The sequence below is a fragment of the Saccopteryx bilineata genome, chromosome 12 (genome assembly GCF_036850765.1).
Source record: "Saccopteryx bilineata isolate mSacBil1 chromosome 12, mSacBil1_pri_phased_curated, whole genome shotgun sequence".
Taxonomy (NCBI): Eukaryota; Metazoa; Chordata; class Mammalia; order Chiroptera; family Emballonuridae; genus Saccopteryx; species Saccopteryx bilineata.
Genome location: NC_089501.1, coordinates 45,328,879 through 45,749,253, shown reverse-complemented (window position 1 = coordinate 45,749,253; position 420,375 = coordinate 45,328,879). Strand labels below are relative to the sequence as shown.

The 420,375-nt window shown below is 41.4% G+C and overlaps 1 protein-coding gene, 1 non-coding gene and 1 pseudogene across 5 annotated transcripts; 1 reads left to right on the top strand and 2 right to left on the bottom strand.

Annotated features, from left to right (window-relative positions):
- Window positions 1-7,332: 7,332 nt before the first annotated feature.
- TRNAG-GCC (transfer RNA glycine (anticodon GCC)) lies at window positions 7,333-7,408 on the bottom strand. The gene has a single exon. It is a non-coding gene; the product is annotated as a tRNA-Gly (tRNA).
- A 2,527-nt stretch (window positions 7,409-9,935) lies between these two features.
- On the bottom strand, window positions 9,936-376,877 carry ESR1 (estrogen receptor 1). Of its 4 annotated transcripts, none has more exons than XM_066247891.1 (9): window positions 376,756-376,877; window positions 268,129-268,647; window positions 232,416-232,606; window positions 193,242-193,358; window positions 148,780-149,115; window positions 74,000-74,138; window positions 43,879-44,012; window positions 18,707-18,890; window positions 9,936-14,368 (listed from the first exon to the last, which is right to left on the bottom strand). In XM_066247891.1, the coding sequence occupies exons 2-9, from the start codon at window positions 268,575-268,577 to the stop codon at window positions 14,131-14,133; spliced, it is 1,788 nt and encodes a 595-aa protein (XP_066103988.1). In that variant the 5' UTR covers window positions 268,578-268,647; window positions 376,756-376,877; the 3' UTR covers window positions 9,936-14,130. The 4 variants fall into 4 exon arrangements, with proteins under 4 accessions (XP_066103988.1, XP_066103987.1, XP_066103986.1 ...); XM_066247890.1 differs by having other exon boundaries at window positions 376,752-376,869; XM_066247889.1 differs by lacking the exon at window positions 376,756-376,877 and having other exon boundaries at window positions 268,129-269,196.
- LOC136316423 (exocyst complex component 2 pseudogene) lies at window positions 232,964-235,396 on the top strand (annotated as a pseudogene).
- Window positions 376,878-420,375: the final 43,498 nt, after the last annotated feature.

Genomic DNA, 420,375 nt, shown 5'->3' with positions numbered 1-420,375 from the left:
GGCATGGGACCAGGGTGGGGACACCGTTTGGCAGGCAATAAACCTCATTTGTTCGGGGATTTCAATCTTTTTAATTGGCTAAATGAGGTCCTAGCACCATTTCGCTGGGAGCCTCGCCATGCAGTTTCTTCTCTTGGTGGCCTTTTTGGTACCCGAGAGAGGGGCAGACACAGCCCTGGACACTCCCTTATCACAGAGGGCAGGGACCTGGGGACCAGGGGACTCACCTGTCAGCACACTCTCCTGAAAGTGGGACAAAAGAAACTTGAGAAGGCCAGGCTCACCCTCTCTCCTTGCCACAAGAGCAGCTTCCTGTGTTTATTAATAAAACAGTAGTATTAATAAAGTACTATTATTAATAAAGGATAAAAGAGTATCTATATATTTTTCTTTCTGCCTCTATGCAATCGTAGAAAATAAATGTAAAATCTCCATATTGCTTTAAGCTCTCTGATACAGGGATAGGCTTTCCGCTGTTTTGTTAAACTGAGGCCAAAGCTTAGACTTTCCTCAGCAAGAAGCCTAAACCTTCCTTGGGGTCTGACTTTTCAAGGTCCAGGTCTCTCTGCTTCCGGGACCTAGGTTCTTGTAATCCTGCCAGGTAATTAGAACAAGCTTCTCTTCCAGATCTCCTCTTTTCATTAAGCTGCCAATGCTTTTCCTTACATATATATCATATACATGTATATGGATATATACACACATATATGTATATCTATATTAGAGGATATTTCAAAATGAATATGAAGCAATTAAAAAAAGCATTTGATTTTTTTTAATTAAACAAGAACATCAGAAAAGCGAACGACAAGTCAAAGAAAGTTGTTAGATTATACAGATGAGATGCAAAACCATCTTTTATTTCATTGGTGAAAATGCACTATCCAAAAGGCTGAAAGTACTGGAGTATCTGCACATTCCCTGATTCCCTCATTTTTGTGAGCCGTGTATATTTTTAGCACTCACGAGTGGATCGTTACAGTGTTTTAAAATATTTAATAATAAAGTCAACGATAAGCGGATAGCGTGAGTGTGGCATCTTCAGTCTGTCCTTTCATTCCGAAGGAAGAACGGTTTGCTGAGCCCTGGAAACTCGTTTGCATCAGAGGTGCCGACAGCACCCTCCCCTCGTCCCTCCCTGCTCCCCTCCGGCCTGTGGTCTGGGGCCCCGGGTATCTAGACACGTGCTCTTGCTGGTTGGTGGCCAGTGTGGAAATTCTCAGGAATCTTGACAGCTCCAAGTCTGCCGAGCCTGGGCTGAGCTCAATCATTCAACCAGCCCATAAAAGTGTTTACCAGCTCACAAACCTTTCATTGGCCTTCCCCACAATTATTGATTTCTCAATAAAAAAGGCATCTGGTGACAGCTGCAGTCCTGGAGGAAGGTCCAGCAGTGCACGGGGCCTGGACAGTCACGCAGAGCGCTGTCCGCGCCGCGGCCTCTGGGCGACGGGCTCTTCACAGGCGGTCCTGCATCGGCCACTTTGCAGTCAGCGTTTCTGCCGTCGCTGGCTTGGCCACTGTGGTTTCCCCACCCAGTTTCAAAATCACTTTTGAAAATGTTTACCCGTTCCTTCCTTGTTCCAGTCCCTCCCCCGACCCCTTCCATTTTCATCTGTGTAGTCAGGATGAAAGCTCTGTTGCATCCTTTCTACCCAGATACCAAGTCCCGTGGCCGTCCGCCATGGTCCTGTGCCCTTCCGCCATGGTCCTGTGCCCGGACCATGAGATCGGAGCTGGTCTCGTGACCAGGGGAGGGAGGGAGCCTGGCCTAGGCACCGTCACCTCTGAAACAGGCCCTCCTGCTCCTGAGGGTGCCTCTGCCTCCAGCTTCAAGGTCTCAAGTCATCAGCTAGAAATAGAGCTCCCGCTGATGCCAAGGTGCAGAGGAAAATCTCTCCTCAGCTCACCCACCGCTCCTGGCAGACACCAGGGGCAGGAAAGGTGCCTGGCGTGACCTTAGAAACCCCAAAGGCCTGGCACCCAGTGCCAGGGAGGATAGCAGAAGTGCGTCTGGAGCTCCTCCACCCGAGGACCATGTCCTAGGAAGACAGGGACACATTTCTGCAGAACCTCGGGCCTTAGCATTAAGCACCTGCCATTTTTCTTTGAAGACTCACATTTTGCCTTAGAAGTTCATATGACTTGTTTTGTTTTGTTTTTCTACTCATAAAATGTAAAAAGCTTGTTCACATACAAAATTATCACTTTCTTGGATCTTGAGTAAACTTTCATCTCTCCTCTGTGGCTTTAAGTAAACCCCTAGGAAGCTCAAACCCCGGGCTGAGTGCCCCTCACGTTTAGAATCAGGTGTGATCTGATGATGTCCGCGGTGCACCAGATTTCTGATTCTGGGAACCTTAACGAACTGTGTTCATCTTCAGGTTCCTCGTTGTGGGAAAAATGGCTGTGTTAGGCTTGCTCGCAGGTTTACCAGCTGCAAGCACTTTGCCTGATGGGTGCGTGGGCGCGTGGCAGCGCCACGTGTGCGCGGTCCATGTCAGGCTGTGGGTGCTGGCCCTGGGTGGCGATTCTCCCAGATGGCTCTCCTGTGCCCGGGAGGTGCGGTTTTCCCTGCTCCCTTGCCCTTACTGCGAAAAGCAGATTTCCCTTTTGTTGTTTATTTGCTCTCCTGTCTTTGCGAGCCTCCAACAAACAGATATGGCCCGACGCTTTCTGGCCCCGCAGTTCCTCTACCGTCTGCCCAAATTCAACCACCAGCATTACACTCCTTTATAAAGAAAGGATAATAATATATCTACTCTCAGTGGCCCTGCAGCCAGGCTGGGACACCATGGACCATGTGGGTGCCGCTCAGGGAGGGGTGGCAGGGAATGGGGCCTCTGTGCCTTTGGCTGACCTGATGTTCTTGAATGCCCCATACAAATGAGTGCTCCACAGTGGCAACAACTCCAACTGGTCATCATTGCCCATGGGTTCATGGCCAGGGTCACCGTCACCCTTGTCTCTGACCAAGAGGCTAACCCGGTATACACCAAGCTCCTCTATTTCTGCTTCGATTTTGACAGTCCTGTTTGGGGCTGTAGTGAGCCAGTCCCTAAGAGACCTGGCCAAGGACCTGATTGGCCATCTGCGGTCCGACTCCCTGGCAGTGTCGCCCTGAGTGGAGGCACATCAGCTGCTCCCTCCACTTGCAGGTGGAGAATGTGCGCAGGGAAAGCCAGGCCAACATCACTGAGCCTAGATTATCTTTCTCTCTTCCTTTGGGTTGTACTGTCGACGTTCTCGGGCTTCTCTGCACCGGTGGCTCTCCTGGAAGGGGGCACAGCTGCTGAGCGCCACCCCCAACACCTTGTGCAACTCTTCCTAGGGCCTCTGCCCTCTGTCCTTGGCCTGGGCTATACACTGCTGTCTGAGCAGAAACACCACGAAGTGATGTCCTCGCAGCCCCCTGCAGGGGGCACTCGTGGACGGCCTCACTGTCTGCTGCATCTCCGACTTTTTCCAAACCCAGCCCCCGCAGCACTGCCTGGAGGAGGAGGAGCAGGAACGGGAGCCCAGCCTGTCACTGACGCTGACCCTGGGTGAGGCTGGCTACAGCTATGGGGACTGTAAAGCCAGTTGCCGCGGCCACCATCACAGCAGCCTGACCCATGCAGGTTTGCATTGGATTCAGACAGTTGGTAAAGAAACAATGGAGCCAAAAACTGGTGGGCCATCATCTTTAATCCTAGCTTGCACCTGGCAGGCAAGTAAAAACACACACTGGGCTCCAAAACCCACTCATTCAGTGCTCACAAAGCTACTGAATTATTGAGTTTCTTATAATCAAAGGTTTCTAGCTCACTAGACTTATTCACCTCTGTTCCCCATTTCCTTCCTTCTCTCTGCACAAACTGGCTTCTCACTCAGCACTCCACCATCTTGGCTGCTTCTCCTGGCCTCCTCCACATGGCCTTCTCTGCTCTCCTCTCTAATGCCAATCTCAGGAACCAAGAGAGAGCAAGCTCCTGGTCTGTCCCACTTTATAGTGCCAAAATCAAAACCTTTAATCCAGTATACAAAATAGGGAAGTCTCAAATACAAAGTCACTTATCTGGGGCATGATGGGATTGCACCACCCCACATCAAAAAGGGTGGGAAAGACTTAGTCCTAAAAACCAAGTCGTAGGCTACAAGGATCCTGCCTGCCCACAGCCCGCCCCCAACACATTTTAATATCACCTGGGCAACGGGCTTCCATGGGAGCAGCACCATCTTTAACAAAGTGAGCATAATATATTTTATCTGCCCAACAGGGACCCAGCCTCCAAATCCTGGAGTGGGAAGCCACCCAGGCGGGGCTTGTCTGTGCATCCAGCTGGGTCTCAGGCTGTGGGTCGGCATGCCCGTCATGCTGGCAGGGACCTCACCTGGGATGGGGACGAGGGCTCTGGACAGGCTCTAGGCGCCCCAGGTTGGTTTCTGGAGGGGTTTCTACCCCTAATTTCACCTCTGTTCACTGTACCAGGGGTCTGGGTGCCCAGAGCAGCCTGATGTTCTGAGGGGGGACTCTCCATTATGAATAGAGCTCCCTTAGTAGCCCTTCTCGTCTTGGGCTAGGGAAGTGTAATGCTGGTGGCGTGGCCAGGCAGGACCACCCTGGATTCAGGCAGAGCACAGAACCGCGGAGTGGACAGGTGTTGGCCCACTCCCGTTTACTGAATTCTCGCGGAGTCCGGCGAGCGAACAGGCAGGGGAAACCACTTCTCGCGGCAACAGGCCAGCGATCGGGAAAACCGTCCCTCGCGGCGGTGTGCAAGCCATCCACGCCTAGGAAAGTATAGCCTGTAGCCTTATATAGAAAACACACACACACACACACACACACACACACGGCTTTGAGCCACGTGCTCATACACTAATCATGCAAAGTCCTTGCAGCCAGAAAACAAGTGTGCAAGCCTAACCACAGCTGTTTTCCCTACAGGAAGGAATCAAGAGATTTGGATAAATGCTGTTTTCGTAATGTAGGTGTGGACTTTTGGTAAAATAGGGCATTCACTTGAAAAATATATATCTACCTTCGTATAAGGTACTACCTGGCACGGTGGAGCCCGAATAAATGTCACTCCTGAGTGTATACTTGTGCAAAAGTTGTGACTCAGGGTTGAATTCAAAGGGAAATTCAAAGATTATTCCATTTGCCAAAGATCCTCTTCAACATTTCGGCTGAGAGGTGATCCAGTTCATACACAGGTGTGGCCTGCTGCAGAGAATTCACCCCTCCTGTACGTTTAACCGGGTGCCCCAGGTAACCCGCAGGCAGTTCTAGTAGAAAGTGTGTTTCTATCTCGAATGAACATCTCTTTTTTGCCTTAGCTTGACTCTTTGTTATGGTTACAAATATTGCAACTTTAAGCAATTATAATTGTGAACTTAAAACTAGCTTCTAATGCGCACAGTCCTAATAATAAACGTAATGAAAAGTTGCTACCTCAACATTAGCTGTGTTCTTAGAGAAGCAAAACTGAACAAAGCAATCCCGAAATCAAATGTACCCAAAGGCTTAAGACTCTGTCACATTGGAGAATGTCACCTGGATCCACGGGGTGAGCTGCATCAACCCCTGGTTAGGCATTCTGACTTTGACACAGCCCCAGGTAGACTGAAAAGTTCCACAGATTTCTAAACATTCTCCCCAAAACTTGCCAAGCACTGGGAATAACACTTGACACATGCAGACTTCTCCGTCTCTTGGTATTTTGAGAAGAATTGTAAGGGCCAGACGGGGTGTGTGAAGAGGAAGGCTTCCAGCTAGGGCCGGCCAGGTAAGGAGATCGGGAAATCCTTGCTCCAAAAAGCAGCTACAAACCTGAACAAAACTAACAAAAACAACCACTTCACTCTGCACAGTGGCCAAGGGCACAAAGCAATGTGGAGACGCTTATGCTGAAGAAACTGCTGAACTTCAGGTAATTACAGTGTAAACCTGTGGCATGCTTGCGTGCGGCCACTTCCATTCCCCACCCCCACAGTTTGGTCAGGACCAGCGTAGGGCACGTCACAAGGACTGAGAGCTTTGTGGCTGTGGCCATGGTCTCGGCACTTTGCTCGATTTGGTGGACGAGCAGGGAAGGTTCGCTCCACTCCCCGGAGGCCATGGCTGTGGTGGTGGTGAGCACATTCCTGTGGAAGGCTGTGTGACATGTGGAGCAGAGACCAGAAAATGCCAGGCAGAAAGCTGGGTCAAGTTCGAAGAGCTCCTGACAATCCAATATGCTCCCCCTCCGCACACAGACCCATCAGCCGAGGACAGAAGGCTCACTGTTTCCAGGTGTTGGGCAATCTCTGTCCAGGCACTGGATAACCACAAAGCTATGCAGACACTGGGGCAATTCCTAGGAAGCCAGGCTTAACAACCAAAACAAGAAACCAACGCAAGACCTAGCAGAAACATCAGAGGCCGGACATTGTCCGGGAGACAAATTTCACATATTTAACCAATGTGAGTTACTAAACAAAGGCATGACCCACGGAAGGCAGCACCAACTACAACCACCTCTAGGAGGGATCAGAACCCAGAGTTGCTACAGAATAGTATCTAATGTGTTCAGTTTTCAATAAAAATTCTAAGTTATGCAGAGAAACAGGGAAATAAGTCCTATACTCAGAAATAAAAGAGGTCAAAAGAAACTGGTTATGTGCCTCACCAAACATTGGTTTTAGCCAACAAAGACTTCAAGCAGCTTATATAAATGTGTGAAAATATCTAAAGTAAATCATGTTTAAAGAGTTGAAGTATGACAATAGTAAATCAACAACTAGAGATTCTCAGTAAGATAGAAATTACAGGGGGGAAAATAACTAAATTTATATGTCGGAACTGAAATAGACACTGACAAGTGAAAAATTCACTTCAGGAATTCAACCCTAAATTCAAGGAGGCAGAAGAAAAATAATCCCTTGAGGACAGATGAATAGAAATCACCTAATTTGAGGAACAGAGAGGAAAGGGATTTAAAAAAATGAACACAGCCTCAGAAATTTATGGAACAACAATAAAGATAATGACATGGGTTTTTTTTGTTTTTTGTGGGGTTTTTTTGTACTTTTCTGAAGCTGGAAACGGGAGGCAGTCAGACAGACTTCCGCATGCACCCCACTGGGATCCACCCGGCACGCCCACCAGGGGGCAATGCTCTGCCCATCCAGGGCGTCGCTCTGTCAAGACCAGAGCCACTCCAGCACCTGGGGCAGAGGCCAAGGAGCCATCCCCAGTGCCCGGGCCATCTTTTGCTCTAATGGAACCTTGGCTGCGGGAGGGGAAGAGAGAGACAGAGAGGAAGGAGAGGGGGAGGGGCGGAGAAGCAGACGGGCGCTTCCCCTGTGTGCCCTGGCCGGGAATCGAACCCGGGACTTCCACATGGCAGGCCAACGCTCTACCACTGAGCCAACCGGCCAGGGCCAATGACATGTTTTTAATGAGAATTACAGGGGAGAGGGAGGGGAGAGATAAAGAGAGAGAAAAATTATTTGAAAAACTAATGGGTGAAAACTTCCTCAACTTGATGAAGGACACCAAGCTATAATACATCCCAGAATCTTAGTGAATCCCAAATTGACTACATACCAAAAGATCTACACCTAAACATATCACAGTCATGCTGTTCTAAAACAAACAACAACAACAAAATAGAGGACATCTTGAAGGCCGCAGGAAAAGGTGACTCATTCAATACAGGTGAGTATCAGAAGGGTTGAAGTAATGGAGGTCAGGTGCGGTGGGTTGATATGTTTAAAATGCTGAAAGCAAAACCAAACCAAACTGTGAACTAAGAGTTCCACATCCAGAAAAAAAGCGTCCTTCAAAGATAAAGGTGAAATAAATACTTTACCGCAGTGGTCCCCAACGTTTTTTTGGGCCCACGGACCGGTTTAATGTCAGAAAGTATTTTCACGGACCGGCCTTTAGAGTGAGACAGATAAATGTGTCACGTGACCGAGACAAGCGTCAAGAGTGAGTCTTAGACAGATGTAACAGAGGGAATCTGGTCATTTTTTCAAAATAAAACATCGTTCAGACTTAAATGTAAATAAAATGGAAATAATGTGTTATTTATTCTTTCTCTGCGGACCGGTACCAAATGGCCCACAGACCGGTACTGGTCTGTGGCACAGGGGTTGGGGACCACTGCTTTACCAGATAAACAGTGACAGAGAATTCATTGCTAGTAGACTTTTCCTACAAAAAAAACACTAAAGGAATTCCTTTGACTGAGAGAACGTGGCACCAGACAGTAACTGAAATTTGCAGGAAGAAATGAAAAGTGCTGAAAATGGCAAATACAAGGAGTAATATTTTAAAAGTCTAATTTATTATCTAACTTCTTTAAAAGATATAAAGTTGCATAAGCCAGTAAATATAACATTTTACTGTTGAGTTTATTAATAGATATAGATATAATAATATACATGGCATTAATAATACAAAGGAGGAAGAAAAAATGGAGCTACTTTGGACCCCAATTTTTTATTTTTATTTTCTTTTATTAGTTAACATTAGTCTCAAATAGACTGCAGTAAGTCAAGGCACATCCTGTAAGATCAACCAAGAAAATAATTTTCAAATGAGAAAATAAATCAGCAGAAAAATTAAAATAGTCCCCTAAAAATATTTAACAAAATGGAGGGGCCCATACTAAGGAAAAGAGAACTGAAAAAGGAGGTGTACACAGCAATTATAAAATGGAAAATGTAAGTCCAAACCTATCAATGATTCCTTTAAACATAAACGCTCACAGGGGTAATGACAATTACAAGAGTGATAGCTACTCTATATGTACTGAGAGCTAACGATGTGTGGTCTTATATTAGGAATTGTAGATATTTTCTTTCTTAATCCTCAAAATAGCCCTATGTAGTGGTACTACTGTTCTCATTTCCATTTTAGAGAGGAGGAAATGAAGAAAAATTGGGATCAAAGAACTTACCCAGGGATACCAGAACAAGAAGACAGGAGCTCCTTGGAATCAAAATGACTGAAACTATGTGAAAAACCTAGTGGTCCGAATAGGGACATGAGCGCAGACACGCAGTTGGAGAGGACTCGGGCAGGGAAGAAGCAGGGGCAGCCACCGTCCAGCGCTCTCTGTGAATTAACCCGTGTCACCTACACAGCAACCCTTCCAGGCAGGAGGCACAATTATCTGTCTTCACAGGTGAGGAAAGCAAGGCGCAGAGAAATCACCTTGCCCAAAGTGGCACAATAAACGGCAGAGCGCGGATTCACACTGAGTAATCTAGCCGCAGAGCCTGTGAGCGTATTATGCTGCCTCTCAGTAAGTCACACTGTTTTTTTTCCTCCAACTTCATCAGGCAAATCACAGAGAACACCAGTAAAAGGGAGCGTGCAGGTAGCTAGTTCCGCGAAGGACAGGGAGTCCTGAAAATGGAAACCTGGAGGGCGGAGGGAATGTATCAATCATTCCTGCTCTACCTTGGCGGAGGGCTTTTGGAGTAAATTTTGTAAGTGTCCGATCCTTCATTCATCCACTCACTCGTTCATTCATTAAAAAAAAAAAAAAAACTCTCAAGCTTGCTGCTTCTTCTCCCTCACGGGAAAGGGGTGGAGGTAAGGCAGACGACGATAATTTTCATGAGTCCCTCATATAATCCTCACATCCACCCTATGAATTGTGTCCCTGTCACCCTTTTGTTGATGAAGTGGCAGCTCTAGCACAAAGCCTGTATGTGGTGGCAGTAGGAAGCGAGGGACTCCAATGCCCACGCACTTCCTCCTGGGCCTGGAACAGGAGGGGGTCGTGGATGTGGGCGGGGACTCCGGCACCCCGACTGCTGGGCAGGATTCACTGTGCTCTACAGATGCATTTCATCATCCTGGTCCTAGGCACTCAGTCGTGAAACGTTGGCCAGAAGTGGAGCTTACGAAAAAAAAAAAAAAAAAGAAAAACTAAAAGCTTGTTGTCTTTCATTTGATTTTTTTTATTTGAACATCAAATAGGTTGAGAAAATTGTTTACAGGTGCTTGACCATCCCACTGGATTCTTTACTTTTTAAAAGTGCAAAAGAGGTTTATAAGTGTGTTTCATTAAACAAAGCAAAGCTGCAACAGAACAGAATCACATCAATAATATTATGCATCAGCAGAAGGGCATATTAATCCATCAAACACAATTTGGCATTTGAGCCTTTCCCCATAAGACAGGAGCTCTCCACTGAAGAGTATGTAGTGCACAAGAACGCATTGTTTATAAGTTGTGAGAGAACATAAACTGGCAAAATGTCACTTATTAATTCAAGTCTCTGGAACCAATGACCTCTCTGTGAATGCAAAGGGGTCCGTGTCTCAGGCACCTGCTCATGGGGCTGTTTGTTGTCTCCAGGGTACACAGCTCTGTGCAAACACACTCAATATGGGTTTGGAACATGGCAGCATTTACATATTTTAAAATTTCAGGCACATTTGGATGCAAAAAAAAAAAAGAATAGAAATTTTTCTTGAATATCTAAAAGACAGTGCAAAATTGAAGTACCATGATAGAGGCAGCAGTTACTTAGAAAACAATTAAAAATGACTTAGAAAGAGGCCACTCTCGCTTTAATCCAAATGGAAAGGAAATGCAGTTAGAAACAGAGTAGTCGCACTAATGAGAACACGGGTGTTTGGAGCCGCAGCTCATTTCGCTGCAGCTGAGGGTGAGTCAGTTTTCAGGGAGTTCCCCTAAGGAAGTGCACAATGGGTTCCGGGTCATCCTCCCAAGACTTGCTCCAAAGAGAACCATGGCTGCCTCCTAAGCTAGCACATGACCCTATCTGCCTTTAATAACTCGTTTCCCAAAGCAGACTGGCCTGCGACCGTCAGACACGACTATGGTCCTAGCGATCGTTCCCAGTGTGCACAGTCCATCTCAGAGCCGGCATAAGATCTGGAATAGGAAAAGATTTGGAATGGGTTCCATGTGGGGGTACTTTCAACCAATGGCCTACGTCGATGGCCATTTCAATGTATAAGATTTTAACAGGTGAGAACACCTGGATGTGACTGAAAGTAAATGATCAGTTAAGTCCCTTATTTATTCGGCCCCAGAAAGGCATGGGATATTGACGTGGTTAAACATACTTACAAGAGTTAACAGGGAAAGTTACTCACAGATGGCACTCACTTCCTTAGGGGTTTTGCAACCTACAGCTGGTCTTCTCTTTGGATGAACTAGCCTCTCTGACCGTTGTGGGACGCCATTACAGAGTCCTGACAGCAAGCCCAGAGCTCTCCAGTGGCCACAAACACAGACCGCTGTCTATTCCTTGGACGGCACTGCGCATGTCACTTGTTCTTCCCTGGAACTCAAGCTGTCATTTCAGAAATGGCTGTCAGACAGCGCAGGTTATTTGTGGCTTACAAGGCAGAAGGCCGAGCGCTGAGGCAAACCCCGGACACGGGTATTGATCTGCCTCATCATCCTTTCCAGATTCTTATTACTGTATTTTTTGTTCTCCAAATTCCTGAACCCACTTCCCCACAGTACCTCAACACGCCTCCCAGGCCAATCACGTCTTTTAAACCCTAAATTGCCTGGTAGTGGGGGTAAATCACAGCGTGCTCCCTACACCCAACAGCCACAGCAGCAGCAAAATGTCAGCTGTCCATTAGTGGCACTTCAAATACTGAAGAGATTTCTAGAAGTATTTGAGACTCCTGGGCTAACATTCCAGCCATCTGGTATTCTCGGCCCATTTCAAATATAGTAGTATCTTAACATGAATACAAACACACTAGATGAAGAATGTAAGACCCCCCCCCTGTAGTACTGTTTGGATTTAGCTGGTATTATATCATCTATAGTCCTAATATTTTTTTTGTTTGTTTTTATTTTTTTAAAAGAAAATCTAAGTATAAACATTAAAAAGAACCCACTGACCCATTAGCTACTGTCCAAAAATATTACTACTAATATTTTGGTAAAGCAAAATTAGCTGCCCTGAATAAATTTTCCTTTTCAGGTATAATCTCTGCTACATAAAGATTGTCTCTCACTCAATATCCAACAATAGGCATCTGGATTAGTGCTATTTTGTCTACTGTGGATATAAAAGTTGATATGAAATGTGATCTTCATTTAAATGAATAATCACCAGGCCTCAGGCATCAATGACTGCATACAAAAAAAAACTGAATATTTTTTGTTGGTTTTGCGTGTTAACCCAGTCAAATCAAATCCAGAACTGAATCACTACATTCAATTGTCTAATAAAACAAGCATTGTAATTTCAAAAATATATATATTATAATATATAAGGTGCTCCTTAAACAAAACAACAACAAAAGAATTATGTTCTAAACATATTCTTAATGACAAGACATAAAGTTGCCCCCAAATTTAGATGCACATATACGAAAAACACTTCTTTTTTTCCTTTCTTTTTTCTTTTTCCTTTTTTGGCCCTGCCTGGTTCCCAGTCCTCTGATGACCAGGTATTGGGCATTAGAAATGAGGGAAATTCACTTTTTGAAATAGGCATCCCTGGAGAAGCCCTGGGAGCTTAGCTGGGTTATTGGCTGACACATCAGCTCTCAAAGGGATTCAAATTATAGACAGTGAAGTCACTAGAGAGAATCAAACTTTCTTTTTAGCTGAGAAGAGGAAACCCATAGTTACTCTCAACCAACAGAGGTCCTAGAGAAGGCTGCCCTGCGGCTAGAGCGAGGCTTTCTCTTTTAGTCTATAGGTCAATAGATTCCTGTGGCCTCGTTCTAGTCTCGTTCTCCTGGCTTATAAAGTTTAATAAAATCAGCTCTGGGGGAAGTTTTTCATGTTATCCCCCAAAGCCAAAACCTCATTTTTGGATGCTCTCTAAATAACCAAGGGCATGTGTAGTCTGAGCATGTCCCAGGCGCCTGAGTAGGGTGTGCTCCTCTCCTCGGCCCCTGTCCAGCTTCAGAGTGTGCTCGGCCAGCTGCAGGGACACCGCTGTCCATGGCGACTGCTCCCAATCAGGGCCATATGAGGAAGTGAAGAGAAGGGGGACTCCCCATGGATCCTAGGGCAGCCGGCAGGACACGTGGCACTGGGGAGCTGCAGCCCGTGGCCCGGACACCCTGAGCCTCACAGTTCTATCCAGTGTCTACCCTGCTTCCCTCCAAGTTCTGTAGTACCTACAATAATCATGCACACTTACTATTTTAGCCTAGTGCCTCGGGGCTTAAAGTGTCACTAGGGTGCCCACTTATTTGAAGTGCTTTTGGTCATAGGCTGGGCAGCACACATGACTAATTCACCTTCAGTGTTAGTTACACAGCAGAAAGCTGGGGGAAGGAGGCTCTCTTTTATAAAACAAAAACAAGAAATTAAAAAAAAAATGTATCCCTCACAGAGACACTGGTATATGTGGAGGTGACTTAACTGGGATCAACTTGCTGTTTTCCACAGGTCCCTGGGCAGCAAAACTTAGCCAGAACCCAGGACCTGTATACATAGTGTTCTCAAAAGCCAACGGAAGAGTATTCAGCAAATCTGAAGGTGCAGTGTGAGAAGTTGACGAAGTCTAGACAACTAGGGGCTCTCCCTTCCCTGTGTGCCTCTCGTATTCCTAGAGGGGAAATGAACAATGACCGGAGGTTCAGCTACAGCCACGCAACAGAGTGAAAATGTCCTGGCGCCCCTTTAACAAAAGGGCGCATCACCTTAGGAATACAAGAGGGCGCCATTATCAACCCTTCATCCAGCTTTCTCCAAGTCAGCAGGTAAAGGAGCCACTTCTATATTTTTCCTGTGGCTTAGATTCATTAAAAAAGTGCTTCACAGAGGTGAAAGGTCCACTCTCCGGCCTGGCTCTCAACACGTTGCTTAAACACACAGACTCATCTGAGCTCCAGCTCGCAGACTGGGTTCAGTCACAAAACGCTAGAGGAGTCCTCATGCTTGGCAATGTAGCAAAGGGAGAAAGAGAGCTGTTACAGAAAACTCGGCCCTGCGCTCCCTCGGGCTGTTCCCAGAAGAAGGCGTGCCGCTAAGAACTGAGCAAGCGAACAAACGGCCACTCGGACGGCAGAGCCGCGGTGGAGGCTGCAAGCTGGAGTGTGTTCAGGAGCAGAATTTTGCTGTGGTGGTTATGACGTGGGTAGAATGCCGCGGGGATTCTCAGAAACCTGGGGGAGCCGGGGAGCTCTCAGATTGTGGTGGGGAAACCCTCTGCCTCCCCGTCGCCGATGTAATACGTTTGCAAGGAATGTGATAACATGGGGCCCATGGTGTCCATCTGGCCCTGGTGCGGCTCCGCCATGGGGCCGGCCCCGCCGCTGGCCGGGGAGTGCAGGCGGTGGGCGTCCAGCATCTCCAGCAGCAGGTCGTAGAGGGGCACCACGTTCTTGCACTTCATGTTGTAGAGATGCTCCATGCCCTTGTTGCTGGTGGGGGAGGGGGGAAGACAGAGAGAAGACCACTTTAGACCATCGCCCACCCCAGGGCAGCGGAAGTAAAAGCTCTAAAGCACATGCCAATCTTTCTTCCTGTGTGAAGAGCCATTTTAGGAGGTGCTCTGCAGGTGGCCCGCCCACTGACTCGAATGAGAGCCTATTCCCTCTGTGGGCATCCCATCTCAACAGAGCACAGACGAGAGACACAACCTGCTAGGACAGAGTTGTTATGTTTTGTTTTTAAGTGGAGGACAGTTCAAGAAGTTCCCTTGCTTAAAACTTCCCAATGGCTTCCCATTTAACTCAGAGTAAAATCTAAAGTTCTTTTTGTGCTCTACAAGGTGCAACTGGTGTGACTTCACCAACCGCTCAGAGCTCCCCCCACCTCGACTCTTTCCCCAACGCACTCCCTTTTGCCACATTCGTCTTGGGACTGTCCCATGAAGAAACTAAACTCTCTTTCTTCCCAGACTCAGGGCCTCTGCACTGGCTGTTCCTTCTGCCCGGAGTGTCCTTCCCTCAGCCCTTCAAATGCTACTTTCTCTGAAAGGCCTTCTGTCCCCCAGTGGCAATGGCCACAGCTCTGCAGCTGCAGCCCTCTCCTTTGATGTTACTCTATGTTTCCCACCCCAGATTCTTCTGTTTCTCCACGTCTGTGTTCATATTTCTCCTTAACCACCCAAGCATGTGCACACACGCACAGACACGCACACGCGTGTGTGCACATGTCAACACATACACCACAAGTTCCATGAGGGGCAGCGACCGGCCCATCCCGCAGGCCTACAGTGGCGCCACGGCCCTGGCCAATGTCCGGACGATGGGGGCTAAATGGACGCAGGGAAGTGTGGGCACCTGGCATTGCTCTGTTCACCACACCCCTCCTCTGTGCTCCTCCGTCAGCCCCACCCTGCTCTGTCCCCACCACGCCCCCAAGGGAAAAAATACAACAGCTGTTATCTACCTTGAAACTTGAAAAAAGTACCATGTGTCCACAGTCCCAACAGAAGGCCCTGGACTCCATCTGCATTGTTAGTAGGGGAAAGTCAGCTCAGGTTGGAGAGCTTCCATGAAAACCCAGCGTCAAAGCTATGCAAGCCGTACAACACCACCGCCGAAATGACGGGCTTGAGTGGCATTTTGTTTATTTTTGTTTTGCTTCACTTTAATTTAAAACATCCTTAAAGTGAAAAGCCCGCTGGCTCTGACACTGTCTTGCTCACACAACCTAAGGAATCACATTTAGAGTCAGGTGAAATCTGGTGTCAAATCCTCTGAGCAACAATGTATGGCCGGGCCCAGGTGTAACAAAAGAGTGTTCTGTGATTTTTGTAGATCGTAGTGAGGCACCAAAATACTAGTGTATGTGTGTGTGTGTGTGTGTGTGTGTGTGTGTGTACCAGTGAGAGAGAGAGAGAGAGAGAGAGAGAGAGAGAGAGAATACTCAAAGCTTTCAACAGAACAGCAACTTCTCACCAGCTTTTCACAAATTCAAACAGAAACTCTAGGGGGCGCTCCCTGTGGCTCGTCTCACTATATATTATATTTCCAGTCAAACCAGCGAGGCCTGTAAGTTTACTGAAGATATACCTGGGATTCACTTATTAGGTTTGCTCCTGCTGCAAAGGTTGATAGATTTCCAAATTCAGTTCCTATCGACAAATAAAAATCTTCATCTACAAAGCACGGTTTCTACAACATCTTTGAAATTCCTAGCTCAGACTAAAAATGAATACATTTCTTCAAGGAGAGGATTCAGGTCTCGGCCAGAAAATTTGATAGAGGATTATGTTATTCTGAATGGGGTCCCCACTCCCCTCTTTGTCATATTCATCCAAAGAAAAGAGACAGGAAGGGTTTGGAAATGTGTACTCCAAATGTAGTCACCTACTCTACCTGCCCAGGTGAGTAACTTCATCTGTGACACAGGGATTTTGATGGAATTCTTGAAAATAAAGACTACAATTGCTTTCTCCCAAACTTTGCCGAGTGGAAGCCCTTAATTGGGAATTTGAAATTCACAGAATTGGGAAATAGCCAAGTAAGTTTTTCATTCATTCCTTCACTCAGTAATAATGCTGCGAGCATATACGACATATAAGACTTCATATAGAGCACTGTAGGGGCTACAGAAAAAAAGGAAGATACATTTATTTTCTTAGGAAGCTGACAATTTGCAAGTTTGTCTCCAAAAAGGGTGGCACCTGGGACTTTAATGGGCAAACTTCTTGCCATTTGACCTACAGTCTCAAGGTTTGAAAGCCCCTTAAAATTGAATCTGATTCTTTTCAGACCCTTGGCCCTTCCCTCATCGCCACTAAGGAAAGGAATGTCCTTTGCAGACCTGAGGTCCCGTGCTTACTCCATGGGCACCTGTCTCTCTACTGCAATGATGTCACCTCATTTCTGTGGCCTTCATGGAGTACAAAAGCCACCCCTTTTGTCCTCCCCTCTCTGCAGGCTAAGTTCTTCTCGTGACAACAGTACCCACTAAGCCTCTGCCAGCCACCTTACAGGTCTATTGAGAATAGACATCAGGTCACTATTACCTTTTGTAACAGAAAGCTCTATTGCCTCTGGTAAGGTTCTTCCTTAGTGCCAATAGGAAATATTTAATGATCAGTTACAATATGCCAAGGCTTAAATTAAGCTAGTTGGTATTTGGTACACAGGGTACACAAAACGGATTATGATAGCTACCTCACAAGACTACAGTTTAAGGGGCAGAAAGATAAAACAGTGGGCAATAGCCTGACCAGGCGGTGGCACAGTGGATAGAGCATCGGACTGGGATGTGGAGGACCCAGGTTCAAGACCCCGAGGTCGCCAGCTTGAGTGTGAGCTCATCTGGTTTGAGCAAAGCTCACCAGCTTGGACCCAAGGTTGCTGGCTTAAGCAAGGGGTTACTCCGTCTGCTGTAGCCCCACGGTCAAGGCACATATGAGAAAGCAATCAATGAACAACTAAGGTATTGCAATGAAAAACTAATGATTGATGCTTCTCATCTCTCTTCGTTCCTATCTATCCCTCTCTCTGACTCTCTCTCTCTCTGTAAAAAAAACCCCAAAAACCAAAACCAAACAAACAAAAAAATCCAGTGGGCAATAACAACCACAAAGAGCAGATTCAAGTCCCAACTATGCCTTAAGGGTCAGGAGATGCCTCCTGCAAGGAATGATAGCTAAACTATGATAGACTAGCTTACTGTTCAGAAATATGCGCTCCCTGTGCCATGGGTCCATGACTTTGACTTCGGATGCCATCACGTGACTTGCTTGGCCAATGGAATGTTAGCAGACATGAATTAAAAGATTAAAACTGCCATTTCTATGAAAATAACATGTCCCAGCTAAGCTGTGGGTACAGAAGGATATAGAACAGAGGCACCTCACCAACCTGCAGGCCTGCAGCTTACAGCCATTGCCCAACTGCATTCAGCCTCCATAGCTGACTCCCAGATGTGTTCGGGAGCCGGGCAAAGAGACAGAGCTGCCTCAACTGCCTGCAGCCTGCGGTGGGCTCCCCATGACTCACAGAACACTTGTTTATGGCTAGAGCTCAGACTGCGAGGAAACCCTACAAAGTAGGGGCAAGAGTGGATAAAAAAGTAACATTAGCAAAATAAACACATTTCTACTTTGATCTAAAAGCCTTTCCAAGGTTTGCAGTAAGGAAATGATGTGATCAGATTTGCTATTAGGATGGTCACCCTCCACTGTGGAGAATGAATTTGAAAGTCAGGGAGAAGTGTAGGATGGCTGGGATGGAAACCCAGAAGGAAATGACAGTGCCTTTGACCAAGGTTAATGGCAGTGGGGGTGGCAAGAAGAGGCTTGAGAGGGGTGGAGGAATCAATGTCGACTCTCCACGAGGCATAGGGGTGCAGAGTCTCTCGTGTAGGATTCGTAAGTGAAGCAAGGAGATTATGCTGCAGGAACCACAGTAGATGTGCCCAGTGCCTTCAGAGGACGGGTGTCCTCACAGACGTCCCTTGATCAGGTGGGACAAAGTGAATGACAGAAATTGTTCTCTTCCCCCGATGTGCACACTGCACACTCTCCCTCCCCCTGGAGGACCTTGCACATGCTTCTAACTAAGTATAAATATCTCTTTCTCCAGGAAGCTTTCTCTGATCCCGCTCCCATGCCCGAGGCAGGTTTCAAACCTCGGTCTCGTATCCTCCCAAAGCGTTTATGCTTATTTCCTGCCAGAAACTGTGCCAAGTGTGCTGTCTGCATCCGGGCCTCCGCCCTTCCCGGGCCAGCCGGGATGTATGCTTGGGGCCTGTCTTCCTTCTGCCTGTCCTGTGGGGGACCGAGGACGCCTCACCTCATGTGCCTGATGTGGGAGAGAATGAGCAGGAGCTGGGCCAGGCGCCGGTGCTGCTGCTGCAGGGTCAGGCCGGCCTTGGCCATCAGGTGGATCAAGGTGTCTATGATCTTGTCCAGGACACGGTGGATATGGTCCTTCTCTTCCAGAGACTTCAGAGTGCTGGACAGAAATGTGTACACTCCTGAAGGTGCAGAGAGAGAGAGAGAGAGAGAGAGAGAAACTCAAAGAGGATGACGTCTAGGAGACTGAAGGTGTGCATGAGACAAAATGGGGAGCCAGCGTCTTCCCCTCACGCAGCGAGGGGGACATGTAGGACCCATGTGATCCAAGCAACCTTGCAGAATTCCTGTGTGTGAGCCAATCTCCAGGGTTTGTCATCAAGAGTTCCTAGGAAAGGCACTGTTAGCCTTGGGGCCGTAATGGTCCTACTAGCTACCCCCTCTCTGACAAGTTTGACACTAACCCAAATGATCCCCTTAATGCGGATGATAACCCTGTGACAGGGGCATTATCCTTCCTTTCCAAATGAAGAACATAAGGGCAGAGAGATACATTAACCAGGATAAATCAAGAGGAAGAGAGCAAAGCTGAGACGGAAGCCCAACAAGGTAACTCCACATCTGCTCATTACAAGGAGATGCGCAGGAGACACATGATCTCTTGGTTTGCTCAGTGATTGACAGGTACTTTTTTCTGGGTAATGCCTAACTTGCTGTTACATTTCAGGGCAAAGGTGTAGGGCCCCAGTAGTTTGCCTCCTCCAATGAAAGGTTAGTGACAGGTGGTGGACCTTGCAAAGTGCTGTTTTTCCCTGCCAGGCCTTTCTTCCGGCACTAAATTCTCCTCCCTGGGCCACATGTCCATGCAGAACCAGTCGGCCACTCTAGTCTTTTGGACAATAACAGCCCCACCTCACAGTGTCCACATACAAGTCCAGAAAAATCAGAGGTTTTTTCCTTGACTCGTGTATGGACGTTGTGAGCTAGAACTGGTTTGCTCTAGAAATGCCGAGCTTGGAGTCTGAGAATAAATACAGGACTTTTTACTAGTGCATCTTCCTAGAGCACAAGGAGCTCCGGGGTGCAGAACAGAGCATTCCAAGGACCAGCAGAGGGGATAGCTGGGGGCGGGGGCGGGGGCAGGGGTGGGGGCAGGGGCGGGGCCTAGGGAATCCTGGTTCCAGTTACATGGTCCTGCTTCTTATATTTTTATTCATTTGACTGTGGAGTTTTCATAGTATCCTTTCTTACACATGAATCTATACATTTCTTTCTTGCTTAAAGATACTGTGAGTTGGGTTTCTGTCACTGGCAGCTGAAAGAATTCTGACTATTCAACTAAGTTGTGAGCTCAGCCCAAGGACCAGAAGGAGGTTGGCAAAGAGGTGGGCAGTATGGAGAGCTAGAGGGTCAGGGTGGCTCGCCCTTATTTTGGGGCCACAAGGATGGATTTTCTATCAAGTGAACATTCGAGATTCAGCTCCATGCGGCCTAATGATACCATCTTGCAGGAAGCAGATGAGGTGGTATTTTCTCCCAATGACATGTACTTAGCAATATATTTTTTTGGTCTTTTTTTCTATTCAGCCCACTTGCCTTCTCATAAATATATATATTTTTTCTTCCTCCTCCCCATCCTCCTTACGCCTTCAAGCTAAGGCTTCCAAGTTTATCATCCCTGACTTTTTAGTACTGAATGGGGGACGTGTTATGGCTCACCCAGCAGCCTGTAGGTTGGGAATGGGGAAAACATTTACCTAGAGGAACTCATAGTAAGCAGAGTTGTAATTACCTGGAATGGAAAAACGGCTAAGTTTTAAAACAAGTACAACAACAACAGCAATAAAACCAGAATGGTCAGGATCCTGGCTTGCATGCAGTTAAATAGAATAATGCAGCGTTTGGTACCCAGGAGCATGTTGGTCCGGACCACAGAGAGCACAGAATGAGTAAGCAGCAGGGACGTAGCAGGACAGGAGGAGATTGCTGGATTGCTTCATTGATGTCCCATGTGGGCTGTTGATAAAGCATGTGTCCATTAGAAAAACAAGCAGATGTCCAGAGGCCTTCGTATTGGCCCAGAGGCATTGAATGGCAGGGAAGGTGTGTGTAGGAGGTTTGGGAGTCTGGGACAGTCTCTGCTGAGTCCCCATAACCTGCCTCTTGTCACACTGTGTCATCACACACACTCGAGCCCTGTGTTTCCTGAAGGCTATCCTGGGAACCTGCCCAGGCCACAGAGCTGTGTTCATCCAACTTGGATGATGCATTTTCTACCAATTTTCTATTTTGTTACTACTCGGGATGCTGATAATCCCATTCTTGTTCAAGGAGCAAACAGCCTTGATGTCCCTTCCTGGGAAGGAGACCTGGGAAGGCACAGCCCTTGGCCTCCCTACTCGTGCACACAGGGTTAGAACAGAATGTGCTAGACTCTCAGACATCCTGAGGGCCAGCATTGCACTGTGCCCTTTGCAAGGGAGGGAAGAGCCTTGGCACTCAGACGTTAGGGTAAGGAGTTTCCTCTCGGTCTGTGGATCCCTGCTCTTCCTCGACATGCACACACGAACAGAGATTCCTTCCCTCAGCACGCTGTCATGGAGAGCGTACTGTGCACGTGCATTATGTTACATGACAAAGGTTCAAGACTTATTTTATTCTCAGTGTTAACGTCTTATGAGCAGATATTGCCTGTGGAGTAAGAATTCTCTTAACACCGACTCTTGGGAGGCAAGCCATTCTCAGAACAAGCCTGTTTTTCTAGATCTGTTTTGGCATCCATACAATTTATCATCTCAGCCTCATCAGCAGATGCTGCTAGCTGTGCAAGTACACTTAGAAGGAGAAATACAGCACTAGCGAAATGCCAATAATAGACTATCTCAGCCATCATCCTTATGGGCTATTCGGGCCAAATATGGTCCAGGTTGGATGCCTGTTGCCACTAAAGGGCTGTTTGAAAGAAACAACTGATACCTAAATTCCCAGAATGCTTCAGGAGCATTGGCAAGAGGCAGGTGGGGCTGCTGGTCACTTCCACATCCCAGGTGGTCTCTGCCACCCTGGGCAACTATGCCACTGTTCCCAGAAGCACAGAGCCACGATCTGAAACAAAGGACCTTCAGAAACATTCTTGCGATGGGACAAGCTTTTGCAACTCTTGAGGTTGCTTCAAATCCCAAAGGTGGACAGAAACCATCTGTATGTCATTATCCAGTCTCAGAGTGTTGTGGCCAGTTCTGAGCATCTCCATACTCCGAATCTTACAGCCAACACTGAGAGTTGTAGGAAGAGTCTGTGGAGAAAGCTGTAGACAGCAAGGAGCGGGCAGCAAAAACCACAGGGACACCCCCGCATACAGATCTCAATTCTGCCCTTCTCTCCGTCTGGGTCTCGCTGATTCCTCTCATTCTGCTGGGACGCTCTTTTCCTTTTTCCTTTTTGCTCTTTATTCCACAGGAACTCCTCTCCACCCCTCATCACTCTTCCAGGTAATAGAGTCTTCCAGAATTTGGAGGGACGCAGGCACGAACACTGCAGTGTACACATGCACCTGGCCGTGCCTAACATAACCAGGGTGACCAGCTGGCCCTGCTGTTGCCCTCCACTGGGAGGCACATTTAACCGCTCCTAGACAGGGGAGGACTGCTAAGGTCCCGGGCTTACCAGATGCTTAAGGACACACTCTCCAAGCAAGGCCACATGTGGTTTGTGTTTTTTTTTTTACTGAATTTATTAGGGTGACATTGGATAATAAAACTATACAGGTTTCAAGTGTACAATTCAATAAAACATCATCTGCATAAAGCATCATGTGCTTACTACCCAAAGTCAAGTCTCTCCCTGTTCCCATTCACCCCCCTTTGCCCATTTTCACCCCCTCGTCCTCTTTTCTGTCTGGTTATCACCACACTGTTGTCTGTGTGTGTGTCTCATCTACACACACACACACACACACACACAGAGTTGTTGTTTAATCCTTTCACTTTTTTCACCTACCCCTCCAACCATCCACCCTTCTGACAGCTGTCAGTTTGTTCTATGTATCTAGACTTCTGTTTCTATTGTGTTTGTTAAATTAATTGGTGAATTAGATTTCACATATAAGTGAGATCATATGGTATTTGTTTTTCCCTGCCTGGCTTATTTCACTTAGCATAATAATTTCCAGGTCCACCTATGCTGCTGCAAAAGGTAAGGTCTTCTTATTTTTTATGGCTGAGTAGTATTCCATTGTATAGATGTATCACAGCTTGTTTTATCTACTTTTCTACTGATGGGTACTTGGGCTGTTTCCAGATCTTGGCTATTGTAAATAACACTGCAGTGAACACAACAAAATATATATTCTTTTGAATTAGTGTTTTGGGTTTCTTCAGATATAGGCCCAGAAGTGGGATTCCTGGGTCAAAAGGTAGTTCCACTTTTTAATTTTTTTGAGGAAACTCCATAGTGATTTCCACAGTGGCTTTACCAGTCTACATTCACACCAACAGGGCACAAAGGTTCCCTTTTCTCCATATCCTTGCTGACACTTGTTGTTTGTTGATTTGTTATTTTTAAAGATTTTATTTATTGATTTTAGAACAATGACAAAGAAAAAGAAAGGTGGATGGAGGAGCAGGAAGCATCAACTCGTAGTAGTTGCTTCTCATATGTGTCTTGACCAGGCAAGTCCAGGGTTTTGAACTAATGACCTCAGCATTCCAGATAGATACTTTATCCACTCTGCCACCACAGTTCAGGCATTTGATGACTTATTGATGAAAGCCTTTCTGACAGGTGTGAGGTGATTGTGGTTTAATTTGCATTTCTATGATGATTAGTGACTTTGAGCATCTTGTCATGTGCTTATTGGCCACTCAGATGGCCACAATGTTTCTTTTCCAAAATGAAGACAGTGACAGTGGACCCAGGGGAATCCTTCAGTCTGTGGCAGCTTGACCAAAATGAAAGGAAATGACTCAAAAGAAAAAGATAGTGAAGAAAACTCAAGTCCACAGCTGTAATTGGACTGGCCCAGAAAGCTGTCACACAACTGGGACAAAAAAAGAACTTCTCCTCTTAATCTGTTCACCCACGATAAAGTGGCAGATCAGCCTTTCAGGTTTTCTGCTGGGAATTGCTTCGACAACCAAATAGCGTGTTTGTTCAGAAGGGTCTTCAAGGTTGACAGTTTGATGAGCAGCATGTTTGTTTTGTGCTTAACCTGTGACTGCTGTTTGTCTTGGGGATGGTATGGGCCCTTGTGGCCGTTCAAACAGCTCATGGTCGCCACTGCCACTTAGTGGAAGAGGTTGTGCTGGACCTCCTACAATGTGCAGAATAGTCCCAAACAATGAAATACAAGATTTTTTTATTATTATTATTGAATGCCTTAATGAACCGAGCCTACTATAAACAAAAATCTGTAGCGCAAAGTTTTGAAAAGCTTTTATAAGGCTGTCCACAAAAGGTCCAACATGCACGCTTGCTAGAGAGAGGGAAGTTCAAATGGAATGTAATTTATTAAAATTAAGTCATGCACTGACTTTCTGTGGTCTGTCAATTGAATATATTACCTAAGCTTTTCCATGGTATACTTGGTTGAAATGACTTTGGTGCAGTTGTAATACAAAAGCAACACACCTGGTTGCAAATATGTAGAAAAGATGCAAGGCTCTTCTAAACAAAATCAGGGTCAACTATTATCAAGTTGTAAATTTTGTGTTCTTGCCTTCTATCTGTTTTTAAATAATTTTATAGCATGATGAGATATCCATTTTGTGAAAAGTACATTTTAAAATTATTTGGGGGTTCTTGTCTTTCTGCCTTGCCTTAACACGGTCTCCAGAGACTTCTCACACACTTCTTGATCAATCTTACATGTATATCCATTTCTTTTTTCTAATCTGTCATCTCTTTGTTGTTTATCTAAAGGATATGACCTTTATAAGTTCCAGAGAATGAATATTTGCCTTAAATGTCATGGGTTATTAAGACAGAGTGTAGGTTTCCATACACTTGAGCACTTCCTCATTTTATATCACAACAAAGGAAATTATTTTGACAATACACATAATAAAGACTAGCTCATTTGCAAAATTATCTCTTTATATTATTCTTTATATTATTCTTTGACAGTCTGGTTCTGTTGACATATTAGTACTAAATCAATCTAATTTCTTTCTTTGTTCTTGTCATGTATAAACAAATTTTGGTTGGTTTTAAGTTTTCTTACTCAGGTTATCTATCTCTACCTTGGTTTTTTCCTATGTCTGTACTTACTGTATAGAAAAACTCCTGATCATCTTTGTATATCCAGATAGTCATTATAAATACATGTAAGCATTTTACTACTTTATTATGTTTTTTTTTAACCATAATCAAGCCTGGCCATCATATTGAAATACATATTATTTTGTCTTAAATTAATTTAATATTATTTCTCTTTTGTATGACAGTTATGAAATTACATTGACTTTTAAAAATATGCGCATAGATAAGCTATTATCTATTTATTTGATTTCATGATGCTCAAAGGGATATGTAAGTTTTATTAGACTGGTATTGTTTACTGGCAATTTTAGCAGATTTTTCTCCATAGTTTGTGATACTCAAATGTGGTGTATCTCAGAACCTCCCATGGACTCCCATATAAACCTGCTGACTGGCAGCATGGACTGAAGCTCTGATACCTGAATGTTTTCAAAAACCTCCCCACTGAGGAGGCTGATGCTCAGCTAGAACCATGAATCACATGGCTGTACCATGGTTTCATTATAATAGCCAACCAATGTAAATTCTTAAAAACATGGACTGTATCATCTTCCTGTAAAAAGTGCCTTATCATGAAACAATAAGCCTTTGAGGATGTGTTCTCCATACATTTCATCATCACGTGTGGTCCTCTATGCTCCCTGCGACCCCCCGCCTTCTGCTGGCTGGTTAGAATGGGAGACCTTGGAAGCCAATCAGGATTCCAGAGTCTCATCAGCCTGAGTCCCTGAATGACCGCATGGGAGAGGCTCTGACACTAACCAGTTCATGCACCCAACATTGTTAAGTAAATAAGAAATAAACCTCTATGCATTAGAGCTATTAAATATTCTGGAAATTTACTTGTTATAAAAGTTACCTTATTTTAATACAAGATAAGAAATGTTTTATGGTTTACTGATTGAATAAGTGAATATATTTGTATAAGGGAGATAAAGTCACAGGGATGTTTTGCATGCCTCCTTTGTTGCCATTTTCCACATTTCTAAGACCTTAGGTTGCATAGTTACCTTAGAAGTTATTTCCCTTCCCCCATATCAAAATTGTCACTTTTGTTATAGAACCCATGATCTAGATTCTAGAACCACCTCACACCCCCTGTCATGTTAATCATTCATTCTCAATACTAACATACTTCATAGCAACCAGTAAGTTAAAGAACCAAAGGGCAATCCCAGGACATCAGAATGTTTAGTCAGTCATGATTCAAATTGCAGCTCCCAACATTACTGAGGATTTTAACGAGATTTCTCTCTGCTGTGCAGGAACTGACTTCTCATTTCATAAACTGAACACAGAGAGTATTGTTTTGAGCAATCTTTTGTCCATAGGTAGGAAATTTCTGTTCTTCTACTGATGTGTGATTATTTACCTGGAAGGTGAAGAACTTGTCTGTAAGCCAATCCTTGAATAATGTTCGCTGTTACACTAGTATTTGTAAGATCACAAACTCATCCAAGTCCTCTCCTAAGTGGTCTTAATGCGAAAAGGATCCCATTGAAGATACGAGTTCTTGCCAGAACCCTACATGGGAACATGGTGGTCCTGTTTATTTGGCTTCACTATAAACCCACAGACCGTCCTGTTGGCATGATAACTATAAAATCATACTCTAATGATTCAGTGACATTTATTAATTAAGTCTAATTTTTAGTGAAATCTGCTAGATGTTCTAGAAGATAAATACTTGGTATGTCAATACAGTCAAACTGATTCAAAGGACAAATCTCTTATTGATGATTTCAGGTCGTGAAACTGATTAACTCAACTGACTGGAGAAGAAATTGTAAATGTGCATTTCAAAAATAATAATTTAAATGGCAGCCATAGCCATATGTCTCATTTTATATATGAAATTGCAGTTTTCGACTTTTAGGATAAAGCCATTATAAATCTATATCTTGCTTAGGAGACTGATTTTTGTTAGTTATATCTGTACTATATAAAGAAACGGCGAGGGTTTGGGTTTTCCTATCCCTTTAACAGTCAAGCAATAGGATTCTGAAGTCAAGAAGAAGACATTCTAAGTAGATCTTAATGGGAAACATGTGGCCTGTCCGTTACAGAGTCTGTTCACAAGGTTTCATGCAGAGTTCCTAGTGTCAGGGAGCTGTCCTGGTCTCAGGAAGTCTTGAAGATTGCCATTTGTTTTCCCAGGAAAGGCCAGCCAAAACAGCCTGGATGAATTCAATTCCCTGGACCTCATCGTTTTTTGCCTGGCGTTTCAAGATCAATAGGACAACAACACAATGCAGAAAGAAGTTCTTACTTTGGGGCAGATTATAATTTTCTGAGATGACAATAAGAGCTATCTAACATGCTTCTATACAATCTATACCCTTCCCTGGAGTCTGAGCGACCCATCACTTACTTGTACTTAAAAAAAAAAGTGGCTGGAATTGATGTTCCTTGGCTGTCATACAAGACCATGCTTCTGTATTCTCACTGGGGTACTGCTTGCTTCTGGAGCCCTCACCATCGTCTAAGAGGGATAGTGCCTGAGGCTGGGTGGAAGCCCAGGACACAGAGAGGCCACAGACAAGCACCCTCGTTGGTAGTGCAGTCGATGTTCCAGCCAACAGCCAGCATCAATTTCCACCGTGTGAATAAAGACACTTCAAGATGACTCAAGCTCACGACTCTCAGATCACCCCTGATTGATGAGTCCCCCTATCTGAGGCTCCAGACATTGTGAAGAAGACACAAGTCATTCTCTCCGTGCCCTCTCCCAATTCATGACCAATAGAATCTAAACCTTTTTTTTTGGAGGGAGGCTGTTAAGTATTGGGGTAGTTTTACTCCATAGCAGCAGTGAATAGAATACACCTGGACATTAGGGAATACAATGACCAAGAGCAGGCAGGTTAGAGATTGGATTCTTGATCTGGTTCATCATGTGATGAAATCTTATCTGGATACTCCCTGTTCCACATTATGCATCCTACTGCCTACAACACCTTAGCCCAGCCCTTGACCTTCACCCTTGTTGATGCAATGGTCAGGGCTTGAGCTCATCCTGTCAATATCAAGAGTAGTTAACAATTCTCACAGGAGGCCTTTAGCCTTAACCACTGTCCAGCCGATGATCAAAACATATGACTCTTCCCTTAACTGGCAACCCAAGTATCTGCACTCCCCTTTCTCAACAGAGGACAGAACACTTTGGATTTCCAGTTGGACGATCCTTATCGAGTCCCAGTTGTGAGACATAGACTTTGTAGAGATTTCCCTTGGAAAGGTTTTATGTTGAACAACTGGTCCCGTTTATTTTATTTTTATTGAAAGTCTGTGAACGCGGTAACGGAATGTGTTTTTCTCTTCACTCTGGACAAGCAAAGGAAAGCCAGGGCCAAGTCCATGGCCCACTCCTAGGAACTGTAAGATGTACTTCTGTGTGCTGATCTGATTCCTGGATTTATTATTTTACTCATATTATTTTCGCTCTTTGTCAATTACTGGTTTACTCCTTTTGCACTGCATAAAATTTTGAAAGCCATTTCCAATCCTTCATGGAATGGGCAATAGATGATTAAAATAGTGAAAAAGACATCCATCCCCTGCCAGGTCACTAAATGGTATTCATATAAATATAAATGTTTACAAAACATTATTAGACATTCATCTGGTTTAACCTCAAATCCAGAAAAAAAAAATGATATCATGTCTAAGAATATAAAATCGGTCTGAATGCACCAGATCACGTCATCCTGAACTGAACAGCTCTGCTTACATACCGTGCTATTCTGCACTTGCATCTAATAAATGAAAGTTACACGTCCTTTGTTCTGATTTGCATATTTGTCTCCAGAGCCACAAAGTTTTAGATACATTTCCTCCCTTTTTCTTAGCTATAGGACTGAAATGTCTGCTAGTTCTCTCTGACTATTTTGAAAAATATAATTAGCGTCAAACATCACTATTTCAGAGACGTAAGTGGGCGTATCAATCGGGTATATCAGTTCCATCCTTTCAAGTGAGCACTAGGGTGGATGAAAATCGCATGAAAACATGTCATACGACTGGTAAATTTATCACGTTTCCTTAAGCAGTGAAAGGTTTTATTATATTGCAAAAAAGATACAGAATTCCAGAACTATGGATTTAAAAGGGACCTTAAATTCATCCAGTTCAGTGGTTCTCAATCCATTTTGAGAATGCAAACGCTCTTTAAGAAGTGAACCCTACGTGAAAGCCTCATAAATCAACTGGGCAAAGTCAAACTTCTCTCATTACAAACTGCTCTGAAATGGAAGCACCCAGAGCCTGCTCGCTCGGCCACTCCCTCTCTGCCCCAGCTCTCTACCTTTGGTGACTCTGAGGCCCCTCTGGAACACGAGCCTTCAGCAGAAGAGGTTTTAGGAACCACTGATCTCAGGAGAATGAGAAGACAAGCCACAGACACGGAGTGATATTTACACAGAGACATTGTTGATAAAGGATCGCTGTGAAAAATATACAAAAAGCTCTTAAAAATCAACAATAACAAAACCACCCAATTAAAAATGAGCAAAAGACTTAAATAGACATCTCACCAAAGAAGAAATTTACAGATGGCAAAAAAAAAGCATATTAAAAGATGCTCTAGGCCTTGGCCAGTTGTCTCAGTGGGAGTGCGCTGGCCGAGCACGTGGATGTCCCAGATTTGATTCCTGATCAGAGCACACAGGAGAAGTAACCATCTGCTTCTCCATCCCTCCCCCTCTCACTTCTCTCTCTCTCACTCTCTCTCCCCTTCCCTCCTGAAGCCATGTCTCGATTGGAGCAAGTTGGCCTCAGGCGCTGAGGATGACTCCATGGCCTCCGCCTCAGGTGATAAGAGTTTGGTTGCTGAACAACGGAGCAATGCTCTAGACGGGCAGAGCATCGCCCCATAGTGGGCTTGCTGGGTAGATTTCGGTCAGTGGGCATGCCAGAGTCTGTCTCTCTGCCTCCCTTCCTCTCAATGAATAAAAAAATTTAATAAATAAATAAATAAATAAATAAAAGATGCTCTACATCATATGTCATTAAGAAATTGCAAATTAGAACAACAGTGAGATACCACAACACACCTATTAGAACGGCCAAAATCTGGAACACTGACAACACCCAATGCTGCTGAGGATATAAAATAACGGAAACTCCCCTTCAATGTTTTCGGAATAAGAAATTGTGCAGCCACTTCAAAAGACAGTTTGACAGATTCTTACAAAACTAAACACATACTCTTACCACACAATGCAGCAATCATGCTCCTTGGTATTTGTCCAAAGGAGTTGAAAATTTATGTCCACACTAAAACCTGCACATAAACGATGACAGTACAATCATTTATAATGCCAAAGCTTGGGAGCAACCAACGTGCTACTGTAGGTGAACAGATAGGCAGTGGTGCCTCCACACACTGGAGTGTCATTCATTCAGCTCTAAAGAGAAATGAACTATCAAGCCATCAAAAGACACGGGGAAATCTTAAATGAGTATTACTCAGTGAAAAAAGCCAACCCGAGAAATAAAGACTATATACTGTATGATTCCACCTATATGACATTCTGGAAAAGGCAAAACTAGGGAGACGGTAAAAACGATGGGTGGAGGAGGAAATGATGTATGCTGAGAATGCAGAGGACTTGGGGGTGGGCACTGAAACTGCTCTGAGACTAGAGGGGTTCTATGTCACCCTATATTTGTGAAAACCCACAGAACGTACAACACCAAGGGTGAGCCCTAATGTAAACTATGGACTTTGCATGAAATAGATTTTTTAAATGTAGGTTCATGGACAGCAAAAGCGCACCTCTCTGTTGCTGGATTTTGACAGCGAGAGAGGCTGTGCAAATGGTGTGGGGAGATGAGACGTGGGAACTCTGTCCTTTTTTCAGCTTTACTATGAACCTAAACCTCCTCTAAAAAACATTTAGTCGATTAATGAATGCCTAAATAAAATTAAAGTTCACCATGTTTAATTAAAATAAATCACCCCTGCTGATCCACTCCAATTATTGGCCTCACTGAGAAAGAGAGGCTCCCAGACGGTAAGGACCCAGGGGGAGTGGGGGCTGGGGCTGGGAGGAGTTTCGGGCAGGGTGGCGCAGGACTGGACTCACCCAAGGTCACCCCATGGCCAGTAAATAAGTGCCGGAGCTCGGACTGGAACCCAAATATACCTCGCCTCTGGCGCAGGGTTCAGAAGCGACACCAAGAATTTCCCAACTTCAAAGCTCATGAGAAACTGGAAGAGACTGCCAGATGGACTCGCCTCCCGAGATATTTGAGAGAACGAATCGTTTTCCTGGAATGATGTAGAAGCCATCCAGCTTTTCAAAACAGGGTGCGAGATGGTGGTGCGCAGAAAAGGGCGCGCTGTGTACACGGGCATCGTTAAGAGTTTCTTTAAGTAAGAACTTTCACCAAAATGTGAACAATGATTACTTTTGTGTGGTGAGATTATGATTCCTTGGAATGGTATTTTTCTTGGTGGTTTCTCTGTGTTTTTCAAGTTCTCTGACTTGGGCATGTAAGACTTTCGTAATTTAGTCGAGGAAAATGTTATTAAAAAAATAAAATCGCCCTGGCCGGTTGGCTCAGCGGTAGAGAGTCAGCCTGGCGTGTGGGGGACCCGGGTTCGATTCCCGGCCAGGGCACATAGGAGAAGTGCCCATTTGCTTCTCCACCCCCACCCCCCTCCTTCCTCTCTGTCTCTCTCTTCCCCTCCCGCAGCCAAGGCTCCATTGGAGCAAAGATGGCCTGGGCGCTGGGGATGGCTCCTTGGCCTCTGCCCCAGGCGCTAGAGTGGCTCTGGTCACAGCAGAGCGACGCCCCGGGGGGCAGAGCATCGCCCCCTGGTGGGCAGAGCGTCGCCCCTGGTGGGCGTGCCGGGTGGATCCCGGTCGGGTGCATGCGGGAGTCTGTCTGACTGTCTCTCCCCGTTTCCAGCTTCAGAAAAATACAAAAAAAAAAAAAAAATACAAATAAAATAAAATAAAATAAAATCAGTGTCCCCTTTATTCCTGTTATTTCCCACGCTTTGTCAACGCCTGGACTATAAGGGGAAGTGTAATTGGTGAATGGTTACTCCTAGGAATAAGGTGCTTGCTACAGGGAAAGTCATTATTAGTCTTCTCACAATACTCTATCATCCGTCTGGATGTTGTTCACATTTCTGAATCTCTCCAAGCCTTGTCGTTTTGGCAGGAAATGAGCTAACAAATTTGTTACTAAAGCTTCTGAGAATAATTTTCTTAGCTGGAAATACCTCTGTCATGTCTTCCACAACCTGAGCTATATATAATATCTAAGTAACAAAAGATCAGCTTCAGAGACTGACAATATATTGTCCCTGGAGGATTAGCAAGTTGGATTGAGAAGAAAGCACAGCCTTAACGTTTTACTAGAAGGTGCTGAGTGTTTGGCTGCCCCTGAACGTGAAGTTCCTTACCTCACTCAAAGAGTACCATTGGCTGGACCCAGAGAAACGGCAGATGCTTCACCTTTTAAGGTGAAAATGAACTTTACATTCTGGGTTTAGCTCATTACTGCTATTGATGCCAATTGAAAAGAACAAACAAACTGCTCCTGCCTGTCCCCTCCTGTGGTCACGCTCAGCCATCCTTGGAGCTGACTACTGCTCTGAGCTGGACCGTGACACCCAGTGTCTGTCTGCTCCCAATTGGGAGAATATGGAAACTGGACTGCACGTGACCCTGGGGCCTCCATGGGATTAATCAGGGCTCTCTTCGAGCCCACAGCCCCTCCATCACGAGATGAGAGCGAGGATGGCACAGTATCGGGGTCACGTGGTAAGCTGCTTCCTCCTGGCTCGTGACTGACTAGGAAAGGTCATGCCAGTCACACAAAGCCCCGGAGGCCAGAGCAAAGGAACTCGTTGGAGGAGCCAGGTGGTCCTTTCCTCGATGGGTGTTTAAAGGGGGGCACACTGCCAGCCGTCGAACCGCTCCTTTCTTTTTGTAAATGTCACTTTTAAAAATCAGTGGCATCTATGCTTCTGTTTCTGTGTTGTTTGTTAAATTATTTTGTTGATTAGATTCCACATGTGAGATCATATACTATTTGTCTTTCTGCCTGGCTTATTTCACTTAGTATAATAATTTCCAGGTCCATCCATGTTGTTGCAAAAGGTAAGCTGTCAGAGAGGAGGTAAGTTGGGGAATTGGGTGAAAAATGATGAAGGAATTAAGCAATATACATTTATATATATTAAGCAACATCCATATATATATATATGGATATATATATATATCCATATATATATATATGAGACACAGAGACGCAAACAGCAGCATGGTGAGAGCCAGAGGGGAAGAGAGGGCGGGGCAGGTAGACGTGGGCAAAGGGTGGATAAATGGGGAGAGAAAGAGATGTGATTTTTGTGTGGTGAGCACACCATGCAGTATGCACATGATATTTTATTGTGTACACTTGAATGCTGTATGGTTTCATTAGTCAATGTCACCTCAATAAATTCAATAAAATTTTTAAAAAAAGAAATCACTGCTTAGCAAGCAAATGAAAAATATATTATCTAGCATACATATATGGTCTACCGGAAAGTTCTGTCCATTTCTGGAATAAAACAAAATACAAATTTTTCTTACTGTCAATAAACTTTATTAAATAATATAATTGCCATTATTATTAATGATTTCTTGCCAGCATGAGGGCAATTTGTATATCCCATTTTTGAAAAATGGTTTCATCTTTTGATGCAAAAAATTGAATCAGTGCTTGTTTGATATCTTCTTCATTTTTGAATTTTTTGCCCTTCAAAAAATTTTGTAAGGACAAAAACAAGTGATAGTCGGAGGGTGCTAAGACCGGGGAATATGGTGGATGCAACAGACATGCTTCTGTAGCATTTCTTCCTTGTTGAAATTCGTAAAAATTACAGTGGCGTAAATGAACTTTATCAGTAGCCATGGGTACACTATGGCTTCACACATAAGACTAACGTGAATCAACTTTGTTTTAGTTAATTTGCTACGTCAGTATGTATGCATTAAGTGATAAAAATAGAGAGGCACACATGCGCCAAATAAACGTGCTTACGTGTCGAAACTTGTTGTGATAGAAACGGACAGAACTTTCCGGTAGACCATATATATATATATCTTAGTAGCAAAGGAACCAAAGGCAGAAGATAAGACATAAAATGCCAACCTCATTTGCATCCTGACTGCTTGGAATCAGAGCAGTTTGCCAAACAGTGTCTGTACTGGTCATACAAATTAAAGTTAATATAGCAGGCACCTATATTGATAATAGTAAAATGAAACAAAATTCTCAGGTGACAAGGTGCTTCCAGAAAGGTGGGCCTGGGATGTTTGTCATGTGAGGCCTACAGGAAGGCCTGTGGACATTTGCTGCCTGCGGCCCCAGTAGCGGAGGGGCAGGAAGCCGGCCGCCCTCTCTGCCTGGCCGGCAGCTCACGCCCTCCCCTCTCTTCCACTTTGCGTGATAAGGTTACATTGATGTGAAAGTGTAATCTGATAAGGCTTTCTGGAGCAGTAAGCAATATGTGTCAAGAGCCTCAAAGATATTCATAGCCTTTCACCCAGAAAATTTAGAAACGTAGCCAGAGTGGTGTCGAAAGTGACCACAGGACACATACAAGAGTGCAAGAGAGTGCTATTTCTACTAAGCACTTGTAAGAGAAATCGGCTGTATTTAGCAATGTCAGAAGTGTTATATACATGATGCTCATGAATAATTATGCAGCCGTTAAAAACCTTATTTTTTTAAAAAAGGTACATGTGCATAATCTTAACTAAAATGCATGAAAGTAAATGCGAATACATTTACACACAACACAGGAAACCTTATTCTACACTAAAAAGGAATGAGCTATCAAGCCATCAAATGACACATGAAAATCTTAAAGGCACATTACTAAGTGAGAGGAGATTTGAGAAGGCTCTGGAAGAATCAGTAAGAGCTAACCTGGATTAACAGAGGGGCACAATTACACCATCCATTTCATGCACCAGGAGGCGGAGCACAAAGTGTGTAAGCAACTTGTCCAAAGTTGTCCAACTCAAAAGCAGCAGAAAGAAGATGTGAACTTGGAACTAGAGTCCCTTGCTCTTAACCCTACACTGCATTGCAATAAAACACATCAAATCATCCACATGACTGCTGAACTTCAGGTTGTGGTTTATTTGTTTAATAATATATTTTGTATTCTTAAATGATCTAAATTGTGTTTTAAAATCACAAGTTTATTTTTTAAAAAGAATAATTCCTTTTTTTATATCTGTCTTTACCTTCAGACCATGAAGTCCTTGAGGTAGGCGCTGCCTTCTGAATCACTACTGATATTATCACTATGGGGCTGACCACTGGGTTACCTGGATGGAGTGGCCCCCAGCCTCTAGGGGTCAGTCTATGTGCCTGAATTCACCTAAACCGCAGTGTAGGAATTCCTACTGTCTCCCGTTTCTCAGATGAGGCTGTTAAAGGCAACCTGGCATTCCCAGCACTTGACACAATACGTGGAAAGCAGTAAACCCTTAATAAATGGTAGTTGAGCTAACAAACAGTAGCTTATAAAGCCATGGATGTCACTCAGTCTGGTGGAGTGCTGTTGTCTTGCTCATGAGCCTGACGGAAAATAAAACCTAAAATATAGATATCAAGTACAAACCCAGAGAAGGTAGAGGCCAGGCAGCCTCCATCTACCGCAACATAAAAAAGTGGCCGCTCTGGGAAAAGTGCCGAAGCTGATGCCGCACTGAGGGACACCTGGGTGGGACAGGGACAGGGGAAGTGGGGACTTAGAGCAAGGAGTTTGTTTATCCATCTTTTTTTTGATCCAAGAGCAGTCAGACGCCACCATTGGGCCACAAGGGAAAGGCCAGGCCCAGGGGTGGGTCTTCCAACTTGGTGAGGGATGTTTGGTTTGGACTCAGAACTTCACAGGACAGTTTCATGTTCCCTTTAAATGTTTCCGGAAACCATACCTACTCTTTTACTTGTTCAATGAATACCTTGTGGGGAAAGAAATTCCCATTAAAAAACAGTATTTTGTTTCACATCTGAGCCCAAGAAATTGGTGGTATTCTGTTGTTTCCCTACGGTTTTCTCTGGGTCAAGTGTCAACACACTTTTAAATGATAGTTTACTATACTGAGCTTGAGGGCAGAGGAAGGGCATTTAAGGCCCTTCCAAATATAGGGCCTGCGTGTAGTTCTACTCTTTCTATTAGAACAGGGAGATCTTGACACCATCTTCTTGGTAGAATATTAGACAGCTAAATATTATCCCTTAAAAAAAAAAAAGAACACACTGTAATAGAAATGAAATATTAGCTTATGTGTTTAAGCCACCTTGCAATGTCATAACAAACCTATCTAGTTGACAGGACTACTGTTTTTAGAATGATTATTTCCATTTGAGAAAACTAGTGAAGAGAGGTCCAGTGTCTTGATGAGACCCACCGTTAGTTTAGTGGTGAAGTCAGAACTTCCTCCCTTGCCTGTCTTCTGCCTCCAGCTTTATCCTCCTCATCCTCAAGACTCAGCTGACACATCAGTCCCCATATATGGACCCTACTATCACGTCTGTGCAATAGTCAGTGCTTAGCTCCATCACAGCCCTCATCTCATGATAGTGAAGCCATGAGATAAGTGTCTATGTCCCCTACCCAGCCCTTATGTGTGACAGAAGCAGGCGTTCTTCATTTGTATGCCTCCAGTGCCGGCCATAGTTCTGAGTATAAGCAGTTGTTCCCCATTGTTTGCAGAAAACATACTAGAGAACTATTTAATTTAGCTGAAATTTCATCATCTATCCCAGTAGTTCTCAAATCAGGCTAAACAGACCCCTGAGATTTAAAAAGGGATACTCAAAGGTCTTTAAATTATCTTTTAGAATGGTAAAATGTGTTTTTAATGATATTTTCAAAAATATTATTAAGGCATGAATAACAGAATGTTCCGGATCAGTTAAATCAATGGTTCTCAGTCCTGGTGAGATCTGAGTTTTGCTAGGATTTTTAAACAAATACTGATGTTAAAGCCCTGCTCTGAACTAATTACATCAGAATGTTTGGAGATGATTCCCTCATTCCTACATGGAGATTTTTTCAAAGGCCCCCAGATGATTGACACGTGTGGACTATGCAAACACACGTAATTCACGTGACTTCTGTTTCCTAAGTGGTATTTTTCACCTATGCTTATGATTGCCTTAGAATCCAATGGCTATATTTATCTCAGATAAATAAATAAATGCAGAACAGAAGCGAATGAAGTACATCAATGGCGTGCTCTTGCCAAAGCCAGATGACATCACAGCACGCCGCGTCAGCAAAGGTTTCCAATTGTTCTGAACACAGGCACGTGGTGGGACATCTGAGTCATCCCGAGAGCACCGATAGAGAGGCAGACCAGAGGTCCACCCAGGCACGGCGCAAACAGCAGCTCTATTTCTGCTACAACATTATCATTTTGCCTTTTGGTTTTTAGTATTTAATTTGTGAATTTGTTTTGCATTTATTTAAGAACTATAAACTCAGACTTATACTCCACTGTTTATTTAAATCACAAACATGGTTATTAATATTGAAGCGGCATTAGAATACGAAGAACATTTTAAGTCAGCATTGGGGGAGTCTGTGGCATTTTTTTCCTTTTTAAATGGATCCGTACATTATTCAAACTTAAGGATACCTATTTACATAAGTTTTGTACCCTAAAGTAGGCGGGTCAAATGGTCATTGAATCACGGACCTAGGATATGGCTTCCTGCCTGGTTGGTGCTTTTGTGAGCAAGAAATCATAAGAAGCTGTTTCTTCCCCTAAGGGTCTCTGCAAGAACTGAAAACTGCTCCTACTGTCTAGAACGCTGCAAGAATTTGTAGTCTCCAAATGGCTGCTACCTTGTCACGTTAGGACTCCCCAGGTTTTCCCCAGGCTACAGGCCCTTGGTGATTTCTCAATTCCTTAGAGGCTCCAACAAGATACAGGAACAAGTGTTGGACATCTGGGGTCTGAGACTACACCATTCATAAGAAGGACATCTTGGTTGTGAAAATTGCTATATTTTTTTTTATCCTCATAAGTGAGGAGTGAAATCCCTCCTCAGAATTTCCAGGCAGGACTGTATTATCCACTAAGAAGAACATAGTGGATAATACAGAAGATGATTTTTCTCATAGAGATAAAAGCCAGCGGGGGAGGGGGGTGTTGGGAGAACAACAGATAAAGCAGCTTTTCAGTGCCAGGTACTACATGGCCATTCTTTCAATAGTCACAACAATTCGGTGACTTTGTATCATTATTTCCATTTTTCATGTGAGGGTCAGGGAAGCAACCTATCAGAACACTGCCCACAGCCCTACCCCGCCCCCGCTCCTGCCCCCCATAAAGTGAGTGGCAAGCTTCCTCTCTTGAATGTCAGACCTCTCTGATGACAACCATGCCACACCAAGTTTCCAGGGCATTAACAGAGCCCATGAGGCTTGTTTCAGGGCACACCAGAAGTTAGAAGCCAGGAAGATTCCTCCAATTGTGTGCTTGCATCCAGAATCCAGTCAGCCAGAGAGAGGACAATGAGCCACTGAATGACCATAATACACCATTTATCTCAAAATAATAATAAGCAGGCTCCCTGGAGAGGACACGTGGCATCACAAAAACCTCAAGGGATAATGTAATTAAATCTTCCTCTCTGTGACAACAATGGGCATATCTGACAACATGTCCGTTTGCAATTTCAAAGGCCTGTTGTCAGAAACTTTCCACTGTTGAGAATGAATAATCATGAATGTTTATAATCAATATGTTTTTTAAATGTTCTCTTATCTAAATATACAGACTCTGACTAATTGTTTTGTTCCTAAACTTAAAAATATAAACATTCTAAATGATTGTCTAGTAAATAAGAGGGCGAAGAATTCAGCTCTAGAGAAAGGAAATACTCTTTGTGATAAAAGTTTGCTGTAACTTTTCATGTAACAAAAGCTTCTCGGACCAGAGTGTGGCCCCCATGAACACATGCAAAGCAAACAATGCCATCACTTCAGCATCATACATTTTGTCAAGACTCGGAGATGACCAGATACGCTCATATCAACACAGCCACACTACATGACACACTACCGCTGGTACTGACATTCCATTTACATTTCCTGTCTACGCTCCTGCTCGCCTAAATCAGTGGTGGTCAACCTGGTCCCTACCTCCTGTTAGGGGGCGTTCCAGCTTTCCTGGTGGGCGGTCGTGGAGCAACCAAAGTATAAATAAACAGATAGATTTAACTATAGTAAGTTGTTTTATAAAGATTTATTCTGCCAAACTTAGCGAAAATCTGACATAAAGTACTTGGTAAGTAATTATGATTATATGCTTTAATTTGTTGTAACTCTGCTTTATAAATTTTATAAAGTAAAGTTACTTCCCTACATTATAAATCACCATTACTGTGGAACCGGTGGGCAGTTAGAAAATTTTACTACTAACAGAGATACAAAAGTGGGCGGTAGGTATAAAAATGTTGACTACCCCTGGTCTAAAGAAACATCAGGGGACAATTTTAGAAATGTTGCCATAACTCTTCCTAGTATTCTGTTTCCCTTTAACTCTTCACCCCATGACTTTTGACTCCTTACTCCTCTTTATTACTTCCCTTTAGACAAGGGAACCGTTGTCTGAAGGTCAGTTTGGGATGACCAGGTAACCAAGGGTACTTCATTGCTATAGTGTGAGGCATTTCGGGAGCAACACACGTGCCTGCTGCAAGTGGAATGGGAGTCTGGCAGGCAAGGAGAAGACCGCTGGGTGCTCAGGGCTGACCTGCGAGTCAGGAGAGGAAAGCGAATCTGCTGGTACATGGAGAAGCCCCAGCAGGGCTCTGATGGGCTCCCCAAGGGGCCGGCTGCATTAAGTTACCCGGAGTGAAGGGTGGGAGGCTCTTGGGAATGACTGGGAAATATAAAGAATTGTGGTCAGAGACGGGCTCAGAAAAGGAGTAGAAATAAGTATTCAATTCAACTCAAAGGCCAGACCATTTATTAGATCAGGGGTCGAGAACCTATGGCTCACGAGCTAGATGTGGCTCTTTTGATGGCTGCATCTGGCTCGCAGACAAATCTTTAATAAAAAAAAATAATGTTAAAAATATAAAACATTCTCATGTATTACAATCCATTCATTTCCTACCGCTCATGTTCATGTTTGCAGGTGGCTAGAGCCAATCACAGCTGTCCTCCGGGACAACACCAAATTTTTATTGGCTAATGCATAACGTACACAGGTTGTTGTATGGCTCTTTTGGAATTACATTTTAAAATATGTGGCGTTCATGGCTCTCTCAGCCAAAAAGTTTCCCGACCCCTGGCCTAGCAGGAAGTTTTTAAACTAAAAGCACTTAATTATATTGGGGGGAGGGGGAGAGTGAAGGCATGAATTGACTTTATTTAAGTCAGAAATTCACTGATTGAGGGTCTGTTAGGTTCCACAAACTACAATGGACAGTTTACACACAATTTCCCTTTTGCTCACCATAACCCCAGGGGTGGGCACTATTTTCCCGTTGAATAGTTTGATATTATCTAGACCTAGAGTACACTGAAAAAGGATGATATATTTTATAACAGTAGAAACAGCATGGGAACATGGGGACTTGCCACATTCCCTGGTCATGCCCAGTTAATAAGCGTCTATTAAGTGACGGAATGGTGTAATACTTGTTGAGAGTTTATAGGCTAAAGGCTGTGAGGCAGATAAAAAGCATTAATGGTTTATAGGGAAATTAGGACATACATGCATGAAGAATCCAGTTTAAAGTAAAAAACAAAAACAAACAAACAAAAAACCAGTCATACAGTTTTGTATATTTGGCATAAAGTTTGTTGCAGGAATTCCATAAATGATGAATTATTAAATAAACGAATGAAATCAAGCAACCAAATGACCAAATGCTAAACTGTGTGGTACTGAACAACAGTAGTCTAAAGAAAAGCTCCTTGTGGACCCGGGTAGTGGATTTCCTGAGTGAGGGGAGACCGGAGAAGGACCCGGAAGAATCAGAAGTACGGGAATTACGGAGGAGTCGAAGTCTCCCTGTGGAGGAGGAATAAATACTCTGATGCTCCAGCCACCTTGGTTCCCTCCCTCCCTGCCTCTGGTACTGAGCTCATCTGCTCACTTGCCCTAGCCCTGAGCCCTGTCCAGCCAGTTCTCAGAACGCCCTGAGCTGGCATTGATTTTGCTATGGCATTTTGGATTAACCAGGAACGCCTCTGTCCTGCGGTGGGGAGAGGAAAAACAAACAGAGTTTGTCCTCTGAATGATTCGAAGCCTTTGCAAGCAGAGCAGTAAACTATTCTAAATGAGGCAGAAATCATGACGAGGATCTCCCACTCCCAAACAGCGGTGAAAAGGGCTTCCCGTGGAAATGTTGGCATTTGGGAGACCCTCTCACGACTTCCAGAAAGACATTCCTAGCAGGTCCTCACAACAACCTCTGAACTCCTCTGGCGCCTCTGCCCCAAAGTCAAGGCCAACGTAAGCACACCCTTCTCAGACTCGGTGATAGGGTTTCCCCGCAAAGCCCAAGGGTCTTCTATTCACTGAGGTCTGGTTTCCCAGGGATCAGAAAAGCATCTTCTAGCTCAGGTTAGCTCCAGCTTGGCTTCTGTCAGAGATTTCTGGAATCAGAGTCACTTTGTAATTTGTCTCATGAGAGGTGATACTGATCCTCATCTGACTGATTGCCGTGGGGTTGTTTTGTTTGTTTGTTTGTTTGTTTTTACCCTTGTGCCATACCATTCCATTTCAAAGCCATGTCCTCTTCAGGTCTGCTTTTTGAATACATAGCTCACTTTGGGAGAGGAAAGAGTGTTTTATTTTCTACAGCTTGGGAGATAGCTTCTGTTTTTTGTTGCTCTCAAGCCAGCAGCCCCATCCTTGATAGAAAAGGCCAGTTGCCACCCGGACCCCTCATGAAAAAGGCAGCTGTTAAACTCTCTCGGTACACAATGCTTCGTATTTCCCAGTGTTCCACCTGGGCAAGCCAGGGGAGCTCACAGCGGATCCTGAGGAAGGGGAGAACAAGGGTCCAGTCGGAACACTGGCCCAGTGTGAGGAGGAGTCCGGAGGCCCCAATTCTGCCCTGAGAAACCCTATTTTGAAGTTCTGGTGCCCCTTTAATAAAAGACTTTCTTGTGTGGGCTGAGGGTTTTTTCCCTTGGGATTTAAAAAAACATGGGTCTATGAATCCACTGTTATGATGGCAAAATCTTGCCCTTTATTTATTTTTCTATATAACATTTTTAAAAATGCCCAGTCTTAAAAATAGAACAATACTATAAGAAAAATACTATATGGATCCAAAGGAAATTATTTTGGTTACCAAGATCACAGCTTCTACTTGTGTTGAATATATAACTCCAGCTAATTTCATGTCCTGTCTGGGGTATTATTTCCCGGTAGAAGTGGAGAAAACTCCCAGCACTTTAACAGGCCAGTTTTCCCTGAAGTTAACAGATTGCCCACATGAAGCCGTCCGCGTGTGCCAGCCCTGCACCAAAGGAACGGGTTCAGGACCTGGCACCGAGCAGCCGAGTGGCACTGCTCCCAGAACTCTCATCCAATAAAGAGCCATTGAGGGGTCTGGACCCTTCAACGTACAGGACAAATGACTGAAATGAGAAGCACAATGCATGTGAGTGGAACCAGAAACTTGAATGGAGTCATAATCACTTCCTTAGTGTAGATGACATTATTTTTTATGTAACTTCATTCCATAATTCAGCTTTTGTCTAGTGTAATAGTACAGATTTCCATTTATCTGTTGATAAGTGAGAATGATTACTATGATGACCATTAAGTAATATAGGTTACAAGCATTGGTGAGGAAGATACGTGGAAAATTGTTAGGGGAGGTGGGCAGAGGTCAACCATCGTTAGGAAGAGACAAAACATCTGAAAAGAGAAAGAAGCGCTGATTCTCTACACACGATCATTATAAACTGTTGTTCAGCTATTGGGAAATTTGAGACGGTACCTACTGGTGTAAGAAAAGAAATCTAAATCATATCAGAGCTTTTAAATAGCTATGACTTCTATGTGAGAATGAGGTCCGACGCATGCAGGAGGGCAGGGGGTGGAGGGTACAGGTCAAGGTTAAGGGCATCTGCAGTGCAGCTGGCACCCAGCTGTGGAGTTTCAGGCCCCACAGACCGGATGGAGATCTGTTGCTTAGGGCGAAAACCAAAGGAGCTGGGAGTCAGGGTGCTGATTCAGGCCTAGACATAGTTTCCATCCGGGTAACCTGGAATGGCTCTTTATAAAACAGCCAACTTCACTTCAAAAAATAATAATAATAAGCCACTCTCAGCAAAGTTCTCTCCAATAAATAAATAGGAGGGGACAGTTAAATAAGACACCAAAGACCAGTGAAGACCAATGGAAACCTCTCTTTCAACTGGACCAACATACTACATTCCATCTTCCTCAGTTTTAGCACCAGGGTTTTCTATTGCTTGAACCTATTATATTTGTCAGCTAATCAGTTTTGACCAGAAAACATGGTCTAGCTAAAATAAGCTTCTTTCCTTATGATCTGCAGTTTGGAATTGGTCACAATTTCTAAACAGGATCATTTGGTCTGCTTGTTACCTGCCGACAGACATGTCTATACACATGAACCACTTTAATAAAAACATCCCCAATATCTACGAAGAGATGTAACTATTTCAACAAAAAGGCAATTTGATTAAATGTCCAGTTTTTGTTTTTCATTCATCATATTTGACCGGTAAGGCTCTACCTAAGTAGTCTACAATGACAATAGGTTATTTTAAATGTCTGTCAGTTGTTTCGAGCAGGTGCTTTATATCTGGTTGAAAATCCAAATATAGTAGATGTTTCTTTCAGTAACTCAGCATTAAAGTCTCCCATGTTATCAACTCACCAGAATTAAGCAAAATGATGGATTTGAGGCACACAAACTCCTCTCCCTGGAGATTCATCATGCGAAACCGAGATGACGTCGCCAGCAACATGTCAAAGATCTCCACCATGCCCTCCACACATTTCCCCTGGTTCCTATGAAAACACAGAAAAAAAAAAAAGGAGTATTAAAGGACAGAGAAGCTTCCAGAAGACATGATAAGGATCACATTCATAAAAATCTACTGGCTGCAAATCTGTATCAAAAAACTATAGCCATTCTGTTTATGGAACATGAATATTCATTTGAATTCTAGAAGGCAAGGCAAAAAGATTTTCCATCAATAAATAATTTTTTTATTTTTATTTTTTGTATTTTTCTGAAGCTGGAAACGGGGAGAGACAGTCAGACAGACTCCCGCATGCCCCCGACCAGGATCCACCTGGCACACCCACCAGGGGCAACGCTCTGTCCACCAGGGGGTGATGCTCTGCCCCTCCAGGGCGTTGCTCTGCCGCAACCAGAGCCACTCCAGCGCCTGGGGCAGAGGCCAAGGAGCCATCCCCAGCGCCCGGGCCATCTTTGCTCCAATGGAGCCTTGGCTGTGGGAGGGGAAGAGAGAGACAGAGAGGAAGGAGGGGGGGTGAGGGGTGGAGAAGCAAATGGGTGCTTCTCCTATGTGCCCTGGCCGGGAATCGAACCCGGGTCCCCCTCACGCCAGGCCGACGCTCTACTGCTGAGCCAACCGGCCAGGGCCCAATAAACCATTTTTATTTTAAATGTTTAGAAGAGACATATAGTCTAATCCCTGGATCTGTCACGTTAATTATAGAGTTACAGAGGTTGGCCTTTGTACATGAAGTATCCAAAAAGCAATTGCCATGGTCTGTGTTGCTTTGACTGTGGGAAGCCAGGTGCACGAAAGCACTACGCAGGTGGAGGGAAACGTGAAACGCTTTGTTGCTCAAGAAGGGGGTCAGATGCTCGTCACACCAAATGGTGAGTCGGTCTTAGTCCGAAAGAGAACACTAGAAGTGAGTTTTTCTTGTCCTGTAGTTGAATTCTTTTTTTAAGTAGCACATTTTCCTCCTAGTGAAAAAATAAACAAGGATAGGGGAAAATGTTTGGAGGATAAAGCTTTAAAAATAACAACTCATAGCCAAAATAGAGAAATGTTCCTTTCTCAGTGTAAAGTCTCTGTTTACCTAACAGACTGCACACCAGCAGGGGAGGAACGGTCGGTGTGGGAGGGAGCCTGCTTCTACCTGCTGTGAGCAAAAGTTCGGTTCAGAAACGGAGAGAGTGGAATCTAAACCATTCTCTATTCTTCTGGTTCCTTGTCAGTGGTCTCCCACATTTTCTCACCAGAAGCTTGTTCTTAACGCTTCCAGCGAGAGTGTGTTTCTCTTCTCACGGGATCTCCTGTTAGCTCTCACCAATCATCGTTACCTGTCCACAACATGATGCTTGCTCCTCAGCACAGACTAGGAGCCATAGATGGAGCCCTCAGGTATGACGCATCCTCACAACACTCAATTTGGCTCTCTGTGTGTGCGTGTGCGTGTGCATGTGCAGGTGCATGTGTGAATGTGTGTGTTTTCCTTGAGAGGACACAAAGGGAGCATACATTAAGTATAAGTCATGGAGACATAATGATAGGAGGGACCCAGGGTTTTACTTTCATGCAAACAGACATCCTTTATGTTGGCTGCTCTGACTCTCAACTTAGCGGGCTCTTGGGGGAGTATTTATCCCATTGAAGTTACAATTTTCTGAGTTGCGCTCTAAAACTTTAGAAGATCTTTATGCTGACGTCTCCATAAGCATGAACTCACTACCCTTTCCATTGGTCTAAACACTTCAGCCTATCCACTATTAGTATAATAAATAAAAACTATTTATGTTCTTTGTTGACCATGGTGTTATTTTCAGTAAACCACTAGAATGCTGCTTGCATAGAAATGACTGACTGACTACGTGGTATCTGTATTTCTCTAACTAGCATCATTCCAAGTGAAAATGCTTGCCATATGAACCAGGGAACACGACTGGTCATTCTAAGATCAGGTACAAATCAATGTGGACCTTGCTGGTTGGACAGACACCTGACACCTGCCCAACACAGAGGAACACTTTACCGTCCACTGAGGTCATTACACTTTGGGGTCAGGGCTTCATTTTCAAAGTCCTGCCAAAATAAATATTCTACCTTAACCTCAAGGAGCCAATTAGACTAGAGCATGAACTCCCTTTCAGATGGAGCAGGTGAATCAGCGGCAGCAGAAATGGGTTGATTACTGAGAATCTGGCAGTAACATTACTCAGTGATGTTAAGATGAGTCCACATCCATGAGGGGCTCCTGAGGCTGAGAAACACACGGGGTACAGAAGCTCAGGATTTATTTTTAAAAGAAGCACAGCTTCAGTCGCAGATAAGGAGTAGTTTAGCAAGCAGCCGGGCCCCTAGCTCCCACTGTGAGACGTGACAGCCTGCAGCGATGAGCTCCTCCACCGATTATATCTGGTGTTCCGAGCACCTCAGATCTCCCTCGTGGGGAAACCTTGTTCTGTCTTTCGCCTTCTTCAAATGCAGTCCATGCACACTTAAGCAATGGGGAGAGAAACAGGATTTGCGAAAGCGTGTGCTGGAACTTTCTCCTCACAGAGATAAAAGCCTGTCTTTCAGAAGCCCTTAGGTCCCTATTCTTCCACTAGGAAATAAAGAGCTCTAATGAGGATGTGCAGATCAAATCTGCCCTTGCATATTTGCAAAAATAATAATCTTACAAAATGTAGCTACTTACCCCTTAGCCTCTCTTTGTACAAAAAGACACTGAGAGATGAAAACAGACAAACAAATTTAAAAAGCCCAAGAGATCAACTTAACACATTTAATGTAGCTGTCCTGATGAAAGTGCAGTACGGCTACAAAAAAAGGTTACAAGTTAAGATGCTGTTTAAAATCAACAGTGGCAAGATTTCTTGTTTTTAAAGAGCTTCTGTATCTTTGATGCTACAAGATATTTCAGCACGTGCTCTGCAATGCTATGAGTCCCTAAATATTTGCATTATCAAAACAGTTTACATATACAACTCTGACGTATGGAACAAAATTCCATACGTCTTTGCCATTTACAGTGGCAAATTGTAAGCAATATATCCTGAAAGATGCAAAGTTTGAATGGCCGTATCTGAAAGCTGATTACTTCAGATGAAAGTGGATAAGATGCCTGAGTTCAAATCTTTTTTTTTTTTTTTCTTTTCTTTTCTGAAGCTGGAAACGGGGAGAGACAGTCAGACAGACTCCCGCATGCGCCCAACCGGGATCCACCCGGCACGCCCACCAGGGGGGAAGCTTTGCCCACCAGGGGGCGATGCTCTGCCCCTCCGGGGCGTCGCTCTGCCGCAACCAGAGCCACTCTAGCGCCTGGGGCAGAGGCCAAGGAGCCATCCCCAGCGCCAGGGCCATCCCTGCTCCAATGGAACCTTGGCTGCGGGAGGGGAAGAGAGAGACAGAGAGAAAGGAGAGGGGGTGGAGAAGCAAATGGGCGCTTCTCCTATGTGCCCTGGCCCGGGTCCCCCGCACGCCAGGCTGACGCTCTACCACTGAGCCAACCGGCCAGGGCCCTGAGTTCAAATCTTGATGCATCTATTTACCAATTCTGTGACCTGACTCAGTTACTTCACTCTGTGCCTCAATGAGCAGATAGACAGAACCACCCACATTGAATTGTAAGCCGAATAAAAAAATAACTAAGCCATTAGAACATGGTGGTTGGTTGATTCAGCTGTTTGCTTATGTGGATCAACAAAGAAATGGGTACTGGAAGTGGGGTACTGCCATAAAAAAAATGTTTGCTATCTTAAATGCTAAAGAACAAGAAAGAGAGAGAGTAGGCTAGAAAGCTCTGTTAACAACACTGCAAAATATCTGGTCAAGCTGTGGCCTGAGTGAACTTGGCTGGCTGACCACGGGCCAGGGAAGGGAGCAGAAGGAGCCAGAGAGGTCGTGCGCAGTGGACACGATGGCCGTCTGGAGTAAGGCATCACAGGAAGGAGATGAGCTCAAGCAAGAATGGAATGGTTCCCAAGCAGAAACTGAAGTGAATGAGAGCATCCCAAAGACAAACAGTCTTACCAGTTTGGAAAAGCCATCTGCTTCTGGCCATGAACTATGAAGAGATGAAATCGAACAGGGTTCCGAGCAGGAAAGGGCCGGTTAGACTTTCCAGTTTACACATGAACTCCGTGGTCACAGGCTCAGGTGGTAATGGGTAACACCGGGAGAATGTAACATTCCCATCCAAGCCTATTTTTCAAATTGTCTCAAGAGAGTCCCCAATAAATCATGAGGGAGAGGCCACATGACAGAGAAGTGAATAAGAACGTCAGAGTTGAGAACTGTGTCTAGAAAACGACTTTGGGTGTGGTTACAAGCAGATGGAACTGACATTAGAAAATAGAATAGAAGCTTACTATTTTTTTTTTCTGAGACAACTACACTGCCAAAGAAATGATAAGCCTGAACTAAAAAACAAAAGCTTATGATTGCTCAAGGCTTCGACCCAAAAATCTCAGCTACTCAACACAATGGAAGTTCATTTCTTCCTCAGGTCAATGCCCAGTGTAGGCGTCTTTCTTGGTAAGTGGCCTTCCTAATTAGGGATCCAGGATCCTTCTACCTCTGGCTCTGCTGTATATAGGTCCTTGAAGCGTTCTTCATGCAGACAGCAGGCTGGGAAAAGGACTGGGCCATGCCCAGAGTGTTCCCAGCACAGGAAGGTCTAGGAACGCTGGACCCAGCTCATTGAAAGAACACGCTTCTCGCTGCTCATTTCAAGGGGAATAACGGAAACCAAGAGCATCCCAGAGGTGAAACCGAGGTTCATGGAGAAAAATAGAAAGTTCCTTCTTTTCTCCTCAGACAGTAGATTTAGGGACCAGCGGGAGAACTTCCAAGTCCCTCAGAGTAGATGCTTCTTCGTTCTTTGCAGTTGGGTTTCATAATTGGCTATGAAAATCAATGCAACTCTTCCCTCTTCCTTTCTGTTGCAGTTACCCTGCCCTTCCTCCCACTTTGGATATTAGGTGTATTTGTGAGTGGAGGCTGCCAAGCCAGGAAAGCCACAGCCATGCTTGATGGCGTGGCCTGCACATCAGCGAGAAATCTTTGAGCTGATGGACTTGGAGCTGGACACAGTGACTGGAGGCAACTTTGGACTGGTTCCCCTGGGGAAGAACGGTGTGTTCTTGTGTGAGAGAAATAGATATTTGGTAACCAGAAGTGAAGACGGTGACTGCCGAATTCACCAAAACACATTTCCTTTTCCTTGTGTTGTTCCCCTAGACAGCAGCTCCCAGCCTTCCCTGTAGTTTAGGGTGGATATGTGGTTGGATTCTGCCTAATGGAAGTGAGTGAAAGCCGTTTTCATTACTTCTGTGATGGAATAGTGAAGAAACAGTATGCCTCCCCCAGCCCTTGTCCCCACCTCCTGCCAGACTAAAGAACAGTAACAGGACCAAGTGGAGGGCAGAACCATTAGAAGAATCCTGGGTCTCTGAATGGAAAGGTCACCTACCCAAGAAAGATGCTTACATTGAACAGTGGCCAGTGTAAAAATATAAACTTCCATTGTACTGAGCAGCTGAAATTTTAGGGCTATCTGTGACAAGCATCAGCCTGTACCCCATGACAAAGAATAGATGCATGGATCTGATTACTCCTTGTCCCAACTCACTCCCAACACACTGACACACAGATACGGTTAGGATGCAAAGATATACATGGCTGTGGACTGACTAAAGGGATATAAGGACTTTATCCTAGGAAACCTTGCTTTATAGCCTCTAGTCACTTCCAACTGGTATAATTGGGTCTGTGGCATTTGCTGTAGGTCTGCAAGGAGAGGTTGAGCAAGAGGGAAGGAATTCTCAGATTAAATGGTATCAGTACAAGCTGAGAGGTAGAATATGATAAGGCCTATTCAGGAACTGATGAGTAATCAGCTGGTAGTCTGGCATTTGTATGAAGAGAAACTTGGAAAGAGCACAGTCAGTGTGTGGAGTGGTTAGTAAAAGGCTTGAGATGATATGGGAGAAAATATGTAAGAAAAGACCATCATAAGTTCATCGGCGGGTGACATTAATTTGGCATCAGTACGCAGAAGGGAGCAAGGGAAAGAGGGAAAGAGCCTGGGAAGGAACTGCAGGCACGAGGAAGGAAAAGAAGGCATGTGACAATGACCAAGCTTGTAAAGATAAATAAGGAATATTTTAGAAATTCTTTGTGAGGGAAGAAACAATAGACATTGGTGAATGATCCACAGTGTAGGCAAAGAAAGAAAGATAAGCATGAATTCTGGGGCCAGATCAAGGTGCTACCCTGGGTTTTCATAGCAGTGCCAAGTAGCCTGGGAGTGAAAGGAAAGAAGTCAACGGTGGATGTGGTCCAGGGTAGAAGACTGACTCTTCAGGCCTGGAGAAAAGTGAAAAGGAAAGAGATTCTAGAAGGAAGTTTTGCACTGACTGCCTATGGGACATAGGATGCCCCACAAGGAAGATTAAATCAGAAAATTGTTTGTCATAAGATTAGGAAGTATTAACTATCAAATTTTAAAGAGCAGATCAAGTAGGAATAAGGGGTGGGATAAGTAGAAGCTATAGAGAATGCCCCCTGGAGAGGGGGCTTCCAATTTAAGAGATTGCTGGTGGTAGAGTTCCAGAGGGGTGGTGTCCACTCAAGTAGAGAAGACATCAAGTATCTAAAATATAGAACTTTAAGAATATTGAGCCCACTGTGGTGGCGCAGTGGATAAACCTTCAGCCTGGAATGCCAAGGTTGTCGGTTCGAAACCCCGGGCTTCCCTGGTCAAGGCACATACCGCAAGCAAGCAATGAATAACTAGCCTGAAACAACTATGAGTTGTTACTTCCCATTCCATGCTCCCTTTTCTCTCCTGTCTCTGTAAAATCAATAAAGTATTTAAAAAAAAAAAAAGAATATTGAGCCCAAGGGTCCTATAATTATAACCACGCACAAAGTTAAATGGATGATTAAGAATTCACAAATGGTCTGACTGTTTTGAAATATTACCCAGGACTCATTTATTTCTGGCTCTGCAACTCCCATCCTCATACCAAATTTGAGCTCTTTCCCTCTGAAGACTGTCCTGAGCAAATGCAATGATCCGAAGACTGCAAGAATGGACTCCACAAACTGACTAGACCTAGATCAATTCTCTCACGCCCACCCTTTCCTCTTTGCACCTCATGACATCGGGACAAATTCTTTGCTTTATATGTTAACGTACTTTAACTATCACAGGCTATATATCAAGGTGAACTAAAAACACGAAAATGACTAACAAAAAATATCTTCATTCCTTTTTGAAAAAAGTATGGTGTTTGGGTAAAGAATTACAGGGAAAATGGAATAAAATAGAAACTGATAGGAGTAATTTTAAGAAGATGATCATTTGATCATCTTCTTAAAATTTCTCCGACAAAAGGGAGATAAAAACCATGTCGTATGATTCGTATAGAAGGACTGGACTTCAAGTGGAAATGTCTTGTGGTCCTTTACCTTGAGAGAGGCTGCTATGCGCCTGAGAGCTGGTTTTACCTTTACTGAGAGTTTGAGGAATAAACACATGGAACAATTTAGCAGCATTTTAGAAATGTTCTCAGAAGTCACATCCCCAGTCAAGCAGACCTCGCCGAAGAGGTTGGGAAACGTGACTGTAGGAAGCTTTCAGCTCTCTGCTCTTCTTAGCTTAAACCCATGTTTGGTTTTGTTGTTGTTGTTGCCATTTGCTACATATGGAACTCTACTAAGAAAAGCCAATCAATATGAGTGGCCATTAAACGGACTTCGAATGAAAGGAGAAAAAAAAAGATTCTTTCATTTGGATGCTCATTACAATCAAAGAAAGGAGTGAACATTTCTCTTATGCAGAGTCCTCAGGATATTTTCAGCCCCAAAAACAAGACATTCTCCTTCAGAGACTTACCTTGCTAAAGCACTACCTCCCTGGTTACTGGAGTGTGGAAGTGGCCCCATAGGCTCCAATCACACATCTCAAACTTCATATTCAACCCTTTCCAGAATGAAGACCCTACCTATTTCCCCAATCATGTCCCAAAACAAGGCCGCAGCACTCTCATTCTCTCTTTCTCTCTTTCTACTTCAGTCTCTAAAGGTGGACTTCAGCTTTATAGGAGTCATGGTAAGCCTCCCTCCGATCCTGGCAACAGAGGATAGACGATTGATACACCTATTACTCAAGCAGAAGGATTCAGATCCTCTTTGTTCATGCTAGTGCACACGGTTGGTCTGCATGAAAGATGTGTCTGGATTTTAGTGTCCAACACTTAGTCATCTAATGCTAAATTATCTTTATTAATCTACCTGTCATGCAGGAAGAAATAAGACTCTAAGGAACTCTAGGCTGTTTATTTTTCTCACAACAGGTGGCTGATAGCCAGAAGAGTTTTTAAGCCAAGAGATATTTTATAATAAACAGAACAAAACTCAACATGCACTCTTTTTATATACTTTCGGGTACTAAAGTGGTAAGAAAGGAGGTTAGAGCTGGTTATTACAGACACTTCTGTCAGAATGTGTAAAGCACACTTCTGGGTTTGAATGGTTTGCCAAAGGGAGATGGAATTCTGCACTTCTATAGATAATAATCCACTTGAAGTTGCTTGTGCAGAGTATATAGTTTAAGAACTAAAGTAAGTCCCTGGAGGAAAATTCTCTAATAGTTGTGTCTACTCAAATATCCAACTGAAATGAAATTTGACCTATCTTTTAAGATACCCACATCAAGTATATAAGACAAGAGGAAGAATGTCTCAGTTATTGATTTTCCACTGGGACATTTTAGAACTTTACATACAAAGCAATTAGGTAGTTTTTCTCTACTTAGAGGAGTAGATTCTGTTAACTGGAATGAAGATGAATGAATAATGAGAGTGCTATGTTTATAGGTGAGAGTTGGGCTCCTACTTTTAATAAATCAATCATTGTTTCCCTGTAACAAATATGATTCACACTTTATTCATTAGCTCAATCTTAGTTGTGCACTATTTTTTGAGTCAATTATATATATATGTCAGACTCTTTGCTCGGCACTGGGAACTCAAAGATTAATTTTATTTGTTCATTCCAATATTCATTCAGTAAATATTTATTGAGTCAGAAGATATTATATTCCAGGCACTGTGTTAAGTGTTGTGAGTAAAACACGAGCAAAACATTTACTTTTCCAGTATACTGTTTAGTAAGGTAGACAGACATTAAATACACATACACACACAAATACACACACACACACACACACACACGTAAAATAAAGCAAAACTATCCATTGCAATAAATGTCAAGAAGAAGGAATTCAGATCTTATAAGAGGGTATATCAAGGGGACCATGTTAGAATGGGGAAAGGTGAGTGTCAGAGAAGGCCTCTTTGAGGAAGTAACATTTAAACCGAAACCTCAAGAACTAGGAGTTAGGAAAAGAATTGGAAAGAGTTTCCCAAGGAGAGAGACAAGTGCAAGTTTTGGAAGCAAGAAGCTGCTTGATAAGTTTGAGAAGTATAAGGCCAACACCCTGGAACCTTGGGACTGGCTGAGCCAGACACAAACAAGGGGTACTGGAGGAGAAGGTCCAGGCAGCAGCAGAAACGGGGCCCTCTGGCCCTGGTCTGGGGACTTCATCCCCAGTCCAAGAGAGGCCACTGCCGTTTGAAGAGAATTCTTAGGAAATTTTATGGGAAGAGTACCAAGATTTATGTTTTCCAAAGATCAGGCTCACAGTGGGGAGTATTTCCTCAAGTCTCTCTAGCAGGAAGAAAATAAAATTTGCATTGGTAACCTGGGGTTCCAGCTGTAAAAGTTCTCATGCACCCACAATCCAGGACAAAGTGCACCACAAAATTTGGTTTTATGGAACAAAAACAAAATGCACCAGAGTCAATTACGGTCCCTGAAATCTCTGAATAAAAACGATGCCTTTATTTCCCTCTTCTTTTTACAAAGAAAACCTTAGTTCACACACTATCCTTAGAGAGGATTGACATATACCCAATACAGAGTGTTGGGAGTCTAATAACTAAGCTAATGCCCTAGGAATTTTGACAGGACTTCTAGAGTTATTCATCCAATTAGGATTTATCACGTTCTTTCTAGATCCCAAAAATTTTGCAAGTTAGTCAAGGTCCTACTTTCCTGAAACTTCCATTGAAGTGACAGAGACAGGTAACAGACAAGTAATCGATGCACAAGATCACCTCCCATTGTGATAGGGGCTTTTAGGAAGTAAAACAGAGCAGCAGGCAAGTTGGCAGAAGGGCAACTTTAGCTGGCTTGTCTTTGAGGAGGTGACACTTGAACTGAGGCCCAAGTGACAAGATGTTTTGAGGTCATCTGGACTCCATTTTTAGAAGAGAAATTTTTAAGGTTTTTGGTTGTTGTTGTTTGTTAGCTAGGATAAGAAATTGAGTGAGGGAGTTATTTTAGCAGTTAGTTTAAGGCTACGGGAAAGTGTTCTGCCTTTGAAATGCAGTAAGAAAAACCAACCAATGCAAAGCATTGAGCCAAACAATCTGAGAAACTTGAGTTGAAAATCAGAAGTGACCTGAATACTGAATTCCTCTTAGAATCTCCAGGCTTTTCATGCAGAAGTTGGAAGTACAACCAGGATGAGAAAAATGGCTTCCCCTGGAAGCCAGTTCGCAAACTAGGCTTGAAGACAGAGTTAAGAGAAGATGGCAGAACTTCTTAAGTCACATTCAGAACAGTCCTATTTTGTTGAATATGTCTTTCTCTGATGTTTACAACTCTTCCAGAGTGCTTTTGTTTTCTTCATTCTCTTCATCTTTTATTATGGACAATCTTTGCCTTGAGTTCACCACAAAATTTTTTTTTTCTAACTTCATTTCATGTTTCTCAATCTAAGTTTTAATCAAATAAAACTATGGATATAAAGCAAGCATGTTTATTGGAATAAGGGCGAATGATACTGAAAGCTATTTCCGAGTGATGGGGTGGGGACGGGTAGAAATGGATCTGCTGTTATGGGCAGTTGTTTTTTGTAGCTCTTGCATTTAGGTGCTGATATAGAAGTGTATTTTTAAATGTTTCCTTTGATTATGCTAAAATCTGAAAAGTGCAGTAATAGGTAGCGTTATGTAATCGTAAAGGACACTGCACCAGAGGCGTGGACTTGTCCTCTCGGTCCCACCCTGTTAACAAACAGCTGTGCAACCTTGAGCAAATCACTTAACCTTTCTAGAAGTCCAATTTCTCATCTACAAACAAGGAGGTCGGGCCAAATCAGTGGTATTTTTGGAAGTGGTCTTTTTATTAAATAAAGTGGTAATTAAACAAAGTCCATGTGCTTTGGAAGGACTGTCAGGATGTCCCAAAGACCCACACACCTGTTTCCTTCCTTCAGGGCAACCCCTGAGTCTCCTACTTGGAAGGACCCACAGAAGAGAATGTGAAAAACCACTGCCCTAACTCTTAAATGCTGTTTCAGCTCTAAACTAATGACTCAGGGATTTTGTAAGTGCAAACAGGCTAAGCCTTCAAAATAATATTTCACACAATCAATATTTGTAGACCTACTAACATCTGCAAGAAGGTAAGTAAAAGTGTTCAGTCATTATCTTGAATTACTGAGCTCCACTTTTGATGAACAAACTTAAAACAGTGTTACTCTTTTCTTAGTACCAACAAAATCTCATAGGTGAGGCCACCAGGCAACCTAGCTCCAGCACCAACCCTAACAGTGGTTGGCCCACCTGCAGTCTGGCTGCAGAGCCGTCTCTCAGACAACACAGTGAGGAGCTCTGTCACAACTGTCCCTTCTCCCATTAGGCTCACTTTCACGTGCCTTGACTCTCTGCTGCGTACTCAAACACTCAGTCTTCTCAAAAGGCCTCTGTGGGGCTCCCTTTGCACCACTGTATTTGAACGTGAGTGTAAAAATCTATGCTTTGGCTCACTTCCAAGCTGCTACTGCACTGGGACTTTAAAAACTCCTACAACTTTCTTTTAAACAAGTTCCAGAGTCTGTTCAATGGTCAAGTGCACGGGGCCAGTCCTGGTACCAGGTTCTTGGACTGAAGATTCCACTGCACTTACTTTCTTTTTTTTTCTGAGCTCTGGGAGCAAACAACTCATCCGTCACAGTAATTGTCCTCCTGCTTCTCCATCTACCACTCCCCACTGCCACTTCTCAGATTAGACCTGTGGCTATAAGTTTATAGCCACAGATGGTATTTACCACCATACCCCCCATTTAGCAATTTGCTTTTATTGAATAGTAAGCCATTACACTCATGTAACTGTCCCCCCCCAATATATTATATGCTCTCAGAGGCCAGGGCTGTACCTCATGTCTCCCTAGATTCCTAATGCCTAGGAAAATGTTGATAAAAATCATTTATGAAGGGTGGTACGATTAAGCACTGATATGGAGTGTGGAGTCTTGATCCTGCCACTAACTAGCTTTGTGATCATAAGCAAGCTTTTTAAGGTTTAACAGCAATGAAAGTCATTTTCTCAGAAGAAATATGAGCATTATTATACTTGTCTTGATGTCCTCAAAGAGCTGTTCCAAGGAGGGACATGAGGTAGCACATCATAAACCACAGCATGACACACATTATAGGTTTTTCATCATCACTTAAAACCTACCCTGATTCTCTAAAAGTGTGGTCTCTAAGGCATTTTTTTTTAAAGCAAAGCCGTCTAAGAGAAGAAAAAGTAATAATAGCTCTTAAGTGCTTATTAGAAACGGAAATAAAAGTTAAGAAAAATTTACTGAGTTTCATTTAGTTCAAAGGCCACATGAACCTGTTCCAGTCCAATGAGAATCATGTGTCCTGGCATTTTTAGGGAAGAACTAAGAGATTATCTATGTGTTCTTTATGGATAAAGGTGTCTTTCTCATCGCCCTTACCATAAAGGGCAATGTTTTTGGGGGTTTTTTAAAATAAATTTTTATTAATTTTAATGGGGTGACATCAATAAATCAGGGTACATATGCTCAAAGAAAACATCTCCAGGTTATCTTGTCATTCAATTATATTTCTTTTCATCACTCTCTCTCTCTCTCTCTATCCCCCCCCCTAAATATTTCTAAGGCTACAGGCCACAGGACATATAGAAATTATATCTTTTGTCCAACAGAATAACACTGAACTGGGCAAATGTCATTGCTCCAATTTACCAAAAACATTTTTAGGAAACTAAAGTAGGGATTGAAGTATATTCCTGCCATTTCATCAATGATTGGCACTACAATATATTGTTCTGGAAACAATTGACAAATAAAATTGGAACCCATTTCTGGGCTTTTAGAAAACATTTTTATCCTTTCTTACCCCACCCCGTCTCCTCCCAAGGACTTCATGCTGCACTCTGACCCCCAGGCCTCAATGATGAGGAAAATTGGTTCCGAACCGAGGTCAACAGGGCTCCGCCCAGCAACCTGGAGAGCCCCAGTCTGCAGAGAGCTAATGAAGCTCTCGAAGCAGCATGCTCCTCTTCCACCCCCACTTTACTGAAATGCTGCTGAGTCTTATTGTGTTGCAATTACATACAGAAAGCTCAACCAACATCCATTTCAAGGATTGGGCCCATGACTCTTACTAAAACCTTTCAATTCCATTTTCCTGAACATACAAACTCTAAATGCATCGGTGAGGGCCCTTCACAAGTATTTCCATTTCATATTTCAGAAAACTTAAAGTGATACATGTTCCTGACTCAACTGATGATGGATGTGAAGGGCAAGTCATTGCGAGCTGTTTAAGTTGTTCTCTTTCCCTACTGTATTTCCCGTGTAATATTCGGTGCATACAATAAAATTCTCATAATACACGTACTCTGGAAAGCACAATAAAAAATATCCACATCATCAACTGACCTTTTTATTTTCTTTATAAACATTTTTAATTTTAGAGAGATCAATTTTAAGTTTTTTTGTGTGTCTGTTTAAGACATAATCCCTGACCCTGAGGTACATTTTCTTATAAAAGTTTTTGCTGTTTCTTAATTAACTCCTTTATTTGCCTGGAATTATTTCACATGCTATAAAGTAAGATCAGATTTTTTTTTCTGTGTAGATAAGCAGTTATCTCGGGAAATGTGATGGTCGCTCCTTTCCCTCGAAATCTCACAGTCCTCTCCACTCTCCCTGCCATGAGTCAGTTGTTCCTAAATGCCAGTTTCTGAACTCTATTTTCCATTTCATTAATAAGCATGCCTATTTCAATACAATACCACATTGTCTTATTTTTAATAGCTTTATGACTTTATAACTTCATTATTATAGTTTTTTTACCAAATCTACCTACCTTACTTTCTGTCTTCAGAAGTATTTGGCTATACTTGGTGTTTGACCTCTGCCATATGAATTTTAGAATGATTAGAAATGCACTGAATTTATAGATAAATTTGTAGAGAATTGATATATTTTGAAAAATGAATCTTCCTAGCCATAAATATGGTATAGATTTCTCTTTAAAGTTTTATGTTCTTAATGGTTTTTAATTGAGGTTTCTAATCATCTCTATAGAGCACCTGCAATTTCTTTATTAAATTTATTCCAAAATACATAATAGTTTTACTACTGTAAAAAGTACATATAATTATAAAATATAATTATATTTATATTTATTTATGTTCTGTATTTGTTTCTAGTTGTCTAAAGACAGATTTGGTTTTTGTATATTAACTAGAACTTGTAAACATTCTAATGGATAATAAAGGAAAGATAATAAAGGAAATTCTTATCTAAGAATGTAAAAAATTTTTTCAAGTACAGTTGACATAGAATATTACATTAGTTTCAAGTGCACAGCATAGCAATTAGACATCTATACAACTTATAAAGTGATCACCTGTGAGTCTAGTACCTATCTGACACCACACATAGTTATTACACTATTATTGACTGTATTTCCTAAGCTGTACTTTACATCCCCATGACTGTTTTCATAACTGGCAATTGGTATGTTTTCATCCCTTCATTTTTCTCACCAATGCCCCTCCCTTCCTCCCATGTGGCAACCATCAAAATGTTCTCTGTACCCATGAATTTGTTTCTGTTCTGTTTATTTTTTTATACTTCACATATAAGTGAATCTCATGATCTTTGTCTTTGTCTGACCCACTTCATTCAGCCTAATACTCTCTAGGTCCATCCAGGCTGCAGCAGATGGCTAGATTTCATCCCTTTCTGTGGCTGAGTCATATTCCCTTGTGTATATGTACCACTTTTCTCTACCCATTTGTCTATCAATGGACAGACACATAAGTTACTCCCATCTTTTGGTTACTGCAAATAATGCTGTGATAAAAATGTCTTTTTCAATTAGTGTTTCGGGTCTCTTTGGATAAATACTCAGAAGTGCAACTGTAGGGTCCTTCCTTGTCTCTTGTTATAACCTTGGTTTTAAAGTCTAATTTGTTTGATACAAGTATTGCCACCTCAACTCTGTTTCCGTTTCCATTTGCATAAAATATCTTTTTCCATCCCTTTACTTTCAGTCTTTGTGTGTCTTTTGACCTAAAATGGGTCTCTTGTAGGCAGCATATGTATGGGTCTTATTTTCTTAGCCATTCAGCCACCCTATGTCTTTTGATGAAGCATTTAATTTATTTACATTTAAATTAATTACTGATAGTTGTGTAGTTATTGCCATTTTGTTTTTTGTTTTTTATATTTTTTTAATCTTTTTTCTCCTTCTTCTTAAAGAAGTTTTCCTTTTACTATTTCTTATAATATTGGTTTGGTGGTAACAAATTCCTTTAGCTTTTTCTTGTCCAGGATCTAAGAATGTTTTTAGTTAGATATAGCAAGTCTGTATAAATTGTTCATGGTAAAAAAAAATATATAAAATAAAATAAAATGAAACAAAACAAACAAAAATCTTTAAATTTTGTGTTTTACGGGACACACCTACTGTGGAATGACAGTTCATCTCATAGCCTTTCTACCTGCATGACTACAACACCTAAAAATGGAGTAGCATGAACTGAATGGCTTCCTCTGGGTGAACTTACACCACATATACATGGCAACTGTCTATCACTCCAAAAGTCACAATGCATCTCAGTGAAGAAAAAGGGTCTTTCAGAAGTCCCACCTGATGGCTCATTCTTTCCAGTGAGGGTGATGCTGGGTTACTTACGCCTTCTTTCAGTTTATTCCTTGTTATTTGTTAGTAAAACATCGGTCTGGCTGAGATTTACGACTCACTTGGGTCTGCTCCGACTATTCAGCTCTTTGAGAAACTGCTCTCCACAAATCAAATCAGCTGACAGCTGCAGCCTAATGTTTCAAAATGTACTACAGATACCGAAAAAATTCAGAATGTATTACAGGTACCAAAGAAAGCGGTATAAGCTCTGGAAGAGTTGCACATTTCAGAAACAGAAAATTCAGAAATGATATGGTCAGGCCACGGAAAAAAAAGAAGAAAAGAACTGAGATTTTTTAGAAATAAATTTGCAAATAAAGGAAAAACATTTGGAAACATGGACAAATTAAACAGAATATAACACCAAATAGACTCAATGGACAACGTGTTTAGGGGATAAAGGATGGGAGGACAAAAAAAGGAAAGAGAAAGAAGAAAAGGATTTAAGAGAAAGTCAGGAATGTAGAACACAGGCAAAGAGAGTCTTTTGTATATATAAATGGGTACTTAAATAATCAAATCAAAGCAATGTAGCAAAACAACTGTTTAAAATCACAAATCAAGATATTTCCATCTATATATTCAAAAGACATACTATGTACCTGAGAAAGCTGATCCAAAATGATTAACACAGAGATATCTTAATGAAATTATAAAAACTTAAATTATTAAATTATGAAAATTTAAGTCTATAAAAATGATAATTTTCATTTCTAATAAAAATAATAATACAGAAACCCTAGACCAGGGGTCGGGAACCTATGGCTCGCGAGCCAGATGTGACTCTTTTGATGGCTGCATCTGGCTTGCAGACAAATCTTTAATAAAAAAAATAGTAACATTAAAAATATAAAACATTTTCATGTATTACAATCCATTCATTTCCTACCGTTCATGTTCATGGTTGCAGGTGGCTGGAGCCAATCACAGCTGTCCTCCGGGACAACACCCGGAGGATATTTTTATTGGATAATGCGTAACATACATGGGTCATTGTATGGCTCTCTCGGAATTACATTTTAAAATATATGTGGTGTTCATGGCTCTCTCAGCCAAAAAGGTTCCTGACCCCTGCCCTAGACATTGTAGTAACATGAATATATAAAAACAAAAAAATAGTGCCCATTATTTGTGACTATTTTGACAAGGTATTAGAGATATATTCAATGCAATTAATTTAAAATTACATTTAGATGCTCAGAGATAGAAAGGAAGTCTCTATTTGTAGATGGTATGATTGTATATTAATAAACCCCCAAATTAATGAGAAAACAAAACAGCATTTAGTAAAATAGTTGTCTATAAAAATAACATGTAAATATCAATCATTAAATACATATAAGATATATATTTATATATATATAAAATACATAGGCATAATCCTTAAAATACATGCAAAATATACTATATAAGAATGCTTGTAAAGACTCCTAAAAGACACCCAAAAAGATAAGAGCAAATGAAAAGTCACATCTTGTTCTTGAAGAGAAAGTTCAACAAAATAAAGACATTCATAGTTCCTAAGCTAATTCATATTTAACATGAGCCCAACAAAAGTACCAACAAACATTCTTATGGAGTTAATTTTAAAGGTCACATGGCAAAAAACCCCAAGGAACCTGCATAACCCTAAAAAACCCAAAAGACCGTATTGGAGAGACATGTGGCAAAGAAATATCTGTCCCATTAAGAAACAATTTGGAGCTGCTATGAATAAGGCAATGTGATGTTGATCCATAGATAAAACTTAGCAGGTAATTAATATTTCATAAAAAGATTTAAGTTTGTAAAGAAATTTAGTACGTGATTAAGGATACGTCTTAAATCACTTGATAAAATTTTGACTTTTTACAAATAGTTTTGGAAAAGAGAAAGCCACCAGGAAATATATAGATGTCTATCTTTATTACACACTGTATATCAGAATAAATTTCAAATATACCCAAACTATAAGAGTAAAAAGTAGTAGAAGCCAGCAGAAGTGACTATAATTAAAACTTGATGGCAAAAAAAGAAAAACCCTTCTAATAAAAAGTTAATTTATTTCTGCTTTAAAACTTAATTTACAAAACCTTTCTATATGGCAAAATCCTTCATTAACAGTTGAACTGCAAATGGGAAATTGAAAAAAAGGTATGGCAATTTATATTGAGAAAAGTTAGTCTATGCAGAGCTCTTAAAAATCAAGGGGAAAAAAACCACAAAAGTTTGACAGTCTATTTTGTTATTGTTTATAGGACAAAATGTACATGACTATCTATAAGCAATTCTACCCTAATGGAATATAAAATAATCATAAAAAGGAACAAGAAAGATGTCTATACACATGCATGATGGTAAACTTCAAAACAATATGCAAAATATTAAATATATTACTTTTGTATATGGGGTGAGGATATAACTATATACAAACATGCACATCTAGGCCTTGGCCAGTTGGCTCAGTGGAAGAGTGTCAGCCTGGCGTGTGGAAGTCCCAGATTTGATTCCTGGCCAGGGCACACAGGAGAAATGCCCATCTGCTTCTCCACCCTTCCCCTTCTCCCTTCTCTCGATCTCTCTCTTCTCCTCCCACAGCCAAGGCTCCATCGGTGTAAAGTTGGCCCAGGTGCTGAGAATGGCTCCATGGCCTCTCCCTCAGGTGCTAGAATGGCACCAGTTGCAACAGAGCAATGCCCTAGATGGGCAGAGCAACGCCCCCTAGTGGGTATGCCAAGTGGATCCCAATAGGGCACATGTGGAGTCTGTTTGTCTGCCTCCCCACTTCTTACTTTGCAACAATACAAGAAAAAAAAAAGCCAAAAAAATCCTATATCTACTTATATCCACCATATACAGCCAATCTTAGTTAAAATTTGATATTATAGGGGTCATCCAGTGGAAAGACTAGTAATGAAAGTAAGACTCTGAATATACCTAGTTATAAATTTTTTACTTTGGAAACAAATATTTTACATATTAAAAAAATTAAATAAAATGATAAAAATTAAAAGCACGTTAAAAAATGATTTTTACTCTATATCAAGTTTGTGACATAAGATCAGGTAGAAGGGTTATTTCAAGTGTCTGAAGAACACAATATTTTGATTTTCCATTCTCAGTGGAATATAATTGAAAGACAAATAGAGCTACTTAGAAATCTTCAATTAAATTAAATAGTCTAGTTGTTAGTAGAAAGACTGGAATTATTGTTTTAAAACTGGTTTTACACAATGGAAGATAATCAAATGAGTAATTATGTTGTTAGAAATAAACTAAAGTTTGAATTGGAAATATCAGTATGAAATAACATATATCTTTTTTGTTTCAAAGGTGCATATATCCTGCCTGATCAGGAGGTGGCACAGTGGATAGAGCATCAGCCTGGGATGCAAAGGACCCAGGTTTGAAACCCCGAGGTCGCCTGCTTAAGCACAGGCTCATCTGGCTTGAGTGCAGGCTCACCAGCTTGAGCACGGGGTCACTGGCTTGAGAGTGGGATCACAGACATGACTCATTGTCATTGGCTTGAGCCCAAGGTCGCTGACTTGAGCAAGGGGTCACTGGCATGGCTGGAGCCTCCCGGTCAAGGCACATATGAGAAAGCAATCAATGAACAATTAAAATGCTACAACAAAGAACTGATGTTTCTCATCTCTCTCCCTTCCTGTCTGTCTATCCTATCTGTCCCTCTCTCTGTCTCTCTCTCTGTCTCTCTTGCCAAAAAAAAAAAAAAAAAGTGCTTATATCTTACTTTAACTCATTAAAAAGGCCAAGAAGCAATGGCAACTCTAAAACAGTGAATACATGAAGTGCCATGGTTGAGTTCTAAATACCAATTTATCTGAGATACAGGCATGGCCCTCACGCCCCTTGTATAAATGGTTGGTTCCAGCCTGCTGGCCAGAAATGGACAAGGCAAGGTTGGGGGGTGTCAGTGTGCTCTTCGGCCAGCGGGCTGGGATTCTCTTCTACTTATAACTCAGACAGGTCAGCCATTTAAGAGGTCTTTTCTCAGACCTTTGGATGCCTCTTTCTCTACTACTTATTGCATTCATCTCACACATTTAACTATGGAGACGACTCAAATGCCTTATTTCCAGATTTTATCTACAGTATATCCTCCCTGCGCCTTAAGCCCACCTTGTACAAGGAAAAGATGATCAGATTTCCCCAACACCTGGTCTTTGTCCTGTCTTCCCAAGTCCTATCTGTAGCATCGCTGTCCTTTCAAGACCACAGATCTTGACATTGTCATGCCCACACTCCATAACCCAGCCCCTCTAAATGATGTGCTCAGTCAGTCTTGGCTCTCCTCAGAGGCAAAGCTGGAGCCCGCTGAAACCTCACCTGCACATAATATTAAGCTTGTCCTGATCAAACTTGGAGATATAAGAGAAGCTCTTTCCTTATCAGGGGTAGGCAGAAATCTTTCCTTAGCCTCATCACATGTTCAGTGCATCTTGTTTGCTAACAATAAATTCATGTTGGATCTTAGAATCTGTGCCAATGGTGATTGGTAAATATTTAAGCAGGTTTAAAAAAAAACAATTCTCTGCTGTGCTGTAAAACCAAAGATAAAATTAAAAGTGTGCTTTTTACATCTCCTTTCAACTTGCTAAGATTAAAACACAGGTAAAATAAAAATAAGAATATTTAATGACTTAAAAATGCCTCTAGAATTATCAGAAGAGAAATTTCATCCTTATTTATCCTTCTCCCACAGGAGAAGTCAGTAACGCCAAAGAAGAGACTAAAACTTAATTACAGATCATAAGGGCACATAACCATAAAACTAATAACAACGGCAATTTCAGCTTTCAATAAGAAACGGAAATAGATATACTGTATTATCTTTATTTACTTTAAAATGAAACCTCTACCCACTTCTAAAATTAAGAGCTATTATCATAGGAAAATATCAAAGCTGTACTAATACCTTGACATAAATACTATTTCAAAGATGTGTAAACTGTGGTCATTACCATAGAGGCTGATAAACTTCTCTCAAAATTGCCACTACTTTGCTGCTAGCCCCAACAGACCAATGTATGGAATAGCCTCAGACTTCTAGAGTTACAGAAAACAGAGTGCACTTTTAGGCAGGATAAATATGTAATAAATATAGTTTTGCTAGCATGAAAATGTCAAGAGTGAATCAATTTATAAATGCAAGTTTAAACCATGGATTGATTTTTCACTTAGAATCTATAGCTATTAGAAAGTGATCAAGTTACAATGGATACCACAGAAATACAAAGCATTTTAAGAGACTGATGTGCCAACAAATGGGACCACCTAATAAAAATGGACAAATTCCTAGAACCATACAAGCTACCAAGACTGAATCAGGAAGAAAAGACAGTAAGACAATCTGAGCAAACCAATCACTACTGAGAAGATGAGTCAGTAAGCAAAACTATCCCTACAAAGAAAATCCTAGAGCAAGACAGCGTCACTGGCAAATTCTACCGAACTTTTAAGGAAAAATGAATACCAACCCTTGACAAATTCTTCTAAAAAATAGAAGAGGGGAAAATATTTCTAAGGTAATTTTTATGAGACCAACTTTATCCTGAAACAAGAAAAGAAAATTGCAGGCCAGTGTTCCTGATGAATACAGATGCAAAAGTGCTTAAACAATATTAGCAAACTAAATTCAACAAGCATTAAAAGGATCATACACCATGGTCAAGTGGGATTTATTGCAGGATTCAAGGATGGTTTAACATTCACAAACCAATCAATATAATGCATTAACAAAATGAAAGATAAAAATCGTGATTATTTTAACAGATGAAGAAAAGGCATTTGACAAGATTCAACATCCCTTTATGATAAAAACTCTCAACAGAGTAGTATAGGAGCAATATACCTCAACATAATAAAGACCATATGTGACAAGCACACTGCTAACATCATACTCAGTAATGAAGAACTGAAAGCTTTTTCTTTTTTTGAACATTTAAAATTAAAATTTTTTTAAAAAATTTATTGATTTTAGAGAAAGAAGGGAAAAAGGAAAAAAAGAGAGAGAAAGAGACATTGATTTGCTGTTCCACTTATTTACGCACTCATTGGTTGATTCTTATATGTGTCCTGATCAGGGAATCGAACCCACAACCTTGACGTATCTGGATGACACTCGCACCGACTGAGATACCCAGCCAGGACTATCATTGGATTTTGATGGCACTGACTACAATAAAGGAGGATCTTTCTGATGCCAACTGTGGACAAGGAGCTATGATTAAAGGAGATAGGAGAGGTGATTACTTGATTATCCCTGTGTAGGATGTGAGACTTAAAAAATATTAAGGTATTTTAAAGTTAAACTGTCAAAATATTATTTTGATTATATTTTAAATCAAGCTGGTGGTTCATTGAGATTAACATAGGGCAAACACAAAAATAATGCGGTATATAAAAATGTAAGAAAAGTCAAATTAACCTCCTACACAGGATTAATTCTTTGGTTGGAATCCTGCCTTTTTCCCTGGAGCAATTTTATATTGAGTGGATCCTTACTGTTTACAGGCTTATTCCTCTTGAGGAGTTAAAGACTTGTGGCTTAGTGAGCTTTTTATAAAATAATGCTACCTAATTGCTTTCATTTTTAAAAAGAAACCTTAGTTGGAATGTTTTGTTTTTTACCTTTTTCAGTAGAACCCCTATGATTGCTTTCGTGATTGATGGTCTTGATAGTCAAGTTAACTTTTCCTGAAATTCCAACATGTGTGTGTGTGTGTGTGTGTGTGTAATATCTTCATTGATATATAATTCACATAGTACACAATTCAGCCATTTAAAGTGTACAATACAATTAGTTTCTAGTCTGGTAGATGTTCTGATTCATTTCCAGGCAGAGGTAGCAATAATAATGACAGTTCGGCTCATTTCTCCTTTCATTTGGCCTCAATTTCTCTCCTGTTTAGTTACATATTCCCAAGATTTGTCGGAACGCTAAACCAAACACTTTTAAGAATCAATCAGTTGGTATCTGCTGTTGAGTAACTAAGGGCTCGGAGCTTGAAAGAACCAATAGAATATAAACTTGCTATCTGTATTCTCACTCAATGAATGAAATACAGAAAGTATAGAAGAGAACCCAGCATTACACTGTAGGCATTAAAGAAATTAAATAGGCGTCGGCTTCCTGACTTTTCTCATCCAATTTTATAAGGTACAGTGAAAAGAGGTTATGAACAGGGTTCTTCAGACATGAATTGGCAGACCCCAAAAGCACTTCTAGAAAGTTTTGGAGGGCCTCCATCTAAGCTACTGAAGTCACTGAAGTGCCTCCTGCCCAGGACTGACTTTGCCGATGAGATAATCACTCACCCCACCCACCACCCACCTGCTCCCCAGCTACTGTGATGCTCCCCTCCTCCGGAGAAGCACATATTTTCAAAGGGAAGAAATGTGAAAAGCAGATACAAAGGGAGGTCCTTCTCTTCATGTCCGAGAAACCTTTACATGGATCACAGTCTGAATTCATCAACTTACTTAGGAACTTTACTTTTTCACTCCTCCAAGTAAAGAAATCTGCAAAGAATTTACATCAAGTTTTACACAGACACACACAAAAAAGTTAATTAAAAAAGAAAAGCCAATAAAAGCACTGCTGGAATCATTGTTTTATTTACATGTTTTTATTCACTTTTTTTTTAAATACTGACAATAAATAACCTAAAGTAAGAATGCTTTTTCTTCTAAAAAATGATGTTTTTAAATAAAATAAATTTTTCATCTAAAAACAGTCTGCTATGTAGTAGAAGAGGCAAAATATTCTTAGTCGCCTGACCTACGATGGCACAGTGGATAGAGTGTCGACCTGGAATGCCAAGGTCCCGACTCGAGGCCCTGGGCTTGTCGGGTCAAGGTACATACAAGAAGCAACTATGAGTTGATGCTTCCTGCTTCTCGCCAATCCCCACCTCTCTCTCTCTCCCTCTCCCCCCTTCCTTTCTCTAAAAATCAATAAATAAAATCTTTAAAAAAATACTCTTTGTAGTGCGGCAACCTGTTTTTCTCTTCGGGGAGTGAACTTATTCCTCTTCCATGCCCACAAGTAAAAGAACTTGCTGTCATCCAATTCTGTTTCCTACAGACAGAGCCTCCTGACGCAGGAGTGATGACAAGAGCTCGATCAACAGCCCTCTGGCCAGACTAGGTAGAGGAATAGTCTGCTTGTCGAATAAGCCCTGCTTTTCAAATGGATAATTTTTTTTTTTTCCCTGGGAGTGAATGGGAGTCAAAAGAGAGTGCTTTGGCTTTACTGAGAAATCCACAAATATTCTCAGAATTTGTTAGCACGGATGGTGCCTACAGAGCAGAATTAGCCAGTCCCTTGGAAACTAGATAGTTTTTTACTGAACAGGCAACTTAACATTGTTTCCACGTCTGCCTTCTGGTGACAGCAGACTTCACTTCTGCAGAAGCAGAGACCCCACAAGAAACAATCAAAGTGGGATATCCTTGCTTCTGTTTTCCATGGATAATTTTTTTTCAGTGTGAGCACTCCAGCAGGACTAAACATAAAGATGCCTTCGGAGTTGACACAGAGGACAGATTTTGAGCTTTCTGGTGCCAAACACACCAAAGGATTAGGTGCTAGAATGGAAAATGGGTTTTCTCCATTTCCTGATTACTTTCACAGGCCCTCTTATTATCTCTCACTTTCCTCTTGTGAAATACACTCACACACACATTAAGAGAAATTACCGGGTTTTTTATTTGTACCTTATAATGACCTTTACCTCTTGGTTTTCACAGAAAGAGACGCCTGCATTCAGTGCTCGGCAGTCACCGCTGCAGGGGACAGGGAAGGACTGGACACTGTGGGCAGGCTGAGCCTGGCGACGATAAAATTAGCTTCAAGCATATGACTACCAGGAAGGTCAGAAGCTACCAGAATCAAGATATCATGGGTTGTCATCAAGGAGTAAATCAAGCAATATTTTTTTTTAAATGGACTCCAGATAAAAAATAAATCTTCTGTTCTCAAGTGCAGGATGGCAACCCAGTAGGTTTTTTGTTCCTATGATCACTATGATCACCCCACTTGCCAATAGCAATGTTTGTAAAATGACAAGGAAGTACTGGGGCCTTGGAAGTCACAAATGCCTGGATTTGCAAAGGTTTGTGACAACAAGACATTGTTATAATTAATCAGATAAAGCCCTGTCTCTAGTTAGCAACATGGGTGACAGGACGGTTTGACGTGTGGCTTTCTGTCTCTCCTACGTGTTTCTGCGGAGATGCAAACAGCCCATAGAGGTAGCTGACTTTTCAAAGATAGTGTCACAAAGCCCAAGATAAAATAAAAATAATAAAGCTAACACTCATCTTCGGTTTACCTGTTCTCAATCAAACATTTAGATTTAAAACATGGATTTCTACATTTTGTTACAAAAAAAATGTTTACTAAGTACTATATGACAGGAAAAAGCAACAGAGAGGCTAATGCTAATCAGAGTTAAATGTTATCAAAAGGTCAGGAGCTTGCCAGGCAAAAACATAAACAATGTTCTCACTTATCACTCAAAAGCCATCTTCCTGATACATATACAATTTCAGATGGGTTGCTGGTCACAGTACTCTTTACTGTATGCATATACCAATGTCACCAAATTGCTTATCCTCTAACATCAAGAGGGTAACTTAATAATTTTGAAATTTCATGGTATTTAGGTGCATATTGATAATTAGAAAAGTGGAGAAAAGTTGACATTATAGATCAGGGGTCAGGAACCTTTTTGGCTGAGAGAGCCATGAACGCCACATATTTTAAAATGTAATCCCAGGAGAGCCATACAACGACCCGTGTACGTTATGCATTATCCAATAAAAATTTGGTGTTGTCCCGGAGGACAGCTGTGATTGGCTCCAGCCACCCGCAACCATGAACATGAGGGGTAGGAAATGGATGGATTGTAATACATGAGAATGTTTTATATTTTTAACGTTATTATTTTTTTTAATAAATATTTGTCTGCGAGCCAGATGCAGCCATCAAAAGAGCCACATCTAGCTCACGAGCCATAGGTTCCTGACCCCTGTTATAGATCATATTTTATATTTTATACTATATACATAATTTACATTTATTTATATACTTTCCTAATCATGAACACATACCTAAGTGTACATAAATATATTATGACCTTGAGGATTTTACTCAATAGAGGATCTAAGGATGGGGGGAAAGTACAATCCTTGGGTTATCCCTATTTGGAATGTAAAAGTTGCATAACAGAAGCATAAGCCAAATGCATTTAGTAACTCAAAAAATCCTTCCAAAACAGATGGATATTAATTTCTGCAAAATCTGTAAGGGATTGAGCCAGGAATCGAAGAGAAGCCATAAACAAGAAGGGAGGGAGTGTGATGACAAGAACAGCTGAAATGGCTATCAGAAGAGGTGGAGTCTCCCGACCGCCACAAACCACCCGTGACCTTGGCCAGGGTGATTCATGAGCATTTATTGGGAATCAGAGAAGAATTTGTATACTGGAGGTAACAAAGGGATGAACAAGATCTGGTTCCTGCCCTGAAGAAGTTTATGGGCTGATAAGGAAGTTAAGACATACAGTCATAGCTTCCATACTGGCAGAATGAGACCAAGAGAGGAACCGACCAAACGCAACCAGAACCTAGACAGACGAAAGGCTGCCTTCCTCAGGGAAGGAGAGAGTTTGAAGGAAGGTTTTACAGCAGGGTAGCGTCTGAAATGAGCCTTAAAGCTTGGATAAGACTCTGACAAAGAATTTTTAAGGTAGAGGGCTTTCAGAAGCAATGGAAGAAAAACTTGACGCCTGAACTCAGGTTTAAGACCTCAGGCTGAACTCAGTGCCCGGGCGGGTTTTTCACCTGGACAAGAGCTCACCGTGTTCACCTAACCCACAGAACTCCTTGTGGACCCACCGGTCGTCCCCACTGACATCGTGTGGCCAGCTCCGCAGGTGTTTGTGACCCTGGCAATAGGGATTCATAATTGTCAAGAGAAGAAGGCTAGACAGGACCTTCTGAAGAATGGAGAGGGCCCACGAGAGCTGCCGGGAAGGATCGGGACGACAGTAGCGCCTTCACTCCAACTCTGGCAGCGCTGTGGAGAATTGACTAAGGAGAGAGGGGCCATGGCCCAGAAACAGAGAGAGTAGTGGGGGGGCAACAACCCGGAGAAGGGACAACAAGGACCTGCTAGGGCAGAGGAATGGTGACAACAGGGAGCACAGTTCCCAACACCAGTTCAGAAAGGACTTGGTAGCCCGGATAACCTGGTGAGGGAGGGGGGAGTGCAATTCATGGTGAACTTAAAATTTATAGTTTCAGTGTCAAGATGAATGCTGTTGTCACCAATATTGAGAAGAAAGAAAAGGAACAGTCTTGATAAGGAAGATAATGTGTCACTGACGGTCTTGCTGAGTCTAGAGTTGTTCTCAACCAGGGACCGTTTCGGACCTCCCTTCCCAATACACACGGGGGACATGTAGAAATGTCTGGAGACATTTTGGGCTGTCATCACCGGGGGGGAGGGGTGCTACAAACATCTAGTTGGTAGGAAATGCTGCTTATCATCCTAAAATGTACAGGACAGTTTCTCACAAGGAAGAATGGTCCAACTAACAATATCAACAGTGCAAAAGTTGAGAGATCCCAGTCTAGAGGCAGGAGGAATTTTAAATCTGGAGTTTTAGAGAACAGCAGTAGATAGAGATGGGAACTTTCACTTGTTGATACTGCAGAGAGATATGGGAGAAAATTAACCACAGTGAGAGTTTATAGGAAAGACAAGCAGCTGGTGGATAAAATCCTAGGTTACAGCACATCACTGACAAAATGAGGCCATGTCACAAACCCTTTTATATTTAAAATCCAGTGTCTAGATGACTGTTCTCAGGAAGTGTGTGCCCAGGAAGAGAGATACAAATGAGATGGCAAATCGTGGACCAGATCGATCCAGCTATGAATGTACAGAAAACCTCAACACTGAAGACACATCCAGTCCGTAGCAGGGAAACATGCACACAGAATAAGGTTTGCACCTGCAAATTGATTATAACTTGATCACAGAACTATACTATGTAACATAAGAATTTTGAGAAGGAGGAGGAGGAGACTAGTGAAAAGAAAAGAAGAAAGGAGGAAAGCCAAGAAAAATGGAGGAGAATAAAGGTGGAGGAGAAAAAAAGGTGGACCAGAAAAAGTGACAAGAAAAAGAAGGGCAGGGGAGGGGAGGGGAGGGCAAGGGAGGGGAGGAGATGGGAGAAGAGAGGAGAGGAGAGAAGGGGGGGAGCGGAGGGGAGGGGAGGGGAGGGGAGGGCAAGGGAGGGGAGGAGATGGGAGAAGAGAGGAGAGGAGAGAAGGGGAGGGGAGCGGAGGGCTGGGAAGGAGAAAAGTGCTTTGCAAATATCCTCGACAAGGCTGACAGTGCCATGTGAGCTGTGAGTGTAGTTCTAATGGTCCAGACTAGTGACCAACGTCAGTGATTTTGTGAAACTGTGCTATGGGACTACACTCCACAAACAGCAAAATCTGCTTCGTGAACAGTACCATCACTGTTTTTCAAAAGCTACAACACAAAATGGCAAAACAGTCACCAATACTGTACAGCTCCCCAGTACTTAAGTAAATGCTACTGTCACTGTGCCCCGCGGGGCTTGGCAGGCGGAGGGAAGCCCAGACAGGGACAGGAGCTGGGGAGGCAGAGTGGCTCCCCGAAGTGAAGGAATGCACAATGTCTCCAGATCCTTCGTTGTGGGGAAAGAGGCAGTCTTGGACTGCTGAGCAAAGGCAGCACACGTTAGCCAGAAACAATTAGGGGACGGTCCTTTCCCATTCCGGTTGTCACATGTCCCACAAAGACAAGGTACGCCTGGAAACCAAAGCGCGCAGCAGCAAACCAAAGGGGCTTCGCTGGACAGGAAAGGGTGCGAAGGGCACAGCCAGCACGGGACGTGCGCACAGCGCAGGATGCAACGTGCGGGCGCCAGAGACAGCTCGAGCTTGAATTCGAATCCTGGCTTCACCATTAGCCAGCTTGGTGCTTTCTGCAAGTAGCAAAGATTTAAGCTTCTTTCCTGGTAAAAGGGAATGACAAGCCTCCTAGGAGTGCTGTGATGATTAAATAAGACCATGTATGTAAAGCATTGAGCACAGCAGCTGGAGCTGGTGCTGGGTAGGGACTTGGCCACGGGTACTTGCCGGTGAATAACATCTAATTCTATTACTCTGAGCAATGACTGAAAAGCAAAGAACAATGGGACTCACGTCCCAACTCAACCCAACTACAATACACTAAATAAGGTAGCACATTTGAAAAGTGAAATCATTTTCTGAAATAAACAAGTAACGCTTATGAATTTATAGAACTGGAAGAGGCCTTCAGAACTCTGGTCAAGTTTCCTCATTTACTGATGGGAAAATTGGAGAAGGAAATGAAAAGGCTGTTGTCTGGATGTACATTGGCCAAAATATATTTTAATTAAAGGAAGATTAGTCATCAATTCTTTTATATAACACAAGATAAAAATGGAGTTAGAAAACCACAATTCATAGTTTTATAAGCACTCACACATATTCAAATGTGTATGTATACATATGTGTGTGTGTGTGTGTGTGTGTGTGTGTATACACACATAAACGTGCACATGGGTAATTTGCCATGAAAATACTGGACACTGTATAAATATATGAAAGTATATATGCATATATTTTAGAAATAATAGAACTAATCTGGGAAGATGTCTAGCAGAAAGTTATTCATAGACTTCTGTGAACCTAACTGGCCTCCACCACCCAAATGCACCCATTTGCAGAGTAAACGTACCTGATCAAATTCTTGGAAGCTTCGTGGAGGACTGAATGAAAGAGCTTCAGGAATAATCTGGGGATGATAAAGGACATGCTGCCCCCTCCCCCACGCGACGGCCAGGTCACTCACCTGTCTAAGAGCAAGTTAGGAGCAAACAGGAGCTTCCCTGGGTGCTCCATGGAGCGCCAGATGAGGCCGATCATCAGGATCTCCAGCCAGGCACACTCCAGGAGGTGGACCTGGTCGTGCAGGGTCAGCTCCACAAAGCCTGAAACGAGACCACAAAGAGCCTGCTGACTTCACAGAAAAAGCAGTCAGGACTGGTAAAGGGAATGCAACCAGGGACTTGAACTGCTCGGGCCTATTTTCCAGAAGCCCTTAGAAGCAATCAATGCTAAGTGCTTCTTGTGCACGATTTCTTTTAATCTCTTATTAATATAACAACCTGAAGAGGTAGGAACTGCTGAGGATACCATTTCACAGATCAGGAAGCAGATGTTCGGAGAGTGTATATATTTGTTAAGGTCAGAGATGGGAATATAATCTCCAGAAGCAATGCCCTTGAGCACAATTGACACTACTTCTTATGAGCTGCAATTAATTATAGACTTTGGATCACATGACCAAATAAAGCCAACCACACAAATTGCTATGCCAGAATCCCAAAGGCATTAAATTAACAAGATGTCCATGAAGCTGGCTGCCCTCCAAAGCAATCCCCTGTTCCTTTCCTCTGCGGCATCCCAGAGAGTTGACTTCCTGCCTCTCGCTTCCTTTGCCCTCAAACCTCTGTTCTTTCTTGTCCTGCGACTGCTTCTGGGAATCCCACTTTTCGGTGTCCTCTTCGTCATTTTTTCTCCTTAATATTATACTTTTATTAGTTATCTGTACTTGTTTTTTTATTAAATAGCCAAAATATAAGCTTATTTTCCTTAAGCAATCAAGTATTAACAGTCTGCCTACTGGATGTTTCTTTTTCGGGGGTCTTGGAGCTATCACAGGATCGGTATTAAACAATTAGCTTATCATCTCTCATATATTGAAGCACCATCTTTTACATAATTCTTACTGCTAAATAAGTGACGTTCCACAGACAGACATGTACAACGCAAGCCAGGGAGACCTCAGAGTCCATGCCTCCTCCACCCTTATCCTCCAGAGAAGCCTTGTCAATTCTACTTTCGAGGCCCTGGCCGGTTGGCTCAGTGGTAGAGCGTCGGCCTGGCGTGCAGAAGTCCCGGGTTCGATTCCCAGCCAGGGCAACAGGAGAAGCGCCCATCTGCTTCTCCACCCTTCCCCCTCTCCTTCCTCTCTGTCTCTCTCTTCCCCTCCCGCAGCCGAGGCTCCATTGGAGCAAAGATGGCCTGGGCGCTGGGGATGGCTCCTTGGCCTCTGCCCCAGGCGCTAGAGTGGCTCTGGTCACGACAGAGCGACGCCCCAGAGGGGCAGAGCATCACCCCCTGGTGGGCAGAGCATCGCCTCTGGTGGGCGTGCCAGGTGGATCCCGGTTGGGCACATGTGGGAATCTGACTGTCTCTCCCAGTTTCCAGCTTCAGAAAAATACAAAAAAAAAAAAAATTCTACTTTCAAGTACTGCAAAAGTGCCTCCTCTTTCCCTCATTCCCACTGTTATCATGTGAATTCAGTTCCCCAAAGTCTCTCACCTTCATATCTGACTTCTTTAAATCAGTAGAATTATTTTGAGACTTAGCCATGTTGTTGCATGTATGAATAGTTGATTTTTTAGATTGCTGAGTGGTATTCCACTGTACGGCTCTATCCAATAAATAAATATGATTTGCTTATCATTCCATTGGACATTTGGGTTGTTTCCAGTTTGGGGTTATTACAGATAAAGCTGTTATAAGCAGTTTATGTCTAGCTTTGGGTATGGACATGTCTTCACATCTCTTGAGTAAATACAGGGTGGCCAAAAGTAGGTTTACAACTGTGAGGATGCAAAACAGAGTTTATTCTTGTATTATTGTTTAGTAATCATTGTATTCTTTTCCATATGAACAACTATCAACCTACTTTTGCTCCACACTATATTTAAGAGTCTGATGGCTCAATCATACAGTGTGTGTTTAACTTTATTTTAGAAACTCCTAAACTGTTTTCAGAAGTGACGGCTCCATTTACACTCCTCCCAGCCACAGATGAGAGGACCAGTTTCGCCCCGTACTCATCCCTCATCAATACTTGGTATAGTCATTTTTTTCCATTTTAGATGTCCCAGTACGTGCGCATACTGACATTGGTGTAATTTGCATTTCCCTAATGACTAATGATGTTGAGCATCTTTTCATATGGTTCCAACAGATCATTATTCTACACTATCTTCACTTTAATGAGGCATACACCTGCAAATCTTGCTAGACTGTGTACTCATGAGAAAAGCACAAGATGCATGATTTTAAAAATTCTGCTTTGTTAAAGTCCAGATTTCTTGCACCTTTTGCTCCATTACTCAGCCATTCCAAGACCCAGATCAGAGCAAGTGTCTTCCCATTGGAAAGACTGGGCTTTGCTCACTTCTAGGACTTATAATGGAAGAGAATGTGGGCAGCTTTGCTCATAAGAAAACTAAAAGGTTAAAAAACAGTTATTGCCCTGGCCAGTTGGCTCAGTAGTAGAGCGTCGGCCCAGCGTGTGAAAGTCCCGGGTTCAATTTCTGGCCAGGGCATACAGGAGAAGCACCCATCTGCTTCTCCACCCTTCCCCCTCTCCTTCCTTTCTGTCTCTCTCTTCCCCTCTCACAGCCAAGGCTCCATTGGAGCAAAGTCCCAGGCGCTGAGGATGGCTCTGTGGCCTCTGCCTCAGGTGCTAGAATGGCTCTGAGTGCAGTGGAACAACGCCCCAAAGGGGCCAAGCATCGCCCCCAGTGGGCATGCCAGGTGGATCCGGGTCGAGCGCATGCAGGAGTCTGTCTGTCTGACTCCCCCCCCACCCCCCGCCCCTTACATCTGAAAAATACAAAAAATAAAATAAAATAAAATACAAGTTATTTTCAGTTATAAAAATAGTCATGGGGATAAAAATGGTAGCACAGGGATTAAAGTCCACAACATAGTAATGACTATGTATGGTGCCATATGGGTACTAGACTTACGAGGGGGGGGGTCACTTCATAAGTTATAGAAATGTTGACTCACTATGTTGTACGCTTGAAACTAATATAACAATGTATATCAAATGCAATTTTACAATTAAAAAACAACAACTAAAGAATGCAAAACCGGTGACTGGGTTTCAGGCCTGCTGGGGAGCAAAGGAGCGTGCATCTCGACAACCTGCCGGGATTTGCCTCTGGCGGCACTGAGCCCAACCGGACTAGTCTCACTCCGGGAGAAGTGGGCGGGGCAGCAGGAAGTGCTCCCTCTCCATGGAGGCACCAGTGTCTGAGGGATAAACCACGCCCGGGAGCACTGCTCACAAGGAGAGCTCTCGGGGAAGATCTCATCCTCCAAGATTTCACTCCAACCTTGTGGGTGAAGTCTCATAACAACAATGTAAATTTATCCTATAAATTAAACTTTCTTTCAGAAATATGAACATTCAAAAGTGAGGTTATGACATTTTTACATGGGAAAAAATGTCATCATGTGGTTAGGTCACCCCCTGAGAAAACCTACGCCATGTCACTCAGTGCCCTGTCTAACCTCGCACGATCTCACGGGACAAGATCTGGGCGTGTCTCTCGAGAGGACTGCAGCTGGCTGTAGAAAAAATCGATTTTGGAAAAGCAAAGAAGCATTTTCGGGTGGCACCCTTCAATATTAAACTGAATCATACTTTTTAATTCCCACTTCAGAACTTCCACGCCGGTTAAGTCAAAGAGTTTTCGTGGTCTCCCGGAAGCCTGTGAAGCTCGCTGCAAGCATTTGTGCCACACAAGTCTCGAGGTTACGAAACCTGCCTGAAGTGTGTCTGTTAGTCATAGTTCTCGGTCTGAGTCCAGCGGAACTGCCGGGTCCTTCTGCTGAAATGAAGTAGATCTCTCAGAGAGCAATAGTCTGATTACCCTTCCCATCTGTGCATACTGCCTGAAGGCAAGGGTTATTGTTTCTCTGACAACAGCGTCCTCTGCAAGTTCCCAAGGAGAGTGTGCAAAGAAGACAGTCAATTAACCTCGATGAATGTGAGGGCAACTGAAAGAAGTCAACAGAGAGAATGTCTCCTTTCTTCCAATACACTGGTCTCAATAGCATTTTAACCACACAGGAGTTCATAATCCTTTGGGTGTGGAATAAATACCCATTAATACTCTCAATTTGTAACCAATGGGGGAAAATAATGCAGTAGATCTCAAAGAAAATGTATTGGGCCAACTATCTATTGACATCAGGTTTCAAGCCCTTGACTATTTTCCTTACAAATGGGAAGAGACATCTAATACAGGTATGCAATTTCAACTGGACCTGCCATAATAACTTAGAAATGTCCTACAATGTCTTTCTTGAACACCTGAAAGTTTCCAGTGTGAAGACAGAGGCTAGCAGCATCGATGGGATACGAATAGAGGCATCAGTGACAGGACACATTGAGAGGTGATTTGCCCCCTATCGCTTAGGGACTCCCGTCTTAGTGACAATAAGGGGGCAGAGGGCCTGTAGAATCCACACCATGGAACAGGGCCTATGCTTAAAAAGTAGTAACAATAGCTGATTGGGACCGAGTGAAATCAGATACAAAGAAATCTCATTTTATAAAATAAAATGTTCTTAAAAAGTGAACATGGGTGTTTTTTCCTAGTCTACATTCATGGACCCGGTATTAGAGTATCCTGAGAGAGAATATACCAGAAACAACAGCCATGCCTCAAACCCTACTCCCCACCCTCTGTGTGGGCAGGGACCTCATAGACAAGAACCTTGTGTACATAGAGCCACTCATTCCCAGCCCCAGCCCCAAGGAGAGACATTCTGGATTCTGTCCTCCATGAAAGAGTAACTTCTTTTTCCAAGATTTTTACCTCAATTTTAATCTGAAAGGAACTCACAGTATGTCTTCCCCACTCCTGTGGGCCCCACGAGACCCTCAGCCTTCTTCCTCACTCTGCCAGGGACCCCCATACAGATTGCTTGGTTTGCCTGGGCACAGACAGATCCTGAAAACCTCGCCCCTCCTACTGGATGTGGAGATGTCAGGTTCTCAGTAGCAACGTTGAGAGTGTGCAGAGATCCCGAGGCAAAGTGACTAATATCAAGGTGTGTGGAGTTCTGTACTGCTGTGGAGTCAAACATAAATCAGAGTGGCTCTTCGGTAGAGGCACGGGAAAAAATAAGCGCTACAGTAATGACAGTTCTTACTTGTGTGGGATACAGCCCATAGAGATACGCAGCAAAGGAGAAACCTGTGAAAGAGAACAGTGACTTTTCTCAGGGATGCGATCTGCTAAACTAGAAGCCAGGTGGTTGGTCCCCTTAGTAAATCCACTGGAAAAAAATTTGTTTCCTGACCTTCAGAAAAATTAATTATGTTCTGTCATATGATGACCCAATGTTCTCCAAAATGTCACTTACGAAATTGCCATTGCCTTCTTTAAATAATTCATCTCTTTTCTCCTTGATGCCTAAGACTCAGTATAAAAGTAGAACAAGTTTAAAAGAAAGAAAGAGAGAGAAGGAAGGAAGGAAGAAAAGAAAGAAGGAAGGAAAAAAGGAAGGAAGGAAGGAAGGAAGGAAGGAAGGAAGGAAGGAAGGAAGGAAGGAACGAAGGAAGGAAAGAAGGAAGGAAGGAAGGAAGGAAGGAAGTTAGGAAGGGAGGGAGGGAGAGAGGGAGGGAGAGAGGGAGGGAGGGAGAGAATGAGATGAGATTATAGTACAATGTCTGCTACAAACTAAATAAAACTTGAGATTTCCGGATGAAAGCCTGTAGAACAGATAATGTCAGAAGAACTTAGAACCCAGTTCAAATGCTAAGCAGTCTTCTTATCTCCTATACTGTCATTTCTTCTTTTTCCTCCAGAAAATAAGAACTTAATGCCATACTATGAACCATGTACCCGAAGGTATAGTTGAATATGACCTTCCTCCTTCAAATAAAATCTTGGACTTTCTTTTATATGCAAGTCCTATTAAAGAGAGACCCATTAAAATCATCATTCCCATTCTATAATATCTTAAGGTGCCTCCAATAACATACAGGCATTGAAATATTCTTTAAGAAATGAGTTTAATCCATTTAAACAAATGAAATCATATACCACTCTTACCAAATATGTACAATTGTTACAAAATAAAATAAATGGTAATAGGGTATCACTAGTTTAGAAATATTGTGAACCACAATGCAAGAGCACTGACCCTACTCACCATCCCTGTGTGTATTCTGGCTTCCCTTTGCTATAATAATGGGAAGTGTGTATAGGCTCCTTTCTGGCACAAACCACCTATCCAATGCTCTTGAGCAACTACCATACTATTCACCTTGTCAATACCAAGCTGATGCTTTCTTGAGGCTAGAGTAGCCCTCATCTTTAAGCCTGATTACCAGTTATTTCCAAGTCATCTTTCAACATGGGATTTTCTGATTGTCTGGAGGGCACCCCCACCCCAAAAGAACGAGGAGGACTGGAATAATGGAAAGACTATAACCGATAAGTTAAGTAGACCTGGACTGAGATTCTTCTGTGGCCCGTGGCCAGTCACTTAAGCTCTCTGAAAGCCCTTCTCATCTGTAAAATGCAGATGGACTGACCTATCATTAGGGTTACTGTAAAAATTAAGCAGTTAGCCGATGTCCCAGCATACCAGAGTCACTACTCAATGAATATTAATTCTAGGCCCTCCTTCCAAACAGCCTCCCTTTTGCCCAATGGAAAGGAGCACTAGTCTTTGCAAAGCAATAAGAGAAACATTTGGTTTTAAAATATTTTCTATCTAGAACTTCAGATTGAAGCTGGGCACATTGTGTTTGCCCTGGCTGAGTCAGGATTTCATGTTGCGTTTTCTGTTTATTATTTTCTTTGTCTTTATATATAAGAATAACCTAATAAAGAGGATAAAAGACTTCCTGAACATCAAACAGCTCTTACAAAACAACATTTTTATGATTTAAAAGTGGAGAGAACAAGAGCATGTGGATCACATTTCTCCTAAAATACATACGTGAAAAAATGAGGGAGAAAAGCACGTTTGGGCTTTTATTGCACTCGAAGCATTTCAAGATGTTTAGCAAACCCAGAACGCGGCTGTACTCTTACACCCCCAAGATCTACAATTAGTTGCTTCCTACTGGACTCTGTAGACTTCCGCATCGTGTTTGCTGCTTCTTATCAGCCTTGGGGAAGGAGAACAAGACTGGCCCTGGGTGACCACCTACCTTGGGACATGTAGCCAAGTTCTCAAGACAAATGTCAGGCAATAAAAAACAGTGGTAAGTGAAGAACTGAATGTTGACAAGTTTGGTATCTTAAAAATGTCACATTTAGCATAGTTGACAAACAGTTAATAGAGTAAAGACTGAAGAATCCAGTTTAAAGATTTTAAATAAACCAAAGTACTGCTTTTCAGAACTAATGGTGTACACCACAAATACTCCTTAGTAAGGTGACCGCATGTTGAAACAGTTACAGATGATGAAAGTCCTGATATCTATACAAATGCATGAACTTTCCAAATGTGACTACGCAGCCTGGGCCAGGATACCATATTTTGTTTGTCATAATATTGGAGAGACATTTATGACATCATTCCCACTTCCTTCAGAACAACGCAACAGAGCTCCACGCATCTTACTCTGAGGATGATTTTTACGTAGACAGAGTCAAAGATGGTGTTTCTATGGTACATCCAAAATGATAACTAACACATTGTGTGTGGTCATTCTACTTCCCCATTTTCATCCAAATGAAAGAGAAAAACCAACAGAGAGCTCTCCTGGAAGAAGCCGGGGCAGACCTCGTGTCTGTAATAATGCATACGTGAGGTAGAAGCTAAAGGTCTTAGGTACAAGGAATGGCATTCACTGCAGCTACTCTTGGGGAAGGAAACCCAAAGACAAATTGGTTTCAAGTTGACTCAACTATGGCTTGATTTTAAAACCCCTCCCAGAAGCACATCCAAGGAACCACACTCCTGATAATGTTTCTGTGAAAATTATTAGGGTAACCCACAGAAACGTCTACAGGCTCCACTTCAAAATTTTTCCAGCAGTGTCTCCTGCACTAGAATCAGCCCACATTGATTGTTCATCATCACACATGCTTCTGGTCTGTATTTGTGGGTGATATATTGTCCATTCATTGGTTTTTAATTATGTTTACACATCAACTGATAGGACATAAAAAGAGTGAATAGAAATAAATTTTCACTGATTTACAAAGGTGATTCTAGAACTTCTCTGACTGAAAGCAAGCAAGCAAAACAATGGAGCTCTGTTGTCAAAGCCCCTCAAGGTTTTTAAGGTTTAGAATGATTGTAGCAGATGTAAAATAATTCAAAACAAAGAAGAAAATTATTCTTGACTTTAAAATGAATTTCATGACATATTTTTTTAACCTTTATTCAGTGACTTAAGATACCATACACCTTTAAGTAGTTAGATATGTATTTTCTTTTTTTTTTCAAAGTGTGGGTATTTCTTTATTTTTTTATTTTTTGTATTTTTTCTGAAGTTGGAAACAGTGAGGCAGTCAGACAGACTTCCGCATGCGCCCGACTGGGATCCACCTGGCATGCCCACCAGGGGGCAATGCTCTACCCAGCTGGGGCGTCGCTCTGTTGTGACTAGAGCCATTCTAGTGCCTGAGGCAGAGGCCATGGAGCCATCCTCAATACCCGGACCAATTTTGCTCCAATGGAGCCTCAGCTGCGGCTGCAGGAGGGGAAGAGAGAGACAGAGAGGAAGGAGAGGGGGAGGAGTGGAGAAACAGATGGGTGCTTCTCCTGTGTGTCCTGGCCAGGAATCAAACCTGGGACTCCTGCACGCCAGGCTGACACTCTACCACTGAGCCAACCAGCCAGGGCCAAAGTGTGGGTATTTCTTAATTCTGATCACAGCATGTATAAACTTGTAAAATGCTAAATAACTTTCTTTAAAAAATACATTCCCAAGTTTTTACAGTAAATTAATAAGAATATGTCCTTGCATCTTGTGTAAAGGGGCAGATAAAGGCATTAGGATGCATTTCTCATAGATACATTATTTATTTGCAAATTTCTCCCCAAATTTAGTAATGGCAAAAGGTTTTTCTCTCCTAAAGAATGGATGTGCTCCCCCTTTTTGTTGGAAAGTAAAAACAACAGAGCTTATTATAGATTGCAAGAAGCACAGATATTAATACAATGTACAAAAAGAATAAAAATTTTGCCTGTTTCCTGGAAAATTATTGCCTCACTCCTACTTTTTTTCTGACCTCATTTTTAACTATATTATTGAATTATAAGCCACCTCATATCAGACTTTGCAAAGAGTACAGAGGAATGAATCAACAAAATATAGTTGTTTGATTTTATGCATGCATAATTATCCTTTTCCCCCCTTTATTTAACAATAAATAAGGAATCTGATGACATATAAAAAATAGTTTGTCAGGAGAAAAGAATTAATCTCACAATAATGTATGACCCCAGAAAGCAAAATAAGTCTAGACTTTCATAAATGAGGATCAGATTTGGGGATGAAAAAAAATATGTCCCTCAGAGAAAACAAAGCAGATGGTAACTCTACCATGTTACCAACCCCATCTGTATTACACTCGGAGCCTTGGTTTATGAAGACATGGTTGTCATGACGATAAGCATTTGAGAAGAGTTCTGGAAGAAGCCGATGAATTTGAGAGTGTCTCCTAGCTTCCTAATTTTCCAAACACACACACACACACACACACACACACACACACACACTGCCAATACACCTATCCATCAAATAAACAATTCTATTACCTCTTGTATTGGCTACAATTATTCTATATTGACATTAGAAAATTTCGCATTCTCTCGTGTCAAAGTCATCCTTTACTCTGATACAGCAAGCTTGAAGGTAAACTCTTCTTTTTTATTCAGCAAAGGCAATTGTATTAACTATAGCTTACTTTGTGTGTGCATGGATGTGCGTGCGCGCATGCGCGCAAGCTCAGAAAGAAATGTCAGCTTAAATAAGAAAGGAAAAAAAAAGGAAAAGGAATTATTTTTTAGTTTCTGAGAGTAGATGGCAAATCAAAGAAGGAAAACAAATTATTAAACTATAAAGTGAAGTACTTAAGGCCGTCCTTTGACATGCTTGTGCAACGGACAGGATACTAGCTCAGCAGAGCGCTTCTGAGTCCGCCGAGAAAGAGCATGGACTGGCTGCCTTTGAAAAGTCAACAAGCACTTGTACCTTGGAACATACATTTTTTCCTGTCTCCTAGATTCAGACCTACAGAAGCATTTCAAATACTATTGTCATCAGCCTGAGTTTTCCGGATAACTATCCGCTCCCAGTAAACACTACAAATGTCATCAACACAAAGACGGAGAGGGAAGTGGACAGTCCTCTTTTTAGAGCAAGTCCCCCAAACAACTGGACAATGATATTTTCCTCCTACCTCCACCCGGCTCAAGCCCCCATTGCAAGTGCAACGGATGCGTATCTTACAGTTTTAGGGAGTGTTTCCTGAAACACACACGCGCATGCGCACCTGCAAACACACACACACACACACACACACACACACACACACACACACACATTTTTATCTAAAACCTACAGGAACACCCGTCATTGCCGATGACCCAGGGACATCAAGTTCCAGAAGGAATTAGGAGCTTTGAAAAGAGAGGCTTATTGTCTCATTGTTTGACTTAAATTCATAATGTGAGTTTTATGAGGGAAAAATCTCCAAAAAGGAAAAGAAATGCTGAGTATTCAAATCACGTAACAACTCTTCTGCTGAGAAACAGAGGACAAGGTCCAGGGCCCCGAACCCTGAGGCGGGAGGGCAGCCTGTCTGGGCTAGGGGGTGCTGAGGGTCTCAGAACGACAGGGGAGATTTATTTAGAGAACTTTGTGCCCTGTCTTCTTGTCTTCTCACCGTTCCCCTCCCCCATTCTCTTCTACCTAAGGTCTAAAGTCAGTGCACATTGACCCCAGGAGCGCCTTTGTAGAGAGAGACCAGGAGGACTGAGAAAGCCGGAGACTACTTCCCTTTAACCCCTGGTAGGACCTTTCATAAGCACGGCAGATTCACTGCCAGGACATTCACTAACCACTCTAAAAATAAAGTAGGTAGCTAAGTGAGCCTAAAAGAGAGATTCTTTAAATGCCTTTTATCTTTGAAACAAGCCCTGTTCCATTTCTTGCTTACTCAGCGTGGCTTGGGTCCCCTCGGTAAGGTTGGCTTCCTAAGGATTACAACAGGGGCTACAAAAATGTTTCTGAAGAAAAATGAACAGCAACTGTATTTGTTTCGTAAGGCTGCTGTAACAAAGTACAAACAACTGGGTGGCTTTAAAAAACAAATAAACGCAGAAGTCGTTTAGAAGCCAGAAGTCTGAAATGCAAGTGTCAGCAGGCCACGCTCTCTCTGAAGATGCCGGGACACTGTCCCATGGCCGTCTCTCTGTTTCTGGTGCTGCTGGCATCCCTGGCATTTCTTGGCTTACAGGTGATCATTCCAGTTTCTGCTTCGCCTGTCATGTGATGTCCTCTGTCTGTCTCTGTGCCTCTTCTCTTTTTGTAAGGACACCAGTCATATCAGATTAGGGCCCACACTAATTGAGCATGACCTCATCTTAACTTGATTAAAGCTGCAGAGACTCTATTCCCAAATGTAGTCACATTCACAGGTGCTAGGGGTGAAGACTTCCACAGAGCTTCTGGGGGGAGGGGATGCAACTCACCCCACAAAAGTAACAAACTGTAAACATTTTATCTCTTCTACGGTCATGATCAATATTCATCAAATATTTATTGAGCATCTTCAATATATATATATATATATATATATATATATAAAGCTGGCATGATTCTGATCAAATATTTATTGAGCATCTTCTATATATATATATATATATATATATATATATATATATATATATATATATAAAGCTGGCATGATTCTGGGTACTGTGGGTACACAAATGAGACAAGGTTTTGATTCTTAAAATACTCATGCTCCATAAGGGAAAAAATGAAAATGAAAATATGATAATAATGACATGTACTGAATGTCAGAATACAGGGACATCTCTGAGGAGCAGGTACTTAATCTGAGAGAAGAGGTGACTCCATGGGCAGTCACACATGCTTTTCCCTTTTCCCAGTACACTCTTCTTTCTGTTTTTTTTTTTTTTTTTTAAGACTTGAGTTATTCAATTTTTAGAGAGGAGAGAGAGAGAGAGAGAGAGAGAGAGAGAGAGAGAGAGAAAGAAGGGAGGAGGAGCAGGAAGCATCAACTCCCATATGTGCCTTGACCAGCAAGCCCAGGGTTTCGAACTGGCGACCTCAGTGTCCCAGGTCAACACTTGATCCACTGCGCCCCAGTATACTCTTCTCATGATTTCAGCTCTAACGGCATCAGGATCCAGGGCATCAGGATCCGGTTCTTATCCCCATGGTAGTTCTTACCTATCAGCATCTTCTTGTTTATTAGTATCTCTCACCAGATCAGAAGCAGACTGAGTACAGGGACTGTCTTGCTAACGCCATACCTGTGGTACTTAATACAGTGTTTGCTGATAAAAGGTCCTTCATAAATATTTGTCTAATGGGTTGGGGGGAGGGGAGATAAATAAACAAATGAGCTGAAGATGGCTTAAACCAGTTATCTTCTAGAGGTAGGTGCAGCAATTTGAAGAACTTCCTATCAGAAGGTCTCCAGTTTCCCAGTGAAGGAGGTGAGGTCCTTGGTCGAGAAGGATGGGGGTGACAAGCTCGGGTGTTGGAGTAGACATGCAGGACTGAAATTGCTGCAGTGGGCACAGGAAGAAAGCAGGAGTGAGAGAGAGACAGAGAGAGTGAATGCACTAGAGAGGCAAGGAGAAAGTTGGGAAACTTAGCTCCCAGACTCTCTGGGTTATCTAAAAATAGTCTAAACATGGTTAGAGATTAAAATACTAATGTATCTTCCCCTTTAACTGGAAAATTGCCCTTTTGAGCAAACTGTCACTTATTTTTAAAAAATTCAATATAATCTATGGATAGACCCTTTTTTTAAGGAGCAAGAAGAAAAGTTTAAATACCCACAACATTTTTTCTTACAGAGGAAAATATTTTAAAAGGCTCATAAATTAAGTACTCTTTGGAGAACTTTGAAGTATAAATTAATTACAGAAAAATTAACTGCTTCATTATTTTGAACACCTAGTATGTGCAGACACCCTATTGATGTTAGGGACAAAAAAAAGTCAGTATGTCTTGTTGTCTGACATCTAAGCTAAGAGAGGAAGCAGTCCAATTGAAGGAGGGTTGGAAAGGAGCATCTAAGACCGTGCTGGAGGGCTAGACAGGTCTCAGTGGGACCACACAGGACTGGCACCTAATCCAAGTGGGAAGATTGCCTCAAAGTTCTATTTTTTTTAAAGAATATTTTTTTAGAATTTTATTTATTCCTTCATTTTTATTAGGAAGAGAGAGGAGAGACACAGAGAGGGAGAGGGGAAAGAGATAGAGAGAACAGGGGGAGAAGCAGGAAGGATCAACTGCCATATGTGCCTTGACCAGGCAAGCCTGGGGTTTTGAACCGGCAACTTCAGCATTCCAAGTCGATGCTTTATCCACTGCGCCACCACAGGTCAAGCACATTTCTTCAAATTTCTAATCTGAGTCTTGATGGCATGCTGGATGGAAAGAGAGGCAAAGCTACAGAGGGACCAGACAGTAGAGCAGGGCCCTGAAACTGTCCATGGACTGGACATGCAAGGGCACAGAGAGCAGAGAGAGGAGCTGTCAGAAGTGGGGCCGAGGAAGGAAGCAGGAACCAGTTCACCTCTGAGGCAAAGAGAAGCCGTTGAAGGGTTTTAAAAATATGACTCTTAACTAGAGTGAAGACAAGGAGAATGAAAAAGAGAAAGAGACCTTCTGGTGAGGTATTAAGGAAGGTAAATTAATTAAATTTGGGGACTGATGAGATGAAAAGAGGGGGAGAGGAAGCCCACGCTCTCTGAAGTGTCTGGATGGAGCCGGCCGCTGTGGCGGGCGCGCCTGGAGAGAAGGCTCGTGCTGGCAGGAGGCGAGCGCTGGGCCGAACACGTCTCCTCTCCGATTCCTACAGCACAAATACAGAAAAGTCTGGTAGGCTGCAGAAATAAGGGTATGAAGCTGAACACCTTCGGGAATTTTGAGCAAATAGGTAAGAATTGATACCGCGGAGATGGGTGATACCCGTTAGACGGGGTTTACAGAGAGAAAAGAGACAAAAATGTCATGAAAAATGCCGTTCCATCAAAACAATAACCACTTTTTTTCCATACTGAAAGCAATGACTTGATAAAACAAACAAACAAACAAAAATAAATCCTTTTCCCGCCAAACATGCTATTTCTAACGTTTAAAAAAATACAACATGGGGCTGGCATATGCTTCTCTTTCTTTGTACTTATTATGTCCAAAGTTGTTAAATAGATGTCCAGAAAGGGAAAACTAAACATCTGTTATTTACTATTCGGAAAGAGAGCAACTCTGACCATGTACGTGACTTCTCTTTTTCTTTTTATCAAAAACGCTTTCAACAGTATGAATTCATAAGTGGCATAAAGCGGACTGCTTCCTGACCATCCCTGACCGAGGTGACGGAAACCTTCTACGTTCTCATTTTCAGGGAGTAGGTTTTGTTGTCATTGCTCAGTCTTTCTCTTCGACCACCTCGGAAGCAGCTAGGAAACCCAACGGGGAGCAACGGGACAGCGGTCCTCATCCCACTCTCTATCTCTCTGAGCGTCAGTGGTCAGCTCCTCAGGTCAGCTTCCCAATCCAGGGGGAGTTCAGCCAGACCTGGAGTCGGGCATGGAAGTGGCTCTTTTGATTCCAAGAAACTGTGTGTATGAGTACACAGTTGGCTCACGTTTAATAGTGAAAATATAATCTATCTTCAAGATTGTAAAGTCTTTTGTTCTACATATTTCCAATCACAGGTGGGAAAATTTGGGGGGGGGTTAATAAAAACAAAGCAAATCCTCTCACCGCTGCCCCCCAACAAAAACCAATGGCATATACACAAAATTAGAAGCAAGGTTTATGAGTATCTAGCAAGCAGAGGAGTAGCTATCGCATCTTGAATACAAAGATATACACTTGCCCTCACTAAAATGGCATGTATTCTTATTCTGGCCATGATGACAAGACGAGTGATGGTCCCAGAGGAGAAAGGGCTGATGCCAGGAATTCACTGAGTGGGCTCCACTGTGCTCAGGCAGTGCTAGAATACAGAAAGGCATGAGCAGAGTTACTACGTTCAAGAAAGACTTAATGATGTCTCAAATTTATGTGAAGAGAAATATATTTGTTGGCTATCTTCTTAGCGTTCCACGTGTCTCAGTAGGGTGTTCTAATAAAGATAGGCCAAAGATAAAATGTGTGGTGAAAGGGTTGATGGGCTTTGTTGAAGGCAGCTTTTTGATACTTAGAAGTTACATGATGCTGGGTAAATTATTTCATCGCTGGTCCCTAGCACAGTGCCTGCTCCTAATGTATGCTCTATGAATATTTTGAATGAGTAAATAAATTTCTCTGGGCTTCAGTTATCTCATCTGCAAAATGAAATTGATAGTAATATCCTTGCAGTATGTTATGATGAGAACTAAAAATTACATAAATAACCTGTCATATTGCCTGGAGAATATTGGGGGTCAACAAATAAATGGTAGCTCCCATTGCTTCAGTTTCTTTTAATGATAAAAGTGCCTGATATTATGCAGGTGACAGATTTTCTTCTCACACTCTGTCCATGAATTTTACCATCTAAAATTTATAGGTTGAAATACATTTATGACACAGTCCTTAAACATGTTTGTTCCATTTAAGTCTGGTTGAATCTATGGACCCCTTCTCTGAATAAAAATCTAGATGCATAACATGATCTATTTTCAAGAATGACAAAATGACACTCACTGAAATCCGGTTCCCTTTCAGAACCCTATGGGTACACAGCCCCAGGCTAAGAACCCCTGTGTGGGAAGGACAGCAGTCAGTGACTCCCCAGATCAAAGGCTGCTGGTAATGTCACACACACTGCATTACCGTAAGGAAATCCTCTCTCCTTCTCCCACTGTCTTTGGAATGCTTTCACAAAATTAATGAAGAACAAAGAGAATTGGGAATGCTTTGTACATAGAAGACAAAGAGATCTGGGGGAAAAGGTTGTCATACAGACCCAGTAAAACAACTGCTATTTAAGAGCATGTCCAGGAGTCGGTTGTAGTGACTCACTTTCAATGACTCACTTCATAAGCTATTCAGGGAAATGGTTAATATCCTTACTGAACTGAAGAATGTCTGTGGAAATTCATCAGGGTTTGAAAACTCAAGGTAAATGGCAAGTCTTAAAATAAAGAGAATATTAATTTAATGAATTATAAAATGAGTTTGGTTTATCTTTAAAAAAACATTTTATTTACCTTTAAGAGATGGTAAAATCGGTAATATGAAGTTATCCATGACAGAGATAAAAATAAAACTTCAAAAAATATGCTTCTCATCTTTCAAATTTCTCATAAAGATTTGTCAAATGTGTGAGGTTTTCTCTGGTGCCTGAATCTGACTGGCCAGCTGGGAATTGACCAGGAGGGCCAGGACACCAGTTTGGTCATTAATTTTGGCATTCCCATTAGGAGGGATCGTCAGATTGATGAGATAAGAACTGTCCACCCAAGCCTGCTTTTAATAACTTCTATAAATGTCGAACAAGGCATCTCGGACATCAATCAAAGTCAAATTTTAAGACTAGAACTTGATAGCAAAACCAAATCATTGCAAAGCCATGCTATCGGTGTGAAAGGGTCCTGCTCTGGATAGAATAAGACGGTAAAGAATGCCTGAATATCAGGAGGTAAGCTGACAGCAAGGAAACAACCTTAGTCATAAACGCATGAATCTTCACTCATATAAGAATTGGTTTAAATCATTAGAGAAACGCAAATTAAAACCACAATGAGATATCACCTCACACCGGTCAGAATGGCGCTTATCAACAAAACAACACAGAATAAGTGCTGGCGAGGATGTGGAGAAAAGGGGACCCTCCTGCACTGCTGGTGGGAATGCAGACTGGTGCAGCCACTGTGGAAAACAGTATGGAGATTCCTCAAAAAACTGAAAATCGAACCGCCTTTTGACCCAGCTATCCCACTTTTAGGAATATACCCCAAGGACACCATAGAACGGCTCCAAAAGGAGAAATGCACCCGCATGTTTGTGGCAGCATTGTTCACAATAGCGAAGATCTGGAAACAGCCCAAGTGTCCGTCAGAGGACGAGTGGATTAAAAAACTTTGGTACATATATACTATGGAATACTACTCAGCCATAAGAAATGATGACATCGGATCATTTACAATAACATGGATGGACCTTGATAACATTATACGGAGTGAAATAAGTAAATCAGAAAAAAAACTGAGATGAATCCATACATAGAAGGGACATAAAAATGAGACTCAGAGACATGAACAAGAATGTGATGGCAACAGGGGCGGGGGGGTTGGGGGAGGGGGTGAAGAAGGAGAGAGGGGTTAGGGGAGGGGAGGGGCACAAAGAAAACCAGATAGAAGGTGACAGAAGACAATTTAACTTTGCGGGAGGGGTATACAGCACAATCAAATGTCAAAATAATCTAGAGATATTTTCTCTCAACATATGTACCCTGATTTATCAATGTCACTGCATTAAATTTAATAAAAAAATATTAATATTAAAAAAAAAAAAGAATTGGTTTACTTGGTTAAGTAGACCCATCATACAGCCTCCACCTGGAACCTACAAGACTGTGCATGACGAATGACATGCTTTCAGGTAAAATTTAATTGGTAGACAGAACAAGGTTTCCGATCCCTTTTTAGACTTTCCTTAGTTTCAGAAGATACTACATGTCCAATGCTTGACCTATTAGGTCATCCCTAATTCTGGACTCGCCAGAGAGGAGAATACAGGTTCATTCATCGTTGCTTTCCCCAAAGAAGCCAGGAACTGTGCTTTTCACACAACTGATATGCACAGAGATTCTGAGTGAATGCTTACAAGGAGGTAAGAATAAATAGAGGGGAAAAAAAATCAATACCAGTTATGCTGGCAATAACAATATCCTAAGGGGAAAGTTGGCTAAGTTAGGCCTCATTAATCTTTGTGGCCATGTATAAATGTTATATTTACACATAAATTTTACCTAACCATTTAATATCCCTCCCAAATCGGGATGCTGCAAAAAAATAATAAAGATAAAAGGAATGGCCTTAACTATGCAGCAATCTACAAGAAATACATCCGAAAGCTAGTAATTCTCCTAATAAAATACTAACAAGTAACAACAAAAGCTGGGCATCCTCTCGTGGCTCCTGGACGACCCGGGGGCGCCTCCAGGTGCTCTGTCCTCCCTGTGGCTTTCAGTGGCTCAGTGCTTCATCTTTCAGGATAGTGGCAGCTCTCAGGTTTTTCCATTCCCATTTAGCCCTTTTATGTCTTTGTTTTTCTCTTCTGCTAACGCCATCCAATGTAGTTTCAGGAAAGTGAACATGATTTAAATCTTGAACTCGAACAAAAATTTCAAATCACTTTAGCCTTGCTAAAAGCAAAGTCAATGTCAAGAAAGAGGCAGAAAGTGGGACAATGGTTTGTTGAAAAATAACTTAGCTTCTTGGAGCTATCAGCTTGCAGCAATCACAGCTGTTCTGCACATTACTTCTCAGGGTGTATTTTTCTCCTGATGCATCCATATTAACAGTGGTAATGGATTATACTTGTCCATTTAAGGTTCCTACAGCTATAATGTTAACCCTCTGGGATACTTTGCGTCTTCTGCCTCATTTTGCAACACTAATACTAAGATAAAAAAATAACAAAACATTTTTTTATATATATATATCAGAGTGTAAAAAGCATTTGAAATCTCCTGAGGTGGCCACAAAGAAAATATCATGTAACTTGAACACACCAGTTTGAGTTTGGAGTTACCTAATGGTTCAAGTTCTCTTTCTTGAATGATCTACTACAGATGTTTTCATCGATTAGTAAATAATATGTTACTTGAATGGATGAAAAAAATAAATAAATACACTGTGAGAAAATTCAGAAGCCAGATATGCAGTAGTCCTCCTTATCCGTGGGGGAGGCATTCCATGACCCAGTGGATGCCTGATACCGCAGGTAGTATACCAAAGCCTATATGTACTATGTTCTTTCCTATGTATACACAACAACGACAAAGTCTAATTTATAAACTAGGCAGCCAAATTAGCAACAATAACTAATAATAAAATAGAGAAATTATAACAGAATACTGTCACGTGATATATAAAAGTTCTGTGAATGTGGTCACTTGTTTCAGGGGACCCCCTGCCGACGCCTTTGTTGAGGCTCAAGGCTTTCTAGCGCAACACGTCATCAATCAGAACATGTCTTCTGTTCATGTTTCCACCCACAGATTGAATGCCTTTTCCATCTTATCTAAGCACCTATCACACCCTGGGGCCATAACTTTTGCAGTTTGAGGCATGACAGCAAAACAAGCACAGATTTCTTTTTCCTTCTTCACAACACCACGGATAGAAGATTCATTCTTACCACAGATTTTAATAACTTCAGTATACAATTTTTTTTTCTTTCCTTATGAAGTTGAGAACTTTCATCTTTCCACTTAAAGGAAGCACTTTATAGCTTCTCTTTGGCATATTCAAGTTGCCGGCACGCTTGCTCTTGCGCTTTGGAGCCACTATTAAGTAGAATAAGTGTGACTTGACTACAAGCAGTAAGATCCTGCAACAGGCCGTCTGATCACCAAGACGGCTACTATGTGGCCAAGGGGTGGAGAGTGTCTACAGCATGGATATGCTGGACAAAGGGACGGTCCATATGCTGGGCGGGGACAGAACGGGGTAGTTCAAGGTCTCCTCATGCTCCTCAGAGTGGTACACCATTAAAACTTACAAGTAGTTTATTTCTGGAATCTTATACTTAACATTTTCAGACCATGGTTGACCATGGGTAACTGAAACTGCAGAAAGCAAGGTTGCCAATAAGGGGGATACTGCCTATCAATACTGATTACCTCCAAAGACTGATCAGAATCAGTCCTGGCAACTGGGCTTGGGCAAAACAATAAACGGAGAGATGCTCTTCACATTACAGATTTGGTTTACTTGCCAATCTTGTTTTGGCCATGACCAAGAAGGGCATTTAGAGAGAGAGGGGAAGAGAGAGAGTGCTTGCTTATAAAAGTTTCTTATAGCTCCGTTTTGCCAGCTGGGATAAGTATGATATTAGAGTAACACCTTTAGAATGGCTGGAAACCTTCTTGTCACTTTCACCTCCTTTGCCTTTAATAGATCATGAATGGCTCCCGTGAAATGACCCAAAAGATCAGCTTCTCTGTGCTTTATGTGTGATACTTAGGGGTTTGCTCAGACAAGTCAATATAACAAAACATGTCATCCATCAAATATTCAGTGAAGGGCTCTTCAAAGCACTGTGCTAGGGACTACAATTAATGCACTTGAATTAATTTATTCTGCATGTTGAGATGGACCTCAAAATTCTAAATTTGACTTCTATATGCATTTTACTCTATTGCTAGAAACTGCAGTCAGTCACTGGGTTACGAACAAGATAGGCTCCCTAGGTTTGTTCTTAAGTTTAAGTTGAATCTGTATGTAAGTTGGAACACGTATGTTTACCTGTTTAATGCAACTTAGGCAGATGTTTGTCTTAGCAAAGTTTTTTGTTTACCGTTCTGTGCATATAAATACTTGAACAGTTTCAAACCTACAGAACCTATCTCATTCGTAACCTGGGGACTCCTCATAAATGATATATAACAAGCTATATAACATGGTCTCAGATTATAGGTATGAAAATAAGGCACTACAAGACTTGGCACCCTATCCAGAGGCACAGCCTACAAGCTTAAAGCACATTGGAGGAGAGACAAATCGGTGGGGACAGGCGTATTAGGTAGACGGGTTTGGCGCAGCCCATCAGACAGGGTGGCGACATAAGTGAAATCATAAGGACATGAACAAAGACAGCAGGGTGGAGGAGGGGTGTGTTTTCTGCAGAGGAAGCAACATGGAAACCACACAAGCAGAGAGATGTGTCTGGGCGCAAGCAGAACACATCCAAGTACAGAAGGTGGTTGCCATAGCTGAACGTAGGGTGTTTGTTGAGAGAAGGAAATAGTTGCCCAGGTAGAGTGGAGTCAAATCTGGGGGAATGGTATTGCCAGGCTGCGAAGTTTGAATGAGATGCTGGGATAACCACTGTGGAAACCACCACAGTCATGAAGTCCTTGTCCTTCATAGGCAAATAAGGACATTGTTCCACACATCCTACAAAGACTAAGAAAACAAGCTTCTTAAGAAAAGACAGTAAGGTTCTTGATGGGCAAGGTCTTTCCTCAAAGGGAAGTGCAGTGGAACAGACAGTGTGGCACAGCTGTGGGTACTTTAGTATGTGACCTCTTGAACTCATGGTCTTGGCTGGATCCAAGCACAGTCATTTCATAATGAGGAGACTTCGAGAAAGCTACTCAACTTCTCCATGCCTCAGTTTCCTCATCTCAAACATTTATAAAGCACCTTTCTTATTGGGTTACAATGCTAAGGAAGTTCATCCATCTAAAAGAATTGTGCCATTCTCTCTTGTATCTCCAGCTTACTCTCTGACACATAAGTGCTCAATAAATTTGGATGGATGGATAGATGGATAGATGGATGGATGGATAGATGGATGGATGGATGGATAGAATAAGAAAGGAAGGTGAGCAGTTAGGCAGGTCAATAAGCCAAAGACAGCCACTTGCTCTCCCAAAATGAGGCATCAAGCCTTTTATGGATTGAGGAGTTTGGTTTTGAGGGCCACCAGCCCTGTGGTGAAATCGGGGGCCAATTGCCACACACTCTGGTCAGAGTCAGAACACAGAATAACAACCAATCCCTGTGCTCACTGTTCTGTTCAGAGTGTGCCCACCCAGCTCTTGCTCTGCCTGCGTCTTCCCTTCTTCCCTACACTACACCCAGGCTCAGGAAACACTGAATATACATGAGGGCCCATGCATCCGTGAGGGCCTTCTTGCATCTGAGACAATAACATGATTTATAAAGACTGATTTTGAAACCACAATAAGAAAACTGTTTTGGAAACTGGGGAAATTGATTCCTCTCATGATAAATTCTCAAATGAAAATACCCTAAACAAATCTAGGCAGGCTTACCTAGCCTCTCTTGTTCATTCTGACATTCTCTCTCCCAATGAACGTCTCTCTCCTGGTTGTCAAGATTTTTTAAAATATGATTTAGTAGGCTTTCTGCTAACCTGTAAAAAAGAATCTAAAAGCCTCTTTGCCTACTTCAGCAGTTTCCTGGGCTCACGTTTGATGATGGGTTTTTTGATCCTGCCCACTGTCGTGAAGTTTCAAGGGAAAGGGTTGGTCACCCACTGGTCCTGAGTCAGAGGTGTGAAAAGCATGATAGGACATCAGCAGGCCCTTATGCTTTGTGTTTGGTTTTATTTGAAGAAAAGTATTTTGCAACTTAATTTAATAAGTTTTTAGTTGGTATGTATTTGCTTAGGGCTGCTCACGTTTGTCAGGAAATACAAGATATAGAGAGAGATTATATTTGGAAAGTTTATAGCAAATTTAGTAGAGGCTATTTTTTTATTGATTTAAATTTATTGTGTTTACATAGAATCAAGTGTCCCACCCAATACATCCCCCCACCCCCATGTTTCCCCAAATGCCCTCCCCCCTTCCCTCCAGGATTTGCTTTGAGGCTATTTTTTTTAAATGCCATAGTTCTAGTCACAAAGAGTCAGGATTAAAATCTTCCATATTGCCCCTGGCCAGTTGGCTCAGTGGTAGAGCGTCGGCCTGGCGTGCAGAAGTCCCAGGTTCGATTCCCAGCCAGGGCACACAGGAGAAGCGCCCATCTGCTTCTCCACCCCTCCCCCTCTCCTTCCTCTCTGTCTCTCTCTTCCCCTCCCACAGCCGAGGCTCCATTGGAGCAAAGATGGCCCGGGCGCTGGGGATGGCTCCTTGGCCTCTGCCCCAGGCGCTGGAGTGGCTCTGGTTGCAACAGAGAGACGCCCTGAGGGGCAGAGTATCGCCCCCTGGTGGGCAGAGCATCTCCCCTGGTGGGCGTGCCGGGTGGATCCCGGTCGGTCGCATGCGGGAGTCTGTCTGACTGTCTCTCCCCGTTTCCAGCTTCAGAAAAATACAAAAAAAAAAAAAAAAAAAAGTCTTCCATATTATGTGGGAAGAAGAAAAATCTAATTTTCAGGCTGAAACGGACCTCTGACTTCAACAGTGTAGTTCAATAATCTCACATATGGGGAAACTGAGGCCTAGGGAGAGAACAGTATTTGGCATGGACCATATCACATAGAACATCTGCATTCGAACTGACCCCTCTCTGACTTCTGCCACTAACTCGGGCTGCCTCCGTGACCAGGGGAACTTAGTCAATAACTCTGTGTCTCGGTTTTTCCCCTTGTAAATATACTGATTATAATGGTAACTACCTCATCTGGTTATTGGAAGGATTAAATAAGTCAGGACACATAAAGCATTTAAAATAACACCTGTCATAGTTAGCACTCTAGAAGCTACTTGCTGTGATCATTATCATTAGTTTATAATATGAAAAAATCAGAGAGCTCTAGTACAGATTACTTAGTACTATTTAATCAAGAAATAAAAACTACCAAATTAAACGACAGTGTGGTTCAATGTAAGACACAGGCGCACTTTCTAACTTCTCCATTAGGAAGGATTTTAGGCTGCGGCAAGTCACACAGCCTTTCTAAACCCCAACGTCCTATATTGTGTAATGGAGATGAGAACATCCACTCTGCTTCCTGCCGGACCATCGATATGTCAGCGGTACTCTGACAACTGAGAGTGGTTTCATTGTCTCCATGGAGTTCAAGGTCCTCTCATTTATAGTTTAAAATTTTAGAGTGTAGACGAGCCTGCTTATCTAATTTATAAATTACCTAAAAACATATTAACTCATTTTTTATCATTGAATATGGTTTACCTCATAAAAAGTTCTTTTCCTCTTTATAATTTCATATTTTATTTTTTGTGAGAGAGACAGAGAGAGGAACAGACAGGGACAGACAGAGAGAAAGCAAGAGAGATGAGAAGCATCAATTCTTCGTTGCAGCACCTTAGTTGTTCATTGATTGCTTTTTTTTTTTTTTTTTTTTTTGTATTTTTCTGAAGCTGGAAACGGGGAGAGACAGTCAGACAGACTCCCGCATGCGCCCGACCAGGATCCACCCGGTATGCCCACCAGGGGCGAAGCTCTGCCCACCAGGGGGCGATGCTCTGCCCCTCCAGGGCGTCGCTCTGACATGACCAGAGCCACTCTAGCGCCTGGGGCAGAGGCCAAGGAGCCATCCCCAGCGCCTGGGCCATCTTTGCTCCAATGGAGCCTTGGCTGCGGGAGGGGAAGAGAGAGACAGAGAGGAAGGAGGGGGGCGTGGAGAAGCAAATGGGTGTTTCTCCTGTGTGCCCTGGCCGGGAATCGAACCCGGGTCCCCCGCACACCAGGCAGACGCTCTACCGCTGAGCCAACCGGCCAAGGCCTGATTGCTTTTTCATATGTGCCTTGACCAAGGGGCTACAGCAGACCAAGTGATGACTTGCTCAAGCTAGCGACCTTGGGCTCAAGCTGGTGAGGCTTGCTCAAACCAGAGGAGCCTGTGCTCAAGCTGATGGCCTCAGGGTTTTGAACCTGGGTCCTCCGCATCTCAGTCCGACGCTCTATCCACTGCACCACCGCCTGGTCAGGCTATAATTTAACTTTAAAAATAAAGTGTGTGTCAGAGAAAACTTTTCTCCCTCACTGACATTTTGCAATTCAAGCTGGGTAGCTCAGTTGGTAAAGCATTGTCCTGATACACCAATGTTGTGGGTTCAATCCCCAGTCAGGGCACATACAAGAACCAACGAAAAAATACATAAATAAGTGGAACAATAAATTGATCTCTCTCTCTAAAAATTTATAAATAAAAAAATATATCACTGAAATTAGCAAGCTAGATATGCTTGACTGCACAATACGGTATGCCTTCTCGTAAGCATTATAAGTAACAAATAATACACAGTGTATCAGACATTTACACAGGACTGGGCACTCCCTGTTTTCTCAGGCTCTACCTCCTTTTCAGTCTGCTTCTCTACTCTCTCTCTCTCTGGAGTAAAAAACGGAAACAGTGTCCATCACAGAAGTCACAGGAACAAATCAATCCTGAACAAAGATAAGTGTCCTCAGGAAAACGTAAAGACATTTACCTCCTCAACAATATTCAGTGGCACACCACTGCTTACAGAATCAAAGCCGAACCTTCCAGAAACTCAGCCCCCTCTTATTCTCGCCATGCCCACACTACCAACCTCATTTCCTCTAATCCCCCAAACTCTGAGCGACAGTGTCTCTGTCACCAGGAAAGCCTCCTGAGTATCTCTGGAATATGACACGCCATTTATTTCTGCTCTTAAGGTTTTATTCAAAAAACTTTTTTTTTTTTTTTTTTTGCAATTTTCTGAAGCCGGAAACAGGGAGAGACAGTCAGACAGACTCCCGCATGCGCCCGACCGGGATCCACCCGGCACGCCCACCAGGGGGCGACGCTCTGCCCACCAGGGGGCGATGCTCTGCCCATCCTGGGCGTCGCCATGTTGCGACCAGAGCCACGCTAGCGCCTGGGGCAGAGGCCACAGAGCCATCCCCAGCGCCCGGGCCATCTTTGCTCCAATGGATCCTTGGCTGCGGGAGGGGAAGAGAGAGACAGAGAGGAAGGCGCGGCGGAGGGGTGGAGAAGCAAATGGGCGCTTCTCCTATGTGCCCTGGCCGGGAATCGAACCTCGGTCCTCCGCACGCTAGGCCGACGCTCTACCGCTGAGCCAACCGGCCAGGGCTCAAAAAACTTTTTACCTTGTACATTCTGAGCACTATGAAAGATATAAAAATGGGTAAAACAACATGGATGAGAACCTTAAAAATATTATGCCAAGTGACATAAGCCATGCACAAAAGGATAAATTCTGTATGATTATAAGAATAAAATAGCCGAATTCATAGAAACAAAGTAAATTAGAGGTAACCAGGGACTGCAGGGGGAAGGGGGGAAGGAGGGAAGGAGGGAGTTGTTGTTTATGGTACAGAGTTTGTTTAGAAGGAAGAAAAGTTCTGCAAATGTAAATGTACCTATTGCCACTAAACTGTACACTTATACTGGCTGAAATGATAAATTGTATATATGTATATTTTACCACAATAAAAATTTAAGCATACTGGAAAAAATGAATAAGACAATTTCTCTCTTCAAAGAGCTCACTGTGTAATTGGAGTGACTAGAAAATAATAAAACAAAATGGTAGATACAGGAATTAAAGTCACAAAATGTAGAAAGATCAAAATGTTGGACATTTACATGGTAGATGATATATCTCTGTATGTGGAAAAAACATAAATCTGAGGAGAAAATGTATACAATGTCACACTTACAAATATGCTAACACAATAGATGTTTTATCCACTCCCACCCTTAATCCATGTACAGAAAGTGTGAGTGGAAACAATTAAATTCTAATAGAAACTTACTGCGATTTTTCAGTATTAGTGTCGCATATTGTCAAAGTATATTGAAGTTATATCGATATGGGGAATATGCACAAAATAATCCCATTACTTAATTGCCATGATACACCAGTGATTTAGAAAAAATAAAGTTTTACTATATTAATAAATCTGGTAGAAAGAAATAGTATTCAATGGTTTTAATGACTTAGACTCATAGGTGGTCTACCTGTATTTTGGGTACCTCCTACCTCAATCTCAGAAAATATTGGGGACCAAGTCTCATTCTGTGTTATCGCTAGATTTTTTCCACTGCTCTCTGCAAACTATTTAAACCTGTAATAGTTTTAAATATAATAATTTTATAATGCTTTTGAAATTAATTATTTCTTAAGTGTAGAGAGAACTATAAATGCCATAATGTGATCACTATTATTGCATTTTTTTCTAATTAATTCTGAGAGAAAACATTATAAAACAATAGTAATAAAAATTGAGTAGACCATATTACTAAAAGTATTTATTAAACTTGAACTAGATATTTGGGTTTTGATTAGGACAAGACATCTAAATATTTTTATCAACTAGACAATATTTATAATTGAGGAAGATAATATACTGTTGATTCTGCTGAGTCTGTTTACAGGCCTTAAACTTTATTTTTAAGGATGTTAGAAAGGCAAGATCCAGGTAAAAGAGTAATCAAATGAAAATATTCTTACTTGGCCCTGGCCAGTTGGCTCAGTGGTAGAGCGTCGGCCTGGCGTGCAGAAGTCCTGGGTTCGATTCCCGGCCAGGGCACACAGGAGAAGCGCCCATCTGCTTCTCCACCCCTCCCCCTCTCCTTCCTCTCTGTCTCTCTCTTCCCCTCCCGCAGCGAGGCTCCATTGGAGCAAAGATGGCCCGGGCGCTGGGGATGGCTCCTTGGCCTCTGCCCCAGGCACTGGAGTGGCTCTGGTGGCGACAGAGGACGCCCCGGAGGGGCATAGCATCGCCCCCTGGTGGGTAGAGCGTCGCCCCCTGGTGGGTGTGCCGGGTGGATCCCGGTCGGGCGCATGCGGGAGTCTGTCTGACTGTCTCTCCCCGTTTCCAGCTTCAGAATACAAAATATATATATATATATTCTTACTTAACTCTCATTGAGTGGATAACTTTCTCTACATTGACCTAGTGAGTTAAGGATGCAATCTAATTCAAGAATCTCATCTTATGAATCTTTCTGGAGCTGAAGACCCAGCTAGGAAATTCATCAAAACACTCAAGAAAAGATATGACATTAGTTATATATAGGAAGCATTTACCAAGCCACTACATAAACTTTAACAATGTTTATCACCCACGGCCTTGTTTTGTAGAAAGTATTGGTACAATTTTTATTAATATATCTGATTTGATTATTCTAGAAATAAAGTAAAGAAAGAAGAAAGAAAGAAATGAAAGGGAGAAAGGGGAAGGGAAGGGGAAGGGAAGGAAAAGAAAAAAAGGGAAAGGAAGGGAAGGGAAGGAAGAGAAAGGAAGGGAAGGGAGGAAGAAGAAGGAAGGATTGATTTTGGTTTCTTGAAAACTCATATAAATAGACATATTCTTTAAAACTATCTTAAGTTTAAACTTTTCACTCCATTGACACCCCACACACAATTAAACCTAAACAAGAGGCAAAAGAAATGTTTATTTGTACCCTCAGTCTTATTTGGGGAAGAAATTACACATTTATGAGGCACCCAAGTAACAAAGCAATGGATGCTAAAAGACAGACATGGTCTACTTCTTATAACAAATACTGATAATCCAAGAACCTACTAAAAATAACAACAAAATACAAAAGGAACAAAGTCTAAATGTGCTATATCAACTGGAGGGCCACGACACCAACCAACCAAAGACTCGGGTGAGTTTCTGGAAGAGATGCCGGAAGCCCTAGTGACTGACGCGCATGGCAGAGGTCTGAAGCGTGAGAGCCGCCGCTGACCACGAAGCCCGTCTGTGCGCACGCAGCTGAAGGACGAGAAGCCGACTCGGAGGAGGAAGGGTAAGTGAACCGCCTGGAAAAGGTCAAGGCCCCCCGGGGGTGGCTCTTTCCCTGTAGGACAGATGGGCCAGTCAGCTACCCTGACCTGTCTCCTTCCTGCACTAAAACCTGCTGGACAAACGGACCCCAGAGCAAGCACCTGCACGCACACCTGTGCGTGAAGCAAAAACTGAAAGGCGGAGAAAGGGGAAGAGAGAAGGAATAGAGCAGAGATCTCCATTCTTTATCGCTCACCGCAAGAAGTCAAGATATTTGGCTTGCAGTTGATAAACCAAGAATGAGAAACACAGGCAGATCAACTATATAGAATGTGGCTATTGGCCACGATGGACCGGTCACCAGTGGATTTCATGAATGAAGAGACTGAAGGGAAGCTGGCAGGAAGGGACCTTTACGTTTTTTATTTAATACCCATCTGCAAATTATTTACTTGTTTTTGCCTTGTGCATATACTTAATGAATTTTGCAAAAAAATAGGTCTTCTAGGAAAAAGAAAACAAGTTTGTCCACAGAAATGTGCTTTATACCTATTTAAATCCACGTTTAGAATCTTGTTGATGCAAACCCTGTTCCATAACTTTATGCCTAAGTTAAACCCGGGGCACAGAAGATCTAGAGCTTTAAATAAACATACGGGGCTTATGGGGGAGGGGCAAAGCAGGAACTTGTCTGTCCACTGAACAGCTGTATGTTCCAGTACATAGGAAGAGAGGAGAAAAATGGCTTTGCTTAACGTTTTGACATTTTCTTCATCATGGATTTTTGCATTATTTTGATTTTTTTAGATCTACACTAACGTATTATTTGTCTTGAACACTGCATTATTGACTCCTCCTTCAATTTTGTGCTGAGGCGAGCGCTTCAGTCATCCGACCCCAGCCCTGCCCTGATGGAGGCAGGCAGAGCGCATCCACACCTCCCTACTGCATACATGCTCCTCAGCAATGAGACTACAATGCTCACCCTCCTCAGCCGACCGTACCCCTCACACAAATAACACACCTGACCAAGAGAATTAGCTCATTAGTGTATTTAATGTCCCAAGGAAGGCAGGTGCCCCCGTTAAAAGCGTATAATTGTTGTCTTACTTAATACAGTATAAGGCGGATATCTGGACCTGACAACTCCTTCAGAGGATCCACTGGCAGTATCTGTAGATCAGGATCACTTTCAGAGATTTCCTGATGACAGTCTGTCAACACAACCCTCCCCGCAGCATAGAGACAGATGGGAGTGCAAGCCAGCCATGGCGAGCCGCACATAGGAGTATACAAAGTAATAGGTGTTTGTTTAGCACTGTATGGTGTGATGGTTATAGATACAATGATACACTATTTCATATCAACCTCATAAGATAGGAGTTATCATCTCCCATTATAACAATAAAGAATGGAAAGATAAACAAGCTTAAATTACTTGTGCAAAATTACATAAGGGACCAGGCTTTGAATTGAGGCTTCAGGGTCAATGTTGTTTCCTCGACTGTTGTCTCAAAATATCCAAGGATGGTGAACTAATGTAAGATAAAAGTGATGGCAACTGAAAATGTCTGAAATTTCAGCACGACTGCGGATTACTTTGTAGAAATCAGGGTGATACAAACCCAGCATATGCCTATAAGAAGTGGAGTAGCTTATGTCATAAAGAAAAGCATCCCCAGCTCTGAGACAAAGAAGCAGAATCATAGAAACAATCCTTGTAAATAGCAGCCCAGCATGCTCAGATTGTACCACCCCCGGCTGACGACAAGACCAGAGTCGGACCTCTACTCAAGCACAGATAAAGTCTCGTAACTGAAGTAGATATTTTGTGTCACACAGTTCTGCGTTTCTACATACAGATTTTAGCTTGGTTTTAAGTGTCAAAATCAATTATCAAATTTGTTATTGCTAGTGTCTTTGTTCTAAAATTAAATCATACTTCGATATATTAATTATTTCCTTAGTTGAGTTTGAAGGTCTGGCTAGCTTTCTACAAAAAGTCTTTGATTTCATCTTAATCCATATTTCTCAGAAGACGAGAATTTTATGATGGAGGATAATTAGCCCTATTAAAGCCATCCAATGAGAAAACAAGCGTACAGATTAGATTTAGAAAAAACTTTCTGTAAGTAGAAGGATGAGATACTAAAAAACACAATCAAGGATGGCAGCAAAAGTCAACTGAATATTTTTAAAAATAGACAATTACCTTACAGAGAATAGTCTTCAGAATCTTTCTAAATATACCAGGCTTTTCTTGTCTGTGTTTGTGCTCTGTTTTTTAGCTTGTTTTATCATTTCTTTTTCTGCCTAATCTTCAGGGTGATTTGGTAAAACCAAAGCAATAGGCAAAATCTACACAGAGATATGCGAGTTTGGAGTTTCCTTGATCCTTCGGAGGGACTCAGGATTGCAAAGTAAGCAACATGTTGATGATGACTCTATAAAGGTCTTAGCCAGCAGCTAAAATGAGTTATCTGAATGTAAATCGTCTTCTGTTTGACACAGGGACAGGTCCAGCATCCCAGCGAGATGACAGATCAGCAACCTCTCCCGTCATTGCCAAGGTGTTCAAGTAAGAGTCAAAGGCAGGAAAATAATTCAGCTCAATCCTAATTGATGGTTGAAATGCCAACCAGCAAATGAGCAGATACCATGGGAAATGTTTAGTATGGTCCATGCTGTCTTTGCCAATCGCAAGCAATGATAAAACAACAACAAATAACAGGGATTTTTTGTTTTTTCCCCTGAAAATGAATAAGCAAAGCAGATTTGTTTACAGCTTAAAAGAGTTATTCACAAGGAAATCTTGAAGCTGAGAGCTAAAATCTGAGCTACAGAACACCAGCATTTTGGCACACCCAGTAACACTCCGATATCCACCTCTCTGAAAAATGGGCCCATGAATAATAGTCAGAGTCTTGGCTACTTCAGCTCAGGGACCGTATCTATCTAATTCAAGCCCAACACGTTGCCCATGCACCTCACAGAATGTGCATTCAGTAAATTGCTATTACACGATGAAATGAACTTACTCTTGCTATTTCACATGCTTTCAAAGAGATCAGAGTATTCTCCTTCCTTCTCTCTATTTAGTAAATTCCTACTGGTTTTTCAAGATCAACTCTGATGATTTCTTTCTTAACTCTGCAGAGCTCTCTGCTCAGACTTCTCTTATAGCATTTATTATACGGGCTGTCATTTTACAGCAGCACACTATCCAATGTGACAGCCACTAGCCACCTATGGCTAATGGGCTAGTGTCACTAATGCACAGAATGTTAAGTTTTATTTAGTTCTCATTGGCTTAAATTTTGAAAGTGATACTAAATTCAGTTATCAAAATGTTTTTAAGTATATTTGGAACACCTTGGGAATGTAAATCTACTTTTTCAACCTTATATTTATGAAATCTAATTACAGATCAAATATCGTCCATGAAAATGTAACCTCCAAACTAAGATGCTGCAAATGTAAAATACACACCAGATTTCAGCAACTTAGTACAAAACACAGAATGAAAAATCATCAATTACGACAAGATAACCTGGACTTGTTATCTTTGAATATATGTATCCTGATTTATTGATGTCACCCCATTAAAAAATATAATTATTAATAAAAAATCATCAATTAATAATATTTAATATTGATTACATGTTGAACTGCTGATAGTTTGGATATAACAAATTAAATATATCATGAAAATTAATCCCACTTGTCTCTTTTTACTTTTTTTCTGCTACTGCTAGACAATTTTGAGTTACATATATGTGGCCTGAATTGTATTTTGATCGGGTAAGCACTTTTCTAGACACCCTACGTACACTTTCTAAATGTTCCTCATGGAGTTAAGCATTTTTTAAAAACCTGTTTTACCAGTAAGGAAGCAGAGGAGCCTAAAAAGAAAGCATGTAGCATGCAGGAGGACAAGCAAAGTGGTTCTGAACCAGGTCTCCAATGCCTCCATAATCCCGGGGCTCACCCTCCCTTTTTCTCTGCTGTCTACATGTCAGCTTGCCCAGTAGACCTTGAACTCCTCCAGGCACAGAGCCCGCCCACCTTCATCGTATTTATGTCTTTGACAGTGTTAGCAGCCAATGAAATTTTATTAAATGAATGAAACACAGAGTGCATAAATGAAATGGGATTATTTATATAAATATGTTTGTAACATATAAAGAAATATATTTAATGTTAAACTCCGGTTCAATGATATATTGAGAGAGGATGAAAATACATCTGATAATGCTGGAAACCGTGCAGAACTCCTCCGTGGTGGTGTTTATACTTGACCAGATACATATGATCCTTTTTGAAGAAAACATGTTCATTACGTACATGAAAAGTGTGGCCTAATATCAAACAGGCTCCTGGGAAACCAGGTGGGGTCAAGAACAATGTCTACCGAGTGGGGAAGGGAGACCAGTGAATTAACTACTTAATTAATTCAGATATTGCACACAGTTGAATTCTTAGAGTTCATTATTATTGAAACTGTTCAGATTAGAGCAGCAATAACTGTGTGAAGTTAAATAATCTTATATTCTTAGCTTTATATTTTACAACTGACTTTTTGGTAGACATAATAGACACATACTTCTCACATTCATTCTGTTGACTTTGGTCTGTCACTAAGGAATGTCGTATGTTAAAATGTAAGTTTGTTTTACAAAAATAAAAATAAAAACTCAGAACCTATAGAGGAGAATATAAAAACAATAGTCTTGATATTTCCCTTAAATTAAAATTTTCTGTAATACTATTTTCTTTATTATTATTTACCTAAAATAAATTCAGTTCAACTTTTTCTTTCTTTCTTTATTTATTTATTTATTTGTATTTTTCTGAAGCTGGAAACAGAGAGAGACAGTCAGACAGACTCCCGCATGCGTCCGACCGGGATCCACCTGGCATGCCCACCAGGAGGCGACGCTCTGCCCACCAGGGGGCGATGCTCTGCCCCTCCGGGGCGTGGCTCTGTCGCGACCAGAGCCACTCCAGCGCCTGGGGCAGAGGCCAAGGAGCCATCCCCAGAGCCCGGGCCATCTTTGCTCCAATGGAGCCTCGGCTGCTGCGGGAGGGGAAGAGAGAGACAGAGAGGAAGGAGAGGGGGAGGGGTGGAGAAGCAGATGGGCGCTTCTCCTGTGTGCCCTGGCAGGGAATCGAACCCGGGACTTCTGCACGTCAGGCCAATGCTCTACCACTGAGCCAACCGACCAGGGCTCAGTTCAACTTAATAACTGGTCAAATGTCTGCTAGGTGCCACTTTCTGAACTAGGTTATGGTTATTAAAAAGTAGATAAGACAATCATACACAGTGTCCCCCTCTGGTACTTCCAGTACCCAACTGGCACCATACGTAGTTATCACAGTATTATTGACTATGATTTCTAAACACTATGTTGTACACCTGAAACTACTACAAAATGATATTGAATGTAAACTGTAATAAAAAATTAATAATTCTTTTAAATAAATTCATTTTTAAAAAGTGAATAAGAAACACCTCCAGATCACTCACTGTTTAATCATTTCTTCCCCTTCTTACCCACTTCTGACAAGGAGTTATTTCTTTAAGAATGGCAATATGGGAGAGGGGACCGAGTTTGTAAAGAAGCAACCTTAAAACGCAAGCAGAGAGTGAACCAGAAGACCAGAATCACTGCACAGCCACAGATGGAAACTGTCCAGAATACAGTGTGCAGGATATGAGAAACGAAGCATGTAACCCTAGAGTTCATGGTCTGGTCATTCTTTCTAATCATTAGAAAATAAAATGAGTCTCCTACTAGGACACCTGCAGCCACTTTAAAACTTCAGGTGGTTCTAGTTTGCAAAGCCCATCTATCTAAACTTCTTTTGGGCAAGATAACCTACACATGTTGGATGTATACACTGCTGGTCTAATTTTGTCCTTAATGTCTATCCCAGAAAGAAAAAGATGTTCACAGTAGTTAACTGTGCCAATTAGTTATCTGTTTTTGTCACCTATCTAGAAAATGTTTTAGACTACATAGACAAAAATAGTTTTTGTCTCCTGTTTAAGAAAAAAATATATAGTCCTTCGTTCATTGCTTTAACCCCCTCCTCAAAGTCAAGAAATTGTCCTTGAACAGAGGCCAGACTCTGAAAATTATTCAAAGCATTACAGTGACACATCAAAGAGAGAAGAGACTGGGAAATTAATTGCAACGATTTCTTTTGAACCCTCTAACAAGTGCTTTAACTGGTGTGTAGGAGTGTCAAAATCCAAGAATGCAAAAGAGGAGGACTTTGAAGGAAGAATACAAATTGGAATGTAGCTGACCATTTGAATTTATTTTCTTGTCTAGAAAATTAGCAAGCGGTGCGTTCCAGGAAAACCCGTCACTTACCAACCAACTAAAGGGCTATTTTATTAGCCATTTTTGCCTAAGAAACCTTTCCAAATGTGACAGCTAAAAGTACAGTGTTTAAATCTTTCAATTTTATGCAATCAAATATTGAATAAAATAGCTGTCATAAAAAAATTACGTGCAATTAACTAGGCAATGGAATTATACAATTTGGAAAATCTGTCCCTTTGATTAAAGTTCTTATATTATCCATTCTATAACACAAACATATTTCTTATGGAAAAACCAACAGCAAACAAAAACTATGCTTGTTGAAATTACAACACTGAAAGCTCATTGAACTTTAATTCCATGTGAAATTTGGTATTTAGAAAGCAAATGTGTCCAAAATTTATGTTCTATTATCTAGAAAGAAAGATTAATCAAGAAAAGCAAAATTCTAAACTATACTAAAGTGGAAGAATATTTACTCTGATTAGTATACATTTTTTTCAAGAATTTTAGAACTATATGTCATTCATTTTTCATTGTCAATTATTCTTCCTTATTCAATAAAGCATGTTCCTCACTGTGCTTTCTTAATTTGAGTTGCCATACATTATTGCAAGTAAATTAAAATATGATTTTTGTGATTCTATTTCTATAAAAATTATAGTTTTATAATGTTAAAGAGCAGGAAACTGAGTTATGATTATAAGGCTGTTGTTCATTTTATTGAGTTTTTTAAACATGTCAGATCATTAATAACATTAATTAAAAAGAACTGGTATATTTAATGTCTATTTTCTCCTCTAATCATCTTAGGTTAAATAGCCAAGTTTGATCCTTCAAAATAGCATTGGTCTCTACTTGCTCCAGAAAATGGAATCATATTACTAAAGTTGAGTTTATATAATGGTTATTAACTAAACTATATCTTTCAAAGCTCATATGTTCAAGTCCTGACCCCCCCCCCACAGTATCTCAAAATATGACTACATATACAGATAAAGCTTTTAAAGTGGTGATTTAGTTAAAGTGAGGTCATATGGTGGGCCTTAATCTAATCTGACTGGTGTGTCTTTAAAGAGGAGAAAATCTGGCCACAACAGAGACACCAGGGAAGCAAGGTTCATGGAACCCATCCAGTCTCATCACCCCCCTCCCAATTTAGATACTATGATTACTCCATATTTTAGTCCTACTTAATTATTTAACCTTCAAACTTTACCATTACCATTGTTTCACCTGTCAACGTTTATTTCTATTCACTAACCTACTTCTCAATATTTTACCCACCATTCCTTCTTGCGTACCAGACATTCTTTCTAGAGTCTGTTTCTTAAGCTTGAAATATATCCTCCAAAATTTTGGGGGGTGACTGTCTTTTGCAGGAAACTCTTTTGGTCTGATGATATCATTTTATCACTTCCATTCTTGAAAAATGATTTCACTATGTACACAATTCTAACTTGAAAGCTACATTTTCTCAGGATATTTAAAATGTCATTCCACCAGTTTCTCATTTTCATTGTTACTGTTGAGAAATCAATCATCTAATTGCCTCTTCCTATCAAGGTGATCTGTCTTTTCTCTCTGGCTACATTTAAGATGAGTTCTTCCTCTTTGGCATTCTGCCAAGCAATAATATAGTGTGGATTTCCTCTTAGTTTTTCTGCTTAAAAATTGTAGACTGCTAAATCTGGGATTTAGCATTAAATAATTCTCAGTCATTATATATTTTGGATGTTGTGTTTTTTCATTCTCTGTATTATTTCCTTTTTAGCTCTAGTTGGAATTGATTACACCTTCATACTCTGTACTTCACGTTTCTTAAATAGAAGTTTATTTTCACCACCTATTTATTTCCTTAAATGCATTCCTGATAAACTATCTGGATATATTTTTCAGCTCACTAAACTTTCTTCTGCTACATCCATTACACTGCTTAACCAATCTAATACTTTTTTTCATCATAATTATTACACTTTTTATTTCCATGTGGTTCTGTTTATAAATATGCTTGTTCATTTTTTCTCTTCTTATGATTTGCTGATATTTTCTATCTTCTTTTTACTTCTTAAACATATTGAACTTATATCATTTGTATGTGTCAAAATCTCCAGTGTCTGAAGTCTCTGAGTCTGGTTCTATTGTCTCTCTTGTTTTCTTCTTGCTGGCTTGCTCATAGTGGTTTGCTTCAGAAAAGGGTAGGTGAGTCCTGGCCGGTTGGCTCAGCGGTAGAGCATCGGCCTGGTGTGTGGAAGTCCTAGGTCTGTTTCCCAGTCAGGGCACACAGGAGAAGCGCCCATCTGCTTCTCCACCCTTCCCCCTCTTCTTCCTCTCTATCTCTCTCTTCCCCTCTCGCAGCCAAGGCTCCATTGGAGCAAAGTTGGCCTGGGCACAGAGGATGGCTCCATGGCCTCTGCCTCAGGCACTAGAATGGCTCCAGCCAGCCTCAACAGAGCAACACCCCAGATGGGCAAAGCATCGCCCACTGGTGGGCATGCCGGGTGGATCCAGGTCCGGTGCATGCGGGAATCTTCCACTGGACTATGCGCAGGACAAAATGTAAATATGAGGTCCTTTGATTTCATAAGTATACTGCTCACAAAAATTAGGGAATGTTTCAAAATGAATATGAAGTGATAAAATATCCCCTAACTTTTGTGAGCAGTGTATTTTCAGGCTTTCTTACCTCCCAGGATTCTTGCTTTCACTTTTTTGTTGTTCACCATATTGTCATTCTTTCTAGCCAAGTCAGTGATACATTTTGAAAGATATTTTTAAACACATAATCCAGCATTTATAGTTGTTTTTAATGGGTTTTTAAGGGATATCTAGTTACCATGCTACCAGAAAAGGAACTCTCTAAATAAGTTCTGAAAAACTTCAAAAAGCCTCAATTGAAATTCTTACTATGTTCAGTGATAGACTTAATTTTAACTATTTTAAACTATATATACTTATATAGTTACATATAGTTTATACATAGGTAAGTATAAAAATTTTAGTTTCTGTTGCTAAAAGGGAAATGATTATCAAAACTTTATACTTTTTAACAGAGTATCCAAGTAAAGATGAAAGCAGTACATAAAAGGTTAAATATTGAAGATAGTAGGTGAAAATGGCTAATATAAAGATTAATTTCTACCACGGCTAGAATTGTACTGTGTAAATGTTATTAACTCTGTGTTGTGCTTGTCTGAATAAGAAATAAAAACTAAATGTAATAAAGTTATTACTCTTATGGTATTTTGTAATTAACAAAATCAGGACAAAATTAAACATCACAAGAATATGCCTTTCTCATCAGATACTTAGTGTACTTTCTGAATAAGCGGGATGGATAAAATCAAAGACTCCGTAGGTACCAATATCTAATAAAGGAGATTGAATCAGTAATCAAACACCTCCCAATAAACCAGATGGATTCACTGGCAAATTCTATCAAACATTTAAAGATAAATTAACACCAATCTTTCTCTCTTTTTTTTTTTTTTTTGAAAAAATTAAAGGAGAGGAACACTTCCAAATTCATTTCATAAGGCCAGCATTACCCCTGATACCAATGCCAGATAAAAACACTACAGGAAACCTACAGACCAATATTTCTGATGAATATAAATGCAAAGTAAAAAAAGTATTAACAAACTGAATTTAACAGCACATTGAAAGGATCATACACTATGACCAAGCGGGATTCATTCTCAGCCTCCAAGGATGGTTCCTTATACACAAATCAATAAGTGTGAAATACCACATTAACAGGGTGAACACAAGGTTGTATGTCATTTACATCTGAAGAAAGCTGGAAAAAATACTTTTAGGGGAGGCTTTATAGTATAATTTTCTGAATTCATATAAAAGGGAAGAAATTTCAATCACATAAAAGTAATTTGGAATATTTCATCACATTACATCTCAAATTGCTGCCTTTTATTTTCTCAGTTGTATATTTGAAAAGACCAAACTTTAGCTAAGATTGTCAGAGTTCTTATGCATACAAAAGTATATATTAAAAAGTGTAGAAGGTATAAATAAAGAGCTAGTATCTCCTAGTCCTACTCCTCAGAGATATCATATTTGATCATGTCTATTTTTAGTTCTGGTGGCTATTCACATTGCATCTAAATTGTTTGCTTACCACAGAAAGGGCACAAGTTTTGAATGCTTATTAAAAGCCTTAATTGTGCACAAAATGGTGTGGTAAATTGTGTTACTTTCACTAAGAAGGGTTGTCTTGTCATACCTTTTAGAAACAGACTTGATTGAAATTTTCACCAGAGAGCTCTAAGACGTTGGTATTATGTCGAAGTTGGTTTTAGTACCCGACACAACCATGGGCAGCTTCACTGCAACCATTCCTAAGCATACATTAAATGGTTACCCAAATCTCTTTGAATACATTTCATGCCTTATAAAACTTGAAGAACTTTTAAAATTGCTGGGCTGGTAGAATGTTTCAAAAAATATATTTGCATTTAAGACTAGCTTTATCAGGATTCAAGAAGGTTAGGTAGTGGCACAAATGTACATACTATAAATTCTGTGGGAACAAAAGAAAAATTTAAGAAGGGATAAATTCTTGTTAGATGTACTGTGACCAACTCATTATGCCAGGATCGTCCTGAAAGTATTCATTAGCGCTGTCTTCTCTTATCTTTCAAGCACAGAGTTGAACTCAATCAGAGAATGTTCCCCTGTCATTAAAAGTAAGAATTGAAGTTGTTTTTTTTTATAAATAAGTTCTATGAGTATGGTGCAAAAAAAATGAATAAATAAATAAATCAGTATTTGATTGAATTAAGCCCCTGTGAAATTTTTAGGTTGAATAACTGGCTTAGTGATTGACTGATTTGCTGTTTTACTTTTCAATTAATAGAGATAGTGATTTAATGTGGCCAAAAGTCTCACAGGCAGAACAGACTCTCTTAGCCTTAGATGAAAAAAAAAGTCATGATGATACCAAATAACAGGCAATCAGTCTTTTGTAGGCTTCCCTCTTTTTCCATTTTTTTTTTAAGAGAAAGAGGCAGGGAGAGAGAGACAGACAAGAACATCAAGCTGTTCCTATATGTGCCCTAACCAGGGATCAAACCAGCAACCTTCCCATTGTTTAAAATAAAAGAATGAAGCTTATTTTATTGAGCATGAAAAAATAAAAATTTTAAAAAGAAAAGAACCCTTTATAATTCTTAGACTGGTAAAAATAATATTCACATCAGCTCCATCTTTGACAAACAACATTGTGTGAAATCAGTGAGTGTGATATTATACCCTTGAGGCCCAACTGTGAAAGAAGTCACTAGTAGGTAAACTGTGGAGCCAAACACACTTCAAGTTTTCATGGTGCCTTCAGAGTTTAGAAGAGCCTCTTTGGCCTCTGCATTATTCAGAAAAACCAGCATTTCTCTCTACTTCAGGTTTACAGATAGGATGTAATAGCAGGTTATCAATACCAAGTGGGATAGCGAATTATATGTGCCAATTGTGTTAGACTATGTGGCTCAGTTGTTTGGTTGGACATTAGTGCAGATATTGCTGAGAAAGTATTTTTGAGATGTGATTAACATCTACAAACAGTAGACATTGAGTAAAGCAGATCAAACTTCATAATGTAGATAGACCTGGTCCAGTCAGTTGAAGGCCTTTTGAGCAAAGACTGAGGTTTCCCTAAGAAGGAATTCTGTCTCAAGACCACAATATAGAAACAATGCTCTCTGAGCTTCCAGTCTTCTGGCCTGCCTGACAGACTTTGAGTTCCAGCAGCCATAATCCTGTGGGCCATATTCCTTAAAAACAAGAACTGTTCAATAGATAAGTAGGTACGTAAACAGATGATAGACTAGATAGATAGATAGATAGATAGATAGATAGATAGATAGATAGATGAAAGAAAGAAGGAAGGAAGGAAAGAAAGAAAGAAAGAAAGAAAGAAAGAAAGAAAGAAAGAAAGAAAGAAAGAGAAAGAAAGAAAGATGAGAGAGAGACAGATGATAGATGTGTCACTGGTTTACTTCTCTGGAGAATCCTGACTAATATACAAAATTGATCATGAATTTTATTATCTTTAGATACAGACTTTTATTGTCTAAGGAGATAATAAAAAAAGAGCTGAAGAAAAAATAAAGGGGGAATTGACTAAGCACAGCAATGTAAAGGAATGTTCTGGGTGGAAAAAGAAACAACATTCGAAGCTGTCTCCATTCTCTGACTGTGTGTCTCTTTTCAGATGGAGAGGTGTGTGCTATTCAATCCCTGTGAGTAAACTGCTAACATCTGGCCAGAGATTGTGCCAGGTGGTGGTGGGGGGGCAGTACTGGGGGCTGGCTGCCTCAGAACTGTGCCAGACAAGTCAATCTTTAACAAGACTTGGTTAAATCAGGATTGTACATTTAAACTTTGTAAAAACTTAACTGTGTTTTATGTGCCTTTTGGCCTCGTCTCTACCCAGCCCATGTCCACCCAGCCTAAGTGATCTAGGAAAAGCCCCCTTTAACGATCTTCCTCAGGCCCTGGCCAGTTGGCTCAGTGGTAGAGCGTCGGCCTGGCGTGCAGGAGTCCCGGGTTCGATTCCCGGCCAGGGCACACAGGAGAAGCACCCATCTGCTTCTCCATCCCTCCCCCTCTCCTTCCTCTCTGTCTCTCTCTTCCCCTCCCGCAGCGAGACTCCATTGGAACAAAAGATGGCCCAGGCGCTGGGGATGGCTCCTTGGCCTCTGCCCCAGGCGCTAGAGTGGCTCTGGTCGCGACAGAGCGACCCCCCCCCCATGGGCAGAGCATCGCCCCCTGGTGGACGTGCCGGGTGGATCCCGGTCGGGCGCATGCAGGAATCTGTCTGACTGCCTCCCTGTTTCCAGCTTTAGAAGAAAAACAAAAAAACAATCTTCCTCAGCAGAGCAAGGAGAGGAAGAATGGCTGGCCCTCTTTCCTCTACAGAAGAAATGGGCATGGACGCAGTAACAGCAAACACCCAGGACAGCTCATGCTCCAGGATAGGAAGTGATGAAGGAAAAAAGAGTGAAGATGACCTTCGGTGTCAACCCCCTTACAGATTTCTTTGAGTTTCACAAATTTCACTGCTTTACTTAAATTTTGTATTTCACATGGAAATAAAGACTAATATCCAAATGAACAGACCAGTAACAACTGTACAGTGTTTACAGTTTGTAAGGCACCTTCCTATAACTTTTTACCCACTCAGGAATCTCTAAGTTTGATAAGTTTAGTCCTAGTCTGAGTTCCCTTGTATCAGTGGGAAAACTGAGGCTCACTGTTAATTTAGTTGGCCACAAAATGGAGATGAGATGTGAACCCAGATTTCTGCTTTTAAATCCTGGACTTTTTCCTCTTAGTTTAATATCATTATTATCAACTTTGGTGATCATAAATTCGGAAATAAGACCACTTGTATCAATATATCAGTGACATGTGAACTCTGTCAGGCTAAGCTCTCTGTGACTCAGTTCCCATAGCTTAAATGGAAATAATAACAGTACTTGTTTTATAAACAATATAAAGCATGTAAAATACTTAGCAAAGTGCCTGCCACATAGAAAACACTCCATAAGTGTTAGCCATCATCTCAGTGCCTAAATTATATGGATATATCCTTAATGTAATCACTTCCTGCTCAGTAAGGTTTAGAAAAATATAGAAAACACACAGCCAAACATGGTAGCATCTAACAGGCAGAGGACATTGGTCTCTGCTTCAAATCAGGGCTCAGAAAGCTACAGACCAGGCCAGCTTCTCATATTTTTTCAATAAAGTTTTATTGGAACCCAGGCATGCCAATTCGTGTGCATTATCATCTATGGCTGCTTTTATATCTATGGCAGAGTTCAGTGACTACAACAGAGGCTGTGTGGCCCACGGAGCCGAAACTATTCACTATCTGGCCCTTTCAGAAAAAATTTACCAACCTCTGCTTTAAATCAATGATGAAAATGAAAACAAAATAAACAAACAATCCTGCTAGGTATTTGACCTGAGGCAAAGGGAATTGGAGAAACAGGAAGAGTCTAAGAAGCCATCGTGAATCAAGAAAGCCAGGTAGCTGTTTTCCTAATTCTGTTATCCAATCAGGAAACACTCACTGAGGACAGTATGCAAAGCTTCACTTTCTACCAAGTGCAATTTCTACAAGATGCAATCGTTGGCCCTCTTATAAAATCGTATTTTGTTTCCAAAAGCGTTTGAAAAGTTCTGGTAACCAGCACAATGACTTCCTCAGTACCTATTTCTAAAGTAGTGAGGAAGGAAAGGTCAGGGGACCTGTGAGGTTGGTGCTGTGAGCATAGTAGGTACTCAGGAAATGATAACACTGTCAGCATAGTAAGAGCTTTGTGTATCCTAAACCCTCAGGAGACTTCCCCCAGAGCACGATTATTTACCCTTGTTGACCTTGCAATTGGAAGCTCAGTTATCAAAACAAAAGTAGTCTGAAAATCCAGATGTAGTCTTTAGCTTGTCTAGAATCCAGCAAAGAATAAACCAGCATGCACCCAAATACAGACAGAACACAGTGACTCTGCTATGTTCTACCAGCTGTGTGTGCTGGCAAATTACTCAACTTCTCTAACTTTGTTTCCTTTAGAGTAAAATCAAAATAAATACTTACTTCACAGAGTTGTTTTAAGGATTAAATGAGATAATCTTATAGTTGTTATCACCATCTGTTTTTCTGTGAAGACTACTAACCACATTTACAATTTAGCTACCAATATTCTCCCCCAGACTGGACTACTGGCCAGGATTAATAAATGGTGCCAGTTTAATTTAAATCTAGTCAACAAGCATCTGTAATCTATGGTGTACAAGGTACTATGCTAGGCCCTACATGGAGTGCAAAAGTGAACGAAATACAGTGAGTCAAAAGGAAATAAGGCATATATACAAAAAAATCTGGTATAAGGGAACTATATTCTAATAAAAATATAAACAAACAGCTAAATAGAACCGACTTGTACTGGGAGGAGGGTGAGGAATGTCACAGGGAAAGTAGCATTTAAGCTGGCTTTGGAGGATGTGAAAGGCAGAGATGGGCACTCCAGGGGCAGAGAATGGTGTGAGAAAAGACAGAAAAGGGAAAACAGTGAGTTCACCAGAACAGAGAATCATCCCATTGGGGGGGGGGGGCTAGAGTGTGTGGGAAACACAAGTCCATCGCTAAACAACAAGGAGGCAGGCTGCCCTGCTAAGAGCAGAAATGCAGGGTTTCCCAGTCAGCTGTTCAGTGTTTCCCAACGTGCCATGTTACTAATAATAAACTATGAATAATCCCCTTTAAAATATGAATGAGAGGAGATTCAGGCACTCGTGGTCATCACACTTCTTCCATTAACTTGGATCCGCTTTCTAGAGTCGGATAGAAAGGGGCCAGCTTCCTGTGAGTGTCTCGCTGTGACTGCCCCTTCACCAGGCCCGTCTTCCCGAAGCCCAGAGAGAAAAGCCCTTGCAGAGATTTCCTTCCCTAAAACATTGTGGTCTGTTTTCAGAAAATTTGGGTATGCTTATGGGAGCGCTTCTTAGGTGAGTGTCCTTGGCAAGGCATGTCATGCCAGGAAGACCGAGAGGTGCCAGGGGACAGTGGTGAACAAGGTGCAGGGAGATGACAGAGACAGAAGAAAGCAAGCCTTCACTGACTTCCCTGTCCCACTAGCGGTCCAGCTGTCACTGGCCTTCCTTGCCCTCGCTCACTGAACGCCGAGCGCTGCGGTGAGCACGCAGTGGGCAGAGAGAGACTCAGACGGGGGTTCGGCCTTTGAAAAGTGTCTGATCTAGTCATCATCAGGGCCATGTATGGTAAGACCTTCTCTGAAGACACAGGTAGAGCTAAGAGAAGCAGAAGCAACCAGACTGAAGGCCAGCTAAGAGACTAGAACAAGCGCCCAGGACTACGGCGACTGAACAGCGGCCACGTGGGCAGAAAGGAGGGGACCTGCAGGGAAGACATGAACTAATTAACTTAAAATTAAGGAAAACGAGTAGGCGTATTTAAAAAAACAAACAAGCCAGGTAAGGAGGAAAAGTGCCACTTACAAAGAAGCAGAGGACAGGAGTGGGGGAGTGGGCGGAGACAATGAGTTTAATTCCATTTCATTGAGTTCCGGCATCCTGAAATGGCCACATTTGTAAGGTGTTCGTGGCTCACAGTGGAAACAGGCTAAACAAGTCAGCCGGAACCACCCCACTGCTGTTTGGGAGAGCTGTCTGCTGCAAGAGAAGAGGGAAGTGGAAGGGAAAGTCACTTCCTACGGACTTGGTATTTTAGTGCCATTCTTGACATGGCTGTCTCCAGCGCAGATTCCTATAGTAGCCAGTGGCAAAATTATTGCTCCCACCCTCACTTTGTTGCCTGACTCTGCTGAAATGATTAGATAAAGGGAGACAGGGAGAAATGCTGTGTGTGTGTGTGTGTGTATGTGTGCGTGTACGTGTGTGTGTGTGTGTGTGTATGCGTGTGTGCACATGTGCACATTCCCTTGCGGGGCCCATGTCTGTTGTGTATCTGCACAGCTTGTTTAGAAAAAAAAAACATTTCAAAGCATCTTGGAATATAGAACTTTATTTTGTTCCTTTCTCCCACATGAAAATAAAGTCTGTTTTCTTAATGAAAGGTTTATAAAGGCTTGACTCTGGACCCAAAAACTAATTATCTAGAATAATAAAGTTCATGAGTCTGTATAAATATTAAGCCTTACTCAAAATAAACCAGAGGACCTCTGGTTTCAGCAAAGGAACAGGGCACACCCACGTGCCTCCCCTCTCTCCCAAGGCAGATGGCAGATGGGCCGCGCTGGTGCACGAATTGGAGCGGAGGAAACCACAAACTCACCAAAACAAAGCACCCTGGAATGATCATCGCGTAGTTCACTAAGAACTGCATTCAGAGCACCTTGGAAAACTGTGCCCTTTCCCCTCTCACCCAATCAACCTAGACCTTTACTTAAGCTTCCATCCAAAGTGTAAGCTCCGCTTGCTAAAATTGTGGGTGATCCAAGTGAAAAAGTTTCTTGCCAGGAGTTTTGATGCCAGAGAGAGACTTTGAAATTCTAGATCTCAACTATAAACAAACAAACAACAACAAAAAAAGAAATGGGTCAAGAAGGCAGCTCTGACCAGGACCACGCATAGAGGAAGTTTTCTCTAACATGACCTTGTAGCAGCCCACGCCCCCTGCATACTCCAGCCCACCCATCGGCATGGAGGTTTGTTGGAGGATGAGAAGTGATCCATCCGTTGACCCAGAGTGGCCCAGCATGGGGAGAGGAGTGGCAAGGAAACAGATTCCCACAACCACAGTGAAATCACTGACCAGCTGCCAGCTTGAACCTTAACTCATGCTAATAAATGTGAACACTACAAACAGACCACGGTGGACCACAGGGATGTTTGAAGAAAACCAAGAGCAAGAAAGAGAGGATAAAAGATGACCAACAGAATTAATGAGCCACAAAAAAATAAAATAGAGATTATACTGGGAATAGAAGAATACTTAATATATATATAAATCTTTCATCCTCTACATCCATTAAACAAGAGAAGATTGTAAAGAAAACGGAATATAGCAGGATTGGATTTCTCCCTCCTTCACAAGCATTATTCTTCTCACCACGCTCTAAATAAAGGAATACAAAGCAAGCCTGAGAATGCAGATCTGAATGACGGCAATACGAAATAGAGGGCTACTGACTCCACTACGAAGAGTGATAGCAAAATGAAGTTGGAACTGAGGGATGGTGCGAAGGCTGAGGATGGTGAGAGTAGGGGATGTTGAGGGAGGCGATGATTCTGGGCAATGAGGAGATTTGAGCAAGACAGTAACAATGTCTGCCCAATCATGTTCTGCATTCACAGTGTACTGATAATCGGCTATGAATAAGAGTGACTTCTTTCTAGGTACAGTGGGAGGTAAAAGTAGGGTTTCAAAAAAAAAAGTAGAGGCCCTGGCCGGTTGGCTCAGCAGTAGAGCGTCGGCCTGGCGTGCGGGGGACCCGGGTTCAATTCCCGGCCAGGGCACATAGGAGAGGCGTCCATTTGCTTCTCCACCCCCCCCCCCCCTTCCTCTCTGTCTCTCTCTTCCCCTCCCGCAGCCAAGGCTCCATTGGAGCAAAGATGGCCCGGGCACTGGGGATGGCTCCTTGGCCTCTGCCCCAGGCACTAGAGTGGCTCTGGTCCCAGCAGAGCGACACCCCGGAGGGGCAGAGCATCGCCCCTGGTGGGCAGAGCGTCGCCCCTGGTGGGCGTGCCGGGTGGATCCCGGTTGGGCGCATGCGGGAGTCTGTCTGACTGTCCCCGTTTCCAGCTTCAGAAAAATAAAAAAAAAAAAAAAGAATAAAAACCACAAATTCTTAGAAATTAAAAAATATGGTTACCAATATTAAAAATTAAATAGGTATAATAAAGTTGATATGACTGAAGATCTAATAAGTGGTGTCCTTATATGAAAGAGTATTCTAAATGTGGTATAAAAAGAAAACAAAGATACAAAATATAAGACAATCTCAAAGATATGAAAGACAGAGCTTGAGAATCCAATAGCTATCAAAAAAAAAATTCAAGGAGAAAATGGACATAATAAGGGGAAGAAGAAAACCAAAACATAACAGAAGAAAACTTGACCAAGTTGAAGAAAGATGAGACTTGAATAGAAAAGGGCTCCTGAAGACCTACAGAATTAAACAAAGGAAACACGCCAAGAGGCAAGACAGAGAAGATTTTTCATTCAGAGGATAAATAATAGAAGACAAAGCCAGGTGACCTACAAGGTTTAAGACTCAGACTGACACGAGAATTTCTCATTAGCGGCAACTAACTTTAAAACACAATGGGGCAGTATCTTCAAAGTTCTGAAGGGCAAAGAATTCAAATCTAGAATTTGATACTTCATCAAACTATTAGCAAATATGATGGTAACTTTTGGAACATATAAGTGGTCAGTTATTTATAATATTCCCACCCATTCTGAAAAATTACTCAAGGATATTTCCAATGAAAAGGAAAACATCCAAGATTGATCAAAAATCAAAGTCCTCTATGCTTCGTAAGTTCTTCTTTGAGCTTCATTGTGTAATTCTAGTAACTAGTATTTTACACAATGTTGGCTATGCATGCCAGTTGTATAATCAACTTTTATAGGCCCTGGCAAAGTAGCTCAGTTGGTTAGAATGTCGTCCAAACAAGTTGGGGTTGCAATTTGATTTCCAGTCAGGGCACATACAAGAATCAACCAATGATGGCATGAATAAGTAGAACAAGTCAATGCTTTTCTCTGAGTGTCAGTCTCTCTCCCTTCCTGTCTCTCTAAAAATAAATAAATAAAAAAATTAACTTTCATATAAAACATGAACACATTTTATAACTATAAAATAGTAACTATAAATCTTAAGCCTTTTTTTTTTTTTTTTTTTTTAGTGAGAGAGACAGGGACAGAGAGAGAGACAAACAGGCAGGAAGGGAGAGAGATGAGAAGCATCAATTCTTTGGTGCAGTACCTGGGTTGTTCACTGATTGCTTTCTCATATGTGCCTTGACCGGGGGGCTACAGCAGAGCAATTGACCCCTTGCTCAAGACAGAGACCTTGGCCTTCAAGCCAGCGACCTTTGGGCTCAAGTCAGCGACTACTTGCTCAAGCCTGCAACCTTGGAAATTCGAACCTGGGTCCTCTGCATCCCAATCCAATGCTCTATTCATTGTGCCGCCGCCTGGTCAGGCTTAATAGTCTTAAAGCAATAATATATCAAAAATATTAGAGGTGGAACAAATACAAAGAAATAAGTAATCAATGTATATACACATGTATATAAAGGAATAAAAATATTTTAAAACTATGGAAGTTTAGAGAAGTTCCTTAGCTACGTATCATGGCTTAGAAAGATATCACAGTATATTATGTGAAAAATAGCAAGTTGCACATCAAATAATATATAATTTCAATTATATAAAAATAAGGTATTTATATAGCTGACCATGCCTGGAAAATATCTAGGGAGATTCTTAAAACTGTTCAACAATATTTACCTCCCGGGGAGTGGTCTGGGAGGAGTAAAACAACATAGCTGTTGCTTCTTAATCTGTAAACTTCTTTATCATTTAGATTTTTTTCCAAGCCTGTATTTATGCCAAAATTAAGAAAATAGTTAGAGACTATGATCTATTACTCCTAAACAATGAGAGTTCTCTACATCTTTATAAAAAGCCCTCCAACACTGTATGATTTAATTATTAGGTTGATCTTTAACATCGTGCTTGCCAAAGCGACACTGATGTTTAAATGAAGGTATTGATGGCACGCTATCAGGAGCCTTAACAATTTCATAATTCATGAGCTCAGTTTAATACAGTATAGAAAAAAACTAACCTATATCTATAAAGTATTATCTTCTTTGCAGATTATTTACACACTTCTTGCCCTAACATCTGAAATCCCTAGCCTTAACTGACACATACCCAGTAGTTGAACCAGTTAAGGTTTGAAAGTGAATGTGTCTAACTCATCTCATATTGCTTTCCAAAGGAGCCATAAATGATGGGAGGATCCTGTCTGCACCAAGGGACACATTACATTCCCCTTGTACCAACAAGTACAACCAGGAGAGCGCCACCATGATATCTAGAAGAACAATCAGAGGCCACAGCTTTGATTTTTAAAAAACAAACTCAAGGCCCTGCCTGAAAAGAAAATAGCAGTATGTTGATTTTCAAATTTGTCTTAAACAACAGTAATTATGAGAAAATTTTCTGGTCAATATTATTACAAATTGGCTGGGGCAGGAAGAAGTGTATCAGAAATGAAATTAGTGATAATTCAGCTAAAGATATTTCAAAAGAATCTTGACCAATAAACACAATGTCATTAGTCTAAATGTCACTTAACTAAAGTGAGTTATCCTAAAAAACCATTCAAGACAAAAGGATTCATTGCACTGACTCTGACAAATATCAAAATTCTCAGAGTCAGTCTACTTGCTTACGCCCACCTAGGGTATTGGCTACTACATCATATGGTGACAATTATAGCTTAAACTGGAAGTAGTAATGAAAATCACTTTTTTATACACAGTAGCAAAAAGTAAAAGAAATATTTTATCATAGTCGATTATTATGCAAATGAAAATCTGGTTAATTGGGTCCTTTATACCATTTTGATATAAAAACAGCAACATAATGCTGTGTGAGGCTTCCAAGCTGGATCTAAGGGAAACGTTAGATTATTTTCTACAATATTTTGAAAAAAAAATGCAACATTATTGACTCAAGTATAGAGTCACTCAAGTAGAGTTGAAGGACAACTTTCATTTGAAAGCATAGTTTTGCTATATTTTTTAAAAATGGAATTTTCTTCACTTTATTGTAAAGATTCATGTATGAAAGCAAGAATTTAAAACTTAACAATTTACTCTGCCAATGAAAACTATTATCTAGTAGAGGTCCTTTTGGTGTGTAATAACTATACTTTGAACTTGTAGCACTTTTTAAGCTTGAAAACAGAAACCAAAAGCATTTGGAATCCCTGTGGGCAGTGGTTCTGCTGTGGGTCAAGCCCAGACCTCTTCAGCAGAAAAGTGGTAGGTGGGCAGCCTCCTTCAGAGAGAGGCGTTTCCAGAGAAGAGGTAGAGAGTGCTTAAATTGGAGGGAAAAAATATACATTGGTGGGACATAAAAACGAGACTAAGAGACATGGACAAAAGGGTGGTGGTTACGGGGGGTGGGGGGAGGGAAGGAGGGAGACGGGTAGGGGGAGGGGAGGGGAGGGGTACAAAGAAAACTAGAAAGAAGGTGACAGAGGACAATCTCTCTTTGGGTGATGGGTATGCAACAGAACTAAATGACAAGATAACCTGGACATGTTTTCTTTGAACATATGTAACCTGATTTATTGATGTCACCCCATTAAAATAAAAATTTATTTATTTAAAAAAATACCCAAAAGAAAATTATGTTTCTTGTATGTCTTTTGAACAAGTTTAAAATTCAGCTTCTAAAATAGTTTCATCTTTTTAAGAACATTTTTCAGAGATGGGGGGGACTAGGAACTTCATTTTAAGAATTTATTATTTATTTTACTGTTAAATATAGTTATAGTGTGGCTATATTTTTAAAGGTCTTACCCTGGTAAGGATATATACTGTGATGTTTATAGTTATGGTTGCAAAAAAAAAAAAAAAAAGAGTATCTATGGTTTTCTTTAACATATTCATCCATCTGTGGGAAGTAGTGATGATGATTACGGGAAAGAAGGAAGGACCTGTTGGTGAATGTACTCAAAGGAAGTACATGACAGTTCTTATTATGAAGAAATTTTAGAGATTATTTAGGGAAATGACTTTGTAAATTAATAATTCAAAGACAATAAAGACAAATTTTAATTAAGAGCCAAAGATCAGATGAGGGCTGGGGGAGAGATTAGTTGAGTGAGTTTCTGAGGTGTTCTCAATTGGGTCCGTGAAACTGGAGCCAGATTTCCTAATTGCCCCTATCCCTGGCACTCCCTACCTCCCCCACTTCATAACTATAACAAATGGTTTTACCCAGAGGTCCAGGGCTAAGGGCTTCCTGGTCTGAGGCTTTAGGTCTTTTTAGAATCATTGCCTCCCTCTTTCCCATAAAACTTCAATTCTATTTTCTATCTAATTGCTTTTCTCTTTTTTACTGTTCTCCAGTCTAGTTGTGTATATATAGGGTTTGAGAAGCGGTTCTTGATATGGGAATGAATGAGACACAGCTGGGCTGTGGCAAAAACGCTGGAAGTAGGAAGCAGCTGCACTTGGAGGCAAGCGGAAAAAAACATTCGGATCTTCAAAGGCTGGGAAGCTTATCCCTGTGTTCTCTCTCTCTCCCCCTTCACCTCCTCCCCTTCAGGGGAGATGATAGAAATTTCACAAAACACACAGCCTTTTTGAACTCATTAAAACTCCTTTTCCTCGTACCCAAGAGTGTTCATTTCATTTATTACTTCTGTAACATTTTGCATGTACCTTGCATTTAAAAAACAAACAAACAATAAATAGTAAAATAAAAGAAAATATTCACTCACATAGACACAAGTGTGTTGGACAGACTTATGCCATTTTCTTCATTATTTTATAAATGTTATGAAATCTCTCAATATAAAGAAAAAGTGATAGATTCTAAAAGTTAAGTAGACGTATAAGATAAAGGAAAAGAAATAATGAAACACTGACCCCATCTGTTCTCTTTATACTCACTCTCCTGCTGATTTCATTCATCATCTCTGTGCTGAGGACTCGTGACATTATATCAAGTCCAGACCCACTCTCAAATTGAGACATCTCCATTTGTATTGTCTGAAAGCATCATAAACTCAATATGACCAAAACTAAACTGATCTTCCCCTCAAAGAAAAAAATTGTACCTCTAGACGTCCCTGTCCCAACTGTTGACAACTCTCCCTTCGCATTTGTTGAGCAGATAAAATATATTATGCTCACTTTGTTAAAGATGGCGCTGCCCACATGGAAGCCCGTCACCCAGGTGATGACATTAGTTGCCCTTCTTGCTTGGGATGGGTGTGATTATATTAATGTGTGTTGGGGGAGGGCTTTTGCGCCAAAAGGTTTTAAAAGGAAGAGAGATCACGTTATTCCAGAGAAGAGGGATTATGTTCTAGGAGGAGAGCAGAGAAAGGCCACGTGGAGGATAGGGGAAGCAGCCAAGATGGTGCATTGATGAAGGAGAAGCCAGTTTGTGCAGAGTTTGTGCAGAGAGAAGGAAATGGGAACAGAGGTGAATAAGGCTGGTGAGCTAGAAACTTTGATTCTAGGAACCTCAGATAAATCAGTGGCTTTGGGAGCCCTGAATGGAAAGGGAAGTGTTTTCCCACTGTGCGTATTTCTTGCCTGCCGGGTGCAAGCTAGGATTAAAACTAATGGCCCACCAGTTCTTGGCTCCATTGTTTCATTACCATCTGTCCGAATCAAGTGCAAACCTGCACTGGCCAGGCAGCTGTGATGGTGGCCATGGCTACCAGCTTTACAGCATTGTTCAGGCTGAGATAAGTGGAGTCATCCCTGATGCTGCTCTTTCTCTCACACTCTCCGCTCTGCCCCTCCAGAACACCCCCTCGGCTGCACCCTGAGATGTATTCAGGATGTGCACATCCTCCCTATGTTCTGTTACCACCCTCTTCAGAGCTGCCATCGTCCCCATTTTTTACTTACATTTCTGTAGTCTCCTGACCACTCTCCCTGCCCCACCCCTTTGAGGTCCCTTCTCCAACCAGCAAGTCAAAGGGAACTGCACTTGTAACGTAAGTCATATCATGTTTCTCAAAATCCTACATGAGTTACCATTTCCATCCCCCTCCAATAAACGCCAAAATCTTAATTGTTACAGGGACTCATTACCTCTCCTCTCATGTTTTTACCAAATCTCCCAATCTTGACTCAAGCCTGCCTCTTTCTGCTCCAGTGACACTGGCCTCCTAGAATATTCTAGAACTACTCCTGCTTCAGGACCACCCTTGCTGGGCCCTTTACCTGGAAAGCTGTTCCCTGTGGATGGCTAACTCTCTCGCCTTCTCCTTCAGGCGTTGGTCAAATATGTCCCTACGTAACTTACTCTCACTGTTCCCAACCACACTCTGGACTCATCGGGGCAGTGTTTCCCCACACGTGAAGTGCACAGACTCCATCTGAACATAAAATCTGAGGTCCTACCTTCCTCCCTCCCTTAAATACGCACATAAGTTAATGTCTCTTTAGTGAGTGTTGATTGAGAAGATACATAATAACCAAAAAACTGGTACAGTAATGTATAAACTTAATTAGTATATTATTAATTATGCAACATTTAACAAATATTTAGTAAGTGCCTACTGTGTTCCAGGTACTGATCTAGACACTGAAGAAACAATAGTAAAAAAAAAAAAATTGATAAAAACATCTGACAAATAGAAGTTATAATCTTCTGGCTCCATGGGTTTATAAACACTTGAAAACGTAGTTTAACAGTCTCTCCCCCTGTACAAAAATTAACTCAAAATGGATCAAAGATCTAAACATAAGACCTAAAACAATTAAGTACATAGAAGAAGACATAGGTACTCAACTCATGGACCTGGGTTTTAAAGAGCATTTTATGAATTTGACTCCAATGGCAAGAGAAGTGAAGGCAAAAATTAATGAATGGGACTACATCAGACTAAGAAGTTTTTGCTCAGCAAGAGAAACTGATAACAAAATAAACAGAAAGCCAACTAAATGGGAAATGATATTTTCAAACAACAGCTCAGATAAGGGCCTAATATCCAAAATATACAAAGAACTCATAAAACTCAACAACAAACAAACAAACAATCCAATAAAAAAATGGGAAGAGGATATGAATAGACACTTCTCCCAGGAAGAATACAAATGGCCAACAGATATATGAAAAGATGCTCATCTTCTTTAGCTATTAGAGAAACGCAAATCAAAACGGCAATGAGATACCACCTCACACCTGTTCGATTAGCTGTTATTAGCAAGTCAGGTAATAGCAAATGTTGGAGAGGCTGTGGAGAAAAAGGAACCCTCATCCACTGTTGGTGGGAATGTAAAGTAGTACAACCATTATGGAAGAAAGTATGGTGGTTCCTCAAAAAACTGAAAATAGAACTACCTTATGACCCAGCAATCCCTCTACTGGGTATATATCCCAAAAACTCAGAAACATTGATACGTAAAGACACATGCAGCCCCATGTTTATTGCAGCATTGTTCACAGTGGCCAGGACATGGAAACAACCCAAAAGCCCATCAATAGATGACTGGATAAAGAAGATGTGGCACATATACACTATGGAATACTACTCAGCCATAAGAAAAGATGACATTGGAACATTTACAGCAAAATGGTGGGATCTTGATAACATGATACGAAGCGAAATAAGTAAATCAGAAAAAAACAGGAACTGTATTATTCCATACGTAGGTGGGACATAATAGTGAAACTAAGAGACATTGATAAGAGTGTGGTGGTTACGGGGGGGAGGGGGGAATGGGAGAGGGATAGGGGGTGGGGAGGGGCACAAAGAAAACAAGATAGAAGGTGACAGAGGACAATCTGACTTTGGGTGGTGGGTATGCAACATAATTGAACGACAAGATAACCTGGACTTGTTATCTTTGAATATATGTATCCTGATTTATTGATGTCACCCCATTAAAAAAATAAAATTATTAAAAAAAATAATAAGGTGGCAAAGATAGTGCAGGATGTGAATAAAAAAACATTTGGTTTATGTAAAAAAAAAAAAAAAAGAAAACGTAGTTTATATATGTGTAAGACATATAGTTCAATGTTTTGTGCTCGTATAGAGTAGTGGACAGCTTATATTAATATGTGTATCTTAATCAGGAGCAATTGTCATCTTGTAAGGGCAAAATTAGTCTGAAAGATCAAAAATCATTTATTGCATGGTTTATGGTCTTTCAAAGCTCAAGTCATTGGGTAAAAATCCCATTCCTTAGTATTTAATTGTTCTCACCAAATTAAGTTAAATTAGTAAATTAAATTTTTCTACTTGGAGAGCAATAGTGAAAATAACATTGAGACACACTGACTATGTCCGATCCACCACCCATGTTCCAAGGATTTCCCAGCCCAACTTTATAACCTCTGACGGCTGCAGATCCCTCCAAAGCTGGTCACTTGATAGGAGCCAGCAACAGCACAGCACTGCGGTGGACAAATTTCAGAGAAAAGATCAGATCAGGAGGGAGGGGAGAGACAAGGAAAGAGGCGGCAATTATTTATTATGAGAAATGTTCTTTTCACAAAAAAAAAAAAAAAAAAAAACTCATGGGAAAACCGGCATTTGAGTTTGTCTGTGGGTAGGAAAAGGTGAGTGCCACACCAGTGACTCCTAACAATGAAGAGTTTACGCTTCACAGATGACTAAGTGATCTTTCACTAAGGGTGATGAATGGAACAATTCAAACAAAGATGGAAGAAACGAGCCAAGCTCTAAACCCAAGACGCAAGGGTTGGAGAGGGGGCATTTCCTGCTGAACATTTCAGTCCCAAGATGCCCGGTTCATTCTAAGGGGGGGGGTTCACACTGACATACTTAGGGGAGGGACTCTGGAACCCGTCAGAGACGCCAGGCCTGCCCCACAAGTTCCACTCATGCTCGCCTACTCCATATTCCACCCTTCTTCTTACTGGAGCACCCCAGGCAGACGCATGGGAGTTCGCTAACCACACACATGCACAGATCTTGCAGAAAATTTGTCAGCAGTAAAACTCCAACTTCATCATCTTTAAATCCAAGGTAAGGGAATAAGCAGAAGTGATGCAAAACCTTCAGGTCCTTGAAGCTGGTGTCCCTAAACTGGCAGTGGTACTGGAATCTGGAACTCAAGGTCATGGTGCTCTCTGGTGACAAGCGTGTAATTTTTTTCAGCACATTTCCTCTCATTGAGAAAATTTTCCTTCAATATAAAAATGGTTCTCAGAGGTCACTGAGAGTGTGTATATTTTGATCTATAGCATATATATTTTTTAAAATATGCACATAGTACAAATCACATGTGTACTGAATCCCAACAGTCAGAGAGTTTGGCCAGAATGTTTTGCAGACCATAAAATGATAGTTGACACTCATGATGACCAACAGCAACATCCTGAAATACTTTCTGAATTACAAAATGAAGCAGCATCATGCGACGGCCTTGGGGGGAAAGGTTAGGGACCAGACTGCCCAGCGAATTGCCACTTCCCAGCTCATGCCATATTTGGGAAAACTACTTATCATTTTGATGTCTCAGTTTCTTTATCTGTCAAATGGCTGCAGTGATAGTACCTGAAAGGGGTGTTGTGAAGATATTTCACACAGGCTTAATAATAAACACAATAAATGGTAGTTTTTCCCTTAGTGTAGCTTTTATGTAAATTTTATTTTCTGGGGCTCTGAATTTTTTTTTTTTTTTTTTTTTTGTATTTTTCTGAAGCTGGGAGAAACGGGGAGAGACAGTCAGACAGACTCCCGCATGCGCCCGACCGGGATCCACCCAGCACGCCCACCAGGGGCGATGCTCTGCCCACCAGGGGGCGATGCTCTGCCCCTCCGGGGCATCGCTCTGCCGTGACCAGAGCCACTCTAGCACCTGGGGCAGAGGCCAAGGATCCATCCCCAGCGCCCGGACCATCTCTGCTCCAATGGAGCCTTGGCTGCGGGAGGGGAAGAGAGACAGAGAGGAAGGAGGTGGAGGAGTGGAGAAGCAAATGGGCGCTTCTCCTATGTGCCCTGGCCGGGAATCGAACCCGGGTCCCCCTCACGCCAGGCCGATGCTCTACTGCTGAGCCAACCGGCCAGGGCCTTTTTGTTTTGTTTTGTTTTTTTGTTGTTGTTTTTGTCTTTTGTTTGTTTGTTTGTTTTTTGTCTTTTTTTTTTTTTTTTTGAAGCTGGAAACGGGGAGAGACAGTCAGACAGACTCCCACATACGCCCAACCGGGATCCACCCGGCACGCCCACCAGGGGCAACGCTCTGCCCACCAGGGGGCGATACTCTGCCCCTCCAGGGCGTCGCTCTGCCGCGACCAGAGCCACTCTAGCGCCTGGGGCAGAGGCCAAGGAGCCATCCCCAGTGCCCGGGCCATCTTTGCTCCAATGGAGCCTTGGCTGCGGGAGGGGAAGAGAGAGACAGAGAGGAAGGAGAGTGGGGGGTGGAGAAGCAAATGGGCGCTTCTCCTATGTGCCTTGGCCGGGAATCAAACCCGGGTCCCCTGCACGCCAGGCCGACGCTCTACCGCTGAGCCAACCGGCCAGGGCCTTTTTTTTTTTTAAATGAAGATATATCTATGATATATGTTGGCATTTGTTTAATCAGAATATTCATTAAAGAAGATATCCAATTCTCAATTTATGGTTTAAAGTCTACTATTGCAGCAGAGACGATTATTTGACCACCAAATATCTATTCAACTGTTATTACTATTACTAGGACTCAGATTTAATTCTAGGCACCATGTGCATAGATCTCAGACTATATTTCCCAGCGTCCCTTGCAGCCAGATGAAGCCTAAGTTCTGACCTCGGAGATATGGGGAAGCACTGAGTAAGATTTCTAGGAAGGCTCCTTACAGGAAGCTGCATCAGCAAAGTGTGCCTGTCGCCTTTCCTCTCTTCCCCTTTCTTGTGACCTGGAATGCAGCTGTGCTGGCTGAGGCTCCAGGAACCGCATTGGACCAGGAGTTGACCTTGAGAACAGCAGCTTTGGGCTAGGATAAGAAACAAACAGTTCAGAAGGAGCTTGGGTCTTTTGACTATGGAGCTGCTATACGGTTGTACAAATTTATTTTATGTGAGAGAAAAAATAAGCTTCATCTGTTTAAGCCACTACGATTTGGGGGCTTGCGGCTATATGGGTTAATTCTAATCCTGAAAGAGTTATATTGGAAGTAGAATTTCTTTGTAACAGATACTATTCCTTACCTCTATATACTTTCCTGTTTCATTTAAATATTTGTGCATAGAAATACTTTAAGCTTGTAGGATAGCTGAAAACATTTAAATGTAGCCAAAAATCCATAGTTTTTATTAACTCAGAAAAATTGGCAGGAGCTGATATAACTCAGAAATGGTTTTTCTTAATTGGAACAACATATAAAAACTAAAGCAAAGAAACAACAATCAAATCTCCATTAGTTTTGGTTAATGGCAATAAGATTATTTGGGGAAAAGGGGCAGAAAAGCATAAAGACAGATCACATGACAAAAATAAAGAGAAATACAGGTGTTGAATGTTTGAAATTCATTTTAAAAAGTGGTTTCTAGCCGAGTGTTGCAAAATGCCAGATTATCTCATGATATTTTTTACAGTCACATAATGGTCTTAAAAGCTAGACTCAAATTAATTATATCAATAACTTCAAATTAAAAATGTATAAACCAATATACAAAACAAATATTAGCCAATATTTTTTAATGCTTACTATGGGCAAAGGTTGTGCAAAGACAGAGGTCATGTTCTTGTAAACCCTGTAAATTTAAAACCTTTCAAAACCAGTCTCAGTAGAACTTTCAACTCACAGACTATATATGAAGGCAGCATAGTTCTGGATCATAATTTGAGGAATTCTAGTAGCTCCTCAGGAAGGGACAATATATTTTTTTCAGTTTATACTTCTGAATTCTGCATAGCAATAAAAAAAAAAAAAACCTTCAAAAAACTAAATCCGATTATGTCCCACTTCTGCTTTATAAGAACACAGCCAGAGACCGGTTAGATGCATACTTTGGAAAATGGCTTTCCATGGCTCAAGGCCTTGAAAGATTTTTTAAATTCATAACGTTTATCTGCTAGTTTTCAAATGACCTACGCAAATTCAGGCAAACATCTTGACCAGGTAAAAAAGGACCAAATGTTATTATGTGACATGCTACTACTCTATGAAGAGACACGTTTTAATACCCTCCAGAGAAGGAAACTGCCCACAATTTTATTAGAAGTCATGTTAGGAAATGGTCACATGCTATGTGACAAAGATACTAATTCCCTCTAGAGAAGGGCACTGCCATCATCATATTAAATTTCATCTTTGTTTATAGCAATCACACTTCTAATTTTTCATATTATTGTGTTGGAGTCTCTGCTAGGTGCAACTAAGTGATAAATCCTAGACCAAAGGACAAAGCCATTTGCTTTTTAAACAAAATCATGATCAAGTTGTCTCAAGACTTTTTAAACAGAACTTAGATTTTGACACATCCAGCAATTTACTTCGAGGGAGACTGGTTGGAAGGGAAGTACTCATTCGAAGTCGAGCAAAATGCATGGAACAATTAGCAAACAAGGCAACAGAGTTATAACCACTGGTGCTGGGGGTTCCCAAGGAGGGACAGTGAAGTTTATCATTCATTCCTCTGAAGAAAATGAACTGAACACTAAGCCCCTTGCAATGATTCAGGTGAGTTTAAAAATTAAACATGACCCCAAAGCTGTGTCTACCTTACTGTTCATGGTAAAAATATCACAGGCCATAAAGGACTTCACCACTGACATTTTCTAACTCTCCACTCCCTGCGCAGCTGTAGGGGGGTAGGGCAGAGAGGAAATCTATTTATCTGATGATGATTATTTTGTCCGTGATGAATCACCTGAAGAGAACTCATTTCTCTGGGAAATAAGTATTTGATTTAGAAAAAAGGATCACATATCTATGTTGTATCTAGTCTAATAGGGATACCTTTCCAATCTGCCTCAATCACTTGATTTGTTTTCACCCTTGCAAGAAAAAAAAAAAAAAAGATTAGCATGAGTATTTGAGAGCTAGAGGTTAGAGTGAGGGTAGAGAAATAATAATTATACTAAAAATAAACAGTTTAGACTATAGCCTAAAATAAAGTCTGCTCTATAAATCTATTGAGTAGAACCCTCTAGTTCCTGTGAAAGAAAGCAATTATATAGTGGTGGTATGAACCAAATTTCAAGTCTATTTATTGAGCTTTCTCTAGAAATGATTACATATATAGAGAGCTGTATAGCAAGTAGGTGAATTCCTATACAGGTGAACATTTCATTGTTGAGAATGTTTCTGAAGTTCTCACTGGTTTTTATGGCTCCAGTTACATAGATCTCTTTAAGACCAATGCTGATTTTCTCTCTCTTGTTCAACTCTCTGGTCCTCAAGGCCTAAAGAAAACTAATGTCTTACATCACTGCGTTATAACTGCAATTTGATAGCAAGGAAGTTGAAACTTCAGCTTGGCCATGTTGATGCTTAGGACACACAGAGGCTGAGCCCACAGAAGGTCTAACTATACCGCTACCAGGGGTTAATGAATTCCAGGGACCTAAATACAGGATTAGTTAAGCCAAAAGATCAAGTGCAGTCACCGCAGAAAATCATTTACATGTCACTTGAGAACTCACACAGTGTCAGGGTCATGATAGCCAGCCCAAATGGTCATCATGTTAAGAAATTTGAAGACTCATAGGTGAATCGAAAAGGGAAACATTTTTATCAAAGGAAATACTCATTTCACATGAGTATCTGTAGTAGGATTTATTTAAATGAAAGACACCCTTACCACGATTAAAATATAATTTATGTAATATAAATTGATTTTATGCATATACAGCTTTTAAAGAAAATGTTCATAGCTTGAGCAGGTCAAAGACAGATTGTAGAAATGCTTTACCTTTGACAAAGTTTGCTAGGAAAAAGAATCAGATACTCAACCAACAAAAACCGAATCTTTCTATTTAAAATAAGAAATTCAACCATGATATAAATGAATCATCCGGCAACAAATCTACCATTTGTGAAATAAGAATGCAGTTTCAAGCTGTTACTGTGCTTTAGGTCCTAGCTGATTCAGTTCAGTAACACACATTTGACAAGACTGAACCAAGGAATAGTTATCCTGTGATGACAAATTCATTTCAAGATTATATTGGCTAAAGTAGTTTCAAACATCAGAAAGGAAGTAGAAGTTAAGGTGTCCCTTTAGAGGGAAAAATGAGCATAGGATTGAAATAGAAAGGAGGATACAAGGATACATGCAAAAGAAAAACTAAAATGGATACACTGTGTGAAGAGGGGAGGGAGGGGAAGAAGGGGGGAAGGAAATCATGTTGGAGAGTAGAAATCAAATAATGTGGGAGAGAGAGTGCATTGGTGAACAGTTTTCCTACAAAGGTCCTTCCCGGGTTTGAGCCTAGAGTTGGTAGATTGAGCCTTGGGTCACTGGTTCATGCAGGGGGTCACTAGCTTAACCACAGGGTCACTGGCTTGAGTCTGAAGTCATCTGTTAGATCCCCAGTCAAGACACAGATGAGAAGCAATCAACGCAAAATCTGTCTAAAAGAGGTTACGCTAGGCTAAGGTGCCTGAGGCAGAGTCTTTTTTCTGCATCTTAGGCTTCAAAGGACACAATCATTTATCTCTTAAAGCCATTACTAAATTAAAAAATAAAGTCCACCACCAATTTTTGTTTTAGAAAATTGAGGCTTTAATTTTTTTTTTTTTGAAAATTGAGGCTTTATTTATTTATTTTTTTATTTACAGAGACAGAGAGTCAGAGAGAGGGATAGATAGGGACAGACAGACAACATCAATCATTAGTTTTTTGTTGCGACACCTTAGTTGTACATTGATTGCTTTCTCATATGTGCCTTGACTGTGGGGCCACAGCAGACCGAGTAACCCCTTGCTCAAGCCAGCGACCTTGGGTTCAAGCTGGTGAACTCTGCTCAACTAGATGAGCCCACGCTCAAGCTGGCGACCTCGGGGTCTCAAACCTGGGTCCTCTGCATCCCAGTCCGACGCTCTATCCACTGCACCACCACCTGGTCAGGCCATCACCTATTTTTTAATTGACTAGTAGTTTCCCCTAAAATTCATATCCACCCAGGATATGAGAATGTAACCTTATTTGGAAAAAAAAAAATCTTTACAGATTTTATCAAGTAAGATGAAGTCATGCTGAACTAAATCCAATATGATGGTTCCTAAGACAACGGAAATAATGACATGGACACACGGGGAGATGACAGGCCCTGTAGTGATAGGGGTGGAGTCTGGAGGGGTGCATGTACAAGCCAAGGATTGCCAGAAGCTTCCAGAAGCCAGAAGAGGCAAGGAAGCCTTCTCCTGTAGAGCCTTCAGAGAGATCACGGCCATGTTGACACTCTGATTTCAGAGGTCCAGCCTCCAGAACTGTGAAGGAGCAAATTTCTATTGTTTAAGCCACCCAACCCGAAGCGTTGTTACAGCAGCCTTGGGAAACTCACACAGGGAGTGAAGTGCTCTGAATGAGGTCAACAGAAACTCTTTTGGCAGTGACGACGAGGATGAATAGAAGGGAGAAGAGGCTGGAACCAAAAAGACCAGTTAAAAAAATAATAATAATTAAAAAAAATTAAAAAAAAAAAAAGACTAGTTATGCGGACATAATAGTAATTCAGTATTAGAAAACTGTGAGGATGTGGACCAGGCTGGTGACAGTGGAATGGACACAAAGCCAAAGTCTGGAGACATTGAAAAGAAGAATTGATGCTACACAGTGAGAAAGAGCCAGGCACAGAGATGATTCCAAAGCGGTCAAAAACCGGGGGGTGCCCGGGCAGAAGCGAGGAGGGTCAGGAGAAACAGGTCAGTTTGCTGCAAGGGGAGGAAAGAGGAAATGGCTGCTCTGGATTTAGATACATGGTGGAAGTGTGACATTTACCCGGTGTGCTGTGGGCAGCTGAGAGTGGGAACCGAATATTTACGTGCTGAGACCTACAGGAAGGAATCTGGAAACCATGAGCCTAAAAGTGAACAGCTGAAATTTTTAGTGGACTAGCTTTTCAAGTTGGCTAACAGCAGAGTGTTCAGGACTAAGTATTGGGGTATTTGAGGGATCTCTCCATCAGATGGGAACAGAAAAGGGGAGCCTGAGATTTCCTTTTTCTGTCCTGGGAAGAATTTTTTTTTTTTTGTCCTGGTAATGTTGAACGGAAATTCATCCAACTACTTGTATTTTTTTTTTTTAATCTTAGAAATAAGAAGCAAAAGTTCATGAGATTTGTTACATTTATAAATACACACACACACATAATCATACTATATATAGTTAATATAGACCAGGCACAATTTATAACTTGTGAATAAATCACTAATTTTCTTTTTTTCTTTTTGATTTCAGAATTGGGAAGAATAACTGAACCTATAAATCAATGGGTCATATCTAGCACCCTACTTTAAAAGTTCTTAATAAGTAGTAAACTTGGACAGTGACCTAGAAGAGAAGTCTTAAAAATATTTCTGTAGGACACTGTCAGTGAAAAGAATGGAAGCAGCGATGCAGCCATCTGTAGGAAAGCCACACTGGGGACACACCTCACCCCTCACACACCAGGATGAATTCAGACGGATCAAAGGTAGAAATGTAAAAAGGGAAACTATTAGAGTGCCAGATGAAAACATTCCTCTGTGAGTTAAACACTTTTATAAGGGATTTGCCAGGTAGATGTGTGGAATTGTTGAAGTTCTAAATCAACTTCAAAGCCAGAAGTTCAGTGAACCACTTGGGCGGGCAAAGGAGAGAATGTTCAGGGGTGAATGATTAGCCAAGCCTACGCTAGGTGAGCCAAACATTCCTCTGTAAATCAAAAGCTCCTGATTTCTTTTGCCTTGAAAATACAAGCACTTCTTATTTTCAATATAATTTGTATTCCTTTATTAGGGCTATCAGGCAAGTGCTTTAAAACAACGGAAATTTATTCTCTGACAATTCGGGTGTGCAGAAGTGTGAAATCAAGGTGTCAGCAGAGCCATGCTCTTTCTGAAGGCTCTACGGAAGCTCCTTGTTTCAGTCTTCTCATCTCTGGTGTTTGCTGGCAACCCTTGCCATTCTTTGGCTTAGAAATGGATCGCTCCAATCCCATGGCCATCTTCTCCCATATCTCAACACATCATCTTGCCTTTGTGTGTATCCATCTTGGTGTCCAGATTTTCCCTTTTTATAAGTATTAGGCTCCACCTTAATGACTTCATTTGAACTTGATTACCCCTATAAAAACCTTATGGCCCAACCAGTGGTGGCACATTGGATAGAGCACCAACCTGGAGAGCCAAGGTCACCAGTTTAAAAACTAAGGAACCAGTTTGAGCCTAGAGTTGGTAGATTGAGCCTTGGGTCACTGGTTCATGCATGGGGTCACTAGCTTAACCACAGGGTCACTGGCTTGAGTCTGAAGTCATCTGTTAGATCCCCAGTCAAGACACAGATGAGAAGCAATCAATGCACAACTAAGTGGAGCAATAAATTAATGCTTCTCTCTACTCTCTCCCTTCCTCTTTCTCTCTTTTTCTTTATCTGTTTCTCTCTCTCGAAAAACAAAACAAAACAAACAAACAAAAAAACATCTATGTCCAAATGAGACCACATTCTGAAGTTCTCGGGGTTAGGATTTCAACATTTGGGGGGGGAGGGTGAGACACAATTCAACCTACTTCAACACACTTCAGTAATAATATGTCTATTTAGCACATACATAGTTACAGAATAATGGCATTCTTCATGCCAAATTCTCTCTGAAAGTAGCAGAGCCACAGGCCAACATTCCCCACATGTAGCCCTGGGGACACCAAGCACCACATATTGTCCAATGAACTCAAGATAAACACACAGACTCTGAGACCCCAGCCCAAATTCTCTGAAATGGGACCCTGAGGAGAAGTGGGGCAAAGAAGCCAGATGGGGCATTCTTCTCAAATATTCTCAAGATGAAGGAAGAGTTCATAGCATTCAGGCCAACAAGCAACTAGAGGGCTTCAAAGTTTCATAGGACAGAAAAATCAAGTAAGTTGCAATTCTCCTTGGGTGTCACCCAGAGCTTCCCCGGGAGCAGTGCAAAGCCAGGCAGCGCTGACTGGGAAACAGAACACTCCAAAGACACAGCATTGCCAACCCAGAAGGGCGGCCACCATCGATGTAGGCCTATCCTACCCAGTCCCAACGCTCTTATTATACAACGGTGGCAACATCTGAACTGCAAACCTAACCCGTAAACATATGCATCTGTCATCTCTTTAGGCGGCCCCCAGGCTTCCGTTCCACATTCTCTCTCATCACCAGGCCTCACTGAAACAGGCTGGGGTACCGCAGCAGCCTGAGGGCAGGGTTTCGCTGCTCTGATTACATGTTGGGAACCAAAGTACTGGGTAGGCTTGCCAAGTCCCCGAAATCGGCAGGAACCTCCCAGAATACAATGTATCCCTTGAACATGCTCCCAGTCCCCACACTGCGGTCCTGTGCCCTCTCTCTGCCCCCTTGTCCCTACCCATTCTAACTTTTAAATTAGACTCACTAAGTGAAAGGAACTTGCTACAAGCCAGCTAAAGCCTTTTCAAATCCCCAGAACTCAAGTCTTGTACCTGCCTCTGGGTATTGCTCTGCCCCTCACGAAAGAAAGGTTGGAAATGAGCCTCTCGAAGGCACAACTGCTACAGAGGTCTGAGCAGCAGCAGGTAGAATCTGAAGCGAGGTAAAAACAAAACACAATACAGCCTTGAAGACCACTTTTACTTTATGGAAAAATTGAGTTCTAATGGGGCTCCGAGGTTTCTTAAAATCAGGAGTTTCATTTATTCATTCATTTATTCATTCAACAAGCATTTCCTGTGCTCAGCTCATTGCTAATTTGAATAGTGGGGATGAGTTTCAGAGTCAGGAAGCTAATGACGAGATTCCTGGGGAATCCAGGAGCAGAAGAAGCCTTGAGCCTCGGGATGCCTAAGGCAAACATGCACCCTCAGAGACAACACAACATGCTTTGGGGAACCGAGCTTGGGCCTGATAGGAGGCATATCCGGCCAAAGGGGATCCTCTCCTCCTGGGGTCAAAACTGAAGAAGCAGAAAACCCAAATTTAAATATTGTAGAGTCAGGGTTCAGGAGGAAGGGGACTCTTCTAGTGTTGAGTAGAAAGAGACATGGGCAGGAAAGTGGAAGGAGAAAGGTCATTGAGTTTGCCACGAGAAGAATGCGGAAGTGGTTGAAGCAGGATACTTCCCATGGCAGAGCTCAACTGTCATTGTCCCTGTGTCCCTCTTCCTGGGCAGCGGTTTCGCTATCTGCTTCCAGATCCGTGCCCAGTGCTCAATGAGGCTGTCAAGCTTCTACTTATCAGTTTTTAAAAGGCAATAAAGAATCTGGGGCTTGATATGTATCCAAAGATTTATTTAAATATATAGACCTTGAATGCAAACGTGAAGTAGGTAATTGACCTTGAGGCATGTAAAATTATGGTGAATTTTGGAAAAGGCATAATTTTTCAAACATCAAAGTAATGGTTTTGTAACAATTCAAACTTTTGAGAAAAATAAATCAAATGAACTTTCATTATCACTGATATTAAGAATTAGCCAGCCAATGATGCAATTGAATGTGATGCAGAAATTAAAAACATAACTTTTGTGTCATATAGTCTTCCTCTTTTGACCTTCAGCTAAGTGGTTGCATTTATTGATGAGTTTCACCATGTATAGTTTAATTGTTAATTAATATTTAAGAGTAACTCTTTTAAAACTAAATCCTGGCCCTGGCCATTGGCTCAGTGGATAGAGCGTCAGCCTGGCATATGGATTTTCTGGGTTCTACTCCTAATCACAGCACATAAGAGAAGGGCCTATCTACTTTTCTTCCCCTCTTTCTCCCCCTTCTCTCCCTCTTCTCCTCCTGCAGCCAGGTTCAATTGGTTTGAACATGGCCCCAGGCACTGAGGATAGCTCCATTGGAATATATCAGACTCAAGCATTAAAAATAGCTCAGTACTCAAGCATCATCCCTAGATGGGTGCATGTGGGAGTCTGCCTCACTATCCCCCCTCCATTCACCTAAAAATATAAAAAACAAAACAAAAACCAAATCCTCACTCCTGGCTAGATTATATAATGTGCTTTTAAAATATTAACAGATTTCGGCCCTGGCCGGTTGGCTCAGTGGTAGACCGTCAGCCTAGCGTGCAGGAGTCCTGGGTTTGATTCCCGGCCAGGGCACACAGGAGAAGCACCCATCTGCTTCTCTACCCCCCCTCCTTCCTCTCTGTCTCTCTCTTCCCCTCCTGCAGTCAAGGCTCCATTGGAGCAAAGTTGGCCCGGGGGGTGCTGAGGATGGCTCTGTGGCCTCTGCCTCAGGCGCTAGAATGGCTCTGGTTGCAACAGAGCAATGCCCCAAGATGGGCAGAGCATTGCTCTCTGGTGGGCATGCCAGTTGGATCCTGGTCAGGCGCATGCAGGAGTCTGTCTGACTGCCTCCCCGTTTCCAACTTTGGAAAAATACAAAAAAAAATGAAAAATAAAAAATAAATAAAATATTAACAGATTTCAAAGCAAACAATAAAGGGAAAAGCCTTCTTTTTAGCTAGATATCAATACACATCTTATAAAAAAAAAACCCATCCTTGTTATACTTTTATTAATTGTCTGGTTCTGGCGGCCAGTGGAGCTTGTATTTACCAGTTTCACAGGACTGTAGTAAACAAATAAAAGAGTTCTTAACCAGCTATTCCACCAAAGACTTACTGTAAAGAGAACAGACAAAAACCCTTATCTCCCAGTTTTTCCCTAAAAGAGATGCATTTGCATTCTCTCAAAGATTCTATCTGAGAGTCTGGTTTCCAGTCAGCCTGTATCTTGGTGCTGACTGAGATACTCCCCTTCGGGACACTGACAGGTCCTGGCATCCCTTCAATTACTGGGAGCCATTAAAAACAAAGAAGGCATAGAGGAGGGTAGAGGGGAGACAAATAGTGATGGGCAAAGACTTGACTTAGGAGGGGTGAACCCACAATGCAGTGTATAGAGATGTACTGTAGAATTGGGCACCTGAAATGTGTATAATTATGTTAACCAGCATCATCCCAATAAAATTCAATTAAAAAAAAAAAAGGAAGGTAGCTTGGACAAAGATTTGAGAGACAACTAAGAGCTTAGGCTGATTAGGTTTATTTCTGACATGAGACCATTTCATCAAGACTAGAAGAGGTGGCTGTTTTATCTAATGCACAGAAACCAACACAGAGAGTCAAAGAAAATGAAGAAACAAAGGAATTTGTTCTGAACAAAAGAACAAGATAAAACTCCAAAAACAGACCCTAATAAACAGAGATAAGTGACTTACATGAGAAAGACTTCAAAATAACAATCATAAATATGCTAACCAAGGTCAAGAGAACAATTGCACGAACAAAGTGAAGTTTTCAACAATGAGTTATTAAGAATGTATCAAACAAATCACAGAGCTGAAGATCACAATAAGCAAACTGAAAAAATTGAATAGAGGTGTTCAATATCAGAGTAGATCAAGTAGAAAAAAGAATCAGGGAACTCAAAGACAAGGTAGTCGAACTCATTTCATTAGAGAAGCAAAAAAATAATAAAGAGCTACAGTAGTGTAAGGGACTTATGGGACACCATCAAACATACAAATATTTGTATTATAAGGTCCAAGAAGAAGAGAATGAGGAAAGGGAATAAAACCTATTGAAAGGAAAATGGGTGAAAACTTTCAAATTTAGAGATAGAAACACCTCCAGGTGCAGGGGAGCCAAAAGTACCAAAAAAAGATGAATCCAATGTGACCTGCACTGAGATCCATTACAATTAAACTGACAAAAGTTAAAAACAAGAATAGCATTTTAAAAGCATCAAGAGAAAAGCAACTTGTTATATACAAAGGAATCCCCATAAAGTTACTAGCAGATTCTTCAGCAGAAACTGCAGGCCAGAATGGAGTGAGATACTATATTCAAGGCACTGAAATAAAAAAATCTGCCAACCAAGAATACTTTACCTGTCAAAGTATCTTTCAGAACTGATGGAGCAATAAAGGGTTTTCCAGACAAACAAAGCCTGAAGTAATTTGTCACTATCAGATCAGCATTAGGAGAAATGTTAAAGGAAGTTTTTTAAGCTGAAATGAAAGGATGCTAACTGGAAACAGGAAAAAATTTAAATATAAAGCTCACTGGTAAAGGTAAATATAGAGTTAAATTCAGAATAATTTAGTGTTGTAACGGTGGAGTAGAAATCACTTATAAAGGTGGAACAGATGAACCAAAAGATGTATACAAAACATTCCATCCAACAGCAACAGAATAGTCTGCTGAAGCACGCAGGGAAGGTTCTCCTGTGCAGATCATTTATTAGGTCACCAAAAAAAAAATCTTAAAATGTTAGGATTGAAACTAAAAAATAGCTGAAGCAAGTGAAAATGGAAACACAACATACCAAAATTTATGAGCTACAGCAAAAGCAGTTATAAGAGGGAAGTTTATAGTAATAAAAACATCTTCATTAAGAAAAAAAGAGTTCAAAAAAACAAATACCCTAAAGAACTAAGGAAAAAACAAAGTCAAAGTTAGCAGAAGGGAGTGGAACAAAGAATGGAGTGGAAATAAATGAAAAAAAAGAGAGAGGACACAAATAGAATTATAAATTTATTTTTTTATCAGTAGGTGTTATTACTGATACAACACAAATATAGAGGATCATAGGAAACTACTGTGAACAATTATTCTGGACTGCTGCACACAAAACTGGGTCCCTGATCCCATGAACCTACTATATAGTCCTGGTTTTCTTACATCTGACGTGAGAGAGAAACAAACCTCTATCTTTTAAGCTGCTGTATGTTTTTACTGCTGCTGTTGTTTGTCTTATTTTTTTTTTTTTTTTTTTCATTTTTCTGAAGCTGGAAACAGGGAGAGACAGTCAGACAGACTCCCGCATGCCCCCGACCGGGATCCACCCGGCCCGCCCACCAGGGGCGGTGCTCTGCCCCCCAGGGGGCGATGCTCTGCCCATCCTGGGCGTCGCCATATTGCGACCAGAGCCACTCTAGCGCCTGAGGCAGAGGCCACAGAGCCATGCCCAGCGCCCGGGCCATCTCTGCTCCAAAGGAGCCTTGGCTGCGGGAGGGGAAGAGAGAGACAGAGAGGAAAGCGCGGCGGAGGGGTGGAGAAGCAAATGGGCGCTTCTCCTGTGTGCCCTGGCCGGGAATCGAACCCGGGTCCTCCGCACGCTAGGCCGACGCTCTACCGCTGAGCCAACCGGCCAGGGCTTATTTATTTATTTATTTATTTATTTATTTATTTATTTATTTATTTATTTTTATAGCCACTGAATACTCATCATAAAAAATACAGAACTTTTACCACACTGTGTAAAAAAAAAAAAAAAAAGTTCTCCAAAGCAATCTTAAGAAAGAACAAAGCTGGAGGCATCACACTTCCAAACTATATTACAAAGCTACAGTAATCAAGAGTATGATATTGGCATAAAAACACACATAGATCAACGGAACAGAATAGAGAGCCTAGAAATAAATCCTTACATATATGTCAAGAATATACAAAGAGTAAAGAAGAGTCTCTTCAATAAATGGTGTTGGGAAAAGTGGACAATCTCAAGCCAAAGAACAAAATTGGACCCCTATCTGGCACTGGCCACGAAAATCAACTGAGAGTGGAGTAGGGACTTGAAGGCAGGCCTGAAACCGTAAAACTCCTAGAACAAAAACACAGGGAGTAAACTCCTGGACAGTGGTCTTGGAAATACTTGTTTGGAGTTGACGCCAAAAGCAAAAATACACAAATGAGACTACAGCAAACTAAAAAGTTTCTGCAGAGCAAAGGAAACAATCTACAAAAAGAAGAGGCGACCTACAGAATGGGAGAAAATACTTTCAAATCATGTATCTCATGAGAGATTCATATCCAACTAATGGTTAAAAAAAACTGATTAAAAAATGGACAAAGAAACTGGAGGGTTTTCCAAAGAAGATATACAAATAGCCAACAGGTACATAAAGAGGTGCTCAACATCTCTAATCGTCAGGGAAATACAAATAAAAACAATGATAAGCTATCACCTCACACCTGTTAGAATGGCTATTATCAAAGACAAGAGCTAACACCTGCCTACGAGGCTGGGGAGGAGAGGAAACCCTTGCACACTGTTGGCAGGAAAGTAAACTGATGCAGCTGCTGTGGTAAACAGTACTGAGGTTCTTCAAAATTTTAAAATAGAATTACCATATGACCCAGAAATCCCACTTCTGGGTATACATCCACTTTTGAATGAAAACAGGGTATCAAAGAGGTAGCTGCACTCCCACGTTCACTGCAGCGTTTTCATAATATCCAGGAATGACCTTAATGTCCATCAGTAAACGAGTGGATAAAGAAGATGTGGTCTATATACATACAATGGAATATTATTCAGCTATGAAAAAGGAGATCCTGCCATCTGTTATAACACAGGTGGCCCTTGAGGGCATTATACAAAGTAACATAACCCAGACAGAGAAAGATAAATAGTGCATGGTGTTACTTATATGTGAAATCATTTTTAAAAAATTCAACTCATAGAAACCGAGAGTACAAAAGTGGTTGTCAGGGATTCAGGGATGGGGCAAATAGGCAGCTGTAAGATACAAACAGACTGAGGATCTAATGCAAAAAAACTTGTGACTATAGTTGATAACCCTGAATTGTATCCTTGAAACTTATTAAGAGAGTAGAATTTAACTGTTCTCACACAAACAAAAAAATAAATAAATATGTGAGGTCATAAATGGGTTAATTAACTAGATGGAGTAAATCCTTTATATATATAAAATATTTTACCATATACCTATGTAGTATCTATCTATACATCAGATCACCAATATACACTTAAATATCTTACAATTTTGTCAATTATACCTTGGTATAGCTGAAATGTTTACAGAAGAAAATTAATTCACAGTTTCTGTTATATGGATAGACTTTCTGAGAACCAACCAAGTGTCTGGCACAGGTTTTTGTGCCATATAGCTAATTGCACGTTCTTCTAGAACTTGCTTTCTTACTACTCTTTTTACTGATAATATATTTTATTCTTTCTTTTTAAAATTACTATTATTATTCTCAAACTACTGTCACATAAATAGTTTGATTGTCTATATTAGATTTCCTTTGTGGGTTATTTTTTAAATGACAGATGGTGTCTGAATTATAAAAGTTTTTCAAAATGTGACTGTCAAGTTTTTCAAAAAGCATGACACTCATTTTCAAATATTTTTAGAAGACTTTTTATCTCTCATTTTTCATCTTTTTTGAATCAATAACCATTTTTATTCTGCTTAGTCAAATGGCTTTTGATTTACAACAGCTGTATTCTAATAGCATACACACACATATATACATACATATGTATAATTTCTTTTTTGCTTTTATAATTCTATTTTTAAAACCATCAAGTAACAAGACAGAGTTTGTTCCAAGGATTTAAAAATCATTCAGGTTTTCCAAGCTAAAATAATCACGTGGTTTTGCTACACATCTCATTACTACAAATATGCTTAGTTATAGGCTTATCAGTGAGATGGCTGAGCCTGGATGTAATATTTTCCTTCCCTTTATTTCTGTCACCATTTTATTTTTAAATTCAGAAGATTATTACCATGAATTCGTCATCCACGGGTAATGTGTTTAAATTTAATTCCTGTTGTTCCAAACACTACTTAATTTTTATAATTATAAGTGTCATGATGAGAATCAACTGACAACTACAAAAATATATTGAGAGTTTAGCAGTGCTCAGGGATATGGTCATTATTATTATTTAATTATTCTCTTCTCCCAAATTATGTAAAAAGGCAATGATAAGATTATCATTATATTAAATTATTATATTATATATTATATAATTAAGATAAAATCTATACCCACATTACATTTAGATTCCAATATTTGCTTATTATAGATCTGCTTTCCATGAGAATGTTAAGTAGGTAGGTGCACAATAACACTCTTAATTCCAAAAGTGGCTGGGAGCTTTCATTCGCCATGAGGACTAGCCCTCAGTATCTAAACGTGCCTGCTAATCCCCACGCTTCTCTATAACCCAGACCCTACCACCTACATGGATGTGCTCTAGCAAATTTAGATCACAGCATGGCTGGCTCCTTATTCAAATTCACAGTTCACAGACCAGTGGACTCTGAAATATAAGTACAAAACTCCACATTTATTTAGTTTAATAAAAAGCATCCCATGTTTTATGGGTAACAAATTGATTTCATCGATTAGAAAAAAAAAAAAAACAAATGAGACCACCTGTCTAAATCCATTACTGATTTCATCTATGAGCCCAAGAAAAAAATTTTTCTTCTCGCCCTGATTCTTCTACGTGAGCTCCTGAATGGATATGTGGGGCAGGGAGGAAGTTATTATCTAGTCTCAATTCCATAATAACTAGAGTTCTTCTCCCTGAATAAGAACAATAGGCAAGTTTTACAGGAACACCAGTTCTGAGAAAAATCAACTGAACTTCAGCCGCTGCACCTTTCTACAAACTCCTCTCAGGATTAGGATGAGGACCTAATTTGTCCTCATCTTATAAGAAAAATCTTTTTAAAAAAAATTTCTTTCTTCTAAAATATTCAGAACAGGAAGTTGAGTAAGTAATTGGGCATACAATAAGAAACTTATTATTATCTCTGTAGTTCACAAAGACCTTAAAAGAAAATATTTTAAGGTAAAATTGTTTATTAATAATTGATAATTTTAAATAGAAGTCCTCAATATTAATAATGTATAGATCATATATCATTTAATGTTTAAAAATGTTGACAGTATGAACATATAATATTAATGTTGTTGATTATGTAGTGTCCACCTCAGACTTTTTGGTGATTAAGATTGTTAAAAATACTGGCCCTGGCCGGTTGGCTCAGTGGTAGAGCATCGGCCTGGTGTGCAGAGGTCCTGGGTTCGATTCCTGGCCAGGGCACACAGGAGAAGCGCCCATCTGCTTCTCCACTCCTCCCCCTCTCCTTCCTCTCTGTCTCTCTCTTCCCCTCCCGCAGCGAGGCTCCATTGGAGCAAAGATAGCCCGGGCACTGGGGATGGCTCCTTGGCCTCTGCCCCAGGCGCTAGAGTGGCTCTGGTCGCAACAAAGCAATGCCCCGGAGGGGCAGAGCATCGCCCCCTGGTGGGCGTGCTGGGTGGATCCCGGTCGGGCGCATGTGGGAGTCTGTCTGTCTCTCCCCATTTCCAGCTTCAGAAAAATACAAAAATAAATAAATAAATAAATAAATAAATAAAAATAAAAAAAGAACGTGAAAAAAATAATGTCAAGGTAAAGAATTTAATCATCTAGATTTTTATTTTTAAAACAATCTTTCCTACTTTCCAGGAGAATTAGAGTGCACTGATACTAAAACTTAACAGATTCTGCTGTAACCTTGAAACCAATTATTGATATGTAGATACCAAGCTATTGTTTCCTACTATGTCTTTCTCTTACAACATCGTAACCAGTTCATACATAGTTAGTGACTCTTCAAAATAGAAGTTGAACTTAGTGTTCTTACCTGGCACCCTCTTCGCCCAGTTGATCATATGAACCAGCTCCCTATCTGCAAGGTTGGTCAGCAAGCCCATCATCGAAGCCTCACTGAAGGGTCTGCTGGGGTCGTACTCAGAATAGATTAGGGGGGGCTCTGCATCCATCAAGGCACTGACCATCTGATCGGCTGTTAGGGATAAGGCAGGGCTGTTCTTCTTAGTGTGCTTAATCAGGAGGGGGCTGGGCCACAGGTTGGCGGATCTCATGTCCCCAGAGGACCCCGCTTCATTTCTGCTCTCCCCATCATCTCTTTGGCGCTTGTGTTTCAACATTCTTCCTCCTCTTCGGTCTTTCCGTATCCCTGAGAACACAGGGGAAAAAAACAGTTTATTCTTTTTCTTATGTAAACTTTTATAGTAAAACCATCTTCAGTACTAATAACCTCTTACTCTTTTTAAAGAAAAACCTTGAGGTACAGGTATGCTGGTAAATGTTTAACAACTAGCTGCCCACAAATGTTTTTAAAAAGTTTCAATGTGTACCATTCACCAATTTTCATTGTGTGAATACTCCTACCATGGCAAATTTCAAGCTAATTTTCTCAGATCAAGCAGCTTACAAATCTCCTGCAAACTGAACAATACGCTTTTGTTAGCCAGTACAAGCTGGCTCTGACAAATCGTGTGTGTGTGTGTGTGTGTAAAACAGATGCTATAAAAAACATTATACTTAGTTATCCTTGTGATATAGCTTAGCGTCAAACACTGCTTCGTGAATATTCTTTAATAATAAATTAATGCAACAAAGAACTGGTTCTTCGAAAAAATTAGTACAATTGACAAACCTCTGTCTAGACTCACTAAGGAAAAAAGAAGAGACTCAAACAAAATTAGAAGTGAAAGAAAAGTTACATAAACACCACAGAAATACAAAGAATCATACAAGAAAATTATAAAAGACTATATGCCACCAAATTCAATAACCTAGAAGAAATAGATAAGTTCCTAGAAATATATAACTTTCCTAGACTGACTCACAAAGAACTGAAAAATCTAAACAGACCAATTACCAGTGAGGTAATTTAAACAACCACCAAAAAACCTCCCAAAAAATAAAATTCTAGGACCAGATGACTTCACTAGTGAAATCTACCAAACATGCAAAGAAGATTTAATACCTATCCTTCTCAAAATCTTCCAAAAAATTGAAGAGGCAATAAATCCTAACACATTTTATGAGACCAACATAATCTTGATACCAGCAAAGAAAATGAAAAAAAAAAAAGGAAAAGAAAACTACAGATCAGTATGTCTCATGAATACAAAATCAAAAACCCTAACAAATTGAATATAACAACACATTAAAACAGTGATTTTCAAATGGTGCGCCAGGGCACTGGTGTGCTGCAAGAATTTTTACAATGTACACTCCCTTACCACTTAGTCAGGGGCACTGACCTCTTTTTCCCTTAGGTTGTCAAATGAAAAAGAAAATGACAACAGCTGACACAGCAGCCATCATGTGGGAATGAATTAAAATTATACCTAGTTTTTTTGTCAATTTGGCAGAAAACTATATTTTTAGGTGTGCTGCAGAATTTTAGTAATTAGTTTACATATACCATGGATGAAGAAGGTTGAAAATTGCTGCATTAAAAAGGTAATACAGCCTGACCAGGCGGTGGCGCAGTGGATAGAGGGTCGGACTGGGATGCAGAGGACCCAGGTTCGAGACCCCAAGGTCGCCAGCTTGAGCGCGGGCTCATCTGGTTTGAGCAAAAGCCCACCAGCTTGAACCCAAGGTCGCTGGCTCCAGCAAGGGGTTACTCGGTCTGCTGAAGGCCCGCGGTCAAGGCACATATGAGAAAGCAATCAATGAACAACTAAGGTGTTGCAACGCACAATGAAAAACTAATGATTGATGCTTCTCATCTCTCTCCGTTCCTGTCTGTCTGTCCCTGTCTATCCCTCTCTCTGACTCACTCTCTGTCTCTGTAAAAAATAAATAAAATTAAAAAAAAAAAAAAGGTAATACATCATAATCAAGTGGAGTTCGTTACAGAGGTGCAAGGTTGGTTCAATATACACAAATCAATCAATGTGACACACCACATAAAAAAATAAAAGATATAAATCATATATCAATGGATGCACAAAAAGCATTTGATAAGCTACAACATCCACTCATAAAATGAGTATAGAAGAAAAGTACCTCAAAATAATATAGGACATATATGACAAACCCTTAGCTAATATCATACTCAATAATGAAATACTGAAGGTTTTTCCTCTGAGATCAGGAATCAGACAAGGATGCCCACTCTCACCACCATTATTCAACATAGTACTGGAAGTCCTAGACACAGCAATCAGACAAGAGAAAGAAGTACAAGGCATTCAAACTGTAAATGAAGAAGTAAAATTGTTATTTTTGCAGATGGTATAATTCCTTATATAAAAAAACCTTAAAAATGCCATACAAAAAACTATTAGAAACAATGAACAAATACAGTAAAGTTTTAGGATACAAAATAAATAAACAAAAATCTATTGCATTTCTATACACTAACAATGAAATTTTAGGAAAGTTAAAAAATAGTTCTTTTTACAATGGCAACAAAAAGAATAAAATATCTAGAAATAAACAACAAATGGTGTAAAAGACCTATGCACTGAAAACTACAAGATATTATTAAGAGAGATTGAAGAAGACACAAAGAAATGGAAAGATATTTTATGTTCATAGACTGGAAAAATCAACATACTTAAAGTGGCCATACTACCCAGAGCAATATGCAAATTTAATGCATTCCCCATCAAAATCCCAATGGCATTTTTCTAAAGAGAACAATAAATTATCAGATCTGTATGGAACCACAAAAGACACCAAATAGTCAAAGCAATCGCTGAGCAAGAAGAATGAAGCCAGAGGTATCACGCTCCCTGACTTCAAATTAAATTACAAAGATAGTTTTAAAAAGCATTTAGTAAACATCCTTATCATTCAAGTAGACCTTTTAATGAAAGACATGAAAGACAAATGACATCCAAAATGTATCTGACAGCCTCTGGACGCCAGAGATGCTCCATAAGTTTTTAATTGCTACTAAATTCTATTTTATCACCTCAGGAATTGGCCCAAAACCCTCAAGTAGTGTAGTTGGTTCTAAGATTTTCACAAATGTATTTCTTTTTCTACTATGAATGATTTTAAAGAGTTTAAAATAATTTCCTTTGAAAGGTTTACTCATTTGTGGTTTTCACTAACTAAATTAGGGCGGAAGGAAAGAATCCAATGTATTTCGCAGTGATTCTTTCAGGTTTCAGATCAATATCACAACCTGAAAAGGCCATGCTGTGGTGCTGAAATGCATTGAAAGAAACAAGTATTTTAAAAAGACAAAAATTAATACAATATTCCATATTTTCAAAAACATTAATCTCTCCAAAATATTGTTACGAAGCAACAGTTCTTTTTCTAAGTTTTTTATTGAATTTATTGTGGTGACATTGGTTAATAAAATTATAGAGGTTTCAGGTGTACAACTACTTTACATCAGTGGTCCCCAATCCCCGGGCCACGAACCGTTACCGGTCCATGGGCCATTTGGTACCAGTCCACAGAGAAAGAATAACTAACTTACGTTATTTCCGTTTTATTTACATTTAAGTCTGAACAATGTTTTATTTTTTAAAAATGACCAGATTACCTCTGTTACATCCGTCTAAGACTCACTCTTGACGCTTGTCTCGGTCACGTGATACATTTATCCGTCCCACCTTAAAGGCCAGTCCGTGAAAATATTTTCTGACATTAAACTGGTCCGTGGCCCAAAAAAGGTTGGGGGCCACTGCTCTACATGGTAAAAGATACTTTGCAATTTTCATTAAGTTAAGGATCTTTTCTTTAATTCATTTTTATTGAATTTATTGGGGTGGCATTGGTTAATAAATTATATAGGTTTCAGGTGTACAATACCATAACACGTCATCTGTCTATTGTGTTGTGTGCTCACCACCCAAGTCAAGTCTCCTTCCATCACCATTTATCCCCCTTTACCACCTCCTACTGCCCCTCCCCCATTTCCCTCTGGTAATCTCCATAATGTTGTCTGTGTCTATGAGTCTTTTTAATGTTTGTTTGCTTTTGCTTAATCCCTTCATGATTTTCACCCAGCCCCACACCCCAGCCCCTGTCCCCTCTGACAGCTGTCAGTCTGTTCTCTGTATCTATGAGTCTGTCTCTATTTTGCTTGTTAGCTCGTTTTGTTCATTCGAGTCCACATATGAGTGAAATCATATGGTACTTGTTTTTCTCTAAGTGCCTTATTTCACTTAGTGTAATGTTCCCCAGGTCCATCTATGCTATCACAAAGGGTAACAATTTCCTCTTTTTTATGGCTAAATAGTATTCCATGTGTAAATGTTCCACAGCTTTTTTTAATCCCCTAATCTAATGACAGACACTTGAAGTGCTTCCAAATCTTGGCTATTGTAAATAACGCCACAATGAACACAGGTGTGCACATATTCTTTCAAAGTAATTATTCAAGTTTCTTCAGATATATTACCAGAAATGGAATTGCTGGGTCAGGAGGCAGTTCCATTTTTAACTTTATGAGGTAACCCCATACTGCTTAACAGTGGCTCTACCAATCTGCATTCCCAAAAACAGTGCATGAGGGTTCCCTTTTCTCCACATCCCTTGCCAACACTTGTTGCTTGTTGATTTACTGATGTTAAGACATTCTAACAGGTGTGAAATGATATCACATTTTGGTTTTAATTTGCATTTCTTTGATGATTAGTGACATTGAGCAACTTTTCATAGGTCTATTGGCTATCTATATGTCCTCTATGGAGGAGTGTCTATTTAGGTTCTTTGCCCATTTTTAATTGAATTTTTTGTATTTTAAGTGTTGAGTTTTATTAAGTTTTTTATAAATTTTGAATATTAACCCCTTATCAGATGTATCACTGGTGAATATGTTCTCCCACTCAATGGGTTGTTTCTGCGTTATTGTTAATAGTTTCCTTTGCTATGAAAAAATATTTTTGTTTTATGTAGTTCCATTTGTTTATTTTTTCTTGTTTTTCATGCCTAAGGCAAAATATGAGAAAAAAAATATTGCCATGAAAAATGTCCAAGATTTTATTGCCTATGTCTTCTTCTAAGATTTTTATGGTTTTGAGTCTAATGTTTAAGTTTTTAATCCATTTTGAGTTTATTCTTGTGTATGATTTAAGAAGATGGTCCAGTTTAATTTCTTTGCACGTATCTGTCCAATTCTCTCAAAACCATTTATTGAATAGACTGTCTTTACCCTACTGTATGTTTTTGCCTCCTTTGTCAAAAATTAATTAACTATAAAGTTATGGGTTTATTTCTTGGCTTTCTATTCTGTCCTATTTATCTATATGTCTGTTTTTACACCAATACCATGCTGTTTTGATTACTATGGTCTTGTAGTATTGCTTGATATTAGGTAGCATGATTCCTCCGACTTTGTTTTACTTTCTCAAGATTGCTGTGGTTTCATACATATTTCATAATTCTATGAAATGTGCCATTGATATCTTGATAGGAATTGTATTAAATCTATAAATTGCTTTGGGTATTATACATATATTAATTATGTTCATTCTTCCTATCCATGAACACAGTATATGCTTCCACTTATTTGTATCTTCTTCAACTTCTTTCTTCAGTGTCTTATAATTTTCCAAATATAAGTCTTTTACACTCATTGTTACATTTATTCATAGGTAGTTTATTCTTTTTGAAGCAATTGTGAGTGGAATCATTTTCTTAGTTTCAACTTTCTGATAGTTCATTATTGTTGTATAAAAATGAAACTAATTTCTGGATATTTATTTTGTATCCTGCTACTTTACTGAATTAATTTATCAGTTCTAGTGGATTTTTGGTAGAACCTTCAGGGTTCTCTATATACAGTATCATGTCATCTACAAATAATGACAGTTTTCCTTCTTCTTTTTTAATGTGGATGCTTATTATTTCTTCTTCTTATCTGGTTGCTGTGGCTAGGACTTTCAGTACTATGTTGAGTAACAGTGGTGTAAGCAGACATCCCTGTCATATTTCTGATTTTAAGGGAATCACTTGTAGTTTTTACACATTGAGCATGATGTTGGCTGTGAGTTTGTCATATATGGCCTTTCTTACATTGAGGTATGTTCTTTTTATTTCCACTTTGCTGAGAGTTTTTTTATCATAAATGGTTGCTAGGTTTTTATAAAATACTTTTCTACAGCTATTAATATGATCTTTTAGTTTTTATTCTTCATTTTGTTTCTGTGATGTATCACATTTATTGATCTGTGGATATCACACTAACTTGCATCTTTGCAATACAAATCCCACTTGGTCACTTTTAATTGATTGCTGGAACTCCTTTGTTAATATTCTGTTGAGGCTCATCAGAGATATTGGGCCATAATTTTCTTTCTCTTATAGTGTCTTTATCTGGTTGTGGAATTAGTATAATTGCTAGCCTCATGAAATGAGCTTGAGAGTTCTCCCACTTCTTAAATTTTCTGAAATAGTTTGAGAAGGATTGATGTTATTTCTTATTTGAATGTTTGGTAAAATTCACCTGAGAAACCATCTAGTTCAGGACCTCTGTTTGTCGGGAGGTGTCTGTTTCTTTGTTTGTTTTGATTACTGCTTCAATTTTACTAGCTATAATTTCTCTATTAATATTCTCTGATTCTTTCTGATTCACTTTTGGAAGATTGAATGTTTCTAAGAATTTATATATCCATCTTCCACTTTGCCCAATTTGTCAGCATTTAGTTGTTCATGATATTTTCTTACAATTCTTTGGTGTCAGTTGTTACTTCCCCTGTTTCATTTCTGATTTTACTCATTTGGGGCCTCTCTCTTTTTCTCTTGAGGAGTCTGGTTAAAGGTTTGTCAATCTTGTTTATCTTTTCAAAGAACTAGCTTTTGGTTTCATTGATCTTTTTAATTGTTTTTTAGACTCTATTTCATTTATTCCTGCTCTGATCTTTATTATTTCCTTCCTCCTACTCACTTTGGGCTCTGTTTGTTCTTCTTTTTCCATTACTTTTAAGTATAAATTTAGATTGTTTGAGAATTTTCTTATTCCTTGAGATAGGCCAGTAACGCTATGACATTTTGAAAATATAATGAATCCACTGACTCTTTTTATTTGTGCAGTATTAAAATAAGTGCTTCTCAGAACTCTTGGAATAAGTCATAATACTAATGATTATTACCACTAATATGCATTGAGTACCCATCATCTCACCATGTGTTTTAAGCACTTTATATACACTTTACAAGTTAGCACTCTACAATAAAATTAACCCGCTCAATAATTTTATAAAGTAAATATTTGGAAATGGCTATGCTACTAAAATAAATCTGTCTAAGACCATTCTCTATTAAGGATGATTTGAGATCCTAGTTCTGAAAAAATAAAGATTTTTTTTCAGTTAACAGAGTTTTAAATTTTTATCCATTATTAACAATGTTGACAAATATAAGGACACCTAGAAATAAAATAATTCAGATAAAAAGAGCAGTTGTATCTGACCAGTCATAGTGTCCTTAGGCTGGCCTTTCAACTATTTCATTGCCAAATGTACTAGTGAGGTTCTATTCAAGTCGAGGGAGATCATATTCACACTACACTCAGCCCATCAGCACACAGCCGGAGTATCATACTCATTGCTGGATGCTGCACATATAAGCGAAATAAATCTGTTCGGGTTAGAGTAGCTAGAATAGTAAGTAGACACAAAATCGGGTCACATGGAGAATGACTGAGGAACTAAAGAAGTTAAAGAAAACATGAGGGTCACTCTCAGAGAGGCTGTCCTGCATAAGACTGTGTTATAACCTTAATGTTTATAGTCCCCCCAATATGATGGGATTTAGAAATGGTGCCTTTGGGAGGCAATTAGACTTAATTCAGGAGGGTGAGTGTGGCACCCTCCTGAATAGAATTGGTGCCCTTATAAGAAGCCAGAGAGCTAGCTAGTACCCTTTACCGTGTGAGGATACAAGAAAAGTGCCACCTGCAGGCCAAGAAGTAGACCCTCGCCAGACTCCAGTTTTGCACCTTGACCTTGAACTTCGCAACCTCCAGAACCATGAGAAATAAAAATGTGTTGTTTAAGCCACCCAGTCTAAGGTATGTATGTTGTAGCAGCCTAAACTGGCCTAGAGAGACAGATTCATCTCGCTCTTTATGAGCCCAAATGGTAAAATAGAAGGAAGATGTGAAAACGATGAGTAGTTAGAACCCAGCAGAAGGAAGCAGTTTTTTACAGTCAAAGCTTACAACAAAACTAGGACCTGCTTCCGTAGGAAGTGAGGCTTTGGATCACTGGCAGTTTCCAGGAAAAGGCCAGATAAAGGCCGAAGGGATTCAGCTACCCAGTAAGTGTTTGCGCTATGTGACCTTCACTTTACCTCCCACCCTCAGATTGTATGATTCTAGGATCATCTATTTGGAATGTTAGACCAGAAGCCTCAGGATGAAAAACAGGAAAAGAAGATCAAAGGCAAATAATTTCTTTAGGTTCACATTTCTTACGAAATTCTGAGGTCAGAGTTTTGAGGAGATGGGTTCTGACTGATATTTACCTGCTTTGGGTTGGGACTGGGATAAAAAAATAGATTATTCTTTAGTAGTAGTTAGTGTATTACTCAAATACCATTTATTCCTTCTTCGGTGCAACTTTACAAAGAGGTAGAGGATGTGAACAGATTGTCCAGGAACCCTGCAGCAGAAAATGAAATCTTTTCATATCAGATCTATGTAGAAAGATAAGTGCAAATGATCTGACTGAAGAAGAAATGGTTAAAGATGGTATTCTTTTCCTCAAGATACAAAAAGGGGTCATCTGATTACAACTTCAGAACAACACTTTACTTTTTTTAAATAAAGTTTATGCTTTCTGTTATAAATGCAACTTACCTTCATTTTAAAAGATTTCAAAGGTAAAGACAGGTAGATAGAAAGTTAATGAAACAAAACCACTATTACTTCTCACTATAAAGGTCCCAGTGGTCATACTACAGACAATCTGATTTCCAGAAAAAGAATTTTAGACTCAGTTCGGGTACTAGTAGTGGTAGGTACCAAATTTGTTTATCAAAGGTTTTGTTCATTTGGTAAAAATTTGTTCAATACTTGCAATGTACAGGAGATGCCATGGTAAACAAAGACAGATTGTATTACTTCCATCAGGTTTTCAGCTTGGAGGGAGGCAGACAATCAAAAGTTCTTCAGCATTCATTGAATGAATGAATGAATGAATGAATGAATGAATGAATGAATTACCCGTAACACAATGGAAGGGATGAGTAAAACCAAAAAATGTTTCTTTAAGGGATGAAGTGACATTTTAGCTAAATCATGAAATTTCCTTTCTTATAGAAATTTAGAAGTTAGACTACTCAGATTGGTGAGGTATAGTACTATTTAGAGCAAGTGAGTTGAAGCAAAATGTCTCACAGATATGTGAGTCAAGTTGTTGAACACAAGACAAAAAATAACTACAGGTCTTGGATGTACAACAATAAAATACAACTGGAAAGACTGAAGAGAGAGTTAAATATTTATTAAATCATTAAGTAGTCAAATAAAAAAGTAGATTTGATTAGCTTTAATAAGTACTTTCTGTAATTTAATCCCAAAAGTACTTCTACTTTTCAGATGGCAAAGTCCTTACAAAATGTACAAACAGAACCAAAATAGCAAATGTTACATATTATATGGCCAACTGCATGTGATAGGATCCTGGGCATGGCTCATTGAGGCCGGCATCCTTTTCTACTAGTAAGAAGTAACTGTGCATCACCTATGACATACCGGTGTCATTATAAGTTACAATGTTGCACGAATATTTTATAGCAGCTCAAAGTGAATCAAACTAGAACTGAGTATAAGAAGGTGAAAAATGACCCAACTTCTATGTTAGCCTAGATTAAATGAGAATTGCCAATTAGAATCAAAGATTACAGGCTGTGTCTTAGGTCTTAGTTACATATAGAGTTGGGACATAAAAGTGCCACACATAATTAAAATCCAAAGATTAAACTGAAAGCTCATTCATTCACTGCTCCCTACCAAGACATTTTCAAGTATTATTTGTAGAGCAAGAACACAAATTGATACACGTTTTATTTAAGTTCACTTCCCTTTTTCTAATTTATTTTAACTATCAGTTAAAAAAGACCAAACTACCAGTTCACAGAGCAAAGGAAAAAAAGCAATTAGTTTAAATGATGCAAAAATTAAATAGGCAGCCTCTTGACAGTCAAGACACTTATTTGCAGCAAAGGGCATTTTTTTGGTATCCAATGCCACATGAACAAGATGTACTGTCACTTTCATTTTCTAGAACAGTTAAGTAAAATATTCGGAAGGACAATTCAGCTGTCCTGCAGCGGGCATGCTAGTGTACACACATTATTAGCGCTCAAGTTCTGTCACTGATGAGACAATACTGGCATCAAAGCAAATCTCTGACACACACCCTTTTTAATATTTTAAGCTTATAATAATTCAAGGATTACCCACTGGCTTCATATGAGAGATTGAAAAAACATATTATCTCTCGTCCAGCAAGTCCAACATACGTGTGAAATGCCACCAGTTTTAATTTTATCCACTTGGTTAAGCCTTCTCTAATATCCTTGTCACGGTGTTGAAGGGACTTGGAGACACTAAATATAGAACCTCCATTTAAGAGCACTCATTTGCGTGATTCTAATCCACTAGAAAGTGTTCAGTTAAGGGAATTTTATTCAACTAAGAAACACCGGCCACTGGACTGAGAATGAAAGGGTGAGAGGCTCGCACAGGGTGCGCTCTGGGTAAGGAGGACTGAAGACTCTCCTTCCAACCTACCTGGAATTTGGAAGGTTTGCTGCAAAGCAGGACAAGGACTGAGTCCTGGTAAGGAGAAAGAAGCTGAAGACATAATCAACTGCTTAAACAATTATGTTCTGACCCTAAAATCAAAAGATCTGTCTAAATTCTAAATAAGCCACTAATCTACTGAATAAAATCAAACACTACATTAAGACTCATGAATTTCCACAATTAATCCCCAAGTACTTTTCAGACCTATCCTTACAAATCTCCCTCCCCCCCATACACACAAACCTTTCTGTGTCATGTATGGGCCAGTACCCAAATTCCCACCCTGTGCTCTTTCTACCTCTCTTACATTGGCCTCCAAAGCCCAAGTAAAATCTCATTGTACCCATAGTCAATCAAGTCTTGGCCCTTACTGCAGTCTCTATTGGCTCTAGTTTCTACTTTCTTGTAGCTTTTCTTTCCCGTGCCCTTCATTAAACAACTGTCACGTGCTACCTTCTATGTTTAATTACACCTGAGTTCCCCCTCCCTGATCTATAGCCCGGAGCTTTGCTCTAGGCAGGAGGCTGGGGCAACTGTAGAGCTAACCTCATTTATTTTCCCTTTTCTCAAGAAGCACTGCCCTACACTGCAGGATAGCCAGGGTCTAAAAACAGTTGTTTCAAATATTTTCTCCAGTTGTTTTTTTTTAATGTTTCTGGTAGAAGGCAACACTGTTAGAACTGAAAGTGAATAGACAAATTTATTATTATAGTTGGAAACTTCTGTCTCCCTTGTGAATAATTAACAGTTTAAGAAGCCAGAAAATCTATATGGATTGAATTGACCTCTAAAGCACTATCAATCAACTTGATCTAATTGATATTTATAGTCTACTCTAAATCAACAGATAATATATATTATTCTTAGGCTCCAATAAAACACTCACCCAGATAGACTACATCCTAGAACATAAAAACACACTTAACAAATTTTAAATATAGAAACAATATAAAGTATGCTTTCATTTGAGAATTTAAATAAATAATATACTTTTAAAGAACAAATGGGTCAAAGAAATCTCAATAGAAATTTTAAAATATTTGAACTGAGTGAAAATAAAAATAAAATATCAAAACTAATAGGATGTAGAAAAGGTAATGATTAGAAGAAAATGTATAGCATTAAATATATATATCACATATAAATAAAAATATATCAAAAGCCTAAGTTTCCAATAGTAAGGAAACTAGAGAAAGAAAATCAAATTAAGCCTAAAGTAACCAGAAAAAACAATAAATATTAAATCAGAAAATAATAAAATTGAAAGCAGATTGCAAAAAATAAAATCAATGAAACAAAAACTGATTCTTTGAAAAGATCAATAAAATTGATTAACTCCTAGCCAGGATAATTAAACAAAAGAGAGAAAATACACACATTACAAATAACATGAATAAAATAGGAGTCACTATCACTGACTTCATGACCATAACAAGGATACTACGAATTAGTCTATGTCCACAAATATAAAAATTAAGATAAAATGCACCAATTGCTTGAAAGACAGAAATTATCAAAATTTACACAAGGAGTTACAAATAACCTGACTATCCCACAACTATAAAGTAAGTTTAATCAATAATTGATAACTCTCCAAAAATATCACCAGCTAACCCAGATGGTTTTACAAGTTATTTCTAAAAGAATTAAGAAGGAAACCATGCCAATTCTTTATGATCTCTTTCAGAAAACAAAAGCAGAGGAAACACTTAACTCGTTCTATAATTCCAGCTTTACTCCTAATACCAAAACCAGATAAAGATATTACAAGAAAGAAAGACTACAGACCAATATCTCTCCTGAACATCAGCACAAAAATTGTTAACAACTGTCACAAGTCAAATTCGAAAATGTATTAAAAAATTGTACACCATGACCAAATTGGATTTATTCCAGGTATGTAATGCAAGTTCAACATCTGAAAATAAGTGTAATTCATCACATTGACAAGGAAAACAGAAAAAGTCATACAAGTATATTGATTGATACATAGCATTTAACAAAATTATTCAATTTAAAAATTATTTGGAATCTTTAAAAAACTTTTATCAAAGTAGGAATAGGTAATAACTTTCTCAATTTGTTAAAAGATATCTACAGAAAATCCTACAGCTAACATCATCATAAACTGGATGTTTTTCCCTCAAAACCAGAAACAAGGCAAGGATGTCCTCTCTCATACTTCCTATTCAACAATGTACTGGAAATCCTAGAAAGTGTAATAAGACAAGAAAAGGATATAAAAGGTATGTAGACTGTAATGGAAGAAATAAAACTGTCTCTTTTCACAATTGACATGAATGTTTGTGCAAAAACTGACCCCCAAAAATTCCTTCTGGAACTAGTAAGTAATTATACAAGGTGCTGGGTTACAAGGTTAATTAAACAAAAGTCAATTGTTTTTCTTTATATCAGCAATGAACAATTAGAATTTGAAACTTAAAAAACAATACCACCTATAATAGTATATGAAATAAAATACTAAGGTATAAATTAACAAAATATGTACAGGACTTATGTATAGAAAACTATAAAATACAGGTGAAAAAAATCAAAGATCTTTAAAAAATGAAGAGCTATTTCATGTTTATGGATTGGAAGTTCAATATTGTTAATGTTCAGATTGTTCAATATTATCAATGTCAATTCTTCACAACTTGACCTATAGATTCGTGGCAATCACAGTAGAATTCAGCCACCTACTTTGCAGATATCAACAAACTAATTCTAAAGTTTAAATGGAAAGGAAAAAGATCTAGAATCGCCTTTAATACTGAAGAACTGAAGTACTGAATAAATTGGAGGACTCGTACTACCTGATTTCAAGAACTTTTCTACAGTAATAAAACAGTGTAGTATTGTTTAAAGAATAGATAGGTAGACCAGAGAATCAGAACAATGAGTCAAGAAATAAAGCTACACAAATATAGTCAACTGATCTTTGACAAAAGAGATAGAACAACTAAATGGAGAAAAGATAGTCTTCTCAACAAATTTTTTTGAAACAATTGGACAGTGACATGGAACAAGAATCTGTATACAAGCTTTACACTTCACACAAAAATTAATTTGAAATGAACCAATGACCTAAACAATAATGAGGAACCTAAAACTCCTTGAAGAAAACAGGAAAAATTCTACATGATCTTCAGTTTGGTGATAAGTTTGTAAGCACCAGACCAATAGAACAATCCATAAAAAAAGAGAATTAATGATTTGGACTTTATTAAAATTTAAGACTTACACTGAAAAAACACTGTTGAAAGAATGAGAAAACCAGCCACACACTAGAAGAAAATATCTTCAGAATACATATGGATAAAGATTATCATCAAAATATATAAAGAATTCTTAGCCCTGGCCAGTTGGCTCAGCGGTAGAGCGTCGGCCTGGCGTGCGGGGGGACCTGGGTTCGATTCCCGGCCAGGGCACATAAGAGAAGCGCCCATTTGCTTCTCCACCCCCACCCCCTCCTTCCTCTCTGTCTCTCTCTTCCCCTCCCGCAGCCGAGGCTCCATTGGAGCAAAGTTGGCCCGGGTGCTGGGGATGGCTCCTTGGCCTCTGCCCCAGGCGCTAGAGTGGCTCTGGTCACGGCAGAGCAACGCCCCGGAGGGGCAGAGCATCGCCCCCTGGTGGGCAGAGCATCGCCCCTGGTGGGCGTGCCGGGTGGATCCCGGTCAGGCGCATGCGGGAGTCTGTCTGACTGTCTCTCCCCGTTTCCAGCTTCAGAAAAATACCAAAAAAAAAAAAAAAAAAAAAAAAAAAAAAAAAAATATATATATATATATATATATATATATATATATATATATATAAAGAATTCTTAAAACTCACCAAAAAAAAAAAAAACCAAAAAAAACACAACACAACTAATTTTAAAATGGACAAAAGATTGAAACAGACACACCACCAGAAAACTATATACAGTTGTTTTAAAAATATATATTTAAAAAAAGATGCTCAATGTCACTTGTTATTAGGGAATTGCAAATTAAAATAATAATGAACTATCACTACACAACTTTAAAATGGCTGAAATCCAAAAACTGGCAGCACCAAGTGCTGACAAGAATGTGGAGCAGTAGGATTTCTCATTCATTGCTTGTGGAAGTGCAAAATGACAGCCAGTTTGGAAGACAGGTTGGCACTTTCTCATAAAGCTAAACACAATATCTTGCCACAGGATCCAGCAATTGTACAACTAGGTACTTCCCAACTGATTTCAAAACTAATGTGCACACAAAAACCTCCAGGCAAATGTTTATAGCAGTTTATTCATAATTTCCATAAACTGGAAACAACCAGGATGTCCACCATAGGTGAGTGGATAAAAGCAATGGTACAGCCATACAATGGAATACTATTCCGCCATAAAAAAGAAATAAGCTATCAAAGTGAAAATTCATGGATAAAACTTAAATGTATGTTCTAAGTGAAAGTAGGCAGTCTGAAAAAGTTACATACTGTCTGATTTCAATTATATGGCTTTCTAGAAAAGATAAAACTATAGAGATGCTAAACAAATCAAGACAGGAGGGAGAGGTTGTATAGGGGAATTATAGAATATTTTATAGGATGGAGAAACACTGGGGTCCTATGTGGGTAATTAACCATTGTGAATTAATTGTCCTTAATTAGTCTACTTGAGTACAGCTGAGCTTGATTTCGTCTGGGCATGCAAAGGGCACATTTTCCCTTTACTGCCAGACTACACCTCTAGTCATCCCAAAGCCCACCATTGTGGCAATCATGTCACCCAAACCCCATCTGGGCGCTCCTTCATGCCTGGCCCCAGAGCTAAGTTCCTATTTGCTGTGACAACAGGGACTAGGCAATGATGAAAGGCAGCAGCTGCAGCAGCACAACTGAAGAAAACTTAATTAATATGCTGTCAGCCCTGCCTGGTCATGCCTGTTCCACCATGGAGCACGTGCCCACAAGTTTAAAACAACCCAAGTCTCAGTCTGCCCTGTTGAGCCGGAGTGATCTTGAAAAACACAAACTGCAGAAGAACATGACAGTTCATCGCTACAATTAGCATCTTTTATATAGCAGGAAACCAAGACCCACAAAGGTGTTTAAAAGTATTTCTTCTGCAAAGCAAGTGCATAGAGACTATTCATCTATCTTCACCAAACCATTTTGGGAAATTATATATATTTTCTTTGATGATATCTGGCTCAAATTTAATTTTAAAGGGATTGCACTCTTCCTGTTCTGACCTGTTGCTCTACTGTATTAAAAAAAAAAAAAAAAAAAGCCCCTTGTGGAAGCTGAAGTGACCAAAGAGGTAGCCCACAGAAAAGAAGGCAGTGTTTGGGAATTTTCCCAGAAGCCTGAGCAGGAAGTGCCAAGAAGGGGAAATCAATCAGAAGTTCCCACACCTTTAACCCCATGTCAGATCATGCTTCCTTATCCCTGCACCAAAACCAAGAGTCAACATTCAGAGCAACTGAGGGGTAAGTCACAATCACAAGTGTTCTCAGTAACATACATTTTGACTTAAAAGTATAATATTCACTCTTAAAACTACTGTGCCTTTTAATAAAAACTGCTAATAAAACCTTGCTTCCAGAAACTGCTGCGGCAGGCTGTTCTATAAGGATCTGACTTATTAATAACAAAATTTACGGGGTGAGGAGCAAAGCAGGACTTATTTTCCTTGCCTGGCTCAATTTCCCTGTCATATCTCAGCGACGAGTCTCCTGCTGGCAGGCATTCTGTAGCCAGGAGGAATAAATAAGACACCCAGGTGCAGCGGGTGACGTTCTCTCTCTCCTTCCTCCCATTTCTTAGCAGTTCTGCAACTGCGTTCCCCTCGAACTTGTAAAACAAAGTGTGTCTTCTCGCCTCCCCACGGTCTCTTCCTTGTCTCATGCTGGTTGGTGCAGAGCTGGATACAAATAGAGTCCCTGTTGTCTCTAATGTGGTTGTGGAGGAGTCCTCCACCCTCACATGAGTCACCCGCCACCAATTACATTCTGTCGGGCAGAAGCGCCTGCCAATGGGACAGTCATCACACAACAATCCTACAACTGGGTCACAAACGAGTCCACCCTGGCAGAGGCTCTAACAAATCCTCAGGTGGGTATATGTCCTATTTCTCGAGTCTTAAAAGGGGTTATTCCTCTTTATAAACTCTCATTTGTAAACTTTGTCACCTTAAATACATTTATTAGAGATCTCTGATATGCTCTATAATCCCGAAACCCAGTGCTGGACAAATTAGGGGCTGAATAAATACACATTACGTGATGGATTTCTGTCTTACTCTAGTGGCTAACACACAGCTCTTTGATCTGAATAAGTCTAAGAGAAGAGCATGATGAAATTAAGAATTATTAAAAGCCTTAATGATTAAAAAGTCCTACCACCCTAGTTTATTTTCCTTACTCAGAAGTTTAAGGCAGTCTACCACCCTATTTTAAAAGAGCTCAGTAAAAGGAAACATCTCATTCTCATCACCGATCTCTCGGGAGCAAGTCTATCTCACCATACTTCTCCAAAGGAGCTCCCTGTCGCCCCAATCCAGTAAATTCCTCTCTCTAAAACATGCCACAATTTAAATGTTTCTCAACAATAAGGACTGTGCCTAGGTCTTTGTATATATTTCCCACTAGACTTAACTCTGTGCCTTGTAAATAAATTAGCTTGCCAAAGTAATAATCAATGAATGATTTACGTATTGAATGGGACCAGTGCTTTTGAAAGAAGACAACATTTCCCAGAGGACAGCAGTATGACCTCAGGCCAGCCTCTCCTCTAGAGAATCTCCATTTTCCTTCTCTCTCTCTTTCAGTGCTAGCAACCCCTCATTCAACCCAAACAAAGTAGCAGATCTATTATTCTGAGATTTATTCCTGAATATCAAATCTCTCGCCTCATCTCATTTGAATGCCATTATTCTGTCTTACAAGTTCTTACCCACTTTTCTGAAAAAAAAAAAAAATTGATGCATCTTGATGCAGGCAGCGTGTCCACATCTGTTTACTTCCCTAAATACCAACCGATCCTTTGCTTACAATTGCCAGAGCTGAAACTGTATTGCAAATGGTTTATCAAATGTCAAACAGTACGTCTACGCTGCTCCAGCACACACATCGTTCATGAGCAGACCCTTAGCAACCTGCCGAACTCCTGGTTTCCTATGAACATAAAAGATTTTACTGCTGGAAATCCCTCTACTGGGTATATACCCCCAAAACTCAGAAACATTGATACGTAAAGACACATGCAGCCCCATGTTCATTGCAGCATTGTTCACAGTGGCCAGGACATGGAAACAACCAAAAAGCCCATCAATAGATGACTGGATAAAGAAGATGTGGCACATATACACTATGGAATACTACTCAGCCATAAGAAATGATGACATCGGAACATTTACAGCAAAATGGTGGGATCTTGATAACATGATACTAAGCGAAATAAGTAAATCAGAAAAAACCAGGAACTGCATTATTCCATACGTAGGTGGGACATAAAAGTGAAACTAAGAGACATTGATAAGAGTGTGATGGTTACGGGGGGAGGGGGGAAAGGGAAAGGGAAAGGGGAGAGGGAGGGGCACAAAGAAAACTAGATAGAAGGTGACAGAGGACAATCTGACTTTGGGTGATGGGTATGCAACATAATTGAACGACAAGATAACCTGGACTTGTTATCTTTGAATATATGTATCCTGATTTATTGATGTTGCCCCATTAAAAAAATAAAATTATTTTTAAAAAATAATGAAAATAAATAAATAAAGATTTTTACTGCTGGAGAAAGGGAGAGAGAGAGAGAGAGAGAGAGAGAGAATATTGAGGTCAACATACAAAAGCTGATGTCAGTGATGTCTAAAATAATTAGAGTAGCCAAAGAAACTTCAAACCCAGATAAAGTCCATGGGTAACCTTTTCAAAATCTGTAAAAACAGTTTAAGTCTTATGCAACTCATCAGGCATGGTTAACATCCAATCCCAAGTCAAATGTACAGAATGAGGTCCACCCATCATTTGATTCTCTGAAGTCCTAATAGCTTGTAAAGATAAATATTTGGAAAGTTTACCTTTTGTGAAGATAAGTGAAATAAGCCCGTCAGAGAAAGATCAGTACCATATGATTTTACTTACGTGTGGAATCTAATGAACAAAACAAGCAAACAAAATAGAAACAGCCTCGAAGACACAGAGAACAGACTGACAGCTGTCAGAGGGGAGGGGCTTGGGGACTGGGTGAAAAAGGTGAAGGGAGTAAGCAAAAAGCAAAAAACAGCTCACAGACAAAGAAAAAAGAAAAGAGTTATGTGGCTTCTTGCATTCATTTTACCTGTATTTATTTTTATAAGCCACTCATGGAAGATGCAATCAGAGCAACACTAGAATCTATGCAAACACAATAAATTAAATTTTAAAAAAAGAATAAATAAAAAAAATATATAAAAGCCACACATTCTGCCCATGTTTAGGCAGATTCAGAAGTTAGGATAAAGGATGGAGGACCAGAATGAAGACTGCAGCCCAAATGAAAAATAATGCTCCTATGGCTATAATTGCACAAACTACAGATGATTAGTGTATGCCCCAAAGGGAGCTCTAGGTGGGAAATGAACAAGCAGAGTCCAAGCTCTCTTGATGGAAAGGCTTCTGCTTCTGGAGAGAATACAGGAGGACTTTGCCCTGTTCCACAGGCGAGCGCCACGTGTGTGATCTAGCTCACTATTTTATTTTAAATTCTTGATGACTGGGAAGTGTATATCTTTTCAACATTACTGTTTTTGGAAATGGCAATGGCATATAAAGCCCATTGTTATTGTGATTGTGGGTCTCCAATAAACAATCTGAAAACATGCTGTTTAAATTGGCAGGGTTTTGATTCAATTCAGAAAGAAGCCATTAGAGTTGAACTCATGGACTTGTAGGATTATGCATAGGGATGCCTCGGTTTCTCCGGCCTCCCGCCTTCAGGAAAAGGCTTGTGGCATCATTATGTTACTGAACACTGCCTGAACGATCTGGCTGAGGAACAGGGAGAAGATATCATTACAAGCAAGGTGACGGACTTAGTTTGTAACTGAATTAGAAATATTTTTAAAGCTAGAAAGAATATTCAGTTAAGAGTTTATCAGATGGGATACTCAATCTACTAGGTTCTTTAGGGATGATATCAAGGTTTTAGTTGGTAAATGAAATGAAGGCAAGCTTAGCTGCCCAGGCAATACATTTATGCGATAATAATGAAAAGAAAAGTATTCTCTTATTGAAATGATTATATCTAGGTTGAAGTTCACCTATCCTGAATCCAAAGGAGAAGTAAGTGTTCATTTTTTTGGAAAGAAGAGAATAGTCATTGTGGGGGACTATTGTACGTGTAGTGTGGAGCAGAGGTCCCCAAACTACGGCCCGCGGGCCACATGCGGCCCCCTGAGGCCATTTATCCGGCCCCCACCGCACTTCTGGAAGGGCACCTCTTTCATTGGTGGTCAGTGAGAGGAGCATAGTTCCCATTGAAATATTGGTCAGTTTGTTGATTTAAATTTACTTGTTCTTTATTTTAAAAATTGTATTTGTTCCCGTTTTGTTTTTTTGCTTTAAAATAAGATATGTGCAGTGTGCATAGGAATTTGTTCATAGTTTTTTTTTATAGTCCAGCCCTCCAACGGTCTGAGGGACAGTGAACTGGCCCCCTGTGTAAAAAGTTTGGGGACCCCTGGTGTGGAGGATGATTTGCATATCATTTCATTGAAATGGGTGAGATATTAACACTTACTATATAAAGGAAAGGTTTGAGGAGGTAACACGGTTTAGTCAAAGGCACACAATAAGAGACTGACAAAAATTAGAACTCAAAATTGCTAGTCACAATGATCATGCCCTGTTTCCTGTTATACCATCCCAATACTAGAATGATCTGTGAAATTTCTAATAAAATGGTGATTTGCTTTATAGACTTGTTGACCCATTGTACAGAATATGCAGGGGTTTCTTTTATTATTATTATTTCTTGATATTATGTTCATTATAAGCTATTTTACTTCAGCTTCATTGCATATAATTCAGTAACCTGAACATGCTAGAAAATTCTTTCACAGTACATGATGACTTTTAACTCATTCAGAAGTAATACATTTGGTATCATTAAGCAGGATGAAGAGTCAATTTTAATCAATAAGCAGATGGGTTTCAAATATGGCAATACACAGATGATAAAGTCAAAAGGAGACTGAAGTCTTCTTTTAATGAAAAAGTAGACACAAGTACAAAGGATAATCTGAGAAGCTCAAAGAAATTGTAAACCCTAAATTGCAGGGAATGGACAGAGTAAAAAGTTCCTTACAAGTAGACAGAAGAAAAAGAAGAAAATTGACCCACTGAAAATGACGAGAGAATTGGAGACAGGGGATAAGGAAATGACAATTATTTTCCCCAAGATTTTAAAGTGAAGGTATAGAACACAGAGCTCCTGAAACTAAAGATTTTATTTTTTTCAGGGAGAAAGCACACGAAGACCACATGAGGAGACAAAAGAAAAATTTAAGTTTGATGAAATGTCCTGAACAGAAACAAGAAAAATAATGGGTAGAGAGGTTCTAAAAATGCTACTTTGAAAATTACAAGATTGTTGCAACTTTTTAAAGGAATCATTTTTGAACTAGGGACCTGATTGTTAAAAGAATTTTCTGGTAATTTGGTGTTATGTATCATTTTGGGCTCAGTAAGTAAAAGGAAGATCTGATATATGTTATTCTTCTTCATAATATTACAATTTTACAAAAACTGAAATATCACCCTGGGAAAGACTCAGCTACCTTGGGATAACAAAGTTAAAACTAAAGATATACAAACTGAAATTTAAAAAAAAAATTTTTTTTTAAAGATCACTTTGCTCACCAGGTCCTATTAGAATAAGTGGTTTTATCTAATCTTCTTAAGTATTCTAATAGAATAAACTTCTTAGAGTTACTATCTGTACATTATGAACTAATAATTACAACTGTTAAGTACAATAACTAGCTTACCTGCCAAGGATATTAAACTGTCATTTCTTTGTAATTCTTCTTTGTAACTGTGAATGCCATTATTCGAAATAGGGTGAAACTTAACAGAATGAACTTGTTAAAAAAATAAAGCGTATGCATCTATGAAATCTTAATTATAATTACATAGTCATTTGTGATCATTTTCAATAGTTCTTGGCAAAGACAAACGAGGGTAATGAGTTCCATTGTTGGACTGATGTATTCTGTTTACAAGTAAGGGTGGGACTTTAATGAAACTGTCCTGAATGGCAGGAGAGCCCAGGAAGTGAAATACCAGGGACAGGTGACAGTCTGCACCAAGCTGGGTATGGAGCCGTAGTGCAATGAATGAGATTGCACGTTATTTGAGAAAGTGATGCTCCCCCCAAGTCAGTAAATACTCAGCTAGTAAAATGGCTCCTTTTAGCTTTTTAATAAATGAAAATGATCTCAAGGTCAATGTTCCCCACTCCAATGTTCCTGTTCTCACAAAACTCTGCAGGATGTTTATATGGATGTGTTATCAGAGCATGGTAACATATGAATCCCTGGATTTCACAAATGTCACGGCACAAGGCAAGGACTGACACCTTATTTTCCTTTAGTGGGACTAGAAACCTTGGGACTACTTCCACCAGCTGTTCACCCCTTCCATAAAACAATATAGATTTCAGAGGGAATAATCTCTATGATTAAATTGTTTTTAAATGGCACACACAACAAAAAAACTAGTCAAGGATTGAGTGAGACGCTGGTGCAGACACTCAAATGCTGAAGATAAAGGCAGACTAAGCAAATCATACAGAATTAAATCAGTCCTTCAATTAAACTAACCAAAATTCATTTCAGCTGAATTTAAAAATTAAGAGATTCTTTTTTTTTAAATTTTTTATTGATTTTAATTTATTGTGCTTACATAGATTCAAGTGTCCCACCAAATATAAGGTCTACCGGAAAGTTCTGTCCGTTTCTATCACAACAAGTTTCGACACGTAAGCACGTTTATTTGGCGCATGTGTGCCTCTCTATTTTTATCACTTAATGTATACATACTGACATAGCAAATTAACTAAAACAAAGTTGATTCACGTTAATCTTATGTGTGAAGCCATAGTGTACCCATGGCTACTGATAAAGTTCATTTACGCCACTGTAATTTTTACGAATTTCAACAAGGAAGAAATGCTACAGAAGCACATCTGTCGCATCCACCGTATTCCCCGGTCTTAGCACCCTCTGACTATCACTTATTTTAGTCCTTACAAAATTTTTTGAAGGGCAAAAAATTCAAAAACGAAGAAGATATCAAACAAGCACTGGTTCAATTTTTTGCATCAAAAGATGAAACCATTTTTCAAAAATGGGATATACAAATTGCCCTCACGCTGGCAAGAAATCATCAATAATAATGGCAATTATATTATTTAATAAAGTTTATTGACGGTAAGAAAAATTTGTATTTTGTTTTATTCCAAAATGGACAGAACTTTCCGGTAGATCTTATATATCAAGTGTCCCACCCCCTGTGTTCCCCTTGATACTCCCTTTGACCCCTTCGCCCTCCCCCCTTCCCTCCAGGATTTACTGTCCTGCTCTCTATATCTCTGTGTTTTGTATATATAATTTCACTCATCCTTTTCCCTTCTCTGATCCCAACCTCATCCCTTTTCCCTCTGTCTGTTTTCCCTCTGGTCCCTTTGACCCCACCTCTGCCTCTATTCCCTTCCTCTGTTCCCATTGTTCATTAGATTCCTTATATGGCCTGACCAGGTGGTGGCGCAGTGGATAGAGCATCGGACTGGGATGCGGAGGACCCAGGTTTGAGACCCCGAGGTCGCCAGCTTGAGCGGGCTCACCAGCTTGGACCCAAGGCTGCTGACTCGAGCAAGGGGTTACTCGGTCTGCTGAAGGCCCGTGGTCAAGGCACATATGAGAAAGCAATCAATGAACAACTGAGGTGTAGCAACGAAAAACTGATGATTGATGCTTCTCATCTCTCTCCATTCCTGTCTATCCCTCTCTCTGACTCTGTCTCTGTAAAAAAAAAAAAAAAGATTCCTTATATGAGTGAGGTCATATGATATTTGTCTTTCTCTGCCTGGCTTATTTCACTTAGCATAATAGTCTCCAGGTCCATCCATGCTGTCGCAAAAGGTAAGATTTCCTTCTTTTTTTTCATAAACTAAGTTCCAAATGCAATAGAGGCTACAGCATAGCATCTTCCTACCACATGGAATTTGGGGGGGTTTCCCCGCCAGTGTGATGTTTTCTGACCGTTAACACAGCTCAGTGGCATTCTCAGGTAATGGAAATGCTCTCTAGCTGGGCTGTACAATATGCCAGCTACTAGCTACTTGTAGTTGTGAAGCACTTCAACCGGGGAGTTGAAGTCATAATATCATTTTATTTTAATTCATTTAAGTGTACGTGGCCACCAGTGGCTAGTGGCTACCTGTTGTGCCGTGCAGTAGGCCAAAGCATAATAACTAAGTGACATTTGATGATGTGTAACTGTGTCCAGAGAGGAATGCAGCGGCCACCTCTGGACACACATTAGAATCAGCTGGGGAGTTTGGAAACAATTCTCAGATGCTCCCTCATAGACTCGAACCTAATTGATTTGGGAGGGGCGATGGAAGCAGTATTGCTATCTCTATATTGGAAGAATCAACGAGCCTAAGTAGAGAAGATGCTGCCAGGACTAGAGCTGCTAGGGATGTGTTCATTCTGCCTCACTTATGGGGGCAGCCATCATGGGGAAGGAGGCCCTTCCAGAGTTGGAGCGGGTTACCCAGGGAGACCGCATAGTTTTGAAGCCTCCAGTTGATTTGCAGAGATTATTAGAGGGTGCTATAAAAATATAGGAGAACAAAACACAAGAAAGATACAGATATGAAGGAAACAAGAAAATTTACTGAGCGTAAAAAAAGAATTATGAAACCTATAACAAGTGAGGAACTGGCTAATAGTTATTGAAAATATCATAACTAGAAGCCTTCAATAACTATACTTTCCCTGTTATGATGTTATTCAAAATTAGCGTAAACATTTAATCACATTGATTAGCCCCAAGAATAGAAAGCTTTATATGTTTTTTTATTGTACATATTTATTAGGAAAGATTATTTAAGCAAACATCCTCAATAGGTGTACATGTTTTTATTACATTAATGTACTAGAGTACTAAAATATTCTGTGAATGTAACACATACAAACTGAAGTACAGTTTTCTTAATGAGACGGAAAAGTAGAAAATTATTTTCTTCCTGCACTTGAATGGATCGTGTTGCCTGCTTTCAAAAATACGTGGAAAACAACTACTAAATAATTTGACAGGAACATTTAGAAATGAACCCATTTGCTGTCAACTCTTTGTGATAAATCCCAACAAGGTTTTAATCAGCATTTTATGGCTAGACAGCACGTGGCATGACACAGGTCTGGGGAATTAATTCAGTGCTCTTTCTGACAGGACTGAATCTCACTGAAAAGCCCAACTTTCATCACTATAGGCAAAGGAGTTTAGATTTTATTAATTAAAAAAATAAATGAATACTACCTATTTGGAGTACAGTCAAAACCAAAAGGAGATCCCGGTTGGGTGCATGCGGGAGTCTGTCTGACTGCCTCCCCGTTTCCAACTTCAGAAAAAATATCAAAAAAAAAAAAAAAAAACAACCAAAAGGAAAGACCCATTAGGGCTTTGCTCTAATCCAGGGGTCTCAAACTCGCGGCCCACGGGCCGCATGCGGCCCGCCGAACAATTTTGTGCGGCCCTCAGACTAATCCACAAAGTTCAAAATATTTTGGATAAAATTAAGTAAGCCTAGGGGCCTACTTGTATTTTTCATTTCTCTAGCATCCTAGCTAGATATTAGCTTAGTTAACAGCAGTTGTGATGCGAACTACAGTTTCTGGTCATTTTGTGACACTGAGTAAATTGCATGTACGATTGCGTTTGTTGTACTGATTTTTTTTTTGTTTTCAACTGCAGTGAGAAAAGTGTTGCGTAACAGTTGCCTTTTGTAGACCTAGTGCAGCCCGCTGAACGGCTGTGATCTTGCTCTGAGGCCCACATGCTGAGTTGAGTTTGAGACCCCTGCTCTAATCATTCTTTATAATTATTCATTATTCTCAATACAGGATTTGCGCACTAGCAACATTTCAAGTGCTCAGTGGCCTCATGTGGTTACTACTGGCTACCAATATGGATCGACCAGAAACTTCCCTCTTCACAGAAATTCCAATGAACAGTGCTCCCCTACAGACGTGGCATATCGTCCTGGGGCTGTGTCAGAGATGAAATGGATGTTACTGGCAACAGAATATCCGGTCCACCTAGTTTTCACTATAACTATAATTGGTCCCAATACTCCCTTTTTGTCCTCTGTCTCCATGTTTATAGCATCTTACAGCTGGAATTGTTGGTGGCCGGTACCTATAGAACAGTCCCTCCCTGGTCTCAATCCGGCCAGTGCAGAGAAAGGCCGTATGTCACTATCCCTACTTGTCCAGCTGGTGAAGCTTAAATCATGCCACCAGCCCAGCGGAGCATGTGCTCCATGCCACACCGGAGGCCTGGGCAGAAAGATAGCTGTGTTGTTCACTAACCGTCACCCATTCCTCACCTACACCTGTCCCTGCCTGACGGCTCAGTTGGCCAAATTCCAGAAGGAACTATTCTTGGTACTGGACCATGAGGCTTCCAGAAAGGTACACTATCCTCAGAGTTCCTGCCTGCTGGTGGGTGTCCTGTCTGGTACAGGCTGAGATTCCAACACTGGCTCATGCAGTGACTCCAAACGAAAGTCCTCCTGGTGGCTGAAACCAGTCTTCTTTGCCACATTCATTGAATACACTATCCTCACTCAGCTGACACCAACTTCCTGAAGCCAGTTCCCGTTTTCTGGTCGTCTGTGGTGCTCTGGCCTAGGACGCTCTAGGGCCTCACTCCCAACTTCAGTTGGCCCTCTTCCTTGGTCCCACAACCAGCTTCAGGTGAGAGACTCCCTGTTACAATATGATTCACTAAAATACCCACGCTCCTTGCCTCACTGTGAATGGACAGCAGATGTCCCAGGGAGTCTGAGCCAACGCAGCGGGGTTTTTCCTCTGAGCTTCACTGCCCTGTAATGGGATAGAAGCCATGACCTTGGTGTCACTAGCACCGAGCTCTCACCAGCTGTGCTAACCCGTCTCTAAGTCTCAGTGGAAGGTTAAGGCCACTGAGATTAGGTTGCCTCTTTCCACTGTATTCTCTGAAGATAGGGTGAATTACCTTGATTTCAGAGTTGCCCAAATAAAAATATTTCAGCTTCGCAATTTTGGAAGTGTGTGCTCCCAGTAGATGGGGAACTGGCAATGAGAATGGATTAGCATGTATCAGTTACAAAGTCCTTCTGAGAAGAAACCTGGTGGTAGAGGGATGTCTCACAGAGAAAAAAATAATAATAATTTTAACACAAAATCATCAAACTCTTTGTCCGTCATTACTCTAAGAAAATACATTCAAATAAAAGCATGGGACGTAAGTTATTGTTTCAGAACAATTTTTTCTCAACTGTTTAGAAAGCTTTCATTGTTCATGAAGTCCTTGTTCTTTATTTACCCTCCTTACCTTCAAGAGGGACTGAAAACATTCTACGGAATAGAAAAGTTAACATTTTCTCTACTGCTTCATGCAGTATGTCCTGAATGAATCGCAGTAGTATTTTTGGGCATTGGTTTCAAGCAAGGAGGAAGAAGAGTATGTAGTCAGTGTCTTTCATGCATTCTTGCCATTTGCAATGATGGCTCCCTTCCATTATCAAAACACACAGATAAAACCAACAAGCATATTAATTCTCAAGAAATCTGTCATTTGATATTGATATTTCAATAGCATGATGACGATGTTAAATAAGCTCACTCAATGATATTTCTAAGCTCACCTAAAATATAGTTAAGTACCAAATGGGGAATAAAATAATTACCAGTTGTGAAACTTATCAGTTAAATACAATGATAAGGATGTACATGGTTGCATTGCAAGATAGCCGGTCAATCTCACTTCTAAAAGACAGGAAGATACATATAAAAAGAAAGTTTCCTGAATTATATGAAGGAGACGCTAAACTTATATGAAAAAAAGTCAAAATTGGATTTTTTTTCTTTTATTCATAAATAATTCATACATATGGTTGAAAATAGAAAATACAGAGAAGAAAAAAAAGTAGGAAATAAAAATTATCCATAAATCTCTTACCCAGTGCTGGTCACCCTCTGTTGCCTATACTGCCAGAATCATTCATTGATTTAGTCACTCTCCTCTGTATCGTTCAAGGTAAGACTATATGAATTAAAATGCTGAAGTAATATTTGTAATCTGTATATGTTTCTATAGATCATAATTTGTAACTTTTGCAGAGTGCTCTTTTATAAATCATGAATCTGAACCAAGCACCAAATGGGTTTATTTTTGACAATATATATCAAAAGTCATAGAAAAAATATGTATACATTTTGACTCAGTAATTCCAGTTCTAAGAATGAGTCCTAAATAAGTAATTATCATTTGCAAAGATTTAGCGAGACAGCATTCATAGTTTTGTTTAAAATGATAAAAGTCAGGGCCGTGGCCGGTTGGCTCAGCGGTAGAGCGTCGGCCTGGCGTGCGGGGGACCCAGGTTCGATTCCCGAGAAGCGCCCATTTGCTTCTCCACCACCACCCCCTCCTTCCTCTCTGTCTCTCTCTTCCCCTCCCGCAGCCGAGGCTCCATTGGAGCAAAGATGGCCCAGGCGCTGGGGATGACTCCTTGGCCTCTGCCCCAGGCGCTGGAGTGGCTCTGGTCGCGACAGAGCGACCCCCGGGAGGGGCAGAGCATCACCCCTTGGTGGGCAGAGCGTAGCCCCCTGGTGGGCGTGCCGGGTGGATCCCGGTCGGGCGCATGCGGGAGTCTGTCTGTCTGTCTCTCCCTGTTTCCAGCTTCAGAAAAATACAAAAAAAAAATAATGATAAAAGTCAGAAACAATGAAGATACTGCAGAGCTCACCAGAGAGATGCCCTTTGGGGGTAAATGTTGATGTTGAGGGCTGATCCCTAACGGAATGGTACCTTGATTGGCTGGGTCAGGGTTATAGGTTGAGAGAAACATATTTAAGATGTTTTTATTTCTCTAAAGTATAAGAAAATCTACACTGCACACAGAAAATAAACACACTGTCCATTTAAAAAAAAAGAATGCAAATACCAATAATTAAGAAAATAATTAAATAAATTATAGTTTTTCCAAACCAGAACATTTATGTCGCTACTCTAAAAGTCACATTTTGAAGAATACTTAGCAACATGGGAAATATTAAAAGAGTAGACAATGTAATTTGGAATTTGTAAACTTCTTAAATATATGACATCTGAAATAATCTGATCATATAATTTTTTTAAAAATATGTCTTTCAAACGTCAGTAAAGTGAGATAGCTAGGATAATTTTTTTAATATCAAGACATTTTGGAGAAAATTAAAAATATGACTGAAAGTCATTTAAAAAGGCCTAAAATAAATGAAGACATAAATGGGTTGGAAGACTATCATCACAATGTCAATCTTCCTTAAATTAATTTATAAATTCAATGCAATTTCATTAAAAGATGATTTAAAAATTCCTTTGGATGCAAAAATAGTCATACATAACCAAACAATTTTGAACAAGAAAAAAATTTCCTTTCTAGGATTATAAAGTCAAAGTAATTACCAAGTTATGAAAATTAAAACTGTGGTGTTAGTGAAGGTATAAACCAACAGAGGAAAGAAAGAGCAAAGAGAGCTTAGAATCAAATTCACTCATATTGAGGATCTTCATGTCTAATAGAGATAGCTTTTCAGATTGATGGGGAAAGAATGTATTATTCAATTTATAAGTCTGGGACACTTTGTTTATGCAGATGGAAACAAACAGAATTATATTCATGATTGAGTTAATGACTTAGCTAATAACCAGAATAAATCACATCTCCTTTTTCTATTATTAAAATCAGTTTCAATAACAGATATTTACAAAAATATCACTGTGTTGTGAATACAACAAAAATATTACTTTTTCTATAGAAGTTAAAAATCTAATTAAACAGATATGAGATGAACATGTTTTAAAAATATAGAACTAAGCTATTAACTTATCTCAACTCTATCTGGCACATAGAAAAATCTTTCCCATTTAATTAGGTATCCCATAATCAAAGATACATTAAATGCAATATCAGCCAGTTGGCTGTGTGCTGGTGCAACAGCCCAACCAGGTCCAGAAATTTCCTGGCGTAGGCACTCTGCCACTCTGGAGGCCAGGCTGGGGATGGCACTTGGTGACAGTATAAGGCCACAGCTTAAGTGGTTGGAATCGCTATGACTAAGTGACAGCAAAGTCAGAACACAGTTCTAGCAATAACATAAAATTAGCAATCAGATAAATGGCCTAGAAGTAAAAAATCAAACCTTTGTGTAGACAGGGTCATGCCAAAGATTAGAAACAGAAAAAAGAGAGACAGAGGACAGACTTGAAGGATATGTCTATCTTTCAAGGGAGTCAAGGTCAAGTAGGAGTCAAGGGCCAAGATGGTGGAAACTGCTCTCTCCCAGCGGGCACGGACGGCACACCAGTGCGTGCACCTGTCCTCACGCTGGCAGGATTCAAAGGCTCTGTGCCTGGACTAACAGGAGGCTCTGACAGCGGCTCACCTGATCTTCTGGCTCACACAGGGAAAGAATATCATAGTATTCAGAGGGAAATGTGATGGTTCCAAGGGCATCTTAAATGAGTGAAAGAAATGGGCTTTTGTAAACAGGAAATTTTATTACTAATATAGTGTTAAAACTAACTTCAGTGTGAAGACGGCATAAAGCGACAAGGCGTAGTCAATGAGCATGCCTGTTTACTGCAGCCAAGCTTTCTTAGGAAAGTAGGGAAAAGACCCTGAAAAAATAAGTGACTCAGAGGGTGAAGTTTTAATGCCAGAGTTAGCTGAGGCTAAACTGTAGGTTCCTCTGGGCTGGTCATGATATCTTATATGCCACGGATTATCCAAATTGCACTAAATACGTAACAACTAATTACCTAATAATTCTGGATTAATTGTAATAATAATATAGTGAAATTGCACTTTATTTGGGAATTAGATTAAGTACATAAGATAAAAATTGAGTATGTCCTTGTTTTCTAATTTTTTTTCAATTACAGTTGGCACACAATATTAGTTTTAGGTGTATAACATAGTGATGAAACATTTTATAACTTACAATGTGATCACCCCAATAAACTTACTCTTTATTACCTGTTATAACCAACTTTTATGGAATAATTACTACAAGCTAAATACAATACTGAAAGCTACACACTAATTCTTATACAATCTTTTTTTTTTTTTTTTTTTTTTTTTTTTTCATTTTTCTGAAGCTGGAAATAGGGAGAGACAGTCAGACAGACTCCCGCATGCGCCCGACCGGGATCCACCCGGCACGCCCACCAGGGGCGGTGCTCTGCCCCCCAGGGGGCGATGCTCTGCCCATCCTGGGCGTCGCCATATTGCGACCAGAGTCACTCTAGCGCCTGAGGCAGAGGCCACAGAGCCATGCCCAGCGCCCGGGCCATCTCTGCTCCAATGGAGCCTTGGCTGCGGGAGGGGAAGAGAGAGACAGAGAGGAAAGCGCGGCGGAGGGGTGGAGAAGCAAATGGGCGCTTCTCCTGTGTGCCCTGGCCGGGAATCGAACCCGGGTCCTCCGCACGCTAGGCCGACGCTCTACCGCTGAGCCAACCGGCCAGGGCTAATTCTTATACAATCTTATTAGGTAGGCATTATTATTAGCCTCATTTGATGAAATAAAAAATGAGAATCTGGAAAGGTTAAGTATCTTGTCCAAGGTCACACATCTCTAGACAGAGATAAATTTGAATCCAGGAAGTCTGATTCCATAAGCTAAAGATTTCATCACAATGCTACACCATTCATGAATAATGATACCTAAAGAACATCTGTGTGCCAATTTATAATAATCAAAATATAACTCATGTCTTGATTCTCAGAATAGCCTGAGGTAGTTGGTGTTTTCACACAGGTAGGGATTTTATGAGATGGGAGATAAATCTAGGGTGATTAGGACTTAACTTGTCTTTTGGACATACCCTTAAGAACACTAGCCAGAACTTGAAACCACAAAGTACAAAGGGCCAGCCAGCAAATTTGAGCTTGCTTAATCCCTGGGAGCGCTGTCATCAGCAAGGTCAAAACAGGTGGGCGAGCTGAGATAGCAGGAGTTATTAGGGCAACTTCAAGCCTAGGTCTCTTGAGGGAATAAAGAAATTTGGTCATCATTTTATATGAATGGCCTCTTTCCCACCATTAGGATGCCTGGACTTAGTGGTCAGTCAGTGACCATGTTTCACCCTGTGTCTCCAACACCTTCACACGGAAAATGCTCAGTAAAGGTTATTTGTATTTAGGTGAAGAAATTCGGACTTGGCCTGGCATTTATTACATAAAATTTTCTAAATAAAACTGCCAAAAATTTAATACAAAAAAGTAATAATAACTAGTATTTCAAAGCAGGTTCTTAAAGATATAAACACCTAAGTATAATTTTGTATGTTTCTCACTAATTTTTATTTGCTCAGTCAAGCTTGAACTAAAAACCACATCTTGCCTCCAGGTGTAATCAAAACATTTCTCTGTATATAACTCCGTGTTTTACTTTAGGATTTCTCTTAGAACTGACATACGTTTCTGTGGTTTCCAAGAAGTCTAACCACAAGTGTGTTGCTTTACACCTATAGAGTAAGTTTTCAAGCAAACATCACCAGACTGGCTGGGGTAATATGTAATCAGGAACTTCTCAGAATTCACACTATCTTTTAGCCTCTTCCTTTCTCTGTTCCACAATACAGAAACACAATGCAGTAAGTTTCATCAGCTCTGGCGACTCAAGTCTTAGGTTTGACTATGACATTTCTAATAACAGAAAGGAGCTTAGTTATCTTCTCAAAGTTTGATCTCAACAAACTTTTTTTTTAGTCTTTCTTTTATTATATATGGGTAATTTATAGAGTGATATTATAGCCATCTACTCATATCACTATTAACATCAAACTCATTTTTGTGGCACTCCCCAATCAGAAGAAATTCATTTCCCATGCTTATCAATGATGGAAACAGATTTATAGCTTTGCCCAGTCCGATAAGTTTTTCCAGCTGCCAGCTGCTCCACGAATCTAGCTGGAAACATAAATACAATAATGGCTGAGACCATTTCTCACATCTAGAAACTTGTATATACTGGCTTTAACTTTAGATTTAGCTTTTTCCACAATTAATCCGAACTTAGATCATAAAACATAAAACTTAAGATTTGAAAGATGCTTTGGAGACCCCTGAGTTCTAAGCCCATATTTTTCAGAAGTGAAAACAGAGTTCATGAGAATTAAGTGATCTGCCCAAGGGTCCTTGCGAGAGCTGGGCTCATACACGTGACCATTAGCCAGGCTTCCCTCTACTTGACAAAGTTACCTTTTTTAAATATCAGAACAGTCTAAACATTTTTTTTAAAAAGAAAACAAGCTTGACAGCAAATATGGAAATTATTCCCTAAAGATGGTGAAAACCTTTGGCCTAAAAGAGAAGATATTCTTTTTAAATTATATTAAGCAATATTAAGTAGTTAAATATTAAGTAATTCTTTTAAAAATATTCATCACATTCTCCATATAAACTTATTTTGATACTTCTGCTGAGCCACGAAGTCAGATGCGTTGATTCATGTTTATGTTGAACAGATGTAATTTGTGCCCACAGGAATTGTTCCTAAGTCATAATTTTGGTCTATGTGATGGTACTATCTTTCTTGTGCATGTTGCTATCTTTCATGAGGATCTAAAGCAGGGGTCCCCAAACTACGGCCCGCGGGCCGCATGTGGCCCCCTGAGGCCATTTATCCAGCCCCCGCTGCACTTCCGGAAGGGGCACCTCTTTCATTGGTGGTCAGTGAGAGGAGCATAGTTCCCATTGAAATATTGGTCAGTTTGTTGATTTAAATTTACTTGTTCTTTATTTTAAATATTGTATTTGTTCCCATTTTGTTTTTTTACTTTAAAATAAGATATGTGCAGTGTGCATAGGGATTTGTTCATAGTTTTTTTTTTATAGTCCGGCCCTCCAATGGTCTGAGGTACAGTGAACTGGCCCCCTGTGTAAAAAGTTTGGGGACCCCTACTCTAAAGCCCTTAAGTCAGCAAGGGCGTACAGTACAATGAAAAGAGCATGGAACCACCGGCTACGGGTCTTGTCTTCATGTCTGCACAGTTCACTAGCTGTGCAACTTGGACAAGAACAATGAGCTGAAAAACAAAGACGGGGACTAGGTGACCTTTAAGTTCCTCTCACCTCTAAACACATTTATTATCCTAATCACAATCATTGAAACAAAAAGTACACACATGAAAATTCACGAAGTCTCAGGATTACAGAATTCCAAAGCAGCAGTTCATCCATACAGTTACTTCTGCCAAAGCCCTGCACGTTTTAAGTTCTAGCCACAGAAAGGGTCCTCACATCATTTCAAGAACAATTTACTTTTGAAAAAAAATAAATGATAGGATCAAGGGAGACAGAGCCTTGTTGCTGTTTTTGCCTGGCCTTAAAAACTGTCAGCCTTCCATCCATGACCCAACGTGAAAGACCTGGGCCTTCTCGGAAATGTAAACGAAGATTCCCTCTTCTCGTCTTTTAAGAACCGAAGTGACTTCTAAATAAACAACCATATTACTTTCGTATTGAAATAATTAACTCGGTATTCTAACTATAACAAATACAAATGAAAGCATGGTTCTCGAGGTTTGTTGTTAATTTCACATGCGTAGGGAATGTAAAATAGCCCTCTGCTTCATTGTGTGTTACTCCGCATTCAGAAGCCATCACCCATGCAGATGCTAAACCTACATCTGAATAACTCAATGAAATCCAGCACATCTGAAACCAACCCATATTTCTCCAGAAGCGCAGGCTCCCATCTACTCCTGGGGTTTTCTGCCTTATTCTGTCCACTCATCATGTATATGAGAGAGGCATGAAATAAAGTCCATAGTTGTATTCAGTACTCTAATACAAGCTGTCAAGAATGCTACTACACAGGGGATTCCCATACCGAGGGGGAACAAGAGTAAACGAACCCATAGGTCCTTTCTAAATCTAAGAGTCTATGGCACTCTGTTTATTATGTTTCAATCCAAAATCTGAAAAGCTAGTATTTCTGGTTGTGACAGATTACAAAAATGGCCCCGTTTCCCGACCTTGGCCTTAAAACTCTGACGCCCGCTCCCTTGCAGACTGAAAACGCAGCCACTCAACTTGTTTTGGCAAATTGCGTATTATCAGATAACATGAGCAAAGGCTTGACAGGAGCTTGTGACTTGGGGCTCGCTCTCTTTTGCACCTCTGCCATTACCATGGGAACACGCCTGGGCTAGACCGGCGGCCGAGGATGAGAGACAAGCGAAGCAAAACCGAGCCGACCCAGTTGCGCTACCGAACCAGCCAGCTGACCTCCAGACACTGGAGTGAGCCCAGCCGGTCTCAGCAGCCTCCTCGCTGATTCCAGTGACATGTCAATAACATCCTTATTGCTCTACACCGCTGAGATTTTGAAGTGAGGTTCCGTCAATGTAGTGAAAGCTAATTGCTCTACAGGTGTTGACTCCCAAGCAGATATTTCTCCCTTAATTAGAAAAACAGGGCTCTTGATTCTCAACCAATTTATAGTACGACACTTATAATGTACTATTATCCTTGCCCATCCATTCTACTAATTGATGCCACAACTGAGTACTGATGGCCTAGAACACCCAGGCACTGGTCTAAGTGACTGTAAAATATCACTGCGCAAAAGATGCAAATATGTTTTATTTGGCTGTAAACTCCCATCTGCAGCTTACAGACATCAGATTGTAAACATATTTTAAAAATTAACAATATGGGCCCTGGCCGGTTGGCTCAGTGGTGGAGCGTTGACCTGGCGTGCAGACGTCCCGGGTTCGATTCCCAGCCAGGGCACACAGGAGAGGCGCCCATCTGCTTCTCCACCCCTTTCCCTCTCCTTCCTCTCTGTCTCTCTCTTCCCCTCCCGCAGCGAGGCTCCATTGGAGCAAAGATGGCCCGGGCGCTGGGGATGGCTCCTTGGCCACTGCCCCAGGCGCTAGAGTGGCTCTGGTTGCGACAGAGCGACGCCCCGGAGGGGCAGAGCATCGCCCCCTGGTGGGCAGAGCGTCACCCCCTGGTGGGCGTGCCGGGTGGATCCCGGTCGGGCGCATGTGGGAGTCTGTCTGACTGTCTATCCCCGTTTCCAGCTTCAGAAAAATACAAAAAAAAAAAAAAAAAGTAGCAATATGGTGTGTTAGAAGGTGGAAGTGGAACAGAAAAATAAAGAAGTAGAGAAGGATGGGGAAGTAAGAGTGCTGCAGGAATGCCATATCGAGCGAAGAAAAGTGCATTATTAAAAGAACTGTCAGGGGAAGCCTTCTCAGTGAATGGACGTTGGATCAAATAATTTGAGGGAGTGAAGGGGAGAGGTACACAGATATGGGGAGAATGGCATTCTGGGGAGAGGAAAATGCTAGAGGAAATGCTGCAAGCCAGAAGTGTGCTTGATGTGTCAGGATGCCCACCTAGCTAGAATGGGATGAGCAAGAGGGACAGTAATAGGAAAGGAGGTGGAAAAGAGAAGAGAGAAAGAGGCAGGTGACATAACATCTTATGGCCACATGTAGCGACATTGGCCAAATGAAATGAGAAGGCACGCTTGGCTTTGAGAAGGGACGTGGTGTGATTTGATTTCCATTTTGAATGTATCTGTAGGGAGAATAGGTTGTAGGGAAGCAAAGAACTAAAAGCAGACGGGGCTTCAGCAATAAACTGGGAGAAAGTATGATTCAGATAAAGATGGAGAGAAGTAGTCAGGTTCTGAAAATATCTGAATGGAGACCCACTGTAATTTCTTGAATGTGAAGTATAAGAAAAAGAGAGGAGCCAAGGATAACTCAAATTTGGGGGCCTTAGCAATTCAAAAGATGAAGATACTAGCAAAGATGGGCCAGAGTGTAGATAAAGCCTATTTGAAGGGAAAGCTAAAGGATCTAGGTTTGAATAAATTGAGTTTGAGGTGTTTATAACACATTCAAGTAAAAAAGACACATGAGCAGGGACTTGGACAAGAGTTTGGGCTAGAGGTGTAAAACTGGGAGTTGTCAGTATATAAATGGTATTTAAAGCCATGGAACCAGGCAGTACCCAAGGAGTGAGTATAGACAGAAAACAAGAGAGGAGGGGAGAGGAGGGGAGAGGAGGGGAGGGGAGGGGAGGGGAGGGGAGGGGAGGGGAGGGGAGGGGAGGGGAGGGGAGAGGTAGGGGAAGGGAGAGGTAGGGGAGGGAGAGGTAGGGGAGGGAGAGAAGAGGTCCCTGGTTTAAACCCTCGGCCACTTTAACATGATGAGGTTAGATAAGAATAACAACACACCAAGAAAACCTAGAAAGGGTGGCTTGTGGGGCAGCAGGAAAACTAAGAGTCCATTGCCCTGGAAATCATATAAAGAAAGAACTTTAATGAAAAGAGAATTATCTACTGTGCCAAATGCTGCTGACTGGTCAGGATGAGGAATGAGAGTTGACCTTAGGATTTAGCTACATGGAGGTCATTGGGAACCCTGACTAGGGCCATTTTGGCAGAGTGGTCAGAAGGGCTTCAGTCTTTGAATTGAGCTGACCGCATCACACTCTGCTGGATTTGTAAGAAAGTTGCCCAGTCCACACGATGACATCTGAAGGCAGTATGGTTCTTACAATGAACGAAGCATTGGGCTGTCTGCCACCATCCTTCACCCAAATAAACGAACCATCACAGATGATGACCTGCCTCCAACCCTATTAGGCAGCTGAGGGCACTGTGTGTCTGGAGATCAATTTCATTTATTTCCAAATTTTCAAGACAATAACTAATTAGTCATCTCATCTTTTTATTCATGCTAGGTTAATGAATATGTAAATTTCTTCTCTCTTTGGAATTTCATGACTATGAGTCCCGTGTTTTGGTTTCTCACCATTCACCTTTTTTTGATCCCAATATGTCACTACCCATCTCCTTTTTTTCTTTAAGTTCTACAACCTAGAGTTAGTTCTGACACATTCCATGTCCCCTACTAGTACCACTGCTAACACCACTTCTAAAGCAGAAACAGAAAACTAATCATAGGTTAGCCATGAACCTCTTGGGCTGAACGCCCTTAGCTTCTCAGATCAACAGATCACTGAGGTCTTGGTACCATCATGTCACCTGGAAGAATAGAATAAGATGGTTTCTTTACTCTGGGCTGCTCTCTGGAGCATATGTATGTTTTGTGTGCATTAACTCAGTTATATGCCACCCATTTTTTGACCAATTATTTTTCATATTAAATGTGAGTGATAGCATAGTATAGACAGGTGTGCTGGAGATAAAATGAGTTCTGAGTCTAGAATCTACGATTCCAGGGACAATTATTCTGCTACATTGTTCTGATACTTCGATCAAGTCCTTGAACATTTCTAGACTCGATTTTCTTATCTAGAAGATGAAGGGGTTAGATTACCGGTAAATAGGTGGCTTGCAAACTGTTCCTTGGGCACTGGGGTTCCCAGAATGTAACAGGATGTATTGAGTGAAGACAGTCTATGCTAAGTCAGCTTTTACCTGTTTCATTACTGAGAATCTGCTACTGCTTATGGAAGAAGACTTTGATTGCTTTAAATGTTGCAAGATGTCGAATTCATTAATCTGTAAAGTCTTATACATGATTCAAAGACCTGAGCCAACATATTTCTTTAGGTGCAATGAAAACCTGATAATATGGGGGAATTCTGGGTAAATTAAATAACTTTAATATGATATTTAAAATATCTATAATAGTAAAATAATATTCTAATATCATAAATGTATAGGTTGTTCCTTAAAACAACCATAATCTCTTTGATCAAGAGCAACTAGCTTTTCTTCATATTTTTCTTAGTCAAATCCTACACAAGAACTCCCAACCCTGCCTCCTAAGACACCTTGGACCCACACGCAGCTACAATTCTCCCAGACTTGCTTGCCGTGCAATCTCAAGAAGATAACTTATATTTCCATTTTTTTAATTTATTTTTTATTTTTTTATTTTTTTCATTTTTCTGAAGCTGGAAACAGGGAGAGACAGTCAGACTCCCGCATGCGCCCGACCGGGATCCACCCAGCACACCCACCAGGGGAGACGCTCTGCCCACCAGGGGGCGATGCTCTGCCCATCCTGGGCGTCGCCATGTTGCGACCAGAGCCACTCTAGCGCCTGGGGCAGAGGCCAAGGAGCCATCCCCAGCGCCCGGGCCATCTTTGCTCCAATGGAGCCTTGGCTGCGGGAGGGGAAGAGAGAGACAGAGAGGAAGGCGCGGCGGAGGGGTGGAGAAGCAAATGGGTGCTTCTCCTGTGTGCCCTGGCCGGGAATCGAACCCGGGTCCTCCGCACGCTAGGCCGACGCTCTACCGCTGAGCCAACCGGCCAGGGCTATATTTCCATTTTTTAATTCATTGATTTAGTTCCACTGTCAACAGGAATAACCAACTGATAACTTTTGCTAAAAGCCCATGAGGGATTAAAATAAACCTAATTTTCTCCATTGGGAGCTCATCCCATCAATAAAAAAATTAGAGTGACTTAATGATAAATATTAAGTGTAGGGGCCCTGGCCAGTTGGCTCAGTGGTAGAGCGTCGGCCTGGCATGTGAAAGTCCCGGGTTCGATTCCCGGCCAGGGCACACAGGAGAAGCTCCCATCTGCTTCTCCACCCCTCCCCCTCCCCTTCCTCTCTGTCTCTCTCTTCCCTTCCCTCAGCCGAGGCTCCATTGGAGCAAAGATGGCCCGGGCGCTGGGGATGGCTCCTTAGCCTCTGCCCCAGGCGCTAGAGTGGCTCTGGTCGCAACAGAGTGATGCCCCGGAGGGGCAGAGCATCGCCCCCTGGTGGGCATGCTGGGTGGATCCCAGTTGGGCGCATGCGGGAGTCTGTCTGACTGTCTCTCCCCGTTTCCAGCTTCAGGAAAAAAAAAAAAAAATTAAGTGTAGGCAACAAGGAGATATTTTGTCTTCCAATTCTTTGTTGGGTTTCTGGGTTATTCTGGACCCATAGCATACATTTCCTCATCTGTATAATTGGTATCTTATTTTCTCACTTTAAATTTACTTATTGTTTTTAGGATATTTCTCAAAATTAAACTGCAGCATTGTCATCAAAATAAAGACTAAGCGATGATTATTATTCTATTTCAATTTCTTCTTAATGTGTTCCAGAGAACAACAGGAATAGACGGCACATGATCCTGCAGTTTCCTCATGTGGAAAATGAAAACCTCGCCACCAACACACTTCTGAGCTATTGCGAGAAAAGCATCTTTGCAATTTTGTGTAAAAAAACCGCTGCCGTCATAACATTATTAACAATAAATCTCACTCTTCATGAAGCTATACCCAGCACACAACACCAAAAAGAAAAGAAAAGAAAGAAAAGAAAAGCAGTTGTGTCTGAGCCAGGTTTTTATTACTCAAAAAGAATTAAGATATTTATTTCTACCTGATATAAGTGTGCTATGTATCTAATTAAGAGAAGAATTATTTTTAAGACAGAAAAGATATAGCAGCAAACACTGTGTGGTACTTTAAATGCATAAAGTATTTTCACATGTTGTGAATTGTGATTTTTCTCAATAAATTTGCAGTAGAAATTATTTATTTTTCTTTTACATCCGAAGATAGCAAAACTCATGAAAGTCACTATAAGAGGATTGCTCAGCAAGTCTGAGGAGGAGCCAATATTTAGTCGAGGAATTCCAACTCTGACGTCTTCCTTTTCCCAATAAACCAAACTGGAATGCCAAATTCCTGGATAAGCAATCTACACGTTGGAAGTCAGATGGTCTGAGTAATAGTCTGGGCTAAACTAACCCCAGGAGTGTTGGACCAAAGCTCTGAACTTCCACTGACCACTGGTCTTCCATTCACAACCTCATCTTCCAATGTAGTGTCACCTTTCCTGATTTGTATTTGCCATTTCATATGCCAATGTCCTCTTTGTACCCTAAGGACACTGACAGAAGGGGCTAGGGTCTCATTCTTGCTTGCTCTCTCCATAATAACTCTCATATCAGAAACCCTGAAGAAATACCTACTTACTTAGAGTTCATCCACTATTTCATGCAAAAAAAAAAAAATTCTTGAACTCTGTGACTTTCTTAGTGCTAGATCAATAAACAAAACAAAGTGAGTCCCTGCTTTCATGGAGTTGACAGACACTGAACAGCTAATAATAGTAGTGACAAGAGCTCATGAGAAGAACTAATCCAGTGTAAGGCAACAGGAAAGGTCTCCTTGAAGAATAGGCATCTAATCTGCCATCTAAGGCTTCAGGGGAGGAGGATGGATGAAGAGGAAAAAGCAACCGAGGTAGATAGACCAGCACAGGCACTAAGTTGGAAAAATAAACCAAACATCCATTAAAGCACATCTTAACTCCTACATGTTACTGAACTTTGCTGGCTCAGAACCAAATCTAATAATGATGTTGAGATTATCAGGGCACAGTAGGCTTCAGAACAAATTAAAATAATGTCTTCATATAAGTAAACCAGGCACTCTAATGAACCTTTAGGGCACTTCAATAGATTTATTCAGCCTTGGTATTAAGTCAAGGGTAGGTATGTGGTTCTTTCTCTTTTATCTGAAACTAAACATTTGATAATGTGGATAGAGATTCAATAGTCCAATTGGTATCTAGCCTGGTTAAGAGACTGGTTTCTTATGAAACCAGGAGGAAAATGGGATAAAGATATATTCATCCACAGCTGCTCTTTACAAATAACCTCAAATTTTATAATTAGTTACAATTGTACTTCTAGTTGTAAATTAAGTCTTTATTCAATGGGATTCAAGGAATTGTTATATAAGGTATAATAGGTTATGTGTGGCATCCCATGTTGCAGAGAATACGATTAATTATATTGCCTTATAGCAAATGTTGAATACGTATAATTAAAATGAGATATTCTCACAGCTTATAGGCTTACAACTTTAAAAATTGTCATAAAGCTTAAACAAATATATCAACTGCCAGAAAGATGCATTTTTATTAAACGTAGACTGATACCGAACAACCACTGAGGAATTTTTATGGGATATTGTTATGCACGGAATTGTGTCCTCTGCCCTCAAATCCATGTGGAAGCCCCAACCCCAGTACTTTATTGTGACTATATTTGGACATAGGTTCTTTAAACAGGTAATAAAGATTCAATGGGGTGTGAAGGTGGAGTACTAATCCAATATGGCAGGTGTCCTTATAAGAAGAGAAAAAGCCTCCAGGGATGGGTAAGTACAGAGAAGAGGCCATGTGAGGACACAGCCAGAAAACAGCCATCTCAATGCTTGGAAGAAAGGTCTCATCAGAAACTGAATTTTCCAACAACTTAATCTTGGATTTATCTTCCAGAAATGTGAGAAAATTAATTTCTGTTGTTTAAGCAGCCTAGTCTACAGACTTTTTTATGACAGACCACGCACACTAAAACAGTAGCGAGCTAATACAGATATATATTTTACAGCCATAAATATGCATGTACAATTAAGTGTGTAGACTGGCTGTGTGCAGTTAAATTATCTAGAGTCCTATTTGAAAATAGTGGGAAGACTTTTATTATGTCTTTGCATATTAAATTTTTTGTTAGATTAAAAATGAGCATGCATAATTTATATATATTTCTGTAGCCAGACTGTATCTGGATACTAATTAGAGGAAACAGAATTGTTTTTATGAAGTGGGGTCAATGTATGGGCACCCTAAAAGAAAAAATGTTTCAGACATGTTCACAAGTTGATTATTTCAGCTTTCAGAGAGAATGTAACAGATTCAGCTAAATCTACCTACAATCACCAAAGATTATTAAACTTGGACCCCATTGTTTCAAATTAAACCTTTTACATGTAGCTGGTATATTCCTGTCACTTATCAAGTTACCTTAAAAGGCTTTTTGTGAGTTTAATTAAGCCTGACTAATTCTCCAACAGTACAAAGAAAGATGAATTCCTTAAATATTTAATCCACTTATGACTCAAGGTGTCATTTGCTGAAGTGGTTGTTAAATTCTTGAATTAATTACCCTTTAAACTAAAGCTGCTTTTTCAGACATTCATGACATACAGTCACAGCTTATACACACGTGAATTCAACATTTCATCTGTTCATCCAGAGACTTTATTCAAAACCCTTCATTCAGAACCTCAACCTGGCATACTTATTTATGACAATGGAACCCAAGAACCTTTTTAAGCTCTGTAACAATCAGGTATACCTTCATCCTGATCTCCATTGTTGGTTTTTCCTCTGCTTCCGCCTTTGTCCAAGGCTTAATGAGTTAACAGCTGGCTTCTAGCTGTGTAATCACTATCCCTTTTCATCATAAACTAGTTCCCCTTAACTCATTCTGAGATTTCCCCTTCAGAAAGCATTCCCCCATTACAATTAGCAGGAAGCACATCATCCACACCCCTCCCCCACTTTGGCATCATCCAGAAACACTTAATGCACCCATGACTTTATTTCAATAACACACCTCTTATTTCTTCTTTCCTTGTATTGTGAAGACTATCCAAGCACTGTTCATCAAGACTAGATCCCCAAAAGGCAAGATCAATCAGGCGACCACATGTATGAAGCACTTACCCCCAGAACCAGACCCTGGACTCTCACATAAGAACACTGGGAGGCTGGATACATGAGGGGACAGAAGAATAGCACCTGTCCACAACACCCACAGCCACAAAGACGCGAGAACCCGGGCACAGACCCTGAGCACCGCGCTGCCTGTCTCTGCTCGAGACTCACTTCACAGCTCCCAACACGGCGCTAGGCACTGCGATTACGGGAGCTGCTGGTGGACCCAACTTCTACAGGAAAAAAGCTGCCTTTTGATTGAAATTCAAATTCCCTAAGAGATTGAAAGATTATAAATTAGCTATTCAGCTTTCCCATTTACAAGTCCCAATGTAGGGCAGGTTTATTCTTCAATACCGTTTTCTAGCATTCGCTATATAAACAGTAACTGAAGACTATTTCTAGAATAACTCACTGAGCAGTCTTTCTTTCCATCCACCACCACCTCCCACGCACCTTCAGTTGAAAATATAATTATTTACTATTTATTTAAACTATAAAACACAAAATGGCATGTTAGAATTCCCAGTTCCAGCCTCTTCCTATGTTTTCTTTAAATAAAATGTATTATAAAAATACCTGTGTTGCAAAGAAAAACAAAAATAGCAAAGGAAAACTAATTAGAAGAGAAAACACTAGACTCCCGGTGGAACTGGAATAGGAAGAGCAGGCCCTGGGAGGCAGACACCAATGCCCACTAGTGGTGGTGCCCTGTGTAGGGGAGGAGCCCTGTGCAGGGAGTGGAGCCCTATGCAGGGGGCGGAGCCCTGTGCAGAAGGGACCTACCGCCTTTCATCATGCCCACTTCATAACACTTCCGTAGCCGGCAGGCCTGGCAGCTCTTCCTCCTGTTTTTATCAATCGTGCACTGGTTGGTAGCCGGACACATGTAGTCATTATGTCCTATTAAAAGCAAGAGGACAGAATTAATATTTTTTCAGGAAACAGAGCCAGTCAGAATCTAGAGTGAAGCTGTCTGGAGGATGTTTTCATAACACTCACTTGACCTTACTATGTTGGTACTTCCGCCCGCCAACCATTTTCTGTCCTTTTTAAGTGAAGGAAAACAACAACAACAACAAAAACTCTCTGCTAGACTTCATTTCTGCCTGAGCCAAGTGCTTTGGGAGTTTTGTGGCCAAATCGCCTTCAGTTCACAGCTGCTGTTTGGGGGCACGGCGTTTTCTATATGCTCACAAGCCTTGTCACACAAGGTTCGGTTCTCTCAGCAGGGAAAGCCCGTTTTTGTTTTGTTTGTTTGTTTACCAGTCCATTAGCTAAAATCATTATCAGAATAAAACTAAGAACTTTCAGAGAGTTTCAAAGTGGCCTTCTTAAGCACATTTTAAAGAATCTTTAAGTAGGTGTTTAAATGCAGCTTGGACACCTAAATTCAGGCCGAGGTGGTTGGCTGGGCGTGGGCAGAGGTCAGTCCTTATGTTAGCAAGTTAGACCATCACTTTCTAGTTAGAGGACACTGAGCAAGTCAGTAAGCATCTCCAGGTCTCACTTTCCCCCTCTTTCACCTGGAGAAAATAATGGTACCCACTATACAACATTATTCTAAGAGTTAAATGTCAGAATACCTGTGACCCGGATGTGGTGAGCAAACAATAAATACTAATTATTGTTCCTTCTAGAATTTTATTATTAATCCTCTTTCTTTTCTCTCTTGTTTTTTGAATCTCTCTTGTTCAAATACTTCCTTCTCATTGGCTTTTATCACATGCAAGTCAGTCCCACAAAAAAAGGTCATCCTTGACTTCACATTGCTCTCAAACTTCCGTTGCATCTCCTGCCCCTCTTTGGCAACTCAAATCCTCAGAGATGTCTACACTTAAGGAATCCTGTATCCTTTACTCTCCTGCACAGCTCAACCCATACCAATCTGTTCTTTGCCTTAGTTGCCCTGCAAAAGCAGCTTCTCTGATATCACCAATTACTCTTTTTGTTTAACCCAACAGATATTCTCGTCCACCTTATACTGGATCTCTCAGAAGCATCAAAAGATTCCTCCCTTCCTCCTGAATCACGCTTTTCTCCTTTCCTTTGGCTTCCATAATATATAACTCTCCTGGAGTCCCTCTACCTCTCTGCCTGTGGCTTCACCGTGTTGTTTGCATGTTTCACCACCCAACATCATTAAGCCATAGCTGACCAAGGCTCAATGTCAGGCCCTCCTCTCTCTTTGCTACTCCATATTCTCCCATGAAAGAATCTATTCCACCCCTAAGGTTCCCACTCTCACTAAATGCAGATGACTCACTGGGATGCTTCCAGTCCAACCCTCTTCTCTGAGCATCAGGTGCATATATCAATTGCCTATGTGTAGTTTTTTCTCTAAGATTTAGAAGTCACCTCCATTTCTTTACCCATCAACAAAAGTCTTGTGTATAGCATGCAGAATATCAAACATCACAAATAAATAAGCACTGACATATTTTTACAAAGTCCATTTATATAAGTTTAAATTCTTACACCCCTTGGGCAGATGTCCTGAATTTAGACTAAGGAGACTAAGTAAATGGTATGTAATATTTTTAAATGTGTTTTCCATTTGCAAAAAAGAAAAAAAAAGTACATACTCTATCTTCTAATTCAGAGTCTCTCCTTAAGTCTCCATTTTGCCGTTTACGAAAAGGCAAGATGCAACACGTAATGAAATGTTTTAACTGCAGAATTCTTTGTCCTGTATTCAACATAAGGGTCAGTCCCAATTAGAATAGAGTGGAGTGGGGACTTGACAAGAAATGTTGCTCTCAGAAAACTTGGTTCTCCACCTTTAGACATACATGATAAAAGCCACTGAATAAACAGGTGTCAGAGCAAATTAACATTGACATTCTTCAACTGCATAACAGGAACCAGCCAACTCATCAACAGGATTATAAACTTGTAACTTTAGTAAGAGACCACACACTGATTCAAATACTCAGCCATAGTGGTTATCTTTAAGATGATCATTATTAATAGGGACAAAACAGAATCAGAAACAATTTTACCTGGGCAGATGTCAACTCTAAGCAGAAAGTGTGTTCTGACACCTCAAAGAAACTTCAGTGTTTGGTCTCTTAAAGTGTTGTATGAAGTACATGTTGATTTATTTTAACTCTAAAAAAATGAATTTATCTTAAGCTTCAGAAGAAAATAGTCAATAATCATTTGAACCAAAAATTATTTTGATTCACTTTCTCTCCCAAAATCCAGTTGTTTTGCAAGCCAGAAAATGCGAGAACTGAGCTGGTCAGGGGCCAGCTGGCTAACTGTTGTTTGGATTGGCCGTCTCTCTTAGGTGTGTATCTTTACAGAACCACATGAAATTCCTGAACTAACATGTTTAACACATAAAATTCTCTGGCTTTGTGCAACTGAATTCATCCATTAACAAGAATGAAAATAGATGAACAACAGAATCCTGCTCTAATACAAACCTTTTGTGACCTAGCTAAGTTTTCTCCTGCCCAAACCACATTACAATTTAGAATTTTTAAACTGGAACAAGAAAAATTAATAGGTACATTAATATTTGACATATACAATTAAAACAAACTCTTCTTAACCAAACACCATAAACAATGATTTGAAAGTTTTCAACTTATATCAGAAGAAGGAAAATAACAAACATCTTTGTTTCCTAATGAGTATAACTTGATATAGGTATGTTATTAATGCAACTGATTCAAGTATCTTCAAGAAAATACTTCTTTTTTTATTTTATTATTTGGTCTTGTAAAAGCAATGAATGAAAAAATCCTTCCATTGACGTGGAGTTAATCTTGTAAAAAACAACTCACAACACTCGAATCCATGTTAACACAATAAATTAAAATTAATAAAAATTACAAATAAACAAATAAAAATAAAATTGTTGCGGCCAAAAAAAAAAAAAAAAAAAAAAACCCTCACAAGTAATGGTGTAAGTGAAACATAACAGTGTTTTCACTGAAGAGACTGAAGAACTCACTCTGGGTGCCTTTAACCAGATTGTCCCAAAAGTTCCTTCTGCCCAGACTGGATGAAGGATAGAAGGTGAAAGCCAAGACATGACATTCAGGTGAAACGTTGGAGAAATAATCACTATTTCTTTACTCACCAAAAATAAATATCGAAAGGCTTTGGGCCAATGTAGAGTTTGAATAATAGGAAGTGGACATTAAGAAAGCGAGTGAAACAAACACAGTAAACTTGGAGAGTGGGGACAACAGAGTCTGGGAGCAGGAATTAGCAGGCTAACCCAGCTTCTGGGGCAACAGCTTTTCTCCAAGCTTCTCTAGGATTCTTTCTCCTAACTTTTTGTTCTCCTTTTCTTCCCATTTTTCTTCTTTCAAGAGCAACCACCTCTGCATTATTATCATCCCAGAGAAAGTCTATCTTTGTTAGTGGCAAAAATAAGCAATGAACCATATTCAGAAATTCAAAAGAAATGTGAAAACAACAAATTAGAACAAGCAAGTAGAAATGGGGAGAAAAGGGAACCCTTGTGCCTTGCTGGAGAGGATGCCGACTGATGCCGCCACTAGGGAAAACGGTGTGCACGGTCCTCAGGAGACTACTAATAGAACTACCTTATGACTCAGCGATCCCACTGCTAGGTATTTACCCAAAGGAAATGAAATCAGGATATTGAAGAGATAGATGCACCTCCATGTTCATTGCAGCATTATTTACAGTAGCCAAGGTATGAAAACAACCTAAGGACTCGTCAGTAGATGAATGGATAAAGAAGATGGATTATTATTCAGCTTTGAAAGAAGAGAGAGAAATCCTGTCATATACAACATGGGTGGACCTGGAGGGTATTATGTTAAGTGAAATAAGTCAGAGAAAAATACTGCATGGTATCACTTACATGTGGAATCTAAAAAAAAAAGTAGAACTCATGGCAACAGAAGAAAAGTGGCTAACAGGAGCTTGAGGTTGGGGGTGGGAGGGAGAACAATGGAGGAAAAGGGGAGAAGTTGGTAAAAGAGTACAAACTTTCAGTTATAAGATGAGTTAAGTCTCAGAATCTAATATATAACATGGTGACTGTAGTTGATAAGACTATTGTGTCATTGAAATTTGCAAATACTAGAACTTAAATGTTCTCACAAAAAAAGGGTAAATTTAGAGGTTATGGATGTGTTAGTTAGATGGATCCTTTCACTCAGTGGGGATCCTTTCATGATGTGAATGTATATCAAATCATCCACTGACACTTTAAATATTTTATAATTTTATTTGTCAGTTATACCTCAATAAAGCTGAAAAATATAAAATAAAATAAAACAAGCAGTAGCTAAGGGGAATTTAATACTCTTTTTGTCACATTTTCCCCTCGGTGCATTCTGGAAGCCACCTCAAACCAATTCTCTTTACTGAACTTCAGACCTGTAGACCCACTTGCCCGGTCCACTTAGACTTCACTGTCTCAGACTCTTCGAAGATAGATGTGTTTGAAACATAACTGGTCATCTTCTTCCCTCATCAGTCTGTTCCTATTTACTACTCCACCTCAAAGCCTAAAGTCTAGACTCTACCCTTTCCCTCATCAAACCCCATAGATACATACACACACTAATCACATCAATTATTTTAAAATTCTTTTCCAAGGCAAAATCAAGTTTGCTCTGGGTCCATCATCACTACCCTAGCCTATACCATCTTCTACCCAGACTATTGCAACAGTCCAATAAGCCCCACCCTGCCTCCAGGCTTCTCCTGCCAATCATTCCCACCATGTTGCCAGTGACTTTTCTAAAATCATATACCATTATGCCTCTAATCTTGCTTTAATATTCTGATGGTCCTCAAAGTTCTAAGAATAAAATCTAAATGCCTTAAGACAGCTTACACAGCTGTTCTAGAGGAGTTCTTTCTCTGGCCTTATGAGTCACCACTTTAAATTCCAGCCAAGTTCTAGCCATGTCCTTCTGTCCAAACACACCATGCTCCTCCTGACCTCTCGGACTTTGCACATGCCCTTTCTTGTGGGAACACAACTTTCTTACTCTTGGTCCAAATGAATCCTATTCAACTTTCAGATATGTCAGTCCCGATACCAACTCCTCTTCTGAAAGAAATCTTTTTTGTCCCTCCAACAACAGGTAGCATTTGTCCTGTTACAATGCTTACTACAACAGACTTTAAGTGCTTGTCTCGACCCCAGGTCACTTTAGGCTTGACAAAGGAAGGACTATATCACTCTGATTTATTACCATTTATCCTGTGCCCCGTACATTCTCAAGCACATAGTAAAGCTCAACAAGTACTTGTTATCTGAATAAAATGGAGTTGCTGAAGCTTTCTACTACCTCTCAACCCCCTCCTCCCCACAACCCCAGCTGTGGAACACAAACCTCTTGAGGGGCAGACTGGAGTTCTATAAAGGAAGTAATGACTGAGAAGATGATTACCTTGAACAAAGCCATGGCCACTACACCGCAGGACCCCAAAACTCAAGGCCCCAAGAGCAAGAGTTGGTCCTAAGGGTGGTATGAGGACCATGAAACCAGCAGAGAGAGAGATGACTATACTCTTCAACACTTAGTGGAGCTAGACATTAGCATAAAGGAGCAGCTCTTCACAGATGCAAGGAGACAGGAGTAAGAAATAAGATCTTGCATTACCCATGAATTATCTCCACCACTGTTTCTATTTTGATGTCTTGCTGGTCTTCTAATATGAGTGTATTTATGATTGCTCCTAAATAAAAATCCATGTACTCTAAATTATTTTAAATCTTGTTCTTTATAGAGTTGTTTACCTGAATTACGTTTTATTTTTCTTTAATATTTTGTGTGTACTTTGATGTAGCTCATTTCACTAACTATGATTTACTTTCATAGTAATTTAACTTTTTTGAACTTCTACTATGACTTTTCTGAAGTTCAACCCCACAAGGTGACTAATAACTTCCTTGATCCATCCCCTTGCTCAACCACCAAAGAACAGATTTAGCTAAGAATATAGCGGGTCTATTTTATTATTTTCCATAGAAAATTAAATTTCTCATAAATATATTATTAACAACATTAAAGGCTTAATAGGGGAGAAGGCACGTCTTTACTGAAGGGTTTCCTGCACAACAGACTCTATGGACTGCTCAGTGACCAATGATATAGTATGTTGTGTGCCATCTGTGGTGTTATGGTTGAAGATAGGATATTCAAAATCTGATTCAACCCTACCAGATAAATCTGAACATCAATTTACCTCAATAATGCAGTTCTGTGATATGTGCATAGTGACATTATTTGTTTTTTACTACTTTTTAAACTATGGAATCAGAAATTGTACTTGAACTGTGCTTGCCAACTATTTCTATCTCTGATGCTTTTTAACATGCTCTACCAGCTTGCAACACACAGAAGGAAGCACATACAGGTTTACTTCATGACTCCCTCTCCCTCCCCCCAAAAATGAAGATGACAGCAACTCTTGTTCTGTGATATTCTTATGAATGAGCTCAATAAAGGCAGACACAGTACTCTGGGGGGAAATGCATTAAAATCAAGGAGACTTTCATGAGGTTAGACCAAAAGCCAAGTATGAAAACTAGTAAAAGGCTTTGCGCTATTAAGGAAGAAACACTTGTCATTTCTTATTACATAGATGCACATTTAGCTAACTGTCCAGACTTTTTAGCCATGGAAATGAAAATGGATTCTCCAATTAAAGATAAATTAACTCTCCAATGTGTAAGTACCCAAAGACCAACTAAAAGCCAATTTTAGCTAATCTATCTAAAAGCCTCATTGGAGGTTTCCAACAAAATAATATTTTATTTTCAAAGTCCCATTCTTTTTATACCTGCTTGGCTACTTGTAGTCTCTTATTAAAGTTTCTCATTGAATATTTACATAAATTAGTGTTTGTTAGGATTCAAAGTATCCTGGAGCTGTACACAAGAAAAGGGACAAACAAGATGTCAAAATCTGTATTTCTTTCTACTTCTAAGTATCAATATGTATGCAGAGAGGTGAAATACAGCTTAAATTTAATATGAAATCACAGGACCCTACACATATTTAGTCAAAAAAAATCTGTAGTTTTTTAGTTTTATTAAGAAATGGTTATATTTTTTTACTTACGTGTTAAGGTACAGAATACATGTCAAAACATAGTTTTGAGCCTAAGCAGTGAGAAGATAATAAGGATCGGCTCATGAATTTTCAAAGCACTGGTCTATAAACTAGTGACTGCCCGGACCTGAGAGGGAGCTGCCAGAAGATATTTCTCCTCAACTTGTTTATTTCACACTTAATGCTCAGTTTTTGTCTGGAAGGCAATGGCATGCGAGAGTCTGCCCAATGTTGTCTCTACTAAAAAAAATTGATCCTATTGGGTAGTGAAGTGGTGTGCCAGTATTCTGCTATATGTGGATTATTTCATTTAATCCAACAACTTTATGATGAAGAAATTATATTAACTTCCATTTTACAGATGCAGAACTGTTGGTGAAGTTTATAAAGCCTATTCAAAGCCACACAGGAAGCAAGTGGCAGAGATGGGTTTTGAAGCAAGGTCTTCCTCATTCCAGAGATCAAACTTTCATGTATTCTAACAACTTTCATACATGGAAGGGCCAACTTGCCCAAAGGGAAAGACCTTCTTCACTCAAGAACTGTATCTTCCTGTGTAAGGCCAAACCATATTTAATTTTGGAGGGCAATAAAATTTGATTTAGCTCACATGAATAAAATGAAAGGTCCACATCTCCTGGACACACTTGTACAGAGAGACAGAAGTTCTGTGCTCCCTTGCGCACTGAGAAAAATGTTGGCTCCCTGCATAATCTCCATCTACTCCAACCCTTGGTTTATGAATGATGCTTTATCTTGGTCAGGCTGCACACACTCATTTCCTGCAACCAAAAGGAAGAGTGTTATGGGAGCTGTCTGGTAAATCTAAAGAACTAGTCCCAACAGTAATGCTGTTTGGGGGCCCACTAGCAAAAAGAAAACAAAGACTGATAGGGTATTTGTTGTAGAAATGAGAATTCAAAAGATCTTTTAATGAAAATGGGAGTGTATGATTTTCATTTAAAATGAAGCATTAAAAGTTGTCAAAGTTAAATCAAGAAAAAAAAGTCACACCAAAATATGCACTAATAATCTCCGAGTAGTAAAGTAGGTAAGGCAGATGGAAGATGTGAAGAAGCTAGAAATAGTTTTGCCTAATTCTTAGTGCTAGAGGAGACAGAGGAAGTCAAAGATGGTAGTGGTTTGTGCCAGGGTGTCTTAAAAATTGTTCTTAATCAGAAAGAGGATCTGATTTGGGAGTGGACAAGAAGAAGAGGTATGAAACAATTTTAAGCATGATGAATTTGTGATTTCATTTGCACACCAACAAATAAGTACCCAACAAGCTATTCTGAAGCTTGAGTGTCATGTCATGATGTAGCTAGAACTCATATGATTCAGAAATTCCATTTCTGGGTATATGCCCCCCAAAATTAAAAGCAGAGACTCCAACAGGTATTTGGATACCCATGTTTGTAACAGCACCATTCACTGTAGTCAACAAGTGCCAGTAACCCAAGTGTTCATTGACAGATAGATGATAACATGTGGTACATACATCGAATGGAATTTTATTCAGCTTTAAAAAGAAATAAAATTCTGACACATGCTAAAACATGGATGAACCTTGAAGATATTATCTATGCTAAGTAAAATAAGCCGGACACAAAGGGACACACACTGCATGATTCTACTTATATGAAATACCTAGAGTAGTCAAATTCACAGAGACAGAAAGTAGAGTAGTAAGTGTTGTGGGGAACTGGGAAACTTCCTGTTCAATGAGTGCAGATTCTGCTTAAAATGATAAGAAAAAAGTTCTGGAAATGGGCAATGGTAATGGTTACCCAACAATGTGAATGCACTTAATGCCATTGAACTGGAAACTTAAAAGTTATTGAAATGATAAATTTTATGACTGTTTTACCACCATTTTTTTAGATGGGTATCCATTCTTGCTGCGAGTGATGGGTATAGGAAGCATCTACATGAAGCAGGGCAGGGAAAGGAATCCGTCCACGTTGTGCACCCACAATTGGCCTGTGCAGATAGATTATCCGCTGTGTGACTGCACCCCAAGGGGGCTGGGAACCTCGGAGCCTCGCCCAGGTATCTCCATGGACCGAGATCCCACTAGATTACCTTAGCCCCTCACCTGATCTCAGCATCATAACTGACAAGTTAGCTTACTATAATTCCCACATTACAAAAGCAGAAAGTGAGCCCTCAAGCGATTGATTAACTTGCTCAAGGCTGCTCAGCTAGGAGATGGCAGAGTCATGCTTCAATTCGGGTCTGTCTCCTTCTCGGGTTCTGGTTCCTCCAGGAACACCACGGAAGGGCTGGTGAACTGGAAAGACTTCCATAACCACTGAACCAGAATGCCTAAATATTGTTATACTTGAAACTGTAATAAAAATGTAATGCCTTGAGGTAATTACTATATCATATCACTGGGAGGGCATTTCCCCAGCAGCAATAGAATTATCTGCAGAAGCTAACACTTCCATGTTTAAGATGAGAAATGCACCACATGAAATATATTCACCAGTGGGTTATGATGCAACATTATCAAAGCCTTCCTGGAAAGCCACTGAGCACATTCCAGTATAAAATAGAGAAGGAGAGAGGGTAAAGCAAGGGACTGATGACATAAATAAGAAATTTACATTCTCGAAACAGCAATTATGGTATAATGTTTGGAAATACATTGTGACTCAGATATTAAAGTGAATATTCTGCCTTACAGCCAATGGAATGAGCCAAACAAAATGAAACAGAATTTGGCTGTCTTACTGAACACATTCCTAAAAATCCAGTGAGGACATTTAGTGTGTCATGGTTAGAAGTATTTCACAACCACATCTGTCGTCACTGTGCACCAATAAAAACGGCACAACAATCATGCACCCTAAGTCAACGCCTTCACAGCAAGGCAGTTCTCATGTATCTTACCAGTGGCAATACCTCCTTCAATTGGCATTGTACCTTTAGTTATAAATGAGACAAAAACATTACTTGCATAGAAGTATGTTTTTAAAGGAAATCCATTTTAAAGAATTCTAGGAAGGATAATTGTCCTGGAAAGTTTCTTTTTCTAAATAAAGATGAAGTAAAAAAAAAAAAAAAAAAAAAAAAAAAAAAAAGGAAGCCTTTATCTATTTGCCCTCATCAGACCCCAGTCCGCTAAAAATCTTGGCCAGGGCAACGACATGATCCTTTTCCTCATGTAGCCTTGCTTACCAGCTGCAAAATCACAACTGTTTGAAGCACTTGGCACAGGGTCAAACCAACAGCTGCAATAAAAAACAACATAATGCAGTCAGTGACCCCCATTTCACAGCACTACCTGAAACAATGAACCGCTTTCAAGAAAGTCTCTCAGGGCTCAGCAAATAGCAAGTGCTGTTCCATGGCCCAAGAAAGGACTTTCTGACATTGTTCCTTCTGGGACAATAGGTAAGGATCAAGCAAAGGAAAGCAGAATGACAACTGGTGTGGTTAGTCCCATGCCAAGCAGCATTCACATCACCTCGAGATGCTTCTCCTTCGCTCTGTCCTTCTGTTCACAGAGGGCTTTCTAAGCTTTCTTCCTACCTGGACCCAGTTAAAGTCCAAACACTGGTGTCCAACAGCAGTAGGAACAACTGCACACTGTCCTTGCCTGAAGCTGAAGAGTCAAGTAAGAAGGAAATGGTCTGGCGATCCGAGCTAGAGGGTGTATCTCAGGGACCCTGAGCAGAGCTGTGCGTCTGTCCTGCATTCCCAGACCGGCTAAGTCCATTGCCCATGCTCCCCGGTGAGCTCGCTGTGGTGCTGTGGGGGAGAGTGGAAGGACCGCGTCTAATAAGACACCAAGTGTGGTGTGGAACTTGAATGCCCCTCACACTGCCACACCGGAATGACTCCTGACCATCGAACTGCTCAATCAGGGGTTTCATCATCTTCAGGAACCCTCCAAGATGAACTCCCTCGCCAAAGCTCCTCTCAGGTATCCTGAAAAAACTAATGAAAGAAGATGCAAGAGCATCTCACTCAGTGGTCTTCTAGTGCACTTTAATATGAGTTCTGTCACCGTCCTTTAAAAATAAAAACGTTAAAGCCCACTTCAAAAGTGTGTGAATAAACGAAAAGAAAGTCTGTCTGACTTAGAAACAGCTACCAGTGTATTTTCTCAACTGAGTAACAACTTCTCTTAACAAGCAAAAGTAAACGGGTGCTGGTTTCATTCATTGTAGTGCCAATGGACCTTGAAAGTATGGTTGTTTGAGAAAATAAAACCCATGCATAAGGAGACCTGTTTTGTATTTATTTGCCTTACTTGCACGGTAAATTTAAGCCAGAGTAGCATAGATAATCTCATGCATTGTGCAGCCCTCACGATCGGAACAGCTTCTTCGACACACGCTGTAGTGGCCCGGCAGCCTGGAGAAGAGCTCTGTGGGTGTTAGATGCCCAGGAAGCGAAGGGGCGGGAGGCAGAGCAGCATTAAGATCTGCATTGCCTGGGCATGCAGTCAGCACGCGTCCAGGTGGTCACTCTGCCCTGCAGGGAGAATTCCCCCAGATGGGCTACTTCACAGTGCGCGGAAGGAGTTCTCTCGTTTCTCAGGGGTGTGTCTGCTTCCCAGTCCGCCTGCCTGTCCACACACACCCCAGCCGAGCTGATGAGAGCGAGAGCCCGAAAAGTCCGGAGTCTCCTTTTCCTGCCCTCTCCAGAACTAGTTTCAAGAATGAAAATGACCCGTGTGGCCTGAACAGGCTGTTTGATATCCGGCCCCAGGTCCTCGTCTGTGAAAGGAAAGGGGCGGATCTGCTGATCTCTGGGACCCATCCTAGTTCCAAACGTCAATCATTCTCTTTGCTCACTTTCCTGCGGTCCACATCTCCTCTTCCTCTGGCTTCTCGGGGTGCCATATGGGCATTTTTTACTGCTTGCAGAGCATTTGCCTCCACTGTGGTCCCTGCACTAAATGGAAGGGATATGGGCACATGTAGGGGATGCCACCATGCCAGGAGCAGAGCCCTGTGTTTGAGTCCCAGCCTCCATGTGATCCTGGATGAACCGAGCAACTGCTCTGGGTCTTTTGATATCTCCCCAGTGGCTACTAGGAGGCCCAGAGAGACAATATATATAAACACTTTGTCAACCACAAAATATTGTGCCCACAGAAGGTGTTACTATGGATTAATATACAACCATTTTTCAAAAATGAGACCTCTATGTACTGATATGAAAAAATCTCCACTATATAGTATTCAGTGAGAAAAGGTAGACATAGAATAATGAATAGAGTATAATGCCACTTATGTTACCAAAATACACATATGTGTATGTGTGTCTACACATATATGCAGTGGTCCCTCGTCTGTCGCAGGGGTCAGGTTCCAGAAACCCCCGCAATTGGCGAAAATCCGTAAGTAGCGACCTTTTATTTATTTTATTATTTATATATATTTTAAGGTTTTATAAACCCTCCCCACATTCTTATAAAACTTTCCCACACTTATTTGTTTACTTTACCTCAAAAATATTTAAAATAATAAATATATGCCTAGCGTGCGGAGGACCCAGGTTCGATTCCTGGCCAGGGCACACAGGAGAAGCGCCCATTTGCTTCTCCACCCCTCCGCCGCGCTTTCCTCTCTGTCTCTCTCTTCCCCTCCCGCAGCCAAGGCTCCATTGGAGCAAAGATGGCCCGGGCGCTGGGGATGGCTCTGTGGCCTCTGCCTCAGACGCTAGAGTGGCTCTGGTCGCAACATGGCGATGCCCAGGATGGGCAGAGCATCGCCCCCTGGTGGGCAGAGCGTCGCCCCTGGTGGGCGTGCTGGGTGGATCCCGGTCGGGCGCATGCGGGAGTCTGTCTGACTGTCTCTCCCTGTTTCCAGCTTCAGAAAGAAAAAATAAATAAATAAAAAAATAAAAAATAAATAAAATAAAAAAATAAAAATAAAATAATAAATATATAAAAATACCTATATACCACAAAATCCCACGATATAGCGAAAAATCCATGATATAAAATTAGATATATACAATTTAAAAATCTGTGGTAACAGTGAGACCACAAAAAGTGAACCACGAGATGGTGAGGGACAACTGTATATATGTAATTTTTGGAAAAAATTATTAACGGTGCATATCTCTCGAGAAAAGCAGTGTGGATTTTGGCACAGGACACAAAGCCCTTTACTTTTTGTCATGTGCCATCTTGTACTGTTTAACATTTAACCATGTGTATTAGCTTTATTTATTTATTTTTTTGAATAATCAAAAGACAATTTTAAAACTTTCTAACCAACATCAGCTCAGCACCCACAATGTCCACTTCTTTTCTGGTTCTGCTGCCATTATCCCATCCAGTGGATATTCCTCTCTAGTCTGAAATCCACAGACAAGGCCATAAACTTAACCACCAGGACCCTGTTAAGCAAAAGAAAATGACACTTTTCCAATAAAGAATGGGGAAGAGGCTGAGTGTGGGCTGTGTTTACTGCAGCAAAGGACAAGCAGCAGACACCAGACAGCAGGCAGACGCTCCCGTCTGCACCTGCTCCGTCCGGAAGCCATCCTGCGCGCCTGGGACACTCTTCCTCACAGGCACCCCTTGCCTCCCACTGGCCCAAACCTTTATCCCTAAGGTGTCATCGTTACCCTTTACTGTCGCCCTGGTCGGGTAAAAGGAGGCACAGAGGGAGCCAGGGTCCTTCCCAGTGTGTGGAAACAGCCCCGTGTCCCCTGAGCAAGCAGGACCCACGCCAGCCAACTCTGGGCTCCCCTTTCTTGCCTGTAAACCTAGCGGCACAAGGAGCCACTAAGGTCAGGTAGCAGCCCTTACTTCCGGTGCCTGTTTTAGAAGCATCCCTGCCCTTGGGGACGGGACGGCACGTGAACACAATGGCTAGCAGAGCACATGGGCTCTGTAGTCTGACCAGCGGGGTTCCATACTGGTTTTGCTGTCAGATTCTTCATCTGTGTGAGAGTAATCATTGTGCTGAGTTCCTAGAATTTTGTGGAGGGTTAAGTGAGATAGATGTACTTGAACTCTCACACAGAGTCTGGTACAGGGCAAGGACTCACTGAATGTTAATATCACTATTAGTAGATACTAAATCTCCCACCAGAGCTCGGCTTTGTAGGGCCACCAGCTAAATGACAATACCCTCAAACCAACCTATAATAACCTGCTATATTCTAGTAGCTAAGCATTCCTTTTCTACCCTTAAGTAATTCTTTTCAAATCATATAACTTTCTGGCTACATTTATGCAGTCAAGGAAATCATCCCCAACACTTCATCTTATCCAAAAAGTGTACTCCAGTCAGCGTAAAGCTAACTGTCACACCTGGAAACTATCTGAACACTTGAAAAAGCGAGCAAAAATGTAGGAAAAAATAGCCATTTATTCAGGCCTCTTAATGAAATACATTCAAACACCTTTTTAAATAACCGAGGATTACAGCCTAACTGTCCAGAAATGTAGGAAAGTCATAACATGCCTCTGTGACAAGAGCTAAAAGCTAGACTAATAATTCATTCCTGGGCTTTAAGGTGAACATGGCTGCCGCTCCTATCCAAGAAGGCAAAGGATGAAAGTCAGCTGTACTCAGAAGTAAGCCCAAAACTATTTATCCAATCTACTCCAAATTCAGACTCCAGCTACCTGAATTATCCTAACTGCTTACAGATGAGAACAGGAAAGAGGAACTATATTTTATATAACAGATTATATTTAAATGGCTAAATTTGGTATAATTACCTTTTTGAAATATATTCTCCATTGATGAATAATTTTGTGACAGTCCAAATTCCCATTTTAAAGTAGCAATTATAGGGTTCTGGCTCAGTGGTAGAGTGTCAACCCAGCATGTGAAAGTCCCAGGTTCAATCCCTGGTCAGGGCACACAGGAGAAGCAATCATCTGCTACTCCTCCTCTCCCCCTCTTCCTTCTCTCTCTCTCTCTCTCTCTCTCTCTCTTCCCCTCCCACAGGCAGTAGCTCAACTGATTTGAGCACGTTGGCCCAGGGCACTGAGGATGGCTTTATAGAGCCTCCATCTCAGGTGTTAAAAATAGCTCAGTTGTGAGCATCGGCCCAAGACAGGGGTTGCCAGGTAGATCCTGGTCTGGGTGCATGCGGGAGTCTGTCTCACTATCTCCCCTCCTCTCACTTAAAAAATAAATAGGACGTCACGGAAATGGCGCCGTGAGAAGTGCGTCCGACAGCTCTCCCCTAAATCACAACAAATTTATCAACTAGAAACAGAAAAATTTATCCTCGGAGCATTCCGGAGTTCCACACAAACTGAAAGCAAAAAAACTGTTATCACTTGAATCTGAGAGACGAGGGTGTGGAGGAAGCTACCGCAGCGACGCTCATTCAAGCCGCGAGGGAGTGCGCCTGCGTGCTATCAATAAGACCACCCTCAGATGCCGATAAGAAAGAGGAAATCGAATATTATGGATACAAAAGAAAGAGAGGTAACACAAATAGATGTGGAAAAATCTATGGAGAAAAGACTTAACATATTGGAAGCCTTGGAGCTAAATGACAGAGAATTTAAAATAGAAATCTTAAAAATACTCAGAGATATACAAGAAAACACAGAAAGGCAATATAGGGAGATCAGAAAACAACTCAATGAACACAAAGAATATATTACCAAGGAAATTGAAACTATAAAAACAAATCAAACAGAAATGAAAAACTCAATTCACGAGCTGAAAAATGAGGTAACAAGCTTAGCTAACAGAACAGCCCAGATTGAAGATAGGATTAGTGAAATAGAAGACAAACAACTTGAGGCACAACAGAGAGAAGAAGAAAGAGACTCAAAAATAATAAAAAATGAGAAAGCCCTACAGGAATTGTCTGACTCCATCAGAAAGAATAACATAAGAATAATAGGTATATCAGAGGGAGAAGAGAAAGAAAATGGAATGGAGAATATACTCAAACAAATAATAGACGAGAACTTCCCAAGCCTGTGGGAGGAACTAAAGCCTCAAATTCAAGAAGCAAACAGAACACCAAGCTTTCTTAACCCCAACAAACCCACTCCAAGGCACATCATAATAAAGATGACACAAACCAATGACAAAGAAAAAATTCTCAAGGCAGCCAGGGAAAAGAAGAGTACAACATATAAAGGAAGGCCTATTAGATTATCATCAGATTTCTCAGCAGAAACTCTACAAGCTAGAAGAGAGTGGACCCCAATATTTAAAGCCCTGAAAGAGAGGAACTTTCAGCCAAGAATACTATACCCATCAAAGCTATCCTTCAAGTATGAAGGAGATATAAAAACATTCACAAATACAGAAAAGATGAGAGAATTTATCAACAGAAAGCCCCCACTCCAGGAAATACTAAGGGGGGTTTTCCAACCAGATTCAAAGAACAAAAGAAAACAACACCACAAGTAACAGCTCCACCAAGAACACAATAAAACCAAACTTAAACTGTGACAACAAAGGAAAAAAAGGGGGGAGAGGATGGAGATTAACAGTAGCAAAGGATGATGAAGTGCAGAAATACTTATAAGATAGGGTACTGCAATGAATATGGTAGGTACCCTTTTCATTACTTAATGGTAACCACCCTTAAAAAAACCACCACAAAAACACTTGACTTAAAAAAGGTAGCAATAGAGGAAAGAAGTATGGAACACAAACAAACAAAAACAAATGATAGAAAAACAAAAGAGAAGAATCAAACTAGATACAAAACTAACAGAAAGCAATTTATAAAATGGCAGTAGGGAACCCACAAGTGTCAATAATTACACTAAATGTAAATGGATTAAACTTACCAATAAAAAGACACAGAGTAGCAGAATGGATTAAAAAAGAAAATCCAACTATATGCTGCCTACAAGAAACACATCTAAGCAACAAGGATAAAAACAAATTCAAAGTGAAAGGCTGGAAAACAATACTCCAAGCAAACAACACCCAAAAAAAAGCAGGTGTAGCAATACTCATATCTAATAATGCTGACTACAAGACAGAAAAAGTACGCAGAGACAAAAATGGTCATTTCATAATGATTAAGGGGAAGTTGAATCAAGAAGACGTAACAATCCTTAATATATATGCACCAAACCAAGGAGCACCAAAATATATAAGACAGCTACTTATTGACCTTAAAACAAAAACTAACAAAAATACAATCATACTTGGAGACCTCAATACACCGCTGACGGCTCTAGATCGGTCATCCAAACAGAGAATCAATAAAGATATAGTGGCCTTAAACGAAATACTAGAACACCTGGATATGATAGACATCTACAGGACACTTCATCCCAAAGCGACAGAGTATACATTTTTCTCTAGTGTACATGGAACATTCTCAAGAATTGACCATATGTTGGGCCACAAAGACAATATCAGCAAATTTAGAAAAATTGAAATTGTACCAAGCATATTTTCTGATCATAAAGCCTTGAAACTAGAATTCAACTGCAAAAAAGAGGGGGAAAAACCCACAAAAATGTGAAAACTAAACAACATACTTCTAAAAAATGAATGGGTCAAAGAAGAAATAAGCGCAGAAATCAAAAGATATATACAGACAAATGAAAATGAAAATACGACATATCAGAATCTCTGGGATGCAGCAAAAGCAGTAATAAGAGGAAAGTTCATATCACTTCAGGCCTATATGAACAAACAAGAGAGAGCCGAAGTAAACCACTTAACTTCACACCTTAAGGAACTAGAAAAAGAAGAACAAAGACAACCCAAAACCAGCCGAAGAAAGGAGATAATAAAAATCAGAGCAGAAATAAATGAAATAGAGAACAAAAAAATTTTGAAAAAATCAATAAAACAAGGAGCTAGTTCTTTGAAAAGATCAACAAAATTGACAAACCCTTGGCAAGACTCACCAAGGAAAAAAGACACAGGACTCAAATAAATAAAATCCAAAATGAAAGAGGAGAGATCACCACAGACATCATAGAAATACAAAGAATTATTGTAGAATACTATGAAAAATTATATGCCACCAAATACAACAATCTAGAAGAAATGGATAAATTCCTAGAACAATACAACCTTCCTAGACTGAGTCATGAAGAAGCAGAAAGCCTAAACAGACCAATCAGCAGGGAGGAAATAGAAAAAACTATTAAAAATCTCCCCAAAAATAAAAGTCCAGGCCCAGACGGTTATACTAGTGAATTCTATCAAACATTCAAAGAAGACTTGGTTCCTATTCTACTCAAAGTCTTCCAAAAAATTGAAGAAGAAGCAATACTTCCAAACACATTTTATGAGGCCAACATAACCCTCATACCAAAACCTGGCAAGGATGGCACAAAGAAAGAAAACTACAGACCAATATCTCTAATGAATACAGATGCTAAAATACTAAACAAAATACTGGCAAACCGAATACAACAACATATTAAAAAAATAATACATCATGATCAAGTGGGATTCATCCCAGAATCTCAAGGATGGTTCAACATACGCAAAACGGTTAACGTAATACACCATATCAACAAAACAAAGAACAAAAACCACATGATCTTATCAATAGATGCAGAAAAGGCTTTTGATAAAATACAACACAATTTTATGTTTAAGACTCTCAACAAAATGGGTATAGAAGGAAAATATCTCAACATGATAAAGGCCATATATGATAAACCATCAGCCAACATCCTATTAAACGGCATAAAACTGAGGACTTTCTACCTTAAATCAGGAACAAGACAGGGTTGTCCACTCTCTCCACTCTTATTCAACGTGGTGCTAGAAGTTCTGGCCAGAGCAATCAGACAAGACAAAGAAATAAAAGGCATCCATATCGGAAAAGAAGAAGTAAAGCTATCACTTTTTGCTGATGATATGATCCTATACATCGAAAACCCGAAGGACTCCACAAAAAGATTATTAGAAACAATAAACCAATACAGTAAGGTCGCAGGATACAAAATTAACATACAAAAGTCCATAGCCTTTCTATATGCCAACAATGAAATATTAGAAAACAAACTCAAAAAAATAATCCCCTTCACGATTGCAACAAAAAAAATAAAATACCTAGGAATAAACATAACAAAGAACGTAAAGGACCTATATAATGAAAATTACAAAGCATTGTTAAGGGAAATCGAAAAAGATACAATGAGATGGAAAAATATTCCTTGTTCTTGGATAGGAAGAATAAATATAATCAAAATGGCCATATTACCCAAAACAATATACAAATTTAATGCAATTCCCATCAAAATCCCTATGAGATTTTTTAAAGAAATGGAACAAAAAATCATCAGATTTATATGGAACTATAAAAAACCCCGAATAGCCAAAACAATCCTAAGGAAAAAGAATGAAGCTGGGGGCATTACAATACCTGACTTTAAACTATATTATAGGGCCACGACAATCAAAACAGCATGGTATTGGCAGAAAAATAGACACTCAGACCAATGGAACAGAATAGAAAGCCCAGAAATAAAACCACATATATATGGTCAAATAATCTTTGATAAAGGGGCCAACAACACACAATGGAGAAAAGAAAGCCTCTTCAACAAATGGTGTTGGGAAAACTGGAAAGCCACATGCAAAAGAATGAAACTCGACTACAGCCTGTCCCCGTGTACTAAAATTAATTCAAAATGGATCAAAGACCTAAATATAAGACCTGAAACAATAAAGTACATAGAAGAAGACATAGGTACTAAAATCATGGACCTGGGTTTTAAAGAACATTTTATGAACTTGACTCCAATGGCAAGAGAAGTGAAGGCAAAGATAAATGAATGGGACTACATCAGAATTAAAAGTTTTTGCTCAGCAAGAGAAACTGATATCAAAATAAACAGACAGCCAACTATATGGGAACTGATATTTTCAAACGACAGCTCAGATAAGGGCCTAATATCCAAAATTTACAAAGAACTCATAAAACTCAACAACAAACAAACAAACAAACAATCCAATAAAAAAATGGGAAGAGGACATGAACAGACACTTCTCCCAGGAAGAGATACAAATGGCCAACAGATATATGAAAAGATGCTCAGCTTCATTAGTTATTAGAGAAATGCAAATCAAAACTACAATGAGATACCACCTCACTCCTGTTAGATTAGCTATTATCAACAAGACGGGTAATAGCAAATGTTGGAGAGGCTGTGGAGAAAAAGGAACCCTCATTCACTGTTGGTGGGACTGTAAAGTAGTACAACCATTATGGAGGAAAGTATGGTGGTTCCTCAAAAAACTGCAAATAGAACTACCTTATGACCCAGCAATCCCTCTACTGGGTATATACCCCAAAACCTCAGAAACATTGATACGTGAAGACACATGTAGCCCCATGTTCATTGCAGCACTGTTCACAGTGGCCAAGACATGGAAACAACCAAAAAGCCCTTCAATAGAAGACTGGATAAAGAAGATGTGGCACATATACACTATGGAATACTACTCAGCCATAAGAAATGATGACATCAGATCATTTACAGCAAAATGGTGGGATCTTGATAACATTATAAGGAGTGAAATAAGCAAATCAGAAAAAAACAAGAACTACATGATTCCATACATTGGTGGAACATAAAAATGAGACTAAGAGACATGGACAAGAGTGTGGTGGTTACCAATGGTGGAGGGGGAGGGAGGACATGGGAGGGAGGGAGGGAGGGAGAGAGTTAGGGGGAGGGGGAGGGGCACAGAGAACTAGATAGAGGGTGACGGAGGACAATCTGACTTTGGGCGAGGGGTTTGCAACATAATTTGATGACAAAATAACCTAGACATGTTTTCTTTGAATATATGTACCCTGATTTATTAATGTCATCCCATTACTATTAATAAAAATTTATTAAAAAACAAACAAAAAAAAACAAACAAAAAAATAAATAAATAAGCAAATAAATAAATTAAAAAAGTGATAATTATAAAGTTTATTATAAAAGTTTTTTTTCCTCCTGATTTGCTACAAAATGCTAGGCTAGAATTGGAAGCAGAGCCCACTTTTTGGAAATGCTCTCCTAAAAAAAAGATTATATTTTTTGGTGTCACTGTCAAAGACATAGCAAGATAGAAGTAGGACTGTTTGGATTCACCCCACCATAAGAAAAAGTTTAGTCTAATGATTCACACATCTAACAAGTTTTAATTTAAAAAGTATGTACCTCTAATTCCATACTATGGAAGTTAAACACTACATTTTAAAATCTATTTTAACTAAGAAGTCTAATTAAATTTTTTTGCAAAAAGAAGTGTTATAGCAATAAAAAAAATGAAAGAAAATCTGTTTATTCAAGGAACATTGAGTCTCTGCTATATGCAAGAGGCTATATTATATATTAAGAGCCCCAAGGATACACCATCTCTGCTCTCCAAAGCTTGGCTTCCTTCAGAAGGTAAAGAGCATCAGTAAGAGGTACATACCCCCAGAGACGTTATCAAAACTCTGACTTCCTTCTTTTGGTTTTGTAGTAGAGATGTTAGCTAATTTTTAAGTGTTAGTTACAAGAAGAAAAAAAAATCTATGTTTAAGAAGTAAGAGGTGATGATCAATTCAGAAGCCAAATAATGAAATGTTAAGGTGTTCCTCTACTTGGCTTCCGAGCCGAGAGCTATCCTTAGAAGAAACTTGATAGAGCCAACTAGAAGTGATAATGACAATGACGCTACACAGAGCCTCTGCAGTAGGTTCAGCATGATCTCTAATTACTACATCTGCCTAGCCAGGTAGGGATCACTGAGCCGTTTCTAATTGAGGAAATGGAAGATTGGCGACATCGACTATAGTCGACAGCATGGGGCATCTGGCTCACAATGATCTTCTCATCTCTGGAACAGCTCCCTACACAGGGCGAGGACCCAGGATCACCTCTGAAATGTGGCTTTTGACGGCCAGTTGGTTCAGGGGTGTATCTCTGATCAAAGATGAGTCAGAGTCATTCCCTAATATTCGCCAATTGGAAGAATATCACAGGATGCGAGTTATGGCAGCTGCTGCCAGCCCTGCTTCCCACCTTTTGGGAAGATACAATACTACAGAGGGCATAGAGCTGGCACTCAAAGAGGAACCAAGGCAAGGCTGGGGCCTCACAGGCTCTGAGTCACCAGGCCCATGGTCCCTGAGGTCTGGCTGCACCTCTTAACCAAGACACTCGAGAGCCCTTCCACCAAAATTCATTCTCCAGCCCACCCCACCCTTATCCCAAAGCTAGTTTGAATTGTCTTTTGGACACTTGAAATTAGAAGTCCTAATACAGGACATAATTGTTCTGAAACAACACAGTTGATCAGCACTGTAATGATAACTAATATTTCTGTAACAATTTCTAGTTTGTAAAGCAGGTTCTCATTTATTAATCATTTTTATTAGCTACATTTTATAAATTGTGACAAAAACATGATCCAGATTAAAAATGCAAGAATGCATTGAGGGTAGAGAATAGTTGTTCTGTGGTCTATATCATAAGTCATGAAAGTTGGAAATACAGGGGAAAGGAAATAAGAAAGGCCTACTGATGTAGAGGCAGGTACAAAGCAGATAACCCCATATGACTGCTCCTGCAAAGATTTCCCAGAAGAATGCTACTATATAACCTGACTCATATGCCCTTTTATAATAGCTCAACCCACTTAACTGGTAACTGAAGCAAAGCTAGATTTGCAAAAAGCAGCAAATCTCCAAGTCTTGCAGAAATATAATAAATCGATCTGATCTGTTATTTATTTATTTATTTATTTATTTATTTATTTATTTAGGTAAACGATTCAGTCTTTAATTTCTATTCCTTTCCTTTCAAATGTACTGTTAGGTATTTAAATGACTTCATACCGTGAACTATAAATCACAGCAATCCCTAATCCAGGTATTAAGCGAAAGGGTGGTCCTAAGCAAGTTGGCACCAGACGAGGTGTGATTGCAGTCTTGTTTCTATTTAAAATTCAAAGCTAAACTCCTTAGGGAAAGAAATGAAACAATAGAAAAATATATTAATTCACAAATCAAATACAGAACACATCTGAAATTCACCCCCCCAGTTTGGTTGTTCAGGGCTCCAATTACAGCATTAAAAAAAATTTTTTTTAAGCATCAGCCTCACTGTTCTGTCAATCATTCTAACTCAATATCTCAAGAACATCCCTTTCCTCTCCCCCCCAAAAAACAATCTGTTGTGAATCAAGACCAGCTCTACTTCTGCGAATCAGCTACTGGCTCTTCTGGGGCAACGTGCTCTTCCCACATGGCGAGGGCAGGTCCCACATCTGCTGCCTGGCTGCACCCCTGGGGCCCTCTGTTGGTCCCCAGTTCCCTCCCACAGTCTTCACCTCTCACCTTGCCTATTTCAAAGGTTTCCTGACCCCAGCATATTTCATGGCACACACACACAAGCTGCACAGAGTAGAGGGACCCCCTGGTAGTCGTGGCAGGAACAGTAGCACTTTAAAAGCTCTCCCTTGTCAACGAGGTGAAACAAAGGGCTTTAAAAAAAAAAAAACTAAACGCACTCAAAAACTAAATTAATTTGGGGAAAGGAGCCCCACCATTACAAGGGTCAAGTGAAAAAATTTAGTAGCACTGAAAAGAAAACTGCTGAGTCACTCTTTCCACATTTCTAAGAGTCCATGCGACAAGACACTCTGTTTCTGCCCTGAAGCAAGAAGCCACAGCCCTTGCTAGGGGCTTGTTATCCCCGGAGATGCCCCACACCATTGGCTCTGACCAGGGGCTGTCAGGAGCCATCAATACAGAGCTCAGGACTCCCTGGACTTCAGACAGTTCATCCCAGAAAACCAGAGCATCAATACAGCTCTGTGTCTTTGGGAAATTTTCTGTCCCACAGGCTTTTTAAAAGTATAGATTTAGCCTGACCTGTGGTGGCGCAGTGGATAACGCGTCGACCTGGAAATGCTGAGGTCGCCCGTTCGAAACCCTGAGCTTGCCTGGTCAAGGCACATATGGGAGTTGATGCTTCCAGCTCCTCCCCCCTTCTCTCTCTCTGTCTCTCTCTCTCTGTCTGTCTCTCTCTCCTCTCTAAAACTGAATAAAGAAAAAAAGAAAAGAAAAAAAGAAAAAAAAGTATAGATTTATTTTTTGTAAAAAAAACATTTCAGTGGTTTAGTCCATTATTGTCAAAGATAACTCTTGTATGTCAATTTTTCCAGCTGTTGCAAGAGGACATTTTTTCTCTTTGTACAACTATTTTCAGAATAAAAAAAATACAAATTTCTATGTGAAAAGCAGGAGCAGAGTGAATTTCTAGAGTCGCTTTTGGTGCCATTGGCACAGAAAGTCACAGCAAAGTGTGGAAGATCAGGTGATGATCGAACATCGCCTCCAGATTGGTCACCTAATGCATGCGGCCCCAACGCGCAGTACGCGCTTCACACATGTGCAGCCCTCGTGGCCAACATATGGTGCAGTGCACTTGAACGCACTGTTGTTTCCATGAAAGCTTGTTGTCAGGGTGTGTTTTCTCAATCAGGGGACACTGAGACCGGTGCAACCATTGTCATGTCCTCAAATTTTAACTGCTTTCAAAGTGATCCTCCTTTTTGAAAGGTCTGGGAAATACTGACTGCACAGTGCTAAGACACCAAGGGGGGGAAAAACACCTTCCAACTCAAAGCTTCAAAAATGTTGGTGGCTATCCAGCCACATTCAAATCAAAGCTAAAATCTCTTACTAATAATAGTCCTCCTGAATGACTAAATGTTAAGATTTTGATTCATTGGGGACATCCTTTGGGAATATGAAAGAGATTTTTTTTTTTATAATGTTGCAGGACTTCAAAAATATAAAAAGGAAATTAAGAACTGCTACCTCTGAACACCAGGATTGTAATTCCCCATTTCAACAAGGTTTCGGGGCTATTACCCAGCAACTGTAATCGACAAACACAATACCCAAATGTCTCCCACAAGGCCGGTTCTTCCTCCCTGGGGTGTGTGCTGAGGGTAAACCATCACTGTTTGGCCGCGGGTCTGAAACCCCTCAGCCTTGCTCATGGGCCCAGCGGCTGTAAAGACCTAGACTCCTGGTAGGATCTTTAACACAAGGCCTTTCCCCTCCTCTGCTATTGCTTCTCAACCACTCAGAAAGAATAATATTTATTGGTCTCAGCTATGTAATGTTCACCTGCTGCAAAATAGCTTTTGCTCATGAACAAGAAAATAAAAGCTCCATTGCAGTGTGGACTTGTCTTCCTGTAAGCACGGAAAAAAAGGCCTTTTAAAAATAAGCTATGGGCCCTGGCCAGTTGGCTCAGCGGTAGAACATTGACCTGGTGTGTGGAAGTCCCAGGTTCAATTCCCAGCCAAGGCACACAGGAGAAGTGCCCATCTGTTTCTCCACCCTTCCCCCTCTCCTTTCTCTCTTCCCCTCCCACAGCCAAGGCTCCATTGGAGCAAAGTTGGCCCGGGCGCTGAGGATGGCTCCATGGCCTCTGCCTCATGTGCTGCAATAGCTCCGTTTACAATGGAGCAATGCCCCAGATGGGCAGAGCATTGCCCCTGGTGGGCTTGCCGGGTGGATCCTGGTTGTGCTCATGCGGGAGTCTGTCTCTCTGCCTCCCCGCTTCTTACTTCAGAAAAATACAAAAAATAATAATAAAAATAATAAAATAAAACAAGCTATGAAGTCATGCTCGACACACAACAATCCTTCTCTCCAGAGGAAAGGGGAAAGAGAACCCTAGTGTGACAGTCATCAATGGCAACATGAATTTTAAAATAATGCTTTTATTACACAAGTAAAAACTGCTTACAGTGAAAAATAAAAATGCAAACAGGTAAAAAAGAATTTAGCCATTGTCCTGTCACTCAGAGATAGTCACTGTTAATATTTTGTAGTACATACTTCCAAAGTTTGTACATACTTCTTTCCCTATATACATATATATATACACACACATGCACATATGTGTATATTTGTGTATGCACTTATCTGTGTGTGCGTGTGTATTCATGCATGTGCACACACACATAAAACATTTACAAGAAACCTTTGTTTCTAATTCAGACTTCCTCCCATTTTGTATTCAAAAAAACCACACATCAGAAGCATTGGATAAGCAGTAGAGATACACAGGCCCCTCCACAGTACTTTATTTCTAAGAAAAATGGATCCACAATCAGGACTGTGACTCTGCTGTTCTTACTTGATTCAGTAAGGTGACAGGAGAACACAGGCAGGCGTCCCTCGTCCCCAAAGGTGAGTGAGCACACACGCTGCCCCTGCGGCTCCGCCCTCGGGTGAACCGTAGTCAGCCAGAAGCACAGCCACGCCCGCCAGGTGGCAGAGGGAAAGAGGCCAACCCACTCCTGGGGCCAGAACTTATACACTGCTCCTATCTCAGACATGTATACCAGCTGCATCTCATATATTTATGAATATAGAGTGTATAGAGAACAGGGGAAGGGAATTAAAATCCTTCCCGTGCCCTATCATTAGTTGATAAAAGCTGACCGAACTGTTTTCTTTTTTCTCTGAGATCAGGTTTATCGCCACAATTTTTAAAATTAAAGGGTGCATCTAGGTTTATATTCTACTAATGTCCACATTATGGGAAAGTTTATGTCAACTATTTGGAAGCATTAAATCTCTAGCCATTTATTTTTAAAATACCTTTTCATACATATCTTATACATTTAAAGCCAGGGGAAAAAAGTCAAGAAAATTGCAAACATAAAAATTAGGGAGTCTAAGCTGAGCTTACCTAAAGATGTCATAGCCTGGGACTTCCATGTCAACTGTTAAACACATCTACATCCCTAATAGCTACATTATCTAAATATTACTTCAGAGGAATATTTCCAGATTTTTAATAATATAACTTCCATGTCAAACTTCCAAAATAAGCTGAAATAGCACATCACTCACATCCTGGAAAGAGTATTATCAATATCTGGATACATAACAGACTCCTTACTAATGGTAGCATTCCAGACATATACATGTAATACGTTTTTAAAATATATCACAAAGCGTAAAGAAAACTGCACTTTTCTAAAATACCATACAATGCTCTCAGGGGTCTCAAACTTGCGGCCCAACGAACAATTTTGTGCCGCATGTGGCCCGCGGGCCGCGAATTTGAGACCCCTGCATTGAGCATGCAGAAGTGAGCAGTAACCCCTAACAACAAATCCCAGGATACGTACAAGGAAGTGGAACCGTGAGCCTAGTCTTCTGGACAGATACCGAATTTAATTACCATCTCTTTCATAAACGTCTTCAAGTTTACTGCAGATGACTGTACCTGCACCCTCCTGTCCACTCATAACATTAACTAAGTCCCTTTAGGCGCTTGGAGGCATCCCTTGCAGTGCGGAACTCTTCTATGGTTTAAGGCTTATTCATAACCTTCCCATTTGTGTACCAGCTGAGTCCTTAATTAGACTGAGGGATTTGCATTTCTCCCAGTGCTAAAATAAAATGGCCATTCAATTAATGTCTGTTGCATGAAAAAAACCTGTAGTAAGTCCCTGAGCTCAGAGTCGGCCATCTTTGGGAGGGAGGCTGTAATTGGGACAGCGAGGTTTCAAAGTCTGTACACGATAGCTAAGAAGAGTGCAATAAGGGAAACAAATATGGAATCTGAGTCCTGGCTGGTTGGCTCAGTGGTAGAACGTGGGCCCACCGTGTGGAAGTCCCAGGTTCGATTCCTGGCCAGGGCACATAGGAGAAGTGCCCATCTGCTTCTCCACCCTTACCCCTCTCCTTCTCTATCTCTCTCTTTCCCTCCCACAGCCAAGGCTCCATGGGAGCAAAGTTGGCCCGGGGGGCTGAGGATGGCTCCATGGCCTCCACTTCAAGTGCTAGAATGGCTCCAACCAAGACGGAGCAACCCCCCAGATGGGCTAAGTATCTTTCCCTGGTGGGCATGACAGGTGGGACCCGGTAGGGTACATGCGGGAGTCTGTCTGACTGCCTCTCGGCTTCTAACTTCTGAAAGATATTTTTAAAAAAAAAAAAGAACACTAGTCCAATGGAAGAGACAACACCCCCTAGAAGTCCGGTTGGATGGTGAGAAGGGGAAGGAATGGCATGCACCAGAACACACAGGCGGAGGACAAACGAACCCGTGAGGGGTGAGTGAGGATGTGGAGGAAAGTAGCTTGATAAGAACAGAGACCATACAAAGGATGGTGCGCCACGAGGCAGAGAGGACAGGCGAGCATGGGGCGGGTCTGCAGGAACAGGAAGGATGTACTCAGAGTCATAAGCATGCCAGCAATCAGAAACAAACAACCAAACAAATAAAGAAGGCAGAAAGCCATCTCCAAGGTGACTGCAATATAGCATCACGGCGCTGGTGAATAGCAGCGGCACAGGCACTTTTATGTACCTTTAAACGATACCCTTACTAGTTAATTTGAAGTGTCAAAGGAACAAAATAATTATAAATTCTGATTATCTAAAGAACTGTAATTTATCCTCTCTGGTGTATAAAAAACTATCATGCACACTGAAAGAATTACACTAAAGTGAGGCACCCATTCTTTTAAATCATTGTGCCTATATTTCAATTTAAAAAATCACATTGATAAATGCAATTTAGCCACCCAGCCCTGGGTGATGATTTAAGAATTTCTCTACTTATTCACTTGGGACTTCCTAATCCATAATTTTGAAATTGCCAAATAGACCAGGTACAGGTAGTATTTGTTTGTATAGAATTTAAAATGCATATAATCTTTCCCAAAGAAAACAGGGAGAATAGTATCTGTTGTAGAAAAAACTATAATTTATTAATCATATTGTCTTATTTGCTCCTTTATTTCCAAGCAACTTCAAAGATAAAAACTCTCTTTTATTTCAGTTATAGGAAGATAAAAATTTTAGAAAAAATAATAGAAATACATTATCTACTATATTCTTTCTTTCTCAAGTAAACAATTTCTTACTGCCCTGGCTGGATGGCTCAGTTGTTAGAGCATCCCAAAGCACAGAATTTGCTGGTTCGATCCCTGGTCAGGACACAAACAGGAACAGATAGATGTTCCTCTCTCTCCCTCCCTTCCTCTCTTGCTGAAATTAATAAATAAAAATGTTTAAAAGAAACAATTCCATTCCTTTAAAAATATCAAATCTGTTCTATAACTCACACGGGAGTAGAGAATTAACATAACAGCAAGAAAAAGTTTGACAATGTGGATGTTAGATTTATGAAATAATTTTCCTGCACATTGGTATTTTTCAGTCAAAAAATGAGGCAATCAGGTTACAGCACTGCCTAAATACATCGTTCTGAAATAGTAAAATGTAATACAGAGTTCAGAAGTGAGCAGCCTATATCTTAAAGTATTCTTTTCTTTGAATGAGTACCAGACAGACAAACTATTCACTTTAAAAAAAAAGAAGAGCACTTTAAAAGTATTTACAGCAGCTTTCTATGAAGGAGAGAGACATTTAGTCTGTCAGGGTTAGGCCATGGGCCACCACTGGCAGGTTTTTAAAAAACAGAATAAGCACATTATTTTAAGGTCTAGTTGGTGCCCTTTAAAAATATGCCCATTAAAGGCTATCTATAATTTTTGTGCAAAATTATTGCCACTCGTAATAGGGCTTTCTAATGGAATCGTTGATCAGCTTAAGCACTATATATGGGCTCATACTCAACCACTTTAATGGAAATAGTCAAGTCCAAGGCGGGGGCAGCACCACTTAGTAGGGAAATTGGAAATTTAATTTCAATCAGATGAACAAAAAAATGAAGAAAAATGCTTGAAGTGGTAGCATAAAAACATCAGCGATTAAAAACATTTGGAACCTTTGCTTACCCTTCAGAGGCATTTGTTGCCATGGTTTTTAAAGACCTCTGAAAGCGTCAGCTGTGTCCACAAGAGATGCCAAGAAATAGGGGTTCTATACTGATTTTATTTGTTAGATACATTTTTGACTTAATTATCCCAAAGATAATTAAAGATTTCTTGGCCAAAAGCAAGAAAAGAAAAAAAAAAGAAGAACTGTCATTTCAAAGGTAGAAAGACGATGATTTTGTTTTTCTGGGCCCTTCTTCAAAGGCAAGCATGCATGCGTACATACACGTCCCTTGAGTTCTGTAGCATCAGAGAGTAGGCAGCGCTGTAAACTGACCACGGGGACAGCATTCTGGCATGGGAGCAGGTGTTCAGGTTGTGAATTTCAGAGCAGCGCGTTTTCCTTTTCTCTGAGGAGAACCGGGAGCCAAACATCTAGCAAATTTACCAATCTCTGGGAGGAAGGCCTGCTTTCTAAAAAAGTTTCCATTATAAATGCACTTCTGTGCAAATTACATAAGAGCTCATATGTGTTCGCACTAAAACTCCTCTGACTTTTGGCCTCGCTAGTCTTATTTCTCTGTTGCACAACACACAGTGATTGCACAAGATGCGGAGTAAAAAAACGGAAGTAGAAATAATGGAAGGATTAGGCCAGCTCTGGGTCAGAAAAGACGTCTACCGACTTCCACAGTATGAATAATTTGAAAAAAAAAAAGATCTTGGTTTTTCTGAAAATCATAAAAACGCTCATACTTGCTCCTGCTGTTTACTATTTGTACAGCTTAATGTGTTGGTACCAGTGTGTCCTCTCTTAAATCGTAAGTTCCTAAAGACCAGCATTTGGCCTTGATCAGCTAATTTGTGATTTTACTGCTTAGAAGCGCATTGAAAATGTACACTTTTAATAATAAGAGTGTTTCTTTCTTTTTTTTTTTTCCTTTTGTATTTTTCTGAAGCTGGAAACGGGGAGAAACAGTCAGACAGACCCCCGCATGCGCCCGACCGGGATCCACCTGGCACGCCCACCAGGGGTGACGCTCTGCCCACCAGGGGGCGATGCTCTGCCCCTCCGGGGCATCACTCTGCCGTGACCAGAGCCACTCTAGTGCCTGGGGCAGAGGCCAAGGAGCCATCCCCAGCACCCGGGCCAGCTTTGCTCCAATGGAGCCTTGGCTGCAGGAGGGGAAGAGAGAGAGACAGAGAGGAAGAGGGGGTGGTGGAGAAGCAAATGGGTGCCTCTCCTATGTGCCCTGGCCGGGAATCAAACCCAGGTCCCCCGCACGCCAGGCCGATGCTCTACCGCTGAGCCAACCGGCCAGGGCCAATAAGAGTGTTTCTTATAAGGTGTTGGTAAGATCCAAGGAACCCTTATATATTATTATGAGAAGCAACAGGAAGTTTTGGGAGTGACTCCTCCATTATTAATAGTGGACAACCTCCAAGAAGTATCTTAACCATTCTCACCAAGTTTCTTTAAAATTAATGGTGGACATTGATTCAATTCCTCCACCCCCAACTGTCTTCAGAATGCTGATTCTGTTTCTATACCTGCTGGCTAATTCTATTTCAATATCCAGCTATCATGTCAAACTCGGTATGTCCAGAATTGAACTTATCCCATCCCTTCTAACTGACCTTTCTCTTGAATTTCTCAGTTCAGGTGATGATATCATTCTTCCTTTGCTTTTGAACCTCTTCAACTCCTTTATTATCCAGATATCCTATACTGAATCATCTTAAAGCACTGTATATTCTTTAATCATAATACCCTTCATCTTATTCCCTTTTTTCCCATTTCACAAATATAAAGAAGTCCAGATCTTTAGTATGTCTAAGATATTTGAACATCAGCCAAATTAGCCTACATGCCTCCATTCTCTTCCTTCTCTAGTCCTTCTTATATGCCTCTGGTGGGTTAATGTTAATTAAAGGCTGTTTTACTGTATATCTCCCATGACTGGAAAAAACATAATGGTATTATATTGACTAAAACAAACTGATGCTCACCTTCCTTTTAGCCTGTTCCTGACTCATTGAGTCACTCCTACACTACAAGGCCTTGATTTGAACCTTAGCTTTGAGGTCCTCCCAGTCAGTAAAGGAAAGACACATATAGGAACACCTGAGATGCTAGGCAATGGGAACAAATTAATATGGAGGACCACAGAGAGAGAGAGAGAACTACTTCCACATCAGAGAAGGTTTGGTGACAGTCCCTTTGACTAGGAAAGAAGAAGTTTTAGGGCCTGACTGGGTAGATCAGTTGGTTAGAGCTTCATTCTGATATGCCAAGTTTGCAGGTTTGATCCATGGTCAGGGTACATATAAAAAAAAAGAAAATAAAGGAAAAAGAGAGTGAGAGGAAGGAAGGAAGGAAGGAAGGAAGGAAGGAAGGAAGGAAGGAAGGAAGGAAGGAAGGGAGAAAGGGAGGGAGGGAGGGAAGGAGGGAGGGAGGGAGGGAGGGAGGGAGGGAGGAAGGAAGGAAGGAAGGAAGGAAGGAAGGAAGGAAGGAAGGAAGGAAGGAAGGAAGGAAGGAAAGAAGGGGGGAAAAATTTTACAGGTAAATCTGGAAAGAAATTTCCAGCAAAGAAATGCAACGGTCATATTTGAGTAAAAGCAAGTAGTCTAGTCTAAAGGGTCTACTTCAGAACTAGAAAGAGTGACTTTAAAACAACTGAAAAACAGCCTAGAGCAAGACTGAGGAAATCCTTGAGTGGTTTTCTAAGAATTATTCTGTGGGTCATGAAAGTCATGAAAGGATTCTGCACGGTCTTGACATGATTAATGATTTGCTTTTAGAACCTGAATAGATTGACAGTGAGCAGAATGGTTTGAAAGAAGGAAAAACAATGAAGCAAATGGAGGAGATGACAAAGGGGGAAATTAAATAACTGGATGAACCTGATGAAAGTTAGTGGGGAGAACTGAGGAATGGGAATCGGATGGATACACATTGAAGAGACAGACTCAATAGAACTACACAGTGGGCTATCAAAAGACAAAGAGAGAGATAACTGCTCCATGCTGAGGGAATGGTATGGGAACTGATATTAACAGCACTCCAGAGAAGCAGCTAGTGTCACCTAAAGACACACAGGAGTCAGTACAAAGCAAGGCTGGGGCAGGAGCTCGACCTGAGAGATGTGTCCTTAGCTCTAACACTTTAGGTCTTAAATATTGTTCCCTTGCGCTGCCATAACAAATGACCATGCATGCGTAACTTATACAACATAAAGTATTGTCTCACAGTTCTGGAGGCTAAAAGTCTGAGTGAAGTCAAGGTGTCACAGGGCCAAGCTCTCTCTGAAACCTGAAGGGGAGACCCTTCCTTGCCTCCTTCTAGCTTCTGGTGCTTGCCACAGTCTTTGGGGAGCCTTGGCCTCCAGCCGCAGCACTCCTGGCTCTGTCTCTGTCATCTCGTGGCTTTCTCTTCCCCGTGTCTGTGTCCAAATCTCTCTCTTCTTATAAGGATATGCATCTATTTGATTGGGAGCCCACCTTACTCCAGTACGATTTCATCTCAACTAATGACATCTGCAATGACCCCCTTATCTCCATCTTCTGAGGTACTGGGAGCCAGGACTTCAATACATTTGGGGGGAGAAGGGAAACACAGTTCAACCCGTAAACAGATACACATGAGATTGCCTAGGACACCGGGCGGAGAGGAAAATGAGGAAGTGAACGGAGCAGAGACCGCAGACACGGGGAATGCCTGCGTTCAGAGAGCGGAAGAGGGAGCGAAGGGGCAGAGGGAAGATGACAGGGCCTCTGTCCCCTCCTGGCTGATTCACTCCATTTCCACCAGGCATGTCTTGGTTTACGCTACTGCACATTCCTGGGATTCCTTTCCAAACTTCTTAGTGTAGATGAAAATCCTCCGTTTCGGTAAACACACAATGCAGATGATACACCTGACAGCTATGTAATTTTATTAACCAATGTCACTCCAATAAACCCAACTTAATTTTTTTTAATTTAAATAAAAATTTTTAAATTCAAATAAAAAAATAGAAACCAAAATAAAAATCCTTCATTTCTTCTCGGGCTGATATCAGATCTACCACTTGCATTAATGGTTCCCCTGCCATCCTTACCCAGTGAAATTTCCCTTCTTCTCCGAGGTCCTCCAGCAGGTTTTCTCCACTCTTCTTTGGACTACTTGCCATATTCTATGATGTAACAGAGATGTGCCCACTAGAGGTCCTGGCACTATAGCAACAAATAAAGCCAACCAGAGCAGAAACCAACTCTCACTTAGCCCGTATACAGTTTGGGCAGGACTACAGAGAGGTGGCACCTGGTACAGACAGACAATAACCAACATGTAATAATCAACTCCAGGAATAAAATCAGAGAACTTGATTAAAGGTTTGAGGGCCTTAAACAAAATAAGACTGGGTGAGACAATATTAGAAAAAGTAGGAGCAAAGGTTTGTAAGGGTACTTTTGGTAAAGTAATTAGGGAAGACTTCTCTGAGAAAGCGATCTCGGGCAGAGATCGGCTGAGCAGAAGGCAGCAAGATGTGGGTGTTACAAGCAAAGGGGAAAGGGAGGCCACATGTATGCTGAGGGAAAGAGAAAGAAGGCCAGGGTGGCTGGATTACAGATCACAGTGGGGGCAGGGGAGGAGGGAAGCATAAGCACGAGTAAAATTATGTAAAGTATTTTAAACCACAGAAAAGAATCTGAACTTCAAAGGCAGTGAGAGTTTTTGGTGCATGGCCATATAACTTGAAGAACATACCTAAAACATCTCTCCTGCCATCGCATGGAGACCAGACAACAGTGGCCCTTATGGAATGCGGAGACTGAAGGGTTAGTATTTTTGTGTGTATATGTTGCCAGGATCTCAGTTTTGAGCCACATCTCTGAAAGAAAGCTGATGAAACAGCTACAGAACAAGGGAGCAGCAGCTTCCACTTCTCCCCGTCCTCTGGCCTTTTCCATTCAAGGCTGCACAATGTCAAGCCAGCAGGTGACTTGAAATGGGAAACTAAACGTAAAAACTAATCCATCCTGGGTGAGCCAGGGTGAGTCCCTAAGCATAAAAGAGCTAACTTCTCTTTTAATGGAGCTCAACAAAGCAAATGGAGCCAGCTGAATGGGCCTAAATGTCTTCCGACAATAAATCTCTGCTTACCCTACGCAGCTGGTGAAGGAGCTATCCAGGGTGCTGGACTGTCTCACCCAGATGCTCTGTAAGGCCCAGTGGGTCAGACTGTCATTTATCCTTGTTGGACTTAAGGCTACCACTACATTGAACCATAATCAGGCTCCACCCTGAAACCATGTCCTCCTGGACTGAGTGAACCTTTAAGCCAACACCTCTCTGGGCCATGTCTGTCTGATCTAATGTTAAGCAGCTTCTATATATGCTTTAGAAAGAGAATATGAAATGGCAGCATAATATATTAAGCCTCCACTGTGCCTAATGACCATTTGAAATAATGTGTAAGAGAAGCAGTGAGCTCAGTGGAGTCCTTTACCTTGGAATAATACTCAAAGGTTGTGTCTGGTTGCCGAACCAGATCTGCTTATATAACTCATGCAAGAGTCTCTGCCCACAATACATCTGAAGAAACAGAGCTTCTCCATCTGCAATGATTAATAAATTCATAGAATATCCAATTTCACCCCTCTCCCTTAAGTAGTATCCTTGACATTGCTTTTTTAAAAAAGTATGTTCAACTGGAGGCCATTACCCAATTTCTTGAGTAATCAAGTTTGAACACCAAGTAGTGGAGGAAAATTTGTGTGCTTTCAAGTCAAACACTTTACCTCTTCAACTGAAACACTTAGAGCACTAGAGTAATCTGATGGATACTTATTTCTAGCTCTTTTCTTAAATAACAAGAAAAACAGGGAGAGCTATGACATCTTCAGAACTTTCTACCTGCATGCCAGGCCCTTCAATGTTCTTAAATAGGTTTGAGGGCCAGTGTAATTTATAAAGAGCCAAAGGAGTTCAATAAAATTTTTTAGTTGCAAGTTTTCATGATGATGATGATGAGAAAATGGGACTAGAAACCATTAAAATTGCACTGGTATTTCCCTTTTATATGTACAAACAAGTCAAATACATGAAAACATCATTAAAGCAAAAAGGAAATATGTTACTTTGTTTTTACATGATCTAAGAATACATATGTGGCCCCAAAATGTCTTTGTTTAATCTAATGGCAAATTATTTTTTGTTAATTTTTATACACATAACTCCCCAAACTCTATCTTACTTCCTGGACTTTGCTCAAATGTTCATTTCTGTGACTAAACACTCATCACTTCCTTCATTTTCCTCACTTGGCTCATCCTCAAGGTCTAATTAAAAAATCAGGAAACTTTCTCAGAGTCTGACTCCACCCCCCGCTAGGACTGAGTGGTGGTTGGACTCCAGGAAGACCCAGTATTCACCCTCATTCTGGCATTTGTCACACTGTAATTTAATTGCCAGTTTATTTGTCCATCTCTCCCACTACTATGTAAGTTCCTTTAGGATAAGGATAAGGACTAATGTCTTCCTTATAATTGTGTCTCCAAGGCCTTGCGTGGAGCTTTGTCTGATAGAGGCAACTGATGAACAAATAACTAAATGAATGAACCTAATTATCTTTGAGATCCCCCCTTATTGTTAAAAGTTAAAAACTCTGCCTTGTTTCTAGGCTTCTTCCAGAACTTTGGACTCAATGTTCATCTCATTCAAAAAAAAAACTTATATAAGTGACTTCATACCAAGATAAATAAGATGTAAAAATTCCATCTTATGCAATTTATATAGTACAGAAAAATCCTACTGTTTAGTCTGTATATATACAAGATGGAGATAAGATGTCTATCTTACCTATCAAAGAATAAACAAAAATTTCTAAATATTTAAATGAGTCAATGTCATATTAATAAAATAGTTATTTTTATAAGCTCACATTTCTTTCATTGATTTTTTTGTTATTTTTTCTGTTTTCTGTTCTGATTCCTTAATTCTTGGGAGACAATAGTAAGCTTGATGTGAAGTTAAGTAGTTCATTCTTAAATGCTGAATAAATAATGAAAATAATCTGTGACAATGTTGCTATTGTTACTTGGAGGAAGGTCATTTTTCTTTTAAATCTAGGTAATTTTACATATTCAACTGACAATATTTTGTACTCTTTTATCCACCTATTGTTTTCTTTATCTTTATGATACAGTAGTCCTTTATCTATACTCAGTTACTCTCTAATCACATCATGAGAATGAGTACTTTTGCCTCCCAGATAAATTTTAAACTTTATGGGATTATAGATTGTGTCTTACACATATTTTGATTTCACTCAGAACATCTAGCACCGATGCACAGTAAGTTCTCAATATTCTCAATAAACAAAAATCAACATTAGATTTAGGAATCATCTATTCCCTTTCCATACATTAAATCAGGCGTCCCCAAACTACGGCCCGTGGGCCAAAATGCGGCCCCCTGAGGCCATTTATCCAGCCCCCACTGCACTTCTGGAAGGGGCACCTCTTTCATTGGTGGTCAGTGAGAGGACCACTGTATTTGTCAGCCCTCCAATGGTCTGAGGGACAGTGAACTGGCCCCCTGTGTAAAAAGTTTGGAGACCCCTGCTCAAGGGTCAGAAATTAATGCCCCACAGGCAGTTCTGTTCAGTTACCTATCCTTGTATATAAAGCTCTATTGCCACACACCATTCATTTGCGATACTATCTGTGGCCCCTTGCAGGCCACAGTGCCAGAGTTGAGTAGTTAGAACAGAGACTCTATGGTTTGCAAGGCTGAAAACAGTTCCCATCTGGCTATTTACAGAAAAGTGCTGACTGATGCTCTATATCATTTTCCTGATGATGGGACACAGTCTCAGATAAATGACTCGTGTGAGTTTACAGTTGAGCCTATCCATGAATCCCATGAAAATTGATTTTTCATTATCAGATTAAATGATTGAAGAAAATAATGGCATTTTAGATTATATGAAATCAAATAAACAGTAAAACTACAAATAAACATGACTGGCAAAAGACCTTAAATAACCTAAATCAAAATATAAATATAATTTTTCTAGATTAAGATAGCATCAGCTTAATAACATACACTTATGTTGTTAGATACACATATGTATATATACATGCTTATACATGTACATATAAGTATATAGAAATTTATGTACATACACCCCGTATCAGGGCAGTGGACAGCTCCAACAGAAAGTCCATGAGAACCACACAGACCCTCCCTCAGAAATAGTCTTAGTATTTCTATATTAAATTTTGCTGAAGCTGGAAAGGTAAAGAAAGAAAAACAGGGAAAATATGTTCCCCTGTTAAGACAAAAAGCGATTCAGTGGACCTAAACTGCTTTCAGACCTCTGTTCCTGTCAAACAAAGGATCTTCAGCATAGATATTTTACATAGCAAAAGTGATGGCTATTTCTCCCAGGGTATCCTCTAAAAGATTTTATCATTTATTTGTGGATTCTAGAGAGAGTGGAAGGGGGGAGAGAGACACACCCAGACAGAAACGTCCATCTGCTTCTGCAGGTAGCCTCTACGTGCAACAAGAACCACACTCCTGGAGAAGAAATAAAATGTAGGGGGCAGATTATCAGAGAAGCTGTGTTTGGTAAATGACACTAGAGAAAAGGATCAAGGCAGAGAGGCAAAGGAAATGTAACAGGTAGATATGTAATAACTGATACAGAAAGGACAGGTACACGACCCTGTGGCAAGTCACCAGCTATTGGGTCTTCTCATTTTAGCAAAAACTCATGTCATCTATTGGGATATCAAAGATGGAAGAAGAGCCAGAAAAGAACAAGTTTAGTCTGAATTGATAAGAACGACTGCTCATCTGGCCAAAGCCAAAGTGGAGAGGCGATTATGTATAGCTGATTAATATTACACTATATCAGATAAGCCCAGTGGCCAGCAGCACATAAATATCCGCCTTCCATCCCCCAGTCAGGGCACAAGCATCATCTATGAGACCCAGTGATTGAAATCCTCTGCCTGTAGAGGGGGTCACGATCTTCCAAAGGAAGAAAGAAAGCATAATAACTCCACCACGGCTGCCCTGAGATCCTGTCCCTTCTCCATGTTTCTACCAGGAACCTAGTGGACCCACAAGTGGCTGAGCTTAAGTCTTCCTTCTTCTGTTGCTTCCCGCCTCAGGAGTAAAATGGAGTGTGTCATTTTCGGCACACTATTACCTTGAATACTTCTCTTGAAGAAGGCCTTACAGCCCTCGCAGGACCAGACTCCATAATGGTAGCCTGAGGCGTAGTCATTGCACACTGCACAGTAGCGTGTCTCCTTGGAGGACTCCATGGCCATGCTGCCCTTGTCGCCAGTGCTGGTCAATCTCTCTCGGCCACCCTGGCGCCGATTATCTGAATTCGGCCTGTAAAAAAAATAAAAAATAAAAGAGAGAGTGAGAGAAAGTGAAGCCATTAACATTAGAAAAGCAAAACATGTACTCTCTCCTCTAAAGTTTAAGAGGCTGGGGCGATGCAGCAGATCCACTTTATTCTGACATTTTGAAATAATGAATCATAATGTAAGCTAATCTTTCATTACCTCTTCCCGTCTGCCGCAGCAAAAGGTGTTTGCCTATTATATTAACCTTGAGGGGAAATTGTCTATTGCAAACTTGTTTTAAAAATGGGCTGCCTACACCAGAATATATTATCCAGAAAATGACAAAATGAAATTAGCTGGTTTTTAATAAAGTTATTCATTATTTTTTCAGGGGCTCACAATGAACTCAGCACCGGCAGAGACCAATGCTCATTCCGATTCTCGAGCACACAAAGGGTCCTTAGGGAATAGAGACCAAGCGCCCAACCGCCAGAGCATCTGCAACTTCGACGAACTGGTGGGCAATGGAGAACGTATGTAGGGAGATAAATCAGATGTTTATGTCATTGTTGCCAGCTGAGCCGAGAGAGCAGTTTTTATAACTTGACTGTTATTGAGGATACTAGTGACTATTCAGTACTCCTCCGCAAGGACACGCAGAAGGAAAGAGTGAGAACACAGTGATTGCATCAGCCGTTAAAGGGCTCGTGAAGGAAGCATATCCCAGAAAGAAAACTGAGACTCAGCAATCCAAAAGTTCTGAGAGAACCAAGGAAATCGAGCGGCAAAAAGTTTGAAGGAAGTGGAAAACTTAAGAACGAGAGAGAGATCAATAGTGCCAAACAATGGAGATGTTTTCTCTGAACATATTTACCCTGATTTATCAATGTCACCCATTAAAGTTAATAATAAAAAGAAAAAAGAAAAAAAATAGTGCCAAACAGGACAGAAAAATCCAATAAAACAAGGACCGATAAAGTGATGTTGGATTGACAAAGAAGACACTGAGCGAGGAGTTGCAGTAGAGAGGGCACAAGTGAAAATCCAGGGGGTAGAAAAGTGGACGGAATATAAGAAAATGAAAACAAATAAAGGCCACTTCTTTGAGAACTTGAATGAGAATGGGAAGCAAAAGTAGGGTAGTTCCTCAAAATATCGACAGAGCGGGCGGAGGTGGAGGGTCAGGACCCCACCCGAGCAGGCGCAGGGGTGGCAGCAGGCGGAGACAACGCCAACTAAATCTCCAGTCTGCTCAACAAAACACAGTGTCTAGTTTAGAACAGCCCTCACACCTGTGACAGGCATCTCTCCAGACGAAGGAATACCACGGACCAAGGTCACAATCAGAGGAGAAAACCTGGGGACCAGCCCAACTGACCTCATAGTTTTGATGATTTGTAGACATAATTGTCTCCTGACAGCAAAATGGATGTCTGCAAGTAACACAGCATGTTGAGTGGGAGAGGCCAAAAAAAAAAAAAAAAGAGAGAGAAGACATAATTGTCACAAGGTCAGGTGGCAAAGGAACCTCAACAGTCTCTTTCAAGCTCCTCAAACCTGAAAAAAGTAGGTCTTTTGGACCAGTCTGCTGTGTGGGTTGATGAAAGAAATTATGATGACCTGTGTACTCCCTGGGACAAAGGAATCCCTCCCTTGTCCCTACGTCCTGCTAATCCACTTGGCATTGAGATTGAAAAACATCCATCTCCCCAGAAGGACTTGAAAATGTTGTTCCCTGGAATGAATGCTGATTTTACAAGTGAGAATTTTTCAGCTGCCTGGTAACTTGTAGAGAACCACTCAACCGCCAGTTTTGAACAGCTCAAAATGGCAGTCGCCAATCTGAAAGTGACAGGCTAACAAGAAGAGGCAAGGCAGCCTGGCCTGTGTAACGGGTGCCAGCACTGTATTTGAAGCCCAGGGTGCCCTCTTGGCCGTCCCTCAAAACCAGGAAGCAGATGGAATGGAAAAAGTAGAGGGATTCATGATGCAAAAACTGCAGAATGTTCTTAACAGAGTAAGTAATACTGTGGACCCATTATTTCAAGAAGTATTGTGTTAAAAGGACAAGGCGGGGGCCCTGGCCGGTTGGCTTAGCGGTAGAGCATCGGCCTGGCGTGCGGGAGGACCCGGGTTCGATTCCCAGCCAGGGTACATAGGAGAAGCGCCCATCTGCTTCTTCACCCCTCCCCCTCTCCTTCCTCTCTGTCTCTCTCTTACCCTCCCGCAGCCAAGGCTCCACTGGAGCAAAGATGGCCCGGGTGCTGGGGATGGCTCCTTGGCCTCTGCCCCAGGCACTAGAGTGGCTCTGGTCGCGGCAGAGGGACACCCCGAAGGGGCAGAGCATCGCCCCCTGGTGGGCAGAGCGTCGCCCCTGGTGGCGTGCCAGGTGGATCCCGGTCAGGAGCATGCGAGAGTCTGTCTGACTGTCTCTCCCCGTTTCCAGCTTCAAATAGATGAAAAAAAATAAAAAGAAAAAAAAATAATAAAAATAAATAAATAAAAGGACAAGGCAAATTCCACTAGGAAGAAACGCACTCCCTGTGCTCCAGCGATGTAAGTTTCTTCTCAACCTTCTTCTAAATATTGAAAGGACTATTCAAAAGGGTGATTACGATGTGGTTACTAATGATCAATGAACAGGCTAAATTCCTCTTCGGGGGAAAACAGAGGCGCAAGTTTTCAGGAAATGTTCTACTGAAGTAGGAACAGGGATTGAAGCTCTAGGAGAATGACTTTGGGAGAAAGTGCCTGGGAAACATCGACCTTACATGACCACAAAACGTTATAGAAGTGCCTGTCTGAACTTCGTGCACCAGGTGACCCTACTTGACTACATATTGAAGCTTCAAACAGATGGAACCGGCCCTGGCCGGTTGGCTCAGTGGTAGAGCGTTGGCCTGGCATGCGGAAGTCCTGGGTTCGATTCCCGGCCAGGGTACACAGGAGAAGCGCCCATCTGCTTCTTCACCCCTCCCCCTCTCCTTCCTCTCTGTCTCTCTCTTACCCTCCCGCAGCCAAGGCTCCACTGGAGCAAAGATGGCCCGGGTGCTGGGGATGGCTCCTTGGCCTCTGCCCCAGGCGCTAGAGTGGCTCTGGTCGCAACAGAGCAACGCCCCAGATGGGCAGAGCATCGCCCCCTGGTGGGCATGCTAGGTGGATCCCGGTTGGACGCATGCAGGAGTCTGTCTGACTGCCTCCCCGTTTCCAACTTCAGAAAAAAAACAAAAACAGAAAACAACAACAACAACAAAAAAAAAACAGATGGAACCGTGAGCTCAGGCACCGTTGCCCATGGGGCTGCATACAAGACCCAAAAGGCAAGGCGTTCTCCTGCAGCGCATTGTGCCACTTCTTACTGCCACTTGAACGCATTTTGTAAACACCTTATGATTAAAGGAATGATTAGCTATTTTTCTAGGGGAAAAAATGACAAGAAATTATAGGAGCAGAAACTAGATCAATCCAGGATCACTGTGTACAACCAAACAAAGATGGCGTAAAGAATTGGGTTTCTGTGTCCAGAGCCCAGGACAGTGCCTAGTTGGTAGCTGGCACTCAAAAGATGTGTAAATGAATGAATAGACTGTTCCAGAGTGTATAGGGTGAAAAAAGAGAGCAAGAGAAATAGTAAGATATTAAAAGAGTAGATGTAGTAAAGGTTTTTTGAAATTAAAAAAAAAATCCCTAAAATGAGATTAAATGAATTAAAGTTAGAGTTTCTGGGTCTCTTAGTTTAAAAAGCTCATGCTTACTGCTTTCAGTCACACCTAAATCACCAGACCACACTGACTTTCACTGGCTCACCCTTCATAAGTCTTGTCTTTACTTTTAGCTCAAATTGTATCATTTTTCCCTGTCCTTTTTACTTCTTAGTGTTGTCCCCAACTTTGTGCCCAGGGTTATCAAACCACACTTGCCATAAAATTCACAGAATCTTGGCTTCCTGGACTGAGTGTGTCTGGCTTGGCCATTTTCTTCCATGCAAACTTGCTTGGCTCCTAGGCTGGCCGCCTCAAATAGAAGTCCTTTATTTTTTAACAGCCTTAGTTAGAGAGCACTGACTCACTCTTTTCAAGTCCAGTTCATATTCTGTTGCCCATGTCTTTCCACGTCATCACTATGCTGTCCAAATTCTCCCTCCTCCCATCGACCTTAAATCATTTTACTGTTTGTTTACTAATTTTTTATGCATGATTCAAGTCAGTAGGAAACAGCTGTGAATATTTAACTATAGAAGCTTAGTGCTTTGGGGGGTGGAGAGGGTGGTTAGCAAGCATGACACTAACAGACTCAGTATCTTATAAATCTTACTAAGTATTGTAGCCCCAGTATCCAGCTCAGTGCCCAGTACAGAGCAGGGTTGTCAATACATGCTTATTGAATGAATGAATGAATGAATGAATGAATGAATGAATGATTAAACGAAGGAATGAATAGTATATGCATTTTCAAAATTTCCAAGATGTCAGCCATCTTCCACACACTATTGCATGATTAAATACATCTTCTAAAACTGTGGTTCAGATAAACAACATAAAATTTATCATCTTCCCCATTTTTAAGTGTATAGTCAGTAACATTAAGTATGTTCACATCGGAACACAACCAGTCTCAGAACATTCCCATTTCACGAAACTGAGGTTCCATATCCACTAAGCAATAACTCCTCATTTCCCTCATTTCCTCCTCCCCAGGGCCCCTGGGAACCACCATTGTATTTTCTGTCTCTATGCATTTGACTACTCTAGATGATACCCATACAAGTGGAATCACATAGTACTTGTCTTCTTGTGACTAGCTTATTTCACTTGGCTTAGTGTTCTCAAGGTTCTTCCATGTTGTATTATGTGTCAGAATTTCCTTTCATTTTAGGGCTGCATAATATTCCCATGTATGCACATACCACAATTTGTTTGTCCATTCATCCAGCTATGGACTTGGGTTGCCTCCATCTTTGCCTATTGTGATTAATGTTGCTATGAACATGGATGCTTAAATAGCTCTGTGAGAGTCAGCTATCAATTCTTTTGGATATATACCCAGAAGGAGAACTGCTAGATTAGAAGGCAAATTCTATTTTTAATTTTGTGAGGGACACTCATCTTGTTTTCCCCAATGGCTGACCTATTTTACATCCCCATTTTCAAGAGCTGTAATTTCTTTGCATCCTTTATTTGTTGGGTTGTCTTTTCTTTTTTTAATAGCGGCCATCCTAATGAGTGTGAGATGATTATTGCAATTTAAGGTCACTTTTTGCATAAATTCCTCTCTGACCAGCCAGTCTTAATCCCCATACACTGCAAATAATTTATTCCAGTTTTGAACTCAATAGCAGTTCTTGTTCACTTTCTGCCAAAGACTACTCTTACGCTTCACTTGTACATTCTCTTGGTTGCTGTCTGCTAAGTTCCTTGTGCCTTATTCATCTTTGGAAGCCTCAGTATTTATAGCATAGTGCCTCATCCATAATACTGCCTCAATAAACATTGATATCAAATGAATTAGTCAAGGACTGAACCAATAAAGTGATCATTTCACAAAATAAGTGGAATAAAAGAATATTTTTTAAAGTATTAATGAAAGATGTAATGGAATAGCTCATTCTCCCCAGATCTAGCAGAGATATTCATTGTCAGCAAAATGCCTTTCCACCTACACTTTATTCCCAAAATGGCCCTGGAATACAGAAACTCCACAGCAGACATAGGGTATAAAACCAGAAGGCAATTGAAAAGAAAAGGAAGCAATTTCACAGGTCATAGTTCCTTCCATAAAGCAACGTTTTTTACCCAACTTGGAAATTCATGTATCCTCCCTAAGTAGGACGTCTTGAAGATGACTATTGTCCAGGTCAAGCTAAAAGGCAGGTGAGATATTCTCACTGGTTGAAAGGCATGTGGCACCCCAAAATGTGTTCAGATTGTCATGAGTATCCATGAGGCCAAGCTAATTCGGCACAACTGCCTCCACCTAAAGAACTATGTCCTCGGAATGCAGACTAACTTGGCCTAATTATCTGCAATGGGAAGGAACAGAGTGGGGGTGGGTATCCATGTCTAGACTCTGACCAAGCCACAAGGGTAGGTCAGGCACCAACCTGTGGTTAGGGTAGTCTCCAAGTATAATCCTTTAGGGGTCCTGAACTCATATGTTCCTGCTGCCCTCCATCTGGCCTTGCCTAAGTGCACCTGTCATAGACCTGGCATTTTAAGCTTCACCTCTCCTTGGTAGAAAGTACTTACATCATATTAGGGAAATCTTTCTTTCTCCACCCAGTCTCAGAGGCCCTTCGGTTTCTCCCAATTTTTAAAGGGTCAAAGTACTACTCTCATTTTTGCATTCTAAAGGTCTTTGGGTCCTGCCTTCCTAATAGAGGCTTCAGAAGCACTCACCACGCCCTTACCTTTTTATTCTAAGTGAAGAATTAACTAATTCTTTAGCCATATTGCTCTAACATCTCCCTCTTCACAAAATTCTTATCACTTTCTCACTGAACTGTCACTTAACCTTTATAGTTTTCTATCCTGGGTATTTTCTCATAAGACTCAGATCAGAAGTTGACTGGTTTACCAAACTATTACTGAGAGATTATATGTTCTTCAGCCTTACAGATACCTTTAAAGACTCTCTAAAAAAGAACTAGAGCCAGACCAGGCCATGGCACAGTGGATAGAGTGTCAGACTGGGATGCAGAGGACCCAGGTTCAAAACCCCGAGGTTGCCGGCTTGAGTGCGGGCTCATCTGGTTTGAGCAAGGCTCACCAGCTTGAACTCAAGGTTACTGGCTTGAGAAAAGGGTCACTCAGTCTGCTGTAGCCCCCCCCCCACCCCCATCAAGGCACATATGAAAAAGCAATCAATGAACAACTAAGGTGCTGAAACTATTAGTTGATGCTTCTCATCTCTCTCCCTACCTGTCTGTTTCTCTCTCTCTCTCTCCCTCTCTTTCTCTTTCTGACTCTTTCTGTCTCTGTCACAAAAACAAACAAACAACAACAACAGAAAACTAGAACAGAAACTTAAACAAAAAGTAGAAAGATGTTTTGCATCAGTGACTTAACACATTGTGCCTTTGGGGCACACAAGTGGCTAAGAAACCAAGTAATGGCAGAAAAAAGATAGAGAGAATGAAAGATCAGACAAGAAAATACACCACTGCCCCTTTGGAAACTAGAAACTCGACCAATTCAATTTAGTTCCATTTTCGTTACAACAATTGACAAGTAAACATTCCCAAATGAATGCTCCATTGATAGCACGTATTTAATATGATTAAGAGAGATGTCTGAAGGCATTCAAATTGAGCCCAGAGAGTGAACCCTCTTGGACCAAGTAAAAGCAGACCATAATAAAAAGTATTTGCCTGAAATTTTTTCATTAATCAACAGAAAAGCCTAAAGCCCAACATAATCAAATACTGTTGTTTTTTAACCATAAATCATAGCGCCAGCCATCTAAAAGCATCTTCCTCTAATTAGCCAAGCATTTTTCAAGAGCCTTGGTTTCTAGATGAAATATTTTTTACAAAGCCAAATTAAAAGAACCAACAGATGTCCAGTCCCTAGAAACGTGGTATAATTACTAGCTGTTGGGTAACCTCATGAGGCTCCTTTACCAAATCCAGTCCCTGGAGTTATACACTTAAACTTCCCAACACCTTCTCTTCATGGCACTTGCCACAGTTTCCAGTCCTACGACTGAGTGGTTATTGACAGACAAATGTGTAATAAACAGTAAGTTCCACAAAAGCAAGGACCATATCTCATTTGCTTCTGATTTTAACTGACACACAGCAAATCCTTAATAAATTCTTGTTTAATGTGTCTCCTACATCTCAGCCATCACCACATTTCGTCAATTACGTCTTCAAATCACTGTCTATCCCTGTTTGTAGCCCTTGCTACCATCATTATTCTTGCCTTAGAAATCAATATCCACGTCTAAATTACCAGAATTAGTCTCCTGCCTCCCATCATTTCTCAAACTCATCTTGCCGGCCGCAGCCAAAGGAATCATCCTAAAATACAACACTGGTCTTTCAATTACTTCTCATTGCCTTTATCTGTGGACTGTTACCTTTCAGGGGTTGGCAAGGAAGGAGGATTATGGGCTTGTTTGAGAATAGAGTGAAAACTCTATTCTAGAAAACATACATCAAACACACTCTCAAACTTCTGCCTACAATTTTAGAGGAGTTCTAAACCAATAGAACTCAAGTTTGTTTTTTTTTATACAAGATCATCAACATAGACAGAATTAGGTCCAAACTCTTGAATTCCCTGTTCTAACCAGTGTTGGTCTCTTTGTAGTTCCCTAAACAAAGTTTTACTAAATCCATCTCAGAATTGTTCGCACTACACTCCCAACATAAGCACTGCCTCTCCATCACGGGTATAGATCTCATCTGTCATATAAACCAAGCTTCAGTTCCCCGTCATCTGTCAGCTTATTTTAAGTCTATCAACTCATAATGGTTCGACCGAATTCTCTCAGCACTTAGAGGTCTTCACCACTCCTCCTGACACCTAGTTATATTTCTCTGGCAACTGCTCACCCCGATTCCCTTTGCAGTGTTATCTTCTTCCACCAGGTTCCTAAATGGCAGTGTTCCCCAGACTTCTGCCCTTGGCTTTCTGCCATCCTCAGCTGCCATTTTCTCTCTGTAGGAAGCCCAGCCCTGTGTGTGGCCACTCTCAACTGCCACCCCACACCCCTCTCCTGGACTTCAGACCTAGATGTTAATTACCTCCTCTGGAATTCCTCCAGAATAACCAAAGAAACCTCAAACTTAACGTGTCCCAAACTAAACTCAGTATCTTTCCCCAAAAGCCTGCTTCCACTCCTGCATACCCATTTCAGTCCTAGGGCGTTAGAGTCCCCCCCACACACACACACCCAGGGAATTCAAGGATGCTGTTCCTTCTGCCTGGAACACCCTTCCTCACTTCAGAATAACTACTACTTGTCCTCCAGTTTGCAGCTTCAGCTTTACTTCTTCCAGAAAGCTTTGCTGACCTCCCTGAGTGGGGTGAGATGTACGCTGAACTCCCCTTCTAGTAGTAGAGGTATTTTCACTCCCTGTGCTACTATGATTTAAAATAGGAGACATGTATGTGCTCTTTATCACTGTTTCTTACCATTGAGCTCCTAAGACCCTTGGAAATTCCCAAGTTATGAGAAAGACAAAAGTATCCCTTTTTATGTTAGCGAGGTGACTTTTAGACCACAAGTAAGGATGGGAGCTGGTTGCCAGGGGAACCAACCAAGAATAGAAGGTTGAAACTTTAATTCCCATGCCCTGATTTCCAGAAAGGGGAAAAGAACCAGAGGTTGAGTCAATCATCAATAGCCAATGATTCAAACAACCATCCTATGTCAATAAAGCCTCCACAACAACCCAAAAAGAAGGGGTTTGGAGAGCTTACAGGTGAGACTGGGGGACCATGGCATACCCAAAGAGAGTCTGGAAGCTCGGTACCACCACCCAACACCTGTCCCTATGTTCTCTTCCATCTGGCTGTTCCTGAGTTATATTGTTTCATAATAAAACAATGATAATAAGTAAATGGTTCCCTGAGTTTTGTGAGTCACTCTAGCAAAGTAAATCCAAAGACGAGTTCAAGGGAACCTCTGATTTATAGCTAGTCAATCAGAAGCAAAGGGATGACTTGGGCTTGTGACTGGCATCTGAAGTGGAGGAAAGTCCTGGAGGACTGACCCCTTCACCTGTGAAATCTGATGCTATCTCCAGGTAGTGCCAGAATTGAGTTAATGGTTTGGTGATGTGCTACACATGTGTGCATGCATGTGCGCATGCACATACACACACACGCACACACACTGGAGTCCGGGTCATACTCCCCAATTCAAAACCCTCAGCAGCTTCCCACCACATCAAGAATAAAATTCAGCAGTCCAGCATGATCAGTCCCCTGCCTGTCACTTCAACTTGAACTCCCAACACTCCTTCCCTTGCTCGCTCAAGTTCCAAGTGACGTTTGTTGCTGCTCTAAAAACGCCAAGTATGTACTTCCACATCCCAGAGACCTTCTCCTTGACATGCCTCCCCACCCCATGTAGGGTTCCCACCTTCTTAAGAGCCTTTCCAGGCCTTTATAAAGTATCCTCCTTATCGCTTTTCCACCCTCTTTCACTGAGCAGGTTTTGTTTTTTCCTTATAGTACTAACTATAACAAATCACATTTTGTTTGTTTTATTGTGTATCTTCCCCCAACAAAATGTATGCTTCATCCCCCAGCACCCTAAAGAAAGTTTGGCATAGAAGTTATGGTTGAAAAAAACAGGTGCATAAATAAATTATTGATGCAATGGACTAACATTTCGTTGTGCTCTGTTTAGCGATCTTACCCCTTGTGTACACCACAATCTCCACCATGGCAGGAACTGTGGTCTCCCAGCTCCCTGCTCAGTACAGTGGACACACTGTTAAGTGATTAAATAAATACTTGTCATCTGACTTGACTATACAGACATAGTGAGTCTCCTCGAAAGTCTTCCCATGCCCAAGCCTGCACACATCACAAACCTGTCCTCCACCCAAGCAGCAAGAGCAAGGTGGACTGCTATTTGCAATAATTCCTGTCTCCTCAACATCGGTGATAAAGCTTCTTAAATCTTCCTTGGGTAGTAGACCTCAAAAAAACACCTAATATACAGAATTTCTTAAAATCAAAGTATCCTTAAGCCTCCTGAAGTTCATAAATGGTCTGTCTCCTCCAAGGACTTCAGACTGAGATCCCCCTAGCATAGGGGGGAGACGCCGACTCCTCAGCATTGCCACGGGGACTGGCCTCTCTCCCGTCTCCAGCCTTATCCTTCCCTACGATGGTTAATTCTATGTGTCACCCATCCCTCATCAAGCAAGTACATACTTGGGCCTTTGCCCACACTGTTTTCTATCATGGCCCAAAAGCAAAAATCTCTTGAGTGAAAATGCCTCCTTCCCAGATAGCAGCCATTGACTTTCTCAACAGGATAATGTGTGTTCCTAGAACATCATATATAGAACTCTTCTGAATCTTCCTCACCATCAGAGGTGTTCCCTGTGAGTGTCCGGGAAAGAGATCCTATAGAGTCACCTTTGCTTCCCAGTTTCCAGCACAGTACTGGCAAATACTATTAGACAGCTGATTGTTAAATGAGTAAAATATGTTCCATGTTGTATGTCTTGCTTTCCCAACTAAGGGTGTAAACTTTTCACGATACAGAAACTACATTCTAAGTATTGTTTATCACCCCAAAGCACCTGGTATGGTACTTAGCACACAGTATGTGTTCAATACATACTTACTGAATAAATCAATCAGTAAAGAATTAATAACTTTTCAAGAGGAAGAGTGGAACATATTGCCAAAAAAAAGAATGCCGAATCAAGATGAGAAGTCAGTTGCTGATGCCTGTGTATGCACCAACACACAAACCATTCTGAATGTATTTTTGAATGTGTTTTCTTGTGTACCTCTCTCTGCTTTGATTATAACTGTTTAAGTTGGCATGGCGTCATAGATGGTTCATGGCTATGACAGACTGTGCTTGTGGGTATTTCTACTCTCTATGCAATTCTGTATTTAAATTTTAATACCTTTATTTATTTTTCATGGCAGTAAATGTACATTCTTGAAAAGAGTGGAGAAGTTGACCTAAAATGGTAGAGTCTAGAAAGGAAAAATACTGAATCTCATTCTTAGAATAGCTCAAGTTAAATGTTTCCTGGGACAGTATGAGGCAACCCTGTAAACCATGTGAGAGATGCTGAGGTTGGCAAGTTAAAAATTATTTTCCGAATGACAAGCCTAGTCCTTTCAGCTCTTCTGGAAACTAAAGACTCTAGCTCCTTTATACTGCTTACCTGAAAAGTTTACCTATCTCTTGCCTCATATTCTCTATTCAGTGAGTATAATTTTTATTTGTGTGTATTATGGCTTCTACTTAATGAACAGAGGCAGATAATGATTTCCTCTAAGAGGTGCAAAAGAAAACTTCTTCCAAAACATAATGATATAGGCAATTCAATCCAGCACCACAAAATTATCTAGGGGGAGAGTTATAGCTGCTATTTCAGCTTCTGCCAAAGTTCAGACCACAGCCCTGGACTTCTGGAAAACCCAGCATGACCCCTGGTCCAAGGAGATAAAAGGAGCTGGGGAAGTAGACAAGCAAACTTTCACATGAAATTGATGGTTGTGACAGGCACTATTTTAAGTGTTTTATATGTAATTAATTCATTTAACCTCAAAATGACTCTAAGCAGGACTATTGTTACTGCAGCTGTTTGAGAAATGAGGTAACTGAGATACAGAAAGATTAGGAAACTCACCAAAGTCACATAATCAGGAAATTGTGGAGTCGGGGACTCAGGCAGCCGGGCCCCAGAGCCTAAACTCTTATCTGAAAATGAAACTTTGGAGACTCAACCCAAAGGCCTCACAGCCAAGGGTGGCGTGGGTCCCCTCGAGGAGCCAAGTCATCACCTGAGACTTCATCCCTAAACTCAAAAATAGCAATTTCATCAGAGATCACCTACAGTTATTTACTACAAGGCCAATAAGACCTTTTTGAAGAAGAAATAGTAATTCACTTTCTAGTGCAAATATTGAGAATGCTGATTAGTTCTAGGAGAAATGGATTTAATGGAGCTGACAGTCATTAAGACAGGAGATTAGCTTGATTGAAAGTTTGAATATTTCCTACAAATATGATTACAGAAAATACCTATTTTAAGTCACAAACAAATAGAAAATGATGTGTCATTAATTTTTTTTTTTTTTTTTTTTTTTTTTTTGTATTTTTCTGAAGCTGGAAACGGGGAGAGACAGTCAGACAGACTCCCGCATGCGCCCGACCGGGATCCACCCGGCACGCCCACCAGGGGGCGATGATCTGCCCCTCTGGGGCGTCGCCCTGCCGAGACCAGAGCCACTCCAGCGCCCGGGGCAGAGGCCAAGGAGCCATCCCCAGCGCCTGGGCCATCCTTGCTCCAATGGAGCCTTGGCTGCGGGAGGGGAAGAGAGAGACAGAGAGGAAGGGGGGGGGGGCGGAGAAGCAAATGGGCGCTTCTCCCACGTGCCCTGGCCGGGAATCGAACCCGGGTCCCCCACACGCCAGGCCGACGCTCTACCGCTGAGCCAACCGGCCAGGGCCAGATGTGTCATTAATGTTCATATAGAAGAGTTCTGAAATTCTTTGCACACCAAGAACATCAGCATTCAACATTTAAAACTTCAGGCTCTCTGTAAAATGTCAAGAGTTTTTCCCACTCACTTAAGAAAACTATCTTCACCCAAAATACAAGCCAAGTATTGACTCTCTACACTAATGGGAGACAAGAAAAGCCTGGCATAAAGTTCCCTAAAGATGCCATTTGATCAACATCTTTTCATCTTTTATCAGTTACTAATGTATAACCAAATAACCTGATTTGAGTTTCATCACCTCTCCTTTCTCTACAAACTAATCTGTTGCAAGTGCTAATGGATGGTGAGGACAAGGAGCCCAAAGTGGTATGCAAAAAATAAGGCACAGAGACGACACAAAAGAGACAGGTCAAGAGGGACCTGTGCTCTGACACCACACCTTCATGAAACAAGTCTGATTTCCACAAAAAAAAAAAAAATATATATATATATATATATTATTTCAATTATAGTAATTGACTCAAATGCAGAAACGCTAAGAAATGCATTGATTCAATCAACAGCATTGCATAAGCATCTACTTACCTCCAGCCGGGAGTGAGCAAGCTAGGACAAAGGACAGTTCCAGAAGGAGCAGTTAGGAAGGGGAGCAGAAGAAAGAGAAGGGGAGCCTCTGCCCCAGGAAAACAGAACTCAAGGAGGAAGACTGGAGCCCTTGGGAAAAGCACTACAGGCTGAACTCCAAATTCCAAAACCAGTCCTGCTCCACCGCTGGCCTCTCGTCTCCTTTTGAGTGCAATCCATAAATCACCCGATTATGATCTTATCTGAGAGATAAGGACAACATGTCATCACGTAAAACAGACCACACAAACGCATCCAGATTTGCAAATGGAAATTTTTACTTATGAAAAGTATTTGCGAACCTGTGTGTCATTAGGGATCACACTGCTGCAAGTGTTAGTAGGCTTCAGGAGAAAATAAAGGAGGCAGGGCACTGCGGTGGGAAAGTTCTAGACTGAGTCAGAGCTCCTGGGTGCTGGACAGGAAAGCTGCCAATAACAGCTGCATGGCTTAAGTAAGCTGCCTAAAACGCTGGGTCTTGGTTCCTTCTCTGTAAAAGGACAAGTCTCAATTATGTTTTACTAAATTCCTTTCCAGTGCTACAGATGTGAGACCAGGATCCTGTCCTCCTGCCTCCGACCAACCATAACATCTGCTGCCAGCTAGAATTTCTTCGGGGGGTCTTGTGAGTGCACAGCCTATTTTTAAAAGCTCTTTCCCAAGAGGAATCAAATGCGTTCAGGATGGGTTGGGAAGAGGCCGCATTCACTCTGTTGCCTGTAAATCTGCTGGGCACTCCCTCCCACAACGGATTAAAGATGGCAAGCACCCTTTCCACCAGAGGGAGCTGCCAGTGATGGTTGCTATGCTTCTAAGGGCTAAAATGACCTTCCCACAAAAACGTCTCTTCCCTAATATGAGGCGTGAAAACCCCTGGAGAAGAAAGAAAGAAGGAAAAAACTAGAGGGAAGGAAGACAAGAAATGCAGGGACAAAGGAAAGGGGGGAAGTGCTTCTATGTATTTGGCATTCCGTAGCTAGATCACTGAGCTCTGTCTGACTGGGGTAAGAGCCTGAATGGAAGAAACTAGAGCTGAGATAGAAAGGCTAAGTAAGCACAATTTCTGTACCGGGGCACTGACCAGGCAGTGTATGTGGCTGGACAGAGATCCAAACAAATGAACAATTCTGTAATAGGAGACTATCTGGATAAGGTTTAAAACAGTTCTTTTGCACAAAATGACTTCATCCATGATAAGGCCAATTTTTTTTTAACACAATCAGTGACCAGAAATGTTAACAGCCCATTTCAATGTGGAAGTTAAAACTAAACCTTTGGCACTGGCCAGTGGCCAGGCAATAGAGCATTGGACCAGTGTATGAGAATACCAGGTTCAATTCCAGTCAGGGCACAGAAGAGAAGAGACCATCTGCTTTTCTCCCCCTCTCTCCCACTTCTTTTCCTCTTCCCCTCCAGCTTGATTGGTTCAAGCCTGGCCCTGGGCACTGAGGATAGCTCAGTTGGTCTTAGTGCATCACCCTCAGGCACTAAAAATAGCTCAGTACTTGAGCATCAGTCCCAGAAGTGATTGCCGGGTAGACCCTGGTTAGGGTGCATGCAAGAGTCTGCCTCACTATCTCCCTTCCTCTCACACACACAAAAAAAATAAATAAATCTTCAGGGTTACTCTTATTTTCTTATCTACTCTATAGGAAGCAAGCCCCAAAGCAACCGATTCTTTTGCTGTTAATGCAACCAAGAAAAAGTCTTGCTTACTCCTGAGAAGACACTGTAGGTCGCTTCTGTAGTGTAGATATAACAAAGCATATCATCCTTTAAAAATGAACATGGCAATATTTACAAATAAAATATCAATCATTCTCGAAGTTGGGTGGCAAGTACAGAAAGAGCCATTACACTATTTCATTTCTGTCAAGGTTTGAAAACTTTCACAGTAAAAAGTCAAATCAGGTCATTGCTCTCTTCAAAACCCTCTACTGGGCCTCTGAGTCATTTGGAGTAAAAGCCAGAGTCCTGACAATGGCCTACAAAGGCCCTACTCATTCTGAACCCTACACTCCTTTCTCAACCCACCTCCCACCTCTTACTTCCCTCCAGTCACTCTGGCCTATGTTACACACACTCCAGGCACGGTCCGGCCTCAGGGCCTTGTCACTGCTGTGACCTCAGCTGGAAATTCTTTTCTCTGGGGCATCCTCATGGTACCCTCCCCTCCCCTCTCCTGTTTCAAATCTTTGCTTCAAGGTCACCTTCACAATGGAAATTTTACCAATTTGTCTGATTTCCTTCACAGGCCTATTTCCAGTTAGTGTATGATAAAAATTTTAGGCTATATGAACAGTGCATGGCATAGAAGAGCTGGCCAATAAGTATTTGCTGAATGAATGAATGAATGAATGGTAGGGTCAGCCATTCAATGAACCTAAATTAAGATCATACAATATCAATAGTGTGAGGTAAGAGCATGTCAGCAAGCTGTACTGGTTTTAAAACCAGACTAAACAGTGATTTCAATTATTGCTTAGACCAATGGTCCAACGGGGTGCCCAGGAAGTCAGCAGTTTCCTAAGGTGGAGTCTCAAATACCCAGGACGCCCATCAGATCCTGTGTTAACCCTGCACCCCACCGACATCAACTATCTGATCGCACAGTGTGATGGGTACCCCAGCCTGCAGCCCACACCCTCCAAAACCTACTTTCAGTCTTAAAGACCAAATTCAAGGATGACAGACAGCTCAGCAAAGGCCTGTCACACCATCGCATTAATGCAGTGGCCTCCACACAGAGTCCGGACTTCTGACACCTCAAGCTCCTGGCTAAGAAAAGGATCAGGTCTAGGGTTCCAGGGTCACAGCAACTCTCCAGGATGAATTTGCTCTTTTTAAGGAGCAGCCCGGGGTTGGTCCATTTGCACAACCAAAAAAAGGTTGTAAATTAGAGGTATATTATAAGAGTAGTTTTCGGATGACTTTTTAAATTTTCTAGTATTGAAAGTGAAGCTAATAAAAACTGCGAAATGAAAACAGAAAACAGCTGTCTTGTTACTCTGGAAAGACCAGTGTCACGGGCCTCCCCGCACGGACTGGCGTGAGCAGCCTCTGCCTCTGCACAGCTCCTCCCCTGGTTGGACAGCAGCCTGCAGGGAGAGCTTCCTCCGGTTTCTAGACGGCGTCCTCTGATGGTTTTGTCTAGACACTGGAGTCAAAAGCAACCTGAAATCTCTGAGGATAAGGGCCCAGATTCCCAGTCTCCACCCCATTCATTCTATCTTTCTACAAGAGTTGGCCTTGGTATTGATAAGTTTTTGTTTAGCTCTGAAACACTCTTCCTGATTCTGCTGCTCCAGTTCCGCAAGGTGTAAGCACACTATGAAACCAAAAAACAATCACCCAAATCAACGTTAATTCCCTACCTTCCCACCCCCCCAGTGCTCTGCTCAAACCTGGGTCCCATTCAATTGAGCCAAAGCCACTCAGCTGTCACCCGCGGAAGCAACGAGGCTGAGAACCCGGGAGAACACACTTTGAGCCTTGCTCCAACGCTTCCCTCCCACTGTGCCTTGGAGTGTGACTCTGGGAGGTCTTCACTGTCCTCGGGTTAGGACTGAGTCAAAGGAAATATTTTTGAGGACTTGGAATTCCCATTCATACTCCATTCACCCCAGGTCTCACCAAAAAGGCTTCAGAGAATTCCCCCCCCCCCCAGAAATTACTTAACACACAGGTAGCTATCTGGCTCATCCATACTCAGGTTAGAGCATTTTCTTATCTCATTGACTTGTGAGCATCTCCTTCTCTCCACCTGGATTTCTTACAAAGCCCCTGTATCCTTGCAGTGATTCCCCACGGGCACGCATCCCTGCAGCCCACCCGTAGCCGTGCACCCAGGCCCCCCGTGGCACGCAGCCCACCCGTAGCCGTGCACCCAGGCCCCCCGTGGCACGCAGCCCACCCGTAGCCGTGCACCCAGGCCCCCCGTGGCACGCAGCCCACCCGTAGCCGTGCACCCAGGCCCCCCGTGGCATGCAGCCCACCCGTAGCCGTGCACCCAGGCCCCCCGTGGCACGCAGCCCACCCGTAGCCGTGCACCCAGGCCCCCCGTGGCACGCAGCCCACCCGTAGCCGTGCACCCAGGCCCCCCGTGGCACGCAGCCCACCCGTAGCCGTGCACCCAGGCCCCCCATGGCACGCAGCCCACCCGTAGCCGTGCATCCAGGCCCCCCGTGGCACGCAGCCCACCCGTAGCCGTGCACCCAGGCCCCCCGTGGCACATAGCCCACCCGTAGCCGTGCACCCAGGCCCCCCGTGGCACGCAGCCCACCCGTAGCCGTGCACCCAGGCCCCCCGTGGCACGCAGCCGACCCGTAGCCGTGCACCCAGGCCCCCTGTGGCACGCTGTCTCCCAAGCCATCATGGCCAAGCTCAAGTTCTCCTGCTGTCAAGTCAGCCACTCCAACACGCTGCCAACTAGAGGTGGGGAGGAGCACAGATCTGTTTAATGTTTTATCTAGATAGGAGCTGAACTTTTTCTAAATCTTTCACACTTTAGGAAGCACCTCAAAAAATCACTTTTCTAAACTACTGTTTTCTGAAATCCAATAATGCTGCAAAAGTAAGAGCATCCTCCCCCAAACAACCAAGAAACTTTATTTCTATAGCATTCACTATATTACTCACTCAGAAAAGTTACCCAGTGAGTAGTTCTGAGGACAAGGTCTCTTTTAACTAGGTCCTACACCTGACTGCTCTCCTCATGCAGAACTGTAATATTGTAACATACCACCGTAATATTTTCCCTTGTGCTTCAATTGTCTATCTTATCTTCTCAGGAACTGGATGAGCAGCTAGGTCATTCTGTGTTTACTTTAAACCTAGATCCTGAATTGTAATCAATAATGATGGCAAAGGTAAGTATGCAAATTCTATATTGGCATGCTTCCTTTGCTAATAGGAAAAAACAAGCAGGTATCTGTGTACTAGCTAGAAGGGGAAGCTATAAAAGATATTCTTCAGGCTTTGAAAATAAAAACACAGTAAAAAAAAAAAGAAAGAAAAGGAAACACACAGTCAACAGTGAGGCAACATAGTTGGGGCTGCCAGATTTAACCAATAACAATGCAAGATGCCCCCTGGAATTGAATTCCAGATACACAACAAATAATGTTTTCGCATAACATCACCTGGGACATACTTATACTAAAAATTGCTCTGCTATTTATCTGAAATTCAAATTTACCTGGGCCTCTTACATTTTATTTGGCAATCTAAAATATGCTTTTAAAAGAAAGTGCAGAGCTACCTCAGTCCAGCAGAAATTACAGAGTTGAGTTCAGGACAGTGAAAAGGTTAATGATCACAAGCTTAACCATGTTTTTCTCGTCAAGAGACAAAAGTCTGTTTCGGACAAAATTAGGCAATTTGGAAGGTGCATTAACTCTTGGACCAAGGAGATAGCACATTAAATTAATGTTCACCCATTTACCTAGCAGTTTAAAGACTAATGTATCTTCCGACTCACATAGTTTAGATCACAAGTAAGCACTATCTAGCACAGCAATTTTCAACCATTTTCATCTTCTGGCACCGATAAACTAATTACTAAAATTCTGCGGCATACCAAAAAAATATGTTTTCTGCCAATCTGACAAAAAAAATAGGTGTAATTTTGATTCATTTACACTGGACAGCTTTTGTTATGTTGGCTGTTGTCATTTTTTTAAATTTGACAATCTAAAGAGAAAAGAGGTCAGTGCCCTTGACTAGTCAGGTATTGCATGTTTTAAAAATTCTTGCGACACACCAAAGTGCCTCTTGCGTCACACGGTGGAAAACTGCTGAGCCAGCACAGTACCTTGAGGCGTGTGGCTTGCATTGATCTTTCTCACCTTCTGTCTACCCGCTGCGGCTCTCTTTATGTAGGTCCCAATAGGGAGCATTAGCCTGAACTCTGAGAGGACTAAAATGACCATCTTCCAAGGTGAAATATTGACTTAGAAAAAGCTGCCATTGACCTAATCGCCCTTTCTGTGCTTAGTGCCACATGCCTGAAAAGTGCCACCAGAATGCAGAATACAGGGCAACGGACTCTCAAAACATCACTATGGTTATTACAATATTGTTGACTATACTTCCTATGCTGTGCTTTACACCTATGGTGACTATTATAAGGACGTACGGTGCCAGGTGGGTACTGGAACTATCAGGGGAATGCTTTGTAAAGTATATGATGATCTAATCACTTTGCTGTACACGTGAAATTAATACAAAATAATATTGAATGTAAACTGTAATTGGAAAAAATTTAATAAATAAAAGTAATGGCAAGAAAGAAAGAAAAAAACCCACCATTACAGTAGTCCTGTTTCCATCTTCTCATTTTGCTGAGAGGACACTGATATCATTGTCACAACCAAAAGAAAATACATTTTGGTCTACAATTTTTCACAAAAGAAAGAGAAAATAAGTGGGAAAGGCAACCTCAAGAAGTCTATACTAACTTCCACCACCTCAAATTGTTTTTCTCTCACACTGTATAAAAGACACAGAATATTAACAATTGCATATTTAATTCCTACATGGTCTCTTTCTGGTGCTGCAAATTATAAGATGATTAAAATCTCTTTTTGTCATTTTAATATTTTGATAATTCTAATAGCTCTTTAACTCAAAAATATTTGAAAATGAAAAAAATTATAGTTTTGTATTATTTTAAATCTTATCTTGATAAAGATAAATTTCTACAGAATAAATGGTGTCCAATCAACTTGGTGTAGTAGAGTTCTGACCATCAGCTATGCCCTTCTTTAACACCGTTATCAGGAGCATTAATTATACTTATGACATACGGTTCCATCAATTGCCACTCTCATTAAACTTACATTTCATTTCCTGGAACAATTTTAAACTACAAGGGAAAAGATTTAATAGTAAACAGCAGCATAATTAACCTCAAAGAAGACACATGTTTTTCAACAGAAGGACTATGTGACAAGAATTTTCTGTTGTAACCTGGCTGCTGGATCTGACACAGATTGAATTTTTTTTTTAATTTTGCCAATACTAAGGTGAAATATCTATCATGAAATAATGCAAGTTCCATTTTCACAGCGGTAATTGTAGAATAAAAGTAGCACCCAACTGCTTTAGAAATCCTAAAAGAATCCATATAAGTCTTAAGAGAAATCTGGTAAAATAATCCTTGACCTATAAGCCCTGGAAACATGGGGGGGGGGGGGGGGATGAAAAACAAGAAAGGAAATCTTCAATCACAGAGTCAACAAGATATATTATTAGAACCTTGAGGAAATAATCTAAACGGAAGTAGTGTAAGAAATAAGTTTCCATTAGATCCCTAAAACTAAAGTGGACAACCAAGGTAAATACACTTTCACACGGACCATATACCAATTAAACAGACTGCCTGTCTAGACAGGTAAGGCTGGTGCATTCACTTGAGCCATCACCGTAATTGTGTAGTGCTCAGCATCAGGCATTCCTTCCTTCCACTTTGCTTAAGCTTCAAGTCTACATGCGAGAACTACAACAGTGAGTACAGCACAGCCTCTCTGTCCTCAGTCAACAGAGGCTGGTCAGGCCTCCGTGTGTTAAGGACGAAGTTGGGGGCTGGAGGCAGACATGGTTCTAGTCCTGCCTCTGCCTGCACCCGCTGGGAAACCGGGAGGAAGTCATGTCACCTCTCTAGATTCAACTGCTCTACTTAGAAATACAGAGGTCGAAGCACGTCATGCCTAAGGTCTCTCCTAGCTATACCATAGTGTGAGTTTATTGTTTTATCTACATAAAAAGAGGACTTGACCAAAGGAACGCTAAAATTCTGTCCAGATTTTAAATTTTTAAATTCTTGGATGGGTTTCACATGTAGAATGTTTCTATCATAAAGTCTACATAGGATTTTATTTAATGGCTCCTCCTGGTATTAGAAGGGAAAACATCCCCCTACTTAATGAAAAATCGTTTAACCCTTTGAATAGTACAAACATTCATGTATGTCCTCCTGCCTCCTGACCATCCAGAGTACAATCGTACATGAAATAACAAACATTTTTATTTTAAAAATGTGTAAGGCAACATTAAAAAAAATGGCAAAGGTATGTTCTTCTTGTTTCTATAAATTGGTTATCAAACAAATATGATTTTAAGTTAATAAAACTGTAATTGGAACTAATTTCATTTTTTGAAAAAAAAACCACTCCTGGGGGTCTGCATGCATGAAAAATAATTCACTCCCAAGGGTCAGTGAGCATGAAAAAAAAAAACCTCACTACTCAAAAGGTTAAACATGTTTTTAGGAAGCATCATAAAAATAGCCATTTACCATAAAACTAAAAGAAGTAGCCTAAAATTAAATCAGTGTCACAACTGCTCTCATCAATAATAAATCAACAATTTATTGTTGAAGATGTGGAGAAAAGGGAACTCGTGTGCACTCTCGGTGGGAATACAGACTGGTGCAGCCATTATGGAAAACAGCGTGAAGATTCCTCAAAGAATTAAAAATGGAACTGCCTTATGACCCAGTGGTACCACTTCTGGGTATATATTTGAAGAAATTTAACACACTAATTCAAAAGAATATATGCACCCCTACACTCATTGCAGCATTATTTACAATAGCCAAGATTTGGAAGCAACCCAAGTGCCCATTAATAGACAAATGGGTAAAAAAAAAGCTGTGACAAATATATATAAAACAGAATATTATTCAGGCATAAAAAAGAATAAAAACTTACCATTTGCAACAGTATGGATGGACCTAGAGGGTATTATGATAAGTGAAACAAGTCAGTCAGTCGGAGAAAGACAAATACCATGTGATTTCACTTGGATGTGGAATCTAAAGAACAAGATAAAGGAACAAACAAAACAGAAACAGACTCATAGATACAGAGAACAGACTGAGGGTTGCCGAGGGGAAGAGGGTTGGGCAACGGAAAAAGGTAAAGGGACTGAAAAATACAAATTGAAAGTTACAAAATAGTCCTGAACATGTAAAGTACAGCATAGAAAATATAGTTAATAAAATTTTAACAATTATGTAAGGTGCCAAGTGGGTAATAGAAACATGGGGGGGGCATTTAAAAGTACATATATGATTATGTAGCCACTATGCTGTACACCTGAAACTCATACAAAATAAAACTGAATGTAAATTTTAATTGGAAAAAAAACTTTAATTCAAAAATAATAAATCTTTGTCAGAACCAATAAGATAACAAAGAATTCACACGCCAACTGCCAAGTCAATCAGTCAGTAACGTAAGACATCCTGTCAATTTTCCTGTACAGTATAGTGGGTTAATGTTTGAACTCCGGAGTCCAACTTCTAGATTTAGAATCCCCAGTCCTCCATTATTAGCTGTGTGACCTTGGACAAGTCACTTCCTCTCTCAAAGTCTTGGTTGCTTTACCCATAAAATGAGAATAGTAACTGAACCAGCGTCTTATGGTTGTTGTAAGGATTCAACAAGATCATCATTTAAGGGTTTCTGCATGGTGCCTGGTGCACCAGGTTCAAAAATTACTAATATGCCTGACCTGTGGTGGCGCAGTGGATAAAGCGTCGACCTGGAAATGCTGAGGTTGCCGGTTCGAAACCCTAGGCTTGCCTGGTCAAGGCACATATGGGAGTTGATGCTTCCAGCTCCTCCCCCTTCTCTCTCTTCTGTCTCTCTCTCTCCTCTCTCTCCCTCTCTGTCTCTCTCTCTCTCTCCTCTCTAAAAATGAATAAATAAAATAATAAATAAATAAATAAATAAATAAATAAAAATTTTAAAAAATTACTAATAACTGGTATTAGTTATTTCTCTGGTTCTTAACAATTTGTCCTTATTTTGTCAGTTCAACAGTGTGGCTGTATAAATTACTAAGCATTTATTCTGTCCAAAGAACAAAGAACTGGGCTGGGTCTGGGGGGAGTACCAAGGTCAGAGACTCAGCATCTCTTCACACTCGTGCCGGCCCTTCTCTGTCTGGCCAAATCCTTCTTCCATGAAACCTTTTTGGACCCTGGCATCTGTAGGTAGAGGCCTTTCATCTGAGTGCCCCTCCTCTGTGCCCCCAGTGGTCCCTTCTTTATTATAATTCTTATTCCACTGTTTTTTAATTGCCTATACACTTGTCATCTTCCTCACTAGACTATGAGTGACTTCACAACAGATGAAGTGTCTATTGTTTATACGTACAAGTTAGTACATAATTCAGTAAAGCTTACTGAGTGAATATATACATTAATTAATAAAATCTATTAAATCAATCTGTAGCATTAACAAAATTTATTAAAAAGACATGAGAGACAAATCTACCCACAACCATAATGAAAGACATTCTATGGCAATTTCCATAGTAGAGGTACCAAAATGCCACGTGGTAGAGGTCATTTGAGCTGAGTTTTGACTTCTGGATAGAATCTGCCTAACAGAGATGAGACAAGAAGGAAGAAATGGTACATGGTAGAGATGGAGGTGACAATAAAGAGCAGAAGTGCCAAGGTGCCATTTTAAGTCTGGTTTGAACAAGATCATGGAGGGACGGGAGTAGGTTAGCCAGAATGAAACTACAAGGGCTTTGAATCCACACCATGGAACATGCCTGTGTTCTGTAACTAGTGAGAAGCCACTGGAGTCTTCTTCAAAAAGCAGAGGAAGGACCAGCTCAAAGACATCCTTTGGTATGTCAAATAGGCTCTGGGAGAAAACTGAAAAATTAGAGTCCAAAAGCTCAAAAACTGAAAAACCAGTAAGGAACCTATTACAGCAATAATAGCTGGCCATCTATAGCAGAAGGAGAGAAAAACATGAGAGATATTTCAAAAGAAACTTCTTGTCTGTGTTTTTAAGATGTGCTAGAAAATGACTGCTACTGCATCTCTGTGAGCTCCAGTATTCCACCTAAAAACACTGGAACCTGTGAATGCTTCTACAAATTACCTGATCACTCTTCTAGCCATCTCCTCACATCAAACACAGACATCTTAGAAGAGGGTTGGATTCCTTTAGAAAAGCAACTTTGGTTCCATCGATCACAACTGCTGAGCATCGAAAGCAAAGAACAAAGAATTAAAGACCCCCTGGGATGGTGAATCGATAGCCTCTCATTGCATAGGGCCTGGAACATGGATTTCAAGTCGCATATAGGAAGAGACCTATATGCACGTCTTACCTGGGAAGTTGCATTTATATGTGTTTCTAAGACTTCAAAGACTAGCTTTTCACAGCTTCTTGGCAGAGTCACATGATGAAAAGAGCAGCCTTGAGACTTGAGCAATGTGGGAAAGTCTTACCAAACTGTGCCCTGGGTTTGTGTGCCAAGGTGGAGTGGCTGGATGCCTGCTTCCCTTATCAATAAACGAGTCTTCTAAGATGCACAGTGGGGGAGGGGCATTAAAAATAGCACACATTCTGTTTGCAGAAAGGATTGTGCAAATATTTCATGATGGAAAGAACACAAGGAGAGCTTTAATTAAGTCCTCTACATTAAAGACTTCAAGGAACTTTCCAACTAGAAATTCTGTGCAATCAATCCAGTGAATTGATACTTAGGATTTAAAGTTTAATAAACAACAATAGAGTCTGGGATGTAGCAACTATCTGAAAACTAAAAGAAAGAGAACCCTATTGGGGAGAAGTTTCAAGGTCTTCAATGACCTTCAATTATCCAAGCACGTAAACCTAAATCATGCAAGTTGTTTGGCTTAGGTGTGTATTTGCATCCATATTTTAGGTTGTCTCTTAATTTCATTTTCATATCTTATGGCAAAGTCTGCAATCTCACAGTCTTCTTCAATGTGTCCTCTTTGTATCTAGTCAATATCCATTGTAACTATTTCAAACATCATTTTGGAAAGATGAGGAAGGGGAATCAATGTTACTACCATCTTTCTCCTCAGCACTACTTTTACACTCTGCTTCTGATACCTAAGTGGGTCAATGAAATGAAGACTTGAAATCAGGCCAACCTGGGTTTGCACATTCCTCCAAGAGCACGCAAAACCCTGAGCACCCTTTCAGACTTCTCCAAACTGCATGACGCCATATTTTAAAATGAGACATATAGTTGGAGGGAGAGTAAATGTGATCATATTTAGAGAAATGCTGTCAGACTACCAATCAGTGGACTACACAGGGAAAAAAAGCCCAAGGGCTTTTTTGTTTTGGTTTGCTTTATTTTTTTTTTTTTAATGATTATTCCCTCTTTGACCCCAGAGCAATTATCAGAGTCACTCAAATGTGGCTCTGGTCTCTGTAGTATTTTTAATCATCTGGATGATTCTGAAATTATCCTTGATTCTAGTGTGCAGCCAAGGGTGAAAATTCATTGCTGTAGATGCTCAATAAATGTTAGCTTTCATCCTTCATCCTTTCCCAAACTATATAGGAGTTCCCCCCTTGCCCTTTGTACATCATAGCCATTTTATAAACCGTTTCAACTACCTCCCTCTTGGGGACCACTTCAGTTCACAGTTCTTAATGTCCCTCACTCCTTTTATTAATCAATTTCTTTTTCCTTATTTGGAGTTTATTACAGTTGCTTTGTTTTGGTTTTCTGACCTAGTACCTAGAAAATATTAAGCATTTCAAGACATAGTAGCTTTCTGTAGGAAAGTTTGACTTCTAATCACAATGGGGTGTGACAGTCGGTCCCTTGAAGGCAAAATAAGCAGGTGTAAGGAAGTTAAAAATATTCCAGACTCTTAAGAAGCTCTCATATTCACTTTCTTCGGTGTGTGGTTGCCAATTCCTGTCTGAAGAAGTAATAACAGAGTATTGGCTTGCAATGTTCTGGGCATGTTTTCAGACCTTACATCTATAAACTTCTTTCATCCTCACAGTAACCATAAAACATAGGTCCTATTTGGATGTTCACTTACAGATGAATAAACTGAGGCACACTGAGCCAGAGATCACAACTAGGCAGGAGTCAGCCAGAAACACAAGCTGTTGGCTTTCCAACCTTTGCTTTAATTACTCCATTATATACATCAATTCTCACTATTGGTGGTAGTTATGTTCCATAAAGTTTCCATCAATACTAAATTAGTGAATACTGACCCACTGCCCCTAGAGGAAATACAGGGTTTAAGCCTCTGGTCATAACAATTTCATCAACCAATCAATATGTGGCCTTGTGTGTGCACTCCTGTTTAAGGACATCTTTAACATAAATTATTGATTCATGAATGTTGAACTCATGGTCAAGAGCACAATGCCTGCATGAAACTGATCTAATACATGTACTTTCTCCATGAGACACAACACAGCCTTCTTGTGCTTAGGAACAGTAGACAGTACTTCTACACTATATCTAGGATCATTTTTAAACAGTAAAACCACCAACAAAAAGCACAAGATGCAAAAAAAAAAAAAAAAGTAGCACTACATAGACATCAAACCAGACCTTGCTTAGGGAGGAGCTGAAACCAGATGGCAGAGCGTCGCCTGGTTTGACCTCAGTGGGGAACGTGCAGGCCGATGACTCAGATTGGTCGTTGCTCTGCACATGTCTGCGAATGACAGAGAAAGTGTCCTAACTATTGATTGGGGATGGCAAACAAATTTGATAAAGTAAGCAAATCTGTAAATACAGACTAGAAGAAAAGAGGGGATTCATAAACTCCCTACATTCTTCCAATCACATCTGAAGACCTTTCCTGAACAGCCTCTCTCCCAGCCAAGAGCCCTGCACAGATCAACGCAACTGGTGTTTCCTGCCCACCAGCGGCCGGTCACCCACTGCCAGCTCCTGGGGACCCCGCGTGCCCTGCACTTTGCTGAGAGCTGGGAGTGATGGTGCTCAGGGTCGCTCTGCTCACAAAGAGTCCTCCAACGGCCACACGCGCTTTCTTCATACAGCTAAAGACAATTACTTTCTAACACAACTCAGTTGCCTTTTGTACTCAAAATGTAATGCACATCTTTTCTCTCTGAATTTTCGAAAATTCCAGCAGAAATAAATCCAACCATTTGTAAGGTCTTCAAAAAAAAAAAAAAGCAGAAGTCAAAGTTAGCATAGGGGACCCTTAGGACCCTAAAAATCAGTTACGTTAATGATAGGGTTGCACTGTAAAAGCTTTAAAAAATACCATTTAAATACCTTCATGATATAAGTAAAACAAATCATAGATCCACCCACAACACTTCAGAAAGGTGTGTTTTGTTAGCAGAGTGGGGAATCACAGTCGGCCTTCAGTGCCCTGTGCAAGTTCTCGTGGACCGGAAACCTGGTCCACTGGGAGACAGCAGCCACGACAGCGCCACATCACACCAGGTGCACACGCAGGAGGATGACGGCCTAGGATGTCACCCATGCCTGTCACAGTGTTTCCTGGCTGCTAAATACTAACACTGACATATGAACCGCTTGCAATATACAAATGCATTTCATTCCGCCTATGCCATTGATGAGCAACACAGGCTGGGACAAGGTAGCCCAATAAATGAACAAATGAATGAGCTGTCAAAGCAACTCTGCTAAGTAAAGATTTCTTTCTGATTTTGTTTTAAGCTTCTATGCTTAGGGACGAGGAAAGTAAATCATCTTGTGAAACTTTTAATGTAGTTAATGCCATTCTGAATGTCAAGGTGTATTCTTACACCACTGGCCTAACCGTGCTGGGTAGGTACTCTATTGAGATCAGTTTCAAATTTCATTTAAAAGAAAGGAAAGACAGAAGGAAGGGAGGGAGGGAGGAGGGAAGGAGGGAGGGAGGGACGGAGGGAGGGAGGAAGGGAGGGGGGAGGGAGGGAGGGAGGGAGGGAGGGAGGGAGGGAGAGAGGGAGGGAGGAAGGAAGAAGGAAGGAGGGGAGGAAGGAAGGAAGGAAGGAAGGAAGGAAGGAAGGAAGGAAGGAAGGAAGGAAGGAAGGAAGGAAAAAAGAAAGATGAAATGGGTCAATAAAGAAATAAACCAGGTGATGGATAATGATATGACTTTGGGTGATAGACACACAACACAAGCAATAGTTCAAATGCTATAGAAATGTGTTCACCTATGACCTATGTACTCTTATTGATCAATGTCACCCCATTATATCTAATTTTTAGATAAATAAAATAAAAAGAAATAAATCAGAAAAGAGGAAAGGAAAAAATCAAGAATACACAGATGGAGTAATTAAAGCAGGAGGAAAAAATAAAGAGAAAGAAAGAATGAAAGAAAGAAAGAAAGGAGAAAGAAAGAAAAAGAAAAAAGACAAAGAAAAAAAGAAAGAAAGAAAGAAAGAAAGAAAGAAAGAAAGAAAGAAAGAGGGAGGTAAGGAGGGAGGGGGGAGGAAAGAAAGAAAAAAAGAAAGAAAGAAAGAAAGAAAGAAAGAAAGAAAGAAAGAAAGAAAGAAAGAAAGAAAGAAAGAAAAGAAAAGAAAAGAGGGAGGGAGGGAGGGAGGGAGGGAGGGAGGGAGGGAGGAAGGGAAAGAAGAAAGAAAGAAGGAAGGAAGGAAGGAAGGAAGGAAGGAAGGAAGGAAGGAAGGAAGGAAGGAAAGAAAGAAAGAAAGAAAGAAAGAAAGAAAGAAAGAAAGAAAGAAAGAAAGAAAGAAAGAAAGAAAGAAAGAAAGAAAGAGTTAGATATGGAAAAAGAGGCCAAAAAGAGGTTAAAGGGTCTTAGAAGAAACCCAGAACCTTTATGTCAAAAAAGTGAGTCTAGTGGCCTAGAAAACTGCCCAGGAAGTAGTGCCCAGCCTGCACCCACATGGGCTGCTAGGGCCCTAGGCCCATTACTGCTTTGGGAACAGGCAGGATGAGCTGGCAGGGCAATGCAGGCAGGGTTGCCAGGAAAGAGCAGGGTGGGAGGGCCTTCGGACCAGACAGCCCTGCAGCTTCCAAGCCGCAGGTGAGACTCTGAGATTAAACAGCAGAGACGCTTCACTCTTCTTGTAGTTGACAACATCTGGGGAACTCTCAAGAAGAATAACCACATAGGAGTTTATGAGGGCCTTTTGTAAATGGCTAGTCCTGAACATTTTTTTTTTTTTTTTTTTTTTTTGTATTTTTCTGAAGCTGGAAACGGGGAGAGACAGGCAGACAGACTCCCGCATGCGCCCGACCGGGATCCACCCGGCACACCCACCAGAGGCGACGCTCCGCCCACCAGGGGGCGATGCTCTGCCCCTCCGGGGCTTCGCTCTGCTGCGACCAGAGCCACTCTAGCGCCTGGGGCAGAGGCCAAGGAGCCATCCCTAGCGCCGGGCCATCTTTGCTCCAATGGAGCCTCGCTGCGGGAGGGGACGAGAGAGACAGAGAGGAAGGAGGGGGAGGGGTGGAGAAGCAAATGGGCGCCTCTCCTATGTGCACTGGCCGGGAATCGAACCCGGGACCCCCGTACGCCAGGCCGACGCTCCACCGCTGAGCCAACCGGCCAGGACCTGAACATTTCTTAATTAACTTTATTAACTCTAAGTAGACTGTAATTTTCCCAAGTGTAATTCATAGGAGCTCCAGAAAGTAGGAGATAATCAGGCAAAGTAGCCTACTGCTTCGTTAAAGACCACACCATTGATGAAAGTAACAGGTGTTACAGAAGGAAACTAAGGACAGAATTTATCCTCCAAAGAGTTCAGAGGAAAAATGAAAAAATTCCAGGCTTGTTGGGATTTTTCTTTTTTAACTTTCTGTATGTAACAATTAGACTTATGTATTTGATTTATGGTATTAAATTATAGGTAATATCATTATTGAAATTTTTGACAATTCACTTAAATTATAACTTCACAGAAATGCAAAGTGCATTAAAAGGATTTGATTTCTGTACAGGATAAACTCCTCCGGCTATATAATAGGCATCCAGAAGTACTATCTACCCACAGGGACACCAACACTTCATTGTCGCCATCACCATCATCATCCTCATCACCATCATGGATTCCACCATCACGCCACCCATTGTATCACTTACAAGTGTCAGTCACACCCTTTCTGGTTTGACCTAATGTCTTGAAATTATTACTTTATTAAACTACATAAAATTTTGTCATTCGAGACAAAATTTTCTTTCTATTTTCATATTTGTAATATGGTCTAAGCATATATGCATAATTGAAAGCCTTGTTGATTAAGGCAAAATAACCCCCATAGTTCTTACTAATATTCTCTACGGTGTAGAACTCGGGAAGTAGAGTTTCTTCCTTTGTGAAATCAAGAATCTCATACACGTGCTTTCCTTTCCCTCCAGCCCACTTAAGTCCTCAGATGTCAGGGGACAACTTGAGGGTGTGGTTCAGGGATGAAGTAGGGAACAGCTCAGACACACTGCTTTCAAAGTGGCCTTTGCCGTCAATTCACTGGCAGAGTTTAAAATATAAAATAAAATTACCTGATGACTAATGGAACGCCTCCTTTCTGTGAAATCCCTTACACTTAAACTTTGGCTGGTTAGTTTCAAGTGGCTGTATTTGGGGGATTATACAGCATCTTTCTCTGCCACATGCCTTTGGGTCCTGAAGAGTTGTGACCACTGTGTTTCCCTTTCTTCGATAAGCAAACTGAGACTTGGAATTAAACTAAATGACTTGTTTGCCTCTAGCCATCCAATGATCCTGAGAAAGAAGGGAACACGGCATGCTGCTCTCTCTACTGCGTTCTTCTAAAGTTACATCAAAAATAATACTGAAGTCACAGGGTGGTTTTTAGATGCTATTATTTTTGTGCTGAGTATGCATTTTGGAAAAATCGAAGTAAAATTCATGTATTTCCTTGTATACAACTGGTTTTCACATGATCAGGGTTTTGACTTTTTAAAAATGCATCTATAAGATAAGTATTCTCTGTGTTAGCCCCATGCTACAAACAAGTGTTGCAGATATTACTTATATTTGGCTTCCAAAGAAAATAATTTCACTTTATCATCGATCTATATTTGTAGTCAAACTCCTGACCACTTTTAAGTCTGTTCGTCTCCACTATTTCCTAACTTACAAAAGTACCAGAACAATTACTAATGTGTGAATAAAGTAATAAAATATTGAATGCATGGACAACAAATGTTCCACTTTCACACATCCTGCCTCACTTGAAAAATTACAAATGTCTTAAAATTATGCAGTTTGTCTTGATATTTAATGTCTGCCATTGTCAATTTCTTACCTCTGTCCTTTATGCCATTTAAACAATAAGAAACCAAAATGCCGAACCGAATACAAACATCATATCCTAAATATATTCACAAAAATAATCTGAGGACCCAAATTAACTGACTGTGAGGAAAAAAAAAAAAGATTAGAATAAGTGCCAATTATCCTTCAGGAGCTTTCTACCAAACAGGCACAAGCCACATGGTGAAGGTGAAAATGAAATGGAGATTGAAGATATGATTCCGTTTTCAACCAAAAATACACTCGTTCTCGAGGCAAAATGTGGCTCCTTGAACTATTCTTAGACCAACACAACACATCGGGTAAACAGGAACAACTTAAATAAATGAAAAAAGTAAGAACAGAAAGAGAGGGTGCTAAAATATCACCGAAATAGAAGGAAAGAAATATTGGAAACTTGGAAATTAGCCATTAAAATCCCTCCCTTGGAGATGAGCCTTGTCGAAAGTTAAGAAATAGTTTTAAATGATCACTAATGAACAAACTGGTCATTCAAAATATGCATGTACCCAGCGTAACAGTGTATAGATAGATTACTAGGGCACTGACTTTGATGTGAGGGGTTTGTATAATTGCCAAGTAATTTATAGAAGTGGGCAATATTTAGCCTTTAAGAATACTAATAAAAGTGAAATAAGCATGAAGCATTAAATACCTCATTAGAATTTTTAAAAATCATAGTGGATATAATTAAGTTCCATCTTAGTTTATTCTAACTTTCTTAAGTTGTTTGAACTCTAAAAAGGAACCCAGGATAATATGACCCCCAGTTGCCTTCATCATGAAATTGCAGGCTGACCTGCAAAAGTCACAGGTTGCCTACTTATAAATTTATTCCTTCTTAATAATAATAGGTTGGGACATGTGACAATCTTTCTCACATTATTATATGCCCAGGGCTGTTTTATCTGTTATATTTATTCATACATATATATGGCTGCATACCATGGTCAATAGAAGAAAGTAACCATAGTAATCTTATACAAAATAATGTGAACTTCACATAAATTCTCAGAAACAGTTAAGCTTAATGTAACTGACATAAAGACTCTAATTTAGGGGAGGGGGGCAGTGGAGGGGCGAAAGAAGCAGAATCAAAATAGCTTTCTAGTTTGTGCAGATAAAACAACCAGGCATTAGCCTGAATTTTTTGTTTTCTACTGAATATAACATTTTAGGCAAATAGCTTTCAGATTTCTTTGGCCTCAACCCACAGTAAGAAATACATTTCACATCATGGTCGGCACACACAAGCATGTCTAATTAAAACAATTTTTTCAGGTAACAAAATCCTCCCTACTAAATATTATGCACTCTGCTATTTCCTATTATATCCTTTCCTGTTTTATTCCTTTACAAAATGTTCTAGATTCACTAAACTGATTTCATAGCAAGCAGTTTGAAAACACAGCTTTCGGTCCCCAAAACTTTTGGTAACTACTGAAGAAAATTAAAGTTTCTTAAAAGGGTCTAATCAATTCTTTTATTTTACCCAGTGTTATTCAAATAGAAAGATTGAAAGAAGAAATAATATTAAATAGCACTTAATAATAATAAGTAAATAAACACTTGCATAGACCTTACTTCCTCCCTAGGTAATAAGAGGCAGGATTCAAACAAAAGAGGAAGAATGTTATGTAAAATATACACAAAGGGGGGAAAATCACTCTCAAACTGCATCTCCACAAATGATTTGACTTGTGTGAATTTTTTACTTCTTTAAAAAAGTTCTATGTCATTTTTATATTATTCTAAAAGTATCTGATTATCATCATCTATTGCAAAAAAAAAGTTTAAGATGGGGCAGAATAAGTGATATTATTTGCCTCTGGGATAATGAACAATTTTAAATAAAATGTGATCCCCTTTTTATTTGACCATGCTCACTTTGTAATTATTAGCAAGGCAGTAAATAATCCACCGAGGAGCAGTCTCATTAGTGCCCATTGAAATTCAGTGGCATTAATTTGCAATAAAAGAACTGAAAATTAATGGAAAAGAAAATAGTTTCTGGAGTCCATCATAAGGTTATGGAATTCACATCACATCAGAGCCTTCCTTCGCATCCAGGAGTTTTAAAGTGTGTGAATCGGATGTAATTGTTACATTTTGTTCTAACACTTTTTTTTTTTTATAAAGTGGGCAGAATGAGTTCTTCTCTTTTCATTTTAACCATGAATTAAAACAAGTGAAATGAATTTGAAATACGCTTTGTAAAGTTTTGTTCTTTTTGAAGTTTTGCTTGCTTGTCTTTCGAGTAATAACTCAGGCTGAACTTGTCGGGCTGTGGGATGTTCTAACATCCTTCGAGGAAGCTGAAGGATATTGGGTCAGTTCAGATGCCCCGAGAACCTGCCCTTCAGTACCCTCTGAGGCCAATCTGCACCTTCCTCCTGTTTCTACTGCTATAAATATCTCTGGAAATAGAACACGGAATAAAAAACGGTCCACAGCTTGCAGGCAGAAGGGTCTGGGTGAGGCTGTAGGCTCATCTGACAGGTGTGTACAGTCAGTGCCTAACTCAGCACGTGGGTGTCCTGAGGCCTCCCAACCCTACTCCAGGGCATCGCTGTGCAGTGGGGCCCAGGGCACAGCTCTTCATCAGAAAGACCCCTCCCAAACCCATCAGGAAGAGAAGGGAGAAACTACAAAAGGGAAAATGGGAGAGAAGGGGAAGGAGGAAAGAATACTTTCTACTAGAAAATAATAATAATAATAATAATAATGTCATAAAACATTTGCCAGTTAAGTCACAAGTGTTCCTGTGTGTCCTAAACTATTAAGGCTTCTTGCATAGCGACTGAAAGGGGCAGAAGACGCTGGACCCTGTATTCGACTCCTGGGGTATTTTTTTTTTTTTTTTTTTTTTTTGCCTGTTGGGACTGAAATATGGTTTTGCTGGCAGGAGGGTATTTCAAAAACACTATGCTTCGATATAGCATGTTTCAAACTCACAGAATGCCTATAAAGTTCCGGCTGTCATAAGTTATATACCAGCAACCTGCTCCAACAGGACACAGCTAGACAACTCAGAAACCGGAAACATAAGATCCATTGCACTCCTCTGGGCTCCCGGGGAAGGGCCCTGCACCTGGGCTGGGAGGAGGAGGAGGGCTGCGGCTGCTAGGAACGGCTTCCCCCCAGAATCACCATCATCATCACCATCACCATCGCCTGCTTATTTCCAATCCAAAATGCTGGACGGAAGGAAAATTTTCGAAGACATTCAAGCACAATTTAAAAAGAATAATAATAAATAAAACTGAGCTCCCCCGAACCCAAACACCTCCAGCCCTAAATACCAAAGCGGGACATTCACTAAGAACTCAAAGCGCCCTGTGTTCCTTCGCTTTGGGGTGTCTCTCCCCACAAATAACTGCTGTTTTGTCATGTTTTCCAATATTTGTTTGGTTGGAAAGCATGCGGGGTTTACGATCTGACTCTCACTCAAGCAGACAGCAGTGGGGTGGAGAAAAAGATTTTTTTTTTTTTTTTAAGCTGCCAAGCTAGAGAACTCGACTCTACAACGCGAGATCCACAAATAACCCCAGGCGGGGCCGCGCGCTAGCCCGCGAGTGGCGTGTCCGCGCCTCTGGCGGCGCGGCGGGGAGCGCGGAGCCCGCGCGCGGCCCGCTGCCGCCGCGCCTGACTCCCTCGCCCGCTCCCGCCCGCCCGCCCGCCCGGCGCGTGGCGGCCGCCCGACGTGGCGCCGCGGGCGGCGCAGGTACCTGTAGAACGCGGGCGGGCCGGCCTCGCGCACCGCGTAGCCGCTCGGCTCGTTCTCCAGGTAGTAGGGCACCTGCTGGCCGTGGGGGTGCAGGAAGGGCGAGAGCTGCGGCGGCGGGTGCAGCAGCACCAGCGGGCTGGGAGCCACGTTGTTGAGCGGCGGGAAGCCCCCCAGGCCGTTGGCACCGAACGCCGCCGTCTCGGACCCGGGGCCGTAGGCGAGACTGGACTGGCCATAGACGGGCGCGGAGGCGGCGGCGGCGTTGAAGTCGTACGCGGCGCCCTCGGGGTAATTGTAGACGGCGGGCTTGCTGCTGTCCACGTACACCTCGCCCAGGGGTCGCTCCAGGGGGATCTTGAGCTGCTGACGGTTCAGACTCTCCAGCTCGTTCCCTTGGATCTGGTGCAGCAGGGCCATTCCGGTCGCTTTGGTGTGGAGGGTCATGGTCATGGTCAGTGGCCGCGGGCAAGGTGCAAAGCGGCTCCCCGCGCAGCAGAGGGCTCAGCAGCCGACCCGCCACCTGAAAGAAGAGGACAGCCCTCGGTTAAAGGCGGCGCAGCGCATGTCCCGCCGCGCCGCGAGCTCTGGCCCTGTCCCGGAGCCGGGGCGTCCCCTGGATCCCTTCGGCCAGAAGCAAGCAGGCGCAGCCAACTTCCTGGGCTCCGGTCTTCAACTTTAAGTACAGGTCTCCCGGGCTCATATGCATTACAAAGGGGCTGGGAGCCAGCCAAGGACTGTTACCTTGCAATGGCATTGGCTTAAACATCACTCCAGGCGCAACGCGTTTTTTGGAGCGACCCCAAAGAGCAGCTTCCCTGAACTTTACTTTACTTATTACTGCTGGATGGAGGCTAAATTGCCCTGCAGCAGGGCGGGGGCGCAGAGGGCTCTCCTAAAGGTGGCCCGGGGAAGACGGCGTTTAAAACGGAATTTGGAAGATTAATCCAGGGGCCGGCTTTCTCTAAAGTGCTGCCTTATGTGCTGGTACCAGACTCCAATCTATCTCTGTTTGTCTCTTACTGTTTGATTCACTCTCGTCGTTGGCTGGAAATATGTAGTGTATACATAGAATGACCCTGGGGAGGACCACTCTGTAACTGAGATATGGAGATAGAATGGGGTGTGCGGTTGCACATGCAGCCAGCCACAGACAGCTATATTTAGCAGCTACAGGGACTGATAGGAGGCATCTGGGGCGAAGGGGAGGGGGGGGGAGAGATTCAAGGTGTTCATATAGGAAGAGCTGTATTTTGCCATCAGGAGAATGCTGATGGACCTCAGTTTCCTCATTTACAAAATTATCCCCCAAAGTGGTCCCTTCCAGCCACGACCTTCTGCAACTCTCCCAGCCCAACTTGTATGTTTGGGTTGGACCACAGTACTGTATCTGCTCCCATTAGAAATTCTCATGTGAATGATGACTTACAAAAACCTCTGGGTAGGCACTCATGAGTGTTCATGCCTTCCACAGGTTATGCAACTAAAAACTTCAGAAAACTGAATAGGAAATGTGACCTTTTAATACAAAAGGTAACTTGAGGTCATTAACCACATCTGTGGCAATTATCTTATACTATTAGCCTAATCACAAATTTTTTAATGTTTTTTAAATTATTTATTGACTTGAGAGAGAGAGAAAGGGGGAGAGAGAGGGAGGGAGAGAGGAGAGGAACACAGATCTGACCAGGGATTGAACTGGCAACCTCTGAGCTTCAGGACAACACTCTAACCAACCGAGCCATCCAGCCAGGGCAAATTTCAAAATGCAATGATAAATTTCCCTCTTATTTAATCCTATAATTGGACCTTCTCAGTGGACTAGGACACACAGAATCAAATACCCAGATTTCTGAAAAATAGAGAAAAGTTTTGAACTGAATTAAAAGCTTAGTACTCTCACTATATACATACATATATATACTGCTCACAGCAATTAGGGGATATTTCATAGCTTCATATTCATTTTGAAATATCCCCTAATTTTTGTGATATATATATATATAATCTTGGATACTTTCTAAAAAACTTCCTTTGCCCCAGCCTAATAGACTCTGATACAAATATTAATACTTTGCTTTAATTGCTATCCCAAACACACAACATAGCACCTGACAAAATATTCGTGGCATATACTATAAATGCCAAGGTTGCTGTTACTGATGGTAATATTTTTGGATCTCTGTATACTAATAAGTGCATATTTTATCTAATTCTATAAGAATAGACAGATCATTTGGAGAAAATATGCAGATGTATCTGATTTAATATGAAGCCAAAATTGAACTTGGCATCAATAACTATAGACTGTAAGCAAAGAAAGGGTTAAAACCACATCAGGTAAATCAGAGATATTTCTCTTTATGGCCAGCAACCATTACTTTCCAAAGCAATTTTTTGCAGATGATTTCGTTCCATAAATCACACTTTCAATTTTCAAATGTCTTTTTTAAATCCATGCAAAAGCACTTTGCAGGGCTCTTTACAAATCTGAACCTGACAAATTATATAGAAATTACATAAAGAATCCTACAAGTCCTGAAGGCAAAAGGAGATACAATAAAAATTAAAAATGAAAATGAAAAAAAAAAACCCATGGAAAATAGCAAATCCTCCTCTCCCTGTTAGGATACAGACACTGACCAGAAGGTAAGTTGCTTTCTCAAAATGCTACACAGCTGCGAAGAGAGAAATCAAAACAATCCTACCCTGCTAGACCAAGAGCGTCTTTCCAGAAAGAGTCCATGGGCTCGTAGAAGTCAAGAGCTGAGGACAGTGAGAAGGAAGGAAGGAATGTGCTCGCATGTGCATGTGGCTCCGTGTGTGAGCGAGGCAGAGCGTGCGTGGATGTGTTTGTGTGTGGAATGGCAGGGATTCGGGAAGCAGCCAGTAGGCAGGGCACTCGGCAGCCCCTCCCGACAGACACAGAAGCTGGGCTGCCGCACAGAGCTGGATGAATGGCAGTGGGGACTGGGGGGAAGCCTGCTGTCTGCTCGTGGAGCGCAGGGTGGCATAGCCCCAGTCAGTGTCTTTGGAGGGAAGCAGAACACCAGCCCCCTTTGCTGCTTATCCTTGGAGCCTGGGAAGTGACCCATGCTTTCCGCTGCCATCTGAAGCAAGAGAGAAAACAGGCTTGCTGTAAATCATAGGCTTATGGCTAAAATAGAATGCCAGTCAAAAGTGTACCGATATCAAGTTTACACAATGTGACATGGGCGGTTTTCCCTAAAGAATATAATTTAACAATAAAAGCTTTCTGGGACACACTTGGATCAGGCGGCTGGCCGGCCCCAGCCCCCAGTCTCCGAACAGACACACCATTGCCATACCTCCTGTTGCACCAGGAAACCAGGCTTTGGAAGAAATGTTTTGGCATTCTAGGGATGTGTTTCCAGCTGAAATGTAATACTCCACCTCGTTAACCGAACCCACAAACCTTTCCATGAGTAGCTCAGTTGACTGCTTTCTGTAAACATATGAAAAAATATATTAAAAGCTGGGGTGTGAAGATAAGACAAAGGAGGGTACCTTCAGTTTAAATTGATCGTAGGCTTTGTGATTGTACTGACATTGATCATGGGCAGGGGAGTCTCTCCTTTCCTGATGGTACCCACATGGATCGACCTGGTCCTCGACTTTTCTCTTGACCAGGGTGCTAGGACCCAACAATCAGGTGTTCCAGAGTGCCTTTGCCCAGAGTCCCAGGACACATGACTCCTAATGAAGACTTTGTTGCCAGACATTAGTCATTGTCTTGGGTATTAAGTGACTAATCACAATGCCAGGGGCATCCTGTCTCTGGCCCTGGGACCCTGTGCAGTTACAGAGAGATTTATGAGTGGTTTTTAAGACTAGTACAAAGAAGTAAAAAGTTATATTTTAAAAGTTACAAAAACATTACTAATGTCATATTTGCAAATGCCTATTTCCTGCAGTGAAAGACCTAAAATATTGCAATATTGGAGCGCAGAAGACCTCCGTCCTCAATCAGCACTAAAGACAGGTATTGAAAAGAAAGACAGTTTCTTTTTTAGGTGACAGTGGGAGTCCTGACTCCTCCCCTAGGTCAACAATGGCCACCCACCCATGCTCAAGGTTAGTCTGAAATAAACATGAATGTGCATGAAAGGGAGGGGAAGGGAGGAAGAAAAAGGGGAGGGAAGGAAAGGGAAAAGGGGGGAGGGGAGAAAATAGGAGGAAGAAAGGGGGAAAAAAGAAGAAAGAAAGGAGAAAAGGAAAATCACCAAATATTCTCCTTGAATATGGGAAGGATGAGAAGCCTAGCTTTCTCGTTGTAGACCTCTGAGTATTTTGAGACTAATCAAGTGCATCCAATAAAGGTAGTTTTCTCTCCATCTGTCTCTTTTCCATTCTTGGTAAGATTTGTCCCCCAGGCTTGGGCATCAACCTCATGGTCTAGCTCCCAGCTCTCCCGGCATCCCTCTCTGTGGGGCCATGCTGGGTACGCTCACCCCCACCTGGACTTACCCGTACTCACAGGTGAAGAAAGATCAAGTCTACGTCTCCAGCTCCACTGCTGAGTGTATCTCCAGACCCACTTTTCAGGGTCTGGTCTCCTATGTGTTACTGGCTTGTTCAAAATAGGGTTCATCCCTTTCTCCCCCACCCCCAAACATGGTATTCCTCTCAACAAACTTGGTCTGTGAACAGCATGGCTGTCCCTGTGGTCCCCCCTATTAAAGTCTCACAGTCTTTGCTGAGGGCCCCCCCCACTGTCGTCCTTCCCCTTTTCCCTTCCCTCTGTATCACCGCCCACCAGGTGCTCCGGTTTGTACGGGTCTGTGGTCCTCCTCCCTGTGGTAAGAGCCTCCTAGAGACCTCTGCCTCTTCCCTCTCTGACCCCCTCCATCCAGCTGCCTTCTAGTTCCTGGATTTTTACTGCTCCAGGATCCAGCTTCTTTGCCTGTGCCACCTTCACCCATCCCCAGGAGTGTGGGCCCTCCTTCCTTTCCATAAATTTATCCTGTCCCATGTATCTGCTCCATTTCGGGGCTTTTTTGTTGTTGTTTTGTTTTGTTTTAGGCAGGGGTCTCAAACTCGCGGCCCGCGGGCTGCATGCGGCCCGCCGAACAATTTTGTACTGATTTTTTTTGTTTTCAACTGCAGTGAGAAAAGTGTTGCGTAACAGTTGCCTTTTGTAAACCTAGTGCGGCCCGCTGAACGGCTGTGATCTTGCTCTGCGGCCCACATGCTGAGTTGAGTTTGAGACCCCTGTTTTAGAGAGAAGCTTCAAGAAGCATCAAGTCATACTTGCGGCACTTTAGTTGTTCCTTGATTGCTTTCTCATACGTGCTTTGACCAGGGGGCTCCAGTTGAACCAGTGACCCATTGCTCAAGCCAACGACCTTGGACTCAAGCCAGAGACCTTGGGCTTCAAGCCAGCAACTATAGGATCACGTCCATGAACCCGCGCTCAAGCCAGCGACCTCGGGGTTTTGAACCTGGGTCCTCAGCCTCCCAGGCCGATGCTCTATCCACTGCGCCACCGCCTGGTCAGGCTCCATTTCTAACTTGTGTTTCAACCAAACAAAAATTTGAGACTCCAAGCACTCAAGGCCTTTCCTGACGACATTCTTTCTGCCCTTGGAGTACCACTTTGCTGGCCTGTCCAGGGAGAGCATTCTGTTTTTGAAGGTCCAGCCCAAATGCCACCACCTCTATAACGCCTTTCTTATTCAAAGGGAATTTCCTCCCATCTGAACTCCCATGCAATTTCTCATGTATTTATTACATTGTTCCTTGACTTCGAGTTATTATTATACAGGGTGAGGCAAAAGTATGTTTATAGTAGTGAGTACATGAAACAGACTTTATTCTTGTATTATTATTTATTAATTATTGTATTATTTTCTGTACAAACAACTGTAAACCCACTTTTGCCACGTCCTGTGTTTGTCATCCTCTCAGCCTGCTCAGCAGCCCCTTGAGAACAAGGTGTGCATAGAGTTATGTGGGGCTTCTCTGAGCGCCTAGCACTGTGCCTGCTTATATTAGGTCATTGAAGGTTGGTTAATGTATTAATACAAGCACTTGAAAGAATAAAATAATATTACATCTATCTGGATAAGCATCTCCAAAAGCTAACTTTCCGTGCAATGTTCTACCATTTTCAAAATTGTTTTTGCTAAAAGATTACCTCTGTATTCTCATATTGACTCAGGCAATCAAGTCAAAATTCAAAGTCATACCATCTCTAGGATTAAGCTCGCAATTCTTGGCAGTGTGATTCACAAGAGAGCCCTAAAATGTCAGTCCAGAACCAGATAATACTACGACCAAACAGAGTTTCTGCTCTAGCTCCATTAAAAGCTTTTTACATTTACAAAAACATTATTCCTCCAACAGAAACATGAGAAAAAAGTAAATGTGGAAATATTTCCAAAATAGCTTAAACTCCTAGAAATGGTTCCTTCATTCTGAGACCTGGAGGTCTAGATATTATTTTTATTATAAATGTTCTGTTTGGGAGCTTGTCCTGGTGCATTTATTTGACACCATCTATTTTCTTCCCTAGTGGAAAAAAAAAAGAGTTTCCTCTTAAGGTTCCATATACAGTCAGAGTGTTTGTTTTAAGGGCTTTTGATTAGCTCATAGGCTTTTTTCAACTGACCTTTGCTTTTCATTTTACGATGTAAAATTTCTATGCAATGAGACGCTCAACTCTTCGGCGCGGCGTCTGATGAGTTTGGATAGATGGATATGCCCATGTGACAGGCATCCGAGTGAAATCATAGAGCATTCCCACCACCTGAAGAATGTCCACTTCATGCCCATTCTCATTGACCACTTGCCCTGTCGGCAACCACCATTCTGACTTCTACCACCAGACCTCTATTTTGTCTCCAGGCCTGGAGTGCGGACCACCCAGGGCCCATGTCCAACCAATGGCACAGACAGCCAGGAGCCAGGCTTCTGGCTTTGCCAGCACACCAAGGTACAGGGCTCTCCTCCTCTCAGATAGACCCCTCCCCTGGGAAACGGCCCCCTCGAGGCCACAGAATTATTGTAACACTCTATTCATGATCCTTTTTAATAATAACAGGCTCTACATGATCAAATGTTACCTAAGCCTAAAAAGATGCAAGTTAATGAGAAGCCAAATGGAATAGAGTCTTAAACAGCCCTTTCTTCCCACCGCCACTCCAAAAAAAAAATGTTTTTAATGATTTATAAGCTAAGAAACCCAAGATTCTTATTCTCACAAACCTGGACCTCACTGCTATTTCCTGTCTTCCTATCCAGGACTTGATGGAAATAGTTTGAATTTTTGTTTGTCAAGCAGAATGGCGACTCTTCATTATGAAGCAGTGAGTGATTCAGATTTCATGTACCAGCTTAATAAAATTTAATAGCTTCCATTTTACATTTTTTTTGGGGGGAAGCTTATTTTTTTTAAATAGTTTAGAATCTTTTTCTATAACTTACCTATATTGTGTGTAGCAGAAGACAATTTACAAAGTACTTTCACTGTAAATGCTATGTGTGATAAAAGAATTCCAATTATTTCAATTATTATTACACTGTGTCCCTCTCCCTCCCTTTATCTGTTGTTTACTTGAGTCTCATTGCCAGCCCCGGGTATTCTTTCTCTGCTGAGAGCAATATCCAGATTGTGCCTAAAATTCATGTTGATTCAAATAGTCCTATCTATGTTAAGAAGGACATTTATACACACACACACACCTAGTAATCAACCAAGAGCATAACTTGCCCAATTGCAGAACCAATCCTGCACATTCTGAGCCTTTCTTCCTACTTTGTTACCACACTGCTCTGGATAATTGGCTCCCTCCCACTCTGCCCAAGCACTCAGGGACCCCCATCCCATGTCGCTAGTGTCCCTTGCTTCTCCCAACCTCCGTCTCAACGTCTCAACGTCTCAAGGAAGTGATATCTACTGTTCACAAAAATTAGGGGATATTTTATAGCTTCATATTCATTTTGAAATATCCTCTAATGTTTGTGAGCAGTACATTTATGAGCATGCCAAGGAATGACTCCTTTATTCAATTCACTCAAAAAATATTGATTATCTACTATTGACCATGACAATTTCTTTTTTTTTTCCTTAGTATATTAATATTCTGCTGCTACATCACAAATCGCCACATATTGTAGCAGTTTAAAACAACACAAATCTATTATATCACAGTTACGGTGGGTCGGGAGCTACAGCTCAGCTCCCTGGTATCTCTGCTCAGGGTCTCGCAAGGCGGCAGCTGAGCTGTCTACCAGGCCTGTGATCTCCTTTGAAGCTTGGGGTCTTCCTCTAAGCTCACAGGGTTGTTGAGAGACTTCTTTCCATGCAGCTGGAGAATTCATGGTGGCTTGTTGTTTTAATTTTAAATCATTTTTTTTATTTTCAATTACAGTTGACATACAATATGATATTAGTTTCAGGTGTACACCCCAGCGCTTAGAGCTTACATAACTTACTAAGTGATCATGCCGATAAATCTCGCACGCCTCTGACACCATACATAGTTGTTAGAGTATTCGCGGCTCTATGCTCTATGCTGCACTGTACGTGCCCAGGACTGTTCTGTAAGATCCAGTTTGGACTTCTCAGTCCCTTCACCTTCCTCACCCATTTCCCCAACAGCCCTCCCATCTGGCAACAATCAAAGTGGACTTTGTATCTATGAGTCTGTTTCTGTGCGGCTTGTTTATTTGTTTTTTTAAATTCAATTGTTGATAGATATATATTTATAGCCATTTTATTGTTCAATTTTTTTCTTTTTTCCTTCTTCTTCTTAAAGAAGACCCTTTAACATTCCATATAATACTAGTTCGGTGGTAATGAACTCCTTTAGCTTTTTCTTCTCCGGGAAGCTCTTTATCTGTCCTTCGATTCTAAATGATAGCTATTCTGGGTAGAATGATCTTGGTTATAGGTCCTTTTCATCACTTTGAATATTTCTTAATAACCCCTTCTGGCCTGCAAAGCTTCTGTTGAGAAATCAGCTGACAGTCCTAGGGGAGCTCCCTTGAAGGTAACTAAGTGCTTTTCTCTTTCTACTTTTAAGATTCTTTGCTTTTAACTTTTTGTTTTAATTATGATGTGTCCTGGTGTGGGCTTCTTTGGGTTCTTGTTCGGGATTCTGCACTTCCTGGATTTGTGTGTCTATTTCCTTCACCAGGTTAGGGAAGTTTTCTGTCATTTTTTCTATAAGGCTTTTCAATTTCTTGCTCTCCCTTTTCTCCTTCTGCCCCCTCCCACCACGATGCAAACATTGGTATGCTTGAAATTATCCCAGAGGCTCCCTTACACTAGCCTCATTTCTTTTTTCTTTTTTCTTTTTGCTGTTCTGACTGGGTATTTTTTGCTTCCTTGTATTCCAAATCGCTGATTTGGCTCTCAGCTTCACCTACTCCACTGTTGAGCCCCTGTCGTGTATCCTTTGCTTCCATTAGTGTATTCTTCATTTCTGACTGGTCACTTTTCATGCTGTTGAGGTTCTCCCTAAATTCACTGAGCATCCTGATAACCACTCTTCTGAACTCTGCGTCTAGCAGATTGCTTGCCTCCGTTTGTTTAGTTCTTTTTCTGACGTTTTGTTCCGTTCTTTCACTTGGAAGAGGTTTTTTGTCACCTCATTTTGGCAGCCTCCCTCCGTTTGCTCCTAACTCTTAGGCAGAGCTGCCCCATTGCCCAGGGTTGGCAGAGTGGTCTAATGTAGCAGGTGTTCTATAGGATCCAGGGGCACAGACTCCTCGATCACCCAAGCTGGACACTCAGAGTGCACCACTGTGTGTACCCTCTTCTTGTAGTTGAGCCTTGACTGTTGTTAACACATCAACAGTAGGAATTTACTCCTAGGCCAATCAGCTGCCAGGACTGCCTGTAACCACTGACAACTGACCTCCAACCACTATGTAGAGTCAGCTATGCAGGGCAGGGGGCACCTCACAGAGCAGGACTTACTTCAGCAGGGCTCTGGTGCTTGCTGAGTGTGCTCCTTGAGAGTGTCACTGGTGGAGGCGGTTGATTGGTGGTCCCTCAACATAATCTGAAGCTGGCTCTGAGTCCTCCCGGGAGGTGCAGGCTAAGGTCGGCTGCCTTTTGTGTTCTGCCCATGGTCACCCAGCATGAGCTACAAACCAATCTGCAGGTGACTGCTACTTGTTCTGGGCTGGAGGTGCCTAGGGGAGGCCAAGCTGCAAACCAAGACCAGAGGCTCCCAGTGCCAAGCCTAGGGCCACTTCATAGGAGATTCAGATATGGCTCCCACCTGCTGGCTATGGGGGGGGCAGGGGCTCATCAAAGGAACAATGCCCTCTGCCAGCACTTCTGTCTGAGAGAAAGCTGCCCCACAACTCTCATACTGATGCCAGACAATTCAGTTCCCCCTCCTATGTCTCTGCTGCCTTTCAAGCTGCTGTCCTATTTCTGGAGCTCAGAGGGAGTGAGTCTGAGTAGGTCCACGCACCAGCCCTTTAAGAGAAGCTCCCTGGGACTCCAGCAGCCTCTGTCTCCTTCAGCCTCAATCCCCCCTGGTTTTTACAGCCAGAAGTTATGGGGACTTCTTTTCCTGGCACTGGAACCCTGAGCTGAAAGGCCTCGTGTGGAACTGGCACCCTTCACTCCAGTGGGCATCTCTACACCAAGATATCCCGGCTAATTTTTATCTGCCCCATGTGAGTGTGGGACCAGCCTTCTCCGCATCTCTGCCCCTCCTACCAATCTCAATGTGGCTCTTTCATAATTCCCCAGTTGTAGGACTTCCATTGAGCCAGGTTCCAGGTGGTTCTGAATGATGGTTGTTCTATACTTTAGTTATAATTTTGATGTGGTTGTGGGAGCAAGTGAGTACTGCATTGACCTATGCCACCATCTTGACCAGAAGCCCAGGAGACCCTTATGCCACAACTACTTCCAAGCATTTGGGCCCTGTCTTAGTTAGCTCAGACAGCCATAACAAAATACCATAGACTCAATGGCTTAAGCAATAGGAATTTCTCGAGGCTGGCGGTCTGAGATCATGCTGCCAGCAAGGTCAAGTTCTATTGTGGGCTCACTTTCTGGCTTTCAGACTGCTTGCTGCCTTCTCCCTGCAGCCTCATATGGTGAAGAGAGCTGTTCTCGTTTCTTACAAGGCCGTAGTCTTATTGGATCGGGGCTCCACCCTTATGACTTTAACCTTAATTACGTAACTCCCAAAGACCCCCATCTTCAGCTATAGTTATATTGGGTTTTAGAGCTTCAACGTGTAAATTTTGCAAAGACATAATTCAGTCGATAGTAGGCAACAAAAATAAACCAAGTATCTCTCTCCTCAAAGAGCTTACTTACCTCTAGAGCCTTCGTGTTTAGTGCTCATTTAGTTGCCTCTCCCACGCAGCCTCTTCTGAGAGTACCTCTGCCTCTGTCTGCCCTCAAGTGTTGGGATTCCTCCAGGTTCATCCCTAGGTCCTCTTGTCTCCTCTATACTTCCTGCTCTGAAGGATCTTAACCATTCCCAGGGTTCCAAATTTCATACATGAACTGAGGACTTAAAAATGCAAGTCCCAAGCCAAGACATTTTTTCTGGCTAGGAGATCCACATTTCTGGACACCCGGTAGACATTTTTACTTGCAGGTTTATTCACTCAATAACATTTATTGAGCATCTACTATGCATTAGCCATTTGAAGCTCAACTCATTCAAAATTAACTTATCACTTTCCCAGACCTACTTCTCCCTCTGTTTCCTATCTGAGCGAATGCCACTGCTGTTCCTGGAACTGTGCAAGCCAAGAAAATCCAGCCTTTAGCCTTGACCCTCTTTCTTACTCCCTATATTTGATCTATCACAAATTTTTTTTATTTCTGCTTCCTTGATCTCATTGGAGCATACTCCCTTTTCTCATCAACATTATGATTTTCAGGCCACTATCTTCTCTTCCAAAATGTGTCTCTAGCATTTTTCTTCTATTGATTTTCCATCTTTCAGGAAGAATAAGTAGTCCATCATCTTAAGAGCAAAGAACCTGAATTATCATTATCATTCCCATTTTTCCAGGTCCCACCCACTCTGCTCCAGGTACTGTCATGCTGAATTACTTGCAGGTTCCTCAAACTCTCTAGACTCTGAGTCTGAACATTTACATACGTGATTCACTCTGCCTGGAAACATCTTCTCAGCCCTTTTGATGTGACTTACTCTTACCCATTCTTCAAGCCTCCTTTCAGACATCATAGCCACCAGGAAGACTTCCTTGATTTCCTATTGGGTATCTCTCCTATGAATGCTTATAGCTTTTTTAAGATCCTCAGTTAGAGTTCTTATCATGCTGTTGGAATTTCCTGCATATTTCTCTGTATCCTCCCACTAACCTATAAAGTTTTAAAGGGTGCACAGAGATTGTTTTCTTCCCAAGTCACAAGTGTATTACTAAATATAATGCCTCGTGCATAGTTGGCCACCAATAAGTACTATTTGGATAATAAATGTTGAAACCCCTCTAAGATATCACATTTGCATTTTCAGCTGACTTCCTCAATAATTTAACACAAAAAGGGTACTATAATGGCTAGAATTCAGAACCAGGGCTTAGAGAAAAACTTGGAGGCAGATTCATATTTTCTAGAACAATCCAGATTTCTTACCTCATAATGAGCTATTAGAATTGATGGCCTTTTTATTGTCAAGTTTCATTGTATTTATACAATGAAATATTTTCATTGTATTTAAAAGAAACTGAAGCCCAGAAAGCCATAGACAACTTGCCGAATGTCATACTTGCTAAAAGGTCTAGTTCAGAGGACCTGCACTCAAATCTGGGCTTTCAAATATAGAATGCATCATTCTTTCTCCCCCACTCAAAGTCTCTCCACGTGGATTCTACATTCTGTCTTTAACATGAGTCATGATCAGCGTAATCAAGATATAACCTTGGTGGTTCGGAGGACTATTATTAGTCTTTAAAACCCTAGATCTTTAGGCCCTGGCCTGTTGGCTCAGCGGTAGAGCATCGGCCTGGTGTGCGGGGGACCCGGGTTCGATTCCCGGCCAGGGCACATAGGAGAAGCGCCCATTTGCTTCTCCACCCCCTCCCCCTCCTTCCCCTCTGTCTCTCTCTTCCCCTCCCGCAGCCAAGGCTCCATTGGACCAAAGATGGCCTGGGCGCTGGGAATGGCTCCTTGGCCTCTGCCCCAGGCGCTAGAGTGGCTCTGGTCGCAGCAAAGCGACGCCCCAGAGGGGCAGAGCATCGCCCCCTGGTGGGCAGAGCTTTGCCCCTGGTGGGCGTGCCGGGTGGATCCCGGTCCGGCGCATGCGGGAGTCTGTCTGACTGTCTCTCCCCGTTTCCAGCTTCAGAAAAATACCAAAAAAAAAACAACCCCTAGATCTTTAGAAAACACAAAAGACTTTCACATTCTCAAATCGCTATTAAAGAAAGGAGGAGAAGGGTTTGAGAACTATGTTACAAGCACTCAAGCAATGGCGTTGAGAGCAATGACCTGCCTTACAAACCCTAGAGAAGTGAATTAACCACCTTCCATTCATTACTCCATGGAAGCCAGTGCGAGATCTGACTTATTGATCCATATCATGTGAATTTAACTTTCTGGCTAAAGAAAAACTGAAATCCTTTCTGTATTTGTTAATTGTACAATATTGCAAAACCTTTAACCAAAAAAATTCATTGCTTTACTTTATTTGATACATTTCTATTTCTAAGAGATCTATTTTGAAAGGTATCAAGTGCCTTTCCATTTTGTTTACATACTCATCAAAGAAACCACTCTATAACCAAAAAGTGTTAGCCTCCCTAAAAACCGTAGCCTCTCAGGAGAACTGGAAATATTATTAAGAATAATAAACACTCAAAAGCACAGGAGAACTTAGTGGTGAACTTTTGGTCAATTCTAAGATAAAGACATTACTTTTAGTGACATTTCCCAGCAGCTTTTTGTACCACAAATACAAAGAAAGGAAATAATTCCACAAACTTTTATGTCAGATGGCTAGTAAATGGCTAAATGGTATACAATGTAATTTTTCTTCCCCTTTCTCCACCCTGTCCTCAATTTCCTGTCCTTAATACTCTCCTACCTCTTCCTAATCTGCTCTCAAGCCTGTCCCTTCTCTGAGGTCTTTGCAGTCCAGCCCTAATCAACATAGGTCACAGAATTGAGAGCCAGAATTCTCATCAAAACTCACAGCGGAAAGAGTGCCTGTCGAGACAATCTGTTCTCTCTTGTGTGTGTATCCTCCATTCCCTTGACCTCTGTCTTCAGCAGCTCCAGCCGCTGGCATCGCTTCTTCAACACAGCCTGCCCACACCTCTCAATTTAGCTGGGGAACCAGATTCCAAGTTGGGCTGGTGGGGAGCATTGTTTCCGTTCACTCCGAGCTCATGCAGTACGAGCATGATCGTCAGGTTCGGAGACTTCCCTTTCAGACTGGCTGGACAACCAAGTCATCCCAAAACCTTCTTTTTGGAGAGTTGATTATTTTATTGGTATTTTTAAACCTCACCAGAGGCCTAAGGAAAATTCAGTTGGCTGTTAATTGAGCATCTATCTACCATATGCTTCACAGATTTTATTTCATTTAAATTTTTTTATTTTATTTATTTTTAAATACATAATGCAGTTTGTGTTTTAAAGTTTAAAAGATATTTACAAAGCCATATTGAGAAAACTGTCTCCCACCTCTCCCTGCCACCCACCAATTATTTCCCCTCTCCAGAGACAACAGATGTTACCACCTGTTTAAAACATTTCTTCCGAAGATATTCCATGCATGCAGCTCTCTCTCTCCTTCACACCTTTCTATAAAAATAGTAACATGCACCCAGTTTGGTGCCATTATTTTTATTTTTGCCAATAATATATCTTGAATATCTTTCTATTTAGCTACATAACTATTTTCCTCATTTTTTACGACTGCATAGTATTCCATTGTGTGGAAGAACCATAATTTATTTTACCAGTTCCCAATTAATGGCAATTAAGTTTCTTCCCATTCTTTTACAACTGTCAACAATGCTACATTATTGTTATACATAAATTGATGGTAGATAGCATATGCGGCCCTGGCCGGTTGGCTCAGCGGTAGAGCGTCAGCCTGGCGTGCGAGGGCCCCGGGTTCGATTCCCAGCCAGGGCACATAAGAGAAGCACCCATTTGCCACTCCACCCCCCCCTCCTTCCTCTCTGTCTCTCTCTTCCCCTCCCGCAGCCAAGGCTCCATTGGACCAAAGATGGCCCGGGCGCTGGGGATGGCTCCTTGGCCTCTGCCCCAGGCGCTAGAGTGGCTCTGGTTGCAACAGAGCGACGCCCCGGAGGGGCAGAGCATCGCCCCCTGGTGGGCAGAGCTTCGCCCCTGGTGGATGTGCCGGGTGGATCCCGGTCGGGCGCATGCAGAAGTCTGTCTGACTGTCTCTCCCCGTTTCCAGCTTCAGAAAAAAAAAAAGATAGCATATGCAAGATTAATTTTAATAGATGTTGTCAAAATGCCCTTTATAGCAACTATAGAACTTGAACATAACACCCTCACAAGTATGGTGGATCTTTGAAATTTTTGATGTTCCTCAAAATAGTATGTACATACATTCAACAGAGTTTTTATATTTATGCTTAATTTTCCATTTTTACAAAATTTTTTTTTAATAAATTTTTATTAATGGTAATGGGATGACATTAATAAATCAGGGTACATATATTCAAAGAAAACATGTCTAGGTTATTTTGTCATCAAATTATGTTGCAAACCCCTCGCCCAAAGTCAGATTGTCCTCCGTCACCCTCTATCTAGTTCTGTGCCCCTCCCCCTCCCCCTAACTCTCTCCCTCCCTCCCTCCCTCCCATGTCCTCCCTCCCCCCCCCACCCTTGGTAACCACCACACTCTTGTCCATGTCTCTTAGTCTCATTTTTATGTTCCACCAATGTATGGAATCATGTAGTTCTTGTTTTTTTCTGATTTGCTTATTTCACTCCTTATAATGTTATCAAGATCCCACCATTTTGCTGTAAATGATCTGATGTCATCATTTCTTATGGCTGAGTAGTATTCCATAGTGTATATGTGCCACATCTTCTTTATCCAGTCTTCTATTGAAGGGCTTTTTGGTTGTTTCCATGTCTTGGCCACTGTGAACAGTGCTGCAATGAACATGGGGCTACATGTGTCTTCACGTATCAATGTTTCTGAGGTTTTGGGGTATATACCCAGTAGAGGGATTGCTGGGTCATAAGGTAGTTCTATTTGCAGTTTTTTGAGGAACCACCATACTTTCCTCCATAATGGTTGTACTACTTTACAGTCCCACCAACAGTGAATGAGGGTTCCTTTTTCTCCACAGCCTCTCCAACATTTGCTATTACCCGTCTTGTTGATAATAGCTAATCTAACAGGAGTGAGGTGGTATCTCATTGTAGTTTTGATTTGCATTTCTCTAATAACTAATGAAGCTGAGCATCTTTTCATATATCTGTTGGCCATTTGTATCTCTTCCTGGGAGAAGTGTCTGTTCATGTCCTCTTCCCATTTTTTTATTGGATTGTTTGTTTGTTTGTTTGTTTGTTGTTGAGTTTTATGAGTTCTTTGTAAATTTTGGATATTAGGCCCTTATCTGAGCTGTCGTTTGAAAATATCAGTTCCCATATAGTTGGCTGTCTGTTTATTTTGATATCAGTTTCTCTTGCTGAGCAAAAACTTTTAATTCTGATGTAGTCCCATTCATTTATCTTTGCCTTCACTTCTCTTGCCATTGGAGTCAAGTTCATAAAATGTTCTTTAAAACCCAGGTCCATGATTTTAGTACCTATGTCTTCTTCTATGTACTTTATTGTTTCAGGTCTTATATTTAGGTCTTTGATCCATTTTGAATTAATTTTAGTACACGGGGACAGGCTGTAGTCGAGTTTCATTCTTTTGCATGTGGCTTTCCAGTTTTCCCAACACCATTTGTTGAAGAGGCTTTCTTTTCTCCATTGTGTGTTGTTGGCCCCTTTATCAAAGATTATTTGACCATATATATGTGGTTTTATTTCTGGGCTTTCTATTCTGTTCCATTGGTCTGAGTGTCTATTTTTTTGCCAATACCATGCTGTTTTGATTATCGTGGCCCTATAATATAGTTTAAAGTCAGGTATTGTAATGCCCCCAGCTTCATTCTTTTTCCTTAGGATTGTTTTGGCTATTCGGGGTTTTTTATAGTTCCATATAAATCTGATGATTTTTTGTTCCATTTCTTTAAAAAATCTCATAGGGATTTTGATGGGAATTGCATTAAATTTGTATATTGCTTTGGGTAATATGGCCATTTTGATTATATTTATTCTTCCTAACCAAGAACAAGGAATATTTTTCCATCTCATTGTATCTTTTTCGATTTCCCTTAACAATGCTTTGTAATTTTCATTATATAGGTCCTTTACGTTCTTTGTTATGTTTATTCCTAGGTATTTTATTTTTTTTTGTTGCAATCGTGAAGGGGATTATTTTTTTGAGTTCGTTTTCTAATATTTCATTGTTGGCACATAGAAAGGCTATGGACTTTTGTATATTAATTTTGTATCCTGCGACCTTACTGTATTGGTTTATTGTTTCTAATAATCTTTTTGTGGAGTCCTTCGGGTTTTCGATGTATAGGATCATATCATCAGCAAAAAGTGATAGCTTTACTTCTTCTTTTCCGATATGGATGCCTTTTATTTCTTTGTCTTGTCTGATTGCTCTGGCCAGAACTTCTAGCACCACGTTGAATAAGAGTGGAGAGAGTGGACAACCCTGTCTTGTTCCTGATTTAAGGTAGAAAGTCCTCAGTTTTATGCCGTTTAATAGGATGTTGGCTGATGGTTTATCATATATGGCCTTTATCATGTTGAGATATTTTCCTTCTATACCCATTTTGTTGAGAGTCTTAAACATAAAATTGTGTTGTATTTTATCAAAAGCCTTTTCTGCATCTATTGATAAGATCATGTGGTTTTTGTTCTTTGTTTTGTTGATATGGTGTATTATGTTAACCGTTTTGCGTATGTTGAACCATCCTTGAGATTCTGGGATGAATCCCACTTGATCATGATGTATTATTTTTTTAATATGTTGTTGTATTCGGTTTGCCAGTATTTTGTTTAGTATTTTAGCATCTGTATTCATTAGAGATATTGGTCTGTAGTTTTCTTTCTTTGTGCCATCCTTGCCAGGTTTTGGTATGAGGGTTATGTTGGCCTCATAAAATGTGTTTGGAAGTATTGCTTCTTCTTCAATTTTTTGGAAGACTTTGAGTAGAATAGGAACCAAGTCTTCTTTGAATGTTTGATAGAATTCACTAGTATAACCGTCTGGGCCTGGACTTTTATTTTTGGGGAGATTTTTAATAGTTTTTTCTATTTCCTCCCTGCTGATTGGTCTGTTTAGGCTTTCTGCTTCTTCATGACTCAGTCTAGGAAGGTTGTATTGATCTAGGAATTTATCCATTTCTTCTAGATTGTTGTATTTGGTGGCATATAATTTTTCATAGTATTCTACAATAATTCTTTGTATTTCTATGATGTCTGTGGTGATCTCTCCTCTTTCATTTTGGATTTTATTTATTTGAGTCCTGTGTCTTTTTTCCTTGGTGAGTCTTGCCAAGGGTTTGTCAATTTTGTTGATCTTTTCAAAGAACCAGCTCCTTGTTTTATTGATTTTTTCTATAGTTTTTCTGTTCTCTATTTCATTTATTTCTGCTCTGATTTTTATTATCTCCTTTCTTCGGCTGGTTTTGGGTTGTCTTTGTTCTTCTTTTTCTAGTTCCTTAAGGTGTGAAGTTAAGTGGTTTACTTCGGCTCTCTCTTGTTTGTTCATATAGGCCTGAAGTGATATGAACTTTCCTCTTATTACTGCTTTTGCTGCATCCCAGAGATTCTGATATGTCGTATTTTCATTTTCATTTGTCTGTATATATCTTTTGATTTCTGCGCTTATTTCTTCTTTGACCCATTCATTTTTTAGAAGTATGTTGTTTAGTTTCCACATTTTTGTGGGTTTTTTCCCTCTCTTTTTTGCAGTTGAATTCTAGTTTCAAGGCTTTATGATCAGAAAATATGCTTGGTACAATTTCAATTTTTCTAAATTTGCTGATATTGTCTTTGTGGCCCAACATATGGTCAATTCTTGAGAATGTTCCATGTACACTAGAGAAAAATGTATACTCTGTCGCTTTGGGATGAAGTGTCCTGTAGATGTCTATCATATCCAGGTGTTCTAGTATTTCGTTTAAGGCCACTATATCTTTATTGATTCTCTGTTTGGATGACCGATCTAGAGCCGTCAGCGGTGTATTGAGGTCTCCAAGTATGATTGTATTTTTGTTAGTTTTTGTTTTAAGGTCAATAAGTAGCTGTCTTATATATTTTGGTGCTCCTTGGTTTGGTGCATATATATTAAGGATTGTTACGTCTTCTTGATTCAACTTCCCCTTAATCATTATGAAATGACCATTTTTGTCTCTGAGTACTTTTTCTGTCTTGTAGTCAGCATTATTAGATATGAGTATTGCTACACCTGCTTCTTTTGGGGTGTTGTTTGCTTGGAGTATTGTTTTCCAGCCTTTCACTTTGAATTTGTTTTTATCCTTGTTGCTTAGATGTGTTTCTTGTAGGCAGCATATAGTTGGATTTTCTTTTTTAATCCATTCTGCTACTCTGTGTCTTTTTATTGGTAAGTTTAATCCATTTACATTTAGTGTAATTATTGACACTTGTGGGTTCCCTACTGCCATTTTATAAATTGCTTTCTGTTAGTTTTGTATCTAGTTTGATTCTTCTCTTTTGTTTTTCTATCATTTGTTTTTGTTTGTTTGTGTTCCATACTTCTTTCCTCTGTTGCTACCTTTTTTAAGTCAAGTGTTTTTGTGGTGGTTTTTTTAAGGGTGGTTACCATTAAGTAATGAAAAGGGTACCTACCATATTCATTGTAGTACCCTATCTTATAAGTATTTCTGCACTTCATCATCCTTTGCTACTGTTAATCTCCATCCTCTCCCCCCTTTTTTTCCTTTGTTGTCACAGTTTAAGTTTGGTTTTATTGTGTTCTTGGTGGAGCTGTTACTTGTGGTGTTGTTTTCTTTTGTTCTTTGAATCTGGTTGGAAAACCCCCCTTAGTATTTCCTGGAGTGGGGGCTTTCTGTTGATAAATTCTCTCATCTTTTCTGTATTTGTGAATGTTTTTATATCTCCTTCATACTTGAAGGATAGCTTTGATGGGTATAGTATTCTTGGCTGAAAGTTCCTCTCTTTCAGGGCTTTAAATATTGGGGTCCACTCTCTTCTAGCTTGTAGAGTTTCTGCTGAGAAATCTGATGATAATCTAATAGGCCTTCCTTTATATGTTGTACTCTTCTTTTCCCTGGCTGCCTTGAGAATTTTTTCTTTGTCATTGGTTTGTGTCATCTTTATTATGACGTGCCTTGGAGTGGGTTTGTTGGGGTTAAGAAAACTTGGTGTTCTGTTTGCTTCTTGAATTTGAGGCTTTAGTTCCTTCCACAGGCTTGGGAAGTTCTCGTCTATTATTTGTTTGAGTATATTCTCCATTCCATTTTCTTTCTCTTCTCCCTCTGATATACCTATTATTCTTATATTATTCTTTCTGATGGAGTCAGACAATTCCTGTAGGGCTTTCTCATTTTTTATTATTTTTGAGTCTCTTTCTTCTTCTCTCTGTTGTGCCTCAAGTTGTTTGTCTTCTATTTCACTAATCCTATCTTCAATCTGGGCTGTTCTGTTAGCTAAGCTTGTTACCTCGTTTTTCAGCTCGTGAATTGAGTTTTTCATTTCTGTTTGATTTGTTTTTATAGTTTCAATTTCCTTGGTAATATATTCTTTGTGTTCATTGAGTTCTTTTCTGATCTCCCTATATTGCCTTTCTGTGTTTTCTTGTATATCTCTGAGTATTTTTAAGATTTCTATTTTAAATTCTCTGTCATTTAGCTCCAAGGCTTCCAATATGTTAAGTCTTTTCTCCATAGATTTTTCCACATCTATTTGTGTTACCTCTCTTTCTTTTGTATCCATAATATTCGATTTCCTCTTTCTTATCGGCATCTGAGGGTGGTCTTATTGATAGCACTAATTAGAATTAATAAAGAGTAAAAAGAAAAAAAAAAAAGGGTAAAACACCCCACAAAAAAAAACAGTAATAATTTATTATTTCCCCCTTTTTTTCTCTCTTCTCTTTCCCTCCTCTCCCCTCCTCAGGGAAATATCGTGCCTATAATGGAGGGCCTGATTTGGGGTGAAGAGTTCAAGGGGCAAAAAAAAGGGAGTAGGGACCTACTAAATGCAAAAAAAAAAAAAAGGAAGAAAATCTTAGACAAGCATAAGATGATTTGCTTGTAAGTGATGGTCAACTAAGAGATATAATGAGAGGGATAAGAGGGAATCAGAAAAAAGGACCAAAAAAGAATAATAAAGAAGAAAAAATAAAAATAATAAGTAAAAATCTGTTGTATTAAGTGGAGCGAAGACTAAATACAATGGAGACCTTGGGTTGGGAGGACCCAAAATGCCACAAAAATAAACAAACAAGAGAAAAAAAAATAAAAACAAAAGCAAAAAAGAGAAATAAAGCCAAAAAAAAGCCTTGAGTCCCAAATTGACTAATTTGTTCGTGATTGAGGATTATATGGGAGGAAAGTAAAATGAGAAAAGAAAAAACGAATAGAAATGAAAAAATAAGAAAAAGAGAAAAACGAAGGAAGAAATAAAATAGGAGGAGAAAAAAACAAAATAAAGCAAGACAAAAAAAAAAAAAAAGAGGAGAGAGTGAGAGTTAAGTGTTTTGGAGTATAACCTTAAAGGAGGGTGAGGATGAAGAAGAAAAATAAAATGCAACACTCATGGGTAGTGTAGTTCAAGAAAGGGGAAGCATAAGATGGGCAGAGAATAGAAGGACCGAGGTGGAGGAAATAAAGGCAAAAAGATAGAAGAAACAAACAACAACAAAAAATTAGTGGATCAAGTTGTAAAGTCTGTGGGTTTTTCTTGATTTTGAGAGGTTAACTTCTTCCTTTTTCTTTTCTCTCCCTCTTCCTAGTCGGTGACTCTGTACCCCAGGCTCTGCCCCTGTGTCACTCTTAGGTAGGGATTTGCAGTTGATGGGATTCTATGGCAATGTCATATAATTGGCTTTAGTCTTGCTGGAAGTAAAGGCTTGTTGGCGTTTGCAGGGTCCAACGATGAGAGAGTTTGCTTTCCTGGATTCTCTCTCCTAGTCCCCCCTTTCTGAATTAGCAGCCTGGTGATCCAGCTATAAGGCTGCAACTGCTTCTGCCTGGGGAGTAAGAGGCTCAAAGAGCTGGGAAATCCCCACTCTATCCCCACTCAGTGCAAGGCTTTGGGAAAGGCTCTGAGAGTCAGGGCCTCCAGTGTAATCAGGCGGGGGTGGGAGTCAATTTTTGTCAAGGTGACTGTTCAGCGCCTATCATTTAGTTGGACCTCTCAACCCAGGCTTTCCACACTTTGTAGCCTGTTTTTGCAGGGAAGAGGAGACACTAGTCTCTGCTTACGACTAGTGTAGTATAGACCTTATTATCTGCCAAGTCCTTCTTGTTAGCGTTTATCCCTTAATATGGAGGCTCTATCAATCAGAAGTTGCCCCCGCCCCTTTAGCGAGAGGCACTAAAAAATATCACGCCTCTTGTCTTGGATCGCTGAACTGAGAGAGATCTTATCAATTAGAACCGAGGGTGCGCAGATTTTATGGGTTAAGCTAATTTCAGTGATTGGGTCGCAGCTGTGTTTCCGAAGGTATTTTAGGCTGCCTGCGTGCGCCCCTCCCCCAACGCTTGATTGTTAGCTTGAATGGCTGGGTGAGGTGCCCCGCCCACGGAGAGAATCTCCCAAGCCTCTCCCGCTCGCCCCGCCCGGCTGGACCGCACCAGGCGCGGGATAATGGAGCCCCCTGGGTGTGCGGGCCAGCAGGGTGCCCTGGGCGCGTGGAATGCCCAAGGCACGCGCGCGAATGGGGCGCTCAGGGCACCGGTGGCCGGCGACCCCCACTCGCAGTGTGCGGGCCGCTGGGAACGTCAGCGTTGCTCAACCCAACCGGGCGCGCGCGCGGCGGCTCGTGGCGGCTCGCGGCTCGCGGTTCCCAAGTATATGGGCTGACTCACCGCAGGCGCACTCCCTCGCGGCTTGAATGAGCATCGCTGCGGTAGCTTCCTCCACACCCTCGTCTCTCAGATCCAAGTGATAACAGTCCTTTTGCTTTCAGTTTGTGTGGAACTCCGGAATGCTCCGAGGATAAATTTTTCTGTTTCTAGTTGATAAATTTGTTGTGATTTAGGGGAGAGCTGTCGGACGCGCTTCTCACGGCGCCATTTCCGTGACATCACTCATCCATTTTTACAAAATTTTAATTTGAACTTTTTTCCCTTTATTATTAATTTTAATGGGGTGACACTGATTAATTAGGGTACATAGATTTAGAGAAAATATCTCCAGGTTATTTTGACATTTGATTATGTTGTATACCCATCACCCAAAGTCAAATTGTCTTCTGTCACCTTCTATCTGGTTTTCTTTGTGCCCCTCCCCTCCCCATTTGAACTTTCTTAATGTGATCGAGGCTGAGCATCTTTCCATACTGAGTTTAAATACTAGCTGTACTAACTAGAGGTTGGGTGAATTTGGACTAACTGAAGTCTTTGAGATCTTTAAAGTTGGGACAGTACCTAGCCCAAAGTAGTGTTGCAAAGATTAAAGGCAATAATGTAATGAATGCACATTCTGCTTGCCCGTTTCCACCATTACTTTTCTAGAAGTACAAGTTAATAATGTATGAAAGGTAACAAAAAGTTTGATAAAGGGCAGAGGTGTATGGCCCACGGGTTTTAGAGAAAATAAAGAGCTGTTGAAGGCTTGCTTCTCTCCTTCCATTTCAAAGTAACAGTAGGCTTAACACAACTTCATTGATATTCAGTACAAATCAGGACTGTTTCGCCGGGGATAACCATGCACAGTGGCACCTCAGTGTGGAGTAGACCCACACCCGAGCAGGCTCGGGTTAACACCAGAAGCAGGCTATGGATGCTTGAAGAACAGAAACTCACTTAGGACTCCAATGTGTTTGGGAGATGAATTGTGGGAATGCCAGTTTTCTCTCACAAGTATACAATGTTTTCAGATCCATTGCAAACCACTTTCTACAGCTCCCACTGAGGCATTGTACAGCACAAGCAAATATCCAACATCAGGTTTTAAACCTCTGTAAATATGTGGGAGATTGTTGACAAATCATGCCTGTCGGGTCAGGAAAAGGACTGCAGCTTTCATAAAAACAAAAAGAAATATTTTGAAGCAGACTGTCAGATATCAGGTATTGAGATACTTTGATACACAGCCAAAATGTTTGGGACTCACACAGCAAATGTGTCTACTCATTTGAAAACACTTTATGTACAAAATTACCAGAAAAGTTGAAATCACAGATCATTCAATTTTCCATAACCATATCTTTTGGTCTTTTCCTTTATGTCATATTAATAGATACAACCTCTGGATTTAGAGATTTAAGTTTCTAATAAGAGAAAGGAAAAGAATGATTGTGACCTTCAATATATTTTTAATGTAAAGAAAAGTTTTATATTTGTGCCTAATTTTTTATTTTTACAAAAGAAGCTAGATAGTTATTTTTATATTAGATGAAAACCCTATTGTTATGCATTTATAAGTTTTCTGATCCATATCATAAACATCAAAGAAGATTATATAACTCAGAGTCCTTTCCACAGTAAAACATACTCTATTCCAAATTTTTAGAAATCAATTAAGGGAAAATAAGTAGTCTATAATCAAAGATAACAACCTATTCCCCTAATATTTTTTAAAGTGGGTTTTTATATCATATACGCATGGATCTGAAATTAACAACCTAACCAAATAGATTTGTTCTCCATAGGGAGTGGGTAAGCAACCTGCTGTTACAGGGTTTGTCTTTGAATTGCACATGTTGTTTTAGGGTTGAGTTTCTTACCAGCTTTTGAGATCCTTGTGGGCCCCTAGTACACTGCCTGCAACCTATTTGGTGCTCAGTAAAAATACTGGAAGAGAATGAATGAATGAATGAATGAATGAATACAATTACTCCAACTTAATATCTAGCTCCATGTAGATAAAAGGCTTTTTCAATGTTTAGTCTATTGGTTAGAGTCATATGTTATTTGCCAGGTGTTCATTACTGACAGAAATATAGAATGATATCCAGTCCTCAAGAAGTATGGGGCAAGAAGGTGTGTTCTGACAGCAAGTGCCCTGAAACTCATGTGTCTCCAGAGTCCCAGCCTTGCCCTAACAGCTCAAGATAGGTTCTTCATGCTAGCTCTTCTGAGTCTCCTCAGATTCTTGAGTCCCAGCTCCATCCACAGCATGGACTTCTCCTAATGACCCCTAGGAACTCTGTAACATGTGGCCCAGTGCAGATTCACAAAGTCAAGAGATTTGAACAGAGTGGATTCAGGGTTCCCCTATACCACACACACAGCATCGGGCCATCGGGCTCAAAGGTACTCTCTTTGTTCATGACCAGATATAACACTTCTATCCAATTAACATCAGCTCCTTGTGATTGTTAACGGCATTTACTACTTATATGGATACTTTTGGGAAATCTCATGATATCCAGCTTTATACAGTCTTTTATTTATGTCTAGAAATTTCCATTATAAAATTAATTTGCCAAGTAATATTACAAACACCTTGGAGGTGGAGGCTGAGTTCAGGAAGCAATTCAGGGTGACACAGGGGAGACCCCTGGTGGGAGGAAGACTGGCCTCATCATTGCAGTCATTTCATTAACTCAGTTAAGGATGTGATGGCCAATGGGTTAAAAAGCTGAACCATGTTTGTTTGCATATATATACACACACACACACACACACACACACACACACACACACACATACACACACACAAATGGAATGTTAAGATGGAGCCATTTAGTTCCTGGGTTGGCCTGAGATCCCTAAATATTAGATTAGATGACAATCTCAGTTGAAGTCTAGGCCTCTGTGAAGTATTTTTTAAAAGGAAGAAGAAAGTAACAAGGGGGATCTCACTCTTCCCTCTCACACATCAGGGGGGTAAAAGGATCAGACGCTTGGAAATGAGAAGGTTTGGGGAGAAAGTTGATGCTGGGCACCCCCCGCAGCTCCAGTAGAAGGGCTGGGACAGGCTCACACCCATCCCAAGCCCAAGGACAGCGGCTTTAACCCAACTCCCAGAAAACTTGATAAATGTTCACTGAGAAGTGGCAGACACGGTGGCCTCCTGCAAACCTGAAGGACAAGAGAGCCTCACCCCCTCCTCCAAGGGCAAGCAAGAAAGGACGGCTGGGTTGGGGTGGGCTGTGCTCCCAACATTTGTGGAGGCAAAGAATGGCGCTGATGTGGGCCACAAGCAAGAGGAGCTTGGGTTCCATCCCAAGAAGACCGCTGAAGGAGACCGGCGACCTCAATAGCAAGGATATCGCTGATTTCTGAGTCTGAGGAGGAACCATCCGTACTGGCCAGAAGATATGATGTTACCGGCATGGAAGGATCCACAGGTGGAAGACCCCCAGAGCTGGGGCACTGACAGTGTATCAAGCAAGCCCAGGCGTGAGATTCTGAGAGCAGAAAGCTGTTCCTAACACCTGCCAGCCCCAGAGAGCATGCTACCAGCTCACAGCAGCATCCCCTGCCTGACCCACCCGTTTCAACCCCGAGGGCATCAGAAATCCAGCTGACCAGATGCACAGAGAGGAATGAACTTGATTGAAGGAAAAAGAGGCCCATTGACCAACTGGCCACTCTCCTATGGCAAGCAAATTTGAGGCTTGAACCAGGAAAGGGGGGAGAGATGTAACATTAAATGGAACTAAAGTGATTTGATATTTACATTGGACTAGTTATAGCAATTAGTGACTAGCGGTCCTTTATTGCTTGAAAATGACCAGAAAGTCTTCAGTTCTGCTTTACATCTCATCCAGGGAAACAACTAGCCCGATATAACAAGTTCAAAGACACAAAGAATACTTTTCTTATATGAGTATTCACCATGAGACCTGGCTTTTCAGCATAATGATTGTATTTATATTCATTCAAGAATTCAAGCTTCTCGTGTACCCTTACCCACTGTCTTCAATAAATAGAACAAATGGATCCCATCACTGGATGGATCCCATCCCATTTGAGGCTGATGGAGTGAAATTTGTTGAGCCAAAAAAGTTAACATGAATGCCACGTCTTTGCAAGGCTGCTGTTGATGCCTACCAGAATAAAATGCTTTAACAAATCTTCATATGTCAAATTACAGATTTTTTAAATAAGTGAACAAAAGGTACTCTAAGAGGCTCGGTTTATACCTCTGTATAAAGTCAAATGGCACATTTGAGTACAGAAATGGTTGTTTGTTGGTGCTGTTGTTTTGAAAACAGAAAGTTGGAAGAGGGGCATGTTATTTCATGAACCACTCTCCAACAAGGATGAAATGAAGAAAGGGTATATTCAGTTACGAGCACGCCAGGCCCCTCTCCTGCACAGCCCCCCACCTGCAGCTCACCTGGAACTGAGTCAAGGGTGGGAAAGGTAGCATCCTGCTGAAAGGTGGACAAGAGAATCAGGCATGCAGGCTTTGCAAAGTGCATCTGACTTTGAATGTCGGTCCTGGCCTCGCTAGACTCAGGAAAATTCCCTCCTGAAGTTGACCACTACTGGCCCACTTCTCTAGCAGCTGTGACCTGGAGCAGCCTTGTTGTGACTTTAATATTAAAACTGTGTCAAAGACAAGAATATTGTGAGCACACCGAGGACCAGCCAGGTAACCAGAAGATGGCTAGGATCTTCGAGGCCATGTGGTTTGACAGGTCATATCTCTTCCCCACCTCCCTCCCTCAGAAGCTTGAATGTTCCTCTGTCAGATCTCGGGTTCTCTGCTGTTCCTACTGCTCCATGATTTTCCTCCCATATAAGAAAATTTGAGAATGAAAAGGACATTGATACAAGAAGGACACCATTTTTTCACAAAGCACACCTACATTATTTGATAACTAGTACTTGAATCATACCCCCAACAAATCTTATTATATAGCATGCCACCACAGTAATTTCCAGAATTGCTTATCCACTATAATCTCTTCTTTGTATAAATTGGGAACTGAGGCCCTCATGGGGTAAGTGGCTTCCCAGGGTAATAACCTAGAATTATGGGTGGACTCATAATTCATTAAAAATGGGTAGGATTTGTGTTTAATGTCTTCCAGGAAAGCCTTGTCCTTACTTACAGCCTCCCTGATCTTCAGCTTGTCCTAGGAGTTCTCAGAGCTTCCCTCTGGAGATTTGACCTTCTCAACAAAATTCTCAGCCTCTCAGGGCATGTGAGGTAGGCATTTTGAGCAAAATTATCACATTGGGATGTGTAGGGGTCGTCCCAGGGCTAAGCAAATAATGAAAGAGGTGTTCCCTTAGACTGTGGTTCCATAGTATGATCCCCAAGGCAACTGTGTCAATATCACTTGGGAATTTGTAGAAATACAACTTGGAGGTATCATTGGTTCTTTCCCTTTTTTCTTATCTTTCCATACCTCAGCTCAATGTTCTCTACCCTGACCACCCCAAATAAAGTGCACCCCCACTCCACTCCCTCATACCAGCCTCTCACTGAACTATCTTTGGGTGTCTGCACATAAAGCACTTTCTGTCTTGGTCACTGTAATGATTAGTTTTACATGTCAACTTGCTTGGGTTAAGTACTCAGTTGTTAAACACACACTAATACAGGTTTTGCTTTGAAGGTATTGCATAGGTACAGTAACATCTACAATCAGTTGACTTAAAGTTATCTGCCATAATGCAGGTGGACCACATCCACACAGCTGAAGGCTTTAAGGGCAAAAATTGAGGATTTCCGGAGAAGAAGAAAACCTGCCTGCAGACTGCATCATTAGCTCCTGCCGGAGTGTCCGACATGCCAGCCTGCATCACAAATTTCAGATTTGCCAGATGCCACAGCTGAAGAGATGAACAAAAGGCAAGGACATGTGATGGGGGGGGGGCACTTATGAAGGGACTTTCTAAAGAGATAAACTGGTAAAGTTGACCTTTGAACAATACAGAGATTAGGGGCATTGACTCCCAGTGCAGTCAAAAATTCACATACTGTACAAGTTTTGACTCCCCCAAAACTTGACTAGTAATAGTCTACTGTTGACCAAAACCTTACCAATAATATAAACAGCTGATTAACACATACTGTGTAGGTTATATATATTATGTACTTTATTCTCCCAATACAGTAAGCCAGATAAAAGAAAATGTCATTAAGAAAATCGTTAGGAAGAGGAAATACATTTTTAGTACTGTACTGTAGATACCAGAAGTTTATGTCATCTGTTTGAACAGCTACACAGTTTGTCAGGAAGTTTTTCAAATTGTCAATTGAGAATGAAGTACACCCATGGAGTTCACACTCCTGTTGCTTAAGGGTCAACTGTATACTATGTGAAAGCTTTTCAGTGAGAAGAATAATATGCGTGACCTGCACAGGCAGATTAAGGTCGGTTGAGGCCCCAGGTGCAGAAGAATATATTGGGCCCCTTAAAAAAAGAGAAAGAGACAGGGAAAATAAAAAGACATGTTAACCATATTTTTAAATAAATAAATAATAGTATGTACTATTAATGCTAAAATTGCATATATAAAACCAAACTTGGTGTCATTAGAAAAAAGTGTAAAATTGGGGTTTTGAGGGGTTTTTAGAAGTCGGGGCCCAGGGCACGTGCCCAGTGCACCCGCCGTAAAATACACCTCTGCTGACCTGTGTGGCGTAGTGGATAAAGTATCAACCTGGAATGCTGAGGTCACCGGTTCAAAACCCCAGGCTTGCCTGGTCAAGGTACATATGGGAGTTGATGCTTCCTGCTCCTTCCCCTGACATTCCTTCTCTCTCTCTCTCCGCTCACCTCTCCAAAATAAATAAATAAATAAAAATATTTTAAAGAATAATATATATGTTAAGGGAACTAAGAAAAGTCCTAGCAACTGAAACCCAGTGACGACACCATGGAGCTTAAGAGTAGCCCTGATGAGGGTTTTCTCTTGATCCCAGTAGTAGTGAGACAACAGGGAGATTTGGAGAGGGGAATGAAAATAATATAGATTTCTTATAACACAGAGTCATATATTGCAACACTCAGTCTTGGCTATTTGTCACTTCTTCTCTTATCTTAGAGCACATTAGAAGATAAACACTAAGTTTCAGATTACAATTAATCAGAATTTATCTTATGGGAGATGGTATAAATAAGACCCATAAAGGAAAACAAAAGACTACTTTCTCCTGTTATTGAAGCTGACTCAGTTCTTTGTTTTTATACTTAAAAATATATCTTCTCCCAAAGCAGAAACAAATTGAGCAACAATATGAGGCAGTATTGTATAACCCAAAGTATAAAGTAAATATCTATAAATCTATAGTGGCATAAATAAGTGATGGAATAAATAAATAAATGAGGGACAATAGACAGATATCCCATGCAGAATTCCAAATAATTTATGTAATACCCCCCTCCGGGGGGGGGGGGGAGGAGAGCATAGACTAAGAGTGGGCTGTGCATAGGGACTTCCTTCCAAAGGATACAATATGGAAAAGAAGTTAGGAAGTATATTTACAGTAAAGAAACCTGACAAACACTATCTTAGCCATATGGTCAAGGTCAATATCAATAGTCATAAATCATGTTGATAATACGTACCCTCTGCATGATGTAATGGCATTTCACCTGTGTGTTCTTTCTTCCCTCAAAACCCTATAATTCCATTCTAAGCATTAGGAAAACATCAGACAAATACCAATTGAGATACATTCTACAAAACATCTGACCAGCATGCCTGAAAATGATCAAAGTAATCAAAAACAAGGAAAGTCTTAGAAAGAGTCACAGCCAAGACATGAGAACAAAGTATCATATGGCATCCTGGATACTGGAAGAGAAAAGTACATTAGATAAAAACTAAGGTAATGATTAAAAAGTATGGACTTTAGTTAATAACAACATGCCCACAATTGGTTCCTTAACTGTAATAAATAGACCATACTAATGTAAGATCTTACTAACAGAGAACACTGGGTATGAGACATATATAAGGAAGCTTTAGTACCTTCACAATCTTTCTGCAGATCTAAAACTGTTCTAAAATAAAATGATTACATAAACACATAAAACATACATGTTGCATGAAAAGTAAAATATGAAATGACGTATTTTCTAAACAGACACATAAAGAATTACTAACTCTACTTCCTGTTAAACTACTCTGCAATGGACGCATTTGGGTTATTGTCTACACCCAGGGCTTCTGAGGTGCCTGCGGCCCCAAGAGGGTTTTCTCTGCCCATCTTGTCCTGCACAGACAAACAGCACTTAAGAACCTGGCTCCTGGGAACTTGCCCATCCTCTCTGGCCAGCAAAATAGCTGACATCTGCCCAGAGCGGGAAAGGGAAACAGGGTCCTCCCGGCCTTTGTGGGAACTGGCCTGGAGTGTGTGTCCTTCGTCCAGGCACACACAGCCCCACACAAAGATGTTTCAGTTGGAGAACAGGTTAGGACTGGATGTCAGCTGCCACTTGCCCCCTCGGCCCAGCACAAGATGCTGCGCAAGCCATTGTCACGGCTTTCGGGGATGCTGGACGACACGTAGGCTGCTGTTGGGTGACCTACAAAGACCACGGTGCTGGAGCAGTGAAGTTGGTCCTTGCTATAACACAATTCATGTAAACTAACCACCAGCTCAGAAGTTTCAAGAGTCACAGGAAATAAGGTTAAGTTTTATTTCAAATTTCAGTGAGTGTATGTAGGTTATTAGGAGAAGCATGGAGGGGGTGGGGGAAGATGGAGGTGTAATTAATATTTCATTTGACTTTGATTTACCCTTAACATTTTTCCACATTTGGTCAGGACTTAATTATCCTTGTACATATTCACTTCCTGTGTTCAAATGATTAAATTTCTGGAGGGGAGCCATAACATCAGGGTAGCTCGATTTCTAGAAGGCAGCCGGAACAATAGAGAGTTCTAAAATGGGTGCCGCCACACACTTTTAAATTGGTGTCCACATTGCTGGAGGGAAATATGGAAGTATTTATCAAGAATCTTACACATATTTATACCATTAAAATTATTCATCTGAAGGAACTAATCTAAGAGACACTAAGACAACAAACAGATGTTCACTGAAGTATCACTTATTAAAAACTTGGAAGTAAATTAAAAAGAAAGCAACTATCTGTTAATGGGTAAATAGCTAAATAAACCACTATCTATGAATAAATTCATTTATAACATTCAATTATAACGCTATTCTTAAAAACAATTTCTTCAATAATAGACTCACTATCTTATATAAAAGTGAAGGAACCAGGTAATAAAAATATACAAAATGCTTGCCTTTTTATATTAAATATATTCTATATTTGTGTTTTTAAATGAACATAAATTATGTTCACAAACAAAAAAAATCAACAATTTATTTTCTTAACATGCCAAACGTGAAGGATGAAGATTAAGATTCAAGTTCTAGTTGCAACAGGTAGTTGGTTGACTATTAGTCAAATAAACTTTGAAATAATTTCTTTTAATTTTTTTTTGTGACAGAGACAGAGAGAGGGACAGATAGGGACAGACAGACAGGAAAGGAGAGAGATGAGAAGAATTAGTTTTTTGTTGTGACACCTTAGTTGTTCATTGATTGCTTTATCATATGAGCCTTGATGGGGAGGGGGGCAACAGCAGAGTGAGTGACCCCTTGCTCAAGCCAGCAACCTTAGGCTCAAGCTGGTGAGCCTGTGCTCAAGCTAGCGACTTCAGGGTTTCGAACCTGGGTCCTCCACATCCCAGTCCGACACTCTATCCACTGCACCACCAATTGGTCAGGCTGAAATAATATTTAAAACAAAGGTTCTAACCCAACAATCCAAGTCCCTAACTTTTCATAAATCTATGATATACATGACCTTTTATATACATTTCTATAGCATGTTACAGTTAACAAGAACTTTGCCCATATGTAGCTCATCTTTTAGAATTTTAGTTGTCATTCCTTCAGTAGTATTTCCTTCTATCTCATACTCTTGTGTTATAAAAGAAGCAGAGGAACATATCAGTTGTACCAGCTCCTCTTAAGAGCTCTCCTATTCCACTAAAAATCTAATTTGGAAAATATATCCCATCCTGAAAATGTGTCTTTTGCACAATACTTTTTAAACAAATATTTGTCACTGTTTATTAGAAAGATATTTTATTCTGCTCCATTAAATAAAAAGTTGAAGTCATTCTGACCTGTCTGGTGCAGAATTTGGGTGTGTGGAAATTAGCAAATGTGTTGAAAACAGATGAAACATAAAGAAGGAATGGAAACGGGAGAGGCAGGATGTAGGAGAAGAGCTTTCTGGAGTGGGGATCAGCACATCAGAGTCCTGGTCTCCATCCTTAACTGGCCATGTGCCCTCACATAAAGCATTTCATCTCTGAGAGTCTGTTTCCTCATCTACAAAGTGCAGGGGTTATATTAACATAATCTTCAAGGGTTCTTCCATGTATAAAATTCTATTTCCAAAGATGTTTAAAAAACAATGTACAGTATAGTATTAAAGGGAAAATATATATATATATTTAGTTTCATTAGTATTTACATTCTACAACAATGACCAAATTTGAAATATTAGGAGTCACTTATATTGAATAATTTTATTAGATTTTGATTAAAAATATGTACCAAAAGTGAGATCATGTCTAGTTGGAAATTTCTATCATGCCATGGTTATATGGACAAAGTAGAAAAAAACACTTTTAGGACTATGAAAGGATACAAAGCTGGCCGTGGGTCTGTAGTTTTGTCCCATGATTTTGATACCAAATGCACCACTAGGACATGTTGAGTGGTCTGAGCATCAACAACCAGTGACATCAAACATATACCTAACCTTCATCTGCAGTCTGCCCAAGTCTGGCTTCACCTTTTCGGAAGTACTGAGGAAATTTGAAAGCCCAGTAGTTTTCAATCCTGGCTACACCTTAGAGCCGTGATGGCGAACCTTTTTATAAAAACCACCCACTTTTGCAGTGCTGGTCAATCTGTTCCCTCCCACCCACTAGTGGGCGTTTCAGCTTTCATGGTAGGCCAACACAGTGCTGTTTGGTTGCTCCACTCCTACCCACCATGAAAGCTGGAACACCCACTAGTGTGCAGGAGGGACCAGGTTGACCAGCACTGCAAAAGTGGGTGGTTTTTATAAAAAGGTTTGCCATCACGGCCTTAGAATCATGAGAGGAATTTTTAAATACGATTCCTGCCCAATCTCCACCCCATACCCATGAAATCAGACTCTCTGAGGGAGCTGGCCATAGGTATTTCTTTAGACTCATTCCTCTGAATGATTCTAGTGTGTTGCTGGTTGAGATCCACTGTATTCAATAATGAAACATATAAGGAGCCTTGGCTGGTTGGCTCAGTGGTAGAGTGTTGACCCCATGTGTGGAAGTCCCAGTTTGATTCCCTGGTCAGGGCACACAGGAGAAGAGACTATCTGCTTCTCCACTCCTTCTCTCTTTCTCTCTCTTCTTCTCCCGCAGCCATGGCTCAATTGGTTTGAGAGCATCAGCCCCAGGGAGGGCTCTGTGGAGCCTCCCCTTCAGGAGCTAAAAATAGCTTGGTTGAGAGCATGGGCCCCAGATGGGTGTCACTGGGGGGATCCCAGTCAGGCACATGCAGGAGTACTCTCACTTAAATTAAAAAAAAAAAATTTTAAGAAAAAGGAAACATATAAGAAAAAAGAAGAAATGAGAACTGCCAAAGCTCATAAAAATAAAAAATAAAAAAAAGAACAGGCTTCTCTTAGGAGTACACAGGTGCACAGGTTATGCGTTTGCTATTTACACTCTGCACCTTGCACAAAATAGAGAGAAATGGGCTTACCCATGAGATGTGCATGACAAAATAGAAAAATTCAAAAATGACTTTTGGAGGAAAGTGCAGAGCTCTTTTAAAAATAAGGCCAAGAACAAATTCCATCTCGGGCAGTTGCTATCAAGATGTGGATTTCCTGGCTCTGCACAATTGGTTGTTCATCGTCAGCACCGACGGTCGCCCGCTTGCTCCACGTCAATCCCTGGGGCTCCGGCCGCCCCCTGTGATCCCTGCTCTTCCCGTGTTCCTTCTCAGATTAACACCTTTCTGACCCCAGCCCTTGCTCCTTACACCATCAACATCCAGCACTTGTGCCCAATGAAGTCCTTAACTGCTCGTTTCACCTCTGCTTGCCCATTTCCACGGCCGCCACCTAACCGATGCCCTTGTTTGCCAGTGAGAGAAGGGAAAACAAACCCCAACCTCAGAACCAGATGTGCCCTCTGCTGGCGTCTCCTACTCAACGCCAGCTGCCACGCAAGCCTGAGCCCGTACCGACCTTTCTCAGTTGTCATGCTCAGCCTCAAAAATGCGTTTGGGACCTTTTTTGCCTCTCACGTAAAAGCCTGCCTGGTGACCCTGCAGACTCAGAGACCTAAAGTCACCACACAGGATGGTCTGAAATTAAAACGGTCTAACTAAAAGCAGATCGTGGTGGGTAGTCATGTCCTAGACGAGAATTTTTTTCTCTAACAAATACTTCCCTTAATCAGGCCGGTCAGTTGTCTTTTGCATCTACAATAATGTACCTGATAGCATGCCTTTGAAATGGAAGAATAATTTTCTTTTCCTGACCCCCTCAGGGCCAGCATCCCACCAGAGCAGGAACCAACAAACCCCTTCAGGGTTCCTGTTATCATGGTAGTTGTTAACTCTTTTATTCCACCTATGTATTCCATGTCTTCCCCTTTGATTCTGATGTATAAAATAAGTGAGGAAGCCACTATTTTCGGGAACATTTTCTCAATTCGGTGAGACTTTGCTTCCCAGCAATTGTCCACAGTTTGGCTCAAATAAACTCGTAAAGGTTTGGAAGTTTCTTACATTGACAATCCCAAAATTTCCTTTGACTTCCTGCTGGGATTTAAAGACCTTAATATTCATTCTTATGGTACCTGACTTCCTGACCACAACTCTTGCTGCCAAATCATAAAAACACAGCACATCTGGTTAGACCAGAGCCCAGCCAGGGTTGACTGCGCTCGCCTGCCCAGCCCTGGCGCTGTGGGAGACCTGGCACGAGCAAGCCTGGAAGGTCCACCTCCCACAGCAGACTGCTGCCCTTTGTCCTCTGCTCTAAGCTGTAAGCCCCCGGCCCTGCGAACTTGTTAGTATTCATCTCCATCAATGGGCATTTCCATTGTGTTGGGTACATCTGCTCCATGGGACGGATCGTTTTCCTTTGAACATCTACTTGTTGTCCTGACTCTTCCTTTCACCTCCTGACACTTCAGTCCGTGCCCACCGACAGGACTGGCTGCCTAGAGAGTAGTCATGCAGACAACATTTTGAAGTTTGACCTCTCCTGAAATCAAAGGGATACATTAGGCTAGACATTAGCTCCAGGGTCACCCCAACCCCATTATTCCATTATTTCCCTTAAGGAATAATGACGGATAAGTCTTTACCAAGGACACGAAAATGAAGTCAGAGATAAACTGAGAGGGAAGCAATTTGAATAAATGTATTGTTGTTTAATGGTTTACAGTGACTTCATTTAAACCCCGGTTGTTTGTATGTATTTTTTTTCTACTCATCTAATCAGCTAATTCTGTTAATGAACCAATAAAGGTCAAGAAAGGTTTGGGCTTCTTTCAGTTTCACTTGCAAATGTTCACTGTGGATAGAAGACTTTTCCCAAATAGAGACTGTCTAACCTGATCATCACTCCTAACTCATTGCAGACTTCTGCAGACGGACATCGGTGGTAAAGAGCTATGGGAACCCGGCTCTCCTAACACTGCACAACACCAAGCTGAGCGTCCATCACGGCAGCGTACGACTTCAGGCATTGGAGGAAGACCGCCATGTAACACCACTGCCCATCAATGAGTAATTGGTGCCCAGTGATCCAGAAACTGTTACCCGTTCTTGGCATACAATTCCTTGTCCAGGGGCAGAAAAGTTCAAACAACACAACTTAACTTCAAACAAAATGTCTAAGTTATTTATTATCTCAGAACAAACATTTGTTCTCCCATACCCAAACTTCATTGTTTTCTGCGAGATGCTATACTTCCCAAAGTGGCACCATTCACTGTGACCAAAGGAAGCTTATGAAAATAGAACAACAGAAGCAAGTGAGCAACAGTCTCTATCTCCAATTGCTAATAAATTTTAGCAACCAGTGAAATGGTTCCAACTCAACACCTTTGCAACATGAACCCAAATTAACCAAACCCTTCCAGGACCCTCTCAACTCCTCAGTGGCGATATTCCTTAGAATAGCCCTACCTAATCTAACTTATTTCAGCTCCACAAATATCTATTGGACACCTATTGCACATAAAGCATTGTGTCCTAATCTTTTACTCACTCTCATTTTAGAAAGTTTCCTCTTTATCAAAGATGTTAGATATGTGTATTTAGTTTCATTTAGTTGAAAGCCATCTGCCTGACCTGTGATGGCACAGTAGATAAAGCGTTGACCTGGAACGCTGAGGTCCCCAGTTCGAAACCCAGGCTTGCCTGGTCAAGGCACACATGGGAGTTGATGCTTCCTGCTCCTCCCCCACTTCTCTCTCTCCCTCTCTTGTCCCCTCTCTAAAATGAAAAAGTAAAATCTTAAACAATTAAAAAAAGAAAGCCATCTGATACCACAATGTTACTGATAATAAAAAATTTAAAAGCAACCTTTGAACTTGACCCAAAGGTCAATTTTTCAACCAATACCTTCACAGCCCAATCATTTGCCTACATAGGAAATGAGAGGGTTTCTTTTTAAGATAATTAGACTCTGAAAATTCTGCTTTTGCCTCTTACAACAAGCAGGATCGATCAGGGAAAAAGAGACAATGCCACAGTTCCTACTTGTACAAGACCCATGAAGCAAAGAAACAACCTAATTCTCCTGAATTACTGGACCACCTGCCAGGAAGGTTACCTGACTCCACCTACAGACTTCTTCTCAACTAGGACGAAGGCAAAGGCCTCCAGATGCCTCCCAGCAAGCTGCCTTCAAGCATGTACCTAGCGAGGGGAACTACTCTGCATCCACGGGTCTTTCACTTCCGTGGAACAGTGGGTGAGGATTGCTCCACAGCATTCGTGTATTCACAGATAAGGGAGTGTATTCCCTTGCTAGGGCTGCCATAACAAAGTACCACAAACTCGGGGGCATGAGCATCAGAAATGAAAGGTGTCAGCAGAGTTGGTTCCTTCTGGGGGTTGTGAGAGGGACTCTGATCCACGCCTCTCTCCTCATTTGGCGGTGGGGGGTTTCTGGCAAGCTTTGGTGTCCCTAGGCTTATAGAAGCATCACTCCAATCTCTGTCTTCACCTTCACATGGCGTTCTCCCTGTGTGCCTATCTATGTCCAAATCCCCCCTTTTTATAGGGGCATCAGTCATATTGGATTACAGCTCATCCTAATAAATTTATTTGAACTTCATTACCTCTGTAATAACCCTAGGTCCAAATAGGGTCACATTCTTAGGTATTGAGGGTTAGTTAGCACTTCAACATATCTTTGGCAGGACGGCGGGGGGGGGGGGGGGCGGGTGGAGACACAATTCATCCTATCACAGAGAGATTTTAAGGACCTGAAGGAAAGGGATGTTTAATAATCCAAGAAGCAATCGATTTGAGGTGTAGTCAAGTGAAGACGAGGATATTTTAGAAGAGCTTATGAAAGGAAGAGTACCACTAATGCTGTACAATTTGTCTACTTCACAACCACTCAGAGCTTTTAGCGTTGTAGCCTCCCCGCGGAGCTGGCATTTAGCATTTACGCATATATTATTGAGACTGGCCATCTGATGAGAATACCAAGTTTATGATCATTGATTTGCAAATCTGGATTTTTCAGTTGCCAGAACTCAGTTTCAAACTGCTCACTAGTGTGGAAGTTCTCATGGAGCAATCACCCCTCTAAGCCCTTGGGTCTCCCTGGCCTCATTGCTCTCAAAGCCCTCCCCATAGGACCTCTACTCTAAACCCCCTGCAAACTAGATAATGTCAGTTTGATAAACAGCGGGAGGCATCTCCACATATTTTGCTAAACCCTGCCTTAAAAATTAAAATCTTAGAAAGGGATCCAAATCCAGTTTGTTTGTGTGGGGTTTTTTTTGCACAAATCTATGATCACACAAAATCCAACAACTTACCCTTTGTAATATGATACAAAAGATATTTATTACAAAAGTAAATAGCAACTCTTTTTTTTTTTTCATTAGTTTGTGGTAGAATCAAGAAAGTTCAGAAAGTTTCAAATAGATGCTTGAATTTGAAGGGCCGCTCCTTCATGACATTTGGATGCCTGTCAAAGCGCCCAGTACAGTGAAGACACCTGCTGGCACCTCACTTCCTGTTGCTCCAAATTGCCCTTCCTGCTCCAATCTGATAAGCCAACGGGCACAAGAGCATGGTTTCCCGTTGACTGTGGCAGTGTGTACTGCCCTGTTGAACACCCACATTCCTTGATTTACCTTAAGAATCTACATGTAGCATTTGTTATTAACAAAACCAAAATGAGGAATTTAGGCTGGAAGTGGGAAGGTTGACCTGTTGATTTCATTAGAAAAATTTACCCTTCCTATTCAAAGCAACCTCTAGAGAAAAGCAGGGGAGTTTTGATTGAGCAAGAAAAAATAATAGTCAAGCAGTGTGGCAACAAATTAATTACTTAAACATACTCCATTCCAAGTAATTTCTTACTCCCTGTAGTTGTTTTTATTTTTTTGTCACTTGTTTTTGTTTTAGGTAAAAAATAACACTTGTTCATTTTTAAAAATTTGAACAATATAGAAGCATATAAAGTAAAAAGTATCATGTTGGAAATAAAAGTTTCTCTTCGCATTTTCTAATCTCACTCCCCAGAGGTAATCACTGTTCACAGTTAAGCGAACATCTAAACATATACACTTAAATATTACTTATTCAGCCGCTTATGCAAAAAACATGAAGGTTCATTTGACATCTGCACCATCACAATTTTTTTTCTTTCTACAATATATTGCAAACTCTCTTCATGTCATTCCATGCTTCTTTTGAAAGGATACAATTTTATTTTTGATCAATGGTGAAATGGCCACAAAAGGTGTAACGACATGAACATGGACACCTAGCCGGCCATAAGAAATTCCAGCTTTCTTTCTTGTGCAGGATTAAATTTTCAACAGGTTAGACGAGGAAAAGTGGAAACTTTAGAACAAAGCTGAGGGAACGGTATTTCCTGTGCCATGGACAAAGGTGGGGGATTTCATTTCTTCCAAGTGCCCAATTTTTCCACTCAGAGAGGATAAACGCTTTCAATTACATGAATTCCCATCAGGCAGACAACAATAGGCATGGACACAATTCTATAGCTCTTGAGCAATAAAAAGTATATCACAGATGGAGAACAGGACAAAGAGAAACAGCGCTGCCTCCGTAATAAGGTGGAGAGTGAGAATCGTTATCTACAAAATGCTGCTGAAACACATTAACCGAAAATTTTAAGCAAATAAGTTATACACTATTTCTCAGTGATTTACAATTTTTTTGTAAAAAATATTCTAGTGTAATCCATGCTGCTGGTGTATATATCTGGGGCATCTTACTGACTTAGGTGTTTCCTTTTTATTTCTTTTTTTTTTTCTTCCTGCCTCTCAAACTTTTTCCCTCTACCTGAACACTTTTACTTGCTTCCTTTTTTTTGCTCAGAAACAACTGAAATGGTCACATCAGTCATCTCCAGATCTAATTTGAGGTGCAGTAATTTCTAGAAAGAATCTCCATCTCTCCAACTTCTTTCACTTCCCACTAAGACAGAATCCTTGTTTTTAAAAAATGGAGTTGATCAGATTTACAATAACAAAGTTACATACATAACTAATCCATTATACCAGAAACATTTTGTCTAAGATTCTTTATATTGGCTTAATTCTTCTTTGTACATATACACCTAACACATATCACCATTACCTCTTAGAAAGTTGTCAGTTTTCATCTGACTGGTAATGGCGCAATGGATGGAGCATCGACCTGGGATGCTGAGGACCCAGGTTTGAAACCCTGAGGTCACCAGCTTGAGAGCAGGATCATAGACATTATCCCATGGTCACTGGCTTGAGCCCAAGGTCACTGGCTTGAGCAAGGGGTCACTGGCTCAGCTGGACCCCCCTCATCAAGGCACATATAAAAAGCAATCAATGAATAAAGTGTCACAACTACAAGTTGATACTTCTCATCTCTCTCCCTTCCTGTCTCTTTCTTACTAAAAAATAAAATAAAAAAATACTCAGTTTTAAGAGTTTAATTTTAATTTTTTGTTATACTTATCAATTATTTTTAATTATAGTTATAGTAAATTATATGTTACAGTTAAACTATATATAGTTATATATCAATTATATATAACTGGAATGTTTCATAAAAGTCAAAATTATGCCAGGTTTTGTTAGTGATAATTATATTTTTAATGCTGCATATTAATATTTCCAGAGTGTTTTACCTTAATTTAATAAATATTTATAATTAAATTTCTTCCAAGCAAAAAATTGAAAAAAGAGTTTTTCAGTTTTAATGCCATTAACATTCTCAATTCAGCTCTTTAAAAAATGCAAGCATTGTGTAATATTGTCCTATTTATAAATAAAAAGTTAAGAGCACATAACACTGAAGTGACTTGTCTTGAATCTACCAGAACATCACCACATAATTTTGATCTACAAACCATCTGAGTTGGTGGTTGGGGCCAAGAATTTCTCCTTAACTCACCTGTTATGCCCATGTGCCCAAACTCTCCTGCCTCACTCAGGCTAACAGAACCTGGATTCTCCCATCCGTCCTCAGTGCTTCTCCTTAAAACATGTCCACAGACCATGATGCCATTCTAGCCTATAATGATCTTCCTTTTCTTTTGTTCAAAGGACTCTTCAAATCTCATTCTCTTTGGAGTTTATTGATTGATGGGAATGTAGATATAAATATCTAACTTTCTAGTGACATCTTCACATGGACATTTTACAGGAACCTTGTGATAGACTGAATGTGGCGTTCCCTGAAAATTTACATGTTGAAGTCTTATTACCCAAAAGTGAAAGTATTAGGAGGCGGGGGCCCTTTAGAAATTACGGTTAGAGGATGTCATAAGGGCAGTCTCCTCGTGAAGGAATCAGTGCCCTTAGAAGAAGTGGAAGCACACCAAGAAGAGGTCGTGTGAAGAAAAAGAAACATGGTGGCCACCTATAAGCCAGAAGGGCCTCACGGGAAGGAAATCTGCCAGAACCTTGACCTTAGGCTTTCTAGTAGCCAGAACCTTGAGCAGTTCTGTATAAGCCACCCAGTCTAGAGTACGCGTTTTGTTATAGCAGCCTGAGATGACAAAGACAGGCCTCAAACTTGGTATGTCCCAGACTGCACACATAAACTACTCTCTGCCTATCTCAACCGATTTCCCTTTAGCCTTCTCTGTATCACTCCATGCCCCCCACATTCGATTACTTTCAAATTAGAAATGCACTGTCCAGTCAATCACCACCTGCATCAATTATAGATTCCAAGTGTTCCCTGTCATTTCAGTACTCACAGTTTGAAGTGCCAGTAGGACAATCCATAGGAGAAATAAAGATGGTGTTTATGCAACAGGATATGTTAAGAAACTATGTACCGATAGGGATATGATGAGTACACGTGCTGCTAAATGAATTAACCTGTTGGCTCAGACTTTTTAGGGTTGTCTACTTAAATGCTAAGAAGGTCCATTCCCAAACCAAGAGTTTAAGTCTACATAATTTATGCTGTTGTCCCTTCTGATAGCAATGAACCAGAGTTCAACCACCTCTTAGAAAAACTTTTAGTCCAGAAAAAGTAAGTTATGACATCAGTACCAAAGAAATAGTCTTGTCTTCCATTTCCAATGATAAGCTAGACTGGGCTGCTGACATGGCGGTTATACCAAGGTTCCCAGGTGTAAACTTAAAAAGTCAATACAACTCTAACTGATACTGTTGAAAACAGGAATTTGTTACTCTACCAGATTATAAGCTTTGCAATATCAAAGACCCTGACTTGTTGTGGATTGCATCACTAGCAGTTAACTCTAGGCATAGCATGTAATAGAAGCTCAACAAATATTTGCTGAATCTGCCCTGGCCACGTGGCTCAGCGATTAAAGGGTCAATCCGGCACACTAGCACCAGAGGTTATAGGTTCAACCCCTGGTCAGGACACATACCAGAAGTAATCAATGAGTACACAACTAAACTAAATAACAAGAAGTAATCAATAAATACACAACTAAATGGAATAACAAGTTAACAGTTCTCTCTCTCAATCAATGGAAAATTTTTAAAAATATTTGCTGAATGTCTGTGCAGCCACATCATCTCTTCATTTTATAGTTACAATGTGATCCAAAGGAGCAGGAATAGTTCTAAATCAAGGCAATAGTTTGAATTAAAATTTATTTCTAGCTATAAAATTAAAAAACAATGGGCATTAAAAAAAAAAAAAAGCTTTAAGTTTTCTGGATAGTTATTTCAAGTTGATAAACTCCATATAATGTAGCAAGTAGTGGTCAATACGTCCAAAATCAATGTTTTCCTTGTACAATCAGTTGACAATGATTGTGCCAACTGAAAATTCATTTTCTTCAGTTTAATGAATCTCAATTTAAATCATGTACCCCACACTACCACCACCACCACTATCTCCAGCGTTAGAGGGGGATCCTGATTAATCCAGTTCCATCCATTGGTCCAGGAATAAGGTCACCACTTGAATTGAAAGGAACAACTTATATCCCATCTTTTAGGAAGAGTTTTTCTCTGTCCCATTATTGATATGAATAAGGAAACATATTCCAGAGTCTGGTAGCCACAACTTTTTACAGTGGAGTGACTCAGCCTCACAGTGAAACAGATACACAGAAAATGGCAGAGCAGAAAGTTGGACCGAACCTGAGATGTTGGTAACATTATTATGCGAGTGAACCAACCAACTGTGGATTCCACCCCATGTCTATCTACATGAGGTCAGGGCAACTTCAAAGGGATTTTATTTGCTGTGAAGTCTCGACAAATATATCCGGTTCTTTGGTTTAGGGGTGTCTTTTTTCCTACCAGCGTGCAGTATCTGTTTTCTAAGGCAACTGATAGACCGGCTCCATCTATCTGGCCTAACATCTGAAGAACTCAAATAAAAGTGGATTGTCTCCCCAAATATGGCCACCAGAATGCTATCAATATGTTGCTTAAATGTGACCAAATAATAATTTTAAATGATAGAACTCTTTACTCCACTTTAACTTCCTCATGGCCATGATCTCACTGGTATTTGTGTGGGGGCACGCACTCATGGTATAGGTAAGCATACAAAATCAATGCCAGGAATACTGGGGATCAAAATAAGTTTAACAGTAAATTATCACTCCCAAGGATATAAGGCTATAATGATCATGCCTTGGCAAGAGATGAAAGTATTTCATTAGCTTCCCAGAGGCTGCCTTTCAATATTATAAGCTTTTATTAATACATGAGTTTGATTAGATCTTTTCTTCTGCGGTTCTAAGAACTCTTCTTGGAGAGATGCCCTGCTGAAGAAGATTTCCAAGTGCAGATATCCCAGTGAAGTCTTGGCAAAACCATTGACAATTTTGACATTCAAACCTACCTAAATGTGTAAGATGATATCAAGATAATAAAATGTTCCAGAAGCTGCAAGATTGGTATACAAATTACCAGGCAGTATCCGTACAGGAAAGCACACCAAATTACTCTTACCAGGAAAACAGATTTAAAAAATATGAAGAATTATGTTCTTTCCACATGGCCCAGAAACATTTAGACTCATACTCTGATGTTAACTGGACAACCAGTGACTAACCGCGCTTGTCACTGCAGAGGTTCTAAGACAAGGAGGGAAGCACAGGGCACATGAAAATTGGGACCATCTTCCTTGTTTTATAAGAGTCAGGCTTACTATATTTTTTCATTTTTAAATAATTTCAGACTTAAAGTAAAGTTTCAAAAAAAGTACAAAATATTCTCATATACGTTTTACCTAGATTCCCCAAATAACATTTTATCATGCTTTATCATTCTATCACTTAGTTACTATTATTCTATCATCTGTCTTTATTCTTCTTTTCTGAGACATTTGAGAGTAAATTGACAATATCAATGTGTATTTCAAAAAAAAGTCATATATTTTACTTAACTACGATACTCTTATCAAACTCAGTAAATTCGCACGGATACTCTGTTGTTACCCTCTTCCAGAACTCATTCAGATTTTGCCAGTTGTCTTACCAATGCCTATGACTACACTTGCATTTACTTGTCATGTCTCTTTAGCCTCTTTTAATCTGGAACAGTTCATGATCTTAACAATTTTGAAGAGTTCTAGCCAGCCATTTTTGTAGAATGTCCTTCAGTTTAGGGTTTTCTTTTTATTCAATTCAGGTTATGTGTTTTTAGCAGAAACACCATAGAAATGATGTTGTTCCTTTACTGTGCATCATATCTGGATGCACAATGTAAACTTGTCCCAATTTTGGTGATGTCACCTTTGATCACCTAGATAAGGTCTGTCTGCTAGTCATTATATATAGTCTCAGCTTTCAAAGATAATAAATAAAACTATTTCAATGGGTTTTCTGAATCATATCTATCATTTACTAGATTTTCTTATCTATAAAAAAAATGTTATTCAGATTAAAGGAGGTAATGTAAGCAAACCCATGTGAAAAAACTTAGGACTTCTGACATGTGCTTGTCACTTGACAAAGTTAGCTATTTCTCCCCAAACTTTCCCTTCTACTCCACCACTTCACAGGATATGTTAGAGTTTAAGATAAGAATTAAAAAGTACATTAATGAAACTATAAACTTTTGAGCCAAATTCATAGGTATTAGTTATTATACTAATTAGTATCAATATACTAGCTCTAAAACTAAAATAAGCAATATCATAATTAGAATTTAAACAGAGACTTGATATTCTATTTGGTTAACAGACTGAGGGATAATTATAGAAAAGAGAACCTATGATTTTAAAACATCAAAAAAAAAAATCCAAGAGAATCAGCAAAACACACCACAATTTGTTGGGGTTAATAACAGAGGGTTTTCATAAGCTCTACTAAGAGAAACGTTAAGTCTTCAGGAAGCCCAACTTGAATCTCTCCAACTTCATTTGTCGGCATCTCATCCTAATCACACGTTCCTTTATCACAAATGCAAGGTGAACAAGAAAGGGCATGTTCTTCAAAATGGGAAAGCACGAATTTTATACAGATATATAAAACTTTAACTACATTTTATTGTTAAGTTCCTTCAATACAGGATATGGATCTCTTATATATATAAAAGTAATGTGAAACTCTGAATGCATTCTAAAAAAATTCAATTACGAAGTCAAGTGAATGATGAAAAGAATAGATTAACATTGCCGCAGTCTATAAAACAAAAAATTTATTCTCCTCTGCTTCAAAAAGTTTTATTAAGTAGTACTTGGAATCATTATTTCCAAAGTATGGTTTCTGAACAAATGAAAGCATTTTGTTAAAAGTGTTTTAACTGCGTCTATTTTTCCTCTCATTTTAGAGTTTCTTTCCTCTTACTCCAAGTTGGGGAACGTGCAATTTTCTAGATAAGAGGTTAAGAGATGATTTTCATAATCAGTAGCCACCTATGTGAAATGATGACAGAGCTGAAAATATTCCAACCTATTCTATCAAAGAATTTTCCAAAGAATGGACTCTTTCTAGGACAAGTGCCAGAGTCCAGGTAACAGCCCAAACAATTCCTCCTCCTGACATTTTTCCGGAAGAAAGTGCTGCCACCTACGAGGAGCATATGGAACCAATGTTTACGAAAAAGATGGAGAGACTATTGGGGTTTGAAGTTGTCATCAGCCAAACAGAAAAATGTGGTAATCAAATGACAAAGGAGAGTAATTAAATATGCCTGCTTTTAAATTCTTACATTAAATATAGTTCTACTTCTTTGGTATCCAATAAAGCAGCCACTAGCCATGGGTAGCTGTCAAGAACTTGAAATGTGGCTAGTGTGAGTGTGGAATGGGTTTAAAAAACAAAACAAAACAAAACTTCATTTCTTTTAATTAATGCAACTGATATAAATCTTAAGACTGATAATTTAGTCATTGAAAAACAAAGTGTGTTTGTAACAACTCAGAGGTATAAATCTTTTTCAACTGTAAATTTTAATATACCTATACAGTATAGAAATCTTATACTCACACAAAGATAGAGTGTTCAACTGTGCTGCTTTACCTGGAACCGTCCTAGTTTTAGTATGGAAAATGTCACCTTCCAGGAAACCAGAACAGTTGGTCACCCACTTGCCAATCTGACCCGGTAACAGAGAGGCAAATCACAGCTCCGGCAACACGCCACTGCCTGTGTCTCCATGAAACTACTGCTCCCCTTCTCTCTCCCCATGGGGCCACCTTCCTCCTCCCTGCCCCCTTAACTGGCCTGACTTATAGTATTCTTTCAGGCATAATTTCCTCCCAAATCCTTCCCTCTCTCCTCTAGGCTGAGGTAAGTCATACTTGAATGAATAGAGTATTTTAATTCTCTATTCATTCGCCATCAGCTGTGAGCTCCATGAAGTCTGAACTCACTTTGTTCCTCCATCACAAGTTAGCTGAATTTGCGAATATATGAAGCAGACTTCCTACGCCTTAAAAAGGCACCTGAGCTCTAGACAATCTCCTCAGTTCTGCCAGCTAATACACCCTCTTCCGCCCTAACAACCAACAACAAACTGTTTTCAAGCCTGGATGTCTCTGCACTTCTCAGCCTCAGGATATCTTTCTCTATTCTTGCCTCTCCAACACAAAGGATAGCATCATGCTGTCACTAAGCCCTGACTGAACCATCTACCACCCACCACTTGGAGAGAGAGATACACACAATATCAAAACCACAGACACACACCAAAAAAGCAACAACAAGAACACACACATACACAAACCTCACATTTATTTTCTGCTCTAGCTAGAAATGTTTACCTTTGGGGGTTGGGATGGCTCAATAGACATATTTCTTTCCATCGTGGGAGGAAAGGGAGTCTGTCTGTGACGCTGAAGCCTGCAGCATGGTGGAGAGAATGCGTAGCAATGTTGGAAGAAGTGCATCTAGAGGTTTCCACATGTGGAAGGGTGCCAGGAGGTTCTCCGAGTGGGGCGTTCTATGCAAAGAACATCAGACACAGACCTAGTTCTCCAAGAGTTACCAAGGCTATCATTAGGAAATTACACAACTATGATTTATGAGTATGAAATAACTTATAAGGAAATAAACTGTTTTTAGAAGTACAGAGAAAAAATTAAACTCACGCTAAATATTCTAATATATTAATTTATATGTATTTGTGTTATGTGTTTTAAATTTATCTATCTTATACTTAAAATAAAATTTATATATCTTTATACATAAATACTATTGACATATAGTCAAAGGGTTCACATTTTAAAATAGATTTTAAACACTAGATTGGTAACAGTCATTTCTGAGTGCTAACTTTACCTGTGCAATTCTCAAAACCCTAAGGAGTGGACGCTGCAATCGCCCCCATTTTACAGAGAAGCCTGTGAAACAGAGACGTGAGGAAGCTCATCCGAGGCTATGGAATCTGTGAACGGAAGAGCTGGGATGTAAGGGGACTCATCACCCTCTACGGTGGTAGCAACAGCATGAAGCAAAGAAAGATGCCCAGACAGCTCTCCAAGAACTAAATGAGTCAGCACAGGTGATTGGTAAGAAAAGCTGCAAAGCTCAAAGCTGTGTTCAGCACACACTGAGCTGTCATGCTACAGGCTGCACAACATGTGCCCCAAAGGACGCTCCTAGACTCCGTGTGCCCCTTAGTAAAGAAATACTGAAGAGCAGATTTTCTTCTTCATTTACACCAATGTTTTCCTCTATGCGCTCACTGAAATAACGGCTGCTTTGCTAAAATAAACTAAGAATTCTCAAAGCGTTGTCCCCAGATCAGCGGCATCCGCTTCACCTGGGAACACGTTAGAAATGCCAGGTATTGGACCCCACCCTAGATCTACTGAATCAGAAACTCTAAGGGTGGGGTCGGAAAATCGGTGTTTTAACCTGCCATCCAGATCATTCTGATGTGCACCTAAGCTAGAGAACCACAGATCTAGATCAATTCTTTCACTTAGCAGTCACTGAAATCCAGATTTAAATTACTTGCCCAAGGTCCCATGACTGACCAGCAGTAGAACTGGAAATAAAACACTAAATAATAACAATAGCTACCATCTATGGAGGGTTTACTGTTCTAGCTGTACTATTCTGCATTGACTAATTCATGTAATCCCTGCCACAACCCTAAAGGAATATGGTTTATTATTCTCCTGTTTCAAAGATGAGGAAGTGGGGGCACAGAAATTGCTCCAGGTCATCAAGCTGAAGAGTACACAAGCCAAGAAGATAAGAGAGGCCTGAACATCTACCTCTTTGGCCAGGACTGAAATGGAAATATGCCACAGAACCCATGAATCTCATTGCCTAAGAGAGAATTTTGGAATATGAGTGAAAGACAAAGTCTAAAGGGTGTGCCTAAGTTTTCATTTACACTTATGATAGTTTTCACTTCATTAAAGCACTCCATGAGAATGGTTATTTTCTTTTTTAATTATTTAATACATACCTAAAAAAATCTAGACAGTGTATATAAGGATAAAAATAAAAGTAACCCTGGCCAGTTGGCTCAGTGGTACAGCGTCAGCCTGGCGTGCAGGAATCCCGGGTTCGATTCCTGGCCAGGGCACACAGGAGAAGTACCTATCTGCTTCTCCACCCCTTCCCCTCTCCTTCCTCTCTGTCTCTCTCTTCCCCTCCCACAGCCAAGGCTCCATTGGAGCAAAGTTGGCCCAGGCGCTGAGCATGGCTCTGTGGCCTCTGCCTCAGGCACTAGAATGGCTCTGATTACGGCAGAGCGACGCCCCAGATGGGCAGAGCATTGCCCCCTGGTGGGCGTGCCCGGTGGATCCCGGTCGGGCGCATGCGAGAGTCTGTCTGACTGCCTCCTCGTTTCCAGCTTCAGAAAAATACAAACAATTAAAAAATAAATAAAAAAAAAATAAAATGAATACCTACATGACAACCACCTAGATGTTGCTGATTAATTCTTTATATTTTCAACCTACAGTTTTATGCGTTAAATAATTAGCCGTGGGGAAGCCACTGTTCCTCAGGAACAGAACAGCAGGTGAGTAGCGCATGATATGTACATATCTTCTAGAAAGTAATTCCTTTAACCATAAATCTATGAGCCAGGCTATGAAATATATTGATATGAAAAATAAATTTATATATAAATATTTTCAAATGGAAAATATTGGCAGGAACTCAATCATAAAAAGATTTTGTATCTTTTAAGAGGTTGTAAATTGAAGTTTAATGGCTCTATTGATAGTTTCTGAACATCTTACCTTAATCACCATGTCTACTAATTTGTCTAGCACTTGCCAAAATGCTGGCAGTTCCACAAATAGCTTATATTTTGTTTTCACACAGCCTATGGGATAGGTATGTGCAGAGAATGTACTGTCATGGGGGTTACAAAGGCAGGAAGGAGGGGCTGGAGGTGGCAACCAGTCCAGGAGCCTCTAAGGGAAGCTTCTTGCAGGAGAGCACTGGGCAAGTAGAACTTGGAAATAGTAAGAACCTGGGAATTCCACACTGACCATGATAGATCCGTTAATACATCCATTCATCTCCTGGCATGTCAACATTGCTACTTTAAAACGTTTCCCTTAACAGAGATCCAAGTAATTTTCATTAAAATGTTTTTTTCACAACCCATATTTCTTCATGTAAGGCATGTGAGATATAACCACCTTGGGGTTATGGACATTTTCTAAAGCAAAGAAAAAATATGTATTTAATTTACCACCCTTACCAATATCTGTCCTCAATTCGACATATGGCACAAAAGAGCCATTTTCTTTGACTTTTGGAGAACTATCACCAATAAAATACTAACTATAATGTATATCAGTGGCTGCCCCTCTATTTAAACCAATCTTGATATTCTGACTACCTTCTCTTAACAAGAGAAGTCATTCCATTGTTCTCCTTCCATGAATAGATCTCACTCTCCTCAAAGCTGAAGTATTTTGCAACAACAATAATTTTTTTTAATGCCTTAACGTTTCTGATTAAATGCTGTAAGAAGAAAGAGTAGGTGGCTTTTTTTAGTGACTTATTTTGATACTCAGGTAAAAACAATCATTTGAGTGTATTTCTAGTCACCCACTCATTTTAGTAGTGACCATCCTACTGATATAGCCTTCACACAGTGAGAAAAAAAAAAAAAAAAAAAAAAATTCAATCGCAGAATCCCAGTTGCTGCAAACAGAGACTACACTGCTTAGGTCAAAACAGAGGGAAACCAGACATAATTATTTTGGTAATAGCTGAAGGCTTTATGAAGGGACATTCAAACTTGGACTTTATTTCTTTCACTCCAAAGCCAGAGAAGCCAAAATCCCACTGCTTTAGACAGCTCAGAAGCAGAAAGTGCTTAAAAGGTTGCACCTCCCTCATTTGAGTGAAGCTGGAGACAAGTTGCAAAAAGAAATAGCTTATATGACCACTGATTGTGTTTCGATTTGAAATTCAAAAATAGGGTATTCAAATACCCTAAACTCTGAAAAAAAAAAAAGACATAGCTTAAACTATACAACAGAACGGTAGATTAAATTCAGACCCTTAAGGAACTGCAAACAAATCAAAGCTTCTCCACGACCAGTAAGTAGAGTAGCCCATATAAACACCCATATACAAGCTCTTATCTGAGGTGAACCAAATCTAAAAGGCGACTGATTGAAGATGTAGAAGTTGGGCAATGAAAAGATGAGGACCCAGATTTAAAATACAAATGCCATTTTCCCTTGAGCTACTAGGAGCAAAAACATTTATCAATCCTTAATGAAGAAGGACTAGATTTAACACCAAGACCATGATGTTATCAGAAATGTATATGGCCCTGGCCGGTTGGCTAAGCGGTAGAGCGTCGGCCTGGCATGCAGGGGACCCAGGTTCGATTCCCGGCCAGGGCACATAGGAGAAGCGCCCATTTGCTTCTCCAACCCTCCCCTCCTTCCTCTCTGTCTCTCTTTTCCCCTCCCGCAGCCAAGGCTCCATTGGAGCAAAGATGGCCCGGGCGCTGGGGATGGCTCCTTGGCCTCTGCCCCAGGCGCTAGAGTGGCTCTGGGCGCGGCAGAGTGACACCCCGGAGGGGCAGAGTATCGTCCCCTGGTGGGCAGAGCGTCGCCCCCTGGTGGGCGTGCCGGGTGGATCCCGGTCGGGCGCATGCGGGAGTCTGTCTGACTGTCTCTCCCGCTTCCAGCTTCAGAAGAATACAAAAAAAAAAAAAAAAAAAAAAGTGTATTAATTGCAGGTGTGTGTGTGTGTGCCTGTGTGTGTCTGTGTGTGTGTGTAATCACTTGTTTATGTGTTTATAAAGCCCTAACACATGGCACCTTGCTGTAGGAGGAAAATTTTCTTCACTTAGAAAAATAACTCAATGGCATATTGGATTGTTTTGGGGTTTTGTTTTGTTCTGTTTTTTGTTTGTTTGTTTATTTGTTTTGGACTCAAGCAAGCCCAGGAAATAGAATAAAACAGCTGAAGTATTCTGCATAAGACAACAATAACAATAACAATGCTATAGAGGTTGGATTGCTCTCAAGACGGAAATAAAGAGACAGAAGACAGGAGAGTGCAACATCGAGAATGTCGAAGTCTGAGTGACAATGGATTTTTAAGAAGAAAGATATTTAATTTTCTATTTCCAGGTTCTTGTTTGTTGTGCTGTAAACTCTTTCTTCTTCCATAGAATCTGTCAGCAATTACAGGGGTTTTCTGGGTGGCCATTTGTGGAAATCAAAGAAGGAGAAGAAATCCTTGACCCACATGGAATTAATTCAGGAAGGAAGAGCTCAGAGCCAAGGATAGCCCCAAAGAAACCAGCCTGCTAGAATGCGGCAACTGGCCTTCACAGATTTAGGGCGGGGCTCATCCTACCTACATTTTACATGGTGTGGTGATCCCTGCTGGCACGTGTTCATACATACACATGTAAGCTACAGATAAAGTGTTTAGTGAACTGTACTTAGCTTAATACACAGCATCAATTCAGACACATTGGGCTAAGCTTTTACTGACTTTATAACTTTCTGATTTCCAGAATCTCATTTCCAGATTCTGGTTCTGATAAAGAAAGTTCCCAGCCTAACTAGGCGGTGGCGCAGTGGATAGAGCGTCAGAACGGGACATAGAGAACCCAGTTTTGAAACCCTGAGGTTGCCAGCTTGAGCATGGGCTCATCTGGTTTGAACAAGGCTCACCAGCTTGAGCCCAAGGACAATGACTTGAGCAAGGGGTCACTCTGTCTGCTGTAGACCTCGGTCAAGGCACATATGAGAAAGCAATCAATGAGAAACTAAGGTGCCACAACAAAGAATAATGCTTCTCATCTCTCTCCCTTTCTGTCTGTCCTTCTCTCTGTCTCTCCCTATCTCTATCACACACAAAAAAAGTTACCAGGAAGACCCAACATTCTGACGATCAGAGAAATGAAGAAGATATACCCCAGTAAGATGACCCCTGAGCAAGGACTGTTCCTACTTGGGTATGCCACTTGATTGACATCATCAGAAACATTGACAAAGTGGAATTACAACATTGTGCCATTTTTATGCAAAATGAAAATGTGCCCCAAGATTCTCACTGTCTAGATATCAGCCACCAAGGGTGCTATTCTGCAGTGCAAAGCCCCATGGTAAGGCAGGATCAACGTGCCAAGGAGATAGAAACATAGCTTATATCTGTGGATGTTTACATACAGTAAAAAGAATCTAATTTATGAACACAGTTTTAAATACACTGTGTCCGTAAAGTCATGGTGCACTTTTGACTGGTCACAGGAAAGCAACAAAAGATGATAGAAATGCGAAATCTGCACCAAATAAAAGGAAACCCTCCCAGTTTCTGTAGGATGATGGGGCAGCATGGGCACATGCACCGATGATGACATAACACTGTGTATACAGCGGAGCAGCCCACGGCCATGCCAGTCGAGATGTGGACGGTACAGAGGAAAGTTCAGTGTGTTCTGTGGTTTGCTAAATTCGAATCCGTGACCAAAGTGCAACGTGAATATTGGTGCGTTTATAACGAAGCGCCACCACATAGGAATAACATTACTCGGTGGGATAAGCAGTTGAAGGAAAGTGGCAGTTTGGTGGAGAAACCCCGTTCTGGTAGGCCAGCAGTCAGTGACAAGTCTGTAGAGGCTATACGGGATAGCTACCTAAGGAGCCCTAAAAAATCTGTGTGTGAGCCCACATCGAATTGCACTGAATAGGTATGCAACTGGGAGAGTTTTTCTTTTATTTGGTGCAGATTTCACATTTCTATCATCTTTTGTGGCTTTCCTGTGACCGTCAAAAGTGCACCATGACTTTACGGACACACTGTATATTAGCAGAACCTTGTTGTCTTAGGCAATGGAAATCATAGGAATATTCTGACCATAGAATAGGTCTTGGTGAAATTGTTGTCTGTGTGTTTTGGATTGTTTCAAAGCTTATAAGGGTTTTTATTTCTCCATATGATCAAAACAACACAGAAAGACGACTTTGAAAAATAACTTCATATTATTTCTTCATTTTGAGGAATAACCTATCTATGACTTAATGATGAGAAGAGCTGAGGAAAGGCAGATTTTGATACCCAACTCCACCAGCAGTTTAAGGGGAAACCGTGGGCAAGTGACCACTGCCCATCGTCAGTTTTCCTCGTCTGTAAAACAAAGATCGGGTTAGGTGATCTCCAAACTCCCCTGGAGCTGCAACAGGCTGACGTGTTATCATTCTAAGTGTATTGTTACTGTTGCTTCTGTTAAAGTATTATGGAAAATTTTATGAAGAACAAATTGGTTGAAAACTACTAAATAACTGCATAAAATGGAAATGAAGAAGTGAGTGCATTTTAAGCTCTACTGATGAAGGGAGGTCCCCTATGACTTCTATGATATCATAAGCAGTTTTCTTCTCACCATCTATTTGTTACCTTTGCTTTTTTAAAAAAAAAATCCCATAATTAACCAAACTGCACAAAAATTCTTGATAAATTTCTATCATTCAGTTGCCTGTAAGACTAAATAGCCAAGATAAGAACCCACAAAGAACTCACATGGCACAAACATTGAACTTCAAAACTCCCAGCAATTTTGGAGATTCTACAAAGCTTTATCTGCCTCAGGTTTTACAGGCTACCTTATACTTTATAAACTACCATGTCTCAGAATACAGATCAAGGTAAATACCACTCTACCTCTAGCCCTAGAAATGGCCACCGTGTTTGGAAACATACTTTAATAGGCTCCTCAAGGTCAGATCATTCATTGCCTTATTACAGGAAATGGATGAAGTCATTACTGGCTTTCAGTTTGTCTAAAAAACTACCTGCTTTTTCAGCTTAACACACCATCACACTCTACTGTCTTTTTTTTTTTTTCCTCCTTGGTTGTGGCACCTGTTCTCAGAATGAAAGTTTTCATCTTCGTTCTAGTCAGATACAAAGAAACGCATGGGAGAAGTCACAAACAAGAAGAGCATCCAAGGAAGAACTTCTACTTCTGGGGGAAACAACAGCTTAATGAGTTCCTGGTAATAGTGATCACGCATGAGCTCACTGGGTTAGAGAGCAATAGTTGGAGTAGCATTTCTGGGAATGGGAGCCAAGGTCCTAGGCCAGCTCCACTCCCGTCTGCTCTGACAGTAACACATTTTCCCCGGACTCTCAGGGTCTTGCTTTCCACCATTTGGGGTGCAATGTAGGAAGATGAGAAGGAAGGCAAGAGATAAGAGAGATGGAAACTTTTAATATGTCCCTAAAAGCCTCTTTATAGAGATGAGTAATAAAAAGATTGAGGCCAGCAAACATATTCAGCCTTTCCACATTTTCTCTAAACAGTTATAAAACCAAGAGTCTTCTGAGGTCAGAGTTAAAGCAATACGGCCTTGTTTTTGTATTTTAGATGGTTTTTCATGGAATGCTAAAATAGCCTTGGCACCAGTGAAAGGTGCACTCAAGATGAGTTTTGATCTGACTCAGGAGGGGATAAGGGACCCACTAAGTAGGTAGGTTAAGTCACTCTGTTGTAAACTCCTACCTAATGCCAGGTGGGGACTCTCTGCAGCTCATCCCCCACCACACACGTGGTGCTTCTCGTTCTCAAAGAATGATATGTTGCAACATTATTTATTTGACCAATGATAAGTTATTATTTTTTATTCACTCAAGAAACATTCATTGAATACCTACTGTGTGCCAGACACTGTTCTAAGTGCTGGGATCCAACAACAGACAAAAACGAAGAACCCCCCCAAAAAAGGAGTTAATGTAAGTTTGCCTGGCCGAACTTACATTCTAGCATAGGGAGATAGAGAAAGAAACAGGTAAAGTACACAGGAGGCTAGAAGATGATACAGAGAGAACACAAAGTAAAGAAGGGGGTGCAGTATATGCTGGGAGGAGGGAGGGAAAATGGAGAGGGTTGCAGTTTTAAACAGGATAGTCAAGGAAGGCAGCAATAAGTTAAAGAGGTCAGGTTGGGTGGGGGACAGATGCCCCTTTTATCTATGATAAGTGGAGGTTACTGGGAGGTTTTGAACAGAGTCATGACATTACGGCTTCCATTTTGAAGGACAGAGCTGAGTGCTTATGAACAGGAAAAGACAGAAGCAGGAAAACCAGTAACAAGGCTGATATGTGGGAATGGCACTGTTAGGAAATGGTTAAATTCTAGGTGTATTTTTATCCTAAAGTCAAGAGGATACTCTGATATTTAGGTTGGCAGTATGAAAAAAAAAGGAGTTAAGAATTACCCCATGGTATCTGGCATGAAATTGGAAGGAAGGATTTGCCATCAGTCAAGATGAGACATGTTGTGAGATGCGTAGGCTTCGAGGGAAGACTACAAATTAGTTTTCAGATATATTAAGTTTGAGAAACTTCTTAGACATCCAAGTGGAGTTATCAAGCGGGCCGTTGGAAGGGCAAGCCCACAGTTCAAGGTGAGAGTGATGGATGGCGTGTAAAGTCATGTCACCAGATGTGACTGAGGCAAAGAAGAGAAGAAGCCGAAGGACAGGATCCTGCAGGCTCGACCTTTGAGAGCCTGTGGAAAGAAAAGGCAACCAGCAAAAAAAGGAAGAAAGAGCCCGGGGGGGGGGGGGGGGGGGGGGGAGGGGCGGGGATTCAAATAATTTAACAACCAGTTCTCTGCCCTAATGACAGTTATAAGTATTAAAAAAAGATATACCAAAAGGTAGTTTATTATTTGATGCATTTAATACTTAAATAAGAACAATAAAAGAGGTACACAACACTAGACTATGTTGTAGGAAAGAGTTTTAAATATTAATGAAAAAATACTAAATAATACCTGACAAACTGGGGGGTTTTTTTGTTTGTTTTTTTTTATTTTATTTATTCATTTTTAGAGAGGAGAGAGAGAGGGAGAGAAAAAGAGAGAGAGAGAAGGGGGGAGGAGCTAGAAGCATCAACTCCCATATGTGCCTTGACCAGGCAAGCCCAGGGTTTCGAACCAGTGACCTCAGCATTTCCAGGTCGATGCTTTATCCACTGCACCACCACAGGTCAGGCATGACAAACTGTTTTTTAAGATATTTCCATATTGTTTCTTGACTGGCGTCCTCATTTGCAATTTCTTTCATCTATGAACAAAATGAACATGACTACAGGCATTTAGAATATGCTGTTGCACAGATGAACATTAAAAAAGAGTAAGGAATGTAAATGAAAGGTCACTGGCTTGAGCAAAGGGTCACTGGCTCGGCTAGAGCCACCACCCCATTGCCCATCAGGCAGTGGCACAGTGGATAGAGCATTGGCCTGGGACACTGAGGACCCAGATTCAAAACCTCAAGGTGGCTGGCTTGAGTGCGGGCTCATCTGGCTTGAACATAGGCTCACCAGCTTGAGGTGGAGTCACCAATTTGAGTGCAGGGTCACCAGCTTGAGCATGGGATCATAGACATGACCCCATGGTCACTGGTTTGAGCCCAAGGTCACTGGCTTGAGCAAGGGTTCACTGGCTCGGCTATAGTCCCCCAGTCAAGGCACATATGAGAAAGCAATCAATGAACAACTAAGGTGTCAAAAGTATGAGTTGATGCTTCTCATCTCTCTCCCTTCCTGTCTGTCTCTCTCTCTTTAAAAAAAAAAGACTAAGAAAGAGTCAGAGTAAATGAGGAAAACCAAGATAGTAGAGTACATTGGAAGTGAAGGGGGGGATCTTAAGATTAAAGTAGTGATTGTTTGCGTCAAAGTGGCTGGCAGATCAAATAAAATAAGAACTGACAACTTACATTGTGTTTAGCAATTCTCCCAAGAAAGGTCAATGAGGGCAGTCTGCTGCTGTAATACAGCCTCTAGCCTGAGCAAAAGAAATCAATCAAGTTTTTGGCTAAATAATTAGACCTGGGAGGGGGGGTGATTATCTATTGTTTTATAAATATTACTTTAGAAGGAGAATTTATTTTTTCCAATGGCAGGCAAACTCAATAGTAACACTGCTTAGCTTACAATGGGAGTTGTCATTTCATATGAGGTACAGCTATATTTTGCTTTCTAGACTTAGGAAATTACAGTGGATATATCCTTTCTTAATTCAAAATAAACGTTTGTTCCTTTTCCAATTCATACCAGAAATGTAAAAAAGGTGTATTTCTTATGACTATCTTGATATGAGTTCTTGTTTTCCATGTTCTCTCTCCTCCTTGCCAATTTGGAAGATTTCCTCTGTTTTATGTGAGCAACTCACATCTTTCTCCTTCCTCATCCTCTTGCAATCCCTGACTTTTCTCTGGATTCCCACTCCACACTATCACAGTCAATGTGATTCTGAGCATCACAAAATTCTACTTACTCCCACCACCGCCGACTCGATGCCACAGACAGAACATGACGGGTGAACAGGAAGAAAGAGGCAGGCAAGGGCAAAGATGAGCAAGAGGAAAAGAAAGAAGCAGAAGAGAGCTTAATTAACCATGTGCTTCCATTATTTTCCACAAATACAGGTTAAACCAGGAAATTCCAGATTTAGAAATCCCATGATGATAAAGTCTGGTCAAACTTTCACCTAAATAATTTCAAATATTTAATAAAGAAACACTATGACGATATCTATAGACCTCAACTGATAATGCCAGCTGAGGACCAACCCATTAAAATTCAGTCAAAAAAACAGTTTTCCAAATAACTTTCTATTTGCATAATTTTTCCAAATGGGTTATGGTAACGTGTATCAAAATTGTCTAATTCCCAAAGGTTGGCAGTACAAAGCAAAATGGTGACAATTTGCGGAGTCGTCTTGCCATGACATCACAATCCTAACATTAAAGCTCATCAATAGTTGAAGATGTCAAATAGTTAATGAGTATGTTAAGAACTGCAATTTTTAATTAAATTTAACGAGATGACATTGGTTAATAAGATTACATAGGTTTCAAGTGCACGTTTCTACGATTGTGTGCTCACCACCCAAAGTCAAAGCATCTTCCATCACCATGTGTTTGATCCCCTTTACCCTCTTTTACCCCCTTCCTTCTGGTAACCACAACACTGTTGTCTGTGTCTTTGAGTTTTCATTTGTTTGAAAAACTGTAATTTTGATATTCTTCTTTTATCAATTATAATGAATCTCAGAGTATGACCAGCAAATCAAACTTACTATATGTTCTACATTAGATTTAATTATTTGGTGTTCTTGGCATTTTTAAAAAAGTTATGACTGAGAATAAAGGAAACGTACACCCTCCCACTGCAATGAATGAATTATTTTATTGGTCTATTGGTTGTATTTGCAGCTAGTAGATCCAGAAAACACTGGACTCAACAGAGTCTTTATCCTAAAAGCAGTAAAACACAAGGAAAAAACATTACACTTCCCAGAATTCTCATACTTTCTGAATGTAAAACATTTCAGGAAAAGGGTTTTAAATGTTCAAAGAAAAAAATGCTGAAAACAGCCTGACCAGGTGGTGGCGCAGTGAATAGAGCATCAGCCTGGAGTGCTGAGGACCCCGATTAAAAACCTCGAGGTTGCCCTCTTGAGCATGGGTTCATAGACACGACCCCATAGTCACTGGCTTGAGCCCAAAGCTTGCTGGCTTGAATCCCAAGGTCACTGGCTTGAGGAAAGAGTCACTGGCTCAGCTGGAGCCCTCTGGTCAAGGCACATATGAGAAAGCAGTCATTGAACAACTAAGGGGCTGCAATAAAGAGTTGATGCTTCTCATCTCTCTCTCTTCCCGTCTGTCTGTCCCTCTTTCTATCCATCTCTCTGTCTCTTTTGCTAAAAAATAAATGCTGAAAAACTTTAAAATAAATACTGTTTTGAAAATAACACTTTAGTAGTACATACACTGTTCTGTTACAGGGAATTTGGCATCTTGAAAATAAGCTGAACTTTTTCTGCCATGTCTTTGTAATTTGGAACTGTTGTTTTTTTCTCTTGTTTTTAATGCAATTTATTTTTTTGTCAACTTATTTTTATTATCTTAGTAAAAAGAGTTATGCAGAAAATCATGAAAAATACATAAGGAACCTATGAAATTCAAAATTTGGAAGTAAACTGGGAGAAAATAGTATTTTAAAATAATATCATTTTTAAAATGTCACTGATGGCGCATTTCCCTCTATATCTAAATCACTATTAATAATACATCTCAGAGTTCTTTCATTTTGCCATTGCTAATCTTTGTTCACTTGGAGTGTATTATAAGATTTAAAAAAACTACATTAAGATTTTGCCTCAAAAGAAGTTGAATTCCTAATAAGTTGCAGGTACGTGGCACCTCCTGCTAATTGGCCAGGGTTGCTTTTAGAAATCTGGTAGCTGCTAAAAGCTATCGTTGCTGTAGTGCCCGCCAACACACAGGGCACACACAGCCGTTCCCCTCTCCTCCGCCAAAGCTACACGCTGCAAAATTTACTTATCGAAATGCAGAGCCAACTCCTTCTCTTAAATGCATAGAGATAGAAATCTCAACGAGCCTTCTACAAGGTCACTGCAAGAAAAGGTAGACTTCCAAATGCACAGTAAACAGTCCCATTATAATATTATTTTAGTGCAGTATCTTCCTGTTATAATACATGTTTCAAGCCCCATGGCACACAGAGTGGGCGACAAAATGAATTGCTATTAGCTCATTCTCAATGACCTTGGCTCCAGTGGACCATCCCCACTGGCTGGTGGACCGGGGTTGGACAATATTGTGAACTAAGTTGTATCTGTGTCTCATATCATCACTTGTGTTTATGTAAAATGTTTGTCCAGAGAAAACTAAAAATACTTTGTTTAAATTGGAACACATTATACCTCTTAAGTAAAACTTAACAGATGAGTCTCTGGGTTTGAATATTAACTCCTTGCACTTTTTTTCCCCTAAATTTATAGTTTCACTACACTCTATCAACACTTTCTAACAATAACTTCATAAGATATTCAAGGTCTGAAAACACATTCTTTGGGATAACTGTTCCCATTCATATAGTCCAAGACTCTTTGTGTCTGATTGTCTGCATTAGACATATTCGATGGGGGTAAACTGGGTTATCAGAAGGGAATTATTGAGAACAAGCGAAGAGAGAAATACCCAGAAGTTGTGACTTTAAAATAATCAAACTTTAACTCTCAAGAAATAAATTTCCTGGATGTACTATTATGAACCAAATATATATAAATATACAAATCAGCACATGCTCCCTCCTACTTTCTAGCTCAGACTCCATAGATCATGACCCACAGGAAATAAATCCCAGTGGACATTCTTCCCCTAAAGAAGTTAATGTTACCCATTTCAGGAAAACTTGTCCAGGGTCATGTGTCAAAGTCAGGGCCAAGCAAGCATTGAGCTCACTAATAATGACACCTAGATAATTATCATGCTTCCTTAAAGATGGGAATTGTTTACTGAAGACTGTTTTAAGTGTCTGAAGACTGGTGCTGAGACCATGCATGCTATTTAGACTCCGTTCTGCAAGATTTTCTGTTCTTACTACATTTCACATAAAAACAATATTTTGCTCAAGTTGGGTTCATTTTCCAAGTTTCTCCTTAAATAAATCTTGGGCTCCTGGAACAAAGCTTATAGAAGCAGGATAAACAGTCTGAACTCTGACCTTTGCTTTCCAGTTGAGAGAATGGTTTTTGTTTGTTTGTTTGGGTTTTTTTTTTTTTTTAACCATCATAAAATTAAAGCTGATTTCCAGAACAAAGCTGACCTGTTTGGCAATGACTTCACAAATTGCGTATCTTCAGAAACTGCACATTTGATGCCAAAATAACAAACATGTCTGAAGGAGTTTTGTTTTAGGGTTAGCATTCCAAAAGAGGAGTCTTCCACATCAAGGAAATCAGAGGACTGCTCCTCGCTCTGAATGAGAGCCACTTTGGAAAGCCGGGTAAAGTCAGACCTGGGCTCTTCGTTTTTCCATGAGACACCTGGGAAATGGTCTTCATCGGAGACGTTCTTCTGCTGGTTCTAAAAGACGGCTACAAAATATCCCTTTTAAACAACCCTGCCAGAAAGTAGGTCAGTCCTCCTGGAAGATGGAAGGTTCCTTGACCATCAGTATCATCAGGGAACACTGGCCAGAACCTGGGGAGGAGGTGGGAGAAGAAACCAAACCCCACGTCTCCTCTTCGCTCTCTGCTCCACTGAGTGTACTCTGTGAACTGCTAGCCACTGAGTCTCCATCACATCACAGCCCAAACTGCCAAACCGCCACTGCTTACAACTATTAAACAGCACTGATGATCAGGAACAGTTACGTGGGTCACTTTTGCTTCCTGGAAAACTTTTGTAATGGGAGAAAGTATGTTCAGAAATGCACATAAATAAAATTTACTTCCTAATAAATGTAGATACAAAGAACCACAGCTGTGTTTTTCATGGAGAGTTTTAAATATATAAAACCCATGACTCAAAAAAAAAAAAAAAACCATGACTCAATGTTTAAAAAATCAGGTATGAAGAAATATCCCCAGAAAGTAGGTATTAGTTTCCATTACACAATACCAAACGTTTAATAAGGATCTTTCCTTGATGACACCAATTTGTATTCATTTCTTCTTCTCTTATTCTTTCTATATTTAAGCATCTGTACCTAATAATTATTATTTTGCATAAGTCCTATTCCATAGTAGTTACTGTATGATCATGTGATTCATTTATTATGTCACTTTAAGGTTTTATACAGACTATTCTTGTTCTCTAATCACTTGGAGTCTCTGTGACTTGTTTCTCAATGAGACTGTCAATTCTGGTTGACAGAGAACTATCTAGCAGTTCCTTTCCCCGCGTAGTGTTTAAAACACTAACTGCACCTCCATCACCTCCCAGACTGTGGGGCCAGACCCATGTTCCCTTCCTCCAGAGGAAGATGAAAGCACATGGTCACCAGCCAGAGTTTATCTTCCCAGCCTGCCTTGCAACTAGGACTGGCTTGCCAATGGATTTTGAGACGTAATGGGTACAACTTTCACATTGCTTGCTTAACAAAAGAAATGGCGCACTCTTTTCCCAAAAGCAATCTCACAAACGTTGGGAGGGGGCTTCTTTTAATAATAGCTTAGCTTATGGCCTAAAATTACACACAACTTGTTGTACATGACTCTATTTCATGCACGTTATGCATATTAGTTTATGTGTGTAGCTCTCTCACTAATAACAGATAACTTGTTAGCAACTGGTTTCTTATTTAGCCTTCCTTTCTCTAGCACGTAAAGTCTTCCTGGCTTATAATAACTGCTGAATAAATGGCAGGTGAACAGATAAATTGACCAATAAACTCTTTCATTTAGTACATGGTTACACGAATTATTAAGGCAAATTTAGAGACAATTTCTATGTTTGAATTCACTTCAGAAATTTGAAAGCTGAACTTCAAACTTTATAATAACCTACATTTGTTCATTCCTTATAGGTCAAATTCACTTTCACTAAATTAATATTCAACTGTCACATTAGCCAAAATGGGAAAGTCTGGAAACATACCATGTTGTCTCAGAGAGGCTGTGTAGGCTAACAGTCACTTTCCCTCCCTGTTGGTGGGAGTGCAAAGCAGCATGATTTATTTTTCCTATGACTGTCCGCACAAATGTACTCAACAACAATTGCACAAGGATGTTCACAGGAGCATCACCTATAATAGGACGAAACTGGAAACACCCCCAATGCCCCTTAGTAGAAACCCTGCTGATGTGAATTCTGGTATGTCCTCACAAAGGAATACTCTGCTGAGAGTCAGAAGAATAAGGCAGATATCAGAATGTCCTTCCGTAGAAACTGCTGTAAGATATATTATTAAGTGAAAAAGATTAATAAAAAAGAGTATACCCCTAAACATATTTTTAATTATGTATCTAAGGATCTGTAGTATGTGAATAGATAATTTTGGAGGACTATAGAAAAAAATTATAATTCAGGGAGGCAGTCTGAACCTGAATAGTGTTTTCTGTACTGTTCAAATTCTATTTGTATTCTAGATGTTACTTTTTTCAATTAAAAATATAGTTCCATCACTTCATACCCATGGTGATGGCTAAAATTTTAAAAAACAGAAAATAATAAGTGTTGGCATAGACGTGGAGAAATTGAAACCTGCATACATTGCTGGTGGGAATATAAACTTTTGCAATTATTCAGCAGTTCCTCAAAATGCTAAACGTAGAATTACCATATGACTCATAAACTGCATTCTTAAGTATATACCTCAGGTATATCAAAAACATATATTCACACAAAAACTTGTGCAAAACCATTCATAACGGCATTATTTATAATAGCCAAAAAGTGGAAATCCAAACGTCCAATCATGAATGGAAAAACAAAATATGCTATATTTATACAATGGAAAATTATTTGGAAATAAAAAGAATGAAGTATTAATTATGATTTGGATGAACCTTGAAAACATTATGCTAAACGATATAAGGGAACCACAAAAGACCTGATACTGTATTGTTCCACTTATATAAAATGTCTGGAGTAGGACTCTACAGAGACAGAAAGGAGTGAAAAGTTTCCAAAATTAGATTGCTGTAATGGTTGCATAACTCTATGTCCATACTAAAAACCCTTGACTGTATGTACACTCAAAATGGGTGAATTTTATATGTGAAATATATCTTAATAATGCTATAAAAGAAATTCTTTAAAAGTACTATCACATACATTATTTTATTTGATCTTTATACCCATCCTAAGACATGATGGCTGTGAAGAGCAAATGAGATAATATGAACTAAACATAGAAAAGAAAAACAGCAATTACTTGAAAATTAAAGAAAGTCTATAGTCATCGATAGTGGTCTGCATGTTTCCCTCTCAGAAATATTTCTGTTGTAAAAGAAAAAACTTACCAGGGGTTGCCACCCACAGCCCATCTGCCTAGTCAGTGATTCATTCATTAAAGAGCCTAACAGGCTCCCAGAATATGTTAGTGATTCACTCACTGAGTCTCCTGGTGCTCCCTGTGCCATCGCAACCTGAGAGCTGTTGAGGTGCAAAATGTTCCACCCATTTTTCCTTCAATTTATGTATTACTAATTGACTAAAAAGAAAGGGGATTCTAGACCTTTGGTTAGACTACATTTTAAAACCATTCAGTAAAAAGAAAAATCTATTTTCGTTGGGTTTTTTTTTTTTTTTTTTTTTTTGCAGATGATAGCTGATACCCAGAATAATACAAAGAATGTAGAATAGCCTGACAGTTTGTGGCTGGTGTTAGAAAATCAATAGCAAAGTCTTATACATCACTTCTTCCATAGGAGGCATTGTTCTAGCAAGTTCCATATCTCAATTCACTTAAATGCCACACAATCACTATGAGCTATAGTTAGCACATAAGGATCAGAGTCTCTGAGTAGCTTGCCCAGTGTCACACAGCTAGTAAGTGGCAGAGACTAGACTGGCACCAAACACTCTGACTCCAGAATCCCTGCTCTTGACCTATTCTACCCTTCCTTATCTAAATCCCAGTTTTATATGTAAAAGTACTACAACACGCCTGACTGGTGGTGGTGCAGTGGACAGAGCATCAACTTGGGTCACTGAGGACCCAGGTTTGAAATCTTCAAGTTGCCAGCTTGAGCATGGGCTTATCTGGCTTGAGCACAGGCTCGTCAGTTTGAGCACAGGGTGCTAACTTGAGTGTGGGATCACTGAAATGATCCCAAGGTTGCTAGCTTAAGCAAGGGGTCACTGGCTTGGCTTGAGCCCCAGGTCATATGAGAAGCAATCAATGAACAACTAAGTGACAGAACTATGAGTTGATGCTTTTCATGGCTCTGTCTCTCTCTCAAAAAAAAAAAAAAAAAAAAAAAAAAAAGAACAACGTATTTTTTTAATAATATTTTTAATTAAAGTAAAGCAAATTCAGACAGTCATCCTAAACTGTACCTTTCATCACCTGACCCTTCCTCAACCAGATTCATTTATATTGCCTATAGCACTTCAGTCTCAATACTCGGTCACATCAAATGTAATTACAGTCATGTTACCTGCTAGCTAGAGGGTGTTAGTAAGTACAGTATCCAGTTCCCTGTATTTTGATGGAAAACTAACTTGAGGAATTTAAAAGTTCAACTTTTATGTCAAAATACAAAGCATTTGTTAACAAACACAAATAATCATGAACCATTTAAGAAAATTACTAAAGCTTATTATAGTTGTTACAGGAACAATTTAAAACAATTTTCCTCTTCCTGAGCTATGTCTAAAATCATACAAATCTTACAAATTTAAAAAGGCCAAAATCATTTAAGTCAATTAAATAGTGAGTGTACACATTCTTCTCAAAAAAAAAAATGGGCTGGGGTCGGGGCGAGGGAGTGGTGTAGAAGAATTCATAGTTCTTTTTTTCATTGAGATAACATATTTTCCCCTAATGTTTTCCTGGAACAATATAGAACTAGCCAATAGTTCAACAGTAATGACAGTGATCGATCTACTTATATATATTTTAAGGTCCACAAGTTTGATTAACTTCAGCAATTTCACTGTTTGAAAAATAAAGCATAAGCAGGTAGAATCCATAAATTGTTCATGGTTATCCCAGTGGGATACAGGATAGGGCAAACATAGGTTTACAGTTGTGGGCATACAAAACACAGAGTCTATTCTCGTATTATTATTCAGAAATCATTTCATTATCTTCCATGCCAAGAACTGAAATCCTCCTTTTGCCCCTCTCTGTATGTTTACATGGAACAAAACAGAGAGACAGAACTCTTCAGAAAACAATAAAAAAGCCTACATCAGGAAATAGGAGTTATTGGCTGAGAATTACTTGATTACTCAGCGAATTGAGAAAGATATCAACTGTGAGCCCAGAGTATCCAGAAGGAAATAAATCACTTCGTTTTAATTATCCATGCAGCCGGATGCAAATGTTTGACCCAAAGAGAAAGCAAGCCATTTTCTTTGATATACATCTTATATATCTATATAAAATCTGTATGAAGATGAAAAAGTATAGTTTAATACTTTCCTTTCTGGGACATATCTTTTAAAGGCGTATAGAACTACAAAGTTAACAGCGGAGACAAAAACCTGGCTCATGTTCTCATGAGGGAAGGTCAATTGAAAAATGAACGACTCTCTTTGAGCACTGTTGGAGGGATTGTAAAACGTTGCAATCGCTGTGGAAAACAATATGGCAGCCCCTCAAAACAATGTAAAAATTTTAAATAGAACTCAATTGACATGGAACTATCATAGGACCCAGCAGTCCGCTTCTGGGTATACATACAAAAGAATCAAAAGCCAAGTCTCACAGAGATACTTGCACACCCATGTTCAAGCAGCATTATTCACAATAGCCAAGAGCTTGAAGCCACCCAAGTGTCCATCAGCTGATGAATGTTGCACTTATGCATCATTCAGTTATCATCTTACCTCCTTTTTGTATTCCTAATCAGTCTGTCGGGACTGAAGGAAAGGAATAAGGACCCATTTCTTTGTATCTACAACACACAGCACATTCATTATTTATTCATTCACCCAAAAATATAGACTGAATGTCTACTGGATCCTCAGCCCAATTCTAGGTGTAATGATCATTAATGTACAAATTATATGTTATCATCACTAGATAAATGACTGGTGAACTTGACTATAATGATTCTATTAAACTGTATCTAATATAATAGCGAACACTTAAATAGCACATATTAAATGGGAGAAACTGTTCTGAACATCACTACTATCATCTCCAAGTTGTAAATGAAAAAAACCGAGGCACACAGGAGGTTGAGCAACTTGCCCAAGATTATACAGTTAAGAACTGGCAGGAACAAAATGTGAACATCAGAAGGCTTGTTCCAGAGTCAGTGCCCATAACCACTGTGCTGTATTTGCTCAGCATAAATACTCCACCCAACTGCAGGGATATGATATTAATAATACCCCCCACTTCTTCTCTATGATGAGCTCACAGGTGAGCAGGGTGGAGGGAGAGGGCTATGATGTGAAATAAGTCCTATAACAGAGAGGCAAGCATAGGAGCAGAGAATTCCATTTTATTTTTTAAATATTAAGGCTATATAATGAGAAATATTTAAAGTAAGTCATGATTTAAAAAAACAAACAAAAAAGAGCCAGAAGAAGAACGATGAAGTAGAGGAAAAGAAGCAGGAAGAGAAGGGGAAGAGGCGGAGGAGCTGGTTATGATGCTGAAAGGATTACCATCAGGCACAGAGGATAGAACATCGACATTGTTGTGGATTGCTAGGGAACAGCAGTGAGTGATAGACCCACCTCTCGTGCCCCAATCAGAGATAGAGCAATTTCCTCCCCACACAGGAAGCCGGCTGGCCAGGAGGCAGACACAGCGGTGGGGGCGGCCCTGTCTCCACTGACAACTGCCGCCACGGAACATAAGGGAACAGAGCCTGTGGTCACAGCACATAGCGTGGAGGCGAGGCTGCCACTTAAGCATCGGTGGTCTTTGAGCCACATTCATCCACCTGAGGAACAGAACTTCAGCCCAATTATTTTTAATTAAGGCTTATAATTTAAGCAAAAGAGGTAGAAATGCTAACCAAATGATGAAAGAGAATAAAATATCTACATAGAAAATAAACAAGATATCTGGTTCTAGTAAAATTCCCCTAAAAAAACAACAACCCACAATTCTATGTCAAAAGAATCCAAGTGAACAAACAGACAATGATAGCCTTTGATCCTCCAGAAAAAAATCACTCACAAACCAAACCAAAATAATTGACAGATTTGATACCATAAAAAGACTTCTCTATACCCACATCCAAACCAAAACAAAACATATAGATATGTATGTATGAATATATGTTTTAATTATTTTCTTTTAACAGATATCTTTGAATGGTGGGAAAATGGACAGTTTTTTTCTCTCTCTTAATTTTCCCCCATGTTTTCAAAGTTGTCTACATTAAATGCAGTTCCATTGTTAGGACAATAGGCTCAGAATCCAGCCTTCACGATTCAAATGCCTACACTGCTATTCGCTACAAGGAGACTGTACAAGCTACATAGCCTCTCAGTTTCTGTGCTTCGCTTCCTATCTGTAAAGTGGGGGTGACAGCAGGTACCACTACAAAAGGTTACTGTGAGTTCAATGGGTTAATAGGAGCACACTGCTTAGAATGGGACTGGGAACATAGGATTTAATATTGTTACTTTTATTTTATTTTACTTTTTTATTTATTCATTTTAGAGAGGGGGGAGAGAGAAAGAGAGAGAGAGAGAGAGAGAGAAGGGGGAGGAGCAGGAAGCATCAACTCTCATATGTGCCTTGACCAGGCAAGCCAGGGTTTTGAACCAGCAACCTCAGTGTTTCCAGGTTGACGCTTTATCCACTGCGCCACCAGGTGGCCAACAGGTCAGGCCATTGTTGTTACTTTTAGCATCAAGGGGGGAATCTTGTAAAACCTCAGGCTTATGATCTGTTATACACTTTTTTACATGTTGCTAAGAGTAAAAAAGCAAACATATAAGATGTGGGAGAAAATGAATGACAAAATAATCAGAAAATTCTTAGAAAAGAATGGACTACTATTAATTTGGCCATCCAAATTTATAAAGGTTAAAGAACTTTTCTATTATTCATATCTTTATGCAAAATCAAGCAACCAAGTTGATAAAAAAAAATCTCTCCATTGAGGAGAAGACTTCTACAACATTATCGTCTAGGAGAGGGCCATCATATTTGGACACTTGATCATAGATTCACAAGCAAGGTATATTTTTGTACTAAATTGGTAGGAGAGAAGGCTCAAGAACAATAACAAAAAAATGCTCTAAAGATATTCTGGGAGTGGTAAGAAGCACAAAACTTTTATTAACCAGTGGGAGGCTGGTGATCAGGACAATCCTCCTCAAATGAGACATCTGTTGCTAGGATTCCAAAGCCTCAGAAAGCCGCAGGACAACAGGGGACTGATGAAGTAGGCTTGGCAAAGGAATTACAGACCATGCGGATCACACAGCACATTGCGCTAGGAAATCTAGTCCAGAACTGGGGGGGGGGGGCACAAACCTGTAGATGATAGATTGCTTCTATTAGCTATCATCCATCCATCCCCAAAATAACATACTCATGAAAGACAGGCTCCTGTCTGATGAGAGAATGGCCAGAGGATATCATGTGTCTGCTTTATAAACGTTTTACTTTAGTCAATTTTTGTTAAATCGTCTAATGGCCCTTAGGACCTAGACTTAATTTCTGTTTACACTTTCTTTCACCTTTTGGAGCTTGGATTTGTCCCTATATAGAAAAAAAAAGCAAGCTTCCAAAACATGCAGCAAGAAGCCCTGAACCTTCTTGCCCAGGTTGGGGGCACCCTCCCCAGGCAGGGCAGGAGTGATCGGCTGGGCCCGATGCCAGGGCACCAGCAAGCTCCAGGTGGGATTTTGTCAGCTAGAAGCTGGAGGTTCCTTTGAAGTGCTCATATATTAACCTTGTCACAGAGGCTGAGGTTACCACAACTTAGCATTTGAAGCCATCGGTACAATCTCCAAAAAACGGCTCAGGGGAAAGTGCCCTTCAGTGACCCTTAGAGTAGTAGCTGACACTCTGGTCTTGCCAGATCGAGGAAGATAAAACTTGACTTTGGATGATACCTGGTTTTCCCCCCACATCTCCCTTGTAAACGATAACCCCTCTCATCTCCTTCCACACAGTCAGGCCTCTTATGTGGCCAACAGGCTACCCAAGGAAACCCAGAGCAATGCTTAATTATTTCAATACCAGTTTGCCTTTCTTCAAGAATCCCTATGCTCTAAAATAAATTCTAAATCCCATTTCTGTACTGGCGTGAGCTGAAGTGTTACAAGCAAAACGACCTGATTCAAGAGCTTCATACTGAGTTGGAAACTAAGTGAACCATCTCACAGTTTCGAAATGGGAGGGATAACTCAGTTAACCCCCAATGGATATGTAACCAACAGAATGTGTTGGAGAAAATAATTGAATAGGGGGGAGGCACCTAGTGGAGGACAGAAGTACCACGGTGACTCCAAGAAAACCCGATGAACAACGTGGCCCATCCTTCGGCCCATCTTTCCGGGAATCAGCCACACATGGTCTGGGCGCTCTAGAATCTAGCACAAAGAAGGAAGAAACCCTAATGCCCAGGGAAGTAAAGCTCATTATGTCATTTTTTAAAATCACCTATCCTATTTAGTTCCTTTTTTCTTAATTTGTTGAGTATATAATGTACAGTGGTTAAGGCGAAGGATTCTGGAACCTACCAGAGGGTCTCAAATTCTTCTTCTACCACTCCCTAAATGCAGGGTCTTTTCCGCCTCCCAGTCCGACACTCCATCCACTGCGCCACCGCCTGGTCAGGCCCAACAGGGTCTTTTCAACTACAAAATTTAGATAATAGGAACCTCATAAAATCACTGTGAAAACTAAGTCTAACTAATGTGAAGTGTGCCTGACTCATAAATGTGCCTTAAATACAGTAGATGATGATGATGATGACAATGACAATGACAATAATTAACAGTTAATTCTAGGGCACCGGGTATGTGTGGCCCCAGGTGCTGGAAGTGATACACATTCCTCATCACAAATAGCACACAATTAAGCAGAAGAGACAGACCTGCTGCTGTTTAATTGTACTACATGATGGTGCCATGTATTTGACTTGGATTCAAGGTACAGTAGAGTGCCGTGGCCAATAACATGGGTTCTTGAATTGGACTGCTTGGGTCCAAATCCTGGCTTCATTCCTTGCTAACCGTGTGGTCTTGGACTAGTCATTTAGCCCTTTAGTGCTTCAGTTTCCTCAACTGTGAAATGGGAGTGTGCACAGAACCTATCTCAGCGGGTTGTTGTGAAGAGTAAAAGAATGAGTATGTGTGAAGTACTGAGAACTATATCGTGGGTCTTCCATAAATGAACCATATCTGTTACAGCTATATGAACTCTTCACAGGCTCAGAAGGAGATGAGAACTCCAGGAAGAAGGAACTAGAGAAACCAAAGCTGGTGATCCTAGGAGGAAGAAAAGAGACTGGAGCACAGACCATGTGATCAGACGGTCCTGGGAGATACGGCCGGAGAGGCTAGGCTCACAACCTGAAAACCTTTAGCTCTTCTTTTAACCAAAAAGCAACCAGCCATTCCTTCGATCTTAACATCATGGTTCATACTACCCATCTTGGGTTTGGTTAGAGTAACCACCATCTGCAAAACTGGATCTGATGGCCAGTAAATAAGACCCTCTGACCCAAAATATGTCCCCTACTAACCTTTATGAGAACCCAACAGTCTTTTTCATTATTGAAGTTAATTTTCTGGGGTAAGTCATTATATCCAAAAAATTATTTTAAAATGCAATAAGTCAACTGAAAAGATAAGCAAATTGAAGTAACACCCACTAGATAGAAGCATGAGTTGTATACATCCCACATAATTATATACACACACACAAAAAAAATCAAAGGAACCATACTTACCCATACGCAAGCCCTAAAAATGAAAAGTCCTTTTGTTTTTATTTGTACCAGAGAAATAGTCAGGGTTTCTTGCTCATACCAGAATAACTTCAACTAGCAAATACAAGTAAGTTCTTAGTTCTTTAGAATAGTACTGGCAAAGTTATGAAATCACTTTTCACCTTTCTGACAGAAGGGATCACATAGAGTATGTGACAACAAGACATGGGTTACATTTTCATTTCAAATGATACACATTTTTTACGATGTACATTAACTTCCTGATGAGACAGACTAATACTCCATGAACTTGAGCTAGCTATTAATAGCTGCAATTTTATAACTGAAACAGAAATGTTATCCTAGAAGAGAAAAGATGCATAGATTTCTAAAATCCTATTACAAAGAGTTACCAATTATAACTTGAAGAAACTTGCATCTTCAGATCTTGCCTTTCCCAAGAGAATGAAAAAACTTTCAGAGTAAACAGTAGCCAGTTATTAAGAGTGATCTAATGTGAAGAGTAGAGGAGGCAATTCTGCGCCCCTCTACCATTGCTCCTAATTCCACATTCCCTGTCTGTTTCTGGTCTTCTATTTCAGTCGGCCCATTTCATGATGGTTAGCAATTGCTTTTTCTGATTATCTTGAAACAGCATTTTCCACTGATGTGAATGCCTGCGACAGTCTATGAAGACGTAATTGTAGGTTTAACCTCTCTCTTATTCTTGCAACTGCATAGTGAAAGGGGTAATGTAGACATCTTGTTCTGTCTCACCGAGGAGTGGAGGGGGATTCTGAAGGTTATTAGCAACCAAAGGCCTACAACTCTATCTCACTGTGGTCACGTGGCTATTATCCTACAAAGTTGGAATAAAATTTAATTAGCATTCCATCATTGCAAGCCACAGCTGAGGCACTGAATTGGTGTAAAGTCTCAGAGAGTTTCTAGACATCTCATATAAAGATCTGTGCGGGAGGCAGCAGTGACACAAAGCAGCAGAGACCTGGTGACATCTCAAATAGCCTCTCATGTGACTCTGTGCCTGGCATCCAAGTGGACACTGTCCGTGGCTGTTCCATTTCCACACTGTTCAGGTATCAGCCAAGCAACTCTTCCAAGGATTTAAATTTTTTAAAAAAATTTTTTTAGTATATCTACACCTGTCTTTTTCTCTGCTAATTAATTTCCTTGGAGTAGAGGTAGAGGGTACAAAGATCAGTGTGTCCCTCACCATTGGGTGATACACAGGCACCTTGCTAGAGAACAGAGATAAGTAAGTTTTCTTTTTATGATTATTTTTTTTGTGTATTTTTCTGAAGTTAGAAGCAAGGAGGCAGTCAGACAGACTCCCGCATGTGCCCAATTGGGATCCACCTTGACTATTTCTCTGGTAAAAATAAAAACAAAAGGACTTTTCATTTTCAGGGCTTGCGTATGGGTAAGTATGGTTCCTTTGATTTTTTTTTTGTGTGTGTGTATATAATTATGTGGGATGTATACAACTCATGCTTCTATCTAGTAGGTGTTACTTCAATTTGCTTATCTTTTCAGTTGACCTATTGCATTTTAAAATAACTTTTTGGATATAATGACTTACCCCAGAAAATTAACTTCAATAATGAAAATGGGCAGATGCTCTGCCCATCTGGTTCATTGCTCTGTTGTGGCCAGAGCCACTCTAGTGCCTGAGGCAGAGGCCATGGAGCTGTCCTCAGCACCCTGTCCAACTTTGCTCTAATGGAGCTTTGGCTATGGGAGGGGAAGAGAGAGATAGAGAGAAAGGAGAGGGGGAAGGGTAGAGAAGCAGATGGGAGCTTTTCCTGTGTTCCCTGGCCAGGAATCGAACCTGGGACTTCCACACGCCAGGCTGACACTCTACCACTGAGCCAACAGGCCAGGGCTTATGATTACTTTTATACAAAGAGCCTTCTAACTACAGTTTGGCTAGAAAGAGAAAATTTAATCTATTTAATTTAATTACCTATTAAAAATTGTGTGAAAGTGGTCTCAGAGATCACAGAAAAAATCAGGATAAACTTTTCACCAGAGAAGACTTGTAGGAATGTCTTTGGTGCCACACTCCATGCCTATAGCCACCCTGCCATCACATGCCGTGAGACACAGGGGGCCATCACATGCCGTGAGACACAGGGGGGCCATCACATGCCGTGAGACACAGGGGGCCATCACATGCCGTGAGACACAGGGGGGCCATCACATGCCGTGAGACACAGGGGGGCCATCACATGCCGTGAGACACAGGGGGCCATCACATGCCGTGAGACACAGGGGGGCCATCACATGCCGTGAGACACAGGGGGGCCATCACATGCCGTGAGACACAGGGGGCCCATCACATGCCGTGAGACACAGGGGGCCCATCACATGCCGTGAGACACAGGGGCCCATCACATGCCGTGAGACACAGGGGGCCCATCACATGCCGTGAGACACAGGGGGCCCATCACATGCCGTGAGACACAGGGGGCCCATCACATGCCGTGAGACACAGGGGGCCATCACATGCCGTGAGACACAGGGGGCCCATCACATGCCGTGAGACACAGGGGGGCCATCACATGCCGTGAGACACAGGGGGCCCATCACATGCCGTGAGACACAGGGGGCCATCACATGCCGTGAGACACAGGGGGGCCATCACATGCCGTGAGACACAGGGGGGCCATCACATGCCGTGAGACACAGGGGGGCCATCACATGCCGTGAGACACAGGGGGGCCATCACATGCCGTGAGACACAGGGGGGCCATCACATGCCGTGAGACACAGGGGGCCATCACATGCCGTGAGACACAGGGGGGCCATCACATGCCGTGAGACACAGGGGGGCCATCACATGCCGTGAGACACAGGGGGGCCATCACATGCCGTGAGACACAGGGGGCCATCACATGCCGTGAGACACAGGGGGCCATCACATGCCGTGAGACACAGGGGGGCCATCACATGCCGTGAGACACAGGGGGCCATCACATGCCGTGAGACACAGGGGGGCCATCACATGCCGTGAGACACAGGGGGGCCATCACATGCCGTGAGACACAGGGGGGCCATCACATGCCGTGAGACACAGGGGGCCATCACATGCCGTGAGACACAGGGGGCCATCACATGCCGTGAGACACAGGGGGGCCATCACATGCCGTGAGACACAGGGGGGCCATCACATGCCGTGAGACACAGGGGGGCCATCACATGCCGTGAGACACAGGGGGCCCATCACATGCCGTGAGACACAGGGGGCCATCACATGCCGTGAGACACAGGGGGCCATCACATGCCGTGAGACACAGGGGGGCCATCACATGCCGTGAGACACAGGGGGGCCATCACATGCCGTGAGACACAGGGGGGCCATCACATGCCGTGAGACACAGGGGGGCCATCACATGCCGTGAGACACAGGGGGGCCATCACATGCCGTGAGACACAGGGGGCCATCACATGCCGTGAGACACAGGGGGCCATCACATGCCGTGAGACACAGGGGGGCCATCACATGCCGTGAGACACAGGGGGCCATCACATGCCGTGAGACACAGGGGGCCATCACATGCCGTGAGACACAGGGGGCCATCACATGCCGTGAGACACAGGGGGGCCATCACATGCCGTGAGACACAGGGGGCCATCACATGCCGTGAGACACAGGGGGGCCATCACATGCCGTGAGACACAGGGGGCCCAGAGCCTCTTGGTGATGTCAAGTCACTCAATATGTCATTCAATATGATTGACATACTGATTGACAACATATTGATGCCATTCAGTATGAGAGACTGTGTCCTCATAATCTACTGGGCTGGAATAAAGTCCAAATAGGAAGGGATTAATTGTGAAAACCTTCATTTGTTTGTTAATGATTCAAGGTCAAAGGTAGATCAGAAAATGAGAGAAATCAAAAAGAAGGCAGTAATGAAGTCAGGTGAGACAGATGGGATGGACGTTGGCCATGAGACCTGCGAAAGCTACAACTCAAGCACCACTGAGAAGGCGGGCAGATCTACTGTGGAAGATGGGAGACTGGGCCAGACCAGAGAAGACGGTCAGAGGGCAGGCCCTAGGAATGAGCTAAACCAGGCCAAGAACAGTGTGAGGCAGGGAGTTCCCATCGAGAGTGATGGGTAAGTAGAGTCTGAGGTGGGGGATAGGCAAGCAGGCAGGATGCAGCGTAGCTCCAGAAGATGACCAGTGTCAGGGGAGAAGCTCCAAGGGCAGGTCTGGGGACGGGATGCCTGGCCCTGACAATAGGGAAAAAAAGCAGAGGCAAAACAGAGGCCCAGCGTCTGGGACCTCAGAGAGTCACAGATTGGTTTGCATCACAGGAAGAAGAACCCAGGAACTGGACCAAGGGGAGAGGCAGTGGCTTGTAACAGAAACCAAAAAGAAATCAGTCACAAGACCTAGAATCCAGTTCAGCGCAGGGGCAGCAACAAGACTGATGCGCTGAGTCACTGAAGCAATGATCCCTAACCAAGAGGGGATCTTAATTCCCCCTTGACCACTCTCAACATTGCCACCGATAACTCTGGAACCTTGGGCAATCTACTCAACATCTCTGAGCTTCATTTTGTTCATGTATAGATAGGCTAATAAGACAATGAGTGTAGACCATTTTATTACTGTGTGTAACACATGGTGGGACTCAACAAACATTACTTAACTTTTCTTTACCCTACACTCCTTTAACTGTATTCCTACTAAACTCTAAGTTTTTTTTAAGATAGATCTAAGCCTTATTAATTCTCCTATGTATCTTGCCCAGTTAGCACCATAATGCCAGGGACATACAGGCCCCATACATCCATACGCTGACAATGAATGAGCAGTGAAAGGGTGGTAGAGTGGTTGTGAAATATAAAGGTGGTCATTTGTCATGAAAGACCTAGTAAGAACTTTCTTGGTTGCTGGAACTTGAACAAATAAATGCATCACCTTTTCTGAAACAAACCCTGTACTTTTGCACTGTGTTTACATAGTGCAAATGACATCTATGATTGTTAAAATCAAGTAGAACTCTACAGTGAGGAAACACTTTTGTCACTTTCTATGGGCTTTTAGAGACAGGGTCAAACTGTCCCAGAGCACCAGCAGCCATTTCTTGGTGGCCAATGGGGTGGGGAAGGAATGAGGGAAAGGGATTTAAAGAGCAGGTGCAGCCAAACGTTGGAATGGATAGTGGATATGTCCCTTATCTTGATTATGGTGACGGTTTCATGGCCATATTGGTATGTCACACAATTCCATGTTTGGAAAATTTTAAAGAATCTATAAACAAAGTTATTATAATTAATAAGTTATATTAGCAAGTTGGTTGGACACAAGGACAATATGCAAAAAATTATTGCATTTCTCTGTAGCATCAGCAGTTAGAAATTGCCATTTTTAAAAATATCTTTTACAATAACATAAAAGATTCAACTATCTAGAAACAAATGTAAGAAAAGATGTGCAAGTGTTCCACAGAGAAAACTATTCAAACTATTAAAAAAAATAAGGAGAAATTAAATAAGGCTTAAATAAACAGAGGGATATATCATGTATATGAATTGGAAGACTCAATATTGTAAATTCCTTTTACACTTAAATGATCCAGAGTTGGTTTAAGCTCCTTACAATCCAAGCACCCTGACGGGACCAGGGGTTTGAATTGAGGGTGATCCTGCCCCCATTCACCTGAGTTCCCTGCTCTCTCTCCATCAGATGTGCCCTGTGGTTTTCCATCTCTTTTGTTTTTTCACTTAGTGTTTTTTTTTTAATTGAACTTATTGGGGTGACATTGGTTAATAACATTACATGGATTTCAAGTGTGTACTTCTATGATACATGGTCTGTGTACTGCACCTTTTCATTTTTAGTCCTGTCTTTCTTCCCTTCCTGCCCAACTTCACTCCTTCAACACTACCCTGCCTTTTTATAAGTTCTTCTTTGTGCAACTCCACTTAAGTTCATTTCTCTTGCCTTGAAGTTTATATTAATTTTTGACATTGAGATATCTTTAATAATGTGTGCAAACTCTTATTTCATGTTATGGAGTTAGTTGTCATCTCCCCAACAAGAACACTCGCTCCAAGAAGACAAATACTCAGACCTTATATTTCTCCACTCAGTCCTTGCGTAATGCCTTCCACAATGGAAATGCTTCATGCACATGTACAAATGAAATCTGTTTTATATACAACATGTTGCCACAGTTGCTGGATAAGAATTCGACAACACATTGGTTTCAATACAAGTAGAGGCAATAGCCCAATATCTTAGAAATCCAAGATTTATATGGCTTTTCCCTATTAATTAGAACAATATAACAAACAATGATCTTGGGAGCCTTACCAATTCCTAAGAATTTGTAAGAAAACTAAGAATTGAAGGCTTTATCCAGAAACCCTGTAGTCCCAAATCAAAGAACTTAGCTGTAAGGTTTCCTGGAAAAGCAAACAAAACGACTCAAGACTGTTTTACGTAAATTCTGTGGTTTTGGTGTTTTATTATACCAGAGGGACACAATTAAATACGCCACCTCTTCATGACCTCAAAACTCATAAACAGTGGCTCAGCAAACACAAATGCTAAAGCTCTAATCAACAAAAACTACCAAGGTAAACCAATTCCTTACTCATAGGTGGGATATAAAACTAAAACTTACAGACACAGACAACAGTATGGTGGCTACCTTTACAGTAAAAGGTAAAGAGAGTCAAATATATGGTGATGAAAGATTATTTGAGTTTGGGTAGTAAACACACAAGGCAATACACAGATCATGCATCACAGAAATGTACGTTTGAAACCTACTAATCTTATTAACCAATGTCACTCCAATAAATTTAATTTAAAAAAGAATAATAAAGTAAAAATGAAAAAGAGTAGACCAATTCTCCTGGCGGGAAAAATAAAGACATTATGTATGAGTTTAATGAGTTGCCATGAGAAGAGTCTGCAATTCCTAAGTGAGGGCCAAAACCAGCAGAATTTAATCTATGGCAGAAAGCCCTCCGTAGGATCGCAAACAAAATTAAAGATTTTGTCCTTCTAAATCTTTCATTCTACATATGAACTATGAGTCGAATACATAGAATGACAGCAAATGTGTTCCCTGATTTGATTTGATCGTGTTACAGGATAAAATACTTAAAATCCAAAATTTTAGTCCTTAAAATGACCAAACAAAAGCACATTGTCTGGGTTACTGGAGATTACTAGAAGAATTATGAAAACAGATCCCTAAATTTGTTACAGCTGTTACCATCTGTCATAACTCTGTATTTACATCTGAAAATGAAAAAGAGCAGGGACAGAGACAAGGACAGACCTGGATGAACATGGATGCTGCTAACCCCAAGCAAACACTCTCTGTTCCACAAAGATCTGTCAGAAAGATGGAGTTAGCTTAGCTACAAACACACACAAGCCTTCATTTTGGCAAACAGTAAGTTAAAAAAAGAGACATGATGCTCTTCATCCTACATATTTCTTCCAACAGAACTGGAGTGAGTGAGTGAGTGTGTGTGTGTGTCTATGTGTGTGTGTGTGTGTGTGTGTCATACTGCTACAGTCATCTGGCAACCCTTGATTGCCCAATCATATTTCTGTGTATGCATCCCTCGAGTAATCAGGTTGGGACATATTTATTTCACTGGGGAACCCTTAAATGTCAGTTTCTGAGGGTCTTTATCTTGGACTAGTTTCGTCAGAGATGATTGATTTCTCCAATTCCTTTCAGGATGGTACAAGCCTTGCTGTCAGTATTGGGATGAGAGGGCTTGGTGTCTCCCAATCAGCCAGATAGTTTTCATTTCACCTCTCCATTTTCAGGAAGTCACCTACTCCTCTGCACTACACTGTAGAGGATTCGGAATCAGGAGGGTATCTGTGGCTCTAATGCCTCCATCCAACCAAGTCTCTTTCAGCACCTTTTCAGCCCTGCTCTTAGGAAGTATCTGTTGCCTCCAATCCCCAAGCCTTTCTGGGGCTTCACAGTTTAATGGACTTATCTTTTATTTTAATTTTTAATTTTCAATTATAGTTTACTTTAAATATAATTTTTTTTTGTATTTTTTTCTGAAGCTGGAAACGGGGAGAGACAGTCAGACAGACTCCCGCATGCGCCCGACCGGGATCCACCCGGCACGCCCACCAGGGGCGATGCTCTGCCCACCAGGGGGCGATGCTCTGCCCCTCCGGGGCATCGCTCTGCCGCGACCAGACTAGAGCCACTCTAGCGCCTGGGGCAGAGGCCAAGGAGTCATCCCCAGTGCCCGGGCCATCTGTGCTCCAATGGAGCCTTGGCTGCGGGAGGGGAAGAGAGAGACAGAGAGGAAGGGGGGGTGGAGAAGCAAATGGGCGCTTCTCCTATGTGCCCTGGCCGGGAATCGAAACCCGGGTCCCCTGCACACCAGGCCAACGCTCTACCACTGAGCCAACCGGCCAGGGCTAAATATAATTTTATATTGGTCTCAGGTATACAGCACAGTGGTTAAACATGCATACACTACAAAATATCCTCCTCCAATATTTCCAGTACTTGGCACCATACATAGGCAATAATACTGACTACATTTCCTATGCTCTATTCTACATTCCCATAACTATTTCATAACTATGATGGACTTGCCTTTTTATGGCTGCCCCTTCCTGCTCAGGTTTAGACAGAGCACCTGGTTATATTTTATATGAAATCTAAGGAGCTTTTCTCTAAACAGCACTATACGCCTGGTGCCTAACCTACCTTCAACTCCTTCCTAATCAATAAATCAAAAGGAGACTTAAAAAAATTATCTTTTAAAAGAACAACTGAGAACCTGAAACTATCTAACCTTTAACATTTCATATATGTTATCTCTACATGAGTGTGACCCATAGTCATACTGATATGAACTTCCTAGGGGCAGAGAAAGGTTTACAATAAAGTCCTCATGTTCTGCCTCCCAAACTCCTTTATATCACACTATAAAGTCACAACTGGCTCAGATAATGAATTAATTAGTGTTAAACAAAATTTTGGTTCGGTGGCTTTATGCCAAGATGAATGCTACCTCTGACTGGCCATGACGGTTTTATGGAAAGACGATGGTTTTAGAGAAGCCTAGATTTTCATGGCAATATCATAAGTCCTCAAGTTGCTCAACTCCAGAAACAAATCAGGATGTATAAACACTGGGGCACATGAAGCCAGAATTACTGTTGGCAAAGGGTTCATTTCTTTGAAAGCTCGTCCCTCTCAGCGGTGCTGGTTCGCATTTTCTCGTCTTCCCCGCTCTACCGGAGGCTCCAGCTCACCCTCGCACAGACGGAGCTTTGAGCTGCTTTTCCCTCTGCTTCTTCTGTCTTCATATTTCTCTGCATTGCCCCTGCCTCTTCCCTGTGCCAGGCTCTTCCCCATCTAGTCCTCCCTATACCTGAGGGCGTGTCAATAGGAACTCTGGCTGTCAATGGGTCACTTCCTTGTTTGAGGAGCTCTAAGAGCCATCTGGCCTGTCAGCCACAGAGAGAGGAGCCAACATGTTGGAGCAGGAAGGCCTGTCCAAGCCTCCACAATCAAAGCACACATACCCGCTCCTGCTCAAACCCACTCTTCAGCCCTGGTCGGTTGGCTCAGTGGTAGAGCATCAGCCTGGCATGCGGGGGACCTGGGTTCGATTCCCAGCCAGGGCACAGGAGAAGTGCCCATCTGCTTCTCCACCCCCCTTCCTTCCTCTCTGTCTCTCTCTTCCCCTCCCGCAGCCAAGGCTTCATTGGAGCAAAGATGGCCCGGGCACTGGGGATGGCTCCTTGGCCTCTGCCCCAGGCGCTAGAGTTGCTCTGGTCACGGCAGATCGACGCCCCAGACCCTGGTGGGCAGAGCGTTGCCCCTGGCGTGCCAGGTGGATCCCGGTCGGGCGCATGCGGGAGTCTGTCTGTCTCTCCCCGTTTCCAGCTTCAGGAAAAAAAAAAACAAAAAAAAAAAACCACTCCTCCTCTCCCTCGTCCTCCCAGTTCCCCGACCTGTGCTGTGCTCAAGGGCTGTTACCATCCTCTCGGGTCTATCTCTCTCTGCTTCGATTATTCCCACCTCTTTTCCAAGGTCCCGATCATAATCTATCTTCCTAACGAGATTCTCCCAATACCTCCAGGGTAGGTCAATCTCTCAGGAAATGAACGTGTCCCTGTCTTTTGGAAAGCATACTTTGTCTGGTATTACTCAACTGGTGTACATGCCTGTGACAACTTCAAATAAAATGAAACATCCTCTGGATGCTCGGTGAGCTCCCTGAGACCTACTGCCATGCCAGGTACATTTACTTAACAAATACCGGTTGGACAAATAAATTGCTTTTGAACAAGAGTTAACACGGGTATGCCAAAAGCCTATACTTGCCAACTGCAAACCAACGAGCCTACTCAACAGCCGCCCTGGGAAGGCGAGGCCAGGGTCCTAGTCTTACCGGCATCTTACACACAGTGGCTTGTTATCTCGGCATTGGGTGTGCTGCCTGGGCCCAAGCAGACATTCAGTGCATAGATGCGAAATGAATGAGTTGAAGGCCTTTAGCATCTTCCTTTCCAAACATTCGAGTCCCAACATTTCCAAAGAGTTGCTGGGGTCTGTCCTGATCTTGCTACCTAAAATTTCTTTTCATACTTTTAAAACATTGGCAGATCCACTTCAACAGCCCAGTCCTCTCCTACCTCCTCAGGAATCTCGCACCATCAATGTCCACTCCATCAGGCTGTGTAGTCCAGCCAGAGTGCTCTTTCTAGACGCATATCAGATTTTTTTTAATTTTGGTTTTGGTAGCCTACTGGGTCATAGCAAGCCCCCGCGTGACCTGCTTACTCTCAGCCTCCCTACAACCCTGACTGCAGCCATGGTGAACCACTGTAACTCCTCAGTCCTGCCAAATCTTACCCTGTTACCTGAGCATGTTTCTTGTGTTCTCTATTCGGAATGCTCACCTCCAGCCTGTTACCCTGGTCTCCCTGCTGAACAGGTACTCATCTACACCCTCTTCATCACTGTCACCAACCCCCAGGCCTGGGCCTTCCATTCTCTCTGAAAGCCACTAGTCAGTCATGTCAACTCCTTGAGCCATGTTTCTAAACAATCGCAAGCCCGAAGGCAAGTCCTTTGTGCCCCCTCAAACATTAAAGAGAAATCCATTCATATACTCCATGGTGACTTGGCTGTGTTTTGATCTAAGCAGCTCTGGGACAAGTCTGCTTTAATTTTCTGTGTCTCCTGATAGTTATCTTCTCCACTGGTGAATAAAAAAGAAAGAGCGGTTTACAATCTACCTAAAGCTCTGAGGAAGGTTAACCATTCAGCACTCTGCTTTCCAGTCACGTTTTCACTTGAAAGTGAGTTTTATAGGTAGTATGAACAATTTAAGAATGTTTTTTTACATTTATCCAAAGCATGACCCCTTGAGCCCACCCACTGAAAAATCGCTTGCCTGCCCCCGGTCCTCCTTGACCTGTCTGGCCCTCTCTCCCTGCTGGGCTCCGAGCACACTGGCCTCCAATCAGGAAAGCTTCCGCATCAAGGTTTAGCGCTGGCTCAACCCTCGGCTGGAAATTCCTCCCTGGACGTCCACTGATTCACCTCACCTTCTTCCTGTCTGCTCAGATGCTCCCTTCTCAGCGAGGCTGACCTTAAGCATCCTGCTGCATCTGCCCTCCACACCAACACAGCCCATGCCTTCACCAGAGCACTTACCACTTTCTGACATCTTTACCTACTTGTTGAGCTCACTGTTTTCATCTGTCCCTCTTCGCCGTAAGAAATGAGCTCAATGAAAGCAAGATCTCCGTCTATTTGGTTCCCTGCTGGAGCTGAGCATCCAGACCGGACCTCCGCTTAGTAAGAGCTCAGTAATTTTTGAATGAATGAATGCTATAAATTGGATTCTATCTGAGGTTGCAGATGAAGGCAGAGCTCAATAAAAGGGGGATGGCAGAAGAAGGAATGGAGATCTAGCAAGACCAGGGTTCTTGTCTTCCTTCCCAACCTCTTCCTGATTCAGGCTGCTTCTCTGACCCTCAAAGATGGGGACGAAAGAGGAGAAAGCTAAGGAAGAAGAGGGAGGTGAAATGGTAAGATGGGAAAGCAAAGAGGAAGCACTGGGCTCTCATCAGAAAAGAGGTGCAATGGAGATTCAACCTTCTGACTAAACAGTGGGCAGCTCGCCACTCTCCCCAGCAATTCTCCCGCTGAAATTGAAACTAACTGAAAGATATTTTTAAGGCCCAATAAAACTGCATGATTTAAACAGACACAGTAACTGTCAGCAAATAACAAGGATTTCGTTGGGGCACCATAACCTATTTGTCAGTCCCTTAGATAGTAAAAACCACTCCATCATCTCCACACTCAGCCCACTGGCAAGGACAGATGTGAACTTCATTCTCCCGGTCCTTGCATAATTTTTCTCACTAGTATAATACTTTAGTAATTGGTAGAAATGCAGAATTTTCATCCATGTTTTTAAAATGAGAAATTTACTAATACTCAATTCTTTATTCACCAAAAGATAGTCTAATGTTTTAAGTTACTTTACCAATACTACTCCTTGAGTACTTATTAAGTGCTAGTGTCTGTGCCGGGCGCTGAAGGACAAGGATGGTGTGACTCAACTGTAATTCAATACAGTGGTCCTCATCCTCTGTGTGGCGAGAGGAATCTCAGGCTCCTCTCCAGATCTAACCCTCTGGAGAGAACTGCCTTCCTCAATACAACTTATTATTGATTCACAGAAGCAAAGATGTATCTTCTGTATACTCGCATCAACCCACACAATATTTTTACTAAACTTCATTTTCTCATTTCATATTATGAAAACAACAGCTTTTGGTTTTCCAAATTTTAAAATGTTTCACTTTCTTATAATGTTTTATAACATTCATTTATCAACAAATATTCTGAGTGCCATGCCAGCTAGGTGCTCTGGTTAAAAGGGCGACCGATAAGGAAAATGCTCTCTTAAATTGCAACCCAAATGCTAACACAGAGCTCCACCCCTCCCCTACCAACTTCCTCCTTGAGAATGACTGATCCACAAAGAGTAGATTTTTAGGTGAAACTATTTATTGTATATATAATTTTTCAAGACACTATTATTCTTTTTTTATTTTAAAAATATATTTTAGTAATTCTTTACCATTATAAAAAATAAGGCATGATTAATATGGAAAATACAGATAAGTTGGAAGAAGTAAAAATAATTCATTCATAATCCTACCATATTGTTTAAGGTTTCATAGATTTTTTTTCCTGGATTAATTACTTTTGCTCTAAAAGGAAACATTACAGGAAAGATATGAGACCAGTACGAAGAAGTTAAGGCAATGGAAGGACCTAACACAAGGTCTAAACAAATGTAAAGACCACAAAACTGTCAAACCACTAAATTAGAATGTATATTTGAGTCAACTACATAAACCCAAGATCCCTTGCTCTTATTTGTTTGACTATTTTTAAATAAAATTCCTTTAAAATAAACATGGAGATCTAAATATTAAAAACTAGACCAAAATTATGCATGACAATAGTAAGTAGATATTAAAATATACTACACAACTAATATACTCAAAGAAGCATGTTCCAGGCCTGAAAATATATAAATAGATCAATAGACTATAGAAAAGAATCAAAGGACAGATAATAATATATGTGGAAGTTTAATTTACTAGACAAAATACAATTTATTGAATCTGGGATGCTTAAACAATTGGCTATCCATCTAAAAGAAAATACTGTCAGATCCTCTACCTTTATATAAAAATAAATTCCAGATGGGAAAGATACTGAAATATTACAGGTAGAAAAAAAAATAGAAATTAGAATATAAGTTAGGAGAAATTTAAGAAAATAGATAAGACCTTTTAAAGTAAGATAGGAAATCCAGATGCCATAAAGGAAGAGAGACAGATGTGATATCATAAGATTGCTTTTTAAATCCTGCGACAGAAAATTAGAAAAATAAAACCAAAGAATAAATTATTGATGGGTAAAGGTAGAACAACTAGTATGATAAAAAAAAATATGTCAAATTCAAGGAGCTTTTACAAAAGCAGCAGTATGGGGAAGTGAGCCAAGGATGTCCATAGGTAACTGACAGGTAAGGGAATCCTCAGAAACAGTAGTAATATGAACAGATACTCAACCTCACTAGAAGTAAAAAAAAAAAAAAAAAAGTTAAATGAATAATTCTTACTTGTTAGACTAGCAAAAATTAGACAGTGGCGAATTAGCAGGGCAGTGGAATGTGAGGAAAGTACTATCTCAAATATCACTAGTGGGAATGTGATTTGTTACAATATTTTTAGAAAATAGTATGGGAAAAACCCATTAAAATTTAAAAATACACATACCCTTTGAACCAGTGGTTCTACTTCTGGAAATTAAATCATAAAAATAAAACTACCATTAGCTAAGAAATATGTCTACAAATATTTGTAGTAAAAAAAAAAACTTTTTTGGCCCTGGCTGGTGGCTCACTGGATAGAGCATTAGCCTGATATATGGATGTCCTGGGTTCAATTCTCGGTCAAAAATGACAGTCTGCTTCTCCCTCCTCCTTCTCCCCTTTTTCTCCCTCTTCCCCTCCTGTAGCCAGTGTCTCAATCAGTTCAAGCATGGCCCTGGGCACTAAGGATAGCTCACTTGGAGCTCATCAGCCTCAGGAGCTAAAAATAGCTCAGTACTCAAGCATCAGCCCCAGACAGGGTTGCTGGGTAGATCTTTGTTAGGGTGCATGCAGGAGTTTGCCTCACTATCTACCCTTCTCTTACCTAAAAAATAAAAAAGAAATTTAAAAAAAGAAAAACACTTTTTTATGTACTGAAAACTTTTTTACAACAGATTGCCTTTTGATAGCAGAATATTTGAATAAATTTTAGCATATTTATACCTCATACAAGTATTGAAAAAAATAAGGTATATTCTCCTATATCTCAGAGTATGTGTTTGTATAGGGTGGTGTGAGTATGGAGACAAGAGGAGGGGAACACGTCAAGCTGTATTCAGTGGTTTCTCTGAAGTAGTATAGACAAAGCAAAAAGAACGGAAGAGGGAAGAAAGAAAGACAAAATAGATGGCAGCATAATAAAAAGTATGCTTACTATAACAACAAATGAAAATGTAGAAAGTAAAATATTATCCATTATATGAAGAAAATAATCAAAATAGAATAAATTCATGGACAAGGACCAGAGGTGGCATGGCCAGATAAAATCATGATTTGAGCCTTGGCCAGTTGGCTCAGTGGTAGAGCATCAGCCTGGTGTGCAGGAGTCCCAGGTTCAATTTCCAGTCAGGACACACCGGAGAAGAGCCCATCTGCTTCTCTTCCTTTCCCCCTCTTCTTCTTTTCTGTCTCTCTCTTCCCCTCCCACAGCCCGGGCTCCTTGGGAGCAAGGTTGGCCCGGGGACTGAGGACAGCTCCATGGCCTCCACCTCAGACACTAGAATGGCTCCAGCCACAACGGAGCAATGCCCCAGATGGGCAGAGCCTTGCCCCCTGGTGGACGTGCTGGGTGAATCCTGGTCAGGCACATGCAGGAGTCTGTCTGACTGCCTCCCCACCTCTAACTTTGGAAAAATATAAAAATAATAATAATAAATAATGACTTGATTTCTAGACAGGATTGTGGACAGTTTTTGCTTGGAATCTTCAAAGGGAGTTTCTGCAAAATAATAATGTTTTAAAACAAAATAAGGAAAATCAAGATCCCTTAAAAGTAGCTTTGTCCTGGCCCTGGCTGGTTGGCTCAGTGGTAGAGCGTCGGCCTGGCGTGCAGAGGTCCCAGGTTCGATTCCCGGCCAGGGCACACAGGAGAGGCGCCCATCGGCCTCTCCACCCCTCCTCCTCTCCTTCCTCTCTGTCTTTCTCTTCCCCTCCCGCAGCCGAGGCTCCATGGGAGCAAAGATGGCCCGGGCGCTGGGGATGGCTCCTTGGCCTCTGCCCCAGGCGCTAGAGTGGCTCTGGTCGTGGCAGAGCGTCGTTCCCTGGTGGGCGTGCTGGGTGGATCCCAGTCAGGCGCATGCGGGAGTCTGACTGTCTCTCCTCTCTCCCGTTTCCAGCTTCAGAGGAGTACAGAAAAAAAACAAAAAAAAGTAGCTTTGCCCTTTGACACAATTTCCATTTTAGGAATTATTTATAAGGAAGTAAACATAGATGTGGACAACAAAGCTTGTTAAAACACCTAAGTAATTAAATAAATTCTAATGATAAATCCTATAAGATATAACATAATTTCAACTTGCAAAATATATACTGTATGTACATATGTGTGTACATACACATTTGTGTTATACATATATATATTATACACATATAATGTTAATAAAAACCCAAGATACAACACAATTTCCACTCACAAAATACATACTTTGTGTGTGTGTATGTGTGTGTATGTATGGAAATTATGTTGCATTTTGGGTTTTTGCTAATATTATATTGTGGGAATTTTTTTCATTTTTTAGTATGCAAATATACATATACAAACATATCATACTAAGCAACAGACTAAAAAAAAATACTAAGAAAAGCCATGGCTGGTAAGCATGTAGGCAATCTCTGTTTATATCTTTATTCTTTTCTTTTTCTAAAACTTTTTAAAGTTAACATGCATTATACAGTAGGCAAAACACAAGAACTATTTTTAAATGGAAGCAAAGAAAGGTAATGAACTCATTTAAAAAAATGGCACTTCTGGCCCTGGCCGGTTGGCTCAGCGGTAGAGCGTCGGCCTGGCGTGTGGGGGACCCGGGTTCGATTCCCGGCCAGGGCACATAGGAGAAGCGCCCATTTGCTTCTCCACACCCCCCTTCCTCGTCTCTCTCTTCCCCTCCCGCAGTCAAGGCTCCATTGGAACAAAGATGGCCCTAGTGCTGGGGATGGCTCCTTGGCCTCTGCCCCAGGCGCTGGAGTGGCTCTGGTCGCAGCAGAGCGACGCCCCGGAGGGGCAAAGCATCGCCCCCTGGTGGGCAGAGCGTCGCCCCCTGGTGGGCGTGCCGGGTGGATCCCGGTCGGGAGAATGCGGGAATCTGTCTGACTGTCTCTCCCCGTTTCCAGCTTCAGAAAAATACAAAAAAATAATTAATAAATAAATAAATAAAAATGGCACTTCTAGACGATTCAGAGCTCCAAAGCTTGACTTTTCTCCAATGTTCATTCAACATTAGAACGTAACATCAAGGTCGTTGGCAGTGTGAAACTGTGTCTCCATCGTATGGATAAAACGTCAAACCACAGTGCCCTTACATTAACAAACTGTCCCCCCAGTACCATAAAAACCCCGAAACAGTACAAGTCCTCAAGTGTCGAGGATGAATCCTCAGGTAGGCACCGCCCAGAGAGCCTACAGCAGAAAGCCTGCTCATGAAAACCAGCAGAGCTGGTTTTATATTACCTCTACTGAACAAGCTTCATAATTTATTTCTTCAGGTCTTTGGTCAGAGCAGATTTCTAGTTCGGACCAAGGTCTCCAAATTGGAAACACTTTCCTGTCTTGGTTGTCTTCCCGGGTGGAAAGGATTTCAGCTGAAATGCAAGGCAAAGGCACTGGTGTGGAAGACGGTGAGCTTGCCGTGGGGCAGCTGGTGAAGTCTCCTGGCAGGGCAAGGCCGACCAATGAGCTTTATTCTTATCCCAGAAATCTCCCCGAGAGGACCCAACTGGCCAACGAGATAAACATCAACCCTCTGAGGCTGGCTTCTCCCCTCCCGCCTCCCTTCCCACCCATCCCTTGGAAGGACTTTTGCTTCCTAGTTGATGCAGCCACGACTCCCGCTCTGTCTTGTGCCCCTGGGCCAGCGGGATTGAAGAAACAGCCACAGAAACATGGGCAGTTTTGTGTTTTTTTCTTTTTTTGTATTTTTCTGAAGCTGGAAACGGGGAGGCAGTCAGACAGACTCCCGCATGCGCCTGACCGGGACCCACCCGGCATGCCCACCAGGGGGCGATGCTCTGCCCATCCGGGGCGTCGCTCTGTCCCGACCAGAGCCACTCTAGCGCCTGAGGCAGAAGCCACAGAGCCATCCCCAGCGCCCGGGCCATCTTTGCTCCAATGGAGCCTCGGCTGCGGGAAGGGAAGAGAGAGACAGAGAGGAAGGAGAGGGGGAGGGGTGGAGAAGCAGATGGGTGCTTCTCCTGTGTGCCCTGGCCGGGAATCGAACCCGGGACTTCTGCATGCCAGGCCGACGCTCTACCACTGAGCCAACCGACCAGGGCCTTTGTGTTTTTTTCAAACTCACTAGCTAATCTCCTCTGTTGCCAAAGTAATGACGGAGCATGTGTCCTGCACTTTTGGGTTGAGTAAAGACCACAAGACTATTCTGAAAATGTTGTCAATACTCCACAAAATATTATTTATATAATATTTTGACACCTATATTTAAATATGTGTCAAAACAATGGCTGAAAGTTGTACCAGGGAGAAAATGTGGACACGGCTATGTGCGTGCATGTCCTCAGCCGTTTCTACAACAGAGTCTGATTCTGGTGCCTGGCTCCCTTTGACATCATGGAACTCAAATTTCCTGATGACTTAAGATCTTCACTTCTTAAGAGGATATATTGTCATTGTATAAATAGAGCTTCAGACTAGCGAGAAAATTCTGGTCCATCTTATTTGCTACTATAGGTAGGGTCAACAATATGAATAGAAAACTGCTATAATTAACAGTGCAGCACTGTCATGTACAAGCCAAAATAAATTCAATGAACCAAACTGAATCTCTTAGATTCAACAAACCATAGTCAAAGTATGTATTAGAGCTCCTGTTAGCACATATCCAGATGGATAAATTAATCAAAGGAGTCCCTTCTTTTGGCACCTGGTATAAAGGCAAGAATTATAATAAACAATACTAGAATATGTTTACTGGGATGCAATTTACTTAGGGATAAGATTAAAGCCACAAGATAAGAGTTAAAACCAGGAGGAATCACAACAAATAGGTACTAATAAGAATGGAAATAACAGCAGAGAAGTAATTTGACCTAAATAGAGAGTAAAGAGAACATAATGAGAGCTTATTTATTAGTGGGAATAAACACATATTGTTCTATTGTATTCAGTTCTTGCTTTTTCATGTGCGATTTACCAATTTTGTGGATTATCCTTTTCTCTGCCAGTCTTTGTACATCTGAGTCATCTCTTGCCACCTTTAGGTCATATGTGTCCAGGAACTCCAAAATAATGTTTGCCATTAAAATATGTCCAATTTAATTAGCAAAGCAAACCAGATGGTACAGCTAGGGTTTATTGGTGGAAGGGCCCCTTCACCTCTCCAGCTTGGGACCAAATCTTGTGGCACATCTTCACTGCTAGTGGGAGAGAAGTCAGAATGGGAACTGAACTTGATAAATAAAGATACTGGTCAGTTAAGCCTGGCCTGTTGTCTCTTTCCTAAGTAGGAACTGATTCAGATATAATCAGTCAACTCTATTAAGTGTCATTTACAGGCAAGAAATTGTATTTATATACAATGATGAAAATAAAAATAGCACTGCTCGCACATTGAGTTCTTGTCTTGAGTGAGTTCTAAACAGTAAAAAGTAAATCATAAGAATTTTTCCAGGCCTTGGAGGGTGGCTAAGGAATCATCAGGCAGGTGTATAGACACCCCAAGTTCGATTCCTGGTTAGGGCACACAGGAGAATTGATCATCTGCTTCTTCCCCCTCCTCCTTCTCTTCCTCTTTGCCTCCCACAGGCAGTGGCTCAGTTGGTTCGACTATGACCCCTTCACTGACGACAGCTCTGATGGAGCACATCAGCCTCAGGCACTAAAAATAGCTCAGTACTCAAGCATCAGCCCATGATGAGGTTTGCCAGGTGGATTCCGGTCGGACTGCACATGGGAATCTGCCTAACTCCCCTCCTCTCACTTAAAAAAATAATTTGTTCCATGCAATGGAGATACAAATAATCCACAGTGGGTTTCTTGAGGAAAGAGATTTCTCCTTTTTATATTGCTACTATATATCCTTCAGCATCTAAGCCCTGTGCCTGCAAACATAACCTGCAAACCCTTATTCACAGTGGCTTAGATCTTGGGTAACTAACTGTTCTAAGTTCAAATCTCGCTATCCCATTTACAAACTGAATGGTCTTCAACAAATTACTGGATTTCTCTAAGCCTCAGTTTGCTTCCCTAGAACATGGGTATAATGAGCTCCACTCCTAGAGATGTTGTAATGACTGAATAAGCTGTTCTCTGTAAAGTGCAAAGCACTATGGCTAGCAGAAAGTGTGATCAATAAATGTAGAGCTGTATTATTGTCGTTGTATTAATTACTTAACTGAACTGACTCCAGAGATCACCAAAGGATATCATAAAATAAATAGGACTTTAAAGAATTGGTTTTGTAACCTGAGAGTTGGTTCTTTAAAAAAAATGGGCATTATATTAACCTATTAACACATTTTATGTATTTTATTCTTTGGCCCTTAGATTCTTTTTATGTAAGACAAACATTTAATATTGATAGAGTTAAGTAATGTTGGGAGTTGGAGAACACTGATGTTATGTGTTGTTAATAAATGGAAAAGCATTAAGAATGGAGGAATATAATTCCAATGCTGTTACCTAAATCAGTGGTCCCCAACTTTTTTTGGGCCATGGACTGGTTTAATGTCAGAAAATATTTTCATGGACCAGCCTTTAAGGTGGGATGGATAAATGTATCACGTGACCGAGACAAGCATCAAGAGTGAGTCTTAGACGGATGTAACAGAGGGAATCTGGTCATTTTTTAAAAATAAAACATCGTTCAGACTTAAATATAAATAAAACGGAAATAATGTAAGTTATTCTTTCTCTGTGGACCAGTACCAAATGGACTACGGACTGGTATTGGTCCGTGACCCGGGGGTTGGGGACCACTGACCTAAATGACAGTTATTCAGATAGATGTACGAGGAGTTCAATGACATCTGGAGTCCTCATGGTTTTGTTTCAGACCTCTCTCAAAGTCCAAGCAACATCACATCCTTGGGACTTTCTGGAATAATCAGCTTTAGCTATAAGACCACTCAGAGACTGGTGAGTGCACAGAAACACAAAAATCAAGAAGGAGCAGCACATTGAACAGCTCCGGGTGATTTGCATCCGTTCTACTTTCTCCAGCCCCAGCTGGGCACACAACTTGGTTATCTGCTTAAAAAGCTTATTTTTCCTTCCTCTGTTTTCATTGTCCTTTTCCTTGCTCTCCAAACTAGCTGGCGGCACTGGGCAGGCAAGTAGCCACAGGCTCTGTCCCCTTGGAAGTGAGAAGCTATGTCAGATCACCCTTCTAGGAGTCCTGTGGGACACAGGAGAGTTCATTCACAGCTGCTCAAACTTTTTATATTATGAAATTGATTGGGGTGACACTGGTGCATACGATCCTATGGTTTCGAGTGGTCATTTCTGTGATAGGTGATCTGGACAGGGCTGCAGGGATAGTAAGGGGTAGAGGAGGCCGAATATAAGGTGACGGAAGATGATTTGACCTTGGGGGTGGGCACACAACGCAATGTTCAGACTCTTAAATCAAGGATTAGAAAGACAGTTGTTTAAAATTCCTCCTCCGAGGAGTTTCTGGGAGTGATCCGAAACAGCCTGCTGTCAGCCATGCCCTTGGGGAAGAGGCTCTATGGGTTGGATCTCCATCCCCAAGGACAGAATCCCCACCCTCAGGAGACCGGCCCGACCAGTCAGACCCACTGCACTTTTGAGGACAGTGGCAAAGCCTGGAACTAGTGACAGTATTTAACATTTTAGTTAGTCACTAAGTAAAGTCCTTGCCTAGAAACCTGCATCTCCTACACAGCAGGGTAGATAAGCCCCAACTGAAACTTTCCCAAAATATGTCACTGACACAGGCTAACTCTACAACAAGGATCTCACCACACTGAGGCAGTACATGCCAGTCTGGTCTTTAGTGAAATCGGGCTTAGTCCTGAGAATAGTGTGAATGGGTCTCCTGCACATTCAATGGTACAGCCAGAAACTTGTTCTGAGTCTCCTTCCGTTAGGTCAAAGGGTGCACGGTTGGTTTGGGCAGGGTTGGGATAAATCATCTTATGGCGAGGGGCCATGCTGGGGAAGAGAAGGAGAAGGGGGAGACTGAGGGGAGGGAAGCATCTCTAGCTGATGGGCAGACAGACCTGTGTCCCACATCCCAATCCTCCCTTGCCATTTGGGCAGGTTACATAAAAATAAACCTTACTGTGTCATTCAGTGGACTGACTTTCTATGCTATTGAATATTTTAAAGGATAGTACAGTATTTACAAACCAGAAAGGCTTTTAATCTTTTCTATTGCCTGCCTGCTACTGGATTCACCAACTGCTAAATAAATACACAGCCTCTCAAGTTGGCTTTTGGCAATAATAATGACAGCTTGTGCTTTCATTGTAATATATGCATTGCTTTTCAGGAGGTTTGCTAATTAATTTAGAAATGTTCTATGGAGAAATGGAGGAAATGAGAATTGAACTTGAAGGTCAGTAAGTTATTTTCTCTTTTAAATTTATATTAAAAATAACGTGATTATTTAATGATCACAAATGCAAGTGACATGGCTACTTGTTCATCTAATACGTTTTTTTTCCTTATGAAACTTCCACTTGTCACTTTCAATAATAAATTCAGTAGAAATGTTTCTTGCCCTAGCCAGTTGGCCCAGTAGATAGAGCATCGGCCCAGCGTATGAATGTCCTGGGTTCGATCCCCAGTCAGGGCACATATGAGAAGCAACCATTTGTTTCTCTTTCCCTCACTCTCCCCCTTCTCTTTTTTCTTCCCCTCCCACAGCCAGTGGCTCAATTGGTTGAAGCCTCAACCTCAGGCACTGATGATAGCTCAGTTGATTTGAGCATCAGCCCCAGAAGGGGCCTGCTGGATGAATCCTGGTCATGGCACATGTGGGAGTCTGTCTCACTATCTCCCCTCCTCTCACTTTAAAAAAAAAAAAAGAAAGAAAGAAAATATTTTCTCAATGATTAGAATTTAAGAATCATTTCTCTATTTCTAGGCTGGTAACTGACTATTAAAAGTCTATATTCTGAAGATGTTCTCCTATTTTAGGGTTAAACACACACATTTTATTGTACTCATTATTGGAATCATACAACTGGCAAGAGCAGAGGAGTTTCTGAAATTCACTTGAAGCTATAGTAAAGCTCTGAGGGCACAAGAATGAAATAAAAGACGTTTTTAAAGTTTAAGTTTTACTCCTTTTGAGAGAGAGAGAGAAGTAGAGTAAGAGAGAGAGGGAAAAAGAGAGAGAGAAGCATCAGTTCATCGTTGCTTCACTTTAGTTGTACATTGATTGCTTCTCGTTTGTGCCTTGACTAGGGATGGGACCGGTGACCTTGGGCTAGCGACCTCAGGCCCAAACCAAGTCATCAACTGATTGCTCGAACCAGAGGTCTCTGGGCTGAAGCCACTGACCTTGGGGGCATGTTGATGATCACATGCTCAAGCCAGAGACCCATGCTCAAGCTAGAGACCTCAGGTATCAAACCAGCGACCTGAGCATTCTGAGTCGACACTTTATCCACTGCACCACCATCAGTCAGGCTATCCTATACTCTTGATCACTGTAGATAAAGCCTCTAACCTCCCCAATAACATGAAAAGAAACTCAGAGCACACAGCGCATGCAGGGGATTTTTTAATGGGGTAGCCGCTAGATGGTATCCTTCACTTTAAGAAGCACATGAGAAATGTTCATCAGATACCACATATACTTCTAGATCCCAGGCAATACTAGGCTTGATAAACAAAGAAATTAAATGAAAAATTATTCTCCAAATCGAATGGCCAAATTAGGTCTTCTGTATTCATGGAGGAAGTCAAGCGAGAGAAGGAGGACACGAATGTGTTCACACACACCACAGTGGTGACTCAAAATTAAGATCGAGATTTACATCCTCTCTCAAAAGACCTGTGCTAAGCTTTGGTACTACAGTCCTGGAAAACGGGCAGAAGTTTTTGGGCTTTTGTTATCCTAGTTTTCTTCTTCATCTGTTTTTTAAGAGGGAATGAAAGAGTGAAATGAGTAGTTTCTAAAGATTTCCTTAATTAAAGCTGACTTGATTCTTCACGTAATAAAACACGTGGTTAAAGACAAAAGCAGTCTCACTTAGTGCAGGCACTGGAAAATCAATGTTTCACTTGTCTGTTCAGCTCAAAATCCTTGATTATATTATTTGACAAAGCTAAGTAGGGCATAAGTTATTTACCATTGACATCATCAGCAAGCAGGTATGCAGAATGAATACCATATCCTCTCAGGTCTATAGGATGACTTCCATTTCTGTAGATCAATTTTGCCCTTAGAGAAAAAAGTCATGGCCCACAGTGTTCAACAGCAGAGTTGCACCTGCTGTGGCTGTGTGGTAGGGGTTAATCACAGAGACTCAGATGTTGCTCTATGATGTTTGGAAAAGGACTCACTGCACAAAGCAAGTGAAGAATTCAGCATTACCACTTAATACACACTTTTATCCTAATACTTGTAAAAACAACTTTTTTATACCTTACTTGCATTCTCTCTAAATTTTTACTTTATTGTAAGATATGCCAGTAGAGTCTTTTAGAGTGTTTCAGGAATATTCCATGGGCAATTTCATCTGTAGATTCCAAACATCATCAGCCTGAGGTATTGAAAATGGCCCTGGGTTATTTGTTGTTTGTAAAACACTATCCTATGGCTTCAAACACACAAGACAGGATAGAATAAAAAAGACTTGTTTAATTTCTTAACTTTGTTTTTCCATCTAAAAGGCTAGCATGACTGCATTTTTCCCCTTACTTCCAAGAAGTAATAAACCTAATTTATGAACTTTTTCTCAATAAAAAGAACAACAAATAGAAAATTTAACAGTAAGTTAAGGAGTCTTCAAGATTAGCAGGTACCAATGACAGATTTATAGGGACCAATATAGTTTATCAAACTATATTTTAGGTCTAGGAAACATGTTCAGAGAAAGTAGTTTATGGTTTCCATACCAAATGGGGGGGGAACACCACAATGCAAATCCTATTCTAGTGGATTTGTTTATTTCATTGACTATTTTCTATTAAAATCAGTGGTAGAGCATCAGCCTAGTGTGTGGATATCCTGGGGTCGATTCCTGGTCAGGGCACACAGGAGAAGCGCCCATCTGCTTCTCCAACCATCCCTCTCTTCCTTCTCTCCCTCTCTCTCTTCGCCTCCCACAGCCATGGCTCAAGTGGTTCAAGTGCATCAGCCTGGGCAATGAAGATAGCTCCATGTAGCCTCTGTCTCAGGTGCTAAAAATAGCTCAGTTGAGAGCATGGCCCCAAATGGGCAAAGCATCAGCCCCAGGTGGGGGTCACTGGGTGGATCCTGGTGGGGGCACATGCTGTAGTATCTCTCTCTTATCGCTCCTCCTCTCACTTGGAAAAGAAGAAAAATAAAATTCAAGGGGATATGGAATTTGTCACTCACAAAAATGATAAAGGCAAGACAGAATCGGTGTTTTCAATAGAAAATTCATAAGTATATGGTGTGAGGGTAAAAAAGTCTAATTAAATATTACATTCAATTAATCTATGAAAGAAGATTTTTCTCCATGTGAGTCTATAGATTATGTGGATTTCTTCAACCACCTTGACCCATTAATCTAAAACGGTGAGACCCAATTTCTGGAAATGCTCAGAACGAGACATGTCACAGATCATAATATGGATATGGATAGATTTTGCGCAAATATGAAACAACCTTGGAAATGAACTCGTTTTCTTTTCTTTTTTTAACGCCAGTCTTTTAGGCTCACTCTAAATCATGACACAAAGCAAGAACTTGGCTGTTTTCCAATCAATTTAGACTGTGGACACTGACCAAACTGTTGGACATCTTACCCTCATCCTCCCATTGCGGCCCACATTCTCCTTCCTTGGTGGCTTTCTGGTTACGCATGATCTGGGTTTGGCCGCCTCTACTACCCACTTCAGATAATTGCTCAACTCTCCACTTGGCTTCTTGTTCAGTAGGCCTGACCGAAGAGAATGGATGAAGAAAGAGCCAGCATTTCCCTTTGATCTCTCAGAACTCAGGATTCCATTATATAATCTACCATAAATCCTAGCAGTAGAGATTGACACCAACTTCCAACCTTGCCACAATATGACACTCCTAGTTGATTCATTACAAATTTTGACATTTCTTAATTAACATGAACTCAATACTTCAGTTTGTCTGCGATAAGACCTTTTTTTTTTTTTAGTTGCCTTCTTAATATTTTTAAGGGGTGCCTTAATTTTTTTTTTCCTTCTGCAATCTACGTTTTATATGCTAAATGTTCTAACTGGCTACATGCCGCTAAGATTCAAGCTCACAGATGTTTCCTTGTGGCCACAGCAAATACCACTCCTGTGAGAATAAGTTTGATAAATAAAATTGGCAACAAATTTAGAACTAAAGAGCTGAATAAAGAGGTTAAGTGCAGCCCTTGTTAGCTACACTTTTATAAATCTATAAACTTTGTTTAATGTACTGAATTCTCAAGTATCAGTAGTAGTGGATTCTAGGACTATCATCAACAAATTAAAGTCTCGAACAATCTAAAAAGCCTCCCTCTATTGAACAGGATAAAGCCCTGTCCCTACTGAACATATCGCCATGAGCGCTAGCAAGTAGAAAATTGGCACGTGTACATTTTGCCTTTATTCCAAGTGCTGAGGGAGGAGCAGACTGGATAGGATCCAGGTGATGAGAACGGAGTGAAGCAAGGGCCCTGCAGAGTCTAAACATGAATAATTTGTGAACCGCTCGGAATGATTGTTACTCAACTACGTTAATATTGCTTAGGCCACATAGTAAGAGGAGACCTTTGCTTTCTTTTCCTTTCCTAGAAAACATTTTTCTATGAATCTTTTCCTTCACAAACTAGATTTGAAGAAATGTGATTTGTGAAAGTCTAAATGATCTGGAGGAACAGACCAACAAATAGGCATGAACAATGTTCTTCATCACGTATATTACAATGTCACCTTATCCCTATACTTCTTAAGTTCCGTGTATGCCTAAAATACAAAGCCCAGGCATTTGTCCACTATGACACAGTCTGTGGAGTGGAGTGTCATCATTTGAGACTTATTGTAACTGAAGTTAAATTCCTTAGTGTGCTTGGCCTGTCCCCTGACCCCCATCCCCTATAAGTCTTTGCCTTTTTTTTAATTGGCACCTTACCTTTTGTTTCTCCTTAGAAGAGAAGAAAGAAAAAAGAGGAAAAGAGAAAGTATAGTCTGACTTTTTCCCTCTATCTTCAAGTCACTGGATTCAGTGCCCCATTCCCTTAAGCACAAAGCATATAAATCAACAGAATGATGACATGTCTTTCTTTTATTCCAAGGGTAAGGGTAGATACCCATGGGTGTGACTGTGCTCACTGCAGTGTCCTAACTCACTGTTCTGAATGGGGAATGCTGGAAGCAAGAACTATAGAATCATATAATGGTATGGCCACAGGGACCACAGAGCTTCTTAGTCTAATGCCTTCATTCAAATTTTGAGGGAAATGGGGCCTCAACGGTCAGACTCGTTCAAACAAAGCCAGAGGCATAACATCTCCTAATTTCAAAATATATTATGAAACTACAGTGATCAAAACAGTTTGGTACTGGCCTAAAGATAGCTATGCAAACCAACAAAACAGAATAAAGAGTCCTAAATAAATCCACACATATACAGTCAACTGATCTTCAACTGTGGTGTTGGGAAAACTAGATATCCACATGTAAAAGAATAACATAGGACACTATTTTACACAGTGCACAAAAATAAACTCAAAATGGATTAAAGACTTCACTATAAGGCCTGAAACTCTAAAACTCCTAGAAGAAAACATAGAAGCTTCGTGACATTGGGCTTGGCAATGATTTCATGAACATAACACCAACAGCACAGGCAACAAAAGAAAAATAAATAAGTGGAGCTACAGAAAACTAAAAAGAGTACACACAGCAAAGGAAACAGTGAACAGAGTAAAAAGACAATCTACGGAATGGGAGAAAATATTTGCCAATCATAAATCTCATAATGGGTTAATCTCCAAAATACATAAGTTGTATCAATACATAATATTGATACAACTCAATAACAGAAACATCAATAATCCAATTTAAAAATGGGCTAAGGATATGAATAAACATTTCTCCAAAGAAGACATACAGAGGACCAACAAGCATATGAAAAAATGCTCATCATCACTAATCATCAAATATGGAAATCAAAACCACAATGAAATATCACTCTCATTCGTCTGGATGGCTATTATCAAAAACACAAAGGACAAGTGGTGGTGAGGAAGTGGAGAAATTGGAAACCTAATATTCTCTCCAGAGGAATGCAAAACGGTGCAGCTGCTACGGAAAAGAGTATAGTGGTTCTTTAAAAAAAAATAATAAACTACCCGATGACCCAGCAATCCTACCTCTGGGCATGCGCCCTAAAAGAGTTGAAACCAGGATTTGGAAGAGACATTAGCACTCTCATGTTCATTCCAGCACTCTTCAAAATAGTTCTTTTTACATGAAAACAAACTAAATGCCCATCAACATGAATGAATGAATAAAGAAAATGAGGTATCTACATACAAGGGAATAGTGTTCAGCCTTAAAAAGAAGTCAATTCTGCAACAAAGGACAACATGGACGAGCCTGGAGGGCATTACGCTAAGCGAGATAAACTGCAGACAGAAACACAGATGCTGCTTAATCCCACTTACATGAGGCATCTCAATATCAAATTCATAAAGTCAAAGACTGGCATGGTGGTGACGAGGGGCTGGGGGTGGGAAAAGTGTAAGTTATTAGTCAACAGGCATGAAGTTTCAGTCAAGTAAGATGAATAAGTTCTAGAGGTCTACAGCATTGTACATATGATCAACAAAAATGTATTGTACACTTAAAATTTGTTAAGAGGTTAGATCTCATGTTAAGTGTTCTTACCACAATAAATTTTATAAAGACTTATTTAGTATCCAAAATAAAGTACCTAATTATCTTTTTATTAAATTTATGAAAAGAACACAAAGAAATGGAAAGATAATCAATGTTCATGGATTAGAAGAATCAACATAGTTAAAATAGCCATATTAACCAAAGCAATAGAGATTTAATGCAATCTTCAGCAAATTTCCACTGGCATCTTTTAAAGAAATAGAATTTAAAAATCATCAGATTCGTATGGAACCACAAAAAGACCCCAAATAGCCAAAGCAATTCTGAGACAAAAGGAGCAAAGCCAGAGGTACCACACAACCTGACTTCAAATTATAACTACAAATGACAATCATCAAAACAGCATGGTGTTGGGAAAAAATAAATACATATTTAATAATTATAAACAAATTATAATTTTAATCTAATCTACTAGAAATATAAATTACTTTCTTCCCACTCTATATCTTGCCCAAATAATTTTACTAGAGAAATATTAAGAGTTACTAGCATTTTATACTCACCTTATTTTTTGCTCCATAAGACACACATAAGGGTTTTAAGGAGGAAAATAAGAAAAAAAATATTCTGAACCAAATGGTGTGTTAAAGTATTTAGTAAAATACCTATTTTTAGCTCCATAGATGCATGGGCATTTTCTCCTCCACTTTTCTGGGGGGAAAGGTGCATCTTATGGAGCAAAAAATACTGTATATAAGCAGTGTAATTTTTCAAAGTGCTATCACTTAACAGCATTGTTGATGGGAGTTTGGTACTGTAGTGCTTATACCCACTTTACAGATGGGAAAACAGAGTGCTGAGCATGCAAGTTGTTCACTACAGTTACTCAGCACATCAGTAGCAGAGCAATATCTTTTTTTTTTTTTTTCATTTTTCCAAAGCTGGAAACGGGGAGGCAGTCAGATAGACTCCCGCATGTGCCCGACCGGGATCCACCAGCATGCCCACCAGGGGGCGATGCTCTGCCCCACTGGGGCGTCGCTCTGTTGCATCCAGAGCCATTCTAGCACCTGAGGCAGAGGCCACAGAGCCATCCCCAGCGTCCAGGCCATCTTTGCTCCAATGGAGCCTCGTCTGCAGGAGGGGAAGAGAGAGACAGAGAGGAAGGAGAGAGGGAGGGGTGGAGAAGCAGATGGGTGCTTCTCCTGTGTGCCCTGGCCGGGAATCGAACCCAGGACTCCCACACGCCAGGCCGACGCTCTACTGCTGAGCCAACCCGGCCAGGGCCAGAGCAATATCTTTTAATGCCCTACCTACTTCTTTCTCTACTAGTCACTTTTGAAACAAAATCTTTTGTACAACCATAAAAAAATCATTTCAAAGAGCAAGTCCTAAATAATTTTTTAAATCGTTATTATACCTTGTCTGAAATATTCTAATCACCTCCAAATTGATGTGCTCACTCTTCACCTGAAAACTTCAATCTGCGCAGTATTTTACTAAGGCTAAGTTTTCATTTCATCCCAACCCCACTGCAGGATCTCTAACGCCTACACTAGCAAGTCCAAAACCAGGACATTAACTGCACTCCTGAATTATCTCACACCACCTCTCCACACACTTCTCACCTATATTCCTGTCGGGCTGTTTCATGGTTCCTCCAAATGTTTTCTGCACACCTTTGCTTATGGTCTTCCCTGTCCTTATATCTTCTTGTATAAATAGTGCCCATTGTTAAGGTCCTGGGCAAATGTTACTGCCTGCGTGAAATCATCCCTAACCCTCCCCAACCTCTCCCCCATTTCCCTTCCACCAGAAAGAACTTCCCTTCTTTGTGCTTCCACACCAATGGCGCTCGGCATGCTCAAAACTCTCATCACTTCCTACTCTTCTCTGTTACAGGACGTGATAATGATGGTCTATAGCGCAGATTATAGTCATCATGTAAAAATGCAATGTCCTATCACATGCCTTACTGACTGTAAGTGACATGAAGTCCGTGGGATCAAAGACCGTGTCAGGCTCTACTGAGCACACGGTTATGTTCTTCAAACCTTCCGTGCATCTGGGCACCTTCCCAGACACTGGAGGGCGGGTCTGAACAGAGCCCGCCCCCACACTGGTTGTGCTTTCAGTCTGGCTGGGAGCAGCGACTCCGGGGCAGATCGGAACAAACCACAGCCGGGCCCTGGTAAATATTACTCATTCCTCAAATAAAATCAGGAAAAGCGTTTAACAGTGTGTGTCAAGGTGAACAATATTGGATTCTGCCTAACCCTAATCTCTAAAGCTCTTTTAGTAAAACTCAATGTAAGCAGGATTTTCCAACTCTCATATAAAAAAAAATCTTATATCTGTATTTTTCACATTGCTTTGAAGTGAAATACATTCACAATGGATTATATCTATGATGTGATCGTCGTTCTTACATACGTTTCTGTACTTGGGTTTTAAGAAAATGAATCCTGACAAATGGTTGGCTATAGTAAATAAAAATGAGAGTTCAAAAGAAAAGTGTGGGATAAACTCAAAATTTCTGATTTCTTAGTGTCTTTATTGAAATTTAGAAAGAAAATACCCCAGTGAGGCCACTTTTATGAACAGCAGAGAGAGGAAAGGTCACAGAAACGCTAAAGTATCCATTTGCAAAGGGGTTTTGAGGGCATCTTCTGAAACTACCTCCGTGAAGAAGCATGTTCAGATAGCTCAGCCGCTGGCTGACCGCTCGATACGTGAGCAGTTGGAAGCAGAGGAAAAAGAAATGCCAAAAACCCAGGGGCAATCTGTTATTCCAGCAAAGGGCAGGAACCTAGAACAGGCACCATGATTACATCTTCTCAGCAAGTCTCACAGTCTCACCTTGCCCGGGATTGCTTTGCTGGGGCCTGTCTCTTCCCCCTTGTGACGGGCAGTGCCAACCGAGGCCCTGGGAGTTGTCTCCAAGGCTGCAAGAAAGGTGAGCTGGAAGACAGCGCCTCCTATATATGTATCCCTTCTTAGCAGGAAACCCCAAAGATCTGAGAGTTGGAACAGCTATAAATAGGGGAGTGAAGCCAGGTTCAGCTTCTGAAGGCTGGGTTGAAAACATGAAGCTTCAGGTGCGCCGCCGTAAGAGTCATCGTGGTTTTTATAACAGAGGCTGGGGACGCTCCCGGCTACCCTTCCTCTCAGAGAAGCCAGGGGCCTCCTGAAGACAGCAGGGTGACCCAGAGAGAGGGGGACTTAGACAGGTGACTAGCAGGTTCTCTGAGTCTATCTACTGCCATCCTTCCAAATCCTGCCCACCCTGCCTGCCATACTGACATTCTAGCGCTGCCACATGGCTGGGTGGCCTGGACTCTTGGCCCACACTGTCACTACCACACATACTCTGGGTCCTTTAGAACATAATCAACCGCCTCTCACAGCCATTTCCTAGTGCCACACCGGGGCTCTTCTCAGTCACTTGGTGACAAGATTTTACATGTAACTAAGTAATAACGTAATTTATACCTTCCATATAAAAGCTCACATTTTAGCCTGACCAGGCGGTGGTGCAGTGGATAGAGCGTCAAACTCGGACGCAGAGGACCCAGGTTCAAAACCACAAGGTTGCTGGCTTAAGCATGGGCTCATCCAGCTTGAGCACAAGCTCACCATCTTGAGCACAGGGTCGCTGGCTTGAGCCCAAAGGTCCTGGCTCGAAGCCCAAGGTCGCTGGCTTGAGCCAGGGGTCACTCACTCTGCTATAGCCCCCTGGTCAAGGCACGTATGTGAAAACAATCAATGAACAACTGAAGTGACACAACTACAAGTTGATGCCTCTCATCCCTCTCCCTTGTATCTCTCTCAGAAAAAAAAAAGGGGGGGGGGAATTGTTACAGAGATAGTGAGAGAGGCTAGCCCAGGTCTCCGGCTTCAAGTTGAAATAAAAGAGTACAACTCACACCTTTCCCAAGAACCAAACAAAGTACTTCTTTTGATGTCAAAACAAACGTAACAAGTTTTTGACATACTCATCACAGCAAGAATCTGCCTTTTTTTTTTTTTTTTTTTTTGGTACTCTTCTCATCACAAAGGAATGTGATGGCCCTGACCGTCACAAGGAGAGGAAGAGTGGAACAGTGGAGGGAAGGGCGCTGGAGGTTCCTACACTTCCCTTTTATGCTCTTTTCAAAAGCAGCAGCATGTTGACAGGTGACATGTGTAGCTGAATGGACCTATTGCCCTTTTTTTTATTCAGGCCGAGGTATAGTCAGATGGACGTAAACTCCTAGCAGCTACAGGCTGACCATTAGCAGCTACAGTGCTGACCATGACTCTGGTCACTTGTTCAAACAGCATTTATTATTCAGCACTGTACTAGGCTTGGAATAAAAATGAGTTTCTAACACTCGAAGCCTGCACGTTGTTCAAGGAGAGGTTAATCTTCTTTACTCCACAGAGTCATATCTGGCAGTTACTCCAATAGCCCTACTCTGCAGATGAGGAATTTGAGGCCAGGGGTGAAATTGCACAGCTAGACAGTGGAGGGAGCTATGAACTCAGCTGTGTCCTGTGAATTTGAATTACATGACCTAGTGTCTAAGTCTTCACCAAAGAGTTAACTGCTCTAAAAGACCTGAGCAGAAGTATCAGCTCTCTAGCAAAATATTTTTAGGGGTAAAGAGACCATGCGAGCTCAAATAAAGGTGAGTGGGCAGGCCTATATCTTAACTGACATCAATGAAATACATGCCAGGAGTATTATACAAGTAACATGAACAGTCTACGCAGAGCTGGGTCACTGTCATTCCTGCCTGTTTTCTTAGTGGACAGTCTGCAACCATGAAGCAGAGCTGTTCTCTGTCCAAAGCAAACTGAAGCCCAACCACTGGCCCTGAGCCCTGACAGTTGTTCTGACCAACTGGGCTAAAGGAATATGGACAAATACTCCAAGAACCCACAGACAACAATACAGAATTATTAGCAGGCACCCAGTGTGTATCTTCTTATTGTATAGAGGTTTACCGTAAGTGTTGGGGGGGGGGGGAGGCAGACAGTACTGCCTCTTAATCCTAAACTGAACGAAAGGTACAGAGTTAATTGAAACAAAAGATAATTGTCCAACTTTATTCTCACTGCAAGTTTAAAACACATGAGCTTTCTCCCTTTCCTTGACTGCCACAAGCAATAAAACAAAACAATATGCCCCCCAAGGGTCTAAGAAAAATACCCTGCTAGTAAATATAACCTTTATATTTATTTCCAAAATGTTGTGCTTTTTTTCCCCTACATCTTACATCTCTGATATTTACATTCTTTTTGTTCCTAATTTATTTGAAAATCTAACAACCTCTACAATATTGTGTCTAACCTCTGGAGTATTATAGCTATGCATGCCAAGTCCTAGTGGGCGGTCTTCATAGAATATTTGGAACAAACACGTGCATTTGAGAAATAGAAAGGAATCTTTTTTGAATTGAAGTGGACTCTTGAACCCTGGATCTCAGAAGTTCCCGTCCAATTTCATCATGGATATGTGTATATCAAAACACATTCAGAACTGGTGATTTGCCCAGCAACCTCATGCTTGCAGAGCAACCTCTGCAAGCCTGTTAGATCTAGTCCGGAAAACCAAGAGAAATTTGGCGCCTTGGAGCAGGAATCGCGACCATGACCCGAGTCCTGATAAAGCCCAACCCTTATATATAGTAAGACATGCTTTTACGGGCACGCCTGAGAGAACGAGAAATGGTCACCCTCTTGACAGAGCATGAAACATGCAACCTGATGCACATTTCCTGAGCGTGTGGCACTCCTCCGATCAAAATGAAAGTATCCTGCCCTGTCTTTTGTGACTGCCACATCATGACTGGAGGAGCACACAGCTGGAGGGGGTGGCGGAAGGGGTGGGAGTGGGGGCATTCACGGTCACCAACCTCCTGCTGCCAAAAAAGTGACTGAGAATTCTCTCCCAGCAGAGCAAACTGAGGCAGCAGGACTCAGAAGAACTTGCCTTAAAACCACAGGGCAGAGACAGGGTGGCTCGCTTCTGTATTGCTAGATTGCATAGCTTTTTAGAAAACCGGACAGCCTTCGGGGAACCAATAGCGGCTTATTCAGATTGCTTACTCCAGATACACATCAATTAGGGCAGCAAAGATCAAAAAAACAGGTAGTGTGTTCAGGCCAGCCCACGCCATCAGTCCAATTAATAACTTTCAACATTCCAACACATTGCAACAATACAGCTCCTCAGAGCTAGCACCGAATCCTATAAACACACACTCGGAGGCAGGCGGGCAGCCTATCAGTGCTGTGCTGAGGAAAGGGCGGCCGCGCTGACCTCGGAATCAGCTGAATATTATTCCCAAAGTGAATTTCCCCCGTCCCCAGCTTAGATTTAACCTGTTAGTGCCGCACTTGTCAGCAACATTGCAAAATATCACTGGAGCTTAAGAGGAAAAGGAGCCTCGTTTCACATGGGAGGGAAGCTGTAAAGTGACCTCCTGCTTCTAAATAGTAGCACAGACAGCAAAGAGGGCAAAAAAGAAATGGAAAGAGAAGAAACAGGAGTACCTACTTGAGAAGAATGTCCCTCAAGGACTGTCTTCTTATGCTATGGCATGGGCAAGAGAGGGGGCCAGGTAACCTTTCGAGCCCGTTAGGGAGCTTCTGAGCATGAAGCTTGCATTTGCAGTGTTGGTGAAGTCGGCTCTGAGGCAGAAGACAGGACGCTGTTGTGACCATGAAATTAGGAAGTGCAGGCACTCAAAACTAAAGATCTAGCACCACCATTTGACTAGGAATGGAAAATCTCCCGAACAGAACCGAGTGGGGGTGGCCTTCCGCTCCCCACACCAGGCCGGATTCTAACTTTCTTAGCACTTTGGTCAAAGCAGACGATTCCCAAGGGGTTAAGGAATCTGGGTCATCTGCCCGGCATTTTTTTTTTTTTCTGTAATCCAGAGCAAGAGTGAGGAGCGTTGGGGTAACTCTCTCCCTCGGCGGGCGGTCGACTGAACAACCGGTGCTGCATTTCTTGTCCAGGATTCATGAGGTTCTTGACTCCAGGAACCTGCGGAGGTTTAGCTGCTCTCTGACTTCAGCCTTTCCTCCCGTCCTACGAGCCTCCCCGTACACTGCCTGGCATCTGCTGCAGCCCTTTAAGGAGAGTGTGTGGGTGTTTTATTCTGTTTACTCTGAGGTCAACATTCAGAAGTTTAAAAAAAAAAAATGGACTAAGGAGTAAAATGGGAATTTCTTAAAAAGATATCGAAATGTTAATACCTTATCAAATCTGCTGTGGTTTAAGTAGTTATATATTAAAAAGTATTTTTAAATATATATTCTATTTTTCTCCTCCATGAATCCTAAGAAAAACTAGTGTTCCGGAAGTGAGGACGGGAGAGAAGGCCAAGGTGAAGGAGGCGGAGTCTCTCTAGTGGGGCATCCTAGAATCTCCCAGGGAAGGTTACCCACCATTGGGCACCAGGGGAATCTCAAAATTGGCTCAGAAAAGAAAAAGAAAAGAAAATTCTTACAATCAACACTTTGAAATATTTTGAAATAAAGGATCTTGACTGTCTTCAATCTACTCTATACTTGTGAGTTACCCATAAAATAATTTGAATATACAAATTTGTCTGAGATTGGTTTCCACAGAATACATACAGCAGGACACATTTTAGCTAGTATGTTAAGTATTTAATTTTAATTTAAAAAACACAAAATTGCAGCAAGATTCACTTACAAAAAGAACAATCACATATACTAAGGCTTTGAGTCAGAGCGTATTAGTTTTTATTCATTCTATTATGGTTTCTGGCAAAAGGTAAATTCTTCAATAAAATGTTTTAGACAGTTTAAATGTTTTGAAAGCAAAATAGATTTTTTTTCTAAATTAATTAAATCCTTCAATTATGTTAGTTGCCAAAATGGGTGAGCTATGCTTTTCAAACAGCTTTAGCCTCCTGTGAAAATCAGTTGTACAGATCAGCACAGAGAATAAAATTACTTAGAGCAACAGTTTCAAAATAGGACAGTCAGTAGATTCTGAACTGAAGGTTATAGATTATTTTCTCATTAGAAAATACAACTTTATAATATAAAATATAAATTAGATTAATTATCCTTAAAAGACTATCAGTGACATTTATTTGCATTCCAACATGTGCTTTCTCAAGTGAAAGAGAATAAAAATAATAGCAAATGTCTTCTGGGCACATTTTAGACGTCAGATACTATTCTGAGTACCTTCATAACAACCCAATGAGGTAAGTACTGTCGTAAACCCATTTTACAAATGAGGAAACCCATGGGCTACCGCGATTAAGAGCAACATTTCACAGTTGGTGTCAGCTGGGCTCAGAGGCTCAACTCAAGAGCCCAAGGTTTTAACACTCCCCTACAGAATCAGAACCAGCACACAAGAACATAGTATGGAAGCACGCATTTTTATATACGTCTTTTTGGAAAGGGGAAAAAATGGAGAGGTTATCAATGAATGATTCAGAACAGTTTCCACAGATTGATACAAAATGTATTTATGAATCATCTTAAAGTTTATCATTCTAATTATTTTAGATTTTATTTATTGATTTTTTGATAAAGGAGAGGAGAGAGAAGGGGTGGGGGGAAGCTGGAAGCATCAACTTATAGTACTTGCTTCCTATATGTGCCTTCCTGAGGCAAGCCCAGGGTTTCGAACCAGCGACCTCAGCCGTTCCAGGTTGACACTTTATCCACTGCGCCACCACAGGTCAGGCAAAATTTATCATTCTAATAAACTCACTAAAAATTAAAGTGTCTGCTTGGACTAAGATTATTTTTAAATAGCCTGTGCTTTCTTATTGGAAAAAAAAGAAATCTCCTTTGAGGAAAACTAATTAAATTGCATTCATCATTATTAGATAAGCTATATTGATGCTTTTCATCAATAATGAAAAGCAAATAAGAAGGCCAATTTAAGTAAAGTTGTACGATACAATTCTAGAAATCTTCCCAGGTTCTAACCTTTCTTTAACCCATCCTGTCGTTGCAGAAGGGACCACTAACAGCCTGGTCTCCACAAGCAAAGAAAAGCAGAAAATTGGAGCAATCTGTCTGGGTCACTCGGGCAAAATCCTGCTGTGATCTGGGTGCTGCTGGTTAAAATAAAAATCGGGTTTTTGACACGGAGTGTGTGCTTCTGTCTGACACCCCAGCTGATGTCAGAGTTTGGGGCTCAGCTACATAGTTAATGGTGCAGATTCTCCATTTGTCCTCATCATCAAAGACGGGATAGAAAATTGGAGCTGGGCATTGTGCACCACTCGGAACACCAGCCAGGTGCCATCCTATCAAAGTTACTCAGGACGTCTGGCTCTCCCCAGGGTGAGCAATCAAAATTGACACCTAGCTTGCCTGAAGACATCAGCGAGCACCTGAGCACCCAGTCCCTCATCTTCTAAGGAAGATTGCCCTGCCCTGGGCTTCTGTTGCCTAGACAACCAAGTCAGATTCATAATGACCTTCAGCCCCGACCTCAGCTCACAGCTAACTGGGCCTAAGATGAACACCTGACCACGAAGAGACCAGCGACCAAGGACATGACCTAATGTGAAAAGATAAACTGGACCAATCACCTTTAAGCTCTCGAGAGTCAAGAGTTTGGGAACCTAGACAGGGCTAGAGAGACGCACTGTCAGGGAGGAAGTCTTACGGGAGAGAGGAGACCATGGTAAGCAAAGGCCCTTAGCAAGCGAAGTCACGCAGGGACAGAGAGATCGGTGGGCCAAGGTGAACGAAGACGGGGCCTCGGGCACATGGCAGGGTCTGGCTGCAGCTGCATTCATTGCTGGGGGTTAGGAACATCACACAAATTCCTCCATAACCAGGTATTTAAGGGGTCTCTGTTTCTTGCCACCAACAGAGTGTAACTAAAATAGTCATCTCAGATCACAGCTACTAGATTTTGTAGCAAAAAGCACAAAATTCAGCAGTTCTGTCTCTAATATACAAGTCCTGGGTATTTGAAAATAACCTTAGTATGACCAATACCTGATGACTCTCCTATTTTCTCAACATTGTAACTCTCTACTTGACTCTTATAGGGATAAAAACAGTATCTCAAAAAAAAAAATAGAAAAGAGCCTGACCAGGCGGTGGTACAGTGGATAGAGCGTTGGACTGGGACATGGAGGACCCAGGTTCAAAACCCTGAGGTCACCTGCTTGAGCATGGGGTCACTGGCTTGAGTGTGGGATCATAGACATGACCTTGTGGTCACTGGCTTGAGCCCAAAGGTTGCTGGTTTGAAGCCCAAGATCACTGGCTTGAGCCCATTGTCTCTGGCTTGAGCAAGGGGTCAGTCACTTGTCTGCTGTTGTCAAGACACATATGAAAAAGTAATCAATGAACAACTAAGCTGCAATGAAGAATTGATGCTTCTCATCTTTCTTCCTTCCTGTCTGTCTGTCCCTATCTGTTCCTCTCTCTGACTCTCTATCTGTCTCTGTCACATACACACACACACACACACACACACATACACACACACACAAATAGAAAAGGAGAGAGAAGAAAAGAAAAAAAAAAGACTAGTATCTATCTTTCTGCAGATAACAAGGTCAAGCAGAAAATACTTTTGCAAAAAGATCAATAAATTCAGTAAACCTTACATTGATTAAGAGAAAAGCCTTCATCTGATTAATAAAAAGGACTTCATAAATCATATGCCTTTATATAGAAATAAGTATCTATCAAGTCACAAACATCCCATGTGAAGAAATAATTATTGAAGAAAATAGCTGGAAAAAATAAACGGGCTTTCATGTTTATAGAGGTGACCAAGGAAATAACAGCTGAAGAACACAGTGATTTTAAATGGGGAAGCTATTCACTCTGCGGAGCAAACCTCTTTTGGACCCTTCTTACTGCCCACCAGACCCCGCCCCTCTGCCCTGCTCTCCAATCCCCGTCCTTCACCACCCCTGCTCCCCATTAGTCTTGGTCCCCAGAGGCACAAACACACACACTTCTTCTCAGGGGGAAGACAGGTCTCAACCAGGAGGCAAAGAGGGGTGGCCCTTCCCTTAGTTTATTTTCACGGATGACTAAGGTGTCCTAAGGGGAAAGGGAAACTTTACAAATGTCGTCCAAGACCAAGGAGCCAGAGCCAGAGAAAAACATTTTTTAAATACAGCACAGAATTTGTCCTAATTCCGTCAACGGCTGATCTTGCACAAACACCTAATTCGTAATGAAATGAGAGACTGCTATAAAAAGCAGAAGAAAAATCTCTATAAGACATTGGAAGCAAAGGGAAGCCTTGATTCCAAAAACCAGATAAAAATCAAGAGCGAGGGCTACCGCCCACTTGGTGATACGGCCACCTTAGCCTGCCCATGTTGGCGCCTCTGGTTGGCACCAGCAGCAACAGTGGTGACAGACAGCGGTGGCCTCAGCGGGCCCTGCAGTGACACTCAGCACTTGTGGCAAATGCTATACAGCATCTGCTTATTTCCCTGGCACCAAAGGAAGGAGAAATTGAGAGGGACTGCAGGTTGTAAACAGCTGATGGAGAGCGGGGTGAGAAAAATGTTATTGTGATTTTCATCCTCTTTTCTCCTGGGCTGGTGGTATGTTCGGGGGACGAAGGATTGCAGGAACTTCAGTTTCCACCCTAGAATCTCCCCAGTCTCCATTGCTTCTACTGCTGTCTCCATGTCACCAATCAAGCCGTCTTCAGCCCTCAGCTGGACTGTGGCAGTCGTGTCCTGACCACTCTGACTGCCACCAGCCTCTATTTCTATTCGATCAGACACCAGATTACCCTCCTGACTAGTCACCATTATCACGTCATTACAAGAGCAAATTAAGTACAAACCACTCACCATCTCCCAAATAAGCTGGCCCCAGCCCGCCCCAGCCTCCACCCTGATCAAGCCTCCTCGTGCCCTGCTCCCAGTACCCATTGCTTAGGTTTTGGACTCTTCCCCATTTGATCAGTTATGCTCCTGCCTCTTCTTTAAGGGTCATCCCTAAGACTGCCTTCTGCCCTGGCCATTTGGCTCAGTAGGAGAGCGTAGATCCAGCGTGTGGAAGTCCCAGGTTTGATTTCCAGCCAGGGCACAAAAGAGAAGCACCCATCTGCTGCTTCCCCCTTCCCCCTCTGCTTTCTCTCTCTCTCTCTCTCTCTCTCTCTCTCTCTCTCTCTCTCTCTTCCCCTCCCGCAGCCGAGGCTCCATTGGAGCAAAGTTGGCCCGGGCGCTGAGGATGGCTCCACAGCCTCCGCCTCAGGTGCTAAAATGGCTCCGGCTGCAATGGAGCAACACCCCAGATGGGCTGAGCATTGCCATCTGGTGGGCATGCCGGGTGGATCCCGGTCAGGCACATGTGGGACTCTGTCTGCCTCCCTGCTTCTCATTTCGGAAAAATACAAAAAAAAAAAAAAAAAAAAGAATGCCTTTTGCACAGAGCCTTTCATCATGCCCCAAAATTGCCCTGTTCTCACCCACCTCTCAATCCCCAGGACTTCTGAAGCATCTCCTCTGGGTCAGACAAGGATGACTAGACATGACCTTGAGGATACTGTGTCTAGCAAAGGAGATAAACACTTCAACGCATGAATGTATGACAATCTGGTGACTGATGTATCAGACTGAAACACATTTGTACTGAACACTTGGTAACATTCTTAGGTAAGTGGCACATGCAGTCTGGTGCTAAGTCACTCATGTCCCTCCCGTACCTCCTACCACCACCACCAATTGATGGTCGGTTACCTGAGAATGTGTCTTACTCCACCTAGCTCCGTGGCAGGAATTCACAAAATGCCTGAACACAGACTTTTTTTATTTTCAAATAAATCTCAGTTTAAATAAAAGAGACAGAAAGTCCTATCCATCTTCAACCCACATCTCTCTATCATCCCCGCTGTTTGAGGAGACCTACATTCACCTTGTTCTCCAAGCAATAGAGTCAGCAGGAGCCGGCCATCTCCAGGGACACAGGGCGGCTTCAGCCCCCGATGTACAAGTATTGTATCAATACATCGCCGTGTGGGCTTGGGAAGCTGCTTCTACAATGTCAAAATCTACACTGGAAACCATGTTTCCCCAAGCCCCAATACCTTTAAAGTCCTTGAAACAGGGACAAGAAACAAAAATAAATAAATAAATAAATAAATAAATAAATAAATAAAGCTTAGGAAACAAGGAAAAAAAACTAGATAATTATATCTGAGACATGACATAGCATAACCACATGGCGCAGTGTTGGCGTGAACTAAAATAAGAGAATAATCGCAAGTAGAAAGCAGGCATTTGGGTCATTAAGTGTAAAATGTGCTCGACAAATGTTGGAGAGGCTGTGGAGAAAAAGGAACCCTCATCCACTGTTGGTGGGAAAGTAAAGTAGTACAACCATTATGGAAGAAAGTATGGTGGTTCCTCAAAAAACTGAAAATAGAACTACCTTATGACCCAGCAATCCCTCTACTGGGTATATACCCCCAAAACTCAGAAACATTGATACGTAAAGACACATGCAGCCCATGTTCATTGCAGCATTGTTCACAGTGGCCAGGACATGGAAACAACCAAAAAGCCCATCAATAGATGACTGGATAAAGAAGATGTGGCACATATACACTATGGAATACTACTCAGCCATAAGAAATGATGACATCGGATCATTTACAGCAAAATGGTGGGATCTTGATAACATTATACGAAGTGAAATAAGTAAATCAGAAAAAACCAGGAACTGCATTATTCCATACGTAGGTGGGACATAAAAGTGAGACTAAGAGACATTGATAAGAGTGTGGTGGTTACAGGGGGAGGGGGGAGAGGGAGACGGAGAGGGGGAGGGAGAGGGGCACAAAGAAAACTAGATAGAAGGTGACAGAGGACAATCTGACTTTGGGTGATGGGTATGCAACATAATTGAACGACAAGATAACCTGGACATGTTATCTTTGAATATATGTATCCTGATTTATTGATGTCGCCCCATTAAAAAAATAAAATTATTATTTAAAAAAAATGGGCAAAAGAAAAAAAATGTGCTCGAAATGGACAGTAATACAACTATAATCTTGTGCCATTACTTGGGCAATGAATGTGTTTGCCATCATTTTCCTCACAACTAAATTCTTGTTGATTACTGTACATCTGTATGTCTCTTTCACCAAAATCTTCCTAGCCTCTACCTGTTTGCTCGTTCTACTTCCAAAGCAAAGATCCATGTAGATGTATCCAGGGGATTTAGAATCCCCTGAAATCATATCCAACCCTTTGGGTAAATAAACACATGTATTTTTCTAAGAACAGTCTCTGGAAACTTTATCTGAACCTTTAAGAAATCTACTAAAGTGCAGAATACTAAAGGAATGAAATTATCATTGTAAATGCGATGATTAATATGCTGTCATAACTACTATTCTATTTCTTTTCTAATTTTTAACATTGCCTATATGATTACTTTTTTTCTCAAAATTAGCACCTTTTTCCAACTTAGCGAAGTTTTACAATTGGCACCTTCCCTCTAAGATAATTGGGATTAGTCATTACTCGTTCTTGAACATTTTACTTGTAAAACTCCAAAAAAGATCTTTTTCTTTCTTTTTTTTTCATTCAGCTTTGTTTTAATGGGTCTCAAAATTCTGTGACAGATTTTTGGTCAAGTTTTTTCCATTAAAAAAAAATACTGATTTTTAAAAACTAGTAACTCATAAATGGCCACACACTAAAAAAAAAATTAAAAAATTAAAAAAAATTGTCCATACAACATTCTGCTTTCCTTCTGAAGGTTTTCACATTTTTAGGTCTTTCCAGCAATTACCAACTTGGATAATGAAGCAGCCGCTGAAATTGAGAATGAGTAATGCCTGGACCCCACCCCACGATCGATGGCCCAGTGCCAATGCCATCCTTCTCTCTCCACCACTCAAGCTGCATCTTTGCAGAAATGCAAGACGGAAAAGTCGATCTGAGAGCACGGAAGAGGGTCAGCCTTCCCGTGGCTGACCAGGGCCAGGTCAAGGGCGCTATTTATTTTGCGCAAACAGAAAAGCAGAGGGGAGAGAGTGAAGACACAGGGGTACACAAGTCAAATGACGGAGACGGAAAGAGTTATGGGCTTGGGGAAAACCGGAAACCTACTCTGGGTCGAATGCTAAGTCATCAGGAACACGGTTTTCCTGCAAAGGCACGGCGACAGACAGTGGACCTGCCGGTGTGTGTCACCCCGGATTCCCCCTTTCCATTTTTCAGTGCCCTGTGGCGTTCCCGCACTTGGGAGACGTGTGGAAGGAGCGACAGATGTCCAGCTGCCCCGGGCCCCCGGCACCTCGGGTGAGCCCTCCCCCAGAGTCCCGCCTCTGCCATACGTGGGTCTTTGTGAGCTACTTGGTGGCACACTGAAAGGTGTGTGGGCAGAAGTCAGACTGCCAGAAGGAGCCGAGGTGAGCTGTGGGCCACCATGAAACCCATAAAAGCAGCCCGATCCCCAGGAAGCGCTCAGAGGAAGCCACCCGCCCCAGACAGTTTGTGTCCTATTTACTTAGGCAAAGAGAAGGGATTTATTTCATCCAGCAAGGAAAATGTTAGGTTATATAACACTGGAGATGAAGAGAACGAGGCTTCTGAGGCTTTTTCTTTTTTCTTTCTCTTTTCCTGGAGAAAAGTATTGTGAAATAGTCCAGGAACAACCTCCAGTTTCCACTCATCGTCCTGCTTCCAGAAGCTTCTCTATCACAAGATCGGCAGTCAGAGCTCTGGGCTCTGGGGTTAGGGTTAGGGTTAGAAAAGGCCAGAGGAGAAGCAGGGCCCTCCCAACCTCCCGCTGCCCCGCCCCGCCCCCAGAGCTGCGGAAGGCTCTGGCCACGGGGCCTCCCCAGTCGTTTCAGAGCAGCATATGGCAGCCATCCGAGCCTCTTCGCCGCCTCCCACCTCCAGGGCGACCTTAGGATCAGTGTCCACGGGTCTGCTGCGCAGAGCCAGCCAGACTCGTTCAGAGAGACGCTGAGCAGGACTGGGACTGACCAGGGCCTCTAAATCCCCGATGAGCAGCTAGCTGGCCAGGGCCGGGGTGTTTGCTTAAGGGAGAGGGAAGAATGTAAACCACCATGAGGTCTCAATCAAGAGGTGGGTCCAGAGAGGAAGGGTTCGAACAAATACCCCCACTGGCTGACTGAGCAGGGGCAAGGAAGCGACCAGCCACTGTCCCAGGCAGCTGGCAAAGCTCCAGATAGGCAGGACAGGTGAGAAGGTTGCACAACAGGCCATGGAGTCCTGGGTTCACCCAGATGTGGGGAGTACCAGCTCTGAGAATCTATGGCCAAGATTTGGTTACAGAGAAGCCAGGCAAACCCAGCCACTTGCACAGGATCTTAGCAGATTGTAAGGCACACCATGCCATTTTTTTTTTTTTCACCATCCAAGAATGATTTATCCAGTACCCACAATGTGCCAAGTATTATTCTAGGCGTTGGGCAGACAGCAGTGGACAAAACAGATGAAAATCTCTGACCTCATGAAATTTATACTGAAGCACTAAGCAACAAAGAAAAATAGAGTGGGCCAACCTGTGACAAGCGCGAAGGTGACACAGGGAATGGGGACAAGGAAGGAGTACAGGGCGAGGGCTGCATTTCTAAGTGGGATGGTCAGACGGGTGGACCCGAGAGCACGAGACTGAGTAATCACCGCAAGGCGGTGAGGACAGGGGTGGCTATCCCAGAAAGAGCCCCCGGCATGCAGCGGCCCAGAACAGCAGCAAATGCAAAGTGCAAAGACAGGAGTGTCCCCTGCATGTCTGGCAACAGGGAGACAGCGAGAGAGGCTGAATTGGCACCAATGGGGATAGAAGAGATGGAAGAGGTGACAGATGCTGGAGTTGTGTACGGTCTCAAAGGCCATCTAATGGGGACTGCCGTTTACTCTGAATACAATGGAAAGCCACTGGGGAGGGGGCAGTCCTGAGCAGGAATGACATGCACGGTGTGAATCATGTTTTAAAAGGCTCATTACAACTGGTTGGCACAGACTGGAGTGTGGGTGAGGGGATGAGACAGGCGGGGACCACAGAGGAGGCCCCTGCAGCGACCCCGCTGGGCAGCAGGGGTGCTGGCACAGGACGGTGGTGGGAGGTGGAGCCGAGCGGTTGTGTTCTGGGTGCATTTGAAAGGTAAAGCAACCGGTGTGCTGACAGATCCGATGTCCAAGGAGGGAGAGAAAGAGAGGAGGCCAGAACAGCTGCGAGCCTGTTGGGCTCCAGAACCCTCGCAGGGAGCCGTTTACTGAGAAGAGGAGAGCCGCAGCAGGTGCAGGCCCGGGAGGGAGAGAGGCCCCCAGAGCTCAGGCTTAGACACGTTCAAGTTGAGGTGTCAATCTAGACAGCCAAATGGATGTGGCAAGTCAGCAATCGGAGGTCCATAGAAAGGGCTTGGCTGGAAACACACACTTGGGGGTCGTCGGTATATAGACGGTCCTGAACAATTTGAAGACTGACTCTCGGTGACACTGGACGCTGGTATCACTGCCCTTCTGCTCGGCCTCCCAAGGTCCCTGCCCTGCCTTTTCTGGGGTGCCTATACTCTCCTGAGGAGCTGGCTCAGCCAGGCTTGCTTGCCCTGCTCCTGGCTGTCACCTCCCTCCACCCCCAGCACATCCTCGTTGCCCGAGTCCCAGCCTCTCAGAGCACTCTTGTCCAGGGCTAACGATCTAGCACGGACAAACTAACTTGACAAGTCCATACCCCTGTAAATGACCTTTTCAAGCCAATGCAGTTTCATTTCCACAGGGGACTTGTAATCCAGGGTCACACGGGAGAGATGTGGCTTCCTCTGAATGGCACAGGGAAGGACAGCTGGCACTGAGACTGAGTGCCCTCCCTTTGAGACTCAGAATTGACGTGTCACCCACGCTCCAACAACAATCTTTTCACAGTTGAATCGGGACCTTTGAAAAAAATATGCTTTTTACTACAGTTTAAATAAAGGCGATCAATACCATTGCAGACCGCTTTACTCAACATTTTCCTAGTAGCCTAAGTGCTCCAGTTCAACTGAAGCAAGGCTGTGTTCTGTTTCTGACAGTGAGGGAGAGCCCGAGAGCACGAGAGCAGCGCGCAAGGAGGAGCCCAGTGAACATCAAATGAACTCCACCGACGTGATCAGGCCGGTGTCTGGCTCTAGGCGGAAACCCCTTGCCTGGAGACACTTCCAACAAGTGTTCTTGTGTTACTTACCAGTAATTCTCGATCCTGGCTATCAGCTGAGAAACTTAACACATGTCTCAGCCTAAACCACACTCTTCCATGTTCTGATTTTTGGAAACAGACCTCGGCATCAATTTTTTAAAAAAATCTCCAGGTGATTTTAATGTGCACTTACACCATAGAGTCTGTGGTTGAACAGCTGCAATCACTAAAAGCTACAGGAGCTGAATAGAAGAAGGAAGGCCAACCCCCTCCCTGGATTCATGGCTTGAAAATGGCAGAGACCAGCTCCATCCAGCAACCGATTCCACCCGATGGTGACCCCTAACCTCATTAGGCACTCACTGTTATATATTAGCATGCTAATTGACACAGCATGAGCCTCCTTGATAGGAAACAGAAAACTCATATAAGGACACAAAATGGCCAGGGGAGCTCCTCTGACCCCTTTCCCAGGAAGACCCCCTCCCTCGTTGGATTAAATGAACCTCAATAAAGGAAGCCGGTTCTGCTAAGGGGGCAGCTCTGACTATGGAGTAGCTCAACCTCTGTCGTTCTGCTTCACTAGTAAACTCATCTCCATTTTAACCTCTATGTTGGCTCAAATTTGAATGCTTTCCTGTGAGGAGCCAAGACCCACAGTGGCTCCCAGACCTTCCAGTTCTAGGACCCCCAGAATGCCTGCATCATTGAGAGTTGAGAACCTTGGGTTGGATTAATTTTTCTTCACCATTTGTATAAATCCTTTTATTGTTATTATTATTTATTAAGTGAGAGGCAGAGGCAGATTCCCGCATGCACCTCAACCAGAATCCACCCAGCAAGCCCACTAGGGGGTGATGCTCTGCCCATCTGGGGCCGCTGCTCCCTTGCTCAACAACCAAGCTCTTCTTAGCACCTAAGGCAGAGGCCATGGAGCCATCCTCAGCACCAGGGGCCAACTCGCTCCAATCAAGCTATGGCTACAGGAGGAGAAGAGAGAGAGTGAGAGAAGTGAAAGAGGGAGGGGTGGAGAAGCAGATAGTCGCTCCTCCTGAGTGCCCTCACCAGGAATCGAATCAGGACACACTGGGCTGATGCTCTACCTCTGAGCCAACCAGCCAGGGCCATTAGAATAAATCTGATCCATTCAACCCCATTCACGTACCTCATACACATATAATCAAACCTGATCATGCCATGGCCAGTTTCCTGCATTACCATTTCTATACTTTTACTTCCTTGGGTTGTTGTGTTTTTTTTTCATTTACTCTACTTTAACATACTTTAACATATTTTTCATTAATTTTTTATAGGTTTGCCATGTTTAACAGTACTGCTTAAGAGAATAAATGAATTTTCATCTGTGAAAAAAGAATAACTCCCAAGAAACAGTTCCAACATCAGAGAAAATAAACCTAAGACAATACAATATTCCAAATTTATACCAAGCCCTCCTCCCTTTGCAAACTCGGCTGTAGAAACTACACTGCGCATCCTGTTCCCAGAGCAATTCTATTATTGACAATGTGGGTAAAGAAGTAAACAAAAAAAGCCATGCTCATTTCAAGCCGCTAAGAAACACAGGCCAAAAGAAAAATAAAATCAATCAACCTTTGCCAAGTGGAAAAGAACAAAACCAGCAGGGATTGGAGTTCTATATTCAGCTTTTTAAAGACTATTTCAAACAATAGAGAACAAATACTGGGTAATCACTCAAAAGATTTACAAACAATGCGACAGAACAATGCAAACTGAGTCTGTATTACCGGGCGTATGTTTTCTCTAGAAAGAAAAACTGGACACCCTGCACTTCATTAACAAAATGCTCTGAACGCTCACACTCATTCCCTCTCCCTGTCCCAGGACCACTGGACTGTCTGTGATATTCTCTGTTCTTACCCTAAAACATGTTTCTGAAACGTTGTCAGAAACCGCTGAAATTCCCATTTTATAGAAAGGGAGGTAAAGGCCAGAAGAGGTTAATCCCTCTTAACTGCTACAAGTGGCAGTTTAATCTGCCTCCGGCACAGTTGAGTGTAGGCACAGATCTCTGATTGCGTGTGTCATCACTAACCCAACGATTTCCATCCATTTTCTCAAGACAGTTTGTGGCTCTAGTTTTATGTGCCACAGTCTGACTCAAATTTTCCTTCTTTTCCAAGAACTCTTTCGTGTAGTCTCCCTTTGCCTGTCTTCCTCAGACTCCATCTCCACTTCCAAATTGCCTTCTGCGGTTCAAACTCTGTAATCATTAGCTCTAAAGGACTATCCAAAAGGCTTTGTCTCTGCTAGGATTTTGGTGACTGTGTGTGTCTTGACATAAGCAGCCATCTGTTAAGATCCGGTAACGTTCTTTGTAGACAGTGGTTCCTCTGCCCAGGCGACTCACAGGAGTGGTAAGGGGAGATGGAATGAGGGTACCGATGGGGGATCTCAGAATCCCTTCCCACCAGGGTTGCCAAATGCAGCAAGTGAGGGTGCCAAGTCAGGGGAGCGAAGCGTGCCCATGTGTCGGCTCTATTAATTAGCACCATTTGAAGATAATTATGACAAGACCACACAGGGAGAGCAGGATGCTTCAAGCAGAGCAGACCAGTAAGTAAACAGGAGTATCGAACTGTATTTCACGGGTGGCTGGTTGGGAAAAATCTTCCACGAGACGGACAGAAGGATTGCTGAGAGCTTTGGTCCTTTGGAGCCACCAGAAGGAGAAGCCCAGGTAAAACTGCACCAACACACCCTGATCCCTACCAAATCATCCCAAGTTTCCATAGTTTATTTCAATATTTGTCAATAAAACAAGAACTTTATTTATCATCTCAGCTCAAGAGAGATATGTGACGGGCACCTTCCATTGCTCAGTCCATTCAGAGTCATCAAGCAGGACCAAGCAGGGACCTGGCCACTGTGTGAGGAAGGCACTGGAAGAAATGTTGGTGAAGACAGCTGGCTGCCCTCTGGCATGTCCTGTCTACCCACCCAGACACCTTCCTGTTTCTCAAGCTCCCCTTGCTCTTGACTTACAGTACATTAGCCCTACTTCAATCCTTGCTTCCCCTGCATTCAGACCCCTGTGGCTGGCATTTCTCTCTGGTTTCCTCCTATCCTCTTAGATACAGTGTCAGAACCTCAGTGCCACCCCCACCTGTGCCCTGGGATCCTAAGGGAGAAGACCTGACCTTCAGCTGGCTCTCTGCTGCCCCCACCTGATTCACAGCAGCATCTGCAGGTGGTAATCTGACAAACTGGCCCTTAAATCCAAGGCATCTTCACCAATTTCTGGCAGCAGCTAAGATATTACTAATTTTGTTTCACCATAGCCTGACTTAATGTATGAGTTTCAAACAACTCTTAACCTTTAGGAGTCAAGTTATGCTAGTGAGTCAATGAGCTACTTTAGGGTAAGCATTTTATTGTTTAAGGTAAGTACAGAATGGTGGTAGAGGGGTGAGCATTCTAAAAAGTCTAGCCCAAAATGATGGAGATTTTCAAACACTAGGACACACTATATAAATGTAGAGTTATTCCAAAAAGTGACCATTTGTGTAACCCCATTGGGGTTTTCTTTTTCTTCTACTTCAAATATCCTAAAATAGTAATAAGGGGAGGTGAGGGTGATCTGGCTGTGACATCTGTCACCCCATTGGTCACCAGGGTTGATTTGGCTGATCCGGCTGGCTAGGCGGGTATCCCCTCCCTCACTGCTCTATGTCCGTCCCTCCTGGAAGCCGTGCGCTCAGTAGAAAAGGATGACCTTCCCCGCTGGAGGAGACCGTTCTTCGGTCAAGGGTATACGGGTAACCGCGCTCCCCTGCTAGTGCCTCCAAACAAGCTCTCAAGGCCCCCACGTAGGAGAACGTTGGGTAGTCAAGCTTCCAAGACTCCAGACACATTCAAATGAGGTGCTGCATGTGGCAATCTGCCTTTCTTAAAATATATATATATATATATATATATATATATATATATATATATGGTGTGGAATATATATAAAGGGTGTGGGAAGAAGGAAAAAGAGGAAGAAGAGGAGGAGGAGCAGCTCAAAAACTTGTTAGGATAAATTTCAGCCTGTGAAGCCACCGAGTTGGCCATTCTGCTGTTCACACCTGAATAGTGGGAACATAACTAAGTGCCTCACATGGTCACCTCTGCATCACCAGCACCTGGCTGGAATCAGGCATGCAGGAGACCATTAACAAGTACTTGTTGAATAGATCAGTGAATGCATATGTAATCGACAGCACTCTGTTAACCCTACATTCATTTCATGCATTATAAATCCTTGTTATTTTACATAGCCCAAAATTTACAGCACTTGCTTGTCATATGCACAGATATTCAATAATACACACACCACTGTCCCTCCTCTCATCGCTTTAGTTAGTCCTATCTCTGCACCCCATCATACTGGTCAAAAATGAGCTTCAGAGTGGGGAAAAAAAAAAATATATATATATATATATATATCTTTTTGTATTTTTCTGAAGCTAGAAACAGGGAGAGACAGTCAGACAGACTCCCGCATGAGCCCTACCGGGATCTACCCAGCACACCCACCAGGGGGCGATGCTCTGCCCACCAGGAGGCGATGCTCTGCCCATCCGGGGCGTCGCTCTGTCGCAACCAGAGCCACTCTAGTGCCTGAGGCAGAGGCCAAGGAGCCATCCCCAGCGCCCGGGCCATTTTTGCTCCAATGGAGCCTTGGCTGCGGGAGGGGAAGAGAGAGACAGAGAGGAAGGAGAGGGGGAGGGGTGGAGAAGCAGATGGGCGCTTCTCCTGTGTGCCCTGGCCGGGAATCGAACCCGGGGACTTCTGCACGCCAGGCCGATGCTGTACCACTGAGCCAACCGGCCAGGGCCAAAAAATAATTTTTAAAAATCACCAAACCACTTCAATGCCTAGCTCAGAAGACAGTGATAAAAAAAATCCACCTTTACATTTTATCTTCTTTAGAAAGTATCACTTTCTCAATGGGAAGTGAATACATTCTTACTAATACTATCTTATCCAGGAACTTGCACCAGTATCTGGAAGGTATATACTGGGACTAATGAGTCTGACAGTCTTAGAATGGAACTGTAAGCACGGTCCAACAGAAAGGTATGCATTATCTTTTATGTCTTTTATGGAGAAAAGTCATTTGGTTATAATTAACATCCAAAGTACGCATATTGGGGACAGTTGTTTTTTTTTAATGTCAAAAAGTCACATAAAATTTTTTATAGACTATCTTGAAATCTACAGTCTTAGAAAGATAATTTCAAAGGACCAGTACTACAGTATGGGAGCAGAGTTGCTAACCTACTTTGAAAGAGAATAACATTAATACCATGGCATTTTAAATAGTTATGGAATAAATGACCAACAAGATAGAGATTTTTTTTTTTGTATTTTTTTTCTGAAGCTGGAAACGGGGAGAGACAGTCAGACAGACTCCCGCATGCGCCCAACCGGGATCCACCCGGCATGCCCACCAGGGGCGACGCTCTGCCCACCAGGGGGCGATGCTCTGCCCCTCCGGGGCGTCGCTCTGCCGTGACCAGAGCCACTCTAGCGCCTGGGGCAGAGGCCAAGGAGCCATCCCCAGCGCCCGGGCCATCTTTGCTCCAATGGAGCCTTGGCTGCGGGAGGGGAAGAGAGAGACAGAGAGGAAGGAGGGGAGGGGGTGGAGAAGCAAATGGGTGCTTCTCCTATGTGCCCTGGCCGGGAATCGAACCCAGGTCCCCCACACGCCAGGCCGAGGCTCTACCGCTGAGCCAACTGGCCAGGGCCAAGATGGAGATATTATATAATGTAAAAGATATACTTTTACAGAGGAGGTATAACAGTCAATAAACTGAAGAGACCGCAGCGGGGTAGGTGGGACCCACCAGGTCAAGGCAGACCTGCTTCACCGTGGACGTGCTTTCGGCCACAGAAATAGATGTGTGAAGGTCAGAAGCCCCACCAACACTTTCGAGGAACTAGAGATCATAGTGCTAACTCAAGGAGCAGACCGCCGTGGGCCTGGCAAGGCCACTGGAGGCCAGATGGAGGAGCCAAGTGGTCCAGGAGCTGTGGGTATTTTTGTCCCACTCATCCTGTGGGAATCTGATTACTGCTTCCAGGGAGGTCGGGAACGTGCAGTTTTCCCCATAGAAATAGTCAAGAGTGTTAACCAAAAAAACTCTCTTTAAAGTATAATCATGGCCAAAGGATGCATGTGTCTCTCCCTCCACACCAGCTATGCTACTACTTTTCATCTCTTTAACAGCTGAAAAAGAGGGCCTGTGTCTGAGGCCATGGCTGGGTGGCTCAGTGCCTAAACGGTCCTCCTGGCACATGAACGTCATGGGTTCGATCCCCAGTCAGGAGGGCACACACAATGAGTCGATGCTTCCCTCTCCCCCGCTCTCAGCTCAATGGAAAAGAGATACAGAAAAAAGAGGGCCGGTATTTGGGATCCTTTGGCCATGGGACTTTTTTTTTTTTTTTAATATCTCCAAACCCAAGATTTAATTCTTTTTCAATGTAGTTTTTCTTCTTCACTACAGCTTTAAATCAATTTCTGAATGCCAGTTACTTACAGAGGACACATTTTAACAATTTTCTATGAAAAGCCCCAAAGAAAGACACTGAAATTAGCCAATTTCTTCTGATCACTATAGTTGTGCTAATAGAATTTTTTTTCAATGATTTCTTAGTTTTTCAATGCAATCCTTTAGGCCCTGACAAAGTAAAATGTAATTTTTAAGTGATACAAGAAAATATGGAAGGAAATAACTGTCTGAGAGATTTAAGGGAATTGAAATAAAATAACTAAAAATGATTTGAGGACTAGAACAATGTGAAACCCTCATCCCCTGTCTCTTTGGAGTAATAACTTGAGATAATGTCTCTATATCCCTAAAAGAGACGGTAGGTAAGAATAAAATCATTTCTTAATATGCCATTCTGCTTTTGGAGCATGTGATAAAACACGTTAGTAGTCTGAGGTGATTTAGAAATCATTTATTTTTGAGGTATTTGAAACCTTTTAAGTCTTGGCATGGGGAAAGGGAGGGAAGATATATTTTTTAAAAGGAGAAGAAGAAGAAGGCTGCATGCAATGGTGGAAGGAACAGTGCTGGTCCGGTGGGATGGCAATAAGGCTGGCCATCTGTCCCCCTGCGACCCGCTAGCTATCACCCCCTTCCCAGCCCTCTCACCTTCAGTTAGGAAATCGGTAAGAGGGACACGCCAGTTCAATGTTTGCCAAAATCAAGGTTCACCCTGAACATAAAGCGAACTGGCAACATTTGCTGCCGCGAAGCTCAGGGTGGCCCGAGAGGGGTTGGGGGAGAGGAGACCACAGCCACGGGCACACTGCCGGGCAGACGATGGAGTTGGCGCGCCAGCAGCGGCCGCAGCCGGGCGTGCCAGGCGTGGGAGAGCCTTCCCCCGCTCGGGTCTGCGCGCCCAGCTCTGGAGTCCTGTGCGTCCCAGTTCAGAGCTCATGATTCCCCAGATGCATTGTCCCCGTAAAACAAAATCTCTAAGGCCAGTTTAATGATGGAATTAACAATGATTTATATGTCATGACAGACACTTCTATAAACCAAGCTACTTAAAAAAAATATATCAGTGGAGTGGATGATGTTTGGGTTCAAGTCCAAGTCCCCGTCACCCCGCGCTCTCAGACCGCCCCGCCTCGTTTTCTTATTTAACCGAGGGGGCTCCCAGCCAGGAAAATGAGGCGCGCTGGACACAGCGGCGGGCGAGGAAGAGCTTTGACTCTGCTGCTTCTCAACGTCCTCCCCCGCGCATGGAATTCGGGCTGTTCTCAGAGCTTGATCTCTATCACCGCTATTTCTGTCCGCGATAATAACAGTGCTACCAAAAAGGACTGGGAGGCTGGCAGGTGTGGGGTGGTTCGATTTGGCGTGTTTTCTCCCTATTTTACAACTGAAGGCAGTAATTTGGAAAATACTTCTTACTCGCTATACCCAAACTCATCATCATAATAAAATGATATTGTGTTATCCCTGCCCCTCCCCGTTTTTTCCTTTTAAGATAATTTTAAAGGCAATTCACAGTCTTCCTTTCCTATTACCTCCTCAGTTCAGAAGTGGGAGAATTGTGATAGAGGGTTTTATTTATTTATTTATTTATTTCCATTTTTAGAGAGGAGAGAGGAAGAGAGAGAGAGAGAGAGAGAGAGAGAGAGAGAGAGAAGGGGCAGGAGCAGGAAGCATCAACTTCCATATGTGCCTTAACCAGGCAAGCCCAGGGTTTCGAACTGGTGACCTCAGTGTTCCAGGTTGATGCTCTACCCACTGCGCCACCACTAGAGGGGCTTAAAAGAAAGGGTCAAAGGCAGACACAAACAGGCACATCGTGTTTACCTGGACTGATTTTCAGCAACACCACTACCAATTGGTCTCCGGTATAAAAATAGAGAGAAAATGAAACTTCATACACAAGATAGGGAAATTTTGCTTATTGTTTTTCAAACTTGAAGAAAATGGTGCCATTTGGGTTGAGAAAAACCACTTGCTGTGTCTGCCAGGCAGGGGCTGTGCGTGAACTTGCCCGGGTGTTCGGCCGCTGGCCTCTTTCAGATGGGCTGGATAGCAGGGACGTTGGCAGGTCACGCCACCACAGATAAATCCGTGCCTGGTATTTTTCTGCTTAAAGAGAAATTATCTCCTCGTGGTGTCTTAGGTTTCATCCTGATACATTTTTAATAGTTATCTGGTTAGTGATCGTCTTTCAGTACCCTTCTGGGATAACAGTAGACCATTTAGAAACTATGTCAATATCAGACTTGCTTACGTTCTCTACGTTAACTTACCCGAAAATGTGGTGGTGGCGTCCCTGCTTGCTTGCTCTTACAGAAGGCTGACCTTCTCCTCCCAGTAACCTGTCAGAGTGGCGCTTCCTTCCACCTGGTGGCTCGGTAGGTTTTCAGCATGTCCTACAGTCTAAATATGGTTTTCTACAGAGATTCTATTTCTCACTTCTAAGCCACCATTTCAATTGTTTGCTTTTACTCAAATTGTGGACACCTTTAGTCACTTAGCAAGAGTGTGATGTAACCATGGTAGCAACAGAGAACACCCCAGGGCAGTGGGGAAACTGCTAAAATGCACCCAGGGTCCTTCACAGGAAGGTCAGGGTCTGAGGCAGAAAAAGCCAAAACCCACCAAGAGCAGAAGCCCACACCAAATAGCAGGGCTCCTGTGGAAACCGACAGGCTCCAAGTTCTTTGAGCTCCATCAGTTCTCCTTCAGACTGTCCATTCTTTCAGTCTTACCTGTTCACCACCTGGAAGGAGCCATGCTTTGTGTTAGATCAAAGCCATAAAACAAATGCAATCAAAGCATCCATTACGATTGTTCTTGTGTTGTTCCCTAATTGTTTCGTGTGTAAGGCTTTTTGCGCCAAGATTATCACCTCGTTGAATATAAAACTGTACTTTGGGGGGCCACTGTTAGCACCTCAACAGTTCCAGGGACACAGTGAAAGCTCTGACAGGACATTCATGGAACTGAACAAAGAAGAACACACCTAATTCTCATGTCTGTGATCAGTAACCCAAGAATACCGTACTAAAGCTTCCATTACTAGGAGCAATGATGTCAAAAAGGAAACCGAAGACCCCGAGCCTTTCGAGGGAACGAAGGCCGAGTCCACTAGTGAAGTTCTTACTGAATACACTGAGCGGAGTGCTGACACACACTAGGGTCCAGAAGTCTCAGACACAGCAGAACACATCTTGAACTAAAAGTGAAGAGTTCATAAATATGAATGAGATTTTGAAGTACCCAACCCACGTGAAGATCTACAAATCCTTCGTTAATTGACTAATCAATTTCTAAACCAACTCCATACTATAGTGGGGACACAGTTTGGATGCCATGTGTCCTAGGCACTGTATAAAACACTCTCCTTTTAAGTAATTGAATTATCACCAAAAAACAAACAAAACAACCCTGAGGCTTAAATAGGTGAGAAAAAGTATTGAAGAGCATGAAGCCAAATCCCACCTTACCAGAGGACTAGCCCAAACCCTCTGCTACAAACACGAGAGTCATGGCACTTGGGTAGTTTAAGAGACAGCCGATGTGACTGTGGACCGGGGACACAGCATCCCTAGAACCAAGTCTTCTGAGTCACCTTTTAGGCATGCTTTCCACTACACAGAATAAACAATGACTTAATTCACTATCTGCAAGGATGTTTAACAAGAATTTTTCAGAGAAACGTGGGAATGCTTCACATTTTTCCTTACAGACAAGCCCCTTCATTTCCCAAATACACACTAAAACCACTTAAAAACTATCCCTTGCGATTAATTTTGAACAGAAACTGAAAAGTGATGCAGTTGTTACGAGATTCCTACTGGATATAGTTTTCTGAGACTTGCTACTTTTTGCTCAAACTTATATTTTGATGAATGTCACATGTTTTTCATTTAATCCTCACACCAACCCCATAAATAAGGTTTCGAAGATGAGGAATCTGACGCATAAAAGGCAAACAGTTTGCCCAGAGCCACGATCTCACAGTCGTGGAAGTAGAGACAGACCATAATCTGTCCATCTCAAAACTTAGCCACTGCACTGTACCAATTAACAATCATACTAAACTTGACACAAAATCAGCAGGAATATGAGAAATAAAATCCCTGGGTAACAAAGGTGAGAGTTTCAGACCAGAAATGATGCTATCAGTATATTTCATCATGCCTGAGCTATGATACATTCACTGAAGTTGCCAAAGTCCTGTGCAGAGTTTATTGGGAATGTTATGTTTTACTATGGCAAGTTTATTTCGCCTATCGGGTGAGTGTTCAGCACTGATATTCACTCTGATTTCTTTGAAACTACCGAACTGCAAAGTGCTAAACTGATGACCATACAGACATGTCTATAGAAAATCGATACATTGCCTATAGATAAGAGCTAGCAATTTTGAGATTTTCTTTTTTCCATGTTAAATAAAGATAAGTCTTTCCCACAAGCAGTTGTGATTAATAATGTGTTAAAGACAAATTATGCCTAAGAGATTCTTTTATTTCTACACCTGTTGCTTCCTTAATTTGGCTTTAATTATCACCTACAATCTGCTATGAATTTGGGGGTGAACATTATGAGTTGATATATATGTCACATGTATTCTCTTTCTATTATTTTGATTATTCACTTAGTTGAGATTTATCCTATGGACTATTGAGTTGAATAGAAAGCTACTTGGTAAGGTTGGAGTGTTGGCAAAGAAGACATTTGCCTTAGAGAATTAGTCGTATCAAGGGTCTTACCCCAAACCTTGCCCAGGGAGTGAAGCCTTCTTCCAGAGGCTGAGTCAGTGTTCTATAGGTAAACCCAAATGCCAATTTATTCCCTAGCCATGAGACTCAATGATAAAAAGGGCTGGGACGCTTGCATCATTGGACAAACCAAATGGGAAACCATTATAAGAATGAACGTTTCCAGGAATAACAAAGGCAAGTTGATGACTGAGCCTATATAGCAAAAACTTGCCACTGGGACTGAATGATCCTAGGGTTCAAGTCACCCCTCTCCTGGCCAATGCTTGCCTCAGCATTTCTCCATTCAGGCTCCTTGGGCTTCTCTTTACAAAGTCCTAGGCTGGCTCTCTTCATGAGATTTAGATCCAGACTTGGCTGCTTTACCAAGCTCCGTGATCGCAGCTAGACAAATTCTCTACACCTGGGATTCCCTATGTGTAAAGCAAGAATAATGTTCCTTCCTCTCAGGATTGTATGAAGATTAAATGAGATAATAATTTTAATGCACTTAGAACAGTGCCCACCTCTCAGTAGGTGCTTAATATATCTACTACTATGTTTAAATAACAATGATAAAAAAAAATACATATTATTGCCTGGCCTGTGGTGGAGCAGTGGATAGAGCATTGACCTGGAAGGCTGAGGTCACTGGTTCGAAACCCCGGGTTTGCCTGGTCAAGGCACATATGAGATCAACTGCTTCTCTCCCATCTCTCTCTCTCTCTCTCTCTCTCTCTCTCTCTCAAATTAATAAATAAAATATTTTTAAATACATATTATTTATAAATATATATTTAATACCAGCATCTGAGTTTTTGATGTAGAGGAAAGAAAGTAATGTTATGGACACATTTTAATGAACAATAGTGCTTAGAAAAGTGTTTTGTGCATAACAGGGATCAACTATTTTTATTAAATGAGGAGTATTAATAGGCAGAATTGTAATAAAAGCAGCCAACAACAGCATTGACTGTCTGTGAGGATCATAAAATACTTCTTAAATTCAGAATTCAGAAATGCAGAAGGGGAAAAAAGATTTCAGATTCAAAAATGCTCTGGTGGGTCATTTTATCTACATGCAAGAGACTATCTAGAGAAACTAAAGAGGTCAAAGGAAACTGAAAGCCAATTTTATTGACAAAAGTTTACGTTACCTTTAGCAAATTTCATCACACTCTGATTAGGGCCATCTACAAATATTTACTTAGGGGCTTCTGCACTCGGGACACTTCAGGGTGGGCTGCATTTATGGGTAAGTATATGGAGAATTACCAAGAAGTATACAACAGAATATAGCATAAAAATAAAAACATAAAGAAAGTTGTGGCAAAAAAACTGGCCTACAAAATATTTTTGATATATTTTGGAATATGCCTCTGTTACCCTAATGTTGAAACAAATATTTTAAAGCCTAAAGTTTAAGGTAAGGGAGAGGATAAACAATTTTTTAGTCATTACAAAATTTTTTGCCAATAACCTTACAAAAGAAGGAGTTTAGTTTGCATGACATAAAAATGTCAGTATTCAGCCACTTTTTACATGTAAACCCAGAAACTTCATATAATTACACCTCAATTTCAGTGAGACTTTTTTTAAAGTAGAATACTTATTAGTCTATGTGTAATATGTATTCTATCTACTCTAGACATCTTCCTATTTCTTTTAGAGCCTTTTCATATTTAGGTAAATTTGGGGAGAAAAAAATACATGATTTTTAAATCCAGGGATCAAAAAACTAGCATAAAATGTTGATCAGTAGTGCAGAAAATTTCACCAACACATCTCCTAAAGAACAAAATAAATGCACACATTCGATCTACTCCTGAACACTGTGTTAATGAATTATGTAATAATCAAATTTTAAAATAATTTCCCCAAAAAAGGATTAGTTTTACTTAGAACATTAGAAAATACAATTGCCATCCAGAATATTTAACTTCACAACAGATTGTCAGTGATTTCAATGTAATATAATAGTAGATAATGTTTTATTTAAAGATTCACACATTCAGAACTTTTCTAGTTTGACTGAAGGTCATTTTTCTGTTGGGCAGTTTATCATAAAATTTAAAATTCACCTACAGATTTTCAAAACAATTCTAAATTCCCACACAAACATTAAACTTATTTACAACCAATAATCTAAAATCTGACTTTTTTAAGAAGACAAGCGTGTCATAATATTACCTCAATAGACAGAAAAATTAAAAAAAAAAACAAATAAAATGTGTTCCCCAGAGATAGGATAGAAACTACTTTAATGTAGCTGTAGAGTTGTTCAGCTACCATTCTCAAATAATCGGCATTTTCTCCTAATGTGAAGGACTGCCATCATAATCTAGGAGCTCTGAAAACCTCAGAACCACGTATCAAATCCTTGAAGACACCAACTCTTGTGCCCACATATAGCCTATGCCTTGGCATCAGCTTATAAGAGACAAATGCTCTTTCTGCCTTAATGGATTTTAACCCATTATGTGCGGCTTGGTCTGGCTACATCTTTTCCTAGGAATTTATCGGAGGTAAATTCAGTAGAGTAGAAAAAAATAAAACTTAGCTTTTTTGAGAGCTAGAAACTATAACTCCTAATCAAGTGGGTTAGTAGCAGATTCTGAAAATATGTAAAGCTCCACATCCATTTAGCTGACTGATAAAACCTTAGATTAATCTACAAAAATAAAATCTATTAGCCAAATATTTTGGGGGACAAAGCTAACACAGTTTGTTTAGGCATCAATAGCATATCCGGAAGGGTTGCTTCCGCTTTCAAATAACTTTTGTTTAAAGAAAGCACAGAAAAACTGTCTCAAAATCCATCAGTAATTTTCCCAAAAGATAGAAAATATGGGTTTTACAGTGACGGGAATGCTGACTGCCACTGGTGTTCGTGGATACACCACAGGACAGTGACAAATCAATGCCAAGTATCAACCTTGCATTCTGAGCCTTGCAGCTAAGAAAACTATATTTAAAAAAGAGATCCTGCAAAATACTAATTATAATGGACAAGTTAATATTCTTAATACATAAAGACTCTTAAAAATCTATTTTGAAAATGGAACATGTATATAAATAAACTAGCAAAAGATTTATAAAAGACAAAAGACTTAGGACCAATAAATGTAATTTAAAATAAGAAATTCAATCCCACTCATAAAGAATTATGAATTTTTAAAATTGTATGCTACCAGTTTTAAAATAATATTTATGATGCCGATGACGTAGAAAATAGCTACTCTGGAACAGTGCTGGTGGAAATATATCATTAAGACCTTCCTAGAGAGCAATCTGATGTCAGAATAATTCTCCATCAAAACTCAAAAACTTCTCACAATTCTCTGGCACTTTATTTAAGCAAAGCAAATCAATAAGTCAATTACAGATAAGACTACAGACTTTGGAATCAGACCGACCTCATTGGGTTTGGTCTTGACTGCACGCTTCAAGTCAGAGCTTGTGGGACCTTGCTGGCTTCTTCCAGCCTCTTTTTCCTCCTTCAAAGACAGAAGGTAATATCATCATCTTGTGAATGGTATGGGGCAATAAATAATACTTTCCTTAATGCTCCTGAAACTTTGTCAGGCCCAAAGCAGATAGATATATATTAAGCTTTTGGCTGTGCATCAAGCGACTCAAAGAAGAAGAAGACATAGGAGTACAGTCGGTAATACTCCAATAACTGCGTATGGTGCCAAGTCAGTACTGGAAGTATCAGGGGAGAGTATAGGAATGTCTAACCCAGTGGTTCTCAACTTGTGGGTCGCAACCCCGGCGGGGGTCGAACGACCAAAACACAGGGATCGCTATATGTATTTTCCGATGGCTTTAGGCGACCCCTGTGTTTTGGTCGTTCGACCCCCGCCAGGGTTGCGACCCACAGGTTGAGAACCGCTGGTCTAACCACTATGCTGTACACCTGGAACTAATACAAAATAATATTCAGTATATACTGTAACTGAAAAATAGGATAATTAAAAGAAGAAGGAAATAAAGAAATAGAGGAGAAGAGAATGAAAAGGGAGAAAATATGCTTCTTTCTCTCCCAGAAAGACAGAACTCAGAATGCTTTACATTTTCCTATTGCTTTATACACATTAACTATACATTAACTCATGTATCCTAACCCCAGACACCTGAAGTACATAAAGCAAGTATTCTTTTTCCTGCAGTAATAAGGAGAAACTGAGGCATCGTGCTGATTTAGGGGTGGTGCCCGGCCCAGAACCAAAGTTCTGCCCCAGCCTCTGATTTCCTATGCCTGGTCCACATTTTTTAGAATATTTATTAATGACCTCGACAACTGTCAAGTTTAGAAATGTTTCCCTCCAGTGCCAAAAGTAGGGTCACTGGTATTATATAACATAAATGGTTTCTTTGGCTATACAGCTAGTGCTCAACTTACGACCATGATTGGTTCTGACAGACCGGTCATAACATGATTTGGTCATAAGTTGAGTAGGCTATATGTACAGTACTGTGAAATGATGTTATAAAAACCTTTAAGTCATATTTTATCATAATTTTCTTTCATTATTGTTATATATCATAATTTTCTTTGTTCATTTTATGCCATTTGTTTCATCTCTACACCATTTTGTTTGTTATTTTTACATTCATCAGGTTTAAGTAAAACACTGCATTACCAATACAACTGGTTTAATATTTGCAAAGACAATTTCCTCTTGGTAGATACCTTGGGAGGGGTTTGATGAAAAATATCCAAGACACAAAACACAAATTGCTGTACCAAGACTGGGATAACAGTTGAAATGTTGCACGCAGAGATGGCAGTGCTACCGGAAGCTGGCCCTCACTGTCATACGCCCAGCTGGGCAACACTTGCGCTGCCAGACACGGAGCAGTCGTGGCTAGCGATTGTGGTCGTAAAGTCGAATGGTCGTAAGTTGCATAGGTCATAAGTTGATCAATATTTGTATGTGCAAAAATAAAAAAAGTTTTATATGTGCATAAAAGTAATAGATACTAAAATTGTTCCTTGGTCTAGTCATAAAATTAGGACAGCTATACGCAAAATATTTCAGATTATGTTACTAATGGACATAAGCTTGAATGAGTCTCCACAGGGAATGCCTGTGTGTGTCACGTCGTTTCGAGTGGCACCTGCCATAAAATCAACACAGGCATATGACTGTCTGTGGACAGTATCAGGCCAGGACAAAATCTGACTTGTTAGCACTCCTCTGTTAAAGAAAAGATGGCCTCATAAGAAATTATCTCTCCATATTTTGTATTTGGTGATCAATAATATCCCATTTGGGATAGGAAGAGCAAATAACCCTAACAAAAGTATCATTGCAGTAAAGTATAGCAATGAAAGAGATCTATACATTCTACAACAGAGTAATATCTAAGCCTTAGCACAGTTCCAATGGTACAGTTAAGTGCCTATGATGAGTTTATCAAAATGTTTCATCTATGAATGGAGGTGCAATTCAAGGTGGGCTCATAAAATGTTAGATTTTGAGCAATATTAGAAATCATTATTTTATCGACCACCTCCCACCTCCATTTTTTACATCTGAAGATCAGAGATGTTAAGTAACTTTCCAAGATAACACAGACACAATACAGTAAGATGGTGGGAAGATTCAAGATCTGGAATCTGGAATTAGAGTTGTGTTTCTACATCACCTTTCTTATGTCATTTGAGAATCTATACCTAAGCTATGATTTACATCTTAGCACTTTGAGGAAAACTAGTCTGTTTTCTCATAGTAAAATGGTATAACGATTAAAAAATAAAAATAATACATCTTTGATTGTCAAGAAAATAAAGCAAAATGTTCTTTGTATTAAAAAGCACTTTGTAAACTAAATTTCTATGCAAATATTGGTTAGTAATGGGTGTTGAGTAATAGAAATTTCTTACTGTTTTCTCAAACTGCCAGATTCCATCAAGAATTCCTAAATGGCCCTGGCCGGTTAGCTCAGTGGTAGAGTGTTGGCCCAGCATGTGGAAGTCCTGTGTTCAATTCCCGGCCAGGGCACACAGGAGAAGTGCCCATCTGCTTCTCCACCCTTCCCCTTCTCCTTTCTCTCTGTCTCTCTCTTCCCCTCCGGCAGCCAAGGCTCCCTTAGAGCACAGTTGGCCCGGGCACTGAGGATGGCTCCATGGCCTCTGCCTCAGGCACTAGAATGGCTCTGGTTGCAATGGAGCAACAGCCCAGATGGGCAGAGCTGGGTGGATCCCAGTCGGGCACATGCAGGACTCTATCTCTCTGCCTCCTCACTTCTCACTTCAGAAAAATACAAAAAAAAAAAAAAAAAAAAAAAAGAATTCCTAAATGACCAGTATTATCTTATTCATCATTGAATCTGCAAAACCTATCACACAACCTAACATATAGAAGGCAATTAATACATATTTGTTAAACTGACATGTTATATTTATAAATTACATAGTCAGAATGAAGTAGAAGAACTCTTGTTCCTATTATTCACAGTAGTGGACAATTGTGATGATTTTTCTTTTGATCTCAAGGAAAATCCCTATAGCCACTAGGACAGGTTTTTAATTAGGTAGATGACACGATGGTGGACTGAAGCACCTCTTCCCAACCCCACATCCCTACAAATAAGAAGAAAAAAGGTAAGATCAAGCTCCTTCTTTTTTTTTTTTTTTTTTACAGAGACAGAGAGTGAGTCAGAGAGAGGGATAGACAGGGACAGACAGACAGGAACGGAGAGAGATGAGAAACATCAATCATTGGTTTTTCATTGTGCGTTGCGACACCTTAGTTGTTCATTGATTGCTTTCTCATATGTGCCTTGACCGTGGGCCTCCAGCAGACCGAGCAACCCCTTGCTGGAACCAGCGACCTTGGGTTCAAGCTCGTGGGCTCTTGCTCAAACTAGATGAGCCCGCGCTCAAGCTGGTGACCTTGGGGTCTCGAACCTGGGTCCTCGGCATCCCAGTCCGACGCTTTATCCACTGCACCACCGCCTGGTCAGGCCTTTCTTTTTTTTTTTTTAAATGTACTTTGGACTGCAATTTGAGAAAAAATTTTGACCTGATCTTCTAGCTTACTAACCTATTCCTCACCTGACCTTGGATTCTGCTACTCATCTCATCTAGAGAAGTCTTTTTGTTTCCCAATGTCACCTTTGTATTTTCTTGTTTCTCTCTAATGGATATAGTATCACATACATCTTCCTGTTTGTAGGTATTTAATAGGACCTAGTCTAAAGTCAGGTTCTATTGTTTTATTAACTCTTTTTCTCTCTTTGTTGACTTTGAAGCCTTCAACTGTGTATGAAAGCAACTTGAGCAGTGAGTGCACACTTTAAACCAGTCACCCTGAGTCTCCATAACTGTTCTAGAGAAATATCCGAAATATGTACCATGATGCATAAATAAGGTGTTTCACTGCAACATTGTTTATAATTGTGAAAAAGTGGCACTATCCAACAGTGTGATTGAATAAGTTAGGAATGTCCATGTTATGAGATACCATGCAGAGTACCTTGGAAGGGGAGATAGTTTCACATGTAAGTTCTCCAGGACATCCTGTTGAGTGATACAAAGCAGGATGTAGACTAATACAGACTGTGTAACACCATTTGTGTTTAAAATATACCCCAAATCTCTCTCTTTCCCTCCACACACACATACAGACCTACACACAGACATACTTGCATATATTTATAAACTGATTATCAGCTATCAGTGATTGTATTTGGGTAGAAGAATGGAATTAGGAGTGGTAAAGCGAGTTTTAATTTTACTGATTTCTTTTGTTAATATCCACAAGGAGAATCTATTCATATGTTATTTTCAAATATATATATATTCAAGTGTTAGTAATTCTTTTCTCCTTTCTCCCGATAGGCTTATCAGCAATATTAGAGGCTCTGTAAGCACTGCACACAATGGCATATATTACATATGTAGGATCTAGAAACTCCTTCAAAGATCAAGGTTGCAAAGAAATCACATTATCAGAGAGTTCTGTTTCTACTAATTCAACAGCAAAACACTGCATGGTTATCATAAAGGAATCTATGAATGCTTATTTCTGGTAAAGTTGCTAATACTTAAAAGAGGACTAATTCAGTCCAGACGATAGCTAACTAAATAGCTAGCCAGATACATACATACATTTATACATACATATACACAGACAAGAAGAAATAACATGCATATATTCAATAATTACCTATATGTATCAAAATATACATCACACTGTATTTCTAACTTGCAGTCAGTATGACCCAGACCAAGCATCAGACAGAAAGACCTACTGGATTTTCAGAGCAGGCCTTACAAAGCGGGCTGACAGGTCATGAGGAGCTGTAAGAAGCAAGCTGTCATTCTGCCTTGAGATCCATCACTAGCTCATGCACTTGGTAAAGACCAAGCCTGGAATCGAAGAATGGACCCAGGCCACATGCCAGTTCTTTTCCACTGAAGCAGCGTCACTTTCCTGGGCCTCATTTACTGAAGATGAGATAACTCATGCATCTGTCCACAGTTATTCATCTGCTCTTAATATCTCTCCACTGCAGCCTTGTAATACTACACTGGAAGCACACCAATTCCTAGCAGAAGCAAGAGCCTGTGTTTTGGCTTCCTCTGCAAAAAACATCAATAACTCTTCACAGTGAACTTCTTGTCGCCCTCAGCTCTCTCTTCCATATTAGACCAGGGAGTAAGCTGTAGAGCAGGATTTAGTAATCATGTCAGCAACAGTTTTCTGTGGGGTGTGATGGCTGCTTATAGCCAACTAAGAGATCACTGGTTGTTACGAATCAATCTGAATCCCGAGAATTGGGGTCTTGGAGTTCTGCAGGGGCCTTGTGTGGCACTGTGAGGACTAGGGAGTCACTGCAGGCTGGCCATTTGACAGTGAGGTGGGCCCCAGTCTCGCCCTCTTACCCGTTCCTGCCCAGCCGACAGACTATATCTGTGCCATAAGGTATCTGTAAGTGTGAGCATTCTTGGCCTAAGGCCAAACACAGTGTAGGGGACGAATAGCGGCATAAAGATACACCCAGTGCACCCCGTACCAAGGCCAGGCTCTCTCTCCTGACCCCTGGCACCATAGTCTGATTCGAACCACACCTCTGGATTCCAGGAGTTTGCTGTTTCCACTAGCGAGACTTGGCATTCCTCCCTGGGCTTGCGTGAACACAATTTCATTACTGTTTGTGCATCATGTTAGTTTACTTAGCATAATAATGACGAACATCTGTTGAGAACTACCATGTGCCAGGCGCTCTCCACCTATCTTCTTATTGAAATCTCACGACCACCCCCATGAGACAGGCATTCCTTTGGGTCCCGTTTTACTGCTAAGGATAAGGAAGGGACCTTGCCTGACATCGCAGAGCTCGGACATTGTGAATCAGGACCCAGAGCTAGATCTCTCGGATTTCAAAGCTCAAGCTCTTACCCACTATGTAACAATAATAAGGCCCCCAAATGTGCTGGTGCCGCAAGCTGGTCACCCAGCCACATATAAGATTGTTTCTGACAAATCCAATTGCATAGAAACTTCCAGGGGTCTTCAAACTTTTTATAAAAACCGCCCACTTTTGCAGTGCTGGTCAACCTGGTCCCTACCTCGCAACCAAACAGCGCTGCGATTGGCCCACCATGAAAGCTGAACCGCCCACTAGTGGGCGGTAGGGACCAGGTTGACCAGCACTGCAAAAGTGGGCGGTTTTTATAAAAAGTTTGACGACCCCTGCAAGTTAGAGTACATTCATTCCTACAGTTATTTATTCAAGAAGCATTTACTGAAAGTCTGCTATGTTTCATCTCAGATGTAGCAAAGATTCAGATATCAGGAAGATAGTATGTCTCAGAAGCTCATAGTCTAGCAGAGGAGACAGACACACAACCATGATACAGTGAGACAAAAGCAAAATAAATTAAAAAAACACTGACAAATTCCTCTTTTGTCCACAGACTTGCCCTATTTCTCAGCATTTTTTAGATTACTGTCCCCTGATAATTTTCACAACTACATTTTTTACAACTGACAAAGAATTTTTATTATATTCTCCCCCTGGCATAAAATTATCAGATTTGTGATAGAGCCAATAATTAACCAATGCTTTGCCAAGAATTTGATCATGATAGTTAATCTATTTCTATTCTTAAATTTTTTTTCTTGTTTACACAATGCTAAGATTAATTCAAACCTTCCAAAGATGCTTGTCTTACAAAAACCTGTTCTGGGAGAAAATATTTGTGAAAGACATATCTAATAAAAGACTATTATCCAAAATACAGAGAACACGTAAGTCAACAATAAAAAAAAACGAACAATCCAATTAAAAACTGGGCAAAAAATCTGAACAGAAACCTCACCAAAAAAGACATGGATGTCAAATAAGCACATGAAAATATTCTCCACATCATATGTCATTAGGGAATTATAAATTAAAAGAACAATGAGATGCCTCTCTAGACCTAGTAGAATGACCAAAATCTGGAACACTGACAACACTAACTGCTGGCGAGGATTTGGAGCAGTAGGAACTAACTCTCAGGCACCGCCAGCAGGAATGTAAAATGGCACAGTCCCTTTGGAAGACAGTTTGTCAGCTTCTTTGAAAACCAAACACAATCTGACCTTCTTATCTAGCAACTGTGCTCCTTGGTATTTACCCAAAGGAGCTGAAAATGTGTCCCCACAAAAACCTGCACACGGATGTTTATAGCATTGTTACTCATAACTGCCAAAACTTGGACGCAACCGACATGCCCTACACATAGGTCAGGGGTCCCCAAACATTTTACACAGGGGGCCAGTTCACTGTCCCTTAGACCATTGGAGGGACAGACTATAAAAAAACTATGAACAAATCCCTATGCACACTGCACATATCTTATTTTAAAGTAAAAAACAAAACGGGAACACATACAATATTTAAAATAAAGAACAAGTAAATTTAAATCAACAAATTGACCAGTATTTCAATGGGAACTATAGGCCTGCTTTTGGCTAATGAGATGGTCAATGTCCGGTTCCCTATTTGTCACTGCTAGCCATAACAAGTGATATGACGCACTACCGGAGCCGTGACTGTGCGTCCCACGTCACCAGAATTAGTACTGTACATGAGCGACACGGCGCTTTGCATCCGCATCCTGTGCTCCCCTCACTGACCACCAATGAAAGAAGTGCCCCTTCTGGAAGTGCAGTGGGGACTGGATAAATGGCCTCAGGGGGTCGCATGCGGCCCATGGGCCGTAGTTTGGGGACCCCTGACATAGGTGAATGGATCAGCTGTGGTCATCCCAACAATGGAATAGTATTCAGAGCTAAAAAAGAGAGGATCTATCAAGCCATGAAAAGACATGGAGAAATCTTAAACGCATATTACTAAGTGAAAGAGGCCAATCTGGAAACATTATGTGCTGTATGATTCCAACAATATGACATTTTGGAAAAGGCGAAACTGTGGAGACAGAAAAGATCGGATTGAGAGGAGAGATGTACGAGCGAAGCACAGAGGATGTTCACGGCACTGAAACTACTCTGTCTGATGCTAGAATGACGGGGACACATCATTACACATTTGGCAAAACCCACAGACAATACCCCACCAAGAGGGACCCCAACGTAAACTCTGGGCTTTGAGTGATTATCATGTGTACGTACAGGTCTGTCGATTTTAACAAATGCAGCCCTCTGCTGTGGCATTTTGAAAGTGGGGGCAGCTTCAGAGGGTATGTGGGAAATCTCTGTCCCTTTCACTCAGTCTTGCTGTGAACCTAACACTGCTCTAAAAAAAAAAAAAAAAATGACGTCCATATTTTTAAGAGAAAAAAAAAAACATTCAAAATTGATTATGTTTTATTTATTCTATTCTAGCCGTGGTTTAGATGTATTTTTTTCCCCTGAGAATTTATCATCTTCTCCAATGTCAAAACCATGCAATTCAGATCATCTAATGCACTCTGAATAAAAAGCAGTTCAGGCAAGGGACACGGAGTCACTGAGACGCAGTCGTGTTTGGCGCACACACTTAAGTCAGCCCCTGCAGCAAGAGCAAGTCCCATCTCTTCAGCAGCCGCCGCGCAAACGGGCGCAGATCCCTTGAAATACCATTAGTCAACTTCTAAAGCTCTCTTAAAATAACTCAAGCCCTTACTCCACTCTTCTTACTAACCACATGTTTTGGAAAAACACCATTAGGGTGCAACTGGCACTAAACATTTTCCAAATAAAACATTTGTTTCTGAAAATATAAATTGTCTTATTTTTCTGTTGTAAACACTGGTTTGGTTGGCAAAGAGGAATGTGAGCTGCAATTATTGCGGTGAGGCGGCTGGAGGGCCTGTGGGGTATCTTTGTATTTCCACAGACCACGGCACGGTGATGGCTTTCCCAGTCCTGGCGACTCCCCGGGCGCCTCTGATGGGCCTCTTGGCAACAGGACACGGCCCGTGGTGCAGACGTGCTCCTCTGAGCTCTGAAAACTCTCCCCTCTCCCCACTGCTGTCCATCTGATTTGCCACTAGGAAGATTGGTGCTGTGTTTTTATTACTCCAGCTTTGGCAAAAAAGGTTATGTTTTACGAAGTTATGCAGAGATGGCAGAAGATATCTCCATCACCTATTGCTGCCTAGCAAACCATCCCCCTCAAATCGGTCCCTTAAAACAACACTGATTTGTTATTTCTTGTGCATCTCTGAGTTATGTGGGCAGTCCTTCTGTTTATTATTGGAGTCCCCCAGGTGGTTGCTTCAGGCCGAAAACTTGGCTCAGGGTCGGGCCCCACTGGAAGCCTGGGCTGGCAGGGCCTCTGTCTCCGTGTGGTCTTGGGACCTGTTTCCAAGAACACTAGCTGGGCCTAATCTTTCTTGCACAACATCTGGGTTCCGAGGAGGCAAGCCCCAACGTGCAACTGCTTATCAAACCTCTGTTTACAACACACCTGCTGATGTCCCATCGTTCAAAGCAAGTCCCATGGCCAAGCCCAGAGTCACAGTGGAGTGGGGAACGATCGTACAAGGGCATCAATACCAGGATTTGATTGCAGTGATTTAGTCTAACAATAAAAACACTGAATGTGAAAACACAATGCTTGGGCATATTAAGGGCCTAGTGTTAATAAGAATTAATATAAATGGATAATTCTGGTGTACCGTGCATTGGACAAACATTTCCTATGTATTATTAACCCTCATACCAGCCCTAGGAGATTGGTTCCATTATGAAATCTCTGGTTATAGACACGAGAACTGATGCCCAGAGATGGAAGCAAACAACAAGGTGGGTTCAGATATGAGTCCAGTGAGCACAGCACCAACATCTATGCTCTTAGTCCCCACACTGTCAGACCTCTAAACAAATGGTGTCGAGGTCCCCACTGCAGTGCTGGTGCAGGTCTGTGAAAATTAACCTTCCACATGAAGTGGAAGTAGTCATCTTAAGTTCCAAACCCGTGAGCCAGAGGGGGCCCCGGAGACCCCTGCGTGAGCAGACGGCTCGCCTCCTTGCCCGGCTCACCCAGACTTCTAAGTCACCGGCAGGTGCACACGAGCTGGCCAGGCCCTCACCTGGGGGCCTCGGCGGAGGAGGCAGAGGAGCGCAGGGGAAATAGCGCCGCCTGGCCCACCGGGCACTGCCCCCACACGGCAGGCACCGAGTCTCCCCGGACTCTCTTCGGCTGGAAAGCGAGGCCAGCCTCCGTGTCCGCCTGCGTGGGTTAGGGGAAGGTCACATTAGGTAAAGCTTACCTAATGTGCTCAGCCGTGGTCGCTGGGACATACGTGGTCACTATTGCTACGCAGGTTAAGGGCTTTTCAGAACTTCTTCAGAAGCTGCTTTTGCAGCTACCCGATGGCAGGCTCTGGGAGGGGCACCGGGTCGCACCCCTTTTGTGAGGCCACCCAGGGACCCTCGGCAGAGCAGTGCCCGCCGTGTGTTGGCTTCCCGAGTGGGAAATAATCAAAGTTTTAAATCAGCTATTTGGCTTGGCTAGGGGGTGCAAAAAAACAATGTGATTCTCAAACGCACATAACCCGTGTCGTCCAGAGTCATATATTATAAATCTGGCCGGTGTATCTGTCAGCTCAACCTCCGTGCTGAGGGCACTCGCCACCACCCGCCCGGGTGAAGAATCACCCTGCAGCGTGCTCTTTTTAACCAAACATTTTACCTAATTTTATGTATTTTTGCTGAAACAGAGGAAAAAGTTCAAAAACAAATATTGAATTAAAATTCAAATGTCTAAAGAGGCACAAACACTCTGAGGATTCTTTTTCTGAGTGTTTTAGAAGCTTCACATTCTGCACATGGCCACAGCCAGACCCAGCGCAAGCCCCATAGATGGGACCGGTTACGGAAAGGAGGTGCCCAGGGGAGTATTTTTTTTCGTTACTTGCAAATTCTTCCAGTTGCTTTAAACACTGTCACAAGCACAAGGAAATCGTGAAAGATACGAAACTAAAATAACGCCCACTAGCAAGCTTCACAACTCCCTATGGCTTATGGTGAGCAAGGTCCTAGAGAAAGCAAGAAATCTTAGATGAAAAGGGCGACTTAGGTCCCCAATCCAATGTCTCTTTTTCTGAACTATAAAATTCTCGGTCTTCCCACTAAAGTCTGTTCGGGCTATTTTTTTCCCCTACAATCACCTTGAGCAAACAGGGGAAGCAACAGAGACGCCACATTATGGCAGAAAAGTCAGTGCTGTGAGCTCGCCGGGACCGAGTGCGAATCCCGAGCCCCTCCGCTTGTGAGGGTAACAGCTGCGGGGACCCCCTTTCAGGCACCTTCAGCTGCTTTTTCCCCCTCAGCTGTAAAAATGAGAGTCCTGACCCTCCTTTCAGAGTGGCGAGGATGACGTACGTGAGTCACTGCAGATGAAAACGCTGGGCTCACCATTCGGCACAGAATGAGCAGCTATGATACGGTCACTTCTGCTGCCTTCCCGATAGGTTTTCTTTTTTAAACCAATTACCCTCAAACCTGCACCACATTAGAAAGAAAAGTTCTTATTGAATGAAAGCTCCAGTGATTGGCAAATACAAAATAATAATAATAATAATAATAAGCTTTCACTTAAGAGCTCTATATTAGGGGATTAAACTCTATACAAAACAGTAACATTAATCGGTTTCCAGACACGGGGTAGATGAACTAATCATACACTTCCCACCCAATACTTTCCATCATCCTCCTAGAATGAACCATTAGGTTTCACACCCATGTGCACATCCAGGGACTTAAATAAAGCCAACCGGTATTTTTTATGAGGACAAGAGTGGATGCACAAGGGTATTTCCATCAAGACTTCCTCTGAGCGTAAGTCTATCCTCTACCAAAAATTATACCAAAACTCTACCAATCCCCCTATTTCTCAATGTTCGCAGGTGAGTGTCAGGCCATTAGCACACTGTCGCTTCAAAAAGGAAAAACTGTTGTTGCAAAGACTGGCGCCTGCACTCCTAACGCTCAGTCCTCTATCCACAGTGTCGTGTGGCTGAGCCCCTTCTGCGCGCAGCCTTGAAGCCTCTTGTTAATGCAGGGGCAGGGGCGAGAACAGGGCAGGGTGACGGCTGCTGTGCACTGGCACTCAACATCCACGTCTCCCGTCGTCTAGTGCAGTACCTTTTTCAAAATGCCAGTTACCATCCATTTAAATCGGTCAGAAAATCAACTTAGTGGGTCAAGGCCAACGCTCCCTAATGGGGCGAGCGAAGCGGACAGCAGACTGGAACTGAAGCCATCGGGAGGCACCACGCTGTCTCGGGAACCTTTTGTTTCAGGTAGACAAGAATGTGACTGTATGTATGGAGGAGTCAAGTAAATTCTACAATAGAGCGTGTCCAAGAGTTCGAAAGGCGTTGTTCTGCTGCGCCTCTCGGTGCCTCCGACTGGGAAGCTCGATGCCAGGTTTCCTGGAACCCTTGATCAAAGATTCCGGTGTGTGGGGGGTGTGACCAGTCAGATGTCTACGTGCGCGAGCTGGCAGAGGGCGATGGCCACACACCTCCTGCCACGTCTCTTTCTGTTAACAAGCAAGTGTGGGCGCTTGTAATCTTCCGTGGCTTCAACAGCAGCGGATCCGGCACGGGGTCACAGGCCCATGGGCCCTGCGAGGAGGAGCACAGGGCGAGCGCGCAGCCAGTGCGGCTGGGTGCTGGAGTCGGCAGCCGGCGCCCCCGAAGGTGGCGGCTTCCAGATATCCGCGGTAGCAATGAAACTCTGGGCCCGCTGGCTCTCTGGCTCTACAAGTGGCAGCAGCTCCCCCGGTGGTTCAGCTCTGTGGTGTACTTTCAGGAACTGCTTTAGAAAGTTCGACCTCAACTCTGTTTCTTCAGTCCTCACATGATTCTTTCTGTAAGCCACTTAATACCCTAGAATAAACCCCTTCTTGCTTACTTGGAGCAGCATCTACTCTGTACCTTGTTGGAACTGACAGGAAATGGAAAAATAAAAATAAACAGAATAAAATAAAATAAATTTTGGTACTCAACATTATACTGAAATCTCTAGAGAAAATTCTGAAAAGCAGCAGAAAACTCAGTAACTTATTACTCATATATATATATATATATATTTGATTTTATTGTATGGTTTTTGTTTTTCTGGGTCCTATACCACCAAGTGATCAATAAATATCCGTTGTTTGATTGACTGATAAAACCACATGATAAACAAAGCAAAATCATTTGGTACCTTTATAACGAGTTGTATGAAGACTGAATGACTCCGTCTTATGTCAGGTTTCCTGGAAATAAACTGAAATGAGGAAGAGGGCCAGATCTTATACTCCCACATTGACCAAGATGCAAACTGCCCCTGAGAAGAGTCTGTGAGCCGGGATGAGGTACCTTCCCTTCAGTCGGGGACAAGTCCTGGTAGGACCCTCCGCCGCGGGTTGTCAGGAGCCAACGGCTCTGGGCAGCGAAGAACAAGCGCTTCAGTCCTCAAGGGGGACCTGGTGCTAAAGCACAGCATCTGCTCAGAACCCAGAGAAGTCTCTAATGTGTTCTGCAGTTTCTCAAATGTGTCGCAGAGACATTCAGCCCAGTCCGTATCGGAAACAGGAAAGGTATGTTCTCAGTATGTAAATAACCTTCAGCATGATAATAACAATAAAATCCATTTTCCACTTAGCAACACACCCAGCTAAGCATGTTTTCAAACAGAATTTTATGAGCCGAGCCAGAGAGCATAAGTGTAAGCTTTGCCCCTTAGTTTTTATTTCTACAGTAGCAGTGGGTATAATTTAGAATCTCTCCACTCTCATCTCTTGGCATTACCACTTGAATGATAACATTTTTACGCCATCTTCTTCTCTACCTTAAACCAGGCCGAGAACTAACCACAGACTTATGCACTGAGAATCCATTCACAGCTGCATACAGTTAGAAGTTTTGATACATAAGGAGAGGAAGGGCCAACCTCTCCAGACATTCCAACTCCATCCCATTTGATGCTTCAGTCAGACATTTGACAAATACTCTTTGAGCCTCAACCATGGACCACGCACTGGACGCACAATGAACAAACCTGCGGGAGGCGGCATGCTGGAAATGAAGAACGTGGACTTTGAAGTAAGATTAGCACAGGGTTCAGTTCCAGCTTAGGCGGCTCTAACCTTCGCTGCTTCCTGTCTCGGTGTTTCTTTGCCCGTGAAAGGAGGCTTTACCATAAAGGATTGTTGGAAATAAGTGCTGACAGAGTGAGGCACACGACGCCATGGAAGCTCACAGGTGGGCTACCTGACGCAGCCTTACAATATCAGGGGAAACTATTTGGTGGGGGTGACATCTGAACTGAGTCCCTAAGAAGCAGCAGGACTCCGTCGAGCAAAAGGAGGAAAGATGGACGGACGTTCACAAGGTCCGCAGGTGCCAAGCCCTGGGGCTGAGAAAGCATGCAAGAAAAGGCAGACGTTGTTCTATAGGAAGAACGGCATTCACAGGAACGAGAGGAGGGAGAGCGCTGGGTCCCTGCTGGCGAGGCTGGCCTTCATCCGAGAGCAGTGAGAACAGTGGAAGGGCATAAAGCATGCCATCTTAGGATCATCTTTGTTTTGGGAGTTTTGATTTTTTAATGATCACTCTAGCTACCAGACAAAGGGTGGGAACAACCCCTAGTGCCAGGAACACCAAAGCAGAAACTGAGTAAGACATAATGGGCGTAAACCACTGTGGTGTTCCTGCAGAAGGAGAGACATGGACAGACAAAGGAGAAAACAGGAGGTGGACCGACAGGGCTTTGTGACTTCTCAGACGTCAGGGGAGGGAGAGAGAGAAGTCACAGTTCCCTCCCAACATCCTGATGCAAACATCTGAGCAGACACCAAGCCATTCCCTACGGCAGAGAGCCCAGGAGAGAAGTTGGTCATTGGGGTAGAGGTGGGGAGGTGGAGACAGAAATTACAAATTCAGTATGACCTATGGTGAAGTTTGAGATGCCTGTAAAATATAACATCCACTGAGCACTTATAACATCTATGTTCTAAGCCAGGGGTAGTCAATCTTTTATACCTACCACCCACTTTTGTATCTCTGTTAGTAGTGAAATTTTCTAACCGCCCACCAGTTCCACAGTAATGGTGATTTATAAAGTAGAGAAGTAACTTTACTTTATAAAATTTATAAAGCAGAGTTACAGCAAGTTAAAGCATATAATAATAATTACTTACCAAGTACTTTATGTTGAATTTTCGCTAAGTTTGGCAGAATAAATCTTTATAAAACAACTTACTATAGTTAAATCTATCTTTTTATTTAATTTGGTTGCTCCACTACCACCCACCATGAAAGCTGGAATGCCCACTAGTGGGCTGTAGGGACCAGGTTGACTACCAGTGGTCTAAGCTAGGCACTATATATATATATATATATATATATATATATATATATATATATATATATCTCAACTCAATGAATCCTTACAAAGACTCTATGAGGAATACACTCATGTCATTCCTGCTATGGCCCTGAAGTACAAAGAGTTCAAAGAGGTTAATCAACTAGCCCAAGTCAATACGGATCCTGGGTCTGAACCCCAGTCTATTTTGTTCAATTCCTCCACAGCATACTCCTGCATATGCTGGTGAGAGGCTCAGAACAGGGTTCTGATCTAAAGAGATAAAAGTTAGCATTGTTATCATATAGACAATAATTAAAGCCAGAAGAATAGCTTTAACTGGTTACCGATGTTTACAACAAATGATATTAGCTAACATGCATTGAGTACTACCTACATGTCAAGATATTTTCAAATGCTTTACATTCTTTAATTCTTACAGCAATCTTATAAGACAGTACATAGTTTCCTAGGGGCTGTGTTAACCAAGTTGCACAAACAGAGTGACTTCAATAATAAGAAATGCACTGTCTCACAGTTCTGGAGGCTGGAAGTCTGAGATCAAGGAGTCGGCAGGGTTGGTTCCTGCTGAGGACTGTGAGACACAATGTGTTGCATGCTTCTCTCCTAGCTTCTGCTGTCTTACTGTCAATCTTCAGTACCCCTTGGTTTACAACTGCATCGCCTCGATCTCTGCCTTCACCCTCATGTGGCATTCTCCGTGTGTGTGTGTGTGTGTGTGTGTGTGTGTGTGTGTTCACATTTCCTATTTTTATAAGGATACCAGTCCTGTTGGACAGAGCCCACCCTGATGACATTATCTTAATTTGACCATTAGCAAAGACCTATTTCCAAATGAGGTCACATTCACAGGTACTCAGAGTTAAGACTTCAACATCTTTTTTTAAGGGGGAGGGACATAATTCAGCCCTTAACAGGTCTCTTTTTCACAGATGAAGAAGCTGAAACACTGGGGACATAGTGTCCCCACATGCCCGAGGTCACAAGGCCGATGCACCGGAGAGTGTGTGAGGGGTGAGAAAAGGAGACTTAGCACAGACCCCCACGGAACACTTACATCCAAGAGACAGATGTGAGACCCCGCTTCTGTGATCCCGGTAGACTGCACCAGAAATGGGTGTCTGATCTAAGGGAAACCGATTGACAGCTTGGCCCTCAAGGTGGCCTGGTGTGAACGTGCTGCTCAGCAGAGGCGCCTCGCCCCGAAGAGGGGTTGACTCAGCCAGCCAGGTTCTCCCCCGCAGGAGGAGCACAGAGAGACACCGTGTGTGGTGGGAGCAGAGCTGGAAAGACATATAGAAAAGCCAGGACGCCTTAGAACACAGACCAGGGGAAGCCCAGAATAAGCAGAAGGAGAGGCTAGCAGGGGTCCCCAAACTTTTTACACAGGGGGCCAGTTCACTGTCCCTCAGACCGTTGGAGGGCCACCACATACAATGCTCCTCTCACTGACCACCAATGAAAGAGGTGCCCCTTCCGGATGTGCGGCAGGGGGCTGGATAAATGGCCTCAGGGCGCCGCATGCGACCCGCGGGGCTGTAGTTTGGGGATGCTTGGAAGGAAGAACAGAAGAGAAGAGGGGATGGCGGCATCGGCTGAGGCAACAGAGCAGAGGCAGAGAGGAGGTGATCCTCAGGGCATCACAGGAAACCCGCACCAGTGGGATGGCTCAGGGAACAGCCGCGAGAGCCACACCGTACCGTGCATCTGTCACTCCAGCTCTTATACTGTCAACTAGGTTCCAGTGTTCGGGATGCAGGACCGTTCTTCACTGAGTTCTGTGGGGTCAAGATTCCCACCCATACTTCTACCCACGTGTATCCTTACACTAATCTTTCTTGTTTCTGCTGTTCTCGGCAGCCTTAAAATAACCTAACTCAAACACCCAGAGAGGCAGGAATAACACACCATT

Bases quoted from the DNA above. Each gene is read 5' to 3' on its own strand.
- ESR1 (XM_066247891.1), bottom strand. From the start codon at position 268,577: ATGACCATGACCCTCCACACCAAAGCGACCGGAATGGCCCTGCTGCAC. The intron at 193,359-232,415 runs GTAATAGTGTGC...TGCTTTTAATAG, and splicing joins CTTCAAGAGAAGTATTCAAG to GACATAATGACTACATGTGT. The intron at 18,891-43,878 runs GTGAGTTGATAA...CTGCACCTTCAG, and splicing joins CATCATTTTGCTTAATTCTG to GAGTGTACACATTTCTGTCC.